Source organism: Hippocampus guttulatus, chromosome 18 (assembly GCF_054856545.1).
Source record: "Hippocampus guttulatus isolate MCC_2025c chromosome 18, RoL_Hgut_1.0, whole genome shotgun sequence".
NCBI lineage: Eukaryota > Metazoa > Chordata > Actinopteri > Syngnathiformes > Syngnathidae > Hippocampus > Hippocampus guttulatus.
In genome coordinates this window covers 7829944-8393221 of record NC_141278.1, presented here as the reverse complement: position 1 = coordinate 8393221, position 563278 = coordinate 7829944, and the positions used below count along the sequence as shown (strand labels likewise).

At 44.9% G+C, this 563278-nt stretch overlaps 30 protein-coding genes, 6 long non-coding RNA genes and 1 pseudogene across 76 annotated transcripts; 20 read left to right on the top strand and 17 right to left on the bottom strand.

Annotated features, from left to right (window-relative positions):
* Positions 1 to 566: 566 nt before the first annotated feature.
* On the top strand, positions 567 to 17620 carry pum1 (pumilio RNA-binding family member 1). Of its 6 annotated transcripts, none has more exons than XM_086136223.1 (23): positions 567 to 736; positions 2919 to 3090; positions 5193 to 5315; positions 6127 to 6195; positions 7555 to 7657; positions 7757 to 7950; positions 8182 to 8354; positions 8424 to 8688; positions 8887 to 8980; positions 9073 to 9171; positions 9256 to 9398; positions 9479 to 9617; positions 9742 to 9876; positions 10675 to 10977; positions 11708 to 11950; positions 12048 to 12318; positions 12554 to 12683; positions 12793 to 12927; positions 13396 to 13533; positions 14312 to 14437; positions 14695 to 14816; positions 15769 to 15961; positions 16243 to 17620. In XM_086136223.1, exons 1-23 carry the CDS (start codon positions 582 to 584, stop codon positions 16372 to 16374), a joined length of 3657 nt encoding a protein of 1218 aa, XP_085992349.1. In that variant the 5' UTR covers positions 567 to 581; the 3' UTR covers positions 16375 to 17620. The 6 variants fall into 6 exon arrangements, with proteins under 6 accessions (XP_085992349.1, XP_085992346.1, XP_085992345.1 ...); XM_086136220.1 differs by having other exon boundaries at positions 8884 to 8980; XM_086136219.1 differs by having other exon boundaries at positions 7552 to 7657.
* Positions 17621 to 18801: 1181 nt separating this feature from the next.
* On the top strand, positions 18802 to 49737 carry sdc3 (syndecan 3). Of its 2 annotated transcripts, none has more exons than XM_086136225.1 (5): positions 18802 to 19312; positions 37946 to 38036; positions 40231 to 41027; positions 43860 to 44061; positions 45740 to 49737. In XM_086136225.1, exons 1-5 carry the CDS (start codon positions 19247 to 19249, stop codon positions 45904 to 45906), a joined length of 1323 nt encoding a protein of 440 aa, XP_085992351.1. In that variant the 5' UTR covers positions 18802 to 19246; the 3' UTR covers positions 45907 to 49737. The 2 variants fall into 2 exon arrangements, with proteins under 2 accessions (XP_085992351.1, XP_085992350.1); XM_086136224.1 differs by having other exon boundaries at positions 18803 to 19312; positions 37943 to 38036.
* A 2765-nt stretch (positions 49738 to 52502) lies between these two features.
* Positions 52503 to 58190, top strand: nobox (NOBOX oogenesis homeobox). The gene is made up of 8 exons (XM_086137472.1): positions 52503 to 53069; positions 54127 to 54214; positions 54318 to 54424; positions 54827 to 54975; positions 55049 to 55167; positions 55290 to 55467; positions 56528 to 57054; positions 57764 to 58190. Exons 1-8 carry the CDS (start codon positions 52503 to 52505, stop codon positions 58156 to 58158), a joined length of 2130 nt encoding a protein of 709 aa, XP_085993598.1. The 3' UTR covers positions 58159 to 58190.
* Positions 58191 to 62743: 4553 nt separating this feature from the next.
* Positions 62744 to 67799, top strand: matn1 (matrilin 1). The gene is made up of 10 exons (XM_086136774.1): positions 62744 to 62892; positions 63662 to 63846; positions 63922 to 64086; positions 64404 to 64626; positions 65987 to 66109; positions 66330 to 66502; positions 66662 to 66893; positions 66979 to 67131; positions 67222 to 67302; positions 67468 to 67799. The coding sequence occupies exons 1-10, from the start codon at positions 62799 to 62801 to the stop codon at positions 67515 to 67517; spliced, it is 1479 nt and encodes a 492-aa protein (XP_085992900.1). The 5' UTR covers positions 62744 to 62798; the 3' UTR covers positions 67518 to 67799.
* Positions 67800 to 68084: 285 nt separating this feature from the next.
* Positions 68085 to 74692, bottom strand: slc52a3-2a (solute carrier family 52 member 3-2a). The gene is made up of 5 exons (XM_086136821.1): positions 74576 to 74692; positions 71357 to 71430; positions 69260 to 70248; positions 69058 to 69181; positions 68085 to 68979 (listed from the first exon to the last, which is right to left on the bottom strand). The coding sequence occupies exons 3-5, from the start codon at positions 70231 to 70233 to the stop codon at positions 68770 to 68772; spliced, it is 1308 nt and encodes a 435-aa protein (XP_085992947.1). The 5' UTR covers positions 70234 to 70248; positions 71357 to 71430; positions 74576 to 74692; the 3' UTR covers positions 68085 to 68769.
* Positions 74693 to 75049: 357 nt separating this feature from the next.
* Positions 75050 to 81048, bottom strand: slc52a2 (solute carrier family 52 member 2). Its single transcript, XM_086137490.1, has 5 exons — positions 80764 to 81048; positions 79418 to 80002; positions 78298 to 78613; positions 78068 to 78191; positions 75050 to 76762 (listed from the first exon to the last, which is right to left on the bottom strand). Exons 1-5 carry the CDS (start codon positions 80891 to 80893, stop codon positions 76553 to 76555), a joined length of 1365 nt encoding a protein of 454 aa, XP_085993616.1. The 5' UTR covers positions 80894 to 81048; the 3' UTR covers positions 75050 to 76552.
* A 702-nt stretch (positions 81049 to 81750) lies between these two features.
* Positions 81751 to 85067, bottom strand: LOC147191005 (uncharacterized). The gene is made up of 3 exons (XM_086137653.1): positions 84989 to 85067; positions 84607 to 84673; positions 81751 to 84503 (listed from the first exon to the last, which is right to left on the bottom strand). Exons 2-3 carry the CDS (start codon positions 84665 to 84667, stop codon positions 82054 to 82056), a joined length of 2511 nt encoding a protein of 836 aa, XP_085993779.1. The 5' UTR covers positions 84668 to 84673; positions 84989 to 85067; the 3' UTR covers positions 81751 to 82053.
* Positions 85068 to 85641: 574 nt separating this feature from the next.
* Positions 85642 to 90065, top strand: fbxl6 (F-box and leucine-rich repeat protein 6). Its single transcript, XM_086136193.1, has 10 exons — positions 85642 to 85966; positions 86295 to 86845; positions 87425 to 87583; positions 87664 to 87727; positions 87825 to 87956; positions 88035 to 88142; positions 88221 to 88334; positions 88708 to 88939; positions 89268 to 89511; positions 89780 to 90065. The coding sequence occupies exons 2-10, from the start codon at positions 86337 to 86339 to the stop codon at positions 89907 to 89909; spliced, it is 1692 nt and encodes a 563-aa protein (XP_085992319.1). The 5' UTR covers positions 85642 to 85966; positions 86295 to 86336; the 3' UTR covers positions 89910 to 90065.
* Positions 90066 to 90348: 283 nt separating this feature from the next.
* On the bottom strand, positions 90349 to 105734 carry eppk1 (epiplakin 1). Of its 3 annotated transcripts, none has more exons than XM_086136189.1 (3): positions 105577 to 105734; positions 103379 to 103475; positions 90349 to 101143 (listed from the first exon to the last, which is right to left on the bottom strand). In XM_086136189.1, the coding sequence occupies exon 3, from the start codon at positions 101135 to 101137 to the stop codon at positions 90548 to 90550; it is 10590 nt and encodes a 3529-aa protein (XP_085992315.1). In that variant the 5' UTR covers positions 101138 to 101143; positions 103379 to 103475; positions 105577 to 105734; the 3' UTR covers positions 90349 to 90547. The 3 variants fall into 3 exon arrangements, with proteins under 3 accessions (XP_085992315.1, XP_085992318.1, XP_085992316.1); XM_086136192.1 differs by lacking the exon at positions 105577 to 105734 and adding an exon at positions 105236 to 105253; XM_086136190.1 differs by lacking the exon at positions 105577 to 105734 and adding an exon at positions 104979 to 105074.
* Positions 105735 to 110537: 4803 nt separating this feature from the next.
* pleca (plectin a) lies at positions 110538 to 177721 on the bottom strand. 16 transcript variants are annotated; one of them, XM_086136188.1, is made up of 39 exons: positions 177474 to 177721; positions 176817 to 176854; positions 175350 to 176027; positions 174678 to 175295; positions 170102 to 170315; positions 141533 to 141594; positions 140279 to 140293; positions 139883 to 139972; positions 138665 to 138742; positions 138493 to 138585; positions 136065 to 136231; positions 134287 to 134402; positions 134103 to 134209; positions 133906 to 134025; positions 133728 to 133823; positions 132605 to 132732; positions 132051 to 132144; positions 131439 to 131593; positions 130916 to 131267; positions 130764 to 130841; positions 129568 to 129729; positions 129256 to 129360; positions 129071 to 129166; positions 127543 to 127668; positions 127289 to 127441; positions 126925 to 127079; positions 126722 to 126848; positions 125551 to 125734; positions 125359 to 125379; positions 124718 to 124875; positions 124465 to 124643; positions 124264 to 124402; positions 123452 to 123808; positions 123284 to 123367; positions 122723 to 122827; positions 122538 to 122636; positions 118126 to 121473; positions 111328 to 118056; positions 110538 to 111258 (listed from the first exon to the last, which is right to left on the bottom strand). In XM_086136188.1, the coding sequence occupies exons 1-38, from the start codon at positions 177634 to 177636 to the stop codon at positions 111904 to 111906; spliced, it is 15213 nt and encodes a 5070-aa protein (XP_085992314.1). In that variant the 5' UTR covers positions 177637 to 177721; the 3' UTR covers positions 110538 to 111258; positions 111328 to 111903. The 16 variants fall into 16 exon arrangements, with proteins under 16 accessions (XP_085992314.1, XP_085992298.1, XP_085992299.1 ...); XM_086136172.1 differs by having other exon boundaries at positions 174678 to 175100; positions 175302 to 176027; positions 177474 to 177720; XM_086136173.1 differs by having other exon boundaries at positions 110538 to 118056; positions 174678 to 175100; positions 175302 to 176027; positions 177474 to 177720.
* A 728-nt stretch (positions 177722 to 178449) lies between these two features.
* On the bottom strand, positions 178450 to 184107 carry eif3eb (eukaryotic translation initiation factor 3, subunit E, b). Its single transcript, XM_086137392.1, has 13 exons — positions 183982 to 184107; positions 183144 to 183261; positions 182774 to 182891; positions 182652 to 182694; positions 182453 to 182557; positions 181665 to 181790; positions 181437 to 181561; positions 180652 to 180778; positions 180485 to 180586; positions 179506 to 179615; positions 179154 to 179256; positions 178934 to 179068; positions 178450 to 178757 (listed from the first exon to the last, which is right to left on the bottom strand). The coding sequence occupies exons 1-13, from the start codon at positions 184069 to 184071 to the stop codon at positions 178719 to 178721; spliced, it is 1341 nt and encodes a 446-aa protein (XP_085993518.1). The 5' UTR covers positions 184072 to 184107; the 3' UTR covers positions 178450 to 178718.
* Positions 184108 to 187417: 3310 nt separating this feature from the next.
* Positions 187418 to 191557, bottom strand: LOC147191000 (transmembrane protein 74). The gene is made up of 2 exons (XM_086136003.1): positions 191349 to 191557; positions 187418 to 190083 (listed from the first exon to the last, which is right to left on the bottom strand). The coding sequence occupies exon 2, from the start codon at positions 188520 to 188522 to the stop codon at positions 187947 to 187949; it is 576 nt and encodes a 191-aa protein (XP_085992129.1). The 5' UTR covers positions 188523 to 190083; positions 191349 to 191557; the 3' UTR covers positions 187418 to 187946.
* Positions 191558 to 191983: 426 nt separating this feature from the next.
* Positions 191984 to 196446, top strand: LOC147190999 (thyrotropin-releasing hormone receptor-like). Its single transcript, XM_086136610.1, has 2 exons — positions 191984 to 193290; positions 194407 to 196446. The coding sequence occupies exons 1-2, from the start codon at positions 192532 to 192534 to the stop codon at positions 194845 to 194847; spliced, it is 1200 nt and encodes a 399-aa protein (XP_085992736.1). The 5' UTR covers positions 191984 to 192531; the 3' UTR covers positions 194848 to 196446.
* A 164-nt stretch (positions 196447 to 196610) lies between these two features.
* nudcd1 (NudC domain containing 1) lies at positions 196611 to 212394 on the bottom strand. 2 transcript variants are annotated; one of them, XM_086137575.1, is made up of 11 exons: positions 212184 to 212394; positions 210690 to 210844; positions 209154 to 209339; positions 208213 to 208396; positions 207638 to 207838; positions 205729 to 205936; positions 205515 to 205659; positions 204237 to 204362; positions 200696 to 200855; positions 198905 to 199159; positions 196611 to 197033 (listed from the first exon to the last, which is right to left on the bottom strand). In XM_086137575.1, exons 1-11 carry the CDS (start codon positions 212296 to 212298, stop codon positions 196765 to 196767), a joined length of 2004 nt encoding a protein of 667 aa, XP_085993701.1. In that variant the 5' UTR covers positions 212299 to 212394; the 3' UTR covers positions 196611 to 196764. The 2 variants fall into 2 exon arrangements, with proteins under 2 accessions (XP_085993701.1, XP_085993703.1); XM_086137577.1 differs by lacking the exon at positions 196611 to 197033 and having other exon boundaries at positions 197198 to 199159.
* Positions 212395 to 212466: 72 nt separating this feature from the next.
* eny2 (ENY2 transcription and export complex 2 subunit) lies at positions 212467 to 215261 on the top strand. Its single transcript, XM_086136781.1, has 5 exons — positions 212467 to 212685; positions 212776 to 212846; positions 213193 to 213263; positions 213348 to 213422; positions 214991 to 215261. The coding sequence occupies exons 2-5, from the start codon at positions 212779 to 212781 to the stop codon at positions 215065 to 215067; spliced, it is 291 nt and encodes a 96-aa protein (XP_085992907.1). The 5' UTR covers positions 212467 to 212685; positions 212776 to 212778; the 3' UTR covers positions 215068 to 215261.
* Positions 213063 to 217997, bottom strand: LOC147190996 (uncharacterized). Its single transcript, XR_015103734.1, has 3 exons — positions 217555 to 217997; positions 214822 to 214856; positions 213063 to 213873 (listed from the first exon to the last, which is right to left on the bottom strand). It is a non-coding gene; the product is annotated as an uncharacterized LOC147190996 (long non-coding RNA).
* pkhd1l1.1 (PKHD1 like 1, tandem duplicate 1) lies at positions 216403 to 247932 on the top strand. The gene is made up of 74 exons (XM_086136782.1): positions 216403 to 216490; positions 216581 to 216639; positions 216748 to 216825; positions 216924 to 217068; positions 217571 to 217679; positions 217762 to 217819; positions 217919 to 218012; positions 218487 to 218540; positions 218668 to 218741; positions 218886 to 218928; positions 219243 to 219313; positions 219377 to 219487; positions 219907 to 220011; positions 221007 to 221272; positions 221364 to 221455; positions 221818 to 221977; positions 222056 to 222191; positions 222302 to 222445; positions 222519 to 222673; positions 222749 to 222859; positions 222944 to 223087; positions 223163 to 223287; positions 223362 to 223525; positions 223620 to 223792; positions 223875 to 224007; positions 224146 to 224423; positions 224590 to 224695; positions 224861 to 224968; positions 225046 to 225210; positions 225304 to 225425; positions 225666 to 225798; positions 226490 to 226682; positions 226898 to 227040; positions 227348 to 227452; positions 227870 to 228061; positions 228482 to 228655; positions 228891 to 229096; positions 229228 to 230200; positions 230285 to 230533; positions 230606 to 230755; positions 231189 to 231363; positions 231565 to 231721; positions 231944 to 232100; positions 232294 to 232503; positions 232621 to 232750; positions 233419 to 233660; positions 233737 to 233873; positions 234143 to 235172; positions 235444 to 235635; positions 235811 to 235962; positions 236041 to 236194; positions 236501 to 236663; positions 236734 to 236822; positions 236960 to 237123; positions 237200 to 237448; positions 237537 to 237666; positions 238284 to 238457; positions 238564 to 238667; positions 238741 to 238861; positions 238937 to 239058; positions 239160 to 239250; positions 239339 to 239487; positions 239687 to 239809; positions 239916 to 240027; positions 240164 to 240280; positions 240361 to 240526; positions 240732 to 240964; positions 241649 to 241813; positions 244064 to 244221; positions 244387 to 244522; positions 244866 to 245207; positions 245371 to 245522; positions 245601 to 245747; positions 246538 to 247932. The coding sequence occupies exons 2-74, from the start codon at positions 216591 to 216593 to the stop codon at positions 246922 to 246924; spliced, it is 12621 nt and encodes a 4206-aa protein (XP_085992908.1). The 5' UTR covers positions 216403 to 216490; positions 216581 to 216590; the 3' UTR covers positions 246925 to 247932.
* On the bottom strand, positions 227914 to 242767 carry LOC147190995 (uncharacterized). The gene is made up of 3 exons (XR_015103733.1): positions 242676 to 242767; positions 241357 to 241524; positions 227914 to 228052 (listed from the first exon to the last, which is right to left on the bottom strand). It is a non-coding gene; the product is annotated as an uncharacterized LOC147190995 (long non-coding RNA).
* Positions 247933 to 249549: 1617 nt separating the features above from the next.
* On the top strand, positions 249550 to 254461 carry gdf6b (growth differentiation factor 6b). Its single transcript, XM_086136820.1, has 2 exons — positions 249550 to 249946; positions 251353 to 254461. Exons 1-2 carry the CDS (start codon positions 249550 to 249552, stop codon positions 252219 to 252221), a joined length of 1266 nt encoding a protein of 421 aa, XP_085992946.1. The 3' UTR covers positions 252222 to 254461.
* Positions 254462 to 261370: 6909 nt separating this feature from the next.
* Positions 261371 to 273040, bottom strand: ints8 (integrator complex subunit 8). Its single transcript, XM_086137103.1, has 28 exons — positions 272931 to 273040; positions 272286 to 272424; positions 272031 to 272205; positions 271723 to 271863; positions 271575 to 271646; positions 271450 to 271501; positions 271185 to 271367; positions 270979 to 271086; positions 270766 to 270918; positions 270511 to 270611; positions 270291 to 270432; positions 267415 to 267485; positions 267166 to 267341; positions 266966 to 267096; positions 266747 to 266857; positions 265753 to 265957; positions 265549 to 265670; positions 265215 to 265399; positions 265062 to 265095; positions 264924 to 264983; positions 264768 to 264829; positions 264171 to 264289; positions 263992 to 264095; positions 263862 to 263912; positions 263616 to 263689; positions 263439 to 263503; positions 263323 to 263366; positions 261371 to 263225 (listed from the first exon to the last, which is right to left on the bottom strand). Exons 2-28 carry the CDS (start codon positions 272416 to 272418, stop codon positions 263109 to 263111), a joined length of 2991 nt encoding a protein of 996 aa, XP_085993229.1. The 5' UTR covers positions 272419 to 272424; positions 272931 to 273040; the 3' UTR covers positions 261371 to 263108.
* On the bottom strand, positions 267429 to 269314 carry LOC147190992 (uncharacterized; annotated as a pseudogene). Its single transcript, XR_015103688.1, has 3 exons — positions 269246 to 269314; positions 268600 to 269102; positions 267429 to 268287 (listed from the first exon to the last, which is right to left on the bottom strand). The product of XR_015103688.1 is annotated as an uncharacterized LOC147190992 (transcript).
* A 474-nt stretch (positions 273041 to 273514) lies between the features above and the next one.
* On the bottom strand, positions 273515 to 282007 carry LOC147190990 (putative C-mannosyltransferase DPY19L4). 2 transcript variants are annotated; one of them, XM_086137322.1, is made up of 19 exons: positions 281631 to 282006; positions 281413 to 281538; positions 280393 to 280517; positions 279629 to 279719; positions 279439 to 279560; positions 279212 to 279357; positions 279000 to 279123; positions 277853 to 277987; positions 277648 to 277769; positions 277473 to 277578; positions 277289 to 277362; positions 276752 to 276910; positions 276559 to 276681; positions 276363 to 276483; positions 275132 to 275188; positions 274973 to 275055; positions 274783 to 274915; positions 274373 to 274531; positions 273515 to 274293 (listed from the first exon to the last, which is right to left on the bottom strand). In XM_086137322.1, exons 1-19 carry the CDS (start codon positions 281704 to 281706, stop codon positions 274129 to 274131), a joined length of 2247 nt encoding a protein of 748 aa, XP_085993448.1. In that variant the 5' UTR covers positions 281707 to 282006; the 3' UTR covers positions 273515 to 274128. The 2 variants fall into 2 exon arrangements, with proteins under 2 accessions (XP_085993448.1, XP_085993447.1); XM_086137321.1 differs by having other exon boundaries at positions 277473 to 277769; positions 281631 to 282007.
* A 367-nt stretch (positions 282008 to 282374) lies between these two features.
* On the bottom strand, positions 282375 to 288334 carry LOC147190988 (uncharacterized). 6 transcript variants are annotated; one of them, XM_086137536.1, is made up of 10 exons: positions 288003 to 288334; positions 286007 to 286126; positions 285864 to 285938; positions 285679 to 285789; positions 285398 to 285547; positions 284879 to 285028; positions 284652 to 284804; positions 284284 to 284439; positions 282922 to 283044; positions 282375 to 282841 (listed from the first exon to the last, which is right to left on the bottom strand). In XM_086137536.1, the coding sequence occupies exons 1-10, from the start codon at positions 288034 to 288036 to the stop codon at positions 282789 to 282791; spliced, it is 1125 nt and encodes a 374-aa protein (XP_085993662.1). In that variant the 5' UTR covers positions 288037 to 288334; the 3' UTR covers positions 282375 to 282788. The 6 variants fall into 6 exon arrangements, with proteins under 6 accessions (XP_085993662.1, XP_085993663.1, XP_085993665.1 ...); XM_086137537.1 differs by having other exon boundaries at positions 284652 to 284789; XM_086137539.1 differs by having other exon boundaries at positions 288024 to 288334.
* LOC147190989 (uncharacterized) lies at positions 284926 to 285854 on the top strand. The gene is made up of 2 exons (XR_015103836.1): positions 284926 to 285066; positions 285413 to 285854. It is a non-coding gene; the product is annotated as an uncharacterized LOC147190989 (long non-coding RNA).
* A 671-nt stretch (positions 288335 to 289005) lies between the features above and the next one.
* Positions 289006 to 296635, bottom strand: kdm1b (lysine demethylase 1B). The gene is made up of 21 exons (XM_086137425.1): positions 296481 to 296635; positions 296072 to 296214; positions 295457 to 295578; positions 295135 to 295224; positions 294953 to 295064; positions 294759 to 294872; positions 294640 to 294678; positions 294287 to 294479; positions 294021 to 294205; positions 292910 to 293080; positions 292760 to 292834; positions 292473 to 292607; positions 292013 to 292184; positions 291815 to 291942; positions 291353 to 291484; positions 291175 to 291249; positions 290985 to 291101; positions 290783 to 290908; positions 290571 to 290693; positions 290277 to 290429; positions 289006 to 290062 (listed from the first exon to the last, which is right to left on the bottom strand). Exons 1-21 carry the CDS (start codon positions 296494 to 296496, stop codon positions 289979 to 289981), a joined length of 2505 nt encoding a protein of 834 aa, XP_085993551.1. The 5' UTR covers positions 296497 to 296635; the 3' UTR covers positions 289006 to 289978.
* Positions 296636 to 297116: 481 nt separating this feature from the next.
* Positions 297117 to 307930, top strand: cfap69 (cilia and flagella associated protein 69). 5 transcript variants are annotated; one of them, XM_086137526.1, is made up of 24 exons: positions 297117 to 297162; positions 297419 to 297473; positions 297621 to 297680; positions 297890 to 298039; positions 298121 to 298230; positions 298303 to 298379; positions 298744 to 298908; positions 299243 to 299395; positions 300354 to 300531; positions 300984 to 301107; positions 301347 to 301395; positions 301475 to 301596; positions 301669 to 301900; positions 301978 to 302142; positions 302281 to 302396; positions 302464 to 302582; positions 302801 to 302882; positions 303014 to 303206; positions 303276 to 303413; positions 303571 to 303647; positions 304788 to 304985; positions 306189 to 306275; positions 306357 to 306440; positions 306523 to 307930. In XM_086137526.1, exons 4-24 carry the CDS (start codon positions 297896 to 297898, stop codon positions 306679 to 306681), a joined length of 2772 nt encoding a protein of 923 aa, XP_085993652.1. In that variant the 5' UTR covers positions 297117 to 297162; positions 297419 to 297473; positions 297621 to 297680; positions 297890 to 297895; the 3' UTR covers positions 306682 to 307930. The 5 variants fall into 5 exon arrangements, with proteins under 5 accessions (XP_085993652.1, XP_085993651.1, XP_085993650.1 ...); XM_086137525.1 differs by having other exon boundaries at positions 297126 to 297473; positions 297890 to 297955; positions 298744 to 298845; XM_086137524.1 differs by having other exon boundaries at positions 297126 to 297473; positions 297890 to 297955.
* Positions 307931 to 308381: 451 nt separating this feature from the next.
* Positions 308382 to 309268, top strand: LOC147190985 (uncharacterized). The gene is made up of 3 exons (XR_015103756.1): positions 308382 to 308522; positions 308704 to 308774; positions 309122 to 309268. It is a non-coding gene; the product is annotated as an uncharacterized LOC147190985 (long non-coding RNA).
* A 3876-nt stretch (positions 309269 to 313144) lies between these two features.
* Positions 313145 to 314228, top strand: LOC147190984 (uncharacterized). The gene is made up of 3 exons (XR_015103651.1): positions 313145 to 313191; positions 313375 to 313435; positions 313752 to 314228. It is a non-coding gene; the product is annotated as an uncharacterized LOC147190984 (long non-coding RNA).
* A 2740-nt stretch (positions 314229 to 316968) lies between these two features.
* On the top strand, positions 316969 to 335532 carry LOC147190983 (sodium/potassium-transporting ATPase subunit alpha-3-like). Its single transcript, XM_086137323.1, has 23 exons — positions 316969 to 317261; positions 322562 to 322675; positions 323009 to 323068; positions 324073 to 324276; positions 326183 to 326296; positions 326379 to 326513; positions 326584 to 326701; positions 327370 to 327458; positions 327534 to 327713; positions 328805 to 329003; positions 329309 to 329553; positions 329637 to 329829; positions 329999 to 330174; positions 330243 to 330379; positions 330456 to 330606; positions 331408 to 331576; positions 331643 to 331797; positions 331917 to 332040; positions 332118 to 332263; positions 332707 to 332837; positions 333237 to 333338; positions 333562 to 333653; positions 333802 to 335532. The coding sequence occupies exons 1-23, from the start codon at positions 317256 to 317258 to the stop codon at positions 333828 to 333830; spliced, it is 3069 nt and encodes a 1022-aa protein (XP_085993449.1). The 5' UTR covers positions 316969 to 317255; the 3' UTR covers positions 333831 to 335532.
* A 2514-nt stretch (positions 335533 to 338046) lies between these two features.
* On the top strand, positions 338047 to 342000 carry LOC147190982 (uncharacterized). The gene is made up of 2 exons (XR_015103792.1): positions 338047 to 339234; positions 339997 to 342000. It is a non-coding gene; the product is annotated as an uncharacterized LOC147190982 (long non-coding RNA).
* Positions 342001 to 355097: 13097 nt separating this feature from the next.
* On the top strand, positions 355098 to 391513 carry LOC147190981 (uncharacterized). 3 transcript variants are annotated; one of them, XM_086136858.1, is made up of 16 exons: positions 355098 to 355197; positions 383133 to 383195; positions 383290 to 383318; positions 383547 to 383594; positions 384313 to 384453; positions 384701 to 384952; positions 385062 to 385182; positions 385305 to 385396; positions 386675 to 386935; positions 387195 to 387336; positions 387683 to 387831; positions 387913 to 388110; positions 388191 to 388239; positions 389674 to 389794; positions 389898 to 389971; positions 391146 to 391513. In XM_086136858.1, the coding sequence occupies exons 1-16, from the start codon at positions 355098 to 355100 to the stop codon at positions 391511 to 391513; spliced, it is 2208 nt and encodes a 735-aa protein (XP_085992984.1). The 3 variants fall into 3 exon arrangements, with proteins under 3 accessions (XP_085992984.1, XP_085992983.1, XP_085992982.1); XM_086136857.1 differs by having other exon boundaries at positions 383541 to 383594; XM_086136856.1 differs by having other exon boundaries at positions 383541 to 383594; positions 388188 to 388239.
* A 12691-nt stretch (positions 391514 to 404204) lies between these two features.
* erf (Ets2 repressor factor) lies at positions 404205 to 432231 on the top strand. Its single transcript, XM_086137122.1, has 5 exons — positions 404205 to 404808; positions 420443 to 420677; positions 423235 to 423347; positions 425899 to 426752; positions 427698 to 432231. The coding sequence occupies exons 1-5, from the start codon at positions 404787 to 404789 to the stop codon at positions 428292 to 428294; spliced, it is 1821 nt and encodes a 606-aa protein (XP_085993248.1). The 5' UTR covers positions 404205 to 404786; the 3' UTR covers positions 428295 to 432231.
* Positions 432232 to 435668: 3437 nt separating this feature from the next.
* cica (capicua transcriptional repressor a) lies at positions 435669 to 465374 on the top strand. 2 transcript variants are annotated; one of them, XM_086136373.1, is made up of 22 exons: positions 435673 to 435893; positions 442237 to 445748; positions 446090 to 446360; positions 449218 to 449352; positions 449540 to 449690; positions 451917 to 452019; positions 452100 to 452282; positions 453285 to 453411; positions 454025 to 454191; positions 454748 to 454886; positions 455424 to 455506; positions 456486 to 457083; positions 457251 to 457384; positions 457761 to 457897; positions 458314 to 458536; positions 458733 to 458919; positions 459018 to 459154; positions 459783 to 459943; positions 460012 to 460163; positions 460467 to 460601; positions 460686 to 460811; positions 461608 to 465374. In XM_086136373.1, the coding sequence occupies exons 2-22, from the start codon at positions 442416 to 442418 to the stop codon at positions 461847 to 461849; spliced, it is 6924 nt and encodes a 2307-aa protein (XP_085992499.1). In that variant the 5' UTR covers positions 435673 to 435893; positions 442237 to 442415; the 3' UTR covers positions 461850 to 465374. The 2 variants fall into 2 exon arrangements, 1 of the variants encoding a protein (XP_085992499.1); XR_015103671.1 differs by lacking the exons at positions 460012 to 460163; positions 460467 to 460601; positions 460686 to 460811; positions 461608 to 465374 and having other exon boundaries at positions 435669 to 435893; positions 458998 to 459154; positions 459783 to 459928.
* An 837-nt stretch (positions 465375 to 466211) lies between these two features.
* On the top strand, positions 466212 to 473464 carry LOC147190978 (glycogen synthase kinase-3 beta-like). 2 transcript variants are annotated; one of them, XM_086137228.1, is made up of 11 exons: positions 466212 to 466556; positions 467557 to 467642; positions 467718 to 467819; positions 467900 to 467983; positions 468057 to 468167; positions 468239 to 468369; positions 469507 to 469711; positions 469786 to 469881; positions 469960 to 470146; positions 470970 to 471047; positions 471336 to 473464. In XM_086137228.1, the coding sequence occupies exons 1-11, from the start codon at positions 466388 to 466390 to the stop codon at positions 471395 to 471397; spliced, it is 1311 nt and encodes a 436-aa protein (XP_085993354.1). In that variant the 5' UTR covers positions 466212 to 466387; the 3' UTR covers positions 471398 to 473464. The 2 variants fall into 2 exon arrangements, with proteins under 2 accessions (XP_085993354.1, XP_085993353.1); XM_086137227.1 differs by having other exon boundaries at positions 470970 to 473464.
* Positions 473465 to 474786: 1322 nt separating this feature from the next.
* On the top strand, positions 474787 to 479902 carry LOC147190977 (transcriptional regulator ZNF706). Its single transcript, XM_086136147.1, has 4 exons — positions 474787 to 474845; positions 475477 to 475627; positions 478863 to 478976; positions 479049 to 479902. The coding sequence occupies exons 2-3, from the start codon at positions 475493 to 475495 to the stop codon at positions 478956 to 478958; spliced, it is 231 nt and encodes a 76-aa protein (XP_085992273.1). The 5' UTR covers positions 474787 to 474845; positions 475477 to 475492; the 3' UTR covers positions 478959 to 478976; positions 479049 to 479902.
* bmp8a (bone morphogenetic protein 8a) lies at positions 479150 to 485925 on the bottom strand. 2 transcript variants are annotated; one of them, XM_086136146.1, is made up of 7 exons: positions 484169 to 485925; positions 481426 to 481618; positions 480840 to 480988; positions 480621 to 480770; positions 480432 to 480562; positions 480245 to 480355; positions 479150 to 480095 (listed from the first exon to the last, which is right to left on the bottom strand). In XM_086136146.1, exons 1-7 carry the CDS (start codon positions 484617 to 484619, stop codon positions 479946 to 479948), a joined length of 1335 nt encoding a protein of 444 aa, XP_085992272.1. In that variant the 5' UTR covers positions 484620 to 485925; the 3' UTR covers positions 479150 to 479945. The 2 variants fall into 2 exon arrangements, with proteins under 2 accessions (XP_085992272.1, XP_085992271.1); XM_086136145.1 differs by having other exon boundaries at positions 480432 to 480511; positions 480591 to 480770; positions 484169 to 485920.
* An 879-nt stretch (positions 485926 to 486804) lies between these two features.
* macf1a (microtubule actin crosslinking factor 1a) lies at positions 486805 to 561586 on the bottom strand. Its single transcript, XM_086136148.1, has 100 exons — positions 559887 to 561586; positions 558781 to 558947; positions 558541 to 558653; positions 557681 to 557787; positions 557458 to 557577; positions 557108 to 557203; positions 556607 to 556734; positions 556179 to 556272; positions 555954 to 556108; positions 555099 to 555381; positions 554889 to 555017; positions 554723 to 554800; positions 554139 to 554300; positions 553620 to 553724; positions 553294 to 553515; positions 552907 to 553059; positions 551079 to 551233; positions 550739 to 550865; positions 550490 to 550673; positions 550254 to 550414; positions 549788 to 549966; positions 549561 to 549699; positions 549251 to 549444; positions 548977 to 549136; positions 548795 to 548878; positions 548357 to 548464; positions 548169 to 548267; positions 547814 to 547936; positions 547343 to 547434; positions 547130 to 547265; positions 540064 to 545967; positions 539831 to 539980; positions 539392 to 539607; positions 539123 to 539269; positions 538745 to 539011; positions 537442 to 537597; positions 537110 to 537343; positions 536459 to 536614; positions 535910 to 536083; positions 535566 to 535733; positions 535136 to 535333; positions 534476 to 534649; positions 534262 to 534385; positions 533979 to 534178; positions 533552 to 533869; positions 533248 to 533414; positions 532773 to 532929; positions 532564 to 532675; positions 532319 to 532378; positions 531976 to 532214; positions 531543 to 531672; positions 531132 to 531331; positions 530462 to 530954; positions 529641 to 530239; positions 529201 to 529389; positions 528848 to 529054; positions 527252 to 527569; positions 526315 to 526497; positions 511053 to 511214; positions 510803 to 510973; positions 510030 to 510196; positions 508732 to 508891; positions 507633 to 507959; positions 507061 to 507145; positions 506657 to 506883; positions 506366 to 506572; positions 506005 to 506232; positions 504854 to 505072; positions 504448 to 504651; positions 503173 to 503398; positions 502321 to 502547; positions 502007 to 502129; positions 501765 to 501866; positions 501558 to 501659; positions 501178 to 501351; positions 500914 to 501069; positions 500072 to 500269; positions 499816 to 499944; positions 499426 to 499608; positions 499204 to 499359; positions 498916 to 499122; positions 498518 to 498637; positions 498271 to 498440; positions 497841 to 498000; positions 497495 to 497689; positions 497125 to 497397; positions 496238 to 496426; positions 495986 to 496094; positions 495686 to 495855; positions 495384 to 495546; positions 495076 to 495230; positions 494816 to 494890; positions 493759 to 493776; positions 492599 to 492716; positions 492104 to 492166; positions 491833 to 491865; positions 490411 to 490619; positions 489862 to 489966; positions 488738 to 488840; positions 486805 to 488545 (listed from the first exon to the last, which is right to left on the bottom strand). The coding sequence occupies exons 1-100, from the start codon at positions 560958 to 560960 to the stop codon at positions 488310 to 488312; spliced, it is 23571 nt and encodes a 7856-aa protein (XP_085992274.1). The 5' UTR covers positions 560961 to 561586; the 3' UTR covers positions 486805 to 488309.
* Between the last annotated feature and the right edge of the window lie 1692 nt (positions 561587 to 563278).

Genomic DNA, 563278 nt, shown 5'->3' with positions numbered 1-563278 from the left:
GTCGCTATTAGGGTTTGTATTTGTTGAACTGGTGAAGCCCCTTCCAGTCGTGTTTATGCTAAAAATACGAATTCAAAATAAAACGGTTCACTGTTACCATGGCGACAGCCAGTCTGCATTACGTCACCCCCACACGCTTTGCGGCAGTCTTCCCTGAAACCCCGGGGGACGGGACGTGGAGAACACCCGCTGAGCTCCAAGTGGCCCGGATGAGGCTTTTGTTTTGGGCTTACTTTTTGGGGGGGGGGGTGAGGGTGCGCACCCCCCTGCCCCAGTGATGTTCCGTGTCTGACCGAAGCGCGTTCCCTTTGCTGCCAGTTACCTGGTTACCTTGGAGACAGCCCTCCCCACCACTCCTAACAATATTTTTTGTTTCATTTAATTCCTGTCTTTTCCCCCCCCTCAGTATGATGTGATAGACAAAACATTGTCCTTCCGGTCGCCACCGCCCCCTTCGGCGCTGGAATGAATGTACAGTGTTCCTCCATTGACAAACGGCGTGAATGAGGTCCATAAATGCAGCACACCGCCTAACAAAGGAAGCGGGTCCCGGTGCGGCCCTCCCCTCTCCGGTTGGCGCAATGAACCGCACGCTCTCTCGCGGCCCTCCCGTCCCTTCCCATCATGCAGCGCTCGCGCCTACTCCTCCGCCGAGCCGCCATGTTGTCGGAGTGAAATCCTGGGGTGTCAGAGAGAAGCTGGGGCCGAAATCCGTCACCATCCACCCTCTCCGCCGGTGAGTACCGCCAGCTGACATCGCGCGATACCTCGGCACTCCACTTGGCCACGCACCGGTGCGGATATTGTCACCATGACTGGGCTAAAGGAGCGTCTTTTGTGCGACAGAGCCGACTCACTACCCGATCGTACTGCCTTCCCCCCTTTCCTCCCGTTGTGTCCGTCTTCCGCTCCAGAGCTGCTCGCGGGCCTTTGTTAGCACCCGCGTCACAAGTACCTGTCCGGTTGCGTGATACTCGGCACACCGGCCAGAGAGCCTGGCCGTTCGGGCCAGCACCTCAACCGTTTGTTATAAAACACGTTGGCCCCCATGTTTGGTTACCGGTTCACCCGGGGCTGAAAGCAGTGTGAAGTCGGAGGAGGGGGGCAGGCCGTGTTATTGTTGCGAGACGCCGACAGACCGAGCCAGCGACCAAGTCTTTCTCTTGCCAAACTCTCTTCGGGCGTGAGTGAATCCGGATTCGTGCGAGTGATAACCTCGGTTATTGATCGTGGGTGCCGGTGGGTATTCTGCTTGCTTTTGTTGACATGTCCGCCGTGGAAAAGGAAAGACAAACGTGAGTGCCCGGGGAAGCTAACCTGTATTATCACACACGTCAACGTAGCCGGTGGGGGATACACGACAAGGATAATAAATTGCCCGGTGGACCCCCATCATCCCACCCGGTTCTTGGTGGCGCTCAACCCGGGAATCGTCGCTCGTTTCCGGGTGCTGCAAGCATGCCATGTCGGTGAATGACCCGAGTGTTGTGAATTTCCGGGTGTTTGTCTACCTGCTCCTTCGTCCTCGTAGCCGTAAAAATACCTGACACTTGTATCAACGCATCTTTTAGGTGGTGCTTTTTCACCTTTTTGTCGTATTTTACAGTTTGTTACAATCATTTTTGTTGTCTTAAGTCGAAAAGGGGGTGTGTATGTTGGAAGATGGCTAACATGCTAATGAAATGGAACATGGCTCAATGCTCTTAAGGCCCTAATAATATGAACCTGCTGATTTTTTTAAGAGATTAAAGGGGATAAGGTAAGGAGGGGTGTTGTAAGAGACAGATTGGCCCGTGCGTGATGCATTATTTGGGGGGGGGGGGGGTTAACCTCTTCAGCATCCATCTGTCAGGCTGGATGAATCGCAGCAGAAAGTGAGCATTGTTATCATTGTCAAGGCAGACATTTTGTTTTGGCCCTAATCAGATTGTGCAGGTGAGTGCTCATAAAGCGATGCCCGTAATCCAATACTTTCAGAATAACTACAAGTGCAATTTGAAGACGCTTATAAAATAAATGACCTCAGCACATTTTCTTATTCAGAAATCACTTCCGTCGATTATTAACTAAGGCTGAGCCTGTTATTCCAAATTGCATTTGTTTGAAGTGCGCAATTACACACTGTTATGCCATGCACAGATAGTTTATGAATGCATTTTGGAATGAATGAGAACTCCTGAAATGTGAGTGTTGTATTGTTTTTGAAATTTCACCCAAATATCTTCACCAGATTGATTGTCATACTCTGTTTCTCGGATAGCATTTTGCTTATCTGACTTGTGAATCTTTTCCATGCCCTCTGGAATTAAGAACAGGAGTGATTGCAAAAAAAATGTTAAAAATCAGATTTTAGTTTTGTCTGCATTTTGTATATTTTGGTATTTTTCCATCTTATTTATTTTGTCTCATATGTTTGTTTTGTGTTTTTACTACTTAATTATCAATTGTATTTTTTAGCATTGGAATATTTTTGCCTCCTTGTCAATTTTTTTCATATTTTTCTTGTGACGTCATGTTTTTTTAATCAAATTTTTAATACTCCCCCAAAATATATTTTTGATCTTTTAAAAACCGTTTATTTGCTGTCAAAAACGTATTTTATTTTCATATATTTTTCATCATGACTCATAGATTGTGCAAGTGAGCCTAATTGTAGATATATTTTTTTCCTTTGATCCAATTAGCAAACTTCTTTTCCTCGCTCTAATCATCCATTGCATTTTTCCATGTAGGGTTAAAAAAACCAAAACAAAAACAACTAATGTTGAGCCAGTGTCACTGAGTTCGTCATCACAATTGCCCGATTTGAAATGCTGAGTTATGCCTGGCATCAAGTGAGAATCGACTTTTCAGTGCTTCTAAGCTGTTTGCATGGTGATGTCATGGCGTAACGCTTGTTTTGTTGCTCTCCTGGCCAGGCTGTGGTGGAATGAGCAGTGTGTGCTGAAGAGGAAAGCGGTACTCTGGCAGGATTCCTTCAGCCCCCACCATAGAACTAGGTCTCCCAGCAGCATGCCCGTGGTGCTGAGCAGCGGAGGACACGCCCCTCCCGCGGGGCAGGCTCCTCAGGCCGCACCGCCCAGCCAGCAGGTAACATTCAAAGAACAAAAAAAAATAAATAATCAGTCCCGGTCTCTTTACAGTGAACACCATTTACAGATGACAATTTATGTGCAGCAACATGACTCAAAATGTAGGGGGAATAAAGTTTCTGTTGCCATTAATCAATAAGAAAAAAAAAGACTTTGTTTCTGAAAATGTAAAATAAATAAAAATCTTGCATGCATTGTAGGACTACAGGTACAGAAGTTCAAGTCAACTTTATTGTCAAATGTGCTCTATGTGCAACATGCAGCCCAGATGAAATTTCTTTCCTCTCAATTACAGTGCAAACACAGGAGAGGGAGATGAGCCGCTGCGGGTGCCCGCGCCACTATCGACAGAACAGTTAACATGAATGACAAAATAATACAACACAACACATAAGACACAGACAGTCGTGCAATCTTAACCACGTTTACTGCATACACTTTGTTGTTTGAAGCAGTTATAGATGAAAGAGGAGACGATCAAAGTGTCCTTTCACCAGTGGATCAAAAATGCCATGCTGAAAATGGCCACACGTCCGCTACAAGCTAAGTTTGAAAGCAAACAGAAGCTGTAGCGTCCATTGACGAAAAAGAGATTGGCTCACATCTCCTGTCCCATGTAAATCCACTTCAGTTCCAAGCCGCGACTCCCAGTTCCACAGACGCATCGGCGCTCTGCGCTGACGCTCCTTTCCTCTCATCATCGGCTCCACAAGCCATCCATCCATCCAGCCACAGACTGTCTAACAGCACCGACCTTTCCGCTGAACAAAGCGGGGCTGCAAAAATGCTGCCCGTTTCAGGTTCAAAAAACACAAGCGCCCCGGGGCTATCCAGCACCGACAGTCAAATGGTGCCGACATTCCTCCCAATCGAAATCAGTGCTGGTACACTCGTGCTGCCGAGAAGGCGCAACCACAAAGCTCAGATTCTTCTCTTTTGACAAATGTCGTGGCCAAAAATGCTGAAAAACAAATCCACATCAGGTCCACACGGCATAACAACACCACCATGTCACAAAACAACAAAAGAAGACAACAAAAACGAGAACAAAAAGAAGACCCGTCCGTCTTTTCTAAGTAATAGATTTAATCGGTTAATAGGGCAGCCCAAACAAAACACAATTAACCATTCCGTCTAAATACTTCCATCCAGCCATTGTCTGTGCCGCTTATCCTTACAAGGATGGCAGGTGTGCTGGAACCCATGCCAGCCATCTTCGGGTACGAGGCGGGGTAACACCCTGAACTGTTTAACAGCCAATTGCTGTCTATTTAAAAACGAAAATGCTCTGCGAAACCATATTTTGACTTAAAATTATATTAGCTGCGCGGCCCGGTGATCCAGTGGTTAGCACGTCGACCTCACAGTGCAAAGGTACCGGGTTCGATTCGAGCTCCGGCCTCCCTGTCTGGAGTTTGCATGTTCTCCCCGGGCCTGCGTGGGTTTTCTCCGGGTACTCCGGTTTCCTTCCACATTCCAAAAACATGCATGGCAGGCTGATTGAACACCCAAAAAGTGTCCCTAGGTGTGTGTGGTTCAGGGTCCCCCCCCCGCCTACTGCCTGAAGACGGCTGGGATAGGCTCCAGCACCCCCCGCAACCCCTGTGAGGATGAAGCGGATCGGAAAATGGATGGATGGATGGATTATATTAGCTTCATGCTAACCTATCATGTGAAATCCCATTGACGGCGGGGTTCACCGAAATGAGTATCGCCATGACACCGACTAAAAACATTCGCACAACTACTACTTGGGCGGCAATGTATACAAATAGAGCATATGACAATACACACGGGAATATATTTTCTTGACTCTATGGCTCGATGACAGTTGAGAGCTGTTTAGTTGGGGGACCTTATCTGCTTCCTCTTCTTGCGCTTAATGATACCGTATCTCTTCCAGTCGATCTCAGTGCTGCCAGGCATCTTGTGGCACAAGATGGTACTACACTGAAGGCGTTCTCTAAATTTGGACTTGCATATAAACTGTAAAGACACACTTGGTCACAAAACCTCGAGGTAGCCGGTGTTCACTGTAAATACTTCGCTAAGCTGCTCTTGCTTATGTGCGCGTTTACGCCTCCCATTTTGTCCGCTCAGGGTGTGGCAGGTGCCGGACGTTCCCAGGATGACGCCATGGTAGACTACTTTTTCCAACGGCAGCACGGCGAGCAGCCCGGAAAGCACCGCTGGCCCGCTGGGGACAACATCCATGACAGCCAGGTATTCGGGTGCTCCTGGCGTTGCGAATAATAACAGATCGTTCACAATTACACACATTATGCCTGCGCGAGGAGATGCATCCGTTTAATTAAATAGTTGTTAATAGATTTAAATGATAACAAATAGATTGATGAATTTGTGTTATTAACTGAGTTTTCAGTTTTTGTTATTGCATGATTGATTTTTACTCCACGTGCAGCATCTGATATGGAGCGATGATTATTTTGAAGTGGCGTACGAATAAAGTTGAGTTAACAGACGAGGAGCGTTCCATGCGACTCGTGACGTGAGCTTGCGCCACAATGTTGTCTGCGTTCCATGTTTGCAAAACGAAACGCCTCTCTCAAACAGACGGGGTAATAACTGTAATAGCCACAGTTCATCGAGCTCCATTAAAGAGGTGGCATTTATATTTGGCAATCTTTTTCCACCCAACTCTGACCTGTGGCCACTCACACAATGTTGTCTCTCTGTATGATTAAAAATAGATTCATCCCTCGCCGAACTAAAACATGTTGTATCTAAATCTACAGTGCTTCAATTAACTTATTCACTCCCAAAGACGTTTTTAAACGTCTTTTCAGACTTGGTCCACAATTGGCTGGTACTGAATGAGTTTTAATGGTTGTACATAAAAGACAGGGAGTGTTTTTTTTTTTTTAATCGTGTGTGCGTCAGTATCATGAAAATAATATGGGTTGTTGCTGTAATTACTACAGTCAAACTAGACATGTGGTCTCTTGACCGAGAAACTCGGAAAGTATGACTTTTTATTTTTATTTCTTTGCTGATTTTTGTCCTCTGTCATCAGGTGCGCTCCATGGATGAGTTGAATCATGACTTCCAGGCTCTAGCTTTGGAGGGACGCGCCATGGGAGAGGTGAGACCAGCAAATTATTTCCGTGCGATAAGAAGTTTGTCTGTTCTTTAAAGGCCACAGCCTTATGCTGAATGGTGTTGGTTGGTTTCTGCCTAGTGGCCTTGGCACCTCGGCCAAACCTTGGCTAATCGTAGACTTGACTAACAGGAAATCCAGGGCTGATGGAAGTGGGTGGAAAGTTCCAAAGAGATGTGCGGATTTGGCCTTTGTTTTTCCAGAATAACGAGATTGAAGGAAAGGCGAGAAGCCGTCCTGCAGTTTTAGCTTGGCTGAATTAAACCACGTCTATTTTGGAACTCAGATTCATTATTGACTTTATTAAAAATATCTATCTATCTATCTATATATATATATATATATATATATTTTTTTATATGGTCTTCCTCTTGTAAACCACTTTTCCTGTATTTGATAAAAAAAATTTGTGGGGTGGGGAAAGTCAATCTTCTTTTCGTCTAATATAAGATAAGAAAACCTTTATTTGTCTCACAATGGAGAGATTCCCAATTTACAGTCAGCACAATTATGAAAGGGAGAAGTAGAAGAACAAAAAGTATATAAATAAGTATCAATTATAAAACATAAATATAAGCATATTAAAAATGGGTGAGTGGGGCGGGGTGTTTTTTGTGTTCAATGCAATACAAATATGTTGTCATTTTTGTCGATTATTTCAGATGACTTTCTGTTACTTTTGCTATCTTGTTGGTTTTTGGCACCAATATTTTTATCTAATGTTAGTGTTTTAGATGTAATTTTGTTTCAGTATTAGTATTTAATTTTATTTTGTAATATTTTATTTGTTCGAATCTGTTACCTTTCTATTTTATGCATATTTTGAGCTAATATTTTTTGGTAAAGTGTTTTTGTACTGTTGTCAAAAAATGTCTGATTATTTTGTGCCACTTACTAGTATTTTTAATATATTTGTCTTACTTTTGTTCTCCCCCCCCAATAATTTCTACATTTTTTAAATGTATTTATTTATTTAAACTTTGTCGTATAATATTTGTGCATTTTTACCACCAAAGTCTCAAATTTGAAAACGTCTAAATTAGCTACCCTGGCACATTGGATGATACGATTTATCGATAAATGTGAGACATTTTCACACTGCTATTATTACCGTTTTTGCTTTTGTTGACTCCCTGCCATTTTTTTTTTCTTCCTCGATTCCATGATGCAAAATCCAATTGTGCCACCTGAGAGCAAATAATCATAATTGTCCCTTGCAGTATAAATCCAGCCCACAAATGTAATAATTCTATTTTTTTTTTCTTCTCCTCAACTCTTTGTTTCCATTTTGTCGAAGGTCAAATTTAACCACTTCCCCAACCCTGGCTTGTTTCCCTGCAGCAGCTGCTCACCGGCAAGAAGTTCTGGGAGACGGACGACTCCGGGAAGGATGGCCCAAAGGGGATCTTCCTGGACCAGTGGAGGGACAGCGCCTGGGGGGCCTCGGGTAGACACTTGGATCCTTTTTCCGCAGATGGTCGACTTTACAAGTGACGCCGACGAACCTTTCCTTCCCCTACTCAACCGTTGCTCCTGTTTCCCGCAGACCACTCGGTGTCTCAGCCAATCATGGTGTCCCGCCGACCCGGTCAGGGCTTCCATGGCGGCGGTGAAGTGGGCGTGGGCTCCGTTATGTCGCCGCGATCCGAGAGCGGAGGGCTGGGCGTCAGCATGGTGGAGTACGTGCTCTCCTCCTCGCCTGCCGACAAGCTGGACTCCTGCCTGCGAAAAGGACCTTATGTGAGTCTCTGGCGTTTTTGTTATTTTTCGTACTTGCCTCAAATCGGTACACTGGCAAGTCAAAAAATGTATTTTAAAGATCTTACTGTTGGACTACTGCCAATAGCACGCTGAGGCAGGACAGAAAAGTATTGTGTGGGTTTGACTCCCTAGTATCGGGTGTTATAAGACAGTCTCGGAGCATTTTTACAATTGTGTTTCTTAATTTGTTTGCCTTGTGTGATGGCGCAGGGCCAGCGGGACAGCGAGGTGGTGGAGGACAAGCGGGAGAAGCCAAAGGCGACGTTTGAGGCGGAAAAGTTGAAAGAGCTGGCGGAGGTGGAGGGCGACGTCATCAACGACGTCATCAACCCCAACGGTCTCCCCGTGCAGAACGGTCTGGACGTCGACGTCAAAGAGTTCGGGTACGTATTGGCTCGGGGGCTTCTCCCACCAACGCAACGTTCCTAGCGTCAACTTTGTCTTTCCCGCAGCCGCCCGCCGGGCAACATGCAGCCCCCAGGCCCGGACGGGGACCTGCTGGGCGGCCCGGGGGGCGTCGGCGTGGACGGGCTGACGCCCCTCGGCGGCACTGGTGGCCCCAAACCGCCCGAGGACTTCCCTGGCGTGGACCAGGGCGGTGTCGCCATGGACCCGATGGAGTCGGTGATGGAGCCGCTTCAGTTCGACTATAACTCTCAGATGCCTATGGACTCGGCGCCCACCGTGGGACTCTTTGATTACAACAGCCAGCAGCAGGTATTCGTCCTCTTCCTGGGAGGGGTTAGCACTGTGGCATGGAGCAGCTCGGCAGCAAAATGAACGCAGGTCTAAAATTTCAATTACTCAGGATTATCATTTGCTTTTGCTCCAGCCCAAAAAAAAGGGGGGGGCGGAATCAATTATTTTGTAGATTTTATTTGAAATCCATACAAATGTTTTTCTGTTGTGCAGCAGCTCTTCCAGAGAAGCAACGCTCTGGCCGTGCAGCAGCTCACCGCCGCTCAGCAGCAACAATACGCCTTGGCGGCAGCACAGCAACCCCACATTGGTAGGAAAATGGCACATTATTTAATCACATATGAAAGAAATGGAAGAAAATAAGATGTTCTGGATTACTGATTTCCAAACTGATATCTCCAGGTCTGGCCCCTGCCTTTGTTCCCAATCCTTACATCATCAGCGCTGGCCCGCCAGGTACAGACCCCTACGCGGCCGGACTAGCGGCGGCGGCAACTCTCGGTAAGTTTCATGGCTTGATCCGCATGTGGAAATGTTTCTCGATTCACAAATTGTGTATGTGTGTGTTTTTTTTTATTTTTTAAGGGCCGGCAGTGATGCCTCCTCAGTACTACGGCGTCACCCCGTGGGGCGTGTACCCTGCCAATTTATTCCAGCAACAAGCAGCTGCCGCCAACAACTCGGCCAATCAGCAGGCGGCAGGCCAGGGCCAGCAGAACCAACAGCAGGTCAGTCATACAAATGTTGGTTCACGCTACTTCCCAACTCAGTTGTTCACTTTTTTTTTTGCCCCCCCCTCCCACCCAAGGTGATGCGTGCGGGAGGCAACCAGCGTCCCTTGACGCCCAGCCAGGGGCAGCAAGGGCAGCAGAATGAGCAGCTAGTTGCCACGGCAGCCGTCAACTCTGCCCTTGCCTTTGGGCAGGGGCTCGCAGCAGGAGTGCCTGGTGAAGCACTTGAACTGATTGTTCCACATGTTGTCTTGTTGGGTTTTTTTGTTTTTTTTTGTTGGCCACTACGGTGGTCTTGTGTTTCCCCACTTGGCTTATATTTTTCTTTATCCCCTGCCAGGTTACCCTGTCCTGGCCCCCGCAGCCTACTACGACCAGACGGGCGCCCTGGTGGTCAATACTGGTGCTCGTAGCGGTCCCGTTCGTCTCATGGCCCCCGCGTCCGTTATCATATCGCCTTCTGCGGCGCAAGCAGGTGAAAGACGCAATGACAGCTTAACCGTCGTGTCATTAGTTCAAGTCCAGGTAAAGTGAAAATAAATCAGTCTTGTGAATTTGACACACCACAGAGAAGTGTCTAGTTGTGACGAGGCGGTCGAAAGGAACAATCTCAGCTTGAAATCCTGTTACACACACCCTGCCTGTCAATTTGGACTTTAAAGAATGAAAGAAAAAGAGGGAGAGAAGTTCCCTACCCCCTGCCCTTGCTATTTCACCTTTCTCCACATGACGTTCGCACACTCGCAGATGATGACGAGACGCTCTAAAGCGACGTCAGCCCGAATCCCGCTCCACACTCAATGGCTGTCAAAACAGACTCTTCAAAAAAAAAAAAAAAAACGTAATTCAAATTTCCCCAGTCCTTGATCTTCCACCTATTGACCACACGACATTTGCACACTCGCGGCCGACAACGCGGCGTTTTCAAGCGGCCACGCCAGCAGACTAGCTGAAGGCAAGATGCGTTTTCAGGGTGGAGTCAGAGCTAGCTCGCTAAGTCCAAATGCACCGGTTAACTGCTAATGTGAAGAACAGAACTTAAGTTCTTAAAATTTGAGGCGGGGTGACTCATGCTGGACTCCAAAGCGCATGATTGCCGCCAAAAGAAAATAAAAATAAAAAAATGACAGTTTACCGATATATCGCCACAAATCAGTACTACATAGTTCTCAGACTTTGAACATTTTCAGCAATTACCTTGTAACATTCAAAATCTTATTGCTCTTTCTGAGGAAAAATTAAATGTTTACGTTTGCTTTCTCCTTGCGGTTAGTTGCTGCTGCGGCAGCCTCGGCAGGCAACGGCAACGGCGGCCTGGGCGGCGGCGCCAACGGCCCCTTCCGCACCATGACATCCCAGCAGCCCCAGCAGCAGGGGGGCCCCGGCAGCGGCCCTCTGGGTGGCAGTTCCTTTTACGGCTCCTCCTCGCTCAGCTCATCTTCGCAGAGCTCCTCGCTCTTCTCACAAGGCTCCGGACAGCCCGGCCCGGGTTCCGCTTCCCTGGGCTTCAGTCAGCAAGCCTCTTCCTCCCTTGGCGCCACTCTGGGGGCCACGTTGGGAGGCTTCGGTACTGCGGGTAGGAACAATTTTCATTCCAAAGTACTATTTTTTTTTTCTCTCTTGGGAGAAGCGGGACATCCTATCATGGTATCTAATTGGCCCTTTGAAGGTGATGTGCCGGTGTTGAAGAAGTCAATTACTGAATACAGTTGTTTACGTAACATTGGTTGACAATTGCGTGAATGTTCGATACATGGTGTTTGTGCTTTCTGATCCTCTCTCTTTTTGCAACAATGTTTTCACTACATTAAAAAAAATGTATGCCTAAACCTGCAGTGGTGTACCAAAGAAGCAAACATAATTATTTGGTCCAAAAATTCTTTATTACAAATAATGTCTTTGTTTTATCCACCTATGCTAGCAATGTTCAGTGATAGGTAGAATAGTTCAATGCTCCTCCTCCTAGATGGCAAAATACACATAATTAACCTTTTAACTACTTTTTTGTAAAAATAATTAAAGCTGTAAAAATATGCAACTCGATTCATTTAAAGTTGGGAAAGGTTGAACATAAAAAATATTTTGATCGCATTTGTATTGCAGCAGCACACGTTGACAGATTAATTTTTTTGGACAATTAAAAAAGCAATTATGTAATAAAAAGGCATTTAAATGTTCTTGTTGATATATTTCCATAAATACAAAATTAATGTTTATGCTGTTAGAATGTTTCGAAACACTGCAGCAGTCGACCTGCTTTAAGACAGTTAACAGGGCTGTCGTGGTTGTTGTCTGCCTCCCTCTAGTGGCCAACTCGAGTGGCGGTAGCGGTTCCCGGCGCGACTCTCTGACAGGCAACAGCGAGCTATACAAGCGCACTCCCTCCAGCCTCACGCCCATCGGCCACAGCGGCTTCTACAACGGCACGCTGGGCTTCAGCCCCTCGCCGGGCCCGGTGGGCATGCCGCTGCCCAATCAGGGCCCTTCCCACTCACTCACCCCGCCGCCCTCGCTCTCCAACCACAGCTCCTCATCCAACCTCAATTTGGGTAGGCGGGCAACCCCATGTGCGCCGAGCAGTGGATTTCATTTTTTTTTTTTTTCTGTCCGGTTAAATTCACACCAGTGCCTGATGTCCTCCCGCAGGGGGCCTGACCAACGGGAGCGGGCGCTTCATCTCGGCCGCCCCGGGTGCCGAGGCCAAGTACCGCAGTGCTGCCAGCTCGGGCTCGTCGCTCTTCTCTCCCAGCAGCCAGCTGTTCCCGTCGTCACGGCTACGCTATGGCATGTCAGACGTGATGCCGTCGGGACGCAGCCGCCTGCTGGAGGACTTCCGCAACAACCGCTACCCCAACCTGCAGCTGCGCGACATCGCCGGACACATCATGGAGTTCAGCCAGGACCAGCACGGCAGCAGGTTAGCACTTGGCGATGTTTTCCGATCATTTTAGTTGAACAGCCAATGGCATTATGTTATGGATGATACCAGTACATTCTGGGGGCTAACAGATAAAGATTTATTTCAGGCCAATGCTGATCATGAGATCACTTATCTGTAATTTAGCCTGGGATCCATCACAAGCCCGTATCCTCTTCCAGCTGTAATTTTCCATTGTGTTTCAGGAGAGTAAAATCATTTTCATTTTGCGCAGGTTCATCCAGTTGAAGTTGGAACGAGCCAGTCCGGCTGAGCGCCAACTCGTCTTCAGTGAAATCCTGCAGGCCGCATACCAGCTCATGGTGGACGTCTTTGGCAACTACGTCATCCAGAAGTTCTTTGAGGTATGCCTCGGTGTACTCTGTGATGGGTTTTTTTTGTTGGTTTCTTTGTTTCTTTTTCTTTGGGGGGGGGTATCAATGCAAAAGATGAATCCTTGACTTTTGTGTGCAGTTTGGCAGTCTGGACCAGAAGCTAGCGCTCGCCGAGCGTATCCGTGGCCACGTCCTGTCGTTGGCGCTGCAGATGTACGGTTGCAGGGTCATCCAGAAGGCACTGGAGTTCATCCCGTCTGAACAGCAAGTCATTGTGAGTACGACGCTCAAGAATTACACCCAGAATAGATATAGTCTAACTCCAGAGTTAATCGACTGTACTGGACTGTAAAAAATCCACAAAATAGTCAGACTGCAAACCTGGAACCTACGGTGGAGGGGGATTTACCATATACCCAGAAAAGTATATAAAATAAAAAGAAGAGAGGTTTAGAAAACATTTTTCCTCACTGTTTCGCTGGACACAAAACAGGAGGCTTAAAAAACTTTTTTTAATTTAAATGACTCATTTAGGGCCAAGTCCCGCTAGGTTGTGTTTGTGATGTATCCATCTCTTCCCTAATAGAGCTCGCTAGTTAGCTCCAAGGCGAATATTCACTATTTGTTGGTTAAACTTAAGCCCCTGTAAAAAAATATATGAAATAAGAATTAAAAAAAAAAATCTTTGAGGCACGATTAGATTTCCCGCCAACAATTCCTTGTCTTTTTGCTCCTCCGACAGAGCGAGATGGTGCGCGAGCTGGACGGCCACGTGCTCAAGTGTGTGAAGGACCAGAACGGCAACCACGTGGTGCAGAAGTGCATCGAGTGTGTGCAGCCGCATGCGCTGCACTTCATCATAGACGCCTTCAAGGGACAGGTAATAACCACAGAAAACACACATACACACGTGTGCACTGTGTTGCCATGGCAATGCGAACCGCAGCAGCCTGGTCGTCGTCTGTTGTCCATTTGCTAAATGTGTCATTAGCATAGTCTGCTAAAATGAAGGACTTTATGCATCAAAGGAACGTCTGCTTTTTCACTTGTGTGTCTGCTTCTAGTTTGTCTGGCTCTCATTTGTATGTGCGTGTGTCTTGAGTTTGTACTTTTGTGTGTGTGTCTTCGCTGTTTGTTTGTGTGTCCTTGCTTGTGTGCCTATGTCGGGTGTTATGTGCATGTGTCTCCAGTTTGCGCGTGTCATTTTTGTCTATTTGTGTGTTTCTCTTAGATTCCTTTGTGTGTGTTTGTGTATGACGCAGGTTTGCGCGTGCTTCAAGTTAGATGTGTTTGTCTCATGAGGAATTTAGTTTTCACCTGCCCCCCGGCGTTTGTGCAGGGTGGGGCTGTGTTTTCGAATGAAGCAACAACATGAAACACTGACTTTGTTGCTGGGATGTCGAAAAAAGTAGACAAGTAATTTTTTTTTCACATGCCCAGGGTACACAACAGCAGTCTCGTCTAAAATAACAAAACAAAACGTTTTTTCTACTGATTGAGAATAAACACGTCTTCCTGGATCATGCCATGAAATATTCGCGCACACTTGCACGTCATGACAATTTTTTTCCCCCTCATTACATTTCGTAAAAACTCAACACAAAGCCACAAAGTACATGACAAATATAAAGTAAGTGTAACTGTGTGTTGTCCGTTAGGTGTTTGCCTTGTCCACTCACCCGTACGGCTGCCGAGTCATCCAGCGCATCCTGGAGCATTGCTTGCCCGAACAGACACTGCCCATCCTGGAGGAGCTCCACCAGCACACCGAGCAGCTCGTACAGGTCCGCTAGCACATTCATTACCACACATTATTGTGAGGAATGAGCATGTCCCGATACCATGTTTAAGCATTGGGACGATACCGCCCATATTTCAAGGTCTCGAGGGCTTGTGAAGGCTGCCGATACCAGCCACTGACATTTAAGGCAAAAAATATATATCTTTGACATCAAAAAACAAATACAAACTGACCACCCTGTTCTAAAAACTGAAAGAAGCCAAAATGATTCCAACCCCGGGCCTGTGTGTGTTTGTACAGGACCAATACGGCAACTACGTCATCCAGCATGTGTTGGAGCATGGCCGAGCTGAAGATAAGAGCAAGATAGTGGCGGAGATCAGAGGGAATGTGCTGGGACTCAGCCAGCACAAATTTGCCAGGTAGAGCACGACGACACAACTGCCTTAAACATACGGCGCAGGAGATTATTTGCCTTGACTGTACTGTGCTTGAATCAATGTGTACGTTCGAGGGGGCGTGGCTTGGGTGTGGCATCAAGGCACTCTGACAAGCTTGGCTTTGTCATGTTTGCACATATTTCATGCTCCTTCCGAGTGTACTCATTTTGGTGTGTACGCATATCCATTCATTTTGCGATCCACTTATCCTTGCGGGGGGGTGCTGGAGCCTATCCCAGCCGTCTTCGGGCAGTCAACCCTGAACCGGTTGCCAGCCAATCGCAGGGTACACAGAGACGAACAACCGTCCGCGCTCACACTCACACACCAAGGGACAATTTAGAGCAGGGGTCTCAAACTCAGGTCCTGGAGGGCCGCTGTCTTGCGTGTTTTCCAAGTCTCCCTGTTGCAACACACCTGATTCAAATGAACAGGTTCAATGTCAGGCTTCCGCAGAGCTTGCTGATGATCTGATCATTTGAATCAGGTGTGTTGGAACAGGGAGACTTGGAAAACATTCAGGACAGCGGCCCTCCAGGACCGGAGTTTGAGACCCCTGATTTAGAGTGTTTGATCAGCCTGCCATGCATGTTTTTGGAATGTGGGAGGAAACCGGAATACCCGGAGAAAACCCACACAGGCCCAAGGAGAACATGCAAACTCCACACAGGGAGGCCGGAGCTGAAATTGAACCCGGTACCTCTGCACTGTGAGGTCGACACGCTAACCACACTGGATCACCGGGCCGCCCGTGTACACATATGTATTTGTATATATAATTTTTTTAAGTTACGGATGTAATGGTATAGAAATTTGAAAGAACTTTTGGCTGCAGCATCGGTCTTTTCTGAAACGTGACACTTGTTTCGCTGTTGGAAAATATGACTCCACACACAGATTTCCCCCATGCTCTTTTTCCCCCCGCGTCTGTTAGTAACGTGGTAGAGAAGTGCGTGACTCATGCGTCGCGGGCAGAGCGAGCGTTGCTGATCGACGAAGTGTGCAGCCTGACAGAGGGCCCTCACAGTGCCTTATACACCATGATGAAAGACCAGTACGCCAACTACGTGGTGCAGAAGATGATCGACGTGGCCGAGCCCACCCAGCGCAAGATCGTCATGCACAAGGTGCGGATGTTAAAATGTTGCCACTCGTGCTGTGAGATGTGACTACAAAAAAAATGTCGGGAAAAGCCAGCGGGAGCATCTGAAGTTTATTTTGCATTCAGCAGAGGCACTGTAAATGTTGGCAGGTTTGGTCGATTCTTATTTAATGGGAGTTTGTGTGATTGGTTAAGTCTGACCTCAGCGCCAATCATAAGAGGATGTTCACACTTGTGCAACCTCCCCCAAAAATGTTTTCCCAAAATTTGAGAACTGATTTCTGCTATTTTCTCAAATGTGATCAGATCCGGCCGCACATCTCCACGCTGCGGAAGTACACGTACGGCAAACACATCCTGGCCAAGCTGGAGAAGTACTACATGAAGAACGGCGTGGACCTGGGACCCCTTTGCGGCCCCCCCAACGGCATCATGTAAACACGACACCCAACCGCCTAAATATGGTCGTAATTCTTGAAGAAGGAACCCCCAGCCCTTACCCTAATCCTTCAGTTTCCATGAGAACCCTTCCAATAGCCCCTCCCCCTTTCCTAGCCCGGGCCTGCTGAACTTGGGGTTGGTGTTCCACCTCTCCCGTTATTTTTTTTTTTTTTCCCCCTATTTAACGTTTGACTCCCTACCACTATTCCGAATGAATTGACATTTGTCATCCAATCGTAGATGAGTGCACACAAGGGCCCGCGCGCGCGAGCGAGCTAACCAGCCTACATGTCATTTAGCATGGGAGTTTTCTGGTCTTGCTTCTATAAATATAACATGTATACTTGGTGTAGAATCTTTGCATATACAGTACATATAAATATATATATATAAATATATATATAAAAACTTTGTAGGTTTTTTGATGTCAACTGTATCTATAATGTATCCTAGTAGTGACCACGCATACTTCTGACTGTATACTTGTACATTTGTAAACCCTTGTAATGTAAAAGTGCTTTACTGCCCTTTTTTGGTATGATGATGATGATGGAAAAAAAAAGTTAGGGGGGGAAAAAAACTTTACCTGTGCATTTCAGTGTATATTCTCTCTTTTGGGTTTGTGACATGAGTTGTTGTATATTGTAAATTGTAATATCAAGTTTTGCTTCTTTTTTTTTTCTCCCCCCGAAAGACCTTTCTATATCGATACATCGTAGTACTTGTACAAAAAAAAAAATTCACACCACACTTGGTTTTATCTGCTTAACTTAAAAAAATCTCCCACTGACTTAAGTTGTGCTTTTTTTTTTACTTTTTTTTAAAAAGATCTTTTTATGGAAACACTTCACTTTTGATGGGAGTGAACACGGCTTGTACAGAGGATACTTTTTTTTTTGGGCTAGTGCTCAAAGTGCTGTATCATACTTGTCCATGTTTTTTCTTGTTTTGTTTTTGGGAGGTTAGTGGGAAGAGAAGAAAGGCAGCCATTTTTTGGGGTGAAGATATATATATATATGAATTAAAAAAAAAAGCCGCCTTGTGTATATTTACTACTATGAGCACACCTTGTAACCATATGTGTATAGTTAACAGAAACCTGTGTATGCTTACTTGCCTGGGCAACTATTTTTTGTAACTCCTGTTGTAGATTGTCTCAAAACAATTGTGTGATCTTTATTTTGGAACCAGACCGACTATAAACAGAACCCCCCCACAAAAAAAAAACCTTTGAAAATTTAAACCCCTCTCTGTGTTTTTTTACATTTAATGCCAGCCCTTGATTTAATTTGAGTCATTAATTTTTTTTTACCTCTGGATGAGTTCAGGCATGCTTAATCGATCACAGATGCTTGAGAAACTCGGGAGCTTTCTTGGTATTAAAGCATAATTGAAGTAAAATAGGGCAAAACAAAGCAGCGTCTGTTTAGCATCACAATGCCATATGTTCAAGTTATATCTTATTTACAAGAGAAAACAAACCAGACGTCAAAACTAGGGCATGCCCATTTATTGCAGGTTAACACTCATCAAAGTTAGTTTAAAAAACAACACTAACTTGGTTCATTTTCTATTTTGTATTTGCTATTTGGTGAATATTTTCTGTGTTGGTGGACTTGAATGGACAAAAAGCAGCAAACATTCCGTTTTGTTGCTTGTTTTGGACATTTTTATGCAAAACAATGCATATTTGATCTTCAATTTTTATTTCATATTACACACATTTGCAAATCCGTTCCAGTAACTGGCTGTTTTTTGTGTGTATTTTATAGCAGACAAACATTTAAACCCAAATTATTAGATCTGATCTTGGAGGAATTTCAACACTTACTAAATCCAGATTTGTGTGTATATATACAGTATATATATATATATATATACACACACACAGTATACAGCTCGATGACACGTGCTCAAGGTGAATCCCTTAAAATGCAACGTAAGGTCATGAAAGCGCGACAGAAATAAATAACTTCAGTGACGTGATATTTACAAGAAGTATAATGGACAGGCGCGAGTGAAGTGCGACATCCACCGAATTAAAATTAAATGTGGGGGGCTATTTTTAAAATCCTTATTTCTCCGCCCGTGTGTGTGTTGCTGAGCACCTGCTCGGTTGCTATGCGACCATGAAAATGAAATCTGATGGTCCATGGTGCGTTTGACACATCTCTCATGCATCAGTACGGGGGGGCGGAGTAGTGAAAAGAAGGTGTGTACCGCCCCCCTGGGAAAATAAAAATAGTAACCCTTTTTTGAAGATTTATCCTTCCCTCTGACGCCAACGTCAGTGGTGCGCTCGACACACCTGAACGGACAACAGTGAGGGGCGGTTCACAGTGATTTAGGTGTTTAACCGCCCCTCTTGAAAAAAACGTATTGCCCAACTAACCAACGCCAAGAAGAAAAAAGAGCGGGAAGGCCTCCACTTCCGCTGTGGGTACCTGCTCGAGCTGCAGGGGGCAATCCTCTTCCGCGGAACCCCCACTTCCTCCTACCCTTCCCCCTTCAGTCAACCCCTCCTACCGACAGACTCGCGGTTCCAGGCGGCGTCTCCATACGGAACATCCTGCCTTCTGAGCGGCGAGGGGGGGAGGAGATAGCGAGAGAGAGGAAAGACAGCCGGAGGGAGGCGAGACGAGCCAGTAAAGCCATCAGGAGCGAGCGGAGAGGTGGCCTGGAACTCGAGAAGAGGAGGGGGACCTTCTTCTTCGTCCGGCTTCTTTTGTGTGTGTGTGGATTTTAAAAGATTGGCCGGCGGCGCTCTCTGAAAGTTGGACCACAGACGGCTTCGACGACACCCCCTCGAAGGAGGCAGCGGCGGTTACCACCAACCGGGAGGCTGTGGCCGCGTAACCCGCTAGCGAGCATGAGGCTGTTGCCCGGGTTGCTCTTGCTGGCGCTGGCCGCTGTGCCACCGGTTTACGTCGCCGCGGTAAGTCAACCTACCTACCTACCTACTTAGCACCCCACCTGCCTACCTACCTTGCTACCTACCTACCTTAACCCCGCCATGTTGTTCCTTTGTGTGCACGCGCACCTTCACATCCACTTAAGCATCCGCGTGCATGTGCGCATGCGTCATTAATCAGACGGGAGTGATGATATCCACGAGGAAATCCTGCACTCGACCTACATAACAGACCTCTGTCAGCTAGCACGTACATTCGCGCGTGCGTTCGTACGTACGGTCTTCCGTGCGTGCGTGCGTCAGTGAGTAATTAGTGGGTAATCTCTAATTGAGCTTGTATATGGGCTCTGCGGGTTGTGGCGTCTGTGTCACCGGCCTCGCATCCTGGCGTTAATTCGGGAGAAGGGGGTGGGTAGTTCGGTGGGTGGGGTAGCGGGCACAATTTATTACACGCATAGAGGTGGATGGATGATGTCATCGGAACCCCTACATCTCCTCCTCCACTCCCCTCTTGAAAAAAACGGGACCACCGTCACAACACGCCCACGTCTTCCGTCCCCGATGGAGTCGCATTTATCCTTGGAGTACGTGGAGGAGGACGAGGAGGCAGTGAAGACAGAGAATCATTGAGAGAAAGGCAGTCAAAGGGCAAAAATAGACGAAATTTGAAGGGAGTCCTGTGTGAGTGATGCCAACCGCAGAAATGAAGTTGTTTCTTGGAAGAGTTTGTTGCTGGTGAACTGAAATGAGAACACTCACAAGGAGCAATTCCAGCTCATGGTGGCACTCTTTAGGCCACGCCTCTTAAAGGCACAACATGTTATGGCCCTCCTATGCGGCTAAAAGCCAAAGAAAAATCCTTCATACTTTGACGCTATGTTACTCTTTGATCAACTTTATACTTGTTTGACTTTTGAGCTTAGCCTCATTAGCGTTATCTCTGTACATAATATACAGTAGGCTCTTTAAAAGCCACCGGCCAGTATAGTAGCATGAATTATCAAGAGGATTTGTGTTTGTGTGCGCGTGTGTTTTTAAGTGCTAAAAGGTTTTGACACGGCTCCCAACAGTCATTCATACCCACACACAACCTCACACTCGTCAGGATTATTGCTGGGTCAGTCGGTTAACGTAGCAAAGAGCGTGCTGGCCTGAACCTGAACTAGTCTGCCATCATGTGTACAGAGACAGATGTGGCTGTTGAAGCACACACCCACACACACACACACAGAGTTGGTGAAAACAGTGAGTCTTTATGCATTGCACGCATTTTTTTCGTGAGAAAGACAGAGATGTGTGTGTGTGTGTGTGTGAGAGGGAGAAATGTGTGAGAGAAAGCTAGGAATGTGAGATGTGTGTGTGTGTGTGTGTGTGTGAGACGTTGGTGTGTGAATGCAAGTGATGTCTCGGTGTGATGTTGACATGAGAGCAAAAAAAAATATGAGATCCAACTGTGTGTGAGAGAGGCGAATGAGAGATATGAATGTGAGAAAGAGGTGGGCGTATGATAAGGGATACGTGTAAATGTGAGCTGTGTTTTGACATAGAGCTGTTTGTGTGAGAGGCAAGTGTAGGTGTAAGAGATTATCTGAGTGTATGTGAGAGGCAGGTGTGTAAAATATACATGTGATAGTGAGAGACGTGTGTGTGTGTGCGCGCGCGCGCATGTAATGTATTTATGTCTACTTCCTGTTATCGCAACTTGTGCTATCACGTTCGCCCGGCTGTGTTTTGCATGATTTTCCCACAAACATCTGCTGTGTTCCAAGGATGGCCCGTCCATGCGTGTGTGGATGTGAGTGTGTGCGTGTTGGTGCGCATGTGTGTGTGTGTCCTTCATGAGAGACTTGATTGTCCATCTGTCAGCGTGTGGGCCTCGCCGAAAAAAAGTCGGGACTCTCCCGATGCCAGCCACTTGTCCTGGCCAGCTCCTCCGAGGCTTCGTGTTACCTCCGCCGATCGCAACGAATCCACGGCTCCGGCTACCCACCACCCCCAACCCTCTCCCTCGGCGTTGGCAAACAAAGCCCCCCATAGTGCGAACGCGAACGCGAGAAGGGGCGGCAAAGATCCCGAGCAGCTTGAGCAAGGCGAGATGTAGGCCGAGTGTGAAATGCAGGAGGCAGTTTGACACAGGAAGCTGGGGTGGGGGGGGGGTGACACAGAGTGTCCTCACACATGCATACAGGTAGAAAAGACCCCCGAGGGAGGGGGTCTGGAGGTATTTCAGGTGTGTGTGTGAAGCTGCGGGTGGGGAGGGGCTCCTTGCGGATAAAGGAAATGAAAGAGGTTGCGGTTCATATCCGGTTCTGCTGACGGCTTGAGGTCAGCGTGGGTGAAGAAAGACAGCTTTCAGACAACCACCGTACACCCCCACCCCTCCAGAATCCCCACACACAAACATACCCAAACACTCACGTCATTTTGGTCTCTTGAGAATTTTTGGTTCTCACGGGTTCTCTGAGGGAAATTCCCATTTATCATCAAAGCATTTGAGGGACTTGGAGCTTAAATCAAAAACTCGGAGCCGGAGTCCCGAAAGGGCGACAGTAGTCGGTATTCTTAACTTGGGATGTTCAACACCACTTTTTTTTCCTTTTTTTTTCAAAACCAATACCAACAAAAGTATTCACTGTTTGTATACTCACTGATACTTAGTACCGATGCACCTCGTACATTTGACATCAAAATGTATTTAACCCAATCGCAAAAAAATGTGTACAAAGACCTCTCTTTCTGATGTAGATGTTATTGATTCGCCAATGTGCCACAGGATATGCCAGATAATATATAGATATATATTTTTTGACTTAAGTATCTATGGTTGGCATCAGCAACCTCCATGAGTACCCGATACTTGAAATTATGGTGGGTATTGGCCTGATACCGATACCAGCTATCCGGATTGGTACTGGCAACAAACCTATGCCAAAAATGCTCACAAGATTCATGGCGATGCTTTTTTATTTTTCAGGACTCAGAAAGAATTGCGATGGAATGTCTCCCACTGCATTAATACTGAAAACGTGCAAACGGTGATGAGGTTGAACCAAATATAAATAATAATAATATAAATAGCACTGCGACTTATCCATTTTGTATTTATATTGCACTTAATTGAACGGTGTTTGTTTTTTTTTCTTCTTTCTTCTTTCTACCCACAATCTTGCTGCTGTAGACTGTAAATTTCCCCAGTGTGGGACAAATAAAGGATATCTTAATTAAATATGCAAATGCTAATGCAGAGTTTTGATATGTCCAATCTGAACTGTTTTTCAGGATTAGGAAACCCTCCCCAAATAAATTTCAGACAAAGAAAATTGATAGTCTGTTAGCGTACTTTCGTACATAACATTCAAATGTTTTTGAAAACAAACAAACAAAAAAAACCCTAACAAGAATATTGGATTTTTTAAAAAATGATTTGGTAATCTTTCTTTTCGTGGCGCAGCTGCTGTGAAAGTTCCCAAAATGCCAATCGTCCTGGCTCCCATTTTGTGTTCATATTTTACCCTCTAAATTTCCGTGAAGGTCCCAAAATATAAAACATGGATGTGAAATCATGCTACGGCTAGTTTCAGAGGCAAAAACAGCCGTGTTTTGCTCTTGCTGGCCATTTTGTTGATGGTTTTTCTTCAACATGTTTTCCACTGATACTGGGAGTGTTTGGAATGCTTTTTTTTTTTTTTTGTGTGTGGAAACAAACACGCCGTTAACCAGTGCCAGCATGCTTGCGCCTACGTAACAGCACATTAAAGCCTGTTATTACTTTATTATCTTACACACACGCACACACACACACACGGTGATAGCCTGCTAGTCTTTAATACTCGCAGTGAGTCAGACGGGGAGACTGTAGAACCCTCGAGGTGCTTTTTTTTTTTCCTTTCATTTAGGCTGGTCAAAATGGGCGGAGAAATGCCACTTGTGCAGACACTAAACACACACATGCGCGCACTTCTCCTGCAGTAATTGGGAAGTGCAACACACACGCACACATATTCTCCGGAGATGGGCTGAGATGAAAATGGAGGCAGCGGAAGGAAGGAGGAGGAGTGGAAAAAGAGAGAGAGGGAGATAATGAGGGGGAGTGGAAGGAAGGATGGAAAAGGGGTTAAGTTAATGGCAAGCGTAGAGATGAGAGGGCATGTGTGTACCCCCCCAAAGACACATTTGTGTCCACAAAAACGCAGACGAAATCGGGGCGAAGGGTGCGAAAAAAGAGGTGGGGTGGGCGGGGGGTGGCAGGGAGGCTTCCACCACTGGTTCCCCGGGGATGAACGAGGGAGCAAGCCCGGTGCTACCTGCTCTCCGTTGCCAAGGCAACCACCTCTGTCGGAGCCTCTGCGCTCCGGATCACCCCGCTTTGCCTTTTTTTTTTTTTAACCGATTTTCACGGCTTGTCCGTCCTGTTCCGACACAACAAAATTGCCACCCGATAAAATGGATTCTTCTTCAAAGTAGAATTTTACGGTCTTGTCGGATGCTTAAAAAGACCGCCATGCCAAGTGTTTTGTAAGTTTACAGCTCAAACTCGAAGTAGAGAAACTGTCTTTAGTTTTCGTTCACGGTTCTCCAATTTGCTTTCATTTTAGCACCAGTCTAACCGATAAAACATTTACATTCTGTTGTACAGATACGCAGATTACTTATGTTTGTCCAAAAGATACACGGGAAGAAGCCTTGGAGAAAAAAAGTGAAATAATGAGGGCAAAAACCCCCAAAAACATTGCAATTCGACTATTTTTCAAAACCGTTCAGCCCTACTTGAAAAAGACGTTACCCTCCCAGAGTTTCCCCTGCTCTCTAATTGGGTTAACAAAGGGCAGGGATGTTCGATGGTTCTTGGTGGGAGGCGGCGAGGGATGGGCGGGGGGGGGGGGGGGGGGGCACAGCGAGCAGCTCGGAACGGGACAGCCATGCCAGACTGGACTCCCGACATCAATGAATGAAATTGACTAGATGGGAATTCATTTATCACTCAGCAATAGTGGTGCTTGGTGTTTATCTGTAAATTGAGCCACTTCTGACACCAAATCTTTTTGGCATTTTGAAATCTCTCGTGCGGAATCGCATAGCGGCATTTTGCAATGTTCATCACTTCCAAAAAATAAAAATCGGACATGGTCCTAATTGCCCGATGTCCTCCGTTCACGACTTTGCCGACGAGAATTCTGACATGCAGCACAGGAAGCGCTTACCCATGAATTGATCCTCCCTTCTGATGCCAAACCCCCGGCGGAATATCTCCGTTGCGGCACACATCAAGGTGCCTCGAAGTTGGATAATGACATATAAGGGCGTGTGTGCGTGCAGTTGTGTTTATCGGGGCTGAGGGGGGATTTTTCTTGCTTAGATTCCCGACAGTGTGTTTATTTGTGTTGCGTGTGTGTTCTTTTGGGTCACCGGGTTACAGGACGGACACAGGAAGTCAAGTGTGTACTTCCTCGCCGGTGCTTTTATCCAGATGCGCGTGTTTGTTTGCCAAATATGCAGGAAACGCACACACAGACAAGGTGCTGTGCGTGTGTGCGAGTGTGTGTGTGCGTGTGTGTGTATGAGAGCGCGTGACATGGGACTGCATGTGTGTCTGAATTATTCAGCAGAAGGAGGATTGAACCAGGTCACACGCTCATTGCCGAAACGTCTCCCTGCATCTTTTCTTCCCCCCCGTTTGTGTGTCCATCCGCATGTCCTTTTCCACGCATCCATCCATCCATCCATCCATCCTCTGCTCGCGTTGAACTCTTCTTCCATCCGTCCATCTTCTCCCTGCGCCCATCCATCCTCTTCTTGCATCCAACCACTCATTCATCCATCGGTCTTTTCCGCGCATCCATCCGCTCGCTCCGTACTTTGGAACCATTGATCCATCCGTTCGTCCTTTGCACACGTCCATCCATTCTCTCTTCATCCAACCCTTCATTCATCCCTCCCTCCTTTCCATACATTATCCATCCCCCCCTCGCATCTGATCTTTTGTCCAACCATTCTTCCAGCCATCCTTTCCGCACATTCACCCATCGTCCTCTTGCCGACGTTCTTCCCTTCGTCCGTCCTCTCCCAACGTTTCGCTTTCTTGCATCCATCGCTTCCTCCCTTCATCCACCATGCACTGTCTCCTCACATCCACCAATGATTCCATTCCTTTGACCGCATCCGACGGAACTGTCCCAACATCCATCAGTCTCTGCTGCTTCCGTCCCTCCAGCCATTCACTCCGTCAGCATCGATCCCCCCCCCCCCCCCCCCCGCCCGCCTTTCGCATCCATCCTTCCATTCATCCAGTCATGTCTTGGCCCCGTGGCGCCGCCAGTAGCCCCTCCCCGTTGTCTTTTTCCTAAACAGGAAGCTGGCTTCTCACATGTTACTCACGTCCTCCCCATTATTGGCCGGCCACGAGGGACGAGCATTGATCCAATTAAATGCAGACATTGACACACCAGCCGTGCTTTGTGTGTGTGTGTGTGTGTGTGTGTGTGTGTGTGTGTGTGTGTGTGTGTGTGTGTGTGTGTGTGTGTGTGTGTACTCTCTTGCGTTCAACCTTTGAACTCTGCTGCTTGAAAGGCCTTTTCAAAGGCATCTGCAGTGTGAACAAGTTAATGACCTGCCGGAGTGCGCGCGTGCGCTTTTGACAAGTTTGCCCATGTTTCTCGCAGCTCGCGGGCGCGTTGTCTTTCCCAACAGACCTTTCTTGCGCACGCACGCGCACACTCTCACAGAAGCAGCAGCAGCAGCAGGTGAATCATTCGCTAATCTTTCATTCCAACAGTTGTGGATTAACTGTAATCTGAGGCCCGCAGAGATGCAGCCCTCAAAGGCTGACTGACACCGAGCATGCGTGTCCTCCAGTGTGTTGTTTAAGTAGACGTGTTGTGTGCGTGTGCGTGCGTGTGTGTGAGTGAGTATGAGATACCGCGAGTGCAAGAGCATGGGAGTGAATGTGTGTGAGTGTATGTTTGCAAGGGTGCGTGTGCGCGTGTGTGTGGGTGTGTGTGCCCATGAGAGAGGGAATGTGTGGCGGTGAGCGTGTGAGAGTTTGTGAGTGACTACGTAAGTGACAATTAGTGTGTAAGAGTAAATGTGAGTGTCAGTGTGTGCGAAGGAGAGAGAGCGCGTGTTAGGGAGTGTGTGTGTTTGTTTGAGAGTGTGTGAATTTGAGACTGCGTGCGTGTGTGAGCGCTCGTGTGTGTGTGAGAGTGACAGTGTGAGAGTTTGTGAGGGACTGTGCAAGTGTCATTAAGTATGTGAGAGTAAATGTGAGTGTGTGTGAATGAGTGAGAGTATGTGTCAGTGAGTGTGCGTGAATTTGAGATTGAACGTGTGTGAGCGCTCATGTGTGTGTGTGTGTGTGTGTGTGTGTGTGTGTGTGTGTCAAATTGACAGCTCACCCAACGTTGTTGGCGTCAGGATGAAGAGAAGGTGCAAAGGAGTGGGGGGGCGGGGCAGGTGGTTTATTTTGTAAATCCGCGCAATTAGCATGGGGCGCAAACTAATGAGCATCATTAAGGAATCGCAATTGTCGCCGGGTGATTATCTGCATTGGTTGTCTTCATTATCGCGTCGTCACGGCTGCTTGAGGAAGCGAAATGACTCGTTATGTTGCTGTTTAGCGACGTTAGCCTAGCGCAATATAACAATATGAATAGCTCGCACAGTCCTGATTTTGCAACAGTTTCTCCCACGGGGTGGGGGACCTGGGGTGAGGGGGTGGATTTTTGGCATCCAAGCGGTCTCGGTGATGGCTTCGGTTGCCGGGTTTCCCGCGGAAGCGATTAGCCGTCGCAGCGGCGGCTCAAGGTGCGAGCCGGCCGATTAGATCCGCGGCGGAGATGGATTTGAAGAGAATGAAAGGGGATTGGGGTCAGATGCAATCATGGAGCGGGGCCGGATGAAAGAGGAGGTTGTGGCACCCGATGAAAATGCGGCACAGGCGCAGATTTGGAGGCCGACAAAGGCGACGCGCTTCGGCTTTGTCCTTGTCATCTTGCGCTCTTGTCTCCCTCTGCTTCTTTATCTTCTGTAGTCTTCTTCCTTGTTGGGCTTTGGCCTCGTCATCTTCATCTTGTCGTCATCAACTTGTGTTCTTCTGCCTTTTTGGTTTTGTCTTTGAGGGTCTGTCAGAAATCGCCACGGGCCTGAATCAGATTCTGATGGCATGATAACCGTCAGCTCAAAAACAAATTGATATTGTGAACCTGCAATTACACATCGAAAAGGGATTAAATCTACGGGTCGATTAATCGATAATTAATCGGCGGATATCAAATTGGCCAATTTCTTGTTTTCATCTTTGTTGTCTTCCCCCTTGACTTCTTCCCCTTCTTACTGCCTTTGTTGTCCTTTTCTTTTCCTCCGTGTCTTCGATGGCTCAATTTTTGGGGGTTTTCACCCTCGTCTTGTCTTCTTTGTCTTCTTCTTCATTCTTGTCTTCTTCAAATTCGACAAGGTGGGCGAGGGTTGCTGACGGCCGTAGGGGGAAAAGATGGCAGCAAATGAAAGGGAGATGGATGGCTGCATGGTTAGCGGGCGCTTGGAAAGGAGCTCGGGACTGCGGAGACGGATTGGACGCGGGGAACAACTCGGACGGGGTTGCACAAGAAGTCACGAGCGGCGGCGGCCAGATGCTTTCGCGACACATACGTTATGCTGTCGGCCGCTAGCGTGACCCCACTCTCTCAGGCCGCTGTCGGTGCCGGTGACAAATTCATCATTGACTCAAGTGCGGTTTCAATGAAGAAAAAAAAAATCCTCTGTGCTTTGAAAGGAAAATTGATGAAAAGGCTCAGAAAAATACCAAAAGGAGGCCCAACTTGTTTTAGCCAATCACATGTCAGAACCGGAAAAGTAAATGAAGGAAATCAGATTTTGTCGCGGCCGACACTAGCTCGTTCGCGTCTTTGCGATTGATGAAAATCCTCGCAAGTCGGCCGGACAAAAAATTTGTAAGGATCTGTCGGCCTGCGGGAGGCTTGTCAGCCAACCGGAGCGAGCCCGACCGTGGCGAGGTCATCTGCTCTTTATTGTGCCCCGCAGGAGCATTTTGTTTCCCCACCTGTGTTCTTTAGACACACACAAATCTTCTTCAGCTTTCACTGTGGTTTTTTTTTTGTTTGTCTTTTTTGGCATCTCTGGCGTTCTTGCTGTATTCTCCATCTTTGTCCTTCCTCGACTTTGTCCATGTCTTTGTTGTCTTCTTCTGTCTATTTGTCTTATTTATCTTTTTCTTTTTCTTTTTTAGTCCTTGTCTTCCTCGTCTGCATCGTTTGTCTCTTTCCTCCTCATCTTTCTTGTCGTCTTCTTCATCCTCCCTCATCAAGGCGCGCATGACAGTCATCAGTCTAATTGCACAATCTGTAATTACACCAGCGCTAGCGCGCACACGCCGCCTTGTGACTCACACGCCGACTCAACGCTATTCAGCTTCCTCCTTCGCATTTCGACTTAGCTCGACGGAGAAAGTATTGATTACCCTGCTCGGGAGTGCCTCCAGCCACCCCCCCCCCCCATCGCCCCCTACACAAAGGCATGAAGGGTCCGCAGGGTGTTGGGGGGGGAGGTTTTGCAGACGCATTTCTGAGCCCCTTTTGAAAAGTTCCTTAGAAACGGCTGAAAAGTTGCAGCCGCGGGCGCCACGCCCTCCCGCTGGTCCTGGCAGGCATCAGATCATTGAGACAACACACACGCACACACAGGCACAAAATAACACATTCATCTGCGTTCAGTTTTGCCATTGACCCACGAGCTGACTAGCACGCCGCGCTAACTGCAGCATTTTTCCACAATCACACATCAATACACACACGCGCATACACACACACACACACACACACACGCGCTGTGACACTCCCTGATAGACACCCACACTCCTAAAGCACAAAACAGTGCATTATGCAGTGTGGGAGAGGCAGTCGTGCCGGAATCTTTAAGCGTTTCTGACTCCACAAACACATTCGACACAATTGCACACGGTGTGCTTGATTCTCGTAATAAAATATCCCGAATTTGCTGGATACATAGAGTTGCGGAATTTGTCCGACACACACAGCGGCTGCCATTTAGTGGATGTCTCAGACACACAGGCGCGCGCACACACACGCACACACGCACACACACACACACACAGTTGTGCACGTTAGAGATGCATGTTTCATAAGGTCATCCATAATGAAAGACGATTCCACGCAGGGAAGCCTGCTGTGTGTGCGTCGACGTTGTCTCCATGTGAGGACAACAGGAAATTGGTGAGAGTTTCACTGTAAGATTTTTTCTTTTTTTTACAGTGTTAATAGAAAAAGTCCTATGAAGCATGCATCTGTGTCTCTGTGTACATGTGTGTATCTCTCTTCTCCGATACCACCGCACTAGAAACCTTCACCAGCCTCTCATGTACTACACCATTCTGTCTGCCTTGAGTTTACGTTGTGCAGTTTGCCTTTGTCAAATACCCGTGCTCGGTCTCGCCAAATTTAAGTAATTGTACTCATCGTTTATCCTTGTGGACAACAAGTGAATAGGGGACTTTTGAGTGCGTGGCCTGAATGTGTTCTACAGTGTTACTGTAATGTCCCCAGAAGTGATGACACCGTGTATATAGGTGTGTGGGTGTGCGCACGCGCTTAATCCCATTGGATTGTCAGATTAGTGTAACAGCTGGCTGCCACGGGCATCTATCTGCCTCTGCCCGACCCCCCCCCCCCCCCCCCCAACTATCATACCTCCATGTCGGGCCATAGCGCAACTGGATCAATGAAATACTTTGTGTGTGTGTGTGTGTGTGTGTGTGTGGTCTTGCAGCTCCACTTCCGAGTCATCTGATGTGCCACTAGACAATCATGTGACCACCCCACCCGACTGCGTCTGTGGCTTCATTATGCAGCTGCTCGCGCCGACATGCTATGAGCTAACACGCTAACGTCCTTCAGGGTTGACCACCTGATTGCGTTTTGGACCTTAAACTCAACGTTTCAGTTACCAGGACCCCCCCGGGCCCCCCCCCCAAAAAATTATGTCCTGGGTGCCATGTTTGTGGAGTGTGTGTGTCAAGGCTTGAAAATACAGCTCCTGAATATTTCCCATCTCGTTTGAGTTTTGAAACGCAGATCAAAGCCGACAGGACAAGGGGAGCTGAAGCGGGGTTTCGATGTGGACATTTGGAAGTCAAACGAGATGCTCCTTGAAGTTAGCGTCAGCGTGAGCCACTTACCGGGCATTTTAATTAACCGCCAGATGATAACACGTGTCATTAAAACTGACGCTTGTCCGAGGCGTGCGATGATAATGATGATGATGAAAGGATGATGTCATTTTTGGAGGCGACTCTGTGTAGCCTGTCCCGCTAGCACCCGCGCGCAAGTGGCTCTTCTCTTGGGCAGGAAAATTCCCATATGGCTCTGACCTCTGCAGAGGGAAACGTTAAACACGACACGCCACCATGCAAATAATTGTGGCTAATTCGGGCAGAACAGTACTCACAAATGCTATAAACACACCTGCGAGACAGACTCGAGCTGAGGTGGAACAAATTTAAACCGTGAACCACACAAATGTAAGGTAGCCATGTGAGGCAAATTAAAAAAGGTTCAAAAAGCCTTTCAGGTCCATCGACGTGATTTATTTTTTTTTACCTTTTGTGCACCTGCTCCCTCGATGCTCGCCACTCTTGCCATTACATTTCCAGATAATTTTGCAACTCGGCTAAGCGGAACTTGGCTCTGCTGAATCTGATTGACAGTAAACATGTTGCGTTCATTTTCTGGCTCTCGCACACGAGCTTGTTTACGAACACTTAAGCGTGGAGGGCTGAAAACAAATACAAAAACACATTAGTCTCCGGCATTAACACTTCCTCCCCTTGTCGTGCCAGATAGATATCCAAATGTATTACCCCCCCACATTCCACTCAAGACCTTCGGAAGCATTTTTTAAAAAGCGCTAATGAGCGTCAAACTGCACAGTGGGTTCTCTCTTACGAGCTCCCACTCGTGAACCCCCGCTGCCGACAACTTCCAAGTTCTCTCGCATTTTCTTCATGGACAACTTGCTCTGAGTTTGGACGGCGAGTAATGAATATAAATTCCAAGGGTGCCGTGAAAGTGCAACTCTTCCACTTGTGCAGTTTAATCGGCTCCACTCGCCAGACAAAGTTCGAATATCATTTCAGTGTTGGGAACATCCTAACAGAACCCTGGGGTACAAGATAGAGTCGGTATTTGTTGATTGGTTGACAATGATATAACTTAAGATGGCTAAAAGGGTGGTAGAACCACGTTGGGAGGTATATGTGTGTTTTTGGGGGCTGGTAAGGTCTTGGTAGAGGAAGGCTATGCAAAACGTGCTTATCAAGAGTGTCTGCAATATCGTCAATGTGGCATCACATTTCTGAGATGCTACCGACACATGCTAACTTGCCCGGCTGACATCGGTTGGTTTCCGCTTCGGCGTTATTTCGCAAAGCGGAGAAGAGCAGTGAAGTGCTTTTCATTTTCTGAAAAAGAAGCTCTTTCACGCTTCGGCGACACCTCGGTTTGATTGAGAACATTTCAAATGTTATCTCGTTTTTACTAATTAGCCCGAAGGCTGGCCCATGGTCCAGTGGTTAGCGCGTCGCCCTCCCAGTGCAGAGGGCGACCCAGTTCAATTCCAGCTCTGGCCTTCCTGTGTGGAGTTTGCATGTTCTCCCCGGGCCTGCGTGGGTTTTCTCCGGGTACTCCGGTTTCCTCCCACATTCCAAAAACATGCACGGCAGGCTGATTAAACACTCTAAATTGTCCCTCGGTGTGAGTGTGAGCACGGATTGTTGTTCGTCTCTGTGTGCCCTGCGATTGGCTGGCAACCGGTTCAGGGTGTCCCCCGCCTACTGCCCGAAGACGGCTGGGATAGGCTCTAGCACCCCCCGGCAACCCTTGTGAGGTTAATGGAAGGATGGATGGATGGATAATTAGCCCGATAGCGACTTGTTGTAGCTATGTAGCACGTTACCATAGCGTCACAAATCTGTGATTCCGTGAACGCCTCCCATCAAAGTTAGACGTTGTCGCGTGCATGCGCCAAAGTGTGTGAGACCAATGAGTTTGTGCGAGCAGTGCGGCGAGGCTATCTGTGCTAATCTCCGCCGAAGACGGCAGGTGTGTCTTAACAAGGCTAACCTAGCGCGTGCGTGCACACTCAAATGCACTTCACCCCACCTGAATGGAAATGTGCAAGCTCTCGGGATGGCCACCTTCCAGGCTGCCCCGCCAGTTAGCGAGTGACGAGACGGAGCGTTAAAAAAAAAAAGCCAAAGATGGAGGCAGAGTGGAGGTCACCGCCGATTGGCTCGTGGATTTACTGCGGGGGGGGAGGGGGATGGAAGCGCTACAGACAATAAACAGGCGGCGTTTATTTTCTCGAGAGGGCCTGTCGGCCCCTTACTATTCCGGCGGTTCCGTGTGATTGGCGAAGAAGAGCTGACGCAGCAGTCGGCGTGAATCAGCAAGTTCTTTACGAGGCGTGGGCAGCCATCTTCGAAATGTGCCACCTCAACTCCGTGTGAACTTTTCATTACCTGCTTTAGGGTCAACATAATTCTCCGTTGTTGTTCTCGGGCCAAATAAATCGACAAAGTGAGAGATTTCCCATGCTGTAAAAAAGTTTTTGGCTGGCGGGCGGTCCAAATTTGGTTGGAAATCACCGTCTGGTATTTGAGAGAAGTTTAGCCCCTCAAGCCCGTCCGTGTATGTTAGCGACATGAAATTTGGTAGGCGTGTTTATCATGACAAGACCTCGGCCCACCCTCAAAAAAAGCAATGCTTCAAAACACACAGGGAGTCTGCCATTTTCATTTGAAGCCACCAATGGGGTTAGTCTCGAAAATTTTCCGTTTTCGAGGTGTCCTGCAAAAACTTGGGCAGATTCTTACCATTCGCTACCAAATTCAAACCACCTAAACTCGACAGATGGCTAACTCTTAATTGCTGAGGATTTGAGATTTCGTCATTGCGCTTGGGCGGAGCACGTCGGCAGAATCTGACGGCGTGCCACCAAACCTGGTACTCTCGTGCATATTTTGTTGTGTCATTTATCCTTGTTGCTCATTTGAAAATGGGAGCTGTTCGTTACGCTAAGTGTTTGCCTCCACTCTTGCAACAAGCTTTGAATGACAATGGACCCTTTCACCTTGCTTGTCACCACAGATGTCATTCATATATTTTGATGTAAATGTAGCCGGGGAGTGCCGCTTTGATTTTTTTTTTTTTGCGCCGTTAAAGTGACCGGCTGACATCTGGATGTAAAAAGGCAACCCCTTGGATGTGACCTGGCTTTCCTTAATTGCTTTTATCCCCACCCTAGACCACCCCCCCCTCCCCCGACCCTCTCAACGTCTGTCCTCCCATTTAGCGATGAGGAAAGAGCGTCACAGATGGTGTTGCTATTCAAATGTAGCCCCCCGCAATTTGATAGACGATGCGGAAGAATGATCGGATAACATCTCCCACATTAAAGACGGCAATTAATGAGTTGTGTATTGCAGTGTGTGTTTTGTGTGCGTTGGCCGGGCCTCGTGCGGGTGTCACCCTCTCGGGTTACCGAGGAATGTAGATGAAGACGAAGAGAAGCCGCCTCGATTTCAACGACAACAAAAAAATGGTCTCTTGATGAGATGATCGAATAGCATCTAAACGCGACCTTCTGTTGTTGTGTAGCTGAAACAAACACGGTAATTTTTAGGCGGCCTTGGTGGCCCCCCGCCCCCCACCCCTGCTCACAATCAATTGAGCCGTGAGTCGGATGCCTGCCTTTTCACAAAATGACGCCGCTGAGGTGTAAAAAAAAAAAACAAAAAAAAAAAGGCGGCTCACCTTTGTGTCAAATAAGTCGTCACGCGGCAGCGTTGAGGTCGTGTCGCTTCAGATCGCATTGCCGTCGCCTCAGAGGACGCACCTGGGCTTCACTGCGCAACCAAGGTCGGCGCGGTAACCCCCCCCCCCCCCCCCCCCCCACTGCCCCAAGCTTCAACAAAAGCTATTTGCGTGTTTGCATATTACAGTTGATTAGATTGTACCACTTTTTTTTTTAATTCTTCAGCAAGCAGAACACGAATCAAGTTGATCCAGTGCCTGATAAAAATTTGAGGATGCGACTGCGATTGAAATGAGATATTCGATAAATTTTTCGACATGAACTTATTCAATACCAGCCAATTCCGGGCCAAGTCTGAAAAGACGTTTAAAAACGTCTTTGGGAGTGAATGAGTTAAAGGAGCTGCAATGGCTGGTTTGGTCATCTTGTCAGTGCGCCAGATCGGTTGTCAACATACGTTTGGTTGTTCAGCAAACTTGTCGAGGAGGTGGGCTGAGATAAGTTGTTTGCTAAACTTGGGGCCACATTTTTGTTGGCGGGGCGGCGGTTGGTTGTTTGAACTTGTCAGGCAGCAGGAGATAAATTGTTCACCTTATTTGTCAACGAGGAGCGGCGATCCATTTCTTTGGGGTGAATACGTCAACAGTTCCGGGGGGTGGGGGGTCAACTAGTGCATTTGTCGATGAGTTATTTGTTCAACAAACTTGTCAAGGGGCAAGTGGTCCATTGTTTGGCAAATTTATCACGAGATCGTTTGACTCCCACCAGAACCGTCTGTAGTGAGTATAAAACACAATCACCTCTGCCAAATTTGAACTACGAGAGTTTGTTATCGGTTGCTCCCAGCCCCCTTTTTTATTTTTTATTTTTTTTAAACGAGGCACAGTTTAAAAACACTGTTGGTGCATCTCGGTTCACTGAAATTAAAAAACATTGTCACCTCTGCCAACGCATAAGCCCTTCTACTTTTGGCCCACATCCAAATTCGGCTTTCTTCGTAACATTTTCTGCACTTTGTGAATAATACATGACTCCTAACCACCCAATCATGCATAATTATGCAGACGTCGTGCGTCTATGAATTTTGAATGTACCTAATAAAGTGTCCAGTGTGGGGATCTCTCTCCCTGTCCCTCTTTTCTTTTTTTTTTTGAGATGATGACCCTGGGGAAAAACTGTCTTTCGATGGCAGGGCTTCACACACTGCCAGAAAGCAGCGTGGACAGGTTATCTTTTTTTTTTGTTTGTTTTTGCGAGCAGTGGTGGCAGTAGCGAAATCGAGGGCAGCGCACAGGATTTACACCCCCCCCCCCCCCCCAGCTACCACCCAAGCCCCCTTTCGCCCCCGCCTTTCTTTGGGTTTTATTGGTGCGGTGTGGGAGAGCCGTGTGACGTCTCGTTGCGGGTTGGTTAGCTATGTGGCGTGGGGCTGTTTATAGCTTGGTAAAATGCAGCCCTGGTTGGTTCCATTCAGTTCGGATCACTTTGGGGGGGAACACACACACACACACACACACACACACAAATAGCCCTTGCCAACACACACTCACGCCACAATCAAAACCTGTCATTATAGCCACTGTGATGCGCATGCTGTAATTAGATGCAGTGACGGCATTGCTCTCTGGCACACTGTGAATTGACACCACAATATCAGCTCATAAATTGAACATGCTGGGACACAGTGTGATGACATCGGGCTTTAAGTGTGTGTAAGGGAGGGGGCGGGGGCGGGCACGCGTTTATGTGTCTCTGGAGGGGCGGGGGTGGGCTGCACACGTTTAAAGAGTCTGCATCCAACTCTGAAAATAGACAGAAGAGACTCTCTGCCGCCGTATGGCCTGGATTTAGACGTGTGTGTGTGTGAGTGTGTGTTTTAAAAGTGTATTTAAAAAAAGGGGGGGCCCTAGGGGGTGACTTCTGGTCCTGCCTAGAGGGGTCTGGTCATTCGGGATTATTTAAGCGAGTGTTTTTAAAGCCACGCTGAGTCGAGATAAGGCAGATGAAAGGAAAGTAGGGCGAGTATGGGGAGGGGGGTGCACTACGTGGGGCAAGGGGGGGTCAAGTTGATTTTTAGGTTGTTTTAATGTTTATGCAACATATTTTGCAAGGAATTAAAGCGTTGCGATGTGTGTGCCAGGATGTTTCCTGTGAGTGTGGTCCAGCCCTGCACCCCCCCCCCACACACACACACAAACGATGGGATTCTCTGCAAAAGGCAAAAGTTGCCTGTAGCAACCGCCTTCATCATGAAATCCTTGGATGGCATACGCGCACCATTTAAGGCACACCCCCACCTCACAATTGCTACAGTGCGTCCAGTAATTCCGCTTGGTGACACCAGTTTCTTTCATTTTTTTTACTGTGTTTTTATCCAGCGCGGCGCTATTTTTCTTTCTTCAAAACGTGGGGGAAAATGAGTCAATTCATTTGCATAAGTCAAGGTAACACTTTATTTCGTGGGCACAAATGAATACTTTATACGTATAATCTATCGACATGGTGGTCAGAATTTCTTTCTTCTCACACCATGTCATGTCTGGGACTCTTTCACACACACGCACGCACGCACATGCACACACACACACCAAACGGTTGCACTTCTTTCCAGCAAGGTATGCCCGCCCCTCTCAGACGCAGCACGCCGAGACGTGCGGTAGTGCAGGCCAACTTGGGTATCCGGCTTCCATTATGACTTTATTGGCTTTTAAAGGCATCTGGTTTCCTGCGTCTGGAACCGGCGGGCGGGGAGGAGCTTCTTCTCTTCTCATATGTTTGCACAATTAGCATCACAAAAGCTAGCTGGGCGCCCCCCGCCCCCCAACCATCACCACTGCCGACAAGCCCCCCAGAAAGAGATTTAGATTTGCCAGGGAGATAAAAAGTACGCTTTGGTCACGTACGATTGAGTTTTCCAGCACTTCGAGCAAAACGCAGAGCCAGTTTTTTTTCTCCCCCCCCCCCCCCCCAGCTAATTAGCAGATAAACCGCCAGGAAAGTTTGTGCGTAAATAGGCCATTTTAAGTGACTGCGGTGCATCACGGGGAAAAAATGAAACAAATTTAACCCGGTCTCACAGGTAGTACGGTGAGCTAGTGGTTAGCACGTCTGCTTCACAGTTCTGACATCGGGTTTGAATGCCAGTGCCATTCTTACGCACGGCATTCACCATTCGCTCCATGAACTGCGTCATCTTTCGTCGCAATCGAGACAAGCATTTTCCACCACCGCCGCATAGTTTGTTTGTACAATACCTGCAATGTTCGTTTTCTTTGTCCAACATGTTCCAACATTTCTGTGCCTAGTCTTTATCTTCTACTCAATAGCTGTGCTAGCTTGAATCCAAATCTTGTCAAAAAAAGCTTCAGTAAATCCTTCGATGTTAGCCAAATGAAACTTTGGACTACGGGGGCGAGTTTGTTCCAACTTAGAGGCGTGTTTTTCCTCCAAATGTTTTGCCCATTGATATGTATATTCGTGAACGGTGAGCTATTAGCGCTCCCTTAGCCTGCCCTGCGGTCATCTCCTGAGATCACACCAACATCAGTTTTCTGTGATCCTTTTTTCTGTTTGTCTTTGAGTTGATTGAAACATTAGCATTTGAGTTGAAACATTAACGGCCTCTGGCACCGACGTACTGTAGCTCTCTGCGGCTTTAATGCCCTGCCGTTGGAGGGTTTCATTAAGTGGGCTTCTCCGCAAAGCCAGATGTTACCCCGGCCGCCATCTTTCACCCTGTCGAGAAGGTTTTGTCCTGTCAAGTAAAGCGGCAAACATCCAATCACATTCTCTTGCTTTTTTTTTTCTCTCCAGCAGGGACAGACGTGGTTGCCCGTCGATGACGAAGGCTCGACGGCGGACGAGTTCTACGATGACGAGGACCTCTACTCGGGATCCGGCTCTGGATGTAAGTGTGTGTGCGCGTGTGTGTTTGTGTGTTTCCACCGCCAGCTGCAGCCTTTCAATCTGCTGACCCGCAAGACCATCCCCCCCGTGCAACAGCATCCAAACACACTCTGTCCCAACGCGCCACACAAAGCGGTTTCAACGCCCAATTACAGCAAACCTGGAAACACCCTGGCAAACATGACCACCCTCCCCGAGATCTTATTTGCTCTAATCAGATTAAAGTCCACACAGATTAGACCATCGCGCACCTACAGTATCTGGCACAGTGCATGTTGCCATTTGTCTGGCGTGCGTAGGAATTAGCCGCTTAGTCTAAAGCGCATTGCTGGAATTGGGCCTGATGTTCTGATCTGCGCTTACTAGCACGGGACGCTCACCGTAAACTAACTTAAACGTAGCTAGTTTTATTTTTGTGATGTTTTGGAGCCATCACGTAATAAAATGAACTGAGTAGTTCACTCTGTGGCTCCAACCAGCTGAGGTCCTGTTGACTCGCGTAGATTTGCTGTTGAAAGAAGTCGAACGAAAACAGATGAGGTACAGCCATGCTACGGCACAACAAATGAAAAAAAAAGAAATTGGAAACTGCGCGTCTCCCAAAAAACAAACGAACAATAACAAAAAAAAAACGCACCCCTGAGCATACTTTGAATTTTATTGATTAGTGTAAACAACGACAAGGAATAAAACTAGCAACATTAAATTCAGCTGTAAATTGCGCTCACTTCTACTGGACTCCGATCCTGCGGGTGTGCGCAGAAGTGCAAAACGAGCACACCGCAAGCAACGTTTTAGTCCAGATTTTCAAAAATCCAACTTAAAAATTAAACCGAAACAACAAAAAATGGGATGTCAGAGAGTTGAATCCAGATCTGGTCCAGATTGCAATGTAAACAGTGCCCTGAAAATGCCATTTAACTGACAGCCTTGTAAGATGTTTGCCGGGTTTATGTTCCAAGAGTTCCTCCATCTTTGAAATTTGAGTTTCCACAATGATGAATAAAAAGTTCATACGAGATGCCTCCACCTAAGCGGCTTAGTCGCTTTTTGCGTTTTGTCTGGGTGCCAACAAATGGAAACGCACTCGACTAAAAACATAACTCCCTTGGCGGCGGTAATGAGAACGGGCGGCGGTGGAAACCGCCGGCTGGAAAATTGCGTTAACTCCACCGGTGATGATACTGATCAGTCCGGCGTCTCGTCTTGGTTTTTGACAAGGGGCTTCATTGTCGGAGTCCATTTTGTAATATCCTCTCCTGCCCGCATGCCTTTGTGAGCCCACATTCAATTTGCTCCTCTTTCAGCCGCCGCTCAAACGTAATGAAAGCTACGCCGGGAAAATTAATCTCCTCTCTGCACTTGTTTAATACTCAAAAGCCCCTTTTTCCACCGCACTCTACCTCGTCGCTTTGCCACAGTTGTACTTCATGCCTCAGTCATCGCGGGAAACTGTCAGAGTGGATTATAACAACGCTGTGGACAGGCTAAAATGATATTAGCTTGCCTGTTCATTTCATCTCGGTTCCTATTGTTCTGGCAAAAACAAGGGGGGTGGGGAATTGGAGTAGAAAATAAGCAAAACACTGCTGTTTCAAAAATGCTACCTTCAAATTTCACTCCCTGCCTTTTACAATAAAGTTCATTTTGAATAGCCAATTTTGCTTCTCCTCAATCAAGCTGCATTCAAAAGTCCTGCTCTCCTTTTCGGTAAAGTAACACTTGAAAGTGCCCACTTTACTTTTGAATACTTCTCTGAAATGTCCGGCTCTCCTCTTCACCACCCAAGTGTCATTTGAATGTCCAACTCCTCTTTTTCCGTCAAGTTTTGTTTGTTCGCACGCACTTCTTCAAAGTTCCATTCGAATGCCGCGTTGCTTCTTCAAACACTTTTTTTTTTTTACCAGTTTCATTTGAATATCCCATACTCCCTCTCAATAAAGTTACATTCAAAATGATACGCTTTCCCCTTCAATAAAGACCAATTTGAATTTCCCCATCTCCTTGTAAACAAAGTAGATTCAAACATCCTGCTCTCCTGTTCAAGAGTTACATTAGTGTGCCCTGCTTTTCACCTCAATAAAGTTCCATTTGAATAACACACTTCATCGGTAAAGTTATACTCAAATATCCCAGTTTCCTTTTCAATAAAGTTAGATTCATACCGTATGTCCCTTTCTCTCTCTTTTTTCCAGTTCCCGACATCAGCGTGAGGCCGACGTCACTGTCCGTATCCTTCACCACAGAAGAACCCATCCCTTCGTCCACCACCCAGGCCACCAGTCCCGCACCCTCGGCCGCACCGGCGGCTGAGCCCAGCGCCGACCCCAACCTCGCCGCCGCCATCACCGCCGCTGCGACAAAAGCAACCACCACCACCACCGCCGTCGCCACCACCACCGTCGCCACTACCACCGTCGCCGCTGCCCCTATCACCACCGCTGCCACCCTATTGCCGACAGAAACAGACGGCGAGAGCGGCGCTTTCTGGGAACTGGAGTTGGAGAAGGAGAAGCAGCTGGAGAGGGAGCGTGAGCGGGAACGGGAGCGGGAGCGGGTTCGAGAGTTGGAGCGCCAGCGGGAACGGGAGCGGGAGAGGGAACGGGAGCGCGAAAGAGAACGCGAACGAGAACGGCAACGAGAGCGGGAGAGGGAGCGAGAGCTGGAGCGCTTAAGAGCCGCCGCTGCCGCCCAGACCACTACCACACCCAAATCCTTAGCTCCCATCGCCGCGGTGACAACCGTACTGCCCACCGAAGAAGAAGAGGACGTGTACCTGTCGCCGGAAGCTACGTCGCTTTACCCCGTCTCGGACGTGGACGCCACCTCAGAGGACGACCTATCCGCAACGGAGGAGCGCACCACCGCCACCCCGCCCACCACCACCCTCAAGACCAGGTTACCCTTCAGGCCCAGGGTCCCCGTGGCAACTACCACGCTGAGGGCCCCCACGGAGAGAAGCACACGCCCAGCACAGCCAACGACGGCGCAGGTGAGAACAAACAAAAAAAAAACGGTTGCCAGCATTTCAAATCTTCATATTCACCTCCAGCAAGATTGTTTTATTCTTTTTATCAGCACAAGGTTTTTTTTTTGTCTATAGTTTTTGAAAAATAATTACATTCCCCCTCAGGATTTCTGTAGTGATTTGCATTTTTGTCAATTCATATTATTTAATGTTCTTCTACACTTTTTAGTACATATTAAAAAAAAATAATTAAATAGACTACAATAGATAACATATTCAATCTGTTTCTTTTTTTATGGACAAATATTTTAAAATATGAATATTTGATCACGTCACCCCAAATTATCTATGGATATTTTGTCTTAATACTTTTTTTTAAAACAAAAAACCCTCCAATATTTTTGTGAAAAGATTTGATAGTGCCATCCAAAATGAAGCGAATTATTTGCTCATATATTTTTAATTGGGGGGTTGGGGGGGCATCCCAACCATTTTTGTTGTTGTTGTGTGTATGTATGATCCTGTCACCTCAAATTATCCAGATTAATAATTAATCTTGATTTGTGGACATCCATTTTCAAGTAAAATGTTTATGAAGAGAGTATTTGGTGACACCCTTTTTAAAAATCATCCCAGTTAAAAGCAAAATCTTCTTAGACTAACGATATTTTTTTAAAACTGAAAACGGTAAAAAAAAAAAAAAGTGACCTTTCTCAAATAGTTTTCGGCTTTGTTGAATCTTAACAGATGTAGCTATAAAAAAAAAAAAAAAGTCCAAGGAACAGTCAATAAGTAAGTCCAACTTTCCTTGGAGCAACCGAGCAAGTTGAGATCATTCAGGCCTGGGCTGCTCCCAGAAGACCTCAAATATATACTTGTATGTATTTCAGGATATAGTTTCATGTGTAACGCGCCTCTGTCATTACTCAAATCCGGCAGCTGTGCACGGTTGTCGTGGCCAGAAAGTGCACATAAGCGCACACAGTGGCACCTTTGTGTGTTTGCCACTCAGGGTCTCAAGCAGGCAGGAGTGTTTTTAAAAAGTGACTTTCATCCCCACAAAACGGTGTCCGGTGCTTTGCGCACAATAGATCTTGGTGCGAGAGAGAACTCGATGCAGACTCTTCTGAGAGGCAGCCAAACATTGTTTTTCCTCTTTTTTTTTTTTTGCTCCTTTTTAATAAGGTTCTGTAATGGTGTGGGGGTGTAATGCAAAATGTCTTTGTTGTCACAACTGCCTTTGCAAGAAAGTTAAATTAATAGAACAAAGGCATTTATTTTGCCATTCCAATCTGGAATCGCGGCAAACAACAATAAGCTGCGAGCAGCCGTCAGCAGGCCCTAGTGCTTATTTTTTTCTCTCTCTCTCTCTCTCTCTCTCTTCGGCGAATCCTCGACAATGATGAGCAAAGGAACACTGTGGTTCACCTCCGTGAAACGGCATAGGCTGAAATGATTTGCCATTTTTTTGTTCTTCTGTCTAGAACGGCGGTGCCCAACCTTTTTTGCCCCACGGACCGGTTTAATGTCAGACAATATTGTCAGTGACCGACTTTTAAGGTGTGACGGATAAATACAACAAAATAATATGATATGACGTGCATGAAAACTGGTGTTTTTGAAACATAATAATCAACCCGAATCATGACACGAGGAACGTCATATCTGGCCGCAATACTCTCAGGTTGCTATGGCAATGTTGAAACGTGCCTTCAAAATAAGATACACCGAAATAAATAAAACGGAAGTAAGGTACTGTATTTATTTTTTCTGTGCGGCCCCGTACCAAATGACCCACGAACCAGTGCCAGTCCGCAGTTGGGGACTGCTGGTCTAGAACAGTGTTTTTTAAACCCTGTGCCGCGGCACGAGACATTATCTGGTGTGCCGCGTTAAAATATCCCATTTGTATGCCTGTGAATCGCCCAGAAAGTAATCGTGTAGTACCCTCCCATACCACTAGGGAGCAGCAACACCTAGCCTATTGCCTTGTGTTTCGACCACTCGAGACAAGCGAATTTGTGCCACATGAATGCAGGACGACAGTGAAACAATAAATATCAAATATTATAAAATACTTTTTTCTTTGTGTTCATTTGATTCCAATTCAAGCTGTTATAATGTCATTCTTTAATGTTAAAAACGGTTAAAGTAACAATATAACACGTAAGCGGGGGGTTTTCACATTTTCAGCTAGTGGTGTGTCGCGAGATTTTTTTCAATGAAAGAAGTGTGCCTTGGCTCAAAAATGTTTGAAAAACACTGGTCTAGAAGACAAGCTTCTAATTGAAACTTGTTTGGGAGAGTTGCTGAACAAGTACAAAACCTGGAATTTTGTCCTCTTCAAACCAAAGCAGCTGACTTACTGTTCGTTTTTGGCCATGTTTGAAAAAGATTCGTCAGTTTGACCAATCAACGCAAAAATGGATGGACATATCTTCTGTCGTAACCTGGAAAAAGTCTCAAGAACTTATCGCTAAGATCGGATAACAGGAAGTCGGCCATTTTGATTCCGTGTACTTCCTAACACCAACAAATCGCAAAGCCACAGGATTTACAAAAATAAAATCCAAATCTGTCAAAATGCAGTTCGAATTTTGAAAATCGGATGGCACATTCTGGAGAATTGTTGGGGGGTTTTTTTGGGACGAATTTGCAAGACTCCATCAAATAACGGACTCCAGAATTCCAACATCCTCTTTTAATCATTTCCAGATTCGGCTGTATCTGTGTTTTAATATTTAAAAGTAGTAAATAACTTTCCACTGATCAGAACCAAAAAGGGCCTCGTTGTTCCTGGCGTTGTTGTTGCGCTCCACGCCATCGGGCCCTGAAAGTCCACTTCCTGTTTCCCAGGCACGTGCCGAGGAAAGCAACAACGAGGTGGCCGTCATGGGGCCCAGCGGCGACTTCGAGATCCGTGACGACCAGCGCAGCGATCTTGGCCGCGCCCTGACGCCGGAGGATCCGGATCTGGTCGGCAACACGGTGGATGGCGGCAGCTCAGCCGCGCAGCTCCCGCAGAAAAACATCCTGGAAAGGAAAGAAGTCTTGATAGGTCGGTGTTGTCTCTGTTTGGCCTTGTAACTTCCCTTCCCTGTTGAACGCCTGAGACCGATTTACACCGTTTCCATCAAGTAGAGTCGTTCATTGACTCATCTCCCCAAAAAAGGTTTTGTGGGCTCGATAGCGACGGCGTTTCCAACTGGTCTGACCTCTCTGTCTCTTCCAGCCATTCTCATTGGCGGACTGCTGGCTGTGGTTTTTGCTGATTTCCTGGTCACTGGTAAAAGAGCAGGAGGCAACAGACTTTAGGCTAGACTAGACTGTGTTTATCTGTGCGCACGCATGTGTGCGTTTGTGTGTGTACGTGTCATTGTGTTTGTTAACACAAAGCAGAGCGGTCCTGCTATCGTGTGGTTGAAAAATGAGGACGAACAGCAGTTCGCCCTCGTTGAGAAAGCTTCTATTATCTTATATTTATTTTTTCATTTATTTGATTGGTTGCTTATTTATGTATTTATTCACATAACGTATTTTCCGCACTAAAAGACCGGATTATGAGGCGTCACATTTTTGTCCTTTTTCACTAGCCGTAGCTGTGATGGCCGTGTGTCCATTTTCTTCCATCTTTATTTCCCGGCCCAATATTTTTGTTCTTTTACACTTGATGTAAGTGGGTTGGCCTTATGTCCCAATACTTCTTGTTAGTCATCACTATCTGTCAAAATATTGTTCACTTCTTGAACAGACAAAAACATTGAGACTGGAAGCGAAATAATAAATAAAAATATATCAGAAGTGAAAATGAACAAAAGAATTGGGGCATTAAGTCAAAACGGACAAAAATATTGAGGGAGTGAGTATTGGGACATGTGGCCATCACACCTACAGGAAAGGAAACGCACAGTGAAAATCGACAAAATCAAATTACTATCGTTGAGCACAGGAAGTAAAATTTAACAAAAAATATTAGGACAGGAAGTGAGAATGGACCAAAATGTTTTGTCAGGTAGTAGGAACAAACTGAAATATTAGGACAAATGTACCAACATTTTCAGACAGATAGTGAAAATGGGCAGAAGCTTTGGGAAAGGAAGCAAAATTGAACAGTAATATTGGGACAGAAGTGAAAATGAATTGAAGTATTGCAACATGTGGCCATCACACCTCCGCAGTTTTGTTAATGGACAAAAGTATTGGGACAACGGCCCGAGTGGTTAGCGCGTCGACCTCACGGTGCAGAGGTCGTGGGTTCAATCCCGGTTCCGGCCTCTCTGTGTGGAGTTTGCCTGCGTAGGTTTTCTCCGGGTACTCCGGTTTCCTCCCACATTCCAAAAACATGCATGGCAGGCTGATTGAACGGTCTAAATTGTCCCTAGCTGTGAATGTGAGCGCGAATGGTTGTTCGTCTATGTGTGCCCTGCGAGTGGCTGGGAACCGGTTCAGGGTGTCCCCCGCCTACTGCCGGAAGACGGCTGGGATAGGCTCCAGCACCCCCGACCCCGCGACCCTTGTGAGGATAAAGCGGATCAGAAAATGAATGGATGGATGGACTTCCAGGGACCATTTTGACTTCCTGTCCCAGTACTTTTGCCCACCAAGTGTCCCAATTTCTTTCTTTCTTTATTATTATTATTTTTTATAGGAGAGGGTATACAAATGAGTTCCCAAAGTCACATGCTACTTTCCGACTGAAATGCCCACCTCCCCTGTCTCTGTCTGTTTTTTTTCAGCGGTCATCGTCGGTGGCGTGGTGGGCGCCCTGTTCGCTGCCTTCCTGGTCATGCTGCTGGTGTACCGCATGAAGAAGAAGGACGAGGGCAGCTATACACTGGAGGAGCCCAAGCAGGCCACCGTCACCTACCAGAAGCCGGACAAGCAAGAGGAATTTTACGCGTAACGCATGACCGCCGCCGCCGCTGGCACGATGACGCCAAGCCTCCTCTTCCTCCGCATTGCTTTCCACCCTGACCCCCATCCCCCACACCACCACCACCACCACCACCCCACCCACCGCTGTCTCTCGCTCTCTCTTCCTCTCATCTGCCAACCACGAGAGCGCCTTTTTTAGTTTGGGGACTTGGAACTTTCTTTTCATTGAAAGTGTGGAAAAAGGGGACAAAAAAAAACAACAAAGCAAAAATACTCTTTAAAAAAAAACCACACATTTTTTTTCTGTTTGTTATTAATATCTCTTGTTCTGTATGTGACAATATGATTATTTTGTAAGAAAAACATCAAAACTGAACACTTTTGGGTGTGACGGCGTCTAAAGAAAAAAAAAAAAGGTACCTTGGAGTTTTTAGTGAAACGGCCAAAGGAGAGGAGAGAGGAGGCACGAGGCAGGGCAGGAAAAATCCTCGCCAAAAATGAGAATCTGATTGGTCGCACAGAGCCTGAGGTCGAAAGGAAAGGTCTCGCCGGTGCCTTCCGTCCCTCTGCTTGCACGCACCCGCTCTCACACACACACACACAGACACACACACACACTCACAGGTGGCTGTGATGACTCGCTCGGTGCTCGCCCAATCAGAACACGGCACGTCCAGCCTTCTCGTTGCTGTAGAAAGACTCGTGATGGATAGTAATAATCCACAACATATCCATCAATGTTTTGGCCTTGATGGTTGAATAATTCTAATTCTAATAATAATAACAATGCTGTATTGATAATAATACTTAAACAAAGGTGTATTTAGCTGTTTAAAACAAAAAGTTTATATGTAAATATCGGTTTACTTTTCTGGCATCACTAATCATCTGCCTGGGCTTTTTTTTTAATATCTTTTTTTAATTTATCTGTTATCATTTTACATGAGCTGTGCTCTCATCACACACACACATACACTCTCACAAAACGTCTGATTTTTGTCCATTTTCACTTTTACTCCAAATATTCATGTTCATTCTGACTTTCTGTCCCAATATTTTGGACCATCGTCAGTACCTGGCCCTATATTTGTGTCTATTGTCCCAACATTGTTTTTACTTCCTAATAGGACAATGAATGACCTTGTGTTGTGACACAAGGTCATAACAAATTTTTGTCCATTTTCACTTCCTGCAAGTACAAGTACAATAGATGTGTCCAGATACTTTTGTCCACTTCAACTTCCTGTCTGAATGCTTTTGTTCATTTCCCGACATTTTTGTCCATCTCGACCTTGTCCGATTCAATTTCTCTAGGTCCAAAAATCTGAATACTTTTGCGAATTTTCTACTTCCTGTCCCGACATTTTACACACACACACGTGCACACCTACGCACCCGTGTAATGCAATACTATCGATGAATCACATGGCTCGCCGTCAGCCCGTTTCTTATCAATTGGTTTTAGCCATCAGTTGTTGCTCGGCTTTGCAGCCGTGCCGCCCTTACCGTCAACGTTTGCATGACTTTCATTTACCTGCAGAGGAGAGGGAGGTGGGGCAGGTTAGGACTTGCGGGGTGGGTGGTGCTTTTATCTTAGAGATTGTAACCACGTCAGTGCGACTGGACTCGTAGCTTCTTATACTCAGTACTGTAGATAAAAAAAAAAACATGCATGGGAGTCAAAACTATATTAGTGCGTGTGTGTGAGAGTGTGTGTGAGGTGGTCGACTGTGTGTTAAACTCTTTTAGCAGTTCTCACGCTCTTCCACAGACAGGTGACATTTCGTTCACTGGTGTGTGTGTGTGGGTGTGTTTGTGTGTGTGTGTGTGTCTGTGTGTGTGTGTGAGAACAGCTCATTTGAAAATTATAGTTGTGTGTGGGAAAGAGTGATGTGTGAAATAGAAAGAACAAGTGTGTGTCAGTATAAAATGTTACCAAGACAAGTGTGTATGTGTGTGTGTGCGCGAGAGAGTTAGAGAGATATGTGTGAGAGGTGGGTTTACAAGAGAGAAAAATATTTGACAAAATTCTGAGAGTAAAACGTATGAGAGGTTTGTGTATGAGTGAAGTTGTAGATGCAAAGAGAGAGAGAGAGATACCAGTGAGAGAATGTGAGTGATGTGTGTCACAGGAAGAAGTGTGTGGGGAAGTAAGAGCACTGCGGAGAGGTGACACAGCGAAAACTATGCGTGAGAGTGAAAGCATGAGATGTGTGTGAGAAATTTTTCCAGAGAGATGTGTGCCAGAGAAAGAGAAGTGACTGAGAGAGATTTGTGTAGAACACACAAATATGTGAGATGTCTGCATGTGAGAGTGAGAGAGAAATTTGTGTGTGTGAGAAAGATGGCTCTCCATCTGAATCTGGTGTGTGTGTGAAAGAGAGATTTGTGTGTGCGTCTGTCTAAACCTGTCACTTGCATGTGTGTGTGAATGAGAGCACCTCAATTGAACCCGCCACTTCCAGCAGGGTTCCCACAGGTCCTTAAAGTTCATAAAAATCCATAAAAAAGAAGTTGTAAAACTATGTTCTTAATTGTCCTTAATTTTCAAGGAAAGCTTCTAAAAATCAATAAAAATCCTTAAAAAATATATTTTAATTTGAAAATGAATTGAAGTTTTATATTTTCTAAATTTAAAATTTACTTAGTGTACTTTATTTGAGAATGAATTCAAGTTTTTCATTTTCCTACCTGTAAGGTAGGAAAATGAAAATTTAGGTAGGAAAATGAAAATTTGACATATACAGTGATCCCTCGCTACTTCGCGGTTCGTTTATCGCGGGTTCAGTGCATCGTGGATTTTTTCAAAAATATTTTAAAAAAAGTATATATATATATATTTTTTTACATATACATGGAGTACAGTACTGTATGTGTTGCTCTATGTGACTCACTGTTGTTTTGCAGCTTCTCGCGGACCGTTTGCGGATTAAAAAAAAAACGTGTATATATATATATATAAATTTGACCTGTTTATGTTAATTGGACGCTACTTCGCGGATTTTCGGTTATCGCGGGTGGTTTTGGTCCCCATTAACCGAGACAAACGAGGGATTACTGTAGTATGTCAAATAAAGGGTTGGGTGATTGCTCCTAAAAATAAAGATGTGCCCTTCCTTTGGCAGCAATGATTTGAACACCAGCTCAGTGATATGTGGCTTTCTGTTAAGCCCACATATTGCTGAGCGGGCATTAAATCCACCGTGATTCCCTTGCTGAATGGAGAAAAAGTCCTGAAAAAAGGGCTAAATTAGCCCTCAAAAGTCCTTAAAAGGTCCATAAATAAAAAGCAAGTGGAAGAGTGGGAACCCTGTCAAAGTGTGTGTGTGTGTGTGTGTGTGTGTGTGTGTGTGTGTGTGTGTGTGTGTGTGTGTGTGCGCGCGCGCGCTGACCTCAACTGAACTTGCAACTGCGGGTGCGTGTATTTCACATTTCAATATAGCGTGCACTGAGTGTGTGCACGTGTGTTTGCTTACTCACAACCGAATGTCTCTCTCACGCACACACGCGCATATGGCGAGCGTGTCCGTCCACACGCCGCTTCCGCACAGGCAGGAGTGACGTGAACACGTGTTGTCTTTTCTAAAGTGACTCTTGTCTCAAAGTGTGTGCGTGTTTGTGGCCCAGCTTGTGCGCGGGCGTGAGTGCGCGTGAGGCCGAAGGAGGCGGACACGACTTCTCCGTTTTGCTGTTCTCTCATTCCTGTTTTTATACATTTGCATTTTTTTAAGGCTGAGTTCTTTGTGTCATTTGGCTGCGTGAGTGTGCGAGGGGGGCCCAACCTCCGCGTGCGTCACTGTCGCCCTGTCACTAATCTGCCTCTCTGTTCCAAATAAAAGACCTGATTGGCTACAAAAAACTCTTGTCTCTTGATTTACTTTATTGACACAGAGATCCCTGTGAAACAAGACACCCCAGTGATCACGTGACATAAATTTTGATGTTGAAAATTGGATTTCGATGTTGAATTGACATCAAAATCCCACTGGCACTTTTCGCTTCCTGTCCCAGTATTTTGGATCAATTTCTAATTCCTGCAAGTGTGGCGGCCTCTTGGTCCAGTGCTTTCGTCAAATTTCATTCCCTGTAACTTTCATTTTTGTGCATTTTTACTTCGTCCTGATACATTTGGCTAGTTTCACTTCCTGTTGACGTGACAGCCACTCATCCCAGTACTTTTGTTCAGTTAAAACACTTTTTGTACATTTCTACTCCCTGCTCCAATATTTTGTTCATTTCCACTTCCTGTCTCAATATTTCGGTCCATTTTCACTTCCTGCAGTTGTGATGGCCACTAAGACAAATCCCCATTTTCACTTTTTGCCACAATAATTTTTGACCATTCTTCCTTGCTATCCCAATATTATTTCATCACCGTGTGGAATTCAAGCTCATCTCCAGCTGCCGTTTCCAAACCACAGACAAATGTAACCGGTGGTCATTTCTCAGATACGTGGCATCACTTCAAATATGTATCAGCATACTCTTGAATTTGGAGTGATGTTACAAAATGCATGGGAGCAGATAACCGTAAGCACGCCATCTGGTGGCCGACAGGTAGACCCGCAGTTAAATCAACGCCTCATTAGCGAATAATTGTGACAAGACGTGCGTTGTGATGTTTGGCTTGAAATTAACAGCCACGTCGCAGCGCATTTAGTAAACATTAAGCCAAATCAACATTTGACATAAATTTGTCCTAAATGTTACGCTTTTGTGGCTTATTTTAAAGAAATCAAAACAGGTTGTACCTGGTGTGAATCGCCTCTGCTGCTTCTCCCTCGCTGATTGGCTGCCACGCCCGTCAACCTGACTTGATCATGCATCATCAATCAAGTAACCAATCATTCAATTCTCCTCGCGGCTGGTCTCGTGGAGTCCTGCGAAGACGGCTTAATTGCTCTTTAGCGATTCGGTGAAGACATGGAGGAAGGCTTAAGCGATACATGTGGTAAATTCGACTTTTGAGTTGTCACTTATTAGTTAATTTATTAGCATTATGAGCTCAGTCCTCGCGCATTGGCTAGCGAATTACTTGACTTGCACCGTAATTTGAACGAAGTGTTGAAAAGCACTTCGTTCAAAGAGAAAGACAGTTTAGAATTCATTTCCTCGCGAGGCTCCAAGGGCCCCGAGTGGACGGTTTGAAGTAGCCCAAAAGTATCTCATTAATTCTGGCGACCTTGTAGTAAGAGTCGAGGGGGCCAGACGGTGCAAGTTAGCTGGCCCGAGCTAATAATTAACAGTCAGGTGGACACCGGGGACACAAATTAATGAAGTCTTTGTACTTTAATTGCTTTCTTCTTAGATATTTCGAAATATTGTATTAGCTTTTAGTCAACATGTACCATAAAGTTCACTAAATGTTCTCGTAACTTTAGTTGGTAAGTTTCGTAAGTTTAGTGTGGCCTAAAGGCGAATAGAAACATAATAATGGAAACATAGCAAGTTTGACGTAAAGGTAAATTAATACATTGATAAAAGGATAACATTTTGTCTGTTAGAAAGCAGTGTATGTTCAATACACTGTATACTGCATATACACTGTACTTTGAAGCCTAATAAAATACGATTAATCGACAGCCTTTTATTATTTTGTTTTTTAGACAACTCATATCATATGGGCCATCAACGCAGTTTTCACCGGACGAAAACTACGTGACTAATAACACCGCCATTTAAAAATAATAATGGTAATTGGGCCAAAATCGGTATGAATTTTCGCGTACTAATTATGAGACGAAAATTTTGTTGTTTTTTTTTAAAATAAAAACTGGGTTGAGTTATATGGAGATTTTAATTCACGAGAAAAGACGAGACCAACATTAATGTAAGATATCTTGGAGTAGTGGCATCAAAGTTTTGCCGCGATTCACGGTAAATTAACCACTGCGTAAAAAGGAAGCGTTAATGGCCTTGCTTTACTCGAGGGCCGGGAGACATTTTTATTTAAGCGGGGGGGATGCTTGAGTTTAGTCGAGGGAAGGAGTGTGGGCGCAAGGTAGCTGGAAACAACAGCAAATCTGAAGAGATACTTCGCAATTCACCGTCGTGGAAAGTTAAAATGTTTGGTAGTGGTTGTCAAAACGTTGTACTAAATGGCTATCATGCACCAACAATAACGTTAAACCAATGCTCGCTAACTTAGTAGCTTGTAGCACGTAGCGATAGTAGGCACGTCTTGTTCTTTTAATTGCGTGCGAAGTTAGTTTTTGGCCAACTGAGATAACGTTTTACTGGCCCGGCAATTGTGGTTTAAGTAATTATACACATTTCTATCGTGTACTTTTATTTTTGTATTTTTTCAAATTGAAATAAATGAAATGTTTTATTCCTGCTTTTAATTTTGATATATTAATGTGAATAAAATATTTTTTTAATAAAAGGAAAGTGTTAACTCTATACAAAGTAAATCATGGCTATTTTATTCATTGTTATAATAATGATTCAATTATTTTATAAATTAAATGAATAAAAACCATGCTAAAATGAATTTTTTTTTTTTGGAGGGGGTAGCTTAATACAACAAATGTGACAGGATTCTTAATGAAATATTTTATTCCTGCTTTTAATTTTGATGAATTAATGTGAATAAAATATTAATGATTGATGATGATGATAATGATGATGTTTGGTGGGGTGGATGTCCTTCCCCTTCACTTGTTCATTCCAGGCTGTCAGAGTCTCTTCTGTGAGGAGTTGGGAATTGAAGACAGTCAGGAGGGGGAAACAGGGGAAGCAGAGGAGGTAAAGGATGATGAAGATGGAGAGAAGGAAGATGAAGCAAGCCAGGGAGCACCACAGGAAGAGGAGGATACCAAAAAAGTAAATAAAGCAGACCATGGAGGTTTCGAGCAGAAGAATAGAAAAAAGACTCAAACCGAGAAGGCCACCGAACACCCAGAGAACATAAAAGAAGAGAAAGATGGCGTCGAGGACAAACCCGAAGCGGTGCTGATGAGCCCCGAGGTGAATTCGGCTCTGACGGAGCCCCCCGTTGGACTCATAACCAACCGCGACCTGTCTGAGCCTGTCTACCTTGGCTGCGATGGTTCAGATCTTGACGGACCCCCTGCTCCTGAACCCATGGTGCAATTGTCTCAGAACCCCAGCCCTGATCAACTTGCCCCGACCAAGAGGTCACCCGGCCGCTTTTCACCACAGTCCCAACAAGCCCTGGAACCACCAGAGGTGACCAATAACAGATTTACACCTTCAACTTTATCACAGACGGAAGTCATACCCCAAAAGACGCAGTCTCCCATTTTGGTTCCAAGCAGCCATTTTAGGATATCATTTTGCCCATTTCCAGGGGTCCTTCAAAGACAACCGAGTCCAAAAATACAGCCACCAAAGCCAGTTTACTTGAGCAACATGCAATTTGGTAGCCGTGTTGATCATGAGTAGACCCACAAAAAAAAATACCAAGAACCCATGCCTGGAAAGACTCTGGAAATCTGCCGTTTTGTTATGATGCAGACAATTTACAGTCATTTGTGAATTTCCAGTGGTCAATCAAAGACATACTTCTTTGAAAATACTGCGCCTGAAACTAGTTTTGCTTAGCAACATGAAATTTGATTGGGTAGACCCACGAAAAAGTCTCCAGAAGCCATGACCAATAAGACACAGAAAAAAAATGTCATTTTGGCTCAAAGTGGCTGTTTTTGTCTTATTTTCAATGTTGATTCAACCTCCAAAGCCAGTTGAACTTGACAACATGAAATTTGTTAGGCATGTTTGTCATGAGCAGACTCTGACAAAAAAAAAAAAAAGTCTTAACCATACCTGAAACGACTCAAGGTGTCTACCATTTGGTTTAAAGTGGTCATTTTGGCTATTTCAAGGCTTCCTTCATGCGGTTCGAAAATCAGAATGACATTTGGTCTATCATGAGTTCACCCACAAAAAAAGTCTCAAAGAGGCATGCTCAAAACCGGTACTCTGCCATTTTGTGTAGTTGCAACCATTTTAGGGCAATTTGGTCTTTTCCAGTGGTTCTTCAGACAAATGAGTTAGACAATATATCCCCTGAAACCATTTTCTCTTTGTAACGTGAAATTTGTTAAGCGTGTCCATCATAAGTAGACACGCAAAAAAAGTCTCAAGAACTCTGCTATTTTAGCTCAAATAGTTTAATAGTTAATTAGTATCATATTTGTCAATTTCCAAGAGTCCTTCAAAGATGTCCAATTTTTCCATTCTTGTGATACTACATGCCACTGGTCGCCGCTGTTGTCTGTGTCAGGCGATAGCTCAGGTGTACTCCATCCGAGGTCACCCAGAGAGCTGCCCGGTGGCACGTAAGAAGAAGACGAGGACGTTTTATAGCACCGGTGAGGCTCGCGTCATCTCTAGCGTTCATTCCTGTTTGGATTTGTCTGTATGGCCCGTTTGTGTGTAGTTTCTTTTTATTTTTCTCTTTTGTATGGCGTCTAGATATGTTGGAGCACTTGGAGGCCTTGTTCCAGCGGGACCATTATCCTGATGGAGACAAGAGGAAAGTTATCGCTGCATCAGTTGGCTTGTCACCCCAGAGGATTATGGTCTGGCTCCCTCCTTCAATTCAGTACTACGCTAAAAGTATCTTCACATAGAATCATTGTCAATTATACAATATTTAGCCTGGAGGGACGTGGCAGTTTTTCGTCCTGTCTAACTCTGGTATGATTCAGTTCCGTTCTTTTCATTTCCTTGTCTGCCCATGGCCAATCCAATCCAGCTCTATTTTCACACCGAATGCCGTTGTACTCTTGTCTGCCGCTCTTTTCCTTGTCTTGCGTCGTCCAGTCCTGCATGTGTCTGTTTCGATCATGTCTGGGCAAGATCTTCTTTTGTCGGGTCACGTTTCGTACATTTCAAGCAGAGGTCTTCTTGTGAGTCTATTAACAATGTGGCATTTATTTCTTGGGGGTGACTGTCTGTGTGTTCTTGGTTTTTTTTGTCAGGTGTGGTTTCAGAATCGCCGAGCCAAGTGGCGCAAAGCGGAGGGCATGGTTTCGTCTAAATGCGCAAAGCAACAGAAAAGGGCCAAGTGGAACCTTACTTACCCCCAGGCCCATCTCGCATTGCCCAACATGCCCGCCGCTGCCAGCAGGTGAACAGACGTGGAGCATATTTTCATGAACAAGGACTGCACTTCACTTAATGACCTCACGAGTGCTTTTCAGTAATGTGGGACCTGTGTTCTCTGGACACGTCGGCGCCATACCACCGCTTGAGCCACCTTTCTCGACAATGTCCACACACAGCCTGCCCTCCTGCAGCCAAATGCTGCCTACCAGTCCAGGTTTTCATTCTCCTGCAGGCTAGATTGTTCCAAGCTGTTTATGGCTTGCATGCGGAGGCCTTAAAACGAGCCACGAATTGGCTTTCATGTCGCCTTTTAATCTGCGCCTTTCATCTCCCAAGGTCAATCCAGAGTGAGTGAGCAGCCCAATTTCCAGCCGCCCCCCCTGCTCAGCCCTCCCCCCTTGAGGCGAGCCAGCCTCCCCCTCCTCTCCTACAACCTCAACACGCCGATGCCGACGCCGACACAGCCTCTCTTCATGGACGACCGCGACAGCCACCCTGTGCAGACGGATGGCAGGTCAGCGGAAAAGGTCACACTCGCTGGACACTCCATTAGGGACACCTGAGCCATTTGATTGTTTAAAAAAAAAAAAAAAGGGAAGAGCCCGCTTCTCTGATGTTGCTTTAAATCTTTGAGTAAAGTGAACAGCTTTGTTTTTTCCTGTAAGTTACTGACAAGAAATGCCAACAATTCCAACTACACAAATTGTTATTTCGAGAATTTTTGGCGGACAATTGAACAATGGGAAAAATATCAAAGAGCTGTCGTTACAATATTTCGGTGTGTGTGTTTTTTTTTTTTTCGAAATCGTAGAGAAAAAAAAGATTGTATACAAAATATACATTTTAGGTATTGTGACACGGTGTTTGTGAAAGATTTTTGGACCAAACTTCGAACAAATGTGACACAAAGTGAATGTGACATTTTTAAAATTACATTTGTAATTCTCTGACAGTGTTAATCATAACCAAGCCTTAATGATTGTAATTCATATTTATGTTGGACAGTGAGTATGTTCAAGTTTATGTTTGAAAAGTTATTTAATCACTATCAAAATGTATCTTAAAATATCAATTTTACCAAATGCTAATATTTACAAAACCAATATTTTTTAAAATAAATAATTTAAAAAGTTAATTTTGTATGACAAAAAAAAAATGAACAAAGATTAAACAAAAGATGCATATTTTGCATAATTGCCCTCAAATATATATTCAATTATTAAAAGAAAAACTAAAAGACTTGTATGTACTGTATTTGCAAAAAAAAAAAAAACCCCAAAACAATCATATGGTAACATTGGTGAGAAACTTTTTCACTTGTTAAATTAAAAAAAAAAAATTCTATAACTGAATGCTGAAATACAATGACATGATATGAAAATATAAACGTTTTAACCGGTCCCTCTTCGGTCAAAACCAAGCATTGATGATAATAATAAACTGTTGCTTTAATTTAAAAAAAAAAAAAAAAGTAAAACGTTAATTGAGTGGTAAACAAAAACATCATGTTGTCTTTTGTAAAGGTGATTTCCCACTCAATATTTATCGATGAATTTGCTGCATGCTCTCGTCAGCTCTCAGTTCGACTTTGGCGAGGAGCTGGACTATCTCGCGCCGGTTCATCAGAGCAACCCTCAGCTGTCCTTCCAGCAGCAGACTTTGTACCCGCCTGGACAGTCGCAGCTGCTTCCGACCTCCATGTCCTTGCCCCCCCACATGCCCTTCCCCATCCCCACCCTCTCCTCCTACCTTCCCCTCAACCCGGACACCATCTCCACGTCCTTGCCCCACCACATGCCCTTCCCCACCCCCTCCTCCTACCTTCTCCCCAACACGGACACCATCTCCACGTCCTTGCCCCCCCACATGCCCTTCCCCATCCCCACCCCCTCCTCCTACCTTCCCCTCAACCCGGACACCATCTCCACGTCCTTGCCCCCCCACATGCCCTTCCCCACCCCCTCCCCCTATCTTCTCCCCAACCTGGAGACCATCTCCACCTCCTACTACCCTTTTGGGCATGCGGATGACTCCACCGCGGGCCACAACTATGTGCAGTCGCAGGGCGGGGGCCCGATTCTGCTGCAGCCCCCCAACGACGGTGAGTGTCTCGCGGTAACTCGGTTTGTTCTCATATTCACATTTTTGGGGGGAACGTAGTAATCGTTATTCGCTAAAAATCTTAATTAGCTGTTGTTGTGCTCAAGCTGAAGCGCGAAAATGCTGTTGCTGGGTCTCTTGTTACGTTAATTTGATTGGTAGTGTTGAGAGCGATTCTGCTGGGGGGGGGGGGAATATTACAAACTCACCTTTAATTTATGAGTACAGTTGTGTAACATGGGTGCGCGATTGTGTACATGCTTAATGTGTGGCGCTGATGCTTTTTGATCCCCTTGGCCTAAAGTGCTTTGCTACCATCTTGTGGCATCTATATTAAACTCATGGGTGCAGATATTTACTGTTCGCAGCAGGGTTGGTTCCCTGTCACCGTATTTCAAACGTACCTACTATGGTTCCTTGCACCCATTCTGGCAAAACAGTTTAACCGGGAGAGCACTTTTTACAAAAATGGCCTTGTTCAGGCCTTTTTCCTGTTTTCCTGTACAAACGGAAGGAGAGTTCGTAATTGTCCACATTCAGAGGCGGTAGGAGAGCCGTATCAGAAGTGGGACGTGGCAGGGGTATGATGTTCTCACACTCATTTCTCCCACCTTGTTGTTTTGCCAGCATTTGTTTTGCTCGCGGAATGCAGGGATAAATGGAACAGGTCGTGGGGAACTCAAGTCTACCCGGCAATTTCCCCCATGCAGGTGTCATGGCGTCCTACCAGTCGTACCCTTGGCCGAACATGTACGCCCAGCCTAGCGTTGGTCAGCTCGCTCCCAATTACACCGCCGGATTCGCCAACGCTCAGGACCTCCAGATCTCGTCGACCTCGGGTAACATGCCCCAGTGCTTCCCACCCGCACACCGGGACGGCAGCCCCACCATCCTCCCGCCCGTGTCCACCCTCCAACCATCCCTCCTCAAGGACGAGAGTGGGATGGGGGCCGAGGGGATGGCGGTGGCACCTCTGCTCCCCTCGCAGGCCAGCCCCGGCTCCCCTCGCGGCATTGCGTCACCATCTTCTGACAAGGTTGAGAATGACAGCCCACGAGCGATTGACAGCCAATTGCAGTGTGACTTCTCTCCCATTCGGTCTTGAAAACGCGTGTTGGTGTGTTCTATATAATCAATAGCTCTAATGTATCCATATATATATATAATTGTGTGTAGTTGAGCTGCGTTCCGTAAGGGTGCAATAAATGGGAGTTGTTCGCTTTAGATTCGTTTCAATCAAGCCTGGGATTGATGGGTCGGGCCTTCAGTGGGAATTTACCTGAAGCGTCACAAATGCTCGCACATATTTTCTCATGGGATATTTCGAATCAATTTAACACGACTCCTGCGATTGGCTGGCAACCAGTTCGGGGTGTCACCCGCCTACTGCCCGAAGACAGCTGAGATAGGCTCCAGCACCCCCCGTGACTCTTGTAAGGATAAAGCGGTTCGGAAAATGGATGGATGGATTTAACACGACTCTTAACTACTAAACCAACTAAAATGGGTCCTCCTGCAGAAGTCCGCCGGTAGAGGGTGCTATTTCTTTTCATTTTGGACCGCGTGGACTGGCAAACCTTTGTGGTCCACATTTTCTTTGATAATCATTTAAACAGAAAAGGAAGAGGTAAATATTTATTTTCTAACATCGCAACAGTATTTCTATAGTCACAATTAATGGAATTACAATCAATTCTTTAATCAAATAAGTTGATGTCCATCATTGTTAGGGGTGTGATGATGACATTTCTTTCCTCTCAACCTCTCAATTTGTTTGTGTGTGGCTATAGTCCCACATACATTGTGACATAACAGCAAAAATGGCAAATTATAAAGAATTTCACCAAATTATTTCACAAGTGGGTAAACGACAGAACCTTCTGGGATGCCACTCGTATTAGACCTGACAGATTTGAAAAAAGTAATCATTAGTTAGATACAAAAAGTGCAAATCAGATATAGAGATATAGACGTATCATGACAAAAATGTCTATTTAGATATGTAAAACAATTTTATCTATGTTAAAAAAAAAACATTGCATTTCTGTGGCTTTGGAGGCAGTCAACTTTGGTGCCGGACTTTGAATGAAGGGCCCTCTTTTCCATTTTTTTGATTTCCCGCTTGCCCGGCTGCCTGCCTTGTTGCTGTTGGCGGCAGACACACTTCACTGTGTGTGTGAGTGAGTGAGAGAGAGACTAAGAACGATTGTGTGAAATTATGAGTGTGTGTGAGTGTATCCCTATTTGAGTGTGTGTGAGAATGCCAGTGAGAGAATGTCATCCATCCATCCATTTTCCGATCCGCTTATCCTCACAAGGGGTGCTGGAGCCTTTCCCAGTTGTCTTTGGGCAGTAGGCGGGGGACACCCTGAACCGGTCACCAGCCAATCACAGGGCACACAGAGACGAACAACCATCCGCGCTCACACTCACACCTACGGACAATTTAGAGTGTTCAATCAGCCTGCCGTGCATGTTTTTGTGTCATGTGAAAATGTGTCTGAGTGTATATGGGGGAGTGTGTCTTTGAGTGCGTGTGTGAATGAGTGTGTTCAGTTGAGCATATGTCTGTGTGTGTGTGTGTGTGTGTCTCCTGTGAGAGGACCTATTCACAATCTGTCCCATCCCGGCTTTAATGTGTACACGTGCCCGGTCCCTGCTTTGGACGGGACACTAAGCAGTCTGCAATTAAGCTTGTTCCCCCACCCTCATGCCCCCACCCCTGCTGTACTTCCTCTGCTGTGCACAGAGAGAGTATAGAATACAGGTGGAGGGCCTGAATGTATGTGTGTGTCTGTGTGTGTATGGGATGCTTCATTCCACCCTGATCCCGCTAAGTCAACATTGACAGGGATTTGGAAAGAAAGGCAAACTTGTTTCAATATTTATGTTTGTGGCAAGATCTTTGCAGCATCGCCCCCCTCCACACACACACACGCGCACACATACACACATACACAGTAGTTGTCCAATGTGGAAGAAAGCTGGCAGTTCCGCCGGTTTGCGTTCCAAAGTTATGACAAATAGATGCATTAGCGGAAGGTGGCAATCAAAGTGAGAACAGATCCGCTTCTATGCAAAAAAAAAAAGAGCAAATTATACCAGTTTTTTTTTTTCAATATAATTTTTTTACAGTGGGACATAATACATGCAGTGTGAGTTTGCTTGAGGCTTGTTTGTGCGGCGCAAGGCTGGCAGCGCCCCCTAATGTTTGATGTTCTCTGTCAAAATGTGCAGCCATTAAGGGCGATTTATATTATGTAGTTTGTGTCTGTTTTCGTTTTTCAGTGAAAAGGTAAACGAAAAACCCTTGTGGGATGCCACTGCATGTTAAAAAGAACCGGTCGTTTTGAAATCACCCATCTGTAGCCATATGACATATGACATGCATGTAAATACATACCGGTATTTAATTCTGCTTTGGACATCCCAATATTACTTGGAAACATTTTATATGTTTGATATATTTTAAAATAACTATTATAATTTCTATCATATGAAAAAGACAAAATCCATTAAAATATATATATTTTTTTTAATGGGGTCTCACACATCCTTTAAGTGTACTTTTAATTGCAAGTTTGAGTCGTTTCCATTTGCTTGTTCTCGTTCTAATGCATGAAGACTTTTTTTCTTCCCTCCTTCAGGACACATTCCAGGCCTGTTTTGCTGACGTGTGTGTGTGTGTGTGTGTGTGTTACATAACCGCACTGTATATGCGTAATTACTGTCTGTATACCTACGTGTGCAAACATACAGGATGCGTTGTCTGCCCTTCTGAGCCAAACGGTGCGTCCCTGAAATGCCCCGTTTTCCAGGAACCTCCTCAGACCTTTCATCTCGGGCCAGTCGGTATACACAGACACACACACTCACACAAATATATGTATAGATACGCATGTTGATTTTGTCATCTGTTCACTTGAGTAGAAAATGTGTTGGACCACTTACTCCAGACTCTCCCACCTCTGGTTTGCATCCTCACTTGCGGTGCGTGTGTGTATGTGTGTAAGGGGAGGCGAGAGTAATATGTGCTCGGTTGGGTGGGGTGGGATTTTGGTCGTCAAAAGAGGGCTCTCTGTTTCATATGGATGCAGCCCTATTGATGTGTATAGACTGTATACGTGAATGTATTGATGACAGTGTTTTTGTCCCCCCCCCCCCCCACCCCCACCCGTGTTTACACCCTCAGGGGGGCCTCGGCAGTGCCCAAACACCACCACGGTGCAGGGATGGAACTTTGTTATAAGCATCTTTCGTAAGGGTTTTTTTTTAAACTAACCCTAACCCATGTGTTTTTGCCAGGAAAAGACTTCACAAATATATTAAGTGTAATTGACTTAAGTTTATGAGGTACCAAATAAAAAAAAAATGGTGCTCTTTCTTCTGTGATGCTAACTGTCTGTGTTGTATAATTCCGTAGACGAAGCAGCACACAGTTCTTTCCTTCCAAGACGTAAGTTTGCATACGATCTCATTTGCGTTATTTTTCTACGGTCGGTCATTGGTCCAATTCTTTAAAGTCACAAAATTACAATTAAAAATATGACCAAAAAAAATTATTCAGGTTATGAAACTTGTCAGATTCCAAGTCGAGAGTACGTCATGTTGCCAGGAAATCAAAGACAAGTCGCGATAGATGAGAAAGTCGTAATGGAAAAGATTAGGGTAACATTACCTGGAAAAAAATTGCAACGTTCTAAGACTAATGTCAGATCTAAAATCAAAATGTAGCATTGGTAGAATAAAGGATGCACAAAAGTTTCAATATGGTAAAAGCTAAAATGCAACATAAGTGGATTTTTTTTTCTGTACAAAGAAATAGATGAAATGTTAGTAGAATAAAGTAAAGAAGAAAAGTCCCGCTTCGGGTAAAAAAAATTGGCATGTAGCTTAATGTCATACTATAATAATATTATTACGAGATAAATCACAGTATAATTTATTAGTTGTGCAAGAGAACTTGGTTTTGAATACATTTTGATCACAATATGAGAGAAGTTGTAATATTGCAAGAATGAAGTCATCTGTTTTATGAAGACGGTGTCACAAGTGATCACAATTCATAATTTTGTGGCATGGAAGTCTTATCTATAAGTTTGTTGTTTGTTTCACCCGGCGAGAAAAAAAACAAGTGGGCAAAGGAAAGACCCCTGTGGGTCGCCATACATTTTTTAAAAAGCCCCTCGGTAATCACAAAGATGATTTATGATACAAGTGTTCACAGAACAAATTCAACTTGTAAGTCAAGGCACCACTGTAATCTTTGAAACGTGCGCACACACACGTACTCACAAACACGTGCAGTAATGCACAGTGAGCGGTCTGTGTGAGCGTCTGTCCCCCTGACTTCCTTCGATGTGTTTTGGGAACGTGTGGAGAAAAGAGGAATTCATGTTGGTGTTTATTTGGCCCTATCCGAGCGCCCTTACCCCAGTTGCTCCTGTACCCCCTGACACCCCCCACACACACATACCTGTCCATTCTAGGTGTTTGCCTTTCCCCAACCACCATTTTAGGTCCTCCCAGGGCAGGTATTTTCCTCTTGTCAGGCACAAACATGGCCAACTAAAAGAAGGTGTGTGTGGTGGGGGCATGGGGGGGGGGGTGCTGAGTGCGCGTGAAGTACTTGCATTGATAACCTGCAGCTCAGAGTCCCTCAGTCTCACTCTGACTGTGGCCAGGAACTCCCCGGGTGCGTACGTCTGTCAAGTCTCAGCTCAAACATCGCCCTCGCTTGCCGTCATGACGCTCACGCCGCCGCCGCTGCTCCTGGCGCTCATGCTGGCGCTGACTGGTGCGCAGGCCACCGTGGATCGCCGCACAGCTGCCGCCATGGGTGAGTAACAGGAACTATAATCGATGCAGCTCATTTTGGATCCCAGTAGTGTGGTCTTTTTGGAGATTTTTCTAGTCACTCACTGCAGTGAGGGAAGAGGAGGGGGGAACTGAGTGGTGAAAATAAAATGTTAATTGTGAACAAAATTGGCAAAAAACATTAGTTTTTTGTTTTTTTTAGCATCTTGTGCTGAAATTGGTGCATGTTTGTAGATGAAAATGGTGCAGTGTGATGTAGTCGTGCGAGTCATCTATTGAATCTACTTCTGTTGTTTTTGTGTTAATTTTGTCTCTTAGTACACATTTACTTTTTCTTTTTGTTTTTTATAGAAATATGAAAAAAATATTTGAGATTTTTAATTTTACTTTTCTATTTTATTTTCATGTTATTTTTTGTATTTTTCAAAAATTATATTTAAATTTTATTCATTTATTTTTTACTCATTAGAAATACGAATTCATTTTTTTCATCAGCTTCAGCTGTTCTCTCCGTCTTTATTTTTAATCTAATTTGTAAAAAATCAAATTGTTTGTAGCGTCTGAAGGAGACGCAGTCGTCTATTTTTTTGCCTCTTCTATCATTGTCCTTGTGGCATCTAATTGCTTGATTTATTGGAATATACAAATAAAACAATGCGTATAAGGAAAAAGTAGAAATAAATAACCTCATTCAGCACGGTCTGGAGTAAAATCAGTTTATCGTAAAAAATATGTGTGCTGTAATGTAACAGTTGTAGTCTTTGTCTCTCCCCCATCCCCCCGACGAGCAGCGGCAGGGCTTTGCAAGACGCGCCCCACCGACCTGGTGTTCATTGTGGACAGCAGCCGTAGCGTCCGCCCCTCAGAGTTCGAGCAGGTCAAAGTCTTCCTGGCCAAGGTCATCGAGGGCCTGGATGTGGGGCCCAACGCCACCCGAGTGGGCGTGGTCAACTACGCTAGCCGCGTCAAGAATGAGGCATGTGGGCGCACCTCACTTAAAAAAATAAATAATTAAAATCTCTAACCTCGACTCTCTGGTTTGGACTTTTAGGTATCACTGAAGACGCACCGCACTAAGGCCGGCCTGATCAAGGCGGTGACCAAAGTGGAGCCCTTGTCCACGGGCACCATGACTGGTCTGGCCATCCAGTTTGCCCTCAACGTGGCCTTCAGCGAGAACGAGGGCGCCCGCGCCAAGTCTCCTGACATCAGCAAGGTAACGCGCACAAACAACAACATTGTCTACAGTGGGTGTAAAAAGTCCCCTGTTCAAATGGCAGGTTTTTGTCAATAAAAATGAGAGGTAAATAATGGCAAAACCTTTTTCGAACATTCATCTGACTTACAACCTCTAATAACCTAATTGGGGGGAATCTTTTGCAGAGGAGAACCAAAGATAAACAACCGAGATAATATAGTTACACAAGTGTGCACACCCCTCATAAATTAGGCTATGTTCATAAGCCACCATTTAAAGCGACTCTGATTAACCCCAAATCAAATTCAGATGGAGTCATTTCTTTGTTCTTGCAGGTGGCCATCATCGTGACGGACGGCCGCCCCCAGGACAATGTGAAGGACGTGGCGCAACGGGCGCGCGACGCCGGCATCGAGATCTTCGCCATCGGCGTGGGCCGCGTGGACATGAGCACGCTGAAGCAGATGGCCAGCGAGCCGCTGGACGACCACGTGGACTACGTGGAGAGCTACAGCGTCATTGAGAAGCTCACCAAGAAGTTCCAGGAGGCTTTCTGCGGTAAGATGAAGAAGAAGAAGGTGTTGGGGATGGGGGGGTGGTAGTGAAAGAAGAAATACCGTCATAATGTTTGCTGCTTTCCTGAGGGTAAGGTGTTTAGGACTATTGCAATGCATTGCCTCTTTGTGCTGCTTAACTAGTGTCTGACATTTCCGTTTACCTACCTACCTACCTACCTACCTACATAAAAGGACTGAACAACTGGTTGAATTCAAAACGATATTGCAATTAGAATGCTATTAGAATGCTAATAGCTAATCGCTATTAGAATGCGATTTTCAAACCACAAAAGCTGTCAATAAAAAAAAAAAAGTCTGCTTAATCTTGGTCGGTGAGTAGGACAAATTTGTTTTTATATAAATGTAGAATGAACTCTAAAATGTACTTGCAGACAGTGAAGGAAAGCCAGAATTGGGGTTATGTGCTCCCTCTTATGAGCACCAGTTAGGAGGTCAGCAGCAGCATTTTGGACCAACTGGAAACAGTTGAGGCAGGACTGGATGACTTCAAAGTAAAGTGCATTGGAGTAATCTTGCCAAGATGTAACAAAGGCAGGGATTTCTGTTTAAAGTGCCGCTCATAAAGGAACCTTAGCCAGCTGGCGAAAATGAAAGAAGCTGGATTTAACAACAGCACAGATTTGCCGCTCAAATTTAAAATCACTGTCCAATTTAAAACCCAAGTTCGAGACTGTTGCCTTTAGAAAAGACACTATGGGGCCCAGGTCAACAGGGTGGGATGTACAGGGGCCACACGGACCAAACGTCTTAACTTCAGTTTTTTTGTTGTCGGGTTTTTTTTCATTGAAATTTAAGGAATGTGGTGACATCCACTCTTCGATTTCCTCTAGATGGGACAAACGTTTGCTCACCTGGCCATAAATCTGACTGTCATCCCCTTAGTGGTGGAAGGAAATAGCATGGTTTCTTAGGATGGAACCGAATGACAGCAAATGCAGTGAAAACAGCAGGGGTGCCAAAATGGAACCCTGTGCAATGCCATACATGATAGCGGGGCAGAGCGCCAAGCTTTTTTTTTTCTTGTTCTCATTATACTACATTTGAATTCATTGAATTATTCAGCCCTACGAGCTACATAGTTCTACGCCGACCTACTTAGTACATTCTTTCCCCTCACCTCTATATTGAATGACTTAATGGTTCCCCAACTCCACCCACTAAATGTTGCTGGATGTCAAAAGGATGATGTTGTTCCCATTTTAAGGATCCACTGCACTCAAACCTGACAGTGGATCATTAAAATCCCACCGACTGACATAGTTGTTGTTCCCTCCCCCCTTTTTCCTCCTCTGTGTGCTTGTGTGTGCGCGCGTACAAACCCCGCACACAAACACACACAGTGTCGGACCTGTGTGCCACCGGGGATCATGACTGCGAGCAGGTATGCCTCAGCTCACCCGGATCGTACAAGTGCGCCTGCAAGGAAGGCTTTACCCTCATGGACGATGGGCGCAGCTGCAGCGGTGAGTGCCAGCGAATGCGCGCTCGTGTGCTAAGCCCTTGGGCCATTTGTAAAACAACTCGATGAACACGCCGAGTTGTCTTATGAGATCGTACAGGTACATGGAACTTAGTGACTGCTCAAACAGCTTTCCATATGCTCGCTTTAGCGGCGCTGTGAAACTATGAGACTGAAGTGTGTGTTTATGCGTGCGTGTGTGTGTGTGTGGGGGGGGGGACCAGCATGCAGCAACTCGGCGACGGACGTGGTCTTCCTGATCGACGGCTCCAAGAGCGTGCGTCCCGAGAACTTTGAGCTGGTCAAGAAGTGGATCAACCAGATCGTGGACAAGCTGGAGGTGTCAGACAGCAAAGCGCACGTCGGCCTGGTGCAGTACTCCAGCCTGGTCCGACAGGTAAAAAAAAAAAAAAAAAAAACAGAATATGAGATTTGATGCAAAATAGTGTGCATGAAACGTACAAAAAAAAATTATATTTCAATATTTTGTAATATTTTTAAATCTTTTTAAGCTCAGAGTAAAGTATGGTTAAAACCAGACTTTCTTCGCCATCAGGAGTTCCCGCTTGGCCGCCACAACAACAAGAAGGACCTGAAGGAGGCGGTGAAGAAGATGGCCTACATGGAGCGAGGGACCATGACCGGCCAGGCCTTGCGCTATCTGACTGACAAGAGCTTCAGCGTGGGCCACGGCGCCCGACCCGGCGTCTCCAAGGTGGGCATCGTCTTCACGGACGGACGCAGCCAGGACTACATTGGCGACGCCGCCAAGAAGGCCAAGGAGATGGGTGAGCCCCCCCTCCCAGCCCCCCCCACGGGAAATAATGCCCAACAATTCATTTATTTATCGAACGGTTTGTGTTTTTGTGGCAGGCTTCAAGATGTACGCCGTGGGAGTGGGCAACGCGGTCGAGGACGAGCTGAAGGAGATCGCTTCGGAGCCCAAGGGCGAACACTACTTCTACACGGCAGACTTCAAGGCTATGACGCAGATCGCCAAGAAGCTGCAGATTAACATCTGCCAAGGTTGCCTGACTCCACCTGTGTACTCTCGACGACATATGATGTCATCTTATCTCATGAGATATCAACTTTTCAATGTCCTGTGACCGACAGAGGACGACCCATGCGAGTGTGACTCCCTGGTTAAGTTCCAGAAGAAAGTAGAAGAAGCCCTGCAAGTACTAACGAAGAAAAATATCCTTGATCGCAAGAGTTGAGTCTGAGAGGAAATACAAAGTCAGCCATTTTGATTGCATTTTAGGTCCTTTACAGGGGTCCTTCATGTGTGAGATGAAGGTCCCACCCTGAAAAAGCAGCTTTTATTGTTATTGTTGTTGTTGACCTTAACAGGCATCTTACTAGAGAATATGTCCAAGAGGATCGCTCTGCTGGAGAACAAAATCGTCTGAGGACTTGCGTCACGTAGTTTCGCATAAAACCCACAGACAACCTCTTACCCTTCGGCCCCCAAGTCCACGCACCGGTTGCCATGGAAACTGTGCCTTTGTAAATACAAGTCTTCCCTCATAGGGAAACCACAGATGGTACCCCCCCCCACCCCACCCCACAAAGTAGCACTTTCACTATTTTTTTTTAAAATCTGTCCTATTTCTCACCCCCTTCTGTTCTTGTATATAAAATATTTAAAATACAAGAAAATGAAGAGAAAGATTTGTATAATAAGGGTACGACCATGGTGTTTATTTTCCTAAATAAAAATAATTTAGGAAGTAAATCAAAAATTGTATTTCTTTCCCCCCCTCGTCATCATTATTGACGCTGAAGGCACACTTTACAAACTTGATTTCCCAAAATGTGGTCTATCGGGACTTCAAGGACCCCTCAGGTCAGTCCGTGTCTCTTGGTTTTTGGATATGACCTTTGGAATAAGCCACTACAAAAAGAAAAATCGTGAATGGATTTCGTCTGAATATAATCAACAGTAAGATCGACACGGTACAGACAAAGTGTAATAGTTTGGTTTTCATTTTTTATTTCTTTTACGAGACAAAGAAAATGGATAGTCTTTGATTTGGATTCCCGGAAGTTATCAGGACAGCATTTCTCATAATGACCACAAGATGGCGACCGCGTGGCGCTGGATGATGATGATGAAAAACGCCTTACTATACATTGTCGTTTTTTGCTGTAAAAAACGCCTTATGATATACATGGTTGTTTTTTAATGTAAAAAAAAAACACCTTACTCAAGAAAATTTTTTCATGTCATCATGAATTATCAATGAACATGGTTTCAGAAATTCAAAATATACAGTAGTAGATATAGAACCTAGATCACATCGAATTATGTATATATTCCATTTAAAAAAAAAAAAACATTCACATGAAACCATACTGAAAGCTACGTCACAGAGAGCCGCTACAGTAAATTGTCTGTAGCTATTTATTTACATGTGACACAAACAAAATGAAAGTTAACAATTCTAGATCAAAACAGTCCATGAGAAAAATACTCAATATTACACCTCCACAATTTCTCCAATTACAACGTAAAATCTCACAGGAGTCTAAATATACAGTAATGAGGGGGTGAAATTCATTCACACACATTTTCATGTCTATGCAGGCTCAATGTCCTGTTAGCATGTAAAACGAGTCCAAAAAAAAAAAAAAGTGTTTCAAATGCACCTCCTGGCTCCGTCACGGGCATCGGGTATTGCAAGGGTCGCCCGATGCAAAAAGGTTGTACACGCTGACCATGGGGAACATGGCGACGGCGCCCAGCAGGGAGCCCAGCTGCACTACAGCCCCGCACCACACCAGGGCGCAGTGGCCCTCGTCGCGCAGGATCACGCCGATGATCACCTTGACGTAGGACAGCGTGAGGACCATGACGATCCACGCCAGCACCTGCGGCGTGCGAGTAAATGCGAGACAGCCCGTTAAACAAAGTCGTCCCTCAACCGGGAAACGGTTTCATCAACTCACCATGATGACGACGCCCCAGACGTTGTTCACCAACAACGGACACGGACTCAGGGCGGCCATGCTCATTATAAAAGCCCCCACGCCACTGCCCAGCAATGTGAGTGCCCCCATCAGCCACAAGGATCTGGTTACAAATGAGACATTTTATAAAATAAAATAAAACTACTCCGAGGATCAAGAATGACAGTTCTGACCGACTTGCCTAATTGGGAAAAACATGGCGATGAAGCAGGCCAGAGGATTGGACACCGCCGCCATGGTGGCGGACAGGTGGTAGGCTTTGTTTCCGTACGGCATGCACGAGTACGACTGCACCGACGGAAGCACGGCGTTGGTGAGAGCGTTGGCCCACGCCAGGATCACGAAGATGTACGACACTTGAATCCAGCTGTAAGTCCCAACCCCAAAACTGCTCTTCTCTCTTGAGGGTCTGTATGGCTTCACCATAGGCCTCTTCTCCACCCAGTTCTTCTCCTGGACCCCGCCGGTGTAGTGGCTTTTGGTCGTCTGCCGCGCAACGGCGGGATGACGGTTGAGCAGAAAAAACACCACCAGGCACACCAGCATCATGGCACTCAGGAAGAAGAAGAACACCTCGGCTGAGAAGTTGGCCGGCTGCATCTGAGCCCGAAGTGTCGGAAAATCATCGGTGGTGTTTTGGTTGCGGGTCCCGTTGATGCAATGGATCACACCCACGCCCTGGACGAGCGCCACGACGGCCGGCAGCAGGCCGCTCATGCCCTCGCCGATATAGTAGGTGGTGAGGTACTGGGGCTCGAGGCGCATCATGAAGGGAAGGAAGGTAACCGAGGAGGTGCAGTCGACGGCGGCCAGGAAGAAGGTGAGGACGAGTAACGCCACGCTGCGGGGTGACCCCGCCACCACAAGCGTCTCCTTCCAGAAGAAAGCCAACAGGAAACTGGCCACCGTGCCCAGGGCGATGACGACGTAAATGACCGCCGTCTCGTTGAGGGCTCCCGGTCGGAAGCGGTGCATCAGGGTGACCAGGAGCGGGCCGACGTTGGCCATCTGGATGAGAACCGAGAGGTACGATGGGAGGTACCAGCCCTCAGGAATCTGGGGGACGATCAACGGAAGCTCCACCCACAGACCACTGATGGACACCCAGGAGCCCAGACCGAAGAGGCACGCCAGCAAGTGGGTGAGCGCAGACATGGCAGAGGTTCTTTTCTAGAAGGGACAAAGTTAAGGAACGGTCGTCCGAGATTAACTTCGTTGACACTAAAATTCGAGACCAGAGGTGTCAAACTCATTTTTGTCACGGGCCACATTGTAGTTACGGTTTGCCTTGGAGGGCCGTTATCAAGGCTGGGAAACCATATACCGTATTGGCCCGAATATAAGACGGCCCTGATTATAAGACGACCCGCTCTTTCTCAAGACTCACGTTTGAAAAAAGACTTTTTGAACACCAAATTAATTTTCATACAGAAAATAATTACAGTGCATCTGAAACAAATGATTTTAACAATATATTTCAGAGAAAAAGCATGTTATTTTGCCTCATTCAAATCTAAAGTGCAATCACATTCGTAAATGAATGGCTTCAGGTTTTTGAAATGTAAATGACATCCTAACTTCTCCTCAGCTGCCGGTTAACCTGGCCGATCTTCGACCCACTTTTCTCCAGATTGTTGCTACGTTTCTCCATTTTCTGTTATCTCTTCTATTATTTTCTTCTCTTTTCTTTCTTACTGTTATTTTTTATTTTTCTTCTTTGTGCTACCGCTATTTTGATTTTCATTCTTCGTGGCAGGGGTTCACTTTGGCCTGGGCAGTCAAGTTCAGCATTCGCTTCAATGATATCTGGCTCCATCTGGCGTCATGAATGGGTATCATGTCTAGACCCCCAATATAAGACCATCCCCACTTTTTCAGTCTTATTTCAATGCAAAAAAAAAAAAAAAACGTCTTATATTCGGGCCAATACAGTAAATGTTTAATCACCTCCACATACACAGCACACAACAAATTGATGAATAACTAGTTTTAAACCCAGAAGTCAAGAACAATAACCGTTATTGTGGATTACACATTACAATTTGAAATGTTGGTTCAGACTTGAGCAAGCATCATGGAACTTGACATGCTTAATTTGCTTTTGCGTGCCACATAAAATGATGTGGCGGGCCAGATCTGGCCCCTGGGCCTTGACTTTGACACCTGTATCCTAGACCAGGGTCATCAAGTCCTCTCTAAGTGCAGTACAGTATTGCTGACGTGGAGTAGCATAAAAAAAAAAAATCCATGAAAAAAAAGTTGCACATTAATGTTTCACCTGCAGTGTGGAAGCGTCTTGATGTCAACTTTGCGACAATCGTCTTGCAGGTTTAATCTTTACTTTATCTGGTCCTGCGATGAGGGGGGGGGGGGAAGAACAATTTGGAAATCATTAAAATAAAAGGAATGTTGCGCACGTGTCTCGCCAGTCAAGTCTTCAGTTCACATGAACAATCCTGCAAGGCTGTTACATAAAGTGGGATTGACTGGTTTGTTTATTATTGTTCAGGAGGCTTTACAAGACTGAGGGGATCAGGATCAAACTTGGCCGGGGTGGACTTGAGACATTCCTGCCTCCCCACTGAGTCCCAGATGGTCAGGCGAAGACATCACAACTGCACTTATATCATTTTATTTATTTTTTTACAATTCTTTAGCATTGAAACAATTACATTTTATTCAAGCCAGTCAGGGTCGTTACAATTGAGCCGCAGCCATTCATAAAATCAAAAGGCAACATTGCTGATCCTCCTCGCCGCTGCCCCCAATCAAAAAAGTGACAACAATGAAAAGAAGAAAATAAACGACCATGTATAGTAAGACGGTTTTAGTCAAAAAAGACGACCATGTATAGTAAGGCGTTTTTGAGCCGAAAAAAGACGACATAGTATAGTAATGCGTTTTTGAGCCGAAAAAAAGCGACATAGTATAGTAAGGCGTTTTTGGCCCGAAAAAAACGACATAGTATATATAGTAAGGCGTTTTTGAGCCGAAAAAAAATGACCATGTATATAGTAAGGCGTTTTTTGCCGAAAAAAACAACCACGTATAAAGGCGTTTTTAGCCGAAAAAAAACGACCATGTATAGTCAGGCGGTTTGAGCCGAAAAAAACGACCATGATTAATAAAAGAACACAACTGCCCTGCTGTATGTGGTGCTTTGGGTCAGTGGTAGAGTGATGGAGTGCCACACCACAGGTTGAGGGTTCAATCCCTGGTTGTTGCAACAATGTTTATTCTTTAACCATATACAACTTATTTGAGGAAAAAGACAAAACAACCCAAAGGTTCTTTGTGGTAGGTTAGCTCAGTGGTAGAAAACTGAACTCCCTACTCCAGCGGTTGTGTGTTCGATTCCCAGTGTTTGCAACAAGGTCACATCTTTCTTTAACCACCATTTGCAGCTTTATTGAAGACACCACAAATCAAACGAGGTTTTGTGGTGGTGTGGCTCAGGGGTAGAGAAACCATGTCCCAAACTAGCGGTTGGGTGTTCAATCCCCAGAGGTAGCAACAATATCCCTTATTTCTTTCACCAACATGATAAGTAAGGCTTATTGAAGTCGTTTTTTGTATCGTAAGGCGTTTTTTTCATCGAAAAAAACGACCATGAAAAGTAAGGCCTTTTTGGACAAAATTTTCAGCCGAAAAAAACAACCACGTATAGTAAGGCCTTTTTAGCCGAAAAAAACAACCATAGTAAGGCCTTTTTGGACAAAATTTTTAGCCGAAAAAAAACGACCATGTATAGTAGGGCGTTTTTAGCAGGAAAAACCTACCATGTATAGGAAGGTGTTTTTAGCCGAAAAAAACGACCATGTCGAGTAAAGCCTTTTTGGATGAAAAAAAACGACCATGTTGGTAAGGCATTTTTGGACAAAATTTTTAGCCCCAAAAAAAAGACCATGTATAGAAAGGCGTTTTAAGCCGAAAAAAACGACCATGTATAGTCCAAAAAAAACGCATTTTTCGACGAAGGTGTTTTTAGCCGAAAAAAACGACCATGTATAGTAAGGCGTTTTTAGCCGAAAAAACGACCGAAAAAAAACGACCATGTATAGTAAGGCGGTTTTAGCCGAAAAAAACGACCATGTATAGTAAGGCGTTTTAAGCCGAAAAAAACGATCATGTATAGTACGGCGTTTTTAGACGAAAAAACGACCATGTATGTAAAGGCGTTTTTGAGCCGAAAAAAACGACATAGTATAGTAAGGCGTTTTTGAGCTGAAAAAAACGACATAGTATAGTAAGGCGTTTTTGGCCCGAAAAAAACGACATAGTATAAGGCGTTTTTGAGCCGAAAAAAACGACATAGTATAGTAAGGCATTTTTGGCCCCAAAAAAACGACATAATATAGTAAGGCGTTTTTGAGCCGAAAAAAACGACATATTATAAGGCGTTTTTGAGCCGAAAAAAACGACATAGTATATATAGTAAGGCGTTTTTGGCCCGAAAAAAAACTACATAGTATAGTAAGGCGTTTTTAGCACGAAAAAAACGACATAGTATATATAGTAAGGCTTTTTCAGCCCGAAAAAAACAACCATGTATATAGTAAGGCATTTTTTCGCCCGAAAAAAACGATAGTATAGTAAGGCTTTTTTAGCCCGATAAAAACGACCATGTATAGTAAGGCGTTTTTGGCGCGAAAAAACGACATAATATAGTAAGGCGTTTTTGGCCCGAAAAAAGCTACATAGTATAGTAAGGCGTTTTTGAGCCGAAAAAAACGACATAGTATAGTAAGGCGCTTTTTGCCGAAAAAAACGACCATGTATAATAAGGCGTTTTTTGCCCAAAAAAACAACCATGCATAGTAAGGCGTTTTTAGCCCAAAAAAACGACCATGTATAGTGAGGCGTTTTTAGCCGGAAAAAAAACTACCATGTATAGTAAGGTGTTTTTTACCGAAAACAACAACCCTGTATATTATTAAGGCGCTCTAGCCCTCCCCAAAAAAGACCATGTATAGTAAGGCGTTTTTTGCCGAAAAAAACCCAAACATGGAGAGTAAGGCGTTTTTAGCCCAAAAAAACGACCATGTATAGTAAGGCCTTTTTTTGCCGAAAAAAATAACCATGTATAGGAAGGCGTATTTACCCCCAAAAAACGACCATGTATAGTAAGGCGTTTTTAGCCCAAAAAACGGCCATGGATCGTAAGGCGTTTTTTGCCCCAAAAGACGACCAAGTATCGTAAGGCGTTTTTTACCGAAAAAAATTGACCACGTATAGTAAGGCATTTTTTGCCCAAATAAACGACCATGTTTGCCCAAATAAATTTTTAGTCGAAAAAGACGACCATGTATAGTAAGGCGCTTTTTACCGAAAACAACGACCATGTATAGTAGGTTGCTTTAGCCCCCCCAAAAAAGACCATGTATAGTAAGGCGTTTTTTGCCGGAAAAAAAAGGGTTCGCGGAGCAACAAAAGCACTTGACTACACATGCATGCATGAAACCATTATTTTCAAAAAAAGTTAAACATGTATACTCACAAATACTCAGGATGGAGTGTTCGGAGCGACTGACTGCAGCCCAAAGTCCAGGATTAAGCCCGACCCTCCTAGCCGAGGGCGGGCGCGCTCGTGTTCACGTTCATCCAGCCGTGCCACGTGCTGATTTTTGCTGATCGCAATGTTTTCAAGAGCAGATCTGTGTGATACCTCGGAGGGGGGCGGGGGGTATCACATGTTGTCGTTTGGCACCACTTTGCCTGCAAGCGGTGTTTTTTTTTTTAAATGATGGGACGTAAGTTGGACTTGCTTGTGGCTTTGTAACTGGCCACTTCATCCAAGACAATAAATGTCTACATCAATTCCAAAGGATGGTTTTTTTTTTGACTGTGTAATTGATAAATGGTCTTAATTCATTCAGGACCAGCCAATTCTCGACCAAGTCTGAAAAGACGTTGAAAAATGTCTTTGGGAGTGAATGAGTTAAATAAAACACCGTTACACCGTACATTAAATAAAACATGTTTTATTACATGAGTTGTCATTCATACTAAATAGTCATCTATTTTATTAATCAACATTGTTTTCCTGAATGAAAAGTATTACCGCGTATGATTAAAGTGTAAAATTACAAAACAAAAGCTCCTGACCTCTATTAAACTCCTGGTCTCTGAGGTTTAGTAAATGCAGGAAATACTTCATTCAAAATGCAGTTTAAGAGGGCTCCACTTCCAGCGTTTATAAAAAGTCCACACACTCGTGTTTTAGCGCCAGGTTTTCTGTGACCGCTAAAAATAAAACACGTGAGCAGTGTTTTCTTACGACCATAAAGCAATCAGCATTACTATGAAAACAGTCCAGCTTTTGCAAGAACGCAAAACAAAAGGACAGGAAAAGCCCACTAAAACAACTCAACGTTATTTGAGGTGGGTCAGAGGCACATTACGGTCAATATTGGCAATGTCGTGAATAGATATATCACTTTTGTTTTTTATTGAGTTGGAACTTGTATGTGTCAGGCACATGAATGTTAAAAAAAAGGTCTTTTTTTTTTTTTTAAATGTCACAAAATCCTGCCATTTCAACAAAGGTGTGTAGACTTTTGGTATGTTCCCCTGACTTAGTGTGCGACAACAAAAGAGTAAAACACACACACACACGCACACAAACACATAGCAGCCATGTGATGCCCCACATGACAGGCGCATACGAAAGCAAACAAGAGTTCAATTGATGAAAACGGCGACAACGCAAGCATACTTTGCAAGAGGTCCTACTCGCACCCGAGATCTGACACGCTCTCAATGTTGGCTTTGGCGAGCAAGTTCCGAACTGGTTTCGCGTCTTTTGCACTTTTTCGGGAATCAAAATCAACACTGAAAATGACAAAAGCCTGACAGTCACTTCTTTGAAAACTTGTCATTGAAGCGTGCACTCAACACTGGCGGCTGCGGATTTTAATTCCTCAAGCTTTTTTTTTTTTTTTTTGGCGTCCGGTTTGTAATGGCTTGCTTGAACCAGGTTCCTGCTGCGCGCTGGAAAATTCGATTTGGTTATCGGATCTCTTGGTGTGGTCCAGAATAAATTCGCATTGCCTTTTCCACGCCTGCTCAAAAGCCCCCATCGTCCGAACTCATTCCAATCAACGGTGATTTAAAAACAAAAAGCCACAATTCCTACTTTGACGTTAAAGCAGCACAACAAGGAGTGTCAACAAAGATGGCAGGAAGTCATTAGGAAGGATGGTGAAATATTGAAGCGATTAGTGCAGACTGAAAGGGCGACTCACTGAGGAGATGTTTGTGCTGTTCTGTCCTCGAGGAAATAGTGTCACATGGTCCAAGTGTTTAAAAAAAAAAAAAAAAAAAAAACAGGTTCCATTCTCAGCGCACATGAGCCCCTCGGCCAGCGTCCGGCAAAACAACACACCCACTGTCATCCACCAGTTTGAACCGCGTCATGCTTGAGAAGCAAGTGATGCTTCTATGGGAGCTGTGTGTTAAAAGTTCTTATCTGGCTTTAACTGCACCCGTCGACGCAGTCCTGCCCCCGCTTGAAGACGTTGTAGACGTTGACCAGCGGGAACATGGCGAGCGCGCCCAGCAGTGAGCCGGCTTGAATGGAGATGCCGCACCAGAGCAGGCCGGCGTGGCCCGCCTCGTGCAGGAGCGTGCCAATCGCCACCTTCAGGTAGGAGAAGAGCCCCGTGAACATGATCCAGGAAGCCACCTGCAAAGGGAGCCAGGCGGCGGTTTACTCATTTGCACGGAGGATTGCCGTGTTTCACGACTTTTCCCAAAAATTCATTTGACACTTTGGAACGGCGCTTTGTGTACAGCGGCGGTTGTTTTCAAGTGCTCTATAAATACAGTTTTTTTTGTTTTTTTTAAAACAGACAACTTAGCTGTTAACGTAACAATCCCACTTTAAAATGTTGCCTGGAACGCAAGGCTTTTTTTTTCGGTTCTGTGGTGTCGCAGTCTAAACGCTAGGGGGCACTATGTGAATGCATTAAGATAGGAGAGGAGGCAAGAAGAGACAAAGAAGACAATCTCGATGAACGACAAAATAAAAGGGAGAAAAAAATAAAAGACTTCTTGGGAATCCTTCAAGTTAGACAATCAAATTGTGGCAGGACAACTTCAGTCATCTTTTAGGTCTTAGGTTAGGGGTGTCAAACTCATTTCACATTGTGGGCCACATACAGCCTCGGTAGATGTCAAGTGTGCCGGACCATTACAATTATACCATACTCTGCTATAAATGACCAAAAAATCATGTCTTGCCTTTGTTTTGGTCTAAAGAAGCACAAGAACATTAGGAAAATGTTGACATTTAATGAACATATCTTTTACATAACATTTCATGAAGCACCTTCGATTTCCTTAGGCAAATGTGCAATTTACTTTTATCATTCATATATATGAATTGCAACTGATCCCACCGATTGTGACAAAGGCACAAAAGTTTAACAATTGGTATTGAAAAATATAGTCATGCACTTTTAAGATGAAACGAGATTTATAAAGAAAGGACTTTTTAAACCATTTACACATGTGCATATAAAATTAAATTTAATCCCTGCCTACATCTTACAAATAAAGGATTCACATGTCCTTGATAGCGTCTGCTGTGTTGGGTCTGTCTCAGTGACAGACTGAGACTGATGTTGTCTTCTATTCTGATCAAAACAGTGTGTCCCCCTAGCGGATACTCCTCGAATTGCACCTTATTAAAAATATTCATTCCGTGTCTTTTATGTATTTTTTCACTTTTAAATGATCCCTGTGGGCCTGATCAAATCTCCTCGGGGGCCGGTTCCGGCCCGCAGGCCGTATGTTTGACGCTTTCGTCTTATGTGGTCATCTACGATTACCTTTAAGTCTCTCCACATCACAAGGTGCAGTATCGGAACTTTTTTTTTGGGGGGGGGGGGGGGCACTCCGAGTATGAGGACAGACAAAGTATCAGCACCAATACAGAATACGGTTAGTTATTCGCCGAAGATTTCAAGATTAAAACCTGGCCACTCACCACTAAAACTACACCGGTGGTGGTCCCCTGCAGAGGAGGACACGGACTGCGGGAAGCCAGAACCATCAGGTATGCCGCAAAGGCCCCTCCAGCCAAGGACAAGACACCCAGACGTGGAGAGGACCTGCAAGGCCAAAGCAAAATCGTTAGCTCAGAATCCACATGTTGGATTTGGAGGGTTGGGGCGCACGACAAGCTGTCCATAGTGGGCGGTCGCCTGCCCGTCTCACCTCAGGATCACAAACATGGCGAGGAAGCAGGCCAGCGGGTTGGCGATGTTGCCGAGGACCACCGAGAGGTGGAAGGTCATGGTGCCGTAAGGCAAACAGGTGAAGCTCTGGACGGACGGCAGGACGCCGTTGGTGAGCGCGTTGGAGACCGCGAGGAGCGCCAGAAGGTAGACGTTGTGCAGCGTCCAAAACGACGACGTGGGCGGAGACGGCGCCTCCTCCGGACGCACCACCTCCTGAGACGCCGCTGAGCTGCCGTTGTTGAGTGGGCGCATCTCGTCATCGCTTTTCACGGCTGCGTCCAGGGTGCCTAAACCTTTCAAATGTGAAATGGCAAACTTTTTACAAACCATAACTCCCAGAATTATCCGTACAACAACAACAAAAAATCTGATAATCCACGGTAAAATATGGAGTGAATGGCTTCAGGTAAATAAATCCATTACAGCACAGGTGTCAAAGTCAAGGCAAGGGGGCCAGATCTGGCCCGCCACATCATTTTATGTGGCCCGCAAAAGCAAATCCAGGATGTCAAATTTCATGATGCCTGCTGAAGTCTGAACCAAAATTTCATTTTTATCTTCTCCCCTGTTATTTGCTGAAAAATATCTGGCATACTTTCAATGATGCCTTAAGATCATAAGCTGAGTCACAAGCTGGGGCAAAAGATCAGCTTATAAGAAGCAAGGAAAGTAGCAATTGAAAGTAGCAAGGGAACAAAGTTTAAGTGTCACATCGATACTGTTTAATCCTTGGATATTGGGGAGGAGCCAAGTTTAGCTTGGGTTGTTAGCGGACATTGCAGAGTCCCCGTGAGCATTTCTTTTTTTTTCTGTTGAAATGTTATTGAAGAGGAATGTTGTGACTTAGAAGTTGGGACAAAGTAGTACTGTATATTTATAATAATAATAATAATAATACATTTAGGGTTTTAACTATTAATATTAGCAAGTACAAACATTTTTTTTGGCGGGGGGAGGGATAAATTAGTTGCATTTTTCACCATTATACAGGATTAGATGACTACAGCCTAGGAAATATATATATATATTTTTTCCTATTATCATTCCCATTTGTTTCCCTGGAAATGAAAAAAGTCAAATTCCATATTTTTCCATACTTTCAATATTTGTGTATGACCCCTGCGCATTGTCAGAGGGGGGCGGTGCGGCTTCTTTCGACGGTGTCAGCCGGCGCGTCAAAGCCAGGAAGCTCACCGCGGAAACCGACAGCATGACAAACAAGAACCAGAAGAAGTTCTGCGCCGGGAAATTCTCCTTGAGGTAGTGAGGCTGAACGGTGCCATTGACGACGGGGCACTCCAGTTGGCCCACGCCCTGCCCCAGCGCCACCACGCACGGGAACAACGCGCTCAAACCCTGTCCGATGAAAAAGGTGCGGATGTACTCCGGCGGGTAGCGGAACATGAAGGGCAGGAAGGTGACGTTGGACGTGCAGCACACAAGCGACAGCACGAAGGTGAGGAGCAGGAAGGACAGCGAGTGCAGCTGCCCCGCCACAATCGCTGTGTGCGCCCAGAAGATGGCCAGCAGCGCCGACGCCACCACCGCCAATGCCTGGATGCCGTGTATGAGCAGGCGCTCGTTGAGGCGGCCTGGCGCGCAGTGATGCGTGACGGTCACCGCCACCGGACCAATGTTGCCGAACGCAATCAGGACCGAGAGGTATGCCGGCAAATTCCAACCTGCGATAACGCACACAAAAAAAAAAAAGCCTTTTGAATACAACTCGAACAGCATTTTTTTCCGACATCAGGTTAATAATCCTCAATCATCAGCAAGAATACTTACTTTAGAAAAATATGACTCAAATATCGGGAAAGAAAATGGACCTCCAATAATTACTTGAGTCAGAGTAAGACTCAATGATTAAAAAAAATATTGAAGGATGTCCGCTGTGTAATTATTATTTTTTAAATCAGAGCATACATTTTTACTGGGACATAAATACAAACATAGGAATGTGAAATATCTGATGCAGCCCAAAAATATAAATTCCACGAAAGCATTAATACGTCTTTACAAATGTTCGGCAATGAATACGCATTATAAGTGTCAGAAATAATGCCATTTAAAAAAAAAGTCATTTTCTGGAGGCGTCATTAGAGATGCGAAACCTCCAGAGTAACTGTTTGCTGTGACGTCACTGTATATGAATTAAGCAATTATGTTACATTTTTGCACATTTGTACGGGCTATTATTTCACCAAACTTTTGTTAGCGGACTGAAATTATTCCAATAACTGTCGACATGACTTCATGGACATGTTGTATGTCAAGTGTAATTGTTAGCAGAATCCCAATGTTTTATTTACGTATCATTTAAAAGCGAATAAATGGGTTAGTGTCACACGCTAGCTAGCTAATGGCTAGCCTGAATGATTTCCACCGGTGAGCAAAGTCTTGCGGGTGGTCGACGAGGGAACGTCATGAAGCGGACACTGACCTTCGGGCAGCACGCCGACGATGATTGGGAGCTCGACCCACAAACTATTGACTGAAATCCACGACCCCATAGCAAACAGCGCCATGAGGCCGTGGGTTACCGCACTGCTCCTCCACCAGCCGGGCGACATGACGCCGACAACTTCGGCCCAAAGAACGGAGAAGGAACCGCGGTGAACAAGTGGTTCGTTCACCTTGCTTCGTTTTTTTTTTTCGAAAGAGACACCGGTAAACCTCTGCTCCTCAGGCCGCGTTGGAGTGGAAGCAATAGTGGACCCTCGCCAAGGAGTTCCCGCCCCTTAAGATGCCTTCAAGTACTCTTTGTAAAATAATGATCCCTTGCTTTTTGTTTGACGCGTTCGCGGCTCTATCAAACGTGGATGCAATACGTTGTATGAATATCGTACAGAAGTACACCCGTAACACACTACTGACCATAAACATTTCTACTAACAGATTGTCTTCGTGTTTCCTTGTGTTTTTCTCGAAGTTGGGAGGCATTTAATATTTTTGAGAGCAATGAAAGCATCACGGTCTGCCTTGTGACTCCCTGGAGAAGGGTGCGCTCGTTTTATGACCACAATACAACTAAGAAGGACGGATGCTCAAATACTGTACGTTCACTTATCCTCGAAAATCTTGACACATTTCTGCCTGATGTGGGAAGTGTTCGCTCACATTTATGATTTTCTTGGCCCAGACAAGTACTTTTACAAAGCATATATTGAACTGTATACAGTTCTTTTCTGAAACTTTGTGAATTTTGTGCAATGAAACTGTTTTTTTTCTCTCCCCCCCCCCAATTTTGCTGCTGTAGACTGCAAATTTCCCCAGTGTGTGACAAATAAAGGTTATCTTATCATATGACCTCAAGTGACCTGGATAATTGCTTATTATGCAACAACTAATGACCACCAAATATCACTTGAGAAAACAAACCACTCACGTTGCTTAAATGCACAATGACAAAATTCAGGCTGACTAACCATACAGATAGTTTTTTTTATTTTTCCGGTAATACAGTACTCCATCAATTCAGTTGTCAGTCAGTCCTGACAGCATATTTAAAATGAACCCAATGTCCCCTCTCAATCCAGCATGATCACAGACGCTACAACATTTAAAAATAAATACATTATCAGTCCACAAATAAAGGGGACCCAGAAATGACTAGCCGTCAAAAAAACAACAACAACAACATGATATTTGCATTTGAGTGGGAAAGACTGAGCTATATTTATACTTTGTGAATGAATGCTCCTAATTCATTGACAATATTACACCTGTTGGTTCATTTCGGGTTTGGATGGCTGTCCTCCACGCTCAGACGCACGCACTTCCTCACCGCAGTCTTCCTGGGGGCCAAAACGATCGAGTAGCCCGGCTTGAGGCGGGGCAGGGAGAGTTTCAACTTTAGCGTCATGTCGGTGGTGGTGCGGAAATTAGAGTTGAGGATGGGGTCGGTGTTGTGCAGCACCATTTTCTGAAAGGCAATCTCGCATCGGATCGCCTCGCACTTTGTCTGCCTGTCACTGTCGGCCAAGCGCAGGAGCAGCTTGTCCACATCCTGCTGGGTGCGGCACGGCCCCCCATTTCTATCCACGGTGGCGGTGATGTAATCCAGGTCCATGCACTCCGAAATGACAGTCTTAACTGCTGGACGTTTTACCATCTTCTGCCGTCCCCGACCTTTGACCCAATGTGCCCCGCTGGCAGCGTTGGGAGTCTGCCCGTCGATATGGTCTTCAACGTCAGACGAACTCAAGTCCTCTGAGCTATCAGAGTCCGTGGGGCGTCTTTTGTCTTTTTGCCCCGGTGGCGGGCTGTAGGGATAGTCGGCCATCAGGACGGCGAACTTGCAATTCAACAGCTTCATGTTCAAATCGGATGACGGCACTTGAGCGTAACGTCCTCCCGGCAAGAAGACAATCAGGTGCTCCTCAGCAACGCCCGCAATCACCTTGATCATCCTTTTAAGGCAGACCCTGATGAGGTCCCTGTTGGTGTGCAAGTCATCACAGTATTGGTACACGCCGTTGTACATCTTATCTTGCAGTGCGAACTGCAGGAAGACATTGGTGACCTTCTCGGGCACCATCAGAGTGGAGGGGTCTTTGGACCATTCTAGGAACTTCTGGTAGAGACAAAGCAGGTACTGGCTGAAGAGGGAGTATTCACCTGTGCTCTTTAGAAGCTGCCAGTAGGGGCCCACGACTTTGCAGTAGATGATTGCGAGAACGCACACAATGCTTTGGATGACAGAATCACTGGCGTCGGCGACCACGCTCTCAAGGAGGACGTTGGGGCACTCGTCGTCGTTGAGCGCCAGCATGTCAGAGAAGAAAGGCGCGACCTCGTTGTGGTGGTGAATGAGGCCTGCGGCGGCCTCGAAGTAGCTACTGAACAGCGTCGACGGCCTCCTGACTAGCCGTGAGGGGTTTTTCTTCTCCTTGCAGAAGGCCAGCCAGTGCTTCTTGTAGCTCAGCAAAGCCCCCTTGTCAGGGGTCAGCATGTCTGTGGCCATGTGGATAAAGCGGGAGGTGGCGCTCTCGGTGAAGCCGACCACGTTCTTAAAAAGGGGGTTTCCGTCCCGGCCCAGCTTGTCGCCCCGTGACTGGGTGATCTCGCTCTCGAAAGCCATAATCTGCTGCTCCACCATGTCGTGCACGTCCACTAAGAAATTGGCGTTGTGGTGTAGGAAGACCACCGGGGGCGCCAGCGAGACCTGCTCGCCAACAGAGTGAAGGATTTTCTCAAACCCCACCATGGTGGGATGCTCCTTGCATGTTAGCGCATACTGATTTCTGAGGAGGTCCCAGGAAATTCTCCTGCACTTTTTGGTTTGTCCATGATGTATACTCGACAACTTTTGGACAGATAACATAGCCACATCTAAAAGCGACGGCAATACTACTTCTTTTTTCACCGCGGCTACGTCGGGCATGCACCCAGCGTTCTCGCTACCACTGCAGACTGACACACATACCGAAGAATTCTCAGACCCCGTGTTGGGAGAGATTTCGTAGCAATCCTGTTCGTCCTTGATCATCATCTTTTCACATGGAGATGACTGTGTGCGCTTCTTGGCAGAGGTCCTGTGGTAGTCCCTTGAATTCACCAGCTCAAACGGACTCTGAAGCAAATTCTCCATCACAAAGTTTCGCCTGTGACTTCTCGTTTGAGAATTGCGGTGGCACATCTTTAACTTTTTGATCTGAACCTTCAGGACTTTGTAAGCTTTTTGAATTTTTCCGTCTTTGCAGTATTCCGGGTTGAAGTTCCTCAGCCAGGTGACCAGGTTGATGGGGGAAACTCTCTCCCTTGTCACAAAGTTGTTCAGCTCTAGGATCAAACCGTTGGTGACCTCAATGGACTGTGCCCGGTCAGAAAAGTCTTTCATCTTTAAAAGGTGGTCTCGTTCAACACCAATGCTGTCGCATATGGGGCCCACAAAGTTGAAGTTCACATACGAATCCAGAAACGTCTGCCTGGCGTCGCCCGCCAAGCTCAAGGTGGTGGCAATGCCTCTTTCGATCAAGCACCGAAAGTCCGCCGAATGGTAAACTGGGAAAATCCTCTTTAGCCAATCTATCACAGAAATCCATGGGAAGTTATTGTCCTCCCTCATGAGTCCACTTTGAATTAACAGCCTGTTTTTGCAAAGCTCTCTGTCCAGATCCAAACCTTCCCCCATCTGAGGGCCAACGAAGTCTGCCACCAGCTTCCAATAATAATCATCTCCTGAAAAACAGAAATAGTAGCCAATTATACACCGCGTGGGACATAATAGTACAAACATCAATTTATATTCCAGCTTACTTTACATAATTGTTTTTAGACTTACTCAAATTGGCTTCAATTACAGCTGCTTTTCCACAAAGAGAGAAATTCCCCCCGGATTCCATTGTCAGCTGTTATGGTAGAGAAAAACTGCAAGTTCATGTGTCATCAATACACTAGCTGTGGTCTATACTTTATTACTGGTGTCTTTAAGTGTTTACTGGAAGTAGTAGACTAGTTAAAGCTGAATCTACACAAGGTAAATGTTTGTGAAACTACATTAAATGTTACTGCAGGTCACGTGCGAAGCTAACGTTAGCATAACTGTTGGCTCGGAAGACCGTTCATCAGCGGTAGATACCAGGCGGTAGCATTAGCATCGTTTAAGCTAAGAGTACAAATAAACAACATGCATATGGATTTAAAAACGTGAACGTTTGTTTTACCGCGAAATATCCGAGGCTACTGCAAGGCGTCTTTCAGCTCGTTGTCTTTCCCAGAAGGAAATAAAAACCTGTGATTGGTTGAGGGGTGACAGGCGGGTCTTTAGTTGAGCTTTCCACCAATCGCTTGCCCGCGTTATTTGCAATTTCGCTAACAGGCTAAATAGGCCAATGAGCAAGACACATGTGTCAACGTGGCAGCCACCTTGGATGTGACAACGTACCAACCAAAGGCGATGCATGAACATTGAAAATGTATGTTTGACGCATTTGTTACTTGAAGGAACACAGCGAAACATACGACTATTAACAAAGGGGATGAAGGCAAGCGAGAGTACGGCATAAAAAGTCTACACACGCCTGTTCAAAAGGCAAGTTTTTGTGATATACAAAAAATGAACCATGATAACTAATTTAAAAACGTATTTTTTACTCACAATTGTTCCTAACCTGTAACACATAACCGTTCAAAACATGTAAACCATTGGTACGAAATGAAAAAATATATAATTTGTTATTATGGTATGGCTTCGAATTTTTGGAATTCACAATAACACCGACTCGAGTCACTTTCTGTAGGGCGTGATCTGGATGCAGCAGCCAACCATATTGCAGCAATGTGCGTCCTGCGGCCAATCATGTTGCAGCAAGGCGTATCCCTTCTTGGTTGGATTGAAGAAACAACAACATCAAATTGCTGCTCGAACCGTGGGTTCGAAAATAGCAACCAAAACAAATAATCTCGCGAAATATAACAACCCGTGTTCAACGTCAGTTCGCATTTATTAGAATTGTGACTTTTGTCGTCGATATGTCGCGCGGTGCTGTTGACTTCTTTAGCTAACACATAGCAGCAGTGACGAGCTGCTCAATGGTGTTGTCGAAGTTTATTTATTCCCGAGTTGATCTAACTTTTGCCCAAATTGATTGTGAACGTTTGGGTCTGTCAGTGTCACAAGAAAAGAGCTGCTGAGGTTTCAGGTAATATAAGAACATGGATAATTCAGAACTATCAGTACATTTTGATTGTTTGTGAAATTGAACATGGCGTACTCATCACTGTGAAAATTATGAATGACTCAGTCATAATTAATGAAGGAATGACACTTTGTAATGGCTCAAATTGGTTAGTACCGGTCATATAAATCGTAATGTTATGATGACAAGGCAAAAAGCGCTTCATAGTCATGTATGCGTGCATTGAACCAGTTCAAAATAGAGAAATATGCAAACGTGAACATGACAAGTGAAGAATATTATGTAAAACAAAACACAATTTCAGTGATATTTGTCGATGTCCATTTTTCAGGTTATGTTCATTGTGTTCATTGGCTTATAAAGAAAAGAAAACATGGCATCCACTGAAGGTGCTGTTGAAGATGAGGCATCCGCTTCCACCCAGGGCAACGACGCACCAAATCCCCCAAAAGCCTCACTGAAGAGGAAAACCAATAAGACCCAAAACCAAAAGGCAAAAAAGAAAAAAACAGCCGTGAAGAGAACAGCTCAGCCCAGATTCACCGTCCACGAGTGTGAGGACATGCTCCTTGTCATATCCAGCAGCACCTCGCAGGTCGACGGCCCGGTCTGGGCCCACAAAAAGAAGAAGAAGGGAGGAAAGAAAAAGAATGCCACTATCAAAGGAAAGGGGGAGAAAAGGAGAACAGTGAAGAAGAAAAAACCAAAACCTATTATTATTCATACCCCGACTGTTGAGAAACAAGAGGAGGTGACGCCTCCCGTGTTTGAGGCGGAGAAGCCAAACGACCACAGATGGGGCCAAAGTCTTCCGGAGGAGGTTCTGGTCAATATTTTTAAGATGGTGGTCATGCAAGATGGCGCTGTCCCATTTCTGTGCAGGTAGTAACCAGGGTTTTGGTTTTTAAATAAATAGTTGGATTGGATAAACTTTATTGTCAAATGTACTGTATGTGTAACATACAGCACAGATGAAATTTCTTCCCTCTCAACATAAAACAAGAGGAGCCGCTGCGGGTGTCCGCGCCGCCATCAAAAGAAAAGTTCACAAAAAATGACAAAATAATACAAAACAAAACAACACATGAGACACGGACAATCATGCACTCTTAACCACTTTCCTGCATACACTTTGTTGTCTGAAGCAGTTATAAATGAAAGAGGAGCGAATCAAAGTGTCCTTTTCACCAGTGGATCAAAGATGTCATGCTACAATGTGCACAATTGGCGTCATCATCGAAATGAGACGCTTCGTAATATAAACGTAACCAACAGTAAACGTTATTTTTACACATTTTGTTAAATATTTCAGATAATTTGAGTGAGAATTGTCCATGTTATTAGGAGACAAAATTATGATGGACATTTTTTTTTTTTTTTTTTTTTTTTGGAACAACCATTCCTTTTCTGTTGATGTTTGCTTGATTACCAAAGCTAAAAAGCACGCGTCTTCCGTGCTAGGGTGGGAAGGGTGTGCCGCCTGTGGAACTCTGCCGCCGCCACTCCTGTCCTGTGGCGGAAAGTCTCCGTCGGTCACTGTTGGATCGCGCCGGGCAAAACTCAGCTGCCAAAAACGCAGAGTCGGATTAAAGACACATTAGACTGGATGGCGCAGAACAGGTATGGTCCTCGATGTTGCCATGACGATTAACTGTGCCAACCTTTAGTATAAATAGATCGATTTTATTTTTTTTTTTAAGATTCTCTCAGTTGCGGGATTTCTCCCTCCAGCACTGGACCAAGAATGTGGACCACGTCGTCAATGTAAGTTGATTCACCAAAATCTGCTTTTCCTTTTATGGTAGTTCCAGTTTGAGATATTGATATCGGCGATGATATAAAATAAGAATCCCATCGACAGGTTGTGTCGCAGTTCTGCCCTCGCTTGACTGCCCTCACGCTCTCTTACTGTACTGGTCTTACGGAGTTGGCCTTCCAGAGCCTGGGCCTGCACAGCTGCTCGCTGCAAAGCTTAAATCTACAGTACACGGAGGTGAGCCAATCGCGTGCAGCAAAAAATAAAAAGACCTGTTTCTGTCAAATAAAAAATGGCATGTTTGTGTTGCTGTAGTTTCAAGTGGAAGGACTTCTCACGTACCTCGAAAGTCACGGCGCTCAGATCCAACAGATTTGGTTCACCCACGGCTTGAAGTATGACCGACTCCTCGCCGCCATCTCTGTAAGTAAAACACAAGATTTTTCTCAAGCGCAGTGGAAAAAAAATAAAAATAGCTTCATCCTGGGCTTCTGTTTTCAGAGGGGATGCTGTCCTGATCTGGAGTTGCTGGAGGTGAACACAAAGCTGGACAGTAAAGACGGCGAACTGCCCCTTTGCGTCCAAGCACTCCAGATGGCTTGCCCTAAACTTAAGGTAGAAGACAGTAAATATCAGAGGGGGGGGGGGGGGGGGGGCTCAAGGCACATCACTTTGACTCGAGTCAGGCTCAAGTTGCCAATTTTTTGAACATGGTCATACAGCGAACTAACCCAACTATAGAGACTGCCCGGATGGACAGAAACTGTCCGACTCCACTTGCTTGAAGTTCGGTAGTGACTTCACTTGCTTGATTTTGCCACAGTCATTTGGGACTTGCTTCAAACTCGGGAAGTTTAAGATTTTATAATTCCTTATGACACGCACATGTGTAACTTTAATCTCACCTGTGGTCAATATTTTCTTGTGCCGTCCTTATTTTAATCATTACCAAGAAGAAAAAAAAATCCTCAATTTTACTTGTCATCAGACGTTCCGTATGCTGAATGTCCGGCCACTGCAGAAGAACATGCGGAATGGTGCTGAATTAGCTCTTGGCTTCCCTCTACTGGAGGAGCTGTGTGTCGCCACCACGTCATTCTCCTACATGACTGACAAATACTTATGGGATGTACTCTTTGGCTCCCCGCGGCTGCGAGTTCTGGACCTGAGAGGCTGCTCGCGCATCACGTCTGAGGGTCTGGCGGCGCTACCCTGTCTTGGTAAAGACGTCTGTTTTTTTTGTTGTTTTTTTTTCAGTGCCTTGTTCTGAAGATTCAAATTGGGCAAGGTTTTCAAATTAGAATTTGAGGTCAGAGTTAGGGTTTTAAATGACAGAGTGAGCAGTGAAAACTAGGCGAGGGATTTTCAAATCAGGGTTCTAAACATGTTAGGATTACTAATTTGGGGTTTTAAAGCAGGGTTAGAGTTTCATTAAAAAAAGTAAATGATTGATCAAAATTCCAACAAGAAACTGATAAACTTTTGCAATGAAGAGATTTAACATTGCTCTTAAAAAAATCCCAAATGGGCCCACCTTGTCTCTTGCAGAGCTGGAGTGTCTCTTCTGGGGTCAATATTTCAGCAGACACCTGGGCACGGCGTCCCTGAGGAAGGGCCTCCACGCCGTGACGCAGAAATGGGGTCACACACTGCGGCAGCTGGATGTGGCCAATCAGCCATTCTCAGAGGAGGACCTGGAGGTGGCCATGCGCCACCTGGCGCAGGCCAACGATGCACACACCCTTCGGTCGCTCAACCTGAGCGGGACCAGAATCACGCCGGCTGCCCTGAGGTACCAGGAAACGCTTTTCTTTGTTTACCCTTTGAACAACCATCATTAGCTCCATGGGAGAGGATCTCTGCCGTGTACGATTAGAGTACTCTAACCCTTTCAGGGACAGCGGTTACGACAGAGGACAGCTTATCATGTTATCAGGTTATCATTATTGGTGCATGAAAGGGTGAAATCAAAAGTCAAATATGTATCCTGGCTCGATAAAGGTTGGGAAACGTTGTTCTAAACCACAAAGACTACCTTCATCTTTCCTGTGGTTTCGCAGGTCTGTCATCGGCCAAACAACAGCGTTAGACTACCTCAACCTGTCCTCCTGTCGGTATCTTCCCAGGGGGCTGAAGAGGATTTACCGTGGACAAGAGGACATTCGCCAGTTACTGGACAAATTGGAGTAGAGAAAAAATAATGAGACATGATGGCCTCAACGATATGCATCAAAGTTTTTTTTTTTATAAGACCACAAGTGAAGCCTGGATTCACCTGCTACATTTTACTCTTCAAATAGACTCATGTTATTGAATTGATAATTGGAAATAAACGTTTACAGTTTTCTATTGCGTTTGGGTGGTTCTTTAAATATGGCACAGTTTGGGGATATTTGAGTCAAAATCATCATTACACGAAAGGTTTTCAGTTGTTGCATTGCTAATTTTTTCTTCTAGGCGCTGGAAAGGCTACAAGCTAAATTTGCAACGTTTTTGGGTTTTTGCTTGTCGACGGTTCACCCTTGACATTGACTCTTAACTTTTGAAGTTGAGGCAGGAAAACCTGTTTGCAAAGCAAATACGAGCTTCAGAAATCCAGATAATACTTGTGACTGAAACAAAACAAGCATCAGTGCTCACATTCTTGTTTATTAGGTCATATTTTACAGTACAGACATATTCAAAATGCATATTTTTTTAGTAGAACAAGCTGAACAATTCCTGAGAATATCAGTCTGAAACTAGGATTAAGTGTTTTGGAGCGAAAAAGAATAGGGCTCAACTCAGTACTGTTTAAACAACAAAGCATAAAGATGTGAAAAGATGATTCATTTTTTAATCAAGGGGAGTAAACTTAATCCAGTGATGGGGTCTGTGATGCACCTTTCAAGCAGTTGGAGATAGGTGAGGTTTTCCTGTGTGTTCGGATCAAAAAAGCCCTTAGTGTCGTCACCTGAGTCAGACAGAATCTGACTAATTTCCTCATCGAAGTAACCTCTTTGGTAAGCCACCTGCACAGGGACTCTGTGGCTGTGTACCGGGTCAATGATGCCTCCTGTTGCAATTTGTGCTTCCAGGAGACGGATTCCATGATCTTTGACAATCAGGTCTTTCTTCAGGGCCTGGAAGAGAGATATTGTTTTTTCCGTGTAAGGGTCTTTGTATCCTGTGACAGCTCGTTCTGCTGAGAGCAGCTTCTTTTGCCATTCACTGCCAACCACTCTCTGAGCCACAGCCTCTTCTACAGAGAGCTTCTTGTTCTTGACAGGGTCGATGACAAAACCGGTGGCAGCTTGGGCCTCCAGCAGCACAAGGGAGGTTCCAGGAGTCAGCAGGCCTCTAGACTTGGCTTCATAGATGCTCAGGGTCTCCTTGGTGGACTGCAAGTACACTCCTGCAATGCAGTTGGTCCCTTCTAGATACCGACGGACAGAGTCCATTTCACTTATTTCCTTGATTGTGATTGTTCCTGTGTTGAGGTCTTTGTAGAGGTCTTCATTGATAATTTTGGATTCAAGCAACTCTGCAGCACTGACGTCCTTTCGAATACCATGGAAGCTGTCGGTCTCTGTGACTGTGGTGGTGATGGTGGTCTTTGTGGTGCTCTTGTCAATGTCTGTTTCCGGTATTTGACATATGATGGTTGATGAGGAGGTTGTGGTCGTGGTCTGCTGCTGAATGATCGTCAAGATGATTTCCAAAAAGCGTTCAATCGTGATAGTTCCGGACTTGTACTGTTGCACAAGCTCTCGCCTCTTCTCCTCAGTGATGTATCTGGAGTAGAGCAGATCCCACAGCGACACAGTGCTTCCCTGATACTTTCCACCTGCTCTGGTGGTAGTTGTTGATTTCAGTATAAATTTTGTGGCCTCGTCAACAAAGAAGTAAAACTCCCCTTTCTTCACAATAACCAACAGGCTGAGTCCAGTGACGGGATTGGTGATACACCTCTCGATCAGCTGGAGATAGGTGAGGTTCTCTTGTGTATTGGGATCAAAAAACCCCTTGGTGTCATCATCTGGGTCAGAGAGAATCTGGTTCATTTCCTCATCAAAGTACCCTCTTTGGTAAGCCACCTGCACAGGGACTCTGTGGCTGTATACCGGGTCAATGATGCCTCCTGTTGCAATTTGAGCTTCCAGGAGACGGATTCCATGATCTTTGACGATCAGGTCTTTCTTCAGGGCCTGGAAGAGAGATATTGTTTTTTCCGTGTAAGGGTCTCTGTATCCTGTGACAGCTCGTTCTGCTGAGAGCAGCTTCTTTTGCCATTCACTGCCAACCACTCTCTGAGCCACAGCCTCTTCTACAGAGAGCTTCTTGTTCTTGACAGGGTCGATGACAAAACCGGTGGCAGCTTGGGCCTCCAGCAGCACAAGGGAGGTTCCAGGAGTCAGCAGGCCTCTAGACTTGGCTTCATAGATGCTCAGGGTCTCCTTGGTGGACTGCAAGTACACTCCTGCAATGCAGTTGGTCCCTTCTAGATACCGACGGACAGAGTCCATTTCACTTATTTCCTTGACTGTGATTGTTCCTGTGTTGAGGTCTTTGTAGAGGTCTTCATTGATAATTTTGGATTCAAGCAACTCTGCAGCACTGACGTCCTTTCGAATACCATGGAAGCTGTCGGTCTCTGTGACTGTGGTGGTGATGGTGGTCTTTGTGGTGCTCTTGTCAATGTCTGTTTCCGGTATTTGACATATGATGGTTGATGAGGAGGTTGTGGTCGTGGTCTGCTGCTGAATGATCGTCAAGATGATTTCCAAAAAGCGTTCAATCGTGATAGTTCCGGACTTGTACTGTTGCACAAGCTCTCGCCTCTTCTCCTCAGTGATGTATCTGGAGTAGAGCAGATCCCACAGCGACACAGTGCTTCCCTGATACTTTCCACCTGCTCTGGTGGTAGTTGTTGATTTCAGTATAAATTTTGTGGCCTCGTCAACAAAGAAGTAAAACTCCCCTTTCTTCACAATAACCAACAGGCTGAGTCCAGTGACGGGATTGGTGATACACCTCTCGATCAGCTGGAGATAGGTGAGGTTCTCTTGTGTATTGGGATCAAAAAACCCCTTGGTGTCATCATCTGGGTCAGAGAGAATCTGGTTCATTTCCTCATCAAAGTACCCTCTTTGGTAAGCCACCTGCACAGGGACTCTGTGGCTGTATACCGGGTCAATGATGCCTCCTGTTGCAATTTGAGCTTCCAGGAGACGGATTCCATGATCTTTGACGATCAGGTCTTTCTTCAGGGCCTGGAAGAGAGATATTGTTTTTTCCGTGTAAGGGTCTCTGTATCCTGTGACAGCTCGTTCTGCTGAGAGCAGCTTCTTTTGCCATTCACTGCCAACCACTCTCTGAGCCACAGCCTCTTCTACAGAGAGCTTCTTGTTCTTGACAGGGTCGATGACAAAACCGGTGGCAGCTTGGGCCTCCAGCAGCACAAGGGAGGTTCCAGGAGTCAGCAGGCCTCTAGACTTGGCTTCATAGATGCTCAGGGTCTCCTTGGTGGACTGCAAGTACACTCCTGCAATGCAGTTGGTCCCTTCTAGATACCGACGGACAGAGTCCATTTCACTTATTTCCTTGACTGTGATTGTTCCTGTGTTGAGGTCTTTGTAGAGGTCTTCATTGATAATTTTGGATTCAAGCAACTCTGCAGCACTGACGTCCTTTCGAATACCATGGAAGCTGTCGGTCTCTGTGACTGTGGTGGTGATGGTGGTCTTTGTGGTGCTCTTGTCAATGTCTGTTTCCGGTATTTGACATATGATGGTTGATGAGGAGGTTGTGGTCGTGGTCTGCTGCTGAATGATCGTCAAGATGATTTCCAAAAAGCGTTCAATCGTGATAGTTCCGGACTTGTACTGTTGCACAAGCTCTCGCCTCTTCTCCTCAGTGATGTATCTGGAGTAGAGCAGATCCCACAGCGACACAGTGCTTCCCTGATACTTTCCACCTGCTCTGGTGGTAGTTGTTGATTTCAGTATAAATTTTGTGGCCTCGTCAACAAAGAAGTAAAACTCCCCTTTCTTCACAATAACCAACAGGCTGAGTCCAGTGACGGGATTGGTGATACACCTCTCGATCAGCTGGAGATAGGTGAGGTTCTCTTGTGTATTGGGATCAAAAAACCCCTTGGTGTCATCATCTGGGTCAGAGAGAATCTGGTTCATTTCCTCATCAAAGTACCCTCTTTGGTAAGCCACCTGCACAGGGACTCTGTGGCTGTATACCGGGTCAATGATGCCTCCTGTTGCAATTTGAGCTTCCAGGAGACGGATTCCATGATCTTTGACGATCAGGTCTTTCTTCAGGGCCTGGAAGAGAGATATTGTTTTTTCCGTGTAAGGGTCTCTGTATCCTGTGACAGCTCGTTCTGCTGAGAGCAGCTTCTTTTGCCATTCACTGCCAACCACTCTCTGAGCCACAGCCTCTTCTACAGAGAGCTTCTTGTTCTTGACAGGGTCGATGACAAAACCGGTGGCAGCTTGGGCCTCCAGCAGCACAAGGGAGGTTCCAGGAGTCAGCAGGCCTCTAGACTTGGCTTCATAGATGCTCAGGGTCTCCTTGGTGGACTGCAAGTACACTCCTGCAATGCAGTTGGTCCCTTCTAGATACCGACGGACAGAGTCCATTTCACTTATTTCCTTGACTGTGATTGTTCCTGTGTTGAGGTCTTTGTAGAGGTCTTCATTGATAATTTTGGATTCAAGCAACTCTGCAGCACTGACGTCCTTTCGAATACCATGGAAGCTGTCGGTCTCTGTGACTGTGGTGGTGATGGTGGTCTTTGTGGTGCTCTTGTCAATGTCTGTTTCCGGTATTTGACATATGATGGTTGATGAGGAGGTTGTGGTCGTGGTCTGCTGCTGAATGATCGTCAAGATGATTTCCAAAAAGCGTTCAATCGTGATAGTTCCGGACTTGTACTGTTGCACAAGCTCTCGCCTCTTCTCCTCAGTGATGTATCTGGAGTAGAGCAGATCCCACAGCGACACAGTGCTTCCCTGATACTTTCCACCTGCTCTGGTGGTAGTTGTTGATTTCAGTATAAATTTTGTGGCCTCGTCAACAAAGAAGTAAAACTCCCCTTTCTTCACAATAACCAACAGGCTGAGTCCAGTGACGGGATTGGTGATACACCTCTCGATCAGCTGGAGATAGGTGAGGTTCTCTTGTGTATTGGGATCAAAAAACCCCTTGGTGTCATCATCTGGGTCAGAGAGAATCTGGTTCATTTCCTCATCAAAGTACCCTCTTTGGTAAGCCACCTGCACAGGGACTCTGTGGCTGTATACCGGGTCAATGATGCCTCCTGTTGCAATTTGAGCTTCCAGGAGACGGATTCCATGATCTTTGACGATCAGGTCTTTCTTCAGGGCCTGGAAGAGAGATATTGTTTTTTCCGTGTAAGGGTCTCTGTATCCTGTGACAGCTCGTTCTGCTGAGAGCAGCTTCTTTTGCCATTCACTGCCAACCACTCTCTGAGCCACAGCCTCTTCTACAGAGAGCTTCTTGTTCTTGACAGGGTCGATGACAAAACCGGTGGCAGCTTGGGCCTCCAGCAGCACAAGGGAGGTTCCAGGAGTCAGCAGGCCTCTAGACTTGGCTTCATAGATGCTCAGGGTCTCCTTGGTGGACTGCAAGTGCACTCCTGCAATGCAGTTGGTCCCTTCTAGATACCGACGGACAGAGTCCATTTCACTTATTTCCTTGACTGTGATTGTTCCTGTGTTGAGGTCTTTGTAGAGGTCTTCATTGATAATTTTGGATTCAAGCAACTCTGCAGCACTGACGTCCTTTCGAATACCATGGAAGCTGTCGGTCTCTGTGACTGTGGTGGTGATGGTGGTCTTTGTGGTGCACTTGTCAATGTCCGTTTCTGGTATTTGACATATGATGGTTGATGAGGAGGTTGTGGTCGTGGTCTGCTGCTGAATGATCGTCAAGATAATTTCCAAAAAGCGTTCAATCGTGATAGTTCCGGACTTGTACTGTTGCACAAGCTCTCGCCTCTTCTCCTCAGTGATGTATCTGGAGTAGAGCAGATCCCACAGCGACACAGTGCTTCCTTGATATTTTCCACCTGCTCTGGTGGTCGTTGTTGATTTCAGTATCAGTTTTGTGGCCTCGTCAACAAAGAAGTAGAACTCCCCTTTCTTCACAATGGATAGTAGGTTAAGGCCGGTGTTTGGGTCCGTGACACACCTTTCTATAAGTTGGAGATAAGTAAGGTTCTCTTGCGTGTTGGGATCAAAAAAGCCCTTGGTGTCATCATCTGGGTCAGAGAGAATCTGGTTCATTTCCTCGTCAAAGTACCCTCTTTGGTAAGCCACCTCCACAGGCACTCTGTGACTGTATACTGGGTCAATGATGCCTCCTGTGGCAATTTGAGCTTCCAGGAGACGGATTCCGTGATCTCTAACTATGAGATCTTTTATCAGAGCCTGGAATAGGGAAATTGTATCACCAGTGTAGGGGTCAATGTATCCTGTGACAGCTCGTTCTGCTGAGAGCAGCTTCTTTTTCCACTCACTGCCAACTACTTTCTGAGCCACAGCTTCAGCCACTGAAAGCCTCTTGTTGTTGACAGGGTCGATGACAAAGCCAGTAGCAGCTTGAGCCTCTAGGAGAATAAGAGACGTCCCAGGAGTCAGCAGGCCTCTGGACTTTGCTTCATAGATGCTCATAATCTTCTTTGTAGATTCATCTCTGACACCGGCTATGCAGTTTGTCGCCCCAAGGTACTTTTGGACCGATTCCATTTTGTTAACATTGTCTACAGTCACTTCCCCTTGTATAATTTGCTTGAAAAGCTCCTTCGATATGATCTTTGACTCAAAGAGCTGACTTGCTGAGACCTGCTTCCTCAGTCCTTTGAACTTTCTTTCTTTGGAGGAGACCTCTGTAATGATGACTGTGAGTATTTCAATCAACTCTTCAATTGTTATGGCGCCGATCTTATATTGTTCTATGAGCTGCTCCCTCTTCTTCTGAGATATGTATTCAGACAGCAACAATTCCCACAAGGTCATGTTTTTGTTTTGGAATTTTCCCACATCGATGATAACGGTTTTGTTTTTAAACTCCAGCTCTATTTGCTCCTTTGTGTGAAAAACATTTGATGTCTCCTCATGCAGTGCTATAAGAAGAAGGCCTGTTTTAGGATCTCTTTCACATCTCTCCATCAGCTCCAGGTAAGAGAGTTTTTCCTTTGTGTTTGGGTCAAAGTATCCCTTTGAATTTTCAGGGGTTGTCAGCAGGCCTATGAATTGGTCATCCAGGAGTCCCCTTTTGACTGCAACATGAACAGGCAGCCTGTGACTCATGTTTGGGTCTACGATGCCGCCCGTTGCTATTTGTGCTTCAAGAAAACGAATGGCATCACTTCTTTGAATCAGTTGCTCATTCATCGCCTCAAAGAGTGATATTGTTCTGTCGGTGTAGGGGTTTTTATAACCGGTGATGGCTCGCTCGGCCAACAGAAGCTGCTCACTCACATCTGGCCCAACGACTTCCTCTTTTACAGCCTCATCAACAGCATAGAACTTGTTTGCGAGAGGATCAATGACCCATCCTGTAGAAGCCTGCGCTTCGAGCAGTAAACGTGCAATGCCATCTGTCAACATACCTTCCGTTTTTGCGCTGTATATGCTGAGAACTGCTTGCGATGGATACACTTTAACCCCAGCAATGCTTCTTGATCCATTCAGGTATTGTTGCACGCGCTCACATTTGGTGACCTGTGCCAAAGTCACTTTGTCTTCCTGCACCTGTTTGAATGTGTCATTGTCGATAATGCCAGAGTCCAGCAGTTCTTTGGCCGAGACAAGCTTTCTCAGGCCCATTGTCATTTTGGGAGCTTCACTCTTCTCCAGTTTCTCAATGGTCGATATCACTAGGGTGGTGATAGTGTGTGTGGTGACCTTTCTTGTTTGGAATTTTTCTATCAGTTGATTTCGCTGGTCTTCAGTGAAGTAGCCAGAGTGGATCAATTCCCAGAGAGAAACTGATTTTCCTGCATAGCGTCCTAACGATATGTTCACTGTTGTTTCTTCAAAAATTTGCCTTATTTCACTGTCAGTGTACAGTCTCCCATTTGTTTTTGAGGTTTTTGGTGTGTTAGTCATTGGTAGGAGGAACAGTCCCGTTTCTTTATCTTTTACACACCTTCCCAACATCTCCATGTATGTCAGATTCTCTTTGGTGTTGGGGTCAAAAAAACCTTTTGTGTCATCACTTGGGTCCAACAGAATTTGATTCATTTCTTCGTCAAAATATCCTTTCCTGTAGGCGACGTCAAGAGGTAAGTGAAGACACTTCAAGGGGTCAATGATGCCCCCTGTTGCAATTTGGGCCTCCAGTAATCGAATGCCGTGCTCCTTCAGAATGAGATTCTTTTTCAAGGCTTGGAAAAGAGAGATCTTTTGACCCGTGTATGGGTCAGTGTAACCAGTGACAGCCCTCTCCGCAGACAGAAGCTTTTCATACATTTGAGGACCAATTAACATTTCTCGAAGCCCTTGTTCCACTGTGAGCTTTTTGTTTGCCAATGGATTGACAATGAACCCTGTGGCTGCCTGCGCCTCTAGGAGGCAAAGAGCTGTGCCGGGTGTCAGGATGCCAGTTTTCTGTGCTTCGTAGATGCTCAGCTTCTGATTGGAGGGCTGCAGTATCACGCCGGCGACACAGCTCTTCCCTTGTAGGTAGGCCCTCACGCTCTCCATTTGCAACACATCAGTGCTGCTTAACGTTCCATCAATCAAGTTGCTGTAGGTTTTTTCATCCACTATTTTAAGCTCCAAAAGATCCACAATGGAAACCTTCCCTCTGAGGCCTTGGAAGCTGAGCTCCACTTGCTGTTTTATCTCCTTGCTCTCAATGACGATTAAAATCGACTCAATGATTTCCTCAATTGTGAGTCTCCTTGACTTGAAGAGTTTGAAGAACTCTTGTCTTTTATCCTCAGAGAGATACTCTGAATTGATGAGGTCCCAAAGAGTGGCATGCTTGCCCTTGAAGCGGCCATACCGCACAGAAACGACTGTTGTTCTGAACAATTCCTTCATGGCGTCGTCGATGTTGATTTTGTGACTTTTGCCTTTGAGTGGCAGGAGACAAAGTCCCGTACTGGGATCTTTGACACATCTGGCCATGAGCTGCAAGTAGGTGAGGTTCTCATGTGTGTTGGGGTCAAAAAAACCTTTGGTGTCATCACTGGGATCACTCAAGATCTCGTTCATTTCCTCATTAAAGTACCCACGCTTGTAGGCCACTTGGACGGGAATGCGATGGCTGTTCACTGGGTCGATGATGCCGCCAGTGGCAATTTGTGCCTCCAGGAGTCGAATACCGTGGTCCTTCACTATGAGGTCTTTTTGCATTGCTTGGAATAGAGAGATTGTGGTCCTGTAGTACGGGTCTTTGTATCCTGTCACCGCCTTCTCTGCAGAGCGCAGCTTTAGGCATAAATCAGGCCCAACAATCTTGGCTTTGATGGCATCATCCACCGAAAACTTTCTGTTTCCAATAGGATCGATGATAAATCCTGTTGCCGCCTGTGCCTCAAGTAAAATCAGAGCTGTTCCTGGCATGAGTTTGCCTTTCTTTCTGGCTTGGTAGATGGTCATGATCTGGGAGTCAGGAAGAAGAACACCTGCAATACTGTCTTTCCCCTGGAGGTACACATGTAGATTTTGATCCTCAACCACCTCCTTAACAGACTTCCTCCCTTTCTTCAGATCATCGAGGACGTCCTGGCTAATGATGTCGGCCTCAACCAGCTGTTTGGCCGTGACCGTTTCTCTGATGCCTTCAAAGATGACCTTGGTGTTTTTGACAGATGCCTCAATGGTTTCTAGAACTGTTGTGACAATCATCTCGATTGTGAACTTCCTCTCACGGTATTTGCGTATGATCTCTTTCCTCTGCTTTTCATCAAAGTAGTCTGACATCAGCAGCTCCCACAGCGATACCGTCATTCCCGCATACTTGCCACATGTCACTTTCACCTTCTTCTGTTTGAAGGCCATCTTCGTTTGGTATTCAATAAAGGCGAAGTTGAGTCCATCGGATTTGTCTCGAAGCGGAAGGAGGCAGAGTCCAGTGGAAGGATCTGTAACACACCTTTCTATCAGCTGAAGATATGTCAGATTCTCCTCTGTGTTTGGGTCAAAGAATCCCTTTGTGTCATCTCCCGAATCCTCGAGTATGGCTTTCATTTCTTGGTCAAAATAGCCTCTTTTGAAGGCCACCTCTGTGGGGAGTCTGTGGCTATGGATCGGGTCGATGATTCCCCCTGTGGCAATTTGCGCCTCCAGTAGGCGGATCCCGTGTTCTTTCAAGATGAGATCTTTGGAAAGTGCTTGAAAGAGCGAAATGGTTTCTTCGGTGTATGGGTCCTTGTATCCAGTCACAGCTCGTTCGGCGGAGCGCAGCTTAGCATAATATTCGGGGCCAATGAGCTTGTTTTTTACAGCCTCGTCCACAGTGAACTTTTTGTTTTTGAGGGGATCAATCATGAACCCCGTTGCAGCCTGCGCCTCCAGCAGAACTAGCGCCGTCCCAGGCATCAGTATGCTCTGCTTCATGGCTTCATAGATGTTCAGTATCTGATTGGATGAGAGTATCGCAATGCCCGCGATGCTGCCTTTCCCCTGAAGGTATTCTTTCACCGTCTCATTCAGCATCACTTCCTGGGTTGTGGTCTTACCCTTCTGCAGTTTGTCATAGATTTCCTTGTCAATGATCTTGGACTCAAAGAGCTCTGCAGAGGAAATTCCCCGTCTTAACCCTTTGAAGGTGATGAAGATGGGGAGAAGAAGTAGACCTGTGTCAGCTTCCACAATGCACTTTTCCACCAGGGCTTTGTAGTTGACGTGCTGTTGTGTGCTCGGATTGTAGAACACCTTTAACTCTGACATGTGGTCATCCAGCAGACCTTTTTCATAGTAGCCTTTCTGGATGGCTGACTCCACTGGAATGTTTGTCTTCTCAATGGGATCAAACAGGCCGTGCGTGGCCATTTGCGCTTGAAGTAGTCTCAAACCGTAATCTCTGGGCACTAAGTCTTTTTGCATGGCTTGGAACACAGATATGGTTTGGTTAGTGTAAGGGTCTTCGTAACCGGTGACAGCCTTCTCTGCAAAAAGTAGCTTCTCCTTCAACTCAGGTCCGACGAGTTCCTCCTTGACGGCCTCCAGGATTGGAAGTATTCGGTTCTTCACAGGGTCTACAACACCTACTGTGGCGGCCTGGGCTTCCAGCAGGGCCAGCGCGGTTCCAGGTTTAAGCAGACCTTTCTTCATGGCTTCGTATATGCTGATCTTCTGCTTGGACTTGCCCAGATAGACACCCGCCACAGGGCCATGGATTTGGGTGTGGCCACTTTGCTTCTCATTTGAATCAACAGACTCCATCTTGGCCTACGGTTTAAGGGAAACATTTGTATCAGAACTGTCAAACGGAGCGATTCTCAACGAACAGGTTGAGAGCCAAAAGTATTGCATGGGCCCATTATGGAGAGGTAGTTAAAAATAACAGAGGGTTTTCAAAAGCCAAACATACAACACAACTCTGAGACATTTTCCACAGTACTGTCTTGGAATTTACAGTCCATTCTACACATATATGGAGAATCTGATTAATATTTTTTAAAAAATGAGTCATACAAGTTTAATTTGTTCTGCGACCATGTTTGGAATTCAATAAATTTGTATCTCAAATCATATTTTCCCATTAAAATGAATGAAAATTAATCCATTGTAGCACAGGTGTCACACTCAAGGCCTGGGGGCCAGATCCAGCCTGCCACCTCATTTTATGTGGCCCGCAAAAGCAAATCAAACATGTCAACTTCCATGATGCCAGCTAAAATCTGGACCGAAATTTCAAATTCATCAAATAAATAAGAAGGGTATAGTAAGCATTTTCTTCTAACCAAACCCGTCATGACAGTAAATTAAACAAAACTCTTATTCGCGACTTCTTTAAATGGTTTCAGTCATAACGGCCCTCCATGGGAAACGGTAACTAAAATATGGCCCATGACAAAAATGAGTTTGACACCCCTGTATAATAGCCTCCCCACAAAATTATATATATATATATATATATATATATATACTGTATATATATCCATCCATCCATTTTCCGAACCGCTTGATCCTCACTAGGGTCGCGGGGGGTGCTGGAGCCTATCCCAGCCGTCTTCGGGCAGTAGGCGGGGGGCACCCTGAATCAGTTGCCAGCCAATCGCAGGGCACACAGAGACGAACAACCATCCACGCCCACACTCACACCGAGGGACAATTCAGAGCGTCCAATCAGCCTGCCATGCATGTTTTTTTTTTGGGGGGGAATGTGGGAGGAAACCGGAGCACCCGGAGAAAGCCCATGCAGGCCCGGGGAGAACATGCAAACTCCACACAGGGAGGCCGGAGCTGGAATCGAACCCGGTACCTCTGCACTGTGAAGCCGACGTGCTAACCACTGGACTACCGGGCCGCCCTGTATATATATATATATATATATATATAAATACAGCCATCTCATTACCTCTGCGTCCCACGTCCTAGACGCATAATTTTCCCGCGGGACGCACAGTTCCAAATAATGTGCGTTTTTGGGACGCAAGGAAATTTCTCAGTCAAAACAACAATAACAACAAAAAACGATGTTACATCTTTTTTTCCAGCAACGATCGCAGTTTGACAATCGCCGCCATTGTTGTTTTGATCTCGCTTTAAGTAATCTCACGTGACGAGATTTCCGTTCTCGCGAGACGAGATTGGCAAGATCAGCAGACGATTGCCAAGTTGTGTAACGTTAAAACAAGTGTTGCGAACAAGTGTTGCGAATGTTTATTGTGGAGATATCACAGAGGAAGCAGCTAAAGTTGGATAGTTTTTTGCGATAATCACATTGGAAGCAGAGTAAAGAGAGGAGAATTTATGAACTCAAAGACTGAACCATGGGATCAAATAAGAACCTATTTCTCAGCAAATCTTGTATGCCTGAATTATTTAAATTTTTGCAGCATTTGTTTATAAGAAATAAACCTATTATCAATCTATATTGTTGTTGTTTGTGTTATTATCATATGCAATTGAATAAGTAGACCATTTCAGAAATCAAAATTTGGGACTCTCTCAATGCATAATGGGACTCATACTTTTCTGATCAGCGAGTCCCTGGAACTCGCTGGGCTCAAACTGTAAAATTATCACTGTGTGTATATATATCTACGTAGCATTCTCTAATAATTGATAAAGACCCGCAGCAAGAACATATTTAAATAGAATTTAAAGAATCGTTTTTTCTTTGCTTTAGTTCAATGGACATTGTGCTGCTCCTTCTGTTCTGCGCACCACTGCCACCTGGGGGCAGTATAATATAGATCTGGATATCCTTTTTTTTTCAAATATAAAACATGTATTTCTCTTTGTATTTTGTTTAGTTTGACAGTTGAACTTTCACAAGGGGATTGCAATGAAAAAAAATAATGTTCAGCGCTCATCAAAACGGTGGCTTGGAGTGATATGAGATAAGTTGACTGCCACCAGACAGCACCTCTGTATTCATATTGTTGTATTCACAGTCGACAATTTCTTCGCTACATTGTAAAATATCGACCTCAGAAAAAGTACAAAAAGACTTACCCCAATTCGATAGATGGGTTTCGTTTGGAGTATGTTGGCAGCCTTGACGCTGGATCGACTTTCCAAAATCTCCAAGGTTTATGGCTCAATCACTCCCCTGCAGAGAGAAGGCATTCATTTCATCATTCAACCATCAGTTTCAGTTCATCATTTTCACAATAAACCATCATCGGAACACTTTTGTGACCTCCGTGATTACATCGCGACTTAAAAACAGCAGAGTTTCGGCATTACCCGCGAATGCTAATCTTGCGAGTGAAGTTGCCCGTCAAGTACTCGGTCCTATTTTGCCAAGGAGTCGCAAATTAAAAAAATAGCCTCTGTCACTCTTTTATCTTCCCGCTTTGTCTCAAGGTGTTCATTTCCCTCACCCGGCGTGATGTCATCACAATGAGAACCTACAGGTCAAACTGGCCGTGCGTCTGCACACAAAACACAAGTGCCTCTTGTTTGCGCAACAGCAGCTTGCATGTGCCCCCGGTTTAACAAAAGTATTGCATGCTTCGATCAACGATTTGAAAGTTGGGTTTGTGCAAATTTACCCGAATCAAACACAACGTTCCGCAAGTGAGATTTCACTTTCACATCAGACGGTCGTAAAGCTTTCACAACTGCAATAATTATAGACACACATCACACAATCTTATCGCACCAATAAACTATTCTGTAGAATAATAACTGAATACAATTTTAGGCCTGAAAGCGATATTTACAAGTGTTCATGTCAAGATAGATGTCGACAATGTTTTGTTTTTTTTTTTGCCATGTATATAAGGAACAATTCGTTTACTCATTTAATCATTGCATGACAGTAACTGTCATTGCCAGCGTTCCTGTTTACCGCAGGAAACCTGGAAAGATTACAAAAGGTTCCAGTAAAGGCACTTGGACGTCATTGCATGTCAACTTGTATTCGAGCACATTTCCAGAGCTGAAAACGGAAAAAAAAATGAGGCATCTCAAATTAATTAAGATGGACAGTCCACCTATCAGTAATGAGATGTAGGTGAAGTATTTCTATCGATAGTTTTACTTAAGTAGGTGACGTGATTCAAAATATTGTGCCGGAATATTTGAGGTCTCTGTTTACATTTTATGTTGAGTGCAGTATTGGGGGAGAAAAAATAATAATAATTACATAACATTTACGCTTCTCAAATGTTGAAATCTGATTTCAGCATTTTTTTTTCCCAAATAAAAATGAAAGTTGAAGGTTTGTGTTCTGCACCTCAATTGTGACTTGGCACTCAAGAGATAAAACTTGAGCTGAATTGAGGAAGACGGCCGGTGAGAGATCATGCGGATGAATGAATCAAATATGCAAAAGAAGGGATCGAAATGAAACATTTGCGCCTCCCTTTTAGCGTCTGATGTTACTTCTGCGTTAACATGTTTGATGACAATTAAATAATGTTTGAAAACATCTTAAAATACAGTCGTAAAAGAATGAAAGAGTAATGTGAGTAATTACTTCCCTCTTCTCTCAATGCCAAAAAACAAAACCAAGCCGTTTAAGGAAAAAAAAAAGGAACATGACTATTAAAACTGTGTTTCGTGCGACTCATGCATATTTCCTTCCATGTGCTAATTGACGTCTCACCTTCCTGTCTTTGCGAGTTACAAGTGTCGTGCAGCCGAGCGAAAAAAAAAAAATGTCTGGGAGCCACCAACGATGCTTGTCGCGTCAATCAAAAGTCAACGGCCTCCAAGCTACAAAAAAAAAAAAAAAAAAAAGTTGGAGATAGTCAGGGAAATTCTCTACAATCCGTTCAGTAGATTCTCTCTTGGAAATAAATAAATAAATGCAATAAAAAGTCCGTCCGAGTACGAGGTCACACTTTCTGTCGCGCTGCTTACCTTGCGTCCACAAGTCTCAACTTGTGAGATGTTAAGGAAGTTACGAGTGACATTTGTACAAGCAAGGCGAAAGGCGACTGAGTGAGGAATGTTTGCTGTCTCTGTTTTTTTTTTTTTTTTTAAATCAGGGAGGGTGTTGGCTCACCAAGCAGGATATTGACATTTCACTATCAGTGCCAGGAAAGAAACTAAAACTTTTTTTTTTTTTTTTTTTTAACAAGTGTCGAGTCGAGTCAAATCGCACTTTTGACTAAATTATGCTTTCAGTTCGTTCTATCTACTGAGGCTTGACATGAATGACAGGACGGGATAAGGCAAGAAGAAAAAATAAAAAAGCTCACTTTTTGCCGCAGCCTGGAGTGCGCAAAGTCCAACGTCAGCAGCCGATGTCATCCGGTGTAAGAGACATTCCCAAGGTGCTCACAAAATCTCCTCGGAAGTCCAGCGGGGCAGCCGGATTTAAGAAGAGTCCCGGTGGGCCAAGCCCCACCCCCACTTACGCCTCTGTGGAACTTCCTCCTCCCGGGGAGGACCTTGGGGCAGTCGAGACCCAGAGAGAATTCTTTTCGACTTCCTTTGAGCGACCCCATTGTTCTCTGAAACAATGCGGGGGTGTGTGTGGAATGTTTAATTATGCTACAGGTGCGCTTTAAAATGACAGGAACACACCGTGTCAACTGTCAAAGTTGGATTTGAAGATAACGGGTAGATGATTTACCTTGCGGTGGATCTTCGACCGCGGGTGATTCCCAACCACTGAGCGACGCGGTCGGATGCGACTTAACTGCTTTGCAGTGTGCAGGGTTCTGCAACTTTTGTTGCAGATGTAGTGGCCAATCAGAAACATCATTTCGCATCGCATGATCTTTACAAACTTTTTAGAGTTAAAAAGTAACAAAATAACTAAAAATCCTCCCCACCCTATTTTTTATATATATATATTTTTTTAATGAAATAAAAATAAAATGGATTTTCAAAAAATTAAAACTCACAGAAAGTACATACAGTATTACATCAACCAAAATAACCTAAAATTATGGCAAAAATCGTCTTTTTCATCTTTGTCAATTATATCATACATGAGCTTTCGGGGTACAATTGAAGGTTTTAATTTCAGTATTGCTGTTTGGCCAGAAGAAGGAAGGTCAAAGAGTCGTTTGAGAATTGTAGCTAATATACTTTCTTACACAACACTAAATTATTATTTTTTTGTTTTAAATCTGGCACTCTAATACTTCATATATCAACACACTCATTTTCTGAAAAACAAACAAACCTGCCCCCAAAAATAATTTAAAAGTAAGTATATTAAAAAAAAAAAGGTCTAAACAAAATAAAAACTAACTGGAATGAAACATCCAAAACTAATTTAACCAGCCCCTATCAGAAAAAAAAAATGTTCCGCGTAGAAAGTGAGATCCCCTCAGCCACACCAATAAAGTGCTGTATATCCAGTTTCACTTGTTAGTTCGATTAGATCTAGAATTACTTATTTACCTCTGGCTAAAAAGCAAAGTGTGGAGAGTTTCTGTCGCTCAAATGCAAGAGTACAGTCCATCAGTTCAAGTTTACTCTCCAACTAAACATCAAACAAAGAGAATTACAGGTCTATTGGAAACAACCACATCCCGTTGCCGATTTAGCTTAATGCTAACAAACAATGCAAAGCGCCACTGATGGGCTCACGAATCTAGCAACATTGCAGTACTTACAGGTATAACCCTTTACTCAACGGACATCTGAATACAGATGGCAGAGCAATGCATGTAGACAGACAATGTCACACTCACAGGTCATATATATATATATATTTTTTTTTATATAGGTCATATCTGGGGGTTTTGGGGTTTTCTTTTTTTGCCAAGCGCCAGTTCAGTAGCCTGTTTTTTTTTTTTCAGAATATAAAATAAGTGCCTTGGCACAAAGGTTGGGCAACGTTGTTTTACAGCATAGCAGCGGAGATGTGAAATCTTATCTGTTATGGGTAACCATGCACACAGGCGCACACATACACATGAACATGTAGACACACGATGCAGTTTTACGCATGGACAATTAAAAAAAAAAAAAAGTCACCAAAGCAGTCATTACTTAGATGATGATGCACGGAATGAAATTTAACAGCTTTAAATGACAGGCAAGTTAGGACTTTTACTTGCGCTTCGTCACGCTTGAATTCCATTACATCACGAGCAAGCAGGAACTTTAGCGTAGGTGTCGCATTCCGATTAGATAAGCGCCAATTGTTTTGCGCGTGTGTGTGCTCGGCACCTAGATTGATTTGATCTTCAGTTAAACAATGCAATGCCTTTTTTTTAAATGGACAAAACATTTAAGGTGCCGAGATAAGAGGAGTTTAAAGTGCAAAATGTTAGCGGAGAAAGCGCAAAACGACTCGAGGATGCTGTACCACTTCAAAACTGTAGGTGGCAGTAATTACAAAACGGGGTAGTCACAGCTCCACTTGGCCAAAAAGCAAATGGATTCGAAAGGGGGAGGGGAAAAAAAGACAATAAATGTCCTTAGATCTCAACAAAATATAATGGAACTTTGTTGTTTCTGTAATTAACACCCTAAAATTCTTAAAACACCGACAAACATTGAATATCTTTTTTTTCATGAAAAATAAGGGGATAGGCAGACAAAATTACAAAAAAACAAACGCGACGATCAAACATTCAAATGAGCGATTCAAGCAAGTATGCGGAGGTTGGCTGTTGTCAAACTGTCATCTTGTGGATGACGGTAGGTAGTAACGGCATTTTAGACGCCTGACGTCAAATGTTGTCATAGCTTGCTTTGCCACGCATATGCGCCAACCAGCTCGCAGCAAATAAATATGAGCCTACCTTGTGTTTGGGGGAGATAATAAAGCCTTTTAGGCCGTTCATGGTGAAATATTATTGAGTAGCATCTTTCGCCCACCCCACTTCCGTGGGAAATAATTAGATCGCAAAATTACAAACGAGAACTAACGACAGCTGGGTACAAGTCTCAGGGGTGCAACTTTTTTTTTAGGGGTAAAATGGCGGGTCAGAAAGCGGTTCCTCCGAGGTGACGTCAATCAATCCGGTTGACTAACAAGCGAGTACGATTTTGAATTGAAAGCCGACTTATCGGATTTACCTCATGATGAAGTCATGTTGCTACACAGGAGAAGGAGTGGCATCCACAGGGAGGTTTTTTTTGAAGGTCACTGCTTTAAGTGGGAACAGGCTCAAACAAAACACAAGCTCACCTGAAATCACAGCCAACACATTTACAACACATAAAGAAAACAAACTAAAAACATTAAAAGATTACTGCAAATCCACAATAGTAAAATTTAAATAGAACACAGGGAGAGATTTTTTTTTTGCCTCTGGGCATTTTTTTGGGCTAGACACTGTCGGCGTGTTTACTTTCCAAATGTGGTAGTTGGGAGTTCCGTGGGGGGGAAGTGGCAAGATGAATTCACCATCACTACCTAATTCATATGCATGTTTGATTCTACACTTGAAAATTAAACTACATTAATAAGCAACAGCTGAATGAAGGCATTTTATGAGACTCCTTATATGTGTGTATAGAGAGAGAGAGATTGACTATTTTATTTGAAAGTCGGCTTCAACCAAGGTGTTATCCTAATTTTATGTCAAACCTTTTTTTTTTTTTTAAATCGTGTTAAACGGCCGGTATGATTCTTTGAATATTTCAAATTGCTGACCCCTGTCCTACAGGATTCCACCCCATTCCTAACTTTCCCTGGCTAGGAATGTTAGCAGCGGCGTTCCTACATTGTCCACTGCTGTCAGGGACCGCACCCAGTTTTCAAGTCTGTCTAACATCAGCCTGCTATTTTTGCCTCAAATCTTCAGCTCGTGTGTGTTTTTTTTTTAGGATGAACCTCACTCTGGGCTTCATCCTGCTTCTGTTTGTACACTAAAACCGCAAGAAACCGCAGAGGCTGACCCACTCAAACACACATTAGCCATCGAAAGACTCGAGAGGCACGTCAGGACGACAACTCGCCCACACATTTCACCGCAACACAAAACCAAGTCGTTTTAAACGCATGCCATCACGCTGTGACTGCACCCGGCAGGTTTTTAATGTTTGGGCAATCACAGGCGCACCCAGTTTCAGCCGAAAGGGGGATGAGGGGAGGTGGGGGGGGGGCGGGGTGAAGTCTTGCTTGACAGAGTAGTTTGCTTCTCAGTGCTTGTCAAGACATCTCAACTGAAAAGACGTGAATGTTAAACACGAGTCACGGATTTGTTGCGTGTTGTATCTGGCTCCTCGTAGCACTTGTTATTTCCCCACGCAAACACTTCAAAACAAAAGCAGTGACTCGATGATTGACAGGGAAGTCAACGAGAGTTAATCAGACCTCTGGCAAGGCCAAGCCCAATTTGGATGGATATCTGCTTCTTGCACATCCTTAATCTTTGCTCTTACAATCCTGCACGGCCTAATCTTTGCCATCCATGTGTTATTTATTGGAAAATTAAGAAGGAAAAAAAAAAGGGTCGGATACTCACCCGCGTTTAAATTCCCTTTTGCACTGGTTTTATCTCTGGCCTCGATATCAGGATGGGAGGTTGAAGTCAAACCGTGAAATTTCCAGCTTTCAACGGAGATTAAATCTGTTTGCAAAGGAGCGGCCACCACAGTGTCAAGTTTAACACTTTGTGTTAAAAGCACTTGCCACTGTCCAAGAGCTCAACATGTAATTACACTGGGGTCACTTTTTTTTTTTCCTTTTCCCTCCCCGTGGAGTGACATGAAAAATTGACAAGACTGCTCCTCTAAAAGGGCATTAGGTTGATCTCTGCTAGGGGCAAAAATTCTAATTTGGACAATTATTCACCACTTGCACATGGCCGACTTTTTGCTATTACAACCCCCCCCCCCCCCCCATGTCTTATGACAGGTTGTTCTTGGCTTCTTTGGATACACCCAAGAGTCAAATTACCAAACCTTTTTAATCCTGGCCATCAAATGTGTCTTTTCCCCGTTTTACGGTTGTGCTCTGTGGTGGGTTGTCCAATTTCAAAGTTGTCATATTTTTAGTATGCCACCTCCGTGTAAGAAGCCGTGACCAGAATGTGATGTTAAACATCCCCCTCACTAACCCCCTGTGACACCCCCCCCACCGCTAAACATTTGTTCCAGACATTTGGGCTGTCCACACCACACGCCTTATCTGAATGTGTAAAGCCGCAATGACAAAGTCCTGATTTCTGGACAAAAATTGCAGGCCAATAACCTTTTTTTATACATCATATTTTTAAGTCTGATGAGTAATGGTCATAGAGTCATGAGCGTTTCATGTCCTTTATTTACATAGCGAGGGTGTTACAACTTTATTCCTTTCAGCGTTTTTTAAAAATTATAAATACACCACGCATTAAAATATATCCTTCAAACCCCTTTGGTGCATCATCATCATCATAATAACACAACAAATGATTTAAAGGGTACAACGACCCTCGTGAGGATAAGCGGCTCGGATAATTGGGGGGCGGAGGAGGGGGGTTGGGGTGGGAGCCAGATTCATATATATATTTTTTAAATATTAGTAAATCATGCAACTCAAATATAGTGTGTAGGAAAATAAAAGGATATAGGCTAGATAATTAGGTGTTGCTTTCACATCGAAAAATAAACAGTGGCTGGTGGCTTCCCCAAAAAAAATAATTTTTTTTTTAAAAAGCTGAAAAACTAAGAATCTGTTAATGGCTTCCAGCAGTCGTGGTTATACAGTACATACAGTCATGTCAATATTAACATTCATGAGTGTTTGTGGATTGTGAGATAAACCTGATCGCGTCCTGCTCGGTCAGTCATGCAGGCATCAATAAACCGCAGCACCATCTTTATAATATGCATCAGCCACGTATTTGTTTTGTTTTTTGCAGGCACTTGATGGGATTCTAACATCAACTGAGCTCAAGGTTAGTCGCGAGAGTGACTTTTTTCATAAATTCCGGCTACAGTGAAAGTCCAGGTGAAGGTCTCTGGGAAGAAGCGGAGCACGGTATCTAAAAAGGAGAAGACGGGACATCAGGACAAGCGGGCAAGACATTGCTAACTATTATGTCCTCACGTACCAGTCGGCGGGGTCCGGATAAGCAGCGACTATTTGTATTACTTTGGTGTCAAGACTCTATAAAGTCAGACTGATGTGTTGGTGGTCTACCAGTGCATGGGAATGTGCCCTTTGGTGGTTCCCATTGAGTCCATGTTTTATTCCAGATGACGGGAATAGGGCCCGGCTGTAGTTTAGTAGGTGTGCAGCAACATGATCGAGGACAAAGATCTTGAAGTTTAGTGTTGAGAGACATTCTTAATGTCAGCGATCGTTACGAGACTTCGGATTCTGCTCTGCAGAGTGGCCTTGAGCTTTCAGTATATTCATTTTTGAGAAATACGCTCCATATTCAGAAGGCTCGACAGATGACGATCAAAGAGTATGTTCTTTCGGTTGTAGTGTTAACACTCAAAGCTAATTTCCTGTCTATTTCAGTGATTAAACGATACAACAAAATGTACATAGGTAAAGGTATATAGATACACAAAGAAGTACAAAATTAAACATCTAATGTCTTGCAACGACCACATGCAGAGCAGAAACTGTGTAGTCTTGAGTTCACTGACAGGCATCTCAGTGGCTTTACAGTTGATCCTCAATATCGTCGCCCATAACTCGGCGAACTGTAGGAGGATGAAGACGAAGAGAAAGTGGTGGTGAAACTGGATCCAGTTGCGTCAAAGCTTCCTCTTCTGGAGCCGGACCTGGAACCGGAACGTGAGCCGGTTGCCGAGCCTGAGCCGCTGATGCTGTAGGGACTGTAGAGGCTTTTGCTGGACTGGGAGGATGCCTCCAGAAGCCTGAGGCCAGTACCTTCCTCAACCATGCTTCTGTCCAAAGCATCCTTGTAGGAGATCTTGAGTTTGGTTTTGGGGCATGTGAGGTACTTGGAGTGGGTGCTGACATCACGGAGCTTCTGCGCGGTGCGAGCATCCAAGGTGCCTTTCTTCAAGGCATCGTCCAGAGAGACTCGCCCGGTGATGTCTGGTTCAATTAAACCACCAGTCAGATATTGGACTTCCAGGAACCGCTGGCCGGCCTCGTAGTACAACCAGCCTTTCTTGAGGGCTTGAGCAGCTGACATTTTAGTTTTGGTTCGAGGGTCCTCATATCCATTGCAAGCCTTCTGTGCAAGGCTAATACGGTCCACCATGATCTTGTCCACAAGTCCTTTGTTCACAGCGTCTGTGACGGAGAATTTTTCACCAGTGTTTGGGTCAATGATTCCTCCAGTGCAGGCCTGAGCTTCCAGCAGCCTCTGGCCGGTTATGTTGTCCACTAGGTTTCTGTGAATGGCCTCAGTGACAGACACCTTCTCCAGCGTTTCGGTGTCCAAGATTCCAGCTACAGGGCCACTTTCCTCGGTGGGGTCATTCCACGGGACAGACGGTGTTTTTATGCTAGGCATCGGACTTGAGGTGTAAGAGGAAGTGGATCCAAAGGAGGATGACCTTGATCTAACGCCACTGGAATTTCCAGATAGCATGTCTGCAAACTCCGTGATAGATAGAGTTCCAGAGCGGTACTGGTCCAACGCCGACTTCTCAATTAGGCCGCTTGAGATGGCGTCATCGATGTCGTACTGTCGTCCGGACCTCCTATCAATGATCTTGGATTTTACAACTCCATCAGACGAGGTGCTGGTTATTTCCTCCCATTCGCACTCCTGCTCTGCTAGCTCTAAATAAGTCTGGTGGTCAATGAGTCCTTTCTGGTAGGCCTCATACACTGACATCTCCTTGCCCGTTTCTGGATCAACGATGACAACTCTGCGTTTACGGACAGATGACTTGGAGGAGGTCTTCCTTTCCCGTTTCTTTTCCTTCAGCAACAGGAGCGCGAGCCCTGTTTGAGGGTCCGTCATGCATCTCTCCATGAGCTGGAGGTAAGTGAGGTTTTCCTCTGTGTTAGGGTCAAAGAAGCCCTTAGTGTCGTCAGACGGGTCGGTGAGAATTTGGTTCATTTCTTCGTCAAAGAGGCCACGTTCATATGCCGCTTCCACTGGCAGGCGATGGCTCTCCTGTGGGTCAATGATTCCCCCCGTGGCGATCTGAGCTTCTAGCAGGCGGATGCCGTGGTCTTTCAAGATCAAGTCCTTCTTCATGGCCTGGAACAATGAGATGACTTTGCCAGAATAGGGATCCCTGTAGCCCGTGACTGCTCGCTCAGCTGACAGCAGTTTGTCTTTAAACTCCGGACCCACGACACCCATCTTAACGGCTTCGTTGACATTCAGTTTCAGATTTTTGATGGGGTCGATAACGTACCCCGTCGCAGCCTGGGCCTCAAGAAGCTCAAAGGCAGTTCCTGGTCTGATCATGTTCTTCTTCATGGCTTGGTAGATAGACAAGCGGTCTTTGGTAGATTCTACAAAGACACCGGCAATGCAGCTGACGCCTTCGAGGTACTTCTTCAGGTCCCTGCTGACCTCCTCCACACTGATGGTGCCCTGAGTGAGTTCATTGTACATCTTTTGGTCAATAATCTGAGAACGAAGCAGCTCATCCACAGTGATTTGCTTCCTGAGGCCCTTGAAGAGAAGTCTCCTGTCCGCTAGAGAAAGCAGCTTCAGTCCACTCTCTTTGTCCAGCCGACATCTTTTCAGGAGCTGAGAATAGGACATGTTCTCGTCTGTCGTGGGGTCGGTATAACCTTGCACATTGGCGGCCGGCTCGGATATTCTGTCCAGTGTCTCTTTGTTGATGTACCCACGCTGCATGGCAACGTCCGCAGGCAGGCGGAAGTAGTATTCGGGATCCATTAACCCCCCGGTGGCATTTTGGGCTTCCAGAAGCCTCAAAGCATAATCTTCAGGAACCAAATCTTTCTTCATTGCTTGGAAAAGAGAAATCACTTTTCCGGTGTATGGATCCTTGTAGCCTGTCACGGCTCTCTCGGCAGAGAGAAGTTTGTCGTGAAGTTCAGGCCCAACGAGCCCCTTGCGCACTGCTTCATCCACCGTGAGAAGTTCATCTTTCACCGGATCGATGATAAAGCCAGTTGCTGCTTGGGCCTCGAGAAGCGTCAGAGCAACTTCGGGCTTAATCTTCCCGTTTTTCATGGCTTGATAGATGCTGACTTTGCTGGGAGTGTCTGACATAATGCCAGCAATGCACCCGGTTCCAAAAAGGTACTGTTTGACCGATGGCATTGCCATGATCTCACTGATGGTCATTTTTTCTTGCTTCAAAAGGTTGTAAGTCTGCAGGTCTATAATTCGAGCACTATACAGCTCCTCGATTGTAATTCTCCTTCTGATGATGTCACACGACATGCCCTGTTCAGCCTTTTCAGCCTCCCTTTGCTCAATGATTTCAATGATGATGATGAGCATTCTCTCTTTTGTGATTGTTCCCAAGCGAAACTGCTCCATGAGGCGGCGTCTCTCCTCTTCGGGAAGTATGTTGGAGTTCATGATTTCCCAAATGGTCATGCTCTTGCCTTCAAAGCTCTTGAGCGGGATATCAATTTGAGTGTTTGCTAGATCTGCCTGGGCTTGCTCCTCGGTGTACTCGTAGGACTTCTCAGCAGGAGCAGCCACTTCAGCTTTGGACAGCGGCAAGTAGCACAGACCCGAGTTGGGATCTTTGACACATTTCTCCAGAAGCTGCTTGTATGTGAGACTTTCATTGGTGTTAGGATTGGTGAAGCACCGGACGTCACCTGAGGGTTCGTTAAAAGATTTGGCCATTTGTTTACTTAAAAAGCCACGCTGAACAGCAACATCAGTGGGAATGCGATGGCTCCCGACGGGATCAATGATGCCTCCTGTGTTAAACTGAGCCTCCAGAAGAGGAATGGCATGCTCCCTCAGCACCAGCTCTTTCTTCAGGGCTTGGAACAGAGAAATCTTATTGCCCGTGTATGGATCTTTGTATCCCGTCACTGCTTTTTCGGCAGAGAGAAGTTTCTCGTGAAGCTCTGGACCAACAGTTCCGGCCTTGACGGCATCATCCACGGAATATTTCATGTTTTTTACTGGGTCTGTTATGAAGCCAGTTCCAGCTTGGGCTTCAAGCAGTGCAAGGCCAGTATTCGGCTGCAGAATGTTATTTTTCATAGCTTGATATATGCTCAGCTTTTCGTTTGTGGCTTCCATTGCAATGGCGTCAATACGCTGTGTGCCGTGCAGATACTTTCTGACTTTATCGTCTTGACCCACTTCCTGAGGAGTCTTTGTGCCTTGCTGGAGCTGATCAAACGTGGCTTTGTCAATGATATTGGCATCCATCAACGCGCTGGCAGGAACTGGTTCCCTAAGACCTTCAAAACAGAGTTTTTCTTTTGCCTGGGTCTCTCTTTCCTCCATGATGGTCATCACAACCGTTATCAACTTTTCTATTGTCACATGCCCCATTCGGTACTGGCGAATCAGTTCGATTCTTTTCTCCTCTGTGATGTACTCGGAGGTGATGATTTCCCAGATTGTGACTTTTCTGCCTTTAAAAGGTCCATAGTCCAGCTCCACTGTGCTTTGGTTCAAAGCCTCTTTGGTTTTGGCCTCTGTAATCTCTTGATCCTCTTTGGGCTTTGGAGCCTTCTTTGAGAGGGGGAGCAAGGGAAGACCAGTTTCATTGTCGGAGAGGCATTTCTTCATCAACTGCGCATACGTGGCGGACTCCAGTGTGTTGGGATCGTGGAAGACCTTGGTCTCGTCCGCAGTCTTGCTGGTTTCCTCGTCTAAATAGCCACGTTTGCAGGCAACCTCGTGTGGGACGCGATAACTTTTAACTGGGTCAATAATTCCCCCCGTGGAGAGTTGTGCTTCTAACAGACGAATGCCATGGTCCCTCTTGATGAGACCTTTATTCAAGGCTTCAAACAGAGACACCTTCTTGCCAGAATAAGGATCTCTGTAGCCACTGACTGCTCGCTCTGCAGATAGCAGTCGCTCGTGGAGTTCTGGACCAACCAACCCCCTCTTGACGGCTTCGTCGACAGGCATCCGCTCATTTTTGACGGGATCAATTATGAAGCCAGTAGCCGCTTGAGCCTCAAGAAGATTAATGGCCGTCTCGGCTGAGAGCAGCTCTTTCTTCATGGCTTGATAGAAAGGCATTTTCTCCTTGGTGGGTTCGTTAAACAGTCCAGAAATGCTCGGTGCTCCTTGGAGCGCTTTCTTCACAGGGTCCATCTCCGCGATTTCTTTGACAGTGATTTTGCCGTTGCTTAGCTTGTTGAATACGTCTTTGCTTATAACCTTTGACTCGAGAAGTTCGCTGGCTGGCACAGGAGCCCTGAGTCCGTTCAACACGTTTTCATTGTTCTTCTCCTTGTCCTCCACGACAGTGATAACGATTTTGATGATCTTCTCCACCGTGATCTTGCCCGTTTTGTATTGGCGGATCAGTTCTCGTCGCTGCTCTTCTGTGAAATACTCAGAGTTGATCACTTCCCAAATGGTGACAGTCTTTCCTTTGAACCTGCCAAAGGGCACATCCACGTTGGACTTGCTGAACACTTCTTTCATCTCGGCATCTGTGTAGGTTCTCTCAGTTTGGCCTGCTTGTTCAGTCACAGGTAGAATCATCAAGCCTGACCCTGCGTCCTTGGTGCATTTGTCCAGTAGCTGCTTGTAGGTGAGGGCCTCCTGGGTGCTTGGTTCCACAAACAACTTGTGATCCGGCATTTGCTTATTCATCTCGGCGTCAAACTGCCCCTGCTTGTAGGCCGTTTGCAGGGAGACTCTATGGCTGTTGATGGGGTCAACGATGCCACCCGTTGTAAGCTGAACATCCAGGAACCTGGTGGCCTGTTCCTTCTCAATCAGACCTTTCTTCATGGCCTCAAAGAGGGAGATTTTGTCTCCCGTGTAAGGGTCTTTGAAGCCTGTGGCAGCTCGCTCAGCAGACAGCAATTTGTCATGGAGTTCGGGGCCAATCAACTGCTCTTTAACAGCCTCATCCACAGAGAGGAATTTGTTTTTAACAGGATCGATGAGGTAGCCAGAAGCTGCCTGAGCTTCCAGCAGCATTGTGGCGCTATTGGCTGTAATCTTGTTGTCTTTCATGGCCTGATAGACACTCACTTTCACCTTTGAGGGAGTCAAGATGCCACCGATGCAGCTCTGACCCTGAAGACAAGAGTGCATCTTGTCTGTTTTTGCCAAGTCTTGCACTGAGACTTTACCCTTCTTCAGTTTGTCAAATTCTTTTTTGGTCAGGACACCGATGTCATGAAGCCTCTCAGCAGGAACTTGGTCTCTTATTCCGTCAAAAGCCCAAGGTGAATCTTTCTTCTTGCCATCGACATCTGAGCCGTTGTAAACTTTCTTTGTTGTGACCGACACCGTGGCAGAGACTAACTCTTCCCCAGCGCCCTTCTCTGTCTGGACCTCAGTTTTAGATGCGATTTCTTTGGATGCTACCTCGAGACTGTTCAGTTTGTCCCTCAGTTTTTTGTTCTCCTCTTCCAACAGTTTCTCTTGTTCATTCTTTTTCTTTTCAAGCACCTCCATTTCCTTCTGCTTCTTCTTCATCTCCGTCTCGGCTTCCTTCTGCTTCCGCAAGGCGTCATCCATGATGGCCTGTAGCTTGTTCCTCTCATCCTCCATCAGCTTTTGCTGACGCTCTTGCTCCTCTTTGAGGGACTTGGCTCGGATCACTTCATCCTTGAGCTGTTTTTCCAGCTTCTTCTTCTCATCTTCCACCTCGCGCTCTCTTTTCAACAGCAGCTCTTTCTCGGTGAGGAAGGTCTTTTGAAGAATGGCCTTCTGTTGCTCAATTTCTTCTTGCTGGGCAATGGCCATCTAGAAAACAAGAGCCAGTCAAAACATTGTTTCATCGTTATGGAGTACGGATTATTTTTGTTACATTACCTCTTTGGAATTTTTCTGAAGCTCCTCTGCCTCTTTTTTCAGCTTCTCCCTCTCTTTTTCCAAGTCGGTGATGGCTTTCTTAAGGTCGTCGGCTTCTTTAGTGCTTTGCAGCCGCTGAGTTTCCAGCTTTTGCACCACAGTCTCGGTGGCTTTCTGATGCGAGTCCTCCAGACGAGCTTTGGCCTCATCTGCCAGCTTCTTGAACTTTTTGGCCTCCTCCTGGGCTTTAGCCTGAGCATCACTGAGCTCCTTCACCTTAAGCTTCAGCTTCTCCGCCTCGGCTGACACCTCTTGCTTCCTCTTTCGTTCGGCCTCCAGTGATTTCTGGAAGCCTTCGGTCTCCTTGTCCAGCCGCTGCTGGATCTGCTGTTTGTCCTCCAGGAGCTTCTTGGCAGCCTCCTGTGCCTTGTCCTTCTGCCTCTGGAGGTCTTCGGCCTCTGCTTTCAACTTGGTAGCCTCCTGGATGGCCTGCATTTTCTCCTTGAGCATTTTCTCCGCGAGTGCCCTCTGTTCGGCTAAGTCGGACTCGGCAGTCTTTCGGAGTTTGGCGGCTTCCTCTGCCTCTGCACTAAGCTGGGCTGCTTCCTGTGCCAGGATCTTCATCCTCTCGGCTTCATCTGCGAGCAACTTCTTTGTGTTATCTTTGTCCTTTTGCATGAGACGCTTGTTTTCGCTCTCAATTTCTATCTTAAGCTTTAGAAGCTCCTCCATCTGAATCCTGACTTTGGAGAGTTCGTCCTCGACCTGCGTCTTCTGTTTAACGGCGTCATTGACCTCGCCCTTCACCCGCTGGAGCTCCTCATCCAAAACCGCCTTTTGTTTGTCGGTTTTGTCGAGCTGGAGTTTGATAGTTGACAGCTCCTTCTCCACCTGCGACTTCTGCTTCAGGGCCTGCTCGGCATCCTTTTTGTGCTTGTTCATTTCGGCATCAGCCTGCTGCTTTTGTTTGAGAGCAGCGGCCTCAGCTTCCGCTCGCTTGGAGGCCTCCTTCTCTGCCTCTTTCCTCAGTTTCTCTGCATCTTTCTGAGCTTTGGCCTGCTTGGAGGCTTCATCCTCCGCAGCTTTTTTCTGTTTCTCAGCCTCCTCAGCTTTCTGGCGGAGCAGCGCCGCCTCTTTCTCTGCTTTCTCTTTGGCCTTTTCAGCTTCTCGTGCCAGTTTTTTGGCATTCTCAAAGTCCTCCTTGAGCTTCTCCTGAGCCAGATCGCCCTCTTTGTTCTTGCTGAGGACATCTTGAGCCTTTTGCTCAGCTGCACTGCATTTCTGTGCGGCCTCCTTGGCCAGAACCACCTGCTGCTTGGCGTCTTTCTCCGCTTTTTCCCGTTGCTTGTTCGCTTCCGCCGCCTTTATTTTCAGACGCTCCACCTCCTCCTGGGCGGCTTTGCATTGTCGTGCCGCCTCTTCCTCCGCTGCTGTGATGCTCTTAACCTTCGCCTCAGCTTCCTTTCGCTTCTTCTCCTCGTCCGCGGCGAGCTGCTTCAACGTCTCAGCTTCCTTCTCGGCTTTACGTTTGCTCTTTTGCGTGTCGTCCGCAATCTCTTTCAGTTTCTTTAGCTCTTTCTCTAAATCTGATTTGTCCTTTGAGGCCTTCTCAAAGTTGATCCTGATGATGTGGATCTCCTCCTCCACCACTTTTCTTTGCCTGAGAGTTTCCTCAATGATTGTTTTCTGTCGCTCCAATTCAGAGTTGGATGAGCTCTGCAGATGCTGCATTTTTTCCGTGATGTCTTGTTTGTGCTGAGCAGCCTGATCCTCCAGCAGTTTTCTTTGGTAGGCTTCATCCTCAGCTTGTCTTTTCAGCCTTTCATTCTCGGCCTCTTTGGCCTTCAGGGTGATCTCTGCTTCCGTCTTGAAACGGGTCGCCTCATTGATGGCGGCAAGTTTCTCCTTCAGGATTTTCTCAGCTTCAGCTCGCTGTTTGGCCGCCTCCTCCTCAGCGAGCTGCCTCTGCTGCTTGGCCTCCTCGGCCACAGACCTCAGCCTGGCCGCTTCATCTGCAAGTTGCTTCATTTTTAGGACTTCCGAGTCGAGAAGCTGCTTGGTCTTTTCCGTGGTGGACAGTGTTTCCTTCTCAGCTTTCGTCTTCAACTGGAGAAGGGCATCCATTTCACTTCGTACCTTGGCCAGCTCCTCCTCCAACTTCTTCCTCTGGTTTTCAGCGGTGTTCACTTCGTTCTTTAGACGGTGGAGCTCGTTGTCCAGGAGGCTCCTCTGTTGCTCGGCGTGTTCAAAGTCAGCTTTTAGGCGGATGCATTCTTGCTCGGCTGACAGCTTCTGTTGGGCGATCTGCTCGGCGAAAGTCCTTTGCTTGTCCAGCTCTTTCTCTGCACTCTCCTTCTGTTTAAGGGCGGCCTCTTCGGCCTTTGCCTTCTTCTTGGCGTCGCGTTCAGCCTCCAATTTCTGCCTCTCTGCCTCCTCTTGCGCCTGACTCTTCCTCTGGGCCTCCTCCTCAGCTTGCAGCCTCAAGCGAAGAGCCTCATTGGCCTTTTGCCTCCACGTCTCCAGCTCCTTCTCTGCCTGTTCCCGAGCTTTGCTGGCCTCCTCTTGCTGCTTGCGGAGTTTCTCAGCTTCCTCCTGCAACTGGAGGACAGTGCCCTGCTCTCTCTTGAGGGACTCCTCAAGTTTGGTCGCTCTTTCGTTGAAGGTTTTGGAGGTGCTCTGCAACTGGGCGGCGGCACTCTTCTGCGCGACCTCCTCCACCACCTTGACCTGCCGGAGTTTCTCCTCCTCGGCCTGTTTCATGCGCCGCTCGGCTTCCTCCGCTTGCATCTTGAACTTCTCCAGTTCGTCCAGGGCCTTCTGCTTCTGCTTGGAGGCTTCCCTCTCCGTCTCGGCTTTGCGCTTCAGCTCGTCTTCCGCGTTCTTTTTTTTCTGGGTCTCCTCGGCCACCTGCCTGCGAAGCCTCTCGGCCTCCTCCTGAGCGGCTTTACGCAGCTTGTCGGCATCGGCGGCTCTGTTGCGAAGCAGCTGCAGCTCCTCGTCAGCTGTGCTCTTCTGCCTAGTGGTGGTCTCCAGCTGGAGTCGGATGATGCGTATCTCCTCCTCAATCCTAGTCCGATTTATCAGAGCCTCCTCCAACTGGAGGTTCTTTGTCTTAATCTCCTGGTCCGACAGACTCTTGAGCTGTTGCAGTTCCTGCTGGATGTTCTGCTTCTGCTTCTCGGCATTCACAGCGACATCCTGTCGCTTCCCGGCTTCCTCTTTCATCTTCTGCTTGAGAGCGTCAGCCTCTTGCTGTGCCTTGGCCACCGACTGAGCGTGAGCCTCGGCCAGCTGCCTCTGTTTGTCCAACTCGGCCTGGATCTCGGCCAGCCTCTTTCGCTCAGCTTCTTTCAGCTTCTCAGACGCTTTCTGCATGAGCAAACGGTAGGTGATGGGGTTAGGCAGCCATTTGAAAACGTTGATACAAAAATGGCAGCATGAGAAGATTATTTTTTTTTGTCTGACGGAAGACAAAGTCATTCTACAAAATAAACACAAATGCGCTTGTTTTCATGCACTATTCATATATGCTGGACATAAGGCATAACAAACCAGATGATTTTCGCAAGTGTGCAGAGTATGTTGCTTGTTTGCTGATCCAAGGTCATAGGGCCATTAATGAGTTTGCAAGGCAAAAGGCGCGGGAATGATATTAAATGGCAACTACAACAAAGGGCTGTGATGTAAAACCATCCACAAGACAATGGAAGGATTTCCCTTGTTTTCACTTTAAATTAGACAAATGATTGGACAGACATGATTGACAACTCAAAGGAAGGCTCAGCATTCACGTGACTGGCAGAATTAGATGAGCGGGCAATAACCAATCAAATGTGAAATAACGTGTCAGTTTAATTGAGCGTTTAAATCCTGAACCTTCCCCCTTTGGCAATGCACAGATATTTTCAGATAAGTACCTGCTTCATTTTTGGGGTTAACTGCCCTCTTAAGATTAGTATTCATCGTGACAAAGCGCTGGCAAGCAGTACAAAAAAAGAAATGAGGATTAAAAAAAAAAAAGTCATAAAAACATCCGGTGAAAATTAAAGTGGTCTAGGAAACAAGTTCTGAGCAGGCAAGTAAAGCAAAAAAAAAAAAAAAAAAAAAGAAACAAGCCGGTGAGTGATCAGAATTGGAACATTTCAAGAGCATATAAAGAGGAAAAACCCAAAGCTAAAATAGGTGCAGAGGCAGTGAGTGAGGAGTTTATGTGACATGATGCAGAGGGAATGAGAAAGTTGTGATGTGATGCAATGTGACAGTTCAATGGCTGTAGATTCCGCTTTACTCTGGTAATACATTATATGGTTGCTGTTTTGTGCATTTTTAACAGTTCTGTGATCTTTGTATTAGACAAAAGATATGTCATGCTTCAATTTTGACCAAACTATGAAATTAGTTGTTCAGGAAAGCTGTTCAGGGGAAGTGGTTACCTCATCTTCCTCCAGACGACGGCGCGCGTCCGTGATGAACTTTATGTACTGGCTGACAAGCGTCAAGAGCTCGCTGTAGCGGGTTCTCAGAGCGACGTACTGCGTGGGATGGCAAAGCAGAGACAGGGTTAAACGATTTCGGTTTATTTCAATTGGTCAGCACCATCTTGCTCGTGAAAACCTGCCTCTTGGATGATGTCGTCCGAAGCGCACTCCATTTTGGGCTTCTTCAGTGGCGAGGCAGGGGGATCCTGCAGGGCTTTGTAGGTCAAGAGCTGAAGCTCGTAATCCTAAAAGGAGAAACGCGAGATGTTTCACTGGGTCGTGCGTGGACAAACTGGTGCACGACAGCACACGCAATGCAGTTAAAGCACGCACGCAAACACGACACTTCAGTTGTAGCATGAAATTATTCTTGAAGCACACTTGCAGTAGAATATGAATTTTAATTATTTGTCATTTGTTGCTGACTTTCTATTTATTGATGGCTATCAGTAAGTTCTAATAATAATAATTTTAAAAAATACAAACGGATGCTTTTAGTTTGATTTATTTTCTTTTAAAAAATCTAATAATAATAATAATGATAACAGATTTATTTTCTTACAAAAAAACAAATAATATTATCGTATTGTTCACAAGGTATCTGGCAAAAGTAGAGATATTCAATTTTAGCCATTTTGCACGGTCCTTGCGATTACACACACCACCAATATCCATACACACTCGCACAGAGGCACACACACCTTAACGGAGTCAATGTAGTCTTTGGCATTTTTCTGGCACTTGTCGATCTTGCCCTTGTTCTTCTCGATCTCATCCAGGAGTTGCTGCGCAAATCAAGACATAAACACGTTGACGAATAATTATTTCTAATTATGAGTCAACTCGTCCAGTGAATGCATGTGAAATACCTTCTCCTCAGCTAGTTGCTCCTTCAGTGCGGCTCCATCCCCAACGGGTAGCGCCTGGATTGCCTCCTGGCGCTGCCTGGCATCTGCCAGCCAGCGCATGAGCCACTCGTAGTTGTCCCGGTAGCTGGCCATATGGCGTCGGAGCAGCTCCAGCTCCTGCTTTCGGATCTCCAGTTGAGCCAGCACCGCCTGCCAGCGTTCCTGCAGGCCGGCCACCAGCTGGCGGTAGTGCTCCAACTCAGCGTCGCGCTCGCTGTGGACGCGCGTCATCTTGTCGTGGACGGCCGACGCTTGCTTGAGCTGGTCCTGCATGCGGTCGAACACGGCCTGGTCCGCTTCAGATTCTGTTTGCATTTTCTGTTGGAGAGGAGTCATCAGAATTAAAGCTCAAGTTAACACCGCCGCTTATTTGCACTTGTAACCGTAGTTCCGAGTTTAACAAAGTTTAGTTCAGGGGTGTCAAACTAATTTTTGTCGCGGGCCACTTCGGAGTTACATCTTTCCTCAGAGGGCCGTTACGACAGTGAAGCCGAATAAATGTACACAAAAAATGATGGCTCACTAGTTTTGAAATCAGTCAAGTATTTGTTCAATTATTGCTCAAGTGAGTGTAAATTCCGGAACACATTTTCGCAAAATGTTACCGTTATTTATTACATATGACAATTTGAGATTTTGGTGCAGATTTACAGTAAGCAAGGAACAATGATAGTTGACACGGATCATTTGCTTTCGCGGGCCACATAAAATGACATGGCGGGCCAGATATGGCCCCCAGGCCTTGACTTTGACACCAGTGGTGTAGTTCATACCTTTATCTGGCTCTGCTGCTTCTCCGCCACCTTCTCGTCAGTGGGGACTCTGTGGACGTCCAGCAGACGAGTCTCGTAGCTCTTCAGAGTCTCTTCTGCGTCATTGGTGTTCCTGATCACCACGTCAATTGCCTTCAGCCTGAGGAAAAGAACGTGAGCATCAGGATGATGTGTCGAAAATGTAAACTGAGGGACCCTTACTTGTTCAGATAGATGGACGAGAGGGCGTAGACGTGATCCATCTTCTTCTGGCTGCCGTCCAGTTCGGAGCGCAGCAAGGGGCCGGAGCTGGACTGCTGAGGCGAGGCAAGAACCTCCTCGGCTTTCTCCACGATTGAGTTCAGTTCTTTCTGCAGGCCTTCCAGCTCGGTTTGGACTTTCTGCCAGTAGGAATGAGAATTGTTGAAAGAGTCATGACAAGAACATCAATCATGTCTCCGTTTGGGATTTTCACCATCTGTTCGGTGGTCTTCTGGGCGCAGGCTTTGAGCGGATCTTTGTCAGCCAGCTGGTGAAGTCGTGTCACCGTTCGGTTCTCGCAGCCCTCTAGCCTCAGGCGGAGGTCCTTGAGCTTGTTCAGGTAAATCCTGCACACTGACTCATCCTGCTCTCCTGGTGGGAGGAGAAAACCGGGTAGAGGCACTTACCATCCATCCGTCAAATCCACTTTTCATCGTCTGAACGGGATTAAAACATGCCCTTCATTCAAGTTAAATCACATGAGAGATTCAGGCTGTGAATCGTCAATTGACTTCATGCGTGATTAGACGGTCCTTCGCATTGAGGTCCGTTGACATTCAAAGCCATGACGAGTGTAGGTTAGGAGAAAACAAATAAATCAGTGAAGATGATGATGATGATGATGATTGGTGAGGTTAATTAGGGAAAGTGGAAGCATGACAGTGCAAAGTCCTGCCACGGCAATCACAACACACTGACTGTGCACACGGGGGCATCCTGGCACATACAGCCCCACACAGGAGCACATTCTGGGTCAGACGACAACACACCAGGACACACTGAGACACACTAGGACACGATGGGAGACCCCACAACACACAACACACAACACACTGGCACACACAGGCACCTTACCTGTCTTTGGCGGCACGTAGCCTGTAATTTGAAGCCGACAGTCAACTTATTCATCAATCGTGAACAATGCGATTGATTAATGAGCTTATGGTCTTAAAATAATAAATAAAAGATGAGTTGAATATAATTTGCGAACAAAAAAAATAAATAAAAATTCAGCCCCAAGGTAAGGAAATGAGAAGACACACTCACCTTGTTCCGCGGTGCTGACCAGCGTGTTGTAGTGCTGGTTCGCCTTATTGTAGCGAGACTCCACCTGCATGCGGTCCTCGGCCCCGAAAGCTTGCGAATCCTGGCTGTCCCTCAGGAAATCCTGGTAGTGCTGCTCCAGGTTCCTCAGGGCCAGCCGGTACTCCTCCACCGTCAGGGTCTTGAACTGACAAAGAGAAACCGCATGAGTCTCAACCACCGCGCGGCATTTGAAAGGACCTTGAACCTCAGACATTCGACACTAGAAGAGGAGCAGCTTCAGTTGACAGGCTGCTGTCACTGCCCCACTGATCCACTGACAGTATGTGACGTGAATAAACTGATGGGCTCACATTACAGAGGTGTGTGTGTGTGGGGGGGGGGGGGTTTGCATGTTCTCCCCGTGGCTGTGTGGGATTTCTCCGGATAGTCCGGTTTCCTCCCGCATTCCCAAAAGCATGTATGGTAGGTTCAGTGAACTCTCTCGACCACAGGTGTCAAAGTCAAGGTCCGGGGGCCAGATCTGGCCCGCCACATCATTTTATGCGGCCCGCGAAAGCAAATCAAACACGGAAACTTCCATCATGCTTGCTAAAATCTGGACCAAAATTTCAAATCCTCATATGTAATGAATAAGAGAGATATTCTAAGCATTTTCTTGTTACCAAACCCCTCATTGGAGTTACTTAAACAATAGTTGAATAAACCATCATTCTTGACTTATTGATCGGGTTTCAGTCACAACAGCCACCCCAAGGGAAGCGGTAACTACAACGTGGCCCTCGACAAAATTGAGTTTGACACCCCTGCTCTCGACTGTCCCTAGGTAAGATATTAAGCTTGAACGCTTGTTTGTCTATGAGTGTGATTGGCTGGCAACCAGTTCAGGGTGTACACCGCCTACTGCCCAAAGACAGCTGGGATTGGTTCTAGCGCATCCATGACCCTCATTGGGGGATAAGCGGTTTGGATAACGGAAGGATGGATGGGTAGAGTGACAACAGGAAAACAACATAACCAGAGGTGCACGGTTGCCTTGTGCAACTGCTGGAACACGTTTATAGAAGTTGTAGGAATGATCGTTCATCAATATTATTGGCAGAAACAGAAGAACCCAAAATCAAATTTGCTTGCGGGAAGCATGGACCTTCTCTGATAAAAATGTCGGCGTTACCATTGAGATGTTCCAAGTCTTGATGATATGGATGTCTCGCATGAGGTACTGCCAAGAGAGGAGGCTCCTCAGGTCCACAAACAAGCTCTGCCACATTGTCTGCAGCTTCTGCAGGTTCCCGTCCAGCCTGAGAACAAGAGACAACACGGGTCAGTGGTCACCGGAGTTGAAAAGTTGCCCCGGCGACGCCCCGGCGTCCTCACCCGGCGACGCTGTTGACTGCGTCCTTGTTGGTGGGCGGCACCAGGAAGCAGATGGACGGCACCGTTGCCTCGCTGCCTTGGCGGTTGAGCACTCGCCACTTGTACGGCTGGGAGTTGTTGAGCAGGGCGCACTCATCTCCGCGGTGCACCGTGATCTGGAGGAAGGCAACATGAGTCATCGGTGCTATCTGCTGTTTTATCGGTGGTATTGCAGGTTGGGACATGCCCTCAGGTGAACTCACGAGCGCACACTGGAAAACATACTGAGTTGACATATTGGGAAATACGACCTCCGGGGACACATTCAGACATAGCGTGACGCATCATGACAACATACAACGCTGGGACACTCAAGAGCGATTACCTCCATTTGCTTGAAGTCGCAAACGGCCTGGATGGGCAGCTTGCTCTTGATGGCGGTGGCCGGGTTGCGCGGCTTCAGCTGAACTACGTTCTTGGATCGCCGCTTCAGACCTTCCACGTGAGTTTGGAACTCGGCCAGCTGCTCTTTCTCATCCTGGACACCAACCAGCAACAGCATAATAACTCAAGACAGGCGCACTCTGTGGAAACATTTTTTTTTTTTTTTTTTTTTTTTTTTTTAAAATAATGACGCACAGCGGCATCCTGCAGGAGGTCCTCCAGCCTGGTCACGGTGACGGAGCGGTCGCACGTGTACTTCCTCTTCATGGTGTCCTGCATTTTCTTCAGCTTGTCCTCAGCCTCTTTTACGTCGGCAAAGAACTGCAAAGACAGAAAGTCTGTGTTCAGGAAAACTGGGTACAGTATTTTGCGCACTAAAAGGCGCACCTAAAAGCCTTCCGTTTTCTTAAATGCTCACAGCGCGCCTTAAAATCCCATGCGCCTTGTGTATGGTTATTACGGTAATATTTCGCCCCCAAAATGGCTCCTTGCTGGAGACATGCTGACAACCCAGAGTTCAAACTTAAGGCGATCGGTTACGCAGTTGAACACGGAAATAGAGTAGCGGCAAGAGAGTTCAACGTTAACGAGTCAATGTTATAACTTCCTGTGTGTGTGTGAACTGTGTCGCTGCTTTATTAAAGAAGTTTTACTGACATCTGATCGTCGCTATATAAATCAGGGTGTCGTGTAGTGCAGGGTTCCGTTGGCATGTCCTTGAGCGTAGCTCCATCTAGTGGATGGATTGTAGATTGCATCTTATAATGCGGTGCGTCAAATACAGTCAGACCTCGGTTTTCGACCATAATCCGTTCCAGAAGGCTGTTCGAAAACCGAAACCACGCTCTTTTAAAAAAAAATAAAAAATTATTGAACTCGTCTGTTCACAATGGAACGCGATACGAGGAAGCGTCACTTCCTCGTCTACCCGAGGAAGTGTCACTTCCTCATGTAAGGAAGGCGAGAGGAGTCAAGAGACGCATTCAAGTGCGCTCAGTTTGCTCGAGAACCGAAATTCGGTCATCATCCGAGGCATAAAAAAACTCGAAATTTTTGGTCGAAAACCGATTTGGTCGAGAAGACAGACGTTCGAAAACTGAGGTTTGACCGTATATGAAAAAAAAAAAGACAAAATAGGCCATTCATTGAAGGTGCGCCTTTTAGTCTGGAAAATACAATAATCCAACATTTGAGACTTCAAAAGGAGAGGATCATAAAGCATCAACATCGTGCTTCGAGCATGTAAATAGTCATGAACGCAGGTTACCATCAATGACTGCATCTGTTAGTTAAAGCAAACAAACTACCTTCACACGACGCTCATCAATAGTCTCAATTAGGAGCCGAAATAACACACTCGCACAAAGTGATGTTACATCACACACAGAAATACAAAAATGTGCTCCACCTCTTTACACAAACAGTATGAAATTATTGACCTCTTTGTATTAAATTATTGTCATAAATAAACATGAGGGAATACATACATTTAATTTTCAAAACGGACAGGCCAGCTCATTCACATTTTTTTTCCCCCAATTCATTTTGTATGCAGACTTCTATAGGAATAATTTACCACAATATATTTTCAAATGCTAAACATCGATGTAAAACTGCTATTTATTTCTTTTATTTTTTGACAGTAAACCGTTTGACCAATTGCAGTTGCTACTGCTAATATAGAAAACGGACAACCGAATAGATTCCGAGGTGTTGGACCCACCTGGAAGTAGCCGGTGTTTTCCTTCAGGTGGCTTTCGATGCAGCAGCACAACTGGAGGATCCAGCTCCACTGAGTCTGCAGGGCGGCGGTGAAGGACTGCGGAGGGTGACGACCATGACGGCCGCGTGCAAACATCACCGTGGTATTCATTTCAGGGGCGTAGCCGTCTGGGCCGAGGTACTTACTTCGATGGTCTTCCTGCCGGGGTGTCCGTCTCTCAGCAGCTTGTCTCCCGTCACCTGCACAGTGCTCATCTTTTTCTCCCGGAGCTCCAGCTCCCGCATCAGACCCTGGAAATGCAGCAAGAACACTTTCAGGCCTGTCATTGTACTGTATGGACAGTGGGTATAAAAGGTCAACACAACACGGTTGAAATGCCATTGTAAATCATTTCAGAACGTTTTCCAAAATTAATGCAATCAAAAAAAAATAAACTAAAATAAATAAAAACTGTACCAGTTGATTTTTATTTTTATATTTATTTTTTTTTAAATTACCGAGTAGTTGTCCTTCTTGGCCGCCATGTTGGTGTTGCGCTCACTCCAGTCGTAGTTGACCTCCTCCTCCTCTTTCTCGTTGAGCCACATCAGCTCCTTGGTGGCGGCCGTCACAAAGGCGTGCAGCTGCTCCAGGTTGCGTAGGCGAGACTTGGACGAGTTCTGAGCGCAGATGGTGAAAAATTTGGTCAAAACAATGTTGGGGCAATACCTGGATGAGCATTTATTTTCGCTGCAGATTCCTAGGGAGGGGAGAGAGTGAGTTTAAGGTACTGTATTTTCCGCACTATAGGGCGCACCCAAAAGTCTTCAATTTTCTTAAAAGCTTGCCGAGTGCCTTAAAATCTGGTGCGTCTTGTGTATGATCATTACGGTAACACATCGACTCCAGTATGGCTCCTTCCTGGAGACATGCTTCCTTTGTTATAACCTGCTGTTGGTTCAGTGAACTGTGTCGCTGCTTTATTAAAGAAGTTTTTGTTGCAGCTCCGAAAAAAGGAGAGCTGTGTGGTGTTCACTTTATGAATGTCTTTCACAGTCTCAATAAATAACAGTTACGTCTGTCAGTCTCTTGCCTTCTCTTCCTCCTTCGACTCAAGAGGCGTTCATGACCGCCCCGGAAAAACGTAAATAAAAGATTCCGTCATTGAAACTACGAAAATTGAAAATAATACATTAAAACAGAAAATCAAGTGAGGAAATCACAAAATAAATTCTCTAGCCCCCCCCTACAGAATTTATTTGGTGAAATCCTCATTTGTGAATACAGTACACAACAAAGGAATAAATAAGAAACACTTCTGAGACAGTCCAGTCTCCTACATTTTACTAACATCTGATCTTTCTGTTGGAGCTACGCTCAAGGAAATTCCAAAATAAATCCTGTAGGGGGGCTATAGAAGTCATTTTGTGATTTTCTGTTTTGATGCATTACTGTATTTTTTATTTTCGTCGTTTCATTGAAGTAATCGTTAATTGACGGGGTTTTTTTTGGAGGCGCTCGTGAACGCCTCTTGAGTCAAATGAAGGGCTGTGGCTCCATCTAGTGGATGCACTGCAGATTGCACCTTATAATGCGGTGTGTTTAATATATGGAAAAAATGACAAAATAGACAATTCATTGAAGGTGCGCCTCATAATCCATTGAGCCTTTTAGTGCGAAAAATACGGTACTGTAAGGCATGGTACTGACTCACCAGGAGCTTCCCATACTGTTGGTCCAGTTGGGTCAGGTAGTCTCTGTAGGCCGCCTTACTCACAGGTGAGATCTGACTCTGTAGCCGAGAGTTCAACATTAAACGCTGCGCACATGTGGGCGGAAAGGAAGCAAGAGGAGGAAGACGCGCACCTCGTCAGCCTTGGCTCGCTCCAGCTTGGAGCGGAACTCCTCCACGGAGAGGTGCAGGCCGCGGTGGCTACCCAAGTGCGACTCGACGGCGGGCAGGTCGACACCCCACTCGCCCTGGTCCACGCGACGCTGGTTCTCCTCGACCCAGCCCAGCAGGTCCTGGACGTAGCGCAGCGTCACCTCGTCCAGCTCGGGACGCAGCCTCACGGGGGCCTGCTGGAGGATCTGCGACGTGTGCACCGACGTCAGGGGGACCTGCACCGTAGGCACCTGCGCCACGCTCACGCCCGACTTGAGGCGCAGGCTGTACTCGCTGCGCAGGTTCACCAGTCGCTCGTGCAGGCGGTACACTCTGGAAGAAAATCATATGGAGATTTTGTGAAGAATTAGTTGGATTAATTCGTCTATGAAATAGAATCTGCATTTTTTTTGGTCGGTATTGTCAGAGTTAAAAATGACTTCTGCTATTATGTCACGAGGTGACCAATACAGGTACACAGTACTGGATATATTTTTTAAATACCTGCGGTACATCTGTTCGGCCTGAAGGTGGCGCCCGTCTTTAAGCGTCTGCACGTCGTTGAAAAGGAAGCGAATCATGCCCTCCGCCTTTTCCAGGTCCGCCTCCACCTCGGCTGTGTGCTGGGCGGGTTTGCCCGAGTTCAGGAGCCGCACGTCCTGCAACATGACAAAAGTCACGTGTCGGCAGAGCCACTTTTGCAAGTTTGAATGAGATTTTGTGGTCCTTTTGACATAGATTGATTGAGTCGCTTTTGCTTTATTTGGTTATTAGTTATTTAGTTCGAATTTTAATTCGATATTCTATTTTATTTTCAAACACTGAATTTAGTACATTGTAAATTTATTTAGTCCATTATTTGATTTAATCACACTTGATTTTGATTTTATTTTATCACACGAAATTAACATTTATTATGTACATTTCAATGTTATTAAATACAATTACATTTAGTACAATTACATTCAATACATTTATTTTGGAACCTTTTATTTGATGAAATATCTTTCTTGAATATTCTTTTTTATCATTTAGTATTTACTTTAATCTAATAACATTTGACAGCATTTTCTTACATTTAATTGTTGGATTGCGTCTGTACTTTATTTCCCTCACCGTTTGCAACAGCGCCTCCGCCTGGTTGAGTTGCTCCTCGCACATGCCCGACTCCATCTGCACCTTGCCGACGATTCTCTGAAGACGCTCCAGCCTGCCATGTGAAAAAAGGTCAACGTTCAAAGGTCGGACAAAGACGAGAAAAAACAGACGAGCGCTCACTCTGTCCTACGTCGGATTAAAAACTTGAAATCGTATCCCTGATGCATAAAAGCCATGACGGACGCCTGCGAAGCTCAAGCCGAGATGCGTTTGATGCAGCGTGAGCGAGATGATTGAAGAAGTAAAACGAGTGAGCCGACTGCCTGCTCAACTTGTGATTCTTTATGCAACTGTTTTGTGCAACTGGCCGCGTTTTTTTTTGTTGAATTATTGCTCTGCCTGCAGCAATCATGCGGTTCCTCTTCATTTTCTTGCCAAAGTGGAAATGAGTCATCCCGGTGGTCACACTGTGCTATGCATCTCATGACTTTTTTTTTTTTTTTTTTTTTTTTTTTAAATATGAATGTTAATGCAGGTATTGTTTTGTGCTTTGGACAAGATGGGCAACTCGCCTCTCGAACTCGGTCCTCAGCAGGCGCTCCCGCTCCAGAATGGCAACGTGTAGGCGACCCCACTCCTTCTCCACGTCCAGCGGGTGGTAGCCCGGTGGCACCTTGACGTGGCCCGTCTGCACGGCGCCCTGAAACACAAACAAACAAAGGGATTTATATCTATGTCCATATATATAGCTATCTATTTCTATAGATATATATATATATAAAGATCAAAACTCAATCCAATGGAGATTGCGCACCTTGGCCACTAAGGGGCAGTATAATACAGAAACAAAGAAATGTTACACCCGCGCTGCAAGAAGGAGAGATACCGATAGATATCGTTCCTACCGACTGCTGTCAGGCTGCTGAATAAAAATAACAACAATAATAATAATAATAATTACATGATGTGAAAAACAATTGTAAATAGCACTGCGATTTATCCCTTTTGTATTTATATTGCACTTAATTGAACGGTGTCTGTTTGTTTTTCTTCTTTCTTCTTTCTACCCACATTCTTGCTGCTGGAGGCTGTAAATTTCCCCAGTGTGGGACAAATAAAGGATATCTTATCTTATCTTAAATGTGGGAGTCGGTCACAACTCCACTTCGTCAGATACAATGAAATTCAATATTTTGTGCAGAGGATAAGGAATATATGCCTGTAAGTGTTGTTTTATTTTGTGTTCCTTGTGTTCAAATATGCCTTGCTTAAAGGATTAAAAGTACCACAACAGCAACGCTAGTTCCGTGAGCTCGTCTATGTGTTGTTCAACTGTGTGTTAGCATTAGGCTAGCGTACTTTTACAAGACAAAGTAATGGTTGAATCAAACATGGAGGGAGTCAAAATGTCTTATACACTTCGGAATGTTTGCCGATGGTAATGTAACACAATGCCAACAATGCTACACTTCAGCTATCAAATACTTTTAGGATCGATTTTTCTCAGCGATTAACTGAATAAACATTTTTCTTTTAAGCTGTACATAGGAATAGTTGTTACGATTGCATTATTGTCTATGTCGATAATTATCGGCCACCGACATATCAGATCGTTTGTAGTTTTTGGGAACGTAAAAGTGAGCAATCGGTATTTGGTGACGGTCCGTTAATTCCAAAGCTTGTGAAAAGACTCACCTCAAAGGACTTGAAGATGTGTTTGGAGCGGTTCTTGTCGGCCTCCTTGGCAGGGAGCTCCGTCTCCTTGAACTTGAGGAACTGACGCCAGAGAACCTGTGGCCGAAAAAAAAAAGTCCTCAGTCATGGAGGATGTTTTGAAAATGAGGTTCTTGAGGTTAAATGGGGGTGCCACAACCTCGATCTCCTCGTAGCTGGTGGGGAACTTGCGCTCCTCAAAGACCAGGACGTGGTGTCTGATCCACTGCAACAGCATGGTGACCAACTCGTAGTACTCTTGCCAGCGCAGCTCCAGTTCCTACAACAAGGTACTTTTCAGTCACAACGTCTTGGAGTTAAATTGTCAAACGACCCCGGACGACATTCCGTACTCACGTTAGCCTTGACGCCGTCCTGAGCGTCGGGCACCCTGGGCATGGCGTCGTACAGCGACGACACGTACGTGATGATGGATTTTTCGTCGGGATGCGGCACGTCCACATCTGGGAGCGCGCGTGACGATAGCGTTTGGATTGGGACTCGACATTTGATTGGCTGATGATGCCACGGCGCTCCTCACCTTCTGGATCCAGCAGTCTGGTGACGCCCAGCTCGCGCTCGGCCACGCTGAAGGCCTGCTCCAGGTTCTGCTGGTTGGTCTGGCGGCCCACTTTGCCCATGTCGATCAGGTTGGGCCTGCAGAGGCGGCGAGCGGCGTTTGTTAACTTTTTGGGCCAAAAGTAATCAGATTCTCAAAGTGTACCGCAAGTGGTGAGAGGGCTCCCTCTAGTGATGCGCAAAGTGAATTAAAAGTTTCCCCACTGAACATAACTATAACAGCGGCTTAAGATTTTGAAGTCGTAGTTATTTTTTTCTTTTTAGTTTCTTCTTTTTTTTTTCTAGATTCCAATTATATTTTGCTTTTATGCATTTTAATTAATTTATTTTAGAAGTAGAGTGCAGTTAAGTTATTTATTATTATCATTAAGTTAGGCAGTTTGATTTTTTTTCCAATTCAGTTATATTTAGCTTTTAAGCATTTTAAGTTATTTACTTTAGAAGTAGAATGCAGTTCGACACTTAAGTCACATTTGCATTTATTTAGGTGCAAATTTGACTGGAGTATGATTGAATAATTATTGAAGAATAGTTTTTATTTTTTCCATTATTTAATCACGGCTAGCTTAACGTTAAAAATGTCCATATTGTTGGAGCGGCTTACAATAATATTAAAGATATTTCGATCTCGGCCTAATTTCTGAATGAACACGATGAGCTACTGTATTTTAATGTTGCTAATTTTGGTGACACGTATTTCCCCCCCCCCCCCCCCCCCCCCGTGCTATAGCCGCAAGCCAGCTCGGTACGAGCCGGGACAGGAGCACTAATACCACAGAAGCTTCACATTCCCAAATTCGATATGATAAGCGGTGACGTCGACTAGCATGCAGCCACAAGCACAGCTTAGAAAAATAATCTTTGTGTGCATGTGCAGGGTCCAGTCCTGCTTCAGGTAGTTTGCGCATCTGGAGGACAGCCCGTCGAGAAAGACGTCCGATTCAGGACGCTTTACAAGGTGCGATGCGACACCAACCAGATCCATGCCGAGACCAGACTGAGCGAGGCTCCAGCCCAGTTAGCGCAGTGGACAAATATTTAGAATATCATATACAGTGGTACCTTTACTTACGACATTAATTGGTTCTGGAAGAAATTTTTTAACTAGAGAATGTAAGTAGAGACGCGTTTTCCATGTAAATGCCCTAATTCGTTCCAAGCCCCTCCAAAATTCAGACAAAAATGTTTCTTAAACCATAAAAACGCATCAAAATATGTAACAAATACATGTTACAATTAGATTATTGCACAATAAATGAGAGTTGTACATAATGTCAAAAACAAATGAATGAAGAATAAAAATGATGGTCATTGAACTTTTAACTGCGTCCTCATCGCCCGACTGGTCAACACTTTTTCTGGGTGTTTCGCATTTACATAAAACTATCGAAACGCCTCATGGTGCGAATGACGGGGACACATAGCTATCTTTCTACACACATGCACACCTACGGGCGAGGTCCCTCTTGGCCAATGGGATGCCAGGATGCTTCTCGGTATCAGCCAATGGCAGAGCAGCTATAAGGATGTTGCGTTCAGGAAACTCGGAGCTGCGAGTAGCAACCCATACTGTATTTTTTTTTTTACCTTTCGTATCTTGAAATGCCTTTCGTAACAAGAGGTAATATTTTCCCGTCGAGACGTTTCGTAACGAGGAAGTTTCGTAGAGATATTTACGAAACACGAAGGAACTCTACGGTGTGGAAGGAGTGTTTGAGGATTCCCCACAAAAGCGCTCACCTGTGTTTGTGTATGATGGCGTTGAAGAGCTTGCCGTCCCTCCAGTTGCTGGTGAAGTTGTCGCAGCGGACACCCTGGTAGCCCTCCACCATCCGCTGGGACCACAGCAGCAGACGCTCCTTGGCCGTCATGTCGTCCGACTGGCCGTTCACCTGAATGTCGGAGATCTGTGGGGCGGGCAAATGGGCATCGATTTACACAATGGGGTAGGTGTACCTAATAAAGTGACTTGAACAGTCATTCTTTCTACACAAGCAGCAGCCCGCCAACTGATTTTCTTCCGACGGGCGTTTTATGAGTCAGTCAAAACCGCAACTCAACTCAGTGTTTCCAGACTTGTCGGTGAACACGCAGTTTACAAAATGTGCAAGAAATGAGTCACAAAACAAGTTTTAAATAAACTCTCATTAAAGTCAACGATGGCAGCTGCAAAGGAATGTTGGAACGGGTTCCCCCCCCCCACTGCCTCCAAGGGCATTTAAAAATAAAAATAAAAATCACACCAGTGGAAAAATGTAAATGTAGAGGTGAGTCAAGGTCTTTTGTGCGTTTGTTTTGTCCCAACTTTATGTGCCACAAGGGTGGAATTTATCGCAGCAGAACCGGCAGGTACAATGATAGGAAATCAGCTTTTTTTTTTAAATACCCTTTTGACATTTCATTTATTTATTTTTTCGAATATCAGTGTACAGTGGTCCCCTGTTACATTATTGTTGGTTTTTTCTTTCAAACTGCGTACAACCCGCATTGTGTCTTATTTAACTTCCTGTATTTCATACAGTGCAAGTCTGCATACCGTTTTTTTTTTTTTTTTTTTAAATAGAATACAAACCCCGCATTGTATTCTGCATCCTGACTAGCTAAGGTACAATTTGAACCAATCTCCTCCATGCCACGTCTCCTGCGCAATAACCAATAATAATAATAATAATAATAATACTGTATACTTATTTTTCTTGCACAGGTTTGAACTTTGAGCGTGTTTAAACAAGAGAAAAATGTGAGAAAATGTTAATGCGAGGCTTATAACAGAGTATAATAATTTTTTTTTAAAATTCTAAAAGGTTTCCTACTTTGCCAATTTCACCTATCACGGGTTAATGTTTGCAACATAAACCCCGCGATAAACGAGTGGACACTGTATTTGCAGTTTGACTTTCAGCGTTTCAATGACTCACGTCCAACTTTCACGAACGGAGCTGTTTTTGTGGAAGAAAATGGGGAAACCCGAGAATAATGATTCAGATCCTGAATGGAAATAGAACCTCCACCCAGTTCCTTCTAAAAACCTGTGCATGAGGATTTTTTTTTTTTTTTTGGTGCTTTTTGGCAATGAAAATATGGAAGCTGAGTAAGAAATGCCAGTCGGGAATTCGGTGTGTTCTTTCCCACCACAGCTGGAGGCGATCCCGCCCACATCTTTGCCCCCTGGCATCCCCCAGGGAAGCACTGAGTCACTCACGAAACGAAACTCACATCCCAATGTGATCATTACGCTCATTATAGCTTTAACAAAAAAAAAAAAAAACAAAAAAAAAACCCAAAACACACAAACAAAAAAATAAATAAAACGCATCATGTACTCCCACTGCTGTAGACTCAAACTTTCCAAGCTATGCTGCTTCATGAAAGGCTCATTCTTGTTCTCTCTCTTTTCTAATTGCTAACATCCTTTCCAGAAAAAAAAAGTTCTCTCTATTTGCCTTTGATGCGTTTTTTTTTTTTGCCCCTTCTTTTTTTCCTTCTCCTTGTTTCACCTCATTCAGGAGGGAGTCTTTCTAATAGAGAAAGAATATTTCAAAAATGTCTTCTTAACTCATTCACTCCCAAAGACGTTTTTAAACGTCTTTTCAGACTTGGTCCAGAATTGGCTGGTACTGAATGAGTTAAAAGAAAACTCAGTGCATCTTCTACCTTTTAGGGTATAGCATTAATACATGATTTTTTTTTTTAACCATTTCTTTTAGAGTCATGCAACCCCCTTTTGATCAATTTCCAACGTTTTAGCCGTGACATTTTTGGGTGGAGCTTATCGGTGCTTGATGGGGGTTTTTTTGGGGGGGGGGGGGGGTTGGTAGACATATCACTACTAATAGACTTTCTGCTGTTGTTCTACGATGTGACAACCACGTGGAGAGCCACCCCAACAAGGAGCCGATTGGCATGTCCTTGGCGAGTAATGCATCCCGGGGCTAAAATGAACAAAAATGACAATAATTGAAGTGAGAGAGAGAGAGAGAGAGAGAGAGAAAACTACAGTTGTTCGTTTACTTCAACCCTCAGCTGGGAGCCAACATAAAGTGATATGACGTCTAACCTGAACCAAACTGTAAAAAAAATGGTAACCTTCAAAGCAACGCAGGAGCCTGCACGGACAAGCGAGTGGCACACAAACAAGCACACAGTTTGAATTCCGTCCAACGAGTACCTGGAAGTGCAGGATGATGGTCCATATGAGCCCGAGGGTCAGCTTGGGGTTTCCGTCGGCGATGTCGTCATTCCTGATGTTGACCAATTTGACCTGAAAAAGTTGGATATGAGTTTAGTTTTGGAGACAAATGAAGGTATACGTGCTACTCGGATGAGAATTCTTTGCCAACCTGTCTGCGCTTGAGGAAGTCCAGCGCAATCTGAACATTCTGGAGCTTGTGGAAACGCATGCGGCCCTTCTCCCGAGGCTGAAAGAAACCAAAGCATACAAATATTTGGAGGGGGGAAAAAATGGCCAATGGTGATTAACGCATTCTGTAGGACTTGGATGAAGGTCACATGTGACCTAGCGTCAGATCCACATGAGAGCACACGTGACCGAGTCAGGATGTCGGATGCGGATGGCCGGCGGTGATGATCTCCGTCAGTTAATAATCATGCGTCGGTCAAAAATATCAAAGGACCTACTTACTAGTACTGGTGTAGAGACATGTATGTAATGCGCATCTGTCAATCAAAATAATTCAGCTGCAACATGGTATATTATGGGATGTGCAGAAAAATATCTAAGCGACGAATCAAATATGTTTTTGTTTTATTCTTTAATGAAGTCATCATAATGTAGCTTTAGCTGCTAATGACTACGTTGCTGAAAGAAGGGATTTGATTTAAGGGCATTGCAATCATGTTATACTTCTACTGTTATTATTATTAGTTGTTTTTAATGAAGTCCAATAAAAAAAAAAAAATATATATATATATATATATATATATATATATATATTTTTTTTTTGTGGGGGTAGTAAAAAATGCAAATAAACCCAATTATTTATTTTGAAAAAATCTAAAACGCAAAAGTACTTTTCAATATTGATACTGTCATATACAGCAGTGATTCCCAAACTTTATTGAGCCGAGGATTTAATTTTATTTTATTTTTTAAGTTCGAAAAATCGCACGGCACACCACCAAACAAAATGGTGAAAAAAAGAAGAGCACATGTCAATTTGGGGTTTTGAGGGGTTTGTGGTCGTGCATTGACACATGCCATGGCAGAGCCAGCGTGCAGGCAGCACTCACCAAGCGCACGTTCCTCACTAGGTCACGTTCCCTCGGCTAGCACGGCAAGAGCATCACAGGGAGGAGGATGAGGAAGGATGGGAGTTGGGGGGGGAGTGTAAGGTAGTTAGAGGCCCCCCCCCCCCAAAAAAAATGAGTCGAGAAGATGGTGGCCAAGAATGAAAATTAGTCTAACAGGAGAATCAAAACATGCCACATAACAGTACAACAACAACAGTAGTAGACAGCACAAGAAGCGAAGGAGGAGGCGGGAGGAGAGGGGCTAGACGGGAGGGTGAGGGTGGGTTGAAGGGTCAAAGGTCACTCACCAGGGTCTCTCCGGAGAGAACCTCCAGCAGGGAAATGAGGTTGTGGCCATCGCGCAGGTCCTCATACAGGTCGCTGACGTGTCGCTGGGCCTAAAGAAAAGGTACAATTAATTTTATTGTAAATTAACGGCAGCACGGTGCGGGAGTGGTTAGTACATCTGCCACGCAGTTAAGAGGTTCTGGGTTTGCATGCCTATTAACCATCCCCCCCACACACCCCCCCAAAAAAGATGTGAGGCTCACAATAGACTAAATTGTCCATATGGGCCACAACATTAGAGACAGCCAGGTGGAAGGATTTGCAATGGGGAAGACACGCTGACAGACGGTTTCAGCACTGCACTGCATTCATTTAGCATTTAGCAAATATTTTGGGGCCAATCAAGAAGAACCTACCTCAGCCTTCCAGTGCTGATGGAACAGTGTGGTGGATGGGGTGGAAAACAGAGTGATGGGGGGGGGGGGGGAATCAGAATACAAGACTATGAAAAGAATATAGAAGCTGACCGACAGATTTTTTTTAAAAATTGGATAGATGAACGCACTTCATAGCTAGCTATTGGTAAACCTAGAAATTAAATAGAATGTTCCTTCTTAATTAACTTTTGCTTTTTTTTTTTTTTTTACCAATTTCTCAGAAGTAGCTGCTTCTCTGATCTTAGTTTTGTGAAGTAAGAGGAAATGAACTGAGCCAAGCTAGCTAGCTAGCTAGCTAAGTCTTAGCTATTAACTCACTAATTCCAGACAAGCTAAATTGTCGCTGGTTAAAAGCAGGCATTTCAAGGCAACATTATAATAAAATAACATTACCTTGAATTTGTTTGTGATATCATATTGGAAATAAAGCCTCCTATAGCAAATAAAGCCCATTGGCAATTACATTTTGCATTTTCATCTATTGGGACGCTGTAGCCGAAAAATTCCTCTGAGGCAACTTTTTCGACAATGGGAAAAAGTTGTCAGGCTCACAACAACGAAATGGGGAGGGGTGGTGCCACTTGTACCACTGATCGAAAGTTTTGGCGGTTTTTAAAACAGTGGTACAAACCGATAACCGCCCCGTGCCAAATTGTACCCCAACGGAAGGATGCTTAAAAAAGAATGAGAATGAGTCAGCCCCTGCATGGCCACGTTTCCATAGATGCAGACGAATCAAAACACACAACAGCAACAACACATCCTGGCTAACCCTGCACGCTTCATTTTCATGTTTGTTAGCCCGATGCCTTCGCAGGATGGTCATGGCGAGCCGCGGCAGTCCGCTTGGTTCATTTTAGCTTCCTTCGCATAATAACCAACATCGCTGCAGCCGTGACAACTCAGACTTATGCTGGCAGACTGGAAAATTGATTTTTTTTTTTTGCTTGAGTTTCTTTTGCTACGGGAAAACGTGACCTCGTCCTTGCGGCCCATGTTGTTGGTCTTGTGGCTTGTATGTCACAAGACTTTCAATGACAGTGAAATCATTGATATCGACTCGTAATGGCCCACCAAGGAGAAAAAAAGGCTTTCGTGTGACCCGGTGGTGAGACGTCAAAGCCACGTGTTGTCTCTTTCGATTAGAGATGCATCACAGATTAGCCCTTTGCTATCGAGCCATCCCTCTTAAAAACGAGCAGGCGAGTGAAAGCATGCGTCAGTGTCTTGTACCTTCACCAGATGCTTGTTGACCCATTTGGTGAAGGTCTTCTTCTGAACTCGGTCGCGCTCGTCTGAGGAAGGGAGAGAAAAAAAAATACATATATGTTCGTGTTCAAAAGACACTATTGTTGTTCGTCAGCAGGACAAGTCAGTGAATCGATGAACAATGAATACATTTTATCGAAAATGTGTCAAAGCAAGACTCTCTTCAGTTTTCACAAATGATGACATCACAAGTCAGCTCATTTTACATAGTAACCGCCCCCACGCTGAGTTTCTCTCCCCATAAAACGGTCGGGCTTGGGTGGGCCAAGATCCAGAGCCACTTTCAAGCAATTGAAACACCGTTTAAGGCACGAGCGTGCAGAGACACCCACAGCGTAATGCCACTGCTATCGTGTCAAAGGTAAGCAGAGCTAAACTGAAAGTATGTTTATAAAAAAAAAAATCTTGATCCTCAGCATGTTCTTAATATTAAGAAATTTGCGAACTGTTTTAGAAATATGGCAAGGTCATTATTTAGCAAACGAGATTAAAACAGAGGAGGTTGCAAGACAAAAAGACGCTGAAGATTGTTACCATCAATCAGTGAAAATGGGAACATTTGTGGTTTTCCAGAACCATACGCGTGATTATAATGCATTTGTTCAAATTCACTGAATTAAAAATAAAAAATGTACATTTTCACATCACACCGTAGAGAAACTGTATTAATTGATTATGATTTTTCTTTTTGTATCATATGAAAATTCTTGAAGCTTTTTTTTCTTTATATTTTGAAAAATAAATTGAGACATTCCTCTGACAGAGGTCAGGCGGTGCAGATAATGATGGCGAGAGGATATTTAATTTAACAGCATTGTATTCATGATAATTATAAAAAATATCCAAATCCATTTTTTTAAAATGTCATACATTTAATGTGTACACAATATATTGAATGTATACAATTGTTTTGAGAACGACTGCAAAAAATGACAGTACATCAACAGTAGATGCAATATTTTGGGTATGATTGTAATGGCAAACTAAAAAACACACGCATTGAAATTAAAATTAAAATGAAATAATAAAAATATATAAACATCAGGGTGCTCTTTCAGGATGACTTTAAAAGTCCCTCTTCAGGTTTATCATCCCGTCCCAAAGGTCATGACATTTCAAGGGGAGTGGCCTGTTCGAAGCCCATCACCATCATCCCCATCACCACCACCACCACCATCATCATCATCAACATGCGGCACACACAGACTTCATTCCGCTTCCACAACATCACCAGAAATGCAAGTTCAACCCCCGGGCTACCTTTCCTGGAGTCCATGGGCTTGAGCATGCCCTGGTAAGGCGCGTCCTCGATGAACACGCCATCGCTGCTCAAACTGTCCGACGAATACTGTCGCATTCTGGCCTCCATTGTGAAGACAAATCCCCGACCAGAGAACGACGACTACCTTTAACTACTTTGAAAAGAGACTGACTGCTGCGTCAGAGTCGGTTTGGTCCGTCCCTCGTCGACTTCCTCCCCCTCCACCCCTACCCTTCGTGCGCCGCCACGCTTTCTGTTCCCCACGCGCTTAACAAAGCGTGCCTGCGGGCGACCGTGTCACTCAAAAGGCAACACGAGAGGGAAAGGGGAAGAAAAGAATCTCCTTACTGGACCAGTATGGTAAAGGTGCGACCACACCCTGATACAACAACAAAACTCCCTCTCCGCGCAGACCACCCAAGACGTAACAAGTGTTTGTCACATGATGACTTTGATTATCTTTCTCCCGGAACGACTTCAGAAAATTATAAAAAACGGTCTCCTTTTGTCCGAAGTGTATCTTATTTGCTGCCATGGAATCGCAAATGAGTGCCTTGATGTTGCATCTCTGCATCCCTGAACGACAGGAGTTAGCTGCACTAGCTAGCTAGCTAGCTTGTAGCTAATGGGGAGCAAAATCGGTTTCGCCCTCAAAATGTTCCGTTTTACCTCATGATACGCACATCACAAAGTAAATGAATGGGTCACATGGGGAAATCATTAAAGATAACCAAGCTCTTTGTCCACAGTGGAAACGGTGAACAGAACCAAAACTCTGTGTGGGCGGGACATGTTCCAAGACCGCTTTGGGCTGCTGCAAAGAGCACATGATGGCCGTGTGTCAAGGAACAAGGTCATTCTTCATCATCACACATACAATATATATATATATATACATATATATATATATATATATATATATATATATATATATATATATTTCAGGGCGGCCCGGTAGTCCAGTGGTTAGCACGTCGGCTTCACAGTGCAGAGGTACCGGGTTCGATTCCAGCTCCGGCCTCCCTGTGTGGAGTTTGCATGTTCTCCCCGGGCCTGCGTGGGTTTTCTCCGGGTGCTCCGGTTTCCTCCCACATTCCAAAAACATGCATGGCAGGTTGATTGGACGCTCTGAATTGTCCCTAGGTGTGAGTGTGGGCGTGGATGGTTGTTCGTCTCTGTGTGCCCTGCGATTGGCTGGCAACTGATTCAGGGTGTCCCCCGCCTACTGCCCGAAGACGGCTGGGATAGGCTCCAGCACCTCCCGCGACCCTAGTGAGGATCAAGCGGTTCGGAAAATGGATGGATGGATATATATTTCAATCAGAAAGGACTCAAGTATTCCAGTAACAGCATCCGCACTCCCTGTTTCTCTTGGATCGTTGCCAGTCTTTTATGAAAGCTTCTGTTTTAAGGTGCTCAAAACAAATCAAACAGGGCAGCCATTGAGTTTCATCTTCAACCGTTAGCAACATGTCAATGACCGAGGTCGATTGGGAGCATTTAACGAAGCAAAACAAAACAACAACAAAAATTAGCCTTGACTCATCTCCGTCCCATAAATTCCTGCAAGAGAGATTTCACTGTCGGAAAGGATTCCTGGGATTCTTCCTCAGGGAGGAGGCTTGTCAGGACAAGAGGAGCAAGAGGGCTTGAGGTGCTTCCGCCTCCTTCACTCGACCCCCGACCCACCGTGAAGGCACACCCGAAAAAAGAACAAAAACAAAGAAAAGTTAAATATCTACACCAAAGACGGTCCTAATATATGTAGGGTCCATCTCAAAGTCCAAGCCTCAAAGATCCACATTAATTCAATACCAGCCAATTCTAGACCAAGTCTGAAAAGACGTTTAAAAACGTCTTTGGGAGTGAATGAGTTAAAAGACCCATTTTCAACAACCTCCTAAATCCCTCTGTTAAGACCACCCTGCTTAAAGACCTCTGAAGACCAACTTCTAAGACCCTTCATCAAGATTCCCTTAAAACCCACCTTGGAAATCAAACAAAGACCAATTTCAAAGACCTTGAAAACTCTTCTAAAAAAACAACCAAGACCTTCTATAAAGCTTCACTTTAAAGCCCCCACTTCAGGACATACCGCAAAAGACTCTTCAAAAATAAATCCGAATGATCAACCTCAAAAGACTAAACCCCCTGAAAACCCACCCACTAGCAACATGCAGACAAAAGATGACTCCTGCCCATGAATGATTTCTGGGACTCTTTCCGCAAATTCAAATGAAATTAATAGAATATGTCTTCTCGGCTACCATGTATGTTTTTGGTTTTCGCAGACTGCCACGCTTCTGCATTCTAGAGGAGGGCGCGGCCGCCCTCCCACAAGCCCACCCTTCCGTACCTTCTTTCACGGATTAGGGGAGCCACCACTTGCTGATTTCATTTCCACCATGTTTAAAAAAAAAAAAAAAAAAAAAAAGTGCAAGTGAAAGCATGCATACCTATCACAGAAACAAGAACGCAAAGCTGCACCAGGAACCATCAGGGCCCGCAGCATTATGGGCCGGTGCCAAGTTGACATTCAACTGCCGCAGTAATAGTAGCTCCGTTACTGTTCAACACTGTGGAATGTACTCCTTTGTAAACATTACACATGAGACATTTGTGGGTGAAAATTAACTCGTTGGGTTGACACGCTTTTCGGTGCTGCTTTTGTCTCCCTCCAGGGGCAACAGGCTGTAATGACACAGGAAGTTGGAAAATGGGGAGGAACGGGGGCATTTTAGTTTGGGCGGTAGTCACGGTAACGCAGTGAAAACATATGCCTCTCTGTTTCCACAGAAGTACACCACTTTGTAGCACGAACAGTTTCCAGATACGAAACTAAACTCTGTGATGTTGAATACCGAATGCACACGTTTGTGACGTCAACACAATGACATCACAATAGAACACAATGAATCAGCCATCTTGTGCTGGACAGGCTAAAAAAATGATATATACAGGTATATAAAAAAATAAAAATAAACAATATGGAATATAGAAATAAAAGTCATTTAGGAATATTTATCAATGGTTGGTTGGGTTCAGCAACAGGTGGCATTTTTTTTTCCGGAAACGTTTATAGGTATGAATTATAATGATGACATTTCATTTGTGCTGTATGTTACACATGCAGTACATTTGACAATAAAGTTTATCCAATCCAATCCAATAATGCATGGTAAAATCCGTAAACTTTTGATAGGTCAAACTAAAAAATAAAATAAAAATCTGAGAAACCCAATGTGCTGGGAAAAAAAAGTCTAGACGTTTTAGAAATTAGCACCAAAACTACTTTTAGGGACACAAGGCTGATTAAAGCTTGCGATTGGCCAACGTAATTAGGGCAAGCATTTGTTTCCACTTTACTTTGGGTTTGAATGACTATTTCCAGCTGACCTCATTATTTGAATTGTAACAAGACATGAGCTATCGATCTCACATGAAGTTGCCAGTTTGAATGACCACTTTCACCACCCAACCGCGATTTACCGTCGTTCCCCAAAATGCAAACCACCAAAACGACAACGCACAGTGCGCATGCGTGCGCCGATTCTAACTCCGCCTCCTCTTCCCCTGATCAAATCCGCCTGCGGGGAGAAGTAGGAGCGCGCACGCGCAAACGTACCTGCGCAGCACATGCGGCTGTACAGGTGCGAGCCCACTTCCTCGCACCTCATCTCGTGGATATAATTCATCGTGCGGTAAGCGAAGACGGGCTCGGCCGCGCCGCCGCCTTCCACGCGAGCCTTAATGCTGCTGGCCATCGATGGAGGAAGAAAAAGAAAGCCCGCGTGGATTCTTTTGAAACCAACTTTTGTCTTTAGTCGAGCTACATGGAGGAGTTGATATTGTCGTCTCGGATTGCACTAAATCCAACCCACTCCCGCTGGTGCGTTCACTGGCCGCGCGTAAAAAAAACTGCTTTTTACGCACAGCCACGTGCACGCGTCCTAGGCTTCCCCCCCTCCCTCGTTTTTTTTTTTACATGTGTGCGTCTGCACCGCCCAACACTTGCATAACCCACCCCAAAGCTCCAATTAAACGCACACATACTGAGGGCACAGAAACACACACACACTGCATAGCGTGGGGGACACCATCGTCGTAAATAACTTGTAATAGAAGTCCAACTTTCTTCTTGCTAAAGCAGTCACACACTTACACACTTTTTTTCAACAAATATAGATATTAAAGTGCATTTATCTTGCTGTAAGATGTTAAAAGTATCAATATTTCAACATATTCTACAAATCTTGTTTGGCTCATTTTTACACCTTTTTTTTCAAAAATAGATCGATTTTGTTTGCACCCCCCCAATAAAAAATGTAATTTCACCATACCTATAGAAAATGCCTTGTACATTGTCACATTTTTTGTCGTTAAGATTGCTTTTTTTTTTTTTTTTTGCACCGACAGACTGCAAACCAACTAAAATTTAAAAAAAAAAGCTAACGATGCATTGTTTAAACAAAAACCTTTGTGAGTAATTATTTGACGCACCCAGGCCGATTTAGCGCCACCAGTTGGGAAACACTTACAGTACAGAGTGCACATGAAGCCTCACCTCGGCCATGTTTGCAACAGCTGTGCGTCATAAATAATCTACACACGCACGCACGCTGAAGCTAAAGTATTCTTGTCTTACGTGCAAGAGTGCTCAACCATTCATGTCCTTCACAGCATGCGAAGGAGAAATTTGCAGACGTAAGATGTGGGACGGATTCTTGAAAGGAACCGTTTGTCTGTAGTAATTCTCTACAAGCGGGCACATACAGAAATGTGTGGTCGTTGGTCCGCCGCAAAGTATCACGCCGGGCATTCTCGGGGTGTTGACGACACAGTAAATTGTTCAGGAAAACCGAATTCATTGGGCATTGAGTTTTACGGCGTGTTTTCAATGAACCCTGTAAAGGCCACTTCAAACTATAAATGGCAGACTTGTGTCTTATGGGGCATATCTTCATGAGACTTTTTTTTTTGTGGGTCTCCTTCTGAAAGTCATTTGCACCAACTTTCATGTTGCACAATGAAACAGGCTATGGGTGCTGAAGTTTCAAAAGACAGCGCTTAGTTAGCAAAAAACAAAACAAAACAAAACATTTTTTTAAAATGGCCAAACCACCGTGGCAGACTTCCTGTGTGGGATGGGTGCTGGGGACTTTTTTTGTGGGTCTGATCATGACAGACATAACATCTAAGTTTCATGTTGCCAACTGAAAAAAGCTACGGGGGTTTAATTTTTTTTTTTAAGTAAAGCTACCAAGAAGGAAACATTCTTCTATAGAAGTCTTCTTGTTCGGGTGCATCACATGACAGCGGCTCTCCCATTGTGAAGTCTGATTTTAGTGAAAGGAGACAGCAGAGTGAGTCACTGCGGCACGGAATCTAAAATGCACTGCAGTTTTGGGTGCGGCTCGCCACCAAATGGAAGCGGCCTTTAATGGACTACGTTGCGGCTGGACGATATATGAAAGCTGTAAAAGTCTCGAAGGCTTCTCGAGAAAAGTTTGCAGGAGAATCTTGTGTTACGACTTCTTTGTTTCCAGGATAGTGCGGCCGCCAACCGCCAGTGTCAAGTTCGCCGCCTGCCGTGGAACTTTCCGAGCTTTTTTTAAAACGCCGCCACGTGCCTTCTAACTCGGTCAAAGGCACCTTGGGCTCAAACTTTAATTACAACGATCAAATTCACCCCACTGATAATGGTGACGATAAGAAGCAGATGATCCTTATTAACTCATTCAGTACCAGCCAATTCTGGACCAAGTCTGAAAAGACGTTTAAAAACGTCTTTGGCAGTGAATGAGTTAATAATTACCGTAGAGAAGCGTCACATTGCTGTGCGGGACACGCTCGGAAGAGATATCAAATTCAGACATGACATCAACATGGCCGCTGGTGTCGTCTGTCACCCGATACCTTCTCCAGTGCAAACAGGCTGAGTATTGACCCTGAGGTTTCATATTTGCATGTCATTTTGCAGTCATAGGCCATCTGGTTTTAACCTACAGCTTCCAGGAAGCAGATGTCATTATTGATACAGAATCATCGTGATCATGATAATAATGAGCTCCATGCTGCTCCCACATGAGGAGACTTCAACAACTGGTAGCAAAATAAACACATCACGTGCATAAACAATGGCTCAAACTGACGCCAAGAAGCCAGTCAACAGCTAGCCGCTAACCCGAGCTCACAAAACAGCCAACGCTACACTTTCATTCGCCGACACCCATATCACTCACCAGGCCGGACCGCACCGTTTCAAGCCACTCCAAGTTACAGATGTTACAGTGTGGAACATGAAGATGGCGACCCCAAGTGGACAACAACGATGCCTGCGCCTCACATGCACACTTTGTTGTTTATCGAAAACACAAACGTCAAAACGTTACGGACAACCACAAGAATGCAAAAAAAAAATTAAATACATTTTGGATGAACAAAACAGCAGGACGTCAGTATAAGAAACGTCAATCAATTTAAGGTTTATTTTTAATTTACTTTCTATTTATTATATTTGAGAAAATAATTTCTCTAACAAGCCCTAGTTCGAGGCAACTAATCATTTCTCATTGTTCACGTTGAAGTATGTGTGTCAAAAGGGAGCACGGGTATTTATCTCGCCAAAAGGTGTGTCCCGTCCTCTTCCTTTCACAGAGCATTTTATGACCCAACTCTACCGTCGGGACCGCTAAAGGAAAAGAGTCCGGCCCAGTTCTCGGGCAAGCAATCACAAAAAGATGGCCACCGCCTTCACAGCAGGGAGATCACAACAAGGAACTCTGTCGCGACTTTAACTTTGAGGCAACATTTCAAACAGGTTTATCCAACACGCCAGACAAGGCGACTTTCAAACTAGTTGAGCAGGTAGTTGTCCTTATGTGTCGGTTTGAAGTCTATTTTAAGTGGAATGACTATTATCGTTTTCATAATCGGAAATTATGCAACGCAAAACTAAAAACCAGAGCGGGAAGATTAATTGCACATTTAAAGGTTAAATACAACTGAACTGTTAAAAAAAAATCCCTGCAGTTGATTTTAAAAAGGTGTACGTCGTACATTTTTTGTATTTCTACTTCTGCGATTCTTCACGTACCACTAGAGGGAGCCCTTGAATCACTAAGGGGACGCCTACAAGACAGAATCACCGGCGCAGAGTAACCAACCATACATTTTGTAAATGACGTATCACAATACAACAATTGTGTGACTAGTGGTACGGCATTCGAGTTTAAAAAAAATTACGTCAAGAATAAAGGTATATATACATTTTTTAGAGGACTTCCTTCAAAATATTTTGTGCATATAATTTTCTTGAAAAATCTCTCTCAAACTTATTCTTGCGGTATTTTATTTTTTGGTTGCCTTTGTCATTGAAAATCTTAAAAGCATACATAGTTAACGCTTGTGTGTTGGTGTTAAATCAAAAGAAAAAAACATGTACATGACATGACATCACTCACTTTTGGAGGTTAGCATGAATTGGAATTTGCAATACGTACATAGAATACGTACTGTGTTTGTATGTGTCGCTGCTCCGTGTATGTGAAGTAGCAGTTCCTTTTAAGGTTTATAATCACCATAGCCAACCGTTTTGCAATATATGTTAGCATTACACTCGCGGACTTTCGCTAGCGGAAATTCTGTGATTTGGTTGAACCTTTTGGTGTTCAAACATACAACGCTTAACTCTGTTGCGTGACTCAATTTTACCGTTCCCTTCAACTCGAATGACAAATTCAAGACACGAGTAGCCTCCCGGAACATAAATTGTTCCTAAGTAGGCGTTAGTTGTCATGTCAATGCGCCCAAAGACGCCCTTGGGCTGTACCGTCTGAGGAAGGAAGAATTGACACGCGTCAAAAACCAAAACCAGATGTCACCTTCCAGCCAGCATTCATGCAGTTAACTCCAACTGTCATTCCGCAGAAAACTAAGCAGAGGGAGGAGCAAGAGGGAGGCCAAATAGGGGGGGGGGGGGGGGGCGGTGACGCAGATGGGATACGAGAGCAGTGAGGACAGTGGCAAAGACAGAGGCGAGCGAGCGGGTGAGCATTCAATGGAAAAAGTTTCCGTCCTTGGACTTTAAAGCGCCCCCCCCCCCCACCACCACCACCCCCCATTGAAATAGGCACAGCCCTTACCTTGCTTCCTGCGCAACCTCCAGCGCCACGCCAGCAGCAAGGTGACCAGGTGGCCCGCCGCCACCAGCGAGGGGAACAAATTTCCATCGGGGATCGCCGGCATCGGGCCTGGCTTCGGAGTGTGGCGATCGCGGCGGCGGATTTGCCCACGCGTGGTGGGGGGCCGGGGAAGGGGGGGAGGTGGTGTGGGGTGACAGGTGAGGAGAGGAAGGAAGGAGTGGAGCGGAAGGGGTGGGGTCGGGGGGGGGGGCGGTTTTAGGGGTGTGGTGCCATCGGGGAGGTTTGCGAGCTGCAGCCAACTCCTCCAGTCGTTTTTACAAAGAGAGAGAAGTCGTAGCAGGAGCACACCTCCCTCCCCTCTCACTTACTCTGTCCCTCCCTCCCTCTCTCGCCTTTCACCCTCCCTCCTGCACTTAGTCCTGAATGATAGCGACAGATACTAACTTTTACAGTCGTGGCGGCTACTCGCTTCCTGCACCACTTCCCTCAGACATCCATCTTGAACATTCGCAAGCAAACAAAAATCCTCAACCCGTTCTTTAAAAAAAGGAGACGAGTCGGAGCAGGGGGATGAGTGCCTTTTGCGTACTCCCTTGCCTGCACCCGTGTACGCCGCTGCCACGAGCTGCTAAAAAAAAAAACGACTCCTGAAACTCCGCGTTGAACCCCAAGTTACATGGCAACAACATCTCAATGTGAGACTCCAACGCTAGTTTTACAAAGTAGAGATGAAAGTGACCTTTTCCTGTGCTCACTCCTGCTATTGCAGAAATCCAAGCAGCAAGGCAAAAAAAAATTTTTTTTTCTATATCTTGGCAAATAAATGAGGTTTTTTTTTAAACAAGAAAAGAGTGATAACTGAGCCGGAGTGAATTTTCCTCTGTACTCACTCCTCTGCCATTCCACCATGGCATCGAGACGCACGTCAACAACTTCAGAATTTCACATGATAAGCACGACGCCACCGCTTGTATTTCCAAATATATGAAATCAGTCACCACAGACCCCCCCCCCCCCCCCCGGTCAGAAGTTACCAAAATAAACAAGACTCCTGCGGGTGATTCGGCTGGCCTTGCTGGACAGACTCACTCACTGCAAATCTTTTAATCATAAATGCATACACATTTATAAACACACACACACACACGTATAGACCGATCAGGCCTGATAAGCAGGCAAACCAAGTTTCCCGCACTCCCTTTCCCTTGATCCCTTTTCCATCCTTTCTTCATTGAGCCCGAGTCATTTTTTTCCCTACCCTCCGCCCCCTTTTACGCCTCCATCCCACACTCCGAGACTCTATTCTGCGACTGTAAAGGCAAATTGCAACCTCATGCTACTGTACAATAGGACAGCAATCACACTCCAAAAATTCTTTGCAGCTCGTAAACTGACAGAAGCCAGAATGCTTTCCTCACCCCTATTTCAGCCCCTTTCACACTGTAAAATCCATATCAAACGGGAATGGCGGGGGCGGATTTCCCGGATTCCGAAGTAGCTGCAGAATCGCCATTTTGGCAGCAAGTCAGCTGGATAGAGACGTTCTGTCTGCAGTGTCAAACAATTCACTCCGGGCAAAAAGAAAAAAGGGGGCGTCGGCGCTGCTCTGATCGATCCGCGGAAGATGAAAAAAAAAAAAAAACACGGAGGGTGGAAGAGGATGATGATGCATGCTGTTGTGTCTCGAACAGGTGTGGCTTTCATCTCTAAGAAACTCGATGCCGAGAAGACGCTGTCACAATGCAAGCGCCTGACAGGCACGCACCAAAATAGTTGGACTTACAAACTTAGCGCTTAAGCATTCGGGCCAAGTGTTTGTCTTCATGTTGATAGTGGGGGTACGGTATTTAAGATCACTTTTAGAGGCATTGAGAAGACGATGTTTGGGCATTAAAAATAGAACAAATAATCAGCTGAGTGGATAAGCGGTGCTGCTGTGATGATTGACAAATGAAAGGACCAAAAAGGCAGCAAAGCCCTGGTGAAAATGCAAATCACGCTACAGTCACATCAAGTACATTATTGCGTTATTGCTCCTCATGACGTGAAATGATGCTGACTTGTTTAAAAAAAAAATATAGGAATAGATTGGAGGCCATTTTATTTTGTTTATGATAAACATTTTAAAGGTTTAGAGATTTTTTGTTGTCGTTGTTCGTTTTTAAAAGAAAATTCCATTTTAAGTTTTCCTCCACAAAAACGTCCAGTTTATTTTCTTGTTTAGGATAACAGAGAAAATAACCGCAAAAACTGACAGCTTGTCGGAAAAGGTTTTGCAAATATATATATTTTTTGCCTTGGATAAAAAAATAAATAAATAAACAATAAAGTCTATTTTGAACCCCAACATTTACAAAAACAATTCTTTGATGTAGATAAAAATAAAAAAATTTAAAAATTAAAAAAAATTATTCTCTTTGTTTTGGATAAGTATGGGAAAAAACAGAACTATTTTTTTAAAACAAGAAATATTTTTTGTTTCTCATTTAAAAAAGGGTTTGGATATTCTTAATTTTACACGAAAAGGAGGGAATCATTTCAAAGTTGTGAAATTTAATGCCAATTATAAAATGTTCTTTAGGATAAAAAAAATGTTGACATGTAACCCGCAAAATTTTAATTGCGTGTGTTAAGAGCTCAAAATGTGACTAATATTAATAATTCCTCCCCAAAAGTTCTGTTATGGCGGCACGGGCACCCGCAGCGGCTCCTCTCTCTACTGTGGTTGAGAGGAAAGACAAATTTCATCTGTGCTGTATGTTGCACATAGAGCACGTTTGACAATAAAGTTGACTTGAACTTGAACATTTGTGTCTTCTACTGTTTGGGGTGGCGAGGGGGGGGGGGGGGGATATCGCTTTGATTAAAAAAAATAAAGTAGAAAGGCCACACATGGTGCCAACGAGATGTATGTGGGTGTACCTAATCAAGTGACTCAAATATTCCATTTGACTCACATCAACACAAACTAGCCTTGAAGCGGAAAAGTTCTGTGCAGCTCTCCGAGCCATGTGAGCGGAACAGATCTGCAGCTCTGCCGCACCCCCCCCCCTCGCTTCTCCAAAAGGGAGGAGTCGGCGACCGCTCCCACATGTGCGACGACGCGCAGCATCCTGAAACCGTTCGTCGCCCAATGAACACACGTAAACACAACATAAGCAAGATGCTGTCACACCACACAGTGGCGTACATTTAAAAAAAATAAGAGCTTTAAAGTGGATTCTAACGGCAAAGTAAATACATAAATAAATAAACATACCACGAGGAGATCCGGGGCAAACGCAGCAGCACAAGTCCATTCTGCCTTCTTGCGCGCTTGCCGCTTTTCCACAAAATTCTCCTCCTCCTCAGACCTGACCTTGAAACATTGTGTCTTCTAATCACAACCCAATGGGAGGCGGAGGCGGACGGAGGGAGGGAGAGGGGGGCCGTGCTAGGGAAAATAAGCTGAGGGGGGAAAAAAAAAAAAAAAAAAAAAAAAAGAAGTGGAGGCTCGTCAGCCGGGGAAGCAAAAAGCAGACGGCCCTGAGCGCTGTGAGCTTAGTGGAAAGAGCATCTCATGCGTACTGCTTTTCCCTGGACGGTTTCCATGAGTTGCAGGAGGAAAAAAAATTGGACAAAGGGCGGAAAAGTGGTCTGACAAAGAGGCCTCTGTGAAAGTCGTTTAAAAAAAAAAAATTGCTGCGCCTCGCCCGCATGATGTGCCTCATTTTTTTTTCCTTCTAAAAGTGTGATGGCAATGTTCTGCACAGTAATGCTTCAGTCTGGACGCAAGCATTGATTAAAGCAACCTATGGGATACCGGGTCCTTAAAGCAAACAGCTTCAAAACCTTCATTTGTCGCCACGGCGACTACAAAACCCCCAATTTAGCGGTCTATGAGACGAGTGGGTTATCCAGCAGTGGTTCTCAAAGTTGGAGAAATACTTTGCTCGCCAAGTACTGCCGGAAAGACCAACATTAACTCATTCACTCCCAGTAAATGCATCTTTGACGTCCATAGCTGTAAATTATTAAAAATAAATAAAAATACAGTAGCTAGTAGGCCTAAGTGTTCTTCCAAAACCAGACAGGTTCTATTTAAAAAATATATACAGAGGTGCCTTGAGACATGAGGGACTCGACTTACAAGCTTTGAGATACAAGCCATCTTTCAGATTTTTTTTTTTTTTTTTTTTTTGCATGCAAAAATATCAGCACGAGAGCACGGCTGCGAACTCAAAAAATAACAAATAATGCTAACAACAATGCAAAACAGCATCGAAGGGCAAATGAATAGCGTGGGTGTCATGAGATTATAACTCTTGGCTGGCTTGCACCAAAAACGCTTCATTGAATCAAAAATTTGCTCTAATTAGAGATGAGTAAAAAACAAATTTAAAATGAGTTCATCCAGTTTTAAAATTAAACAGAGCTATGTTGCACCATTCAGAATTCATGTGTTTGATAAAACTCAGTTTCACTGAATTCAGAATCGCGATGATTGTGGATCCTGAAATTAAAATGAAAGAATTATACAATTAAATGAATAGGCTACACAACTGTCAGGCCCCGTGTCGAGTGTTTTCTTTCCCTCCCCCCTTCGATTAAACATTACAGCCCATATCTCACTGGGTGGCAGAGGTTTGCTTTGCGCAGTATGTGCGCACGTAGAGCATGTCAGGGTTCATTCGAGGTTGCAGAAAGTTTGCCAGATACGCAGTTTTTCTCGTCACCATAACATTTCCATTAAAAAAAAGATAACTCAGCTGCGCGATACAGAAATAAAAGAAAATAAGCAAAGCCTTAAAAAAAAAATCCGAAATGACTCACTACCGCCACCTGAGAACGAATGTGGTATTACACCAGCTACTACATCTATTATCCCCAAAACTTAAAACAGATCATGATCATTCTGAAGCTCAAATTTCTCCAAAGAAAGTCAACAATCTGCTTCCAAAATGAAGCATGGGATTTTTTTTTAAAGTGACGGTTTAGCCAACAACAGAGCAGGCCGCATCAGCTGCTGTCCACTAAAAAGCATTTGCGTGCTGACACCTTTTGGTAGAAAGACTGAACTGTCGCCACCTACCTTGACCGTTCTGAATCAAAAGCTCCATGAAGTCTCGGCTACAGATGGACTCCATTTTAAGGCTCTCTAGTCACGTCCCGACGCATCACACGGAGAAGACAGAAAAGCCAGCAGACGCCACAGCAGGCAGTCCGGCCAGAGAGACGCCGGGAGGGGGGCCACTTCTTGCCACATGTTGCGGCGGCTTCTTCACCCTCCCTAAGAGAGGCACTGGCTGGAAAACATGAGCCTGCCTGCCTGCGCCACACCAACATTTCCCATCTCCGGCCTGGTTACTTTTTTTATGTGCAAATTAGCCACACTTCATTTCTTTTCTTTTCTTTTTTTTTTTTAATTCCTGTTTATATCAAAAAGAAAATAAAACCGACCCTGATGCAATTTAAGTGCAGCAGAGGCCATCAGAAAAAAAACAACCTCAAAATGTGTACGATCAAGAATGTTAATCCTTCCGCTCGGTTGCGGGTCAAACTGACCCACGTTAACATTATTTAAAAATACAAAAATATGCTTAGCCTTGTTTTGTTCTTTTCGTGATATATTAAAAAAATATTTACATTTAATAAATAAATTGATCAAGAGGCTAAAAGGTCAGAGGGCAAAAATGTATTTTAAAAATAAGTTTGAAGATGTATTTTTATGGTTAAAAAATGCAGCAGATTTAAAAACATGATGCAAAAACACCCCCATTAATTTTTGTTAAAAAAATATACAGTATACTGTATATATATTAACCTGACCGTAACACAAGAGGGTAAAGGCAGGAATATATCTATATTTCATCTATGTTTTAAAAAATATTTTTGTGCTGACACAAGCAGCTGATTCAAAAATAGAAACAACATATTTTTATGGTTAAACAGGCAGCGGGTCACATTGATCAATAAACGTTTTTTGGCGTACCAAACAAAAGAACCATAACAAGAGGGTTCATGTATCCATATAAATAATAATCATGTTTGTACCATATAATAATAATAATAATAGTGTAGTGTTTAAAAAAAAATAGACAAATCCGGACAGTGGTTCTTCCCAACACGCAAACTATTTTTATCCATGGATATAAAACTTAATGGGACATCGAACAACATGAGCACGGTAGCTTTCCGCCTGCTTCTCATTTAGTCAGATTGAAAACGACAGGCTCATCACTTCAACGGTCAGAAAATCGTATTATCGGCTCCCACAAACGAGTCGAGATGACAATCCCGGACACAAATAAAATAATTAGCCCCGTAGCCAGGTCAACGAACTACCAGGACAACCAGGACTAAAGAAGAGCAGATTGGAGGAGGGTAGCAGGGGATCGCAGTTGTCAGCATCTGGAAGCTATACAGGACGCGATACCCAGCCGAAAGCGTTTAGGATCATAAATCTTCTGATGTGCGCATTGAATTACATCATTCAACATTTTAGAAATGGGAGCAGTCAACGCTGTTTACGTTCGATATGCTTAAGGATTGATGAGCTGTTGCAGGCTACAGCTCCGATTCACGCCCCCCCCACCCCCAAAAAAAAGTCAAGCTAAAATAAATTAAATTAATATAGAAGAAGTGAAGATAAAACATTTTGTGGTTGAGTTGTTTCTCTTTAAAAGTATGACAGGGATTCATTGTTTGACGAAGTATGTGTTGGGTTGCCAACTTATCCGTCCGCCGTGAAACTTGTGTGTGGCGTTTTCTTTTGGACCCGATGAAATATCACACAGAGCGTCGCACTCATTTCCTTCCCATTCACAAGAAGACAATTGTTCTTTCCGAGTCAAGCTTCTTTCGCGAGGAGGTTGACATGGAAAGAACGCGGCTTCGAGGAGGTACCGCGGTTGTTGGTGGGGCCAAAAATATACACGGGAGGTTTGGAACATATTTACAATTTTTTTTTTGGGGGTACTTCTCCCCCGTAATTTGCTGGTGGAACTGCGCCATCCTTTAATTTTCATGCGTGCAAACGCCACGCTGCATGCTGCTTTCTTTATACTAACAAAAATAAACAAATAAGTAAAGGAAACTTCCCATGTCTTTTTGGGGGCGTGGCTTCTTGACAATTTTTGTAGATCGACTCATGTTACACCAAATACCAAATGTTATGTTGCTAAGGGAAACTGCTTTGACCCTCAGTCCATTTCAAACTAAAATGGCCGAATTTGGATGTATTTTAGGCAATAGATTCTGGAGGTTTTTCTGTGGGTCTCTTCGTGAAAAACGAGTCTCCCGGGTTTCTTGTTGCGAAATGAAACGCAACCAAATGGACATTTGCGCATTGAAGAACACCGGAGAAATTTGGAGAGTTTTTGAGTATGGAAAAAAACCCGATAAATTGGGATAGTAAATCATCCACACATTCACCAATTTTGATACGCATCAATGCTGGGAAAATCCCCAAATGTGGGAGATCACAGGGATGTCTTATAACATCAAGGTCTGAGTTGTGCTTTTTGGATGGCAAGAGCAGACCTCTTGCTCTTCATAACCTCAGTCAGACGTCATATATCACAAAGTCAAAAGATTTATGCCATGGGAGTATGATGAAATATTTTTATATCTGACAGTATAATCATCAAGAGGTGGCGTCGGCCACTGAATCCAATTGCAGAAATGAGCGGCGAGGCTGCATTCCTGCTGGACTCTTACGGTGAGTGATTTAAGACGCGTGGTTGTCTTCCAAACTTTTAAAAACACAACCCAGCAGTTTCGCATTTGGGAACAGCCGGCGTGGGAACATCTGGGACTGAATTGTTGGGAGCATTCCAATAAGGATCACCTTTCACCCAACAAACAAGGAAGACAAACACGCAGAACATGACGAAAAGTAGTTGGTACAACTAAGCTTTGTGTGCCCAACTGTATGTTATCATAGATTAAGTGACTGTTTAAATATTTCAACAACCAGTGAGTAGGAGTAGCAAGTAAACCATTAAGTGCAATGGTTTGAGAAGTGAGCCCTGCGGCACTCAACACGCTTTGATTGATGCCCTGCGGAATAATCAGATTTCTTATGTATCTTATCAAAGATTAAATGATTCTGTTCAACATTTTAACAACGCCCAGAGTTTAAATTACAGTAAACCGAGTGCAAACCCCTGCGGGACGTCACGTGCACAACATGAAAGAAACAAGAAAGATGAGTATGTGAAGGAACATGAAAGAAGCTAACCGGTTAGTAATGGTATAAAATCTTAACCTGCATGCACGGCATGAAAGAAATACCGCAAATGTCAAGCAGCTTATTACTGCAGTATTCAGCTTATAAAGTTCCGATTACAACAAGCCGAGAAGTGAGCCCTGTGGGACTCCACATGCTTGGCTTTAGTTTCTTTAATGAATTATTTATGATCTTGACATCTGCTAACCATTTCACTGAGTTTATGCAACAATGCGGCATGGCTTGTTCTTCTGTTTGAATGACATCATGACAAACTTATGCGATGAAATCCAACTAAAAATAGTCAAAAATGGGTGAGAGGGACAAAACAGATGCAAGCAGAAATTTGCCCCCGAACTGCCTCAAGAAATTGGTCCAAAGGTGAGTGCACTCAAGTTTATGCGAGTGTGTGATAAACCGCCCATTGACATGTATTATCTAAAAATGCCGGTAACCATGGCGATGTGACCCTCCCCCAAAACATGAGTCAGTACAGTTGAGACAGAGGAGCTAACATTGTTTCTCGTGGCAACAGTTCCACTAAAAGAAAAACAACAACAAAAGACACACTTCCTGGTAGTGAGTGTGTCACAATGGGGAGGGGTGGGGAAGTTTGTTTATGCTACCGTAGGTCTACGTCATGCTAATTTATGCTACCCTCTGTAGAAAATAGTTATGTGATCCAGTGCAAACTACAACCCCAATAACTCAAACAGAGCAATGTTATCAACATAAAAGCAGATATTTAAAATATATACTGTATATATTTGGACCTCATTAAATCATGGTCTTTTTGTATTCGGAGGTTTTCAACTGAACGTCTTGCTCAGAGGGCTGTACAGATGTCATAAAACATCTTGCATCAATAATATTGTGGCTGGGTGGTTTTAAGAAGCTAAGTGCAGTCAGTGAGGATGCAAACCAGTGCGACGACGACGATGACAAAGCACACATTTAAGGCCCCAGATTAGCGTGACGCCCACACAAAGACCTGCCCCACCCTAGCCTGGATGCTACTTGTAGGAGTCAAGACTCAGGGGCTGTCTTCTGAACAAGATATAGTAATTCATGAATAACAATGGACTCCTTTCAGACTCTAGCCGTCTGCAGGCATTTGCACCGCCTCGAGGGGAAAAAAACAAAACGCTCCACTGTAGCATCCATCAGGAAATAGCACTTCAACTTCACAATGCTCCTAATTTTAATAAAATATTACACCAGTGCAAGAATCATCTTGCTTCATGAGAGGGTCCGGCCAAGAGCACCACCCAATGGCCACTCAAGGGAAATTCCTGACTTGAAAACGTGTGGTTCCAGCACAGGCCATTCAGTGCCAATTTACACAATTACACAGACAATGTTTTAAGGCAGGGGTGTCAAACTCATTTCTCGTTGTGGGCCGCATACGGCCTCGGTGGATGTCAAGTGGGCCAGACCACCATTAAAATTATACCGTACTCTACTATAAATAAACAAAATATCATGTCTTTCCTTTGTTTTGGTCTAAAAAAGCACAAGAACATTCGGAAAATGTTGAAATTGAATGAACATGTCTTTAAAAAACATTTCATGAAGCACCTTAGATTTCCTTAGACAAATGTCCAATTTACTTTATAAAACTTTAACAAGTAATTGGGATTGAAAAATATAGTCATGCATTTTAAGATTAAACAAGATTTATAAAGAAAGGAATTTTTAAACCATTTACACATGTACATAAAAAAATCTAAATTTAATTCCTGCCTACCTACACCTTACAAACTAAGGAGAGTGCTATTAAATGTGTAAAGGATAAAGTATTCACGTCCTTGATAGCGTCTGCTGTGTTGGGTCTGTCTCAGTGACAGACTGAGGCTGCTGTTGTCTTTTCCTCTGATCAAAACAGTGTGTCCCCCTAGAGGATATTCCACGAATTGCACTTTATTAAAAATATTCATTCCGTGTCTTTTATGCATTTTTTCACTTTTAAATTATCCTGCGGACCTGATCAAACCTCCTTGCGGGCCGGTACCGGCCCGCGGGCCGTATGTTTGACACCACTGCTCTAGATCAAATATATAAATATACTTTTGCTTGATATGGTCTGCATGCATCAGGGCCAAGTGATGACTATATGTACCCAATTGTGCTGAATAACAGATGAGATCAAACAATTCGAAATTTGTTGTAGCTGATTACTTTTAACTAATAAATGACATGCTCAAAAGCGTAGCATAAGACGCAATATCGCTTTTTATCTTGCTTATCTTGCTTCATGAGTGGTCATTGACAGCGGATGGTTTCCAGTGTTTTTTCAAGTGAGGGCTTGGTGCCAACAAAAATGAAAAGCTTCAGATCCACCATTGAGCTGTAATATGACATCACTTCCTGTCATCTTATCTGTTGGCTGAATATGTCCGGCTTCTCCCAAAGCAACAAGCCAAAAGACCCGGTTTTGACCCGCTAGCTTTATTAGCACTTTCACCATGAGTCTGTGTACACTACAAACTTACAACAGCTGACCTTGTGGAAGCCGACATAGTTAAAAAGTGTCGTCTTTAATGGTGAGCCGTGAGACTTTGCGGCCACGCTTTGCCCACCAAATCTAAAACGTTTCACAGTTAATCGACAGGCACTGAATCTTTAGTCTTTGCTATTTGCCAGGTCAAGACAGGATCAATCCCAAATAAGATGGGAATATTTGCAGTCAAGAATTGAGCCAGAGAGGACCGGAACACGAGGCTGTTTTGATCGCCGTGCAAGATCCATTCAGAAGAAGCTGTGAGTGTTGGATAAAAGCTTCTGAACTTGAGCGATTTTTTTTTTTTTTTTTTTTGGGGCAAACCCAATGAAGCAAGGGAGTTTTTGTCTCTGGATTCCAAGCACAACAGCCGCCCCCACACCCCCCCCCCCCCCCCCCCCCCCCGCCTTGGCCGAACCATTTTCACATCCCTCTTCAAAACAGCAATTCCTAAAAACAGCTTCAGACTGTCGTCATCTCAAAATCTCCATCGAAAGTCAAATTCATCCTGATCCAATACGAGCTGGTTGAAAAAAACTGATAATTGGATGTTAACATGTAGGTCAATAAGTTAGTGCATAGGTTTGTCATAGTTTTTTTTGAGTAAGTTAGCAAACAAGATATACAGTGTGTACATAAGTTAGACAGTCACTAGGAAGTTTGCATGGTAGTTAATGTAGTTAATAATTAGGTATGTAGTAAATTAGTAAACAGGTAAGCTGTGAGTTATTAGAATGTTAGTCAGTTCATGACCATCCATCCATTTTCCGATTCGCTTTATCCTCGCAAGGGTCGCGGGGAGTGCGAGAGCCTATCCCAGCCGTCTTCGGGCAATAGCCGGGGGACACCCTGAACCGGTCGCCAGCCAGTTGAAGGGCACACAGAGACAAACAACCATCCACGATCCATTGGACAATTTGGAGTGTTCAATCAGCCTGCCGTGCATTTTGGAATGTGGGAGGAAACTGGAGTACCCGAAGAAAACCCACACAGGCCCGGGGAGAACATGCAAACTCCACGCAGGGAGGCCGGAGCAGGAATCGAACCCACGACCTGCGCACTGTGAGGTCACCGAGCCGCCCAGTTCATTACCAGTAAGTTAATAAGCAACTAATCTTGTACGCGAGTAGACAGTTAAGTACATAGTAAGCAAGTCAGTGAGTTAGTTAAGTCAGTTATCCAAGTATCCACTTAGTTATCTAGTAGATTAGGTAATAAATTGCATAATGAGTAGACCATCTTTTTAGTAGGTTAGTTAATAAGTAAGACTAATCAGCAAGTTCGTAAGTTAATTCTTTAGTGTGTTTGTCCGGTCGTAAATTTGGTAAGAAGTGAGTACGACGGGGATCTACTTAGTTACTGTATGTAATACAAAGGCTGGTTGAGGCGGAAGTGCCTTGGTTAGCAAGTTAGTTATCGTGTCAATAACTTTAATTATGAAGTAAGTTAGATCATAAGCTACTCAGTAAGCGAGTTATATTGTTAGCATGTTCGTAATTCAGTTATCTGTTAGTTAGCAAGTCAGTGATTAGGTTACTTAGTAAAGTTAGAGTAGGTAAGTTGACACAGATCTGGTTAAAGACAAAAACAGAGGGATTTATTTCCACTTTTGCTCAGTTACAGTCCACTTGCATTGGGGCTGAATTAGGGCATTGGCCTAGCAGATTCAGCAGATGGCGCTGGAATTTAAAAAAGAGAAGAGAAGAAGAGAGCCTGCCAAAATCGGAGCTGACAAGCACTTTGTAATGCTCGTCACCTGCCTAACATCAATGACGTTTAAGGTTGCAGCTAATGTATGTTTTTCCGGTGCTGCGAGTCACATCGATTCAAAGAGAAGGCAGGCGAGCGGCAGCTCCTGATTGGACTCGTCATGATGTCACACATCTTAGACACAGTCACGCCCCTTAAAGGCAACTTAACACGCGCTTCAAAAACATCGAGTCTAGTCCACATGCCTCCACAAACTTGTTGCCACGGCGATGCTGCATTGCAGCTCCGCTTTGCCGCATGCATGCAGTTGCCCCCTCACCTCCCCCCGCTCGCGGCCCCCCCACAAAAGGCAACAAAAGCTACGGAATGATCCTCATTCCTCAACTTCTTATTGCCAGCCTCTGATGCATTGTGAGCGAACTAGCTAATGACGCTAACAGGGCCAAGTACCTTTAAGAGAGCTGATCTCTTGCTGGATTGACCTGGCCGGATCCATGCTCGCTGACTCCCAAACGTCCAACTTAAGGATGGAATAGTCTCAAAACTGCAAACGACCAGCCTATCCACTGCCTCTCTCTCTCTCTCTCTCTCTTGCTGGCTCGCTCAATGAGTTGGCAGCTTTCGTGTTTTTGTCCCCTCCTGCCTTGCACAAAAACCCTTTCATTGGGGGATGTGGGAAAAAGAAATAGCGCAACTCCTCTTGCCCCACCCTGATGGTGCATCCTCCTCCTACTCCTCCTTAACAGGAAGGTGCCAGGACAATCGAGGTGAATTTGCTCTAAGTGACGAAATGCTACGATTGATACAAAAATGGGTTTGCCACCCAGATGGTGACTCAGCATGACTTGCCCGCAGTGAAATAAGTAAATAAGCAGGTAATCTGTGCATCCAACAACATCGCGGGTCTGTTTCGGATTTCACTTGAACCCTTTCAGGGACAGCAGTTACGACAGTGGACAGCTTGTCATGTTATCAGGTGGGTGGATGGAAGGCTTAAATCTGTTGTCTGTCCGTTGCTTAGGAGAAAGATTGGTAAAATGACAAATAAATCATCTCTAGCACTCTACACGTTAAGGGATATGGATTTTTTTTTAATCGGCTGATTACTATTACTCTGCCTCATTCCAGAATTAGCCTAAAAAAATTATATATATCTCGGTCAGGCCCAATTAACTCAGTTGACATCATCATTCTGTAAACTTTCACCTGTGTGATGAGTCAGCATTTTAAAAAGGCGGATACGTTTGGGGAAACTTTCAGTTCTGTGTCACCTAACGGGATTAGTCAAATAGCTTCGACGGTCACATGATGGCCGTCATGCTGCCTCCACTTGGTCAGCGCAATGGTTTGTGAGTAGTTGGGATCAAAGTCCTCGCAGCTGCGTTCGATTTTATGGCATGAATACCGGACATTTTTCACAAGTTAGCCAATCGGAGAGAATTATGATGGAGTGGTAAATTTGAACCGGAATTCTCCAAAACAAAAGATGAGTCACCTGGAGTTTTTTTTTTCCCCCACCTACTCCCCTCTAACAGGAACCTGCTGAATTCAACAGCAAGACTGAGAACTTGTTCATTTTCAACAACGACCGCTTTCAACCCTTGGTTTACAACTTCCAGGTTGCAATTTTTGGCATTGCAAATTTAAATTTGTATGCTGATGAAACTGTAATCAAAAAAATACAATTAATAAAATGATGTTGGATTTTTTGGGGGGGGTCTTTTTTTTTCATCACGTAGATGTTAGTTGGCCACATTACCTGGGCACATGTTTTTTTGCTATTCGTCACTCTTCCCGTTTGTAAAAACGACTTCATGATATCTCTCAACTCTAATGCAATTAAAACTTCTTGTCAAACCAGGTTTAATCTGGCTCTGATCCAGAATAGGCAAACATAATTTAGAGGCCCTGTAAAGTACATTCCGAGATTTATTTTGAAATATATTATTAACCTTGTTTGCAGATAATTGCTGAAAACATTCAGAAAATGCGGCGATATGGCATGAAACCGTTTTTCACCTTTTCGGTTTCCCCGAATGTTTTTTGGCCGCTTTAGAATGCCTCGTTGTCTGCCATAAGTGTGTGCGCATATAGGAGAGAAGGCGAAAGAGCAAAGGGCGGGGGGGGGGGGGGCATAAGTCAGATGTGACCGCTAGCATGTGGGCTTTAAGCTAGCTAGCATGGTTTCTTTTGAGCGCCTTGTGGTCTTGGGATGAAAAAGCTCTGCGTAGGCCTGAGAAATAAAATATTAGCATAGTAGAAGTTGCTGAGTGACTAATTCCACAGATGGGGGGGGGGGGGGGGGAAGCCTTGGGAGAGGTTAGCGCTCATTAAACGTGGTTGACTTGGTTGAAATGAGTCGTTAGCTGACAAAGCAAAGTCTATTCGTTGGCAGCTTTTCTTTCAGGCGGCGCTGGACGCGAAAACGGCGGCTGAGGGCGAGCACGTACGGTCTGACGGCTGACATTCCGCGCGTGAGTCGGGCTCGCTGTGGCGTGCCTGAACCCGCTCGGAGTTAGCACTATTGTTGGAGGGATGAGCAGGCGGCAGACACTCAGTCATGTTTACCGATGACATCAGAAGATATTGGTGAAGCAACATGTGGCTTATAATGCAAGGTTAACACTCTGTTCCGAGTACAACAACAGCCACGTGTGGTCTCACTGCATTTAGTGAGAAGAAATTGTCCAAAAGTGGACTTTGAGAGTAAAAGTGGACTTGACCTTTCTGCAGCTTCCACTCCTGTGTCTGTTTTTAGGAACGGGTGTTGGGGGTATTGCATAATTAATGTCAGCTGTTGCTAAATCTCAAGCTTGGGATTGGAGGAGAAAGAAACTAAATCTCTTGCCCGACGGTCCTCTTATCCCAGATCCATTTTAAACAACACTTACTACTCCAGTTCCGAGCCTCGCTCACTTTGCACTTGACCAAGGATGTGTCACTGACTGCAAAGTTTCAAACGCATCCCCTTGCTTCTGCCCAAATACATTTTTTCGGGTTCTTCTGTCCCTCTAGGCTTGAGATAACTTGGATGAATTATTTCCTGCATGTTTCGTACCTTGGTACTTCCAAAACTTTGAAGAAGAATACGGTTCACACACTAGAATGTTTTAACGCCTGCTCAACAGTGAAAAGTAATTTTGGCCCGCTGCCGCCAAGTCTCGCATGAGGTTGAGAAAGTTGTGTTCAGATCCAAACTGGCACCTCGGTGTGAACATAAGTGAAGATAATTTACAAGCAGGACCTCTGTCAACGGAGGTCACATCAGCGCCCACCCCATGAAGCCTGCCCTACACCCGCCCCCATCAAAATTATATATACAGTATATATGTATATACATATACATACATATACAATATTTTATTTATTTATCAAGTCCATGCATCACGATCAGTCCAACGGCAGTTGTTCTGCTCCTTCCGGTGCATGAACCTTGGCCACCAAGAGACATACCAAATTTGGTGACCAAAAACCATTGCAACTACACTGTTTTAACATTAGTAATGTTTGCATAGAGGATAAAGAATATATGCCTGTCAGTAGTGTTATATTGGCCACATATTGCCGTATCAGTTGTTGAAAGGTTTATAATTATAGATGCTAGTTTGCTTCGACCACCTATGGGGTTTGGCATTGTGTGTTGAGATTAAGCTCACGGTAAAAAAAAAAGGAAATGTGTTTCGGTTGAAAACAGTGTTAAATCTTCTTGATTTGATGTTTACTTAAATGATACTTTTCAGCTGGGAGTGGCCACAAGAAATGCAGGAGAAGCCTGTGCGTGTGTGTGTTACTATTTTTGAGTTGCATGAAAGTGATCTGAGGGAAGTACGGTATTAACGGAGGCTGGGTATACACACACACACACACACACACACGTTCCCAAAACAAACTCGTCAGACGCCACCGCTTTAGATTTCGACGTGAGCTTTCCTGTCATTTGCGCACACACACACACACACACACACACACACACAAGGGAGCGTATTCCAAAGTGTGTATTTCGGGTGCCTAAGAAGGTGGGGGGGAGGCACATTGCATGCTGGGATGTATTTAGACCGCCACGTCTAAATGCAGTGCAAACAAGGAGGCTCTGTTTGCTTTGCGCTTTCAAAATAAAACATCTGAAAAGCAATGTCTTTTTATTGGTGTGGGTTTGTGTATAACATTTATATTATAGTGTTTGATTGCATTTTACTGTGAAAGCATTTCCACTTCCTGTTTTCCAAGCAAAGTGACAGTTAAGACTCCACTCTCTTGACACATGGGCTCACATTTTCTGATATAGTCAGCCTGTCCAATCCGAATTAAAAAAAGATGCCAATTGCATTTTACTGTGAAAGCATTCCATTTCCTGCCTCCCGAGTAAGTCAACGTCGGAGCCATTAGTGGTCCGCTTGCTTGCAACGTGGGCTCGGCGCGCGGGCTTGCATGTGCTCTCATTGGCAGCTCATCTCACCCCTGATAAAAAAAAAAAGTGTCAGAATGTATTTTAATATTGGCATCTCGTGTTTTTCTGGATCTTTCTGTTCCTCCAGCAAATCACTGCGGTACCGATAGGTTGGCACAAGGGTTTGACACATGGGCTCACGTTCTAACGCAGGCAGCTCATCTGGTCCTAATAAAAGTGTCTGATCGCATTCCACTTCCTGTTTCCACAGCAAAGCGGCATTCCCCTCCCTTGCCACAACAGGCTGAGCGGAGCAAGCGTTACCTTTATACTTCTCCCTCACGTTCTCGTAGGCCTGCATGTAATCCTGTTCCTCGGGCAAACGCTGGCCCGGGGTGAGCACGGCGGGCTGGGCCCGGCCCCACTCCACAGGACGCATGCTCTCCTTGACGCTGGCCACCGCCTCGCTTGCACTTGCGCTCATCTTGGGTCGAAACAAAAGGAAAAGTAGCACACAAAGCCTTCCCTGCCCCTGCCAGCCTGTCCTGCCCGTCTGCGTGGCCCAAGACTCAGCCTGGACTGTGTGTCCACCCCCCAGACACACACCTCAACACAGACATATGTCATGACATGCCTGACCCTCCTCTTAAAGGCACAGACCGTGTGCTTATGGGGGCCGGGGGAGATGCCACGCATCTGCTGCAAAGCACAAATGATATCAGAGGTCATTTGGGGTCTTTCTACCGCCACAAGAGTTGAAGACTCAATTCGGCCCTGAACAAACGCACCTGGTTTCTGGGAGCCGATGGAGAGGCTTGTTATGAACATGTTGTGTTAAGGCCCGTTTTCATTGGTTGCTTGGCTAGAAAAAAAATAAAATAAATCACTATGCCAGACTTAAAACCCTAACTGGGCCTTGAAACACGACATAGCTTGAAACACGAACTGGAAGGTTTAAGCCACAGCTGAAACGCTAACCTTGGCTTGGAACCCAAACTTGAATTCCAGACCCCCGGGCTAGAAGCCCTAAACTTGATAACTCTGCCGTCAAACCCAACTTTGAAAGCTGAGAGGATATTTTTAACAGGACATGGCGGAAAGCACCAAGAACATCATTCCAGTGAGTTTAAAATGCGCCAATCGTTAAGGCAGAGCAACGTGTTCATCGGCAGACAGCGACGACATACAGCCGCGCCCATTATCATTTGATATTTATCACGCATTTGGTTTATAAAAAGTGAACACGTGCCTTCTTGGATCCTTTGGCTGCCTCTCAACAAGCTGGACAACAAATGTTCCTCTCGCCGTGAGTGCTGACGTCAAATCTCAACTCCTTCCTTGTGCGCGTGCAAGATGTCGCATGTCGCTCACGCGAGCAACCGCATCTTGGATCACGACAAAGGCGCACTCGATCAGTGGCGTTTGTGCAAAGGGGCCGCACTTCATTTTTCAAACGAGCAGGTCATTTCGTAAATGAGGTTGAAATCAAATGTAAAACGTAGGGCATGTTTTTTTTAAACATTTGAATCCATATTATCCATCCATTTTTCGAACCGCTCGATCCTCACTAGGGTCGCGGGGGGGGTGCCGGAGAAAACCCACGCAGGCCCGGGGAGAACATGCAAACTCCACACAGGGAGGCCGGAGCCGGAATTGAACCCGGTACCTCTGCACTGTGAAGCCGACGTGCTAACCACTGGACTACCGGGCCGCCCTGAATCCATATTAATTGAACTATATTTAATTGCAGAGTAAACATTTGATGAATTTGGAATTTTACACAAAATCCATACTCATTCTAACAGTATTATCATAAACATTTTAATTTTACTCATAGTTTCCTACAATGGTTTCATCATAAAACGATCATTCAAATTGGATTGAATAAAAAATAAACGTCATTATTTTACAAATTAACAATATATTCATGAATTATTTAATGAGATGAATGTATTAAAAATTGAGCTTTTTAAATGATTCCCCCCCCCCCAAAAAAAATGATAGGACTCTTGATGAATGTTTGGTGGGTCCACTTTGCCCTTCACTATCTTGTGTATCCGTATGACATTACACTGCAGGACCCCACCCTGAGTAATCAATATCGAGGGGGTCTTATTTCATACCACATGTCCGCTTGTAAATCGATAAGCGCAGACACTCACTGACCACTTCATTAGGTACACACAGTCTGGTGAGAAGTCAATACAAAAGCGTCGCTGTGCAATGCGGCCATCCAAAATGAGATACTGTCCCTAATATTTGGAACCTGTACCTAATGAAGTGGGCAGTGGGTGTGCGTCCAAAAAAAAAAAAAGATGGTACCTGCGATGCGGATGACGGCGCGCTCGGCCGGGTCCAGCACATCGCCCGAGGCCGACTTGGAACGCTTGATGCGATGATGCTTGGGCAGGTTCCAGGGGAGCGTGTCCCCCGGGGAAGGCGAGCCCCCCAGGGGGTACACGTCGGCGGTGCTCTCATCCGACGCCGCCCGGACCAAGGGCCTCTTTTTGGGCTGGTCCTGCACCTCCTCTATGGCCTGCGGGCAGAGATGCAGAATTACTACAGAACCTCACAACATGCAGTGGATATAAAAAGTCTACACACCCTTGTTCAAAAGCCTATTAGAAGGATTTTAACCCTTTCATGCACCCTGTAACCCAGCGGTCCCCAAACTTTTTCGTACCACGGACCGGTTTCATGTCAGACAATATTTTCGGGGAGCGGCTTTGAAGGTGTGACAGATAAATACAACAAAATAAGATAATATGACCTGCATGAAAACTATGGTATTTTCAAAACATAATAATAAACATGAATCATGACAAAAGGAACGTCCTATCTGGCCGCAACACTCTCTGCTCGCGATGGTAACGTTTAAACCTGCCTTCAAAATAAGATGCTTATTAAGGGCTTGAGGCGTGGGAATCTCCCTTTGAGATAAATCCGTATTTTAAGTAGGACTCCGGGTATTGTCAATTAAATGTAGCTTTCTTTTTCTTGGAAGCCGTAGGCTCCTCTTCTCTAATCTGGCTGGGCCTTTTCCCCTTCCCAAAGACACTTTCCAAAGATTTTTTACGCATTTTGCAAGCTCCAGGAGTTTCATTTCAGCGCTAACCTATCGCGTGACCGAGAAGCGCGCCTTGACCTGCGTCAAGAATGACATTCTGTAGACGGTTGTAACGGAGAATCATGTAAATTTTCGAAATAAAACATCTTTCAGATTCCGAAATGAATAAAACGGAAGTAATGTAAGTCATTAATTTTTTTCTGTGCGGCCCGGTACCAAATGACCCACGGACCAGTACCGGACCGCGGCCCAGGGGTTGGGGACCCCTGCTGTAACCTGATAACATGAGAAGCTCTCCACTGCAGTAACCGCCGTGCCTCAAAGGGTTACATTTGGTTGACTGTCAACACAGCCACATTAGGACGACTTATAAGAGGGTGTGCACACATTTGCAAACAGTGTTTAACCACATCAAAGTAAAAATATGAAATTAACTTGACTATTAAATGACTACACATTTAGGATTAATTTATTGGATTAAATACTGTAATTGGTTATCATTTTGAATGTGTTGCTTGATTATAATTTTTTTTTTCTTTCTGCTCATGAGCAGAGTGTACTTGCGAATGCGCGTTAAGGACACTTCCGCCTCGACGGTGCTGAGTCACCGTCAGGCACAGAGCAACCACACTGCCTCGACAGGGCGCTGGCTGCACCATCACACGCTCTGTGATCGGATGAAGTGCCCGAACGGCATCTGTGCGCAACAACGACATCATATCTCCCGTGTCAAATTTCAAATCCCGCCAGACTCTGTTGCTAACATATTATAAGACTTATCTGTGGAAAATGTAATTAGAATACAGTTCATCTTGAAAAGGAAAAAAAAAAATCATTGGAATGGACATGATCTGGAGTAAGAGATGAACGGCTCGAGAACAAAACAATAGATCGAGAGATGTCGTAGAGAGCGATCTAGGATGCATAGCAAAATGGATCTCGTATAGACTGCAACAGAGTCATAAATTAAAGACGACCTAGCACTCTATTAGCTCGTCTCGAGACTAGCCAGTTACAGTCTGGCTGGATAGAGGAGATTAAACATACGGTAGATGAACAGATTCAGAAGAGAAATAATACTAGAACGGACTGGTAAACTACATACTATATTCTGGAAATATTGTAAATATAGCCGGAATGGACATAATGACTAGATTGGCCAAAAATAGAGCGAGAATAGATTTGGCAAGTGTAGTGAAAAAGGCAAAGATCCATAATGAATAGATCAATCTACATTGTAGGATAGGTCTACATGAGATGGATCTTAAATAGCTCACTAGACCTATAGTGCAAATGCATTGATTTATAATAGATTTCGAAGGATAACACTAGATTTCAATGAAATATCTTCAAAATTTACACCAAGCATGGAGCTTGAATTAACAGATAAGAACTGATAACCTTTATTCGTCCCACACTGGGGAAATTTGCAGTCTACAGCAGCAAAATTGTTTCATTGCACAAAATAAATGTTTCAGAAAGAACTGTACACAGTTCAATAAAAGTGCGATATGAAATATAGCATTAGCAATATATTTGTAGAATATAAATATACAATTATATATTTATAATAATAAATAAATAAAATAATAAAATAAATAAGATGAAGATTGACATGACATATCTAGAAGAGTGGGAAATTCGGCAGCTACAATGACTAAATAAAGCTCTTTTTTTTGGTTTGGTATTTATAATGTCTCTCAGGATAGTATAGCTGCACAGATGTGGAAGGCAGAGCTCTAGACTACAATGATTAGATGCGGAATAGCTAGAGAGCAAGTGTAAGTGATCGAGACCACGAGTCAAAACACCCAGCATGGATGAATCTCGGATTAATCAACGCAACTAAAATAGCTGGCCAGGTAGACCTAACAAAAATGGTTCTAGAACAACCAAACGAGTTAAAATAATTCGACCATTGATGACGTGACAGGATTATGTCTTTCTTTTAATTTATTATTATGGTAACAAAGACGCAGAGATCAAGACGACATAACTCCAGGGTGAAATAATTGTCTGGAGAATAGCGAGATCGAGCATAGTTGCGGCAAGAAAAAAACAAGACAGTTTTCCAGAACTGGCTTGCATGAGATTGTGCAGGTGTACCTAATGAAGTGACCTGCAAGTGTGCCGCACGCGTCACTCGCAGAACTTAAAGGGAAACTCGTCAACATTTAACACATCCCAAAATAGCCACCACGTGATTTACGTTAGTCTACATTATGAATACTTTTCACGTCCATTACGAATTCATAGCGCGTTCTAAGTGGCCTCAACGAGGCCGCCCTGCACCTGCAACCCCCCCCCCCCCCCACCTCCACCCCTTTCTACGCGTCCGAACCGACACCGAACCTGCCCACGTCATCACCATACTCACGGTCGACATGTCCGCAGGAGTGGCGGTGATGGGGTTGGTGGTGGTGGTGGTGGTGGTGGTGGTGGCGGCGGCGGGGGGGCCACGCAAACAGTGCGTTAACAAGCGTCGCATGCAGAACTTGATGGCACACCTCAAGGCGCCCTCATCATATTCTCTGCAGCAGCAGCAGCAGGAGCGGCGGCAGCGGGAGAGGAGGCGCGCATGCGCACTGCGCGATTTATTTATTTATTTATTTAAAGGGCGGGGGGGGGGGGGGCGTCCGGCACTGAACCCAACGCAAAACATAACACAGTGTTATTTGCGCTACACTGGCGCATACATGAACATGACGCGACAAGCGTGTTTGACAGGCATGATAGTTCCAGAACGGACAGAAACACAATCGAAGTATTCCGAATATAATAGTTGCGATCAGTGACTTTCGGACTTGGGCCTTCAGTGGCTATTTAAGGATCTTTTGAATTCACAGCAATGTATGAGCTTGACCGATATACCTATTCTCGATCCATCGTAGTACGCTAGACTTATTCAGACTCGAGTTAGCTATTCATAGCACGCCGGACTCCAAATCTTATCTGGGTCACTGCACCTGAATCAACGTTTCAAATTTCCAGCAGAAAACATAACAAACTAACAAAAAAAGATACCATCGACAAATAAGGTTCAGGACTCTGTTGTGATCTTCCCTCCATAATTCAAATATAAATGAGTGAATTTACTTTTGGCCTGCAGAGGATGTGGTGAGGCAACTTCCTGTGGACCATGTGACTTGTGGAATGATGCCAATTTTAAAATACAAAATCAGTTTCATGTGGAGAACGCTTTGCATTGCAAATAAAACTATTTTATATTTCCTGCGGACGCAAAGGCCACCGACTCAGTGGAATGGCCATCCAGCCCAATTTTTCTGATATGAAACAAATGAGACAGAGACAAATCTTTTCAAAACTTTCGCTATCATTAACATGACCTAACCAATCACGTTCTAACTCGAGTTGAATGGGAGTGAGCAGTGCCTTTGATTAACCACAAATCAATTTTAGGTGTTATAGTCAGCTTTTTTTTTGGGAGAGGGGGTTGAGACAAATCGCATGCTTTTCGAGAACAGTTTTTTCCCCTCCTCGCTTCTAAAAAAGTATGTAAACCACGTAAGAAAAGAACACTAAGTTCAGCCAGGCGAAACAAAAGTTGTCGTGCTGGGCGAGGTTACATAATGAGCGACCCATGTGTTTGTGTGTCATGGTGTGAATGGACCACTGTGTGCTGCTCCACTTTTGTTCCCATCGAGTCCGCATGCCATCACGGCATCTCGTGCCAGTTCCGTGAGACCGCCATCGACATCCCTGAGGGACCAGCTTTTTAAAAAACGATTCGAGTCTAATGATATCAGACGGCACAGGTGTCGCGAATGTGTCCAGTGAGTGTAAACATTTAACAACCCGATGACAGCTCACCTTCTGTGGTCGCCGCCTCCTCCTCCTTTTCCCAGATGGGGCTGAAGCCTCCAGGGAAGAGGCCTCAGATTCCTTCAGAGGCACTTCTATAACTTCGTGGATCACCTTCAGCTCCACCGTCTTGACCGGCTTCACCTTCTTCACCTCTTGGATCACCTTCACCTCCTCCTCCATTGTTTTCTTCACCTCCTGGGTGATCCTCGCCTTGACTGTCTTTGGCTTCTTCACTTCCTGCGGCGTCACCGTCAATGTCTCCTTGGCCTGTTGATCGTTCTTCACCTTGTCCTTCATTGTTTCCTTTACCTCCTTCACCTTTTTGACCAGTTTTGCCTTCTTCAAGTCCTCCTGGACCACAGTCACCGTTTCCTTGGCCTGCTGGATGACCTTCACCTTGTCCTTAATTGTTTCCTTTTCCTCCTTCACCTTTTTGACCGGTTTTGCCTTCAAGTCCTCCTGGACCACAGTCACCGTTTCCTTGGCCTGCTGGATGACCTTCAACTTGTCCTTAATTGTTTCCTTCACCTTTTTGACCAGTTTTGCCTTCTTCAAGTCCTCCTGGACCACAGTCACCGTTTCCTTGGCCTGCTGGATGACCTTCAACTTGTCCTTAATTGTTTCCTTCACCTTTTTGACCAGTTTTGCCTTCTTCAAGTCCTCCTGGACCACAGTCACTGTTTCCTTGTCTTTCATTGTTTCCTTCACCTTTTTGACCGGTTTTGCCTTCTTCAAGTCCTCCTGGACCACAGTCACTGTCTCCTTGGCCTGCTGGACTACCCTCACCTTCTCCTTCTTGACTGACTCGGGCTTCTTCACCTCTTCCTTTGCTTCCAGGACTACCTTCGCCTCCTTCCTGTTTTTGCTTTCCTTAGAGTCCAGGATGTCGTTTGACTTTTTGATAGGTTTCACATTTTCCTTTCCGTCTTCCTGGACAACCAGCTTGCCCCCCTTCTGCATAATTTCCTTCACTTCCTGGATGGACTTCTTGACTGCCTTTGGCTTCTTCACATCCTCCCAGGGTGCCTTCACTTCTTTAGTCATTACTTTTGCCTCCTGTACAACGTCGTTGTCCTTAACATTTGCCTTCTTGATCTTCTCGGTCATTGTTTTGGTCTCTTGGATCACTTTCAGTACCTTCTCCTTTACCTTCTTTGCTACCTCCACCTTATGGATCACCTCCTGATCCACCTCCACCTTCATCTCCTTTGATTTTTTGACTTCCTCCTCTTGATGCTTCTTCACATCCTTTGCATTCGGGACCACCTTGGTCTCTTTTGCCTTCTCCGTCTTGACCACTTTAATTGCCTTTGCTTGAATGGTCTCGGCATGCTTCTCTTTGTGCTTTTTCCTCCTCTGAAACATGACAAAAAGTCGCCACTTAGCACGCTGTTTTTTTTTTGTTTTTTTTTGTCGCTTGCATTTTTTTTTAACTTTTACTGTCAAGAAAGTACTATTTCATTGGCATTCTACAGAATTCTAAAAGCCAACACCCCGGTTGAACACAATGGGAGGGTCTCGACATCTTGTTCTGTGGACTGTATGTTTCTGCGGGAATGTTGTACAATATTCCGACTGTTAACCGTGGCATTTGCACACACACGCCTTTCATTCACTGACGTCATTTTGATGGACGGGCACAAAAAAGCCTGTTGCTCCCATTGTGTCATGTGTGTACGCCGTGACATTTTTGATCTTTGTTCATATGTTAGCGCCGCACAAACGGCTTCGCATATGCAGGCATGTTGAAAGGTCATGCACACACACTCACTCAGCAATCCACTCTTTGATATTTTATATTTATTTGCCCAGCAAACTGGCAGCAAGGTGGTCCTCACAGTCCCGACAAATAAATAAATAAATAATCTAACTTCACTCTTAAGTTTGTAGATGATTTTAAATGTTGTACTTTAAATAGCACTTCGAGTTACCTTTTGTATGAAATGCAAAAAATAAAGCTGTCTAGCATTAAATGTTATTTCATTTGGAGGACAGTTGACAGGAGGGCGGTTTGAGACGGGGATGGTGGTTTTGTTATGTCATCAGGCCGCGGGAAGACAACTGGGGCCAAGTACAAGTGAGCAGAGACCTCTAAAGTCCAAAAGGAGGCATTACATTATGATTCCGAGTCAACGCTGGTCTCACCTGAGCGGGACCTTTGGATCCGGGCGGCTTCACCATCACTGTGTGGGAGGGGGACAAAACAAACAAGTTTACTACTTTTACTGAGCAAAAGCAGATATTCCACATCTCACTGCACACCAATGAACAAAAACATCACCAAAAGGTTTTATTCTGTTCAGTCTTTATTTTGCATTCAGTATTTGGCTCTTTAAATAAAGTATTCATGGCCGCAGGTTAATTGTAACTTCAGCTATCGCATCGAGGAGCGTTTATTTGTTGTGCTTGTCACTAAGTCACTGGCATAGTAAGATGAACAAAGACGCATTATTCATAGTAAATAATTTATGGTCCAATGAAGTCAAATTTGTTCATTTCCTGCAGCACACCCGATGATGCCTCCAGCGCATTCGTGGACGGCAATTACTGCATTTTTTGAACGCTTACAAGTCTCGCAGAACTATCTTTGTGTATATTTTTATTGTAACTGTAAGCGTGACAGAGCCATTGTACACACCCCAGCCGTCCAATCAGCATATTTCCAACCACAAAGTGGAAGCAGAAGCAATTCGGTGGCAGAAAAAAAAAGAAAACCCCAACAAAGTCGCGCAAGCGAGTTAGAGTGGAAACAGAAACAGCCTATCACGTGGCGCGGGATGGGAGGGGGAGTATCCACCCTACCTTCCAGGTAGCGCTCCATGGAAGCCGAGGAAGAGCCGTGGTTCCACGTGTAGCAGCAGAAGGAAAAGAACCACACCAGTAGCGAGGCCAGCACCAGCGCCAAGATCCATAGGATCCGGACCACAGCCGGGTCTGTCGCCACCCAGGATGTCAGCGGGTCCATGCTCGCGCAAGTCACTCGGTAGACGAAAGGAGCAGAGGACTCGAGTCAGGAAGTAGCAGGGAGGCAGGCCGAAGTGCACGCTGATGGATTCCAGCTGCCGGGGCCCACGTCAGCTGCAAGGAAACAGAAGAAAAGAGGAGAGGAAGAGGCGTGGATAGCAGCTGGCATGGCCATCGGCCCCTCCTCTTTGACACATCAGAGGGAATCCTCACTTGAGGAAACAAGTCACAAAAAAATGCACCTGACGCACTTTTCCCGCTAACACAACACATGAATTGACTGCAAGTGTTCAGCAAACCGGTTTGGGTAATAAAAAGTCCCATGGTTTGCTGACGCCAAAGCTTGGTAACCGGTTTCACTGGACATCAAGGCAAATATTTGCCTGCGGAAGGTGGATGCAGGTCAGGTTTATAAACAGTGACACTTAATATTATAAAGGTGTGGTTATAGTAACAGTCTCACGCTTCATGCATTTGATTTAGCCCTAAAGCAGGAGTTGACAGCAATACACTTCCCTCTGATGGAATAACAAAGGTGTCCCAGTATCGATGAGTGAAATAGTACTCAATAATCAACAGTCCCACATTTGGAGACGTCAGCAGAAAAGCCAGACGACAGACGTTGGAATGCTGCAGCCGGTGATAACTGGGGAAACATCGCCATCTAGTGGACGAAAGTGAAACAAACTTGTACCCAGCTCTGAGGAGAAACCCGGACACCGAAATCCTGCAGGCAGCGAAAAAAATTGATACAACATCAACACGTATTAGGAATCGACAGGAATGCATGAAAAATGAAAAAAAACACATAGGGTTTGTTTTCCAAAGAGGAAAAAGCTTTAATGTCATATTAACTGCTTTCAGACTATTGACCTGGGGAAAAAAAAGAAATCCAACAACAATAAGAAAGGTGACACATTTGAAAGGCCAACAACCCAATTGTGTGACGCCCGCTTCAAGCAGCCAGTTGGAATGACGCAGGCAGATAAACCAAGTGTGGGAATCCGGTTAAAAGTTGTGTGATTATTTTCCAAGAGCCATTGGCCTCCTCTTTTTTGATTTTTTTTTTAAGGTTTTCCTTTTTTAGTAGAATCCAGAGTCTTGAGCGGCCCAGTTTGGCGTCTGTGGAAACCAGATGAGACAAAATGGATACAAGTACAAAGGCACAAATTGAACTCTTGCACACAATTCTAATGTCAGTTTGCAGTCTATTTATTATTTAGACGACTAATAAAGGCAATGAATTATTTTTTGGGTGGCCCTGCTAGTCACGAGCACATTGTTGTGCTCTGCCGTACCTCATTCCTGTTGCTGTGAGCCACCTTCTTCTCGATATTCATGGCCAGCATTTGGCTGCGGAAGGACAAGCTCTTGGTCTTCTCGATGACCTGCTGGTAGGGCGACACGGCATTGTTGCCCATCACCACGTGACCCTGCGACAGACACACACGCACAAAACACGGCAGGTGAATAGCGAGGTTGCAGACCTTTGCTGCAGAGTGGGTTTTCGTTGCTCACCAGCTTGGAGTCGATCTTGGCATCCAGCCGGGCATTGCGGATCAGGTTGACGATCCACCTCTCCGCCTCCTCGGGCGTCATGTTCAGCTTGTCGGCCAGCATGCTGTTTGTGAGAAAACAAAACAAAACAGATGAGTCAGTAAAATAATGCTCCACATGTGAACTTTGTGTTGAATAATTTAACTACTGAAGGACTCATGATTGTGTCAATGGAAAGAGCACTGCGTTGATGCTTTTTGATCATCTCCATTTTAAGCGCTTTGTCGCCATCCTGTGGCCAACTGTGTGCCATTACAAATCCCAGTGAGGGGTGGGGTGGGGTGTGAATTATTCAGATTGTCACTATCCGCACTTGATGCTGATGCACTGATGGATGCGGCAGAAGGTCTCGAAGATGAAGAGGCGAGCGTTCTCAATGAAGTCCTCCAGACACGCCACCAGGAAGAAGTCATTGACGAGAACCTGGAGAACGACATCGGCAGCTCAGAAGTCAACCAGAATGCTTCATCAACATTTGAACAAATTCCACCTTTTTCTAGGGAGTATGAGTACGCATTTAATGTTTAGATTTCGATAGTCTAATAGCATACTTGCCCTAGTCATTTTTAACTAACTGTACCCCATCAAAAATCCCTAACATGCTTCCTAAAAAAAAAAAAGGAGGGCGAGGATACAACGGAAACCATTAAAAAATATATATAAAATTGAGTGGCATTGATTTTAACTACGAAATTGCTATCCAATGAAATCTGACTCATTTTCACATTTTGCGAATTCTCTTTTCATTTATAATAAAGGGAATTATTTTTTTTTGCACAAAACCCTCAAAACTTAGAGAAATGCTTTAATTTGGACAAAGACCAAATATGGCTTTCCCCCCCAAAACACAATTCAATCTTGCAAAGCCTTTACGGTTTCTCAATTTTTGCAAAAAGTCTTTCAGTCCTAAAGTCAATTCTGCATTAAGAAAAAGAAATCTTCATCAACAAAACAACCAAGCTTCCACAAAGACCTTAGAAACAAGAATCCTGTAGGCAAAAAAGACAAATGACAGCCCAGGGGACGCGCGCAAGTCGTGTGTGACAGGACAAATGAAGCACTTCGCTACCACAAAAATTCTAAAAAAGCAAATCCCAGCCAAGTACAAAGTGGTCCCAAAGCGGCGCATCCAAACTGCAGGCTGGCCCCAAAGCTGACAGCTGTTCCGCTTAAAAAATATATATCTGAATTCGAGAAGGATTTATTGACTGGATTTGGTGCAGCAGCCTCAGTCAAAGTTAAAGAGTGAACGTGCATTCGTGGCGGAGAAGACGCAAGAAATGCTCTCTCACCGACTCGCACTCCCTCAGCTTCTTCTGGGCGCTGTCAAAGTCAAAGTTGACGTAAAGGCACTCCACAAACTCCGTGATGGGGTCTTTGTACGTGTACGACTCCTGCGCAAACACAACCGTAATGAATCACCGTTCCGGACGGGTTTGGTCAAATAATGAGGTTTTACCTGCTGGATGACCTTCACCAAGTCCTTGAGAACTTGTCTGCGCTTGCGCACGTCCTTGTTGGTGATGACGGCGGTGGTCAGGTAGCGCAGGATATGCGGGCACATGGTCTGGATGGCGTTTAAGTACCTGGAGGGGGATTGAGGAAGTATTTGCTGATTTACAAATGGATAGCAAAAGTCTACACACCTCAGCTGAAATGTCATGGCTTTTGGCGATTTCAAAAAATTTGGACCAAGATAGAACCTTTTTCTACCATTAACATGACCGATAACCTGCATAAATAGTTTGAAAAATATACACCTTTTTGAGTGTAAATAAAAACAGGTAATATGGTTGAAGAAACCAATCAGATTCAAACTCAGCGAAGTCCGAGGCAGCGCACGTGCGTCAATATTTCAAGTGATGGATACGCACCAAGTTCAAGTAGGCTTTTCCCGACATTTATTTGCTGACATTCACTTGAATTAATTGCAGTGAGTTAATCGGTTACATTTATGTAGCTCCAGTTACCCAGCTCCTGTTAGTGCCTCCGATTAACCCCAAATAAAGTTCAGCTGTTCCACTGGGCCTTTCCTGACATTTTCCTTTGGCGCTGGAGCAGGAAGGTTTGGTGGTCACACTGACAGATATTTGGAACTATTAACAATGCCCGCCACCTTCACATTAATGAAAAAAAAAAGTGATCAAATTATTCATTTTGGCCTCGTTTTGAGAACATGACCTGCTGATTTGAACGCGGGTGTGTCGACTTCCTATAGCCACTGCATACACAGCAAGGACTCACTGAGGCTGGTAGAGGAAGAGCTCGATAATGTTGTCCCGGCCTTTGGGGTGGTTGAAGAACACAAAGAGGGACCAATGGATGAGCCAGGTCCTCTGCTGGAGCGACTGGAGAGGAGAGCTCACCGACTGTGCAGGGGGGGGGGGGGGGGGGGGGGGATGACAAAATGCAACTGAAAATTGAGGACACGTTGTGGTAAGAAACACACCAAAAATAGTTTCTTTCACTCACATTGTTGTCAATGGTCTCCCTGAGTCGTGTCAGGTCCTCCATGGCGGCCTCCCAGTTCTGCATCAAGATCTCAGATGCCAGCTTACCCCAAAGAGAACTCAGAGCGTTCCTGTCGGTTGACGGAACCTGAAAGAAGAGCCCAAAACTCAATGTATAGATGACTTAAGTCTACACATCCCACTTGAGGTTTTGGTGATATCAAACAATAAGAAAAATCATTTTAAAAAAAAATCTTTACATCCAATAACTTGACATAGCCAAGAGCATTTGTTTCAGGAGGGAAAATAAAAATAAATGAGTAAAATAAATAACGTGGTTTGGAATTAACCAGTCAATGGGAGTCAGCACAAACATGTCCCCATTACAGGTGAGTCTGATTCACCCCAAACAAACCTGAGCTGTTCTAGGAGGCTCTTCCTGACTTTTGGGCTTTGTGCTAACAGTGACTGCTCACAAACAGTTAACTCATTCAGTAACCAATTCTAGACCCCCCCCCCTTTTTTTTTTACCCGAAGTCTTGGAAAAAGTGAAAACAAAAATAAGTATCTGGGGTTGAACGCGTGGAGTGTGAAAAGACAAATATGTCTTTGGGAGTGAATGAGTTAATTTCTTCATCCTGTGGGTGTCAACTCTTTACCATTATATGCCTAAGAATGGTAATAAAGTTTGGATTGGGCCAGCGATACATTATTTCCTACGGGAACGCAGCTTTTAAGTGTGAGCAAATCATAGAGGAACAATGTTTGACTGTTTTACTTTGAAATAAATATTTGTTTTTCTGTTCTTACCAGCACACGGAAAAAGTAGAGGTACTCGGCCGCACCAGAGTAGTTTCCACACTCATACTGGAACTTGGCGTATCTGTACAGAGTGTCCAGGTACTCTTGGCGGAACTAAAATCATTGCAAAATTGTTAAAAATGAACAGGGATAATTCGCATCACTTTCAGAAAATGTGTGAATGTTGCGAATCAATTGAAAAACTCACATTGTGTTTCTCTGAAAGATAGTCGAAGAGCATCCTCCCGTCTCTGTCCAACAAATGTCAAGTTAAAATCCCACCGCTGATTCACTAAACAATCCTGTCTACAAACAATATTTCAGAAGGACCTGGTGGACTGCATCTGCCTCGTTGTCTCGGGGTCCTCAAACATCTTGACAATGGGCTCCGTCTCTGATTGGAGCTGCTTGAGCTGAGCCACCACAGTGCCTCTCTTCTCCCTCAAGGCTACAACGAGGACAGTTTTCATCGGTAGCACACAGAAAAAGCACATCGAGAAATCTCCTGGCGCTATTTGTATAGCCATGTTAGTAAAAGTCGTGCATGATGGGACACACTGAGAACGACAGAATGAAAAAAAAAACATCCTGACCATGAAAATCGTCACGCCTTTTGTCAAATTACATCATTAGTTGATAAACTGTATATTGTTTTTTTTTGGGGGGGGGGGCAGATGCATATAGCCCCGTGTCTACTTACAATGCGGGATCTCCTTGTCGGGATAAAGGGTCTTGTACACGTCCATGGCAAAATCCACCATGTTGGTGTCGCTGAGAAGGTCCAGCTTGCCTTGGAGAAGCTCCTTTTCATTGTAGATCTGTTGTGAGCAAAACCAAAGTGCTGTCCGTTAAAAACAATATTTGCAACCGCATCCACATACGATGATTCAATTTCACGAATGTCGGCTAATTAAAGTTTGATAGGCTAAAGCTAAAGAGGATAAAGCTAAAGATGGCATAAAGTATGCTCAGTTACCATCATAGCTGTTTTTTCAGAATTTGTCATATATTGGTCCAGAAGTGTTTTCATGCACTTGTTTCCACGAAAAAAAATCAATTTGTACCAAGATGAGTGGAACTTTGTGATCCTATTTTGTGCAAGTTTTGTCATAATTCTACAAGCCCTTTCAGCACGTGGAGTCATGTTCTTATTCAGTTTCTTACAAGTAGGTTGCGTACGGTTATATTTGAACAATATTTTGTCTTTATAGGGCTTAACTCCTAAAAAAAAATGCCAGCTGCTCCAGTACACACAAATTAGGCTAAGCTAACAGGACGACAGTGCATCCCTTGGCGTCAAATTGCGGTATATTACAGGCATGGAGCTCACATGGAAACATTCTAAAACGTCAATCTAATTGATGAAGTGCTAAAATGAATACATCTACTTTTTAGCATCAGCTGCTTTACCAATGTGACTGTTAGCTAACGCGAACTCAGCCACGGTGGGTGGCTTTATTCGCATTTCCAGGACCAAAACGCCAAATAAAAATAGCTACGATGAATCTAAACGTCATCTGACAGGGAAATCGACGTACCTCTTTCACGGAAAGGAATTCCAGAAGTGGAAAAACCAAATGCCGGTCGAGAAAATGTGCTATCTTAGTGGTGAGATCGTAATCCGCCATCTTGGCTGCTTTGAAAAGAGGAACTTTATTGACAATGAGAGTGGAAGACAGAAGTAAATGATGACGTCACATACAGTCCCTCCTGGCTTCCTTTTTTTCTTCTTTTTTGTTTAAACGTTTATAATGTGTATGTATTGGTAGCACGTTCGTTTTGTTTTCTGTTTGCTGAGAATTGTATTCTGACTTGTTCAATAAAGATTTTTTTTAAAAATCGTAAAAAAATGTAAATAAAATAGCGACACTTTACTATTAACATGTTTTAATCGGAAATCGTTTTTCTTTCTTTCTTTTTTTTGTTTTCAAATTAATATTGATCATCTTTTTGGGCTTCAGCAACAAAACAGTTCATAACCATTTCAAAGCAATACATTTAGTACAAAAGGATATAGATATGGGAAATATTGAAGGTAGTTCTCATATTCTGATTTTATTTTTGAAACCACAGGCAACTCCACCGCCTGACGACTGACAAATGCAGAAACCCAACAAACATAAACTTTGACTTTCCTTTTCCAAACTTCCATGGAGTTTAATCGAAAACATATTGGGTCCACATGGTGGATTTTACCTTGACCTAACCCTAAAATTTCTTGGTGGTGGTCAACTTCTACTAACCTCCCTTACCAATATGTAAATAAAGTTCAATGGGGAAATTACAAAGAGTTACCGGAATTGTGGTTGGCAACAAGAGCAAGAGCGGCAACAAGGAACGTCAGAAACCATGACGACTGCCCAAAGTCAAGATCATTAACTGCTGTCTCATCACTGTCTCACTTTTCCTATTTCAGTGGAAAATGGTCCATTTTTAGATTAATTGTAGTCTGTAAAAAAAAACACACACAAAAAAAACACTGATCAGTACAGAAGCTATGACAAACAGGATTGGCTCCACATTTAAAGTTGCAAAACAAAGCACTTGAATGAAACACACAAAACAACAGCAAGGGTAAAAATGCTACCCACTATATCCATCTGTTGCATAATGTACTCCTCTCGCATCGTGCAAGCTTGCAGGTGGCGGGGCTGTGTCAAAGATGGTTAATTTCCATGCTGTGACAGCATTTTTAGAGCGAAAACTGCATGGGAGGGAAGACGGCGTGTCCTGGGGACGCTCCTGCAACTTCCCACTCAGTGCTCGCCAAATGATTATGACTCGAGCTGAAAACATGCTGCAGCGTCTTAGGTGTGCTGGCGGGCGACGCTGATAAAACTCTTTCCCCAGGTTTAAGTGACACTAAGAATAAAGTGTTGGCGGTGTTATGAATGCCAAGGGGGCCAGTCACTTCAAGCGGTGCTACAGGAAGGAGTGAAAAAGTTTTTTGTGCAAGTCACATGACTCATGGGGTGAATTTAGGGTGACATTCAAGTTATTTATACTTGATTGTGTTGACTATTAAAAGCAAAACACTTACATCTCCCAAAAGTTCTTATCTATGACTTTAATATGAGATATGACTCTTTGGTCAAAAAAAAAAAAAGCATTGGTGGAAGATGAAGCACATTCGTGTGGGTCTCTCTCATCCTTATTGTATCATGCACATATGTCACAATAAGGGGAAAAATAAAAATGGAGCACGTGTGTGCCTCACCAGTGCAGCTTTTCGGCGTTGTCGTTCAATGATGTAAGAGGAAGGAGAGGCGCTTGCAGAGGCTTTAATTGGTGTCTTGGGTTTGCTTTATCAGGGGAGTGTCGCTGACATGAAATCAAACCTGTGAGGGAAAAACCCCCCACAAAACATCCTCTCACACACCTGGCCTAGAGGCCTGTTGAACTTGCGTTAATGACTTCGTCAATAACGCTTAAGATGTGGTCGCGTAGCAACCGAAGGCTCCCGCCAAAAGGGGAAAGCCACCCAGCTCATGGGGGGGGGGGGGGGGGTGTTTTTAAATAAGACAGATAATAGAGCAAAAAGCAAGTAGGGAATAAAATCACCCGCCTCATCGTTTATCAGCTCCATTCCTTGCGCTCAGGGGAAGGATTTAAAGTGCAAATCCTGCACATGAGAAGCCCTCGACTTTTAAGAGGCGATATCCGTCGGCTTCACGAAAATGCTGACAAATTCTAGCAGGTATTTATGCTTTCTGTTAAAGGAGATACACACAAAAAAAAAAGTTCCCAGATTTCTTTCTATCGCCTCGAGAACTGTCTGTGTCGCCACCACATTTTCACAGCTTTCCCGCAGAACAGTTCACTTCTTCCTTTTCTCTAAAACGTCGACTTAGGATCACTCACTAAATACTAGGAGGCAATGTTTCCATTTTAAATTAGCACATCGTAGTTTCATAGAGACAACGAGGTTCAAATTGACCCAGAATATTCTGTGCGATGATGGAAAATGAGCAGTACGTTAAGGGTTAGACCACCCACAACATTTGCCTCGTGGCGACCACCGGCTGAGGCACTGCCCACATACTGTACATGTTCTTTCTCCTTCTTGCTTGCCATTGTCGCGGTGGAAGCAAAGCAGTCAGGACATTACCATAGCAACGAGGTCGGCCTGTTGCTACGGGGAAACCAAGGCGAAGGAGGCTAGGAAGAGGCGGTGCGGGAGCGCACGGCGGAGGATGACACCTTTATTTTAACACTTGCTTTTTCCTTGACTGGTTAGTATTGAGTTTGATTGTTCAAGTGTCGTGGAATGAAGTGCGCAATCATTTGTTTTCGCTCAGTCAAGTCTTCCTCGATCAGCTTTTCAATGCAAACGCAAATACTCAAAAGTTGCCCCCTTTCACTTGTCATCATCAGTGTGTGTGTTTTAAGTTCTCCTCAGGTTGTCTCCGTCGTACGTTTGGGATCCAAAGAGCCTTTTAAGATGATTAAATGTCGAAACTGGATGGCGCCTCAGGAGCTCTAAGTGCATTTATTGCGCTGTGCGGCTCCGTCAATAGAATGAAAATATGTTTCTCCATCCCAAAGTGCTTTTAACGTTTACACTACCGGTAGTTTGTTTCGAGGAGCTTCTCGCGTAAAAGAAATACATTTTCAAGTTATGCGAAACGATTCTTGTCCTTTATCAGCATGATGATAAATGATTATACTTATCGCAAATCATCTTTCCCCTTTGAAATGAATGCAAATGCTAGTAATGCGTCCTAGCATCTCATTAAAAACTAAAACGTACACAATATTCTACTTTATGAAAACATACAATAATTTAATGATATCATTAAATAGGATGCAAGAATTAATCAGTTATTGCCTATCTTCTATGAGTCCATACCGACCAATAATAAACATTATTTCTGTTTGTGAAGATGAGATTGCAGAGTTGACCTGTAAACCAACAACAGAAGTGGACCAAGAAGGGCACCCTGAGGTAACAGACACGTGCTGATCATAAATGCAAACGTTTCAACGTTTTTATTGAGGCAGACTTAGATGCCCATGAGAGACTGCAACATTGAATGCAGTCATAAACACACACACACACACACACACACAAAACATTAATATCGTACATTTCCGAGGTTAATGAATTCCAACTGTGAGTCACAATCTTGCATTCAGTCGTTCGCTCGTTCTTTTGCCGACTTGTGAGTCATTAAAGTCTCCACAGGGACTTCAATGACGCAAGGGGCAACGTTCAGACACTTTGGGAAGGGGATTGTCTCCACTTGATATTGGTCTACTCTTCGGTCAAATCATTAGGCACAGCACACGTTTCAAATCTTATTCGTTTAACAATGTGGTTAGAGGCTTCAAAGTTTTTTTGGGGGGGTGAGTGTGCAATTGGGGTTTTAGAATGATGTAAGCACTGAAGCTTCAAAGTGTCAAATTCAAAATATTAGAAACAATGCTTAGTAAGGTGCAGTCTAAATACAGTGCAAGCCAATTATGACAACATTTTCATTTAAAAAAAAAAAGTTTTCCCGATTCAAAATTCAAACGAGTCATCAGCAGTGGCGGGCAAATTCGTGCCAGGGTCCGAGTGCCCCCGCCCAATGGCCCCATACAGATTGTGCTTGGCCGCGTGCGCCAGCGCCCTCCTGCGCATCATCTCCCACTTCCACATGGACGCCATGAGCAGGCTGGAGAGCAGCACGCCGCCCAGCGTGAGCAGGCACAGGCCGGCGATGACGCAGCGGTCCAGGTGCGCGTCCAAGCGCGCTCGCTGCTGCTGCAGCCGCTCCATCTCGCGCGCCGCCACACCGTCCGCCTCCACGGGGACCCGCGCGTCCCGAGGCACCGCGAACGAAATGGCCACCAGGGAGATGCCCGTCACCAGGCAGCAGACAGCTCCGATGAAGCCATAGTCCACGGAGCCCTCTGAGGACAGCTCCGAGTAAAGTTCCTCCTCCGCATCTTCCGCGCAGAATCCACTCAAGCAGTCCTCCGCTGGGTCTTCGCCCGTCAAAGGAGACTCATCCTCGGCTGGGCGCGGGTTCTCTCCTGCGGAGGGACTCGGTGCTCTGGCGCGCGACTGCGTCCCCGGGCTCGTGGTCACCCCCATGGAGGAAGGAGAAGAAAAAGAAGAAGAAGGAGGCGTGGATCCAAAGTTTGCAAAGTGGCGCTCATCTTAAGCGCGGTGCACGGAAGCGAGGAGGGAAATAAGAGGAGTCACGCCTCATTTGCACAATCTCCTCTGCCTCCGCCGCCTTGTCAATTAGTGGGGAGCGGGTGGCAGACCACTCCCACGAGCGCCACGGCATCCACGCGTATCGTCTCGTGGACACCAGGATGCGCCAGTCAGCAGTCAAATGTATGCGTGCTTTTATTGCAGCCCCCCGAGTTGATAGCTTATTTTAAAAAAACACTGTTGGATCCGGAGCGTACAGCCGTCATTTCAGAAGGAGATGATGGAGGGGTGGGGGGGGGGGGGGGGGTAGTGTTTGAACTAAATTCACTCTTGAATTAATTACAGTGTTTTTATTTGATTGTGAAACATGATTATTCACCAATTTCACAACGTAGAATTTATAAAAGAACGATGAGAAAATAAATCCCGATGATATGTATTTGCGTCTCATTCGACCAATTGGCGATGTTAGAAAGTAAAAATAAGCTCGAAAGGTTTATAAAAATGCCATCATGTGCGGGGGGGGGGGGTGATTTACAATGGATGGAAAAAAAAGGAGGATTTTCCACTTGCTGAGCATGTTACGGAAAGCCTCTTGAATGTGTGTGTGTGTGTCTGTCTGTGTCTTTTGCAAATGTGGGTTACACTTTGCCATAGGTCACAATTCTAAACGAGTTAAGTTCTGTCGTTCCGCTGCTGCCGCCTTCCTCCAAAAAGACAGAACACCCTAAACTGGGGGTCGGCAACACGCGGCTCCAGAGCCCCATGCGGCTCTTTAGCGACATCTAGTGGCTCCCTGGAGCTTTATAAAAAATGTTTGAAAATGGAAAAAGATTTTGACAGTAGGGTAATATAGCTCAAATAGATATCGATACATGTTGCAGCTCCGAAAAAGGAGAGCCGTGGTGTTGTTTTTTTAAAATGTACTTATGCTTTTAACAGTCTCGACAAACGCAGACACGTTTGCGTCCGACTGCATGCCTTCTCTCTTCAAGTTTAACTCGAGAGGCGTTCAAAGACCGCCTCTGAAAAAACGGAAATTCATGATCACTTCACTGACATTAAGAAAAGCAAATATAATGCACCAAAACAAAAAATAAAGTGAGGAAATCACAAAATAAATTCTATGGGGGCGTTTGTGAACACACAACAAAGGAATGAATAACATAAACAATTCTGAGACAGTCCAGTCTCCTACATACATACAGCATGCGTTTCCTTTCTAAGTTTTATAGAAGGCTTTTATTTTTTTGCGGCTCCAGACATATTTGTGTTTTGGTTTTTTTGTCCTATATGGCTCTTTCAACATTTTGGTTGCCGACCACTGCCCTTTCCTTCCGCTTTCATCCACAACCGGAGACGATGCATTGCTTACTTGAGCGTGCGCGGAGATGACCGGAGGACATTTTTTTGCGCTTTTCTGCTTCCTTTGGCATCTTGCTGCAAGTGTAAAAACACCACAAACTCACACAGCTTCCTTCCTTCCTTTTGGCAGCTACAAAAAAAAAAAAAAAAAAAAGAAGAAACGAATGAATGAATGAATACAAGGTTCTATTTTTAATAAAAATTTGCATTATTTTTTTTCGTTCAACTGAAATGCACTCATGTCAACGAATAAAACAATCTTACATACACTCGTGAATCATTCTCACACACACTATTGAAACACTCTTATATAAATTAATAAAATGGTCTTAAAAACGCGACACACACACACACCTGGAGGGCATCAGTCAGACATGGCATACATACACAAAATGTTGAAAGATGCCCGCGAAGACGCTTGAGCCATTCTTGGGCTCGTAAGTAAACATTGTGCAGTGTTTGATGAATAAGAAGCATGTATAAAATAATGAATCGTAAATATGCTTGCCTCATTTCGATGGCGACGTCACACAATTTGTGTCAAGAGCCCACAGAGGATCTTAAAAAAAACAAAAACGTGTGTGTGTGTCGGGGGGGGGGGGTAGCTTTTAGAAAAGGATCAGGATTTTATATGCAGGGGTTATGGACTGTCGAAAAAAATATATATTTTTGTCTTAAAACAGTAACCCAAGTTGGAAAGTGGTATAACCGCCCTTGCTGTTATTAAAAATAAACACAGGTGTGATTTTTTTTTCTAACAGTTGTTATAGCCACCTGGCTCAACAGCAGCCAAACAAAGAGTGGTCACAAGAATGTGATATTGATTTAAAATAATCAGGCGCTGACAAGGAAACTAAATTATCGGTGCAGATGGCAGCTGACTAGATAAAAATGTGCTGCCACACAGCACAACAGATTATTCGAGGGAGGGGGAGAGAGTGTGAGAGAGAGAGAGAGAGAGAGAGAGTGAGAGAGACCGTGCTGTTCATCTCTGTCCTGCAGGTGGCAGTAAAGCCCTTCTAGACATGTTGAGAACTACTTCCAAAAGGCACGACGAAAATAAAACAAATGTAAGTTGCGGGGTTCGTTGTTTTTCGGTGGATGGCTCTTCTTTACCGATGACAAAAGGAGAGATGGAATCCTTTAATGCAGTTGATTAAAAAGGGGGGGGGGGCGTCTGCATCGCAGCACGTTCAAGAACACAACTCTCGTAACTAAAATCACTTCCGGCTTCTCTTACTTTAACAGCCAATCACAACCTATCAACATAAAAACATGTCTAAGCAATTATTAAACAACAGAATATAATGTAGGTATGCTTAACATGAAATAATATGATGCTCAAACATAAAATGATAATTAATAATATAACATAAGCTTACACAAATATTGTACCTGCATGTTTTGGAAACCCGGGATGCTTTAGATGACCCCAACTTGGATGTAAAATTCCTCATTTTATACTTTTGTACCATCCTGCAGGGGAGAAGTCAGGTGGAGGCCTTTTGTTGTACGGGTCCACCTAAGAACCACAAAAAGAGACACTGATCGCGATTAAAGGCTAGTGTTTCCTATTTTCTTGATTTCTTTGCTGGCGTGTGTGTGCACAGTTGGTGTGTGTGGGAGCTTCGACCGCCCCCACACACGCTGGCCTCGGCACAGAGAGACATGTTATTAAGAAAATAAAAATAAAATAACAACTGTTGTGCGTTGCTCGCTGCCCGCCATGAAGCTAAACGCTGCAGTTGTTGAAGGAAAAGCTGCAATCAACCAAAAACTGCTTTGTTGGTTACATAACGAAGGTTTTCTAACGATATCACATAGAAATGAATTTGGTGGCGGCGGGAAGGGGTGGGGGGGGGGGGGTAAAGATCGCATCGAGTATGCATTTCCAGCTACTTTCGAGTGACCAGAAATAACCAGTCAACCAAATATGGGCTGCAGGAAAAAGCAAAGACGCGCTATACATGACGTCATAGCTGCGTGTGTAATGAGAGTTTGAGCAAAAACTAAGCAACAGAACCAAGGAGGTGGACTTTTACGAACAGCTCTCATTGAATTCCACTGTTCGCGTGGCAAGGAAGTGCAAATTTACGCACATCCCCAGTTGCAAAATGGTTTGGTGAGGCGGGTGATTTTTTTTTTTTTTTGCACGGCTGCATTTTCACGCACAATTCTCTGACGGAACACTGCTTTGGTTACGAGATAGATTTGTTCCCCCCCCGCACAGCTCTGCTTTGGTGGCGAGGAGGTGGACTTTTACGCAACGGGCTTTGGTTTAGTGGCGAGTAGATTCTAGTTTCACGCCACTAACATCGGGTCGCTTTTCAAGAAATGGACTTTTACGCACGAGAATAACAACGCGAGGACATTGACTTTGTGATTTGGTGACGAGAAAGGTGGGACTTTCACGCACAGCTCTTTCCTTCAGGGGCGAGGAGGACTTTTACGCACACATCCTCTCGTTCCTCCTCGCGCGCCACCCCCACACCATCCCGGCGCTCGCTCAGGATGCAAGCTGCAGGGGGAGCACATTGATGAACCTCGCTCTTCCAAGAAAACCCCAAACTAATTCAAAATGGAGAACTCGACCAACCAGACTCTGGGCGTGTGGACGGACTCGAGCGTGGCGTACAAAGTGATCGGCACGGCGTTGCTGCTGCTGATCTGCTTGGCAGGCGTGGTGGGCAACGTGATGGTGGTGCTGGTGGTGCTGACCACCAAGCACATGCGCACGCCCACCAACTGCTACCTGGTGAGCCTGGCCGCCGCCGACCTGATAGTGCTGACGGCGGCCGGCTTGCCCACGGCGGCCGAGGGCGCTTTGGGTTCTTGGGTGTTGGGTCACTGGGGGTGTCTGTGCATCACATACCTGCAGTACCTGGGCATCAACGCCTCATCGTGCTCTATTGCCGCCTTCACCGTCGAGAGGTACATCGCCATCTGCCATCCCATCAAGGCGCAGTTCCTGTGCACGCTGTCCCGCGCCAAGAAGATCATCCTTCTGGTTTGGACGCTGACGTCCGCCTACTGCGTCATGTGGTTCTACCTGGCCAACCTGCAGGTGTTGGTTTACGACAACGCCAAGGTGACTGCGTGCGGCTACCGGGTGTCCAGGAAGCTCTACCTGCCGGTGTACTTCTTCGACTTCGGAGTGTTCTTCGTGGTGCCACTGCTGCTGAGCGCGGTGCTGTACGGGCTGATCGGACGCATCCTTTTCCTCAACCCGCTTCCCTCTGACCCCAAGGAGCAGCAGCAGCTGCAGCGGCACAACGACCACGACAAGGGCAAGAGGAGCTACAGGAGCTCCAGCTCCACCGCAGCCTCGCGGAGACAGGTGAGAACCTGAGCCATACACCGACAAAACATTAGGGACGCAAAACAATTGGGAGCTCGTCAAAAGGCACTGATAAGCATTCAATGTTTGTTTTCCACCCCCCCCCCCAAAAACTGGGGTGGCTGGTGAGAAAAATAAAGATTTAAAATCATAGATCCCTAAGGGTTAAATGTTGATACATAAGGAACACAATTAATTTAGGTATAAAACACAATTTAAAAAAACGAACAAAACACTTTTAAATTCTAACAGTTGTTATCGATTAAATGCCAAAACACTAATATTAATTTGCATTAAAAAACAAAAACAAAAAACGAACATGGCGGTGAAAAGAACAACCAGATAGCAGGCGGCCTCTTGCTGACATGCCAGCTTGAGCTTCAGGAGCTTTGCTGAAGGTTTTGGGGAATATCCAACCCCAGAAAGTTTTTGGATACAAAGGGCAAAAACAATAGTTGTCTCACGTAGTCTGAAAATGAAAAAGAAAAATGGCAACGGCATCGATTTTAGGACCACGTTGTATCAGTTATGGATTAAAATGAATACATAAAAAAAAACTGTAGCGTATTTTCCACACTAAAAGGCGCACCTTCAATGCATGGCCTATTTTGTCATTTTTTTCGTACATTGGGCGCATCGCCTTACAAGACGCAATTTACAATGCATCCACTAGATGGCGCTACGCTGAAGGAAATGCCAACAGAACGATCAAATGTCAGTAAAACTTATTTAATAAAGCAGCGACACAGTTCACTTAACCAACAGGAAGTTATAACATTGACTCGTTAACGTTGAACTCTCTTGCCGCTGCTCTATTTCCGTGTTCAACGGCGTACCCGATCGCGTTAAGTTTGAACTTGAGCCAAGGAGCCATTTTGGAGTCGACCTATTACCGTAATGACCGCTGTGAGCTTTGAAGAAAATGGAAGGTTTTTAGGTGCGGTTTTTAGTGCGGAAAATACGGTACTTAAATCCTGGAAATTCAAAAATGTTTACAAAATTAAGCAATTTTAGTTCAGACATTCTTTCGTTTACCACTAGAGGGAGCCTGTGTCATAGACTTTTACGAATCACTGCTAAAATTAACCCGTTTGTGACGTGTAATCTCCGTGCCAGGTGACCAAGATGCTAGCAGTGGTGGTGATCCTGTTCGCCGTACTGTGGATGCCGTACCGCACCCTGGTGGTGGTCAACTCCTTCCTGGACCGTCCGTACCTGAACAGCTGGTTCCTGCTCTTCTGCAGAGTGTGCGTGTATCTGAACAGCGCCATCAATCCGCTCATCTACAACGCCATGTCGCAAAAGTTCCGCGCCGCCTTCCTCAAGATCTGCCGATGCGGCCGCAGGGCTTCCGACAAGCCGGTGGGCTCTCACGGCGGGGCACTGAGCTATAGCGCCGTCAAGGACTCGTCAGTGGCAGAGTGCACAGACCGCTTTCCCACCGACGTGGAGGAGGTCACCATCACCGGCGGGCTCCTGGTAGAGCACAAGGCCATCTTCGGCGGATCCTCCTCGTCTCCTTCCTATGAGAAAGCGGACTTCGAGATGGCGGCTTGAGCGTCTTCACAGAACCCAACCTTTCTCGAGCCGGGGCACATTTTATATTCCAAAAATGTCAGTTAATGTCGAGCGTGTTGCTACCGAGTCGTCTATGTAACATGGGTTCATCATTGTGGTCATGCTACTTGTATGGCTTGATGATGCTTTGCTGATTATTCTGTGTCGTGACAGACCACGGTAAATAATGCAAGCTAGTACTTTTGAGGAGACTCAGGTGTGTTTGTGTCGATCGATTTACCTACCAAACAGTCATATCAAGTATCAAGTACAACTTTATTGTCAAATGTGCTGAATATAGCACAGATGAAATTTCTTCCCTCTCACAACATACAACAAGAGGAGCCGCTGCGGGTGCCCGCGCCGCCATCAAAGGAAAAGTTAACATAACACACATGTAACATGGTCCTATGATTATGGTCATGCTAGATGCATGGCGCGGATACTTTGCCGATTATTGGTCTGTGTCCCAGGTCAGCGTAAATAAATCCAGCCATGACGGTTTTGGGGCAGGGTTAGGGTGTCAAACAAGGGGGATCATTTGAAAATGCTAAATTAGGACTTTCAAATTAGGGTTCAAGCCCGGGTTTGGGATTCCAAGTATGTTTTACAGCAAGGGCTGGTGTTTTGAATTATGGTTTCAAGCCTGTGTTGGGGGTTCAAGTTAGGGTTTCAAATGAGGTCTCTCAGCCTGGTTTAGGAAATTGAAATTTACAACACAAATCAGGTGTCTGAATTAGGATTTCAAACTTGGTTTAGGGTTTCAAAGTTGGGTTCTCAGCCAGGGCTAAAGATTTTTAAATGCGCTTTCAAGCAAGGGTTAAGGTTTGGCTTGGCTGGTAAACCCTCTCAGACAAAATCTAAAGGAATAATCTTTCAATTTACATCATGACTCGACATTGTACATAGCAAGATGACAAACATGATGATGGCCCAAAGGAAATCATGTAAAACAACTTCACCTGTAAAAAAAAAAACTTACCTGTTGCTTTGGGAAACAACTCTTTACAGTGCACATTTCCTTTCTCCACCATCACGGACGCGAGGCCGAACTAAGAAGGCTGCCTGCGGTCTCCTGGCAACCGCCTCCCTTGATTGACAAGATCCCAATGAGGACGACGTTAATTGAAGCAGTCGTGCATTTCGAAACACTCTGTTTCATGTCATGTTCGTGTGTGAGCTTTGGGTGGCAACTTTTTTTTTCTTCCTTAGACCGAAAAAAAAAGGCTTTTATTCAACTCCTGTTCTGTCCTTATTTACAATGAAAGCACGGAATGTGAATGGCTGTCAGATGGAGCGGGTGATGCGACGGCACCAGCGGAGGAAGAGGACGAAGATGCTGTGTCGTTGCCGATAAACACCGTCTTATCTATTGTGTATGTGTGAAAGTATGTGTGCGTATTGGTGCAAGACTGTTTTATTGTCCGTGACTTGTTTTAAAAATATATAAGATTGTATTTTTATATTGATTACTGGCCCTCACGGATAAGTGGGTGTTGTTTAGTTGCAAGTCCTATTTAAGATGCCGCCGTTGTTGGAAAGTGGAGCTGTGTTGTGCTGCCAATAAAGATGCTTGTGGAAGTGGGCTTGAGGCTTACGATTAATAATGTGGATGCTAATGCTATTTTTCCATTCAAAAAGGACTTTTTTTTGCCCCCCCCCCCAAGTCAGAATTTTCCATAAAAACTCTCAGAATTTACAAAACAGGAATAAAAGCGGTCCATGTTTTGTTTTTTGTTTTTACATCTTTTTTAAATCAGAGATGCAAGTACATTTTTATTTTGCGCCGATTCCTAATCTTCCCTCATTTTTTTCACATCACATCAGATTTTCATAATAACAATAGTAATATACTTCAGCAACAGGAGGAGTTTGTTAATGAAAGGGCAATACTGTAGCTATAAATTAGAACGCATTTTATAGATCAAATTTAAAAACAAAAACAATGTGCGGCTCATTGAACATGAGGGGTGAAAAAGCACCGATGCTTTTTGTAGGTGGAGGGGGGAGAAAAAAAAAATCCATCTTCTGAGGTGAGAGACGAGGTGACCCTCCATCAGACGCCTGACGTGGACGACGTGCCGGAACTTTATTAGGAATTGCGCCGCCGCAACTTTTCAGAGCGAAATGAGCGAGAGGCGACCTGTTGACTCTGAAGGCCTCCTTGCACGTCTGCTTTAGGCTTGCTAATAAAAAAAGGCAGGAAGGGGAAATTCAATTGTACGCCGTTAATGACATTACGCGTGTTTTTTTTCCACAGAACCTACCACCCCCTGCCGGGGGGGATCAAAAAACTAACAAAAAAAAAAAAATCAAGAAGAGGCAATACGAAAAGAACCAAAAGTGAGGATACGGACTATTTTAGGATTTAGTGGATGAATGAGAACAGCTCAAAAAATGACAAAGGCTTGACCTCATAGGACAGTAAAGTCAAATAACTTGACACATCAAAACACCACACAGGAAATCTGTCATTCATAATGTATGTCAATAATCATAGCTAAATATGTATATTATAAAATGAACGTAGGCGTAAAAAACAGGATCGAAGAGGACTTTGCATCCCATAATCATCAGCAAAAACTGAAGTAACATGTTTCCCATTTTCATAATTCTTATTTTATATTTGGACTGTGTTTTAATAAAATAGTGTGCCAGCCAAAATAAATGGGAGGGAGAACAAAATATAAACTGTACTTTAAAAATACATTAAATAGCGTGAAAACCAACCCAGATCCCGTTATGGAAAGGGGATAACTGTACTCTACTTCTTGAATAATGTTGTAATCTCACAAGAATAAAGACAGACCGTATGTGAGAAAAAGATGATGCATGTATTTTCCAAGAAAAAAAAAAAAAAAAGAAATCCTCCAAGAATGAATTCCAATTGATTTCAAGAATACAGGCATTTTTAGATTGGTTCATCTTCTGATTGGTGATCGGTTACCGTTTTTTTTTTTAAAACACATTCATCGGCTCCAAAATCCTGGTCATGTAAAGCCGACATGATAATAAAGTCGGAGTTGTATTATTATTATTTTTTATTTTTTTAAAGAGCTATTAATTAGAGAGCTAACTCATCTGCAATGTCTCATAATATTTGTTGACTAAGAAGTGAAAATTCATAACACTAGTCTTGGATATAGACTTATTAATACAACTAAATAAGTAACCATTTCGAGTGGTGTATTGATAGCGCATCATGCGTGGTAACGACGCACAGGGCGAAAACACACTTGCATGTCGTCCCAGAGAGCGTCAAACAAGATCGCTATTCCGCAGACAGCAAGCTTCGGGTCAAACTACATCAATGGTATTTATGCAAATTATTACAAACTGTCAAAGGTGCAGCGCTATGGGGTGCAACGTCAAGCAATCTAATTGACGAAGAAGGAACGGCCGGAAATTATGAATGTGGGGGAAAATTGGCGGGCGTGTGGAGAATTATAAACGCGCATGTCCAAGTGGCCGGAGACTTATAGTATGTACACAGGGGCGGCGCATTGACTTAATTCACTTCAAGATAACGTCTCATGATTTCAATATTCTTTGGAACAAGGTGCGCTATTTGGTTTTTGATGCGTCCGTTACAGACACTCTAGCAGAGGTGACCAACGTGGGGAGGTCCGTCCCACTGAGACTTAATATTAAGAAAAGTTGACAAAGATTTGTCGCAGTGCATAAATTGTTGAATTCCACTGGAGTTCTTAATTTTTTTTTATGTGCTTTCTAAAATGAATTTAATCACAAAAATGAGTTGTGAAATGATTTATGGTAAAAATAGAGAAAATAGTCCAGGGATGGCTCCAGTATATATTTATCTATATATGTCCAGCTATCTATCTACAGTATATGTGTAGTTATTCAATAAATTATTCACTAAATTAGTTCGGAACGATATGACAAAAAATCATTTAGATTATGATCAAATCTGAGTTGTTCCACCCCTGGACTAAGCAGACATTTGACATTTTCGGTCTGAGGGAATGCACGTTTATTTTCCAGACTGCTCTGCATCCATCTTAATTATTATTAACCTTTAGCACAAAGAGGTTACCAGAGGTGAGGGCGAAGAGCCTCTCATTGGTGGCCCTGAAGCCCAGCACGGGTTTGTCCGAGTCCAGGCTGGCCACCTGTTGCTTGGCAACCTGCCCTACCTCCCTGCCAAGCTTCCTGTTGAAAAGCACGCCGTCCACCGGGGACGGCTGGCGGTAGATGAAGGCGCGGCGCAGGCACTCGCACAGCGATGCGTATGAGTAGTTAGGGGCGCACGTGGAGAACTTCTTGTCCCGCTTGGACGCCTGCACGTAGCCTAGCAAAGAGGAGATACACGCTCACAATTAAGCTAGCATGCTAAGCTCATACCATTGATGAGCCTCACGCGAATATGGTTTGTTCAGGAAACCACTGTAAACATTTATGTGACACAGACGCAACATCTTGCAAAGTGGCACACGGTGTGTGTGTGTGGGGGGGGGCATGCGACAAACAAAAGGGCACAAAGCTTTCTGGCGGCTGAAAAACTAATTATCCTCCACGAGAAAAAAAAAAAAACAGATTAGCACAGGTGCCCCTTTGCAGCCTTCCGCCTGCTCCTTCTGCTTCCTCATTAGGACTTGGGAGACTTGTCCTAACCGTCTCCCAAACTTGTATTTTTTTCTGAGTCATACCGATATAATAAGATAAGATAAGATATCCTTTATTAGTCCCACACTGGGGAAATTTACATTAGGTTAATTATTAAAAAAGTATTAACATTATTAACATAAGTTAATACAGTCATGCATTAACTTGTTCTTGCTTCAAACTACTTATTGGCACTCCCAGTGGAAGTTTACTCCAAAACTAAACAAAATGAAGACAATAGCATGTTGGATATTTAGCCAAACAAAAAAATCACGACCGAAAGTCAGCTAGCTTTATGCTAACACATAATGGGAAACACTATAGACTGACTGACAAAATTAGCATAAATATTGCACTGGTTATTTAAAAAAAATAAACCACAGCAGAGACAAGATGACAAAACCCAAGAAAATATTCCTTATCCTCCACAAATAACTAATATAAGTTCGTTGAGACTTCTCTGCGATTGGCTGGCAACCAGTTCAGGGTGTCCCCTGCTTACTGCCCGAAGACGGCTGGGATAGGCTCCGGCACACCCAACACGGCGCACAATCATTGACAATAAGTGCGTTTTTTAAAAGATATACCAGTATTTTACTTAATGATTAGTTCATGAATTCTAATAATTCAAAATTCTCAATCAATGAATTGGAATTATTTAACAACTACCACACATACACTGCACATTTTATTTGGATTCATTTTATTAAACAATTGTTTCATTAATTCCAATTGAATTATTTATAAACAATACAAATTTTAAAAATCATTACCTACAAAATATTTTTTAATGTATTTTATGAACCGGTCAGTTCATTAAAATTCAATTACAAATGATATAACGAACATGAGAATTAAATATTTTTTAATTATTCGCCCCAATTACAATACAATAAAAAATGGAAGTGTATGGTTTATTAACACAAACTATTTTATCATTTGTCACAATTAATCTATTATATGTATATAATACAATTTAAATAGAATTGATAACATTATACATAATACAATTTAAATCGAAATAGATAATTAAAACTAACTTCAAGAAACTTATTAATTGCAGTAAATAACTGGTTAGGTATTTATAATTAAATTAATTATATAACTATAATGAGAATTTTTTTATTGTTGAATGAATAATGCATATGCAATTTCAACTCGCTCTATTTTTTTAAATAAATTAATTTGCTTTCAAAATTAAGGCGAGCATGAACTTTCTTACCCAGGGCGTTGAAGGTGGCGACGTGGTCCCACATGTCGGCGGGCCGGTCAGGCCGCGGCTGCCACAGCAGGGCGTCCACGTCGTGACGGAGGCACATACACGGCATCTGGGCCGGGTCCACGGTGACGGTGAAGAGGTACTGATGGCTGCCCAGGTTCACCTGCGAGCGGGCAACAGGAATCCACCAAATCGTTTTTTTTCCTTTCATGTCTGGTTAACTGCGTTGCTTTTCGTAACGTCAAGATGAGACACGTGCGCCTGCGTCATGCTGGGTGGCTATTTTAGATTAATATAGTTGTTGATCACTAATTTATTTGTCATGTTAATTTCAAATAATTGTGTGTGTTCGTAATCACAAAAAGCAAACCCTGGTTTGAATAAACACAATGACAATTTTATAAGCAAAGGGACGGTGGGGGTTTTAAAATCCTGAATAGGACTTTCGTGAAATCAGGAGATTTCATTTTAAAGCGCCCAGCCCTAGCGCCTCGTCAAGTGGAAGGCGAAGACAAGCATTTCAGCGAGCTCTCACGCCTCCACTCCAAATCTCATTTTCCCGCCACTTACAAGGCCAGCGCTGAGGAACACAGCATAAATGGCGAGCAAGGATGTTGGGGAGGAACATGACCCAGCTTGAATGTGAACAATCGAAACCAAGACGAGAGATAACGTGAACACGGGCACGGAGGCACCTAGCGTGACAAAAATGTTTCATGCGAATTTTGCACCCATCAGGCATAATTACCCATTGCGAACTAACTGTCAGACACGGACAATTAGTCTGTGTATCGACTGTCAGTCATCCATGAAATGACATGATAATCTGCAACGGGTGGATGGAGGAACTGGAGACTTCGTGGGCGGTGCAGTATGATGATGAGTGGATTAAATTTTTTGGATTACAGACACAATTTGATTTATTGGTGCTGCCTGTTAGGAACATGTTTTTGTTGTCATCACTGATAAATATGATAAGCATAATATGGCCGTCAACGTATTTATTTAGTTTTAATCCAAAGCCTTTTGGGTTTCACCTTTCAAATACAGAGGTACCTCTACTTGCGAAATCGATTGGTTCTAGGAAAAAAAGAAATTTCTTAACTAGAAAATTTTGTAAGTAGAGACGCATTTTCCATGTAAATCCCCTAATTCGTCGCTCTTAGCCAATGGGATGCCAGGATAATGCTCGGGAATAGCCAATGGCGGACCAGCTATAAGTATGTTGCGTTCAGGAAACTGGGAGCTGCGACCAGCAGCCCGTACTGTATTTTTTACCTTTCGTATCTTGAAATTTCTTTCGTAACAAGAGGCAATATTTTCCTGTTGAGACGTTTCGTAGCTTGAAAGATTCGTATGAAGAGACATTCGTAAGTGGAGGTACCACTGCACATGTGGAAGCTGAATCCATTGGAAATCAATCCAATCAAGCTTTAGTCTGATAGCAGGGAGGGTTTGATCTAATCGGCATTATGCATGATGCATAATGCTGTCAACAATGAGTCATTGTGCATTTGTTCATGTCGAGTATCACGGCCCTCATCTGGTGCTGCGGCTTAATGCTGTCTAATTATTGTTTGGCAACCACTCCGCGGTTGTCGCGGGGGTCTCTCAAGAACCTGTTTCCCGATACAAAGAGGACAAGGACGCAGCCATCAAAGGCTGACATTACAAAAACAAGTCTATAAGAACATTTTTAAACAGACGGTAGCAAAAACAGCAGAGATGCTCACATCATATCTGTTTTATTTGCTACCAATCACTGATATCACAAACTATTGCACATCAATTTAATTAAAAATAAATAAATAAAAGACCTTTTCCTGTTTGACTGGCTCTGTTTTCAAGCAGATAGCCAGAGTAAGGCTGGGAAGTTCAACTTGATCATCAAGAACAAAAGGTGCAAAATGGATCGGATCCGCTGCAATTTCATGATGAAAGGTCTTTTGCAGAAGGAAAGACATATTAAACCTGGCACAAAGCGGGCTGCAAGAAAAACAGGAAGATAAGCCTCCGCTGAATGAAGTTGTAATAAACGCACACATGCCCTGAGTCACATGCTCACACAGGCAGTGGTAGCCTTCAAAAAGGCCGGATGGCTATTTGTGAGCAGCGGGGAAACATTAAAAGGGCTTTTCATTTTCCGGAAAGACACGGCATCGCTTACGTTCAAGCTAATGATGAGCCTCTCATTCATTAGGCCATGAAATGGACTCCTGTGGGAGCTTTGTAATGGACAGACAACCAAATAGAGAGAGGGCCATTAGCCCTGAAACACACATCATTCAGACCCCCTCTCCATTCTTTAAAAAAAAAGTTTGGAATCGAAAGAAAGGACCACATTACTTGTGTGTCACATGTTTTCGATGAATGCCGAGCTGGTGATAAAAATAGCACACATGTGACGCATTGTTCACCTTGGCGCCGAGAAGGTCACCAGGAGCCTTTTTTTCACCTGGATGGTTGCAAGCTCCTCAAACAAGCTAAATCAAGCTAAAAGCAATAAAACACCGACGGAGGGGGCTGTAAATGACAAAGTATACCTCGGCGCGACATTAATGCCACCATAAATCATATAAAAACACCATCCTAAGTGCGTATACACGAGTACAATGCAGAGGGCCCAGAAATGGACAATAGCAGGAAAGCATCATTACAGGATACAATCAGCGGTTCAGATAATGGATGGACGGAAGTCTCCTTGGAAGAACGCTCCTCAAAATGGCAAGCGCACACAGACCCAAAAAGAAAAGGTAAATCTACATCAGCGTGTGGTGAATTTTCAATTACAGGGCTGACTCTCAATAAGCCCATAAATTAGTTGAACTACAGCGCTGGGCTGGACAGGAAAATAAACTCATCTATTCATATTCAGATTCCATGGCTTGTAGAAACGGTTCATGTTTGACTTTCACCAGTAGGTGCTCGACATGGTTTATCATTATTATACAGAGTAGTGCCAAAAAATAAAAAATAAATCAATTCTGTTCAATTTTAATAGCATTTAATTGCATTTTTTGTTTTTCATAAGCCCCGAGGCAAATAGCTAGCTAGCTAGCTAAATAAATGAACAAATGCATAAATAAATAAAATTTAAAATAAACTATTTATTTATTAACATAATTACTATATTAACAGTTTAAACCTTAAATACGATGTAAAAAAAAGCCTGTTGTGAATTTTGCCGTGACACTCCTCATTAGAGAATAGCAACTTGTGCAAAAAGTACTGAAACATTTAACAGTTGGACACATGCATTCAAAAACGTAGAGACGGTCGCATTAAGTTCACGTGTAAAGTTTTGAATCCATTTTAGGCTCGTCCTGAAATGTCACCCAAAAGCCAAATGTCCCTAGTTTTTGTCAGTAGAGTGTGAAAAAAAGGTTAAATGCCTGTAAATCATATTTTCATCGTCAAAGGGTAAAGGAGCCCCAAAATAAGATGTGTTATTCATTCTGTATATATTTCTTTATTCATCGACCGATTAATCATTACTGAAATTTTAGGGGAGTTTTGACAATGTCAAAAGTGGTTGTGTACTCACCACCTGAGTGGCCTTCAGCGACTCGCCGTCGAAGTGCACCAGGCTGGAGGTGTCCTCAGGGTAGCCGTCGCAGTCCTCAAGTTCTTGGGAGTTGCAGGCTGGCTTGTCCAGGTCGGGATTAGCGTGCTGGAGAAGCCGTCAAGAGAGCACAGAGGCGGACGAGTTATTCTTGTTCTGCATTTATTAGCATGAGAGCAGGCCTTGATTAGCCCGGAGAAGCCAAAGAGGGAACAGATGACGCTAACAACGGCTGAGAGGAAGCGGGCCCCAAATGTCTGACTACGGGTGTGATATTGTGCGAGGAAAGGGGGCGGGGGGGGGGGGGGGGCTCAGAGCAACTGAAAGGGGCTGGTCATCAGTACATATGAAGGCTAATTTAAAAAGTGGAAGGATTAATTTAATCTGTAAAGGAGGCAAAGCGGAACAGGGCATGCCTGAAAGACGAGATGTAAACTATCGAGACAAGAATGAGGTTATTACAATACAAGTGGTTGATGAGGACACTGATATGTCTCATTGAGCAAAACTGTCTGTACTGGGGGACCTTGCGTTAAGACTTTGAATCAACCTTAATTGACTGCTGCAGACGAAAAGGGAGCCTGTACTATCTCAGAACAAAATGCAAATGTTATCTCTTTAATTCCACAAGATGTACGTCTTTTTAAAATTAGGCCCCGCCTACCAAGGACGTACGTGTACGTCTCAGTCTTTTTTTTTACGTCATAGAGAAGAGGAGGGTCTGATGCAATCTGTGAATGACAATAAGCCGTTTGCATTGTAAATCATGTAAAAAAGCGACCAGTAGGTGGCAGTGGTGCCTCTTGTGTTTGCTTTTACAAAAAGCTCTTTTTCTCCGTTTTTTTGCCCAGGAATCGCCATTTTCATGAAACTTAGCCATTTTGTAATGCCGATTGCTGAAGAATGGAAAAAGATAGAAACATTTTTTTTCTGCCGAAAGAAGAGAGCCCATACATTATTTTGGTAGGCTCCATGTTTATATAGCATTAGAACCAAATATTCTGTTGGCCTTGCAAGATCAGTCAAAATCCAGTAAAACGCTGGGATTGAGGGGGAAACCTTTCGACAAACTTACTTCACAAAGGTATTGAGTGCTTGTGGAGGCTGCCAAAACCAGCCAATGATTCGTAAAGCAAAAAAAAAAAATAGAAATCATCTAACATGGAGTAAGTCCTCATCGGCAGTATTTGGCGCTATACTGTCGCAGTTGAAACATCGGCGAATCATCATCTGCATCAGAAAGCAAAGTCTTTGGCTCACCACGTCCGCTGAGGTCAGGTGGGTGAGCCTCTCCTGGACGAGGGCAGCCTGCTCATCGCTCATCACGTGCTCCCCTCGACGGTCACCCATCACCAGCTCGGGCCACATGGGACCTTCAGTGCGCTTCTGCAGACTCACTTCTAGGCTGCGGACGGCCAAAATAACAATCACCATCAAATAAAGTGTTACTCTGAAACGTCTTTAGACTACAAACCTTTTGTCATCCCTGAGGATCCAGGCACAGGCCTCGGGGTCTACGGAGGCGTACAGCTGGCCCTCCAGCAGGGGGGCGAATCCCCGCACGCCGACGCTCATGGAGTCCGCCGTCAGCCGGAACTGGATCGCGTCCTTGGTCACGCCCTCAGGCAGGCGCACGCTGGCCGTGATGTCGTCTGACGTCTGCTGCCAGAAGTAGACGGGATCTGGATTGCGAGGGGCATCGAGTGTTTATAATTAGCACTTCAAAACTTGTTTTGAGGAGCACTTACAATCATATTTGATTATGAGCAGCCAACCTTGCAACTTGAGTCTGTACAAGAAACTCCTCTATACGAGCACCCCCCCCCCAAAAAAAATCCTGCTACTGCGTCTGACTGCCACTCTTGTATGAGACATTGCCATTTGTGTCACACATTATGCAGCTATTCTGTCACTGCTGTTCTGTTTTAATTAGTCAGATTGGGCTCAGGCAAATTTTTCAATTAGTCAGACACCAAGCGATTTCTGACTAATTGGAAGATTAGCTTGTGTAACAGAACTGCTGTTAATCGGGAATGTTCGGTTCAGTTTGCTTATCGTCAAGGTTTCCCTGCAGGCGCTAGCAATGCTCTTTTTTTCCCCCTCCTTTCTTCGATCACTGGCAGCTGAGTGACACCAGGGAGCAAATCTTTTGACCTGAGGTAGGAATGCTGTGGTGCATTTCTTTCTCTGGGTGGCTTTCTCTCACCAGGTCACCGGAGGACAAGAATGAGGATGATGTTTGGCATCTCGGAATCAACATCATCGTCTTGAGCGAGAGGCAGCCTGCGACTCAAGTACGAGGTGGTGTAGTGGCCCTCGTTGACGTTTTGTGATTTGATGTTGGTTCACTCCACGAGTGCACACTTGGCAGGCAAAAAGTAATTTTGTTGATCCTTGGTGGACTCTTATGAGAAGAGTTAAAGCGGACGGGATACATCGAAGCTTTGGAAAAGTGCAAAACGTAGGCCTGCTACTCTGTACTTGCAAATATGTACTCATGTCAAACAGTGCCATAGCTTAGCTGTCTTTCTGTGTTGTTTTTGGGGGGATATTTGTTCAACCGCAACATTTCCAGTCAACGTGCAGGGAAGTGAGAAGGGAGCAAACGAAATGATGATGAATGTGCTGTGCTCACATCTGTGCTGATGTTTGTATAGGAATTTACTGTATGGTTCGTGACACCTGCGGAGATGCTGAATTTGAGCTAATAATGATTAAAATTGCTTAGGTTTAGTATAAACTCAACATATACCTCAAACTATGTTCCCAAAAACACTTAAACATTTCAAAGTCAACTTAAAAGACCGCACCCTTAAACACCCTTAAAAATAAATGCCTCACAAACGGATTTTGAAAAGAAAAATGCACTGGAAATACGGTGAAGATTCTGCGTGACTTCCACGAACAACCCAGTCTAAACCCAGCTCCTCCCCAACATACAAAGCTTGTCTCTACTGTACTTTTTCACTCCCTTGGGACCAATTACTGTACAGTGAACCCTCTGTTACATCGTGCTAATTCCATTTTATGTAGGCATTGAACTGTGGACTTCTGTTAGACAGAATTAGACTTTAACTGTTGTTTTGTACCTAGTGCGTGTGAGCCTAGAACTATTGCAATAAATGGGGGTCAATGAACTGAAAAATGGTGATTGGTGAATTGGTGGATGTCTACTGTATTCCCAAAGCTGGAAATGTATAGAAATAAAAAAAGATGATGGTCTGTATGAATGCAATGAATGACAGACTGTCAGGCATGAATAACACTATTCGACCATCACAAAGAGAAGAAAATGTCAGATGCCTCGCCTGCTGTGACTATGAGCACGACTTCATCGCAGCAAATTGAACATGATAATATAAAACAGCTTGTCTTCTACCCACCTGCCTTCTCCACCTCCATAGCTTGTTCATCCGCCGCCGACTGCGGCTGCTTGAGGGGCTCGCCGTCCACGTGCGTGAAGTCGAAAGGCCTCTCTGACGCCACCATCAGACCGTCGCCCCGAGGCGTCACGGCGGCGTAATGAGGCACCGACTTTCCTTGGAGGAGGCACCTCTTCTTCACTTTGTAATTCTTTTCCACGCCTTGTGCGAAAAGACATCAGTTATTACAAGCCCCCTGTAGCCATGTTAAAAAAAATAATAATAATGTGATGGAGAGTTGAAAGAGATATTTAATGGCAACATGCTTGTAGTTGCAAGTGGAAGAATATTAGCTTGGTACAAAAACAAATTATACAGTTTAGTTACGTAGTTTTGTGAATCAATTTGGGGTTTTTTTTTAGTTTGTTCTGTTGGCTTATCTGACAAAATGATCTCCGAAAATGTCCATAATGACCACTTTGAAACAAAATGGCTGAAAACACATGTCGTTTGGGCATTGCGCCCCCCCTCCAAAATGGCCACCAACCTCTGGAATGAACAAGGCAGCCATACGGATTTAAGTTTCTTGCCCACACCTTGCCCTGCCGCGTTGGTGACCGTGATCCACTCGAGTGTCACCGAGTATCCACTTCCCGCTGTTTCCTGAGTGTCCTTGACGACACGCAGCAGCAGGACCTCCAGTGTGTGGGTGTCCGCCTGGACGTGGGCCACGCTGTGGAGGACAATGAAGGGCCCGCCCAGGTCTTCTGTGAACAGCGGCTGGAAATGCAAATAGCCCATTGGAGTCCCTTATTTACATCAATCATTGATATGATTCGAGATAACAGTGGGTAAGAAAAGTTGATTCATCCTGTTGAATGTAATTCATCCAGGTGTGTAAGCTTTTTATATCCACCCTAAAACAACCACGGCTGCAAACAAAGTGCTGTGGATGGAGTACAATTTTGACGTACAACAACAAAGACAGTTAAAACAATACATTTATACCATGAAAATAGTAAAAAACATAAAACACACAACGCCGAGTCCCATGCTGAGTCAAAAGGCATAGAATAAAATGTGTTGTAAGACGAGTTTCAAAATTTAGCTAGCCACCTAAGATGAAAAAAGCTGAATTCAACAGCAGCACCAATTTGCTGGTCTAATTTGAAATCCAAGTTTGTGATTGATGGCTTTAGATAAGGCACTATAACTTCTGTTTTCTTTTCATTGAAATACAAGAAATTCAGCGCTATCTAGGCCTTGATTTCCTCCAGATAGGACAAAAGTGGCCTTAAAGAGAACGCGTCCCTTTTGCTCAGACTGACTGTCTAGATCTGACTGTCAGCCGCATCGCAGTGGAAAGAAACACCAGGCTTTCTTAAGATTGGAACCCAGAGGCAGCAAATACAATGAAAACAGCAGGGGCTCCAAAATTGAACCCTGTGGAATACCACACAACAGTAGAGGAGAGTGGGACTCAGAGCAACCAAGGCTAAAAAAAAAGGATACAAAGTAAGCAAGCAAGCATACGAACCTCCCACTTTCCATGGGTACTGTCTCCCCGTTTGCTGGTACGAAGCAGGTAGAGTCGCCCGGCGCCGTCGGAGAGGGCGGCCCAGGTGGCCGACGTGAGGCTGAGGGAGGGGCACACGCGGTCTTCGCGTTGGTTCCATTCGGGTGGCAGGCGAAATACCTCTCTTGGCTTGCCCAGCACTGTGTCCTGCAAAAGCAAACAAACACAGAAAGATGACGCCGACCGTAGAAAAGGACGACAAGGTTACAGCATATTGTTATCTAACAATTTCTGTATTTTTGTTGAATCTTTTTTCAATATTTGTATATTTTACATCATCATTTTTACCTTCAACTTTTGTACTGTTGCTCTACGAAGTTAAAACATTTTTCTGATTACATTTTTTGTCATTTCCCCCCAACATTATTTGTACCGTTATCTAATATTTGTGAATGCCTTGAATATTTCTTTTACATTTTGTATTTTTCTAAACTTTTCAGTTCCTCAAAAAATGTTTTGACTGTTTTCCAAGTATTTGTACCTAGTTCAAATAAATCTACATTTTTTCATCTGCATTTTTGGTTAAAAGTGGAATTTGCGAGACGCGGCTTCTCTGCACAATAGGAACAATACCTTTAATTCAATTACCCACACACATTCATTTCATGTTAATACAACACATGATTAATTACGGCAAAACCAGTAAAACTTCTCTATTTCTATTCTTGTTACTACTACTTCCAAAGTGCAAAAAATTTGCCTGCATGACTCCTTAGTGATAGACAGATGTGTCCTTCCCGTTGCCGTAGCGACAGGTCCCGGGAGTTTTACGTGGCAAACTGGCCTTGCACATCCACATCTGTGGCGCGAACGTGACTACACACACGCACACATGCAAGCACACGCGGCAATGATGATTGGGACATAACAAGACATCAAGTGAACATCGTTCAACTGTGTGAAGTGTACGGCCGATGTGTCAATCAAGAGACAAGCCGAGCTTCATCTTGAAAACAAAACTGTCTTATCAGCTATCTAGTCGGGTCGTAAGTGCTCATCAAAAATGAGACATTAGAAACTTTCCATCCATCGTTTATCTGATCATCTTATCCTGAGGTTCGCGGGCGTGCTGGGGCCCATCCAAGCTGTCTTCACGTAATAGGCGCGGTACACCTTGAACTTGACCAAATACGTACACAGGTTTCCTCCCGACGGTGACAGTTTCTTACAAATACATTATTATATACTCATCATATACCCATCTGTCTGTTTTGAATCTCAAATGTGGCCCTTTAGCCCAAAAACTTTGCCCACCACTTTGCTTGTTCGTTCATGGGTGCAATGAAAGATACAAAGCACTTTGAGCCATGTGGTGCTGTTGGTCACCACCTGCTGGTGAACAAAGGCATCGAAGCGTCATTGCAAAATGAACAAGAGTGGAGGATTGTGCCCAGGAAACACACACACAAACACACACACACACACACACACACACACACACACACACACACACACACACACACACACACACACACAAAAGCATCATTCCAGGCCTACCAAAGTGACTGTGAGACTGAGCACTCGCCCTTTGCAGTCCACAAACAACACGCTGTCTTGGTACCAGGGGTCCAAGTGGAGGTAATTGTACATGCCAAACGCACGCATGTGCTCCAGCGTGTACTGGCAATCCTTCAACGTCACCTCCTCCACGGCTGCACGGAAACGAGAGAGCAGAAAGGTCAGGCAGAGAAGAAAGGCAAGGGAAATGCCAACTTTTGCACCCGCCCCCCAAAAAAGACTTATAAACTACCTTATTTCTTATTTACATATTATTTATTTATTAAGTGATTTTTTGGGGGCAATATCTGAAATCGCACATTACCTTTTCTTTTGGACTATTTGGACTTGGCGTTCATGCTTTGATCATGAGATGATGTCATTGTCATAGGGGGCCAAAAAAAAAATCAATTGCAATTGGAGTAGAGATTTTATGACAAGGCCATATCGGCCAGCCTGACAAAAAAAGGATAATGTGGCCACATCACAAAGAGCACATTCACAAGCTGGGCAAATAGTGCAATTTACATGATGAGCCACTTTTTGGTCACCTAATAGGCCTGATTACACTGTCACAGTCAATTACACTGATGGACAATGTAGAGACTTAGTGAAGCTAAAATGCATGTTTTTGGGATGTATGATGGAAGCGAGAACATGCAAACATCACATCTGGATTTGGTCTCAGAACCTGCAAATTGCGAAACCGACATGCCAACCACTTGTCCAACATGCTGCCTTCTCACAAACATGCTAAGCAAGCTAAAATGACACTGGGTGGAGAGCAAATCTAACCAAGTAACATCAACACAGACATTGTTTGTGATGCTGATAAATATCAGTGTCATCACATTGATATGTGTTGTAAAGATGACTACATCGAGGGGAAATTATGCAATATTCATATAATACAGCTCAGGTCTGATTGAATCTAAGTACAACTTTGCATTAACTGTAAATGGGGTTATTTAATACTTGCTATATTTACAGAAATCGAACCACAACTTTTATGAGAATAAAATGCATTTTCTTTTTACTTATAAACATTGTCAGAAGAAAAAAAATAGTCAAAGGAGGGCGTGAAAAGATTTTCAGAATTCATGATAAATAAACTTTAAACTAAATTATTAAAATGTATCAATACAATATCGGCAAGATTTTCCTGGGTATCAGAGTGACACTAATCTTGCAGTATCGTACACACTACTTAAAATAAAAACTGAATCGATTTATAAATTTCTTTATGCAATTGTATTAAGGTTAAACGACAACATTGGCCAACATATAAAATCGACAATTCAGATTTATAATTTGGCGGAGTTTACTTTTAAAACGGTCACTAGCAAATTAAGGTTGTATTAAAACGCGTTTATCATCAACTTAAATAAAGAAAATATGAGTATCTAGTGGTTATGAAGCTCTTTTTTTGTGCAAAATGACATAATTGCGTGCAGTGTGTGCCTTGCGAAAATTTCAAGCTAACTTCAAGCTTACCAGCGTCCAGCTCAACGTTGTACGTCGGTATGACGTCCAAGGATAGCCGGTAACTCTCGAAGTTTGGGTCCAACAGCTCTCTGTTTACCTTTAGGGTATAATTCGACGTGGTCATGGTGTTTGTTTTATATTTCAACAGCCAAGGTTAGGTTTTATTTTATTTTTTGGAGTGAGAGGGAGGAAAGGGCACGTTATCATGCACTTGTGGAGAGAGCGGTTTTTGTTTCGGGCCGGGGGTATTTTAGCAGCGAACGGAAATGGTAAGTTGAGGCGCCAGTATAATTTCATAAAAGAATAACCAATGCGGACTTACGGCGGGTGATAATATAATTTTAATGAACAAATTATTCAGCTGAATTAATGTAATTATAGTATGACATTTTGTGCGAATTTATCGAACAGCACCATCGGAGCGGAATCAAAGTAGTTCCAGTCGTGTTTTTGCCGGTATATTGTTAACGAGGGACAAGGTGCTCCCGAGCAGATCACATCCAGTAAAAAGGTAAACCAACGAAAAATTTCACAATCCATCTCTCTTTTACCTCGCTAAAATATGTTCGTACGTGCGTATTCGCTTTTATTCCCCCATCAGATCATGAGCAAGGACTCACAGATGAGGGCTGCTATTAACCAGAAGCTGATTGAAATGGGCGAGAGGGAGCGGTGAGCAAACTGAAGTCCTTTACAACGATCACGGGCGTTTTTTCTCTTTTTTTCAGAAAGACATATTATACACTCTTTTGGCCACAAATTATGTGCACTTGCACAATTCAAAGTGAGAATGTACAACTGTGCCCAATGTGACAGCCTACAAAAAACTATTTGCAACTGTACTTGAGTAGATTTTACGGGTATACTTAGTCATTTTACTGACCACCTTTTTACTTTACTTAAAGGAGTTGAATAAGTCCATTTAATTTGACCCAAGTGTTTTTTTTTTGGGGGGCGGGGGGTGGCGGCTCAAGTGTCTGTACTTCCACTTGTGTGAGTAACTTTGCCATTTCTGCAGGTTGAAAGAGTTGCTCAGGGCAAAGTTGGTGGAATGCGGTTGGAAGGATCAGCTTAAGGCACACTGCAAAGGTAGTAATTGTGATCAGGCATCTTTTGTGTACACTTGTCAAACTGACCCTCTCATAAGTGTTACATTGCATCCCGTGTGTCCAGACGTGATTCGAGAAAAAGGCCTAGACCATGTCACGGTGGAGGACCTCGTCAACGAAATCACACCAAAAGGCAGAGGTAATACATCTTTATATAGCGCTTTCACAACCGCTGCAGCTGTAACAAAGCTCTTGACAGAAAAGTTAACATAAAATAAAATAAACGCATAACATAAAACAATCGTAATAACTATTACTGTACACGCCTTGTTGTTTGAAGCAGTTATAGATGAAAGAGAGAATCAAAGTCTCCTTTCCACCGGTGGACCAGAGACGTCTCACACGTCGGCTAAAAGCCAAGTTTGAGAGTAAACAAGAAGCTGTAGCGTCCATTGACGATAAAAGAAATTGGTTCACTTCAAGTTCCTGTCAAATTTATATCGACTTCAATTCCAAGCTGCGACTCTTGGTTCCAAATACATATCTGCACTTTGCGCAGAGGCTCCTCTCTCCTCATCCTCGGCTCCAACAGCCATTCATTGAGACGCACCAACGCAGACTTGTCCAATCATGCAGACATCTCCGCTGAACTAAACGAGGATGTAAAAAATGCTGCCCATGACAGGCGCAAAAAACACAAGTATATGGCGTGCTGCAGAGAAGGTGTGACAATCAAGCACAGATTCTTCTACTTCGACGAATGTCATGGCTAAATGCTGAAAACAGTCCACAATGGGTCCAGACGAAGGACAACAAACACCATAGACAAAACAAAAAAAAAAGCAGAGCTCTTGCAGACGGCTGCCAACGAAGGCGCCATCTTGAAGTACTAATACTAACACGGTTCCTTGAAACTGTCGTTGTTTGCACAGTGATCCAGAGAACACAGGAGCAAAACATACATATCTCAAATCAACTACCGTACTTATTGAGATGAATGGAAATACCATTCATCCATTACAGCCCCCATAAAAGACCACCCCAAAAATTATAACACGTTTTTAGTTTAAAAAAAAATCCACAGTATTGTACCCAATAAAACCACACAGTAATATTATAATTGAATAGTATAATAATATATAATTCATTAGTCATTGTGCTGCTGCTCTACGTGTGCACAAAGTGGCCACCAGGGGGGAGTATGACACACAGTACATGTAGATTTTATGAAATAGAAGATTGCAATTAGTCTTTTTTTTTTCTTGCAGAGGTAAAAGAATACATGCCAGTTAGTGTTATTATATGTCAAATATAAAGTTGTGGTTAAAAATCTAATAGATATTCAAGTACCCATCTTCACTCTCCTACTCTAACTGGCCCATGAAAGCTGCTCAAAAGTCATATTTCAAGGTTTTTCAAAAAAGTAAAACAAATGACTTTTCCCTCAAAAGTTATCCCTATCATGAAACGTAATACATTTACTAATGAAATTATTTGGGGAGGAAAGTAGTGAGTAACTATAATTTCAATAAAATTGCAATCTCAACTAAAGCCAAATCATTTTTTGAACATTTTCGTAAGAAAAAGAATAATTCAACCTTGTCAGATGACCGTGGCCGTGATGACTGAGAATCTGCAAAGAGACAAAAATAAATACATTTTAGCAAGGACATTGGTGTTGCACACTGCGGTTTTGATGGTTAGATAAAAATTTGCAATGATGCTATTCGGCTAACAATTTTGCTATTTTCTCCCTCCTTCCCTTAGCACTGGTTCCCGACAGCGTGAAAAAGGAGCTCCTGCAGAGAATCCGCGCGTTTCTTGCTCAACATGCGGCCTTGTGACCAACACCTCTGCTGTCTGCTTTTTTTTTTTTAACCCACTTTAGCTAGCAAGATAGATCCATAGGTAAAACCCAGACTGAGGTTCATTTACATCGTGTTGTTTTGTAATTCGTTTCATATTTTCTTTTTTGTTTTAGTTTGTTATACAAGCATTTTTTGGAGAAAAGAAATAAAAGTCATGCCTATTTTGGTTATCAGTGTCTGCTGTTTTTTTTTTTGTTTTGACACCCGACTAATGATCTAGCTTTCAACGCACGCAGATAAGTGACGCATCACGTTGGTTGTTGTCGCTTTTTGATGGCAGAGACAGCGACAACGTGACAAAAATGCTGCCGACTTTGCCGCTGAAGTTACATAAGAGATAATCCAGTATGTCGCCAACAGTGGCTACAAAAAGTTTACACACCCCTGGTCAAATACCATTTTTTGTTCAAGCATTTGATTCTTTTAATGCTTTGTTTTAGGAAGTTAAAATGTTTGTTGACAGAAATGATTCTTGATAAGATTATTTTTTTTTTTAACACAAATTAAAAATAACTCCAATTATGTGATCAAATAAATGCACAGGTGTCGGTAAAGTCTGGGCGCATACTCTCGGTAGAATAATTTCAAAATGAATCCAACTTTTTCTTCAAAGAACACCTCGAATATGATTTCCATCATTTGCAATGCATAGGTTGATCTGTTTGACAACATTTTAGGGAACTCGATGCAACAAATCCACAACGTCTTTCATTTTGATACATTCACTCCTTATTCGTTGAGTCAGTTCATTTCAAGTAATATTAAGCAGTGAGTCAATGTCATCAATTCTTTCTTCCTTTGCCAATTATCTTATGCGTCCAGATTTTACGGACAACCCTGTACATTTAACAATCTTCATTTTGATTGAACAATTTTACTGTTGAATATCAAATAAATCCAGCGATTATTTAGTGATATTTAAAGAGGGGTTTGGGGGGTGGGCGACGACGCAAAACAAATGCAACAACTCTGACGCGACTCTTGATCATGTAATGGCTTGGTGAACAAGCTTAAATGGCCACCCTTGGCCCGGCTTTTGTACACGAATGTGACTTTTGCCTCTATATTTCAAAACAATTCCAGGTAGCGTTACAAATAGCCGCGGCGAAAGTGTGACACCTGACACCCCCCCCCCCCCCCCCACACACACACACACCATCGGCAGTTGACAGCTCTTTTGTCTCAGTACCGTTTCGTTGCGGTTTGAGCATCTGGGCGTGGGAAGCTCACCTGTGGGCTCAGCCCACTATTTCGCAAGTGAGGCCGTGTTCATAAAGAGCCACCACTCACCACAGCAAACAAAACAAAACGGGGAAAAAAAAAACTCCACAACAAGTATGTGTCATTTTTTGTCTTGAAGACCCTAAGAGACATTCAAAAATTTTGAGACTGGGAACAGGTAAGAAAAATACGTTCTGAGCGTTAGAGTTGAGTATTTATCGCATTTTATTTCAATTTATTGACGATTTTTGTTCTTCTGATGCTGCAGCGACAAAAGGATGACGGTCCGACCGGCGGCTCTCCTCCTTGCACTTTGCTGCTGCAGCTGTGAGAAAAAATGATCGCACTATTCTCGCTACGACTGCAAAATTTAGCAAGGTGAAGTACACTGTACACTGACCATGTAAAATGAAATACTGTGATGTTTTACTCAAGACGCTCAGCGCCTGGATAACGTGCGACCACATACAGGGAGCACAGAGGGAGCGACGCGTCTCACCCTGATGGGAGAAGGTAAGCCCCCCCACCCCCCACCCCCTTCCAAGTGTGGCATTGCAATACCTCATTTACAGTTAACGTGGCCTTTTGTTTGTTCATCTGTCCACAAAAAGGTTTCGCTCAAGAAGGACAGTTCCAGCTCAATCCCCAAAACGACACATTTGGGAACCGCGTGACGCTGGTGTCGGACACTTTATCCATCCCGTGTGATGTTGAGAGAGACTCCACGCATGGCAACCAAATCATGTGCTACACCAGGTATAGACCACAACAACAACAAAACAAAATGAGGGTGTACAAATTATATCAAGGGACAGCGCAGTGGCGACGTGGTTAGCACATCTGCCATGCAGTCATGCGGCTCGGCGTTCGAATCTCGCTGCATGTTCTCCCCCTGTGTGAGTGCATTTTTTTTCCCAATTACTCCAGCTACGTCCTATACTCTGTACACTGTACCCCACAAATGCCACATGGGAAATCTGGTCCAAAGATAAACCCAACAGTACCGAGATTGTCAGCAAATGTTATGTTATTATGACTTCAAGATGGCGCCACGAGAGTGGCTGCCTTTACAGCAGCTCCGATACTTTTTGTTCTTCTACTTTCTTCCTTTCATAACTTTGCTGCTGCAAATTGGGAATTTCTCCAAGGCTTTCTTATTCTTATTCTTAAATACATTTATGGATGCCAATGGAAATCATTCGCCTTGTAGCCAGACTGTAGTCGTGTTACTTTACCACGTACATCATCTTCTTGGCAGACCCATGCCGAGTAACCGGTACACGGTCCGTGTCAGCATCAACGGCATTCCCATTCCTGATGGAGACATATGCAGAGGTCGCATCAAGTCATACCATTGCAGCTTCTACGTACGAGTCCCTAACGTCCAAATAAAATCATCTATCTTCTTTTTTTCAATGGTGTTTTGTAACATCTCACTGTCCTCTTCAGACAAGATGGTATCACACACCAACCATCCAGTCTCTCAGTCCCGTCAGCGGTCTTCCAGGTGACATTCTGAATCAAAAAAAAACCTGAAGAAAAACTGTTGAAATCATTCACTCGCACACTGCGTGAACTGCTAAAAATGGAAAATCATCTGCCGCAGGGACCTTGGTGACGGTGCGAGGACGCATTTTCACAGACGTCTACGGCAGCAACACTGCGCTGAGCTCCAATGGAAGGAACATCAGGTTTCTCAGGTAACAACCAGTCCCATGGTCCTAAGTGGGTGATTGATAAGTAGTGTCATGTTCTCCCAGTGCCTGCGTGGGTTTTCTCCGGGTACTCCGGTTTCCTCCCACATTCCAAAAACATGCATGGCAGGTTGTTCGGGCACTCCAAATTGTCCCTAGATGTGATTGCGAGTGCCAACGGTTGTTTGTCTATGTGTGCCCTGCGATTGGGCGGCAACCGGTTCAGGGTGTCCGCCGCCTACTGCCTAAAGCTGGCTGGGAGAGGCTCCAGCACACCCGCGACAGTCGTGAGGGTAAACAGATTAGGAAATGGATGGATGGATGGTTAGTTCATATCGTTGGCAAAGCTAAGGGAACTTTTTTTTTTTGATAGCGTAAAAGTCCACCTATCCCTAGCTAGTTCGCATACAACACGAAATGTAATATGCATGTGCCACCTCTGCTACCTTGTAAATTGACGTGAAATGCTCCTTCACGCAGGGCCTACATGAAGGGGATGCCATGTGAGCTGCTCAAAACGGATTCTGATGAACTGTCAGTATTACACACACACACACACACAAAAGTTGATTAAATGTATTTCATAGTCATTGCAGATGCTACAAAGTGCAACATATTTGTATTTCTCTGAGTAGTTGAATTACCATATGTGTCTTTGAAGATATAATCTGAGACTTGATTCGGAGACCTCTGTCTGGGGATATATGAGCTGCAAAATGACAGGGACTTACGTCGGTAAGTTACAGTAGCTAAAATGTATTATATTTTGTGTGTGTGTTTTGGTAAAGAGGGTTAGCGTTTGGTAGAGCAGGATTAAAAAAAAAAAATCGTATTAATTTGTAAATTTTAACCATTTTTTTCCCGAACTGCCTCCTACAGGACATCACAACATGAGCTACATTTTGGATGCAAATTATGGCAGGTGAGGGGGAAAAGTCATTGTTTTAATATTCATCGAAAATAACTTTTGACAGTTTAATAGGACTGCCATCACTCAGGAACTGAATAACGCATGTACAAATGCACTGACCGTGTCAAAAATACCAATCGACCTGATAAAGGAATTCATTTTAACCACAGTTTGACTCATTTATTAAATTATGGCCAGGGTGCTGATATCAGTCGTCAGCCATTGAAATTGGGGGGGGGGGGGGGGGGGGTCGAGCTATTAAGGGAGAAACAATTCCAGTTTGCATTTAAATGAAAATGTCATAACGTAGTCATGTTTAAATGCAGGAGTTCACCGGAGAAGAACCTCTTCAAGGTCTCAGCCACTGGACACCTCGGCATGTTTCAGACATTTGCGGGTAAGTAAAATTTAAAGTTATTCAAACAATCAGAATCCGACTAAACCGTGTTCTGCATTTCAGAGGTTACGCATATCACGCCATCCTCCGGCAGCGTCATGGGCGGAACAATCCTGACCATCCACGGGCGCTTCTTCGACGAGACTGACCTTCCGGCGCGTGTTCTCGTGGGAGGTAATCACAAATTACCCCCCGCACCCCCAACCCCGCCTCACTTCCCTACCCTTGTTTCCGTGACGATGCCTCAGCAGACATTGTGTGTCAATCATAAGGCGACAAAAGGAGAAAACATTGTCTGTGGGCTCGCACGCAACACGATAATCCTCGGGTGCACATACTGTACTTGGCAACAATGGAAAAGAAGACGGGTACGGTAATTGCACAGATTCTTCTGGCAGATTAGAGAGACCGTTTCATGGTCACTTAGCTCTGCCATGTCGAAAAAAACAAAACAAAAAAAACAACAAAAGAGCACACCACCATGCAAATATGTCACAAGTATGTCGTTCGCCTGATAGCATACCAAGTCATTTTGAATTTACTGGTACAAAAAAAAATAATAATAATCCATGCCCCGCTCAACATTTTCACAGGGCTTCCGTGTGAAATCAAGAGCCTGCGTGACGACGAGATCACCTGCGTGACACAGCGGCAACAGACGGATAACAGCCGCGGCGGCGACATGAGTGTCTACCCGGGTGAGACGCTCCGATGCTTATTTCCACGTCCACCTAGTCACTGTCCACTCCAAGAATTTAAAACATGTGGAAAGACATGCTATACGTGCCACCATGTCTCACCATCGCTCATCAACACTTTGATCCTTTGTGCTCGTACCTAAATGAGATGAGATGATAAATGACTCCGAAAGTCACGCATCAAGCACTGTCTTAAGGTCGTTATGGTGTTTAAACAACCGAAAGAGTACCTGCTGTTGTGAGGCCTGCTAGAACCACCCTTGATTGAAATACCAGAGGAGGTGTTCATGCAAAGCAGGTAGAGTCTTTCCGGAGGACTGCACTGGAACTCAGAAGTGACAAAAGCTCGACTGAACGGATGATTCGAAGAGCGATAGCGCTTTGCCGGTATTGACTTCCAAGTTGTTGAAGTGAAAGATAGCGATGAGCAGTTAACACTTGAGTCGATCTTCAAAGCATCCACCGAACTGAGCTTCTGTTGACACGGAGTTCCAGGATTGCTCTTTGGATCGCCTTTCACTGTCTGTGCAAATAAATGCTTGCTGTAGGAGTCAGGTGTTTTCATCAGTGTGGTTTGTGATGAACAGACCCTGTTTTCAAGAAACTTGACATCGAGCCATACGGGGAGCGCGTGACCTGACCCATACCGCATCCTAGGGCAGTATGAAATAAACAAAAGATTCCCACTGACATGAACAGCAGTCGGGACAGAAAAATAGTTTGCCAGGTGGCAATTTTGCAAAGGCTGGTCCAATGTCAACTGGTGAGCCACGGGCAAGAGAATGATATTCGTATAAAAAGTCAAAGGATGATGGCCTGAGGTCTTTCCGACTGATGCCTGAAACAAAGTGGTTAAAAAAAATTGTGAAGGTGACTTGTGAGTGGAGACAGCAAAACAAGAAGTACATGCAAAGTCAAACCCATCAGTACTCATTGTAAAAAGTGCTCCATAGCGTCAATAAAATCTACTTCCCGACGTATGGCATCCAACCCAGGTGGCCGAGGCTTGAAGATGCAGGTGTGGAACGACACAAGACATTCCCAACTGGACGACATACGCAGCTACAACAAGAGCAAAGAAGGCTACTGGGAGCAGTGGATCGACTCTTTGCCCTACAACTTTGCACCGGAACTGGACCATTTCAGCACGAGAACCACAGGCTTCTTTGTACCACCGGCTAGCGGCAACTACACCATTTACCTCAACTGCGACGATCGCTGCGAACTTTACTTCAGCAACTCCAGCCGCCCAGAGGACAAGGCATGACGATATACAGCACATCAATGACTTTTTTTTTCTTCAAACCTCCTCTTTCCTCCTCAAAACAATTGTTTCACAAACACCCCTTTAGGTCCAAGTGGCAGATCAGCCGAGCTACGTCTCAGACTACACAAAGCTCGCATCGCAAAAGTCTGATATCATGACGCTCGAGAAAGGAAACGCGTAAGTGCAACGATTGATACGAACAGTGGTGGGTCATCAGAATCACCGGCCAACATTTACAACCGAACCTCTAACAGATGTTTTGTCCAGTCAGATTTCAGCCTCTTATGCACTGCCATGTCAATCGAATTTACCCAAGGCCTTCGGAATCAAAAGTGCTGGGAGATGTAACAAACTATAGTCCCAATGCAACGATTTCTTGAACCAATCACATTTTAAATTCGCCCCAGATAATTGGTTGGCGACAGCAAAATCACCACTGAAGGCCCAGTTTACGAAATGCAAGGCCAACCCCTGAATACCACAATACTCTATGTTCACAAGAGCTGCAAAGTTCCAGTTTCTTTCCATTGTTCCTGCAGCTACTACATTGAAATTCTGCAACAAGAATATAACGGAGGCGCTGGAATCAACTTGGCCATGTTCCGAGCAGAGAGTCCATTTACAGAAGCCCAGACGAACGATGCTGTCAACGAAGTGCAGCATATTTTGGTGGAGTATGAGGCGTTTGATGAGAAACAGGTGCGTGGAGGGTTCGTCTCATTTCTTAAAAGAAGTGGATCTCTGCGAGTCCTGACACCGGTTTGTGGAATCTTCCAGATGATTACCTTGGAGTCATGGCCAAGCAATGCGAATGGCGTCAAAGAAGTACAGAAAGTAAGCGTCAATAGCAGCTGCATCGGCTCTCAGTGTGGAAACGTCTACTTCCGTCTGCGCTATGAAGGCGCAATCACTGGTAACTTCAATGCACTGTCAAAATCCGACCAGCCAGAGAGCTGTTGTGAAGGATCCGTGTATCATTCCCAAAGGATGATACATCAAATGAATAATCTTAAATCCTTTAAGGTCCGATCGCGGTGAGCGCCACCGCGGCTGTGGTGGAGAGAGCCTTGAACAACCTGTGGTCGATCAAACCAGACTCTGTCCAAGTTACCAGGGACGAGGACGCTGATGGAGTTCATTTCACGGTGACCTTCTATTCTGACAGAGGTGAGCAGTCTTTCTCTAAGAGTTGCGCTGGACTTGTGTCAACAGTCGAAACACGCCAGTTTTTGACTCTCAGGTGACTTCAAGCCCCTTTATCACGAGAGTCATGACCTGTACACCAACATCACCGTTTCCGAGGTGACCAAAGGCAGGAGCAACATGGAAACCTTCACCTTGCTCTGGGGAGGGGTCGCTTCAAAGCCCATTCCCTACAATGCCAGTGGTTTCGAGGTCAGTTCCAGGATTAACTCCAAACTGCTCATGCTCACAGCAAACCTAACGGGAATTTTGGGTCACCATGACCAGGTCCAATCAGTTTTGGAGGACCTGATGAAGGCCGAATGTCCCGTTGAGATTCTCAGCGAGGAAGGAAGAGATGTGATGTTCTTCAAGGATTACGAAGATGACAATACCATGGTGAGTGAAGTGATGATGGTGAAATAATCAACTTATCAGATTTTGATTTTGCAAACGACCTTACATGACTCTTACATTGTGCAGTTTGTCAACGACGGAGGGACTCCTACGAGAAATTCTTTCTGCGGTTTGTGGTCGCTGAAAAACGCCAAGATTCTTTTTAAGAAAAGTTACACCAAAAAATCCGGCGAGGCCTATGAGGAAATTTCCCTGAACCTATATCCAATGGTAAATGTGCTTTATTTGTGGCTGCACAGATGAAACTTATTTGGATTGAAACCACATTGTTCCCTTTCCTTCCAGCTTTGCTTTGCACATAAGGGAATGCTCAAAGATGAAATTGGGGTCAAGTTTACGTATAAGAACGCTGATGGCACTACTCGGACAACAACTGCAAAGATCAACATAGTTTTTACCAAAGGCCATGTGTAAGTAAAAAGAGCATCCAGTAAATCTATCCGAGTCTAAAATACAGATGACGACTTGGCTTATTTCTGCCCAGATGGAGCTACAAGTGCGTGGACCTGCACACGTCTCTGCAGACAGAATACAAAGGAAGCGCCTACACTGTTGAGGAAATTTACTTGGACAATGATGACTCTGGGGAAGATTTCTACGTGGACGCTGTCCACATCGGCAAGAAGCGCACCGTCCAGGACGAACAAAGTAAGTAGCTCAGGTTTTAGGGTGGCTGCTTTAGGAACGACCATTTTCTGTTGCCTGAAAATCATTCCATGGTATTCGTGTGATTTTCCCATAGCTGTTCCCCACAAGAGGAGACCTTCACCATTTGAGGGCTCTGGTCGTGCTTTCCAGGAGATCTCTGTCGTGAAAGAGACAAAGTCAAATGCTTCACAGATCTGCTATGAGATCACAGCCACGCCATTGGACTGCACCTTTGGCTTCCCCCTCATAGACGTCGGCTTCCTGCAGGTACAGGAACTCATCAAAAGAGCTCCCACAAGCATCATCTGTGCCTTGGTTGAATATTTTTTTTCTTTCCGTTTATTTGAAGATGTCCGACAGTAGCGAGGACATGAGCGAGTTTCAGGAAGGGGCAGCAAGGATCACCGTCACTCGCATCCACAAAGCCACCCCTGCCATAAATGGCACTTTTGACGTGGAGATGCATGGACAACGTATTGAAGGTAGCCCAGCTGGACTAGAGACGTTCTAGAAATACTAGCCCAGTCACAATTTGAGATGAGGGCTGGTCATATGAAGGTCGAACCGTTTTTTTGTAGAAGCATGAGCAATGAGGTTGGCTGACCAGCGCTTCTTCTCAGGTTTGTCCGTGGACATCGGCGCAGAGGCCCTGAAGTACGCCCTGGAGGGAATTGCCGGTATGGGCGCGGTTGATGTCAGATATGGCGGAACGTGCCGGAGGCCCAAGTGGGTGGTAGAGTGGCTGACACAGCCGGGAGACCAGCCTCTGCTGCAGCTCAACGGTTCATCGCTTCAAGGCAAGGATGTGGCTATCTGGGCCCAGGAGAAAAAGAAAGGAGGACAGATGATATCAAGTTTGACGGGAGACTTCTTCCGTGTCGGGGAAACCAAACCGCAGGTATTAGTCCAACATTTATCACAACGGCACCGCTCCTAAATCTGGTTGCGGTTGGATGATCACCGTTGGCGGCTACTCCGTTTCATTGTAGCGACACTTCTAATTCAAGAGATGATGCCTTCCAAATCCAAACCTTTTCCACAAGAACTCTTTGACATTCTCACAGGTGGAGGTATACATCAACGACATTCCCTCGAAGTGTTCCGGAGACTGTGGCTTTGAATGGATGGGAGAAAAGACACCGGTAATAAGCGGAATCAGCCCATCTCAAGGTGATTCCCTCAGCCTCATTGCCAGAAACTGCCGTTCGAATCCTAATTAAAACGTATTGTCGGGTGCTGAGATTTTGGGATGTGGTAGGTTTACAGATATGAGCTTTATTTCCTACTGCTGATCAAATGCAAACAAATTAAATGTAACAAGCTCAACCTTACCAGGATCCATTGGACTGGGGACCCTTTTGACGGTCACTGGCAGTGGCTTCAGCAATGAAAGCGTCTCTATCAAAGTGGGAGAAGCCCAGTGTGTTGTTGAAGAAGTCTCAGGTCAGTTCAGAACCCATTTAATCTAGTAAAACTCAATGAACTGAGACTCACTAAGAGGTTTTTTTTTTTTTTCATAGCTGAGCGCCTGGTGTGCCGACTGGGAAGCGCTGGCGCGGGTACCTTCCCAGTGTGGATCAACTTCCCCTCCCTGGGTCGTCCTCGTTTTGCAGGTGGTAGCGTCCTCAACTTCACCTACCAGCTCATCGTTTCCTCATTCTCCCCCACGTCTGGGAGCGCTGCGGGTAAAGCTCAAATTGCGATACGACTCACACAGCCAGACGTAACGAAAGAAGTCGAAGTGATAGGACTTAACGGCTGTTTTGTGCACCTCCCAGGGGGAACGCTTTTGACCGTGACGGGCTTCGGCTTCAGCTGGGACGCCACCGTCACCGTTGGCGGCGTAGTGTGCGAGGTGGTCCATGCAAGTCCCACGGAGCTCCAATGCACAACGCCAGCGGTGAGTTTTCATAAAAAAAAAAAAAAAAAAAATTGGTAGCACATATCGCACATACCTGAAACAGCCACTGACTGAAAATTTGGTGCTGATCCACATAATGAATTGTTAAAAAACTACAAGTGTTTCTTAATTTTCCACTTTATACATGCACAGCTGTCAGTTTGGTTTTGATCCATATCATGATTTACCCGGCTGTAGTTCTCAGTGGCTTAAATGTATCATTTCACTTGCGTGGCTCAGGGGAGTGTGGGCTCAAAGACAGTCACGGTGAGTGTCGGTGGCATGAGCGAGGAGGCCAATGACACCTTCACCTTTGACCTCGCCCTGACGCCTCAGATCACTGACATGAGCCCTGCCAAGACCACCGTCTTTGGTAAGAGCAATTTTCTGCTTAGTCACATGAATCCTGTCAGACATTAACAAAAATCTACACTAAACAAACAATTCACAGATGACGATCGTCTTCCGTCACATGATTTTCTGGTCACACTTAGTTGAACCGAAATTTTTTCAAAATTCTATGTGCTTTTATTTTTAAGACATGTTATTTTAGTATGTTGTATTCCAATTACATATGTATTCAAATTAGGGAAATTTATACAGATAGACTTTTGGATTTAAAAAGTAACAATAAGGTCAAGTCCAAGTGTCTTGTGGTGGGTGGGTTCAGCGGGAGTGTATATTCTAAAATCATTTACTCTGCTGCGAATGTGTCTCTGCGACCTGTCGTTATTGTTAATTATCACTAAGGACACTCTAATTAACCATCTACAGTAATTATACACCTGAGCAGGTAAACAATCCGCTTCTAGGAATCACAATTACACAAGGCTGCACATTGGTTGCTGCCAATCACCTCAAAAAGCACGAGTGTTAAAAGTGTCACGCTTCAGTTTTTCTGATGTAACCCTACCACGTGTTTTTCAGAAGTCTGCACCTCACGCTCGCAACGTGTAATTACCCCCACACAATGGCAAGAATAGTGACAGGAACGGCATGTTTGGTGGGTGAGGGGGAAGAAGAAAAAAAAAAAAGCTCACGTGCGCGTGTGGTTATTTTATCAGGACGTCGCGTCCTCACTGTGTTGGGGTCAAATATGGGTGAGCCAGCCAATGACAGCAGAGTGTACGTGGGCAAGGCGGAGTGCAATATCGAGCTGTGGACGTCCACAAATGTCACCTGCCTACTGCCTGTGTTGCCACCGGGCCTACATGACGTGCACGTCCAGGTTGGGAACAAGGGTTACGCCCAGACCAGGTACCAGATAAAAGTTATATGAAAACTGTACCAAATAAAAGTTTTTAAAAATACTGTAAAACTGAACCATACATTGGCAGTAATTATTTCAATTAAAACAAGATGTTTTTGTTTTAAGGCCATATAGCAAAAGCCCTGGGATGCATTTTACCTTTCAAGGCAAATAAACACGGTTGATTTTGGATTTTAGGGTTGTTCTTGTTTGGTTTCCGTAGCAATGGCTTGGACGCAAGCATCGAGTATGTCCTGGAAGTCCACAGCATCTCCCCAACGACAGGCTCACTGATGGGAGGAACCCAGCTCACCATTTTGGGATCTGGTTTCAGCCAAAACGTCTCCGATAACAAAGTCTATTTTGGTAAGCAAAATAAGCGTGATTACCCGCATAATGTAATTGAAATACTGTATATTTAAAAAGATACTTTATATATTTTTTAATAAATACATTTCATTTATACACATTTAAATGTTCTTTCAATTTGATGACAAATAGAACTCTCTAAGCTATATGATGTTTATCTTCTGCTAAGCCGAACCCTTACTTTAACGATTCAGAAAACATATTTTGCTCATATTTAAAAATAAATCAAATTTAATTCACAACTTGGACATGACGCAACTCCAGGATCCAAACTAAAGTGTCACACCGTTTGTGTGTGTGATAGGAGAATCTGAATGCGAGGTGCAGGCGGCCTCTGAGAATGAACTGCGCTGCCGTCTGCAGTCCCAGGAGGAGACCCACATTGTTACCAACAAAGGGAGCCACCCTGGTAGGTTTGTTTTTCCCTCTCTTTGTTCACATGTCAAGTGGAATCTCAACCACAATTGGAGTCACGTTCCGGAAAGTGCTCTGAGCGAGGAAACTCTCACCAACTACTTAACATCGTTTTTACCCCATAATTATGAGATTGTAAAGAGCCACAGATATGACATGGGGACGAAAATGTAATTGTGGCCACAAAATTGAACAATGTGTGCACACAATGCCAATTTCGCTGTAACTTGCACATTAGTAAGTTTACGTATGTTGAAAGGATGTGGGAGGAATGACAGCAAAAACTGAATGGGGGGGGGGGGGGGATCCCCTTGGCACGTCTGGTGTCGTGCAAAATTGAGAGATTTATCCATAGAAAAACAATACTGTGCCACCGGCATGTCTTACCAACACTTGTCTCTGTGTTGTCCAGTTCACGGTCAGGGATACTCTTGGGATTCCCCTTCCATCAACGTAAAGGTGGGAGATAAAGTGTTGTGGAGGTGGGCGGTACCGATGTTCCAAAATACCGTTCGTATCGGTGTCCACCATGTTCCCAGCCCCGGTGATGCCAGTGACGACCATGATGTGATGTTCTCCAGTGGAGAGCTAAAGCCTGGGAATGGTAAAGAATGCAGTTTCTTAAAGAAGAAAAAAAATCCTCCATGTCACACAGATTTCCCCACACTTTTTTAATCCAAGCATCTGCTACAACACCATGACCCTCCACCCCCCAATAGAACCACTTTTTTGTGTTTACATACATGTATATACAATATCCCAAATCTTTTGACACATGCATCCCTTGGTGCACCTGCTAACCCTGACAACAATCCTCCAGTGCAGCCATCTGAAATTGTCTAAAGAAGCCATGCACCCATTTCCCAAGCACCTCAGGTGTGGGCGCACCACCGTCTGCTGTAACATAATTCCAATCCACTATAGTACATCATATCACCTCCATTGTGGTGAGCCCAACACTGTTAGATCTAAAAAGTAAACCATGCTTAACAAAGAACCTGACCTATTTGTTCTCTCCCTGCAGGCTACTTCGGCTACCGTTTCACCATTCCCGGTGTGTATTACTACAGCAGCGGGTACATCGACGAGAACAACAAATTGGAGCTACGGGGTGCTGTGAGAGTCGAGCCCCGGCTCACAAGCGTCAAGGATGTCAACGTCCGAGTCGGGGGTCTGGATGCCCTACACGTGACAGGCAGTATGAAGGCGTTTTATACCCAGTCTTGTATAGAGCACTGTAATTGTAATTGTAAAAGCATCTTGGGGCATTAGAGAAAGTGCAACTAAATGTGATTTCGTTTTTTTTTTAACCAAATAGTTGGAGACAGATGAATTTATGAATAACAAAGCAGGAATCGGTGGGGGTTCACAGCAGACGTGCTGGTTCAGTTTTCACATCAGATCCTGAGTCGTCATCTTTGTCATCCGCCCAGAGTCGCATCGCATCTCCAGGTCAACACACGAGTGCATCGCCACACCGGACTGCAATCAGACCAACCAATCATCGGACAGCCTTTCCTTCAGCACCTTAGCCTGCTTCACCCCCACTGTCCACTCCATCTGGCCCAACCAGGGCTCATACCACCAGGTCATCCATATCCAAGGGGACCGCCTCAGCAATGTGACCTGCGCTCTGGAGGTTTGTGGGTTTTTACACTTCCTCCTTAGACATTCCTTGATGGTGGAACCCAGTGTAAGAACGACAGCGGCTCAAGAGATTGATGTCCTGATGAAGCATATCATTTGTTGACATGTTACCGTGTCGTGCAGGTGACAGTGGGCGATGAGCCCTGCCAGGTGATCAACAGCACCCATTCGGAGATCTTCTGTCAGCTGAGTGCCAACAATAGTCTGCCAATCGGCATCGCTTTACCAATAGAGGTTCGAGTCAAGAACTTGGGCAAAGCTGTCATCGCAGTGGCTAAGGAGCTGGAGCGTCGCTTTGTCGTTTTGCCTGTTGTCGACTCGGTATGGCCCTCTGAAGGCAGCTATACCGGCCACACCCGGCTCTTTATCCAAGGGTCTGGTTTCTCAGAGGGACTTTTGACAGTTGCTGGAGAACCGTGTCCTGTGGTGTCAAAGAATTACACCTTGGTGGTCTGTGACAGCGTTCCCTCCCAGCCACATGAAGGCGATGTTGTTTTCCATTGGGGCAGTATCCAGACTTCCTGTTCCTCAGACTGTTCCTTTCTGTACACATCTTCCGTCACTCCAAACGTCACCGCCATTTCTCCTGACAGCATCCGCAATGACACCAATGTCACCATCTCCGGCGCAGGGTTTGGCGCCGACGTTGAGGATGTCGCAGTTTTCGCTAGGGGCATCGAATTGCAAGTCACCGCAGTCGTTGACAATGTCATTACGGCAATGGTCGAAGCTCTTCCTGCGGGCGAGCATGCCATTCAAGTGATTGTGAGAAGTAAAGGCTTGGCGACTGGAGATGTCACCCTGACCAGCCAGGCTCATGCTGCACTGAGCCCGAGTGAGGGCAGCCTGGAGGGGGGCACCTGGCTTCAGGTTACGGGGAATGGCTTCCTCCCAGGAAACACGAGCGTGATGGTCGACAGCAAACGGTGTGAGATTGAGGAGGTGACGCCCGGTAGCCTGAGGTGCCAGATGCCTCCGCATGACGAGGGACAGGTGTTAGTCAACATCCAGGTTTTAGACGTGGAATATTCTCCTCTCAACTTTACCTACTCTGCAGGCCAGACTCCCATCCTCAGCTCCATCAGTCCTGCCACTGGTAAGCGTGATGCCGCTGGTCTTGAAGATCCAGCCGTCAAAACCTAACCTGACATTTCGCCCCCTTGGACTTTTTAAAACCCAGGTCCGAGTGGTTCAGCGATTACATTGACTGGGTCAGGGTTTGGCATCGACAGGATGCATGTGACCATCACGGTGAACGGCGTAACTTGCAACAATCTCACGCTCACGGACAACCAGGTGGAATGCAACGTTGGGGACAACCCAGGCGGGGAGTACCTTGTCATGCTGTACCACCACATCAAAGGTTATGCTCGGTCAAACGTCACTTTCAGTTATGAACTGACGCTCGGCAGCGTGCAGCCCAACGAGGGTAAGCATTTAACATCGGAAAACCCGATGCAAACCAAAGAGCGCTGATATGGCTGTTTCGTCTGCTCTCCAGGTAGTTTTGGCGGTGGGGCTGAGCTGACTATCCTAGGCTCTGGCTTTGACCCACTCAAATCCATCGTGTTGATCTGTGATGAGGAATGCAGTATCAACCGAGAAGTATCCACGTCCACGCACCTCTACTGCCTGTCTCCATTCAACAATGGTATGAATATGACATTTTCATTTACCAATCACTAATCTTAAAACTCTAAGGCAAATGTTCTAAACACTAGGGCACCGCACTGCCCCAATATACCGTAAAACAATCATATATTGTCTCACAGTACAGTTCAAGGCAGGATTTGACAACAGGAGCTCTTTATTAAATTGCACCAGTGCCTCAGGTAGTGTTTTTCCTAATGCATTTTTTTACATCAGCTTGTATTGTCAGCAATTCATGCATTTAACTGCTAATCATTCCAAAGAATGTGAACGTGCTGGTTCTCTGAGGGTTTCCACTTGACATATGGTGAAATCCATTCTATATGATCGTATGATCGACCAGACTGCAGGAATGCCGTCTGCCTTGACAATGACAATAAGGCGTTACGGATGAGGGGACGTTCTTGTCATCCTTTTGTGATGTTTTCATTCAGACACCAACTCGGAGGCGAGCTGCACGGTGGCTGTAATTAACACGCTGATTGCTGTCAACATGTCGGATGGCTTCACGTACAAGACCCAGCTCACGCCCGTGATCACGGAGGTGTCGCCGCGGCGGGGAGGCACCGCCGGAGGCACCACGCTCACCATCAGCGGCTCAGGTTTCAGGTGCAGCCACGGGAACAGTCCCTATTCATGTACCACATGCTTAACACAATGGCAGGACACACTTGGATTAACGAAGTCCTCATCTTAAATTACATCACATGTTCGTCACATGCTATTACATTTGTAAAAGCGGAATGCTGAATAACACAACACTTAAATTAATCTGGTGTTTACAACGACTAATGACTTCCTGTGTCACAGCCCTAACTTGAATGAAGTCATCGTGACCATCGCAGGATCCGTGTGCGATGTTCAGTCGGCCAATGACACGCACATTGTGTGTGTCACCGGCGACCAGCGTCAGTCTCAGGAGACCACAGTGCAAGTCGGCATCAGAGGCCAGGGCATCGCCAAGACGGTACTTGTGTTCTTATTTCAGCCACTGAGAACAGGAATGGGAGAACTACATTTTTGTCATTTTGCAGGAGTGATGCAAGTCCCAGTATACTTGCAGTCAGAATTGTAACCAAACTTAGCTTTAAATCAGCATGAACTTGAAAGCCTCTATTCATTACTCACTTTCACCTATCCTGAGTAGCTCTGGAACACATCATCATCTGTCATCTGACTTTTGCTTTAGGACAATGCCTATTACTTCTACATTGATGTGTGGTCTTCGAAATACACGTGGGGTGGGTTGCATCCACCGGAGAAAGGTGCTTTCGCAATCATCACTAAAGGACAAACCATCCTCTTGGACACCAGCACCCCTGTACTCAAAATGCTTCTAATTCAAGGTGACTTATTAAAAAGGAAATAATCCACTATGACAAGCTCGTTTTGATGGTTTTGCCGCAGGGGTTTTGGTTTTAAAAGTGAAAATTAATTAATGAACTGATAACTAGATTTGGAAAGAAGTCAAGGAAGATTTGGACAGTCATGGATTGCAATGCCTTGTAAGGACTAAAGTAGCTGCTTGTTTGGGTTCAGGTGGCACGCTGGTGTTCGACGAAGCCGACATTGAGCTGCAGGCAGAGAACATCCTCATCACTGACGGCGGACGGTTGCAGGTGGGCCTGGAGGAGGCGCCATTCCAGCATAAAGCCATCATCACGCTGTACGGACACCCGCGCTCGCCCGAACTTCCCGTGTATGGCGCCAAAACGCTGGCCATCAGAGAGGGCATCCTGGACTTGCATGGTAGGGAAACAAAAGAGTGAACAGGGAACCTTTTGTCCCTTATGCGTGTTCTTCAGTTTTTTTGAGGAGCTTCTGGTCCAATTGTAAAACAGTCCTTTTGTCCTTCTGTTCCTGAAGGTAAACATGTTCCAGTCGTCTGGACCCACCTGGCCCAGACCGTGGATGAAAACTCCTCCACGCTTACCCTAATGAAGGCAGTGACGTGGGAAGCTGGAGATGAGATTGTCATTGCCTCTACTGGCCACAGGTAGATGTTGACTCTCATTACTTTTCGGATGTCAACACAATGTCAAAAAAGATTAACAATTTTTCGAGAGGCTTCAAGCTGTTGATTACCAGGAGAGTCTGGTCACTTAATGGTAACAAGGCAAAACATCTTCGCTGGGCTAAGGAAACTGGTATTTATGCTGAGGTCTTGTAAACAACAGATATTTGAACACAAACGGTGCAGTAACATGAACAATACTCACAAGCATGTGCTATTTATACTTTGTGAAAAACAACTACCGTAATATTAGTGCAACTTACTGAGCCGGTATGCCCATCTTCTGGTAGAGATGATTGTTTGCATTATACTGCCCTCTTGTGGCAAGCATGCACATACAAGAAGGTGCACAATGTAGAAAAATAATGGGATTGCATTTCAGTCGGTGCTTTTTACTTTTATTTATCCAAGTACCGAAGTTGAATCAGAATTTTACTAGTCTTTTACTTTCACATAAGTACCTGTACTTCTACTTAACTCATTCAGTACCAGCCAATTCTGGACCAAGTCTGAAAAGACGATTAAAAACGTCTTTGGGAGTGAATGAGTTTTAAAATACACCTTGTGACTACTTTTCCTACTTCTGCTTCAATGTATTCTTTTGATGAAAGGGTACGATAAACTGACTTTGACGTCCTGTCTCCTTCCAGGCACAGTCAGAGAGAAAATGAAGTCAAGATCATCGCAAGCGTGTCGGCCGATGGAAAGACAGTCACCCTGACCCAACCCCTCAAGTACTCCCACCTCGGGGTATCCGTCAACCTGCCCGATGGCACGGTCTTTGAGGCCCGGGCGGAGGTGGGTCTGCTGACCAGAAACGTGGTGGTGCGAGGCTCCCAAAACATAGACTGGCAGGAGAAGATTGAGGCCTGTGCAGATGGTTTCAACACAGGTATTGTTTTGCTTTGGTGGCGGAGTCAAGTCGAATGAGAATATTTTTATTTCATGAAACTGACGACTGTGTGCAGGAGAGTTCAGCACCCAAACTTGCTTCCAAGGAAGATTTGGGGAGGAGGCGGGCAGTGATGAGTTTGGCGTCGGAATCATGTTCCACGCCCCACGACCGAGCGAGGGTCTTGCCGTTGGGAGGTTGACCTACGTTGAGGTACAGTCTTCACTCAATTCTGTATATAGCGTTTCACCTACCGCAGCCCTCCCCGATATTATGGAAGCCTGAGGTTTATAGCAATCACCTTTTAGTGTTTTTTACAAATTCTTACTTTGCTAGAAATACTGCACTGGCAACGTATACTGAGCCTAACAAACCCCTCTTAAGTATCGCCACTTAACTTTCTTCTGAGCTGAAGGAACCTGTTGTAATGGGCAGTGTTTCTCAACCTTCACCTTTTGACATAGTTTGGTTCTTTGACACAGATCTACCATGCAGGACAGGCCTTCAGGCTGGGCCGCTACCCCATTCATTGGCATCTGATGGGAAACCTCGAATACAAATCATATATCCGCGGTTGTTCCATCCACAAGACGTTCAACAGGGCCGTGACCATCCACAACACCCACCGGCTCCTGGTGGAGCACAATGTCATCTTCAACATCATGGGCGGCGCCTTCTTCATTGAAGACGGCATCGAAACGGAGAACATCCTGCAGTACAACCTGGCTGTGTTTGTCAGGCAGAGCAGCAGCCTGTTGAATGATGACATCACCCCAGCCGCCTACTGGGTCACCAATCCCAACAACATTATTCGACACAATGTCGCAGCAGGAGGCACCCACTTTGGCTTCTGGTACCGCATGCACGAGCACCCTGATGGTCCTTCCTACGACAGGAACGTCTGCCAGAAGAAGGTTCCCCTCGGGGAGTTCCGCAACAACACAGTGCACTCTCAAGGTTGGTTCGGCCTCTGGATCTTCCAGGACTTTTTCCCCATGAAGGATGGCGATTGCGGTTCCACTATGCCAAAACCTGCCAAATTCCATCGCCTTACCACCTGGAACTGCGAAAAAGGGGCTGAGTGGGTCAATGCGGGCGCTGTGCAGTTTGTGGATTTCCTGGCGGTCAACAACGAGAAAGCCGGGCTAGAAGGCAAAGTCATCCTTCCGTGGGCAGTGACCAGCTTTGGGGAGGACGGCGGAGCTGGGGTGTTCAACTCCACCATCGTTGGCCACGTGGACGACCTCGGATTAGGCGTCGACTACTGCACGCATCGAGGCATCATCACACCATTCGCTGATGGCATGAGCGTCGACGGCACCAAATTCTTGAACTTTGACCGTGACTCCTGCGCAGCTATCGGGGTGACTACGATTGACGGGACATGTGGGGATCGCTGCGGTGGCTGGGCTGTCCGCTTAAGTGGGCTGCAGTTTGTGAATTCGCCCAATAAGGCTGCCTTCAGGTGGGAGCATGAGGTGCTGCTGGTGGACATGGACGGCTCCCTCACAGGTATTCTCGTCTTAACTAATGGGCAGTTTCATGAGGAGAGACTTTGAAAAGGGTCCCCATAAACCTAAAGCAAATTGACCTACTGAGAACTACACCACTCCCCCAAAAAATCATTTCATTGCTGTGTTTGTTTTATTGGCGTGTCAGTCCCCATCCGTAGCTATGCACTTTTTAAAACGATATGCCATCATTTTTGAGAACCATCGCCTTGGCAGCTGTTCACGTCAAGTTTGCGAATATTCTTTGACATCACATTGACATTGTTTTCCAGGGAATATCAACCATAAAGTCATTCCGATGAGCGGCCTCCTTGACTTGGCGCATTGCTCCGAGAGCCCGGACTTCAGCTTGGTGTTCCCTGCAGCTGTGTGCGACCATACAGTCGATTTTCATCGTGTGGGTCTGAATAATCCCACGCCGTCTTCTCTAAACTCCAAGGATCTCGTATTCAACAACTTGCATGGTATTACATCTCACAGACAAGCCACTCCTGATAATATCTTGGGTTATTCTTTAACTTATGTTTTGCATACAGACACCAGGATCATACAGAAATATCATGATGAGCACTAGCCAGCTCAGTGCTAACACCTCCAGGGATGCGTAATAATATATTTTTATTTATTTGTTTTTTTAAGGCAGTAGTGTGATCCCCTACTTGAAGAAGAGATTGACCCACAAGTTTGGCTGGATGGGCATTCTACCTTCAGGCCTCACGTACAACATGTACTTTGATAAGGCTGACCAACTCACAAACATCACCTATAGTGCAACTTTCTATGGCTTTGAGGTACACCAGCCCAAAAGTCTGGGACGATGATAGCAGTGGCTTGTGCATTGATTCACCAGGATTCATTCTGTCTCGTAGTCAGATCAATTTGTGATCATCCACCACAACTTCAGCCAGAATCCAAATAAGGTCCGAATCCTGGACGAGAGGAACGCCTCATCGTTGCCCCTCAGCTTCGACACTAACCACAACGGCGACTGGTACCTCGACAATAAAGACCTCTTTTATATGGGTGAGGCCTGCTTTTTTTGTTTTATCCATTCCAAAGTATACACCAGTGTACATGTGGGAAACATCTTAAGCAATTTGGAGACCCCACATGTGATGAGGAAAAATTGCCTACTGACAGCTCTTATGTGTGATGTAATGGAGAATACACCACACACGTAACATCTGTCCTAGTACAAACGCACTCCACACCACAGGACAATCTTTTAGAGACATTTTATAGTCAGGCCATAGCTAATTTTGATCATACGCGAATTTGACTCAAAATCAGGCTCATCATCGGTATGCGTTCATTCATTCATTCATTCAGTGTCTGGGAAGACGAGCCAGCGCAAGCGTCGCAGCAGCGTGGATCGTAACTCAGTGGACGTAGCGGTAGATTTCAAGGTCTACCGATGCTTCTTCGACAATTGCATCCCACCGCCGCCCGCTACAGTCGCCCCGCTGCCCACCCATCGGCCTGACGACTTCATGTACGATAACATTTAGCACTCCCCAGCTACATGACGGTCATTATTGCAATGTAGTCTGTGTGCTTTGCAGTCTGTGGTCCAACACATCATTCTGGGAGAAGTCGGCTGAAAATGGCTTCAGTGTGCCAAGAGAGGGGGCAGATGTGCTCATTCCATCAGGTAATATTAAATTTGCATTGAAAGATTTGCAAATTCCAAAATTTATGGGAGTGACTTGCACTAGCAACCCTTGACGGAACAAGCCAAGATTTGTGGCTGGCAATCCGAAGTGCGACGAGTCACTTGTCCATCCACAGGAATGTGGGTGGTCTTGGACGGCAATACGCCTCTCCTCAACAAACTGATAATCAAGGGAGTCCTGGAGGTCCCACAACCATCCAACAGCTCATCCGGTCGCCTGTCGCGGGCTGTGCCGCAGAACCGCACAGTTGTCATCGATGCAGTCTATATCTTTATTCAGGTATGGGTCAAAGCTGGAATCTCTCTAATGACCATCAAGTCGGTGCTGACAGAAGCGATGTGTGCTTGGGTTCCAGGGCGGCAGGCTGTTGGCAGGCTGGAAGGATGAACCCTTCACTGGGGATCTGCACATCAGACTGAGAGGGAACCACAGCACCCCTGACTGGCCTCTACCAAATGGGCCCAACCAGGGATCCAAGGTACTGGGTGTGTTTGGCACCCTGGAGCTTTACGGACAACAGCACAGCGTGTATCACACCAAGCTCGCCACCACGGCTAACGCCGGGTCCAGCACACTCACCCTGATGGAGCCTGTCGACTGGAAGGTCCGGCTCAATTTTTTTTTTTAAAGTTCATTTTCAATTTGTGAGTCTGCACGTTGTTATAGTTACATACGTATGCACACGTGGACAGGCTGGAGACGAGGTGATCATCTCTACCACCAGCTACAGCGTCTGGGAGACGGAGAAGCGAGAGATAGCTGTCGTCTCTGCCGACGGCCGCGTCCTCACCTTGAACCGTCCTCTGAGCCACACTCACGTCGGTCAGCTGACGCCTAAACTCTTTAAATAACCACGATTACACGCTTTTAAAGGGGACAGACGAGATATGAGACTCTTGATTATTGAAGATGGTTCACCTTTAATCCAAATTGCTTCTTCAATTCTAAGATTGAGGGTGGTTAATTTGCATCTGATAGGGGGTCCAGAGGGTTGTTGTTGTTGCTAGGTTGAGCGGGTGATTGACGGGTTTGCCGAACGGCCAGTGGTTTACCTGTCTGGGGACAAAATGGCTCATTGTTGGCCACTTTTTCAGTACTCGAAAGCCAAGTTTTCAGTTCATTCCAATTTCCCAACAAAGGGACATTACTTTGAGGTGAGTACTGTTCTCATTCTTGATAGCGAGGACTACTGGTTTGAAAGAACATAATCTCTCAAAGAATGTCTCACGTCATGAAAAAAAATGGCCAATAAAAAGCCATTTGGCCATCAAACTTCGAGTTGCCGCTATTCAACTCAAGTCGATCTACAGACTTTTTCAAGGCCCTGATCTAACAAAAGGAATAGAACAGCTGAGATTTGTTGCCCATGTGTAATTATATTAATTAGTGCGAAATGTCTCAAATCAAGATTTCGGTTTTGCCTCCGTCTCCCGTTCCAGGTGAAATTCACTCAATTGAGGGAACATTGCGGTCCTACAAGCTGGCGGCAGACGTCGGCCTGCTGACCAGAAATATCAAGATCATCGGCGACGAATATGCCAACATGTTTGCCGAATCATTTGGTGCCCGTTTGCTAGTTGGAGCCTTCTCCTTGGAAGGGATCGACTTCAGAGGTATTCTTGAAAAAGAAATGTCTTAAGAAGAACTGGAATCGGTTGACTGATTTTGGGAAAGACGTGTCCCGAAACTTTTACTCCCATAGTCTAACTGTTCTTCTAGGCAAGGCTCAACTCTGGAATGTAGAGTTCTTTCACTCCGGTCAGGAAGGCTGGACCGATGAGTACGACCCACGATATTCTGTGGCCTTCATCGGCCTAGGAAGGGTACATGCAAATTGCCTGCTCCATCGTCTTTTTATTCGGTACACCTGCTTAAGGGGACTCTATTGTCTTCCAGGCCAACGACTCGTCTATTCAGGGCTGCTCCTTCCACAACGGCTTCTCGCCGGCCATCGGCGTGTTCAGAACAGACGACTTGGCTATTGAGGACAACGTCATCCATCACACCGTGGGCGACGGTACCCACAAACTACACTTTATTTAGTCGAGCTGCTGTGTCTTTATTTTAATCGTCTGTTATGGTCCTGGTCCAGGGATCAGAGTGTGGGGCAACAGGATCATGTTGAGGAGGAACTTGGTTACCATGACTTTGTGGCCCGGATCGTACCAGGACAGAAGGGAGGAATTCAACTATGACTGGAGCGCCGCCTTTAAGGTCGGTCCAAAATGTCACTTTAAAGTTAAGGTTCATGACGGTATTTGTTGGAGAAAAAGAGAAAGCCAGCCTTCCTACATTATGATTGTTCTTGGCATCAGGTGAATGAAGGGGCGGAGGTGGTGATGCAGCACAACATTGCGGCGGGCTACGAGCGAGTCGCCTTCCGCATTGATGGCGAGCCATGTCCAGGTAACGTTTTTTTTTTTTTTTTGGTACTGTTTCAAAATCTGCATTTTAAAAACAATCATCCTCCAAGAGGTGACGTAATCTTGTGCAGGTGCCTCCAACGGAAACGAGCCTTGGTCTAACAATGAGGCTCACGGCGGCCTCTACGGCGTCTTCATGAACCGCGACGGGCTGTCCGGGTGCTCGTTAATCCGCGACTTCTTCATCTGGAGAAACTTTGACTATGGAATCTACTTCCAGGTAGGAACTCATCACCTTGTGTTATTGTTATAGTTTATTTTGATTAGATATCTGTTTTTCTTGCATTAACTGAGCCACTTTGAGCTAAAGTGGGCTAACTCCATCTTGGTCCTTTGGTTGTAGTCGTGACATCAAGTTTTATGGCTACAACAAAATCTGTTGGATTTATGACATCATCATTTTCCTTAATCTCTCCCAGACCATCATGAGCATCACAGTGTCCAATGTGACTTTGGTGGACAACGGCATGGGAATCATGCCCATGATCTTTGACCCGCCCTCTCTGTCCCACTTGTATGCTGATAAGAAGGTCCGCGTAGAGGTAAGACGTCAACACCGCCTGGCTTTCTTTTTTTCTTTTTTTTTTTTTAAATACAGTACGCGTTCGCCACGACCTGGTCTTATTTTCTGGGTTTTTTTCCCCCCAGAATGCTGTGGTTGTTGGCGGAAGCCCCCACTTCAACTGCTCCCACACACTGGATGCCAACGACTTTAACACAATCAGTAGCAACTTCCATCGAGCACCCAGGCCCATCAATGGTAACAAATTGTACATTCAAATTTTGAATGACTTATCAATTGGTGAATTTCAGAAGTAAAATAAATGACTACATTACATATAATGCCCCCCCCCCCCCCAAAAAAAGTCTGTTACCTGGTTTGTGCTTGTGTCCAGGTGGCAGATCGGGAATCTGCTGGCCATCTTTCGCATCCGCACACAACAACGCTCCGGTGAAGCCCTTTCCTGGCAACATCAACTACAATGCCATCAATGGCCTGATGGAAGTGGCTGGTGAGTTGAAAAAACGGCCGTCGCATGACTCGTCACAGGAGAGTATCCCCACAAGAGTGTCAACTTGCTGCCCCGTCCAGATTCAACGTTCGTGGGGTTCCGCAGCATGTGCTCGGGCCAGACCAACGTGATGTTCATTAGCAACCCTTTCAATGAGGACCTGCAGCACCCCGTTCATGTTTGGAACTTGACCATCGTCAACAGCACCAAGGAGGCTAGAATCTTCATCCACAGGCCTGACGTCAGGTTATTTATTTTTTTCCCGAAATTATTTGTCTCTCTTTTATTTTTTCCGTCATTATTTTACTATTAAAATATCTCTATTGATTTATGTTTTCCAAGAAAAGCAAAGTCAGTGTCTGTCTATGATATTGTTCCGGGGGCTTTATTAATTTCATTATGTTTTCTCTTTATTTCAATTTTTATTTTGTGATGTCTGTGTGTCTATCAGGAAAGCGAACCCGGCCGACTGTGTGGACATGGACTGTGACGGCAAGAAGAAGACTATGCTACGTGACCAGGACGGTTCATTGCTGTCGGCGGTGGGCAGCGTGCTGCCCCAGTCCGAGTTCGAGTGGGATGGTGACCCCAGGAGGGGGCTGGGTGACTACCGCATCCCCAAGGCCATGCTGACCCACCCCAACGGCTCCCGCATCCCCGTGGAGCAGATTGCCCCGAATAAAGGTAAATCGTCAGACAATGTCCTTGCCACGCATGGCGTAAAGGTCATTCCGTTTAAGAATTCAGTCAGTTCATGAATATTTTTAAACCAATTAAATCAAACATGTAAATTCAGTCGTATTTGTAAATTAAATGAAGTCTGTGAAGTAATTTCAAAATGTATATAATATTTGGAAATCAAAGGGTCCATTCAAATAATTTAGAAAGATGAGAAACCACAATTTAATTTGTATATTATTGAATTGCTCAAATTTTTGAATTGAATACAACTTGAGTCAAATCATGTTACTTTCATGAGTCAATTCAATTTGTGAACTAAATTTGATTTTTCATTTTTTCAATTAAAGTGACAATGACGTAAATCAAATGAGTAAATTAAATGAACAAATACTCACGGCTCAGTGGTAGAGTGATCGTTTCCCAACCCAGAAGTTTGTGGTTCAATCCTCCGGCCATTGCGTCCATGTCGAAGTGGCCTTGAGTAAGATACTGAACGCCCAGTTGCTCCCGATGCTGCGTCATCAGTAGGTGAATGAGGTAACAGTGTAAAGCGCTTTGAATATCTGAGGTAGAAAAACACTATTTAAGTGACAGCCCATTTACAATCAATGAAAATATATTTGTCTATAATTGGACAAGCTGACGGGCATTCCTGAGTGACATTTGCGGCATCTTCTTTGCAATCAGGCGTGATCCGATCCAACTGCACATACGTGAGTGCTTGGCAGGCGTACGAATGTTCCACACTCAACTACAGGATGCTGGTCATTGAATGTCTGGATGCTGACACGGAGACCCGACGTCTCAGCCCGGTAGCCGTACTGAGCGAAGGCTACATCGACCTCATCAATGGTACGAGCGCCACAACGTTCAAGTGAATCCGAACCGATATAAAAAGTCTACACAGCCCAAATGACAGTTTTGTTTTTTTGTGTGACGAAATGGCAAAATGAGACCAAGATAAATCACTTCAATGTGACCTATAAACTGGACAACTCCATTTTGATTTTTTTTTCAATTAAGTCAAGTCCAGAGAGACTTTAAAAAAAAATAAAAACAAGACGCAAATTTACATTAAGTGGAATCCAGAAAGACTCGTTTTATGAACATAAAAACATTCATGTGATTTTTAAAAAGTTGTCTTTATTTTATATTTAATTTTAAAAAATGTTGGTCTCAAACGTAACTGTTAAATTGCTTTTTCAAGAAAGCATTGGAAAAACCACTTGTTGTTTTTTGTTATCTGTATCTGCTAACATCTTACTTAGTTACTTTAAAAGCCACCAAAATGCCATCTATTAGCAGTAAAATAAAGTGACTAAATTACTTTGAAAACCAAATACAGGTACTGTAAACAGTAAAGTCCGTTACTTTTTCAAGGTCACTAAGGCAACACCGCCGGTAACGCTCTTCAGCCGTGGACGCAAAATGGCGGCGCCCATAAGTGCACATCGTCAAACTTAGTGCAGACTCTACGTGCCACATAAGCACAAAACAACAATAAACATCAAGTACGCTTCTCTACACACGCTTAACATAGTGAAAAGACCACATTAACATCCGCAAGCTGTGTGTAAGACACTTAATTAGGTTCTTGGCGAATTTAAGAGAGATGCCAGAGAACTGTCCCAGAGAGCTGTCAATCAAATCGGCTAGGCAGAAAAGGCAAATAGACACAAAATAAAACGACTCAATCACTATTTAGTGTACTCACTTGTGGATCAGAGACGCACACAATCACTGCACACTGGACAAATTCTCCCATGTTGGCGCAATAATTTAGACTGCCAACAGCTAATGGACAATATCGCCCAGAATGCATTGCGCTTCTCACGTGAGAAGGTACATTTCAGTGACGTAACTCAAGGCGTCATTTACAACCCCCTCACCCCAAATATAATAATAATTATTATTATAATAATGAACATGAGTATTTGGAACTGGTCTAAGGCGTCATAAAAATAAATATTATACAAGGTGGTTGCACACGTGTGCACACCCTTTTGGCTGTGTTCAGAATGACGCAATCAATTAGCTTTTTTTCACATATATTTGGTTATCGCTACTCTTACTCAGTTACAGTTACAAATCCAAGATAAGCTGCGCTCATTAAATTATATTATAATTACTACCCCGCACCTCTCAGTTTCTTTCACTTTGCATTAGTTACATTGTTACTTTCAGGTACTTGATAGAGTTACATTGTTATTGGTCCAATTAGTTATGTCCAGATACTTAGTTACAGTTACTGTTAGAGATTTTCTCGGACAAAGTTAAAGAAATGACTTGGCACACAGGAAAATTGTCTTCAATATCGGCGGAAGCGGATCTCTGAGAGCGAACGACGGTTAGTTGCTCCGCGATCACACTCCAGCTCCCTTCCCGCCAATTCAGGCTTTTATTGTAACATACAAGGAAAACACTGCCCCCGATATTTGCATGCCGCACCCCCGGTCCGGCCCCTCGGTAGTGATTGGTTACCTGTTTTTCAAACTTGAACCACCAGTACATTGGCGCCTTTTCTGGCTGGTCTACATCGAATTAGCATGTTGTAGATTTTGCGGATGGTCAATGTCGTCTGGGCGCGACGGGTGTTCTCAACTGGTCTTTTGTTGCTCAACCGCTGTTCCCGAATTATTCATTCCCCTTTTGTGACCGAGTTTCGCCCTCTCCCCCGTGATCGCCCACCTGTATTGACGTGCTAATTGTGGACTTCAACAGCCCTCCGGCTTTGTGCACAGGAATTTGGGGGTGCTGGATACGCACCCAAACGTTTAGATGTGCCCAGATTAAATGAAACTTTAAACATGATACAATTTTGCTCATAGATTCCTCTGACAGTTACTCATTAAAATAACTCAGTTACGGTTACTTAGATACAAATTGGAACGTGGCTGTGTTAAGAATGAGCCACTCATATTCAAACTCACCTAAAATGGGACTTGTGAAGCACCTGCCGCTATAAAGTGCGGAACCTCAATTAAAGTTCAGCTGTTCACGTCACTGCTCCACTTGATTCACATGAATGCGCATAAATATTCCTCATCGTAAAAAGTTTCTGTGTGTTTGTGTGTGTGTGTGTTTTTGTGTGTGTGTGTCCAGGCCCTCAGGACCACGGCTGGTGTTCAGGTTACACGTGTCAGAAGAGGGTGTCCCTCTTCCACAGCATCGTGGCCACAGGGCGCGCTGTGGACGTTTTCTTCACGAGCACCAGTCCTCAAAAGCTGCGACTCATGATGCTCAACGCCGACGAGAACGAGGTCAGAGTACATTTAAAAAAAGAATAAAAATGCATGTCCACATTATGTTCCGGTTTCCTGTCAAATAAAAAGTATGCAATTTATTTTCCTTCAAATACTTTTGACGTTATTTACTGTATGTAGATGATTGTTGATGGCTTTATTTTGTTGTTTGGTTCCCCGCAGAGTGTGCTGGTGTCCGTCTTCTACTCCAAGCCGCAGCAGATGGACGTGTACGTCGGCAACCAGCTGGTGGCACCCACCAATGCCGAGTGGAATGACGACAACACCGACTTCACCCTCAAGGAGCCCACCTACGATGGTATTAAACATCAAATAGAGCCAAATGTGTGCGTGTGTGTGGCCACTAGGGAACAGAACATACGAGGAAGCAGCCGTAATATTAGTTAACATTCATACTTTTCGCAGAGGATAAAGAACATATGACTATGACTTTTGTAATATTGTTTGTCTACATGTGTCCAACATGTGTTTGTGTTGCTATACAAGTTGTTCAAAGGTTTATAAATTGTGCAATATTGATGCTAATTTTTCATTAGCCTGTCTATGGTGTTTCCCATTATGTTTTAGCATTAAGCTAGCAGACCTGGCCTCTCTCTTGTCACCTAAATGAGTTGTCAAAAATATACATGTTTTGCCTGCAGGTCAATACGTCCCAGAGCTCAACGGCTCCACACTGGGCACCAACTTCTTTGATCGGACCTCCAAGATGTTGAAGGTCCTGCTGAGAGGATCGGAGCCCGTGGAGATCCGGATGGGAGCCAAGCTCTTCATCTCATTCAACCTGCCCACCATGACTGAGGACGAGTTCTTTAGTGACAACCTGATCCGCAACCTGGCCGCCTTCTTCAAGGTCCCGTCCAACATGATTCGGGTCACCAAGATCATCAGGGAGGAATCCAGGCGGAGGAAGAGGTCCACTGGCTTGACGGTGGAGGTGGAGATCAAGAAGCCGCCAGTCCAGCAGATCTCCAACACCACCGATGGTGAGATTTGGATCATGGTGGACTAATTGGCTAACATGTCTTCGTCACAGTTTTGAGGTTATGGATTTGAATCCCATAAATTTTTTGTATTTTCTTGTGGGTACTCTCTCACAAAATATCAATTAGCCTTAAAGCCTCAGCATTCCTGATTTTGTGCCCCCAGGTGAGGAGGATTTCAAGGTATTGCAGAACATTGCAGACAATTTGGGTCAGGCGGCCATCTCGGGCAACCTCAGTCAGTCCATCGGGTTCAACATCTCGTCAGTGGGAGTGATTGCGCCCCCGCCTCCGTCTTCGGACCCTCGCTGGAACGAAGTAAGACCAAAATCACTGTGAATGACACAACAAAATAAAACCCAGGAAGGGAAATCATACCTTGGCCTGGGCATGCAGGAGGCCTCTGTGGAAGTGACAAGAGAGGAGCCGAAAGTGAGCCACGTGTCCAGCGTGGAGAAGCTGCTCGTGGTGCAGGAGCCCATCGCGGGTAACTACGGGGGGCCGCTGATGCAGCAGCCAAGCATCATGGCCGTGGACCAGCAGGTGAGCCGCTACACGTATTTACTCGACAACCTCAGCCCCCCCCAAAAAAAGCACATTCACTTTTTGAAAAATTCCATAAAACCCTTGACGACTATCGATACTGCCAATCGGCAACCTGAAGAAAGTCGTTTCTTGAAGAGGCTGATCGAGAAGTGAAATTACTGTTGAATTTTTTGCAATTTCTTAAAATGTAAAGAAAATAGTCCAACACTTGAATTACAAAAATACGTTTTCAGGAACTACAAGACAAGGATGTAATCGTTCCTAAATACTGTACTGTACTTATTTAAAATAAAAATACATTGGACAAAAATAAAATTATGCGGGAAAACTTGTAAAGATTTAGCAAAAAAATGTTTTTTCTAAAATTGAAAAAAAAACGAAACAAAAATTAAAAACCACGACAAAAAAATTAATACATTTTCTGAAATACAAATCAAAAATCCTGAATATTACACTTCCATATAAATTTAAAATAAAAATTGAAAATATTTTATAAAAAAAAAACAATGCCAGAAAAATGAAAACAATGTCCAAAAAAAACGAAAAATAAAAATGTAAAATAAATCACGCAAAATAAAACTAACTACAATGAATACATTAAAAAAATTAAATCAATTTGCGACAAGAGATACCTGTATTTTCCACCGTAAAAGAACTCAACAAAAAAAACACTTTGCTTTCAAAACACTCAAATTCAAGCAGCAATTCTTTCACATACCACTAGAGCGAGGCCGCGTTCCACTCCGACACACCGTAAAACACCGCTCCCAACAATTTTGACCTCCAGGGCGACTGCGTCTCGGTGGGTGTGACCACCATGACGGTGACGGCCACCCTGAAGGACTCCACCGGCGCCAGCGTGAACGGCCTGGAAGGCAACTCCACCATCTTATTCCGCTCCTGCTGGGCCAACTTCAGCGACCTGTCGGTGGTCAACAGTGGCGACAACCTCACCATGGTGTTCAGCTTGAACGACTGGCGTGCCACCTCGCAGGAATTCAGCGTCCGGGAGATCCCCACGCCCACTCCGACACCCTTTGACAACATCACGCGAGCCACCGTACCTGACGACAGTGTGTTCGCCATGGGTAGCACCGTCTTGCCTGGGAGTTTGTGCCTGGTCAGCGTCATTTACACATTCGCCTGCTGTACCGATGACCTGCCCATTTGTTAGGGTGCGCTGTCCAGTCACCACCTGGGACAAAAAATGTGCCAGGTTAAATCATCTATCCATTTTCTGTGATAATTTAATAATATTAACAATAATAATTTGGGTTTACAAACTCAAAATATGATTTTCTTCTTACTTATTTGTGCATTAATTGTGTGAGTGCTAAAAGCATGTTATTCCCATTTCTCTCTTGACCATTATTTTGACATGCAACTACTTACATGTAATTCATATTCCAAAAATAATAATAAATCACATCTTGCTAGCTATTTTATATTTTACTGGTTCCAAAAATGTGCAGTTTTCCCAAAATTCTACATTTTCCCATTTGTTCCCATTGGGACGCGTAACATCCCAGGTTCACATGGTTCCCATTAGAAATTCAATTCATTCTAGTTCATTCATCTAATTCTACATGCAGCTTCTTTATTTTTCCATTCAGCATTTCCACATTCACACTCAAAATTCTCCAGAAATTGCAAATGTCAAGTTATTAAAGTCTATGATGCTCAATTCAATTGAGGGGGGAAACGTGTAAAAACATTTACTGACCGGTCACCAGCTAATTTGCGAGATACATATAAACAAAGAAATATTCTAGAGTGTATCCCACTTCTCTTGCCAGAAGTCAAATGGCATTAAAGACTACATGCGCTTTGTCATTGCCTAGTGATCAGTCCAGCTGCACAACAAAAATAAAGATAAGACTAAAAATAAGTGTTGGGTGAACGCATAATTTCAATGCAACAAACTTTGATAACATTTTAAGTTGGTCATTTCAACGAAATGTTTGAATTTTTGCTGTCATGAAAATTGGCTTCGGGTATTTCACAACAAAGAAATAAGTGTTTACTGCACTGGTGTCAAACTCAAGGCCCGGGGGCCAGATCCGGCCCGTCAGGTCATTTTATGTGGCCCGCGAAAGCAAATCATGTGCGTCAACTTGTTAAAATCTGTACCGAAATGTCAAATTATCAGGTGTAATAAATAACGTTGAAATTTTTGCAATAATTCTGTTACCCTGTATACACTCACTTGAACAATAATTGAACAAACTATTATAATTGATTTGACTGATTTCCAAACTAGCAATCTATTTGTTGTGTACAAGTAATAATTTTGTGGTTTCACTATCATAATGACCCTCCAAGGGAAGATTCATCCATCCATCGATTTTCCGATCCGCTTATCCTCACAAGGGTCAAGTGGGTTGCTGGAGCCTATCCCAGCCGTCTTCAGGCAGGGTACACCCTGAACTGGTTGCCAGCCAATCGCAGGGCACACAGAGACAAACAACCATCCGCACTCGCACTCACACTAAGGGACAATTTTAGAGTGTTCAATCAGCCTACCATGCATGTTTTTGGAATGTGGGAGGAAACCGGAGTACCCATAGAAAACCCACGCAGGCCCGGGGAGAACATGCAAACTCCACACAGGGAGGCCGGAGCTGGAATTGAACCCGGTACCTCTGCACTGTGAGGTCGACATGCTAACCCCTGGACCACCGGGCCGCCCTCCGAAGGAAGATGTTACTCCAACGCGACTAAAATAAGTTTGACACCCGTGGTTTACAGGAACGGTTGTCCCTTTAACTCATTCAATCCCAACCATTTTCACTGGAGCAACCCCTTCAATCCCAGCGTTTTACTGGATTTTGACTGATCTTGCAAGGCCCACAGAATATTTGGTTATAAAATTAAATAAGATATCCTGTATTTGTCCCACACTGGGGAAATTTACAGTCTACAGCAGCAAAATTGGGGGCTAGAAAGGAAAAAAACAAAGTGTTTGCATTCACAAAAAATTCTACTTCTAATGCTATATGAACACGCAGCCTACCAAAATAAAATTTGGACTCTCTTCTTTCAGCAGAAAAAAAAATTGTTTCTATCTTTATCCATTCTTCAGCAATCAGCATTACAAAATGGCTAAATTTCATGAAAATGGTGATTCTGCTTTTTGTAAAAGTATGCATTTCAATCACAGGAGACACCACTGCCACCTACAGGTCGTTTTTTTACATGATTTACAATGCAAACGGCTTATTCTCATTCACAGATTGCATCAGACTCTCCTCCTCTCTATGACGCAAAAAAAAAAAGACTTAGACGTACAAGTACGTCCTTGGTAGGCGGAGCCTAATTTTAAAAAGACGTACAAGTACGTCTTGTGGAATGAAAGAGTTTTAATTTAACCCCAACTTAACGATAGAAGTAAAAACAGCTTGCTTGCTATGTTGCGCAAAATGTTTTATTTTCATCGTTCTCACTTCTCTCATCGGAAGTCAGCCTCATTCACGAGGACAATAAACTACGAGAAATACACGTAGATGCCTTGAAATGTTCATTCCACTGTCCATGGTCCTGATCGACGTCCGCCTGGCGGTTTTTTTTTTTTTTTTGCGTGCGTTATTTTGCGCTTCACTAGAGGGCACAATTGCTCCATGGCAGCTGCCGCACGCATCGCGCGGAGACTGCAGCTCAGAGCAACACTATCCGAGCAAAAGAAAGAACGAAAAAGAAAGAAAGAAAGAAAGAGAGAGGCATCTTTTCAGCTCCCTCGCCAGGGGAGGAGTGACTGCGTGTATAGGACTCCCACAAAGACTTTTACAGCCTTCATTTTAGGATGGGGTGTGGGGGGGGGGGGCGTTTAACACTTAACTTTGCCTGTCTTGACGCGCCGCGCGCACTTTGCTTGGACGCTAAATTGCGTGTGTGGCACCCCACGGCCCCTCCTCCCAGGGCCCCCATGGACGTCTCTCTCGTGGCCGCTCTGTGCGGGGCTCTGGTGTTCGCCTGGCGGCTGCCCCCCGGGCGCCCCCTGACCCTCTCGCCACCGGGCAAGGCGGCCAAACAGGCTGAGGCAACCCGCTATTTGAGGGAGTTCCGCGTGGAGCCCCACGACTACATGATGTCCATCTACAAGACCTTTTCCACGGCCGAGAAGCTGGGACTCAACGCCAGTTTTTTCCGGTCCTCCAAGGCGGCCAACACCATCACTAGTTTTGTGGACCACGGACAAGGTAAACACGCACGCGAACAATTGCAACACATTTCTTACAATAGTTTTGGGTGGTGTGTTTAACGTGGCTTTTTTTTTAAGTTTGATTTTGTGATGTCACAGTTTTCTAGTTGTTGTTTTTGTGGACGATTCGTTTAGTTTCTTCTTGTTTTTAGTGTGTTTTGGGAAGTTATTGTGCATTTGTTGGGTTTGTTTTTCGATGGGAAATTTGTTCAGGTTTTTTTTTTTTTGCAGGGGGGGTTGTTTGGTTTTGTGATGTCTGTGTTGTTTTGTGGACAGAATTGTTTATTTCTGTTCGTTCTTCTTTTTGACTAGGTTTTGAATTTTGTTGTGGTGGGGTTTTTTGTTTGTTTTTTGAGGCAGACAATTTGTTTTGTGTTATTTTATTTTGTGTTGGACGGTGAGCTTTTTTTTTTGTTGGTGACGATTTTATTTGTGTTATTTAATTGCGATTTGTAGTTATTTGTTTCTCTTGTTTGTTATCTTTAATGTTTTGCAAAGACAATTTCTTCTATTTGCTTATTGAATTTTATCCGTTTTGTAAGTTCTTTTTTTAAATTTTGCAATTATTTCGTTTTTCTTGTTTTTGGGGGATCATTTAGTTTTTAAATTGGTTTTGGCTGTGTTATTTGTGTGTTTTGTGGAAAAGTTATGTGCATGATCTTTTCACTCATGGCCATGCACTAAAGGTGTTTTTGAATGTTTTTGTTGAGTAATTTATTTGTTGTTGGAGAATATATTTTTTGTTGTTGGACATGTTTTTGGTGTTTTTGAGTGTTTGGCCAAGAATTTGTTTTTGTTTTTCGTGGACGGTTGACTAAGTATGTGCAAAATAATTTACTGTGCTTTCGTGTGTTTGTTTTATGGAATTTTTTGTTTGTTTTGTTCAACCTTTGTGAAATTTGTTTTTTGCACTATTAGTTTTATTTGTTTTGCGTTTTAGCATGTTTTTCAGTGAGTTTTTCATGGATCATCCCTTCATCCATTATTGGAGTTGCTTATCCTCACGAGAGTCGTGGGTGTGCTGGAGCCTCTGCCAGCCCGCTTTGGGCTGTAGTCTCTCAAATATTTTTTGGGGGTGTGCGTTTATTAAGTTAGTGGACAATTTTTCGTTTTTGGAAAATTGGACAAGATCTAACAAATTACACAATATTTCATGTGAATTATTTTTTTTTCATGATTTGTTTTGGTTTTTATGTGTTCTTACTGTTTTATGGCCTTTGGACAATACTTTGTGTACCTCATCGATACAGATTTGTTTAGCTTTCTTTCGTTTTCTGTTGCTTGTTTTTCAAGCAATCATTTTATCCATTTTAGTTTGTTCTTGTGATGTTTTTTGGTGCATTTATTGCACAATAATTCACCTGGATTTATTTATTTTTTTGACTGTGTATCATCTTTCCTCAGACGATCTCCTGCTTTCTCCTCTCAGAAGGCAACATTATCTCTTCGACGTGTCCACCCTCTCAAAAAAAGCAGAGGTCCTGGGAGCTGAGCTGAGGTTCTACACCAAATTGTCCGGCAATGTTGGCCTGTCTGAGCCCGTGGAGCTTCATCTGCTCTCGTGCCAGGACCGGCGGCTCCTAGACTCCAAAACCCTGGAGCTGCAGGAATGGTCCAGACCCAGATGGGAGGTCCTAGATGTGTGGGAGCTGTTCAAAGAATGGAGGCGCCAGGAGGAGAGCGTCGGGAAACACTTCTGCCTGGAGCTCATGGCCGAGTCAGAGAACTCTGAAAGACAGCTGGATCTGAGCCTACTGGGTCTGCACCGGCATGCTAGGCCCCGGCAGAAGAAGGCCATCCTGGTGGTCTTCACCAGATCCAAGCGGAGGCAGACGCTCTTCGGCGAGAAACGGGCGGGTCGAGCCAAAAACCGTGCGCCCGGGTTCAAATCCGGACGCAGCAGGCGGACGGCGGCATCCAGGAGCCGCCATGGGAAACGGACGGGCAAGAGATCCAGGACCAGGTGCAGTAAGAAACCACTACGAGTCAACTTCCGTGAGCTGGGCTGGGACGACTGGATCATCGCCCCGCTGGACTATGAGGCATTCCACTGCGAGGGCGTGTGTGATTTCCCGCTGCGCTCACACTTGGAACCCACCAACCACGCCATCATCCAGACCCTGATGAACTCCATGAACCCGGGACACATGCCGCCCAGCTGCTGCGCTCCGGCTAAGCTCAGCCCCATCAGCATCCTCTACATCGACTCGGGCAACAACGTGGTCTACAAGCAATACGAGGACATGGTGGTCGAGGCTTGCGGTTGCAGGTAGGACTTTGGACCCTGGACTCTGGACCCTTTGGCGGCTTTGAATCCTGAACGGTCTGAAGTGGATTTAGTGATGAGTACATACCTCATAACATATATTCCTGCATTGTTCTTCATCCGTAAAACCACCAAGAAAACTCCTCCGTCCAGTTCCCTTCAAATTTCCAAATTGACGTAACCCAATTTAACTTGAACTGGGTAAATGATTGACCAAAAATAACTTATGATTGACCCCCAATACAGTAAAACAGCACATTTTCAGTGTCCTTTTATTGTGGCCAGCCAAAGGCACACCTGTGCAATAATCTATCCATCCTAACATTTTCAACACCGCTTATCTGGTTCAGGGTCACGTGGTGCTAGAGCAGGGATGGGGAACCTATGGCTCGCAAGCCAGATGTGGCTCTTTTGATGATTGCATGTGGTTCACAGATCAAACAAAATATTCTCGCTTGTTTTATCCATCCATCGATTTTTCACTGCTCATGTCCTGTTCAGGGCTGCATTTGGGTCCAGGAGCAATTTTGATTGGATGATAGTGGCCTACGTTATTTTGATTTTATGGCTCTCTTAGTCCCGACCCCTGTGCTCGAGCCTATGCCAGCTGACTTTTTGGGTGAAACTGTGCTGTCTATTTAAGGTCTTGATATTGGACTATCTCAGCTAAAGAGAGGTAATAGCAAGTAAAATAATGTAGTTCAACATAAATAGGTACAAAGAAAATGTCAGTCATTCATTTCAAGTTGTTTGACATTTAAAGAGCGCACATTTGTTCCGAAGATAAGAAGAGTGTTGAAAGGATTATTTCGGGGGGCACAAGGCTGCAAACCTGTGCCAAGGCCGAGCATTCCTAATTTGGATTAGTATTGAATTGAACACCTTCAGAAGTAAAAAACTGCTTCGTAAGTGTGATGTTTCCCGTTAGGATTCACGTAAGCGTGGTCATTAAATCCCGTGTGGTGAAAACATTCAGTCAGAGATACAGCTCAAGTAAGAAAATCCTTTAGCAGCAAAAGACAGTTGTTTATAATGTTGAGCAAAAATGGGTTGCTTTGAAAATGGGATGGCAGTATAGTTAAATAACCCTCCCCCCCAAAAAGCGACTTGACGGAGGTAGCTGCTCCTCAACCGGAAAGCACTAGCTTAGCATTAAAACCGGATTAGGAAATAGCACTGTTTGACACATGCGGTCAGCTTGTTCAGCAAAACCCTTTCAAGGATCATTTGGTGGAAAGAGTTGCCACACAATCATTATCTAGACATATTTCAAAGTTGTTGGTTTACTCATTTAACTTCCTTGGCAGGAAGAGCCAACCAACTAGCTTAGCACAATGACCACATGCACGTCAGATGTTAGCCTTTAGCGTTGCTTAACACAGGCGGCAATCTTTTAGTCACACAAAATGCACTTTCCCCTTCCAAAAATACATTTACATTTCATAAACTTTATATACATCGACTTCTACTGCAGAACAGTTTATTTATAGTCAAATTATCTCTATATATTATCGTATCTTCTCTAGTTCGATTCCGGCTCGGGGCTTCCTTCGTGGAGTTTGCATGCTCTCCCCGTGCTGGCGTGGGTTTTCTTTGGGTACTCTGGTTGCCTCTACATTTCAAAAACATGCCTGGCAGGTTAATGGAACACTCTAAAATTGTCCCTCGGTGTGTGTGTGTGTGTGTGTGAGTGCAAATGGTTGTTCGTCTAATTGTGCCCTACGATTGGCTGGCAACCAGTTCCGGGTGTACCCCGCCTACTGCCCGAAGACGGCTGGGATCCAGCACACCCGCGACCATCATGAGGATAAGAAAATGGATAGATGGATGGATGGATGGATCAACTCTATTGTTACATTGCTGGTCTGCAGCCTGTGAAATGTCATAATTTTTATTTGTCTGAATTCAAATGTGGAAATATTTCAGTGTGCAGTGTCTTCAGTGTCCTCAAATTTAGATTTTTGTTGTTCATTTCTGATGCACTGATGATAAAAAAAAAGTACCGCATGTAAATATTTGATGTGCAATTGATAATTTTTTTTTTTTTTTGGTAAGTTATTGTGAACACATGCTAGATGTTTTTGTGTGAGATTCATGCTGTCAGACAATAGCACGTCTGTCTTAAAATGATCATTTCAGGCTGAAGAGTTATATACTGTGCTTTTCTTCCTTTTTTAAATATTTACTAAGTATTTTATATTATTGATTTTTCACATAAAATTGCTCAGCTAAATAATTATATTCATGTGAAATGTAATACAAGACATATAGAGTAAGAATTAAAGGAAAGAAAACATGTCTAAGTTTAATGTGTAATTTAACAATTTCTGGGATGGAATTCTAACTTTGATGAAAGCAAAGGGCTCCAGGATGGACCCCTGAGGGATGTCTTATTTGTTTAGCACTGCACGACAGTCCCCAAAACTGGTTTGCATGGATGAAACTCTTCTTGTCTTATGTCAAAAAAGGCTGTGGGGTCAAGAGGGGGTCACCAGACAAGTGGGCCCAGTGCCACCTTCCCTGGGTGGCCTCAGTGTGTGTGTGCGCGTGTGTGTGTGTGTTGGCTAATACTGGACAAACAAATTGGCGTACAGATGCAATGGCTGACCCTTCTTTACTCTACAGTGGGACAATGGTAGTGGAAGATCCCGACATCAGATTAAAACTGACTTCTCCATCCGGGGTTCAAAGTTTAAGTGGCCTATTGTCCTCGTTTCATTTGTGTGTGTATGTCTATGTGTGTGTGTGTGAGAGAGAGAGAGGCAGGGGTGTTGGGAGGCACTAAACAACCTCTAAAAGGCTGGACTAAAATGCCCAATTACAAGGTGAGATATAAAAAAAAAAGGAGGAGGAGACAAAAGAGCAGAATGCGACATCTCTGCTGTAGCCCCCCAGGAGGCGTTCCTGCTCTCCAGAAGATTTGCTGCGAAATGGAAGCTATGTACAAAGACACACAGGATGGGGCTGTTGTCATCAGCATGGAAGCGGCATCAATGTCTCGCACAAGTGGACAAAGACAAGGCAGGAGAAAGAATTTCAATGTGGAATTAGAAGCCAGAAAACAAGAAGAGTTGACAGGAAATGTTGCAACAGTTTGAGAAAAAGCCTCGAAATAAACACACCGGACACAGAATTAGGTACACCTGTTTTTTGCCCCTATCTATGAAAATCCAACTCTCGCCTGGGGCAACTAGAGGACTTCGCGGCATCTGCAGGAACAGCAGGTTGAGCACAACAAAGACGAAAAAAAATGTATCTTAAATCTGCAGGTGTACATAATAAAGCGTGATGGGAGGAAGTCTCACTCACACGCAAGCACGCACTTCATAAAGGGTTTGGGGTGTAAAAGGAAAACAAGAGGCCCCAGGATGGAGCCCTGATGGACGTCGTATGAGTTTAATGTGTATATGTGTGTGTCGGCTAGGCCAAGTTAGTCTTTTTTATGTGTGATTCTCTTTTTTTCATCTTTTACTGTCACATAGGGATGGGGAGGATGAGGACACATGTTTGCAATAGGAACTTGCAGCCGTCTCTCATGACTGCACTTGACATCCGTTCTTGTGTGTGTGTGTGTGTGTGTGTGTGTGTTTTAGTAAGTAAAAACAGAGCAAGTGTCCATCAGACAATTTAGACCCGAGTGCCATTGGTTTAGGGTGATAACGATGGTTTTATGTGTTGCTTTCCAATCCGTCTGCACTTGGAAACACAAACCAGATGAGAAAATCCACCCCACCACGGCCCCCCTCCCGACATGATTTAAAAGTGTCTGCCGAGAGCTCATTATGTCACAACGGCTGGTCATCACATCAAAGGGGAATGACACGACATACGAGGTGAGTCCCCCCCCCCCCCCCCACCAAACAAAAGTTACGGTTTTAAAGATGGGCTCCAAGCCGCAATTAGGGTTTCAAATTAGAGTTATGGTCTCAAATTGGGGTTTTAAGCCTGGGAAGGGTTTCAAACAACAGTTTTTTTTTTAATAGGGTTTCAAGTTTGGGTGTCAATCAGAGTAAGAATACAAGCCTGGGTAGAGTTTCAAAGAGGATTAGGCTTTCAACGTACAGTTTCAAGCCTCGCTAGGTACTCAACAAAGATTTAGGGTTTCAATGTAGGGTTTTAGGGATAGATAGGGTTTCAAACAAGAGTTCCAGTTTAAGAATAGGTTTCGGTTGGTGGTCCTAAAACTGAATTAGTGTTTCAAACAAGGGTGAGGGGTTCAAATTACAGTTTGAAGACAGAATCTCAAGCCCAGGTCGCATTTTGAACAAAGCTTCGGGTTTCAAATTTGGGTTTCAAGACGGGGTTAAGGTTTCAAAATGACATTAGGACAGCAAACTGTGATGTACCGGCTTGTACTGTAGAAGGAACAGTGGGGGCCTAAATGTGGTGGTAGGTGTGCGAAGGGTGGGCGGGGGGCCGTCAATCAAAGTAAAAAAAGGCAAAAACGATGTTTTGCCTTTGGAGGGAAACCCAAAACGTGATGTAGCCCGCGAGCGGCCGGACGGGAAATGCAAGGTGACGCCAATGTGCTCACTGAGGAAGTGCTGACAGGGGTAGGGGAAGTAGGCTATGGGGGGGGGGGGGGGGTCCCTGGGGTCTTCCAGTGGGTAACCACAAAGATTTTTTTTTTTCCATTGACAGAACAGAAAAGCTCCCACTTTTGTCAAATGCACACGCATGCGCACACACACAAATGCACAAATTCAAATCTCAAAACGGGGTTTGGTTACGTTACAAACAAGGGTAATGGTAGCGTCTAAAATAGGCAATAGGTTTTCAGGTCTTTTGCGTGACTTGATGACATAACATGGTGCTTGGCAGCCATTTTGAAATGCACAATGTGGGATTACTGCCTGGAGAATTTTTGTGTGTGTGGGTATTTGACTCGTGTGTCGGTGGACCACCTTGAAACTGTCCACGCAAGACATGATGCATCAACCTCACGTTAACTCGCTGCTGAGATTTATCAGAGCTCAAAGTTCCCCCTAATGCACATTCAGCACTTGCTTGAAAGGCAATTCCTGGCATTTGGAAAGTTCTTGGTTTGAAACCCTAACCCCGTTCTGGATTTCTTTATCATCATCTTCATTGATACTAAACCAGTTTAAAAGCATGCATTGAAACTCTAACCCTAGCTTGAAACCTTCATCCAAATTTGACATGCTAACCCAAGCTTGTCTTGAAACCCTAATTTTAAACACTTAACCTTCTTCAAAGCCCGAACCCTGACTTCAAACCATGATTGAAATCCTAACCCAGATTTGAAACCCAAACACAGACTTTTAACCAATGTGTTTACGAAACTACAAGCAAGGATTTTATGGTGTTCCTCAAGGGTGTATCCTGTAACCCATGTCGCTCTTTAAAGTGGTCTTCATGCGTTCCGCTGGAGCCACAGTACCCACCCCCACCATCTCCCTGCCCAAACTTGGCTGTCCCTCTTTGACCTTTAGGTGTTGATTGCGCTGCAAGCGCTAAATCTTTCCCGGTCGTCAGGGTTCAGAGGTCAATGAGGCAGCGGAGTCTAATGGTGGCAAATAGCGTCAATCACCTTAAACGACAAAAGACGACACACACACATTCACACACACAGTCAAGGAATGTCCGGAATCTGGTACGGGTTAATCCACTGCCGCAGAGCGTACACACACACACACACACACACACACACACTGGGTGCCAGTGGGACATGCTCGGAACATCTCACCAGGGAGGCATCCTGGAGGCATCCTAATCAGATGCCCGAGCCACCTCATCAGGCTTCTCTCAAAATGGATGAGAAGCGGTTTGACTCAGCCCATCCCAGATGTAACTCATTTTATGTCTTAGGGAGAGCCCGAACACCCTGCAGAGGAAACTCATTTGGGCCGCTTATATCCGGGATCTCGTTCTTTCAGTCACAGCTCGTGACCATAGGTGAGGGTAGGCACGTAGATCGACCGGTAACCCGAGAGTGTTGCCTTTTGCCTCAGCTCCTTCTTCCACATGACAGACCGATACAAAGTCTGCATCACATCAGATGCTGCACCGATCCACCTGTCAATCTCCCGCCCCTTCCTGCCCTCTCTCGTGAACAAGAACCATCCCAACCGCTTCACACTAACAGCCTGTATGAGGGGGTTCAGCACACCATAGCGCTGAAGCACCCCCCCCCCCCCCCCCGCTGTCAATCCAGAGGCACTCCCCCCCGATGACCACACGATGTGAAGTTGCAGAAGCGTGTCAACCAAGACAGCGCCACAACATCCTGTTGTCCTGCGGCCGCTATGCAACCCCGTTTGGGATCTTTCTCTTGAGGGAGGTTGCCTGTCACAATTTTGTTTTTGTTTAGATAACTTTTTTGATTTTTTTTTTTTGTTTCGTTTTGTTTCCACCTGTTCTTGTCACCCCTCCCTTGTCTTTACCCCGTTTTTTGTCGGATCATTGTGCTGTTGTGACATTGTTTTGTTTTACTGTCATGATTTTTTTTATTTTAGTTTATTAGGGGTTTTCAGGACTTGTGTGTTTTAGATTTAGTTTCTCCACCCTACCCCTGTCAGTGTTTTTGGTTCATGCATTTTGTTCAGTTGTTGTTTTTGGGACCACAACCATCACGCAAACATGACACAAGTAACCTTTTCCTTTTTTTAATAACTTCAAATTTCTGTGCCAATGTTGATATAATGGTTTTTGGATTTCGGCACTACCCTACTGACTGCTGAATCAAATGTTATGAGACAAGGTGCAGACATTAAAAAAAAAATGTATATCTCGTGCTTCCATGCTGGATTATGGCAGGCATTTATTATGGCGGTTGCTGTATGGCAGCCAAAAGTGAAAAAACAACACTAAAGCCTTCACTTTTTGGAGCGGGGTTGGACATTTCGCATTATTCGCTCATATTTTCCACATGTGCCTAATGCGGCGTGTGGAAAACATTTCCCGCACATGTTGTCTGAGCTTTCCATGCCTTTGTCCTCCTACGCTTCCTGGTGCAAGCGGGGTCGCTTTATGGCGGCCGGTGGGCCAATCATTCAGCGCCGCCGCCGCCGTGAATGGCCGAACCGGCGGGTCTGAGCGGGGCGACGGCGACGGCCGCCACTCGTAAAAGTCCGCGCATGTCGCCCCGGACAAAGAGGAAAACACGGCGGTTGTAAATTCTTTGGAATTGTGGGGATCCGCCATGTTGTTAGTTTTGACCCGGCGGACTATTTAGATCAGAGCTGAAGTAGTTTTCAATTTTTTATGTTCATTACTTTTTTTGTTTGTTTGTGTATTCTTTTTTTGAAATGTCTGGACTATTTTTCGCGTGCAATGTTAAATGTGAACGCAAAAGGTCAAAAGTTAAGCATTGTATTATACTGCCCCTGATGGCAAGTGTCTTATTGTTCCATGCTAACATTTATGACGGTGACTGTTTGACCTTCCAACAGATTATTTCCATTCTTTGCTTTTCAAAATTCAAACAGCGCGAGCCCGTCTCGTTGAGGTGAGGTTGCCGTCATGGTGACATGACTGGGCAGACCACCAGCACACGGTCATGGGAATGAAACAGGGGGTAAATTCTTAGCCGCTCATTCCTTGGCAAAAGGCAAGTCTAGATTTCAGTGGCATTTTATTTATTTATTTTTTTACCAGTAAATTGATGTATTAGGGAGCCATTTTGTGCAAGTTGCTAACGTCTGGGCAAATAAATCATCGTCATGCTGCAGTTTAGAGCCTTAAAAGTTCAAAAGATTTTGTTGATTTGAAGGCCCAAAACAAATGGTACGTACTTGGCGGGGTTTTCTCCGCTGCAGCTGTGGTGCATGAGCAGAAGACTGGCCGATGTGACCTTAAAATAAGAACGCCGTAGTTTGCTTTTTTTCCACAAAAATGTGATACTTTTTTTTTTTTTTAAATGAACAACTTTTTTTTCAAGTGAACAACTTACCTACAGTGAAGCAATACTGGCTGCTGTTTACTTTTCCTGCGACTTTGGCCCAGGCCAGGTGGGGGGTTGGGGGGGGGGGGGGGATTATGAACAGTTTCACATAAACAGTCAGTGTTAGCATAAAACATGAAAGCATAAAAATGTCCCCCCCCAAAAAAAAGACTCTAACAGGTAGAATTTGTTTGTGGTTAATGAGAGTCACCTTAAAAGGTGGCAGGTGTGCGCTGACTCAGATTTAACAAATTCCTTTCGTGTGATTGGTCAATTCTGAAGACTGTCACGTCATGTCTATGAAAGGGTGTACACATTTGTGCAACCGCCATCATTATTTCATTTTTGTTCAAATGTCTGCCTCTCAGTTGTATCGGTCATATTCATGGTGGAAAACGCCCCCCCCCCCCCCCCCAACCTGACATTTGAACGAGGTGTGTAGACTTTTTATATCCATTCTACATGAATGTTTTATTTTGTGAGCCTGGCAGTAGGCTACTATTGCATCCAGACCTTGCCAGCGAGTTCAAAAGTTGAACGCGGGTCAGCTTGTCGACTCGCAGAGGCCCTCAAGGCTCCCCCGAAGGCCCCTAATCCTTTTGTGTGTAACTGATTTCATGAACAAAGTGAAAACACCAGTTTGATCTTTTAATCCCTGCCAACGCTACCAGCTACTTGAAGAGTGCTCCTCGGTCACGTCCACCAAAACTTGTCTCCCCTACTCTTCTTCTTTGCGAGGATCCTTTGCCGTAAATCCATGCTGGGTCGACATTTTGGATCTTAAAACATTTGTACTTATCAGTCAGTGCCGATGAAATCAAAAAAACCGCGAGAGGAGGACTGGTAATAGATCATGCTGCATACTTCTCCGTGGAATCTGTGCGTGTGTGTGTGTGTGACTGGCGGCATGTGAAAGAGATTTTCATAAGGAGATCTGGTTAATTCGTAGTGTTTATCTCCATGCACGCGCACGCTCACACACACACACGCAAGCACAAACACACAGTTCTAGATTACATTTGACACTCGTTTATAGGCTTCTTTTATCTTTGCCTACTTTTCCCATCACTTATTCCCCCTTTTCATCCGCCCCAATTACTCCGTTTCCACCCACATACTGTCCTCATATTCTCCATTGTCTTGTGACACACACTGTATATATATATATATATATTTTAAACAGACAATCCTGTTATTTATTAACTCAATAGCGCATCATCACACCACTTCACAAGCATCACGAAAAGCAGCAGTTTGGCAGTGAACAATTCTCATTTATTGGCAGTTTTCGCATAGATTGGCCTTCAAAGTCAGTTTAGCTTCATGCTAACAAACAATGCAAATCATGATACACGGGCAACTAAGTAGCATCGGCGTCACAACACATTGCGGACAGATAATACAATAGTCACATGCGTGTGTTCTTTATCTGCTGCGAAGAGCAACTCATTTTATTGGTTTATAGTGCCCCCAGGTGGCCAATGCATGCACACCTGAAGGGGCAGCACAATGTCCATTGAACAGAGGTATAAAAAAAGTGTCTCTTTATATTCTGTCATTACCAAATGTTTTTATAAAGTACATAATAGAGTGATATTTTTTTGATTAAAAAAAAGAACATTTGTTTCTTGGGGGGAGGGGGGGTGGCTGCAAATTATTATAGGCCTTTCCATTCGTTTCAATGGCGTGTCTTACGTTACATGTCCCAAGGCACCACTGTACTTTTTTTTTCTAAATTACAACAGATTTCCAAATACTTTGTTGACATGCTCTTTTTGGGTTGTTTTGAATGCATTTTCTGAAATGTTCAAGTTATCGAAATTTAGATTTCACGTAGAACGTAACTTGTGAACATCAGACAATCGCCAATCAATCAATAATAGCACATTACATTTCACACTGACACAAATGTGTGAAATACTGTCAATTGTCAAGGAATGGGAATTCAATGAAGGGCAACAATCCTCATCTATGGTCGACGATAAGACTTCTCCCACTATTTAAAAGGCATTTTTGATTTTCTTTTGTGTTTTTACACCTCTCATCTTGACAGAAAAATCTTTCGAAGGGCCGACAAGGGATAGATTTTAATCCAAGTTTAGGGTTCCACCTAGTGGTGATATTCCGCCTTTTTTTAATTTACATTTGTTTCATTGGATTTAAAAACATTAACTGGTGTGCCAAACACAACATACGATTAATACTGTGATGGAAGGTCTTCATCATAATTGTGGACATGCTGTAGCCTGGAGTAGAAGTCAAAAGGATAAATGTGACTTAGCTTTTTTTTTTTTCTCTCTCAAGAGTTTTTGGAGAGGATAAAAGAACTTTCCGTGGTCGACATATTGAATTTATCCTGCAAATTAGATTTTTAAAAAATGTCATGGATACGGTTGAAGATGTTGCAGCGTTGCAGTGCTCCGCCACGATTATTGTCCGCATGTGTGATCTGTTTTGCGTCTGCCTGGAAAGCGCCGACAAAGTCTTGTCAAGGCCTGCAAAGGGTTCACGGCTGCTCCGTGCCACTGGGGGACTTCAAAACAAAACATTGTGAGCATCTTTTTTGTGTCTGTGTGTGCCATTAAAAAAAAAAAAAAATTTACGCTCGACACGACATTGATGGCGGGGTCAGCCACAAAATGTGAAAACAGATCACGTTTCTCAAATAGAACACAACAAAAGAGCCACATGGGGGAATAAAAGAATGATGCTGGGAAAAAATGTAAAAGGCTCATTTTGAACCGCAGGTGTGAGTGAGAGATCGCTCCAGATGCGTTTTAGGAGATAAAAAGTTTGGCTTGGACCAATCAATGAGAGAATGGGGAAAAAAATGATGATGCTGTCCCGCAGAGGAGACATATTTGAAATTTTATTGGGGGGGGGGGGGGGGTTTAAAAACAAAAATCATTACTGATGATTTTTTAAAAAAAAAGCTTCAGCCAATGAAATCGGCCAGCCGATTATCCAGTTGGAGAACGTTACAAATGGGACTCAGAAGTAAAGCTTAGCCATGGCCTGCAGGAACTTTTTCTTGCGCTTCTGCGCCGCCAGCTGCAGAACCTCCTCGGGGTTGCTCGTATTCAGCTCAGTCTGACCGATGGCTTTTATCTGGAAGAGAGGACGTTTCGTCATATACGCACACACTCAAAACGCCGGGCTGTGTCGACTTTTTATACCCAACGTACTGTATGTTGACACTTCTTACCGCTATTTGTCTCTTTTCCGCTTCACCGCGCTTGTGGTGGATGTCTGATCACGGTCAAGGTTATGTTTCAATATAAATAAATACAAACGTGTGAATTGAAAGTTGAGTGAGGATACGCGTGAGGTATTCCAAAATGGTGACGTCCCAGATGTAGTCGTAGAAAGAGTCCATGGCGTCGTGACTGCATCCAAGGGCACAAAAAAAAACCAAAAAAAAAAAAAAAAAAAACAAAGTCACGCTGGAACTGCTGTGTAACTTTTTGGGTGGTCAAGGCTGTGCGGAACAAGGCGTACCTGTTCTGCTCTTGGAGTGCTTTGAATGCTGTCATGTAGTCCACCTCCCTCAGGAACTGACACAGGACCGCCACCTGCAACGCAACATTTTTTTTTTTAAACCCTTTCCGGAACAGCGGTTATGACCGTGGACAGCTTATCCTGCTTATCAGCATAAAAACAACACAATTAAAAACAATCAAATGGAAGTGCAACAATAAATAGACTCTTATAGTATTGCACTGAAAAATGTGTGTGCTGTGCGACCTGTGTGTGGCAGTTCATCATCGAGCAGCACTTGATCATCCTCTTAAGAACCTGCGTGGAATGTTTAAGAATGAGAAGAGGTTGCAGGGAACAAACACACACGTCAAATCAAAGCAATGCGAGCACCCACTTGGTCCGTGTAGACGTCAGGCGGTACGGCTTTGGTGAAAAAATCCGACGACACGCTACCGGCCTGGAGGTACAAGTTGAGGGCAGCCGAGTACTGATTGGTCGCTGCGGGGCCAACACGACACAACGCCGGCGTTAACGTTGTCGGTTTGTAAATGTTGTCCGAGGGCGTCGCTTTACCAAAGTAGATATCAGCCTGCGTGATGAGCCACGATTGGTTGTTGGGGTTGAGCTTGAGGGCATAGGTCACCAGCTCCTTCACTGTAACGGCCACCGCCTCCACGTCCACCGCCTGGATGCTGCACAACACATGCGCAGATTATAAAACTAATGACGTAAGGAAAACTAAAATTGCGTGGGGGGGGGGGGGGGGATCTGTAATGAAATAAAATTGAAAACTGAAACTACAGCTTTTGTTTATAATAGGATTTGTAACAAAAATGCTCTTTTTTCCCCCCATCTTTATCAATCAATATCATACAAGAGCTTTCGGGGTTTAAGTTTTCAATGTATGTAATTCAGTATTGGAGAAGGAAGGTCAATCAAAAAATACCCTATGTATTAAAAAATATATAAAACTAATACTAAAACAAAAACGAAGCTTTAAAAAAAAAATTAAAAACCTTAAAATTAATTCAAACAACCTGTATCTAAAAACAAAATAAAAATGAACGACAATGAAAAATCCTAAACCATTATAACCCTGCAAAAGATGCATGCAAAAGGCAGACACCCAAACACAGACTGTCCAAAGAAGAACACCAGCGGTTGCGTTACTTGGGCAGAGATGCCGGCCAGATGGAGAGATGCTCGGCTGTCACTTCATTGACGATGTCGTCCTGCGGGAAGGGGGGGGCAACAAAGCCTCAAATTAATATTACTAGAGGCCGGTGTGAAGAAATAGAAGAAGGGCTGTTTCGGCAAGTGGCCCACCCTGACGATGCTGTGCAGCCGGACGAAGAGCGAGATCAACGTGGTCAGCACAAGCGGCTCCTGAAGCACAAAAACAACGTGCGGTCAGCATCATCAACTTTTTTTTTTGGTGGTGGGGGGGGGGGGTGATGTACTCACTCGGATCTTCTTGACGAATGTTATCAATTTACTCCTGGAAGGAGAAACGACCACAAGAGATGACGGCAACATTTTGTACAGTTCATTTTGTCACGAGCCGTTATCCATTTATCATCATTGCCGTTGGTTTTCAGGGCGCGGCGATGACGGCACCTGTGCAGGATGCCCAGGGAGGAGTCTCGGTGCTTGATGAGTCCCACACGTCCGTCGCTGCTCCGCTTGTGCTGGACGGAGACGCTGCAGATCTGCACCACGGCGTCCCAGAGCTCCTTGGCCGTGCGTCGGCTCTCTTTGGGACCCGGCAGCTCTTTGCACGTGGATGCCAGGAGCTGGCCCAGCTGAGGGAAAGATTCTTTATTTAGTCAAGGAAAACGAAGAAAAACACATTTCAATCAAATTCTATACGTATATAAAGCGAGCAAGACAGACACAGACACACACACGTTGAAGCATTCATGTTGACGTTGAAAAGAAATTGTGGCGTCACCTTGACGTAAGGGTTGTTGATAACAGCCGAGGGCGGCACCTGTAACGTCAAGTAGTCGTTCTCCCTCCAGTTCAACATGAAGGCCACGCACTCCTCGCCAACCACCTGCCGCAGAGGAAGATCTGTGCACACAGGAGAAAAAAAAAATGGTGTTACAGTGTAACAAGCCCGACCTGCCGGAGGCTCGGCGGTGGCAAAACTCGCCGCGTATCCTCATCTCCAGGTATCCGCGCACTCGGCTGACGAGGTCGGGGGGCGGCCTCTCCTTGCAACCGTCGGCCGCCGCCGTCTCGTGGGCTCGCACCTCCATCAGCAGCAGCTCGTTGAGCATCACCTGACGCAGGCGCGGCGAGAACTCCGTCACCAGCTCCAGGCAGGCCGAGAACAGCTGCCGCGCGTGCAGGAAGTCCTGAAAGGGGACGATGATGTGATGTCACGCCACTATGAGTCGCAGCAACGACGGGCTCACGTCACGTCACGTCGCTGTAGCGCAGGGGTCCCCAAACTACGGCCCGCGGGCCGGATACGGCCCGTCAGCACATTTGGCCCGGCCCTCTAACCCTCCTGTTGTCCTCGGGTCAAAATGACCCGTCACTGTGTTAAAAACGCCCCAAAAAAAACCCTAACTGCAAACAGCGGTGTCTACAAGCCTACTGGAACCTACAAAAGAATTATAAGGAAGGAACACAAGAACTTTAAGAGACTGCTCATATGTGTCAGAGTGATTCTGCTCTGACAACTGAGCTGAACTTTTATCTGTTAAGATTGTGCAACTCAGAGAGGGTTATTTAGTTATTATTTATTTCATTAATAGCGTTATTATTTGTTTCCTGACTTTTTTTCTGTAAAGAACCTGGAAAGGGTTATTTGGTTATGTGTGGCTTTCTGGAAAACAATAAATTTTTTAAGCTCCCCTACGATCGTCACACTTTTTCTGTTACAAACTGACACCGGCCCCCCATCAGAGAAGGGAAAAGTTATGTGGCCCTCACAGGAAAAAGTTTGGGGACCCCTGCTGTAGCGCGTCGTGTCACGCGCGATTTGACGTCACCTTCTGTTGTCATGCAATCTTGTGGCAAAATGTCGCACTGTTAACATATCAGGATTGACAAACTGCGCCGCCACGAAGTGAACCGCTCTCTACGTGGCGACGAGACAGTTATGTCATCACGATGCAATACGATGACATCATCCTTACCCTTATGGCTATGCAGTGGAGGCCTTTTGCCATGAGGATGTAGACCAGGTCTTTAGTCAGGTTGTCTTTGATGGACAGGATCACATTGATGTAGTCTGATGGAACTTCCCACTAACAAAAGAAGAAAGCAGAATTAGCTATGACCATCCAGCTTGTGAAAGCCATTACAATTTTTTGTCCCCAGTGTCTTTGAACGCATCACTCGTGTACAGCGTCTACCTTGCTATTGATTCTCCAGAACGGTCTGTCTGCAATGTCGTGGAGCTCGTTGAGGATCTGCCTGATCTTTCGCGGGTCCAAGGAGAGGATGAGCTGCTGCTCCAGCTGCCCGACGCTCACGCTGGCCGACGCTGCGCAATAACGAGGCCGTTAGCGACACGGCCGCGCGGCGTTCTTGCGACCGAGGGCGCAGCGCTTACCCGGGATGTCGTAAAAAGAAGGCAGCGGCTTGGCGCCGAGTTTGACGGCGGCCGAGCGCTTCCGCATCTGCTCCACCAGCAGCTTCCTCTCCTCCTCCTTCAGGAGCTCGGTGAAGAGTTTGTGAGAGGACACCACGAAAACCAGGGACAGTTCCTGCAGGCTTTCGCAGAGCGTGCTGTAGGGGCGGACACGAGAAACGCTGGGACACAGGAAAACTCAACATAATGTTGAGCGTTTACGGGACTCACTGCATGAAGGTAGCCATGTTCCGTCTGGATGCTTCGGACGAACGCTCTCTTTCCAGGGACTGGGCGCACACCTGCAAGATGGATGGATTCAAGTCAAACCATTAGGTACACCCATACAATTCATTTATTTTGCGTCACGCTTGGAAGAAGTCATTTTGTGCGACGTGGGTGGATGCTGAAAACTATTGGCCAGTATTGCAACCTGCTACATAGCCACTTAGTTGGTGTTGACCTCCCACCCGGGAGAGTGCGATTCCCAGGAACTTGAAGGTCTCGATGGTTGACACAGGGCAGTTGGACAGTGTGAGGGGCAGCTGTGGTGAAAGATGTTTCCTTAAGTCCACGATCATCACTATCGTCTTGAGCATGTTCAGCTCTAGGCTGTGTTGGCTGCTGCACCAGAGCGCCAACTGCTCCACTTTTTGTCGGTACGCAGACTCGTCGCAGTCTTTGATGAGACCGATGACTGTGGTGTCTTCTGCGAACTTTATGAGTTTGACGGCTGGGCGTGTTGAGGTGCAATCGTCCACGTAGAGGGAGAAGAGCAGTGGCGAGAGGACGCATCCCTGCGGGGCTCTGCTGCTGGTGGTGCGTATTGATGATGTTGTCCTTCCCAGCCTCACCTGTTGTGTCCATCCCGTCAGGAAGCTGAGGATCCACTGGCAGATCATAGGGGACACACCGAGCTGGAGATGTTTGGAGGTGAGGAGTTCCGGGATGATGGTGGTGAAGGCAGAGCTGAAGTCCACAAACAGGATCCTTGCGTAGGTCCCTGTGCTGTCGAGGTGCTCAAGAATGTAGTGCAGCCCAGTGTTGACTGCATCCTCCACAGACCGGTAGGCAAACTGCAGAGGATCCAGCAGCGGTCTCTGCCTGTATGTAGGAATTAAGTGTATTAAACAGTGGTCAAAAACCCAGTGCTGCGCGGGCTACAGATCGGTATGAATCTTTAAGTGTTGTGTAGCAGTGGTCTAGAATATTGCCTTCTCTGGTGAAACAATCAACATGCTGCTCATAATCTGGGAAGTTCACGGTTAAGTTGTGCTCTATTAAAATCACCCAAAATGATAAGGGGTGATTCTGGATAATTTAGCTCGAGTTTGTTTACTTGCATTTGTAGCGCCGTATTAGCGTTAGCTTGTGGTGGAATGTAAACACCAATGAGTACGAAGGAGGAGAACTCACTTGGTGAGTAGAATGGCTTGCAGTTTAGAGACAGAGACTCCAAGTCCGGGTTGAAGTGTGCGTTGAGCTTCGTGACATCAGTGCACCATTCTTCGTTGATATCGAAGCATATTCCACCACCTTTTGATTTCCCTGATAGCTCCGTGTAGCAATAGGCTCGGAGGAGGCTGAAGCCGGTAGGTACAGCGCGGCGTCCGGGTGGCGGTCACTGAGCCAGGTTTCAGTGAAGCACAGCGCAGCAGAAAGTGCAAAGGTTTTGTTGCTCTTTGTGAGAAGAAGTTCATCCATTTTGTTTGGCAGAGAACGTAGATTAGCAAAATGGATCAATGGGAGCGGGGTTCGAAATCCACGCTGACGTAGCTTGACTAGCGCGCCGGCTCGTTCCCCCTTCTCCGACGGCGTTTCCATGCTCCGTACAGCGCAGCCGCTCCGCTCGCTATTAACTCCGAAAAACCTTGTGGGTGTTCATGAGCTGGTGAAAAAAAAGTCAGAGCGTAGATTCCCTAATGCCAAGCAATTCTTCTCTTGCGTAAGTAAGCGGCAGAGGTTCGCCAAAAACCAACGAAAATGACAAAAACAAGGATTATACTAGGGAGCGCGTAACCGAGGCTGTCACACGTGCCGGCGCCATCTTGTGAGGATGTACTTCCTGAGGCTGCTGAGGAAGCACGGCGTAACACAGGGAGATGCCAAGACAGTTCCACACAGCAGTCATCGAACCAATCCTGTGTTCTTTCGTCAGAGTTTGGTTTGTGGCCGCCACAAAAAAAAAAAAAAAAGGACAAAATCCGACTGCAACGGACAGTTAGGACTGCGGAAAAAATCATCGGCACCGCCCTACCCACTCTTGAGGACTTGCACACCACGAAAACCAAGAAAGGTCACGGAATATCCTCCTGGACCCCCTGCACCCTGCACACCACCTTTTCCAGCTACTGCCCTCAGGCAAGCGCTACCTGATCCATGCGCAGCAAATCCAGCAGACATTCAAACAGCTTCTTCCCTCTAGCCATTAACTCCCTAAACACGAACCCAAATCTACCTGCATAGTGGCTCTTTGCAATTTTGCACACCCCTGTGGAACAGCATGACCGCAATAATTAATCAATGTAGCTCCAGCTCCGTACTTACTTGAACCATTGTCACTGATCTCTATTCCACAGCACCAGACACTTTAAAGCCCGCAAGGACATCTGTACAATTGCACAAGGGTTAAACTTGCTCTACAAATATGGCTACTGGTCACTTTAAAATGGTTCAATGATTTTCTGCACCAACTGTTGTCATGTCCTTGTTTATCGTAGTTGCTAGTTATTGATGATACTAGTGTAGCCTGCACTACCGGAGACAAATTCCTTGTGTGTTCTACATACTTGGCCAATAAAGATGATTCTGATTAGCTATAACAGTTAGCAACAAATATCTATAACACACTGTATGTATGTAAAATTGTTTGTCATTCATATAGTTGTATTTGAACATTTTATCCATTGATTGACATAAATAGAAAAAAAAAACGTTTTTAATGATTTGTATGTGAAATATTAAATCATAAGGTCCAGCGTTTGAATATGTACACAATAAAATTTGTCATCTGGAAATAACGCTGTAAATGTAATACTGACAACTATTGGAACTATAATCGAGCTGGTAATTTTTGCTACCGTTGTCCTTCACAAAATGGCGATTACCTCTAAAATAAAGTCCACAAGGCGCTTGCTGGGCTTCATGAGCAGCTGCTGGAAGCGCACACCAAGCACTTCCCCCTCCAGGGCGTCGCGCACGGCGTTGCATACGCACAACTGGTGGCACACCTCATCCAGGCCCGTCTCCCTGCGGGAAACGGTTTCGCAACTTTAACTGCGACCAATCTTGGTACATGCGGGATAAATGCAGGACGTTTCCTCGCACCCTTGCTGGGCCTTGTACAAGACCTCCCTGAGAACAGAGCGTCTGAAGTCCTTGGGCAAAGCGCGGCTGACGTTGTCTTTGATGAACGCTTCCACCACGGTCTGAAACAGGTACCGTGACTCAAGCCAACTCTCGCCATACAATGTTGTATTTCCCCCCCTCAAAAATAAAATGAGGGGCCATAAAACACAACTGGGGGTCCAGGTGAGGATCTAAAAAGCCTACTAGAACAGCAGAACTTGATTTAGTGCTCACCTGGTAGTTGCGGGCGCCGAGCATCCCGTTGATCTGGTCGTAGTGTGTGGTCTGAGAGTCACACGAGTCATAGTCTCCGGTCAGAGCTTTGCAGGCATTCCAGTAGCCAGCCAGGCGCTTCTCATCCAGGTGGACATGCACCGTGGAGTCCAGCTTAGATGACATGACAGGAAATTAGACACGGTTAGGGGCATAATGTGATTGAGGTTATACCTTCTTCAAGAGCTCCTTGGTCTGCCTAAAATGGTCTCTGGCTTTCTCAAAGGCTGGCTGGTCCATGCAGCCTTGCTGGAAGAAAATGGCACCCAAGTCATAGTGAACCTAAAAAGACCAGAAGGCGGAGCCAGTTAAAAGCTGTGATGCCTAACTAATGTGTCTTGGGTTCAATACGGGTTGGCGACCACTGCGTTCGAGCCCACCTGGCAGTGCAGCTCGTTGGCGCTGATACGAAGTCCCGCCGTGGAGGACTCGGTCTCGCCGTTGGCGGCCGCCGTGTCGGCGGCCAGCAGGTCCAGAGTCCTCATGGTGTGCACGTAGAAATCCTTCTTCAGACGTAGCGCCCCGACCAGGACAGTGATCGAGTCGCTGGCCTGCTCCTTTAACTGGACACACAAAATGGCATTGATATGGCGAATAGAATTCATTGAGAACCCCGTAAGGTTTTGCAATTTGACGTTTACACACCACGCTTAGGATGTTGTCCGTCATCTCTTTTTCCTGCTGCACAACACTCAACCTGCACATACAAATTGAAATCGGTTTGAAATTTTGTTGCGGATGAAATTCACCCATTGAGAGAGAAAACTTGCATGTTCATCTGGTGTGACCCCGGTTTGTTCTGTTTCTCTGGAAAGCTGCTCAGCACAATGGTTCTGATGGCCCTGTGAAGCAAACTTTTTCATTCTGGTATTCCTTTGGTGTCTGATTTGAAATGTCATCTTTTTTTTTTGGTCTCACCAGCGGTTGTAGATGAGGACGGCCATGGCTGTGGTGGGCGGCAGGGTGGACAGATCCAGATCCACGTGTTTGACACCCGCCGGCACTTTACTCACACACAGCAATTCATTGAGCAGCATGTTCAACACGGGGATGGTCAAGCTGACATGAAGACAATATATTTATATTTTTAAAATTTTAATCATTCATGTATTTCATTGTGTGTATTATATTGCCCCCGGGTGGCCATGGCGCTCATACCAGAAAGAGCAGCACAATGTACATTAGAGTGAAGCATTAAATATGGCACAAAAAACTTTGGAGCGCACCCTTTCTCCAACGCATCTAGATCCCATTTCATGTACGCCGCCACTTTGAGTGCCAGCAGCTTCAAGGTGCGGTTCCTGCGGTTGTCGGCAGGAGGCTGCACCTGATTCTGTTCGTTCACCAACGGCTTGGAGGCCTGCTCGAGGAACTGGATAACGAGCTGCACCCCCGTCGGGTCTGAGAAGACGCAAAAGTCTCATCACTGACGCGTTGGGACAACGTGTCATCTGAAGATTGTTGTTACGCTGAGCTCTCACCGGGATTGGAGCTCTGCAGGTGTTTCTCCAGCAGGGATGCATCCAGGAGGAACTCGAACCAGGAAGTCTGGAGCGGAGTGCTGGGCCTGCTACTTGTCACGGCGGCGACCCGGTCGGCCGCTTCCGCACTCATCCTCCCCTGGTGAACACAAGTCAGTGTTTGATGAAAGTAGGTGTGCAAAACTAAAATGAAATACTTGACATTTAAGGGTTTGTTTGAGGCAGCACCAACGCCACCTCAATTCGAGCAAAGGAAATCCCTGAATGTAATAGACAGCAAGTTTTGGGGCTGTCCCATGGTTACCAAACATAGTCAAAAAAGCTCTAATTCAACTATAATCGCACATTTATGTGTACAATTATGTGCATGAAACGTTTTTCCAGTACAAATTTGTTTTTATAAATCGTGGACATGGGACTATTCCGAGTGTATTCCTATAGCCAGCTAGCTAGTTTGTTATTATGTCTGGGGCAGCCCAAGCTAAAGGGGTCGCGGTGCAATGCAATGGTGAGTATGCCGCAACCGCTACTGGGAATCAAGCGCACCCCTTCGGACTCTGTTTTGTTTGATTTACGGTTCATTTTCTCGGCGAGCTGACAAACTTTACGGCGCCGCCGCTCGAACCGGAAAGTGAATAATCTTACCTTTGTGCGTTAACAATTAATTATAACATAGCAACTGCAAATAAACTCAACAAGGGCCCAAACTTGGGGGAGGTTGACCGCTGTTTCTCACGTAATTGATTCTGAGTATCGCCATTGCGTCGCTTCGCTTTCCGGTTCCGGTTCCGGTTCGTCTTCGGGAAGAATCATACTGCGCCGCATTTGGCGCATCTTTATAGCGCCCTGAAACCAAATTTAAATACAGTATTAACGTTTAACTATACTGTTATTTACATGGGATTGATATTTTTGTAACATCATACAGGCATGTTTGATGTCTTAAGTTCCTTTTTCAATGTGTAAAATGTCATAAAATATCAGTGTTTATAATGTATTACCAATTTTGAACTACATGTACAAACATAACTGGAGCATAACTAGCTATTACCATATAAAAGCACGTAATATCTTAATCTTGTTTGATTGAAATGTCTTTAAATCTTTGTTTGTACTGTTTGTGTTACATTAGCACAAGGGTTTGTGTAATTTTATATTTTCCTCACAGGATAAATGCAGTTTGTAAATTCAAATAATAGTCTTAAAACCATCAAAATTGTCACACTAGCTCAAACAAAAAAGTCATTTTATTTGGACAAAAGCTTGAAGACATGGAAAGGACAAAAAGCAGATACAAAAAAATGGTTTAACAAAAACTTTCCCCAACAAGGTGGAACTCAGCACAAAAGGTAGAAGAAACAAGAGATGCATGAGGACAAAAAAAAACCACCTCCCTCCCAAAACACACACATTCACCTTATTGAGGCACTACTAATGCAACAAAGAGTTGTTTCTTTACCAAAAGATGCAGCAAACCTCATCATATTCACATTACGTGAACATGATTACTGTATGGCCTGAGACAATATTGGCATCCCAGGAACTCCAATGAGTTTCAGCAGACAGGAACAGTAAATGCACATTTTTATAAATTACAGTACAACAATGTTGTCACTCCAACTGGTGTATATATAATATGCGGTCAGTCAAAGAGAGAGTACATTTTTAGGACAAACAGCGTTATGGCATATTTCAGTACACGCAGATCCGCATCTTTGGAAAGCCACTTGAACATTACCATAAGACTGTCATTCTATTAGTGCACGAATTGTCTTACCAGTGAGGACAAAGTGCAAACTAGAACATGGATATCAAAAAAACCCTCAAGTCCTGCCGTTTCCTGTTAATACTGGAAGGAAATGACCGTGTTAATTCTGTAGACGTGGTAGGAGCGGTTCCAGAAGACGCGGGTGAAGTAGTTGGTATATGGCGAGAGGTTGGTTTTGATTTCGTGGCAGAAACGGCGGTGTCTGGAGAAGGCGAACATCTTGACATTGTCCTGAATTACCTGGGGGGCGGGGGGTCACGGAGAGGTCGAGGGTTGTATCCGAGACAAAAGCAGAGTGTCTGCGCAATACAGTACTTACATGTCCGTTGGCAACGTCCAGCAGGTCCTTGATGCGGCAGCCCTGGTCCAGGGTGAAATCGTTGCACAGAGACTCCTCCACGATCACATAGTTTGCCTTGCGGGAGGTCAGGATCTTGTAGACCTCTTCGGCGGAGCGCATAGAGTATACCTGGTAGGTCTGCAATGCATCAAATAAAATGGAAATGATTCAAATATTTTCTGCCACATTTTTTGCTTCAATTCTATGGACATTTTGCTGCTCCTTCTGGAAGTATGCACTTTGTCCAGCAGATGGCAGTATAATACATACATGGAGACGATCGCCGCTCCTTAGTAAGATGGAGGAAAATGTTTTGTTTTGGATTTTTTTTTTTTGCAGAAGATCAAACTTTCAGCGCTATTGTCATTCTTCAAGTATAACTAACTCACGTCTTCACTCCTCCTCAGCATGTCTAGATCCGAGTGTAGCGGCAAACTGGTGACGGCGGCGTCGGAGCCACACTTGATGGCTCCCAGGAGCTGAGGGCTGCCCGCAAACACAGTCGCTGCTGGAAGGTGAGTCCTACGAGGAGGGGATGATGAGCACATCGTTCAAAAGCTCACCTGATGGAAGACTCACCGGATCCAGCCGATCAATTTGACTGTGTCTGGGTCGTAAAACTCCCCAAGCTCGGACAGGTCAGTCAGGACGCGGTGGCCGTACTGCGGAGGACGGAGAAAAAAATGGAAATGTTCTATCCTATCATTATTATTATTCATATTTGGGTCAAAGTCTTACCTCACGCCACAAGCTGAAGCCAATGATCGATGGAACAGCGATGCTCAGGATTAACGACTGCAAGGCAGCAACGATAAAAACAATAGCATTGTCATTACCATTTTTATTGCCGATAGTCTTATTGTCCATCCATCCATTTTCCGAACCGCTTAATCCTCACTAGGGTCGCGGGGGATGCTGGAGCCTATCCCAGCTGTCTTCGGGCAGTAGGCGGGGGACACCCTGAATCAGTTGCCAGCCAATCGCAGGGCACACAGAGACAAACAACCATCCACGCTCACACCTAGGGACAATTCTAGAGAGTTCAATCAGCCTGCCATGCATGTTTTTGGAATGTGGGAGGAAACCGGAGTACCCGGAGAAAACCCACGCAGGCCCGGGGAGAACATGCAAACTCCACACAGGGAGGCCGGAGCTGGAATTGAACCCGGTACCTCTGCACTGTGAAGTCGACGTGCTAACCACTGGACTACCGGGCCGCCTAGTCTTATTGTGTTTTTTTATTATTATTTTGTAAACTAATATAAGAAACGGAAATGTTTTGGGGTTTTTTAAATGTAGGTTGTTCATAAAATGTTAAATGTTTGTTCCATAAATAGTGGTGTCCCAATCCGATATTGATTTCGGATTACATCTGTCTACATTCACAATATCCAAACTTCAAGAAGTACTTTTTTTTTTAAACTTTATTAGCATTGTTTGTCAGGGTCTTTAAATGTATTTTGTATTTAAGTGCAGTGCATTCTCATGTTTGAGATTGAATTTATGCAGCCCGAATGTTTGAAATAAATGGGTCATATTTTCTGATACTCACTGTTGTTGCCTATTCTTTTTTTTGAATCGCATCACTGGATCTAGTCTCTTCTAACTTTTCATACTCAGAAAGAAATAAAAGTATGCACCCTTCCTGCAATATCGGTATCGTATCGGAATTGAAAAATCTGTATCCGGAACACCCCTAAGAAATATTTAGTCCATAAAATGTTACATTCACTGAAAAAAAAAAGAATTAAACAGGTATACTATTGTCATAAAACTAAAATCAAAGTAAATTCTGAATCATTGTAACCTTTTGCGATCACCAAAATACGCTGAAAAAAAACAGGCCTCCAAAGTCAAACAATTTGGAGTTCAACCAAAAACTGCAGAAAATCAAAATGTCACAACAAAACACTACTGCTGTGTAACGTATTTGTCAATGTCTATATGGGGTAGCCTGAAGGCCTCTCACCAGTACAACAGGGTGGACCGACTTGACCCTTAGCCACCGAAAGACGGTCATCCACAGATCCGGTGAGCACACGCCAAATGCCGCAAACGCGCACACGTACGGCGTCCAGAAGTACTTCATCCTTCACGAGGATGAAAACTGCATATGAACCAACCAGTGCACGTCTAACAACCTGCAAGCGGCGTCTTTGTCCTACCCGTCGAAGAGCAGCGTCAGGCTACCGAAAATCAGCGTGTGAAAGACGTGGTAGACGACCTCGGGACGCTCCCCCACATATCCGTCCTGCGGCCGCCGCTCATCGTTCTGCGTCGCTTGACCACTGAGGGAGAAAAAAAAAGGAAACGTGTCCAAGACGAGATGATAAGAGATAAGGCGAGATGCGGTGAAACCTGAGTTTGGTGTAAACGGCCTGCAGCGCGGACACCACGCAGACGGCGAGCACGAGCAGGTAGAAAGGCAGGATGGACGACTGAGTGAGGCGAAGGTACAAATCCTGACCGGGAGACTGAAGACTCTCTTGGCACAGCAGCAAGTTGCTCACAAAATCGCTGCAACGCAACCAATGCTGTGCAATTACAATATGTTGTCACAAAATTTTACTGGAATCATAAAAAGAAAACAAGTCATACAAATTACAACAAAATGAATAACAACTTTAAGAGTAATTGTAAATAATAATGGAAGAAAAAATATACCAACAACAAAGTTAACCCTGTAAGTTATATAAAAAAAAAAAAATCCTCAAAAATCACTCAAAAAATTAACAAAAAACAGAATTGGTGGAAAATATTTTTTGCACTCAAAAACATAAGGCAGTTCAATAAATTCAATGAAAAATGAATCCAATTTGTAATTTTGATATGACTAGAAATGGAATTAGCATAAAGAAATTATAATAAAAAAAAAAAAACGTCCTTGTGCCTTACTTTGTCGGATTGAGCCCAAACTTCACCTCCAAGAACTTCAGTATGAATTCACCTTTACTTACAGGCACGACTTTCTGCAAGTACAGAATTATTATTGATTTATTTTTTTCAGAAACAGCGCAACAGACAACACTTGATTAAGGTTTGATCGTGCTCCTAAACTCCGTGAAAACCGTCTATGCACCTTGATTAAATAGTTGACGGTGATGCTCGTGGAGAAGACCAGGTGGAAATGAAAGCAAAGTTTCATGACTCTGGCCACCAGAGGGCCCTTCTTCATTTGGAAACCCCTGCTGAGAAGGTTCGAAGACATGAGGGTGTTTCCGATGGGACACGACGACGCTACCTCGGTGGGGTACCTCGCCAGCCCGGAGCCGATCAGGAGGCTGAGCAGCGGTGAGACCAGCAGTGCCGCGTTGTGAAAATGGAAGAAGGAGGCCAGTAGCAAGGAGCTGACGTACAACTTGTGGATGTCGGAGAGCTGCGGCAAGAATTGTTGTGTTGTTGTTGTTTTTTTTTTGTTGTTTTTTGTCAAACAAGCAGGAAGAAGACGACACGGCGTACCTTTCGAGGTGGCACCAGGTCCAAGGAGTCCATAAGGAAGAGGCACAAGGCTTGGACGAAGAGCACATAGTGGCTGTGCTCCCACACCAGCAGGAAGGTGAACGTGGTGGCGCTCAAGGTCAAATAGCATAATAGCTGGAAGCAAAAGTCGCACCTTTCATTTGAGGGAACCTCCAAACGGAGTAAAAGTTGAACAATTTGGAGTTCAACCACAAGGGTGGACAAAAACAGGCCGCAAAAGTAAAATGAAGAAGAAAAAAAAAACAAATTGGAAAAAAAAGTGCTGAAGTTCGTTTTCTTTCAGTCAAACAATTTGGAGAAATACTGTACATTTTCTGGGAAAAAAATTAATGAAGCGCTCTGGAAAAAAATACAACCAAAAATTTAAACAAAAAGTTAGAGGAAAGAAAAATCTGCCTCAAAAGTCAAACACTTGGGAGTTCAAACTCCATTTTCTGATAAAAGGTGTCGCAAAAGACAGTTTGGAGTTCAAACAAATTCACCGGAAAAATATTTCGCCAAAGTCAAACAACAGAAAGTTAAATTACAAGAGTTTCTAAAAAGGCGGATACCTTCAAAGTCAGACTAAATCCAAGCCTGAAAAGTGAAATCACTTGGGAGTTTAACCAGAATTTTCTGGAAAGGTAAGCCTCACAACTTGGGTGCCCTCCAAATCACCAAAAGCACAACAATTTGGAATTCAACCAACATTTAGAGGAGGGATGTCAAACTCATTTTTTGTTCCGGGCCACTTCGGACTTACGGCTTCTCTCGGAGGGGCAGATGCATAATCTCAACGTCATTTATTACCCATGACGATTTGACATTTCGGTACAGATTTGAGCAAGGATCATGAAAGTTGACACACGTGACTTGCTCCCGCGGGCCACATAAAATGGTGTGGCGGGCCAGATCTGGCCCCCGGGCCTTGACCTTGACACCTGTGATTTAGAGGAAAATGAGACTTGAAAGATGAAGGATTCCGAATTTCAAACAAAATGTTCAGGAAAACGCGCCTAAGAAATCAAACAATTGGGAGTCCAATCAAAACTCCACCAAAAAAAAACCCCAACAAATAAAATAATGATGATTTGACTTTACGGTGTCAAACTGTTGAAAAAATAAAATAACATTTACAACGTCTCACCTCACCAGCCAAGCCAACGTTATTCGACAGGAATCCGGTGAGAGCCGCCACCTGACAGGCATAGTACGGCAAAGCCCAATTCTCTCGCAGAGGAAGCGCCTGCTCCACTTTGGTGGCATCAGGTCTGCGACGGAGAACGGGACGGACAGGACTTCAACAACCAAGACTCCTGTTCAAAGTCCGTGACATGACGTCATCCATCCAGGACTGACCTGCTGATGACGTACCAGGCCACCGTCAGCATGCCGGCCACCCAGGTGTCACTCATCAGCCAGCTGCAGGCGAACAGCGCCGTGGCGTACACCGCCTGAAGTGCCAACACCGTGCCCACGTAAAAGTAGATGGGTTCCACCATATCCTGCTGGGACAGACATATTCAAGTTCCACTACTTTGACTTTGTCCACGTTTCCACAAAAACGTCCCCCTTTGAAGGCTGACCTGACTGCCCGAGACTCTGTAAATGTAGCTGGTGACGACTTCAGGATACAGAGACAGACGCTCCACGGCGTTGATGGTTTGTCCCGCCAGTGTCCTGTCGTCCTTCGTCAGCTCGTAGAATGCTGCGGCACACGCGTGGTAACATTCTTGGTTTTCCCAAACACGCCAAGGGTGGGGAAAAAAGATGCACCTCTATTGAAAGACGTCGCCGCCACCATGTGTTTGTAGTAGTAGTAGTAGATGGCGCTGCCACCTTGGAAGGTGAGTTCCCGCTCCACTTCCTAAGACACAAAAACAACTCCTGCAAAGTACTGATGCTGCCAAGAGCTAGCAAGCTAACTGCTACTACGCTAGCTTAGCCTGATGTGAAGGTGGTTTTTGTTTCTTTGTTTATTGAACATATAAAATATACAATACAGTAAGAAATTGACAGAAAGTAAAATTGTAAGAAAGGAAAAGAAAACAGTCATCAAACAGCACCATTATATGTTCAAAGGAGTAGGAAGAAGTAAAAAACGTATCTAAGGCGTAGGCCTTGTTATGTTTGTTTGTGTTGAGTAATTTAACGATTAAATACAGTGTTTATGTAACATTGGTGCATGACTGTGTACTTTCTAGAGCAGGTGTGTCAAACCCATTTTCGCCGCAGGACATATTTTTGTTACCATTTCCGTTGGAGGGCCATTATGACTGGAAATCATATAAAGAAGTCAAGAATAACGGTTTATTGAACTATTGTTTGAGTTACTGTAATGGAAACTGTTGACAATATCTCTCTTATTTATTACATATGAGAATTTGAAATTTTGGTACATATTTTAGCAAGCCTCATGGAAGTTGCCATGTTTGATTTGCTTTCGCGGGCCACATAAAATGGTGTGGCGGGCCAGACCTGGCCCCCGGGCCTTGACTTTGACACCTGTGTTCTAGAGGAATGGCTTCCGCGGAACCCACCTGCCTCATGGAGAACCAGAACTTCCTCTCGTGAAATGCCGAGAGGTAGGCAGCGTACAGCGTGCCGCACGCCACTGCCGCCAAGCATCCAAACAAGACCCTGAGCACACGCTGAACAGCGTTCACTGCAGACAAATGTGCACACAAGTGTGTGAACGTGGCACCATGTAACTGATGTGTGGAAGATATTGAAACTTCAGGTATATTTATGTAAAAATATTGATTCGGTGCAGCCCAAGGCCTGCTCTATTCTCTTCCTTCACCTCCTCACTCCCATCAGTATGACCGGGGCCACCCTGTCCCTCAATGACCCCTCTGCTAGTGACCTTCACCGATGATCTTGCGACAATAATCATAATGCATTACGTATTATGTTCTTGACTCTTTTATTCCCCATGACGTATAAATACGTCAAGAAAAACCACTACGACCGTCTACGGGTGACGTATTTATAGGTCTTATTGCGCCGTGGAGTGCAGACAGCACTTTGAAGACTTTTTTTTATTTTTTATGTCAGAGTAATCCAACTCATTTGTTCCATATATCAAACAAAATCTAAATACTCCCTAATTGCCTAAAGTACACCGTAATCACAAAGTTATTTAATGATGGTGAGCAACAAAAATAATCAGTCATGCAATAAGTAAGTATTATGTCCTTAATAATTACCATGAATTGAAAAAGTGTCAGCAAATCACTTGCATAAGAAACACAAGAGTAATATTTCGCCATTTTTCCACCGTCCCTACCTATCGTTATGCTGGATCCTAGCTCAGCAGTATCTTACACACCCTGCCCAAAAAACAAAACAAAAAAACCCCCGAAATCCTGGGCAATGTCGGCCTGGAATGTCTGGCCGTTCGAGGCTTGTCCTGAATTTCCCCACTGTCATCACATCCCTGCGTAAAACCAACTCAGCAAACAAGTAGCTGGTTTACTAACATTGTTTGCATAAATGGCAATCGTTGTAAACAATGGTCTTTTTTTTTCTCAAAGTTATGACTCAAAGAAATTACTTACACGCAGAAGGATGTTTGGGTGCTCTGTCCGTCGACTCTTGTTTGTTTGAATCCTCCACTTTCTGCTCACAGAGTTCCTCCTGCTCGCCTACTTTCGGTTGGTTCTCTTCAGCCTCTTCATCCTCTACTTGACCATCCAGTAACGTTGGAGGAAAAAATAACGGTTACTAACAGTAAACAACGACATGCTTTGCTGTGTTAGTTTCAAGCCAATTTTACCGGCCCTTCGGGGTTCTTCCTCCTCTTCTTTGGCCACCTCGAAAGTATCCGACGTCCGACATCGCAGACCGGTCATGGCGAGGACAAATATATATATTTTAAAATGACCTATAATATTATCATCTGGCGTTCTGCAAAGGCGACATGCTAACTAGTTACCAACTAGTTCTACCTTTAGCAGGTGGTTAGGTAACACCGGTCAACCGACAGAGAAACGTGCCGCTGTCTCGAAAATATGTTAATTCTTAATCCACCATATTGCTGTTTGTTAATATCAATGCGTCATTATAGAAGTAACGCGACAAATGAAACTATAAACAAGAAATTATGTAACTGGCACCGGGCAACAACCCGGAAGTTGTGGAAGTGTCAACAATTATGCGCGTGCACATTTGATCACGTGTGCATATCGGCGGTCAATGTACGCATGCGCAAACGGCAATGTGTTTTAAAACCGCCCATGTGTTTCGCTATCTCATGTCACACCAAGCTATCATGTAAATACTGTGCATAACTATTAACACTATCCGAGAGATATTAATTTGGATTTAGTACTTATTAAAAATATTTGCCTCTAATATTAGACATATCATTGGAAAATGTTGCATACCCTTCCGTGTGTTACAGTAAAATACAACCCTGATTAAAAAATAGGCATCATGAAAAGAGTTCAATATATTTTCTCATTTCATAGTACAACCCAACTTTGTGTAGATGTAATTCTACAATGATTGCACTTGGTCAGTAACAAAAAAAAACAAGTTTTAATATATATTTTTCACTCAAACATGCTGAACATCCATTTAAAATAATGAAAAAGCTTAAGAGATATTAGTGGGCAACATCAACATTTTCCAGTTGTAAACAATAAAACTCACCCTCGGGGAACAACAAAATTGGCACAAATGTCAAAATGACACTTCAAAAAACGCTTGTGTGCACATAAAAGCAAAACTGACATTTGGAACCAAACTAAAATGCGTTTGGTCCCAAACTAAACAAAGTGGAGCCAACAAAACGACTCCTTCAAGGCGTTCACATATAAAACATTGGGATTCTTTTGTCCTCAACATTAAACACTGTTTCGGAAGCATCTTGCCGAAAAGATTCTTTTAACAAACTGGTTTGAACATGAATCGTCCCTTCTGACGCCGACTATCACTCGGAACTCTCTTCTAGTTTCTCGCTGGGCTCCTTGACCAACTGCCATTCTGAGTTGAGGAGTGAGAAGGACGTCAACATTCACGTGGACATTTTTATGATTGATGATTTCGCAGGCGGCTGCTTTCACCTGCTTGGCTTCCCGTGGCGGCGGCTTCCTTAATTTCGCACCTTTCCAGCCTAATGCGGAGCATTTTGGTCACTTGAGGGTGTTTGACGGCTTCCACCGAGGGTTCGTCATCTGAACTGGCGCCTAAGAAAACATCAGACGGCTACATGTCAAGGTACAGTAATTGTAAAAAAAATAGTTGAGAGGAAGAGTAGCCCAGTCGGCAACACTGATTGTCCTTTGTTAAGATAGCACCACCGTTTACAGCCATGTTGTTAGTGAAAGCAGTACACATAAGCAGACAGGTAATATTTAAAAAATTGCTCTGATGAGTTGAACATCAGAAGGTTCATTGTTTGAGAATTGCATTAATTTATTTTATTACATAATACTCATATTACATTTTTTTTAATCTTGCACTTCACAAACACTCCACAGTAAAAAAACTAAGCGTAATACAGAAACTAATAAAAACTAAAAGGATGCATTTGGGAAAAATAACAACAACTAAAGATAAAGTTCCAGTCAAAACGAATCAAAACAAACTGAATTTTAAAAAGTCCAAATTAAATAAATATAACGATAAATCCAAAAACCATACTGAACCATGAGACACACAAAATGAGCCTTCGAGGTACTCATAGTTTGTATCTTTGCGAGCAATCCTTTTCAAGGATGGTAGACATCAAAATGAGGAAAAGGAACACATAGTGTTGCTAAAACGATTAGACTGGCGCTTACATTCCTGAACCTGTGATATCAACTGATAAAAACAAAGGACATTTTCACTTTTATTATAGTTCTGTTTTGTTTTTCAATTTTGTGAACGAAAATGTTTTTTTTTCAAATCCTATTTTTTGTTTGGTTAACTAAAAAAAAAAAAGAATAAAATATATATTTTTTAAGAAATCTTGCTTCGAGCAGAGAGATTTTTTTTTTTGTGGGTATGTTTTCATTTTGTGCACTGTATCTATGTTTTGAATTTGTGGTGGTGGGAAGAAAATATAAACTTTTTTTTCTCTTTCCCCTTATTGTTTGGTGAATCCATGTATGAAACTTTTTTGTGTTAAGAACCAGTGGTGCACATAGTAGGGCCCAACTGAAAAGGTTTTTTTGGTTTTGTTTTATGCCAATATTTTGCAGAGTAAAATGATGAAAACCAGTTAATCACATAATTAGTTAAAAAAAATATATACTGTATATATATCGGTCTCTTAACAACTATAAAGGTATGAATTACAGGCAGATCATGACTGCCTTTCAATACTTCACCCTTTCGTATTCAACTGAACAAAAGAAATATTTTGGGGGGGGGGGGGGGGGGTCACATGTCATCCGATTCATCAATGGGGCTCTGGCACACAGTCCTCGTCTTTACGTTACCTGCCATTGCCGTCTTCTTCCTGGCTTTGGTAGTCGCTGCCCTCTTCTTGGAAGTCGCGGGCTGTTTCCTCAGCTTGGCCTTCTTCTCCACTTGGGATTTCTTCTCCAGATTGATGAGGGGCTCGTCGCCCGAGCTCTCGTCAGACCGGTCTGCTTCTAGGGAGACAAAGTGATGCGATTTTGACACAAATTTGAACGTTTGCAGGTTTCTTCAAGACAGGCTTTGGTCAAATTACCCCAAGGACCAACAACGTTCCAGTTTCTTTTTCCAGCTCGCTTTAATTATGGTGGTTGTGAAGGGGGCTGTCCTGCTCACCTGCCCCCCTCCTACTAGTTTGTGTTTCCATAAAACATCCTCATGATTGTACCTCGCCTCTTTTTAGAAGCGCTGCCTTGAGACGCGCCACTCTTTTTTGCTGCTTTTTTCTTGTCCTGTGCCGACTTGGTCTGCTTCACGAGGTTCAAGGGCATGTCGTCGTCATCGTCGTCATGGTCGGAGCCGTTGTCTGAGGACGCAGGCTCTTAAAATCCAACGGGTCGGCGCTCGGAAAGGAGCCTCGCGTTCCCCGCCACCGCCGCTTTCTCCGAGCCTTACCTTGCTCCGCTCTGCTTGCGCGCTTCGCTCGGGTTTTCTTGCTGTTTTTCAGGAAGCGCGTTTGCTGCAGACTGGTGATTGCCTTCTTCTTCATGATGGCTGCCCGCGGGTCGTCGTCCGAGCTCTCGTTGGAAGACTCTCTGTATTTGACTGGAAAGAGGTCAGAAAAAGGTCAGCGAATCTCCAAGGTGAGCTTGGGAAAATTGTGTTGAATGACAGTCTAATGCCGATTTTAAACGTTTGGGTAAATCTGGCCATTATTGCTCGTGTTTATTGAAAAGTAGATGGGGAGGAAGGCTTTGAGAAAAATGATCACATTAAATCAATATTGACAGAAAGTCTTTTTGATTATTTTTCAATATCGTTCCGCCCTAATCTCCGGCTACATATACATAACATATACTGTAGTCCTTTTTCTCAATGTGGTGCTGAAGGAATGCTCGACCGAGTCATGTGTTGTTGTTTTACAGCCAGCATATGAAAATGTTCAAAATTCCATTTCTATCTTGTGACACTCGCCTCTTTTCTTGGCAGCGTTTCTTTTGGAGGTGGCCTCGGTGGATTGTGCGGAGGTGCTCGCGGGCAGATTTTCTTTCTGCTGCGGCTTCAGCTTCTTGGCGATTACGCTCAGAGGCTCGTCGTCCGAACTCGCGTCCTCATTTGGAACATCTGTACAAGGATTTTTTTTTTTAAAAAAGGAGGAGGAGGAAGCCGTTTTCCGATATGGGAGATTCCAATAGAGGTCCAAGATGCAGGCAGGTGAATGCTTGCCATTGTGTCAGTTCACTGAAGTTGATTACCTTTTTTATTCTTTGGCTGAGCAGATTTCTTGGGTGGCGTTGTGAACTTCTTGCCAGCTTTGGTTGCTGCTTTGGCTTTCATCAGAGGACCATTGTCGGAGCTGTCATCCCCTTTTAGGATCACAAGGAGGAAAACGTTTCGAGCAAAAAATAAAAATAAAAATTGAGTATCAGCATTGTCTAACCTGTTTTCTTGACTTGAATTGGGGATGATCTATTTTCCTTGTTCTTGGCCTTCGGCTTGATCAGTGGCTCATCATCTGGCAAGAAATCAAAATGTGGTCAGAATGCGACAACAAAGGAGATACAAACAACCCAACGCCCTCACTGCTCTTGTCTTCGGCGTTGGAGCTGTGCGTGTCCTCAGTGGACTGCTTCTCCTTTTTTGGTTGCCTCACCACAACGTCTGAGAGCGGAACATCATCGTCGGAGCTGGAGTTGTCCTTGCCTGCGGTGCAACATTTATCACAACGTCGAGCACGGCCCAGGAAAAGAAGCAGTAAGTTTAGAAGAAGTCATATAACATTTTTAAAAAATGTGATTTTACATTTCTCTCGAGCTGAAATGATTCATCAATACTTTAACTCAAATAATTCAATAGCAGCAGCCGTTTACTACTCCCAAAACCGAGGATTTTGCTTTGGTCTTAAATTTCAGGAAGACCCTCATGCACTATAGCCTTGACAAGTCAACCTAATTTGACCATTTAAACTCTTGCTCTTCTCTGACCAGGAGCTTCTGAGAAAAATACACAACAGCCATTTGATCCATGACTGAACCGGTCGGTATACAGCGGGGCAAATAAGTATTTAGTCAACCACCAATTGTGCAAGTTCTCCTACTTGAAAAGATTAGAGAGGCCTGTAATTGTCAACATGGGTAAACCTCAACCATGAGAGACAGAATGTGGGGAAAAAAACATTGTTTGATTTTTAAAGAATTTATTTGCAAATCACGGTGGAAAATAAGTATTTGGTCAATACCAAAAGTTCATCTCAATACTTTGTTATGTACCCTTTGTTGGCAATAACGAAGGCCAAACGTTTTCTGTAACTCTTCACAAGGTTTCCACACACTGTTGCTGGTATTTTGGCCCATTCCTCCATGCAGATCTCCTCTAGAGCAGTGATGTTTTGGGGCTGTCGTTGGGCAACACGGACTTTCAACTCCCTCCACAGATTTTCTATGGGGTTGAGATCTGGAGACTGGCTAGGCCACTCCAGGACCTTGAAATGCTTCTTACGAAGCCACTCCTTTGTTGCCCTGGCTGTGTGTTTGGGATCATTGTCATGCTGAAAGTCCCAGCCACGTCTCATCTTCAATGTCCTTGCTGATGGAAGGAGATTTTCACTCAAAATCTATCAATACATGGCCCCATTCATTCTTTCCTTTACACAGATCAGTCGTCCTGGTCCCTTTGCAGAAAAACAGCCCCAAAGCATGATGTTTCCACCCCCATGCTTCACAGTGGGTATGGTGTTCTTTGAATGCAATTCAGTATCCTTTCTCTTCCAAACACGAGAACCTGTGTTTGTACCAAAAAGTTCTATTTTGGTTTCATCTGACCATAACATCTCCCAGTCCTCTTCTGGAGCATCCAAATGCTCTCTAGCGAACCGCAGACGGGCCTGGACGTGTACTGGCTTCAGCAGGGGTACACATCTGGCAGTGCAGGATTTGAGTCCCTGGCGGCGCATTGTGTTACTGATTGTAGCCTTTATTACTGTGGTCCCAGCTCTCTGTAGGTCATTCACTCGGTCCCCATGTGTGGTTCTGGGATTTTTGCTCACCGTTCTTGTTATCATTTTGACACCACAGGGTGAGATCTTGCATGGAGCCCCAGATCGAGGGAGATTATCAGTGGTCTTGTATGTTTTCCATTTTCTAATAATTGCTCCCACAGTTGATTTATTTACAACAAGCGTTTTACCTATTACAGATTCAGTCTTCCCAGCCTGGTGCAGGTCTAGAATTTTGTGTTTGGTGTCCTTCGACAGCTCTTTGGTCTTGGCCATAGTGGAGTTTGGAGTGTGACTGACTGAGGTTGTAGACAAGTGTCTTTTATACCAATAATGAGTTAAAACAGGCACCATTAATACAGGTAACGAGTGGAGCCTCGTTAGACCTCATGAGAAGAAGTTAGACCTCTTTGACAGTCAGAAATCTTGCTTCTTTGTAGCTGACCAAATACTTATTTTCCACTCTAATTTGCGTGAAAATTACAATGCGTGCAATGCCCGTTGGTAACGTAACGTAATACCACTTTTCCACGCACACGCAAGTTACAACGAAAACTAACCGTAATCAAGTGAAGGAATGACTACCTGGAATTTTAAGTGGCGTACCGCGGCGGTCCATTTTGTGGTTGACAAGGAGTGAAGATGCTCATCCAAAGCGCGACACACAAAAAAACCTCCACACAACTAGCTTAATTCGCGTACAGATACGCTAGTAGCTGGCTTGACCGGCGTTTTGTCGTGCGGCCCGTCGGTAAAGTTTGGGGAAATTGTTCAACTTATTAGAACGAGAAGAGCGCGAGAAGACTCCAAAAAGGTCCTCTTGCTGTAGATGCGGAAATTTTGACCCGTTCCTGCAAACGGACTACATTAAATTTGCTGACTGACGCCTGTTTGAAGGGATGTTTGGGCTCGCTTGTATGACGTCACTACGCGGGCTCACGGTTTGTTTTGGCGCGTGTCGCTTTAATGTGATGTAGATTGCTTTTATTTTATTTTATTTTTTTACATTTTTCACGAAACAGGGAAATCTCAAATACTGTATTATGACATTGTGAAATCCAAAATCAAATCCATTTTCAAGTTTTACCCTTGTTCTTACAGTTTTCATGTTTTTATACCACCTGTTCCATTTCCCGCCCCAACCTTTATTAAAACCAGGCACATCTTTTATATTGGAAAAGAATTCATAAGCGATTCAATAACACACCTTGTGTTATTGTAAGCCACTGTAACATTGTGCAGTTTAAACAATACCACTGCACCAAATATAGGGAAAAACGTGAACTTATAAAAATATTGTATTACACATAAGGTAAACGACTTGTACTTAAATTGTTTTTAAAAAGTGTCTAAATGATCAAATGCAAATGGTTTGTACTGTACTTAAAAGTTAAATACAACTGATCTGTGCTTAAAAACAAAACACCACTCTATTATTATTATAATAGATATATTAAAGAAACAGGCTGTATGCATGGCTGCAAGTTTCATTTTGTTTGACTGCATTGTACGTTTCAAATGTTTTATTTATTCCACATTAATATGAATCAATTCATGACCAAGTATATTTTGTAAGAAGATAGCCACGGCAGTTTGCAGCACAGTTTATTACACAGACAGCATAGCAGATAAATAATAAGCGCCGAAATGCCTGACAAACAGAATCGTCTTGAAACGTCAACGTCGCATATTTGGAAAACAACAAGGAGAACACCGGCCAAACATCAGAAACAGTGAGATGCTCTTGTGCTGCTGACCATTTTTAAATCAGCACTAAGGGACAAACACATAACGGATAACGTTAAGTGTAACTTTATTTGTTAGTTTTTAATCAGGTGAATTATTGTACTGCCTGTCCTGATGTCATCCCTGAGAAAGTAAATAGTTTGTTGCATTACTCACAAAAAAAAAAGAAAAGCATATTTGGCTTTTTGGGGTGAAGTTTCAAGAAGTACCTAAAATGACAGTAACTTCTATGCCTTTCTGTCACTCTTCCACTCTCTCTGTATCTTTGTAACCTGCTGTAGAGACTCAGGTCAGGTTTGACTTGCAAAGGTTAAAGTGCATTTTAGTTTCCTCCTGAAATGTGACCCCAAAGCTTCATATTACAAACTTTATGTGAATGGTTTCCAAACATATCAACTAATACTACTAACCCTGATTTGGCTCAAACGAGCATCCCAAATCCCAAAAGTGCTACAACAGACGTACTCTTGACTTCTACACATGTAAGCTTTTGCATGCACGATCACAACACATCACTTGCTTCATAAAACAGTGTGAAAAAAATGGTTAGTTTTTAAAGAACTACTCAGGTCAGCCTTGCTGGTTAACAAAGTTTCGCAATGTTTGATGCTCAGGGGGATCCAGCCAAGCCAGGCAGGTCCCAGGTTTTTTTTTTTCTTTCACGGCATGTTGGGATTGAGCACCGGAGTTTTTCTGAAGCCCTTGGTGGTTCACGTGGCGTGTAAGTGTATGTGTGTGTCTGAGAGAGACACAGTTTGGTGGTGCGTTTCAACCCGTGTGTCCATGCTGGTGAGTTTGAAGCGCTCAGTGAACTCTCAGGGAGCGGCCATCTTGCTGGCCTCTCGGACCCCGCTCAGGTAGGCGCCAGTCACCGTTTGAGGGAAGTGCCGGTTGGTGGCCTGGAAACAAAGCAAGGGAAAAAAAATTCCATCTTCAGAATTTTTTTCAGAGGTTGATAATGGGTCACATTTAATACACAGCGGGGATTCACTTCGCTTTGTATTATATTCAAGAAAACTAAAATGAAGTCTCGTCAAAATAATTAAAAAGGAACAGACTTGCATGCATCTGCTAACCACCGCCTAAAAATTTGATTTGGGCAGCTTCTGGTACCTCGCCTGCAAAGAACAATTTCCCCTGAACGTCCTCGGCGATAATGTCGTACGCCTCGCCACTGCCGCCCATCTTCACGAAGCTGTAGGACATCTGCGACCATGCGTCTTTGCTCCAGTGTGTGACCAAGAAATGCAAGGGCTCTGGGACTTCCTGTCAAAGATGGTGAACAATTATTTGCTCATGTTTTTGCGTCACAGGCTGGCTTTCCCCTGCAGTGGCTAATTCCGGAGTGCATAATGATTAGATTTCTGGTAAGAAACGTCCCATAGGTTTACAGGACCACATCATTACCTGCTCCTTGAACAGTTCACGCAGCACCTTCATGCATTCACCCGTTATGTCCGCATCCTGCATGTCCCGCACGGCGGCGACGGCATCCCCGGCGATGACGGACATAAGAACGGCCTGCTTCCCCTGCACAAAATGCAGATACGGATGCATTTGTAACCGGTAAAGGGTGAGCTTTAATGAGGGAAGGACAAAAAAATAAATAAATACAAAACCTGCGGGTCCATGTCGTAGAAGACAGTGAACATGCCTCGCTTGTCGAGAGTCGGCGGGATGTGACCGAAGTAGTCGGCCCCTTGGATCTTGTTGTCCCAGAATCTGTACGGGAACTTCAGCGCGATCTGTTGTCCAGTTTGACAGGTTAAATTCATCATATTAATTCAAAAAGTAGTCAACAAAAAGGATAAAACTGTGTACCTTCTCTATTATGCCTGCTCCCAAACTGTGGATGGCTTTCACTTTCCTCTCAGGAAGCAGCGGGACGAACTGGATAAAATTCTTTTGCAGCAACGTCAGCGGCACTGTGACCAGAACCTAAAGGAAGGGAAAGCATTTAAAAGCCCCGACTCAAAATATATATATATATTTTTTTCTAATTTGGGTTTACCTTCTTTGCTGTCCACTGGGAGCCATTTGAGCAAGTAACTCTGACAACATCACCTGAGTAATCAATGGTCTTCACCTGAAATAGATTGGGGGCGGGGGGGTTAAATCACTTTTTCCAACATGGTTGTGATTGTCCTATGTGGAATAGAGGACAAAAATATGGATTAACATTTTCCCACCGGGCACTTTTTGCGGATGTCCAGGCCCTCGGCTAGTTTGTGGAGCAGAGTGCCGTAGCCTTGGGTGAGCAACGTGTGGTCTCCTGAGAACTGTGCAAAGAATTCGTTGTGGTCCCAGGATCTTGCAGAAACCTACACGCACAAATAAGACTCAACGCAATCTTATAGAGTAATTTAAAAAAATAAAAACATCCGTTGCACAGGACAGTGGAAACCAGGGAAGCAAAGACAAGGAAAACAGCAGTGGCCTTAAAATTGAACCCTGTGCGACACCATGCGGCAGTGAACAGAGCTGGACTTGGAGCAACTAAAGCGAACACAAAAAGCTCTGTCTCCTGAATAGTTTCTGAACCAGTCCAGACACTAAAAACTATTCATTCATCAACCATTGATCTTGTTTACCGCAAAGCGGGTGCCTGGATAAGAATCTGATACGTGTCTGTAAATTCGGAGGAGTCTGACCTGGTTTAAAGAGCTGCCACAGGCGTACTCCAGGTTGCTGAGATGAAACTGAAGCACTTTTTCCTCCAACTCACTGAACTGGATGCCGGACTCCTGAAGAAAGTTCTTTTTAAGCTCCTGCACCTTTTCTGTCCAACAAAACCAAGAATTTCAGTTTCTCTCCATACGTTTTCTGGTATCTTGTAAGAGATAAAGAACCTCCAAGCGGCGTGTCCTGGCTCTGCGACTTGTCCTTCCTCCACTCCGACACCACGTCCAGAATGGCGTTAAAGTGGAATTCCATGCGCTTGTCGATGGCGGGGTCAGTGGCCTGCCCGCCCTCCTGAAATAGGTCACAGCGCTCCCCCAGTTTGTGCATGCGAATGCCCATCTGTGAACGTACAGCGTGAGGTCAGCTTCGATCAGGGATGGGCAAACGTTAGTGCTCAAGTGCCACATTTAATTTTTTAAATGGACATTTTTTATGACACAATAAAATGAGAACAAATGAAATCATTTCAAAACTTTTTCCAACATTAATATCAGCCCTAAAACACAATTCAACTTTTCTTTTTACCTTTTGGAGAGGGAAATGAAAAGAAATAACTGCAATAATGTGGTGATACAAGTGTGCACATGTGGACATAACAAATTTCCCCACGTGTTTGGGAAATTTCACCTGCTCACACATCAGGGCGACCGGGTTGTTCACGCAGCCGTTGACAATCTGAGCGCCCCGACCCATGATGACGCCCAACGCCGTGTCGTCCCACACGCGACCGCCGATTCTCTCACGGGCCTCCAACACCAGCACCTGGAGCAAGTTCAGTGGAACATTTAAGGTGCGACATCATCCGTCTAAAATCTCATGACTTTTCCTCCATAAGAAATAATAATCTTTCGCTTCAACCAGACATACGAAGTCACCATAAGTACATATTACAGCTCAATCCTGACGTTGCAAACCTGAGTGCCAAAGTTCTGCAGCTGGCGTGCAGCGGCGAGCCCCGAGGCCCCCGCGCCGATCACGATGACGTTCTTCTGCAAGAATCACATCACTAAAATAATACAGTCACGTCTTATTGTTGCGGTAATTTTCTTTGGGCCGACACTCACCGCGCGATGCTTTTCAGGCAGCAGGGGCCGCTGGACCACCAGCACCCCCGTGTTGATGAGGCCCTTCCTGGTCATGAAATGGAGCACGCGCTCCATTTCCTGCACGCATCGCACACGCACCAGCCCGCGCACCACCACGTGCATGATGCACTTCTGGACAGTCAGAACCTCCTTGGGTAAGGGAGAACAAACAATAGAGTTGTTGTTTTGCTCATTATTGGTTTTGTCCTTACAATTCATTGCGACATGACAGACACACAAACATATTTAAGGTAAAGGTTCGAAAGTGTTCAAAACAAACACGGTGAAGCGGCATTTAGCGGTTATGCTGGAAACAAATGGAATAAGCTGCCAAGAGAAAAGAAGTCAGCTCCCAAGTTGAATTGGTTTTCAATCTACGAAAAAAAAAATCCCATACCTATGATTAACGTCTTTTAAAGTAATTTTTAAAAAACAATTCTTCCCAAAATCTTGTTCGTGCACTGCACATTACCGTATTGGCCCGAATATAAGACGGTGTTTTTTGCATTGAACTAAGACTGAAAACGTGGGGGTCGTCTTTCTTCGGGGTCTAGACATTATACCCATTCACGACGCTAGATAGCGCCAGATATCATTGAAGCGAATGCTGCACTTGACTCCCCAGGCCAAAGTGAACCCCTGCCACGAAGAATAAAATTAAAAATAGCGGTAGCACGAAGAAGAAAAATAAAAAATAGCGGTAAGAAGGAAAAAAGAAGAAAATAATAGAAGAGATAACAGAAAATGCTGAAAGAGTAGTGACAATCTGGAGAAAAGTAGGTCGAAGATCGGCCGGGTTAACCGGCAGCTGAGGAGAAGTTATGATGTAATTCACATTCCAAAAACTGAAGCCATTCATTTACGAATGTGATTGTACTTTAGATTTAAATGAGGCAAAATAACATGCTTTTTCTCCCAAATATATTGTTATAATCATTTGCTTCAGATGTACTGTCATTATTTTCTGTATAAAAAGTTCAAAAAGTCTTTTTTCAAACTTGAGTCTTGAAAAAGAGGGGGTCGTCTTATAATCAGGGCGGTCTTATATTCGGGCCAATACGGTATTTTGTGCCAGCAAACGTGTTGATACCTTGCAGTTTTTGTGCCAGGAGGCTAGAATGAGATTGCGCAGAGCCAAATACATGGTGGGGTCGCGGGAGAATTCCGGGAATTCATAAAGTTCGTCCAGTTCCATCATGTCGGGCCTGACGCAGAGAGCCTTGCCGCATTCGTTGGGCTGGTAGAAGGGCTGGAAGTACGGACACAAGCCTGCGACTGAGCAGAGTCGCAATGTCAACGATGAGGACTTCCAGGAAGCTGATGATGATGACGACGAAGAAGTTCACACGCCCGTACTTTGGGGCTGGACGGCTCTGCAGTGATCGGCCCTCAGCTCGCTCAGCGACGCCCCGCCGGGAGAGGAGGACGGACTCATGCCCACGCAGTCGGGATAGTAAGCGGCCAGGAAAGGCGTGGCCGGGCTGTCTTTGAATAACGGCGGCAAAATGAGCATCGAGTGCCACCAGCTGTCCGTCACCTCCGCCACTCTCTGGCACAAATGGAATCCAACACTGGTGTTATTTGTTGAAATGTGAACCGCGGGGATGGACCCTTGTCATCATGGGTGTCGTGATGCGATGCTAACCGCATGACTCGAAAAGGCAACATGGCTAAAAATGAAGGATGACAGCCGTGTATTGTTAATTTACCAGGTCTTCTGGCAGGGAGCACTGGTCCGGCCCTTCATTCTGTTCACAAACAAGACGCATGTCACAACACATTTATGATTGGTTCTCCATTCCATATGACTTCTAGCTTCCGGTTTTACCTTGACATTGTTGAACTTCATCCCACAACGATATGTGGCTGCCAACGAGGGGGTCAGCTGGATCTCCTTGGTCAGCTGACGCCATTTCCGACAGTCGGGTTTGGTGCACTGCACCTAAACGACACACATGAAAGAACATTCCGGCGTCGGTGGCAAGAGCGGCGATGACGTAGTTGTTCGCGACAAGTTGTTACCCAGTAGGGAAGCTGCTGATCTGCCATGAAGGCTTTGAGACTGGGCTCGCTTTTGCCGTTACTTGTCCATGCTTTTTTCCATGCGGAAAATATCTCATAGCCGTCTTTATGACTGGAAAAAAAAAAGACACAATTATCAACGATGACAGGCACAAATTTATTAATGTAGAATGCAGTTTTACCTTCTGTAATAGTGATCGAAGCACTCATTGCAAAAGTGCTCGCCGCACGACAGATGGTACCAGCGGGACGTGTATCCATTTTTAGCACATCTGAGTAAAGAGAAAAAAAAAACTGTAATTGAAAATTGACTGGGCGGGAGTGGGGAAACAAATACAGTTGCAGCTTGAGATAAGAGTATAATTCATATTGCATAAAACTACTCTGAACTGTACAGTATTTTTTTTATTTTTGAATGTTAAGGGTACTCTAATTATTTTTGGTGTGTTTTGATGAAACAATGCTTAAATTGTGGGGAATAAAATGCACCATATTGGTCCCCACCTTTCAGAAGCGCTTGCAAAACACACGGGATACGTGGCCGAACAACCCGCCTTCTCACACTTCCTGTATTTCTTCTCTGACTGGTCATCTTCCTCTTCCGTGTCCGTAGCTTTCCTTTTGCTCTGAAAAGACACAAAGCCATCTTTTTTTGTTAGTTCAAGGAAACACACGTCCGCACAATCCAATGATGGAGATGCATCAAAGATGTATAACTTAAGTGAGGCGGTGATGATCGAAGTGATGCCGTTGCTGTAACGCTTCTTCGCCAGCTGACCACTTCACCACCGTGCTGCCTGTAACTAATCTCTTGCTCTCCCTCACACCCATGACATCTGGACTGTTTTACTGCCACTTTTCACCTCCAATCAACTCTCCTCTCCTCTCGCTGGCAATGATTTGATGTCAGGCTGTTGCTGTAAGGATTTTGAATCGACGCACTGGGACAAGATCTGAGTAGAACCACTTCTCCTGAAGCGCCTCCCTGTGCCGCCTCATTTGATCAAATGGAATGACATGATCTTTTACAAGACAATACCTTTCAATAGAACTTGACCTAGAGCAATCAGAGGTCTGGGCTTATGAAGGGGGTGGGGTGGGGTTTAAAAATGACAGTACCTGTCCAGGTGGGGGGTTGTTGGCCCGCTTTACCCGGACGTTGGACTGCCTCCCAGAGGATCGTAGGGCCTGACCGTCGCCCGGAGATTCCCCGGAGCTCCTCCTCTTGGCACGCCGGGCGCCGGAGCCGTTCCCGGGGTAGTCTGATGAACAACAAGCCCCACCACCGGTGATGTGTGACATGACATATTGGGACAAAGCGGTGGTCCACCCCGGCTTTTTGTCGGGGTGCTAACAGACAACGCAGCGTTGAACACAAATGCTGGCGAGTGAACAACACAAAGGTGAATTTGAAGTCTTAAACGTGACAAAAACACACAACAAGAGCTCTTTAAATCGGCCATGTTGTGTTAGCGTGCCACGTTTAGCACGTGGCTAACAGCACTGGCTATTGGCATGCTTCACTGACCTGCGTCCGACAGCATGTTCTTGGATTCGTAGTCCAGATTTGGATTTAGTTTATTTGAATTATTTTGCAATCATTCGAAAATCTCCACTCGTCGCCGTTTATTGTTGTGGTGGGAAATAAACAGGTCGTTGGTTGTTGCGGCATTACCACTACCGGTTTAGGGAGGAAATGGGCGTTTTCCTTCCACGACACTTTTAGTTCCACTCTCTCGCCGTAGCGGCTGACTGTCACTATGGCAACTGCAAATCAAACTTCTTACAGCGTGCTCTTTAATGTCCTTGGAAATTTGAAAACTTTGGCGGCTAAGACGTCAGTTTCACGTCCGTCGAAAGAACAAAACGCGTTTTGCGTCACAAAAATATTAGAGTGCCTTAGCCTGGAGTTTTTTTTCCCACACAAAATAACGGTAGTATCATGTTAATTCGCTTGAAACACCATACACATACTAAAATAAATCTTGTGCTATGAATAAAGCCAATACATAACACAGTTGACGTACTATAAACAGGCTGTAATTAGTTAGAGATAAACTTTAAAATAAAAGATTTTCCGTGTTGATTTCAATGTCCAGTTGCATTTTTTTCGATCATGTATGCAGAATTTCCGATTTCCTCGGGAACCAGAACACACCATTATCATCTGGCAGCGTTGTGACAGCGACGTGATGTTTACGTGATCATAGGTGATATTAGAATTCGTCATCGCGGTTGTTGTTGTTTTTTTTATATATGTAAAATTTTCCATTAGATGAATAATTACATCGATTTGTGGCCACCTGCCCCATTTTCGCTGTGTTTTGACACATTTCTGGCGTCGTTTTGAGTGAATCGTTGACTCGTGTAAACAAGTCAGTCTGTTTACACGAGTCCAAATCTGCTAATGCTTCAAGTTTTGTTTTGTTATGAATCAAAAATGGATTCATGTAAAGTTGTGCACAGAAGGAAAGCCGATCTAGCTGTTGTCCGGCCGAGAACACCCGACCATGTCGAGCAGGTGACTCAGGTTTTGTGTTTGTAGTCTGCAGTAGTACAACTGCACTACATATGACCTCTGTCATAACAGTGTGATGTCATATATTTCTATACCAATGCAAGTAATGGTAACATTTTCTCGAATATCCTGTTCTTATGTTTTTGTCAGGTCTGTCCGAGAAGTCTCAACCTTGCCAAAGTGATTAGTCTGCTTGAAGACCCCCTGACGGTAAGTCATCCGCGCATTCATTTGTAGTGGCGTGCAAAGGGGTGGGAGGTGGGGGGCCCCATCCCGCCGATGACAGAATTACATCAATAGACAGGTCTTTTGATGGACAGTACACCAGACTCAGGTCAAACTGAAAAATATTCAGTTCAAGCATTTGCCAACTGTTTTTTTTCACATCATTACACTCTTTTTTTTCTTTTTTTTTTTAGACTCACATGCAGGAGAGGCACATTTTTGTGCTGAAGAAGCTGCTCAAGAGGAAACAACAGGGCTTTGTATCCTTTCTCATGTCAACCTTTCCTCCTGACTGCTCCCCAGGTGTATGCAGAGATGGAAATAGATTCACAGAGAGTCCCCAGGTGCTCACTTATCGCCACTCGACCACTGTCAGCATTTATTTTGCCCCGCCACAGAAACGTCTTTTCCTTGACATTATCAAGCTGCTGAGAGAGGTGGCGAGCATCTCGAGGATCCTCAAAGTCTGCGGCGAAAAGGCTGACAAGCAACCGGAATATTGCAGCATTTTGTGTGAGGCTCTGAACATTTGCAGGTAGCTCGCATTCCTGCTGTTTTGAGATGAAATGTTCTTTCTTGAATATGACAAAATGTTCGTCCTTGTAAGGCTTCCCTTCCTGAAGGAAAAAGTTTCGGATGAGCTCAACTACGCTGAAGATGTCAAGCAGTTTCTCTCTCGCATAGGTATAGAGTACAAACATCATCATGTACTCACATGGCACTTTGTTCGGTAAACCGTGAAAAAATATCAAATGAAAGAGCACATTATTCAGATGATATAATAATACAACAATTTTATATATTTATCATGCAGTAATAATTGCAAGTTTCTGCAGAGTGGGATAATTTTAGGACAACTGTTGACCTTTTTTCCTAAAAAATTAAATAATTCATATCGTATTTTCTTTTGGATTTATCATTGCCACAAAATATAACTTGATAACGTGAAACCTCACATGGGGCCCCTTGGCCATACTTTGACCACACTTGCATTCAATTCTATGGTGTGCCAAATGAATTTAACTGTAGTGTGTGTGCGTGAGTGTAGGTTACCTGATGAGGGTGTCAGACGGCGAGGTGAGACGTCAGGTAGTGGAGTCGGTCAAGTCTTACTACAGCTGTTCGGCTCCCAGCAAACCACGGCTCGACGGTACGATCCGGCTCGCTAAGCCATCGTGTCAAAGTCTCCGCTACCGACACCAGCTTCTGCTAAGTCAGCTTCTCTTCTTCCCTTTTTCTTCCGCTTGTCATCTTGCCCCTCATCTTCATTTTTTTTTCATTTCCATCTACATACAATATCAAGTATTTGCAATTTGGAAGTTAAGTATTGTTTTGTTAATATGTAAAGTGGGACGGACACACCATTAGAAACACTTAAACTATCTAGTACAGTATACTAATTGGTATCTTTTATTAAAACACTGAATTTGTGTACCGGTTAGTATTGGATGCTGTACCTAATTTTGTGTCCTAGTTATTTCACGGTGTGTTTTGGCCTCATTCGGAGCGTTGTTGGGATCTGCATTCACGAGTGTTGATGCTCACAGAGCCTCAACCGACGTCCCCCGGCTACAGACTTCAGCTTCTGGAGCGCAGCGATCTGGCCAAGACGCTGTTCCTGTCCATAGCGGCGCTGGAGAAGCAGCCCGCCGTCAAGCTGTTGCTCCTGCAAACACTTCAGATGCTCTCCAGCACATCTGGTCAGTTCCTGGGGATGGGGGTGGGGGGGATTACTGAAGATCCTTTGTTATTACTCGAGCGCCTTCATTATCAACACAAGAGTCCTTGTGGCAAAGTCAGCGGGTCGATATGCTGATTAGCATAAAGTGGATATAAAAAGTCAACACACCCCTATTCAAATGCCAGGTGTTGTGATATGCAGTGAAACTCCTCTACAATGAAATCATCATTGCAGGAAGAAATTTTTCACAACAGAGGACTTATCACTGTAGCAAATTTGATCTCAAGCGTAAACACGAACACGCACAAGAAACGTATTTTTGTACTTTTTATTTATTCCAGTAGTACATAAGTATGAGCATACACTTTGACACTTTATATAGCCAGCGTAGAAAGAAAGAAAGGGAAAGAAATTGCGAAATTTACGATCAGCATTTACTTTCACTTACATCAATTTCTTGCATAATGTCTTTTATTTTGCTTCCTCCAGCTTTTATTTTTCTTACCTTTATCCTGTCTACAAGCATTAAAGCTTTTCTTTTCTTAACTCCTTGGTATGCAAAGGTCCGTTTTGTTGCCATTTTAGCAATGCAATGTTCGTGCTGCATCTGAAACAAATACTTCCTGTTCCACTGCGCATGTGTAAACCAGCGTGGCGGTTGTTGTTGCTGTTTCCGAACAAAGCAATAGAGGTCGCTGTGGCATGCTGAGGTTGGATGAGACCTTTGAGGAAGGCTCGTTTTCGTTGTAGTGAATCTCGTTGCGAGACAAGAGCAGAAAAAAGGTTTCGCATAACGGAACAGGGGGACTTTTCGCTGTAGGGGGAACAGAAAAGTGGGAATGGCTTTCATGCATTAATTTTTTTTCACACTAGGGGGCATTTTTGACCATGTAGGTTTCGTTGTAGAGGAGTTTCTCTGTATATATATTTTTTCTACCTACTGTAGGTTACAAATATTATCCTTCGTCCATCCCTAGATATGAACTGCACTTTAATGCTCAGTGTGCGAGGGGCCGAGAGCATCTGTCTGCGCATGAATGAGCCAGACCCATCCGGACTGATCCTGTTTCACTCTTCGGAAATTCTCTGGAACCTTCTGGAGAGTGGCAACAAGGCTACAGTGGCCGCCCAGCTCAGCAGCGTGGAATGTGCCATGTATGTCAGATCCACAAGTCCCAACTCCAAGAAGCCCACTAAAGCACTGAAACGGCTTACCTGACTCTCTAACCCAAACCCGAACCCCCCAAACACTACCAACCTTGTTCATGAGACTGCTGTTGTTGTGCCTATTGTTCTCTCCTCCTTCCCTCAATCGCTTAACCCCACTATCCTCTTTTCTCTACTCTAGTTTTTTTGGACACTCTCCATCCAAACCCAGCTAGCAGAGGCACAAAATTGACCAAAAGAGCCTGGGTTCTATTCAATGTTTCTTCCTTAGAGGGTTTTTTCCTTCGCCAAATGTGTCTCAATCCTTGATTTTCTTATTGTTTGGCGCCAAGCCCTTCTCAATGTGAATCGGCGCTCCAAAATCTAATTGACTTGACTTAACTTGAATGAAGAAAAGCTGTTTTTGAAAAACTCTGACTGTATCGCTTTCTGTCCTGTAGATCTTTAAAAGAAGCCTTTACTCAGGCCCTGCTGAACACTTCCCGACACGTTGACCTCCAAGTCCGCAACGATCTGCTGGTTCTCACCACCCTCTTTGCTGAGAACTCCTGCGCTCTGCTCATTGTGAGTGATGTCTTCTAGGCCAGTCGTTCTCTGAGTTAGGATAAGGGTTAGGCTTAGTGGAGTTAGGTTTGCTGAGGAAAAAGTTCAGTGTTTAGATGAGTTGAATTCGGGGTTTGGGAATGATGGCTAGGGTACGATTCATCAGACATCACCCAGAGGCATCTATGGGAAGTACACTTAGCTGTTCAAGCAATGGCATTATTGCTTTGGTTGAGACAAATAATTCTCTCTTTTTTTAGGAGAGCTTATTCGCCAACCAGCTTGTTGCCCTCAGCACGTTTCCCGAGCGTAAGGCAAAATTCCTCTCCGTCTCTGGTGTTTTGGTTTGGATTTGACGGCCACGTTTTCTCCCGGGCTTCCGTTTCAGTGAAGAGTCACCATAATTTGGTGGGCAAGCTGAAGCTGACGTACAACATGGAAGACCTGCAAATGAAGAAGCTGCTGTTAAATCTGCTGGTTGTGATGTCCAGAGATCCTGCAACCATCCCGGTGGATGCTCCTGGTTCTGCACATCGAGGTAGATATTGACGTGACATTGATCTTGTCCTTTTTGTGGTGCAGATCTTCAAAGAGGAACAGGTGATACTGGCTCTGCTGACCCTGGCCAAGCCGCCCGCCATCCCCACCGAGGTGAAGCCGGGGTTTCGTGACTGGTCGTCCATCCAGCTGGAAGAGCTCCAGCTGCAGGCACTGGCAGTCCTCGCTACCGTGGCCCCGCTGATACTGGACCACTACATGTCCTGCTATGGCAATGTGGCCCTGCTGCACCTGCTGGACTGGTGCGTCAGGCAAGGTGAGACACCATGGTCATGGTCAGAGTGAGTGAAGCAATGATGGGGCATTCGACTCACGGCGCTTGACTGATTCCAGACGGCTACTGTGGACAAGGTCACAGCTTCCACGCCACCGGCGGCCGAGGGAGCAAAAAGGCTCACATGCGGTACTGCATCAGACTGATGAGATCAGTCACCTCCCTGGATGACAAGACCCTCAACCAGGACCTGTGCGACCAGGGGACCATACACATGCTTCTAGGTCAGTTTAATAAAGTTGAGATAAGGGTTTGGAATTTGGGTTAGCAGGTGTTCGCGTCATTGGTTATGACCAGTGCAGTTCAGTTCCATATAACCCCTCACCTCACAATGTTCTCCATCGCACGCATCAACTTCTCAGGGCTTCTAATGCAGATGGAGTCGACTACCAGCGATGAGGATGCGGTTACCGTGGAGATGAAGTCAGACATGCAAATCATCCTCTCAGCTCTGTGTGAGAGTGATATGCACAGAAAGGTAATTGGGACAAGTTGATTGATCATCCAGAAAAGATATTTCTGACATGCCTGCGGTCGCACGGCAGGAGCTGTTTGGGACCGAGGGCGTGGAGATGACGGTCCACTACCTGAGGAGAGGGACCAGCATGTTCTACAGTGGCCTAGGACACAACAAGCTTCTCCTGTCAACCTTGGCGTGCGTGCGGTCAGTGCAGCTTAAGCTAACGGTTCTCACTCTGCTGCTGACTGTGACTAGCGCTCACTCTTGAGGAAATGTTTGTATCATTGGAATTAGGGTTCCTATGTCTTGAGTTGGGGTTTGGGAGATAGGGTCTCGGGTTAGGTTTGGGTGACGGAGTTAAGGGTGAAGATTGACTGAAAGTGACTTAAATGGAAATGGTTCATTTGTGGTTCCATTGTTAGCACCTGCATTGTGGGCTGCTACACGACAGAGGATTGCTTCCTAACCCGAGATGGCGTGCTGGTCTTACTGGACCTACTCAGTGTAAGTAACTCAAACCCTTCCTGGGAGAGTCTTGGTGGGGGTCTTGACTGCAGGGATTCTTAAAACTTTTGGAGTCCAGAAATCCCTTCGTATGGGTACATTTTTAACTTCTGCTTTCATTTTTCCTTCAGTCGAGTCCCAAGTGCGTTCACGGCGTGATCTTGGCCACTCTTTTGGAGCTGTGTGACAACCTGAGCACAATTCCTCACATCCTGAGCTGGAGCGACAGCGATGGCTGGACGGCTCCGAGTCTCCTGCTGCAAGTGTGGCGGCGGGAGGAAGAGGAGCTGGGAGTCAGCCGGAATCAACACGGCGGGATCGCAGGTTTGGTTGAGTCGGCGGCTCCAAATGGACAACCAAACGTGTGACAAATTTTCTCTTACCTACACACAGATCCAAAGGAGCCTGTCCTGGCACATCGTAAGGTGGATGACGCAGCGCTGATGTCGACTCTGGACACGGCGAGCGCCGCCGTATTAGAGATGCAAGAGAACCTGATAGCCAAGATTTATTTGATCTTCTGCAGAATTGGTAAGCAGAATGCAAATGCACTTAGAGTTGTTTATTGATCGGGACAGAGAATCAAACACTCAAATACAAAATGAGGCTGGCGACCAGTCAGATGTGATAGGCTCGAGCGTATCCGCAACCCTCATTGTCCACATAACTGATCCTTTATCTTGTGCAGGTTTCGAGGATCTTCCAGGATTGTCCGTTAAAGACAGAGTGACCTTGAGTATCGTCAAAAGGTACCTTGATTTCAAGGTAAGAACAAAATAGCAGGTGTTTTATCATCAATGTTACTTTGTATTTGTCACGTTTGCGTGGTGGTGGACCCCAAAAAGCAGGCAGGAGGGAGGAGTAGGGTGTACTTGAAAGATTGTATTAAAACTCAGAAAACTAAATCCAAAACAAACAAAGTCCAAAGTATCAAACAAAAACCATGACTGAAGCTCAAAACTATCAATAACAAAAACATGACCAAAAACATGACCTAAACATGACAGACAAACAAACATGACAGCAGCAAAGAGCAACAATGACCCGACCATGAGTGCTCGGGCTGGGAGTCCTTTTAGAGCACTAATTTCCTAACGACCAACAGGTTTGCAGCTGCAGGGAGAGCGATACAGTGCCACCTGTTGGGCCCAAACCGAATCATGACAGTAATAATTGCCTAACGACCAACAGGTGTGCAGCTCCAGGGAAAAGCCCCACAGTGCCACCTGTTGGTCACAAACCAAAACATGACAGTATTATTCCCTTTTGAAATCATTGAGTTATTCTTCTGACAAACGATTCTGCTTTTTGTGGGCCTCAACAAGCTCAAAAATGCGTGATTTTTGGCAAAACCGTGACATTTTTTGAATTGTGGTGGTTACAAACAGGACACCCTAAAACTCACTTATAGGGCTTCCTGAAATAATCTGTACCAGTTTTTCTGATTCACAAAAAATGGGTGGGCTGTTGGAACAGGATACACAAAAAAAATGATCCATGGTTGAAGATGAACAGGAATTGGCCATCTTAGTTTTGTGTGAATTGCAGAGCTACTCCTTCGAACTGAAAATTTGCCATACTGAGACACAATTGGAATCAGATATCTTAGACCAGGGGTGTCCAAAGTCGGTCCTGGAGGGCCGCTGTCTTGCCTGTTTTCCAGCTCTCCCAGCTGTGACACATCTGATTCAAATGAGCTCATCAGCTCATCAACCAGCTCTGGAGCAGCATTAGAACAATCCTGATGATGCGAATCAGGTGTGTTGCTCCTGGGAGAGCTGGAAAACAGGCAGGACAGCGGCCCTCCAGGACCGACTTTGGACACCCCTGTCTTAGACAGACGACTCTTTTGCCTGCACTATTTAATGTGGCTAAAGCATGACGACAAAGTGTGATGTCACGCAGGTGAGCGAGGTGTGGGACGAGATCAGCCGTGAGCTGATCCGGGAGGGCATCCGCCCCGTCACGCCGGACCAAGAGACCCTGCGTTCTGCCCAGCAGATGTCACAGCGCATAGCCGAGGCGGTGGTGGCCGAGCAGGAGGAAGTCTTGCGGCAACATGTCGAGGAGGCCAACAGGGAAGAACAACTTATGTATGAAGAGGTGAGAACATTCAGCATCAAAGGCAATGAATGACAAAGATTACTCCAGTTAACTGAGTTGTGACCACCGTTTCCCGTACATTGTCGTAATTACTATACTGCTCCCAGATGGCCAAGGCATGCAGGACAGAAGGAGCAACACACGGTCCATTGAATTGAAAATAGAATTTTTAAAAAATCATTTACATTCAATTTATTTTTATTTATCTTATGTGTTATGTGTTGTGTTGTATTATTTTGTTATGATGTTATTATGGCTTCAAGATAGCGCAGCGAGAGTGGCTGCCTGTACAGCAGCTCCTATACTTTTTGTTCTTTCAGTGAAATTCCTCTACAACGAAATCATGTTTGCAGCAAGAAATTTTTCACAACAGGGGTTTTTCACTGTAGCAAATTTGATCTCAGATATAAAGACACACACACACACACGAATGTGTACACGCACACTCAAACGTATGTGTACTCTTTATTTTTTTTCCAATAGTGCATAAGTATGAGCATCCACTTATTTGACACTTCGTATAGTCAGTGTAGAAAGAAAAATAGGGAAAGGAATTGCGAAATTTACAATCAGCATTCACTTTCACTTCCATCAATTTCTTGGATAATGTCTTTTATTTTGTTTCCTCCGTCTTTCATTTTGATCACTTTTATCCTCTCTTCCAGCGTCAGAGCTCTTCTCGTCTTAGCTGCTTGACGTCCAAAGGTCCGTTTTGGAGCAATTTTAGCAACGCAACGTTCTTGCTGCGTCTGAAACTAACAATAACAAATACTTCCTGGACTACTGCGCATGTGTAAACCAGTGTGGTGGTTGCTGTTGCTGTTTCCGAACAAAGAGGTAGAGGTCGCTGTTGGATTAGACTTCGTTGTCGTGAATCTCGTCGCGAGGCAAAAGCAGAGAAAATGATTCCGTATAATGCAACAGGGTTTTCTTTTCGTTGTATGGGGGGCAGGAAAGTGGGAATGGTGTTAATGCATGAAGATTTTTTCACACTAGGGGGTATTTTCGCTCATGTAGGTTTCGTTGTAGAGGAGTTTCACTGTACTTTCTTCCTTTCATTTTTGCTGCTGTAAATTGGGAATTTCCCGATTGTGAGACGAATAAAGGTTTTCTTATTCTTATTTTGGCTGTTAGAGAACAAGCATATTTTGCCTGATTTGGTTGACTTTGGTGACGTTTTACCTTTGATACATTTTATTGCAGATGAAGTCTCACTGGAGGCAACGTCAGCTCACAGCCAAGTCATGGAGCAATTTTGTCTCTAAGACGTCCAACTATGACATCCTCAAGGTTTCTTTTTGTCCTTCACCATTTCTTTGTCCCACGAAGAAAGGCTTTTCCTCGACAAAGTTTTGTTTTTCTCTCTTGCAGGGAATCAAAGAAAAGAGGGAGAAGCACATTGAGTCCATAAGGACAGAAACAGCGCAAGAGGACGTGGGACAGCACCACGAAGAGGTCTAGCAGCATGCAAACAATGCTAAACGACGGTATTCCTCAGGACATTTTTTCTCATGCTCGTTGTCGTTGTTTGTTGCAGGTTTTTATCGGGAAGCTGATGGTGGACCCGGATAGCGACGCCCGTGGCGGCGTGAACCTCAAGGTGGTCCAAACTCCCGTGATGGCGGCAGCACACGAGGAAGCCTTGCTCGCCTCACGGGAACAGCACTACTTCAAGACGGTCCATGGCAAAAATTGATCACGACCATGTTATTCACATGCAGTAGAGACTGAGCTGTTTTTATCAATGTGTTTGCTGTCCATTCATTTTCAAATGAATGGATGCAATTTAAAATTTACCTCCTAATCAGCATTTATCTACCTATTTATAACAATCTCACTGTTCAGCATTGCAAAAATTCCTACTTTTTGAAGAATTACAAAAGAGTTCCCATGACAAAATTGCTAAATGAGTAAAGAAATGCTGCAAAGTCACCTGAAATTCAGCATCAGGATTCAAATGAAGGAAGTAGCTCCTGTTGGGGGGGAGAGTCGGCCTTTCTCTTCCTCCGCGTATTCGTTAGTTTCGGATGATGAAGATGTTGGTTATCCAAATACAGGCTGGAGATGATGAACAGTACCTTCGAAGGTTTTATTTTTCTTTTCTGCAGTTTATCACAATACGAATCGATTCGGGTTCTGGGAGTTTCAGATTTCATCAGGGAGCCCAGGAAAAATACAGTCTCATGTTTATATGGGTATAATATGTTAATGAGAGGCGGGCAGTTCTGCCCCTTATGTAAAAATCTGAAACAAAGAAAGGTTGATGCAATTCGATTTTGACGTGATAAGAAAACCCAAAGCTCTCCTGCTGTGCATAAATCTCGAGATAAGAGTTCCTCTTCAGGGGAACTTGACAGCCCTCAGGGACTCTCCCGAGGTGACGGACGCAAAAGAAGACACTTGGGGGCTGTTAATCACTCAAGGGGGAAGAAGATATAAACTTAACCCTACGTCCTTTGTTTTAAGAGTTTAAACAGATGTTCAGGTGAGAGACTGGTACCAATAGTACTCATAGTAAGACTAAATTCCTTAATACACCCTACCTTGGCCCTATCTATCGCATTAAAGAGAAGCAACTGTGCATATTTTTCATCTCTTGAGTGGCTGTAGGTCGCAAAGTGTCATGATTCTGCTTGTGACCAACAGGTGGCACTGTAGGGTTCTCGCTGCAGCTGCACACCTGTTGGTCATTATGTAATTAGTGCTTTAGAGGGACTCCCCGCCTGACCACTCATTGTCGGGTCATTGTTGCTGTTGGCTCCTGTCATGTTTGTTTGTTGCTGCCATGCTGTCCACGTTTGTCATGTTTTTGGTCAGGTTTTCTGTTATTGATAGTGTTTTGCTTAAGTCATGGGTTTTGTTTGCTACTTTGGATTTGTTTCATTATTAGGACTATGTTTTGGATTTAGTTTTCTGTGTTTTATCAATACACTTCTTCAAATACACCCTGCTCCTCCCTCTTGCCTGCTTTTTGGGGTCCACCACCACCTTGCAACGTGACACAAAGTCAGACTAAAAAGATGAACAAACCAACTTTAGTTCTCCAATTGAGATAGGAGTACAACTAATGGTATAGAAGCTCCCTCTCGTGGTACACAAAAAAATCCAGACATTGAATGAAAAATAATACAACCAAAACAATGAAGAAGGAACCTTGTAGCATTGTGATTATTAAACCCACAAGTCATATCCCAAAAGTCAGGCTCAATTTATTTGTTCCATCACACTCCAAGCTGCCCTCATTCTCAATAAAAATGTCCAAAAGCCTCCATAGTGCAGCATTGTCACCACTTTGATGCTCTCGGGGTGCCATTAGGACACTTGTTGTGGGGCTTTCAAGGGAAATGGGAATGGCGCCAGCTTACATAAGTCACCGCAGTGCATTAACACAAATGTTCCTTCAAGCGTGCATCCATGCAAGACAAGACGGGTCGCAGTATAAAAGCCTCCTTCAGGCTGCAGCCACTTTTTGATGGTCCGGGGGCGAGCTCGCAGACTGTTTGGATCTACCGTGGAGGTTCTACAACTGACTAGAAGGTATCATTTTGACTCTTTTGAAGTGGCCTAAACTTTGTATCAAGTAAAAAAATTAAAGTGGCTTTTGTCAAAATGGAAGGAGTGCATGAATTTGTATGGATGTTGAAAAGTTGCCATGTATATTGTCATCCCTCTTGGCGGTTTCTGTTCATTTTAAATGGTTCATCGTCTTCTCCCGCAGGAAGGTGTGCAGCAGCGGGAATGATCATCAGACTGGGAAGACTGACTCCAGGTTACTTCCGCCTCCTCCAGGTTGGTACATCCCTTCCTTTATTGCCTCTTTGCAACCATTAAACGTTCTTTTGAAATGTTCTTTCGGCTCCTGTGAGGACGAGATTTACGTCCCGACTAAATATGTGCTCATCTGGGGCAGTTTAGTTATGTAAGCCCCTCAAGGCAGCAGGAAGTTAAGAATAGCTCTCAAAACAAATAAATAATTCAGAGAATGTTCAGCTTTTAAATATTTTTTAAGGCCAAGGTATGAGGGCTCCCTCTTTAGTTGATCTTCATAGAGGATAAATAATGTATGCCTGTGAGTACTGTTATATCATTTGTGTGACGTCATGTGTTGCTGTTGTTCTATCCTGTCTTGTCTGCAGCGGCAGGTGTCTGGCGAGGCTCGCATGCAGCCTCAAAGAAACCTGGTCAACCCCTTGGCTGCAACCATGGCGGCGACCGGCTCCTGTGTGAGTCTCTACAGCACCGTACAGATGGTGGCCAGGATGCAGGTGGACCGGCACGGCGTCATCTGAAGACCAGATTGGAAACATGGATGAGTGTGAGAGAAAGTCAAAAGTGTTTGCGAAGATGAAGGGTGTCGGAGGATCAGGGCAATGGCTCGTTGGGGAGGTTTTTTTTGTCTGAAGGATTGTTAGTGGGAAGGAGTGTATATATATATATATATATATATATATACAGTATATATATACTATATATATATTTCTTTTTTAATTAACAAGCACACATACGGTGAACCGGTTTATTGCAGGGATACGTTCCAGGACCATTCGGTGAAAATCTCTGATCTAGAGATCGTATGAAAAATCTCCACATGGTTCAAACATTATAAAAGTGATTTTAACATGTTTTAAAGTATTCCTTAGCGCTTGTTGCCACTGTGTTTTGTTCCACTGCAACTGACAAGCTTTTTTATTTATCATCCACAATTGACGTTTACACTTTAAAATTCACCCATAAAACAAAAGACAATTAAACATCACAAATTTAAACACCAAAATCATCCAACAAAAGTTTATCTTAATGCTAAAATAAAATGCTAAACAGCTAGGCTAGCGGCAGTTAGCACAGACTCAAACAGAATTTTAAATCTTCAAACAACCCAAGATACTGTTCCAATGCTTCAAACGTTGAACCCGCTCAATTTTCACCATTTACTCACTTTCAGACTTTTCTTATGAGACTTGATGTTTGCGCAAAATTTTCACTGCCATTTAGAAACCGTTTGTAAATGACTACTTTTGATAAATGTCTTGATTCGGAAATAAAGACAATTCTGTTGTGTGTGCATATGCTTCTTGATGAGAACATTCGTATGCGGTCGACCACACAAACTGTATGGAATCATTCATGTGAAGGACAGTCAGACCGCAGAGGAATTTTTTTACTGACTCGCTTGGACACCAACCAGAAAGGCACTGTCGCAATACGGGGGCTGCTGGGTTCATGTCTCAAGGGTTATTGTTCAGTACCATGTTTTCAAAAAGAATTGGGGTTACAAATTCAAAAGTTTACAAAAAGTTACAAAAGTTTGGGGTTTCAAAAAAGGGTTTAGCTTTCAGTTTAGGGTTTCAAGGAACGTTTTTCAAGTAAGAAGGCTATTTTTTTCAAGGGGTTTCAAATTAGCCTGGGTTAGGGTTTCAACCCTCATTCTTGAAACAAGGGTTGCGATTTTAAAAATACACTGGGGATTTTTGAATATAGTACAGCACGGATGTCAAACTCAAGGCCCGGGGGCTAGATCTGGACCGCCACGTCATTTTATGCGGCCTGCGAAAGCAAATCAAACATGTCAACTTCTATGATGCTTGCTAATATTTGCACCAAAATTTCAATTTCTCTTATGTATTACAGAAAAGAGCTATTGTAAGTTTTCCTGTTACCAAAACCCTCATTACAGTGACTTATACTATCGTTGAATAAACCAGTCTTCTGGTTTATTCAACGATAGTATAAGTCACTGTAATGAGGGTTTTGGTTTTGCAGTCATAACGGCCCTCCAAGGGAAACAGTAACTAAAATGTAGCCTGCGACGAAAATGGTTTCGACACCTTTTTAGTACAGTGTAAGGACTCTTCAATGTGTTATTCCAGCAGTTGCCAGCAGAGGGAGCGCTTCACTAGTGAAGGAGGGGGAAGAAGAGAGCTGATAGGATGATGGAGGAAGACTCTTTAACTTATAAATTCTTTTGATGATGACCCAGGCTAAACTTTGGGGTTGGGGTGGGGGGCATGACTTTTTCTATTAATTTCTGCACTAAACTCCAAAATAAATAAATAAATAAATAAATAAAGGGAGTTACCCCGTCCTAGTTCTGAATGGCTCACTTGTGATTGCATTTGTTCTTGATATGCATTTGTCCAAGGTCTGGGAAATGTCGCAATATGTGTGATAAATCTCTGTCATGATGATATTTAATCCTAGTGGCCTCGTTTATGTCTGTCTCTTTAATTTGTGCACGATTGCGCCCCTGAAACCTGAATTCCTTACAGACATCATTTTCACCAAGCAGCAGAATCCTCACAGTGAGGAGGAGGATGAGGAGGGAGAAAAGGCTGATAGTCATCTCCATGGAAACAGCCCAGCAACAGGCTGCATGCTGGCAGCCAATCAGAACCATCCAAGGCCCGCTCTCTCGTCCAATCGGTGGGAGCAGCAGTAGTGGGACTGGGGCCCGTTAAGGTGAATGTTGATTAAGGTGTGATCATTATATACATATTTTTATTTTTCGGCCACAGTTTTTTTTTCGTCCAAATGATTCAATTGGAAAAAAAAAAAAACGCTTTTTCACATTCTCTTGGACAGAATTGGACTCCAGAAAGGTGAACTCGGAAAGTATTGACCAAAAAGATTTATTCACAAAAATAGGTCACAAGAACGCTAGTATGGCACCAGGAAAATGAGACAACCAAAAACATTTGCAAAAAAATAAAATAAAATAAAATAAAAAACAAGGATTAAAAACCTAGTTGGAAATTACTTAATAAATAAACAAGAAGAAACCCATATAATACAAAAGCTGTGACTATACGAAAAACTACTTACAAAGCTAAGTGCAGAAAACCTGGAGGGAACAAAAACGAAGGGCAAGAACATTGAATTTTTGGACGAATTCAACAGTTGGTGACAATCATGAGCAAGGCGAATGATCTGGCAGACATGACAACATAGGAGTCCTTACATAGTCGCCTGATTACATAGGCAGCAGGTGTGTAAACTGGAGGGACGGCCCTCCTCTGCCACCTGCAGGAGAAACACATGACACATTCCCCCAATTTCCACATTTTACATGACAATACCTGTATTCTCAAATGTAGACACTGTCCACTACAATTGCATATCGTCCTTCCACATTTCGTGACCGAGTCAAACGATTTCAACTTCAAATTTGGCATCTCAGGACAACCTGTCAACTATTTTACACATTCCAATCTGAAATTAAGATTTATTTTACACATTGACATCCTCCTTATTCCCATTGCTATCTTGCTGTACGTTAGCATAGCATAGCATGCAAATGATTTGCATTTGAATACAACTGAGAGAAACATATACAGACAGACTAAATATTAATACACAGCCATATATTCTTTATCCTCTGAGAAAAAAACAAACTATGAATACTGCCGCTTAATTGCTTAATTGTGATGGTCTTCTTCAACGTTTCATCACCAAATCTCTGTGCAATATGTATTATGCTCTCCCTTGGTGGCCAAAGCACACACACCCATTGAATGCCCGTTGAATTAATGCCTGAAATCATGCTGCTCATATCTATTTCTTTGCATTCTATTGAATTGTGTTTTTTTAGACAGTCCTGAAGCGTGCTATTTTTTTCCAAAACAAAATGACAAAATTACAAAATCCACTCTGTCTGGTACTAATGAGGCGCACTGCAATGCATGATGGGATAGGTGCTGGCCCCTGCACCTCAGGTCGTCTCCTGCAGAATCCCCACTCATCAATCAATGCTATTTTTAGCTCATCCCAGTCAACAAAGGAACATCAAAAGCCCCCGTCTTATTTTTACGTAAGACTGCAGGGCACCCCGGCCCTTCATCACAATGCATTGTGGCAACATACAACAACAGTCGATATTTCTTTGGCATCTCCTGTGTCTGTGTGTGTATGTGTGTCACATATTCTGCAAATGCCGGATACGGTTGCCAGGCAACAGCAGCTTCTTGCCCCCCTCCCCCTCCACTCACTCTTTCTATTAGAACATCAAACAGTAATTGCGTTTGTGTGTGTGTGTGTGTGTGTGTGTGTGTGAGTGTGTGTGTGTGTGTGTGTGTGAGAAATAAATGGAGTTTATTTATAGAAGCAGTCTAAAATTAAACTCATCTCCCCTTTTCACCCGCCGATAATCCCTCACATAGCTGTCTCCAACCTCCCTGCCACATTCATTTACAGAGACGGCAATGGGATCGAGGTTTGTGTGCATGTGTGAGACTCTCATCACGCATCAGACTTGAAGTTGTAGCTTGTCAGAAAAATAATTGCCTTTGCACAAATAAAGTGTACTTATGTGAATTATAAAGCTAGACATTGGTGCCTCAACAGAAAATATAACAATACTAACAGGCATATGTTCTTTATCCTCTGCGTACAACAGGTAATATTATTGCTGTACTGAGAAGCCGTGAGAGGAGCTGAGTCTTCATTACAGTATTTCTGTAAGTCTTGAATATGAATATTTTATCAGAATATTATTAATGGAATAACATAGTATGAGTTGCTCTGTCAATTTAATGCTGCAACCTTAAGTTAAAATGATTGAAATCGGATATGAATTCAGCCTTTGATTGTGTTGACATGTATCGTGAACTTCCATGCAAAGTGAGACTTAATCGTCTCCACGCAAAATTGATGTAATTGTAGTGTAACTGCTGTTTAAAATCCACAACGCGTCGCAAACATGAGTGAGAACATGCACTGGTTGAATCTCGGGGTCCTTCTTTTCTCCTTCTCCTCTTCCTCGCATCACTGGAGCTGACGAAGATGATGAATGGCCGATGATTTCCTCCACAAGGTCAACCTGACGCGCGCGTGCCTCTGTGTGTGTGTGTGTGTGTGTGTGTGCGTGCATGCGTGTGTCTGTGCGTGCGCGCGTGTGTGTGTGTGTGTGTGTGTATGTGTGTGTGTTCAGGTGAAAAGGAAGCTACATTACCACGGAAACAGAGATGAATGTCTGAGCTGACTTCATTACTCAGGTGCGATGAGCATTCGAAATAATGTTGTCATCCACCAAATGGAAAAAGGATGACTTGCTATGTGCACGAGTTTTATTAATGAAGTCAAAGAAAAACGAAAATGCTTTTGTGAAAAATGAAAATGAACTGGAACTACATCTTACGTTTATAAAATGAAATCATAATTATTGCAAAAATGTCCGAGATTCATTTTAGAGCATTTATTAATATTTATTCTGGTATTGATTTACATCTGTAGCTACAGAAGAAGGAATGTCAAACAGCTGCAGAAATGAAAAGGGAAAAGCACAACTTTCAGCCAGTGTGTGTCAATATAATATCAATTAACCTTGATAAAATATTGATGGATTTGATTGGTGTTTTGTCTTTGAAATATATATAAAGTCCTGATTTAATTGCAGCCATAAAAAAATAATAGTAATATAATAATAATAATAATAATAATAATAACCACTCCCCTACAAAATGACACCAATAGTTCTCAGTGGCTCGTGCAATGGAATTCAGTAGCCACTTCAAACTGGAGGGGTTGATAAGGGCTTCTTATTTTCGCATGGCAAGACGCTCAACCCATGCACATGAAGGCTTTATTTTTGCGTGCGTGTGTGTATGTGTGTGTGTCTATGACACCTGCCAAGCACCTGTCGTACTAGCAGGGTGCATGTCTGTGCCCCCCCCCCCAACCCCCTTAGTTCATAGTTGTCTAACTGCGGGACACGTCTGAGCTCTGTGATGGAAAATTAACATGCATCACAGTCAAATGGCAAACTTCTCTGCCCACACACACACACACACACACACACACACACACACACACACAGGCATTCGGGCTGCCTCACTGGCCTCCGGAAAGAAACTACTCAAGACTAATGCAGCTTTACAATTACCAAATATAAAAAGAAGCCAAAAGTAAAAAAATGCTGGTCAAATCATGTGCTCTTCTGTCACTAAAAAAAGCTAGCCCGACTCCAGTTGTTCATGTGGCCACGCTCCTGAAAGGCACACATCTAATAAAGCATCATTCATCTTATTTCGACATTCTCACACCAAGTATGCAATTGATCTCTTGGTCTGCCTCACTCCCTGATGTTTGGATTTTGGCCTGTTATACTGTTGCTTCTCCTCCCTCCTCCCAGTCTGGAGAGAAGACAGAGGCAATTCTAATGTAATTTTGCTCATTTTATGAGAAGCACCAAAGTGAATCTTTACTGTTAATGTAGCCAGTGTTTACTGCTCCGGGGAAAGGTTATTTTATGTTTCTTGATTTGTGTTTTATTATTAATTGTTAGTCCTGCCAGCTGGAAAACAAATTGGGGATCACAAAGTTCTTAATTTTCGTTGACAGAATATCTCTTGTATTTATGCTAAAAAAAAACAAAAACAAGAAACATTCCTCATAGTTAGAGTTCATTAGCATTTTCCATCAAAACATCACAAGCAAATGACACCATTAGCATTTTTTTGCTCTTTTATGGGATTAGTAAACCAAGGCAAGATGACACCTGTTGCTATGGTGATCAGACAGGCCCCGCCCCTCAAAAAAAGATCAAGTCTATCAAGTCCATTCCTTTTTGCAGATTCCTCAATCGTGAGGAGTACATGAGTGTTTTGCATGATTTTGTCATTAAAATGAAAATGTTTCTGCTGTGTGCTTAACCTGGCCTCTGCTCCGTTCACAAGTGATGGATGACGCAGCTGCAAGCGGCACCAGAAGAGAAATCAGGCCACGCTTCAATTATGATGGAGCTCGCGATTGATCCCATTTCACACTTATTCGCCCATCTGTTTTATAAGTCACGTTTGACTCTTCTTCATCTTTGTAGTTCATGTGTTGTAAAAGCATGCATATAATTGTCTAATCCTCCACACCGGGTGGAAAATAATGATGGCAAAATGAAAGCTTGGCATGCCCTTATTAGTTGACTGTTATGCATGGCATCTTCTGTCATTATGAGGGTGAATATCAACCTGCTTAAACCTGATTAACTGTCTTCATACCTGTCAACTTATACGTTTTCCCCGTATTTTATATGTTTTTTAATCATTTCAAATCATGTACGGCGTATTACAAATTTTATACAGAAAATAACAAAACAAAACAAAAAAAACTATTGTGAACCGATCTCACAAAGAGCATTTTGGCTCAAATCCAGATCGTCTCACCTGCTGGTAGCCAACGACAATGCCGTCGTCGATCGCTACTATTAGTAAGTAATTCGCAATCGTTTATTTTTTTTCATCGCTGCGTACGGTCGGATTGATAAAGCATGATGTGCGCATGCGCGGTAAACCGCTGTACGGGTTTTTGTTGCTTTGTAAGGGGAATCGTAATCATATTTAAGGGCAGCTATTAGCCGAGGTTGACAGGTATGTGTCCTACTAGTGCACTGAAATGTCCATGTAGTAGTACACTCTTTATCCTCAACAGTAAGATAATTCAGTGAAGTTGTAGAACAAATAGGGCGCACTAGTTGAGCATGTTACTCATGAGGGAAAACTGTGCTCTTCTTGACAACGGTGTGCTATTAGTTCTAATAGTATTGTGATTAAGGTCTTCTAGTTAACAAGTGCAGATTTCAACAAGTAGTTATTCTACTACATAGTTGTTCCCCTCACACAGAATCTTCCATGTAGCTAATAGTAGTAGTATTTGGCTAATAAGATAATTCAAAACGCTAGTAGAACAACTTCTGCACTCCATGACAAGGATACTCTATAAATAAAGTTGAGTCATATTGTGGTGAATTCTCTTTGAGTAATAGAACCCTTACTTTTGTTAAATATTTGATTAACGAGCCAATTCTGCTTACACCAGTATTTTTGGTGCACTATTTCAGCACAATGTGTGAGTACTCAGCCGTACAGGATATTTTCTACTGTTCAGTAGAATTTTCCAGGTTTATTCATTAAAAAAAGGCTTTGGAACGATTTTCCTGACCAGTTTATGCGTTTGGAACGAGCTGTTGCTTGGCTCTATTTCCTTCCGCGGAGGCTGCGAGGGGACGGGGGCGTGCAGTTCCGCGGAAGAACATGGCATCCCAACATCTGCGTGGCTCTACTTTCTTCAGCGGCATCATTTGCGAGGAGGAAAGGAAAAAGCAACGATTTTTTTGGAGTCTTGTGCTGATATTTACATTTTTAACACTTCTTCATGACACATTTTCTGTCTCTTTAGGGCCGTAGCTGACAAGTGAAGGGAGACATTTTTTCTTCGACCACCTGACGAGCTTTTCTTAAACGGACAAGTGCACCCACTCAAACCGAACCTCCGAGGAGAACCAAAATGGGGGTAAGAACATTTTTTTAGACAACAACAACAATAACAACACCATCATCAAGATACATGTCGTCTATTTCTGTGTCTGGAGTGCTTAGGTGACGACTCGCTCTTTGCGTCACATTTGTGAGTCAATCTACAGCATCAAGTTGCGGAGTACTGGAGTAACGCGTTACTCTATGGGCGCGTATTAATCACGTTTAATGCCCATAAACACAAAGGCAGATTTGCTGTGTCTGTGGACTGGGTTATTAATACGTTTAAAGCCCCCCCTGTCGAGATGATAAGCAACAAAACAATGAAACATGTCTGAAAAGCCAACCGCCATTAAACAGGGGGGGGGGCGCCATTTAGTCTTAGGTGTGTGAAGACAGATTGGAGCCTTGCGGCAATGTGTCTGTCCCCCCCATTCACAGCATTTGTCTTTATATGATATACATGTTTATTTTGGTGAGGGTTTTGACTCCCATGAAAATAAAATGGATGCCCTAAAAGTTACATTTACAATGTCATTTCCAATTCATTAGGATGGACATCAAATCACAAAAGAAAAATGACTGAAAGTAAATATATAAGGCATATCAAAACGGTCCTTGATTTCTTGCCATGTTCTCTGTTGCCGCCATCACTGTCGGCGATGGCATCACTGCTGCTTCAGATCGTTGACTTTGTTCCGATATCTTTCACATAACCCCATCAGCGATCTAGAATGTGATTGTGGAAAAGACAAATGAATACATATTTTGAAAGCCACTGAGAACGAATCTAAGAATTGAACTTTATTTGTTTTAATTGTTAAGAGATGGTACATGAACATGTTTCATAGGGCTATAACGTCATCCCCGGTCCGATCCTCCTTACCCCCTCCCGCATGTGCAAGTTATTTGAGTTTTTGTTCTTCAGTCTTTTATTCTCATCTGACTTTTTACCAGACCCACACCGTGCCCCTCTCCTACAGGATCACCGTTTGGGTGTTGCTTCCCCCCTCGGCCCCCTCCACCTTCCTTTTGTTTTGCATCTGGTTTGAGTCGTCATGTACACTCATAATAGCCTCCAGCCCTGTTCGCCCCACACTAGCACGCAGTGTAGTGAGCGTCCTTTGCAATCCAGTCCTTCTAATGAAGTGTGTTTTGCAGGGCCCTTTCCTCCATGCAGAATTCGAGTGGGTGGGAGGAGGCAAGTTGGAATCGTGGAATGAGAGAGCATTCAGGCCAGAATGGAGAAGTTGTGCCACTCTGTCACGCTTTGTCCGAGAGCTCGACCGAGAGTTTGCCCGAGGCTAACTTAAAAGAGCAGTGTATTCACTCTGGAGGAGGAGGTGCGGGTGGAGGGGCGTACAAAACGGGAGGCGGGGCGGATTGACGAGGCATCTGAGGTCAATCAATCGGGAATTTACTGATGGTGAGGCTCGGCGAAAGTCAAATTGAGATTGGCATTCCCGGTTGGAAGATAGAGGACGGCGAATGACTGCCATGTCACTTTGAGGAGGGTTGTGGGAAAACATGGAAGGATGCCTCAAGTAATGCACATGAGCTATTGGGAATCATGCCGAACGATTTTGAAAAACAATCTAATTGTGACTTTTTTTTCTTCAATATTGCGATTGCTATTTAGAATGCAAATATTTCCTGTTGCCGTATATTTTTGTAACAAACAAAATAAGCATATCATCTGGATTATAATAAATAATATCAGATTTTTTTTTATACTTAAATGTTTTTGCTCAGCGGCTCAGCGGCACGATGGGGGACTGGTTAGCACATCGGCCTCACAGTGCAGCCTGCAACGGCCTTCCTGTATGGAGTTAGCATGTTCTCCCCGTGCCTGCGTAGGTTTTTTTATGGGTTCTCCAGTTTCCTCCCACGTTCCAAAAAAACATACCTGGCAGTTAATGGAACACTCTAAATTGTCCCTAGGTGTTACTGTAAGAGCGGATGGTTGTTCATCCATGTGTACCCTGTGATTGGCTGGCAACCAGTTCAGGGTGTACCCCGCCAAACAGCCCGAAGACAGCTGGGATAGGCTCCAGAACGCCCGGGACCGGGTGGATTAGAAAATGGATGGACGCTTTATGGAAAAAATAAAGGCAAATGAACCATGAATTAACATGAAGGATAGTTTTTATCTACATCAGATCTTCTTCCTTTCATAACTTTGCTGCTGTGAATTGGGAATGTCTCCATTGCGAGACTAATAAGGTTTTCTAATCTTATCTTATCTTATCTCAACGAATCCCACAATGCCTCTTGTTCAAGTAAAGCAAAGAGTTGCTAGAGAAAGCGACATATCCCATGATGCAGTGCGCCAAAACAAAAACAACAAAGAAAAGAAAATGGCTGCTGGAGACAGACGAGGGGTGCCGTCAAATACTTCGAGGCGTGAAAGTATCTTCAATGTCAGTTAAGCAACACTTCACAACACGGATGGACAGCAAGTGTAGCTCACTCAGTTTGTTAAAAATAATAATAATAATAGTTTTGATATCTGCTAATAAATTAAGAGCTAAGTGGATATTTAAAATGTGTCAACCGTCATTGGAACATGCGTAAGCAAGGTTTAAAAGCTTTAAACCTTGGATCCATATTTGATCCAGATTCTGTAGCTGCTACGATCATTCATTGGTATCTTTTAAGCCCTGCCGGAGGTCTGCGCTTGCACTCATTTGGAGAACTGAATTAGCTTTTAGGAGCAATTTTAGCATCATGCAGTTCAATGCAAACCCATTCATAATCATAATGTTAGCCTAAATTAATAATAGTAATAATAATAATTTCCTAAATCATTTTCCGAAATCATTTTGATATCAACATAAAAGGCCAACTTGCTTGCTAAGAAATGATTTTCTTTGGAGCTTGTCAGGCTTCCGGGTCATGCTAATCTATCCATGTTGAATACAGACAACTGGACCTTTTTAAAAAAAAAAAATTCGTGCTTTCCGAAAACATTTAAAAAATGACTTATCAGTCTAATGATAAGGTTCTAAATTTAGGGACTTAAATTCTCTTGTGCCATGAGACCACGAGTGTACACAAGATGCTTTTTATTCTTTTTATTTTTTTATTTTTTGTCAATGTGCATGTTGCGTCATTTGTCAATATTTCATCTATATCTAGTTTCCATCTGAGTACGAGTGTGAGAGTTTTTAATCGATGAAAACGCTGCACTGTGAGCTCAGTCACACCACCAGTGTGCCGTGACGTCAGGCCGTAGCGGTGTTTCCATAGATTTGTGTTACATAATACACTTGCACAAGGTACATCATTAAAAAAAAAAAAACCTGGACCACCTCTCCTCCTCTTCGTCATCCTCCTCAAACTATTTAAAATTCCCCTGTGGTTGGGATGTTGCTAGGAAACCTCACACCCGCTGTTAGCTGTCAATCACCAGCAACTGCCATTTTCTGGCGACGCGCATGACCACTGATCATCGCAGAGTTTCAGCTGCAGCTGTGAGTCGTGTTTAAATGCGAACGCAGTAATCGTCGCGATCGGTGTTCAGTCTTGGGATTTGACGCGAGTGGACAAAAGTTGAAAAGCGGATGTATGTTCCGAAGGAAAGTGAATGTAAATTAAGAGGTGGGATGGTGGTGGGGGGGTATGAAGAAATGGATTATGTAGGACCCCCCCCCCCCAGCCCTCCCTCCCTCATACAGAGAGCAGTTTCTAGGTCGACTGCTCCACTGAGCTGTGTGTAATCCGTGACTTGTCTGTGTGTGTGTGTGTGTGTGTGTGTGTGTGTGTGTGTGTGTGTGTGTGTGTGTGGGAGACAGGGCCATCGAAAATCCTCCAATCAGAACCAAGCACCCACTGCTCGGCAATCTCCACTGGATGATTTCGTCAGATATTGACATGACTGAATTGTATATAATGAACGTCATTGTCTTGTATGACCGACTGTTACTCACAGATCACATTGTTTTCCGTCACGTGATCGGCTGTTGCTCGTCAAGATCAGGAGGCTAAGCTAGTCTTGAAACTTAAAGACCGGCGGACCAAATTATGTTTGTTTAGTCTGTAATATGGATCGTATCGGGCCTTTTACGGGTCTTTTTTTTAAGGTATCGAGTACTCATTGAGGCTGCATATACCAGCCTGCGATACTTAAGGAAAAAAAGTCTGACATTGAGTAAATCCTCCTCAGTGGTAGTTGGCTCAATACTGCGGCGGTTTAACACATTGGCAAATCAAGGGAGATCTTTGTTCTTAAGTATTTAGGTCCTCGTATAAAATGACATTTTATGTATATCAAATCTACTAGTAGAGGTATCGGTACTCTGTGTGGGTGAGTACCCAAAGAATTGTATCGGTCTCAAAAAAGTACTACCTTGCATGAAAACATCACTGATGGCCTTTACAGTATTAGATTTATGCAAATGATTTATTGCATCTGCACTATTGATGAGTCTCGTTTCCACTAAATTGTCACTGTCGCAGATAAAAGCTCGAAACATGTTCTCTTGGCTCCTTTGCTTGGCCTAAAAGATCTTATTACGCTCATTTGTGATTAATTAGTCCGGACTCATGTAATTGAAATTTCTGATTAAAATGCAAATGGATTCACAGTCGTGCTCGATTACAACCCTTCTGTGCATTATTATGGCACGGCAGGAACAGTGAAGAACGGACACTGGGAATAAAATGAATGGGAGCACTTGGACTGACTTGGATTATTGTTCACTGGGTTAATCTGACCAGTGTAGTAAACAGCTGTAATCTGTTGCACGACAGATGGCACCCACAAACAATTCCAGACTCTTAATTGAAGGTCTTTGAATCCAAATGACGTTCATGCAGGACGTGGAGGGGCCAATGAATTCAGGCTCCATTTGGTATGCCAAGTTGGCATATAAACGATGTTTTGAACCCTATAATGAACAAGACAGACCTGTGTTGAATAAACGAAAAATAACCATCCCATAATGACAACATGAAAAAGTGACCAAAGGACTGTAATTGCCACCAAAGTATTAAGTAAAGGTTCCGAATACATGAGTACTGTACATGTGATTTAGTTTTTTTAATTATTTTTCATAGGACCTGACTAATCGGCATTTTTATGGAGGCCGATTCCGACATTTGGCAGAATAAAATTTTGATAACCAGTTAATTGGCCTATTAATTTTTTTTTAAATTATGTAATGATTTAAATAATTTTGCTGGTCTCTTAACATATACAACAATGCATGTGCAGAATATTGAGGTTGGTGTGACGGATTGTCTTTTTTAATTAGGCTGAGATTGTGCTACCTTTCTGTTTGTTAGAATTGTTTTTTCTGCTGTCTGTAATGAAGCTTTTCTTGGTCTGCTTGACAGTATGGAAGGTCGGACAGTTACCGCGTGGCCACCACGCAGGACAAGGATGAGAAGGAGTCGCCCAAGAAGAAAGGTGGCAAGGGAATGGATGACCTTAAGAAGGAAGTCCCAATTGTAAGTATTGCGTCAGTATCTCTAGAATGTGAGCATTCTGGCGAAGTGAATCTCCTAACGTTCACTAATACACAAGAGATCCACATTGTAGTACGCAAAAACAATTGTACTTTCTGCCATTTAGTGGAAGAGCTTTTAACTCATTCAGTACCAGCCAATTCTGGACCAAGTCTGAAAAGACGTTTAAAAACGCCTTTGGGAGTGAATGAGTTTTTAATTGTTCTGCCTGTCAGTATGCATCACAGTCATAGATAGATGAACAAAGATATGATCCTTCATGGTGTAGGATAACGTGGGTAAAGCTGACCGATCGTTTCCGCTTCAACTCTGTAGACGGAGCACAAAATGTCCGTGGAGGAAGTTTGCAGAAAATACACCACTGACATCGTTCAGGTAAGTCAGCATCACGATACATCAAACCAGGGGTGTCAAACTCATTTTTGTCGCAGGCCACATTGTTGATATGATTTCCCTTGGTGGGCCGTTATGACGGTGAATTTTGTGATACCATATAAATATTTAATCACCTCCAGATATTACATACGCAGTGCACAACAAATTGATGGATAACTGGTTTGAAAATCAGAAGTCAAGAATAATGACTTGTTTCAACATTGTTGACATTAATGTAATAACGGGTTTGGTAATGAGAAAATTCTTGCAATATTATATGTAATTATGGCTTACATATGACAATTTGAAATTTTGGTTCAGACTTGAGCAAGCATCATGGAAGTTGACATGCTTGATTTGCTTTTGCAGACCACATAAAATGATGTGGCGGGCCAGATCCGGCCCCCAGGCCTTGCATTTGACACCTAGATTTAACTCTTTCATTCCTCAAGATGTATAAATATGTCTAGCAAGGCCACTATGACCCATGATGTATGTATACATCATTTCCTTTATTTAAAATAATAATAAAAAATATATATATATATATATATATTTTTTTTTTTTGCAGAAGGGTCTTACGCGGCCTCTGACTAAGGATCAGGCTTGTCTGCATTGTAAATCCTTTAAAATCTGTCCAGAAGGTGGCAGCGAATGTAAGGGATCAGCCAGGATCATGCTGCAGAACAAGTAGAAGTAGATCAAAATCAAAATAATTAGGATTGCTTTGGGGGAAGAAAATCTTCCACCATGACGAGGGCGATGGAGTTGAACTTAAACAAAATGGACATTTGATAAAAATGTAGCTATTTTCTAATGCTGGTTGATAAAAAAAAAAAACGGAAAATGATAGAAACAACCTTTTTTTTTTTTTTTAATCAGCTGAGCGTCTCATCTTTCTCATCTTCAAAATCCAGTAAAACGGCTGGGATTGAGGGGTTTGCTCCAGAAAAAAAAATGCATGCCCTAATGTTCAACATTGACATGTTTGGTGCCCGGTCCAGGGTCTGACCAACGCAAGGGCTGCGGAGTACTTGGCCAGAGACGGCCTCAATGCCCTGACCCCGCCACCCACTACCCCAGAGTGGGTGAAGTTCTGTCGTCAGCTGTTTGGCGGCTTCTCCGTCCTGTTGTGGATCGGCGCCATCCTCTGCTTCCTGGCCTACGCCATCCAGGCCGCCACGGAGGACGAGCCTGCCGGGGATAACGTGAGTGCTGGATATTCAAACCACAAAATAATGTGGCTTGGTAATGTGCGGCAGTTGCTCCCCATGAGGAAGATCGTGTCAGAAGCAGCGCTTTGTTTACAAAATGGCACCGGCCGGGTTCATGCGCTGCCACGGGGGGAGTGTTTTACTCCTGCTATTTGTCACGGCCTTCTTAGCAGGGGGAGTTCAAAGGTCATCCTGGATGGACTCAGGCCAAACTACTATGACACGCGCTGAGAACCAGTGGAATCAACATTGGGGCGCAAATACTGTAGATCATGGCTTATATTGTGTCCAGGGTACGACCCAAAATTTGGGCCAGACCGGTTAGTCAGACGGCCGATTTAACAGGTCGATATTAGTGATTTTAAAATGATCACTAATTTGGAAAAAAAAATTCTGCTGATTGTTTTATAAACATTAACTCATTGCAAAGTAAGACAAAGATGACATTCAAAAAATTTCCCCCCCAAATAATTGCCAAAAAAGTTTCTCGCTGTCAAGTAAAACAAATACAAGTACCGTATTTTCACGACTATAAGGCGCCATTAAAAGTCTTAAATTTTCTCCAAAATGGACAGGACGCCTTATGATGCGGAGCGTCTTGTGTATGCGCTGAGTTCCAAAACCTGACTGAGAGCCGACACGCTGTTTATATAGAGAAAAGGCGGAAGTGACTGTGGACAAGCATGCGGCAAAGAAGTCGGCCAATCAGTGAAGGGTGGGCGTATATATATACACATATATGGAGAGAGAGAGAGAGAGAAAAGGCAGACGTGAGTGAGGACAGGCATGCGGGGAAGAAGTCCGCCAATGAGTGAAGGGTGGGCGTGTAAGTGGACGCTAAAGGGACGTCCCAAGCAGGTACCAACACCTGTATAGAGTGTGGCTATGTGCATTGTTGCAAAACAACTTCGGTTTTGGTTTCTAAGAACCCCCCAAAATAAATTCTACAAAGAGACACGCCTACGAAGCTCAGTTCAAACTTCAAGCCATCGGTTATGCTTTTGGCATGCGTGCCCATCTCACAGCAGCGGTGAAAAACCAAGTCAAGCAAATGAACTCTGAGCTTGCCGTTATTCCCGGAGCCTTGACTAAAGAACTCCAACTGCTGGACATCGGCATCAACCGGGCGTTCAAAGTAAAGTTGCGAACGGCATGGGAACAATGGATGATCGATGGCAAACACAACTTTACAAAGAGTGAGAGGCAGCGCCGGGCGAGTTACGCCACAATTTGCGAATGGATTGTGGCTGCTTGGACGAACGTGTCTGCTTGCACTGTTGTTCGAGTTTTTGGCAAAGCCGGCATCATTTCTGTGGAGCCACATGGCAATGAGAGTGACTCTGACAACGAGAGGGAACACGGCGTTTTTGATGGATTACCGGTATTTGCACAATTGTTCAATTCTGATACAGAGGATGAGGACTTTGATGGATTTCTGGGTGATGATTGATCGAAAAACGTGAGTACATTGTACGATGGCTAAATAAAATACAACGGAACTCAGTTTTGCTTCCGTTGCCTTTTTAAAAACGTATTTTTAGCTTGTATCTGTATGTCTTGGCATGCTACCGTATGCTTCAAGCTAACGTGTTTTTAGCGTGCGCGCATGCATGCCGTATGTTTAAGCTGGCGTACGTTTTACCACTTTAAAACTGCGCCCAATAATACAGTGCGTTTTGTCTATGTGTAAAATACAGAAATAGCACCCATTAATGAGACTGCGCCCAACCATACGGTGCGCCGAATGGTCGTGAAAATACGGTAGTCCAAAACATATCGGTCGGGCCTTCCCTAAAATAATCAATTTCCCTCTGATCCCAAGCAGCCAAAGAGGTTCACTTGATCTTTAACCAAGAGATTTGTCCCTCTGTATAACTGAGGCCCTCCTTCCGTGTTCCAGTTGTACCTCGGGATCGTGTTGTCAGCTGTGGTCATCATCACTGGCTGCTTCTCCTACTTTCAAGAAGCCAAGAGCTCCAAGATCATGGAGTCCTTCAAGAACATGGTGCCCCAGGTGCGACATGACTCGCCGCATGTCAGCGGGTGGCTTGAAAAGGTGGAGAAAGTAATTGTCCCGCTCGCCTGTGTGTTCCCAGCAAGCCCTGGTGATCCGCGAAGGGGAAAAGATGCAGATCAATGCCGAGCAGGTGGTGGCCGGAGACCTGGTGGAGGTGAAGGGGGGAGACCGGATCCCCGCCGACCTCCGCATCATCTCGTCGCACGGCTGCAAGGTGCGCTGCAAGCAGCGGACCACCCCATTTGTGGCTTCAAATACTCACCTTGGCCTTTTGTTTGCGGCAGGTGGACAACTCCTCCTTGACCGGCGAGTCGGAGCCTCAGACCAGGTCGCCAGACTGCACTCATGAAAATCCTCTGGAGACCCGGAACATCGCCTTCTTCTCCACAAACTGTGTGGAGGGTAAGACCACCAGATTTGAGATTGTAATTTATAGCTCTGAGGTTTCAGGAAAAAAAATGCCCCTAATTCATAAATGTTCCTAAATATATTACTATATTCCGTTTTATTTCTATTATTATGAAAAGCTGATGTGAAAAAAATAAGGACATATTCAGAATCAGCACCAAAAATCTATCAGTTTATTTGCATATTTGATTTTAAAAATTGCTTTGATTTGCCAGTGGGATTCGTGAATTTATTATGAACAATGAAATGTTTTTTTAAGATAAAATAAATTAATTAAATGCTTGATTCAATATTTGGTAAATTATAATGAAATGAAATACAGATAGTAAAATGAATGAGAACGTATTATTTTTTTATTACGATAAAGTATTAACATGTTTTACGTACAGACGTTTTTTTTTTTTTAAACCTCACCTACAAATCACTTGGCCCAAAAAATGGCGACCATGAGCACAAAAATTTGCCCACCCTGTTTTATGACATAATAGGGCAGTGACTCTCTAAGTATGGCACACTAGCTCTCCCTCGTGGTACAAAAAAAGAATCGGTGAAATAATGCACTGTAGAAGGTTCTAAATTAAGATTAGTCTTTGGCGTCCTCATGTGGTAGCATTTGCATTACATTGCCTGAAAACCATCCTCTCCTTCCATCCTTTGTCCAGGCACAGCCCGCGGTATCGTGGTGTGCACGGGCGATCGCACCGTGATGGGCCGCATTGCCACCCTCACCTCGGGTCTGGAAACCGGCAAGGTGAGCCAGTCACTATGCTCACACCGTGTCATGATATCATGATCTCATCTTCCTCCTCTGAAATCCATTCCACAGACGCCCATCGCCAAGGAGATTGAGCACTTCATCCACATCATCACTGGCGTGGCCGTCTTCCTTGGTGTGAGTTTCTTCATCCTGTCGCTGGTGCTGGGGTACTCCTGGCTGGAGGCCGTCATCTTCCTCATCGGCATCATCGTCGCCAACGTGCCCGAAGGCCTGCTGGCCACCGTCACTGTGAGTGCCATACCGCTGATACAGCAAGCGTAGAAAGTTTTTTATTTTATTTTTTTCACTTCGCCTCTATAAAATGCAAATGGGAATGACATAATTCAAAACAAGTTTTGCTTTTCCCCATTCTGGCATTGGCTTTATTACTTATTTTATTCACTTTGAAACGACTTCTTTTACATAAATATCCAAATTAACTTGCATTCACAGAAATAATAGAATTCAAATATTTTTTCCCCATAGTTACTGTGCATCAACAGAAATAATAGAAATTAAAAGAAAAATTCTCTGTGCTTCTTATTTCGTTCAATATGTGCTTGTATAACCACGATCCTGAATAAATTAATGTGAAATTTATATCAACTCCCAGTTCTGCATTTTAAGAAACAACCAAAACTGAAAATAAAACAAGACACAATCAAAAACAGTAGTAAAAGTTGAAAAACCATAGAAAGAAACAAACATTTTAAACACTCATCTTGTCTGTTTTTTAGCAAGCAGTGCACAACACCAAGGATGCACTATGGAAGCCATTTAAAAAATGCATTTTTAAAAGAAATCACCGTGACAAATCAACCCCGACTTATGGAAAACCCTAAATGGATATTGGAATCGGCCCTTATGTTTGGATTCACTTTGTGTGTCTGCTTGCCTTCTCTCTGTGCTTTGTTGTTTCAGTGCTGTGTGTTTTTGATTTGTCTGTTGCTCTTTGTATATATTAGTGTCGCTATATACCTGTTGTGTGTCTCTTTTTCAGGAATGTCACATCCGCTGTCTGTCTGCAGTGACACCGTCTCAGTTCATGTAATTTGGCTAACAACTGTTCATTCATTAGTTGTGTTTGACCCCTGCAACCCGCTGTAGTTGTGCATCGCGTTAACTTAACTCTGCTCTGTTTGACCGCTTTACTCACTGCCTGGCTTGTAAAGGATGCTTTGGCTTAAGTGTGTACAATGGACATTTCCAGTTTTATTGGGTGACCTTTGGGACGGGGTCTTTCGTGTTCTGGTATAGTATGGTTCCAAGGTTGCTAAGGTTGGTTTCACTAATAGTTTCCCAAAGAGGCTAACATTGATTTTGTGCTGTCGGCCCGGTAGGTGTGTCTCACTCTAACCGCAAAGCGAATGGCCCGCAAAAACTGCCTGGTGAAGAACCTGGAGGCGGTGGAAACGCTGGGTTCCACCTCCACGATCTGCTCGGACAAGACGGGCACCCTCACGCAGAACAGGATGACCGTGGCCCACATGTGGTTTGACAATCAGATCCATGAGGCCGACACTACCGAGGACCAGTCAGGTAAAGGAAATAGACTCAGAATCGGAATAGCTTTTATTGTCATCGTACCACAGGGTGCAACAAGTTTGCCGGGTCGCGTATTTATAGTTGTTTAGGAGGTGCGTATAATAAAGAAAGGAAAGGGGGCTGTGGAAGAGCCACAAAGCGATGGATGGATGGATCGGTAGATAGATAGATAGATAGAAACTTCTCTTTTGCCTGCCGCTGAGAAAATGCTGTAGATTGTCCATGACTGCTTGAAATCCGCCGAATGTCTTTCTACAAACAACGAAACACGTGAGTCACGTTCTCATCCGTCTCCTCAGGCTCCTCCTTCGACAAGAGCTCCACGACTTGGGTGTCCCTGGCCCGCATCGCCGCGCTGTGCAACCGCGCTGCGTTCAAGGCCGGCCAGGAGTCGTTGCCCATCCTCAAGCGCGAAGTGGCCGGCGACGCCTCCGAGTCGGCGTTGCTCAAGTGCATCGAGCTGTCTTGCGGCGCTGTCAAAACCATGAGGGACAAGAACAAGAAAGTTGCTGAGATACCCTTTAACTCCACCAACAAATATCAGGTTTGTGCAAATCGTTAGGACCCATATTGGCCAGAGCGTTAGGTGCACATTCTGATGGTACTTTGTACTTTCTTCGTTGCCAGCTTTCAATTCATGAGAGCGATGACGAGTCGGACAAACGCTACCTTCTAGTGATGAAGGGAGCCCCAGAGAGGATCCTCGACCGCTGCTCCACCATCATGTTGCAGGGCCGCGAGCAGCCAATGGACGATGAGATGAAGGAGGCCTTCCAGAACGCTTACCTGGAACTGGGAGGCCTGGGGGAGAGAGTGCTGGGTAAAGAGGCTAGCACCATAAACTTGTCACACTGCGCTGAAATGCCCGGACGCATAGAAATGCATAATTGAAAGGAATTAGGTTGATGCATGGCATGATTCCTTCTTGTGACTCCCCTCAAGTATGTCAGGCCCACAACATCTCAAGTCATCTTCTTTGATCCTGCCAGGTTTCTGCCACCTCTTCCTCCCAGAGGAGTCCTACCCAAAAGGTTTTGCCTTTGACACGGACGATGTCAACTTCCAGACAGACAACCTTTGCTTCGTGGGCCTCATGTCTATGATTGACCCACCCCGCGCAGCCGTCCCAGATGCTGTGGGCAAGTGTCGCTCCGCTGGCATTAAGGTGGGGCACCGTGTTCGTCTTTGATCTTGCACCTCCTCAGTTTGCGTCAATAGTTTGTTCTCCTTCAGGTCATCATGGTGACAGGTGATCATCCAATCACAGCCAAGGCCATCGCTAAGGGCGTGGGCATCATCTCCGAGGGCAACGAGACAGTAGAAGACATTGCTGCACGTCTCAACATCCCCGTTAGTCAGGTAAACCCCAGGTGAGAGAGCTACCCTTCATGTATGGCTCCATGCACTCGAACCGTTACGTTTAATGGTCCTGGTGTGCCGCTGTAGGGACGCAAAAGCCTGCGTCATCCACGGAACAGACCTGAGGGACCTCGACCAAGACCAAATGGATGACATTTTAAGGAACCACACAGAGATCGTCTTTGCTCGAACCTCACCTCAGCAGAAACTCATCATCGTAGAGGGCTGCCAGAGACAGGTACGCTGTGCATTGTGTACCGTATTTTCCGGACTATAAGTCGCTCCTTACTATAAGTCGCACCGGCCATAAAATGCATAATAAAGAAGAAAAAAAAACATACATACAGTAAGTCGCACTGGAGTATAAGTCGCATTTTGGGGGGGAAATTTATGTGATAAAATCCAATCCCAAGAACAGACATGTCATCTTGAAAGGCAAATAAAAATAATAATAGAGAACAACGGGCTGAATAAGTATGTTACAAGCTAACGTTACATGACGCATAAACAACGAACGTGCCTGGTATGTTCACATAACATATTAAGACTTATTCAGATAACTATTGCATAAAGAACATGCCAACAAGTTTACCAAACCATCGGTGTCTCTCCAAATCACTACGTCCAATGAAATCTTCATCCTCGGTGTCTGTTTGAAACAAGTCTGCCAACTCTGGAGGTAGATGGGGCGCTTCCTATTCTACATCGCTTACGTCACTCATTGTTGATTTATCACACAGGCCTGGAGCGCCCTCTTGCGGTTTTGTGTGAAAATAACATGTGAAATAATAAAATAATGTGTGAATAATTTCACACATAAATCGCACCCCGGCCCAAACTATGAAAAAAACTGTGATTTATAATCCGAAAAATACGGTAATTTTTTTGATTTTATTACTTAGTATAGCTCAATGAACCATTATGGTACATATAATTTAGTTAGATAAATGATGAATGTAAAAAACAATTAGGGGGAAAATGGCTTAATGAATGCAAAAAATGTCACAGAAGTCTTCCAAAAATATTTCCCCATTGCCAGGGTGCCATCGTGGCCGTGACGGGGGATGGCGTCAACGACTCTCCCGCCCTCAAGAAGGCCGACATCGGCGTCGCCATGGGAATCTCTGGCTCGGATGTATCCAAACAAGCTGCCGACATGATCCTGCTGGATGATAACTTTGCGTCCATCGTCACGGGCGTGGAGGAAGGTGAGCGGAATGTGGCAAAGGAGGCGAGACGGGATGTGACCTGACTTGAATGTTTTGTCCTCGCAGGCCGCCTGATCTTTGACAACCTGAAAAAGTCCATCGCCTACACGCTCACGAGCAACATCCCTGAGATCACCCCCTTCCTCTTCTTCATCCTGGTCAACATCCCGCTTCCTCTGGGTACCATCACCATCCTCTGCATCGACCTGGGCACGGACATGGTGAGACACTTGCCACTAAATTTTTATTTATTTAGTGGCAAGAGGAAAAAAAAAACAATCAGAGACATAGGGTGTGGCTTATGAGGCATCACTCATTTTTTGCACTTTTCCGTACTCAGGTGCCAGCCATCTCCCTGGCGTATGAGGCAGCAGAAAGCGACATCATGAAGCGTCAGCCCAGGAACCCGATGAGGGACAAACTGGTCAACGAGAGGCTCATCAGCATCGCCTACGGACAGATCGGTAAGGGGGGGCTGGTTTTAATAACTGGCGCCTGGAGTTTGGTCACCGCGTCACTTGATTTGCGGGCTTGTCTTCAGGTATGATCCAAGCTCTCGGCGGCTTCTTCGCCTACTTCGTCATCATGGCAGAAAACGGCTTCCGGCCCTCTGTGCTGATGGGAATTCGCCTCAACTGGGACGACCGCTCCAACAACGACCTGGAGGACAGCTACGGCCAACAATGGGTACAAGCCACTGAAGATCGGAATATTATTATCGTGTGAAAGCTGACATCCTATCCAGCTCATTCATGGGATCTTCGGAAGTCTTTTTCCACATTTGCAACATTTCCGTATTTTTCATTACTCCGCGTCTCCCCTGAAAATGTTCCCAAATCAATGTAGACAATTTACCAAGTCACATCCTCCTTCCACGTTTCTCAATCAATTCAAGCCATTCCAAGTTCAAACCATTCAACTCATTCAGAACATTTACAGAGCCATTTTTCACATTCTCCAAATTTCAACATTTTTCAAAATTGCACATCTCCCTGACAAAATTCCCATCTGATTCACCCTCCACATTCACACTCTATCTTTCTGTATTTTGACATTTTCGATATATTCTTACAGCGTTTTCTCAGTGCAGCTTCGGCTTTACAAATATAGTGATATTTGAAATTTCACAGACATACGAGCAGCGCAAGATCGTGGAGTTCACGTGCCACACGGCCTTCTTCGTCAGCATCGTGGTGGTGCAGTGGGCCGACGTCATCATCTGCAAGACCAGACGCAACTCTGTCTTCCAGCAGGGCATGAGGTCCGTCCGTTTCCATGACCGTTAGTCACAAATGCAGTCAGCGTTCAGGACAGCTTTAACGGAACGAACTCAGTTGTCCCCGATGTTTCTTCTAGTTGTAGTTTGAATTAACAGCCGCTAGGGGGAAGCAAAGCGCTTACTTTCATACACAGGCCATTTGAGTAGGTACGCCTGCTCAAGCTAAAGCCACTTAACAGAACCAAAATTTGACAACGATATCATACTCGGATTGTCAGAGAGAAAAGGGTTGATTCTTTAAACAAAAAAAAAAAGTTTCTTGTCGTGCTTGTAGTTTAGAGTGACGGTCATTTAGCCAACATCTGGCTCTGTCCCATTTCTTCTGTCAGGAGACTGATCACCTCCTGTTTTTGTGTGCTGATGGTCTTACTTTTCCCACAGGAACAAGATTTTGATTTTTGGCCTGTTTGAGGAAACAGCCCTCGCCGCGTTCCTGTCCTACTGCCCCGGCATGGACGTGGCGCTACGGATGTACCCGCTCAAGTAAGAGAAGCATCCAGCTTTCTGGAATCAACTCTTTCTTTTACGTAAGCTTTATGCTAAACAGACGAGATGGGAGGTTTGTACTCTTTGTTCTAAATCACTACTGGCTAATTTGAAATTACGCCCCACTGCTACTTACTATATATTATCCTGCCCTCTGGTGGCCAATGCAATGCGGGTTAAAGCATGAAACTGTGACGAACAAAAACGATGAACGTTTTAGGGCCAGCTGGTGGTTCTGCGCCTTCCCGTACAGTTTCCTCATCTTTGTTTACGATGAGATCCGAAAGCTCATCCTGCGTCGAAACCCTGGAGGTAAGCACACACCCACACACACTTGTCGGGCAAGGCGATGAATGGATTTAATCAAATAATTTGCCCTACGTGAATCTACTGATCCTAAAATGCGCTGACACTCTGCTCTTTTCTTCTTTTTTTTTTCGTCTTCTTGTGGTGTGTTCAGGTTGGGTGGAAAAGGAGACATACTATTAAATTATCAAAACATCACAAATGTCTCATCCGCCCCCCCCCAACCCTCTCTAACCCCCCCCTCCCCTTGTGTCTCACCTTCCTTCCACTCCCCTCCCTTTATCAAATCCCACCCCTCGTCCCCCGCCACCTCCTTCCACACTGTCACCTGATTGGCTCGCACATCACAAATGCACGTTAGACCGCAATGTCGTATCCATTGTTGTTTACATTTAGACAAGTGCATCTTGCCACGGTGACGAGCTGACCATGTTTACTCTTCCGCCATCTTCTTTAACTAAAAACACACATACGCACACACACACACACCAAGATGGCGCCGGGACCAACGACAGAGAGGGAGAGGATGCTGCCGCGGGGGCAAACACACATGCATTCTCTCCCATCGCTTTTTTTTTTCCAACACTCAGCTCGAAACTGCCAACTGCCGCCATTGTGCCGTTGCGTGTTGCCATGGCGCCTGAAGTCGCCGTCATTGCCGCTTTCCCAACTCCACTGTTGCGCCGCGCCACTTGTCAGAGAATCCGGAGCGAGTATTGGGTACCTTTAATTTTTTTCTGTTTATTTCTAGCTTGGGCAACATAGTAGTAGAGTGGTTATCACCCCCCCCCCCCCCGACCTTATTGATCACCTCCTCCTCCGCCACCCTTCCACAGTGTTCGATGTCTCGATGCTTGTCTTGTTTGTGAACGCCGTGCTCTACCCGCCGTCCTTGTGAAACAAACCACCAGGGGGTGGGCAAACGTTGGCGCTCAAGGGACACATTTGATTAAATGTTGAATGAAATATGAAATATTAAATCTATACATGAAACACTTTTTCATTTTCTCTGATATTTACAATAAATCATTTAACTGGTTATAAAACCAGATAAGTGAATGAAAAATAAGAAATAAATTTTAAAATAAAAAAAAAGGTTAAATGAATGCAATCCAAATGAAAATGTTTATATTTTTACTGGATTTATAGCGTCATTTTATTTTTTTAAAATGAGCCCTTTGACATCAAATGACATCAGATTAAAAAAAACAACTTGTTTCTTTACTTGTATTTTATTTCAATGAAATTAACCTGAAAATAAAAAGCACAAAGGTTTGGTGAATGCAGTTGTGTGCACAAGTTAACATTGACTGCCATTTTTCTAAAACTTTCCCTCTGGAAAGAAGATGAGTGATCAGGCATTTATTTTATTTTATTTATTTTAATGCGATTCTGTGAAGCATTTTAGAATAGCACAATCATAAAACAATACGTAGCAATTTAAAAAAAAAAAGAGTAATGACAAGCTGGTGTTTTTCCTCAAATTGCCATTATTTCACAAATTCTCCCAGGGTGAGTAAACTCGGGAGTGCAACAACTGTCCAGCTAAATGAATGGAGCAAATATTACAGACGAGCCACACTTTGCCCACCCCTGCCGCGAAACCTCTTTCCCTCCTCCCTCTGTTATGATTTAAAAAAAAAAAACCAAAACAATCCTTGTGTATCCTGAGAAAAAGAGATTTCTCTCACGATTTCATGATTTTAATCAGTGAAGCAAGACAATGACTTCACCTGTGGAAACAGCAACAAAAAACAAACAAACAAAAAACAATGTACAAGAAAAGAAAGAAAATAGACGATATCTCTTTTTTTTTCACTTTGCTCTCCATTTTGTTCTTGTGTCATGAACATGGAAAATAAACGCTGTGAACAGTTGTTACTGACTACGGTGTCCTGGCGTCTATTTTTACAAACATTCGCCTTTGACCTCTCGCAAGACTTCACGCAAGGACAGTGGAACCTTTCGACAGATCAACAACCGAATGTTTTGTCTTGATGTGAAGAGACTGGCTTCCTCGGACTTTCTGTCCTCTGCATCCTTTCCCATTTCACTTGTAAGGTGAGTACAAGACTCAAATATTAAACAACACTAAACACAATGATTTCAAGCATGAAATCATGATGGTGAAACTTGAATTCTCTGCTTAAAGTAAACAAGTCAAACTAACAAACATCATCCCACAATATTCATCAATAATCATGCTCAAAGATAAACATTAAAAAATTAATTTAGAGGTGTTGGCATAAAAAACAGGATTTCAGAGGAGGTCGTTTAATTTCAACCAGGCCGTGCTGAACTACCTTTTTTCATTCTTTCAAATTTCCACTTTAATATCCCACCATCTAGTGGACAGTGGTGAAATTACAACGAACAAACCAGATTTAAACCTAAATAAAAAAAGTCAGTGAAATCGCCGCAGAAGAATTACTGTGCTGTATTGTTTGTAAAATAAATCAAAAAATTGTGATGTCAGATGACATCCAATTATTATTATGATCTCTATTTGTGTTAAGTTTTGGCAAATAAGGGATCTTAAGTATCTATCTTCTATTCCATACATTATGTCAGAAGCCCCCTAAAACAATCAGAATACATTTTTGCAAATACTGTATTTTCTTGACCCGTCCAAAGTGTCAAATTGTCCCGCCACATATCAAATCTCTGACATCATACGCAGTGTGTTGTGATCCGAACGGAGTCTTGAAGTGTGTGTGTGTGTGTGTGTGTGTGTGTGTTTGTGCACGCGCACAGATGGAGAACAGTCTGGACCTGTAGCTGAGCAGAAAGAATGCGATCATGAGAGTTGAGAAAACAAGTGAGAAGCAGCTTCAGGTTGGACACTTTCACTTCACACCGCTTCTCTGCCCGCATGCGTCCGTGCATGTGTGTGTGTCTGTGTGCGTGTGTTTCATGAATACTATTACAAGGCTCACGGAGCAAGTGAGTGGTGCTGCACACACCTCTAACTGAGGACATAGGTCACCTCTTCTGTCTTGATTCCTCCCTCTTGTTCCACCCACACACACACACACACACTTAATTCGGGACTCACGCACACTCTGCGGTGTCGAGGCACCGCAAGGTCGCAGTGTGTCAATTCTTGTCTCCATGGTGACAAAAGCCATCATGAGTGATTAGGTAACATTAATAAGAGTCAAAAACCGTACAAGGTGAAGAGAAAGGATGCTCTTGGCATGCGTATGGTCTTTATCCTCTGCGAAGAATGACGAACATTACCTCACGACCATTGTGTGAGGACCACTACGTCATGTTTATCCATGTCATGTTTATTCTCTCCCCGGATGGCCGAGGTACGCAGCGGAATGTCCATTTAATTGAAGCAAAAACGTAATCATGAAAAAAAAATCCAGTAATTGTTTACATTCTAGGATGTATGGAGCACCATATTATCGTTAGCTTGTTTTTTCTGAAGGACATTTGGGATCACATACGGATTTCCGAATGTGCCTGAAGGCAACAGCAGACTCGATTGGATTCGTTGCACAGGCAGCACCGGTATTCACAAATAGATTTTCATTTTACTACACAAACACTACACATTGAAGGAGATTTGAATGTTGTATTTGAATAACATGAAGAAAAATTGCATTCATGGTAATATACTGAGTCAAAGTTGCAATATACAGTCATTTCGTTTTGTTTTGTTCTTTTTCCGACTGGTGAATGTGCAGTCAACTTCTGCTAATTGCACAGGTTTTGGGTCTGGGTTGGCATGCAAAGAGTGAAAATCTGCGTTTATTTTACACCCATTGGGGAAAAATGTATAATTATATTATTCCACAAACGCTGATGAGCATTCACTGTATGTTTTCAACCAAAAAAAATGATGGGAAAAAACAAAATTAAATGTCAAATAATGAAAAATATATTGTGACTAAAAATGTAACAAAAGCCCCACAAATATTTGAATCCATGGGTGCCGAACCATCATTATATCTATTTGAGGAAAATATTTAACATCACACTATCCTTAAAGATAAAGATACAAAGCACTACAACTCAAGCGATTTACTGATACATTTTCATATTTTAGAACGTGTACTCCTTTGGAACGATAACAATTATGGCAATTGAAATCATTTGCTTACACCCTGACATTCGGACATTTAGAATAAGCACGATTTAAAAATTATGACATTTTCAAGTCGAAATTAGAGGCACACACCAACAACACAAACACCTTTACACCCCCACCCCTCTCATTCTCCCACCTACCTGATGACACGCACACACATCTTTCCATCTCCTACCGCCTCTAAAACCTTTTCCTCTCTGCTACAAACACACGCGCGCACACACACACACACACACACACACGCGCCTTCTTTTTTTGTCAAGACCCCCCCCGCCCCCCCCCCCCCCGCCAGCTCCTCACCTCCCCCCCCAGTAATCTGGCTGGCCCGTGGCCTCCCCTCTCTCGCTCCACTGTTCTGTGTGATAGAATATCGATCGCTTCGCCTCGCCTTGGCGGGGAGAGAGTGTGTGTGCGTGTTTGCGTGTGTGCGCGCGTGGTGGTCAGACCAGCTCCATCCAAGGTTGTTACCACAGCAACGGCGGATGGGTCAGGGGGTTGCCATGGTGCCTAGGTCGCCGGGTCATGGGGAGGGGTCCTGGAGGGATAAGGGGACTGTGGGTTTTTGTGTGGTGGTGGTGGTGGTGGTGGGGGGGTTGATACAGAGGTGTCCACTTGTGCTCTTTTCATTGAATTATTTTTCATCAAACTGGAGAACACACTGAAAGTCAATCACACATTGATGATGATGATGATGGTGATGATGATGATGATATTAACCCTTTCGTGCTCAAATATTGATAACCTGTAACCTGATAAGCTGTCCACTGTAGTAACCGCCGCACCTGATTGTGTTCATGGCGACAACAACACAACTAAATATTCGATATCAAAATGAATACAAATGATCATCTATGTTATCTATTCTTTTATTAAGGGGTTGTATACAGTAATCACGCACTGAAGGGCTTTTTGCAACGAGCTATAACAAATTAGATTATCTATTTATTTATTTGGAACATTTCTTAGCATTATTGCTGCTTTTGTGGTGATACGGTGCTGATGAGTGAAATAATTTACCTGAAAAGCAAATATCAGTAAATATGACCAAAAAAAAAAAAAACAGGATTCCTTTTCGAGGCCTGAAGTGAATTATGTAAATGTCACTCATATTTGCAAGTTTTACTATTGTTATGTGGAATGTGGGTTTAGTTTTGTGGTCATATTTCATGGATTTGAATGAATGAATAGAAAGAAGAATGAGATTCCGCCAGTCTGTTTTGTCATCCGGCCACTGGAGGGCGAGCTCTGGTCTCCTGCATCTTACAAGTGCGACTTAAATAAACAAACGAGCAAGTTGAATGCCTTTCAATCTTCTCTGTTTTTTTTTGTTTTTTTGTGAGCAAACGCAGGCTGTCGGGGCCGCCTGGACGCCACCGTAACAGGCGGGACGGGACGTGGATGGCCTCGTGGCCTGCTGGCGTGTCGCCGTGGCAACAGAGAAGATGCTCCGAGGAGGGAAACTCCCGAAAGGCGCACATTGATTAAAAGGTAAGACGCCGGAAAAGGGGAGGCGGAAGTTGGGGGTAAGCTCACACATTTGTCCCGCCTTGGTTACGGCTCGACGACGAGGAAACTTTGGTCGTGTCTTTTTGAGTCTTTCTTTGCTTCGTTTTGCTTCTTTTCCTTCATTACCTGCTTCCTTTACCGTTTTCTTCTTTTCCCTCCTTTTCTTCTTTGCCTTCTATTTTTCTTATTCTTCTTTTCTTTCCTTGCATGATGCCTCTTTTCACTCATGTCCTTTCTCGTCACATTTTCCTGACTATTTTCTTTCGTTTAGTTGCCTTCTTTCCCGATCCTTTTTTTCGTTTCTCTCCTTTTTGCCCTTCGCCTTCTTTTCCACCTTGCATTTTGCTTTGTCCGTTCTTGTCCTTTTTCACCTCCATTCTTCTTTCTTTTTTTAAACTTTCTTTTCCTGCGCCGCTTCCTTTTTTTTGTACTTTTCCCCATCTTTCCTGATTTCATTTCTTTCACGTTTTGTGTTCTGCGTTGTCTTTTCTTTTGCTATTTTTCTTTCTGTTCCATCTTTTCATTCAAGTCCTTTTTATTCTTTTCTTTAGCCTCTTTGTTCTTCTTTTTCTGTTCACTTGTTCACTTCTTTATCTTCTTCCTTTTGTTACTTTTATTTTCCTTCTCTTCCTTTCTTTTGTCGCTTCTCTTTTCTCGACTTCTCTTTCTTTGTTTCCAGTGATTTCCGTTTTCCTTCAAATCCTTGATTTTCTCTTTTTTTTTTTTCTCCTACCCTCTTTGCAGGCTGCAGGAGTCCAGATGGGCCGTGGCTCCTTTTCTTCTCCGGGGGGGCCTGGCCGCACGTGCCGAGGACACGGGGCCTCGCAGCATTTCATTTAACATACCCTCCCGCCCCCTCTTTGTCCTCCTCCTCCACTTCTTCCTTTTTTCCTCACGCTTTTTTTTGGTTGTTGTTGTTCTCGGCCTCTTCTGACTCCTCTCATTCTCTCATCCACTAATCCTTTCATCCTTTTTCCTTTTGTTTTTCTCATCCTGTTGTCCACTCATCCTCGCTTCCTCTCATCCACTCACACCCTCCTCTTCTTGTCTTCTCATTCTTTCATGTACATTTTTTACCCCCTCATTTTTGCATCCCGTCATCTTGCGTCCCCCTCATCTTCTCATCCTCCGGACAAAGGTCCTCTCATCTTTTCCTGTCAACTTCCCTCATCCTCACATCCGCTCCTCCTCTCATCTTCTTGTTCTTTTAGATTTTTTTTCCCCATCTGCGTCTTCCCATCATCTGGCCACCTCATCCTGTGATGCAACAACATGGCAGCACGTGGATTTCATTTCAATAGAGGATGCAAAATTTCACATCACGGGGAGAAAAGAAGCTGTCTTTATCTATGAACTGAGGCAAACCTACAAATGTAAACACATCCCTTCTTTTATTTTATTTTTTTCAATGTCAGATCACACACAATTGCCTGACACAATATTTTGTACTCGTGGACCTGGATGTTTAAAAGAATTGTCAATCAAATGAAATCGTTCATTGGAAAATATGTTGGGCTGCATTGTGTCACACAAAGGGTTGTTTCTATTATTTTAGTGAGGTTTTTTTTTTTTTTTTTGCACATGCACCTAATGATGTGTCTGCTACCTATATGTCACTTTATGATTTAATTTGTGTTGGTTCTTAATAGGGCAAATAAACCGTACCTCTGTATATACACAGGCCCAAACTATTATCATTTTTAGGATTGTTCAAATATGGTTTGGATTGCTTTTTTTTTTATTTGCCCTGCTCCTTGAACGTGTCACAGGGTAATTTTTAATCATCCGAACAATTCGCCAAATACAATACAATACAATGTCCGCGCCCCCCCCCCACCATCTTCCACAAGTGGATTGTTGCTTTTCATTCTCATATTTTTCTTTGTTTTATTATTTTAAATGTATGCCGAGCACATTTGCATACACGGCGTTTTGCTTCCCACGCGTGATCTATAATGCCGTCTGACTGTAATTGTTCTCGAATGACGACTTTATTTAATGAGCTGCCCGGGTGCGGAAATCGATGCCGACAAGACGTGAGTTCATTATGACAAATCGATTGAAAGGCTGGGAGTCTGCGGTGACGTCACAGCCTTTCCATTCACGGGCCTTACTGGACACGCACGCGCCTGGCTATCGATCCGCGAGCGCGCAAGCTCGCGCGCAGCGTCTCGTGCAGACGCTGCACGTGGACTTCCTTCGCTTGTTCTCCTGTTAACGCTGCTTCATCTTCGAAATGTGAGATTTATTGTCGATTGAACATGTTTATCTGATGCGTGTCGGTTACATTTCAAGACGCTAAATCTGCAGATCAATGAATACAATGTGCGGTTGATAGCTGCAAAATAAAAGGTACAATTTTACGTTTTACACACTGACAATTGACCACATTGTAAGCAAATGTTTTCCTTTTTTATGTAATGTTTGCAATGCATGCATTTGAACCGCATTTTACTGGCACAATCGCAACCTCTGATAAATAAACGTCAATCTGCATATTTTGTTAAAGTAACCACATTAATTCATCTGAAAAAAATGCTAACATTTTAATGTAAATACGAGTGTTTCTTTCAGTAGAAAATGTGAAGGATTTTTTTTCAAACATGAAATAATTTGACCTTTTTGATTTCTCATTTTGTTTAGACCATAAAGACTCCACGGTGATAATAAAGACGCAAATAACTGCCAGGTGTATGTATGAGTGCTGTATCTTATTTTAAGACAGAAAATAAAAACAAATCAACTAAATGTGTGTTTTTCTTTCATTTGAATGGCTCAGTCACAGCCACTGTTTCCTGCGCGCACAAAATTGTCGTGGCTATTTGTAACTAGAATGTTACAAAATTGAATCGTGTCGCCGGTGAATTTACAATTTGTGAGCTCCTCTAGAAAAATGTCGGTTTTAGAAAAATACAGCTGCGTGAATTATAAACTCAACAAACGTGCTTTTAAAAAAAATTAAAACAAGAACAATAACAGCAACGTGATTGTGTCTTCAGTGCTGACATGCTGACTTTCCTTTAATTTTGTTTTATTGATTTTTCTCGTTTCAGCTTCCTGGGGTGACGGTAACCCCACCTCCGTGACGTCAGAGGTCAGCCATTGCCACCACTCGTTACACGCAATCGCCGTCCCTTTTCTCACTTCGGCCACCCATCTCTCTATCTCTCCATCCCTCCATTCATTCATTCTCCCCCCCCCCCCCCCCCCCACAATCGAGCACCAGGTGAGGCCGGCTCCATTTAATCACGTCCCGGTGTCAGAAAGCCCCGAAAGCCGCACTTTTTTTGTCGGAACCATGGCGCGTTTTGGAAGCCGTTAAGTCGATAGCTGCCGCCGACGCGAATTTGTCACAAAATGAGCCTTCAACTGGCTCGACAGCTCATTTGTGGATTTGGTAATAAAACAACACGCACTGAAGCCCGTTAAAGTGAAATCACATTCGAGTTTATCGTGTTTTTAAAGTAAGGCTAATCGCACTAGCCAAATTTGGCCCACCTCGATGCACCGTGACGTCACTTCATTTCAGGTTATTTTTTCTCTTCGAGGTCGATTTAGACCAGTATTACTTCCGTACATTTGATATCTAATATGCGATATTTAGCTCGTTTATTTAAATCAAATTAGCTCAGCAAAACACCCACTTTCGAACGCTGTTGACAACTAATTTGTGGCCTAATTTCATGTACAACAGCGAAGCTATGGTAAGTGGAAGAAGAATCTTTGATTGAGACACGATAAAACCGTCCGTCAGCGTATTTGTTGCTTCATATCAAATTAAAACAAACACTCGCGATTTAGTCACAAATTAAAAGTCATTTGTGGCTTTAAGTTTGTAAAATAATTTAAAATAAAAGCTAGTTTTAAAGGTGTTTTAAACATAGGTTAATCTCATGAAGCTATATTTGACCGACGTTTATTTCGTTCCATAAGGTAGAATGGGAACATTCTTCCGTCATGTTTTTACGTTAAGTTGCTTGACTGATCACTGTTAGATTTGTTGAGTGAGTTACATGAGAAATCTGTGTGCAACCAGTCCGGTTGTGTGCATCTCTTCCTCCGTGGCTAATAAGGATCAGAGTGTCTGCTGGCTGATAAGCGGCACAGTCCTGCTGATGCTGCCCCCAAACACCCTCATAACCCCACCATCACTGTGGACCACATGAACTGATAACGGCTGTAAGTATACTATTCTTGCTTGCTCGTGTGTGTGTGTGTGTGTGTGTGTGTGTGTTTTTATTAATTTATTTGCACAATCGTCTCCTCACAAAGTTGAATAGGAGCAACTGGACTTTTCCAGGATATTTCACCTTTATTCCAAAAAGCTTCTTCAGTTGACAATCTTTGCTGTTTGCTGCGAGAGTTCAAGAATCAACAGTTCATTTATATCAAAAAAAAATCTGGGATATGTTACTTTTGATGACGAATATGGCCAAATTCTGTACAGAATGGATCACCCTTTTGAGAGTGGCGTAAATAAAGCCATCGGTGGGAAACTACGGTAGAAAGGCCTACACCAAACAGTTTGTCGCTCGTCAGCTGCGTACAACAATGTGCTGGCATCCACCAAAGAGTGCCGCTGGCCACGGCCAACAAACTGATAAATCACTAACTGACCAAACAACCACCCAAGCAAACCTGCCAAACCAATCAGTGAGTTGCAACCCTAACCAGTCAGTTCACTTAATAACTAGCCAACCAGTCACAATCAATTTACCGATCAATAAACCAACCACTCAATTTAGTCAACTAGCATTTGACCAACTTCCCAAACCTACCAACTCACCGATTGAACAAAAAGAATTATATCATTTGACTTAATAGCCAATGAATTTACCAACTACACTCTCATTTACTATTGAATCTGCCCAATTCACCAATCACACTGAAAGTGTCTCCGAACTCTTGAGGCAGTCTCACGATCTTCTCTGTGACATCACAGAAAGTCCCGCGATGTTTGACTCGATCAGGGCAGGAAAACACTAACTGCTCTCGCATTGATTTCCAGTAATCCTCCCAACCCGCACGTGTGATGCAGGCTCGGAATTGTCACATGTGTCCGCGTGTTGCTGACCGCCTGTCGCCGTGGCGATAATAGCTGCTAATGAGATATTAACCCTCGGATAATGAAGAAACAGGAAGCTGGTAGCGCGTCCATCGATTGCTTCCGACTTGATCAATAGTGTTGCGGCCTGTTCTTTGACAGCGGTGGAGGCGACAAGCGGCTTGACCTGGTCGCCCGGAAAGCAACCCGACAACTCCGACACACACACACACACACACACACACACACACACACACACACACACACACACACACACACTAGTGAGTGACTCTGTTGTCCAGCTGCTTAAAATGCGAGCGAGCAGTCGTGCCCTCAAGGTCAAAGGTTAACGCCATCCCAGACGTCTGACCCCATCCACCAAGGGTTGACCTCCAGGGTCACGGGTGTGTGTGTGTGTGCGTGTGTATGTGTGTGTACCTGGGTATATTTTAGGGATGCAGCCTGAAAGATCGTGCAAAAGGACAGATGGAGGAGAAAATCAAGCGAGTGTTAATGTAGCTTTATACCAAAACACAGGGATGAGCGAGATGACATTTACTTAATAAAAAATCCCCTACTTCTGATTCTGACCATAATCATGACATTAAAAGTATTCAGATTTTGGGAACTATACATCAATCGTTATCATCTCCAATATCCTAAATAATTCATAGTAATTTTTAAAACAAAACTTCAAAAGCAAAATTACCATTTTAATTTGTGTCTCCAAAATCGTGTTTGAAATAGTTCAGAGAGCACATTCAATGCAGTTCAGTTATCCATATTTTATCTACATTTTAATAAGAATTATAATTGCTTAAATTCCTATTTTACCTTTTTATGTATGAGCACAAAAATAATGTAAAAATATTTACTGGTATGCTTTATTTAGGCCAATTAAAAAATCAATGTCTGAGAATATTACTTGAGGTGAAGAAAAATAGTGATTGAATACAAAAGGTGTACGCTGTAAGGCCACGTAAATATTTTAAATGTAGGGCACAAAATTTGTGTCATTTTAACAATGCAATTGTCCCAACTAAGAAGTGTTAATTCTGTTGCCTCCCAAATGGAAATTACATTATATGTACTAGTTATGTCTCTACATTAAATTTCCCAGTAAATCATTTTAGTGTCTCTTTTTATTTTTTATGAGAATATCCATCAAGTATTAATGACCCAATCATGTAGTATCCGGCTTTGCTGTGCCTGAGCGGAGGTTTTCTTTTTGTGATTGCAGTTAAAGAAGCGTCCAGAAAATAGGCCGGTCCCGACTCTTCCTTGGCCCGTCCGTCCCCACGAGCCGCCGTGCGTTGCTTCAAAGACGAAGGTGAGTATGAGGAGGAGGAGGAGGAGGAGGAGGTTGAAATAGAGGAGGCAGGATAAAAGCAGGGCTGGAAATCCGGCTGGCCGAGACCCCTCCTCCCGTGCCGTGCCCCCTTCTCGTAACATTCTTCTTCTCCGCTTCTGCGCTCTCCCTCACCCCTTAATCCTTTACTACTCGGCTGCATATGTTTCCTAATCCGGCCTGCGTGTGTGGGAGGCCCGCCTTCATCCACCTCCTCCGTCGCATTGTTGCATCACTTTGCTTATTTTGGATTATCGCCTGAAATACTTGTTTAAAAAAAATATATATATATATATACTGTATATATTTTTTATATCCACTCCTCTTTTGCTTCTTCCGTTTTCAACCCTAACAACAATCCCCGAAAAGTCAAGACACCTTTTGAATGTAGAGTGAACCTCAGTTTAATACCAGAGATGCATTCCAGCAAAAGGTAAACTGAGACTTCTTCCTACTCCCTTGAACATAATAACTGTGTTGAATGAAGATTGATTTCTTTCTTTTTACTTTTTTTAATCTACCTTATTTTCTGTCAAATTATTACTGTATATATGTTTTATGTTCAATAAAAAAATAAAAAAAAGATATGGAGAAACCAAACAAAAAATATTTTTTACACTTATTAAAAAAATATTTCTTAAAAGTATTCCTCACTACTTGTTTTCACTTTTTTTCGCATGCGAGATTTTCCAAATAAGAGGAAAAGTGTGCTTGCTTCAAGTTAACTAAAAACGTGAAATTCAATCCTGGGAAATTTAAACGACAATAATTTCCGTAAGCATTAAGTACCCGTCATGCTAACATGTAACGCAAAATGCAATAGACAGGCTAACGGAAATTAACATCGATTTTGTGGTAATTACACACCAGCCTTTCACACTATCTAATTGAAGTCCATTAGCTCAATGCTAACATATGCGAAATATCATAGACCAGCGAACACATTAGCATCAATATTAGGTTAATTATAAACCTTTCAACAACTGCTACACACACGCAGCAGCAGCAACGCATAAAACATACGAGGCATTATTTTCTCTGTGATCTGTGACGAATATTCCAGGAGAGCTCTGTCCTGCCTGGTATGTTGTGGTACTCCAGTAAAAAAGCTTAAAAGCTTAAAACTCTGCAATATTGTGGGTCCATAATCACAAGCTTATTTTTTAAAAAGGTTTTTCAAAAACTAGGCAGCATCATTGAATTGCAATTTCTTTTTCCCTGCTAGTGCTCTCATTTTGTCTCTCATGTGATTTTCTTCTTCTTCATATCCCTTAATACAGCTGCTCTTGAAAACACGTTCTTTTTGTCCGCCGTACTGCTTTAGCTTTGCCTCATCGCTGAATGAGTCTTTTGTGTCGTCTTGTAGAGGCACATGCCAAGTCAAGTTATTCCACGGCAGCTTGAATGGGATGAACAACCATCCAAACGTCCCTCCCCCCCCCCACCTCCCGCCACCTCCCAAAAAGGTAAAATTAGACAATATTATAAATCTGCTGTCGACTGGCATAAAAATAAATAAATAAAAAGACCAGGATTTAGTGTATCTAAAATAAAATGAATTTCTTTTCAACAATAAAAAAATATTCAAATATCCATCCATCCATTTTCCGATTCACTTATCCTCTCAAGGGTCGCGGGGGGTGCTGGAGCGCATCCCAGCCGTCTTTGGGCAGTAGGCGGGGGACACCCTGAACCGGTCGCCAGTCAATCGCAGGGCACACGGAGACAAACAACCATCCGCACTCACACTCACACCTAGGGGCAGTTTAGAGCAGTGGTTCTTAACCTGGGTTCGATCGAACCCTAGGGGGTTCGGTGAATCGTTCTCAGGGGTTCGACAGAGCCTCTGCCATGTAGGTTAAGACACGCCCAACTCAACATGTCAATTAGTTATGACACGCCCGCTTGGCCATCACTGGCTGGTTCATTTTGTGCAAAACTCAAAAACATACACTTTATAATTATACGCATTGTGTTTATTTGTTTTCTCTTTTTAATAAATGCATTTTTTATGTCTTTGTAAATTTTTTTTAAATTTCACTAATGAAGGGTTCGCTGAATGTGCATATGAACCGGTTGGGTTCAGTACCTCTAAAAAGGTTAGGAACCACTGGTTTAGAGTGTTCAATCAGCCTGCCATGCATGTTTTTGGAATGTGGGAGGAAACCGGAGTACCCGGAGAAAACCCATGCAAGCCCAGGGACAACATGCAAACTCTGCACAGGGAGGCCGTAGCTGGAATTGAACCCAATACCTCTGCACTGTGAGGTCGACGCACTAACCACTGGACCACCGGGCCGATAATTCAAGTATTCAAAGTTAAAATAAAGAAAATCTTATTGAAAGTAAACAAAATATTCCAATCAGAATTGATTGTGAATGAATTATTCATTGCAACGCCTCTCATACAATTACAATATTGATATGAGCTCTTTTTTATCACGTATAACTACTTGGAGGAAAGCAAATGAATCCCCAAAAATAATTACTCATCAATTCTACAGCTATGCGCTTATTATAGGAATTCCAAATTAAATGACACATCACCTGTAAATGGGCTGACACAACTTAGCATCGGTGTTGGACTAATTATAACACTTAAGTATTACAGTATGGTTGTGTTGAAATAGATGAGCCACGATATTGCGAGGGTTCCCTGCAACGTATTCTGTGAATTGCATGTGCACATTTTCGGGGTTTTCCAAACCTTCGCTGCTCGGGGCATGTCCAGCCTCGTCAATCGTGTCATATCGATAGGTTAAGAGGCGTCGTGTCACGTTCACTAACTCACTGATTAGTAGACACTTTGGTAATCCACACGGGGACCTGAGCTATTGGGTTGGCCCATTGATTTCGGCACTGCCGCCGCCAGCCGTGGGGTCGGAAGTGAGCCTGACGCTATCGATTGGCCCCGCGACAACCCCGCACACCGCGTGCGGGCATGCACACAAACATACACCATGAAGGGAAATATATTTATTTATAATAATCAATAATCAGAACATAGTTTTAGACTGAAATCATTTAGAATTTTTTTTAAAAACTGTTTTAATATTCAGAATTTTATAGAACGAAATGATTAATTGCATTGCATCTTAAATATATTTATATATTTTTTATTTTTAAATGAAATTATGAGGGTAAAAAATGAATCAAAATACAAATATATTATCAATAAATACTTTTGTAATTACAAATGATGACATATTATTGTATCATGTGTTTGCGTGTGTTTGCGTTTGCGTGTGGGCTCGAGTTCATGGCGGTTAAACATTTTTCTTCCTTCTTAATTGTTTTTACTCGGGCCATCGGCATCCCGATTAGGCGCCATTGATTCCCCTCTGCTAACTTCATTGATTTCTACATTTCTCATTGATCTCCGCTTCTAAATCTGCCCGCACGCGTTCACTGTGTCTCCTTCTCACGTCTGTGTGTGTGTGTTTTTTATCAGCATCCATTCGTGTTATCTGTCCACGCTTGATAAATTTCCACCAGTAATTAACAACACTTCAAAGTTTTGCACGGACCATTTTTATATCCGGCCATTCGCTGGCACCCATATCACTCACCAGACTGGGTGCAGCCATTTAAAGCCATGCAGCCTCGAACCTTCTGACGCGCTCCAAAACATGTTTTTTTTTTTTAAAGCAAGATTAACACATTTTACATCGAAAATGATGCAATTTTAATCACATTGCGCAGATTATTCCACATTTTTTTGAGGGCAACCCATTGAACGTAATCAAAAACTGTTTATATTTATTTGCAAAATAATTCCACTGGGGAAACCGTTCCCAAACGTCTAAATGGCGTGTGTCTCTACACGCCATCCATTTTTTGAGCTTAAAATTGTTCGCTAAAAATGAAACTGTAGCTTTTTAAAGCTGCGCACTCCATTTGAGATTTGGCGCACCTCCTCCACTTCCTCTCGTGCTTATTTATTTCTTTTCTCCATTTCCCGCACTCCGCGCTTGATCCTCTCACAGTTGATGTCGGTCATATCACACATTCTCAGGCAGACAAGGCGCATCAGCGCGGCAGAGGTTACGCCGGCTTGCAAAGCCGCATCCGTGTCATCGGCATAAACGTTGGCCTTGATGGGGCCGCGATCGTGCCAAGCTAAGCGGTTTAGGCTGCACCCTAGCGGGGTTTTCGCGCGTGTTACGGCGTCTTTGGCGTCGGCGCGGCACATTACGCCGCTCATAAAGCCATGGGAGAAAAAAAAAATCTCCCACATGTTGGCATAAAACGAGCACTTATGTACGTTTTTACGCTAGTGAGCTGCGATGCTAACGCGGCGCCGACGGTGCGTTTGGCACTTTCTTTTTGTTGTTGTTGTTTTTTTTTGTAGTGCATGGTCCGACTGCAACTAATGGCTACGTGGCAGCCATATTGGCAGCATGAGGAGCACCCTATTGATGATATGTCACCATTGATTACTTTAGGTGGCCATTCCACGCCAGGCCAGAAAGTTGCTCAAAACAGATCCCCTCACTTAAGATTTTCATGTGTTTTGTGTTTATTCCTTTAACGGGTGTGGGCTAGTGAGTGATATCAGAAGCTGGAATCCGGTTGGCCGGTTAGTCTTAGTGTTTCATTTCGTATTTTTCAGTTTGACTGATCAGTAAACAGACGAAAGTGCTTTCCTTGCCCACACGTGGGGTCGTCAAAGTGTCTTATTGTCTGGTGGTGCTATCTGGAGCTTGTCTAACCAACTTTATTTTCCTAGTTTGTTGTAGAACAAAATGTTTTAGGTCTGTAGACATTTTGGTATCCATTCGTAGTAGATCGACCAATTAGGTTTGAGCTTGCACTGTTTCCGCGCGGATAAAATCATTAAATTGGAAGTTGTCCCTTCGAAAGTGTATGATGAAATAAAAACATCTCGCATCCACACTAACACTCTCCTTGGGCTGTGCGCTAAACTTTATTCATTGCTGATTGTTGTTGTTGTTGTTTTTTTTTTTTAAAGATATCTAGGCATGCTTGTGTTAGTGCATTTCGTTGTTTGGGCACACTCGTGCTCTAGCTTGTGACAAAATTGTGTGTGTGTGTGTGTGTGTGTGTGTGTGTACGTGAGTGATCAGATGTGCGTTGTGGCATGTGTCCAGCATCAGATTATTTTTTTAAAAAGTATATTAGAGGAGGACGTAAAAGAAAAAAAGAAAAAAATTGCTATTGATGAGGGCCGCCGTGCGCCATATTGCTCACCTCTCCTTCACACACTCACACACACACACACACACATACTATCCCCATCTGCGATGGACGCACAACACACACTATATTTTTCAAGAAATAATTGCTTTTGTCTGGAAGGAGTTTGGATGTGGGGGCTCCTGCGCGCTCAAAGCCTTTTATCTGCAGAGGGGGGCTCCGGAGGGCCGAGCGGTCGTTGCGTCCGTTCTCTCGCTCGCTCATTGGACACGCGGACGTCATCTGTCAATGGGGAGGGAGGGCAAGAAAGAGACATTGGGAGGAGGAGGGGGTTGTTTTAGCTTGTTGGGGCTTCTTTGTAATGCCATACTGAAGGACGGGAGCCCAGTGGAGGACATAATATTAGGTACACCTGCACCGGCAACAAATGTGCCCCGAACGAGTATCGTGCCCTCCATTTTCATTGATTTTGATTGCACGGGTAGACGATGCATTTTAACCTGGCCCAACGAGCATTTGCCTCATCAAGAGTCTTGCGATATCTGTTGCATGAGTGTAGTTTTGCACAACATTGATTCATTGAAATGTGTTCATTCCAATTTTTTTTTCTTTTTTCATTCATCTTGCTCATTGCATAATCGGATGATTTGCTGAATGAAACAACTTATTCTCATTTTTCACTTATTGAAAATGAATGCATTAGAATTCATTAATGGTTCAATACACAGAACTTCATGCATTACAGAAAAAAAATCCCTCCTCTACAAATGCAGCTCCCTGATTTTTAATTTTTTTTCTCTCTCCTCGTGTGCCGACTTTTGCCCACCCACAGCCGCTCATTGTCACGCCGCCGAGTGTCCGTTTCAGTTTCGATAGCGTCCAAGTCAGCTGAGCGGCGCTTTCCCCGTATCCGTTGCAGTGCAAAGCGCCGACAGAGATCCCGCAGGGACTGTAACGGATCAATAACTTATTAACACCTGGTCCCTTCAGGAGCGCACGAGAAGGAGAGCAGCGCGCTTGATTATTGACTGCCATATTTACCGTATTGATTAGTATATTTGAAAGAATCTTTATTGGCGCCGAAGATGATCTGTAGCGTTTACTCACACTACATAGTCAACATCTCGACTCGCTATTGTTGCAACTACCGTTTCCTTCAAATAGTACTTGATGCCTTGATTTAAGTCCAGTTTTATAGTACATAATAAAACCCGAGTAATATAATGGAATACAGTGATGCTGCAAGCAAGTTACTCACTATTGGCTGCCATTTTTGTCAGGTTCCGGACCGAATCGAAAATGTTGGGGGGGGGGGGGGGTGGTTCCAGAAATGCAGACACAAATAAAGTGCGATAACAAAAATATTTATTGACAGAAAAGCGCACCCACAAAGTACAAGCGGAAATCGCTGGTCACAAGGAGCCAGGAGAAACAAGAGCGCTTGCAAAAGGCAAAGCAGTAGGGAACACCAAGAATAACTAAACGAAATATCAAGAAGCCAATAACGTGAAGCCAAAGATTAAACAAAAAAACATACCTACAAAATAGAATCTACGAATAACGAGAGCGACGATGGAGGGTTTCGAGAGGTCTAGAAAACAACACTTGAAGCACGACAGCGAGCAAGGTCAATAATCCGACAAGAGACTCGGCAGCTTGGCAGTCCGTCAGTACTTGATGGGGAAACGCGGAACAGGTGTGCCTGCTGGAGGGAAACCCCCTTCACTCCAGCTGAAGCAAAGACGCAATCAAAGCAGACATGATAATCGAACGTCTTGCGACAGTCAATATAGCAGTCATATTTAGTCCGATTATACAAACAAGTAGACCAGTTTTGCTAAAGGGAAACCACAAAGACTTTTCCCTAAATCATTCCTCTAAGTTCCTTTCAAAATCAAGCAATCAGTAAAGTTTTTAGTAAGTTAACAACTCAAATAGAAGTATAAAAATTAGATTGCCCTTCAATGTTAATTCAAAGTTAATTTGCCTTTATTTTAGCAACTTTTGAGGTGGGATTTTTAAGGAAAGTTTCGGTTTAGCTCCAAATTCGAACACCTATGGAAGGTGCAAGGTACTACTGTAAATATGTAAACATGAGAAGAAAGAACGAGAGAGAATTGCCCCTACTGAAATATACATCAAACGCACGTGTGTGTGTGTGTGTGTGTGTGTGTGTGTGTGTGTGTGTGTGTGTGTGTGTGTGTGTGTGTGTGTGTGTGTGTGTGTGTGTGTGTGTGTGTGTGTGTGTGTGTGTGTGTGTGTGAGAGGAGGTAATCGATGCTCTCCTTGCTGATGTGATGTTGTGAATATTGGCTTCATTGTAATGACGTTTTCAGAGGATCAATTGGCTGGATCGGCGCGTGTACAAGTGTGACAAGAACGAAGGCTGTTGACTAGTAAATACAATCCAAAAAGCAAGACGTTGCTGCCCTCTGTAAGTTTCAATTTGAATTCTTCAGTTTCAATTTGAATTTGTATTTGTGAGGTTGACTTCTTTACACTGACTTATGTCCCATGCAAAACTTCAGTTTGAAAAAAAAATTACAAAAGGCATTAAAACAAAATTTTTGTCAAATTCAGATGGCACAAAAATTATTATATTTTTAAAATTTAAAAAAAAAGTGTGAAAAATTGAAATAATTTCATCTCAGAAAAGTGGGAAAAAAATTATCATTCAAATTCAAACTCAGAATTTCAATTTTGACTCAGGTCACTCTTGAATTTGAATTCCTTAGTTCAAATTTGAATTTCTGATTTTAAAGTGGAATTTCAAATTTTTCATTTAAATTTCAGATATTGAATTTGGATTTCAGAGCTTGAATTGTAATTTCCAACACTTTTTAACCATAAAATTGCGGAAAAAAAGAAAAAGAAAATTACTGTCTGTGGAAAAAAAATTGTCAGAATTCAAATTTTGAAATTTGAACTGACGATAATTTGTTGATTATGAATTCCTCTGTTTGAATTTGGATTTCTGTTTTTAAATTCAAATTTCTGAGATTCATTTTGAATTTCCAATGCTGAATTAACAATAATTTCAGTTAAGAAAAAAAAAAAAGATAATCTAGAAAAATCCAGCCAATTCCAGCCGTCTTCGGGCAGTAGGCGGGATACACGCTGAACTGGTCTCCAGCCAATCGCAGGACACACAGTGACAAACAACCATCCGCGCCCACAATCACACCTAGGGAAAATTTCGAGTGTTCCATGAACCTGCCATGCATGTTTTTGGAATGTGGGAGGAAGTACCCGGAGAAAACCCACGCAGGCACGGGGAGAACATGCAAATGCCACAGCCGGAATCAAACCCTGCACCTCTGCACTCTGAGGCCAATGAGCTAACCAGTAGTCCACCGTGCCGCCCGTCTAGAAAAAAATGATATGTATAAATTTAACACGATCACAATTCGAATTCACTCATTTGGCACATGACTCAGGAAGTATTATCAGTACCATCTGACTTTGAATTTTAATTTCTGAGTTTCAGATATTTTTCTGAGCTTTTTGACAGAATTTACATATTTTTGTGACAGTGAATTTGCAAATTTCAGATCGAAGTCAGAAATTCAAAAAAAAAAGAAGAATACATTTCCATATATTAAGCCCTTTGAACTTATAAATGTCCTGTGTTTGTGTGGCAATGTGTGTGTGTGTGTGTGTGTTGGGGGGGAGTAAAGAGAGAGAGAGAGTAAAAAAGAGTGGGGGGTGGGAGTGTGTGTAAAATCGGGGGTGGGTGTCTCTTGTCTCTTGTATCCTGGCCGAGGCGCCTCACGAGCAGCAGAGCGCGTTGAGGCTGCGCGGCGACGGAACACGACCACCGTCGTTATTAGGTGGGGGGGCGGGGCGAATCCCGCCTTGCACCGAACAACCGATAGCCGTTTCCACATGGATTTACTCATTAATTGATCAGCTCTCTTGATCACCTTTTTGTTTTTCATGCGATTCATTCAAGCGGAGAAACGGACACTTCGCCTCCAGTCGGGGGTTAGCGCGGAATGTGAGCGGTGCACATCGAGGACCCGCGATGCTGTCTTTAGGCGCACGAGCGGGAGCTTAGCGCTTCACCTGCGCCCCAAAATCCCCCCACCCCGAGCTTTAGCTGTCACTGCCAAAGAGAAAAACAGGACAAAAGAACCAAAAAAGAATTGAGACAAGATCACACTATCAAGAAACCCCCACCAAAAAAAAACCACTCCTTTTTTTTTCCTGTCCAAAGCAGAAGATCGGAGGGAGAACTAAAGCCGAGCGGAGAGCACAATAAGGAGCAAAAAAGGGGTCTCAGGTCGACGGAGGACCATGTTTGTCCCCCTGCCGGTGCCCTTCGTCTTTCAGAGAACTGCATCCGACTTCAGCGCCTGGAGACTCAAGTCGTCGCTGGCTCCGCGGTCCAGCCCCGGTAAGACCCCACCGGAAACCTCAGCGGCATTTTTTTCAAATGGAGAATAGTCATTGGACTACTGGTAATTGGACATGATTGATCAAACCAGGGAATGGTCAGATATTTTGATGAAAGAACTTTGACGAATACAAGGTATCCCAAAAATTTACTCTCTGGCCATTCTTTCATTTGGATTCATTCGCAATTGTGCAAAGCCAAATAAGAAAATTTGAGAAAGTAACTTTACACTGGTCTTCAACTGAAAAAAAAAAAGAGTAATGAATCTGTTTTTTTTTCTTTTTCACCCCTTATTGAAATTCACCTGAATTATAAATCAAAAGTTTTCCCCTCGACTGTACTATGTCGAATTCACAAGTAGGTGAAGCATGGAGGGGATTTATCATTTATTTATCAAAGTATAACATTCCTTTAATTTTTTTTTTCTTTCCAAAAGTCAGTTCAGCTTATTATTTCTACGGGTTTTAATGGGGAAGTTTGCATTCATGTTCATATTTGTCCATGAGGTAACATGTATTCCTCATTCGCGCATCCATTCCGCGCGTCTCCTCTGGCCAGGTTCATGGTCATCTATTGATTAGTACATATTGATCCGGGTCTGGGAAAGCTCAGGGGGGTGGCAAGTGAGTTTGCAAGTGTGTGTGTGTGTGTGTGCGTGTGTGTGCGTGTGTGTGTGTGTGTGTGTGTGTGTGTGTGTGTGTGTGTGTCGCTCTCACTCGCTCTCTGCGAATGAGTTGTGAATGTTTTGATCGTTTCTGTGTGTACACTAGTTATTTAAGTGTGTTTTGTAATCATTGATTCATGAAAAACGTTTTGGGTCTATTTCCCACAAATTCAAGTGTTTTTTTGTTTTGTACAAAATCTGACTCAAATCTTGACTTGCCTCCATCCACAGTGATGATCTTTTTTTTTTGTTGTTATCAGGGCATATTTTTACATCAACTTTTATTCACCCAGTAGGGGAAAAAAACACATTTTAGTGATTTTAGTCAACCCAGAAAAATGGCCGTTTTTTTCCCCCAACTCTCTTTCTAATTGTGAATAAATAAATATATACAATAAAAATCGAGAAATCCTACACATTTCTAATATGACTGATTCCAGTCACCATTTTTGCATCACCATTTTTTAAATAAGAATAACAACTTTAGAGTTCATACTTTTTCGCCGCCAGTATATTTCCCTTTAAAAGTACTCACTTCTTCATAGTGCTTGTGTGTGTGTGTGTGTGTGTGTGTGTGTGTGTGTGTGTGTGTGTGTGTGTGTGTGTGTGTGTGTGTGTTCAAGTGAGACTGGAGGTGAAAGTGTCCTCCATCCACCAGCACTGTCCCCATCCCCACTACACTGGCTCAGTTCATCCAGGCGGAAATATCTAATGGCCGCTGTGGGGGTGGAATGGGGTTTGGCATGTGTATGGGGCGGGGGTCGAGTTGCTGGTTGATTTAAGGCGGGAGGGGGGAGTGGGAGTGTGGCGGGGTAATTCAGCCTATCACCTTAAGTAGGTGTCAACGGCAGGGGGGGGGGAAATGGTGTTGTGGACATTTGACAGGCGAGGCATAATCACTCTTTGAAGTGGGGGGGGTCACTTTGTCTTTTGATGGTTGATGAAAGGAAAGTGTCAAAGAAAAGACGAATAATGAATGAGGGTTGTACGCTAACAGGGATAGTGGATGACTTCATGCACGTTATTAGCTACACCTGCAGCCAGCTAATGACGTTGACAAATGACAAACATTTCGCCGTTTACTTTTTGATTGATACTGCGAGAGATTTCTTTTGCAATGTTTTTATTCCTGCATTTGTTCGAAAAAAATAGCCTGAGAAGAAATCTCTTCGACACCCAAACTTTTTACGAAATGCTGGAAAGCTCCGCCTCTTCACTCACTCTCACGTTATGTCACCTGAAGATTGAACGTTTTTAGATAACGAGTGGAAATAGGTTCGATATGTTTTAGGGAGCCAGATTTTGTTAAAAAATGGATTTTGCCATGCTTTGGTGCAGAAGAAACGGGTCAGCCATGAGGGTAACCTTGTGTAGAGATTCCTCTTTCATCCATCTTTGTCTAGTTTTTCAGTCTCATCCCGTCTCTACAGAGACTTGGCATCTGCCAGTCCTCGTCAACTCGGACTTCCAAAGCCTTGCCGGTGGAAAAACAAACACCCGGCGCTGTCTCGTCTCCCTAGCCGACGTTGAATTGGATTTGCTCGCCGCGGGCCGGGCCCCCATAAGCCACTTTAGCTAAGTCTGTTAGCCGCAAGTCTGGCTGGCTGTGATCTGCACCTTTGACCGTGGCTGCGCATCTGTATGATTGCTTGTGACCTTTCACTCTTTCGCTCTCTTAACTCTCCCCCTTGGTGTTGGTACGCGACGGCCAAAGACCAAACCGGCCGCATTGGGCAGACGCTCGCGTGAACTCGGCTTACTGGGTTTTTCTGGGCTCAGTCGCGTCGCCTCATCAGCAGCTTTCCAGTGGGGTGGAATTTATCATGATTCCAGTCCTTTTGCGCACTGAAATATTTTGGGAGTTGCACTACCCTTACAAGTGTAATTCGATAAATCGATCAATAGTTTATTTAGAAAGCAGCTTTTATATTTGCAAAAAAAACTGAAGTGTTTCACAGAACAGGAACAAGAAAGGGTAAGGTAAGAAGAAATGCTGAATGTTTTTTTAGGCCATGCAGCAAACTCGTTCCATGTGCCATTCGTGACTTTGAAAGATGGTAAACCGAAGACTCCTTTGTATAGATGTTGCCATGACGCCAATAACCATTATTCCTCATGATGGGTGAAAGTAGATTTTTGGTTTTTTAAAAATTTTTATTTTATTTTTTCCCAGGATGAAGCACTTATTTTCACATTACCTGGAATGAAGCAGTTGAATGCTTGGAAAAAAACATGTTTGAAAGCTTTGATGGGATTTCGAGAAATCTCAGAATGGAAGAAAAATAAAAAGAAACATATTAGGGATGATGTTCATTGCCATTTGCTTTTTTTTTCTCAAAGCAAATGAAAAGAAAACAAATGGTAAAAATGGAAAACAAAAAAAAAACAATCTGGTCGATTTTTCGAAGTCCTCGTGAAGTGCAAACATGCCTTATGAATTTATCAGACCATAGAGAAAAGTGGCATTTGATGAATTAAAAATAACGAAATCTCAAGCTCTTGACTCCCCACTCAAACGCTGTGGCTCTGTCCACTGATTGTTTGCAAACGCGCTCCGTGGAAGAAATGGATGAGCTGGAAAAATACATCCACTGAAGACCACACGTAGCTGCAATATTTGCGACAGAGAGGCACAGGCTAAGTCTCAGATCCAGTCGTGATAACAAAGTAACTTGCAATAATACCCGCTGATGCGAACGAAAGTGATCATATTTGGCGCCATTTTGGCTAGGTCCCAAAAAAAAAAAAAAAAAAGAAAATCTGGAAATTTTATTAGCTAATACTGTACCTTGCTCAATTGATACCACGACACTTGTGATGGGTATTTTGTGTTGTTGTCATTTAGAAACACTTCAGGTTCCCTCACAGTGCTTCAATTTTTCAACTTGGCTTTTAACTCATTCAGTACCAGACAACTCTAGACCAAGTCTGAAAAGACGTTTAAATACGTCTTTGGGAGTGAATGAGTTAAAGGCACTCCCAAAACACTTAAACGTCAGTGCCGAAAGCGCGCACGATGTCTCTGGGCTTGTTATCCGAACATTCTTTTCATTTGGGATCGGCCGTGATCTGATGTTTGAGGCTGACAGGAAGTGACGAGACACATTGACCGCAGAGCCACTGGATGGCGAGGCAAGACGGCGGGTGTCGGCGCTTTGAGTGAAAGTTCAGAACATACGCACATTAGCACACAATGCTTTCTGCTGTTGGATAACAACCTCACACCCTGAATTTTTACCTCGCTGTGCCCGGGAGGGGAGCGGTTGCTGGTGTCTGGACCAAACGGCCTTAGCAAAAGCGTAGACTAATTGGCTCTTGGTGTGTGTGGATCTGTGACTGGACCAGTCATACTTGCTTTTCCGAGTTAATTCATAGAGAGATATTCTTAAATGACGATTCCCACATTATTTTATGAGCGCTTCATACTGATGGTAAGACGCTTTGGCCGTCAAAATGCGTTACAGAATATATTGTGATTTAAGAGTGGGACGCTGTTAAGCTATTTGCGACCCGTCGAATGTGTTGCTGTTTGAAGAGAGGTGTGTTTGTTTGTTTATTTATTTATTTATTTGGGTGGCTTTTCCAGTGTGCATCCATGAGCGGTGGGTGGCATTGCCATTCACCGTTTACCGTTCATTTATTGGTTACGTTTAATTCCTGCTTGCTGCTTGCTACCGAAGGACTTGAGCTGGCATTAAATTGGCCGAGCGCATGTTGTCATTCATGCCTGTTTACCTCCGTTAATGTGCCTTAGATCTTTTTGGTGTATTTGAGAAGCACATTAACACACGCCTCTTGCCTCACTCTGTGGGGGGGCATGCGCATCATGTCGCCTCAATATTTTGAGATAATGAATGAAAATAGATGACATACGGAGCCCCCGCTGGTTTACTCATGAGCGTTCGAAACTCATTGGCTTGCTCTAATTTAATTTGACGTTCGGAAATTCCGTGTGCACTCAAAACGAAGCGTCAGTGTACGTACTAGGCGCTCCGACTATGCGTCCAGAAGCATAGACGCGTTTCAAGCACAAGATGCTGATTGGTCGAGAAAATAGGCTGCGTACAGAAATTAACGCGGGCGGACTGCGCTCTGCCTTTCCGACCACACGCACTGTCAGAGTAGGGCACAGGCGTTAGTGAATTTCGCAATGCGCCCTACCTTTTTCCGACTATTTTCTCAACTCTCATTCTGATCCCTGTTAAATGCCCTCCCATGTGGGCAAGGCGAGCCAGAGTTACAATGTCATTTCATCCGTCTGAAGACTCAAAGGCAGCTGCTGTAGGCCACAGCTCACACACACACAGCCTAACCAGCCAACTTGTCACTCACTAGGTCACGCCCCTTAAAGGCACTTTGCAGTATCAAAATATGTTTTCTTTACATTCGCTTCAGTATATGTCATTATCTTTTCGCATATACAGTGCTATTTTTTCTTTAGCGCTCTGGAATGGATTGTTCTCAAATAACTTCTATAGCAGGGGTGTCAAACTCATTTCACATTGTGGGCCACATATAGCCTCGGTAGATGTAAAGTGGGCCGGACCATTAAAATTATACCATACTCTGCTATAAATAACCCAAATAATGTCTTTCCTTTGTTTTGGTCTAAAGAAGCACAAGAGCATTAGGAAAATGTTGAAATTTAATAAACAGATCTAGCGGATAGTCCATGAATTGCACCTTGTTAAAAGTAGTCATTCCGTGTCTCTTATGAATTTTTTCACTTTTAAATTATCCTGCGGGCTTGATCGAACCTGCTTGCGGGCCGGTTTCGGCCCGCGGGCCGTATGTTTGACACCCCTGTTCTATAGGGACAACTTATTTGATCAATGGAGTCACAGAACCGATGAAACTTTCTAAGTCAAGATTGCTCTGTACTTTTATTATTCATGTCAAAAGTACTGAACCAATAGTTTGCCCAACACCGTAAATACACCAAAAAAACGCCTTTTACACTTTAGTGGCGCTTTGTGTGTGCGCGCGCCGTCTGTATGTGTGGAAATGCGGTTGATGCACACAGGTTGACGATTCAATAATTGCACGTTAAGGTCACGTGTGTGGTTTATCTGGAAGCAGCTCACGGCGGCCCATTGTGTGATTGGTTTTAACCTTCCGCGGGTATTGATCAGCACCATTGACTTGCCTCCCGTCGCTAAGTGTGTTTGTGTGTGGTGTAGTGTGCTGTGGATGTGAAGGAATGTGTGTCTGAGGGTGTGTGTGTGTGCGTGTGTGTGTATGGATCAGATTTTAAAAAGGGGGGCGGCGGGAGCTGCGTCGTTTGCGAGCCGTGGCACTAACGTGATTGCCAATGACAAAGCGTCCGGGCGGGTTTGTTAGCTCCATAATGGGGAATCAATAGACACAACACAGATGTCAATACAACATGCTTTATTGCGTTAAGCTGCCTCACGCCCATGCCGGGCTATACACACACAGATACACACATGCACGATGCCCTGCGATGCAAGTGTACATTAAACACACAAACGCACACACACAAGTATCTTATCTCATTTGTTTCACTTTAGGGTGTTGTCATTCCAAGTACAGCATTTCTCGTCACATTTCACACTGTAAATTATGGTAAGAAACAAAACAAAACTTGAATGGCAATGAAACGTAAAGTACGACAATAGAGACCCCCGGCCTTGTTGAATAGCTGAAGCTGTACGTCAAGCAAGAATGGGAAATATTTCCACTAACAAAGCATCAACAGTTATTGTCCCAAACATTTATTGAATGTTGTGAAATGAAAAGGTGATGTAACATGGTCCCACCTTTTTTGGAACGTGTTGCAGCCATAACATTTGAACTTAATGATTATTTGCGAAAAAAGTTCATTATTTTGTCACATTATCTTGTCTTCGTAGTGTATTCAGGTAGTTTGAACATGATTTGCGAATCAGTGTATTCTGTTTTCATCACAATGTCCCAACTTCATTTTAATTTGGTTTGTGTGTGTGTATATATATATATATAAACTGTATATATATACAGTATATATATATATATATATATATATATATATATATATATATATAGTAGTGTCAAATATAAAGGAGCAAAATGTGTTGCGGATCATTTGACAATATGGCCGCTACCTGCTGCTCGCGTTTGAACTCGGCTTCACCTCCGTCGTTACTGTGGAAACATTGGTTGGCCATTAGACACACAAACAAGCAAGCAGCAGAGTCAAGGTAAAGACAGACACACACACACACACACACACACACACACACACACACACACACACACACACACGGTGGCCATCTTTGTCCTGATGGGCGCAGAAAGCATCAGTGGTTAAATTGGCTGCACTCAGGCTATATTTGACCGCCCTTGTGTTTGCGTGTGTGATTGACAATTACGTGCTATAGTGCGTTTGCCGCCATTTGTTGCCGCCTGTTTTGCTCCTAGTGTGTAACCTTGCACTTATTTCCTTCCCCTGCCCCCATCGGACAATGCCCCCGCCCCCCTTCCCCTTGGCCACAGGAGCCACCTTTTTTGATTCAACGTCGATGTAACACCCAAATCGAACTCACTCGGAGTGTGTGAATGTGTGAGTTGGCGTTCCCGGACCAGTATAGAAAGCACAAATGTCAATTCCTTAAAAAAACGTACGCACACACACACACACACACACACACACACACACACAAGAGACCCATAAGATTGCAAACAACTGCAGATGCATGCATGGATGGCCACATAGCAACCCGCAGATATCTAGTTCCAAAGGTGGGAGTCACATTATTTTCAGAAGTTTCAATTCATAAGATGCTTAAACACTGTGCTTGACGCAGGTTGTGAAATGACTGCAGTGAACGTAGCCTGTTGTCTTGTTTGGAAGAAGAATTTGACAATCTGTAGTATTCATCACGGAAAGTCCTGGCATCGCTTATATATGAGGAGGAGGCAGGAGAGAAGAGTCTAGCAACATCTAAAAGGAAGCTATGGGTTAGTCCGATTCTATTGGTGCGGCACGATCTGGGGGAGTTTAGGCTTATCCCTGAACAAGAGCGGCAATGGGCCACACCAAACCATCCTGCGGGCAGCAAATTGCCCACGGGTCGTGAATTTGAGACCCCATTCCCAGAATCTTAATTGTTGCCTTTGTCGGGCTCAAATATTTTTTTTTACCTTAACGGAAGACTTGTTAGCAAGTCTTTAAGAAGTTCCAGTGAATCTGGTCAGACATTTTTTTTTCTTTTCGAAAGATTCTGAGGTAATCATAATGGAAGGTACAAGTGTACTTTCTAGTTCATATCTGGATTAGCCGCGACCTTAATGACTAAAATCTCAAAGGTGCGCACATAAATTGCTTTCTCCACCCCCTTTCCCAGATCATAATTTTTTTCCAACCCTGAAATTTTGCAGTTGGAGCCGGTTAAATGATAAGCGTCTTACGCCGCTAATCCCAGATCACCGCCTCTAAATCATCTGGAAGTCTTCTTCTGTGACCCATCCTTATCCTTGACACCTCTCTCGCGCTCACTTTGCACACATTGTGCCGCCACACAAAAGACAAATCCACTCGGTGATTGAGTTTTACCTGTGTCGTCTCGAGGTGTGCTCACTTTTTGTTATTACCTCGTCCGTCGGACGTCCTCGCGGAGCTCTGCCTTAATGAAGCCGCCGTTCGGGTTCCCCGCCAGGTCTCTCGATCCGCGCGCGTCTGAGTTGACGCTGCGGGACGCGGACGCTCCGATTCTCTCTGATGTTTGAAATGAAGCAAGTATGTGTTTGCATGTTTGTGAATACACTGCTTTAATATACTATAGTAGTGTCAAGTTTAATTTGTTCCATGGCCGCACCCCTGTTGTTTTGCGTTAATTAAACAAAGCGTATATGTCTTGGCAAAAAAAAAAAAGGGAAAAAAAAGGCTTGTTTCTCCCAAAAACTCCGTTAACAAAAGTCATTGCCAAAATGCGACGATAACACCGTGACTATCGATGCTAGTCGTGCCGACGGCGGTTTTCATTCGATGTTCGCATTAAGCTTGCCCAAGGCAAAGTTGGATGATTGTTTTAATCGCGCAATGTGGAAAACTCTCTTGACAAAAAAAAAAAAAAAAAATTGGTTTGTATCTCTTAAGAAAAAGCAACGAGCAATTTTAATTGCTGAACTGGACATGAGCGAAATCATTTCGTATCAGGAGAATTTGAAATTCAAATTGGAAAAAAAATAATAATAATTGAGGTCATTTCTTCCATCCCCGAGTTTCCTTTGTGTGCGCGCGTGCGTGCCAACAATGGCCTTCCTTCCCATAGCAGCTCCACATTTAGCTCATAAAGTCAGATGACACATGTGGCGGTTAGTCCAATTGGTTCCTTTGTGTCCCCTTGGCTGCTGGTCAGTGCAGTTTTGGGGGCCATTGAGGGCTACTCAACCCCCCAATTTAATTTAGCAGACAGGATTTATGCTAATGATTGTCAGAGAGGGAGTCAGGGGACGGCGGGGGACACCTTGTCCTTCCTTGGTTTGACCCCCTCCCTCTGTGCTGGCGATGGTGGCTCTTTTTGGGGGTGAAAAATGTAATATCACACAGGGAGGTGGGGCTTAGTCTCGAAAAATGTGTTATGGGGAGGCGGGGTCCGACCGCATGTATGTATGTATGAAAAGAAACAAGTGACAACAATGAAAGATGGAGGAGAGAGCCTGTTAGTGGTGAGGGCATTTGCGGGGGGATAGGGATGGGAAATGTTTTCACTAAATTGGAGTGCTGTGCTTCAATCTGCTCAACTAACCTCACCCACTCATGCATGCACGCGCAATACGTTCTGTCAACAAAAGTTGTTCAAAACTGCGCGACGACGTGCCGCTACTCATCGTTGTTACGTTCAGTGTGCATATCGGTTTGATTTTGTTTACTTCACAACTTTTGTTTGAATACAAATCCAAATTGGTTTGATTTGAAGACGGAGGGTCAGTTTGACCCTGAACAGTTCACTATACACTCACAAAGTGAATTATCTTTCTTTTCTGCACTAAATGTGTACTAAAAGGGTTCGTCATCGAATTAATGATGAGATGTTACGAATGCTGCTCTTTCTGACACTTTGGATGATGAAAATTTCCCCTGGTCAAACTGACCCACGGGCATTGTTGCTTGTTCTTGTGGAACTAGACTGTTAATGTGCTTTACATCTATTCTTTACAATCATTTTTACATTGTGACTTTAAATTAAAAAGGGTGGCTCTTTAAAATATGAGATGGCAAATCAGCGTTCCCCATGAAAGTGAATGGAAATACTATGAATTTGTTCCAGATGGTCACAATTCCTCAGTAAGGTCCATTAATATTTGTCATTCTTTGCAGATGATAAAGAATACATGCCCCTTGTTATATGTGTTTTATGATACTGTAAGTGTTAAGATATCCATTGCTTTAAACGGTTAATACTGAAGCTGTTTGAAACGTACTTATTAGACACATCCCATGGTTGCAGCGTGCGTCACATTTTAACAATAGGTTGAATCCAACTGATTTCAGTGTACACAGACTGGACACTTTGCTAGGCACACAATATAAAGCAATCCAATAGAAAACGGCAACCAAAATGAATCATGTTAATAGTCATGCTCATTTTTTTTTCAAGGTGACCTTTGACAAAAGTGAATTTTAGAAAGCCCACCTAAGAAAAAAGGGCAAAGCTGCCTTTGAGTGATGTTTTTTTTCTCCTTCTCCTTGATTTAAAAATCATAACTTAACCCCTCTCAGAAACACACACACACACACACACGCGCGCATTATCCTCATCAGATAAAGCGGGTAAACTGGCTTCCAGCTCTCCTCCTTATCACCATCCTCCCTCCCTCCTTCTCCACCTCCTCCGTTTTTTTTATCCTCTTTTATTATCCGCCGCTTCTTTACCACAAATGAAATGAATCTGTTGTAGCACACCTCGCCATCCTTCCTCCTCCTCCCCCCCGGCGTGTCTCAATCTCCTCGTGACTTTGACTCGTCACTTGAACTTCCTCATATTGCTCGCCAATCTGTTAGCTCGCCTTAGCACGCTCTCGCTAACCCGGGCTGCATTTTGCGCACACACCCAATCTTGCAGCCGCACGTTTACCAGGCTATCAGGGGACTGTCATTCTACACTGATTAACAGGGGACTTGGATTTATGGATATTTTTAAATGGGTGCGAGGAGGGGCTGTAGAGTATGCGCTTTAACACCCAGGCACTTGCAACTCCCCAGGGCGTCTTAGACATGATTTCACCGTGATTTAAAGCACGCCTTTTAAACATTTCCCTATTCACGTCGAGATGTGAGGTTGTAATGGAGGGTCCCCTGTTCCACTGGTTGACAACTCCATGCTCACACAACCAGCGTGACGTTGGTTGGTTGACATGTTGCGGCGCGTTTCAATCCGGCACGTTTGACATCAATCTGTCCCGCGGTTGCTGTTAGCAGCAGCTGTTTCTTTAGTGAGTGCCACATCTTTCATCAAGGACTGTGGATGGAAAGGAGATGTTTAAACACAAACACACACACACACACTTTAGAGAGCGAGTCAGACAGGCGGTATTGGCAGAATTTAGTTGTCTGAACCGGATGACAAAAACTACAGCAGACCTTTAAAAAAATGATCTAAGAGGATTTTTTTTTAAATCTCAATATTGCTGTGGCAATTTAATATGGGATTTTTTTTCAAGGTGCTCTTCCTTCCATTTTTTAAGAAACACAATAAATTAATCTGTATTACATTAAACAATATCAGATTTATAACGTCATTTTGAGCATGATGTGAAAATAAAAGCAAATTAACCAAGTGGTTTATTTTTGGACTCATTAGAGTTTTTAATTACGGAACACTGTCAGATGACAATAATAATTCAAACAAATCTGTGCCTTCATCACTTTTACTGTTTCATGCTATAATGTGTGAACATGAACGGTTGAACTGCAGTTTACCGAGAAATTAAATGAAATTGAAAAATATGCAGCTCATCCTTGTCATCGGATTCAATATCGGGGCACATGGTTCTGAAGCGTCCCCTGTATTATTTTATTGAACCCAAAGCCAAAAATCGACTCAAAGCACTCCTAAATTGGGACACCGGTAAATAAATCAAGTTACCGCTTTCGAGTGACCCTCCACTTTAGTTGGCTACTCAAAAATTCACCCGTTCGCATCGGCTACAAAATTCTTAGCGCTTTATTACCGTGGAGATAGGGATGAATGAAATAGTCTTCATCTGACAAAAGGCTGGAAGGGACACTCAAACGAGGGAGAGAATGCGCACAGTTGCCCTTAATGTTTCCCCCTTGGGGGTTTAGCGGCCGTGCGAGCCGGTGCGGCGAAATAGGACAGGTGAACCGCCCCCGCCACCCCTCCCTCGGTAAAGAAGTGGTATGAATATGGTAAACCCGCCGTCCGCTTGGCAGCACGATTCTCTTCCAGTAAAATGGCCCCCGCGCCGACGTTCCCTCGGGGCTACGAGCTCAGAAGATTCTGCATTTAGGCCCAGCACTCAGTCCCTCTGTGCTCTCTGGGGGGATTGAAAGGGTCCCGGTAGCCTCCCGCCCTCCCGCCCACTCGCTCAACCCTCCCCCCCTTCACATCTCGCGGGATGGTGATAGCGTGCAACGCAGCTTACGCATATCGGGGTCGGAAGCCGCGCGCCTATCGCGATCTGGCCCGTGTCGACGACGGGCTGACTGACTGAGCTGTGTCTGTTTAGCTTAGCTACGTGCGCTAGCCTCGGGCGACATGGAATCGCCATCAGCATGTACCATTACAGCGCTTAAAGAAAGTCTACAGACCCCTTTTGATTTGAAACTGTGTTTAAAAAAAAAAAAAAAAAAATCTGTGACAGCCATCTCCTGACTTCCGGGGTCTTTTCTGATATATACTCGCCCCAGTGCTATTTGTGACAACAATCACCCTCCTTTTCTGGCCTTATTTTTGGTCCTATGTGCCACAACCCTCCATCTTTCATTGTCTGGACTAGTTTCTAGCAAGTACTGGTTGTGTCCTACATATGTCAACAATCCCCAATGTTTTTCATATATCCGTATTCATTTCTGGCAAGTACTGGCCAAGCCCTTCCGTCCTCTTTCATGTGTCTGGGCTTATTTCTGGTCCTGCATTTGATGACAATCTCCTGTTTTCTTCACACCTTTGTTTTCCCAACTTGGCTAACTTGTGGTCCGAAATATGACAGCAATCTTTCGGGTTCTTCTTACAGTACATTTCGACTCACTTCTGGTGTAGTCCTCCAATCTCTGGCCAATCTTCATATTTCTCGGGTAATTTCTGGTCCGACATGTCACAAAAATCTTCGAATTTCTCCTTACATCTGGCTAATTTATGGAAAGTTTCACAGAGTCCTCAATCTCTCTTGTTTTCATTTTTCGGTGGTAATTTCTGGTCCTACACTTGAACTACAATCTTCTTCACGTCTGGCCATATTCTCTGTGTGAGGGCAAGAGCCCGCCTTTTTCACACATCCAGGCTAATTTCTGCTCCATACTGTCAGCGTCCTCCATGGAACAACATTTTTTAAACATTTATTTATTTATTGAATATACCTGGGGCAATTTCTTCTGTGTCCAACCCGTGACAACAATCTCCTGCCAGTATGGCATGAAAATAACCCCCCCAAATAAATCAATAAAATTAGACACCAATTTATTATGTATGCGTGTATGTTTGCATAGTACACCTGCCCATGTGTGCCTTCAGCTTGCAGAACACCCCCTACACCCCCTACCCACTCGCTCTGCCCTCCGCATCACAGCCTTTGTGTGCTCGTCAGTTAGCATGTGTAGTGTGTGTGATGCCGGGGTAGGTTAGAAAGGGGGTTAACCTTCACCCCCTGACCCTCGCCCTCCCCTCAACGTTGACCCCCCCCCCCCCCCCCCCCTCCACCCTCATCCAACCATTCATATGCAAGCCAGGCGTCATTGGGGCCATTCTTCTTCACGCCCGGCCGGCCCGTTGGGGTGTCACGTCTCAAGTTCAAGTGAGAGAGAGGGTGGGGTCGGGGTTCAATGGGCGGGACCGAGCGGTGAACTGACCAGACGGACACGCAGACGGTCGGACTTGACTTTGAAGCAATGAGCGGACCAGACTGCATTGATGATGATGCTGCAAGTGCGGAACCCAGAGGCATGAAAGTGACGTGCATGGGTGCTTTGGAATATTCAGGTATCTTAGGGGTACATACATACTTGCATTACGGTGGATATGATGTAAATTAAGTATATTCACTAAAAATAATGTAAATGTGATAGATTGGAGACTAAACTATATTAAATGTGCTACATTAAAGATGTACATACATACAGTATATCAAAAATTATTTGTATGTGGTGCAGGCATGAACTATGATGTAATTATGCCTTATTTGACCTGCATGTGCATTGACCAATGTAAATTTCCCCAGTGTGGGACAAATAAACGATATCTTATATCTTATCTTATGTGGAAATGGACACCAACTTAACATTAACACGCTCATTTAGTACAAGACTAACACCTCCACTGGCACACACTTTTACACACACACACGCGTGCGCATAAACGTGTTTTCCTTCAGTGTGTTTGTGTGCGCTAAATGTCGCATTCAGTGACAACAACAAATGCTTTTATTAGCAGAAAAAAACCCCCGCCTCCATTGTGCTCGTGACAAGCTAGCACACGATAGTCTGACTTTGTCGCAAACGCTTTGCGGTGCAGTCACTGCACCCAGGATACATGAATCTTTTTTTTTTAATTTTTTTTTTTAATGCACCAATGACATTTGAACCCGGCCCGGCCACTTGTGTTTGCAGCCTCCTCCTACGTAATGGTTGCAGCGGCGATTGCGATGATCCGAAGGTTACACTGCAAATGTAAGAAGACCCCCGGAACCCGTGTCGGATGCTAATGGCCAAGCGCGGGTAGGCGGGTACCGTGCGATCACAAATTCCGAGCCGTTCGGAGACCGCACCGCATTCACACCGACTCCGTAATGACCCTTCTAACATGGCATCTGCACCAGTTCGAAATGAAGCCGTGTAGTTTAAACCAGGGGAGAAGTCATTGTTGCATGAGCCGTTTTTCATGCATTTCATCCTTCAATTATCCAAACTGCTTTATCCTCTCGAAGGTCGCGGGTGTGCTGAAGCCCATCCCAGCAGTCTTTGAGTACACCCTGAACCGGTTGCCAGCTAATTATAAGGCGCACATTGACGGATGATCATCAAACGCACTCGTGATGGGCCACGAATTAATAAGTGGACTTTTCATATTTGTTTCCCTTTTCTCACCTTCACCATGGCTGCCTCTGAACCAAGAAGCCGCTCACTAACGCGTATGAGCACACATCACCTCCCCATTCATCTCCTTCCCTCAGGAGAAAACAAGAAGGGGATCCAGAAAAAAAAGGGGGGGGAGTGGGCTGATGGGGAGGTGAGAGGACAGAACGATAGCCCAGATAAGCAGGACAGAATCCTGGTGAGGTAGGAAGGATGGACTGACGACGTGATGGCTCAAAGATTAAAGAGTTGGCTGTGAAGAGATGCGGGGGGGCATACATGCACGCACACACACCAAGACAGACGGACAGACAGACAGTGAGGCATTAAAATTCATGGCCTTTTTTATTTTCTGTGCTGAAAATCAATACTGTCTACTATGGATGAGGTGAGATGTGGACAACAGCAGTTGCCGGCCAGTGCGAGTGGGGGGAGGGTGCGTGTGTGTGTGTGTGTGCATTGAGGGAGGTTGTGGGGGGGGGGGGGGCGTCAATATTAGCAGTGACACGGCCACAGCAGGCCAAGGTAGAGTTGGATTGGGTAGGAAGGGGGGATGGGGTGTGTGTGTGTGTGTGTGTGTGTATAAGGTTCATTAAGTCTGACCAGCAGCAGAGCTTTTGGCCAATGTGGTGGCAGTAGGCTTTTGTCCGAGCGCTCGCACACGTACACGCGCTCTCGCAGATGGACGTCCTGATGGATATTAGCCCCCTTTCTCCATTGTCATTTCCAAGCGCCATCATTTAGCCAATGGAGGGATGTTTGACTTAATGTCTGACAGATGTCGGGATGCTGTGGCACCGTTGCGTGCGCCAAGTTATTGTTAGAATGGGGAGGGCCGGGGTCAGGCAGCGTCTAATTCTGGAAATGGAGATTCTTCCGCATCCGAGCGGGTCATAAATCTTCCCCTGCCCCTTCTGGCCTTCCACCCATATTGCATTAGTTGCTTTTCACATTCGAATTGCATGCGTGTGGACAATGTGCAGCACTCAAATTTAATTCATTTATTTATTACAAATTCGGTGTCGCTTTTGTGCCACATTTACAGACATTCGAAACTAGGCCGTGGCAGAATTTAGTAGGAAAATTAAAATAAAAAAAAGGAAATCGAAATGGCCGCCACATATGATTTCTGCTAGCGGATTAATAAAGTTCGAGTCAATCATAAACAACTAAATATGAATAAAAACCTGAACATATTCATGAATTATTCAAGTGTGAGCCACGAATAATAAAAAACTAAATATTGTTTGCCCAATGGCACGATTGCCAAGTCATTTTCAATTTAATGTTACAATAGCGATTAAAAATATCAATGCGCTCGCTAAAATTTTTTTTCTTAACGTCTAAAGATTTTAATTCATCCAGGTAAGGGGTTGAATCGAGGCGATTGGACTCTTGACGGATTTGTGTTTTTTATAATAATAGAAAAATACTCTGTTGTTCGAATTCAGTCTCGTTTATTCGACAGTTATGTTTTGTTCCGTTACATTAGTTTTACAAGCACTTTGACATCGTATTTTAAGTCAAGGCTCACATTGTTGAACGCGTTGTTTAGCTAGCAGGAGTCTTGGTGAGCCTGCCCTATGTTGGTGATGAAGTTTGACACAGTGACATGGCCAGTAGCTAGTTTAGAGAGAGAAAAGGACGTGTCCACGCAGGTAGAGAGCGAGCTCGCGAAGGGAGCTTGTGCCGGTTTTGAGGTGTAAAGCGTCATAAATAATGGAGACAGCGCCTCGCATTGAAATGCAACGGCTTCCACTTCAGCCCTGAGCGCAACAGCTAATGCTGTCTTTTTCCAACCGTAAGCATTCTCCTGTGCCGTAATGCCGCACGTGTTCGGAGCCAGGGACGTGACACGGACGGTGCGCAATTAACATTTCGTTACGGTGTAGCTATCACGTGTGCATCAAATGCTAATTTCTAGCCATGAAATACGAAATACAGTGGTGCCGTGACTTATGAACATATTATTCGGCAGTATGTTACTTTCTCAAAAACATACAGCAATAACATAATTAAATGGAACGGGAACTTTTAAAGTATTTGTCTTCTTGGCCACCAGGGGACAGTATAATACGTACATAAGACATGTAGATTTGAGGATAAAGAATATATGTGCGTATTGAATAAGTTGTTGAAATGTTTAGAATTGCTGTGACATTGATGCTAAATTGTGAGCCCATGTATGGTGGTTTGCAGTGTGTTAGCATTAAGCGAGCAGACTTTTGGAAGGCAAAGTGAATGTGATTTGTTTCAATATACATTTAATTCAATATACATTCATTTTTATATATTTTATATATTTATTCAATATACCTTTGTTTTATGAGTTCATCACAGCCTACAAAACTGCTGCAACCATAGCTAGCACTTGCACTGGTTGCCAGCCAATCATAAGGCACACAGACGAACAACCATTCGCGCTCACACTCACACCTAGTGACAATTTTTGAGTGTTCGATCAGCCTGCCATGCATGTTTTTGGAATGTGGGAGGAAATCGGAGTACCCGGAGAAAACCCACGCAGGCACGGGGAGAACATGTGAACTCCACACAGGAAGGCTGGAGCCGGAATCAAACCCTGCACCTGTGCACTGTAAGGCGGACGTGCTAACCAGTCGCCCACCATGCCGACGGAATGATATTAAACCCATAAATTTGTATTTCGTGCGCATGTAATACCTATTATGGCTATAAAGTAGCATTTTATGGCCAGTTGATATCTATATTTTGGCCACGGTTTAAAAAAAAGTCGATCTTGTGTCTCTGAAATGTTATCAGATTTATTAACTGCACTCTGAACACACACATGCACAATTTAGTGCCTAATTAGGCCCTCCCACAGCATCTTCATTGACATGTTTTGCATCTTTGACCAATGGAATGATTTCACATGTGTAGGTTTCTTCGAGCCATTACGACTGTGTGCGCGTGTTGATATGTGGACGATGTGTGTGTTTGTGTGGAGTAACATGTCAGCTGCAAAGAAAGAAGGAGAGAGAGAGAAAAAAAAAAGCTGGACATTGAGCCAGAATGTGGATGAGGCTCCTAACTATGTGTGACTTAACGCTGCTGCTGCTCATATGTAGCTTCTGCTTGTGTGTGCGTGTGTGTGTGTGTGTGTGTAGTTGCACACGATAATGCAACATTCATACTCCACTGCTTTTGCAATGTTATATATTTACAAACGCGCTTTACGTTTTCCAGTATTATATAGGGCCCGACACCCATTTTAATTTTTTTATTTTTTAAGGCTGATCCCAATTTTTGACTGAATAATTTTTTAGTGTGTAGGCGAATGTTTGAATTGGGGATATTCGATAACACTTTTTTTTTTCTGCCGAGTCAAGACAGTCCAGTGTGATCGTCCGCCTTCACCTTCATCTCGTTTGAACTAAGAAGCTTCCAGGGCTGTTGTGAATCATCTACGTGGCAATCGCCAGACACACGCTCACACGCGTACGCTGAGGCAATCTGGCGTCCGTCCAAAGCGTCAATAAAACCGGCGAGAGTTTGAGAGGCGTTGGTCTCAGACTTACAATCCTCCATTCGGCTCGCTTACTGTGCCGCCACCGCCATCAACTGACCCAAGGAGACTGTGTGCGTGTGCGTTTGTGTGTGTGTGTGTGTGTGTGTGTGTGTGTGTGTGTGTGTGTGTGTGTGTGTGTGTGTGTGTGTGTGTGTGTGTGTGTGTGTGTGAGAGAGAGAGAGAGAGTTGAGAGTGTAGTGAATAAATCTAATAACATTTCAGATTTTCAACAATTTTCTTTCCTCTTACAGAAAAAAAGCCAATGTCAATGACACTCAAAATAAGATTTGCCGAAATCATTTCTGACCAATTTTGTCAGACAAGAAAAAAAATTTAATTCAACTGACTCAAAATCTACTCTGATGCTGAGGAAATAAAAGAAGCCGTTTTTAGCAAGCGCGTTAGTGTTTTTTAAAAAAAAGAATATTGTTATCATTAATAGTGTGACAGTAAGTTATAACTGACTTAGGCAATTATGCTATGAGGCAAAATAAACAATTGTTCACAAGTGTGGGGGGAAAAAAAATCCCTTTTGGGAAGTATGTTATTAACTCATTCAGTACCAGCCAATTCTGGACCAAGTCTGAAAAGACGTTGAAAAACGTCTTTGGGAGGGAATGAGTTAAGGACCCACCCAAAAACTCCAAAATATTCGAAGTGGATCAGATAATGGCTAGACGGATGAGAAAAATGTGGTGGTGGGAGGTGGGGGGGGGGGGGGGGATTATCAGATGAGAATTTTGGATTATTATCGATGGCAGCACAGAACGTCCCTGGAGTGTTCGAGATTGATTTTGTCGGAATGTCTTATTTTGCAGATCCGATCAGTGACAGCAAATTAGGACGTTACACCCGATCACCGACCTTGCGTCAAATGCAAAATAAGCTGCCGATCCGATCCAGCCCATCAGGTCTGTGTGTAGTCCCCCAAAATACATTTTAATTGCTCAAAAGTTTCTGTTTCGGATGTGTCGAGAATGGGAATAAAACGGGTATTATTTTTCGCCGTCGATACTCATCAGTTTGGGTCAAAATCTTGATTTAGTTCTCTTTGAACCCAGCGCTGACTTTGCTTGTTCACTTCATTCTGGCTTTTTGAGCCAACAGTTGGAAGTGTGTCTAGACGGGCAGCTTGTCAACGGCAACGTTGACCGCGATCGACTCGGCAACCCATCTTCGTCTCGGGGTCAGAATCCCCGACGTCTCTGCCGAGTTTTGGCAGCCGATGCGGCTTTCCTTGGCCCTGCCCGGCTCTCTCTCGCCGCCGTCGCCTCCTCCTCTTCGTCTTTCGTCTCTATTGATCCGGCCATAGTTTTCCGTCTTGGCCGTGCTGGCTGGCTGCCTTTAATCAATAGAGATAATTGTCTGCTTTCTCTTCATGCCAAACACGCCGTTTTTCTCAATGAGCGCTGCTGGTACTTCCCCGATCCCCCGCCCACTCCCCAACCCCTCCCTTCAACATGCAGGAATCCCTCTGTTAATGACAGGAGATAACCGATTTTTTTTCTGACCCCCCCCCCCCCCGCAACCCACCGTGGGTTCCCTTGCCTATCGATTAGCGTGAGATATCGCCCTCGCCTGCCCCCAACCAAGCATGTAAACAGTAGTGTGAGTCCAGATGTCGTAGGGAAAATAGCACCGTTGACGAATGAACTTCATGTTAGCAACACTTTTTCTACATCCAAGTTTTGTTTTAATACAAGTTTCTCTTCTTCCTCAGATTAAATTTACGCCTTCTTCACAGTCATAGTTTATTTTTTGAGGGGGGGGGGGTATGTGTATATATACAGTGATAATTTTACAGTTTGAGCCCAGCGAGTTCCAGGGACTCGCTGATCAGAAAAGTATGAGTCCCATTATGCATTGAGAGAGTCCCAAATTTCGAATTCTGAAATGGTCTACTTATTCAATTGCATATGATAATAACAGCCCTGCGATTGGCTGGCAACCAATTCAGGGTGTCCCCCGCCTACTACCCGAAGACAGCTGGGTTAGGCTCCAGCACCCCCCGCGACCCTAGTGAGGATCAAGCGGTTCGGAAAATGGATGGATGGATGGATGGATGGATGATAATAACACAAACAACAACAATATACATTGATAATAGGTTTATTTCTTAGAAACAAATACTGCAAAAATTTAAATAGTTCAGGCATACAAGATTTGCTGAGAAATAGGTTCTTATTTAATCCCATGGTTCAGTCTTTGAATTCATAAATTCTCTTCTCTTTGCTCTGCTTCCAATGATGATTATTGCCCAAAAAAAAAACTATCCAACTTCAGCTGCTTCCTCTGTGATATCTTTCGCAACACTTGTTCGCCAGACTTGTTTTAACGTTACACAACTTGGCAATCGTCTGTTTTCCACGAGGTGAAAGCCGATCTCGTCTCGCGAGAACGGAAATCACGTCACGCGAGATTACTTAACGCGAGATCAAAACAACAATGGCGGCGATTATCAAACTGCGATTGTTGCTGGAAAAAAGAATTGTCGTCGTTTCTTTTGTGGGGGTTTTTTTGACTGAGAAATTTCCTTGCGTCCTAAAAACGCACATTATTTGGAACTGTGTGTCTGGCGGGAAAATTATGCGTCGAGGACGCGGGACGCAGAGGTAACGAGACGGCTGTGTGTATATATATATATATAATACATACACACATAGTGGTATGTAGTTGTGTTGTTCTCAACCACCTCAGTTACATTTCACATTTCCTCAGTGACGACCCCCACTGTTGCCATTTCAGCCATTTTGTGTGCGAGAGTGCGTACTAGTGTTATGAAGTTGTGCAAGTTGCGTGCGTGTAAAAGTGTGATGGTGCAGAGAGAATGGACCTTTATCTAATGTGTCCCGGTCACTAGTGTGAACAGCGTTCAGTCAGCCGCTGTGTGTGTGAATCCCTCGGAAGTACGCACACATACACGCACACGCACACGCACACACACACACACACACACACACACACACACACACACATACACGCACACATGCGAACTTGGAGGAGGCAGACTAAAAGCAGCGTTTATGGCCTCAGCGATAAAGGGCCATTGTGCAGAATGTAATGGTGAGAAGCATGTTGTGTTGCATGCTGGTTTTACACACACACACACACACACACACAAATCTTTCATGTGTGCACGCGTATTTTCAAATGTTTCATTGTATTTCCCGATCTAGAAAGTAAGCGCATCTTTTCAACTGTGTCCAACACACGGGTGGGCAAGAGTCATGGCGATATGTAGTATATGGTACATTCATTTTGGTTGTTGATTCTGATTCTGATTCTGATTTGTTGCAAACAACACATTTTTAAAAATGGGAGAAACTCATGTCCATGATCTTTTTAAATAAGTCTTTAGTTGATAATTACATTCTTTATACTGTATGAGGAATCTTGTATGTTTGTATGTCATTTTATTTTAAAATGACCTATTTTTGAACGAACATTTTTCCCCATTTCAGTCAGAATAAAATGAATCAAAACTACAATGAGATGAAATTCATTCTTCGATTCAAATCAAATCCTTTTAACTTTTGTATTTGGGCTGGAATGGCAAATTCCATCGGAAGACTAAAACACACGCAAAAAAATGTTTTAGCTTTGAATGGAGGCCACTCTCTGAACTGCACAACTGTGTGCGTCTGTCCGTTTGTCTGTCTGCCTACTTGCCTCCTCTCATTCCTCCATCCCGAGGCCACACTTGGGACCCCTGCACCCTTAAACCCACCAGTCTCCTCTTCCCCAATTTTGCACCGTGTGCCCGTTGGCGTGCCTGAGCCCTCCCTTGTTGCGCTGGCTCTCGCCGGATTAGGCTCAGCGGTACAGGTGTGTGTCCATGCGTATGTCTTGTAGGTGTTTGTCCATCCATCCGTTGATGATCCGACTTGTCCTCTTTCGGATGGCAGGTGTACTGGGGCTAGTCCCACTTTTCTTCTCTAAAAATGTTTCCGTTTTTTTTCCAGACGATTATTTCAAGTTGTGTACGAACTTCTGCGCGTTCTTGTTATTTTGAATGCTCACAATACTAACGTTAACTACCGTAAGACTATTTCATAATGATGTCAGCAAGACCGACACACGGCCGTGGAGCCCTTCAATCACAAAGGTACAAAATAAGGTTGGGTGTATCCAAAATAATTCCCTCGTCATTTCTTGTCCGAGTCACGCCCACTCAGGCGCGAACGCAGGGGTCAGCAACCCAAAATGTTGAAAGAGCCATATAGGACAAAAACAAATATGTCTGGAGCCGCAAAAAAATAAAAGCCTTCTATAAAACTTACAATGAAGGAAACACATGCTGCATGTATGTAGGAGACTCTACTGTCTCAGAATTGTTTATGTTATTCATTCCTTTGTTGTGTGTTCACAAACGCCCCCATAGAATTTATTTTGTGATTTCCTCACTTTATTTTTTGTTTTGGTGCATTATTTTCGCTTTTCTTAGTGTCAGTGAAGTGATCAAGGATTTCCGTTTTCGGAGGCTGTCTTTGAACGCCTCTCGAGTTGAAGAGAAGAGAGAGGCATGGAGTCCGATGTAGACGTGTCTGTGTTTGTCGAGACTGTTAAAAGCATAAATAAAATGTACGTTTTAAAAAAAAACAACACGTACAAAAACAACATGTATGTACATCTATTTGAGCTATATTACCCTACTATCGAAATCTTTTTCCATTTTCAAACATTTGTAATAAAGTGCCAGGGAGCCACTAGATGCCGCTAAAGAGCCGCATGCGGCTCTGGAGCCGCGTGTTGCCGACCCCTGCGCTAACGTAACCTCGCCGAATGTCTTCCAGGGTTTTTTGCTTTTAACTCGTCTGAGTTTGCATGGATTCAAATAAGCAAGCGGGGGCGGTTACAATGATTGAAAAGTCTAGCTGTGCAAAAGAGATCTGAATCTAACAATTACGTCCGCACCAGTCCTAGGAAATCCCAATGTCCCGTCACTGGCGCGCTATTGTACGAATAGGCCTGCAGGCTAGGCTACTTGTGTGAAGCAGACTCGCTAAGCATTTGTCCGCTCTGCCGCGGGTGAATCTTTTTCCAACTGTCCGAGTGTAAACGTTGGCCAGCGATTGCAGACGAGCGAAATCAAAGCGCGCACTGTAGCCGACGAAATGGAGGAGCCTGCAAAAGGGCCCGGCACGCGCGGCTCTGACTACCCCTTCGGCAGGGCCCCGATCGATACCGACTCAGAGCAATAAAGCTTCCCCCTGTCATCTCTGCGGAATACAAAGCAGAGCTGGGAAGGAGGGTGTGTGGAGATTTCGGGGGGTGGGGGTGTGATGGGGTTCTGTTCCGCTAGCCTCACCAATTTCCTAGACCCCCCCCCCCCTACACCCTCCCTACACACACACACCACCGCTCACCCCTCCTCCCTTTCCCCCCTTTTTACAAGTAGCCCCCACCTCCACCTTGCTTTAACTCCCGACCGTCCCTCCTGCCGCTATTTTATAATTAATGATGTTTGAATAAATACACTCAATAATTTATTGGCGTGATTTAAGCAGGCGATGAAGGTTTCGCAGCAAGATCACATGCCCGCGATGACAGGGCGGCGTTTAAACACAGCGAAGGAAGGAAGGCCGAAGAGGGGGGGGGGGGGGTTGAAGAGGTATTAACTGAGCGGGAGATGGAAGCCGAGGTGAGGCCAGACGGGGAGGGTCAGACGAGAGCCGCCGTTAATTGGCAGACAATTTAGGGTGTCAGCAATCAACGGACGCACACGCTGACAAGTTGACACCATCAGAAACGTAAACATTGGAAGGCCAACTCCATGATTGCTATTATTATTCTTTTTTGTCTATTTCTATGTGTATTTCAAATGACACATATCCGATATGACTGTTTATTTTCAGAGAACATAAATACACAAGCACCAACAGTGCACAGTGAGCACAGTACAATGATAAAAAAACTGTATCTATATTTGTTAAAATATAAAAATATTCGTATTTATATTATATTGATTTATCTAGCATGGGATGTTGGTGTCAGCAGTGCATGTCAGCAAATAATCCATTCCAAAAAAATTCCCGGGGCCCGATTTTAATTCCGTTTTATTTATTTATTTATTTCTGTTGGATTACGAAGCAAAATGCTCTCAATAAAGCTTTCGTCCGAATGCTTTCCGGCCTTCTCGTTGCCCGTCTCCATCTGAAGCTTTTCTCCGCCATCTTGTCGGTCAGCTGCCATTGGCTTCCGTGGTAGACGGCAAGTTTGAACATGGCAGCGGCCGCGGCTTTTGTCTTTTCTCCTTCCTTTTCCTCCTCTTTTTTTTTTTTTTTTTTTTAATTCCTGCCGCCCTCCTCCGGGAAGGCCGGTAATAATGGCGACGGAAAGGCGCTGCCATTATTGTCTTGTCGGGAGTCCGAGGGATCGATCGCCGCAGAAATATGTGGTGCGAGAAACAGCCGCGGCATCGGATATAATAAACACTCCTGGGACAGTTTGTGTGCGTGTGTGCGTGCGTGCATGAGGATAGTCTCGCATCCTAAACCTTGAAAACTCTCCCGCCTGTGGACACTTTTACAGAAAGTCTTAAAATTGTGTGTGCATGTGTGTGTGTGTGTGTGCACGCATGTATGTTTGTACACGCGTGTGGTTTTGTATGTTTCTTTTTCTATTAGCAAATGTGCATATGTTTTTAGTGTACGTGTGTGTGTGCGTGTTTTTGTTTGTGTGCGTGACTCGACGTGAGTTTTTGTTATTTTATGTTGAGTGTTTGTCGTTTTGTGTGAGCGTTTGTTTTGTGTGCATGATGAGTATGTCAACGTGTGTGGATATAATTCTGTGTGTTTGCGTGTGTGTGTGTGCGTGTGCGCTTGCATGTTTGTATCGTGTGCCTGTGTGATTTTGTGTGCATGTGTGAAAAGCACTTCCACGTGTTAGCATGCTGCAGCTAGCAGACATGCTTATCCTTAATGATCAACACACACACACACATACACATACACGCGCACGCAGGTGCGCGGGCACATACACACTCATCCCTCCGGCTGTTGCCTGGCAACCGCCGGTTTTGTGTGCGCGCGTGTGAGGGTGTCCAGCCCTGGCCCGAGCGGGATGAAGTAGTAAGAAAGGAGTCGGAGGTACGCCTCAGAGGTTCACTGAAGTTTTGCAGTATTGGGATGATTATTATTTGTCATTTTATTGTGAACGCTTGAATTCATTTGAATGGCTTTGTGACAAGTTAGTCAGCTGGATGCCTCCAAAATATGATCATGGGGAATGACTCTATGTGACTGAAAAAGGAGATGTAAAAAAAGAGCTTTTTTGCTCATTAAATTAAAACAAGCAAGTTCAATAACTACACTTCTGCTTTTCTACAACATGAATATTGATGAGGATGTCATTTGGGTGCACAGTCCTGCTGATAGAGCATTTTTTTCCTGTTTATTTTCTTCATTTCTCAGCAAATAAAGCAGTGAAAACAGTTAGCACTACTTCAGGAAGCTATGTATCAGGGATGATTGGAACAATTGTGCCGACGAATAATGACAATACGTCGATTATACCGCCTTGTTATAAAAACTTCCTGATGCATAGTGATTTGGTGTGTGTATGTGTGTGTGTGGGTCGGTCTGTCATGGGCCAAGGCAGAATCAACTACAAGTGCCAATATTTCCATATTTTCACAACTCACCTTTATTGATAGACCTTTAACTCATTCACTCCCAAAGACGTTTTTAAACGTCTTTTCAGACTTGGTCTAGAATTGGCCGGTACTGAATGAGGTAAAAACTGCCACAGCTGGCTGAAACAAAATGCCGCACATAAATACAAATCGAGCTTAAAAAAATTATTGATGGAATTTAGAGAAAAAAAAAATTCCTTTGAATAATAATTGAGCAATACAAACTGGCCTTTGTTTCCATGCTAAACAGACACTGAACTTTAGCTTTTGTTTATGTCCGGTGTGTGCGTGTGTGTGCGCGCGTTTTAGTGAATGTGACACGGGACAGGTGGAGAAGGCAGACAGGAAACAGCTTGAGTGTGTGCGTGCGTGCAAGCGGGACACGGCCGTGACCATGTGCATGAACTCTGACCTCCACACGCCAAACGAAGTTGCCCATGGCCCCTCCCCCTTCACACACACACACACACACAAACGAACCCACACACCGTCTGTCATGGGGCCCTGACAGGCATAACTTAGGCCGGGTGGGTGGGCAACAAAAGAGGATGTCGAGAGGCCAGTTTAGGACCCCTCCAGCCATCCCATGACACAAACACACACACATGCAGGCAGGACCCCCAGAAAACAGATGAATCCATTTTGTTTCCAGTCTCACTATAAATGTCAATTTAGGCATTTTTGTTATAGCGACCAGATGCTAAGTTGTCATTTTGTGTGTGTGTGTGTGTGTGTGTGTGTGTGTGTGTGTGTGTGTGTTTGTGAGAGAGAGAGACTGAGAGCAGTTTCTAATATTTTGCCTTCATGCAATGGTGAGACTGAAAACATTTGATCCCTCTTTGGTTTTGGATGTGAATGGATGCTGTCCCTAATGATGTGGCCTGTTTCTCCAGTGTTCTCTTTTTTTGGGGGGGTGCTGGAGGCTGCTGCCACTATGTGGCACACTTGTGCACCTGCAGCACCGAGCCACACATTTAATAGGCGTCTGTAATTTCCCAAACGTTATTATATTGTAAATTATATAAATCTACGCGTGTTACGGCACGCCATCGAGCGTCACGTCAAGATACAGAAATGCGATTTTCCAAAAATTCTTTTGAGGTTGTGCATCATTTCCAGGTAACTGAAATCCAAGAGAGAGAGAGCGTTGGAGGCAAACGGTTGAGTAATGGGCCATGCTGGAGTAAGCACTTCCTTCATCGCCGTCCTTGTCCCGGTGATCACAGCCTTGTTCTCGGAGGTCGCCAACACTCTGCCTTGGCAACGTCGCCGTTTACGTCACGTTTGTGTGTTTATTTGAAGCGTGACAGTCCATTCGTTTCATTGACGCGGAGACTCCGAATTGTTTCCTGTCGGGCTGGCTGATAGGACTTTCAAAATAAATAAAAAAAATGAATAAAAGATGCAAATAAGTCCTTCCTTAACTCATTCACTCCCAAAGACGTTTTTAAACGTCTTTTCAGACTTGGTCTAGAATTGGCTGGTACTGAATGAGTTAATAGATTAAGATTTAATCATTTTAATAATGTTTTTCTTTGCTTATCCTCGAAATTTCTTTAACTCTTATTTGTAGTTGCTTATTAATGTACTTTTAACTCTGTGAAGCACATTGAATTATCCTTATATGTGAAATGCTTTATTTAAATAAAGCTGCCTTTCTTTGCCTTGTCTAAATTAGAGGAGCTGAATTGTTGACAACATTGACAGCGCTGCTTTTCCGTTCATGGCCGTGTTATTAGAGTAAGCAGTGCACATCATTAGGGATGTGCTTTCAACAACGGAATCCTCTGGGGGAGTTCCCCCCCCCCTTTTTTTTTCTTCACTTTCCCATCTTTTTTATTTGTGTTTCTGGCAGATATCAGGATGTCCAAAGCAGAGGAGGAGAAAGCTGGGCCGGACTATCCCGGTGATGGCTCAGGTACCCAGAAATGATCCCGTTTGCCGTTTTTTTTTTTTTTTTTTTTTTTTTTTTCCCTTACCTCCTATCATTGTACATCCTATGTATGTTTCAGACTCAGACAGAAACAGTCCAGACGAGCAGGTTAGTCAGCATTCTTTTAATGTTAAGGGTATTTTTTTTCTTGTGGATAAATATGACCATGAACTTGCTTTCTCCAGATGCAAAATTCATTGTTTGTTTGTTTTTTCTCAATAGTGCTGGGAACGTTTTTTTCTTAAAATTGTGTAATTATTTACTATTATTGTATTGATTACTCAGTATTTTTTTAAATATATTTTTCACCTTTTTTTTTTCTTGCACAAGTTTCAGCCGATGGAAAGCAGCCCGTTCAGCCTCTTGCCCACACCAACCAGCAAGGTGTGTGTATGAACGTATGAAGCCGGGGTGCCGTGTCTTTAATGGCTAATATAAAACTTGGTCCCTGAATGCTATAGAAAGCTAGTAAAATATATATTGCAAAATATGTATATTAATGTAAACCAATATAATAATAAAATACATACAGTGTATATGAATATGTATTGTAAATAAATACAATACAATACATGCTGATTTATATAGCGCTTTCACAACAGCGGCAGCTGTAACAAAGCACTTAACAAAACAGTTAACATAAAGCAAAATAATAAACACAACACGTAACATAAAACACGGACAGTCGTGCAATCCTAACCACTTTTTGAATATGTATTACTCTTACTCCTACGTAAGAGCTGTACAAAGTATAGGCTGCTCAATTTTTTTCAATTCATCGAGGAATGTATTTGTTTTCTCCTAAAAGCTAAAAACAAACCAAAAAAAAAGTATTTTCATTCCTTGATCTAATTAAATGATTCCTGTTCTGTAGTGTCATAAATAAGATCAAATGAAAAGTAAGATGAGCATTTTTACATATTTGCCATTTTCATTTAATCAAATAATGATTGAATTGTAGTGCCATTATGAATAATGCATATTAATCATGTCATTAATTTGCATGATTAACTTGCATATTTAACATTTTCTGACTCCTCTACAAATGCCCATTTTAAAAACTTCTTATCAAAGTCTTTGTTGTTGTTTTTTTTCTTGTCAGGTGAAGGCGGAAGAGAGTTGTGAAATGACCCGGAGCACCGTGCCGCCATCTTCTCAGCAGCAGCAGCAGCAGCAGCAGGCACAAGCGCAGGCGCAGCACCACCACACGCAGCTGATGCTGGCCGGCAGTCAGCTGGCGGGGGTGAGGAAGCAAAAGCTGGGATATTCATTGATTTTTATCGATTCACTTCAGTTTATTTGTCAAGACAAATCAATTCGTGTGATTTTTCTTTTTTATGAACAATGGGGAAAAGTGGATTTTGGTGAGGGGTGGGGGGTGGAGTTTTTCTTTTTAAGATAAATGAGTGGCCAGGGGAGTCAACTAAAATTGGAACTCGGATTTTTGCTTTTCCTGACTTCATTTTCTGTGTTTTGTTTGATCACGGCAGCTGGCCGCACTCCTGCCAGCCCAGCAGCAGCTGCTCCTGCAGCAGGCCCAAGCTCAGCTTCTGGCCGCTGCTGTCCAGCAGACCAACGCCGCTCACGCCGCCGCCCAGCAGCACCACCACCAACAACAACAGCAGCAGCAGCAGAGCCAAACATCTCAGCAGCAGCAGGCCGTCAAACAGGAAATGACTGTCCAAGCTCCTCCTCCACCGCCTCAGCTGGCCCTCTCTCAGCCAATCCAGCTCACGGCGCAGGTACCAGCAGCAAAACACAGCGTCCCAACACAAATATGAAAGAAGGTTCCGCCAGCCTGTCGTTGAATTCAGTTGGTAAAAGTGTCGTCAAGGTTTTGTGGTCTTGCAGGACATCCAGCAGCTGCTCCAACTCCAGCAGCTTGTTCTCATGCCAGGGCACCCGCTTCAGTCCCCGGCCCAGTTCCTCCTGTCGCAGCCACCTTCCCAGACTCAGCAACAGCAGCAACAAGGTAAACCGCGAAATAACTACTGGGAGAAGAGCTGTTGAAGATATGAAGGGTTACTTGTCACTTTATGAATGAAGGAAGCGTTTTGCGGCTTCATTGAATGTTGTTGTTGTTTTCCATCTCAGCTTTGCTCTCCACACCAAATCTTATCCAGCTACCTCAGCAAAGCACGGCGGGGCTGTTGACGACGACGCCCCGTCTGGGCCTCCAATCGCAGGTGAGCAGCTAAAGGGCCATGCGGGCTGTTGTTGGTCCTTGTTTGGCAGTGTGGGCAAAATCTCTGGCTCGGCAAAGTAGGAGCCCTGGAATTCACCCAAAAAGCTACTTGAAATCAAAATTGCCAACTTTCTGTTCACTGTTCACTTTTCTGGTATGTGTTCTATTATGACAGACATGGTCAATCGGTTTTGTATCAAACATTGAAACTGGTGCGGGCAGCTGATTTTTTTTCCCGAACTTTTCATTGGGTGCTCACAAGTGATGTCCCTTTTTGATAAGAAGAAAAACCTGGCATTTGATCTTTTTATATTCACTCTAAAGCACTGGTGTCAAACTCAAGGCCCGGGGGCCAGATCTGGCCTGCCACATCATTTGATGTGGCCCGCGAAAGCAAATCACACATGCTGATTTCTGTGATGCTTGCTAAAATATTGACCAAAATGTCAAATTCTCATACATAATGTATAAGAGAGCTATTGTACGTTTTCTTGTGACCAAAACCCCCATGACAGTAATTTCAACTATAGTTGAATAAGCCATAATTCTTGACTTCCTTATATGGTTTCTCAGTCATAACGGCCCTCCAAGGGAACTGGTAACTATAATGCGGCCCGCGACAAAAATGAGTTTGACACCCCTGCTCTAAAAGATTAAAATCAAAGAACTGCACAGACAAACTTATAAGATTACAAGTATAAAGTTAGTGTTGCTTATGCTCGACGACTGGTGTATCTGTATGTATTTTTATGCCCGAACAGTTTCTCTGAGTTAGGACACATTTGCATCTGCAGCTTTGCATCAGGCATGCACGACAGCAAACACGTCCACATTGGAGTTGTTGTTTCAGGCGCATTTAGCTTCATTCACTATCAGGTTGCATCTTGAACCCACCAGGATGGCCAAATTGAGCTCGCGTCATGCATAACGTTGACCGGCACCACGCTCATTTACTTTCTCCCCTGCGTGCACACGGTGGCACTCGAAGCAGCAGATTGTAAATATGCGGCACAACTCGGCCAATGTGTGTCGGCGCATCCATACGCCGCTTTAAGCTTGACGCTTCACATTCTGCTAACCGCTTTGCATTCAGAATCATTCACAGAACTAAGCAGATGCATATGGAAAGCCATTTCCGCATGTGTTCAATGTCTTTGTTCATTCATGCATTTGTCAACTACTGCAGCTTTGCCTCACTCGGAACACGGTTGTCCTACTAGTGAGGTCAAAGAGCATATTAGTACATGGCGCTTACTCCCACTTGTGTCACTTCTGGCAGAGGGAGAAGAGCAGCGATGCTAGTGGAAGCATCACCGCCCCGACCGCGCCCACGGGTGTCAGCGGCATGACCGCAGGGGCGGCCTTAACTGCAGTGGGGTCCTCATCGGGCTCGGGTGGCGCCATGGCATCTTCCCTGAACTCAGCCTTGACGGCCGGGGGCCACGTTGGCCACCTGGGAGAGGAGCCCAGCGACCTGGAGGAGCTGGAACAATTTGCTCGCACGTTCAAGCAGCGCCGCATTAAACTGGGATTCACACAGGTACTACGTTAAGCCCACTTCGGGAGTGTGATGTGAAAACACTGTTCGTGTGTGTGTGTGTGTGTGTGTGTGTGTGTGTGTGTGTGTGTGGGGGGGGGGGGGTGGGTGGGTGTCCATTAGTATGTTTGTGTGCATCTTTGCGTGTGTCTATGCGACTGATGTTCTGATAAGCATGTGTGTGTGTGTGTGTGTGTGTGTGTGTGTGTGTGTGTGTGTGTGTGTGTGTGTGTGTGTGTGTGTGTGTGTGTGTTACCCCCAGGGCGACGTGGGCGTCGCCATGGGCAAACTGTATGGCAACGACTTCAGCCAGACCACCATCTCGCGTTTTGAGGCCCTCAACCTGAGCTTCAAGAACATGTGCAAGCTCAAGCCTCTGCTCGAGAAGTGGCTCGGGGATGCAGGTGAACACTCGCTCACTTCACCTCGGTTCAGGGCTCGTGCACAGCGCGAACTGAAATTAACCCCCTGATACCTTTGGAAAATTCTGTCCAGAAGCCAGTTCCACTGACAAAGGTGGCATTTGGTCAGTATGGTGTTCATGAGTCGACCCACAAACAAAATTCTCAAGAAGCCATGTCTGAAAAAGCACCGAAAGTGTGTTTGAATTTACATTTTTTTAGGTGTTAAACCTTATCGACAGATTTGAGATGAGGGATTAGATTTCGTTATTATTTGGCGTCAAAATTTGATGACTTACCATTAAAGTTTCCATCAGCCCCTTTGTGGATGTTCTCATTTGGTTTGCAGAGACCATGGCAGTGGACAGCATGCTGCCCAGCCCTTCTTCCATCTCCTCCCCACTGCTGGGCTTGGAGGGTCTAGCAGGCCGACGCCGGAAGAAGCGCACCAGCATCGAGACCAATGTGCGCGTCGCACTCGAGCGCAACTTCAGCGCGGTAAGAGCACGCGTGTTTGTCCTGTCATATCGCACCGCACACTTCGTTTGTGTACTCACGCCGTTCGCCATGCGGTCTCAGAACCAGAAGCCTACCTCGGAGGAGATCCTGCTGATGGCCGAACAGCTCAACATGGAGAAGGAGGTGATCCGCGTGTGGTTCTGCAACCGGCGGCAGAAGGAGAAGCGTATTAACCCCAGCAGCAGCAGCACGCCGCCGCTGCCCGGCCAGACCTCACCCGCTGTCACGCACAAAGCCCCCTGCTGTAGCCCGCACATGGTACCCTTGTGCGGCCCACCTTTTCGTCGCCATCATTCCCCGATTTTAGTTTTCACCCACTCCATTCTTTATTTTAGCAGATATCCAGTCCAGGCGTTTCTCAGGGCAGCAGCAGCCTCAGCACAACAGGTGAGCAGCAGACGTGTGGGAGCAAGTCACAAGTCAAGTCATGACTTTATGTATGTATGTTGTACCGTATTGGCCCGAATATAAGACTGTGTTTTTTGCATTGAAATAAGACTGAAAAAGTCGTCTTATATTCGGGGTCTAGACATTATACCCATTCATGCCGCTAGATGGCGCCAGATATCATTGAAGCGAATCCTGAACTTGACTCCCCAGGCCAAAGTGACCCCCTGCCACGAAGAATAAAAATAAAAATAGCGGTAGCACGAAGAAGAAAATAAAAAATAGCAGTAAGAAGGAAAAGAGAAGAAAATAATAGAAGAGATAACAGAAAATGGAGAAACGTAGTGACAATCTGGAGATAAGTGAGTAAGAAGATCAGCCAGGTTAACCGGCAGCTGAGGAGAAGTTATGATGTAATTTACATTTCAAAAACCAGAAGCCATTCATATATGAATGTGATTGCACTTTAGATTTGAATGAGGCAAAATAACATGTTTTTGTCTCAAATATATTGTTATAATCATTTGTTTCAGTACCGTAATTATTTTCTGTATAAAAATTTATTTGGTGTTCAAAAAGTCTTTTTCCAAACTTGAGTCTTGAAAAAGATCGGGTCGTCTTATAATCAGGGCCGTCTTATATTCGGGCCAATACGGTATTTGTGTGTGTGTGTGTGTGTGTGTGTGTGTGTGTGTACGTAGAAATCGATATTTCATGAATATCGAATCAGAAGTCAAGAAAAGGCTGTCATTGGTTTTGGGTGAGCGAGTCCCTAGGCCTAAAATTGGCAACTTGAGTCTAACCGGGGTTCATCCATGTGACTCAGGTACCCACCTCTGGTGAGCAGTAATTGACGTTTGTGCGTTCTTATTAAAGCCGGGCCCACACAAGCCTGCCTGTCAGCGAAATGAAAAATGTGATCATGTCTTTGGGTTTTTCCTGATGAAACGTCGAGGAGTCCAATGACTTCTCTGAGCGTGAGTCAACATTGATTGTGTTGTGAGTGACACATAAGACACTTTGGTGATTTCCACTCTGTGACATGTCGTCTCTTCTCTGTAATCAGACACCAGATGACAGTCTGCCAAAACATTACGCATTATTAGACGCTACACAACAACAACAACAACATGTCCATTTCCTGCCGCCCAACAACACAAGAGAACATGTCAATGTCTCCAGTACGTACTGGAGCCTAGCAACGCAATATGTCACATCAAACAACGCAACATTGTCCCTGTCTATTTCCTGGAGACCAACAACACAAATGCAGTAGATGTCAATTTCCTAGAATACACATTGTTTCCTGGAATACAACAGGTCCATTTGTGTTTCCCGGAGCCCAACAACACAACCACATCTGTGTTGATTCTGTGTGTCAGCTCCCTCCATAATATCTCCTCATTTTTAATCTTATTGCTGTCCCCCTTCTAGCTGCCACTTTGTCACCATCGCCCGTGAGCTCCGTGGCAGCAGGTTCTTCTTTGACTCCACCCCCTCATAGCACAGCCAGCCCCGCCCCTCCGGGTCTAGGGGCTCACGGCCTCAATACTGGGTGAGTCTCACAAACATTTGGCAGGCTTGTTGTTGCAGGCTTGCGTTAATTGCACACGGAGTGAACAAAAACATCGCAAAAAGTTTTTGCACCTGTCTCTTAGGAACACGATGATGGGAGTAAGCACAGGGATGAACCAGGCACTCATGGGCAGCAATCCGCTGGCTACCATGCAAGGTGGGTGACAGTGCATAGTAAAGGTGAGGGACCAGCCCCTGCCGTGAAAAACAAAAATCAGGGAGTAATTGACAATCACCCAAAAAGATTTGGAGAGTTCAAATGCAAAAGCGGACATCTCACAAAGTTGGCGTTGATCCAGTCTGTTGCAATTCTGCGATGAGATAACCGACGGTGCATGTCAACTTTAATCCTTTTACTGCCGCTTACTGAGTCCCTTCATTGTGTAAATCTTCCTTATGTATTTATTTTGAGTAGCATTTTACCCCCTGGTGGCCAAGCATTGTAATTGACTTTTTATTGAACTGTACTGTATGTTCCACTGCATACAAATCCTGCTTCTTTTGCTTCCTTTTACTATAATGGAAATAGAAATTACGTAGTCAGCAAAAACGTGCGTGTGCGCGTGTGTATCGTATCTTCACCCTTTGTGTGCACACTGAATGTTGTGTTGCGGTTAGGCTGAATCAAAGTCTCAAATCCGCACACCGCTGGCTAAAGACGTCCTCTGCGCTCCCTCCAAATCAATGAGGCCTCACAAAGGAGGTTTTGCGGCGGAGCTCTCTTTGAAGCGACCTCCTGCAGGGAAAACCAAATGAAGGGATGATGTGGGGGATCGGAGCAGGGCTCGCATTTTTGTCACGTCGCGAGTGCTAACTCGAAACTCAAAGCCCGCATAGAAGATATGCAATGGAGTCATTAGTGATTATTCGAACTTGGAAAAATGTTTTCCTTTTTTCTTCTGATGTCTCCTAAAGTCTCTTTAACATGTTGACGGGTCTTTTTACCTCTTTCCCTCTCTCCGCACCTTATTTTCTTTCTGTCCATCCTTCCCCTCTTTTTGACTTTCCTTCCTCCTTCCCCTCCTTTGTTCCATCTTTTTTCCACCTTGCTTCCCCCCCTCCTTTCTTATCTATTTCCTTCCCTCATCCCTTCTTTCTTTATTCTTTCCTCCTGTCCTTCATTTCTTCTCTTCTTCCTCTTCACTTCTTCCTTCCCTCATTCTTCCCTTACACCTTCTGTTCCTCGTTCCTTCCCTCCTACCATCCTCACTCTTTTGCTTCCTTCCTTCCTTATTTTCCTCGCTCACTACCTTCCTTCCCCCTGTCCTTCCTTCTTTCTTCCCTCCCCTCCTTCTTCACTTCCTACATTGTCCTCTTTACCCTGCCAACAGCACTGGCAGCAAGCGGTGGTCAGCTGTCAATCATGGAGGCAGGTGCAGGTCACATGATTCTGAGCGGCGGCCCCGGCGGGGTACCCGCCTCAATGCGCCCCTCGCTCTTCCTCAACCGCCCGACCCTCCTGCCCATGGCAACGGGCTCTCTCTCCATGGCAACGGCATCCCCACCCACCATGGGGCTGGTGAGCGGCCCAGTGGGGGGAGCCCCCCGGCTCGCCTTCGCCCAGTTGCCGCCCGCCAGCGCGGCCCACCTCCTGGGCCCGCCTTCGTGCCCCGATGACTCGCCCTGCTCCAGCCCCGCCTCGTTCTGTTCCTTCAGCGAAGCCTCGCCTCCACCCCTGGGCGGGGCTATGGCTGAGTGACAACCTATCAGAGTAAAGGGGGCGGGGACAGCAAGCTTTAAAAGTGTCGCTTTTCAACCAAAGCCATCTCTCGACCTCGCCAACGTCCTCGCAAACCCCAAAAATGTACACCGAGGACGAAGAGGGATGGCGAGGTGGCAGAGAACAGGAAGAGGCGACTCGAAACCAAAAAAAAAAAAACACATGGAGCTGAGGAGTGTCGGGAAATAGACCAAGTGCATGATGGGAGGCAACAACACCAAAAACCAAAATCTACAAATACCAAAAAACTCAAAACCAAATAGAAAAAGACAAACAAAAAAAAAGTAACGGAGAGAAAAGCTTTAGACGTTTGCATTCCGATACATCCTGGATCGCGTTTCCGATACATCCCGACTCCATTTTCACGCATTCCCATTTCATTACTCAGGATGATTTGAATTGATTTCACTGACTCCTCGCTCGTCGTGACACGTAGCGTGACGTTTACATGCCGAACGGTCTACCTCGCCAACACACCGCTTGTTTTCACCACCAGGAACAGCAGACGGGTGGGGTTTAGCACCAGGTTTGCTCTAAATGCAAACAACACTTCCACGATTGCCGCCAAACTGCATGCGTGATGGGACGCTAAATGTGGGAATGATTCCAAAGGATTCTGGATGGATAACGTTTAAAGCTAGCCCTAAACCGATGGATAGGCAGGCAGGATGCAAACTGCCGTTGACAAGGACACTACAAGGAATCAACCAATTACATCAAAACTTTATGGATGTGACTGGACATGGTCCAGGATGGAACAGATTTTGAAATTCCTGTCTTGGATTTTTCACTGAAGCATTCCAGTTTACAAACAAAGCAACAACAACAACATAACTTTCTCTTTAACCATGCCCACCTGCCCCAGTACGATGTATTTATTGAACTCCCAACTGCTGTCGTTAGCTTGCCTTATTTTCAGGAGACACAAGTCTTGACATTTGATTTCAAATTCAGGAATTACAGCCTTTGAATCCCGGTTTACAAGTTAAGTTTATCAAAGAGAGGTGAAGCGGCAATAAAACAGGCCAAACACTCCGAACCAAAAAACTCCAACGCCACTTTTCTTTACTAACTAAACCCCACCTGTCCACACGGGATGCATTTATCAAACATCCACTTGTTGTTGTTTTCCACTTGCCTTATATTTTCTGTGCCAAACCAAAAAATACCAACAAATGCTCTATCAGGAAGTTCATCGCCTCCATCACGAGCAGCAGGAAGTTTGCTCAAACCAAAGTTTTCGTGCGAGGGCGCATCCTACAGGCAAACGCCGGGCCTTGTCCTTATTTATTTATTTATTTATTATTTATTTATTGATTTATTTCTCCACAGTGGCCTCCATACTTCATCATCTCCATCATCACCCAGCAGACCGTCACTCTCGGATACCAAAGTCTGGCCTGTGGCAGCCGCCGTCTCGAATGAGACCACAAACACACATACACACACACACACACACACACACACACGCCCAAATTGAAGAAGAGGAGGAGGAGGAGATGAAGCACTGCCCTGCCCTCCATCCCTTCCTCCCATCCGTCCCGCCTTCACTTTGTCCCCAAAGATCTTCGCATCAAAGGACCAAAAAGTAGATGAGGCGGAGAAGCTGCAGGGGGTTAAAGGGGAAGGTGAATAGGTGCGCTGGGAGCAGGAAAACAACAACAAAAAACTAATACACAAAGCAAAACGTTGAGTGACTGACACCCCGAAACCAAATAGGAACAAAGAGTTGAGCAGGTGGGAGTCGGGGGGAGATTTGTGTGTGCGTGTGTGTGTGTGTGTGTATCTCATGTGGACGCACTCAAAACACAACCCCCCCCCCCTTCCCAGTTTTGATGTTACCTGGACTCGTGTGACTCTGAGAAAAGTCTACCCCCCCCCCCCACCCCCCATTTTTTCTTTGGCTTCTTCATGGTGTTTTGGGATTTTTTTGGCGATGATGTGCGGGATTTGTCTCATGACTTGATATGCGGGAGTGGAAGGCAAAATAAGGGGGTACGTGAGGGGAGGGTTGGTGACGTCCTACCTATTTTCATATCTTTTACTTGTGATTTATTGATGAGTGGTGAAAAGTGTGAAGATGTAGCTTCCCACAACAAACAATTAAAACAAAACAAAAAAAAACGTAGAATGTGAAGAAGAAGAACAAAAGCCAAAAGCGACACAAACCCAAACGTTTTGCGACGTAGATGTGAACCAAATAGAACAAACCAAACAAACCCACGCACAAACTGCAAGACTGGCTGAGTTTGCGTGTTTGTGCGGATGCTTGCGTGGCTCATGTTCCCTCCAACTAACGACGATAAGTTTTTGCTGAGTCATAAGAACATGGAGGAGCTCATTATCATCACGGGCAACACTGTTTTGTCATCATCGCAAAGAGAAAGAAGCGATGCTGTGATGGAGTACTTTTTATTAGGGCCTGACCGATAAGGATTCTGTTTTAGTCCGTTTCCGATATATCGCGGAAGAAAATTCCAATGAAAAAAAAAAGTAAGTCATGAATATAGTAACATTTGTTGGTGCCATAATACTGTCCAAAAAAAAAAAAAAAAAGCATTTGACAGTTTTACAATTTTGTCTTTTCGGCATTTCACTTTACAACAGAAGAAAACAGTTGTCAATTTTTTTTGGTGGGAGAGCTGTATTTGAATCAAAAATTTTAATTACATTTTTTGTGGATATTAAAAGAGTAATATCGGCCGATGACTTGGTCGGGCCCTAATAAAAAATGATTAGGAAAAAAAAAAGAATCCTCACGGCGTTGATGATGATGATTGTCAAGGAAGAATGTTCTTGCTGGTTCTCGTCGGAGGAAAAATACCAAAAAGCTTTACACAGAAACATATTTGTATTTACTGTATAAAATGTCCCTTTGTACCTTTATCTTATTTGGTGAAAGATTTTTTTGTATTTATTTTTATGTATTTATTGCATTCTATTTAAAATGTGGTGGTTTCCCAGGGCTTGTTGGGAAGCTTTTTTTTGCATCCAGACAGGATCTTAAAGAGGATTTAGTTTACCAAAAATAATAATAATAAACCCAAAGGCAAAACCCACAAACATGGCATCGACGCAAAGCGAAATACATTTTGGTTTGGTATGAAAATGCATTTTGCTTAAGAATGTCTTTTTTTCTCCCCTTTCTAATTATTGTTGAGTTTTTGTACAAAGTCCTCCTAAATTCTCCCGTGAAGAAGGTTGAATTCCGAAATTTTCTCACTCTGCAATTTTGTTGGATTTTGTTACAAATTAGTACTTGATGTATGAGAAATTGTCAAGAAAAAAAATCATCTTTGGTGGGATGGCTAATTTTGATCACAAAGGTACGTGCAGGTTACATTTAAAAAGTCAATTGAACTAAATTCAGATGGAGTTTTTTGACAAAATTCGACAAAATTATTCCGAGACGGTTCCAAGCTCTATGATCGAGTTCTGTCACTATAAACTTTAGTCACTCTGAAATTTTGTAAGATTTTGTATAAAAACTCAACATGTCGTAGTCAAAAAAGTGGTTGTGATTGTACACCGTCTTTTGATTTTATAAGCATTTAGTTCGAAACCACCCCTCAAAGTTTTTTTAATGGCATTGTGTCATGAAGCGAGCGGCTCAATGAACGTTTTGACTTGTTTTTTGGAATGTTTTTTTTTCCTCCATCCATTTCGTGGGTAGAAAAGCTTTGCGACGTCCTCAGATGACATTTACCTCGCATTTTTCGCTCGTGAAAACCAAATAAAATGTTTTAGCTTTAACGACCGGCGTGAACTCAGGAGCGGAAGTCAATTTACCAAAGTTTTCAGTAGTAAAACCTTCAGTAGAAAAAACGTAAGACGTTCGTCTTAAGCTTCACTGGCTAGTCCTCGTTTTTACATTCTTTTTTTTTCCGAGCATGCAGCTTCAATCCAAAGTTAAATGAGAGGACAGCAAAAAAAAAAAAACCTCAATAGTAAAAACCAAAGAACTCCACTCGATCTGTTGTTTCTTGTAATGTAGATTCCTGCGTTTCTATTTATGATGATTGATGATGAAGATGGTGATGATGATGTAAACAAAGGCCACTCTGGATGCTTCGAGATCTTTCTCATTCCTGATGCTACTGTTTTTCAACCAAGACGTTTTCCTGTTCGAGTTCTGCGGTGTCCCTGAACGCATCGCACGTGTGTGCCTATTGTTTCTGGGGGGTGGGTGGGTCCAAGCAAACCTGTAAGTGTTAGGAATAAAGTTCGGATTTAGACCAAAGACCACATGTCCCGACTCTTTGTGTTTGTTCATTTAGCGGGATGCTAAAACTAACCAGAACCCCTCCCCTGAAAGTTCGTGCGATGGCTCGGCGAACTAATATACCGAAGAAATTGCAATCGTCCTCGAGAATAACATCCCAGCAACCTGATTAGGTTCTGGCCCGTTGCTTGGATCCAAACCTCCATCGTCTTGACTGTCCTGCCCAAGTCTTAAACCCCTGACGCTTCAGCGGCACGGCCAAACTTTTGTTGGTTGTTTTCTATGCCGCCGGCGACATGACAATATCGTCAGATCTTTGAGTTTGGCGCTTTCTGTCCGACAAATAGACCCCCCCCGCAGCCTCTCGGACCTTCGTGGATAATTTATAGTGTTAGCGCTCCGAACGGAGTTGTCTGCATGAGAGACGTCAGGCCTGAGAGCGACGAACGCAGTCCCAATTGCTGCAATACTCGGGCCTCGAAGGGTTCCAGTTGGATTCGTCAGGTTCTGACTGAAGCTCAACATTTGGGACCCCTTTGGAGTTCTGTATCTGGATGAAAGATGAATCCCCACCTGCTTTTTCCTACAGCTTTTGCAACGATACACTTCTGTGCCCGCGTGTGTGTGTGCGTACGAACGTCCCTTTGGGGGCAAAAAAGATTTCTGTATGCCGCTCATTTAAATCCTCGTCAAATTGATAAATTATTTTCGACAAAATCCGCCCGACACGCCAAGTTGCTGTTTAGAGAGCAAGCCATCCAATGTATTGTGTGTCTGCGTATCCGTTACATTTATTCGCAACATATATGTAAATATTTTAAGAACATTCGTCAATTTGAGACTGCAGCAGCTGTGAGAGGTAAAAAAAGAGGAGGGGGACGGGCCGGCGGGGGATAGAAGCCGACCGCTGTATATAATCCCCCAGGTCACACAACGCAAATTTCTGTCCCCGAATAAATTGCATTTCATAATAACTCATGAAACAGAGACTCATAGCTATTTTTAATGTACTATCGGAAATTGAGGAGAGATAAAAAAAATACGAATCTGCTCCCTCCTGTCGAGGTGTTTGTTTACATTACGTCAAACGGACCTTAGTGTTTGTCACTCGCACTGATGGAAAAGGTGATGACGACCAACAATAATGGAAAAGAGCTCCCAAAAAACATCAGGTGTCCAAATTAAGAAGAGGACAAAGGAAGAATAAAATAGTGAAAGATAAAGGTATGCAGCTATGAATGACGTTCACTTAATTGTGCATCATGTGGTGATAAAGTAAGTGACCTGTAGCCTAGACGCTATTTATTAGCCTCCTGCTAATTTGTTGCTAACCCCAAAAGACCAGTGATTTTGCACTTTTAGTTGTTTGTTAGTTGCTGCTGTTTTTTTTTAGCAACTTTTAGAATTCGAGGCTTCGTGTCAAGCTATTAATTTAAGTTGAGGGGTTCGTTGTTTTTAATGGATGGCTCTACTTTACGAAACGGCATAAGGAGAGATGGACTCCGTTTGAACGCAGCTTTGTTGAAAGGACGTCTGCACCGCAGCACGATCTTGGCAATCAAATCACTTCCTGCTTCCCTTACTTCAACAGCCAATCAGAAGCTATCAACATAAAAACATGTCTAAGCAATTATTAAACAAAAGAATGCAATCTAGGTCATCTTAACATGAAATAATATGATGCTCATAATATAAGCTTACGTTAACTATTGGACAGTGACACACGTTTTGTAACTCCACCAATGGAGCAAGTTAACGAAGTTTTCGTCTAAGAATTGAGTGAACAGTGTTGCATCCTTGTGGAACGTTTGAATGCTAAACATGGCTCTATGCTAAATCAAATAATCTCTTATAGGCATTGATATGAAGGAGGATATGTATGTAGGCCTGTATAAATATATACAGTCGGCGTGTGTGTTTGCAAAAGTATGTCTCGCCCAGGGTGCAAAACAAGCCAGGTACGGCCGTGTGTGTGTGTCTGTGTGTGCACTTTGTGTACTTAAGAGCACCGTGGTGATAGAATGCTGCCAGTGTTGGGGTGGTCCCACTTGGCCTGATTCTGGGTGGCCCTCATTCATGTGTGTGCGTGCTTCCAGTCAGCGTCTCTTCTGGCAACAAGTGGGTCGGAACTGCAAGTCGACAGGATTTCGGCGCACACGCATATGGAGCCAATGTGAGCCCTTGTAAATGGATCTCTTAGGCGGCAAGTATCAAGCAGAGGTGAGCCGAGTCCCCTTTGGATGTGAAACCCATGTGTGAGGCATTTTTCATACGCAACGTGACTCATCCTTCTCACTTCATGACTGAATATTGAGGGCTTTTTGTTCACCTTTGCTTATTTAGAGCTCATTTAAGTAAAAATAGGATTATTTCAGGAGTCTGTATATTAATACTATATATTTAATGTTAACTACTACCATAAAATGTAAACATTTTCACGCTTGATTCGTGTTCAAATTATATTTAATATTTACATTGAAAGTATTAAAAGGAATATGTTGAAAACACAAACTATGGTTAAGTGTAACTAATTGTAGGATATGTAAATGACATTAAACTTTTTTATGATGTAAACATTTCTGTCTTGGTGTAGCTTTATAAGATACAACCATAATATTTCTTCTGGTCTTACATTACATGAAAGAGCGTTTATTTAAAATAAAGAGAGACGGTTGAAATGTGGCCCTTTTCCACCAGGGGACGCTCTTGTTTAAAAGAAAAAAAGCCGTAAAGGCGCTTAAAGCCAGTTGGCGGGAAAGTGGCCCGGCCATCTTTCGCTTTTTCGTGACACTTTTTTCATGTTTACTTTCTTTATTTATCACTGAGCTCATTAAAGTATTTATTTTTTTTATCAGCCACATTTTTAAATATACATTTACATTTTTGTCCATGTATTTTTTTCTGCCTTTTTTTTTTAAATCAGGACTTTTTTTTTTAGAGATGCAACTGAACTCTCATTGGACGCTTCATGAGGTACATCTGCCATATTCAATAAAATGTGTGTTTGCGGGGGGTGTGTGTATGCTTGAATGGGGCACTAGCAGCCTGTGTGTGTGTATGTAAGAGAGTGATAACGTGCTAGTGTTTGTAAGTGAGTGTTGGAATGGAGACGATTTTGCCGTGTGTGTGTGTGTGTGTGTGTGTGTGTGTGTGTGTGTGTGTGTGTGTGCGTGCGTGTGTTGTCTTGCGGTGCATGTCAATGAGTGTTTGTGGCGTGTTGGCTCATCCTGCACTCGCGTGCGCGCGCGTGTATCCACGCGCATTTGTTTCATATGTAAATTGTGTTAACAGTTCTGTTTGGCTTGCGGAGCAACAAGAAGCAACAAAATGGCCGCTCACTCAGTCCCGAGTGAGTGGCTGATTGTTTTGAACAAGTTGCGACGTGTGACTGTAGGCGCTCTGATGGCATTTTGGGCCATGTTTGGATGTTCAGTGGGGATTGCTGTGCTATGCAGATAGATAGCCGTCATCTTTTCTCTTCTCCATTTCATTTCTCCTCCCCTTAATTTCTCGATCCTCTTGTAACTTTTGTCTCCTTCTTTGTTCTACTCCGACTTATCTTCATTCTTTAATTTGATGTGTTGTCTTATGGTTATTTTTATGTGAGATGTTAAGTGAAGTGCTTTGTTACTGCAGCAGCTATTGTGAAAGCGCAAAGATGGATGTGTGTGTATAGATAGATCAAAAATTTTTTCTGGACCCCCTCCTCGCTTTTTCCTCCACGTTCATCGTCTCCCGCACCCTTCCTTTGACGTCCTCCCCCTTTTCATCCCCATCCTCCTTCTTGCGGCGGGACGGCGGGCTGCAGATTGGCGAGGGTTGTGACCACGGCGGTCCCGCTGTGATGTCTGTTGCCATCGCAGCCAAAAACAAGAGGCTTCATAGACACAGTGGCCTATAGACGCACCAGCCCCGCAAACACACACACACATGTGTAGAGCCAAACCTACGCAAATACAAGGCAGGCCAAGTCACCGACCATCCAAGCCCACCCTGCTCCACCCTACATGTGATATGTTAGCGCCAATCTTCTAAACGGGTGCATATGCACACACATGCGCTCACTCGCTCGTGCATGCTTGCTCACTGCAGGGAAAGATTGAAAACCCAACACAAGTCTTCGGTTAGTCCAAACATTTAAAACTGAACGTGTGGAAAAAGTGAAATTTGCTGCACATTATCCATGTCTGACTGGGAGTCTGCGGATATCTGTGTGTGTGTGTGTGTAAGCGAGTGAGGTGTCTTCCAGGAATTAGCCTCATCAGGGATGGTCGTCTTGTACATCCCGACAATCCTAATTTAGGGATTTGAAACGCGCACACACACACATCGGCCAGCATGCAGATGAGCGTGTGTGTGTGTTTCTCTGACAATGAAACTTTTTCCAGGAAATAGCCTCAGCCCAGATGATCACCCTGGACATCCTACTAAATCCTGCATGTTGACTCAAATCATGGACACGCATGTGCGCATGCAGACGAGGGACAGTGTGGGTGTGTGTGTGCGCGCGGGTGCAACGTCTTACCGGATTTAGCTCGATCCAAATGTTGATCTTTCACATCCCAAAAAGCGTGGCATGTGAGAGAGAGCAACAGAGATGAGAGGAGACTTCTTCCAGGAATTAGTTTTTTTTAAATTACTTTTCAGATGTAATCATATAACCCTTTCAGGGACAGCGGCTACAACAGTGTACATCTTACACACACACACACACACACACACACACACGCACAGGACCTGAAACACTCAGATGACTCTTAGCATTCCTCACTGCTGGAATGTCACTTTTACACGGCACAAATGTTCTTCAAAGATCATATGCACCGTCACTTCCTGTTTGAGTTTGGAATTTCTGTAAATTAGTAGAACTAAAAGAAATGTTTCTTCAGCATTTGTTTTGACATAGAATCGGTTGTTTCTATGGATTATGGGATACATTTGACTGAAAACCCCTTCTTTACTTGTTAACATGATCATACTGCAGTATTCGTGGATTCACGTTTCAGATGAAATTCTAATTTAATTTTGAGTTTCTGGAGCGGTCACTTGTTGCTCGACAGACTTCATCCTGCGCATTTGACTTTTGTCCTTTCAACCTTTTGAGGGACAGCGGTTGCTACAGTTGACAGCTTCTCATGTTATCAGCTTACAGGGTGCGTGAAAGGGTTAATTGTGACAAGGCTAACCGTTAGCCAATTAGCCGGCCGCTTGCAAAGCAACATCTATTTCATATTTAAGATGGGCAATATCAAACGTTAACAAACGCGCCGGCGGCGTTAGGACGTGCGGGTCACGTTACATTCGCCAGTGGATGCCAGCTTGCCATTGCAACCGAGAAAATAAACAAGCCTTTTGATCACAAAGGACCCTTTCACCCCCCCTCCTCCACCCCGCCCTCCAACACTCCCCCATTTTCTCCGTCCGTTCAAAACTTGCCCTTGGTGTTGGTCTCCTCGTACGCCGCCGCCCCCGCCCCCTTCCCGTATCATCTGATCATGTGACCTGAGAAGAGACAGACAACGGGGCTCCTTCATCAAACATGTCATCATGGAGGAAGGCAGTTGGGGGCGGAAAGTGTGTGTGGGGGGGCCTGGGGGACATCATGGCCCATCAGAAACCCAAAACAAGAGCAAGAAACTTTCCCCTGCAGGCGAGCTGACATCTACTGTCACGAGTGTGAGTGTGTGCGTGCATATGTGTGTGTGTGTGTGTGTTGACTCTATGCTGATGGGGGGGTAAAGCCCCTGCCAATTACAGGGTTGCTTGGCACTGCTTAGGTGTGGCACCTGATTAAAATAATTCCAAAAAAAACCTTTTTTAAAATCCTTCATTAAAAACATGTAAAAAAAAAAAAAAAAAAACCAAAATGACATCTAAAACACTACAATCTCAGATTATTATTTTTTCATTCTTAAAGCTTTGCTTATTTTCCTCTGAGAGCAAACAGTTTGATGGTGGACTAGATGTTTTTTTTTTTTCCTCCATGATTTCCAATGGAGCAAACTCTTTGGACCAACCCCCAAAAAATAAATAAATACAATACAATATTAGAGTCTGAAATAGTGAATAATACTTTGTAATTGCCGGCTCCCGCATCCTGATGGTGCTGATTAGCACGTCAGTAATGAAGTGCGTTGATCAAATTCGCACCAATTCACATGCATGCTGCCCTTCGGACGCCCCGCCGGCCTCGTGTGGCCGACGCTTTCACATGCAGAGTGAGGAGTGTCCAAGCCGCAGACACAGGCTTGACCCCCCCCCCCCCCCCCCCGCCGCCCCAGCCCCCCCGACACTCCCTTGAACCTTGAAACTCACCCCCGCCCACCCCACCCAATCCCATTCTCTGCATTTCTGCATTCCAAGATACAATCGTTGGACACTTCATTAGGTACACCCCCCCCCCCCCTGTATCCTGATGTTTTTGAGCGGTCCCGGTCCATTCTTTGTCTTGTTTGCGTATCAAGCTGACACGATGGCGCCCGCTTAAACTCTTGCCGGCAACAAAAAAAGCAAATATTTCCAAATTTGCATGATGTTTTTGTCACCTTTTTCGATCATTCCCAGAAAGCCTGCTCAGTTTCCAGTCAGTCGAGTTTTACTCAAAACGAACAATACAATTCAATATTGACACATGCACAATTAAGTTTTGTTTTTTTGCAAAAGGGGTCGAGTGCGGATGTCATTTTATATCATTTTGATGTTTAATGAGATGATGTTTCGCGGTTGCTCTAAAAAGCTTTGCGGCTGTCACGTTTATACGCGTTTTATAGGGAAAAGGAGGTGCAGCAAGCATGTTGCAACTTGTTCATGGCAACTTATTCATACTGCGTTCTGCTTTTCCCTGGAAGGGGGGGAAAAAAACATGAGAAGCAAAAGGCGCTGGGGGTGGGCAAAAAAGGAGGTGAGGGGAAAAATGGAAATGTGCCAACAGGAGATGGAGAAAAAGAGGTGACGAACTAGGCTAGGTGAAGAGCATTGGGAGGGGAAGAGAAAGAGGAAGGAAGGGGCAAAATGAGGTGAGCAAGTTGGGAGGGAAAGGGATGAGGAGCAAGAGGAACTAAAGAAGAGAGAGGAGGGGCGGGGGGTTATGGAAGTGAGGAACAAGAGGTGAGAATCGAACAGTGGTGAGAAACAATTCCAAGTGAGGTGCAAGAGGAGGTGAATAAGTAACAAAAACAATTGAGTAGAAAATGTGATCCCCTAAAGAAAAAAACAAAAGTCGATGAGGAGGAAGCCAGTGGAAGTTCTTGTTCAAGAGGTGAGGAAGGTAAAAATAGAAGTTGACCACTAAGTGAGTAAAAGGGGGGTGAAGACGTGAGGTCCCGAGAAGGAATTTGGGATGAAAAGCGTGAGCAATAAGAAATGAGGGGAAAATGGTCATCGGTGAAGAAAAAGAGCAAAAGGAGGCGAAAGAGGTGAGGAATACGAAAGCAGTGACGCATAAGACCAGGTGATTATCAACCGGAGGTTGCGCCGAGGCGCGTGCGGCCGAGCCAAGTGGGAGGTGAGAGGATGAAGACGGACACCCCCCCCCCCACCTCTGCCGACGCTCATTCTTGGCTGCGCTGTAACAACTGACGAGGCCGATGTCGTGTCGGCAACGATCGTCGTGAAATGTCTGACTGCCGGCAATCATTCCCCAACGCGCTTCACATGCAGAATCGATGGATGGATGGAACGACAGATAGACAGATGCTGATTGGCTCTTCCCTCCTCACCTGCTTCCCCATCTCTTGCCGCTAAACACTTCCTGGTTTCTACAGCAACGAAACAGAACCCGGTGGCGCCTCACGATCGAACGCACTTGGTCCGAGATCGCCGATTGACACAAAGTGTGACAGTACACTGTTGTCATTTAAATCTATAACTTCGCCCGATTGACGTGTGAACACGGTCTACTTTTTCTGCTTTTAAGCGCAAAGACCTTTTAATATTTTTCAGACCGCCGTCACATCTTTTACAGAAGCATCAGTCGAAAACGTAATCTTACCCGACGTCACTACTCCAAGTGCGCGAGGACAGATGCCACATGGACCATCTTTTAGATTACTTGCTCATTCGCGTTCACACGCGTTACTTTGGTCCGCGTTTCCTCACACACAGACTTGCACAATACACTCATTGTAAATTACGGGGGCACCCGTTTGCCATGCTCTTGCCGTGAATTTCACTGGGTTAATCGAGTCCAGTGTATGTCAAAACAAATAAGATTCCAACTTCTGTCGAGTTCGCGGGGGGGGGGGGGGGTATGAAAATGTGTTTAATCACACAGAATGTTATTGAAATCCAAAGAACGACGATCTTTTGGCAACAAGTGGGCGTTGATTTTCTACCCCGCCTCCTCCCGCCGTGGGTGCGCGTGGGCGGCCCCGTGTGGCAGAAGGGGGGAGCGAAACACGACACCCGACAGAAGAAGAGGAGGGGGGGGGGGGGCGCGCTCCCGTGAGTGGAAAAAGAAAAAGTGCGCCGGAGAAAGGCAGCGCACAGAAAGAAGAGTTGACTTGGTTACGTTTGTTTCTCCGAGCAGCGCCGCCGTTTGGGCCGAGGGTGTGGAAGAAGAAGAAGAAGACGCGGAGGAGGAGGAGGAGGATGACGATGATGTGGAGCACAAGTGGACCACGCGACGTCGTTCCCACAAGCCGATTCACACTGTAGGCTCGCCGACGCTTCTTCACCATTCCTTCGCTCCCATCAAGCGAGCCCTCGGCACTCGCCGCCCGCCCCCCAACTTCGGCCTGCCTACCGGATTCCGTCTGCGGAGACACGGGGCAACTTTTCCCCGCATGAAGAAAAACCCTCCAAAGCGGCTCGTAAAAGTTTTTTTTTCCAGCAGCGAGCAGAAAGTGAACCAAAGTTATTCAAGCGAGGATTGAGGGTCAAAGAAGCCGAGGAGCCGCTGCTTTTTTTCGGGGCCACTCGGTGAGAACAACACGGGAGGACCGAGAGGCTAACGTGGCTAACGAACTAAGCCCAGGGGAAAAGTTAGCACTCGACAGGAAAAGTGAGCCAAAAGGTCCACCGACGACCGCAATGAAGACCCCGGGGGATTCGGGTGAGTACATATGTTCACCTTTTTAAACTTTACCTCCCAACTTAATACATTTGTCGGTGCTCTCCTCAGAGGGGGGAAAAAAACAAAAAAAACAAGAGTGCTTAGCTTCTGCGGCTAACGCTCGCTAGCACGCTAACTCACCAACTTCTCCAAGGGAAAGTGGCCGCGGACGATGGCGCCTGAGAGGTCCCAACTCGCCGTGGGTTTTGTTCAACACACGCCCGGGAAGGGAACGTTCATGAACAATCATTTGCATCATGCTCGGCTTAGCCCCGGGCGCATTTGGTGTGAGTGATCAACGGTGACGTTAAACTGAGAACTTTGGAGGAGTTGGGGCAAGCCACCCTGCCCAGGGAAACGCGCTTATTTATTTGAGTTTATTTGCATGTATTATAATAAGCGGGTAATATTAGGAGGTGGTGCACTCGGGGGAAGCGACTTCTTTTGTGGCATAAATGTTCAAGAAACGACGAGGAGTCACAGTGAAGAGTCTGGACACATGGCTAAAAATGCACAAATGAAAAATAAGATGAAGATGACCTTTTTTAGGTCCGATTGTGATGCAAAATGGCCGATGTGTTTGACAAAATTCACAACAGAGTAACTCGACATGCAAGTCAATTTCCTATGAGTCTGACTTGAGTTTTTCACAGTACGTGGGCATAACACTTCCCTTCACCAAGTACAAGTTCAGGTACTTATGTGCGAGTACACGCCAATCCATCCACCGTCGGTACATCTTGCATTTGTGCTTAATGTTGAACTGTAATCCAAAACGTGACCAAAACAACAGAAACATATCTTAGGTGTAGCCTCAGTTTCACTCAAATATTACATTAATAGTACCAACTTGTTAATGACATTTTAACATTTGGCGCGCATTTCCGATCAGTGTAGTCTGTACCAAGGTGTTTTGGTTATGTGCTGTCTCAATGTGACCACCAGGGGCGCTGTGTAAACGTACAGAGATGAAACGAAGAAGAATGCAGAATTGCAGGAATAGGGACACCATGTTACCGCATGAATAAAGTGAGGTCAACAAAATTAAAAAAAAAAACGCTTCTCGAGAATAGTTGTAAAGTATAACACGCTTACTTCTCCTTGTGAAACCACGCAGCGCGCCGAGTGGATGATAGGACTCGAATATTTGTCCCTGCTGTCGCTCGAGTATATGAGTATGGATATGTCGGCTGGTAAAGTGCAGTTGATAGTTGATTGGCCGGGTACCACTGCCTTCGTAATAATAATAATGATAATAATAATAGTCACTGGAATTGGTTTCTGTGCATTCCAACTTAGTAGTAAATAATACGTGATGTTGTGGCCTCTCGCAGAGAAGATCGTCACAGTGTGGCAAACCAGGAAGCACGTTTTGTGTACAAAGTGCGGTTTTGCGTCGCCGCGAGGAACTTGTTGCCTCTGTGGCGTGACCGCTTCCGAGCCAAGTCACTTGAATGCATATCGTGTTTTTCATAACCCCGATGGAGAGGGAAAAAAAAGGTTTCCTGCCCGACAGCAGGCCAGATTCCATCTCAACTGATGCTTTGTCTTTATTACGGGAGAACAGTGTGAGATTAGGTCCAGGCAAACCTGATTAGATCACCCCTGCTGGGATAAGACGGCTGTGATGGTGTGTTTGGCGAGAGAATGGCCAATCACGTGAAACTCTTCAATTATCTTCAAATACTTGTACAAGAAAAGAAACTAAACAAACACATTTTCTCCTTTTTTTTAAAAATCCCACTCCAATGAATTTTTTGAAGTTTAGATTTGAGTCAGTAAAATAAAATAGCATGGCAAAAAAAAAAAGCGCTGATGCGGGTTTGCGAGTACATAACTCTGTGTTTGTTTATTACAAAGTGTAATGGAATTCAATCCCTCAAATAACCCCGCAAAACGTTTCAATTACAAGTTGTGTTGACGCCGCGTGCAACACACCGGCCTTTTGTGCGCAAGCGCGCGTTTCCTCTGTGACTTGATGCACATATGTGTAAATAGAAATGGGTCAAACTCTTCCTATCAGGAAGTCGGCAGTCTGGCCACTGGCAAGTCCAATTTTCCACTTGTGTTTGCTCCTTATATCAACACGCCCGACGTCACGGCCGCACGCTTTGTTGTGCTTAGTGTGTGTGTGTGTGAGAGAGCCCAGTGAAAGGGGCCATACATGAGCAATTAGCGAGCGTTAAGTCTGGCGAGGACAGGGCTGCTGTTAATGACCGCCAGCGTATTAGTGTGTGTGTGTGTGTGTTTTGCATGGCCATATGTCGGTCAGTTTGGCACCGCATGACATTGATGTGTGCGCAACCTGGCCAGCGTTTTGACTTTTAAGTGACCAAATTGGCCTTTAGGGTCGACCATTTGTCCGAGTCAAGGGAGAACAAGACGCAATTGAGTAGCGGAGGCCATTTTCTTGTAGGCCCCCCCCCCCCCCTCACCCCATTTGCCGGTCATTTTGTGTCTCGCTGCCTCACGAAAAGCTTGTGACGGTGTTGGCGAAAGATGATGCGGTTGACTTGGAATCCCTGGCGGTGGTTTTTGCGAAGTTGTTGTTGTATCACATGCTGTTGGTGTCCACTTCCTTTCTGCGCCAGATTTGGTCTTTTGGCATGTCATTCCCTTTAAAATAACGTTGATTATACAGTGTTGATCAAATGGGGGTGGGGGGGTGATCAAAGCAGCTTCATCAATTTGCTGATTTGTGTGTTTTTTTTTATTTTGGCTGAAAAACTCTCTTATTGGGCGGACATTTTGTAATAGGCAGGAAGAACTTATTGAAGTTGACAAATGGAAGCCATTTTGTATGAGATGGAAGCCCCGTTGGTCAATTTCTGTTGTTTCACTCCATCGCCAAGTTGATCCGCGAAAGTTTGCAAAGACGTTGCTGAAGGATGATGTGGTTGGCTTCGCTCCTCTGGTTGTGTGTGTGTTTAGTTTAGGTTTTTTTTGGTATCACATGCTACTGGTGACCACTTCCTTTCTACGCCTGACTTTGGTCAGTTCTTTGAACCGGACTCATTTTCACCCTTTCCAAAATAGCGACTTTAATTACCCTAAAAAAATGACAGTGAATCTTTCAGTTCAATGTTTAAGGACTTCAAATTAGAATAATGCCAAAATGCAGTCATCGGCTGCATATTTGCGGTTCGCTATTCACAAATTGAAGCGCTCCATTTAGTCATGGATCATGTGGTTGACTTTGACTCCGCGACAGTCCGTGACTTTATGAAAAAGTCGTCTCACATGCTCTCAGCGCCCACTTCCTGTCTCTGGATTATTTCTAAAAAACTGTCTTGTTTGTGGAATTCTGCTCATTAGCAATCCGAATCATCTTCACTGGTCAAAAGCAAGTATGAGAAAAAGAACATTTAGGATGGAACACAAATACAGAGACTCTCGCCGGAACGTTCCGTCGTACCAACGGGGGAGACCCGTGCGAGTGATGCAGAGTCAAGAAGCCAAAATAAAGTAAGCCGCAGTGTAATAATTCTTGTCAATCAAATAGTGGTTTAAAAACAACTTCCCCTGATGTAATAAATGCAAAATAAATAAATGATACTGTTGTTTGGACATTGCTCTATAAATCAAACGTCTGTCAGACGGAGTAAGTATAGTAATTACAGGATGCACCCCCCCCCCCTCTTCCACACACACACACACTCCCCGAACGACCGTCGCACACATTGACCCCATCGCATTCCTGTTTGGGACACAAAAAAAAACTGGAAAAGAAAAAGTGCCACAGAGTGACGTCAGCATCTCCCTGGCGTGTTGTGGAGCCGACGCTCAGGTCATCACTGTGGTGGCAGGCATCTTTTCCTGGAAGTGTGTGTGTGTGTGTGTGTGTGCGCGTGTGTGTGTGTACGGTGGTTGTGGTGACCCAAGTCGGAAGAATAGAAGGCAGGTCGCACACAAGCCGCGACATGCGGGCCAAACAAACACGGACCGGGGTGAGTGCTGATTGACACGTATGTGCGTCTGCAGTGTTTAATTTGGTCCATACGTTTATTTAGGTACCGGCTGTGCGCAATTTATTTATTGCCCTCCATTAAAAGCAGCATCGAACTACTCCAAAAACAGTTAGTACAAAGTCCAACCGTTCCTTATACAGCGAAACTCCTCTACAACGAAACCTACTTAGGCGAAAATACCCCCTAGTGTGAAAAAATCTTCAAGCATTAACACTATTCCCACTCTCCTGCCCCCCATACAACAAAAAAAAAACCTGTTGCGTTCTACGAAAAAAAAATTCTCTGCTCTTGCCTCGCGGCGAGATTCTCTACAACGAAACGGCAAAAGCAACCACCACACTGGTTGACACATGCGCAGTAGTCCAGGAAGTATTTGTTATTGTTAGTTTCAGACGCAGCAAGAACGTTGCATTGCTAAAATGGCTACAAAACGGACATTTGGATGCCAAGCAGCTAAGACAAGAAGAGCTCTGACGCTGGAAGAGAGGGTAAAAGTGATCAAAACGAAAGACGGAGGAAGCAAAATAAAAGACATTATCCAAGAAATTGATGTAAGTGAAAGTCAATGCTGATCATAAATTTCGCAATTTCTTTACCTTTTTTTCTTTCTACACTGACTATATGAAGTGTCAAATAAGTGTATGCTCATACTTATGCACGATTGGAATAAAAATAAAGAGTACACATATGGTTGTTTGTGTGTGTGTGTGTGTGTGTGTTTGTGTGTTTATGTTTACATCTGAGATCAAATTTGCTACAGTGAAAAACCCCCTGTTGAGAAAAAGTTCATGCTGCAAACATAATTTCGTTGTAGAGGAGTTTCACTGTAATGCCGTGTGAAGCAAAGTATGATGGATCAAGGTTTTGGTTGTCGGAAAACGTTTCAGCTCTTTTTTTTTTTAAATAGTTCAGCCCTATTGGAGACCATCTACAATTGAATCAAATTCTTTCAAAAGATTATTTATCAGGACAATTACAGCCTTATCAGCTCGTCACAATCGTCGCCATTCTTCGCAGAGGATAAATAATACATGGCAACACAACGCTATATCGCGTCGTGTTGAAAAAGCTCCAAACGTAAACTAGAGGTACGCTGACAAAGTGCTTTTAAATGATGAGAACGTCCTTCACGCAATGGCGGGAGCTTCCCGACAGCGTTTTGGAAGGTGCTCGTGTTTTGACTGGAGGCACCCAAACTGAAAGAGGCGCTCCGTGTTATGACTGCCATCTCTGACACGTGACGTGCCAAAAAAGCGGAACCGGGTGCCAGCCTGTGCCCGTGGCTTGCAACAGAGTCGAAGCGCGCGCAGTTGCAGTCTAGCGTAGCCCGCTAGCCCGTGTTGTCGTAATTAGAGAGATCCAGAATGTTTTTTTTTTCCCCCCCTCTAAATGGCAGCATTCAGAGGTCCAAGTGTGGCATCTGTTGGCGGCGGCGCATGAGTGGAAAGTCTGGAGCGGGGGGAAAAAGTGAGACGGATTCTCACAAGCGACCACTGCCTGAAACTCGACGGAGTTGGGGGGGAAAAAAATTAATCAATTAAAGAGCCCAGTTTTGGTTTTTGTGGCTGCTAAATTTTGGTTGATCTGTCCCAGACTTGTCCCGAGCACATACACTTGCTGCTTGCCTTTTTTTTTTTCCAAGCCCCATCCAAAAGCTAATATTTTTTTGATATACCTTCCAACGAGTCGGCCCAACGTCTCTTAACATTGACGAATGTGTGGTCTCGGCGCGGTTCACTTGCACACACTTCAGCAGCTCGTGTCAACTATTTGTTTTTATTTGATGCTTCGCGGCCGACGACGATTTGTGGTCGAAACCACCGCGGCCCAGTCGACCACCATCAGCCATGTTTCCATCTTCCCGCCGGGAGAGATCGGATTCAAAATGGTCCGTCCGCAGTTTGCGTGTGCGGGAAAAAACAGGTGAAGGGTTTCATTTGGAACGTTAGGGATGTTTGGGAATCGAAATGAAGGTCTTAACGTGGACCTAAAATGGCCCCTTTGATCTTGAAATGAAACTCATTGATGACACTGTTAAGATCGGATGTTATCGAAATAATTTATACCCGGTCTCCCACCCGCTATATCATGTTCATTCTGCCAATGTATTTCTTTATTTATTTTTAACTCTAGTATATCATAAGACTGAGCCTCGTCGCGCCTTACATTGTTGTCGTCTGATGCATTTGCACCGCAACGCGACAAGGACGTGTCAAGACGACCACGCGGAATTTCCTTTGCGACGAGGAAAAGGATTCCTGGCTGATAAACTATCTCCAAATGGTGGTTGTCCTCGGCGATGGACAGATTCTTTTGCTGAAGTGAAATCTATCCCAAAAAAAAATTCTACTTAAGCAAGGGCTTGAAATATTCCATTCGAGTCCCGATTAGGCTGGAGGATGAGCTGTAGCCTCTTCCAGCTGACTTTGGGCAAGAGGGCGGAGTTACACCCTGGATTGGTTGTTGTTAGGATCTTCCTTTTATCCAGAAACTGCTTAGTGACTGACAAAAAAAAAAGGGTCCTGGTCTCAACACACCCAATGGCAATTCTATCATGTTTTGACTGAGGCACCAAGTGAAGGTTTTCTCCTGTTTTGTCTAAAAACGTTCAGAAACTCGACGTTTGTCTCTCCCGTTTAGTTTTTCTCTTTGTCCGGACATGCCACGGGTGTGCATTTGATGTCACGCTCGTCACCCGCTCGACGCGCAAAGGGCTCGAATTGATTACTCATCACGAAAACTAGTTCGGAGCGCAGGAACGGTCGAGCTGCTCCGTGGCGTCGTTGGCCGCTTCAAAGGTGGCTCGTAAAACGCAATTAGTGATAATAAGCGCAGGCGGCGTTTGATGAGGTCAGCCTGAAAGGTCACTCGTTCACCTTTGTGCTCTCGCCTTATCACGGCCCAAACTTCTGCCGTCGTCTCCTTGAAGCGAGCCACGCGTTTCTCAACGTGGAGCTTCCGAAGAAGATTCAATCATCTACTTGCATGATTTCGTCTCACGTCCTCTCGGTGTCTGGATTGTATCTCTCGTTTTCATTCTATGGGAAACTCATGATAAATTTTAAAGCAGATGTATTGTGCATGCAAATTGCTTGTTAGTAACATGCCTTTGTCAATATAACCTAAGGATCAGGAATTATAGATTTATTTTTGAGACCGATATATTTCGTGAGCCAACGCTGATACTGATATTACATTTGTACAGGAACAGCATGGGAAAATTTCTGCGGAGCAAAAAATAAAAATAAATACAGATACTACTGTATTTTCATGATTATAAGTCGCTCCAGAGTATAGGTCGCAGCAGGCATAAAATGCATAAAAAATAAAAATAAAAACCATAAATAAGTCGCACTGGAGTATTAGTGGCATTTTGGGGGAAATTTATTTGATAAAAGTCAACATCAAGAACAGACACGTCATCTCGAAAGGCGATTCATAATAAAAATAGGCTAACAACAGGCAAAATAAGTGTACGCTATGCTAACGTTACATGTTAAAATGTTCACCTAACATATGAAGAGTTATTCAGATCACGAGAACATAAATAACATGCTAACAAGTTGACCAAACCATCAGTGTCGCTCCAAATCACGAAATCCGATGAAATCGGTGTCACTTTTAAACAACTGCGGAGGTAGAAGTTGCGGCGCTTCTTCTTCTATGTCACTCACGTCAGACTCAACGTCGACTTCTCAACACAGGCCTAGAGCGCCCTCTTGCGGATTAATGTGAAAATAACATGTGAAACGATATCATAGTTTAAAAAATATTTCATTGGGACAGGGCACATTAATCAACGCAAGAATAAATCGTGTAATGTGCCGGAGTTAGCATAAATGCTAGTTCCACACCTAAGTAGCACCCCCTCGGCCAAACCTTGATTAGATATTGACCGATGTCGATTTATTTGCGCTCAAATCTGTCGGGTTTGATCAGAGACCCGACATTTTGCAGACAAACATAAATTATGAGTCACATTTTTGAATGTGCCTTTTTAACACAATGAGAAATTAAGGTAACGAAATGCGAAGCAAAAGGGCACGAAAATGTCATGACTTTTTCCTTGGCCCGTGCGCCACCCCTCCATTAAGTTTTGTGGAATCGGGGGTGGGGGGGGGGAAAAAAGCCCTGCCAACTTCTTTGGTGGCGGTAACGAGTCGAGAGTCCCAATGAAAATCAGAGCCTCGAGCCCCCCCACATGCAAGCGGCGGTCGTCTGTCTCGCATTAGCGCACACGCTCTTTTAATATTCCCGCCTTGGCTGGCGAGTGCCTCCTCGTCCCTGCGGTGACGCCACCGCGCCTCCGCCTTTGAATTTTTTTTTTTTTTTAAAGGCTGAGCACGAGCCGCTCAGTCTAGAGGCGAGAAGATCCAACCTTAATGCCGCCGACGGGGGAATTACGGCGGCGGCGGGTGAGGAAAGGCTGAGTAAAGCAGCCAGACGTCTCCGATGAGAGAAAGTCCCTCCCCCCCCTTTTTTTTAAATTTTATTTTTTTCCCTGCGTGGGGAATCGAACGCGCGGGCTGACTTGCGCTTGGTGCGCAGTGATTCCTCGCACAGCACCTCCCTGCGAGCAAAAACAAACATTCTCAGTGCCGTGCGGAGCAGTTTTCGACGTGAGACCAAAGCGTACCTTCTTCTGTTTGATTCCCTTCCAGTGCTGCACCTCACAGATGCTCGCTCGCATTTCACTGATTGTCATATCAACTCCGATAACATTTAGTCATAACAAACCAAAATAAAAATTGTCTTGTCTATGGTGTTTTGGCTCACTAACCCCCCCCCCCCCTACTAAACTTCGGAGGATTTGAGGGATTCCGAGGCCCAAGTGTTCCATTTTCCACCGTGTGTATTTGTCAAAAGCGACAAATTTGGTTCATGTCTCGTGTCGAATCTGAAACTTTGTTGGACGTGATCTCTCGGCGTTGACACATATTGAAGAAAAGTCATCTCAGCAGAACCCGCGGAGGACATGTGGAGCTGATCAGAAGCTTGACATTTATTCCTGACGAGCATCCAGCAGCTAATCTCCCAGAAATCGAAGGCAAAATGTTTGTATGGTTCCTGTCTCCCCCCCCCCCCCCCCCGCCCCCGCCCCCACTTCCACAGTGTTGCCGCCTGCTTTGCTGCGTTGCTACGCGTCACAAAAGCAGAGGAAGGCGGCTCGAAAGGTTTGATTGGCAGCCAGTCTTGGTCTGAGTCTGCGATGCGAGCCTGCCGGATGTGAAGCACAGAGGGCCTATTCTGGGCTGCGGCCGCACGTGTGCGCTTTTGCGCGCGTGCGTGCGTGTGTTGGAGGAAAATGAAAGTCGTCGGATGACCAAAACCGCAACACGGGAGCCAGTTCTAAATTTCTCCCAGCACTGCCGCGCTACAAACGACTGCAGCTGCCTCGCTCGGCTTCTTCTGGGATTCCACCGGGCTTGACTTTTCTATCCCCGGATTTACCTCAATGTGCCCCAACATCCTTATTAATTTTTTTTAATTGAATTTGATCACGAAAAATGTCATTAGGCGTTGGAAAGAAATTTGGCTTGTTTTTATCATCACAAAAAAAACGGTGCTTAAAAAAAACCCAATCACAAAGCCAAGATGTTTGAAGCTAACGGGAATTTCGTTCGCATTTTGTCAAATTGAAAATGGCCCATTTCCTCACCCCCCTCCAAAAAAATTGGCGGAAGTCTTAAAATCTGCTTTTGAAGGCAGGGACAACCTGCGAACGACGTTTGCTTTCAAAGCACTTGTGTTCATTCTCGTCAGATGCTGTGACTCATCTCCCTCTCCTCTTTTAAGAAAAATATATTTGGGGGGTCTCTCTTATTCCATCTCTCGCTGAGGCTCGTTCCCCCGTTTTCTCCCAAAACGCAGTCCTGATGCTTGGGAGCCGGGCAAACTCGAGTCCAGCGTTTTCACAGGGGAGCAGGGTCGACCATGACCTGCTCAGACACGTTTTCCCAGCTCAGTCTTGTACGCACGGAATCTGCTGCTCTCAGCACTCGTATCGTCAGCCGATGATATATGAATCGAGGATTGTCAGGAGGTCAACTACGATAAGAATCTCCTTGTCAAGGCGCCCTTGGATCTTGTTTGTCGCCTTTCACGGTCGCCCGCTTGGAGCACACCTGAGAATGTACTTGGCCCTGACCGTGCAAACCGGTCTAGTCACAGTCTTTGTTGCGCTTGAAAGTTCTTTCTCGGTTCTGTTTTTAGACCGCTGTCCGTTAAAAGGCCGACGCCTTTTAAAAACTCATTCAGTACCAGCCAATTCTGGACCAAATCTGAAAAGACGGTGAAAAACGTCTTTGGGAGTGAATGACGGCTATCAAACGGAATCTCTCCCGTGCGACTTTTCAAAGCCGCTCAGGTCATCGAGGCTGATGGGAGTCTTTCGAACGCTTGGGATTTGCTTCAGCTGCTCCGAAGTTATCACCGTGATTATCGCACAAAAAGAAATACGGCTCCTGGGCGATACTTTGGGTTTGGATGAACCGTGGGAAGAGCGTCAGCGGGGCCACAGAACCGCGAGACGAGACGGCGCAACGGCAAAAGTTTTTGGTTTTGTATTCGGGATGGTGTTGTTCCGGCTGCTCCCTTGTCACGAGTGAGGCTCCTCGCTGTGAACCTTCTCCCGCTTTTATCTCCGCGGGCTTCCCCCCCCCCCGCCAATCTCCTCCACTAATCTTTCCAGCCTGTTTCCCTCCCGACACTCCCCGCTGGTTTTCAGACTTCTTCTCTGGCTCCGAGCCACCGAATGTCCATCCTCGAAAAGGGCTAATTACAAGCTCAGGGGTCAGACTGAACTATGCGATCCACATGGGCGCAGGTGCTCCAGTTGCCTTCGGCCGAGAGCAGACAACCAGCCGAGTTTGCGCGATTTGATCTTTTGGCCACTCGAGAGATCATGAAAAACCGGAATCCCGGGAAAGCTTAAAATCGCGCCGATTCTTATTGAGGCGGTGCGAACGCTCCCTCCACAGTTTTTGCAAATGTATCTGTGTTCCGGGGTGCTCATTTAGATTGGATGTGTCTTTTATTTATTCCCTTTGGAACTTGACTTTCCCACACTTTCCACATCAGGGAGACGCCTGGCCATCAACTTCCTGCCTTTTTTTTTTTTTTTTTTTTTTGCGCGCAGGCTGATCCATCCAGATAACCTCGGCAGCCGTCGCCGTTTTGCGCGGCCCGCTCGCCTCCCTGCATCACCGCCGTGCCCCCGAGTCACAGACAACCTTTGCGAGAGCTAAATATAGACCCGGCAAAGAATAGGAGGAAGGGAGCGGTGAATGCACACAGAGGGCGGCGCACTACAGAAACTTGTTGCTGACAGCCTTGGATACCTTTTTTTTTTTTTTAGCTCGATCAGTGACTCCGCTTTGGAAGTGTGATATCAAAAATACCTCACCCTCAAAATATCTTACCTTATAGTATCTTTTTAAAAAAAAACACATTTGTCTCACATTGTATCTGCCAGCACTCCGTGTGGACACACGGTGATGCACTGTCGTATCTGCAGAGCTTTATCGGCAACGGTATTTTCGTTTGTGGACGCAGCACTTCATATAGTGCCCTTTTATGCACTTGGTTAATTATTGCCACCTACAAGTATGACACCCCAAGCAATCTGTGTGCCTTTTTTTTTTCTTCAACTAATCATCTGTGTCTCCCAACAAACCCGCATGCAGCTCTGCTTACCTTTTGACTTTGACCGGACAGCAGATGTATGCAGACCACATGAACTTGGGTGTCGAAATTCACACTTGATATTAACTCATTCACTCCCAATGACGTTTTTAAACGTCTTTTCAGACTTGGTCTAGAATTGGCTGTTACTGAATGAGTTAAAAAGTATTTTCATGAGCTAGTTATTTTTTTTTTTTTTATGTCCGCTCTTGGCCCATTTTGCTGCAATAGTGCTCAGGGATGGCAATTTTCCGCGGATATGCGGAAATCCACCGTTTTTTCTTAAATTGATCGTTTTTGTGAATCATCTAAATCCGTTGAGAAAATTTTAGGGGGGGTCAGGTACCTTATCGTCGAGTTTTCACGAGCTCTCCCGATCAGTCTTTGCATCTTCCGATTGTAAACAGCCCTGCGATTGGACATGTATGATGTCTTACTTGCTGTGATTGGTCGCCCCGTCCAGGCCACGCCCCTTTCCGCTTTTTTTCATCACGAGCCATTGCCATCCCTGAGTGCTTGATGAATGAGCTCCACATGTACAGAAATACAACCGACTGGGACTGTTTTGAATCCTAAACAAATTTTGTAGCTTTTTTTTTTTTCCGGACTTCTCCAGTTCTGTGTCCAGATGTGAGCTGATCCGCTGGCTTGCCGTCCAAAACTCCGCAAACTCCTCCCAACAACTTGATTTTTTTTATTATTTTGTATTATTTTTTTCCCCCTATAATTGAATCCTATCTCGTCGTGAGTCATCGACTTATTTTTAGCGCTTTAAAAGCTTGCGTTGCCAGGCGACTGCGTCTCGGTCAGGCGGCGCGCGGGCGGGCGGGCCGTCGTGAAAGGGAAAAAAAGGGAGATGGTAACAAGGGTGGGAGGCGCAATCGGCGGACGACAACAGCCGACACGGCGTGAGTCAGTGGGGACGCGCTCGTTCGCTGGCGCGCGTGCACGCACGTGGGCGTGTTCACGATCCCTGCGTTGGTTTGCGCACGTGCTCCGCGCGCCCACGCCTGAGCACACCTCGCCCACTTCACCTGCCGTATGCCTGCGGCTCGCCCACGCCGGCGCTTGAACGTGAGACATGCGCGCGTACGGGCACGTGCGCACGAGTGATTGGTCCCCATTGACAGATGTTTTTCTAAGAACCTCATTGTCTGCGGGCTGACTCACCGCACTCATTCCTATTCCCTCATTTAGACGGATGGTTGCTCGGAGAAATAAATCAACGAAGAGAACGCTGCTTAAAAGCCGCTTGGCGTGAGGGACAAAGGATTTCCTCAGGCTGTCAGTCGAGCAAGGCGGCGACAGCGGCTTGTCACTGAAGCTGCTTCTCTGCCTCGACATGGTGCTGTGCAGCGGGCGCTTTGCATTGTCCATGATCAGTGTTCTCCTTTCTGGTATAGAAGTCGGGCAAAAAGTCGAGAGTCTTCCATTTTCAGCCCCTCATGATACATATTGTATTAGTGTCTTTGTCATTTTGGCCTGCCGAGTGCAAAAAAAAAAAAAAGACATTTGTATCTTTGACTCGACTCAAGTTTTTGAGTTGGCACTATTTTTCACAACTGATTGCTCATGGGCTTTGACATTTTCCAAAATGTACTTGGATTGTTTTAAAGCACTCGTGATCAGTTTGAAATTCGGTTCGCAATGTGGAAAGGATTGAAAATTGAAACAGTTGTCTTTTGTTGTTGTTTTTTTTAACGGTGATCTTTTCAATCAAAGTGGATTGCGCAAGCGTACCTAATGCTATGGTCACGAAGACACAATCAAACATTGTTTCCAGATCATTTGTCCATCATCTCTTCTTATCTATTTGTTCAATAGTCCAATTAGTCGTCGTCGTTGATGCTGCGTCTGCTGTTTTTTATTTGTATTTTAATAGTAAAATGTGTCACCCTAGCCAGGACGAACATTTTTTAACCCGATCAAGACGATTTGGCAGCTCCAATTTTTTTTTAAATCGTGCTTTTCCTCATTAGTTTCGCGGGTGACTCGTAGCCACTCTCAGTGGACAATCAGGCAGCTTGAATATGTTTAAATTTGCCCTGCAGGGGGAAGTGGATCACATTTTTGGACTGTTTCGCCAAAATATGAGGACGATCCCATATGCATTGAGATAGTTCCTCTCATTCTTTCATTTGATACTCCGCGTGTGCTCACTTGCGAAGGATTACTCCCGCTAACCCGGTTAGCCCTCCCTCGGCAAAGCGACGCGTGTGACATCGCCCTTTATCCCCGCCGTTATGGTACCGATGTTGATAAGGAGGGAGTCCTGCCGCTGCTTACTCAAGCTGTAAATGAGCTGCTACGTAAATCGGTGTCGTGCAGACAGAATGTGCCGAATCAGCACGCGCACACAGCCGCGCACACGCTCGCTAGCACGCGCTCCTACTCTGGGGACGAATAGACACCACTGTTTTTCGATAAAGTACGAGTTCAAGTCACCGATACTAAGTTTCGATACTTATTAGAGGTTTGATTTCTGGAAAAATTTTCTAAACCACACGCATTTTTTTCCCATCACCGAGAAAAATTTCCCTCTCAGAAATCGCAGAGGTATCGGATCGAGACTCCTTTTGGGCCGATCCTCAGATGAGTCGGACTTGAGTGCAAAAAAATTTTGTTGGTTTAATGACTGTGTGCATTTGACCCACGTGGGGCCAAAATGGTTTTCCATCACCTGGCGAACTCCCCGGAACTTCTTTTCGGCAATTCCCGATATGTTCATAAATGACAAGCAGTTGCATGCCAAAATATGTAAGCTTGTAATTATTTTATTGGCCATCTGCGCTCCATATTATGATACCTTTGAACTGTGGGGTGGGGGGGCATTTTTGCCAGGTGTATGTAACTTTTTTATTTTTAAATTTTTAAAAATTTTTTTTCATGTTTTCGTCGGCTTTTATGACACTGACCCAAATAATTTACAAGCCAATTAAGTGAACCAGATGTGCACACTTACCTGCCCGTGTGACATATCTGACTAGTTGTGTGTGTGTGTCATAGCTAATGATGTTATATCTATATGACAGTTTGTGGAAAATGGGAAACTGATTGCAACCAAGCGCTTGTCATGGGGCTTTTCTTCAACACGCGCGCGCGCACACACACACACACACACACACTTTGCAGAGAGAAAGCATTATTGTTATATTGTGCCCATATGTTTCCTAACCTCAGTGCTGAGCCTGGGTGCCAAGCACATCTGGTTTTAATTAGGTGTGTGAGTGTATGTGTGTGTATGTGTGACACCGAGAACCGTATGTTGAGTCTTTTACTGCTACAGCGCCTGCGTGCTTATATTTTGTCTGCACCCTGGCCAAGGTCCACCCGTTTGAACGGCGGCGATAGAAGCGCGATGCCGGTGATGCGACCGCGACCTGCAGTGGAAACCGCCCTCGGTGGCGGCCAGCCCGACTTATTCCCGGCAGCCGAGGCAAAGTCAGCACGTTACGTTCCAGCTATTGTGGTGCTGAGAAAGCAGCTGCAAGAATTAAGATTCTGGAGTCGCGACTCGCAAGAGTTGTACGCTGAGTCACCGAGACGGTTGTAAGAGTAGAAACCAGTTTGGACGGATCAGGCCTTCTTCAGCAGAAAAAGGCTCCGCGGATATGTCTCGATCATCCTGGCAGCCATTAAATAGTTCAACAGAGAATATGCAGTCTTCTGGTTGTTACTATTAGCATAGCATAGAATGATTTTAATACGTCAGCATACGCCGACGCGGTTATTACTCTCCTATGAGCCAAGGCTTTGGAGCCATCTTGGTTCAACAAATGGCTCAGGATAGGCTTCACAACAAGAATCCTGTTGAATATTTTTATTATTGATTGTTCTTTCGATGGAATAATCTGATTAGAATTGATTTTGGATTAACGTTCATCGCTGGTGCCGACTTGAATGTCATTTAAAGCTCACTTTCGCCCCTCGTGGTTCACCGACCTTCCACCTGATCTCCCTTCTTGTCTGTCATCCACTCGCAGGGTTCGCCTTCCCCGAGTGGGCCTACAAGCCCGAGTCGAGCCCGGGCTCGCGGCAGATCCAGCTGTGGCATTTTATCCTCGAACTGTTGCGCAAGGAGGAGTACCACGACGTCATCGCCTGGCAGGGCGACTACGGCGAGTTTGTCATCAAGGACCCGGACGAGGTGGCCCGTCTGTGGGGCGCCCGCAAGTGTAAGCCGCAGATGAACTACGACAAGCTTAGCCGCGCCCTCAGGTCAGCTATCGTTTTTTTTTAAAAAATGGTTGAAAGGCTTGTATGTTTATTCACATGTGTTCTCTGTAACAAAGTTTGCCAGTTGCCTTTCGGAAGATGCATGATGTTAGCATTCGGCTAACAGTTAATGAAATTGTGCTGTACAACTTTGTACAGTTGCTGATGCTTCAGGTATTGCAATACTTTTCTAATACTAGTTTGCCTCGCAACTCTCAGCATTATTCTTAAGAAAATATATATACAGTATATATATATATATATATATATATATATATATGTAGATATACATACAAGCTCCACTTTGATATTATTCAACATGGCAAGCAAGCACAATATTAAGACTAATTCAATACCGAGGAGACATCTATTCATGTCTTTTAAGAATCCAAACATTCAATCCCAGATCCGTTTTTATGTACGCTTTTTATTTTTTTCCCCTGGTAGTGTAAAATGGATGACACTGAATGAATTTAGAACGTCTCCTCAGCCATTGTGATTCCCACAATATTGCGAGCAGGCGTTAGCGGCTAACCAGTTAGCAACCATTGTATACACGCGCATGCATTTAGATCCCCCCCCCCCCCCGCCCCCCCCCCGGCAGTAAATTTTATGACAGTGTTAAACCTCTGAAGACGGACACATTTCTCAGGATGGAAAAGAACTTTATGACACCAAAAAAAAAAAAAAAAGATGGTTCATAAAATGACGTTAGCCTTCCTGGCAAACAACCGGGTGGACATCATGACTTCTGTTTCTCATTTTCAGCGCCGCTCTTGCTCATATTCCTCACTTCTTGTCTGTCACACGTCTCAGAACCGGTCCAGGTCAGATTGAGTGGCGGGTGATGGTCCAATTTCGAAACTTTTCTCTCGGACTTTTCTCTCGGACTGTGTTGTGCACATTTATGATGTCGTTCGGGGTTTTATTTAGAGGACGGTCTGTTCTCTTAGTGTACATAACGCATGCACCCGGTTTGTCATCCGTGTTGTAGGTTGGTGTGGGTTTCATTTGCCGGATGAGTTGCGCTGTCTCATGACACGCACACATGCGCTTTCGCACCTTGTTATATGTCAGCCCTCCTCCGGCTCATCTGCGCCTTATTTGCCAGTGCCGCGTGGGAATGTCGCAGCCGCTCGTGACTCGGGCGCACGGAGCCAGCGAGCACGCTCGCGCTCAAGATGGTTCAAGTCGGCATCAAAGACCAGACGAGGGTCGTCCAGGATGTGTGTGTGTTCTTTCGCGCATACGTGTTGGACTTCTCCACGACGCTTTCCAGGAGCCGCACATCCATCATGACTGCTCGCACAGGCCCGACGCCACCCACGTCTGGCTTTTATTTTGAGTGCTCGTCGCTTGGTTACACTCGCCAGACACTTGATTAGGTACCCCTTCACCGTGTCATCAGATCCAATCTGCCTAATCCAGGGGTGTCAAACTCATTTCACATTGTGGGCCACATATGGACTCGGTAGATGTCAAGTGGGCCGAACCATTAACATTATACCATACTGTGCTATGAATCACCAAAATATCATCTCTTTCCTTTGTTTTGGTCTCAAGAAGCATTGATTGGCGCTTTCATATCATTTGCTGCGTTGGGTCTATCTCGGTGACAGATGTTGTCTTCTACTGCGATCAAAACACGAATTACATGCCATTTAAAATATTCATTCTGTCTTTAATGCATTTTTTTCACTTTTAAATGATCCCACGGGCCGTATCAAACCTCTTTGGGGGCCAGTTGCGGGCCGTAGGTTTGACACCCCTGCCCTAATCGGTAATGCCGATGATGAAATTGTCAAACCGTCTGCCTCTTTTAGGTGCCCACATACACCTAGCCACCTTGAGTTCACAACAGCCACCTCGACACTCTCATATGCGACTCCCACAGCACTCACCAGGCAAACACTAATAGTTGTTTAATCATGCAAAATCAATTTTAATCTGATGACAGAGTGGGATAATCTGTCGCATAATCAATTCTAAAAAAAATATGATTGCGTCTATGACGGTGCAAACGTGGCTCAGATTGGGTCTCGTGAGATGTGTCATTTAGCGTCACCAATGCAGTGTCGTGACACATAAGAAAAAAAAGAAGTCCAATCGAACGGAAGGAGACGTAATCTTCCAGTTTGTTGACATCAAAATGTGTGAATCCAGCCGGCGTGTGGAAAATGTGAATAAAGCCCTCCGTGAATTCAGTTTTCGCCTTTCACAATGGAGCGAGAGACTCTGCTGAATCAAAGTCCGGAGGCTCGCTGTGACTCACGCCAGGGCCATTTGATCATCTTGTTAGATGAGCTGTCAGGCGCTCGCTCTTCACTCCTCCACCTTCTCTTACGGTGACTCATCCTGCCTCACTTCCTTCACATATATAACCGCATGTTTTTTGCCACGGGGGGTTGGAGTTGGGAGGCGGGGTGTGGGGGGGGCAGCATGATGGGGGGGGGGGGGGGGTCACCATGTCCTGGAACGTCGCAGGCACTCGAGAGGAGGAAGATTGAGGAAGAGGAGATGTTGGCGGGTCATGTGATGACGTGGTGTCCCCCCCCCGCAGGTACTACTACAACAAGAGGATCCTCCACAAGACCAAAGGCAAGAGGTTCACCTACAAGTTCAACTTCAACAAACTGGTGCTGGTCAACTACCCCTTCATCGACATGGGCTCAGGTACACGCGCACGCGCTCGCACATACACGTCACTTTTTCGTTGCTTGAAACGGTTGGATTTGTCGCCGCTGTCGGCCGTTCACATCCAAATTTTGTTCTCGAGCTATTTTCATACTGTTCCGTCGGAACGAGCTGTTGCCCCGTGTCAAATATCAATTTGCTCAATAAATGGACAAAAACTCTGCTCCGGTGCTAATTAGCAAGCGCGGCTAACATGTCAGGTGGCAGAGCACTTGGAAAGCCACCGAATCCGACACGATTGACGTGATCCTTTCAACAATCAAATAAATCATGTCGCGATGTGCGTGATGTCATCATGACAACCTCACCCACACACTCCATCCTCCACCCCACCTCAAGTGGTTTCTCTGTGTTCTGTTCCAGTGTAAACAGGGCCCATATGGAGCTGACTTAAGTGCGGCACGATACTTTAATTGGTGTGTGTGATGTGGCCCACGCGTGTTGGGATGTTGCATGCACACACGCGTGCCCACGTCAGTCTGCGCTGATTGTTGCGCGCGCACACACACACACACACACACACGTGGCAGTCCAGTGGGGGAAGGAGAGGAGCCCAGCCCATGTTTGTAATGGCAGCGAGAGCAACTTTTCCAGTATTTAATTCTGGCACGTTCACTCAGGCCAGAAATTTATTACCGTGCCACAGTTTTGCTGGAAGGAGCACCAGAGTTTGGGGGGGGGGGGGGGTCAAGGGGAGTTGGGTCTGAAAGAAGGGGCACCCATCTTGAACCCATTTTCTCCAACCAGTAGGTGGGGGCAAATCATTAGGAATTCATCCTATGTGTTGTTTGCAGTGAAGCCCAGTAGTTGATTGGGGGGTGGTGGGGGGGGGGCATGTTCCGCCAGTTGAAGTTGATTGTCAAACTGATACAAAACAAAAAGAGAATCACACATTGTGTGTTTTAAACACAAAAATATTCAACCATGTCATTTTGTCGGAACAAAACGTCTCTCTTAATGCTGAGATACAGTCTGTGAAATGCCATAGGGAGGCGAACGCAAATTCGTAAAGACGCTTTGGTCACTGTAATCCTTCAACCGACTGCGACCGGAACGCCACAAGTACGGTGAAAAAAAGAATTGAACATTGTATGTTTCGAGCCAAACGATACCATACGTTACTCACACAGAATTTTCAGTCTCTGTAACAAACAAACAAAACAAATCAATTTTTTTTTCTATGGAAATTCTCTTAAGTTAATGCTAGGCAAAAATGTTTTTAGGAGATACCCCAGAAGGAGAAGAAACACAAAAGCAAAATGTGTTCAAGAATTGGAATTTTTGTGTGCTTTTTCATAAGTGAAGAGATGGGGAAAAAATTGATAGCGGAAGCTGGATTCTTGTAAAAATAAATTGTTGAAAGGCCGGATCACAGACCCCCCCCCCCCCCCCCCCCCATGATTTTAATGCTTATAGCTTCCAGCAAACATTCCCGGCCTTGGCGTCAGACAAACTGATGCGTGGCTTGTGGTATTATTTGTCTTCGCTCGCCCACAAATTCCCAAACAAGTAACGTTTTGTATATGCGGCCAAAACCTTACATGGGTTGTTCTTAATGATTTTTCTTAAAATTTGATTTTTTATGATCTGTTGCAGCAAATGATTAGAAGCACAGCAGCAATAGGGGTGTTCACACGGCACACATTTGCTCCGGCGCTGCACCGATGTATTTTGTTGCGATACATTTTGCACCGCAGCAAATTGTGTGGAGCGTTCACACGTACAAAGCCGCTGAGCGTGTCTGCAACGGCGCAGCATCGGTGCAGCCCCACTTGCGTTCACACGGCAGTTTCTGCAGCGGAGCAAAACGACAGAAAACAAATGAGCTGTCGTGTTGGTTCTTTTTAAAACGTATACACAACTCAAGCGACTACTGGACAGGCACGTCCTTCTCCTTCTCGGTCTCCGTGCCTTCTGCTCGAGAGTGACCGCCCCCGAAAACGTAAATCAACGATGACTTCAATGACACTCAGAAAAGCAAACACATCATGCGCCAAACAGAAAATCAAGAGAGGAAATCACTAAATAAATTATGATGGGGGCGGGGGGTTGTGAACACACAACAAAGGAACAAACTACACAAACAACTCCGAGACAGTCCAGTCTCCTACAAAAGGAAAGATGTTACCAGCCGGAAGTCCGACAGAGCACGAAAGCAACACATTTTCGCCGTACGTACGCTTCACAAGCATTTGCTCTGGAGCAAATTTAACCCAGTTGGTTCACACGTGCAAATTTACATCGGTGCTGCTTCGCAAACGAGCATTTGCTCCGGAGCAAATTTTTAAACCACCTCCCTGAGGTGGATCAAATTTGGTCGGGTGTAAGCCTTTTTCCGGGGCTACGCCGGAGCTAATTTGCACGTGTGAACGCTCTACTGGGGCAGCCCCGGCGTAGCACCGGACCAAATCTTGCCGTGTGAACACCCCTATTGAGTCAATGTGGAAGGATGGTGTTCATCCACAGCGCTAAATAGTCCCACTTTGCTCATTGTCGTGTCTGATTGCCTGCCCCGCCCCCCTCTTTTTAGGTCGCGGCGTCCCGCAGAGCGCCCCCCCGGTGCCAAGTGGAGGCACCCACTTCCGTTTCCCCCCTTCCACGCCATCGGATGTATTGTCGTCAAGCGAGGAGCTTCGCAGTCCGGGCGTGTTCAGCAGCGTGGCGCGGCGCATGGCCCGCGGTTCGGTCAGCGACTGCAGCGACGGCACCTCCACCAACTCGGAGCTGGAGGAGGCGGTGGGGTCGGAGGAGCGGGGCGTGGGGCCGGAGAGGGCCTTCCGGGGTCTCCTCCCACCCCGCCTGCCTCACGAGTCTCTCTTCAGGCTCTACGGCCCCAACCCGGCGGGGCTCGCCAGACCTCACAGGGTCCACCCGGAGCCGCTATCTCCCTTCCCCGTGTCCCCCCTGCCGGGCCCCGGCGGGCTGCTGGGGCCGACTCTGTCCCCGGCCCTCTCCATGACCCCCACCCCACACCTGCCTTACACCCCCTCTCCGTCCCTCCCGTCCCCCATGATGGGCTCCCACTTCTCCTTCAACCCGGAGGACATGAAGCACTACCTTCAGGCCCACACACAATCTGTCTACAACTACCACCTCAGCCCCCGCGCCTTCCTCCACTACCCCAACATCGTCATCCCGCAGCCCCACCGCCCCACCCCGGAGAAGCCGGCCCCCCACCTCCTGCACGGCCCGCCCCTGCCGCTCTCTCATCCGCTGGGGGCGCAGCTAGGGGGCGGCGGGAGCGAAGAATCCTTCAAGTTCAAGCTGCAACCGCCCCCCCTCGGACGCAAACAGAGAGAAGCGGGAAGCTCGCTGGCAGCGGCGTCGTCCTCTTCATCGGCGGCCGGACAGTCCTCCTTGTTCACGGCGACGCCCAAGATCAAGGTGAGACTTGGAACAGAAAGTGACGTCCTGAGACCCCGAGACAAATGTTCAACCGCACCATTTCAATTCATCTCATGAAAATCCGGTCCGGTGGTTAGCGCATTGACCTCACAGTGCAGAGGTCGTGCGTTCGATCCAGGCTCCGGCATTCCTGTGTGGAGTTTGCATGTTCTCCCCGGGCCTGCGTGGGTTTTCTCCGGGTATTCCGGTTTCCTCCCACATTCCAAAAACATGCCTGGCAGGCAGATTGAACACTCCAAATCGTCCCTAGTTGCGAGTGTGAGCACGGGTGGTTATTCGTCTCTGTGTGCCCTGCGATTGGCTGGCAAACGGTTCAGGGTGTCCCCCACCTGCTGCCCGACGACAGCCGGGATAGGCTCCAGCACCCCCTGCGACCTTTGTGAGGATAAAGCGGATCAGAAAATGGATGGCTAATGAAAATCAGTTTTCTTAATGCTAACTTGGAATGACAAATGCCATGAACATGCTGACAAAAATGACCGTAGCTGGAACAGTCGCTACTTTAACACACACGGAGCATCAACGCATACAAACACAGCATACAAATACAGTCATACCTCGGTTTTCGGCCATAATCCGTTCCGGAAGGCTGTTCGAAAACCGAAACCATGCTCTTTAAAAAAAAAAAAAAAAATCATCTTTATTGAACACGTCTGTTCACAATGGAACGCTACACGAGGAAGCGTCACTTCCTCGTGTAAGGAAGGCGAGAGGAGTCAAGTGACGCATTCAAATGCGCTCAGTTTGTTCGAGAACCAAAATTCGGTCGTCATCCGAGACCTAAAAAACTCGGAACTTTTTGGTCGGGAACAGAGACGTTCGAAAACTGAGGTTTGACTGTAATCACTCTACTGTCTACATGTCTGGTGAGACCATCAGCAGCCAGTGTTGATAACCATGCACCACCCACCATATCCCTTTCAGGTGGAGCCCATATCAGACATCGAGTCCGAGGAGGAGGTGGAAGTGACCGACATCAGCGAGGAAGACGAGCTGAACCCTGAGGATGATGACATCTTCGCTCCTGTATCCTATCATCAGCTCCACAATCATTCCAAGGCCAGCGGCAGCCCCCCAGCCCCTTACCCGCAGCCGCCCTCTCACGATGACGATCCACACCCGGACGATGAGGACGAGGAAGTTTTCAAGACTCCGGCCACTCCGCCTCTCGGCGCCGGGCACTCGGCGTTCCCGCTGCTCAGCCTGAAGACGGAGCCGGCGCCGGCGGCCCCCGTCAGCCCCGGCGGCACCCACTGCATCCCGCTCAAGCTGCGCTTCAAGCGGCGCTGGAGCGAGGACCAAAAGATGGAGGCGGACGGTGAGCGGGACGAGGCCGAGGACAAGAAGGTGAGAGCCGAAGGACGCGAGGAGGTGGAAGAGAGGGAGAGGCCAGTGGACAACGGGGGAGGACCGGGTCTGATTTTGGGCTTAATGATGCCCCCGCCGCCCACTCAGCGCAGGGGCAGCTCAGAGCTGCAGAGAGCCACCGCCCAGTTGTCCCTGGAGAACGCCAGCTGCTGAGACCCCCGAGGCTACATGGGAATATAACACACACACACACAAAGTTATTATAATTTTTTTTTGTGGCCAGACCTCACACAAGCTCTGTTCAAAATGCTCATTTGTGGCCATGAAATAGGTACAGTATACCCTGCGCCTAAAATACAACTTGCATGTTCAGTCAAGAGAGTAGTGCTGATTATTTTTCCGAAATTGACCCTTAAAATGGTCGCTTCTGACCAAAATGGCAGACTTCCTGTCTTTTCAGGCGTGGCTTCTTCTTTTGTTGCGGGTGTTGTACTCATGATTGACTTGCCTTTACTGTGGTACCTCCACTTATGAAATTAATTGGTTGTGGAAGAAATTTCTTGACGAGAGAAAGCTGAGACGCGTTTTCCATGTAAATGCACTAATCCGTTCCAAGACACCCCCCAAAATTTAGACATGAATGTTTCCTAAAGCATAAAAATGCAACAAAATATGTTACAATTAGATTGTTGCGCAATAAATGAGAGTTGTGCATAATGTAAAAAAAACAAAGAGTAAAGAATAAAAATGGTCATTTAACTTTTAACTCCGTCCTCATCTGGTTTTTTTAGTCCATGCTCTCTTTCAGAAGTGGTTTTTGCCCTGCCGTTTCGTAAAGGACGTTTGCTTTTGTCGGCTTTTAACAATCCTTTGAAAATGTCCAAGGCAAACATCAGCGTAGTGAGCGATCGCCCGACCGGTGAACACTTTTTCTGGGTCATTCACATTGACGTGTAACTATCGGAAGAAGGCCTTATGGCCCAAGGGGCGAATGCCGAGGATGCTGCATCGACACATATCTATCTATCTACACGCATACGATAGAGGTCGCTCTTAGCCAATGGGATGCCAGGAGGATGTTAGGTAATAGCCAATAGCAGAGCATTTCTAACTATGTTGCGTTCAGGAAATGCAGAGCTGCGAGTAGCTGAGCCCATACTATATTTTTACCTTTCGTATCTTGAAATTTATTTCGTAACAAGAGGCGATATTTTCCTGTTGAGGCGTTTCGTCACTAGAAAATTTTGTATGAAGAGACGTTCGTAAGTAGAGTTACCACTGTATATCAAATTTCGCATTGATGAGTGGGTTTGGGGTCAGAAATTTTTAATTTGTGATAGCGCTCAGGGCACCTAGCTTTTTTCGAGAGGAGCTTACTAACCTGTCCAAAAATGACCTTCGCCTTTTTTGTCATTTATATTTTCGACACACATACCTAATTTTTGGCTGCACACGAGTGCGAGCTTCTTTGAAACCACATCTTAAAATGCTTTTATTGTACAAAACCCGACTAGATTCTTCAGAGAATTGATTCCATTTACTGGGATTTGTTTTTCATCCTGCTGACTCACTGACTTTTGAATAATTGGAAGAAAATATTGTTTGAAGAAACGTTCATAGATTTGTTGCTTAACCTTGACAGGTTGTCATGTACCAGAATCCTACCTTTCACTATTTCTTGACCACAAAGCGGCATTTTTTTTGCATGTTGTATTGATCTTGTCGCCACTTTTTTTTTGGGGGGGGGGGGTTATGTCTTTGGGTTACACACTCCTTTGAAGACAACAAGTGCGGACTTTTCGTCTTCAAAGTCATAATGGTGGTGAACAGTAAAACATGATTGGACTCTGTGGATTCACCTTTTTTTTTTTTTATTTTTTTTTTTTTTGGCATGTGGCGAGCCCTCAGTTTTGTCGACTTGACAGAAGTGCCTCGCGGTGGTTTACAAGGTGGCTTCCAGACTGAAGAGGGATCCCCGGCGTCGTGGCCGCCCGGAACATTCCGGACTTTACGGAATCACTTCTTCCTGGACGGAAGTGGGGGGGCATTTGTACGCTTTCAGGAAGTGACCCAGACTTGCTGCTGGCCAGGTTGAGCTGCCGAGGCGGACATTTTGTCCCCTCTGCTTTCGAAGAAACTAGAGCGCTTTTGAAGCATTGGCAAATCCCGTCATCATTCCCGTTGTTTCCAAAGACTCCCGGCTTAGCGTGTTGCATCGTTTTTTAGGGCATCAAGCTTCTCCAAGCCAAAAAGCCGAACCTTTTCTTTTTTGGGGGAGGGCAGGGGGGGGGGGGTGGCAACAAGCGCGGCTGACAGACGTCATTTTTGGTTGAGCGCTGCTGCCATGAATGTCAAAAAGCTAAACTCAGGCAGAGAGCTTATTTTTCTTGACTTAAGAAATTATATTTCCAATTTAAAACTAAACAAGTGTGCCTTTTCAAAGCACCACCTACCAACTTGCCTTCTGTTTTTAACGTCAAACTACTCACGTACTACATATATATTTTAGTCAAAAATAAATTCCAAATGTTATATTTCAGTATGGTCGTTTGATACAAATCGGGAAACTAAAATCTATTTTTAATGCTGAAGATATATGTGTACAGATAAATACAGGATATATAAATATATATATTCTATGTAACTCCCAGTGTATTACCACGCCTTTGCCTTCTTTTGCCGCCATTAGAGTTTATATTTATATTGATGAATAAATATTAAAGAAACAGTTAGCGTCAGAACAATACATAGAAAACAGCGAGGACAAAGCTGGCGCCACAGTCTGATTGGCTGAGAAGGGGACTGTTGACCAACACACACACATACACACACACCCGCGTTAGATGACATCACAGACATTGCCATAGAAATGACACACGCCCTTTACACAAACACGTACAGGAAATGACATCACTAAACCTCAGCGCAGAGTGGAGAGAGCGGGACTTCCCATAGAATGACTCGCTCAGTGTGTACACGTGCAAAATGTGTGTGTGTGTGTGAGTGTGAGAGCTATAATGCGTATGTGTTAGTGTGTAAGTGTTGCGTGTGCCTCGTGCAAATGTCTGCCCGTGTGTTCCGTTTCCACAGTTCCAAACAGAAAGACAGCTGCGGTCTTGCACATTTTTGTCATTTTAGCCAGAAAATGACTCTTAAATTTGCAGGCCATATATATATGTGAGAGGGAGAGAGCGATCTAGTGGTTAGCGCATCGACCTCACAGTGCAGAGGTACCGGGTTCAATTCCAGCTCCAGGGTGTGGAGTTTGCATGTTCTCCCCGGACCTGCGTGGGTTTTCTCCGGGTACTCCAATTTCCTCCCACATTCCAAAAACATGCATGGCAGGCTGATTGAACACTCTAAATTGTCCCTTGGTGTGTGAGTGTGATCGTGGATGGTTGTTCGTCTCTGTATGCCCTGCGATTGGCTGGCGACCGGTTCAGGGTGTCCCACGCCTACTGCCCAAAGACGGCTGGGATAGGCTCCAGCACCCCGCGCGACTCTTGTGAGGATAAGCGGATCGGAAAATGAATGGATGGATGGATATATATGAGAGAGAGCAGCATTTGACTCGACTTGTCAAGAAAACATCACAGTAATCGTTACCCCGCCTTTCCCTGCACACATGCGTATTTTACTGTTACTATTGTAATGATATTGTATCATAATATTAACCAGCTTATTTTGTATGTACTCTTGCTCAGCCGCTGTTTTTAATTTTGTTTTTATTTTTATTTTATTACATGTATACATTTTTGGGGGTTCCAATTTGCACTCTTTCTTTCAAGTGGACCTTTTTGTTTTCGCTTTCTGACTTTTTTTTTGTTTTTTAAACTACAAGTGTGTAACCCAGGAAACTGTTTTCTCTCTTTTTTTAGTACTGTTATTAATGCTATGTGTGTGTGTATAATTTTTCATATTTTGAGGATTCTGAAAGGAAAATGTGTTTTAAAAAAAAAAAGAAAAAAAGACCATTGTAATGTTTAACTGTTATTCCATGCGTCAGTGTCTTGTTAGCTGTCAATCAACATGATTGACGGCTTTGTGGAGGAGGTGGACGCAACCGCTCGGTGTTTCTCTTTCTATGTGTTCATCTTCGCATGTAGTTAAAACAATAATCAGGGTTCATTAAAAAAAAGGTAAAAATTGATTTATTGTTTCCTGTGTTTGTTTCATGTTGGCGCCCCCAGCAGGTCTGTGGAGAGCGCAGGCTAATAAGATTAATGCGGCTAGCATTGTTAGCGTCGTCACGCTGAGCGTAGCGGCTAATGCAAAGCATACATTCGCTTTTGTTCAAACTTTGTAAAGTATATGTATTTATCAGCTGATGACAGATTTGCTCTTAAATTTGCGAATTGTAAGAAAATAGTACCAATATTAGCTCGTGGTGGTTGAAAGTTAATAAGTATTGAAATGTGATAGCTTGTTTGTCGTTTCTTGCCCTGGCATACGGCAGCCATTTTGATTATGTGATGTTTTTGCTAGTGTGTGTGTGCGTGCGTCTTGTCCTGTCAAGCAGACTTTATTACTTTGTGTTACGGCACACTGGAATCTTTTGGCACTGATTGGAACTCTTTGTGTGAATGTTTTGAGGAGGATGACACCATGTCACACACTGTGCTCCTTCGTCTGCCGGAGACGCAAAACACTTCATTTAACATCTTTCGCCAAAAGTCTTTGTGTGCTGGCGCCAAAATGGAGGTTGGATCATTCCCCCCTCACGTCCTCAGGGTATGTTTAAAATGGTTTCTAAGTTGAGTTAATTTAATTATTTAAAACGGTTAAAAAAATGGACTTTCTGGTTTGTTTCTTGTGGTGTAACCCATTTGCTCATTTTTTCAAAAACATTTAATCTTAGACCACATCTTCAGTTATTCACTGAAAGACTGCTCACAGGTTTTGTTCTGAAACCAAAGGACTGTCTAGTATAAAGTTATGGCTTGTGCACCATTTGGAGCATCATGATGCCATGCCGATCAACCACAGGATGTTAAAATACGGTGAGCTTCATGTCGAGGTTTTTAGGTTACTGTGTAAACAGTACACGTTAGCTTCTGCTATCCCACGCTAACTCTGGCTCCCCTTGGTGGCAGTATGCAGCATTGCAGCTCTTTACAGCCTACTTGACTTTTTCCATTAGTAAACTTAAATTAATACATTGACTTGATTTTGTAAATGTTTTCTAATCCACTTATCCTCACAAGTGTCGCGGGCATTTTTGAGCCTATCCCAGTTGTCTTCGGGCAATCCGGGGTGAGGGGGGAGGGTACACTCTGAACTGGTTGCCAGCCAATCGCAGGGCACACACAGACGAACAACCATTCGCGCTCACAATCACACCTAGAGACAATTTCGAGTGCTCAATCAACCTGCCATGCATGTTTTTGGAATGTAGGATGAAATCGCAGGACCGAGAGAAAACTCACGCAGGCACAGGGAGAACATCCAAACTCCACACAGGTATGCCAGAGCGAACCCTGCACTGCTACTCTGTGAGGCGGATGTGCTAACCAGTCTCACACTGCATTTGGCCTAATCGTTAAGGTAGGCATGAGGGATATTTGTGTTATTATATTTCAATTGCTTGGTGGCGAAATGCTATAGTGATAATGCAATTGAAGCTGCTGTTTCTTTTCAGCAAATGAATACACTTAGGACTGCAGACGGTGATTTTTTTTTTCTCCATACGTTTTGGTTTGTAGCCATTAGGCTTTGAAGCGTCTGATGCAATGTGATTGATGGCCAGTTTGGCCTCCAGTGGAGAGGTACTGTTGTCTGGCTGAGCGATGAGGTCAGAGTTCATACCCGGAGGGAGGTGTGGGTCCTGTTTGGCACCAAGACAGAAAGCAGATCACAACACGGCTAATTACCACACTTTGTTAGGGGCCTCTGCTGGAACGCAAAAATAACATTCACCGCTCACACGCAAGAGAAAAATATCTCTCAATCAAAAAAGTCTTCACACACACCAAGAAAAACTCAGTCCCCCCCCAAAAAAAAAAAAATTAACCTTTATCATTAAAACCCTGTTGACAAAAAACGTCTCATGTAGTATGAAAAAAAAAACCCAGCAACAAAAAAACAACTTGCACAATCGTCTCTCACATAAAACATTACCCGCCAAAACTAAAAAAAAACATCTCATGAACACCTGAAAAAAATGTCCCCCCCCAAAAAAACACCACAAAATCTACTCACAACAAAAAACAAGCTAGAAAAATCTGTCGCATGCAAAAAAACTTTAACAGGCAATGAAAATTTTCACACTCACAGCAAAAACACCACAAAAAACAGCAAGCCTATTTTAGTCCAGTCCAGTATTTTTAAGGAATTTTGTTTGTTACTTTCACGAAACATTTCCTGCTGCAGTCCACTTCTCAGTTGCTCTTGTGTGATTCTAACTCGTTCACTCCACGTTGTTTTAATCAAATGGCGCCATCTGGTGGACAAATTACCTTGCTGCAGTGGCTGCTGATCACAATTGATTAAAAGAAACACCAACTACAATCAAATAATTAGATAATGGTATCCTTGGTGGACATTGACAAACATATATCAACTTGACCTGTGCACAGTTACGCCCGCTGCTTCGTGTTAGTGCGCGCGACCCGGTAGCGTTCGCCAAATTACGTAACACCCGAGTGTAGTTTGAACCCTGCTGCGTGCGCGTGCCAGTCAGCACTGCAGTGCTACGGTCAGCTAATTTAACATCGCCGTTTGTTAGCATTAGCGGCGCGCCTTTAAACGTAAATAGACCAGTGGGTTTGTGTACAGTTTGTGAGGCAGGAGTTCAAAAGAACTACGTGCAATGATTCCAGCGGCTCGGTGTATTAAAATGAACCGTAGTCCCCCTTTTGGAGCACTGCAATGTATGGTCTGTTTCGTTGGTCTGGTGGCAACAAGCGTTTTATGACCTCACCGCCGTGTTAGTCCATTGGCCCGCGCACCTCGGCGCCCTGAGCCAATCGTGTGTAGCTATGGTGAGTTTGGTTGGCTAGCGCCTGTGCCGATTGGGCCGGGGGGCAGAACTCGCGGAAGCTGTGGTGTTTTGAACGTCTCCCATTGGTCGAGAGAGATGGTAAAAGAGAAAGTGTGTCAACGTGGGAGTCGTGTTCTTTGTGCTCAATCAAGCTGTGGATTTTTATTTGGGTTCGAGGAAATCAGACAGTTATGTTTTCTGCGTCTAAGTATCTTTCTTGTTTGAAGTGACGTTTTAGCTATCTAAGAAAAAACCCGACTAATAATTTGTTTTATTCTTGTCTGTTTCAAAGCAAAAAAGACGAGATTTTAAAAAAGGGCAAAAATCATGACAAAAAGACAGCGATAAACAGTATATATGTATATATATATATATATATATATATATATATATATATATATATATACACACTGTACTACCAAATTCACGCCCACCGAGGCACCCGATTGGTCAGCGCATCCTCGGTTTCTCAACAGCTGTTCTGTGTTTTCCCACACTTCCATTGGTCTCTTGTTTCCGTCAATTAAATTTACTTTCCGGCCTTCTCCCGCCCCTAGCTATCATCCTCGCGCTACCATTGGATACTGTACCTGTCGGCGCACCGCCATTGGCCGAGCTTGTTGGTTGTCAAGGCTTCGGGGTCTCCATTCACCATTTTGCGACTGTAGCGTAGAATGTACAGGGCCACTAGTTTTTTCTCGCCTCATTTGAAGTTGCCTCGCCGGAGAAACATGAGCGACGACTGACTGGCAGCCGCGGACGACCGGAGCGGCCTTTCTTGCCCTATTTTCACCCGCCGACTCAGCCGGGCTGTCGTCCACGTTAGCAGCGCAGTGAGTGTTAGCTAACTAAAGCTTCTCCTGAAGCACCGCAACGAGTCACTAACATTCTCCCTTTTATTCCTGTTCGGATTTAACGTTGTTATTTGCTGCGTATTTTAGTGCGTGGACGTGCTTGTCGTGTGCGTGGAAGGGGAGGCGAGGGAAGAGAAGGGAGGGAGGGGAGAGAGAAAAAGGGAGCGGTGCGTCTCGACATAGTGAGCCAGCCTCAAAGTTTTCCACTAGAATTAAATCCAACGTCATAACTAACAAACTACACCGACGGCTGCGTGTTTAGCGCACAGGGTGTCGTTATCACGACTGAGTGCAAAGGAGGAACGGGGTGGGGGTGTGGGGGGGCTGTCGAATGGCCTTGTCAACCAAATGTATTTTAGAAAAAAAAGCATTTACACTGGGGCCAATGACGACGTGAGGTCGTGCAAAGTTGTGCAGGAGGCCCCAGCTGTCATTTCACACAGCTGTCATTCTCAGATGAGGCCGAGCTGACACTTTTTATCTACTTGGGTGCCTTGTTGTTGTTTGGCGCAGCTAATTTTTGGGTGGCAATTAGAGGCCTGGGAAGAACCTCCTCGGGAGAGCAGGATTTCCTTGCGGCCTTGTGTGTGTGTGTGTGGGGGGGGGGGGGGGGGGGTATGTGTGTGTTGTGCGTGCGTGCGTGCATGCAGGCAATCTGGGCCTGCTCGGCCTGCATGCATGCATGCATGCATGTTGTCAGGCTTGCATCAAAATTCACCTTGTCCCTTTCTGCTTTTGTAATAGTCAAGTTTGTTTATATAACATAGAATCAGAATACTCTTTACTGGCCAAAATATGTGAAAAGTATGGCAGAACGATTTTGAAATGAAAAAAACAAATATTGTGATTGCAATTTAAAACAGTATATGTTTATTCCCTCTCCCCACGTTTCTCTCACAAACAAAAGAAATAAATTAATTTCCTCATTTGATGCTAAACTTTGCCGAAAAATGTCCACACTGTCATTTTGGAATATCAAGTGAAATATATTTGTTAAAATATATTTGTTAAACAGTACACTCTCAGCGTGGTAACTGAATCGTCTTGCTAAGTGAATGTCCACCATGTGCTCATACGTAGCGCACAGTGTCACTCTCTCTCATCATCAAATAGTCAACGTGAAAAACGTTCCAGAAATTCGGCGCAGTGTCACAAACACTCAATAAGCAACAGCCATCCCATAATATCTCACCACCGTCTCAACTTGCCGCTAGTGTGAGTAAACAAGCTCCACTCCACGCAGGTCCAGCTGTGATAATCCTGTTACTCTCTTAGTTATTCCCCCGTGCACACAACGGCCCAGCTTTTGTGCGTGACAAATAGACAGTCCGTAGTATTCAGACATCCCATACCATGTGGATAGATGACCCCAGCGAAGCAAATTGTACGGCAGTCGACGCACACGCACATTACAACGGCGGCGTGCAACACTTACATTCCATTTCATGGTAGTGACATCTCTTTAGAATGTCATTTTCTTGTCACTGAGTGTGTGAGGCCTTCAGGGTCCATTCTGATCGTAAGTCTTAACTGTCATGAATAATAATAGTACACTTTGTGTGTCATTATAATTATAGTGCACTTTTGTGCACAGCCCTTCTCGCTGCAATAAAACAACAGTATCAGAGTCGTAAAAGAACAGTGATGCTAGTAGCCAAAGGACCACGCTAGAGGATCAATAATTAGAATCAGCATTTGACAACAGTGTCAAAAAAAAAAAAAAGATCATAAAAGTTTCCAGTTCAGTTTATATGAAAGGTCAATGATTACCATATCGTAAACTTTGTAATTACAGTCTGTGTCAGACAGTATTAGAGATACATGTTTGAATCATTACATCAGTGTTGAATGAATGTGTGGTCTACTAGAGTGGATTTAAAAAGTCTACACACCCATGTTCAAGGTTTTTGTGGTTTAAAAAAAGAGACTCACATAAATCGTGGAAAGAAAAAAAAAGTTCTACTCTCAACGTGACCTATTAAACAAACAAACAACAAAAAAATGCCCCAAAGCGTGATACTGTCACCAGCATGCTTCACTCGAGGTTTGGTGTTGTTTTGGAGATGTATTGGGTGTGTTTGCACCAAACATGCCTTTTGGAATTATGGCCCCAAAAAAATTCTACCTTGGTTTCATCAGAACATAACACATTTTTCCACATGTATTTGGGAGTTTTTGTGATGGACAAGGTCCACAAAAATCTTCATGCTTCTCCTCAAAAAAATCCCACATGTATTTGGGAAATGTTGTTGTGTGCAAGGTCCACAAAAGCTTCATGCTTCTGCTTAAAAAAAAAAAAATGTCCAGAAAAGCCCACTAGAATAACAAAACTTTATTTGGGGTTCATTGGTTGCACTTTAAATGGGGGCAGTTGTGTGCTGAGTCTCATTTAACGTGGGTTTGATTGTGACCTTTTTATTTTTTTTAACACAGCTACATCCCAGTTCGAAGAGGGTGTGTACATTTGTGCAACCACATTATTTCAGTCATTTATTTTCAATTCCCTTATCAAAAACCTTTACTGGATTTGTACACTTTGCACGTCATATTAATCGTCTGAAAATATTAATCGGTCTCATTCTTTTATCACACCATAAACTGGCTTTTGACCAGGGGTGTGTAGACTTTTTATATTCGCCGTAGTCATCACATGACATTCCTTTACAGTTGACATACGTTTCTATTCACTACATTAGGCCACATGTGATTCTGTGGCTAAGATTGCGAGAGACCTGACATAGTGAATACATAATCGTGTTTTTTTTTTTTTTCTTCACGTAACGTGACTCAGCCTACTCCAGTGGGTATTTTTGTCCCTGCGCACATGTGAAATACAATTGCACTCCTTGCCAGTCAGTGCTTATTATGACATAAGGCTGTGTTTCACTTTGGCGAAGAAAAGTTTCACAACTAAGTGACCCAGTAAGCTGCAGTAATATTAGATTTTTATTTTATTTATTTATTTGCTGAGGATAAAGAATATACACCTGTGAGTCGCGTTATGCAGTGGATTCACAGATGGCAATTTCCTCCCGCTTATTTGGGAAGAATCTTTCGAATGTATTTTTGTTTGCTATGGCAGTTTTAATGAGTGTCATATCATTTGCAGGTTTTGTTTTTCACCGTTGGGCCTGTGCGTTCAATACTCCTTTGACATCGATGCTAGTTTTGTTCGCCAGTCTATGGCATTTGGCATCGTGTGTTCAGCTAGTGGACTTTGGAAAGTTATGTGATTTGTTTAAATTCACGTTTAATTCCTGTACATTTATGTTGCAACTTTTTTTTTTTTACTTGAAATGGGACTTTTTTATTTTATTTTATTTTACTTTGTTGTTGACAAGTATCTGTCATTCTGCTGACTGTAAGTAGAGTGTGAGTGCATTTTCTCCCTCCGAGGACTTGACGGACGCAAATGTGGATGTCTTCTGTACTTAATGAATATTTAGTTTTGTTTGAATAAACCACGATACACTTTTCTTGAAGAGTAGGCATTTTTTTAAAGAGGTCCCTGAAATACGGCGGAATGAAAGACTTTGCGAACCACATTCGATTGATATCCTCGTCCATTACTATCGTACATATTTTTTCGAATTGTAAAGAGACTTTGTGGACTTCCCGTCGACGTATCGAGTTGAGTTTTCCAGAAGCGCTGTTAAAAAGGTCGCTGCGGGTTTCACACGGACGAGCGCAAGTTGCATCAGGTTTTTGATGCCAGCGTGTTATCATCAGCCACATGACTGCGCCACCAGTTGTTGCTCCGCCCCTGCGCGCAACAAAACTGCACTCGCTCACACATGCACTCGGTTACTCACACACGCGCTCCCTCCACCTCAGCTGCCACTACGCAAGGCTCACCATGCTCTCAATTTGAACACAACGGTACCTTGACTTTCGTGTTTATGAGTGTGGGGGCAGGGGGGCTTCTATGGGCTACATTAATAAATTTGACTTGACATGAGTCAAGTCAAGACATGGCATTGTTTGTCTAAAGTAGGCCCTGACATTGACTGGTCATCACTTCCTGTTTTGTGAGATCAGTGATCATCTTTGATCTCATTCTCAATGGTGCCCTTCTTGCTCTTTTTGGGGGTTTGGACTTCTTTCCCCATCCGGACCCCAAAACCACACGATGACTTTTAATATCTTCGAACTTTAATGGCAGAAAGCAGTGATGTCACTCTTTTCCATCCTATGTGTTGTTGGTTTTGGCACTTTTAGCCGTTGTGGTTTTAAAGTGCTCGGCTTGTCTTTCCGCTCGGACTGACCGTTTTAGGACCATTACCGCTATGTATGGGTGAGGGGTTTCATTACCACCTTTGTTTTTTTTTTTGACCCACACTTTTTAACTCCTGACTGCAAAAAAAAAAAAAGGGACAAAGAACCGAAAAGCAAACAAATTAAATGGTCACAACAGCTAATTCAATAATCTAACGCTACGCGCTAAGACTGTTGGCAGCATCTGATGTCGGAAGCTGGTTTTAATTAACATTAAAATTTAATGTCATGTTTGAAGGTTACCTCAGGAACTAACATTGAAAGGTAACAAACATCACGAGAAGTTCACCGGGGCAAAAGGGAGTCTTCTCAGGTCAAAATATCAGCAAAATCAATATTTATTTTCTTCTTTTTTTCCAAAGTGCATGAATGTTTCAGAAGAGGTTTAAAAAAAAAAAAAAAAAAAAAAAAGTAAACCTCCAACTAAAGTCTGCTCTCAAAATTCAAAAACAATTTTTGTCCACGTTGCGGGGGCTTCTTCTCCAGGCTCTTTTCAGTCCATAAACAGCCACACCTGTTGGGGTTGTGAGGCATGCTGGGAAATGTAGTGTCCGGATTGTCAGCCGTTTTTGTTTGTGTGCAGCGCAGGATTCTGAAACGGGAGGTCACATCCTTCCACTGCAGCATAGGGTTAAAATTTTGAATGCAGGCACTTATAGCGCCAAATGTGTCATTCAACATGTCAATTAAATCAATCCGATTTTTTTTGTTGGGTTTTTTGTTGTTGTTGTTGTTTTGGTTTTGTTTTTTGTTTTTTTGTTTTGAGTGGAAGCACAAGTGTCATTAGTCATTAGGACTCATCCCTTCTGAATGTCAGTGACGAGTCCAAGTCAATAGGAGACGTCGGTCACGCGTGAGCGTGAGCTGCGAAAAGGAGGAATGAAGTAAAAGGGGAAGTTAGGTAATGCTCTTCCACAGGAAATGGAGTGAGTCGGGGCGGATTGACGCCGCTTTGCAATACAGTAAACAGATAAAGGTCGCCACAGAAGAGGAGGAAGGAGCGAGGATGAGGGTGGGTGGAGGGTGTTCAAGACAGAGTGAAAGGGAGGGTTTAAGTATGCGAGCGAACAAGGAATTCCCCCGCCCCTGCTTCCCCAGATAAAATGCAGTGTGCGTGGTTTTGTGTGTGTGTGTGTGTGTGTGTGTGTGTGTGTGTGCGTGTGAGAGAGAGAGAGCGAATAGGAAGACTTGTCCAGGCAAACTGCAAAGTGCTTGTCCTTTTTTTTACTTGAGCCGCTCTGCTGCTCCAGCGTTTAGCCTGCGAGCCACCTTGTATGGATGCACTGTTATGTGAGTACAACATCTTGTGTAACACCACGGCGCGTTATCAGAGTGTCAATGAGTCACATTCATTACGACGCCAATTCATCAATAGCTGCCTAAATAGTCATCAGAAATGAACAAGAGACAACTCTCCGCTTCCTCCAAGTTCGTTCGCGAGAGTTTATGTGGACGAAGGCCTACAGGCCAGGAAAGATTTTATCCCAAGTGTTACTGCCGAACATTGTTTATTTGTCTGCGAGGAAGATAGTAATTTAGTGAGAGAAAGGCTCCGGATCACGCATCGTGAGTGTTTACATGTACCTCAAATGAAATGGGACTATTTCCCAAATCTTTATAAAGCTAAGGCACATATTTTACCGCACAACAAATCTCACGACAAAGCACCAAACAAAATTGTCACAAAAAGTAGATGTATTGGAAATAATGAGGATCCTGACTCTATGGACCCACAAATGTCATTCCTGTGCGGTGCGTGTTCTTTAGTAGCAGATCATAAAATTATTTGTTGTATGACCTTTAACAGGTGTTGGCATAGTTTAAGTGCGCCATCTGACATCAAGTGGAACAGAACATTATTTGTCCTGCCTATCACTGTACGTTATTGGCATGCAATCGACAAAGGAATGAAATGTATACTTACAGTGGATAAATAATTTCCGGACCAGTCACGCACGAACGAATGGATGGATGAAACTCGGCCAACACTCTTGTTGTGTTGGTTAGTTGTACAAATTGTGATTGGCTCTTCGTTTCTGTCTTTCAGCATCTCTGGAATAAAACAGTGGCAAGTGAAGAAGTTGCCCCGGTCGAGAAGCGATGCCAGTGAGGTGCCCTATAAGACATAACTAGAGAGAAAAAAAGAGGGGGGGGGGCAAAGGAGAAGCAAGCAGGATAGAACAAGGAGACGGTCTTGCCTGAAGGAAATCCGGGCTTCATGACAAGATGAAGCCAATTAAAAAGCAAGGTCGGCGTTCCCCCCCCTCCACCCGAGCCAAAGGGGGAAAGCGGCGGGGTGCCAGCGAGGTCCTGGAAGGAGGCGAGAAAAGAGACTCTGATGAGAACCGAGACAGAACCGCGCAAGGCCAGGATCACTTCTCTTTCTCATCACAGTCAGAGTCCTCAGATCCCGTCAGAACCAGGGACTCTTCCGACGGAGAATCGCTTGTCATTGACTCTGGTAAATTACTAGCATCGCCAGACAATCGATCCGGACAGTCGGCATTGAGTGCTGGGAGCCACAGTGACAGCAATGCCAGCAGCTGCAGTAACAGCAGCACACCAAGCGCCAACAGCAGCCCCAATCCCACGTCCAGTCGCAAAACTGCCACCTTTAAGGCCCGTGTTCCCAAGAAGAAGTACACATCTGAACACTGTTCCATTACTACTGGGGGTAACCATGGCAACCTTGTCGCCAGGACCCCTCCTCCTCTTCTTGTTGGCGGTGGGGCCCTGAACCAGGGGTCATCGTGTTCAGGTAGTCCCATAAGTGTTTCACACCCTGATGGCAACAGTCAATGTCGGGGCCTGATGGCGGACAGCAGAGAACCACATCAGGACGGTTCCCCCGGACCACCTACCCTCTCACTGCGAGGGGAAAGGGAAAGGCCAGGAAGGGTAGAGGGGGTCAAGGATACGGAGCGAGTGTCGCCCAGCCCTCTACCTCGCTGCTCCTCCACAGACACGGCCAGTGAGCACTCGGCAGACCTGGAGGTGGTCGTAGATGTTTCCTCACGCCCACCCTGCAGTCTCCCTGATGCGCTCTCTGACGCCCTGGCCAGGGGACTAAAAAATCAACGAGTCCTAGCTCGTCAGCTTTTAAGAAGTGATGAGGATGGAGGAGCTGAAAGAAGGAACGATGGGAAGGGTTCGAGCTTGGTGTTCTGTGCTGGTGTGGTCCGTAGAGTCAACGGCGAATTTGGAAGCCTGGAGGTGCAACTGAATGGGGAAAAGACACTCTGCCGTTATCCTTATCGCAACATCAGCCCCCCAGGGGTTGTTGACCTTATCCTCGATGCCCCTCCACCTGGTGTGCACCCTATTCCACTTGGCACCCGTGTCTGTGTGCCTTTCAGCAATGAGGAAGGCAGTGGGGGTCAGTGGTACCGGGAAGGCGTGGTGACTCAGGTGGATACGCACCCAGCGGTGGCTAATTGTTACCGTGTTCTGTTGTCTGATGAGAAAGCTTCATCTGAGGGTGACAGGGGCACGGCCAGTGCCACCCAGGCTGTTTGGGTTTCCAGGCAAACACTCCGGCTCCTGGTGCCGCCTTGGGACTTGGACTTACCATCAAGAGAGACCGAAGTAGGTGCTCGAGATAATGAAATGGCACAGGAAGACAGGGACGAAATGGACGTGGAGCAGGAGGTGTGTCGTCTCAGCCGGGGGATGACACCGGTAATCGGGCCCTTATTGGGCAGGGTGTACCCTTGCATGGTTCCTGTCTCCTCCACACCAGGACACAGCATTACCACTCCAGTCACACCGGCCTCAGTCCTCAGCCTGGCTCCTGGCCGCAAGTGGGACATTGAAAAAGATCTCGGAAGAGAGCGAGATCTCCAGAGAAAGCAGGAAAGAGAAAGGGAGATTATTGCAAAGCAACAGCAGCAACATCATTCGTACATGCCACTTACCCCTGAGGAAGACATGGAGGTGTCCCGCTTCAACATGGTCCCCATGGGAGCACTTATACCGGGGCCCAAACCCATGGCAGTTCCTCAGCACCGCCACATTGTGTCTAAGGCCCCACCCGGCTACCTCAATCCTCATCTGTCTGTGGTGCAGGGAATTGGAATTCCCTCCGGCCACCTTGCCCTAAACCCCCACCCACCTCCCTCCCCGGTACTGCTCGGTCTGGATCCGGCCGTTGCAGCTGTCGCAGCTAGTACCGCTGTCATTTCCGCTGCCCAGCTCGCGCCCCTGCCCGCTATCTCCTCCACCATGTCCTCCTCTAGAGTGGAGAAAGCATCAGGAGGTGTCTCCTCCACTGGAGGTGGGGGTTCTGGTTCCACTTCTTCCTCATCTTCACGTTCGCGCACCCCACTGACAGCCGCCCAGCAGAAGTACAAGAAGGGAGACGTAGTGTGCACGCCAACCGGCATCCGCAAGAAGTTCAACGGGAAGCAGTGGAGGAGGCTGTGCTCCCGCGAAGGCTGTTCCAAGGAATCCCAGCGCCGAGGATACTGCTCCAGGCACCTCTCCATGAGGACCAAGGAGATGGAAGCCAGCGGGGGGATCAGAGAGCGAGGAGGGTCCAGCAGCACGGGGACCTTGACACCGTCTGATTTGCGACTAAGTGGTGGCCGAGCCAGCTCCGAGTTTGACTGGGACGAGACTTCCCGGGAAAGCAGCGAGGCCAGCAGCCGTGGAGGAGACTCCCGGCCCCGTCTGGTCCTCCCCTCCTTGCTCCCCCAGGACCTTTCTCGCTTTGACTTTGATGAATGTGAAGCGGCGACTATGCTGGTGTCCTTGGGGGGTTCCCGTTCAGGCACACCCTCATACTCACCCATCTCCAACCAGTCCCCCTTCTCTCCGACCCCGTCGCCGTCTCCCTCTCCACTCTTTGGTGGTTTCCGCCCAGCAAATTTCAGTCCCATAACTGCCCCATCCGCACGCCGTCATCGCCAGCTGAGTGGCACAAAATTGGGCTCTCTGAGCACAGAACGGGAGCGACACCTTTCGGGCATTGTGCCGACTTGTCACACCAACCTCACTTTTACGGTGCCAATGAGTCCCAGCAAGAGGAAGCTGGACAGCCACCCTCCTCCTCCACTGCCAGCAGTCCATGACTACCAGACCAAACCGGAGCAACAACAAATGGTGGCTGTAGGGGGAGGTGTTGGGGGTGATCTGAACCTCGGGCCTGCTGCCTTCAGAGTCCTTTCCCCGCAGAGTCAACCGACAACTCCTTCTTCATTGACTTTCCCACGGCCACGTAGCTCCACCAGCCGGCCCCCGTCCTCTGCTGCCTCCACACCCCCACCCATGCTGGTCTCTCCCACGCCCCCATCCCCGCTACCCCAGGAACCTTCTCCGCGTCGCATCGTGCCACTGCGGGATTCTCCTGTTATCGTCCGCAACCCCGACGTCCCCCTGGCCAAGTTCTCTGATGGCCCCCTAGCAAGGCGGGAAAGGAGCCGATCCAGGGAGTTGAGCCATGGCCAACACGCAGTCCCTCCCGGCCTTCAAGCGCCTGTTCCCATAAACGGAGCCACGACTAACGGCACCGTTCTCCTCCGCAACCCTGCATCTGCCCTCGTCCTGGTAACGTCCAGCTCGGTAAGAAAAACACAGTCTTGTTTTTGTTTTGATAACCTGAATTCATTCCACCAAGCAGTACTCTTTGGCTTTCAAGTCTCAAAGGGTATTAAATTATGTGCCCTGGCATTATCTGTTGACCAAGCAGTTTTTCGTCTGTTGCAAATGGACTGTTGCAGTTCATTTGTCTGTATGTACCCTAACATTGACCGGTGACCTGTTCATTGTTTGTCACTTTGAGCAGTGACATTGACTGGCGACAAATCCATTGTCTGCACATATGTGCCCTGACTTTGATTGGCTGACGACCAGTCAAGGGTGTCCACTGCCTCTGATCCAAAGTTTGTACTTCCTCTGCGCAGTCCCTCACCCCAGCCTCATCAGGCCACGCCCCCCACTCAAGTTCACCCGCCGCCGGCTCAACGTCGACCACTGCAGGCCACATCCTGTCCACGTCAGGATCTGGGGGGATGGAGAGAAGACCCGAGGGGCACCAGGAGGCCACCGTTGGGGCCTTGCCACAGCCTGTTGCGTGCCACCCAACACCCACGGCCCTCCTGCCACTCATTCTACCCGCCGAGTCTTCGCACCCTGCACCCCGCAAGCAGATCATCATGGGACGCCCCGGCACGGGTAAGGAATTCTCTTACCATAGACATATACATAAAGGTCCTTCATTGAGCGAGAGAAGGTACCAGTCCATAGAGAAGGTTCTAGTTTCAAGATGAATGTTCGAGTTCCTAGTGCAGGTACTAGTCTGTGAATGAACGTCTTAGACCCTGTTCCAAGAAGAGTTTCTCGTCCCCAGAGAACGTTCGAGTCCCCAAGACAAGGTTTAGTCCAGAGAAATGGGAGTAGTCCCCAGAGAATGTTCTATCCGCAAGAGAAGGTTCTTGTATCAAGAGATTATTATTCATCTTCTATCTGTATTTCTGGCGTCTCTTTTTGTTTGACTTTACAGTGTCTTCGCTTTGGTCTCACTCTGAAACTTGTGGGTGTCTTTCTTTCTTGTATGCATGTATTTTGGCGATGTGATTCTGTGGAGGCACATTGTGTGAGTAAAGTAAAGGGAGGTGTTAATCACATACTATAAAACCATTGCTATGACAACACTCCACACCTCCACTATGCCGAAATACAGACGCTATGAGTTTGAGGAGGAATATGAGCTCCCATCATTTTGTCATTTTAGGGTTCTTAAATTGTTTAATTTAGGGACGTTATCGGGCCACGGTTCATTGGTATATAAATTTAGTTCTGTTTGTAGCTTGTCGAAAACACATTATGAGAGTTTTAGTTGGATTATTTAACCAGAGAAACATTGGGACTTGGTTTAGAAGGTAATTTGCTTTTTCATTTGCAGAACATATTTTTAATCCTTCCATGGAATAAAACATCTTTTAGCTTTGTTGGATCTATCTAAATTTGTATTCATCGCAGATGGGGTTTTTTTTTGTGTTTTTAGGTAAACTTCAAAATGATTTATCCAGGGGGAATTTATGCCTTGATTATGATGGTAACATGGAATTTTTGTTGGGTTGTTGTTGTTTTTTTCGTCTCATGCGGAAAAATACTTTTAAAAAACCCATTTGATGTGGATAAATCCGTTTATATTGATTAAAATATTTTGGGAGAACTCTAGGACAAAGCTTTGGATTTTCATGTTTCTTCTTATGGTAGTCATGATCATTCATATGATTTAAAATAAGAAATGGTCTTGATTGGTTGAGACGATTATTTGACCGTAGAAATTATATTCATTATACATTTTACAATACATCTCTATTTATCTAGCACTTTCACAATTGCTGCTGCTGTGACAAAGCGCTTTACAGAACCTTTAGAATTCTTTACTACAGAGGCAGGTTATGTGAGCATGTGTACAACCACTTCGACGACGACAATTATTCATACTGGTCACCCCACCCTTGCTGTTCATTATTAATAATTAGGTTGTTTGTCTTGTATGTGTTTTGCCATTTATAGCCAGTATTATTTATGTGTGCGTGGATTTGTGTGTGCCAGGGGTGTTGCCCTTTATACCAACGTGCGTGCATGTATGAGATAAGGAGTGTGAGTGAAACTCTCAAAGGGTGAAAATATTGACATGTCTAGACATGCAGCGCAGAGTGCAACCAGGACGTTCACGCACCCACGCGCGCACGCACAAGAATCAGAGAGGGCACTGAGTGTATCTGATCACTAAAAAAAAAAAAAACGAACTGCGGTGGTTTACGGCCAGCATGTTGTCATGGTTATATGTTGGAGGAATTAGCGCACTAGCTGATTATCCCAGCGCAAACGCCCTCACACACATATCCTTCGCACGGCCGCCAGCCACCTGCCTTTGTATCGTAGCTTCGCCTCCACCGTGCCTTGAAGGAAAAAAAATGCAGTCGAGGCAACCTCCATTTATGAAGGTGACTGTAAAAATGAAACATTGTAATTTTCAAAGCCAAAATATTCAACCAAACTACATAGTTTGGTCTAAACCCCCTCAAATCGCTTTATGCTAGCATATAGTGGTCTTTCCGCAGTTTCGCAGTCAGTAACTTCCTCAATATAGTCAAGTTTGAGTGCCTTTTCCGTATTACACTAGTTTCTAGGGCTGGGGGAACGTGACCTCAAAAGAAAATGTTGAGGGTTCCCCCCCACCCACAAAAATTCCATTTCACATTTTGATCAGTGCTGTGCTGCCTGTAATTTTGTGGTACAACGCGGTACTACACTGAAGGGACGCAACTGTGAATTCAGATTTGCCTGTCTGCTGTTAAAATGATTAGTACCCGAAATGAACTGCGCTACAGTGGGCGGGGGGTTGGGGGGGGGGGGTCACTTAATACATATAAAAACAAACGGGAGGCGGCGTAGGCCCCTGTGGCTGAGATTCCTCCTCAATCTAAATATAGAGCAGCCGCATTGGCATCAGCAGGAAGTGAGGCGGGTGGCGGCAGGAGTGACAACTCAGCAGCGGTGTGGCTTCACCTCAACGTGTCAGCTTGCATTGGAATGCCTTTGTTTTGGTTTGGTGCCATATCGATTGTGTCTTTGTTGGGATTCATTTTGGTCATCAGATTAGAGCTGAAGGAACTTCCTGACAAAGTGTCACTGATTTGGGATGGATCACTTATTTAAAAAAAAAAAATCTGTTAGAAAGGGCCTGACCAATATGGATTGTTTGATGCAAATTATGATGTTTGTTCGTAAAATTCTGATCACTGATGAATCAGTGAATTCATTAACAAAATAATCAATCAAATAATTTGGGGGGGGGGGTCCTTTTAACGCTTCAACAATAAAGAAATGAATTCCAGGCAGAGAGAGAAATAACCCAAAATAGAAAGAGCTAATATCAGACGAGCAATCGGGCCCTCGTGACGTCCAAGAAAAGAAAAAAAGTTGCAATAATACAAGAATGACCGCTTACTTTTTTGTGTGTGTGTGTGTGTGTGTGTGTGTGTGTGTCCATCTTTATGCAAACATACGCCAGTTTGGACCAACGTGGAGCCTCGCTCTGTGCCAGTATTCCCTTGGCACTCGCTCGTCCCCTTTTTGGAGCCCGGCCAATCGGGAGCGGCCATCCAGCCCGCCGTGGATGGCCAACAACTCATCAATCAAAGCCAAGGTATCAAGAAAAGAAATATAATCAGAATTTTTTTGTAAGTCAAAAATTAGCAATTCACAAAGCGTAAAGCTGGGGGGGGGGGGTTCGAGAAAAGTCCAAATAAATAACGAAAAAAAATCTATATCTTTGTCAGTAATTTATGGGAATTAGGTTTGTGATTGCGATTTGTGGTGTTGCAACGTTTCAGAGCCTCGATGCGGCGTGGCACTGGTGGGCGACAGGCGAGCCCCCGACCTGGAGAGGAGGTCGCCGTCACGTCCGCCCCCGGCTAGTAACAACAACACCCCGGCGGAGAGGGGCGGAGCCGACAGTGAGACGGAGAGCGACACCGACGACCCGTGAGTACATGTCGAGATGATGTGGGCAGTGAAGAATCCAGCCATCCATTTTCCGATCCGCTTTATCTCCACAAGGGAGCCTATCCCAGTTGTCTTCGGGCAGTAGACGGGGGACACCCTGAACTGGTTGCCAGCCAATCGCAGGGCACACAGAGACGAAAAACTCACGCCTAGGGGCAGTTTAGAGTGTTCAATTAGCCTGCCATGCATGTTTTTGGAATGTGGGAGGAAACCGGAGTACCCGGAGAAAACCCACATAGGCATGGGGAGCACATGCAAACTCCACACAGGAAGGGCGGAGCCGGAATCGAACCCTGCATCTCTGCACTGTGAGGCGGACGTGCTAACCAGTCGATCACCGTGCCGCCCACAAATATTATCACAAACTGAGAGACAATTTCCGCCTTTACAGATTTGCTTCCATTTACCAGACATGTTTTCAGACCACGTGCGCCGCGGCTCCGGAAGTACAACAATGTGCGAGTCGATCGCGCTGTAGATTTTGTTCAGAAGCAAGGTCGCAAAGCAGCTTGCCGCTCACGATTCATTGTAACAAAGGTCTTTTCACTATTTTGTAGGAAAAATCTGCTCGTTATTTTTAGAAAGTCGTCATCTTACAATAACAGTTTTTATGAGTGGCTGCCTTTACAGCAGCTCCTCTACTTTTTGTTCTTCTACTTTCTTCCTTTCATAACTTTTCTGCTGTAGATTGGGAATTTCTCCATTGTGAGACGAACAAAGGTTTTCTTATTCTCGTAAGTTTCAAGAATAATCATACTCTTAACAAAAGGTTTTTTTGGGAGAGTAAAGTCTGGTTGAGGTTTTTTTTTTCCCCCTGAAAAGTTATAATAATAAAGTGGTAATTTTTCAAAAAAGAGAGCGGAATGTTCCAAGTGTACGACGGCAAATGTTTGAAAAGATGTGATGTTTTGGAGTGAAAAATATTGCAATAATAATGTCGGGGTTTTTTTGAGGAAAAGTTATCTTGACAAAGTCATATTACAGGAATAGTTATATAAATATTAATAATTAATACATCATGATTAGTGTTACGAGAGTAAAGCGGTATTTATTATTTTATTTTTGCAAAAAAAAAAGTGTCATCTCAAGTCTTTTTTTTTTCTTCAGCATTATGACAATAAATCCAAATTTCCCACCAAAATATCGTAATATGAATATGGTGAATATTACAATAATAAAGGCATATTTTTTCTGTCCGAATTCATGAGGATTAAGTGCTAGTGGTGCGTGTAGTCGTGTTCTCTCGTTGTGAAATGGCACTTTGATTTGTGTGTGCACTCCATGGAAGCACCACGTGTTCATCCTCTCAAGGGTACTCTTCTCTCTCTCTCTCTCTCTCTCACACACACACACACACTCGTTTGTGTTGTGAAATCTACCTCCTCTGAGAGTGCGACAAAAATGGTGCGATTCTGTGTGCATGCATGTGTGTTTGTGCACAGTACACAAACACACACACACACAGCTGGCTGAGCTCTTCATCACGTCTGATTCTGTTTTTGCTCTTTCACGCTGACTCAGACAGGCTGTCTGGTTTGTAGAGTGTGCTTCTTTTTTTTTTTTTGTCAAAGAAATGTTTCAGGGTCGCCGCGCTCACAAAAGGTCGCTGTCGCCGACAAAAAGGAGAGCTTCCTCCTCCTCCTCCTCCTCCTCCTCCTCCTCCTCCCCCATCTTCTGACTTTGCACGAACTACAAATCCAACGTGTTTGTTTAACCTTAGCATTTTTTAACATGCAGTTTGACAGGACAGCTCAGGTGTCGTTCGCGTGTTGACTCAGTCACTTGTGCTGAGGAGTTGCTGTGGCAACAGACGTTACATCACCGGCCACTTCATTAGGTACACAGGCGAATGAGGGCCATTGCAGCAGCTGTGTCGAAAATGAGTTGTTGTTGTTGTTTTTTTTTTTTTTTTTTTGCATATAGATAACAACGCTCACTTTTGATTGATGAATTCTCTTCTTTTGCTCTTATTTTTATCAAGAGGAAACATTGTAGTCTGAGAATGAAGCTGTATTTTTTAATTTTTTGTTGGCGTCTCCCCCCGGAAAGAAGGCGACCCGAAGAAACTTAATTTAGTCATCTTACAAGATTACAATGGTATTTTTGGAGATGAAGTCACCTTTTTATTTCATCAAAGAAGATCAAACCCTGTCACTCTTTTTTATATTGCAAATATTGTTGTTTTTTTTTCCCTACGCACTGCAGCTTCTCCCCTGGCGTGGCTGCCAACGACGCATCGCCCTCGCGTGGCCCCGCCAAGAGGCGCTCGCAGTCCCTCAGTGCCCTGCCCAAAGACGCAGATAGGAAGGTCGGTTCGTCACCATGATCACCAAATTCACACCAAACTCCCTGATATCATTCTTAACATCTGCTCCTTTCTTTCACCAGAGGGAAAAAGACCACATCCGCCGGCCAATGAACGCCTTCATGATCTTCAGCAAGCGCCACCGGGCCCTGGTCCACCAGCGACACCCCAACCAGGACAACCGAACTGTCAGCAAGATCCTGGGCGAGTGGTGGTACGCGCTGGGCCCCAATGAGAAGCAGCAGTACCACGACTTAGCCTTCCAGGTCGGGACGCGGGCAAAACGATTTAACTGCATTACATCACCGGGCTATTTTTAGAGGAGTCGTGTTTAAACTTCACCTTTGCTTGTGTGTGAGGTAAGGCTGGGTGATATGGCCTTAAAAAAACGGAGTTTCTTCATGAGTCCCCCCTCCCACTCCCCCACCTTGCTTGTATAAGAAAGAACAATGACATTATTGAAGTCAGGATAAAATACTGTCAAATTACCTGCAGAGAGGCGTCATCGTGCTTTGGGGCTGTTTTTCTTCAGCTCAAGGTGGAGGCAATTATGAACAGTTCCAAATAACAGTTAGTGGTAACACAAAACCTTCTGACTTCTGCGAGAAAGCCCCCACGCAAAAAAAAAAAAAAAAAAACTAACCTAGTTGAATATTTTAAATGTATTTATTTGGGGTTAATCACATGCCTTGCTGATTACCATTTAACATGCGTTTTAATGTAATTTTTTTTTTTCATTCTGAACACGGCCACGTTCCCAGTTTGTAACTCCAACCAAGAAACTGTAACTCTACCTAGATAATCGTGACTAAGTAAGTTACACAAATCCTGTCAGGAAAAGCCTACTAGAACAGCTGACTGTCATTTCGAGGCACTTCAACCCGTGGCAGATGTGTGACTCCCAATGAACATGATTGAATATCATTGCTTCATTGTTGAACATAAAAGAGGATGTAAACATTTGTGCAATCACATCTCAGTTGTGTATGTTTAATTCCCCTTTCAAAAAGATTTTTTTATTTTATTTAATCAATTAAATAGTACAGATAATGGACGAATGAGCTTAAATCAATCTTATGGTCATTTCTTTTATATCACAAATGTCGAACAAGTGTTTTTAGACTTTATATGTCCACTGTAGCCGCTTGAAATGTCAATGCTTCCTCCATCCCAACTGTCCATTTTATCCGATCGTTTTTTTTTTTTTTAACCACTTAAAGAATGTCTGTGCTGTATTTGTGATTGTTTGAACCTTCTCTCCGTGGCAGGTGAAGGAGGCCCACTTCCGAGCACATCCCGACTGGAAGTGGTGCAACAAGGACCGCAGGAAGTCGTTGTCTGACAGCCGCGGGGCCTCCAAGGAGGCACGGGAGAGGAGCATGTCCGAAACTATAGGTACGAGGGGTTTGTTTGGGATGGTGATAGAACTGAAACCATTTGAATGAAAAACCTCGAGCGTTGTAATGCTAACCATGTTATTATTATTATTATTATCATATTTTTTCATAGGATTACCCCTCTCGCAGCCTTTGCAATTAAAAAAAAAGTCCTCACAGGCATATATTCTTTATCCTGTTTGAAATAATTCATAACATTACTGTTGCATACTGAGCCACATGCAGTGAAGGAAGAAATAAAACGTAGCTTAAGACAATTACTACAGTGCAATAGTTTGTGTAGTATTGTAGTTGTGAAACTCTTCTTCGTTTGTCTGCCTGATTTATTGTCTACTGCCCCTGGTGGCCAATTCGTGCAAACCAGAATAAGCCACAATGAGTTTATGATTATTCAAAAACTGTTGAATGCTTTACATTCTGTTGAATTAATTTATGTCGATATGTTTTTATAAAGTATAATATTATAAACTACTGTTTTCCTCCGTTCGTTTCCATAAGGAAAGAGCACGAATCAAACCTGTATATAAACTTGGCACCGGTGTATGAATATTGCATTATCAGAGGATCCAGATGATGCACCATTTGAGGTCTTCTTCCTTTTTCCCCCCCAGACCCGCATTTGGAGTCTCAGGCGCTGGAGGGCAAGCTGCTGAGCTCGCCATGGACCTGTGGAGGCGAGCGCCAAGCGGGGGAGGCCTTCGGCGGCCAACAGCCCCGTCCCAGAGCTTTCTCCCACAGTGCCGTGCACAGCCTGGAGCGCCGCGTAGACGGCGAGAAGGTGGGAGAGAGTTTTGTCTGCAAGGACCCCATACTCGTGTGTGATTATCTCCCCTCCGGAGCAAAAGCGTGAATGCAGGCGATGTAAACAACACGAGTATGTGCGTGTGTGCGTGTGTGTGTGTGACCACAGCCGCCATGTGTCCTTCACGCCGCTGAAAGCGAGTCTTTGTGCGATCTCGAAACATCTTTGAGCTTTTCAATGCCTTTGAAGTGTGCCAGACAGAAAAATCACGCGGGAGAGAGCCAGCTTGTCTCAGAAGCAATGAGTTCACACCCGCTGCGAGCAGCACTCACTGCTGCAGCGCGTGAACCGGTTATCCCCAAATAAATCTGAAATCATAAAATGAATCTCATAAAACAAGTAAAAAGTGTTCACGTCTATTTTACCATGACACTCGTTTCATGGGATCAAGATGCGGTGTATGAAGAACAGAAAATGGGCTGAAACACAACATGAAAGTTGCTCATTTGAATGTAACAATTACCTAACAGTCTTAATTTTATTTTAGCATGGGGTTTTTTTCTGTTGTTTAAAAAAAAATAAAAATGGACAGGAGGATGGGCCGAGTTTTTTGCGCAACCGGCAACTGCTGCCATCATCCTCCCACATTGAGGGCGGAGCTAGCGAGGATGTCACCAGTGACGAGGAGCGCATGGTCATCTGTGAGGAAGAGGGGGATGATGATGTCATGGGTGAGTGGTCCAGCAGCATTAAAAAATATCCATCCATCCATCCATTTTCCGAACCGCTTAATCCTCACTAGGGTCGCGGGGGGTGCTGGAGCCTATCCCAGCCGTCTTCGGGCAGTAGGCGGGGGTTGCCAGCCAATCGCAGGGCACACAGAGACAAACAACCATCCACGCTCACATTCACACCTAGGGACAATTTTAGAGAGTTCAATCAGCCTGCCATGCATGGTTTTTTTGGAATGTGGGAGGAAACCGGAGTACCCGGAGAAAACCCACGCAGGCCCGGGGAGAACATGCAAACTCCACACAGGGAGGCCGGAGCTGGAATTGAACCCGGTACCTCTGCACTGTGAAGTCGACGTGCTAACCACTGGACTACCGGGCCGCCCCATTAAAAAAAATATATATTGTAATTGTTTGTTAAAATTATCTTTAGAAAAAATAAAAAATATTCACAGTGCATGTAACAGAACCCTTTTCCACTTGAAATTCCGATGTTGCTACCAACTGTTACTTGACGTGGGTGGCATCTGTCTACAGAGGACTCGTGTCCCGAAGGCTCCATTGACCTCAAGTGTAAGGAGAGAGTGACGGACAGCGACGAAGACGAGCCCGATGGCCAGGTATGGCCGGCCGTCCAACTTGATTTGAAACAACAGAGTGCTTCACAAAGCGATAAAACAAAAAATATATACACATGACGAAAAAGCATCGGGGGAAGAAGAAGGGCTGGTTGATGAAATGCTTTTTATTGGACTTTTCTGAGCCCTCATGTCAAGTTGACTTGATTTTACTACTCTGCATTAGGAAATTAATGGTTCATCTCGTGTCTCATCTCATTTTCCAGTCCTCCTCTTGACAGAGGATATTCAACTCAACAAAGTCTTGACGTTATAACGAATCTGTGGCACAAAAAGTTTGGGTACAGCTGTAATCAGCTGGGGTGAACCTCCCCCTCCACCCAAAAAAATTACAATGACGTCATCGATTGATCAACTTCAAATCCAGTCATACGTTATACGTTGACTACAAAAAATGCAATTGAAAACACTCATCAATAGTATTTTACGATTTTTTTTCATCTGATGTGAGTGAATTTCTGGATTCATTTGTTTTAATTGATTTCGTTGTTTTTTTTTGTCGAGCACATCAGGTTTACATCATGTTTTTAAGTCAGTGTAAATCAGGGACAAATAAAGCCTTCTCTGATTCAAATTTGTTGTTGACCAGTGATAATCAATTAATTAATGATAGATCAGTGTTTTTCAGCACAGTACAGCGGTGACCAAAATATTTGCTACGTTTTGCTCAAAAAAAGGGAAAAGCAATTTTGTGGAAATTGATGTTATATAATTTAAAAATCAGGAAAAAAATAACTGTTACAAAGCTCGAAATGGAAGCACCTCCCAGAAGAATAATGTCGGCGGGGTGATTAAAAATGGAAAAAAATCTATATTTTAAGATCATATCGCCAAACCCGAGCACGAAGCACACCATATTATACATTTCAAATTTACGCAAACGCCATCAAGAAAAAGTCAAGTCAGAGATTCTATATTCTACTTTTTCTTTTTGATCTCCTTCTTTTTCCCTCGCCTCCAGCCTGGCTTGCAGCCACTGGCTCGCTCCTCCCTCACTTCCCCCTCGCCTCCCGCCCCTCACGACGAGTGTGAGAGCGAGAGGAAGATGGGCGTCGATGCGGCAGAGGAGTACGGCAAGGGCGGCTGCATTGCAGGAGAAGGCGAGGGGGTGGCCTTTCTGCCCGTGGGGGGCTCCACGCCCAACACCCAGGATGCGGTGCATCCTGTCGAGGGCGCCATCACCCTCGGTTGCCCGGTGCAAGACAACAAAGCCACCATCTTGATTGGAGGGAAGCAGCTGCCTATCACCACAGAGGGTGGGTACCTGTCCTCAGCCTCTCCTGGTCCCAACTTCTCTTTCGGGGGCTCCTTGGTGCCCGCCGAGCCTGTCAAGCTCCTGCCTCACGCCCAGCCGCCCCCGCTAGCTGTAATCAGACCCACTGCCACCACTTCCCCCGAACCTCCACCCTCCGCTAGCGGTCCCAAGTACATCCTGCCGGCCCCCCAGATCCCCTCTCCGCCTGAGCTCACCTGCCAACAAATGGGCTCGGTGCCCGCTGACGAGTGCCCTTCGGCGAATGGCATGCCGCACTCAGGGGCGGGAGTGACAGGAAGCAGAGGTGAGACGCCGTTAGCCTTTCAAAATAAAATTGCTATGACTCAGTCACTCCAACTGTCCTTTCCCACCCTTGTCTCAGTGCATCCCGCCCACCTGTTGCTTCAGTCTGGCCTCTATTAATTTCTTCCTCTTTCTTTCTGTCCCTCCCTGCCTCTCTCTCTCTCACAGTTCAAGCCCAGCTGCAGAATAAGATGTTGGTTCCCATGGCGACAGTCCAATCCGGGTCCACGCCTCCGCAGGCGCCCGTCTCTTTGGTGGCGCCACCTCTTCCTGTGCAAAATGGCCCCGCCGCAGGAAACAAGGTGGGAGTCTGCACATGGAGAGACCACCACTTGACAAATAAATACAAAAATGTTGACAGAAACAATTTTTGATTTGACGAATATATTCCTCCTCGGATCATTTACAGTTAATCAATGACATTTTTGTCATGACACAAAACATTTCAACCAATTTGAGCAAAATAGTTGAGCAAATATTGCAGGACTCACAAGAGATTGGTAAACCGTAAATGTGTGAAAATTGTGTGGCGAGGATGACACAGTAGGAAATTAAATATCATAAATTTCCTGACAACTTTCATCTGATGATATTTTTTTTAATATATGGTGTCATAGCCAACATGTGGTGTCACTGTTGTGGTAAACTTTGCTGTGCCCGATGCACGGTCCTCGACAGATCATCCAGATTGCTCCCATGCCAGTGGTCCAAAGCAGCGTTCACCATGGGAGCGCTTTTCCTGTTTCCATGGCAACGGTGATGGCTGCCGGCGCCGCGCCCCCACAGACCCTCATCCTGACCACGCCGCCTACCAGGTTAGCTGAGCATCTTAATTTTGCTACTACAGTGAAACTGCTAACTGAATCCGCGAGGAATTGACCGGTTTACACTGTGTGTAGTTACCAACAAATGCCACTAGATGGCGGCAAAGGATTAGATTTGTTTAAATGAAGAACCTCATTACGGCCATAGCTTAGATGCCTGCTTGGAGTTTTTGAATGAAAATGATGAAGAAATGTTATTGGACGACAGCAATGACTTCTCTTCTTCGTCTTAGCCATCACGCAGCATCCTTTCCAGTAAACCTCAGTGCTGCCCAGCATGTTGTGGCCCAACGTGGTACTATACTTAAAAGGCGCACAACTCGAAAATCGGAACTGCTCGTAACGTATACTGTGAATGTTTGTTGTAGTTTAGCCTTAACACTCATAGCCTAGCATCTTGCCCGCAGGATCACCTATGTCCAGTCGAGTCCGGGCGTTACCATGACGATTCCCCAACAAGCCCAGGTACCGCCGGCGCTGCCCGGCGCTGCCTTTCTCTCGTCTCCCCTGACCACATTAGGCTTCACCACTATCGCGCCGGCCGGGCACCCTGTGCTGGCTCCGGCTCCCGCCCTGAGCGGCCAGAGCCACAATGTCAAGACCGCCTCTAACGCCTCCACTGCTCGGCAGGTAAAGACCAGGAAGTGAAAAAGAACACATTTCAAATGTGTGTTTAACATGCAACGTTTTTTATTTTAAAAGCAAATTTGTGATTTGAATGTTGGATGGCGGAAGCCATCTCCTAAAAATCCATTTGTATTTATTCGAGAAAAATATGTCCTCCAGCTTAATGTCTAATTAACGGCAAAATGATTTTCCGCATCAGGTTCTTACCACCATCTACCCCGCCGGTCCGCTGGCGTCCAGCCTGCTCACCGTGACAACCGCATCGCCTGCCATAAATGCTCCAGATGCGGCGAAGCCCTCCGCCACGGCGCAGGTTGAGATGAAAAAGGAGTTTGCTGAGCCGGACACCAAGGAGGAAAGAGATGAAGAAGTCAAGGAGTTCAAAGGTAAAACTACATGGCCCATGATGCTCAGCGCTCAAGCAGACGACAAGTAGCGCTCATGGTGGTGGACTGTCAAGTCAGAAATCTTCCGCCTTCTGCAGAAAGACAAGACGACAATATTGGTCAGTTAATCAAGGAGGAAAGTGTCAAGCTGGAGGAGGACGAGGAAGCGTGTGAGGAGAAGATCAAGGAAAGCAGGGATGAGACACGAGGACGAGAGATGAAGAAAGAGGAAGAGGTGACATTAGTTGAACTGAGCATTTACGTTATCCATACCCCTATATTGTCACGTGTTGGATTTTATGTAGCGGTTTCTTGCTACTCTCAGTCATGAATATGTAAAACACTGCAATACTCTTGAGTACTTTTTAGAAACATGGCCAAAGTGCATCATGATTTCATGCTTGACTGCCCATTCACAATTCTGTATGTGCCTTGGCCACCAGGAGGCAGTATAATGCAGATGTGCTTAACATACAAAGAAGAGTTTCACAACTGAGTGACACAGTAAATTCCAGTGATAGTCATTTTTCGCTGGATAAAAAATATGATTGACCTAAATGCCCGAGGCTTGTTGAAAACATTTCTTTCCCTTCACATCTGTGTCGATTTTCAGTCGTCCAGCTCATAGTAATCCATAAAGGTTGAAGCAAGGCACTTGGACAACTTTTATTGAGATTGTTGTGTTACTGTGCTGTTTGTGTTCAATTTTCCATGACTTAAACTTCTAGAACTACTTCGACATAGATGCTATTTTCGTGGGCCCCTTTTTGCCTTGTGTTAGTATTAAACTTGCAGACTTTTGTGAGATTTGCGCTTCAGTTCCAAACGCAACATGGAATTCTCTTGTGCTTTTCTCATCACAGGCTGGAGCTCCTTCTTCTTCTCCTCCACCTCCTCCTCATCCGCCATCTTCAGGTTTGGATCCGCCGCCGCCTCCACTTGCCGAGAAAGAGCCGGCGGCGTCCTCCAAGAGGATCAAGTTCCGCCCGCCGCCGCTCAAAAAGACGCCCGATCCTCACGACAAGTGAATGCCGACTGAAGCGAGGGCCCTCTCACAGCAGGCATTTTACTGACTCTCGCTTCTCCGTGCAGGCTTTTGTCTGAGACGTATTTCGAGGAGCGTTTTGCCGAGCTTCCAGAGTTCAACCCGGCGGAGGTGCTCCCGTCACCTACCTTGCAGAGTCTGGCCACGTCCCCTCGAGCCATCTTGGGGAGCTACCGGAGGAAGAGGCGCAACTCCACCGGTAACATGCGAAAACACTTTTTGTGTCGTCCCCCGCTGTATTTCTCTGATTTAGATTGTCCTTCTGATATTTCCTATTTCTCCATTTAAAATGAGTGAAGACATTTTACATGTGGCCCTCCTCCGTCCATATGTCTTGACAGATTCAATCCAGTGAAACACATCATGAATTGGCGAGCATTTCAATCTTTAGTATTCGCTCGCAATTCCCACACAAATCATTCTACTTACCTCACGTTGTTCTTCATATCTTTTCCCTGCTTCGTTTTTCATCCCTGCTCTTCTCCTTCGTTGGCCCATCAAGAACTGGAGGCGGCCACCGAGGACCCGAGCTCGCCGAGGAGGAAGACCCGCCGCCTTTCCAGCTGCAGTTCGGAGCCCAACACTCCGAAAAGTGCCACCAAGTGCGAGGGCGACATCTTCACCTTTGACAGAGCAGGTGGGACCGGCGTGGCGACCGGCTGCCAGTCACAGCTCGGAGCTCATCCATTAAGTGTCTTCACTCGTGCCGTTGACCCCGCAGGTATGGAGGGAGAGGATCTCCTAGGAGACCTGGACCGGGTGCCCTTCTCGTCCCTGCGTAGAACTCTGGACCAGCGGCGAGCGCTCGTCATGCAGCTCTTTCAGGAACATGGCTTCTTCCCCTCAGGTGAGCCACGGCTGAAGACACTTGAAACATGATGATGACGTTTGGAAATCTTAGGCCACAAAACATGGGGTAGAATTTTAATGACTCCCTCTAAGAATATTTGGACCATTGAAATGCATCCTGTCATCCAAAAAGCTTCTTGGTAACCAAACACAGTGGTACCATGAAGTGTTTTTCTTTGATACTGAAAGAGGAAGTCAGTAAAACAGACACAAAATCCATCTCTGAGAGTGTGAGGTAAGGTGAGAGAGTTGCATACTAGCTGAGATTTAACCAATGCGAGACTGCGAGAGCTTTCTTCAGCAGTAGCTGCTCTAAGGGCAATCTGCTGGTGTCACACTTGAGAAATTATTCTCACGACCTTTTCCTCGTGGCTCAGCAACGCGTTTGGGCAAGTAGTCCCTCCTCAGATCTTGTCCTGGGCAGTGGATACAGAATCAAAGCAGTAACAGCCTCTCTTCAATCATTGTCGTCTGAGGTCCTCTCTGAGCTAGAGCGGAGCCGGTGATGTTAGATGAGAAGTGGCAATAAAACAGGCCGTAATCCAGATGTCAGAGGGTGAGGCAGGGCAACAGATTAAAATGGTTTCACCGCATGCGAGAGTGAAGAATGTTAAGTCTTAAATTGAGATTAAAACATTTCTATAGAGTTAGCTGCTCTAATTTTTGCCAGTGGGGCATCCTGAAGCTCGATTGGAAACTGATGTATGTTCTTCAGACTTTCCGGACAAACTAAAATGATCAATAGCACAGCACTAATCCCTGCGCACTTCCTGCCGTGCCTTCCTCGCTTGCAGCTCAGGCCACGGCAGCCTTTCAGTCCCGCTACGCCGACACCTTCCCCACCAAGGTGTGCCTGCAGTTAAAGATCCGCGAAGTCCGCCAGAAGATCATGCAGGCTGCCACGCCAGGGACCCTGGAGGGCGGCGGCTGCTTCTCAGCCGAGGCCGGCAGCCCCGCACCCGCGCAGAGCTCCTCCATCCTCAACCCGTCACTGCAGGAGGACGCGGGAGGAGGAGCGGAACAGCCGGACGACTGAAGCCCGCAAGATGGAGAAGCCCAAAAGTGAAAGTTTCGAAGAAGTTTGGATGCAGACGCTTACTCTTAATCTGACCTGGGCGGGATCATTGTGGAATGCAGTCGTATAACAATAATATCCCCCCACCTGCCCCCCCCCCCCCCCAAAAAAAATCAATATTCACCGGAGGAAAAAGTACTATTTCTACGCCCAGGTCTGCCCTCAGCACATTTGTACAGTAGTTTGTAGTCCGGACACAAGCTCTGTGGTACACGCACACACACACCCACACACACACACACCATGGTGCAGATATAATCTTCAGCATGAGGCTGACACACACTTAGCAAATCAGACTGTTACTCTTGGATGCAGGCAGCCAGGAGCCGCCTCCCAGGATCACACAAACACACACACACACACATATGCGCACACAAACACACGCACTCACGCACGCACATCAAAAAGGCACTTTGTCACTTGTTCTTGTGCAAATGCAGTTCAGCTGTTGCCAGCCAGCCCTCTGTTGCCATTGACTTGACCTCATCGTCCGTCCACTCCTCAGCACAGTGGGTCCCGGACGCAAAACCACAACCCTGAAGACCTCCACTGATATTCCACGGCCCCTCGATGCTGCACACACACAAGACACACACACACACACACTGAAGTACACACACATGCACATACACTCACACGTACCCACGCAGTCAGTTCGGCGCGTGCCCCCCGCGCCGCGACCAGCCCATGGGCACCTCCCGCCCCCACGCACAGTTTAGTCAGCGATTGTAAAGACAAAAATGAGAGATCTCGGCATGATTCCGTTGTGACGAATCTTTGCACCTTCCGTCATGACCATGTCGGAAAACTGAACCCTTGTCCCTTCTGAGTGTTTGGACATGGAGGCACCGAAACAGATTTTTTTTTTTTTTTTGATAGAAGCTGGATGGAAGGTCGAATCTCCCAAAAAAGGTTTATATGCAAAGCAGCCACAAGATGTCAGGCTCACAGACAGAGAGAAGGAAAAAAAAAAACTTGGAACCACACTTCTTGTCCGAATCTCCCCTGTCGGATACGCTGTCGCTTTCTCTGCTTGTCGTGGAAATTGAGCAGTTTTACCATGGCCTGTTTTTCTCTCGTGGCTTGTATTTCTTCTCCAGCATCAAGTCAAGAAAATCACAACAACAACATCAACAACAAAAAGACTTTGGACTTAGAATGGGGCGAGGATATTATCTGTCCCGATGACCGCAATCTTGATTTTAAATATCTTAAGAGTGAGGAGGGGTTGCGCCCCTCCCCCTTTGTGTCTCTTTGTAAAATGTTGAAATCAGGTGTTTGCACAATCCGCGTGGCCCGTCTCGTGCGAGAGCGCCGCAAGTTCAATCAGGAAAGTATTGTTTTTAGAGATTGTTTTAGTAGAGCAGACAATAACCTTGTTCCACATGTCAATCACCTTTGACCCACCCACCCCCACCCCCTCACCTTCCCTCGCTGTACCTCTCTCAAGCGTTGTTAGAAAGTGCCCTTAAGCACTGGTCCCGGGTCAAGCGCTATGTAGCTCAGGATGGTTCTGGTTCAGGTTCAGTTCAGGGAAAGCAGATCCTAGACCAGCTCTGGAGGGCAGTCTCTGGAGCCCTCCCTTCTTCCCTCCCTTATCGACACTTTATCCTTTCCCATCAAATGGTGCAATAGGACATTTCTTTTTTTTTTCTGGGGATTCTGGGAGGGGGTTTTTTTCTTGGGGGGGGGGGGAGGGGAGGCTAGTGCCATAGAGAATCACAAGCAATGCAGTCAAGTGAGTGAGCAGAATGTGATGCTGTAGCTTACGAAGCAGTATTAGGGCCATGCTGGGAGGTGGGGGGGAACAAAAAACAAACAAAACGTGTATATATATATATATATATATATATATATATATATATATGCGACAAGAACAAAGTACTTTTTTAAGTGAAAAAAAAATCACAATGTTATGAGAAGAAGATGTAATTTGATGATGAGAATTTAAGGAAGGATGTTAATGCATGAAATGAGCATTAGCCGAAAAGCATAATGCCTTACTCATTTTTTAAAAACAATCACAAACAACAAATTCAACAAGTTGCCTCCATTCCATCTATGTAGATATATAGGGGGGGTGGGGGGAAACATTTTTCGCAAGCACGTTATATGCTATAAATATGACACACAGACAATCTTATCAAGTTAGTAGTACAGTTTTGTTTTTAAAAATAACTGACTATTCTCATTTTATGACTTTTTCTTTCTCTTTTGTAACATGACGACTTTTTTTGGGGTGGGGGGGAAGACTTAATCTCAGTAGGATTAAGTAGTGTTTAAAGAAAAAGCCTTTAAAATTTTAAATTAAGGCTATTTTCGCAATTTTTTTCTGGGAATGTATCTTTTAATGTAAAATTTTAAACAAAAAATATGAGTTTACTTCTGAAATAATTAGGACATAATTTTGATTAAAAAAAAAACAAGTTGCATTTTTGACAAAAAGCCGATCTAAAAAAAGTTTTTAAACGTATGACTATTCTCATAAGATTGTGAATTGTTTCGGCATAATCACGAATGTCACCGCATTACAACGTCACCCTCGTAGTAGCAGTCGTATTCCGATGTCATTATTCGTTTTCTTTTGAGTGTGGCCCTAATACCATTTTGTAATTTCTGAGCTATGGTATAAAAGAAAAAATGAATGGCACGATTGTTGTTGTTGAAGAGATTATAGTGTGTAACTTTACTAAAAGTAAAAAACAAACAAACATTTGAATAGCACTTTGTGGCTCTTGGCTTCCTTTGCTGAAGAGTTTGGAGGGGTAGTGATTGTTATTATGGGTATCGCTTTTATTTCTCTAAACTTTTCGATGTGAATATATATATACTGTATATATATATATATATATATATATATATATATATATATTCATCGATTTATTTTTTTTCCATATATGTGCATTTTAGGTCTGTGTTTGGGTGTGCGTGTACGTTTTGGCACATGCAGGTAGTGCGTTAACATGACCAACCACTCGTTCTGTCGTCACACAGCAACAGCATCGACAAGGACAATAGTATATTTTTCATGCTAGACAGTATTTTTGTAGTCGCCACGACTATTTTGTCCGCCATGTTGACTGTTATCAGTTACATTCAGGATCTATTAGACAAAACTATCTATTCAGGCTATCCGATACACACAGGTGAAAGAAGACTATCACAATCCCCCGAGGAAGTGGGGGTCAGGGGCTGCCGTGCGCCCCATCTGCATGCATGTGCATTGGCATGCAAACACCCTCACAGACATATGTGTATACACACACAGACACACGCGCCCGCGTACCTATGTAATGCGTGTGTACTGTATGATTGTGCTTTGAAAATGAATTGTCCTTGCTTTGGAGAAGGAATTTTAGGATGAGTGAGGCGAGTGTGATCTCATAAGCAGGCATGATGACCATGTGCAATATTTCTAAATGACGACAGAAAAAAAAAAAGGAAAGAAACTAGATATTGAAAATATTAAAGATCTAACACAAGGCCCATCGTTGTTGACTTGATTTGACATCCCTGTTTTGTCGGTGGATTTATCTGTTAGCGTTTGGACACTTGATTGCAAATTTCTTGTCATGTTCATCGGTGGATCAACACTGTCAGAATTCGACAATTTGGTTTGTTTCATGCAAAATTTGGAAATCATACATATTCATAAGGACATATGCAATGCAATTGAGTCTACACACCTCTGTTCAAATGACAGGTTTTTGTAGATGTTTTATAGATAATATGAAATACTATAACTGCAATGTCGTTCTGGTCAGAATGTTAAATGGGGGACAACACACTCTTGGCACCATTTAAAGTACCTCTAATGACTTTTGTGAAAGCGCTTTGTAAATAAAGATGTATTGCATAATCCCCACATAAAGTTCAGCTGTTCTAGGAGGCTGTTCCTGACACAGGAAAAGGAAAATCCGACTAGAACATCTGAACTTTAATTGGGGTTAATCAGAGGTGTGTGCTGACTCCCATTTCGCACAAGCTTGAATGCGATTGGTTAAGTCTAACCCCTCTCGAAGACTTTAGACTTTTTGTATCCACCGTTTAATGAACTTGACAATGTCTTCTGATGAATCACACAATGAGAAAGAGAAGATTTTTTGTGGCAAAAATAATCACACATGGTAAAAGTGCAAAGAAGGCCAAACCAAACCAAACCAACATAATAAACTTTTCTTTCTTTTCTTTTGTTTAATCTTGTGGTTGTTGAGTTGCGATTTTTAGTGAGCTAGCCAAGTCAAAGCGTGAGCCAGGATCACATCACCCTTCGAACTACGTTTCCCATGAGGCTTTGCGCATGCTCTGTTTCTGGGTGTCTGGCAAGTGGCAACAGCTAACCAGCCCCGGCAGGCAGACACCAGCCGGCGGCAGCAGCAGCGGCGATTCTCGGCGTGTCTTCCACAAAATAGCTCGCTGTCGGGTTCTTCGCATTTTGTTGAGACAAGGTCAGGGGGGAGAAAAGAGTGGGAGGACAACCACGAGCCCTGCGCAAAGATATGAGCGGCAGCGGGCGGCCCAGGACCAGCTCGTTTGCTGAGCCGCCAGGAGTTCCAGGAGCCGCCGCCGCCGGATCAGCCGCTGCCGTGGGGAGCAGCACAGGAAAGTCCGGGGTCGCACAGGCCTCCGGCAGTAGCTTGTCGGGATGCTCGAACCTCAAGCTCGCCAGTAAGATTTCAATTTCAATTAGTCAATATGATATTCTTTTTGAATGATGTCACATATTAAATGCCCTGCCTTGACTTTTTTGGCCCACTTTAAAGAGTAAAAAAAACCAGCCGTGCCTGCTAGCTAGCAGGCTAACGTTAGCCACTTGTTTTGTACGTTACCACTTCACCGCCCAGTCTGCTGATGAACTCGCCCGGACCCCCGTTCAATGAAACTTAATCGTCATATTTATACTTTTTACGCACATCGCATCATGGAGCTCATTCTTAATGCTCAAGCGAGCATCGAAACCGGGTAATTATTGTAGCCCGAGTGGCTAAAGTCCCGAGCTAAACGGTCATTGTTCGCGTGAGCTGACTGCCTTGCCGGTGACTCGCATCATCGAGGGGCTCCCGGGTGTAAAGTTGTCCGCTCACAAGGTCACCTGTGCGTGCTCGGAAGTCTCCGTGTGCTCGTCCGGCTGACCGACAGATGAAGAACGCCAGTCATCGACGTCTTGGGCGCTAGCCGCCTTGCTACAGTGCCAAGATGTGCTTGGAAATAGAGTTGTTAACATTTAAATGTCAGTGCACATCGTCGGACATTTGAAATGCTTTTTAAGATTGTCTTTTGGGTATGACGGATATGTTCGCAGGTAGGTTATTCACACATTAACCCAGTTAGCATGATGAATTATTGCACGGAGAATAATGTGCTTTGACATTTGTGCATCTCGAGCATAAATAGCTCCACTTGTACTTGCGGTGGTAAAATGTCACGTTGCTGTCATAATGTCCAAAAGTAATGTTCCAAATTCTCTTCAAGCATTGTGTTATTTGCAAATCTGATAGTGACCTGACATTCAAAGGTTGGTTTTTGACAAGCGTTGTCTTAAATGTGAATATCATAACCATAGTATGAAAAGAAAGTATCCAGTCGCGATATGGACCAAATATGTGATGCCAAAGAGGCACAGTGGTCCACTTGAATTCATCTTAAAGTGTCCTCCTCCTTTTCCTAGGAGACAGCGGCAAGGTGACGACGGTCGTGGCCACACCGGGTCAGGGCCCGGACCGCCCCCAAGAAGTGTCCTACACTGACATTAAGGTGAATATAGACGCCATCACGTGCGGGAGACGACCATCGTGTCTTCAAACGTGACCCTTGACGTCCTTTCCTCAGGTGATCGGCAACGGCTCGTTTGGGGTGGTCTACCAGGCGCGCCTCATCGACAGCCAAGAGATGGTGGCCATCAAGAAGGTTCTCCAAGATAAGAGGTTCAAGGTGAGGTTAAACAAAAACACATAAACTGCATGCCATTTGTTGTCTTTGACTGATTTCCCGTTGATGTCGCTGCCTTATAGAATCGGGAACTGCAGATCATGAGGAAGTTGGACCACTGTAACATTGTCAGACTACGTTACTTCTTCTACTCCAGCGGAGAGAAGGTTGACTCTCTTGGTCTTTGCACGTTTATGCTGATGGGGAAAATGTGATATTCATACCTGTTATCTCATCAAGAAGGATGAAGTGTACCTCAACTTGGTGCTGGACTTTGTCCCTGAGACAGTCTACAGGGTCGCCCGGCATTTCAACAAGAACAAGAGCATCATTCCTATCATCTACGTCAAGGTAATATTTCCCACCACATAGGAGGGAGCCCGCTTAAAACCCGGCCGTGACATCACGCTTGTCTCTTGCAGGTGTACATGTACCAGCTCTTTCGCAGTTTGGCTTACATCCACTCGCAAGGCGTGTGTCACCGGGACATCAAGCCGCAGAACCTGCTGGTGGACCCCGAAACTGCCATCCTCAAGCTGTGTGACTTTGGCAGGTGAGTCACTCGGTCACTGCCGGTCAACAAGGTTTCAAAATGAGATTTTAGTGAAAGCCGATATCCGGAACGTTTTTGGTTTGAAGGTCCAGAATAAACGTGATCAGTGTGCTAAATGTGGACTGTCCACTACAAGCTTGAAAGTAGTAACTTTTCACCCCCACTGTGGAATTGAAATGAAAAGCTGGCTTGCATGGCAGGAGGAAAGATTATATCTGCCTGTCACTAACGATGCTTCTTTTAAATATGTAAAAAATCCAAAACACTTTGGTGTTACGTGCACACTTGTGGTACATCTCAAGAGCCGCATGCCGCTCTTTAGCGCCGCCCTAGTGGCTCCCTGGAGCTTTTTCAAAAATGTTTGAAAATGGAAAAAGATGGTGGAGGGAAATATTTTTTTTGTTTTAATATGGTTTCTGTAAGAGGACAAATATTATTCATGTTTTCCAATGCTGTAAAAATGTGTCGAATAAATATTACATTTCAACATTTCGTCAATGAGGAATTGCGTCATAGCCTGCGACACACGTTTCTATTAGCAGGGGGGGATGCCAGGCAGGTGGCTGTTGCAAAAAACAAAAAAAAACAGCCTTTCTTGTACAATTCATCGAGGGTACTTGCTAAGAATGGGAATCTGGGCGGCCGAGAGAAGCATTTTTAAACGGTACACGTGAGCTACGATAGTTAACACGCTGCGAAAGGGCGTCCCGTGCCTCGTTCATCTTAGCGGCCGTTTATGGCTGTCGCTCATTACGGCACGCGTGTGTAAGTGCGTGCGTATGCGCGCGTGTGCGGTAACGGGTGGATCGCGGGAGGTTGGTTGATCGAAAATTTCGATCTTCCGTCCAAAAAGTTTGGGGCACCGCTGCTCTACAGGACGAACTGCAGAGGGGAAACAAACATTTAATCATGAATGCAATTAGAAACAATTACTCAATTTTCGAAATTAGAGGTTCAACACAGTTTCTCTTTGAGGATGAGGCGCTGTTCTGAAAGCGCAATATAAATCAGGATGTATCGTATTACATCATAAAGTGCCATACAAGCACACCTTGGTGGAGGTAGTAAGCATATCTCGATAGTATGGAAGCGTTTTGAATATGCGGGCCATTAACTGACGCCTTTGTCGGCCCTCAGCGCCAAGCAGCTGGTGCGCGGCGAGCCCAACGTGTCGTACATCTGCTCGCGCTACTACCGGGCGCCCGAGCTCATCTTCGGCGCCACCGACTACACGGCCAACATCGACATCTGGTCGGCAGGCTGCGTCCTGGCCGAGCTCCTGCTGGGCCAGCCCATCTTCCCCGGCGACAGCGGCGTCGACCAGTTGGTGGAGATCATCAAGGTAAGCGCCCAACCGAAGGGATGAAAGGTGAAATTTGATTTGGGCCGCGAGATTCACGCTCTCGTTTTCACCAGGTGCTCGGCACCCCGACCAGGGAGCAAATCCGAGAGATGAACCCCAACTACACAGAATTCAAGTTCCCGCAGATCAAAGCTCACCCTTGGACCAAGGTAATCCAAGTCCAGCGACTCGAAATATGTCATAGATCGCCCCACTAGAGACTTTTTTTTTTTTCTTCTGCTTTTGAGGTGTTCAAACCGCGCACGCCGCCCGAAGCCATCGCGCTTTGCTCTCGCCTGCTGGAGTACACGCCGGCCTCGCGCCTCTCGCCGCTGGAGGCCTGCTCGCACACCTTCTTTGACGAGCTGCGGCAGCCCAACTCGCGGCTGCCAAGCGGGCGAGAGCTGCCCGTGCTCTTCAACTTCAGCACTACAGGTACACAGATAAACGCTTTGAAAGTGACGTAGTATGCGGCTGCCGACCCGTTAGCGTTCATTACCCGTTCGCGTTTGAGTGAAGTTTTCAGTGTAAGGGAGTGAACCCCAAAATGTTTGGCATTGCCAAGTTCAGACTGAATCTCGGAGGCGCAATAATCGATTTTTTGTTCAGCGATTGTTTTGAGACCTTGTTTAATATGAAATTGTCCAAATTCTCCGAATTTCAACCTCCCAACAGTATGTCTTCTCAAATTTCTAAAGTCCTCCATGAATGCAGACCGATTATGGGGGCGGCGTGGCTCAGTGGTCGAGCAGTTGTCTCCCAACCCAGAGGTTGGGGGTTTCAATCCCGGGTCATTGTTGAAATGTCCTTGAGCAAGATACCGAATTCCCCCAGTTGCTCCTGATGCTGCGTCATCAGAAGGTAAATGAGGAAGGCGGTGTCAAGCGCTTTCAGTACCAAAGGTAGAAAAGCGCTATAAAAGTGCCGGCCCATTTACCATTTCATTATCTTTGTCCTCCATTTTGAATACTTCTGCTTTTACTTTGTTCGACAATGATCAAAATGTTTCCGAGAAGTTTTGGGCCAAATCAGAAACGGAATCATTATCAGTTTACACGTGTGGCCTTTTCTGCACTGTCAACTTGAAATGATGTCTTGTTTTTGAACAAGGGGGTACAGATTTAAAAAAAAAAAAAAAAAAAAGATCAAATCTGCTCGCGTTCAGCTGGAAACGAGCACAATTTTTCTCAGTCGCACGTTTTTCATCAACATCCAAAGTGAATTTTTTCACTGGTGAAATCCAACATTGTGTGTGCAGAGTTGTCTATCCAACCTCAGCTGAACTCCACGCTCATCCCTCCGCACGCTCGCGCGCACACAGCTTCTTCCTCTCACGGTAGGAACGCTCTTTGCTTCACTCTCAACCTTCTTAGTACAAAGTTGCGCACACCGGCAAACAACTCCGCGTGCGATGCTTCTAACGTTAACCGATAAACAACATCGATGTTTTAGTGATGCATTCGGATGGCTGCTACAATGAAACCCCCACCCCAAAACGCAATTCATTTCAACCGCTAGTTTACACACGAGGCAGCAACACACACCAAGGGTACAACAAAAGAAAATACAATTGTGTGTGTGTGTGTTTTGCTGATTGTGGTGTTTTGTGTGTTGTACATTTGAGATGGTACCGGGCCGGACCTCTCCCAGCTCGGACCAGTACCAGGATCTCTCAACAGCATCTGAAGCGGCTAATCGCCTGCCTGCCTGGCCAGCCCCCCCATGCCCCGCCCCCTGCGCTCTCTCTCGCTCTCTCTCTTTCTGTTTCTCTCTCTCTGTCTCTCTCAATTACATCTCACATACACACAGACACGCACACTCATACATAAATCTATGTATCATCTCCGTGCTGCTCACTCACCTCGTAGTTGTGGTTTTTTTGGTTTTTTTTTTTTTTTTTTTTTGTGGAGTGGACGCATCCAACAACACCGCAGCCGGAGACCCCTTAATACACACATGCACACACAGATCTACAGCGCTGTCTGGCTGCTGCTCCAGTAGTATGTGAAGGTTCAATAGTGGGGGCTGGTCCTCTGTAATATAATTTTTTTTTTTTTTTTTTTTAGGTTGACTTTGTTTTTCTACCTTCTCTTCTTCGCCCATGTTTGTCTTTATTTATTTGAACACACACACACACACACACGTTTCCTCATTTACAATTTTTTTTTTTTTTTTTTTTGAGTTTGAAATCATTGTCAAATGCGTACGAGGTCAACTGGACACTGCCTGAGCCACAAGAATGTTCTCATCAGGCTGGAGATGTTCACTCAGGAGATACTCCTAACTTCTTCCAGACTCATTATTATTTTTTAAATGATTGTTAGCCATATTTTTATGTTCTGCTTTCGCCCTTCCTCCTTTTGCGGAAACATCCCTTTTAAGAGAATTTTAATGTATGAATTTAAAGACACTTTTTTAAAAGTCTTGAGACATTCTTGCAGTTTTCCCATGTTGCACGAATTGATGTAGAAATCATGTAGCCTGGTTGTACAGAGAGTACAGTGACACCCCCCCCCCCCACAACTGACGCTTCGCTCTCAAAAGGTTTGTAGTTGCTTCTAAACTGCGATTGAAGCGGTAAATCTAAAACCAACTATGATGCCTGAACGTTTGTCACTTGATTGCATAACTATACCCGTGCAGTGATGACTTTCCGGAACAACCCGGCCTAAACTTGGCTCCTCCCTGGCACATAAATATTAAACACTTGAGAAGTCCATGAATCCATTTATTACTTTCCTTCTCTCCAGCGCTTTGGCGTCATCTTGCGGCATTTTACTATGACAGAAAGTACAAAATAAAATAAGCTGGAAAAGTGAACGGTGAATATGCGGGCGGGGCATTTCGGTGCAAATGTCGGTGGTCCTCATGTAGCAGCACACAGCTTCATCGTCACCATTCTGTTTATTTATTTGTATTCTTTGTTGAACTTCCTCCCAGTGGAAGAGAAGCTCACTTCAGACATTTTAATTTGCAGGCACATTCATGTGGTAACTGGTGGCTTTTAAAATTAAATCCTCCCGCTGTCATGGCATGTGTAAATATTGTTTCTTTGACCTCTGTCTCTTTCTCTCTTTTTTAATTTTTATTATATTACAGAGCTGTTTATATTTCCCGCCACTCTTTCCGTCCATATGTTTGTGATTGCTTGTTCTGTAAATACACCTTTGTCGCAGTGTAAATATTGCAAAGAAGAAAAAGCTTGTCCTGTTTGTCCAACACCTTTCTCTCTCGCTCTTTCTTTGCTCCTTGTGAAGTGGATGTTCGCATCAGGTCACCCCCCCCCAATGAATCTCACACAAATATATCCTGCAAGTGGCACTGGTGGATAGGTTAATTGATGTCGTGGGCACCTTAACTTTATTTGGCAACAGAGCTGCTTGTTTGTGTGAGTGCAATGTCAAGATTCCTGTGCAGTATTTATGGGGGGGCGGGAGGGTTGCAAGAGTTACATTTTATCACTCGTAGTCACGCAATGTCTTGTTGTAAGGACGTTATGTCTTGTCAGGAGCTCAGATGTGCTGCTAATTATCACCGTGACACATTTTGTGGTGCAACTGCAAACGAGAGTTTTGTTGTGGGTGTTTTTAATCTCCCCCCTCCTCCCCCATTACCTTTGAGTTTTGCTCTGAGCGAAGAAGGAGAGAGAAAGAAAAGCCAACCTGTTTGTCTCCGTTCTGTGTGTGTATGTGTGCGGGCGCGCGTGTGTGTATGTGAATGCATTTACTCTAATAAAGTGATGATGAAACTGTGTTTCACTCGCATAGTCTTTATTCACGCTTAAGGAGTTATTGCTGAAACGAGTGCTTATTGCATCTTCTCCCCCCAAAAAACTTGCATAATTGTTTTTGGTGTTCAAGTGGATGGAACAATCGCTGCTCACACCTTTAATAGTAAGGATTTAAATAAAAAGAGCAGACATTTTTAAAGATGACTTACTTTTTTCTAATGACGTGTTGCAAGTAAAAAAGACCTGATATCATATTTTTTTTTAAATTTGGTCATGTATAAGACTTTATAAATGTTATGTAAAACATCACCATATATACCGGTAGTAAAGCACTCAAATTTACATGTACTGAAAAGATGACAATTTTAATGACAACAGTAAGACATTTATAAAATGACATTAAAAATCACATGATACTGAAAAAAAACGTGATGTGACATTTTTTTAAAAATGACTAGATGTATTGTAAACCGTTTTAATTGCATAATAAGGCATTAAAATAAAACAATGGGTAGCCAGGTGGTCGACTGGTTAGCGCGTCGGCATCACAATGCAGAGGTGCTGGGTTCGATTTCAGCTCCGGCCTTCCTGTGTAGAGTTTGCATGCTCTCCCCATGCCTGTGTGGGTTTTCTGCGGGTACTACGGTTTCCTCCCACCTTCCGAAAATGAATGGCAGGCTAATTGAACACTCTTAAATTGCCCCCAAGTGTGAGTGTGCGCGCGAACGGTTGTTAGTGTGTGTGCCTTGCGATTGGCTGCCAACCAATTCAGGGTGTACCGCCTACTGCCCGAAGACCGCTAGAATAGGCTCCAGCACGGCCGTGACCCCGGTGAGGACAAGCGGATTAGAAAATACTGTTGAGGATGGTAAAACTATCCAAGTTTGCAGAGCTGAGTTTGGCTGTATTTGGAGCGGAGAGAAAAGGAAAAAAATGAATCACATGCCATGAAATTCGGCAACCTGGCTGCAATTACGCAACACTACTGTAGATCGTCTTCAGGCGTCACACTGTCGCCGTCTCCTGGTCAGTATGTGAAATGTCAATTTTGGAGTTCCAAATTAAAGACGAAAATGAAATAACGAGTTGTTTTTTTAAATAACTACCTGTAAACGTAATATTCAATGAACAAATGAGACTGTGATCCGGATAACCAGAGAAATAATTCAGTCCCCTTTCAATTGAAAGAGGCTTTGTTGCGAAGGGGTTCATTCAACAATTCATAAGTAGATGTGAATATTTACAAATGATAAATCTTGATAAATGCTTGCACAAAATCATGAACACATTTGTGTGAATCATTTACGAAGCCTTCCGAAGTGACCTTTTCAACAATGACGTACTTCCGGTGACGGCAAAACACGAGAACGACAAAAGAGCTAACGAGAGTGGTAAACCTCCAAGGTAAACACGCTTTCAAATTATTACCCTGCCCCGCAGTTAAGTGTTTAAAACTAGCTTATGTTTTATTTGCGTGTTTAATTTTCGAAAGGGCCGAAATGAAACTATTTAATGTCGGCCTTATCGGTAATGTCGTGGCGTCTTTAGCTATCGAAGCGAGGTAATTCTGTTAGCAAGTTGGCTGCCGAAGATTATTAAAGCCTTTCGGTTCGTAATATCTTCATGTAAATATATTCTATCTCGGCCAAGTTGAACATAACATTTCTTCCTCGTCTAACGTTTGACGCGACACTTTACAAAGTATATTTGTTATGTCGGTGTGAACTCAATGCGAAAAGCCGGCGCTTTTGCAGCCGTACATCACAAAGCCACCTTATAAATGTTACCCACAAGTATGTTTTTTTTAACAATTTCCCTCGCGAGATTATTAATTTTAATTTAGGTATCCATAACAACAGGATACTGTTAAAGTGCTCCATGCTCATTTGTGTTTGTGGTTTAATGTGATGCTTCATCATTCAGAACAGTGCCCTGAATTTGAGGGCTGTTTTGTAATTTAGCACAGCTGTGGATAAAATATCTATCCTGGCATAAGATGTGAGTTGACTGAAGGTGTGACGTGTTGTGTTTTCAGGTTGCATGTGAGGGCCATGGCTCGTGGGCAGCAAAAGATTCAGTCCCAGCAGAAGAACGCCAAGAAGGCCGCAGAGAAGAAGAAGGGGCAGGCGGCCGACCAGAAAACTGCTGCCAAGGTGGCGCTGGTCCACACATGCCCAGTCTGCAGGGTACAGCCACAAACACTAAGAAAATGCTTTGGCTAACGTATCATGAATGTATCCGATTTCATGTGTGTATATATAAAACCCCGCATAGTCGCAGTTTTGCACTCTCCCATTTTGTTTCTCATGGAACATTATTTTGTTGCTGTCTCGTGGAACATTTAAGCCCTTTTTTTCCCATGTTAATGGAATGTCTGGAACCACCGCGGCTTTTCCCTTCAGGTGTTGCCACAGTGAATCAGTTGCCTGATCTTATCCTGCCTTGTTCATCCTCTCATCCTTTCACTACATTCATAAACCTCCTCTTTGGTCTTCCTCTCGGCCTCCTGCCTGGCTATTCAAAACTCCTCATCCTTCACTCTCTCTGGACATGTCCAAACCATCTCAGTCTGGCCTCTCTGACTTGATCTCCAAAACCTCTGAACGTGAGTTGTCCCTCTGCATTCATCCCTGATCCTATCCAACCTGCTCACTCCCAAAGAGAACCTCAACATCTTCATCTCTGCTACCTCCAGCTCTGGCTCCTCTGTCTTTTCCTCGATAACGCTGTCTCTAGTCCTAACAACATGGCTGGTCTCACCGCAGTTTTATACACCTTTCCTTTCATCTTAGCTGAAACTCGTCGCTCACTCATCACACTTCACACCTTCTGCTGGACACGCCTGTACACGCTACTTCACCTCATGTCCACACTCTCCATTGCTCTGGACAGTACCCCAAGTACTTAAAATCCTCCATCTTCTTTATCTCTTCTCCCTGTAACTTCATCTTTGCTACTTCCTGGTCCACAACATGAAATACGGACACTCCATCAACATGAAGGAAAAAAAAAAGACAAATGGACACGGGTTTTTCACAGGACAGCAATGATTTGTGAAAACGCCTGACTATACATGGTCGTTTTTTTGGGCTCAAAACGCCTTCGTATAATGTACATGGTCGTTTTTTTTTAGTTGAAAACGCCTTACTATACATGGTCATTTTTTTGGGGGGGTCTTTTTTCCAGCAAAAAACGCCTTACTTTACCTCATCGTTTTTTCGGCAAAAAATGCCTTACTAAACATGGTCGTTTTTTTTCGGTAAAAAACGGCTGACTGTATACAAGGTCGTTTTCTTCGGCAAAAAATGCCTTACTATACATGGTCATTTTTTTCCCGGCAAAAAACGCCTTACTATACATGGTCGTTTTTTTGGGGGGTCTTTTTTCCGGCAAAAAAACGCCTTACTTTACCTCATCGTTTTTTCGGCAAAAAACGCCTGACTGTACATGGTCGTTTTTTTGGGCTCAAAACGCCTTCGTATAATGTACATGGTCGTTTTTTTGAGTTGAAAACGCCTTACTATACATGGTCATTTTTTTGGGGGGGTCTTTTTTCCAGCAAAAAACGCCTTACTTTACCTCATCGTTTTTTCGGCAAAAAATGCCTTACTAAACATGGTCCATTTTTTTCGGTAAAAAACGCCTGACTATATACAAGGTCGTTTTTTTCAGCAAAAAATGCCTTACTATACATGGTCGGTTTTTTTCCGCTAAAAACGCCTTACTATACATGGTTGTTTTTTCCGTCTAAAAACGCCTTCTATACATGGTCGTTTTTTTCAGCAAAAAACGCCTTACTTTACCTCATCGTTTTTTCGGCAAAAAATGCCTTACTAAACATGGTCGTTTTTTTCGGTTCAAAACGCCTTACTATACATGGTCGTTTTTTTTTTTTCAGCTAAAAACGCCTTACTCTATACATGGTTGTTTTTTCCGTCTAAAAACGCCTTCCTATACATGGTCGTTTTTTTCAGCAAAAAACGCCTTACTATACATGGTCGGTTTTTTTCGGCTAAAAACGCCTTACTATACATGGTTGTTTTTTTCAGCTAAAAACGCCTTACTATACATGGTCGTTTTTTTTTCAGCTAAAAACGCCTTACTCTATACATGGTAATTTTTTTTGGGGCAAAAAAACGCCTTACTATACATGGTTGTTTTTTTCGGCAAAACACGCCTAACTATACATGGTTGTTTTTTTCGGCTAAAAACGCCTTACTATACATGGTCGTTTTTTTTTTTTTCAGCTAAAAACGCCTTCCTATACATGGTCGTTTTTTTCAGCAAAAAACGCCTTACCATACATGGTCGGTTTTTTTCGGCTAAAAACGCCTTACTATACATGTTTGTTTTTTTCAGCTAAAAACGCCTTCCTATACATGGTCGTTTTTTTCAGCAAAAAACGCCTTACTATACATGGTCGGTTTTTTTCGGCTAAAAACGCCTTACTATACATGGTTGTTTTTTTCGGTTCAAAACGCCTTACTATACATGGTCGTTTTTTTTCAGCTAAAAACGCCTTACTCTATACATGGTTGTTTTTTTTTGGCTAAAAACGCCTTATTATACATGGTAATTTTTTTTGGGGCAAACAAACGCCTTACTATACATGGTTGTTTTTTTTCGGCAAAAAACGCCTTACTATACATGGTCGTTTTTTTTTTTCGGCAAAACACGCCTAACTATACATGGTTGTTTTTTTCGGCTAAAAACGCCTTACTATACATGGTCCTTTTTTTCGGTCAAAAACGCCTTACTATACATAGTTGTTTTTTCAGCAAAAAAAGCCTTACTATATACAGTACATGGTCGTTTTTTTTTTCGGCAAAAAACGCCTTATTATACATGGTTGTTTTTTTCGGCTAAAAACGCCTTATTATACATGGTCATTTTTGGGCAAAAAAACGCCTTACTATACATGGTTGTTTTTTTCCGCTAAAAACGCCTTACTATACATGGTCGTTTTTTTTCCGGCTAAAAACGCCTTACTATACATGGTCGTTTTTTTTCGGCTAAAAACGCCTTACTATACATGGTTGTTTTTTTCAGCTAAAAACGCCTTACTATACATAGTCGTTTTTTTTCGGCAAAAAACGACCATGTATACATGGTTGTTTTTTTCGGCTAAAAACGCCTTATTATACATGGTCATTTTTTTTGGGCAAAAAAACTCCTTACTATACATTGTTGTTTTTTTCGGCAAAAAACGCCTTACTATACATGGTTGTTCTTGGGGACTAAAAGCGCCTTACAAGACATGGTCTTTTTTTTTAACGCCTGACTATACATGGACGTTTTTTCGGCTAAATATGCCTTGGTCGTGTGTTTTTTTTTTAATATGAAAAAAACCCCCGCCTTAGAATAGATTCTAAAACTACACGTTAGATGTCAATACCTACATGTGCGTTTGTATTTTTGTAGACCCAAATGCCTGATCCAAAGACCTTCAAGCAACATTTTGAGAGTAAACACCCCAAGTCTCCAATGCCTCCCGAGCTGGCCGACGTTCAGGCTTGAGGGCGCGCCACCGAGCCGGTAGGAACCACTCGCACGCCATCTTCGCCCTTTGTATGCTACGCGTGTCATCTTGCGTCTTTTTAACCATAGAAACAACTCGGTGTCATGGATCAAGAACACTGGGACCAGTCGACATGGCGGCGATGTGTCGAAAGACCGGAAACAAAAGGGGCACAAGTCCACCAGCAGTGTCTTGTTGAAAAAACATATTTATTGTATACAAGAAACATACTGGCAAACTGTCAGACGTAATGGGAATTTGACATTTAAAAGTGTTCAACTGTAGCTTCGAACTGTTTGTAGCATTGTGAGTGCTGTTATATGCAGATAGGCAAAGTCGCTTGCACATTTGCCGGACTTCATCCTGTTATCCGGAAGTGTCGCTGTCCCAGGTTGTTATTGTGGAGCCATTTTATACCCTTGTTCTCTTCTTGGGAGGGGTTAAAGTCAGACCACACAGAGACAGCTACACTATCGGATAACAGGATGAAGTCTGGCGCATGTGCAAGCAACTTTGCCTATCTGCGGATAATATGGTCAGCACTCACAATGATAAGATCCATTTTAGTACTGTTAAAGTTCAAATTCCGATTACACAAAGGATGAATGACAAGTTCATATATTTCACTTTTTCTTCTTTCATCTTTTCCTGAGTGATGCAAGCTACGCGGAGAAGTAAAAAAAAAACCCACTGAATATCAGGCGCTTACCAACAGTACCTCGGGCCTTTTTTTTTTTTTTTTTTAAACAAATCTACATGTGGCAATAACTTACGGAATATATTGTTCATTAATTTGGACCGCTAACTCTTAGTGACAAGCACAAAACATGTATGACAGCATTGTATTTCATATTTTGGAAGGACTATTTAGAAAAGATGTGTGACCAAAAAAAGTACCGGTAATAGTTTTGTGTGTGTATCTTGTAATAAAAGTCGAAGTCAACTCCTCTGGTTTTTGTTGCCGCTGACGACATCTTGGCGGCATCTCATAGGCAGCCGCAGTTCTTAACCACCATGTTCCGATGCTTCTTGAGGATGACGTTGTTGTTGTCGTCGTAGAAGAGCACGGAGATGGGGCTCAGCTTGGTGGGCGCGCAACACGCCTTGGGCACCTCGTCGGGCTTCAGCAGATGCACCTGGCAATCAAAATAAAATGCCCGAGAAACTTCCTCAAGTCGAGTACACCCGCTAGTTATGTTGCATTTTAGATTCAGTCCGGAATTGCAGAGAGTAGAATATGTCAAACGTGTGCGTAAAAGCTCACGAATGAATGACAAAGACTGACCACTTGCTGGATGAGGGCGTGGTTGGTGGCATTCATGCAGGCACCAAGGGGGTAAAAACACTCGCCATCGCAGTAGTACGCCGAGTAGCCTGTGGGTGCCAGAACCCAGTCCTGAACAAGAAGAGAAGAAATCAACTTTGAATATATTAGTTTACCACCATTAAAAAAAAAATAAAATAAAACTCACCTTCCATCCGAGGTCGCTGAAGCTAACGTAGAGTTCGTGTTTTTTACATGGCTGACCGCCACTGTTGACGGGACTTCGATCTGAGTGGGACAAGACCAAATTGAAATCGCCTTTGTTGACAAAAGATTTGTGCAAAAGTCCCGCGAAAGCAAACTCAACTATGGATGCTGGGAACGGGGAGGTCATATTTGGGCTTCTTCCTGCGGGGGTGCGTCTTGACCGCGCGGGGGGGCCGGCAGGGGATCTGGCTCTCCCGGAAGAAGGTCACCATGAAGGGCTGCTTGGAGCGAGGACCCCTGCGGCCCACCAGCCCGATCCAGGCGGCAGACAGCGAGCGATCTAGAAGGGCAGCGTGAGTCAAGTTGGGCGTCAGATATTAAAAGAGTCGCGGCAAGAGTGTGAGCGGACCCTCCTCGGTCTCCACGTAGAGGCGGATTCCCAGGTTGCTGCGGGGGTGCAGAAGCCAGTGGTTGGACGCCGAGGTGACGTCGAAGGCCAACCAGCCTTCTTGGCCTGCCGGCACGGACTGCATATCCAGCAGCACCAGCTCGGGTTCCCTGAAATCAACATCGTCAAATCTTAAATCATTTATAGAACCCTTAATCAGAGGAAAGTCTCAAATGGCCACAAATGACAAATATTATGAAATAGGATTCTTTTTTCCTTAAAGGATTTTTGACAAAAGCTTTTCCCAAAAGGAAAAAAATCCCTGAAAAGATAATAGCATTGAAAATATACTTTTTGTTGAAAAAAAGTTACATGTTCTGCAAAGAGTTTTTGCTATTTAAAAAAAAAGAAAAACACTCCAACATGTTACTTTTTCTGAAAAAGTACATTTCTTGAAGAAATAGTTTTTCTTTGAACAATAAAACTTGACTTTACGAAAATGAATTTAATATTTAATTATTAACTATTTTCTGCAAAAATCGAACTTTAGTCACAATAATAACAATGAAAACGTATGACTTTTGCCTCTGAAATAAAGTGTGTGTACCTGTGTCTGTTGTCCTTCTGAATCTCGTATACGGAGATGTGCAGGGTTCTGTTGGCCCGCTGGCCCAGCGTCAGCGCCTTGTAGATGCGAAACTCTGCTGCCGTCACGGTCTCACCCTGGGGCAAGGGGGTCAGGTCGAAGCGGAACTCCTTCCAGTAGGGACGCGGCTGCAGCAGGTCCCGCTCCTGCTCCACTACGACGTGACCAACGCACACAAAAGACAGCGTCCATGTGTTGTAAGGCGGGTTTTTTACAGCAAAAAAAAACCTACCATGTATAGGAAGCCTTTTTTTACATTAAAAAAACGACCAATAAGCCGTTTTTACAGAAAAAACAAAAACAAAAACGGCCATTAGGCAGGAGTAACAAACTCATTTTTGTCATGGGCCACATTTTAGTTCCCGTTTTTTCCTTGGAGGGCCGTTATGACTGAAACCAAATTATAAAAAAAGACAACGGTTCATTCAACGATTGTTGAAGTTACCATAATGAGGGGTTTGGTTACAAGAAAAATGCTTTCAATAAGTCTCATTTTTTAATTTTACATTTTGGTAGAGATTTTAGCAAGCATTATGGAAGTTGACATGCTTGATTTGATTTCACGGGCCAATTAAAATGATGTGGCGGGCCAGATCTTGCCCCCGGGCCTTTAGTTTTACAAAAATGCATTATGGGTATGTATCCATCCGGAAGTTCTTTGCCTACCAACCAATCGAAGGAGATACACTTCCGGGAAGGGTGAAGCTTAAAAGATGCGATAAAATCTTCCGACATAAAACGAGACAAACACGTTCCAGCGTGTGTAAATTGATCACAAATTATGGTAAATCAATACATTTCTCATCACATGTATTGTTTGTTCCTGAGTTAATTAGCACGACGGCCCAAAATAAAGCACTTTGCTCAGGGTAACCTAAGAGACGGCAACTTCAGGGAAGGGCGTCTCTTAAAGGGGCAGGCATTTAAAACGTCACTTCGAAAATCCGATTCGAGCTGGAAACAGAATGGGTGCGAGATCCTCGGTTGCGTAATAGTTGTGTTTAAATGACTGTATACACTAAATTAATTGGTAACATAAGCTTTAAGAGCCATTGTTGCATTGAAAATCTGTAGACGGTAACTTCGCACGAAAGGAGATGAAAACCTCAACAGGTGACGTTCACACGGCGGACGAGCAACTTTTCGTTGCTTTACGTACACGCACACAAACTTTGAGCTGCACGACACACTGGACGCAGCGCGTTTATATCGACGTGATGAAATGAAGATGCAACACACATTGCATGCGGATCCACAGGAAGAGAGCGCTGGAGACTCACACAAACACTGTGTGTTGAATGTTAAATAGCGATACCAAGTCCTCCGATCGGTTGAGCATCTCGCGCGCGCGCGCGCACACTAGAGCGGTAATTAGAGACACTGTGCTCCGCACCGCAGCAGCTGCAGTGCGCACACACACCACTAATTGCAGGCCTGCCTTGTATTTTGTCGTATTTTTAGCGCTTGCCGCCGCAGCCGCATTTTCATCTCGCTCGGCCCGGCCGGCTGGCTTACCGGTGCGTGTCATTCGGGCCCTTTAATCGACTGCAGCTGTGTGTTGCCTGGCGTGCGCACGGGGTCATGCTCGGATGAGGTCACGATGTGCGCAAATTGAAAGAAAGTCCGCGTCCGTGCCACCGGGCGGCGGCAGGTGAGAAGCTTTTGCGACGTTCAATGAATGGAGGGCGGCCCGTCTGCTCGCCCGGCCGGTGTTTGCGCAACGCGGCCGCGCCGGGCCATCAAACGATGTTTGTGTGCAGCGTTGACTGATAAATTCCAGGGTGTACTCGCATGAGCAAAACACACATGGGGCGGGGGCGCGGGGGGTTGGGCGGTGGTTTATACAACACTTGAAGCTTAACACTGCATTCCCACCAAGCTGTCCTGTTGCAGGAAGGAGGCGATCCGAAGAGGCAGGCTAATATTTATGCTAGGACAGATAGGCATCAGCACGACTCTGCGATTGCAAACACACCCACACACCACTTCACTCAACTCTGAATTCAGTTTAGTTTACTTTAGGTTGAAAATCCAACCGTAATTTCAAACCTTACTTTGTCGCCCTAACCTTAATATAAAACCCAGCTATCAAATGTTAACCCTAGTTTAAAACCGTTATCAGAAATCCAAACCCCAGTTTAAAATCCTACTTTGAAACCCTAACCGTAGCACACAGCCCTACTTCCAAACGCTAACCCTAGTTTTAAACACTACCTCTAAGCACTTAGCCTAGTTGAAAACCCTGATCAAAAACCCTAACCCTACTTCCAAACAAAACCCTAACCTTGTGATGTAGTAAAGTTTGTGAGTAGTAGAGGTCAGTAAAAAATGCATATAACGATAGTTCTGTACATTTATATGCATTTTTTGCTGAGCGACTATTTTTACATTTTGACGTGGGTGTTTTTCCTCACGAGTCTTGACAATTATATCATTGGTAAAATGCGTTTGTACAGGCTGACTGTTTTACACCGATAACTTGAGGGAATCACTGATATCAAGTATCGCCTGTATCGTGGCATTGGTATCGTTCACAAAATATTGAGGTTAGAGTACAAAGTCAATTTTGTAACGTCACGGAGATGCATCTCTCATGACATCTTTGGGAAAACATCACTGCGTTATGATTGACGCGGTCGCAGCATCTCTATATAAAAACAAAGTTACTTTGTCATGATGCTTCCCGCAACACGTTTGCACTCACCCAAGTTGACGAAGCTCATGACGGTGTCGGCCTCGCTGACGACGGTGCCGAGCGGTGGCGTGTGCGTGCTGAGGGTAGGCAGCGCCGGGTGGTGGACGGCCGCCCTCCGCCGGTGCGCGCCGGGCCTGATGACGTCGTTGGCGGAGGCCGGGTTGTCCTCGCCGTCCACCGCCATGGCGTGGTAGAGGTCCAGCATGAAAAGCGGCGCCGACGAAGGCGGCCTAAGCGGCGGGTGAGGCCTGGGTCGGCCCGGCAGGCCCAGGATGGACAAGATCTCTTTTTGCATCTCTTTCTTCTCGCGGCCGCTCAGACGCCGGAAGCTGGAGTGCACTGCCGTCTGGGCCTGCTGGGCCAGCGGCAGGAGCAGGACTAGAAACAGGACCATGTTCCTGGGCAGGAGCTGGCGGACGCCACGTTGTCGGCTGCCTCTTTGGGTCGGACACGTCACCATCCTGCTTTGGCTTCTTCTTTCTGGAGACGTTCACCTCCTATCTGCAGGCTCCCAAAACTCTTCAAATGCTGGAGATGATTTTTCACTCGCTCCTTTTTTCTCTAGTCCTGATCCTCTTGGCAATTTTCCTCACGAGCTGTGCACTGAAGATGATGTCCACTTCCACTCCTTGTCTTCCCTAGTCTGGATCCTTCCCGAGTCCCCTACACTTTGGAAGTGATGGTCACGTTCTTTCTCTCTCTCTCTCCAACCTTCTCATTGAATTCCAAACTTCTCAAGTCCAGATCCTCCTCAGAGTTCTTCTACAAGCTGGACCATTAAGGGAATGTTCAGTTTCTTCCTTTTGGTCTCCACCCCAACTTTCCCCAAATCTGGAGCCCCCACTTCTGTTGATTTTCTACTCAAGATAGACCCGAAGGAAATGTTCCCCTCTTGGGACTCCTCTCTCTTCTTCTTCTTCTTTTAAGTACAGTTCAATGGAAATGCTAATTATTGTTGCTGAACATTGGACAATGAGTAGTCAAGCAAACCTAAAGCTCTAAAATTGACTGGACTTGAGTTGATCAAGTGTCTTGTCAGTTGTCAGTCTTCAACTTTGGGCAGACTGAGACCAGAAAAAGAACTTGTCGGCTGCACAAGATTGAAGAAGCCTTTGACCTCCATTCCACCTTTTGCCTCGTCTGGAGTCTTCTGTGGGTTTTCTCCTCCGAAGGAGACGGACAGTCACCTCTGGAGTTTCTCTCTTCTGCTCCGAGCTGCTCTGGTTCAGTTCAAGTGAGCCGTGCACGTCCCTGCGTGTACGTCTCCAAACGTCTGGAATTCCCTGGTGCCTCGCAAAAAGCAGCTCGACGTGGGCTAATCAGCAATGGAGCAGACTTTGAATTTGAGAAGAGAGCAGGTGCTGATGAGCGGGCGGTGAAACCGGTCGAGAAGTCCGACTCTTCTTGTACACCCTTCGGACAAAACCGGGAAACCTCACAGGAATCCACAGAAAACGTCTTTCCGTCAGTATTCCTAAAAAAATAAAAAATAAAAATTATGAGAGAGGAAAGCTTCTTCACACTTGGCACACGCCGCTTGCAGTGCGTGAGCGTCTGAGCTGAGTTTTCAAGTAACAGGAGGGAGTGTTCTTCACGTTCCACCCACAGCAGCCCCCCCCCCCCCCTCCCACCTCCTTGCAAGGGAAGGAGTTGATCTCCCGCCTCCTCCTTAGGACTGCTTCCTTTCGGACCCCGGCAGCGTCAACCCCTGTCCATCTTTCACTCCGTGTTTACCGACAACCCCGCCCGTTGTCACAAATTTGTGTAGAGTTCAAGAAAATGGGATAGGGATAGGGATAGGGATAGGGATAGGGACCCCCCCCCCCCCCACGCAAGCTACTGTATGTTGCCGTTGGTCACGGTGTGGGGACTAACTCATTCAGTACCAGCCAATTCTAGACCAAGTCTGAAAAGACGTTTAAAAACGTCTTTGGGAGTGAATGAGTTTTAAGGAGCTCAAAGATTTATTTATTTTTCCTTAGGGTAGGTGGTTTGAAAGCTTCTCTTCAAGGAGGAACCTTTTCCAGCTGCCCCAAAGAAACATTTTCGCCAGGCGTGACCGATTCTGTGGCCAATTTTGGCTGACACTGCGCACACCTAATTTTGACATCGGTCCCACATGCACTCAACTGCGCGGTCGTTTGTGTTCATGTGAGCCCCAAGGAAGGAGTGAGTCAAGTTCTGCGGTGCGGTTTTAGTGTGTGCCGGGCTTCAAAGATGGCAACGCGCTCGCGGCTGCAGTGACCACGCGAGGTCTAAACACAGTTGTGATCATCGCGCGCGTGTATGTGTGTGTGTGTGGAAGAGATGGAGCAAATATTCACAGAAGTTGGAAACTACGCTGGCTTCCTCTCGGCTTACTGCCGCAGAACCAACCGGGCGTGTCCTTATCTCAATGTGAGAATTACTCAGAAATGTCCGGCCTGGGGCAACATGGTGGAAGAGCGGTTAGCACGTCTACCTCACAGTTCGGAAGGGTCACGGTTAGAATCTGGGCTCTTTGTGTGGCTGCTCTCAGAAGATGGGCGGGGGGTGGGGGGGACTCCAGCTTCCTCCTGGGTTACAAAAATGTAAATGTTAGGCGTGAATGCTTGTCCACATGACTTGCACTTCATGTACGTGTCTCAATACATTTATCCAACAAATGCAAACAATAGATTTTTTTTACTGCAAGCATCATTTTAATACAAAAAAAACAACAAAGATTTATAATTTTAGTTTTTTTCTTCTTCATTTTACACAACTTGTCCTTTGCTCCTACTCGTGTTTGCACGGTAATGCAGCATCTTGTCAAGAGGGGGACATTAATAAATAAAATGTCTTTCGTATAAATGTCTGGGCGGGGGTGGGTGGAGGGGGGTCTCTGCCGCTGCTGCTCTCTTTACATGCAGTCCACATGATTGGTCACGAGACAAACGCACCTGTTTATCACCTCCTGCCAACTTCATCATTAAATATTAGATTTCAAGATAAACACAAAAAAAAGGATTATAAATTAACAGAAAGAAGTAACATGGAAAAACTTCCGTAACAGGCAAGAGAAAGGAGCGGGGAGATTGGAGTGTCAGGTGTCAAAACTTGACACCCCCGTCCCGGTATGTCAGAAGCCTCTTCCACACAGGCGTCGTCCCACCTCCGTTACAGCGGAAAATCGCCACGTTGACTCCGTCCCCCTCGGCCAATTCTGTCTTGTGTGGGACAGAACCCGGTGGAGAAAGAAAGGCAGGAGAATGCAGCAGTTTTTTTGTTTGTTTTACAGGCATGAAACTTTGTCGACAAAGCTCCCCCTTCCGTAATGACTTGCTAGCGCCACCTAAGCGGCAAAGTTGTATTACAAAAGCAGCTTTAAATGGCAGGAAAAGGGTTAGTGTCCCGGAATTGCCCAGCCTCGGTTAGGGCAGAAAAATGCCTCGATGACTTCACCCCCCCCCCCCCACCCCCCTGCCAAATTTATGTTGTTTCGCAGAGAAAGCGGTGAGAAAAGGCCAGAGTGCATTAGAAAAAAACTTTTTTTTTTTTGCATGTCCATCCTGGTGTTGGAAGTTTCGGTTGAGAGCCAAGAGCTGACTTTATTTTGTTTGTGTCCTTCCTGGTGTTTCAGTCCAACCAAGTTGGGAGAAATGTCAAAATTACAACCGACAATTGTGGTAAGGCATACAGCTGTCGTCCAGCCTCGCTTACGCCGTCAAATTGTCTCCCAGTCGAGTGTTGTACCAAAAGGGAAATGACCCACGAGCGCCATCGCTTGGATGGAAGCCAGGACATGCTCCTTGCGGCACACCGCCACCATTTTGGGGATTTTTGGGGGGGGGGCAAGGCCAAAGCGGGGCAGCCGCCCCTGTCCCGGTTGGTGGTGGTGAGGTTGCCCTCAATCTGGGTGGCGGCCCCTGCATTCCCCTGAGTGTTCCACGTGGTGTCACATGTTGCATATTTGCTAGCCTACAAGCCCAAGATTTTTTTTTTTTGTCCCCCATTTTAGACCATTTTCTTGTTTGTCTGATTTCTTGCTGCAGTGGCACACACACGCGCCTACAAGCTTGCAAAATGGCCTCTCCCAAATTGTTATCCGAGACAAAATGGATGCCGGCAACCGATGAGAGAGGGCCGCCACCGTGCGAAAGGAAGACATTCCCCCTCCCCCACCCTCGTTTTATTTCTTGCTGGACGTGGGTGGTTTGGGACTAGGGGTCTTCTTGCTGATGGTGGGGATCTTGGAGGGTTTGGCGCCACCGCCGGGCCTCCGCGGGGTGTCGGACGCGTCTGAGCAGACAGAGCGAGAGTCCTGCAGCTCCGAGGCATCGGACGCGTCGCTCCCTCGACGACTGCTGGCGCGGCTGCCCGCCCGGCTGGTGGGACCGCTCGCCGAGGACCCGGCTCGCTTCGGATCTGCCGAGCGAGATGGGAAAGCGTTGGGGACAGTATTCACAATTTGAGAGAGGCGGCAATATGCCACATATGCCAAAGTCCAAAGTCCTCATCTTCACATTTGCAAACAAGTCCCAGTTGACTACGGCAAAAAATCACGCCGACGCAAGTCATGTGACCTCTGCAATGTGAAGTAGGTTGCTGGGGTCTCACCATTTCGTTTGGCGCCGTGCGTCGACCCGCCGTTTTCACCTGTCAGTGAGCCGCGACTGGAATGGAAGGTTGGACGCTTCAGCTTGGAGCCCGACGACGGCCCCTGCGCGAAGAAGAGGCGACGAGTGTCGGCTTACGCTGTGTCTCGTTCACGACTGAATTCAAAAGCAGTGAGTGTGTGTGTGTGCCGTCACAATCATCCTAATATTCGACATCATAATGGTAAGAGGAGAAAGCAATAGTAATAATAAATTGTCAAAAATTGTTGCAAAACAAAGTATTGCCGCATTGGCCCGAATATAAGACGGCCCTGATTATAAGACAACCCCTTCTTTTTCAAGACTCAAGTTTGAAAAAAACTTTTTGAACACGAAATTAATTTTTATACAGAAAATAATTACAGTACATCTGAAACAAATGATTCTAACAATATATTTGAGAGAAAAAGCATCTTATTTTGCCTCATTCAAATCTTAATATCTGAACATTTAAATAAGTAAACTAAAGTGCAATCACATTCGTAAATGAATGGCTTCTGGTTTTTGAAATGTAAATTACATGATAACTCCTCCTCAGCTGCCGATCTTCGACCCACTTTTCTCCAGATTGTTACTACGTTTCTCCATTTTCTGTTATCTCTTCTATTATTTTCTTGCCTTTTCCTTCTTACCGCAATTGTTATTTTTCTTCTTCGTGCAACCGCCATTTTTATTTTTATTCTTCGTGACAGGGGTTCACTTTGGCGTGGGGAGTCAAGTTCAGCATTCACTTCAATGATGTCTGGCGCCATCTAGCGTCGCGAATGAGTATAATGTCTAGACCCCGAGTATAAGACGACCCCCATCATACTTATTTCAATGCAAAAAACACGTCTTATATTCGGGTCAATATGGTACTTAACTATTAGAATAGCAAAGACCAATAATTATTATACATAACAGGACGAGTGTCTCTCTCATACACACAAATGATTCATTAGAGATGCAACAAAATAATTGCAATTTAAAAAAAATATTTTATATGTTTTTTTTATGAATTGGCTTGGCGAGTGCGGTCGGCATTTAGCAAGAGGGCTAAGGCGGGAGCAGGTGGATGTTATGTCTGCGTGGGTCTTGTGTCGTTACCTCGTCCCCGCTGACATCCGGGCAGCACTGACACTTGGTCGCCGACGCACTTTTACTGTGCGTCAACCACGGCTTGGCGTAGTCGCGAGAGTGAGTGTGTGATGACTAAGTGGGGGGGAGCCAGGAAATAGTGACGCAGGCAACGGGAGCCAGAAAGTAGCGACGAGGACATCAGGAAAGACAGACAGGGTGCAATGAAGGAAGCAAGCAGAGAGAAGAAAGACGGACAGACCGAAGACGGGAAGGAGCAAGGTAACGATGGACAGCAAGAAAGGAAGGAAGACCAGAAGTTGCGAGGGGCGAAAAGGTGATGCGGAGGGATGCGGATGTGTCGCCAACGGAGAGCAAAGCAGAAGATGCGGAGACCAGCGAGCAATTTTGACAGTTTAATTGTGTGAGAAAAGATTTTGTAAAATTAAGTTTAATTGATCAGAAAATTGGAGAAAAAAAAAAAGAAAAGCATGAAGGAAGATTAACGACGACGAGAGAAAAACATGTTAACATCGAACACTAGGCTTAGGCTTGAGGAAAAAAGGCGATAGCACCTACCCTGGTGGAGGTCGACGCGGTCGGCGTGGCCGGCGTGGAGGGTGCCGAGGCGCCGCTGTGGGAGGCCGACGACGAGGAGCGGGTGGGCGAGGCATTGCGGGAGCCGGGCTTGGAGCGGCGGCCGCGCGAGCGGAAGGCACACACGCTTTGCGGCGTCCCTTCGGGAAGGATGAACTTCTCTCGGAGCTCCAGGTTGGTGCGCCCGCGTGCTGCAACGCAAGCACAACAGCTAATAATTGTTTTTTTTTTTTTAAATATAAACATGCAAAAGTAATTAGTTTAAAAAAATCATTTGTAAATAAAAATATGCAAAACGTAGTAAGAAAAAAAAAGAAATTCCTTTGGCCCCTCCCACAAGCGGCGAGCCCACGAGAATTTAAAATTGGCAATTATAAATAAAAAATATAGTTAACACTGCTATGAATTTTAAAAAATGTGTATGAAGAAATCAAATGAATGAATGAATTAATAATTAATAATAAATAATTGCAACAATAATCAAGATAAAAGTTCAAATCGACACGAGCGCATTGTTGATTCCATTGCAGTGAACGCTTGTTTCAAAGCATTGCACGTGCTTGGGCGGGTGGGCTCATTTTGAACGATTGTTTCTATTCAATGAGCAGCGCTCTCTGATCCCACAAAGTGCGGCAGCCCCCCCCCCCCCAATTCAAGCACACAGCAAGCCCGCAGAAGCTACAAACATCATCACCACAATTCATATTAATATTCAATGGGAGCGGCGAGAAGAACATTGCATGAAAAGTGCACAGGAATATCAAGAAGCACATTGCAGGTAAGCAGCAGTGCAGCACTTCACTTTGTACATCGACATTCTGTCATAGGTGCGTGGACTGAATTGAAGTGGCACACGGGCGAGGAGTGTTTTTCACTAAATGACAATTGCAAGACCAAAAATATATATATCTATGTATGTCAAGAGTACAACTTGCAGTTCTTATGCGTAGCTACTGTATGCGAGCGTGTAGTAATTTCTCAGTAATTGTGTCTTATGCGACAACTGTTCAAGGAGTGCGTATCAGTGCTTTTATCCATTTAAGTGTTTTTTTGTTTTTTTTTGGTGGACATAAGCTTATAACGTGGACAAAAAATATATATTTTTTTCTTAAATCTCCATTGAAAATCTGAGAGGAGCCACGTTGAAAGACAGGCAGGCAGCCTGCCCGGGTATTAAGCAACTTAAACAACCAACAAGATGTATTTCCAAATTTTTCGAAAACCCGGGCGGGCCTTTGAGCGAGCGGCGGCAACATCCATATGATCGCAACTGCAAAAGACACCACACACACACACAGTCTCGAAAGTCAGCTGTGTGGATTAAGATGGACAGTGAGTGAATGGTCAGACAGCCGGATGGAAGGATGGACAGATGGAGAGAGAGAGAGGAGGAAGGGTAGATACCTCTGCAGCAGAAATAGCCTGGAGTGACTGCCACTGAGAGAGACAGGAGACAATGTGAAACAACCAGACGCGCACACAAACAAGCAGCAACCTAACGCGTGGTCGGGGGCGGGGGGGGGGGGGTGGCAGGACAAACGATGACGTGGGAATCGAAGGGATCACAACATTAGTGGTGGCATCGGCGAGCAAAAACCAACAAACGAAAAGAATGAGAAAAAGAAAAAAGCCCTGACGGGGAGGAGTCAAGAAAGAGCCAGAGAAGTCGTCCAACCTATACGGGATGAGATGGAGCTACTGGAGTCAGAGCGAAGGATCTTAAGTCCGGGATGTTGAACTGGAAGGGAGAAAGGAATGGAAGGGAAAAAGGAGGGAAGGGGGGAAGAAAAGAGAAGGAGCATGCATCATGCACTACTTTGCACTAGTCATCAAATATTCAAGAGTACAAAGAAGAAGGTGAGGATGGACACACCAGGCGTTTCAAATTGCGAGGCGTCCGCCTCCAGCCAGACCGATTGATATGACTCAACACACTCCAGGATTTTAACATACGGTCATAAAGTCAAGACACCATTGCACTTGTTACAGTACTCGTGTGCATCTAAATGGGAACGCAAATAAACTGGACTGCTTGGTGAAAACAACTAAAAGTGAGCGATGGCGATTTTGCATGGTCACCCATGCATCGACACCCGGAACAAATTCCGGCTTTCCCTGCTTTGGATTCTGACCACCGTGGATTGTGATGTTTTTTTTTGTTTTGACTTACCTCGACACGGATCGTTCTTGACCAGGAACTCGTCCAGCGCCATCCAGCCTCCGCCCACCCGCACCATAACGGTGCTGCGTAGGATGCGCACCAGACGGAGCTGCTGCGAGTCGCCGAACTGCGCGGGGAGGGGGGGGGATGAGACGTCAAGACAAAGAGCGCTTGAAATACATTCGAGAGTCACACCAAACCAAGCAGCCATGCAGGCTAAACATGCACCGGAAGGTCAATTTTCAGCCACAATCTCCCATCGGAAGGAAGGAAGCCTTTTGCATGATCGGACGTTTCATTTTACAGCAGGGATGTCCGATGGAAGGAAAAAGGGGGGAGGGGCCGCTTGTGTTCATGAAAAATGCGAATTAAACTGCTCCAATAAAAAAAAAAAGGGAACACTTGGAGCTTACATTGGGCTGTTTAAGTCTTCCCTTTATTTTTTGAGCAGTGTACAATGTACAATATTCAATAAAAGTCAATTATTAAATATTTTTTAAAAAACAATTTCTCAGCTGGGTAAAAAAAGTTTCAACTTCAAACGTGCAAAAAAATGTTAATGTGATCGCAATTTATTTTGACTTGAAAAATTGCGTGACCACTTGTAACTATCTATATATAGTAAAATTCAAATACATTAACCGGTTTAAAAAATTGAGGAAAAAAAAGGCACTTTTATTACATACGTCACTTTTATCAAAATGTAATTTTTTATATACAATTTAATTTCATATTACTTCTATGATTAAAAAGGATTCAATTTAACAACAGAATATGCAGCAGACCACAGATTGCTTACGCGCCAGACTTTTTTTTGGGGGGGGGGGATACAAGCAGAAGTCTGCAGTGAGCCCACCGCAGAAGAAGAAGAAAATTCTCCTGGCAGCCTGATTCCTTCACCAGCGTCAGTCCAAAGCACAGAAAACACTTGAGGGATTATCACTCACAAGGGCGCAGAAACCTGCTTCCAATCAGGCATTCCGACTATTTTTTTTTGTTCGTTGCCGACATCAAAATTGAAAATAAAACATGTTGTTGATCATATCTTCCCTCCAGTAATACGCGAGTAACTCCAACAAGTGGAGACAAATTCCTTGTCCGATAACGAAGAGTCTGATTGCGAGGAAGCAGATTTCACACGGCCAGTGACAGCATCAGAAGTGCGTTACCTGGTTTCCGAGGAAGAACTACACAAAATATCCGGCAGAGGCGGCGCGAGGAAATAGAAAGGACAAAAGAAAGAAAGGAAGAAAGAGATGACGATTGAAACAATAAACACAACAACAACAATAAAAACATACTTTTTTTCGTGTACAGTGACGCCTTGACTTAAGAGTTTCATTTGTTCATTGCCACGCATGCAACTCAAACCCCGTGTACCTCGAATCATCTTTCCCCCCACTGTAATCAACGGAGAGGATAAAGAATATAGGCCTGCGAACATTGTACGCTCCGTCCGCATTGCGTTGCGACCGCTTAAACCGTGTTGCTGAAAGGTTTACAACTGTTGCTACCCTCAAGCTAGTTTCGTTAGCCCTCCTATAGCATATTGCATTGTGCGTTAGCATTAAGCTAGCAGCTCGTATCCTTCAAAACTCCTATAAGCGGGTCACACTTAAGTTGAGGCGCCACTGTAAGGCATCAAATATGCTCCTGGAGATTCACACGCGGTAGAAGTGGGAGTGACTCACAAACACGAGCAGACACACACACACGCACGATGTGACAAACATGAGAGTACAAGGTGAGAGCGTAAGGTGCGCATTTGATCTCTCATAAGATGACACCGCTTGGTGACAGTCAAGACAAGAGCGTCGATGGGAACATTTAATGACTTTCTCATCTGCTATCACGAAAACATAAACACACGGTTAAGAGGCGTGAAGTGCGCATTTGATTTCTGATCTTCTACGATGATGTTGAGACCACATGGTGAGGTCAAGTGGTGAAAGCATGAGATGAGAACTTGAGGTTGGGAGCACGAGGTGTACATGAAATCATGTTCTCCTTTGATACCATGAGAGGAGAAGCATGAAGGTGCAGACGCACACATGAGGAATGCAGGGAGGTTAGCTAGTTAGCAAGGTTCCTTTGGTTGAAACTAAAAATGTATTCACAAGTGGGTCAAACAATACTGTCTCTAAAGGTGGACAAAATAATTTCTGGGCATCAACCACGAGAAGTATCGGTAGGACACGAGAAGTCCAAAAAGTTGGCTGAGCTTACCCGGTATTTGTTCTCCCCTATTTGCTCCACCTGGAAACGCTTGGCACACTTACACTGAGCCACCTGCCGAGTCACCTGCAGGACATGACACAAAAATATTTACTTACGCTAGTATGCAAGCTAGTACGATTCATAAACCACGTGTGGAAAGTGGTTTGGTTGCATTGAACAGTCGCTAATGAAATGGTGTTGATGCTTTGGCACCATTTTCTGGCATCTCGATGCAATTACAACCCCTTTGGTCCAGTCCGCACGCTCACCTCGTCCTCAATCTTATCGGCATCCGTGGTTGGTCTGTAGGCATCCTTGTTGGGATGCAGGGCGGCCACAAATTCATAATAGTCGATGTAGCCGTCACCGTCTCTGTCGAAAATGTCCGCCACCGCCGTCATCTCCAACTTGCTGGTGGGGAACTCTGCAGAGGAAAAATTCAATGCGGAAAAATGTACAGAATTAACAGGGTGAAAAGAGATTAAAAAGTTTTAATGTGAGCGATTTTTTTCATGTTTGTCCTGTAATGTAATGAACTCAAGTCGTGTGTGCGCGCGTGTGTGTCTGGTGAACGCACTAGACGCCAGGATGCCGTCGATGAACTCCTGCCGCGTGATCTTCCCATCCTGATCCTTGTCGATGCGACGGAAGAAGTCCATGACCCGCGACTTCTTGTGGTTCATCCAGCGCATGTACTTCTTCCGCCACACGTCAAAGTCGAAGTTGGCAAACTCTTTGAGCTGCAACGAGCACACATCAAAGGTGTTCGTTCATCCTTCCTGTTTCACTTGATTTCGGGATAATAATCAACCGACCTACATGCATGTTCTATTTTAGTCAAGACATGAAAATATAAACACCACGATGATGCTGTTGTACCTCCTCCAACCTGTCCAGAGCGTCGTTGAGTTTTCGCTGGCGGTCCAGCGCCTGAAGCCAAACTTGCTGCCAGCGTGCACACAGCTGATTGAGTCGCGGGTTGGTCCCTGAAACCTGCATTGAGGCCTGATGATGCTGATGATGATGCTGCTGCTGCTGTTGTTGTCGCCCTAGAGGACCAATAGTGTCGAGTACATCAGTACGCATAAAATGTTCTGATACGACGACGCAGATACTTGGTCTGAAAAAAAGTGTGATCGGTGCATCATTAGTACTAATCAATATATGTGAGAAACTCACGGCCTCTCCTCTCCGCCAGACTGCTGGGAGGTTCAGCGGGTTTCCTTTTATAACCTTTGGTCACTTTGTCCACGTCCGGCTGCTTTCTCGTCATCTCCTCCATGAACATCTGAGACAGAGAGAACATTTGGATTGGCTACAATACAACATTAGGAACTGAATTCACAGATCACTCTATGACTGAGACACACTGATCAGAATTTCCGATATCAGCTCATTGATGAGAATATTTGAACCTGTACACATGCTGACCTGGTGTTCTGTAATGAGTCCTTTGACATGAGGGATGTCCTGTGGGAGGGGCTCCATGTCTCTCTGCGCCAGGGTTGTCTCGGCCCACTGTAGCCACGACAGCAGCTCCTCCAGCAGGTTGGCGTTGTTCAGAACCTCGGTCAGTGCCGCCTCCAGACGCTGCTCGTGCTGCTTGGCCCACGTCAGCACCTATACCCACACACAAACGTGTGTTAAACTCAAAGCTTTCCCTTAAAGAGGATGGATTTTCCCCAAAGGCTGCCATAAGCTTAACAGTTACACATAAATACCATTTGTACCCCTAAATGCCATAGAATTAAATATTTGCTGAATGAAAGCGTGGACAAATTAAACAAAAGGTTTCGCGGGATCGAGCCCTGCGGAACTCCACAGGTCATAGTCATCACTTTGATTCTCTCCTCATTCATCTGCTTCAAACAACAAAGTGTAGGCAGAAAAAGTGGTTAGGATTGCACGACTGTCTTTGTCTTATGTGTTGGTTGTATTATTTCGTTATTTTATGTGAGCGGTACCCGCAGCGGCTCCTCTCTCCTGTGGTTGACAGGAAAGAAATGTAATCAGTGCTGTATGTTGCACATCGAGCATATTTGACAATAAAGCTGACTTGACTTGGTCGGGACAAGCAAATATAGTGATAAAATACTTTTTTTATGATAAACACTGCTTGGCCTCAGATATAAAACAACCAATGAAAAACATGAAACACGGCACTTCTTGTATGGTGTGAAGATGTATACTCAGGCCACTTGGTACTATGATACATCAAAAACCAAAGACTTTTTTTTCCCCTACCCCCTCGCCTGTTGAAAATCATTGCCCGAAACCACCGTGACGATATTCATACTTTAGACCCTACGCTGACTTACCTCCTCAAAGCGCGCCCGGATGATAGTGATCCAGTGCTTGATGGTGGTAATGGAGTCCGGGTGGCACAGGGTGAGGATGGCCTCGCCCATGCCCGCTGCCCGGTTGACCTCTGCCCTCTTCTCCTCCACGGTGCCCATGAATTGGCGGTGGGTGTGCAACAATGCCTGGAGCGTCTCTGCCTCCTCTGGAAGGACACCGCGGAAGCGAAGGCTCTGCTCGGCCTCGGACAGCCACTCCAGTAGCATCTGCACCGCCGTGCGGAATTCCTCAGCCTGACACACGGCAGCAAAAAACAAAAACAAAAATTGGTATCATCATTTCAAACTACTAGGTGACTGAAGAAACATTTACAATTTTTCTTTTTCTTACCTGTTTGAGTGCCTGCTGTAGTCGCGTCTGCTTTGTGACGGACAAAGCACACACCGTCTCCCAGCGGTTGCTCAGCTCCTGCAGCTGAACTTTGACCCATGCCGTGTCGTCCCGACCTGTCTCCATGAGTTCTCGGCCGGAGCGCTTCAAGGCCTGAATGCTGCCCGTTCTCTTTCCCATCTCTTTCTGGAAGGCCTGGAACATGTTTCGTACAGCATGCAGAGTTATTGAGGCTCATCATGGGTGTCAGACCGTTATACACACACACACACAAACCACAAAAGAACGGCATACGGTGTATGTGAGGCCGCACGGGCTGGCTTTTTAGCTAGAACAAAGTGGGCACCTTATGAGAGTCCATGAGGTTAGAAACCAGGTCCAGGTCACCATGCACAGGCAGATCTTCAGCCAGCTGAGGCTCCACACGGTACAGCCAGTCTACCAGAGCCTGGAGGGCCTCGGCAAACTGACCCGAGAACAGCAACGCCTCCTCCAGCTTGTGTTGCCTGGTGAAAGACAACTGTTATTTTTCTTTTTTTTTTCCAATTTGGATATTTATATGAGATAAATGGTAAGTAATGAAATGTGTTTACAATGTAATTAATTAAAACACATTTCATTGTAATAAATTAACCTACTGAGTAAAATAATAGCAATGGATGGATGGAAAAAAATGTATATTTGAAAAAAAATTAATACAATTATTATGAAATGAAATCATACATTTTAATTACACAACAGAATGAAAATTTGAATTAAAAAAAATCTCCTTTAACCTCTCCACGCTCTTCCCACAGACTGTGTCCCACTTGTCGCGGACTTCGCCCACCAGATGGTCCAGTTTCTGGGTGTCGGCCGGCAGCTGAGCTTTATCGCGCATGGCCCGGCCAGACCTCACCGTGGTGTCGTAGACGGGCTGCTTGGAGCCCAGCGCCTTCTGGAACTCCTGCAAGATCAAGCGAGACAAGACGTGAGGAAGGACGTCCGATGGGAAGGACCTCAGTGTTGACAGGATTCCTGGACCTTGTGTTTGGTCAGCTGGACTTTGATCTTGTCCGGTTCATTGGGGATCTCCAGCTCCGAGTCCAGTCGATTCTCTGCCTCCTCCAGCCAATCGGTCAGCTTCCTCCAAGCCTCGTGGAACTGAGGAAAGATGACGATTTTTTTAAAATTAAAAGGAATAATGCAAGCAAAGGTACAAAAGTAGCGCTTTTTCTGATAATGTCTGGCATCTTGTTCGCTGCTCAAAGACAGCTGGGATAGGCAAAGCGGATTAGAAAATGGATGGATGGATAATAAAGGAACTATTCAGGTCCATTGTCCAAAATTCCATGTCAAGGGATAAAGGAGGCCGGAATGATGTCAATCCCAATGTCATCATTATTTAGCAGGAAAAAAAAATGGAAATCCCGATTCAGTACCTGCTTGGCCCTCTTGCGAGCCTCGTCCAGGTGCCGCCCGCGGTCTAGAGACCTCTGGACCAGCTTGTCCCAGCGGGCCTGAACGCTCAGCAACAGGTTCTTGATGATGACCACGTCCTGTTTCAAGCTGGCGAAGCGCAACTGCGAACCGGACTTCTCCAGGGCCAGGACCTGCTCGCGGTGCGTGTTCACCTCGTTGACAAAAACCTGAACGCAGGCCGTGCCGGAAACCACGTTCACATCACGTGTGTTTATGTGAGCGGAAATATCCCGTCTGGCGTGCTCTACCTTGTGCTCATCGATCTGGAAGAGGACCGTATCCAGGAGGAGGCTGGGCGGCTGGGCCATGTTGAGCGTCTGCTCAGCCTGCGTCAGCCAGTTGATGGTGTCCTGCAGGGAAGTCTGAAAAGTCGTCGCCAGCGAGAGAGCCTCCTCCAGCTTGGCCTGTGCAGTTGACAGTTCACAGTCAGTCACGTGATCATGTTGTTGTCAAACGACAAATCGTCTTACCTGGCGGTCGTCCATCTTGGTGTTGAGGCTGGCCCACTTGTTCTGCAGCATGGCCAGGTTTTGCTGGGTCTGGGTGGTTCCCGGTCCGGCGTCCTCTCCACCGCGAGCCAGAAGCATGGACTCTCCAGCATTCAGTAACCGGTTGTACTGATCGGCCCGCAGAGTCAGCTGGCCTTGGAGCTCCTGTGAATATCCGGTATAAAAGGTAAGCGGGATGGCTGAATGCAGTGATAATTTAACTAGCGCATACAACTGCTTATGTCACATGGATTCATGAGTGTGTAAATGCTAGAATCTAGCTAGGTGCATGGTGTTGGTGTTTTATGATCCTCTCCGTGCTTGTTATTTCCATTTTTGCATCCAAAATCAGGAGTCATGTTGCTTAGTCACCATGTGCTGCTCCAGCTGCTCCCTGGCTGTCTCGGGGAGGCCTCCGGTGGGCTTGGCTGCAGACAGCTGGCTCTCTGTGCGCCTCATCCACTGGAGGAACTCCTCCAGTTCCCCATGGAAGCCCTCTGCCTACAAGCAAACATTGAAAAAGGGTCAAACTACTAACAAAGGTCAAGTCGTTTTTGAATCTCCCCCCACCTCCCCCCAAGAGCGGTGTATGCCATATACATGAAATAAAGTCAAATTAACATTTCACCTGGTGCAGGGCGGCTTCAAGCAACTTCTGCCGCTCCTGCGTCTTGAGCAAGAGGTTCTGCCAGCTGTGGTTGAGCTGGTCTAGTTGTTCCCTCAGGTGGGTGGCTTCGTCTCCCGGGGACGACTCCAGGAGCTCGCCGGCCGCTGCGTTGACGGCCTCCACCGTTGCATGGTGGGACAGCACGTCGTTGCGCAAAACCTGAAACAATGGATTCTGGGTTTTAGCCTCAGAAATTAGCTGAAAAAAAAACCCACTTGAAATATCGGTTTGGCTGGGTCTATCACCTTTCACATTGCTATTATTGAAAACAAGTTTTATTTGTTATTTGTTCACCTTTCTGTAATTTAATTTCTGTTGATGCATAACGATATTTGAAACAGTTTCATTCGAGACTGAAGTACTGTACCGATGATCCATCAATTAATTATATAAATATTGATTTTTGTAAAACAATTACGTGCACGCGAAGTGCAGGTAATATTTTTGACCACTTGGGATGGCCATCCTCGAATTCCACTGTAGTGTCTGTGACTTTGAGAGTGAATGCCGAGAAAAAGGCAGGGCCTGGTCAAGCGAGTGAGATAGCGAGCAAGTAAAGTTGCTTTGAAAAATAAATGTTGGTGGGGTCGGAAAAGTTGCTGCGGTGTCAGCACCGACTGAGCTTTTTAACGCCACTCTGGTCATAGTCATGTTGTTCGTGTTAGAAATGCAAAGCAGCAGTGACGTGCTTTGAGCTAACGAAAAGAAAGTCATTGTAACAAATTAATTTTCATCCAAATGAATTGCTCATTGCTACTCTTAGGAAAAAAAAAATAATAGTAATAATCAGGAGAGGAACGTACATGATGTTTGGCCAGTTCGATTTCGATGGCCTTGGGGTCTGAGCTGATTGGTCGCTGGGTGTCCAGGGTGGTGTATGTGTGGCTCAGCCAGGCCTGCAGTTCAGAAAGGGCGTGCTGGAACTGACCCAGGGCCAGCAGTGCAGCCTCCAGCTTGTGCTGCGGTGAGGATAAAACAGTTTAGGTGGCAGTAAAAGCAGCTTCTCTGACGTGAAAGTCACCTTGTTGGACGACGATGATGATCATCATCATGAGTGGTCCCCATACCTGTCTCTGGGTGATCTTGTCCCCCAAATTGTCCCACAGGTGGCGCAGCTCCGTCAGCGGCTCCTGGATCATATCGCGGTCTGTCTGGTCTGAAACTTTTTTCAACAGCAGCTCCCCCTGGTGGCACAGCTTCTCCATGTCGATCTGCTGCTGGTACACGTCCACTTTGTACTGCTGCTCGATGGAAACGCCACGAAAGGCAGATTTAGTCAGTTGGGGCCCTACTTTTACAACTAGGAGTCTTCAAACTATTAACATAGGCAATTAAATTCACTTTTTTGAGGACCCTCACTGGATTCATAGCAGGTGCATTAAGTTTAATTGATTCACATTTTAAAGACCTCATACCGAGTTCGGAAATGATATAACACGATGCCTACCTTGAGCTCCTCAATCTGATGTTTGACTGTTCCCAGGTCAGTGCCCACTGTTGTCATTTCGCACAGTTTGATCACCGCGTTGTCCAAGTAATCGAACATTGACTGCAAAATACACACAGTCATCACGACCAGCATCATTGGCGTTGGCTTCAAAAACGACACTTTAGAACAGGAATTTCATGATGTCATCTGAGCGTTTTCAGTCACCTGCAGTGAATCCTGGTACTGCACGGAGGCGCTCATGGCCTCATCCAGCCTCTCCATCCTTTCTCGCCACGTCCGGTTCAGACCTTCCCAAGCGCCGTTCATCTGAGGAGTTGCAAAGAAAAAAAAATAAGCATATGGGTGCATCACTTCAAAGTATCAAAAGGGTCTAGTGTTCAAGTCCTTTTTGAATTTTCGCACTGACTCTTCCGTGCGGCGCTGTGAACAAAATGTTGGCGATTCACCTCGTCAATGGTCTTCTTAACTTCGGGTTTCTCGGTTTCTCCGCAGGCGAAGATGAGGTCGGCCCCGAGGGTCCTGACAAACTCCAGTTCCTCCCTCAGGCCGTCAGTCTCCGCCTTGATGGCCTGGACCGGGCAAACATTTGTCAATTAAAAAAATATATATAATAATCTTTTGAATTAGAGGACTTTCCTTCCATACTGGATACAGGAGAAGTCAAAAACTGTTAAACACACTCAAATCAAAGATTCATCTTTCCTTTTTATGCACCACAGCGCCTCTGCTGGTAAGGAGTGCCTACTGTACATTCTCCTACCTCGGCGGCCTCGATCTGCTGCTTGATGAGCGAGGGGTCCACGCCAGGGTCCTCCAACTCCTTGACGATGTCCTGCGAGTCGCGCAGCGTGCTCAACAACGCCGCCATGTCTGCCCAGAACTTGCTGGCCAGGTCTAGCACGTCGTTGAGTTTGCTCTCGCGCTCCTCGGCATGCTGGCGAATCTCGTCCCACAATGAGCGCAGGCGCAGTAGGCGAGAATGAACGGCTGGTGGGGCCATTGGGGGTGGAGGGCGGGGGGGTAGAAGAGATCATCTCAGAGAATGATTTCACAATCGGCATCATTAATAAGTATCAACTAAGCCTTCATGATTTTGTCAGCTTTGCTAATTTGTTATTCAGGTTAGCATGCTAACTAATAATCTTGTTGAGCCTCTTGACGGTAGTTTGTTTACTGAATATAGTCATTTATGGAGCATAGGCTAATGATTGTGTACATGCTACAAGAGTGGTGTTGAAGTGGTGAAGATGGCACGACTGTTTTATGTGTTGCGTTGTATTATTTTGTCATTTTATGTGAAGTGTTCTTTTGATGGCGGCGCGGGCACCCGCAGCGACTCCTCTTGTTGTCTGTTGTCTTTTTAAGAGGGAGGAAATTTCATCTGTGCTGTATGCACATACAGCACATTTGACAATGAAGTTGTACTTGATACTTGATGTTTTATGATGCTCTGTTTTCAAATTTAACGGTGGTGATTGAAAAAAAATTCCGAACCCCTTTGGAGGGGTGTCAGTTCTTTACATATTTTCACTATTTGTAGCTTTTCCCACATACACAACCGAACCAAGTGGGCTCCTTCGTAGTTTGCACCTTCCCGGAGGTCCTCACTCACCCTGGGCAGCTGGATCATCGTGGGCCGCCCGGCTGATGAGTTCCTCTCCTCGGGCGCAGAGGGCGGAGAAGCTGGGCAGCAGTTTGTCCAGCTCCAGACCCTGCGCCCGGTGCTCGGCCAACTGCTCGCGGATCTTTTCCACCTCGGCCGCCACTGGAGGCGGCTGACGTAGGCGCTGCACGGCCGCCTCCAAGGTCTCCAGAAGAGGGTCCATCTTATCGTGGAACTGGAAGGATTTGGGGATTTAGCTAAATTGACTCTGTTGCCCCTTTTGGTTTAAGTAACGAAGTTGAATGCTTTATTTGCCATGTTCTGCCTTTTAAAAAGAAGTTAAAGCTAAGTCCTACGTTTAATGTTTCGATCTGTCCAGCTAACATTCTACTCACATAATGAAATCATATTGATTCATTTTGCAAATGACACCTTCTTTGACATTTTCTGCCTTCTAAAAGTCCATTTAAAACAAATCCCATCTGAATCTTCAATATTTACAACATCGGGTTGGTAAAATAGAAAAGAGTTTAGCTCTGAGCCTCACACTTTACACCTTTTGTTTAAACAATGCAGTAAAATCTTGATTAGATTTTTTTTTCTAAAATCAATCAAAAGCATTAAATCCATTGCTGTGGATTTCCATCAGATTGTACAACTAAGTCACACACAGAAGAATACTGTATAAACTAGGACAAACACTAAATACTTGGGCTAAGTCAACCAATTTTTCTGCAGGAGAAGGCGTGCAAGAAGGAAGCAGTCCGTCTTACCTCCACCAGCTGGGCGACAGCAGTGAGCAGTGACCATGGAGAAAAGTGGTGGTGGTGACATGCGGCGACAACACACAACCGACGGGGCGTGACGGCGTGGCGGACGGGACAAAAGGACGTGTTGGGAGACGGTATGGTTACAGGACAGACAAGGAGGTTTAGGACACAGTGGAGGTGGATGGACGGACAGACAAATGGAGGTTGGATGGAGGGTGGAGAAACAACACAACCAGTTAAATTGGACACATGCCTCCACAGTGCAAAAAAAATGGACAGCGGCAACCGGAGGTGGGAATCACTCCCATATGTCATAGGCGAAGAGAAAAAGTCTACACGCCACTATTTAAATGTCTTAGCCGAGCAAGTTCTAAAATTGTCAAACCCACCTCTGGCAGCAACTTATGAGCTCAAGCAAAATAGAACAACACATTCAAGTCTTGATCACAATCACCCCAAAAAAAACCACAGTCGTGCTGTTGAGCGGTCACACTTCTCTCGAGATTTGTCCTACCTGAGCGGATTGCGACACGGCCTCGTCCAGCAGCGCCGCGCGACTCTTCACCTGCTCCTTAATTGCCAGGTAGCGGCGCTCGGCTTCGGCGTAGCATTGCGTCACCCGCGGGCCCTCGGTGGCGCTCAGCTCGGCCAGCGGGGGTCCGATCTTCAGTAGCTTGTCGATGTGCGGCTTGTGCTCGGCGATGGACTCTCTCAGCAGCTGAACGTCAACATAGAAATACAAAAAAAGGCCTTTTCACGATTTTGGGGGGAAAAATCTGGTCGTTAAGCAAACTCGGCAAATGGAAAATGAATGATGTAAAATCGGGACTTTGAAAAGTGAACGTTATAATGGTGGAAACGTAAACGGGGTACTATTCAAAATAGTTCTTCCCGTTATGATTGGAATTAGATGTTTTTACCCTCATCTGGTCCTGCTGCAAGCGCAGGGTGTCCGTGTCGATGGCGGGTGGCGGCAGCTGCCCAATGAGGGTCTCCGTCTCACCCAGCCACGGCTCCAGTTCCTCGTAGGTCTCCCAGAAGCGGGCCACCAGCACCTGAGCCTGCTCTAGCGCCGCAAAGCGCCCGCTGTGGCTCTGGTTGACAGCGTCGTAGCGGGCACTCAACGAGTCGGTCTTCACCTGAAGGAGAAGAATGTGTACCATAGGAATGAAAACGTTTTTTCAATGTATTATTTTTTTTAAAGTAACGGTGACTTCAAGGTGACTTAAACACTCTTTCAATCTACTACATGTGCTATATCAGGGGTGGGCAAACTACGGCCCGCGGGCCGGATCCGGCCCGTTGGTCTTTTTAATCCGGCCCGCCGAAGATTGGTGCACAATTAAGGTTTGATTGCATTCATTTCGTTTGGACTTGTAATGACAGGTATTTCAACACCAGGTGGCACAGTTACTTCAAGTTGCAGAGCACAGGGAGGGAGGGGAAGACGAAGAAAGAGGTTGAGAGTAATGACCATGGAAGGGAAAGTGATATGTATGATTAAATGAAGCGGGTAACAAAGTACGAAACATTCAGGAGACGCCTGGCGTCGGAAAGACTCAAATATACGAGACTGAAAACCAAGGAAGCGATTCTGACTCAGTCCGATTCTGGCAATTTCCATGCTCAGAGTGAATTGCTTGTGGCTCGAGTAAATGAACATTTCCTAGAATGGTTTGATTGTTATCATGTTAAAAACTTTCCGCAAACTGGACCGCTAATAAGAGTCGGAGAGCAGTCAAATGTGTAGAGCGTGAACAACAGGGGGTTCAGTCCACATCCTTGAGGAGAACCGGTGCTGAGTGTGATGGTGGAGGAGAATGTTACATTATTACTTGCATACAAAGACATTGTGCTATCTTCTTTATTTTCTATTTCTATTTCTAACTTTTGGCGCGGCCCTCCACAATATTTTCTGCTTCTCATTTGGCCCCCCCGGGAAAATAATTGCCCACCCCTGTGCTATATACACATAGATTTAAGTTTTGTTTTGTTTTTTTGCACTGGTGCTTGGTGTAAAAAGTTGTAGAACCACTGGTCTAGCTTATAATTGATGTGAATTATAAGCTACCTTCAGGGCATCCTTCTGGGTTTCACTGCAAGTCTCCAGAATGTCGTCCCTGGTGGAGAGCAGCTGGTCCACGGTGTCCTTGTGGCGGATGATGTCGATGTTGAAGGCCTTCTGGACCTGAAGCTGGGCCACCGTCACATCAGGCTCCAGGCTCAGCGGGCCCAGCGATGCTAACTTGCGCTCCATCTCGCTAACCCAGGCCAGCTCTGCGTCCACCGCCTCTTCGAACTGTGATCACAAAGGAATGCGGGGACAGCCGTGTCGAAGTAAAAACACGATAAGGTGATAAGAACTAGAAACAAGTGGAAGAAGTAGAAATATTCCAGCGCAAGTAACTGTGTGGCAGTTGAGACCGCACTACCTGCTGCGACCTCTGGATGGCGGCCTGCACGAGCTGCACCCGCTGTGTGATGGTGTCGTCCGCCTGTCTGTAGCGCTGGTTGGCGTCAGCGACCAGTCGGTCCAGGCCCTCGCGGGCTCGCCAGGGCACTAGATCCAGCAGGGCGCTGCCCACCTCATTGACGGTGTCCAACACCAGCCGCTTCTCAGCTGACACTTTCTTCAACTCCTACAAAATCAGACGACAATATCAATAAATACAAAGAAAAAAAATGATAAGACACAACGTAATCTTGTAATTGAGAAACGCTACCTTCTGTCGTTCCTGGTAGGCGAGCGAGGCGTCGGGCTCCACATCGTTGAGCTCTGCTTCCACGGTGTCGAGCCATTGGTTGAGGTCCTGGTGGGCGGCGGCGAATCGCGTGGCCAGCTGCAGCGCCTGCTCCAGCGTGCGCAGCGCTTTGCTGCTGCCCGCGGTCATCTCGGCGTAGCGAGATTTGATGCCGTCGAGCTTCTCCTGGATCAGCAGGACCTCTTCACCTGTGGGAGGAAGACCAGCTGGGCAGTCAGGTTAACCAGAACCAACAACTATTTAAGGTTTGGATCAGCGAAGACCAACAAAACCAAGAGCTAACGAAAGGTTTGGGGAACCAAGGACTGCAGAAAGAACCAAGAACCACTGAAGGACTGGATATGCGAAAACCATCGGACACCTACCTGTGGTCTGCTTGAGTAGTGCTTGTCCGTTCTTGATGGCCTGGTCCACTGTCTTCTTCCTGCTTACAATCTCCTCGTTTAGAGACTGAAGGACAAAAAAGGTCCTTTACATCTATATTGTGTAAAACTGCCACTTTGATAATAAAAGACTGAATCATCAGCAATATTTGATTACATTGTTTAGGAAAAAAACAGCTCCTAAAGATTAGATGTAAATGTATAGTTTTATACATTAAAGCTAAATACAACAGACCTGAATTTAATTCATGTAATATAATGGATTTAAAATAAGACGCTCACATAAAATTTCAACATTGAATTAAGTCATTCTTTCGCATACCACAAGAGGGCCCCCCGCATATCACTGAATTAACTCATTCAGTACCAGTCAATTCTGGACCAAGTCTGAAAAGACGTTTAAAAACGTCTTTGGAATTGAATGAGTTTTTCAGTAACACTGTATACTCTTCGGCCATTACTTTATTCCTTTTTTTTGTTGTTGTTTTTTTAAAGTCCAATTTTTGCAATGTTACTCCGGCTGCTATATTTTTCTCTGCCCGTCGCGGTCGTACCAGCGCGTGCTTGTGCTGCTCGGCCAGCGCGTCAGCCCGGTAACAGTGCACCGAAACCAGCGCCAGCCGCTGGCCCACTTCAGCCAACCAGTTGAGAACCTCCACCTCGTCCTCTCCAAAAAGACGAGCGTTGGCCAGCGCTTGCTCCAGCAGCGCCGCCCGCCGTGCACACCACTCAGAAAGCTGGGCGTGGCCCGATTGCACCGCCTCCACCCGATCGCCCAGCCAATCACGGTCTGATGCGCTGCTGAGCGGAGCCAGCGATTGGCTAAGGGAATGCAGGCGGGCCACGTCGGACTCGCGGCCGCACACGTCATCTTGGATGGCCTGGGAGGGTTTTGTATGTGTGTGTGTGTGTGTGTGTGTGTTTGATGGAAGGGGATAGGTAATGGAAAAGAGAACAAAAGATGGAGACAAACAAATGAGCATGCAGATGAAAAATCATAAAACTGAAAATCATAATGATGAATGAAAAATAACACACAACAATATATAAAGTATAATTTAAAGCCCACAAATGGGAAACCAATGTATATGAAGTTTTATGGCTTATGTTCCTCTTTATTCTATTTTTTTTCATAGACTCGGTGTATCCTAATTCTATTGTATTTATCCGTAACGTATATACATATATCTCAATCACCATTCAACACTTTGATCTTCAGATTTGTATTGTTTAGACTATATTTGAATTTTAATCCCCCCTCATTGTTGCCATTTTTGTTAGTATTTTGGTTGTACTATATAATTTATGAGTGTTCATATGTGAAATTTGCCGCTGTGGCAATCTAACGCCGCCCCGAGATAAGTTTAAGAATTAAGAAGTAGCTTGAACTTCAATTTAGCTAGCTTTCTACCTAGCTAGCCATCTAAGAGTTACAGCCAAAAGCAGGCATGGTTACATTTTTTCATTTATTCTGGCTGTATGAAGTATGAACGAACACACTGATATACTCAACCTTTAAGGCCGTTACTGTTTTAAGAATGATGAACAACATATACGAGGTTTGTGTGTGTGTCAGCCATTTTCACATGTCACCCTGGCTCTGTTGTGAAAACCACTTTGGAGCATTCTCAGGAGTGTTTTGTCCAGCGGTACCTTGTGTTTGACAATCTGCTGGCTGATCTTGGCCGTCTGGGTTCCCATAGGCTCTGCGGAGCTTACGCGCCTCTCGGTGGCACTCAGCCATTCGCCAAGCGGCTCCAGAGCCTCGTGGAAGTGGAGCGCCAACACCTGCAGCTCTTCCAACTGCCTTTGCCTGACGCCGAAAGATGGGGGAGAGGATTTTTATGGGCATTTTTATTGGCCTCCAGCTGTTTCAGAAACGGTTGAAGTGTGTGCGCATAAGATAACCGTCGACACAACAAGAGCCAACTTATTTTTATGTTCTGAGGCAATTAGAAGGTGTTAAGTAGGTGTCAGAGCAACACGTGGCGCAATAACCCCCGATTAGGAGGCCATTCTAGTCAATCACAAGCCTGAAGAAAGTAATTTGTTCAACTTCTTGAATACAAAAGGAGCTAAAGGAGACAAAAAACTGGGCAAAAGACAATGCTAAATAAAAAAAGTTAACTCTGTCTACTCATAACGGACGTGTTTACAAAGTTTCACAGTGCCAAGTAAAACTGGCTACAGGGGCTGAATTTTTAAAAACCAAAGTTGGTTGATTGTTCCGTTTTATGACGGGTACTCAAACTTTGCCAACCGCGGTCCGCCCAGACGCAATGCTGAGCATTAAAACGATTGGCAATTTAAAAACATCCATCTGTCTCGTACGGTTGCGCCACATTTGAGAGCAATCGGACAAAAGCTTTTCGGAGAGAGTCCTGAAGAATGACTGGAAACAGACGAAATTAGCCCAAATGGTTGATTCAAGGCAAAACGTCTGAACGTTCTGTCTGTGTCTTTTCAGGCATGGCTTCCGGACACCTTTTTGGGGGGTTTTGTGATACACATGCCTACCACATTTCATATTGCAAAGCGGAACTAGCTTCGGGGGCTGATTTGAAAAAACAAATAAATGGGTGAAAGGTGGTACCCTTTTGTAATATTGAAAGGCCTTCTAAATAGGCCCTTTATTTGGTCTCAAAATAACAATGACAAAACAAACCAATTTCAAGAGGCCCTTTCTTTGTTTCGCAGCATTTTGAGTGTTTCAAGAGAATCCAGAGACTTCATGCTCATCACAAGCCGACCAGATGTTGCATGGCCCACCCCGTTTGCAATTGTTTTGCCTTCTGGTGCGTGTCTTTGCGTGATGACCTTGCAAACAAGTTATTCGCCGCAGACACCAAAGCAAAACAACAACAACAACAACAAAAAAAAAACGCCTTCTCTGAAGCGTCGCCTTCAAAAACAAACGAGAGGAACCCACAATTAGGCCTTGGAGCCGGTACCTGGAGCTGGCCTTGTCCAGGAGGTCCCTCCATCTCTCGGCAAGACTTTGCAGCTGCATCTGGATCTTCTCTCGGTCCTGAGCGTCAGCGGTGGATGAGATGCGCTCGCCCTCGGCGCGGATCATCTCCACTGTGGGCCGCCGGTCATCCAGCAGCCTCTGGAGAAGCTGGACGGCCAACATAGGAGAGTGTAAGAAACCAAGCGCCGTGTTCATTAAGAAGGAAAGGATTCTCATCTCTCTATCGTCCAAGTGGTGGGTGTAAACAAATGTGATTGAGATCCAAACGCACTCCCCAGGTCACAAACACAGGAAATGGATGTTGGATAAACACATGAGAGCATTACTCGACTGCTCCATTGTGGTTCTGTGCTTGTTTGCCCGGTCAAATAGTTCCATTCAATGCTGAGCAATTACATCAATGAGAAACAAATTCATGAAGGACGATCAGTTGGAATAACACGTCGTGATAGCAATCACGGAATGTCATGTGGATGCCTTGTGGATTTTAGCAGGATTGATAGCAAAAAAAAAAAAGTTCAATACAATTGTTAATTTTGCCATCAGAGTGACCTTATTGGCTGTCTGCTAAGTGCAATTATCTTCCAATTTTTGTCATGATCACCAACGAGCAATTGCGATGACCCTGTGATTATTCACATACATTGGCGGTTGCTCGATGATCATCAAAACAAGCAATGGTGACGGCTTTGAGCACGAACATTGTGTTAAATTGTATGCATGTATGATTCTTTTTTACTATGATCCTGGTACCTTCTGCTCTTGGATCTGGGCCTTGACCACTCGGTACTCAGCCGACGGCGGCTTCTGATTGGCCACCAGCTCCTCTGTGTCGCTCAGCCAGCTGAGGAGCGGCTCCAGTGCGTCCTGGAATTTCCCACAATGCAACAGGGCCTCCTGCAGCTGGGCGATCCTCTCGGCCACCTGTAGGAACACACGGATACAGTTTTGTTTCCGGAGGTTGGTTGGTATGCAATTTTTCTTGCGTGGACTCTCTCGTTACCCTCTTGTTGAGTGAGTTCCATCTCTGGTTGGTTTCGTCCAGGTCATGCTCCAGCGCCCGCGTGTCCGTGTTCTTGCCAGCGCTTTGGATCAGACCCTGGCCTACGGCGTTGACATGCTGCAGCTTGACCTGAACGCCGTCCACCTGCTCACGTTCCAGAGCCTGATGATTCCGACACAGAAAGAGTCGAGTGAAGTCAGCACTTTCCAGTCACGTCATGAATAAGTTGTAGCCAAGCAAGTCCAAATTCCTACAACTAAATGGCGGGCGACTCGGGTCCGACTTGAGTCAAGTGACACGACTCGAATTGGGGGCTATTAACTCTTTCATTCCACAAGACGTACTTGTACTTCTTTTTAAAATTAGGCCCCGCCTACCAAGGACGTACTTGTACGTCTAAGTCTTTTTTTTTGCGTCATCGAGAGGAGGAGGGTCTGATGCAATCTGTGAATGAGAATAAGCCGTTTGCATTGTAAATCATGTAAAAAAGCGACCAGTAGGTGGCAGTGGTGCCTCACGTGACGGAAACGCATGCTTTTACAAAAAGCTCTTTTTCTCTGTTTTTTTGCCCAGGAATCGCCATTTCTATGAAACGTAGACATTTTGTAATACCGATTGCTGAAGAATGGAAAAAAATATATATTTTTCCTGCTGAAAGAAGAGAGTCCAAACTTTATGCTTATATAGCATTAGAACCAAATATTCTGTGGGCCTTGCAAGATCAGTCAAAATCCAGTAAAACGATTGAGGGGGTTGCTCCAGTGAAAATGGCTGCGATTGAATGAGTTAATGGCTCGCTCGGCTTCACTGAAAGAAATGACAACTGCCACATAGGAAACGGTTGCACATGCACCCCTATCATGTCTCCGCGTATAGACGCCACCTATGAAATGACAGACGCACTGAAGACAGACGGGGGGACGGGGGTGGGGGTGAGGGGCGATAGAAGGGGTTTATTGGTCGACGGGAGGCGAGTAAAAGGGCTCCCTGGAAAAAGATAAGTCGCCAACATTTGAACCCATTGCGTCGGCCACAAATACCTGAATACATATGCACAAATGTACAACTGTGTGTGTACATTTGGTGGACACCAAACAGGACAACGTAGAATCTAAGTAGCGCCTGTATACAAGAGTAGACTGTCAAACGAGTGATAGTACGTCATATCTGGCGACTATTTTGTTGAATAAACACGAGGAAATACCAAATAAGGGACGAGTCTATTATTCATTGTGAGGAAAGGGGCGGGGGGAGACTGTACAGAGCAGTCATGGCCGGAATGCAGTGTCCAAGGTGCCCCAATAATCTAAGGACAAAAAAAGGATATGGATGGAATAAAATGTCATTTTATGTTGTCGTTCAAAGGATCTAATGAATTATAGGCCTGCTAAGAATAAGAGGGAGGAGGAAATCAGTTTGTTAGAAATTGATTAATTGCCACTTGCCACAACTGACTCATGTTTGCGCTTGCAGTCGGGGGGGGGGGGGGGGATATCCAAGTGAGCCAACTCGCTAATCCGATTTGTTGAGCGCTGATAAAAATCAAGCAAAAACAAAAAACAAACAACCAAAAAAAAAAACCAGACATAAACAACACAACCATTCGCATGAAAACAAGCTTCTCGTGACTTAACCCAAAGATAATTCCGACAGGCACATCGTCAAATCTATGCGCGATGGAAAGTTCCACATGGATTTCTTTGGGGTAAAAAAAAAAAAAAGAACAAATAAATCCAACAGTCTTGCAGGTTTCTGTCTGCTTTTGAAGCAAAAACTGTAAATCACTGCCTGACTGATCGAGTTCCACCGGTAGGACTAAAACACTGCGTGTGTGTGTGTGTGTGTGTGTGTGTGCGCCAGTACTTTCCAATACACACCAAGGATCATTGCGTGACGAGATAGCATGCAATGGAATCATCAAGGATAAATAAAAGACCTTGTGTGTTTATGTGTGACTAATTGCACATCTGCAGTCAGTTATGTTACTCAGGTACACACCTTGGAAACACAAAGTGTCAGCTCATCAAGAAGCCCCATAAAAAATGGAATTACCATATTTATGTAGTTTAATACAAAAGGTAGACGTGTGAGGTGTTGAATGAATCAGAACCCGGACACCATGCTTGATCTTTTCTTGCTCATGTCTTTGTCATCCTCGCCGTCCGTAACCACCAACACCACCACATATGATTCCACAAAGTGACACCCCCCCTCCCCCTTTTTTTTCTCCATAACCCAGATCGACAACATCACTGCTATCAGCTTCGCCGACTGTTTGTCCTCAACCTTTTTCCCCCTCACTTCCTGCCCACCGCCCGGTCACCTTCGCTCACTTCCTGCCTTTCAGCAGCCCCCACCATCCTTTCCTGCCGTAAGGACGAGAGGAAAACAAGCCGTGGCTTTGACAACGTCACGCCACGCTGATAACGACGCTCGGAACAATAAAACAAGTGTGCCCTCTCTCCCCGGGTTGCGTTTTGAAGTCTTGCCCGCATGTTTGTGTTGTGTTTTTTGCAAAGGGTATGCAAAAAGTGAAATCTTTTTTTTTCCTGTTTGCAGCTCACTCAACTCCATCGGGAGATTGATTTTTCCCGACTGTGTCTTTCATGCATTCATCTTGCTTGAATTAGCGCATCAAAAAAACACACAAATGTACGAAGCACGCATCTAGAGACACCTGTTCCCAGTTTGATGTTTGTGAGGCCGAAACTAAATATTTAAAATAATTTCATGAGAAAAGATGATTTGAGAAACAAGTGGGGTTTTTTCTATCTTGAGGCACCAATGAATCTTTTTTTTTCCTGTTTTGTTGTTGAATTGGGGTCAGCAAATGACAAAATAACTACAGCTCTGAGAAGCCTTCCACACAGGATTTTTCATATACGAGTCAATATGGTTGAACCAATTCCATTTGTCACCTTCCTGCCGCTGAAAGCTAACTATATTTCCACCCATCGTGAATAAAATGAGAACAAATGTGACGCCCGGCGGCCATTCGGTTTTGATGCTTCAAATCTTGAGGAGTCCAACAGCATATCTGAGGTTAGCCCGTCTGTGCGCTTGCACCCTCCAGCCATCAAACAGCATGCTAAAGCTAGGTCCATCTGTCTTGTCTAGTCTGTCTTGTCTGCGGGGGCACACAAAAGCCCGCTTGGCCCTTTAAATGAGCGACACCCCCGATCCAAAAGCCTTTCTGTTGGAGCGCACGTCTGCCAGCGTGCGCGCCGTTCGCTCTTATGTTGGCATCAAAAGCTAATGGGAGAGATGATGCGCACGCATGCGGCACACACTGTTTAGCTCTCACCTTCTTATCTCATAAACAAAAGCATCCAAGCGTCGATGAGAGTGCTTGAAAGGGGGGGGGGGGGGTCAGTTGACAAGAGGCCTAAAAATGACTTCATAACACGGCAGGCGTCAATGTCACCTCTGACAAACACACACACCCAGACAAAATAAAAAGTAAAATAATCAAGATGGGATTTGGCGGCATCAATCTCAAGTCTGCCCACAAATACAGTCTGAAGAAGCCATGCCTGAAAAGAGACAACATGACGACTTAAACAAGACATGGTAAGTTCACCATTACTGTTTGAAGCATCCATTTCAGCGTCTTTTTTTTTTTTTTTTAAAGTTGAGCAACAACAGCTGATGCTTCTCCACAGAGACATTTTGTCACAGTCCGCCGAGGTCAGAGACGACAAGCAGAACTTTGGGGAATGATGCAACAACAACAGCAAAACAAGAAAAATGAATTGGTGCCAGATGAAAGATCCACTTGAAGCCTGTACTTATTAGATCAACGCTAGAATTTTTCACTCTGGTTCAGCATCGAGGCCCCGCCTGGCCCCGTGTTACATCTAATTGTATGATGCATCTCAGAGGTCACATGGTTCAAATTTGGTGCTCAGAGATTGGACAATACTTTTAGCTCTGACCGCATACTGCTGTAAATGCTATACTGCAGAAAGAAGGCAGCCATAACAACTCATTACAAACATATAATGGTTATCTTATCTTATCTTAGACTACTGCTCTTTGCAAAACCTAAATGTGTCACGTCACATTTACACTTTTTAACAAAAAGTTCAAAATGGTTTAATATGAAATAAAATTTAAAAAAAAAAAAAAAACCCTGTTCCAATGATCCAGACAGCAAACGCACACTCGGGATACGCCCAGCACCCGAGGCATTGTGTACTCCGGCAAAGAGTCAACGCAAAACGCAAAGCTGACACGAACCTAACAAACAGGCTGCCACTGCTTTCAGCTTCACATACAAAAATAACTTGTGAGCACTCACACACTTGCACCCCTCCCCACTAAACGCAGATTAGCGGCGACCTCGCACTCAAATGCCCACCTTAAATACGCACATACAACTTGAGGACTGCCACGCACAAGTGTCGAGCATCGAGTTGCAATCGTTTTAAAGTTGTCCCGCTCACAAACGCAGCCGGCCAACGACGGCGTCTGCATAACTTCAGCCCGTTTTGAAGAAGAAGACATTTAAATGACGGCATACCTCTTCCTGTGTTTCAATGTCGGAACATTCTTGCACCGATCCACTGTCTGATTCAGAGCCCTCACTTGCCGTGAAGGTGGTTCCTGAGGGACACACTGGGGATCCCCTCAGGGACCCATCTTCCACCGGGCTGGTCTCTGTCTGACTAAAGAGAACTTGTAGCAGGCCCGGCTCCAGTTGGTCCCATATCGGTTCGTTGGACATGAGCACCGGGAAGTCCAGAGCAGATCCGTCAGACTCCCAGTCGCTGTCGTCTCCCGTCACGGAGCCCAAGACGAACTCTACCCCATCCATCCCTGACTGAGTACTTTCCGAATACGAGTCCAGATCTTGGATGTCCTCGCAAGCCGAGCTGACTTCCGAAGGGCCAGGCTTGGGCCGCTCAGGTGCTGCCATATAAACAAAGCTGTCGGGGGACAGGACGGGGCCCTCCTCGTTCTCGTCTTGGCCTGAGCAGGAGGGTGCTTCGAGTCCCGGGCTTGGGGAATTTGAGCTTTCGAGTGGGGATGGGGGGCACTCGTTTAAAAACTGGGGAGGTGCCGATACTGCCAGGTATACAAAACTATCTGACATCACAAAGGCCTCTGAATCTTTAGAGGCAGCCGAACAGGAGTCTGATTTAATGGGGCACTGAGATGAAGAGGATACAGGGGTTGAATATGTGAGCTCAGGGGGTGAAAGACAGTCTGATTCAAAGAGGGACCGAGGAAAACTACAAGACGATTCTGTTAGCCGAGGGGAGGGAGAACAGACAGAGGCTGATCTTGGGGTACTTGCTTTCACGTCCGTTGGACTTTCCAAGTCCACGACTTGTCCAGACACATTCGTGGGGTCCAAATTTTGCATCTCCGCCTCAAAGAAAATCCCATCAAATGGGAACAAGGGATCCTGGCAGGAAGTCTGACCGTCAACATCATGTTTGGACACTTCTGGGTTTTCATCAACCATGTGAAGAGACTCATGGGAGTGATCCCCGACAGCTCTCTCACCGCTGTCCAAATTCGAGTGATCAAAAAGATCCAAGTTAGCTTCAAACACATCTTTTAACGCCACTCCTTGCTCCGTCTCCTCTGAGCCAAGTGGATTCACAGGAATCGGAGGAGATGGAGCATCGCATTGCAGCGATGCACCGCTGTCCTGGTCTGTCTCAACTTCTGCTGGTATTTCCTTTTCACAGTCAGCCTCACTAGTGGCTGTTTTGTCCGGTTGGAAGGTGTGCATGCCGCTAGAGTCCGACTCTTGCGGGTAACCAAGAGCCGAGTCAGTGGGGAAACTCATCTCGTCTTTCTCATCTTCAGAATCCAAATGGACAACATCTTCGTCATCATCGATGAAGCAGTGTTCTTTTTCACAGTCCTGCGCTCGCTTCGAGTCAAAGTCTTTTCGACCAACAACATGTGACTCAGCAGAGGGGGGGGGTTCAGCTAAAGGAAGGGTCCCTTCACAACTTTCGCAGTCGGTATTTGATTCTTCCCCTTCTACATAGGGAAGAGAATATGGATCAAGAGGATCGGGGTCGACACTCATCTCCACTCCCTCATGCCCTTCCTCCTCCTCACATTGTCTTTCCAGCTCGAGGAAGAGGTCATCTGATTCGGCCTCAGAACTGGGGCAGGGCGAGGCGCTGGGTGCCTCGAGGCCTCCAAAGCCCACAGGAGGGGTTAACACAGGCCACTGTCCAGAAGAGCCGGTTAATTCCCATCCCTCCGATTCCAATTTTTCCCATGACTGGTCGATCATGTCCCTGTTATCCAATTTCAGGACTGCTTCCCATTCTCGCTCCTCTCGTTCAGCTCTCTCTTCCTCCGCTTTAGCCCTTTCCAGAGTCCACGCGTCCTCCCTGCTCTCAAGCATCTCCGCATCCTCCTGCTCTTCTTCCTCCTCGAGAATCTGACGCTCGTCCTCCTCAAACTTGAGCTCAGAAGCCGTGCGCTCTCTGAGATTGCCTTCCCACCTGAGCAGACCCTCATCGCCACCCAGCTGACTGTTCGAGGGGGATGGAGGCAAAGCTCTGTATGCCGGCCTTTCGTCTTCCTTCAAGAATGGCGACGGAGGATCCAGCAAATATAGTGACTCTTCATCCTGGCAGCTCTCCTCACCTAAAAGCGGAGGGAGAGGTGGGAGAAAGGAGAAGTTGTGCCTGAGGCCCACCATGGTCTTTTTCCCTGGTGTCATTCCACGGGGCCACGTACGGGCCTTGGTGGGAGGGCAGAAGACTGGTTTTGGTGGCAGAAGAGGCATATCGTCACTCTGGTCCAGTTCTAAAAGTGGGGAATCCCTCTCGGAATCTGAGGTTTTAAGTAATTCCACAGTTTCCTCAGCAATTTGCCTAATTTCGCCCTTACAAGAGCTGATAGTTTGTTTGCGTTCTGAATTTTTTCTCGGGCTCTGCTGCTCACAAGTCCTGGGTGTGTGGCTAAATGTGTGCCCCGGGTCTTTGGAAGGTGAGGACGACAGATCAGATTGTTTAGCTTTGTGCAACGAAGGGTGAATCTGCCTTGGTTTGCTGGGATGCTGCGGGAGCGGTGGCAGGGGGAAAACGGTGGGCGAGGCAAAGACGGGAGGGGTGTGAGGGGCGGATGATGGCGAGGGTGTGTAAGGCGGCAAGGAAGGTGTTGAGCAGGTCGGCGTGAATGGGTGCGCCAGCGGAACAGGCGAAAGAGGAGAGTGAGGCAGGCCTGCTGCCGCAGAACACTTTTCTGAACATTCAACAGACGCAAACTCAATTCTCTCTGTAAATTCTGGAAAGCTCGGTGGCATAAAAGCTTTCCAAGACCGACGGTTCGGGTTGTCCCGCTTCTCTCCAGCCTGATAGCGCCTCTTGGCCACCACAGATACTCCTGAGGCAGACACCGAAGGCGGGTTAGTTAGACCTGAACTCACGATGCCCACAGGCGGCGAAATAATCTGAGCATCGCCAGTCAGTTTCAGGGCATCAAAGATCACTCTCTCGTCCAGTTTCCTGGCTCCTCCGGGGTTTTCCACAGCCCGAGAGACAAAGACGCCTCCAAGGTCGGCTCCGATAGTTCCGTTGCTGGAAAGTGTACTCCCTTCGCCTCGTATCTCCCCACCCGAGCCCAGAGTGCTCCGTGAGGGTTGGCACAATTTGGCCCCTTGATCAATCTGCTCATTGATGCGCATGGTGTCATATATGGACCTCTGCGGGACGTAGCAATCCTCAATATAGGCCTCGTCCTCGTCGCCTTTGCCCAGGCAGCGGGGACTCTGTTGTAGACAGTCCGGGCGACTCAGGGGCTTCCCCATGTTGACCTCACTGGCTCCGGCGTGCCGCAAAAAGCGTCAAGTTTGTTCCAAGTGCACCAGATGGCAAATAAAAAAACAACACACAACAAGACAGTCCCTTTGAAGAAATCCACAAAACCAAGAGTACATTTGGAATCGGACAAAGTCCTGGGAGAGGTCTCGTCCACTATGTCACGTCGACAGCTGTGCAACTGCGTGGTCTTTGTGTGATGCTGCATGGCACCGGCGAGGGAGCAACACAGGCGGTCCTCCCTCTCGGCACCATATTAATCACAAGTCGTGTTTATTTAAGAGGAGAGAAGACTGCCGGCGCTGAGCGAAGGAGTAAGAGTCATTATCTCCCTCGCCTCTCAGAGGCACAAAGTCCAAAGCAAGGCGACAACATCCCTTTGTGTCGCCTTGACGAGAGGAGCGTGGCAGCGGTGTCCTCATCCATAGTCAGAAAGAAAAAGTCATACTGTGGCTGATGTGCGGCTCTTCTCGAGCTCAACCCTGCTGCATCCCCTTCTCGGTGGCAAAGTGAAGTGTAAAAGTCTCCTTTTAAGGTGCCAAAAGCCACACGCTTATCTGCAAAGAGTGAGCGTGTGGAAAGCGCAAAAAAAGAATGTCAGTGCTGGCTCCAGTCCTTCCTCCCGTCACAAAGAATTTCTCTCAGGATTCCAAGATGTCTCAGCAGCGCAGTAACAGAAAAAAAATTTTCCTCAAAATACCATCCAAAAGAGGAAAAAGTGGTGTCCCCGTGGATTTCACTCCCAGTTTCAAAGCGGCTTACTTTCTTTCTCATTTTCGGTTCATCCACAGCTCCTGGGGGAGAGGTGGTGCAGCAACTCCAAAGCAGGCAAATTCTCCTCAGGGGAAGATTGAAATAAAAGAAAAGGGGCGGGAGGGTGTCGAATCCCCATCCAGGCAGTGAGCGTCGGGATGGTATCCAGGGGGCAGAGACCCAGACAGCCCTCCCAGCACCGCTGCCAGCTTTTGGGGTTGCAGGCGGCGTCCTCCTCCCTCGTTAGCGCAACAAAATCCCGGGACGCTCCTCTCGCCGTTTCCCACTGCCGGCTTGGTTTTCGCTCTCTCTCGCTCTCTCTCCCCCTCCTCTCTCTGGGAAACAAAGTGCCACGCAGTTCCCCTTTTTCTCCTCCTATCCTTTTCTTTCTGTGTGCTTCCAAGCTGTGCTCTCTGCCCCTTCTCAGTCCGCCGCACAGCACCTCAAATGGTTTGCAGCTGCTGAAAAAACTCTCTCTCTCTCTCTCTCTCTCTCTCTCTCTCTCTGTTTGTATTTGAATTTAACTCCGTTTGTTCTGTTTCCTGCACGGGTATTCAAACACAGGAAGTGCTCCAATCATGCCGGTTTCCTGTCTTGCTTAAAAAAAAAAGGGGGGGGGGGGTGATCTGGAGAGAAAGTTGTGTGTCGGAAATACCGCAGGAAAGCAACACGCTAAACAATTAAAGGAGGAATATGTCTGGCAAAATAAGGCTCACCTGTCTGGCAAAAACTATTGTAAAAAAGAAAAAAAAAACGCTTTGGCCCTTCTCTAAGCTGCACAAAAAGCTCGAATGGGAGCGGAGTGTACACACGGAGCATAAGAAGAGTTGACACGTGATTGAATGAGCGAGTCTTCCACCAGCAAAGCAACAGTCCAGGCTTTGTTGAGCTGCTTCTTTGCAACAATTAAGTGCACTTTTAAATACACATTCATACAAAAGCGGGTGATTCACACACAGGTTCCACTTGCGCATTCCCGTCTGAAACTCAATCCAGGCTGGGGGAGACCATGGAGAGTGTCAGTGGGAGAGGCCGAGGAGGGTGGTGGTGGTGGGAGGAGGGGGGGGCAAAGCGGTGGTGGGTGGGGTTTAGTGGTCTGGCTCTTCAGAATTCCACGCAAAACATGGGAGCAGATCCCAAGCAAGTGGCGACACAGTCACCCGCTACACCCTTAAATGCGCTGCCACATTGTTCTTGCCATGTTATCTAACGTTTCAGGCTTCCCAGGGACACGTGTGTACTTCCGCCTCCTTGGTCCACCAAGTAGCAACAACTCTGTTAGCGGAGTTATCTCACAAACTGGCGCGCCCAAGTGTGATTTTTCTCTCAAAACTTGGTGAAACGCACACTCAAAGCCACGTAATCAAAAGTCATCTCGATTCACTGTGAAATCCCTGCCCTGTTTAGTTGATAATTTCCCAGAGCACTGATTAGAAATCACTGCTCTATAAAATTAAAGTTTCAACTCCAAAAACAAACAATCGCCTCACACAAGTTGGTAGAGACAAGTCTTCTAAGGCAGGAAATCAATGTTACACAGCTGCCTAAACAAAATAGGCAGAAAAACAAAATGGAATCCATTACTTTTTGGATTCTTTTGTTTATATTTCCTTATTCGCACAGTTTATTGGGGCAGAATTTAGTCAAGTTAGCCAGGACCTGAGTCCTTTCTTTCCACTGAATACTTATCTGAAGTATCCTATTTGGAGGACTAATTGCTTTTAGTTGAGGTATATTCATTCAATATCATATAATAATATAGTCATTCAATATCAACACGACTCTTGAGTACAATTTGTGGCTACTCGACTCATCTGTTCCCCTTGAAGCAAAGCTTCCGCAACACCGGGTGCTGGTCTTCCTCAGACCCCCAACAATGCACACTAGTATCGAAGCCTCACTCGACTGTCGCACCCGTGGCCTGCATGTCAAATGTGCTAAATACTCCAGTCTTTCTTTGCAACCGCCAACACACACAGACACACACACAGTCAGTTGCGCTGCAGCTGTCACTGCTCTGTCTCAGGCAAATGGCTCGGTGGAAACAAAAGTGTTTTTTCGCTGCTTTGTTGCACACACCCACACAATGCACAATATCTCACGTGATCAGCTGTGCCCCCCCCCCAACCCTTCCTTCACAATCATGAAGACTTATTTGCATGGAGGAAAAGTGAGGTGAAAATAAGAGAAAGTCCGACAAAGGGCTCCAATATAGACTGTGAAGGAACATTAGGAGTGGTGATCTTACTGTAGAGGGCACCTACAAATCTTTAAAGGCGCCACCATCACTACCAAACGACATTTGCTCAAGCTCCTGACCTTATGGAGTTGTGTTATTAAGAGTTTCAAGATTGATGGGGAGTTATTTAGCTTCGCTGCCAGGCTCCACCAACACGTAAGTGATTTAAAAAAATAATATCCCAAAATGGTGGACTTCCAGTGTCTTTTCAGGAATGGAATCTTGAGATTTTTTGTCTTTTTTTTTTGTGGGTCACTCATAGTAGACATGTCTACCATATTTTATGTTGCTAAGTGAAACTATATTCGGGATAGAAATACCTGGAAATAACCCTAAAATGGCGACTTCGAACCAACATCGCAGACTTCCTATCCTTTCACAACATGGCTTCTTGATACTTTTCTGTGAATCTCCATAGATATGATTACCAAATGTCGTGATAAAAAACTGTCTTCATGGCTTTTGGTGTATGAGAAAGGCTTCCAAATGTTGATTTCTTGTTGATGAATGTCGGACGCAAAAGGAGCAACGTGATTCTAAAAAGCCTTTGCTCCTTCTGTTGCTCGCATAAATCGAGGCGCTAAAAAGAAAATGGAGGCTATAAAAGGATTCAACTCATTTAAATAACAGTGTCGCGCCTCCTCCCTTATCGCCGTTATTGACAAGTGTGACCGTTTGACCCTCAGTGATGTGCTCACGGTTAAATGTGATTAGGCAAAGGCTTCTCCATTCATTATCTCCTTTCCTCCATCATCATTATCAGGACAGCTCTTAGTCCGAGGAAGCTAACTAACTGCACACCAAGAAGAGCAGGCGAGCCTTGACTGCTCTACTTCAACAGGAGCACGTTACCAACCATCAAATAGGAGATTCACTTCCTTTTTCATCCCAGCTGAATTGTAAAACGGACACATAAATCAACAAAGAGGCAAAGAAACACCAAAATGTTAAGCCAATTTATATTTCTGCCCATTAGCTCAATGCTAACATATTGCGCGAAACACGAAAGACGAGCTAACGGAAATTAGAAAAAATGTTGCGGTGATCACGAACATTAAACCAACTACTTTCACACACATGGAGCAGCAACGCAAGTATTATTTTTAGTTATCGTGTTTAACCTGCAAAAATTGATTTTATTTGTTGATTTTTTTTTTTAACATAACACATAGATGCAATTTATTTATACCGTACATGGACGGCCACGTAACATTCAAATGCTGCTGACAATTCTTTTTGTTGTTCACATATGTTTACTTAAGCTCTTTTTCAACAACAGTCACCCTCCTCCTGAGTCACCCACTTCTTTGCCTTCATTTAAACATTAACCCAGCAGCCCGATTCCTCCCGGACACACAACTTCACAGGCAGTATGTCCCTACCCACGCATGCGGACGTAACACACACCAAGTTTGATACGCGCATGTGAATAACGCGGCAAGGACTTTCCACGTCGTAAACACTTGAGAGCTCGCATGTGTTTTGGCGGTAAATGCGCAGACCGAACAAAAGAAGTGTGTGTGCGTGTGTGTAATTAAGAGACACTACGCGGACACTCCTAATAGTTGACCTCTTCTGAGACAAAAGAAGATATGAAATATCATCTCGAATGAAACAAAATAAATAAAACCGAGTAGGCGGGCCCGAGGCTTGGCATACTAAGGTAATTCACAACAGATGAGGCAACACACAACCTGGAAGTGGAGCACACGCACACACCATTTCTGAAATATACCACTGAATCATAGAACACGAAAAGCGAACATTGTTCTTCATTTGGAGAGACGTGAGTGAGTAGGTGAGTGTGTGAGAGAGAGAGAAAGAGTGAGAGTCATGTGTTACAGGAAAAGTTCAGTCAGGCAAATCAAGTTTACAGAAATGATGTGAGCCAAGTGACATCAGCCTCCTTACACACGCACACGCACACACACACATGCAGTCTCTCTCTCTCACACAGCCGTCGTCATAGTCGAGAGGTTGATTGTTAACTCGGCTACCCGGTTTAGCGTTAGCACTCAAAATCTTCAAACCCAAGCAGGCAAATCTTAATTTGGAATTTTTGTCTTGTGTACTGGGAACCTCAAAAGAAGTTTCCTTTGCGGACCGACGGGACAATTCATATGACCCACTTTAGCTCAGCGCTTACACCCATTATCTAAAAGACACCGTGTGTGTGTGTGTGTGTGTGTGTGTGTGTGTGTGTGTGTGTGTCACAATGACTCATTGGCTAAAAGGTGCTCTGTTGAGACTCCGACGAGGTGGAGGATGAATTGATTAGGTAATGTTAGTAGAGGAGGCGAGGAATATGAAAAGGGGGTAGGGGGAGGGGATAGGTTAACAGTCATTGACACATACTTAAGTGCACACACGCTCACACACACACACACACACACACACACACACACACACACACACACACACACACACACACACACACACACACACACACACGCACACACACAAGATGTTGTGTACTGTATAGCTACAGTTGGACATACTCAGGACAGGCTGCAGAGCCCGTGTGTGTGTGTCTGTGTGTGTGTGTGTGTGTGTGTGTGTGTGCGTCAGCTGCACGAGTTGGGGGTGGACGGGCTGTTGCCGCACCCTAAATGTGCAAGTGTGTGTGTGTGTGTTTGTGTGTGCGTATAAATATATGGACAGCTGAGATTCCCCGCACTGTCCGGAAAAAGACGGCAAGGAATCAGAAGCATCCGGCGGCCATGTTTAAATTAAAGTCTAGTGGGAAACAAGCACACCTCACGCCCACCATGAACCTTGCCCCCAATAATGAAGCGGACCCCCCCCCCCCGCCTCTCTTTGCGCCCCACCCATTCCGTTGAGGTTGTATGACATCATGGCTGTGGATTGGAAAAGGGTCCATCGGGGGAGGGGAGGCCAGACAGATTTTGGAATGGAGGGGGATCGCTTACATGCACATGGGGAGTAACAAGGGAGGGGTTTAATAGTGCTTTAAAAGTTTTAGCACACTTTGCCCCACATATCGGCAGCATAATGAGATCTCTGGGCTGCTATCCTTAACTACATCCCCACATCAACTTGACTATAAATGTCCCTCCCATGAGGAGTCCCTGTCGATTCCAGTTTCACTAAGCTACCGGTACATGAAATTTGGTAGGCATGCTATCATCAGTAGACCCACAAAAATGCATCAAGAAACCATGCCTGGAATGACAGGAAGTCTGCCACTTCTGCCTCGAATCAGACAACTTGGCATCAATCACAAAACTCTACCGATTGCACTCTGTTCAATACCAAACAATGTCTGATGATTGAGGGGCTTTGACTTAGCTGTAGAATGAGGAGAAAAGATGGGATTCTGAAAACGAAGGCCAGCGCTATTCCATCCTCCCACACAAGCTCGCAGCAGCGGGGGCGCTTGCTTTCTTTTTTTTTTTTCCACTGGCCGGGGGAGAAAGAAATGCACGCCGGAATGTTTCGAATGCCTTTTCACATGAGCCATCCATCACCTCAGAAAATGACCCACAGACACCATCATAATGTCTCCTGGGCCCACAAACACAGGAAGTGACATCACAGCCATAAAATGATCTTTTTAGTGATGGCCTGGCGACCGAAAGGGCAGCATGTATGCCTGTGAAAAAAGTGCTATAAAAAAAAGGCCAAGAGTGGCGCCGGTAAAGCACATTCCTGTGGTCGGCTCCACATTTTCAAGTGCAGCACGAGGACAAGATGGTCAAGATTGAAATGGTCCAATGAACAACGCAGCAATGAGTTATTCGTGTCACATGACAATCTCAGTTGGAAAGTTTGAATACATCAATCCTCCACCCAGCCTGAGCACCAGGTTCGGGAAGCGAGACAAAATTGAGCGGGTATGTTAATTATAAAAGGACGCATGGGCAAACTCCAAAGAGATAACTGAAAAATTCCTATCAAGTAATTCGGCCAGTTGGAAATGGGTATCCGAGACAGATGTTGCATATGCCAACATACGGGTTATGGAATTCACCCAAAATGCTCCAAACCAAAAACAGCTGATTTCCTGTTCAATTTTGGGCATGGCTTCTTGAGATTTTGTGCTATGTCCTGTTATGAATGTTGGGGAATACCCAGTTTCATGCCGATTGGGGAAACCGGAGCAAGGGGCTCCTTTTTATTTTGTATGCTTTCTACGGTGCGCTCCTGAGTTTGCTTTGGGGAGCTCGTGTTGGAGACAACCAATATACATAACTTGGCAAGTATTCGGGCATGCAGAATCCTCCAAAATGGTGACAAAGATTCCAAAGAAGTCATTTCGCTTTTGGGAAACAAAGTTAAATGGCGACAAGAGATCAAAACAGTGGGAGGCGGATTCATGAGCGCAAAAATGGCATTTTTCCAACGGCACTTGTATTTTTAGGCGGGCAGGAGAAGTGGGGGCGGGTCTTGTGTGGGAAGTGACAAATGCAAAAAGAACAGCAGAAGCAGCAAAGAGAAATGAAGCAGGTCTGACCTTGAAGTCCAGGAGCTGCTGCTTGATGACGTCCACCTCGGAGCCCACCGGGGCCTGCGTGTTCAGACCCTCCTCGGCGGCTCCCACCAGGCCTTGCAGTTCGTCCACCAGCCGGTAGAAGTCGTCCACTCGCTCGGAGGCGTCCTGGATCTGCACCAGATGCGCTTGGCCGCGTTCGCTCAGCTGCAACCCACATGGCACTTGTCATTTTTATGTGTTGATTTGATTGTAAATGTTTGTTTATTTTACCGTGCCATTCCAAATGCGCATTTTTTTCCCATCTCTTGAATTTTTTTCTTTTGACTTTCATAAATGTGACAGCATAACTTTAGTTTTTATTTCAGAAAGTTTTTATATAAGAAATGCATTGGCAAGTTGTGTTTTTGATGTGATAATTTTGTTTCCAATTTTGTTAAATACAATTTTATTTAACTCATTCACTCCCAAAGACATATTTATATTCACACTCCACACGTTCAACCCCAGATACTTTTTTTTCCCAAACTGTCCAAGACTTAGGGTTAAAAAAAAAAAAGGGGTCTAGAATTGGCTGGTATTGAATGAGTTAATGGTGGACATTTATTTCATATTGTGTCATTTTTTTAAATGATCATTTTTAATTTTGTGAAAATATTTTTATTCAAACCATCTCCATTTGACAATTTTATCATTCTTAAATTTGTCATTTGTAAAAAAAATTATTGAGCAAAAAAATAAATTTTGCCAATTATAATTTTGAAAATGTAGTTTCCAACATTTTTCTTTTACATTATATTTTTGGGTTTTGTCATTTTTTTAATTTAATTTTTTTTCATTTGTAAATTTATTAATGTTGGGGAAAAATACAGTTTTGCTATTCATTTAAATCTGTATTTTTTTCTAATTTAAAAAAAAAAAAGAAAAAAGATGCCCCCATACCTCCACTCCTTCCTCTCACCTTTCCAGCCTGCCGACCAAGCGCTTCTGTCTCACGCCTGAGAGCCAGCAGGTCGGGCGAGGAACCCTCGCGACGCAACATGGCCGTACACTCGGCGGCGTGCGTCTCCAGCTCCGTGCGGAGGGCGGCCAGACGCGACAGGAAGCCCCCCAGCGTATCCGCCTGCGAGGCCAGGGAGTCAGCGTCTCGTCCAACGGGGCCCAGCGAGTCCAACTCGTCGTCCAGGTCGGCCAGCCGCGAGAAGACGTCGCGAACGTGGGACTGGACCTCGCCCACGCCGTGCAGACGCGATTCCAGCGTGGAGCAACACTGTTCCAGCTGATGGAGGGAGAGGAGCACAAAATCACTTCAGAGATTTTTGTGTTTCGTGGATCTATTTGTACATGTACAGTATTCTCCTTTCGAGCTACAAAAAAACATTTACCCTGTCATATGTTTTCAATGGCTACTTTATCGTGGAATACTGCTTCCCATTTTGCATTTTCAATTGAATAAAACTTTCACAAATTTGTGTTTTAAAAGTTAATTTTGTTTCCATATTTAGTCATTTGCCAGTTCCGCAAATTAGTTTTCACTTTTGTAAATGTATATCCTACAGTGCACTTCCATTTAAAGTCTTGTCGCTTTGCCGTTCATTTCCTAAGTTTGTTTTTACTATTCTTAATTTTTTTAATTTAATAAATATGTATTTTACAAGGTAATTTCATGAAACTAAACAGTCTGTTAAACCGCGTTGTCCTCACTGGTCAAGGTACACTAGATCGTGCATTTGCATAAAATCTGAGCGTGTACCAGTGTGCCGAATGGAGCGGCTGTTGAGATGTAAATACAGCAGGCTGCCAAGCGGTTTACATTTCACGTGTGTCAAAGATCCACACTGACCATATTCGGGCGCAGGAAGTCAAAAAGCCAAACTGCTTCAGTAGCTCTGTTTTCTTTCAGCATGATTTAAGACACGCACGCACTTCTAAACTGTTTAGCTCAGCTGTGCAGTACTACTTATTCAACCGGATTGCTATGCTAATATTTACATTATCGTAATCTTGAAATATGCACAGAATTTCTGCTAAATTATGGTTATCATTTACACCACTATATCACAGACTTTTAGATGTTTTAAAGTGTAATGTACAAGCAAGTCTAAATTCAGAGTTGGGTGCTTTCAGTGTATTACTGTTTTGCTCTTGTTCACACAGACTGAGAATATAGAAGCATTTTCTGTTTGTATGTGCTGCTGCTCCGTGTGTGTTCCTGAAGACATAAATGCAACACCAAGATTAGATTCGTTAGCCAGTCTGTGTTGTTTTGCGCTGAGAGTTAGCATATGTTAGCATTGTTTCATTTGACGAAATTAAATGTTTGAACATTTTGTTGCTTAAATGCACAATATTTGTCCGTTTTACAGTGCATTTCAGATGGCGGTGACAAAAAAAGCTTGAAGCAAGCATGCTTGGGTTCTTGTCGAACTGTGCAAACAAGAGTCTCCTTTCGTGTCCTTCAAGTGAACTCCCTATATTGTGTGTTTTCATCTATGGCATGTGGGTCTAGCACGTATTCCCAACGATAAATGCGGTTGCACTAAACATTTCTTCTCACCTTGCTGCTGACATCATCAAACTCGTTCTGGGTGTGTTTCGCCTGCTCCTGCAGCCTCTGCGCGCCCTCAGCGCTGCCCTCTGGCCTCTGGGGGACATCCTGCACCAGTCCTTGTGCCAGGTCGCGCAGGTAGACCACCTGAGGCTGCAGGCATGCTAGGTTTTCCTGCTGGCTCCTCAGCCTCTCCAAGCTCTTAGCGCTACAAGCCTGAAATGACAACATCAAGAGGTTTATTAAGAGATTAGTACTGTATATGTAACTGGCATAGCCCCAACAAAGACAAATTATATATGCTTAATGAATTGTCAATCAGCACCACAAAACAATTATTGGCAATCAATATCTTAAAGTACCTGAGGTCCAAGCGCCTCTTGGACTTCGATCTGGTGCTTGGCGGCCTCCAGGCGTCTCTCCACCGCCTGCCGACCTTCCTCAAACTCCTTGAGGCGGCCCGAGAGCTCCTCCAGCTGCGACGTGCTACCGAGGAGACGCTCACCCAGGGCGTCCATGCGCCGGTTCAGCTGCGCCTTCTCGTCTCTGACCTTAAGGTTAGCGAGCAGCATAATCTTACATTTGAAGCCATTGAACAGTGTGACGGACAGTAAGCTTCGCAAACCCGTGCTTGAGTGCAGTTGGGAACAGCTACTTCCTAGATGGCAATTTTTCACTGTATAAGATACGAGGACTTTTGTTCTTTGTCACTTGAATTTGTAAAATGCCTTTAACTATAAAAATAACATTGAGCTGACTCATTGGGAAAGGTCCCTGTATTAGGTCATGAGACACGAAGTACCTCATCCTCTCCGACGCGGCACTGCTCGAGCAGCTGATCCGCTGCTGTATTGAAGGCCACCAGCAGTGTTTGTCGTCGCTCCAGGTCCAAGGCGAGCCCCTTGCCTTTCTGTAGGGCCTCATCCAGACACACAGGTTCGAGCGACGGCTGGATTTCCGCGTCTTTCTCCTCACATTGATCCAGCCAGGGTGCAAATTCGGCCTTGTGCCGCTGGTAGCTTTCCGCCAGGCTCAGGGTGCTTTTCAGTCTGTTTTCCCGCTCCGAGACCCTCCCGTTGACATCCTCCCAGTCCTGCCGCAAGCAGGTGAGGCGGGACTGCAGGGCAGTGCGCTCGTCCCCATCGGTGGGCAGGGCGGCCAGCAGCGACGCGCCCTCTGCCTGGATCAATTCATAGGGGCCCCGTTGGGCGGCGACAGAGCGCTGGAGGTCGGCAACAGATGACAGCAGCGAACGGACTGCCTCGGGACGGCAGGGCAGCGCGTCCGGCGACGAGTCCCGAAGCTCCGTCTGCTGGTCAAGCCACGAGCGCACGTCCTCAAACATCTGCTGGAACTGCTGCGTGGAGGACAACGCAGCCTGCAGCTGAGACAGACCGTCCGCTGGGGAGAAGACAAAAAGTCAAACATATTTAAAACTCATTCACTCCCAAAGACGTTTTTAAACGTCTTTTCAGACTTGGTCTAGAATTGGCTGGTACTGAATGAGTTAAATGTGCTTTTGTTCGCTGACCAGGAAGGTAAGTAGAGCTATAACTATCAAGTATTTATTTGATCAATGTAAGAAAAGGCATGATGGTGAATTTCTCAGGCCATTTTCCACACCTGCACGTTCCTCCAAACTCTTGAGCGGGATGCTGACGTTTTCCAGCCTCTTCTTCAGCTCGCCTTTCAGATAAGGCTCAGCCACGATGGCACTCAGCTCCTGGCACAGCTGCTCGGCCTCGGCCAGCTCGCCGCGGCGCCTCTCCAGCTCACAGCGGATCTCGCCCGTCTCCTGGAGGCGCTGCCTGAGGGCCTCGGGTCGGGCGCTCAGCTCCGCCTGGCCGTCCAGACGCTCGGCAAGCGCCGCTGTGCTGGCCGACAGCTCACGCAAGAGCGCGTGGTAGCGCTCGCTGGTGCCCTGTGCCTGGTTGATGTGCTCCGAACGCTGGTCCAGCTTGCCCATCAGGTCACGCCACTGCTGGGAAACCTCCTCCAGCTGGGCCCGGACATCCTCCAGCTCTTTGGGGTCCTGTGTCTGCAAGAGGATACCCTCGGCCGACTGGGTGAGTTGGTCGAACTGCGGTCGACGGGTCTCAAACTCCCGCAGCATGAACTAGAACAAATTGGCGTTCGTCAGTGATTCTCAAAGTGTAAGGACAGTTCAGTTCAGCAAAGCCCCCAATGCTCATTCCATGCATGGCATTTGCCCATCTCTGCATTGAGATGCATCACTTCAACCTAGTTCCTTGACATCAAATGTGTCTGCATGTGTGTGCGTGCGAACACAAACCTGTACTTGTTGCTTCTGCGTGTTTAGCATGTTCGGGTCGATGCTGAGCGGGCCAAGCACACTCATCATTAACTCCTTCTCACGCAGCCAGGGGCCGAGCTGAGACGCTGCCGCGGCAAAGCTGCCCAGCCGGTCGGCGCATGCCTCCAGCTCCGCCTGACGGCGCGACGCCGTCTGATTTGCAGAGAGCCAACGGGAGTCTGAGGGGAGGCGGCCAATGGGAGAGATGACTTAAGTGCATCCGAAAATGGTTTCTTGCTCTTCTTCAAAACCAATGACAACTCATTCACTCCCAAAGACGTTTTTAAACGTCTTTTCAGACTTGGTCTAGAATTGGCTGGTACTGAATGAGTTAAAAAGGTATTTGTCAAGGGTGGTGATGACTCGCACATCGTATTTGGTAGCCCATACCGATTTCCTGCAACTGTTGCCTCCATGTGTCTGCCTCAGGGGAGTCGGGGTTTTCGGCGATGAGCTTCCTCAGGGTTCCCTTCAGCTCCTCTACCCTGGCGGCTTGCTCAGCCAACTCCGACATCAGTGCCTGGCCATCATTCGATGTTACGTCTTTATTAGTGCTAGATTTAACATTAGGTTTTGCTTATCTGCCATTTGACGACAACATATATACTAATTCCTCCTAGCCTGTGCCTTTCCCACTATTGGTTACCATTAAGTTAGTGGACTTTCATGAGATTAAATTATAAGGTTTAAGTTCATTTTCGCTATGAATAAATATACTGTCTGATGTAAACAGTCTTTATTGCATATTTTCACGTAGCACAGGAAAATCTCAAACGTAGCCTTGTAATGCAATCTACATACGGACATGAAAATCATTAATGACCTTGTTCTCCTGGGCCTGGGCACGCACCACTTCCGGCTTGGACGGCGAGGCTGCATGTCCCTGCGCGAGGTTCTTCTCTTTGTCTTTCAGCCAGCTTTGCAGCTCCTCGGCACCACGCCTGGCCTGCTGCCTCTGCTCCAGCGAGGCCTGCTGGCGGCCCAGGCGCTCCTTCAAGTCTACGCCCAGGGCCTCGTGTCGGGTGTTGACGTCAGACACGGCCACTTGGATCTCCGTCAAGTCTGACGGGATGGGAACACAAAAAAGGATGCGTTCATGGATGAGAAATTGTGTATAATAGTGTGGATGACGCAACATGCAAGCAGATGTATTTGGCCATTCCAACCTTTACAAGTATGAATGCCGTTGACGCTCCCGGGAGCAGATCCATTGATTTGGGGAGCACCTGTGAAACACACAATGAAAAAAACAAAAAAAAAAACCCCACAACTACTTTAGACTATTATGGCATTAGAATCCCTGAGATAAAATGTAATTTGTAAAAGCAGTTTCTGACAACTGCATTGACTGGCAAAAAAGGTTGCGATATACTTAATAGTTCAGTTAAGAGAATCGAGGAGCTGCTTTTACCCGATTTGTTCTGTGGGGCTGTGATGTCAATGACTTGCGCCTCCAGTTCGGAGCTGCTCTTGTTCAATTCCTGCACCCTGGACGCCTGCGACTCCCACTCCTTCAACAGTTCCTAAAGGCGGCATTATCGTCATCATCATCATCATCACCGGATTATAGTGGAGTCTTTGGAGGAGGCATGAAATCACGTGGAGTGTTGGCGGACCCACCTGCAGCTGCTGCACTCGCCTCTGCAGCGCCTCAGTGTCCAGGGCGACCTCCTTGGCGGGCAGCTGCTCCTGCGCCGCCTGAAGCCATCTGAGGAGGGAGCCAGAGAGCCCACGGAAGTGGAGCAGCTGCTGCTCGCAAGCCAAAATGGCCGCCAGTCTGCACCGGGCAGGGGAAAGAATTGGAAGGTGGACAGAGAAGTTACCCCTTCTCATCATTTTAGCTTTTCATCGTCATCCATTTCAGTATAAGACTACCAATTTGGGTGCATTGCATTCAAATTCCAAATCATCCCATTGAAATTCCAATTGGTAGGGGGTAAAATTAAGAAAAGCTTTAAATAAATTCATAAAATTGATGCTTACAGTAAAGCAGGTCACACTGACTATTCATCTTTGTTGGTAATAAACAAAAGGCGGGATTTACAAAAATCACCCCCAAAAATTCAAATATGGCTCCCTTGCTGTCTTTTCTTACCTTTGGTTAACATCGTCCTCCAGTTGCTTGAAGTCATCCGACATGCCTTTGACATGTTCCAGGAGGCTTTGTGTGTGACCCAAAACTTGTGATGTGCTGACCTCTTCCGCCAGGCCGCAGAAAGACTTCAGCTGAGGCGCTTCCTGTTGCAGCTCCGACTTCACTTCCTGTCAAAAAGCGTGTTCAAAATAGGGCTGGGTGATCCATCGATCTTATCAATTATTTCAAAGAGACTTTCAAGATGATTTTGACAGTTTTTCTGACTTTCCCGAGATGAAATGATATGCTTTGCCGAAATGCTGACCTGCACATTCTGCCGGTAGTCATTCACGCAGCGATCAGGCTGCCCCGCTGGAGTCAGAGCTTTGGCACGACTCTGGATGAAGGCCCGGAGGTCGCCTGCTAGTCGTTCATAGTTCTCCAGCCGGGGCAGCAACATTTTCAGCTCTGCCTCCCGCTCTGCTTGGCTGACCTGGCCGGCGGCGAACCTTTGCCGAAGTTCGTCCAGCGACCCCTGCAAGCCCGATGCCATGGGGGCATCGGGGCTTTGGAGCAACTTGGAGACAGAGTCCTGCGTGGCCTCCACACTGCCCTGCCGCGATACGAGCTCCTGACGAAGTTTCTGGGGGGGGATATTTGATGTAATTGGTCAAAACAGCTGTTTTAAGTTCCTCGCAGAACCGTGAATGTTATTAAGACTTTCAAACACAAAGGGGTTCCTGGCGTCCTACCTGATTCTGAGTCAGGGCATCCTGCAGCGCCTGCACCGTTGGCTCCACGGGCGCGGGGTCTAGATCCAGAGTGTCGAGCCAGGCCAGCAGAGCCTTCAAGCCCTCCTGCACACTCACCGACTGGGCCACGGCCGTCTGGAGCTGCTTGGCCCGTTCCGATACGGATGCCGTCAGAGACGAGAACCTTTTCTCCAAACCGTCTGAACATGATTGAGAGAGAACATTTCAAGCAGAGGTTCTGTTGCCAATGTGAACGCGGCGGGGTGCTGATGGTGGTTCAGACCTGCGGCACACAAGATGTCCACAGCCTTCAGGGAGGGAAACTCATCCACACTGACCAGAACTCTTCCAGTTCGCTTCACCTTCTCCAACTGAACCGAACGCTCGGCCATCTCATCCTGCAGTAGCTGAACGCACACAGAGGAGAGAAAAAAAAATGCTCTAAAAGCTCATATGGCAAGAGCAGTTTGGTAGCGAACCGGCAACCGTGCTTTTACCTGGACTTGACGCAGGGTGTCCTGCAGGGCTTGGGGGTCGGTCGATCCGCAAGGCTTGGCGATGCTTTGGTTCTGCTCCTGGACGCTGAGCCAAGAGTGGAGCGAGACCACCTCGTCCTGGTACTGCTGGTAGCGCTCCAGCAGTCCCGACAGGCGTCCACCCAACTCTGACGACTGTACAGAAATACACATCGGAAGAAGTTGATAAACATCTTTTGCTTGTTAACGTCATTAAAACATCATCTTAATGTAAGTAAGTCCATTTGCATCTGATTATTAGCATTTTGACCAAAAATTGATGAATAACTTTTTTTCGGTAAGCAGAAGTTTGATCCCAAATTGTTTTGTTTTTTTTAATCGTTGTCATGACAATGGGTCTCGATGCCTGGGTGTGCATGTTGAATCATTATATAACCAAATATACCCAAAAATCGCCCAAAACAAAGCCCCTTACCCCCTTTGTGTTTTTTTTGGACACGTCACAACTTTTCGGTATGTTCCAGTACAAACTAAATCATTTTTGACAGTCAACCTGAATTTGGAGCTTGGTAAAAGGTTCAGTTGAAGAACAAGTTAAGAAACTGCAGGACATGTTCTCTGCCAGTAATGTGTTCAATTTAAAAAAACGATCACAGCACATCTTTTCCAAAAAGTGCTCACCTTGGCATGGAGTGAGGTATATCTGTGGTTTGCGTCTTGCAGCTGGTCCGTCACCAGCTGCTTGGTGGCCTCCAGGGCAGCAGCATCGCCCGCGCCTTCTTGCTGTTCCACGGCGCCCTGACAGGAGTCGAGAACCTTCTGACCGGAGATGGAAACGAAGCGCAGGTCGGCCTTGTGGCAGATGATGTCCTCGGCCAGCTGTGGAACACCATGAAAACATCCAAATTTATTCGCGACTGGATAAAAGAATCTGTTTTGGCTATCACCCCTTGTTGCAATTACTGCGCTAACAGCACCACCTGCAGGCAAGTAGAAGAAGTTGCACTTTGTGCCAAGATGCATTTTACAGCAAACACCATACGACACTGGAGAGAGGGGGCCCGAGCATTGCCGTGAAATAACACGAGACGCTGACAAGTGTTTATTGAACCTTTCTGTGCTCCTCCAGTCGGTTCTTCAGTTCCTGAGCGTCCGTTTCGCCTTCCCCCAAACATTTCAGCTCCTGCTCACACTGCTCAAGCCAGGCGCCCAGATCGCCGTGCTCCTGGAGAAACTTTGCCAGCTCGTCCTTCAACGCCTCAGACTTCCTCAGTTGCTCCTGGAAGCAACAATATCGAAAAGTTAATAGTACATCATTAACTAGCGAAGATATGGGGAATATTTGATGAAATTTCGATTCTCAACTTTGCTTATGGATTTCGATTAGAGATTCTGTTTTTAATTGATTTTTTTCCCCATTTTTGCTTAAAAAATTGACTATCGCTACTAGTCTACCTGGCAGGTGTGTAGCTTCTGCTGGTGCTCAGACTGCAGTTGATCAAGTGTGGCTCGCAGACGTCGCTTCTCCTCAGGAGGAACCGTGGAGTCGGGCTGGTCCAGCAACGCGCGAACTGATTGGCTGATGTGGAGAAGCTGGGTCTGCTGTGCCTGCAGTCGCTGAAGTTCGGCCTGCGTCACACAAGAGCCAACATTAATCGCCAAGATGGAGCGATATGTTTTTTCACAAAATCTGCGAGCCATAGGAGCAAAATGTTATTTACAAAATATTGTGCTGAGGGGGTGAAAATTCATGCAATTTTTGCCATTAGCAATTCAATTCAATTGCTATTGGCAATGGTGGAAACTGAACAGGATGTTCTGAAATAGAAGTCGTCACTGAGCTTAGCGTGTCATCAACAGGTTGTAAAACTGAAACTGGAAGAGTCACAGAATACCACATAAGTGAACATATTTGGTATGTTAACCCAAAAACCCAATCTCTTTTTTTTTTTTTTTGGGGGAGGCGAAGATGTTGACAGATACTGCAATGGAGAATGGCTGGACCTGCAGCGCCCCCGTGTGGGATGTGACGGCAGAATCAGGGTGCGAGGAGGGCAGGTCGGGAACGTCTTGAGCTGCTGATTGGTGAGCGGCGGTTAAGTCCTTCAGCAGGGAGTCCATCTGGTTCTGGGTCTGCTGGAGCTCCTCAAAGGCTTTAGCCTAGCAAGACAATCGGGGATTAGAAATGAATGCAGAACATATTCGTTCATCAAAAATATTTTGAATTGTCAGCTATGATCCTTGAAGGTACTTGCGTTCAATTTGTTTTTAATTTGTTGACCAGATGGTGCTACTTTTCCCAGTCCACAGCTTTCATTTTCCAAGTTTCCATTTTATGTTAGCATTAAGTTGTGGGACTTTTGTTCGACAAAATTAAATGGTTTGGTTGAACATTTCAGTGTTTAAACATACAATTAATTTTCTAATTCTTTATTTTTTTTATACACATCGCACTTGGCTCTCATTTGGTGAATTGTACAAGCGAGTCTCTTCATTTCTTCAACGTGATGTTATATGATCGTCTCCCACTTTTGTCAGCGAAAGACTGATCATTGAGGAATACTTTGAAATATGTTTCAATACGTTTTGAGTGTTTAAATAAGTTTTAAATATGTGCGAAGTGTGATAAAATTGCAAATCTGTATGTCATCTCACCCTCTGTGTGTTGTGCTGCAGCGTGGCGTCGAGAGTAGTTTCCACCTCGGTCACGGACGCGTTGGCCGCCTCCGTCAGGGCGGAGTACTGCTCCTTCATCCGCCTCAGTTCCACCTGCAGGCCCTCTCGCTCCTCCGCACTCAAACTTTCCCCTTGCTCGGCCAGCAAGTCCTCCACAGAGCGGATGGCCTCGGCCACTTCTTCCGATCGGGTCTGGAGGTCCTTCTGCACTTCCTGGAAAAGAGACACGCATATAAGACCTTAGCTATAGGGTAAAAATCTAAATTTTGCAGTATAAAACTCCGGAAGAAAGGCTACTTGAGATTTTGCACCTTCAGCTTTTTTTGCCTGTCCTGCAGGACGCTCACGTCATCCGATTCCGCTGTCGATTCCACTCTCTGATTTGCCAGAGTGGCGGCGGCTCCTGCCAACCAGGCCCTAAGATCTTCCAGTTTGTGAGAACATTCCGCTTTCTGTTGCAGGACCACCTGAGGAGATGGAGAACCACCACAAGCATACAAATGTTTCAAAAATGTGCTTACATTTTATTGATACGGAATTTTATCTCCAGTGTTGTGTCAGGTTATAAGCATATTGTGTCCAGATACACACTCACAACGACATCAAAATAACAAATCAAAAAAGAATAAAAATAACAACAGCAAAAAATATATATATCTTTATTTTTCGAAGTTTCCCCCCCCCCCCATCACACATAAATTAGCGCAGGCTGAAGACAAAAATGGTGTGAGGAAGCCGTTACCGCGGCAACGCAAGCGGCTCCTGTCGGCGGCCATCTGCAAGAGCAAGGCAAACATGTTAATAACACGGGTGGAGCACATCATGCTTGGGGGAGAAACACTTGTGACGTGAGAGTGAACGTTAGCTGGCGAGTGAGTCGATGATATGAGGGGAGAGCGGGAAAGCGCATCAATACAATTCAGCCACACTCATCCTAAAACAAACTCCACCAATGATGACTTTAGGGACTTTTGTTTGAGCACTGGGAATTTCAGGTATTTCTAAATTAGTCAAATAATCCCCGAGGCAAAGCCGAACTGATACAAAAAAAAAAAAAAAAGACAATGTAATTTTGAAAACGTTCATTGTGCAGACACCCAAAATTGTTTACCTGACATGTGTGCTGTGCCTAATTTGTAGTTGTATTATTTTCTCTCGAAACGTAATCAGTTATTCTTCTTAATTTCATTACTGTTCCAGCCAGCCTTCTCTTAAAAGTGCACTGTACCACCTACGCACTTATTCTTCCGGTGTTTCGGTATTCTAAATGTCATGTGGGTTTAGCAGTTAGCACGACTTGCCTGTTTTCTCCCAGTATTTACGATACTTGTGAGAAGTGTAGCTTATTTGCCGCCCTGGTGGTGAGAATTGGTAACTTAAAGGAGCGGAGACGCGTCATTAAAGTTGGGTTTAGCTGTGGCAGAAACGGCATCATCAACAAGCATTATGGCCGTAGGTCACCTGGGATAGACTCCAGTATACTCGCCACCCTAATGACCACTAGCTTGATTGAAAACGGATGGTTGAACGCTTATGAATGTTGTAAGCGGCAGTTTTCAGTGTTAATAAGAAAAAGCCAACAAACCAAAGCGACTCGCTGATGATTTTCCAAACCTGTTTCTCCTTCAGCTTGACCTCGACGTCGGCTCTCCTTTCCTTTTGGTGCCGCCATTCCTCCTCATGCTCCCGCTGAGCGGCTGCCCGGGCCCGAGCTTGTCCCGTCGCACTGTGGAAGGCCCTATGCAGCTGCTGCAGCTGCCCCAGAAGGCACCTGCTCTGCTGGGGCGCCAGGTCCTGTGCCCGCTCCGAAACAAAAACTTGGACGCCCAAAGCCACTTGGGCCACGTCGCCAGAGCGGGACGTCAGGCTGCTCTGAAGATCCTTGGAGAGCAGATGCCACGGCCAAGTAATATACCAAGTGTCCCCCGCAAAAAAACAAACAAAACATGTTCACTCCGAGTAAAACCAGAGTGTCGTGATGATGAACCTTACCTGGGAAAGACGCAACTGATGCAAAAGTCGGCCATCTTCATCCAGAGTTTCACTCTCTTCATTTGCAAGTGCCTCTGTGTCTCTCACCCAGGAGAGCAGAGCCTCCACTTGTCTACCAAGTGACTTCAGTTCAGTTTCTACGGCCTCCTGAGAGATGAAGATAACTCCATCAGTTCCCATTTTGCGCTCAACCCACTTGTTTGTTTTTTTTTAATTGAACATTTATACATGCACATGATAAAAAAAAATCGGATATTTTTTTGTTGAACCTTGTATGAATCTCTGCGGTCTCGCAGGTTTTGCAGCATGTCGCCAAAAAGTGTTTTGGCCGCTTGGTACGCTTGCGTCAACCTCTTCTGGTCCTTCTCCAAAGCTAGAAGGAGCTGTGGAGGAACAACTCCGGGGCGGTGCATCAAGAGCGTCTGGGCAGCCTTCACTTCTGTGGTGACCTCAGGCTCCAGCTCTCGCAGCTCCACTTCCAGATCCTGACAGTAAAATGCAAGTTAACAACTGACCGTCAGAGCGCAAAGCTAAGACAATACTGGATCATCGTCATACAGGATTCACTCTATTACGACACAATTCCCTTCAACTACGACTCCCCATAATGATAATGTACCCTTCACTGCGATTTAGTCCAATTACAATACGATACAAATCCAATTACTACATTTCCGATGCTATAGTATTGTGGAACTGATGTCCGACCTGTGTCTGCCTGATGATGTCATCCAAGGCGACGAGACTGCGTCCACCTGACTGCTGCTGCTTGAGTCTGACTTCCAGCTGTCTGACCATGGAGACAAGCGCTATGATCCTTTGGTCACGCTCTAAGCACTCCTGATGCACTTGTGATGACTTTGGGAAAAGAACAAAAATGGATACATTTTTTTGCAACAGTATTTAGAAGAATTTGAGATGTATTGTTTGCTGCTAAATACCTTGGCAGAAGTGGATTCCACTTCATCTTCACTTAACATCACTTCTACACCATCTGCTGCTCCTTGACTGGCAAAAGCTGGAAGTGACTCGGGAGGTCCTGTTGATCCGGAGTCAGCGGACTCCTCGTCTGAGAGGAGGGGGTTGGTTTTTGGAGACTTAACTTCGAGATCTCTGGTAGTAGTAACGTTGGGTGGTTGACGCTCTTTCTTCTCTTGTTCTGCTCCTGTGCCGCAAGCACCAGACTGGGCCTCGGGATGATGATGCGGTTGTCTTGCGAGTTCCTCACAAGAATCACCAACTTTCGTCTTGTCTGAAGGCTTTTCTTCAAGAGCGTCACGCTTCGGTTCCTCGGGGTATTTCTGATCTGCGTGCGATTCGGAAGGCTGAGCTTTGAAACGCTTGAACTTCTTACTTCGCTTACTCTCTGCGGGCTTGGCGGCTGGAAGCTGCTCCTTCTTGAAGCTCTCATATATAGAAACACTGGCATTTACTTTGGCAACTGCCGGTTCTAGTTTGTCCTGCTCCTCGCTCACGTCACCACTCTTGAGATACTCTTCTGTGTCCGTGTTCTCCCTCTTCCCGACTTCCTCAGCAGCCTTTCTTTCGCCGACGCCAGCCTCAAACACCTTCCTGAGGTCGCTCTCTCTCGTTTTCAGTTTCATGGCGGCCTTCTGTTCAGCCAGCATACCCGCTTTTGAAGTTACCTCCTGCTTGCTATTTCCGATCACCTCTTGACTGCCGATTGATTGTTGTAGTTGCTTCGGGCTCGACTGAGGGTCTTCAGCTTCATGTTTCCGCTGCACCCTCTTCTTGTCAGTGCCCTCCAGTGATTGGGCTGTCACATTCCCATGGTCAGTTTCCTCATTTTGGTGTCGTTGTTTTACCACGTGAGGTTCAGCATCTGGTTCTTTCTGTGATTCAGTGTTGTCCTCTTGAAGAGTGCCAAATGTCTTGCCGTGACTAGATGATGCTTTCTCTGGCTGACAGGTTTCAGGTCCAAGTTGGATTTCTGGTTGCTGTGTTTTATCGTCTTCCTCTGCTACCTTTGCCTTCTTTTTACTCCTCTTCTTTTTCTTGGTTTTACTTTCTTTATCCAAAGACTCAAATAGCAGTACTTGCTTTTCCATGACTAAATGAGCCTCTTTTTCAAAGCTCAAAGTTTTCTCTCCTTCGGCATCGTTCTTCTCGACATCGCCCATCCTGCTTTCCTTGTTGCGTGTTCTTACGGGCTCACTTGATGAACCATCTGTGATCTGGGCCAACGTACTTCTCTCATCACCCGACCTAGAGTGCAACTTTTCGAGTTTCCTACCTGACATTTGTCCATCCTTTTCCTTCACACTTTTATCAACATCCGTGCCATCCTTCTCAATAAACATGTCATGCCCTTGAATTGATTCTCGAACCCAACTTTCAGGTGTGACACCTTTTTGCCCATCTGTGCTCTGCTGACTTACTCGTGATTTGTCTGCAGCTGCGGGTTGAGGAATCCTTTCTGTCCCATCAATTTGCCGCACTGCCTCCTTCAGTAGCAGTTCTGGCTGCTGCAAGGCGGAAAGAGCCTCGGTTTCAATGCAGATATTCTCTCTTCCACCAACGGTGGCTTTGACGACATACCGCACACTAGTTTCCTCCTCACTTGTTTGAACTTGTTCTTTGTTGTCATCCTTCTGCTCCACTGTTTTCGAGTCAGTCAGCGGACCAACAACGTTATGCATACCCAGCAACTTCTCGGGTTTACCATCTGATTTTTTCCTGTACTCTTCCACAACACTTTTGTTAACATTAGAGTCACATTCGTGAATCCACACTGCGTCAAAACCTTCAAGTATGCTTTGTTGCTGTTCATCTGTGCTCTGTTGACCTTTCTGTAGTTTATCTACATTCGTTGGTTCAGGAATCTTATCTGAGATACCGATTTGCAGAAGGGCCTCCTCCAACATCAGTTCTGGCTGCTCCATGGCAGAAGTAGCCTGCATTTCAAAGGTCAAAATATTTTCCGTTTCTCCATCATTCCTCGCTACAACCTCCCCCATCTTACATTCCTTGTCACTTGGTTTGATATGTTCTTCCTCATCAGGTGTTCTGGAGTCAGTCAGTGGACAATCAAAGTCTTGGACCGACATAACTTTCGCATCACTGGATTTAGACAGCAACTTCTTAGGGATCCCATCTGACTTTGTTGTGTCTCCTTCATTAATGTCGTCATAACCTCCGTCGCATGGATGAATCGATTCTGGAACCAAACGTTCAGATGTACATCCTTTTTGTTCATTTGTGTGTATCTGTAACTCTTCGACCGTCTTTGGTTTCAGAATCTTCTTTGCTGCAGCAATCTGTGGTATGGCCTCCTCTAGGGCTTGCTGTATTCTCTTCTCAACATTTGCAGCAAAGTTACTCAAAAGGTCGATGGACAGATCTGACTCCAGTGGCTTGTCTACTTCGGTTATGACGTCAATGGTTTCCGAAGAAGTCAAAGGTTCTAGACTACCCCATGAAGGCATATCTGGGCTGTCTATGCTTTGTGATGAGGTGATAGTGGGTGCATCATCATCATCATCATCATAATTTTTTATCTTCAAAAGAGTCAATTTTTCCTTGATTTCTGAAGCCATGTCACTAGAAATCAGCCGCAAAGCAACTGCATCATTGAGATTCAAAACTTGCTGACCATTTGCTGGATTAACTAAACCGCCTTTCATAATCTGGTAAATGGCAATTTCTAAACTCATCTCCTCAGAGACCAAATCCTTTTCAGATGCTTCACGTAGAGAAAGTCTATTGCCAGTGGTGATATCAACGATGCCACCACTGTCTGCTTGGCATTGGAGCAGTCTCAGAGCTGGAATTGGGTCAACTTGTTTTGCATATAAAGCTTCAGAAAGAGTCATGCGGCACTTTGTTTGTTTGTTCTCTATCCCACTGAATGGTTTCACTTCCAAAAATCGCTTGCCCGTCTCAATGTCTATCTTACCCTTTCTTACAAGGTCTGAGTAAGGCAAAATCTGAGCGGTTTGGGGGTCAAGCACCCCCTGCGTTGCTGCGCTTGAAGCCAGAGCTTCACGTGCAACCTCCTCATCCAGAAGCCCCCGAATAACAGCCTCGCTCAAAGTGACTCTACATCTTGACTGGGGGTCAAAAATTGCTCCAGTTGATGCTTGTAAAATGACAGCCTCCATGTTTGAGGAGCTGCCTTTACCTTGGTAAGCCCACTCGACCTCCTCCAAGCCGGAAGCGAGTGATCGATCCACAAGACCTCTGTCTACGGCATCAGACACCGACAGCCTCATTCCCGAAGCGTGATGGATTATCCCGCCCTCGGCCACCTGTCTGAGCAACACCTGAAATGCATGTTTGGAGTTTATTAAGCACTTCTCAATGGCTTGTTCCAACGGAACGGGACACTCAGTCTCTGGGTCAATAACGCCTTCCATCTGTAGCTGTAAACCGGCTTTAGTGAGGGCTATTTCAGTCCCGCTCACTTTTCCTTGGTACGCCTTCTCAAGTGCAAGAAGTGTTTCTCTTTGATCGTCTTCTATCAGTCCAAGGTTTGAAGCCAAGGTGACGGAGACTTTCGTATCCCTATGGAGGTCCACTATACCTCCAGACGCCACCTGGGCTTCGAGGAGTCGAGTTGCAGTGGTGCCATCAATCAAACCAGCCTGAGCTGCCTCCCTAACCCCACATATCTGATTTTTCTCCACATCCACGATGCCTGAAAGTGTTTTATCCGACTTTAGGACACTCCACATTAGTTCTTCATCCAGTAAACCTTCCTTCATGATGTCATCTATGCTCAGTGACTCACCGCTTTTAACATCGAGGAAACCGCCAAATAATCCTATGTGAGCCATTAATTTGACCGCAGTGTGACCGGGAAGGATGCCCTGAGCAACCGCTTCGTCAGGGAGCAACTTTTCACCATCTTCCGTCATCAGACCTCCCTCAGAGAGGTCGGAGAGCAACCTAGACAGTTCAGCATCATCATCTTCAGATGCAGATTCAGGGACATCAACAACAGGTTTGGCCAGCTTCGATTCAGACTCCGATTCAGCCCTTTCAGGTTTCCTCAAATGCTTTGAATTGGAATCTTCGTTTTCGGAACTTTTGAAAGTGTTTTCAATGTTTTCCACCTCGATTGTTGTCTGCAGGAGATCGGATTCAGCTGCAAACTCATCTTCTGTGTCATTTATAGATTTCCCGCTTAGACTTTCGAGCTTTTCTGTTGAAATCTCAAGACTAGATGTTCCTTTTTCTCCATTTATGCTTTTATCTCCTGTAGTTTCTGATGATCTGTCAAAATTAATTTTCACAGTTCCCAAAGGCTCAGGTTTAGCTTTGTAACTGTCTCCCTGTTCGTTTCTGCTTCTGGGATCCAAGTATTTGGTTGGTGTGACTCTATTGGAAGTTCTGTCTTTTGACTGTGGTTCCCTGTCAGTAATCTGTTTTTCCATCAAATTCATTGCGATGACCTTATCTTTTTGTGTGGTCAGACTGACACAAGTCTCAACTTTGTCACTACTAGCCGCGTGTCCAACCGTTGACTGAATTGTGTTAACTAACTCCAGCAACTCGGGGTCAAACACCACAATGCGTTTTCCTGAGTGGGCGTCCACATAGCTGTGAGTCATGAGGTGGAAGAGCAACTTGTGTTGAGCTTGCTGGTTGGCATCCATCCCGTTTGCTGCTTTGGCATCCAACACCCGGCTGGCAGGAGAGGATGTGAGAGGTGCTGAGCTTGAAGAACCCCAACTCAGGTGGTTCAGAGATGGTGTGCCTGACGGGTTTATGTTGACGAGTACATCTGGCAAATGGATGCCTTTGAGAATATGGATGACACTGGGATCGAGAACTTCCTCACAGGACAGCAACTGAAGAGTTTCTGAGTTGTATAGTGCTCCAACAGCATTACGCTGCCTGAGGATGCTTCGTGCTAGCTCCTCTGAGATAACTCCTTGCTGAAGAGCTTCCGAGATGGACAGGATTTCACCAGATTCAGGCCACAGCATTCCCATAAACGTCCAGAGTGATTCAAGGACCAACAGAGACATACAAGTGGAGAGAAGGTCTCTGTCGACACTATTCTCCAAATCCAAACGTTCTCTAGTTACAGGGTCGAGAATCCCACCATTTTTGAGCTGTCGCACAAACAGGGAGCAAGCCAAGTCCTGGTCCATGAGTCCGTGACGAAGCGCCTCATGAATGGTCAGCCTGTGTCCAGATTGGGGGTCCACAATCCCACCAGCAAACAGCTGAGCTTCCAGGAGCCGCTTGGCCACTTCCCGATCGATCAGGCCTTCTTCAATGGCACGGAAGATGCCAACTTTTCTATCGGAGCGGAGGCAGACACTTCCTCCAGGTTGCTGTTTGATAGGAAGCAGGAGAAGACCCGAGTTGTCATCTGGGATGCAGCGCCGAAGCAACTCGGTTAGGTTTACTGTCTCAGCTGTGTTTGGATCTATCAGCTCTCTGCGTTTAAGCCTAGACTCAAGCTTGGTCTGAAGGCTCCTGGATGACAAAAGCTTCAAGTCTTCTTCTCGCATTAGAATTTCGAGAATGCGAAGTCCTGCCTTCTCTTGAATGAGTCCCGCCTCCACGGCTGACGATAGCGCATGCACACTCAGTTGTTGGCCACCGGTTGCAGATTCCACCAAAAGCCAAGTGCTCTCCAGTTCTGAGAGGGACTGCCTGATGTGAGAATCAATCAAACCTCTAGTTAAACTTTCATCGACAGAGAGGACGAGGGAGGGGTCGGGAGAGAGGAGCCCCCCTGCGGTGACAAGCTGGGCCTCCAGGAGAATACGAGTCGTGTCTTGGTCAATCAGACCCCGTTGGGCAGCTTGGAAGACTGGGAAGGTTTCCACACTTCCCAGGTCGATCACGCCGGCAATGCAAGGGGGCACCTACCGAAAGAATGAAATAAAATATGCTTTGCTCCCAGGATATACATTACATATATGCAGATATTTTATGTTATATATTCACAGAAAGTATAGATTTAAGGATTCCTAACAGAATACTATGCTACATAATGCTATACACTGTATGACTACTTCCACGACTTCTATTAGAACAAAATGACATGACTACTATGAGTAATAATCATTATAATAAATTGGATTTAAATAGCACTTTAAGAAACCCAAACATGTATTTCATGTTTTGGGGCAAATTTTAGTTTTTATTCGCTTTTAAATGTAAATTCTGTACAAAAATAAGCCCGAAAAACAACTGTTTTAGCATTTCTTCCGGCAACATGATAAAAGAAGCAAGCATTACTTACCAGCTGGTGGAAACACACGCCTAACGGGCAGAATGCAGTGCAGCACGGCGTGAGAAGCTGATGTTAGCGTTGTGCATGCCACTCTCCATCCTGACCCGTAAACACTACATTGTTTTTTGTTTTTTACTATACCATAAAGCCTGAAGATAAAGTGACAGTAACGTCCACAACGCTCCTTTGTGGCCGCTTGCTGTTAGTGGTTGTTGTCAAGCAAAATGCTTGCTGAAGAGTGACACACTGTTAGAGAATTTCATTAGAACAAATAAAATCGGACAAACACACACGCAGCAATACTTGTGATCTGGACACAACATGCTAATGGTGAGATTGTTTGTTTTTGCAGAGCTGGCCAATTTTGCACCAAACGCACACAACAACAAAGCAACACAATCAGATATATCTGTATCAGTGTATGCAATGTCAAATAATTATATAACTTTTATGTTAATTGAGAGCTTACTGTATACCCACAGGGCACTTAATTAGGGACCCTTGTATGATGTAATAATGAGCTAGGTACAGGTTTCGCTCTGTTGTTCTATTGAAGGCCTGGTGTTATTAATGACATCAGCAGCCCGGCAGATGTGACTGGATGTGATGAGAATGACAACATGAATTCATGAAATGAGGTTGGTGGTGAAGTTAATGACAAGTGCAGGCGATGGTAAAATAAATGACGTGACCATTTGTACACACGCAACATTGTGAACAAAACCACATGCAGTCACACACGCATACTCTTTGTGAGTGATGTGAAGCGTCAAAGTGACTTTTGTGCCCACCTTCCTCTCCTCCTCCCGGGCCAGTTGCTGCTCCAGCTGCTGCATTTGCTGCGTGGAGACCTCGCACATGTTATGGTAAGTGGACGTCAGCTGGTTCAGCTGCGCCTCCACGTGGGCGCGCTCATCCGGGGATAGCCTGCGGACGCGCAGGGCGACGGGGTTGGACGGTGGAAACTGTGAGGGTGGACTTCGAGTGTGTGTGAAGGGACTTACTTGGCAGCTTGTTTGGAAAGGAGAAAGACCTGCGTGCTTCTGATGGCTTCGGCCACATCGTCTTTCTTGGCGGCAAGTTGCTCGCTGATGGCCTGTAGGATATAAAGAGTGTGAAATGCAAATGTCTAACCGATATATACATCTGCTCTCGCTGACGGGGCATCCGAGATGGCCGGGCAACAGCAACGGCTATCCTATTATGTCATCCGCGTTAAAGCTGAACAGTTAATAAAATTGAAATTGACATTGATTTTGCGGTGTCAGCAGTGTGAAATTGCATAATAAATTGCAATCGCAATATTGGGGGGAGACAATTTGTAACTAATTTAAATCGCTCAACTCAAATCCTTGTGCATCACTCTTCCGGCCAATTAACCCACTGTTCCATTAGCGTAATCATTGTGTTAACCAATTAGTCATGCCTGGAAAGGTTTGTACAGCTGAGCTAACCAAATCTAATCTCATGTTTACCTGCTGCGCAGCAAGTGACGACTCAGCGTTGGGGCCTCCGGTCCGTCCCCGAAGACCTCCAATCCATGCCAGGAGGTCCGACACCTGACCCACCCTGGCCTCCTTCTCCTCCTCCACCTCTTTCTACATGCGTGGGAGCAATATTTATTACTTCCATCAAGAAGCTCGCGATTATAATATTCACTTAGTTTTGTTTTGATTTTATGTGTAGGGTGAAACAAAAAAGTACAAGACCAATTTTGGCAGCACTACAGCTAAGGCACAAGCACACAGGAAAATAGCTCAAAATTGCCATCGATCCCACTTGAATGAATGCTTTGCTAATGAAATACATATTTCATAATTAAAATCTTACTTCTTCTTCTTCCAGTCGTCTGAGGGCGTCACTGATGTATTTAACGTGTTGCGTAGTCAACGTGACCAATGCTGTGTAGCGTGTGCGCAGGTCCATGAACTGGATGGAAAAAAACAAACCAAAAAAAAAAAAAAACTGATGAAATGTATTCACGTATGAACCCAAATTTCAAATGAATGTGCTCCGACCTCCTGAGTGATGGCATCAGAGGAAGAGTGCATCCTCCTCCTCTTCACCGGTGACTTGTGCATGGACTCCACGAAGGCTCTGAAAGTCATCAGCTGAAGCTCGTAATCCTGCACAGAAAATCATTTTGAATTGAAGTGCTTTGGCATGAAAATGTCACACGGCGCCAATCACATCACCTTTTCAGAAAATAAACAGCTTGATGCATCAGTGACTGGGGAAGGATAACTTTTACATTGTGAGGAAATTACAATCTGAGCTACATCTTGAGATCACCAATCACGACTTTTACTTTCTTGAACCACAAATGTCAGGTTTTGTGTTCGTTTGCCATATTGACCCTTTGCCACAGTCACTAATATAAACCTTTTATATAAATAACATGATAGCTTGTCTTATCCAATCACTGTGTCAACTACCAACACACTATACACACTTACCTTGACTGAGGTGCAGTAATGTTTGGAGTGAGCCTGGCAATCATCGAGTTTGGTCTGGTTGTCTTCGATCTCAGTGACCAAAGCCTATTATATAAGCAGTAACAAGTCCAAAATCATACCCACATGTATAAACATTGTTTAGAGTCATTTTTTTAGTATCATTAGACTGTGTGTGGACTGACCGTCTGCTGCGCCAGTTGCTCGGAGAGCGCTTTGCTGTCAGTGGTCCCAGCCGGCGTGTTCTCCTGCCGCTGCGTGGTCTCTTGGATCCACGTCATCAGCTCCGAGTGTCCGTCTCTGTACTGCTGCAGAACCGAGGCAATACCCTGCAGCTCTGCCCGCCTGTCCTCACGGGACAAAACACATTCAGAAATAAATAAATATAGGTGTCATAATCAACCATACGGTGAGTGAATTTCACTTGTGGGCGTGGCAACAACATCCGGCGCCACTCACCGCGTTTCGATCTGCTTTTTAACACTGCCCCACCGCTCCGCCGCCTGACTGGCTCGTTCCTGGTAGCGCTCCAGCTCGGGGTTGCGGTCCGGGTGGAGGACGGCGAGACGGGACGTCGCCTCTTTGGCCCGCAGGACGTCCGACTGAAGGGACTCGAAGACGCCCTCCTGCTCGGAGAGCTCGCACTGCCACTTCTACAAAGAAAGGGGAAAAAGCTGTTGATGTGGGTTGACTGTAAAATATCCATCTATCTATCGTGTAGCTATCCATCGATCTATTTATTACACCGTACAGGCTTCCAACACTTTACCCCCAATTGATCTCTTAGGCTTTGGATGGACGCCGTGTCTGCAGGAAGGATGTCCTCTTCGCTCAGCCTGCTCTCGTACTTCTTGACCTGACTCTCCGCCTCTTCCAGGCAGCGCAGCAGCACGTCCACAGTTTTTAATCTGGCCAGGAAAACGTACACAACACACGCGCACACTCAAAGTCTCGAACGGAATGAACTTGACAGAGCTGCGTTTGAACTTGACTGACTTTTGCAGAAAGACGGATGAGAGGTGGTGCAGCTTGTCCATTTTCTTCACGGCCTGGTTGAGCTCCGAGCGCAGGGCGGGGACGCTTGAGAATGCAGGCTTCTCCTCTAAGAAGGCCACGCAGCTCTGAGACACGCCGCCCAAGTTAGAGCGAAGCGCGTCCAGTTCACACTCCAGTTTCTGGAAATAAGGGAATATATACAGTACATATATTTTTGGAAAAACACTGCAGTATTTAAAACGAAAATTTAATGAGAAAAAAGTTGACGTAGAAATAAAAGGCGATGAACTTTTTTTAAGAAAGATTTTGACAAGAAGTGGAATTTGGGGGTAAAAATACCAGTAGAAAACTCTCAAAAGATTGTATTTGTTAAATAACGGTAACGTATTAATTGATTTATTATTTCAAGAACTAACGTTTTCATGTCACAATCAAAATACAAATATAAGGAAAAACCCCAAGTGACCTCCTGTTCGGCTATCCTGACGGCAATATCTGCGCTGTCATCCGAGAGCCGGCTCGGTGTCTGGATGGCGCTAATCAATCGCTGCTCGGCCTCGTTGAGACGCAGGGTGACGTTCTGCAGCTCCGACATGTACGAGCGAGACAGCGTTTCGTCTTTCTCCTCTGAAGACACACAAAAGCCGTAAGCATCAGTGAGCCTTCAGGGGAGACCTGCTTTGATTCGCCGCGCTCTCTCACCACTCTCCATGTTGAGCAAAAGCTCGCGGCAGCGCTGCTCGGCTTGCCGGACGTCCGCCTCCAGCTCGCGCCGCTCGGCCGGCGTGAACAGTGAGCTTTCTCTGCTGTCAGACAGAAAGTCGGACAAGTGGGAGTCCAAGTGGTCCAGGACTTGCTGACGCTCCGAAGCGGACTGCCTGCGGATCTGAGGAAAAAGTTTTTAATGGTAAATTTAGCTGGCAACAGAAAGCAAAAGATCTAAAGACTGACCGTGTCCAGATTCCATTCGGAGACGGTGCGGAGGTCTTTGAGGAGGTAGTGCCAGGAGACCACGCTCTTCATATTGATGTGCATCTGGTGCCACAACGACATCACTTGCTGGTACAACTGCTCTATCCTACAAGCACAGCAATCGATTGTCAAATTAATTCATTAAAAATGAACAAATATGTATTTTTATTTGTAATTTAGCACCAATTATAGCAACATTTTTGCCTTTAAAAAAAAAAAAAGGATTTCCTTTGCTTATGGTGTGACTGAGAGACCCGAATGATTCACAGTGATGTTACTGAAAAAAACCGTTTGCAAAAAGCCTGCCGTGTGTGCCCACCTGATGGCGGCATCGATGGTTTCCTGATTGGGCGGCGGCACGGTAAAGCAGACGGACGGCACCATGGCCTCGTTGCCCGTGGAACTGATCACCTTCCACTTGGTGCGCTGCCCGTTGTCCTCCAGCACGCATTCCTCGCCGCGGGTTATCGTGATCTGACAGCAGTCATCCAGGGACGGGAGGGAGGAGGCAAGAATGGAGCACGGGGTGATAAATTAGTTGGGAGTGAAAATGAGAATGGAGGCGGGAAAGAGGGAGAAACAAATGGACATTATTGAGTGTTCAGATGATTCAGAAAAAATAAAAATAATTTAGTAGTGCAGTTAAATGTGTCGGTGATCCAAACAAATTAACATGCAGAATGTAAATCAAGACAACACAAAGCCAAATGATGATGACTGAGTTTAGCTGAGATGATGATAGGAAGGTGCACTAAACAAGCCCATTCACAACTTCACACTTGGTCCGATTGATACAAATATGGATGATGGTCGATACCAATGTCGGTGTTTACCTAAAAACTTTTTAGTTACCAAATTATATTCTGGGATGACTAATTAGCAACGAATTAATAATCCATCTTTTCTTAACATTTCAAAGCCATGAAAATCCATTCAAATTTAGCATATTGGATGACGCGTCATTTGCAATATTTAAAAGGTATTGGTATCGGCAATACTGGCTTTGTACTTTCTTGGATTAGGATTGAAACCAACATTTCCAGTACCAAACAAATCAGATTGTCTTTATGATCTTGTTGATTTATTTAGTAACAATATCAGCCATACTGACCCCAGTATCACACACTCCGTAACCAGATTCCCTTTAACCTATTGTTAATTTATGGTACCGGTATCAGTAAATGGAATCGGTGATCTATTTAGGAATGGGTCAACACCAGATCTTGTAGTACTATACACCGATACCGGGTTCCGTTTAACATGTTATTGATTCGTATTTAGGAATTAGTATTGGTTTTGGTGACACTGGTCACAGTATTATTCACCACTATTGGATTCCTTTTTACATTTTGTTGATTTGTCATTAGTATTATACCAATTATTAACTTAGTGTCACAACAATACTAAATCTTGGGAGCATCAGACACAACTAACAGATTTTGTGTAAAACTGGTGTATAGTATCAGTTTCGGTATCAGTTACAGTATCAGTTTCGGTATCCGCATTGCTGGACCTGTACTTGTTATCGGATTGATATCAAATCTTGCAGTTTCAGTGTTATCAATCGTAGTGACACGGGCCCCGTATTGACTTTAGATCAAAACAACATCTTGTAGCCAAGCTCATCAAAGCCAAAGCCCAAGCAAGCAGATTGCGTTTGTTTGCGTAAGAATGACGCGACTTGAGTGAGCACAGAGCGAGGAGGTGGAGCCAATCGTAGGCAATCGGTAAGACAAAATGGCCTCTCTACCTGAACGTTTGTCTTGACAGCCCGATGGACGAGTGAGGAGAAGGAAGAAGTGAAAAGGGAGGGAAAAAGATGAGGTGATGGAGAGAGAAGAAAACAAGATAAAGTGACGGAGAGAACTTGTGCTCGCGTGCCAGATGTCCATTTTCAAAAAAATAAGTGTGATTTTAAAACAATAAACAAATGAGACATATTTCAATTCTGAGCACATGGTTGGTGCTAACAGAGTAGCTCTGTTGAGCCAACTGTGCGGAGAGGATAGCTTATTTAGAGTGGAGGTGTAAAATAATGGCGTTCAGGAGGGAGGGGCCTACAGTGGTGAGCTGGTGGTCAGATATGTGGACAATTTGGGAATGTTGTCCTTTTAAATGATTTTTAAAAAAGTTGTGTTTGCGGCTACCTCAATTTGTTTGTAGTCGCAGACGGCGCGGACGGGCATGGCCGCTGGCAGGTGGCTGTCGGGGCAGCGGGGGCGCAGCTGCACCAGTGTCTTGGCGCGGCCCACCAGGCTGGCCACCTTGCCGCGATGCTCGATCAGCTTCTCTTTCTCGTCCTGCAGGCAAGCAGGAAGAATTTAAATACTGGTGTTGTTCTCATATTTTAACTCTTGACATATTTTATCTGTCCATTTGTCCACCCTGAATGTCACAGCACATTGTTGCCATGACAACATCACAAACAAGTCATCAGAATGAGCTACATGTGTGTGTGTGTGTGTTTGTGCGCGCGTGTGTGTGACATACAGTGTATATAAATTAAAGAGTGTGAGGGTGGGTCAAGTTCATACCATAGAGTCCTGCAACAGATCTTCCAGCCTGCTGAGGCGGCTGTTTCGGTCACAGGTGTACTGCCTGTTGATGCTCTCCTGCAGCTGCCTCAGGTACGATTCGCAGTCGCGCAAATCGCTCATGAACTGGAAGTAGGTCGTGTTGTCTTTCAGATGCTGCTCCACACATGAGCAAAGCTGGTCCACCCACTGCCATTGCGTCTGCAACGCGGCACTGTACGCCTGCAGACATCATGACCAAAGGTCCACCATGTATGATTTTGTTGTTGTTTTTTTTGTTTGTTTGTTTTTTCTAAACGAAAAGGAGGAAATGGAGGAATCCTCACCTCCAGAGTCTGCTTGGCGGGATGGTTTTCCTGACACAGGCGCAGCGCCATTTCCTGGAGGGACCGCATCACGCCGTGTTTCTCGTCTAACTCGGACCGCAACTCCTGAACACATTGAAACCAACCAACATTATAAAAAATAAATTTAAAAAAAAACACTTTACGTGGCCCTCAATTCTTTTTGGAAAAAAAAAATGTTCATGGCGATTTTGATGGCGGCGCGGGCATCCGCAGTGGCTCCTCTCTCTCCTGAGGAATGTAATTTCATCTGTTGCACATGTCGCACATTTGACAATACAGTTGACTTGGCTTGACTTGAATGAGGTGGGACAAACATACTGTAGTATAATAACGAAATCTTTGAGCGAGATGATTTTTGTGAAAATGAGCATTAAAAAAAATTGTCTACTTCAAGTTGGTTTGCTGTTTTTAGGTAAAAGAGACCACAGAGCTGTTTCTACTATTTTTGACCCGCACGCGTGTGAGTGTGAGAGTGCATGGTGTGGCTTCTCTACTCACACTGTACATCTCCCGCTTGGCATCCATGTTGGTGTTGTTGTGGCTCCAGTCGAAGGCGATCTCGTCCTCCTCGTGCTCGTTCAGCCAGATCAGCTCCTCGGTGCACTCGCGCACCAGAGACTGAAGACTCTCGAGGCTGCGTAGCCGACACGACGAGAGCTCCTAAAGGCCGAGCGAACAACACGACGTTAGTGGGCGACACTCACGACATACGGTTCATTACAAACATACACAGATGCATGGACAGACACACACCCAGAGACATTAAAACACACACAGTATGCACGATAAACGTCCACAGAGATTGACAGACACACAAACACACACACACACAGATGACTGAAAACACACACACATGCGACTACAAACGCAGACTAAACACAAATACAGAGACAGACAGTCATGGAGGAGCAAACACACACCCATGTTTGGATCTACATAATGTGTCTCTGTGTGTCCTTGTGAGTGTTTGCACATGTAGTTGTGTGTCCCCTTGCGAGTCTTTGAGTGCATATGCGTGTCCTTGTGAGTCTCTGTGTGTGTGTGTATCCTTGTCTGTGTGTGTGCGCATCCCCTTTACTGACCCGTAGTTTGCCGTACTGATGCTCCAGTTTGGCCAAGGTCTCGCAGTAGTTGCTCCTGAAGTTGGTCGACACTTTGGCCTAAGACACAACATCGTCAGCGTTGTTTGCCTGATGCTGTGGATTGTTTCGAACAGTCATGTTGACTTTGGTGTGAGCAAGTCCGTACCTCGTAGTTGCGAGCCTCCTGCAGGCTGCTCATCAGTTCCTCCACAGCGGTGTGCACACTATTATGTTCCTGCAGGTTGTTTTCCACCGAAGGAAGGTCCGCTCCCCATTCAGCTCCTTCCAAAAGCTCCTGAAGCACAAAAAAAAAAAAAAATGGAGCCAGGGGTCCTGACTTCTCCTAAGGGGCGTCCGAACATGTGCCTAATCAAACCTGCGTCTCCTCCACCCATCCCAGAAGCTCGTAAATGAACCTCAGGCTGCCCTCGTCCTCTGACGAGGACATGGCCACCAGCTGGGAACGAGCCATCGGGCGGCGAAGAAGAGTAGCCTCGGCAGCACCGGCGGCCCCCAGCAGAGTCTGGCCGAGAGAGAACCCGGGGCCCTCGGTGGGGGCGCGCTGGCTGAGATGCTCGCCAATCGTGAAGTGACCTTTTCTGTACAGGCTGGAACAGTGAAGTCGCAGAGAGACCAGCTCTTCTTCAAGGCACGTCAATCTGCATGGGGACAACATACACACTTTTGATTTATTACCTCAACCAAGGACACGGAATGATTGTGTTGATTCAAGATGCAACTAGTAAATAATTTGTACATCTCACACACACACACACACACACACACACACGCACGCACGCACACACACACACACACACACGCACAGATTTGAATCCTGATTGTGTCAATACACACAAGTCAGCATTATATTTAAAAAAAATTGTTTTAAAAGTACCCTGTCATAATTTTATTTCTACTTTAAATTGAAAGATTAATAAATAAACATCATGACATAAATTACTGATATATCCCCCCCCCCAATCGATTCTGGAGTCCAGTCATTCATGGAGATTATAATTCTATTTTGAATTAAATGTGCTAAACCAGATAGTGTAATTCCTTTTAACAAAAGCAGACACGAGTATCTGTTAAATTTACTGACAGATTAAATCCAGAATAAATTCATAATCTGAACCGATTGTGACCTATTACGATCCAAGATTGTATATTTGACTTGAGAGAAGTTGAAGTTTTGGTGAGACGTGCACGCTCATGTGAAATGTGAACCCACCTGAACGCGAGCTGCTCCACTTGGTAGTATTTTTCATTTTGGAGCATTTTGAGCTCCTGCTGCATCTGCGCCATCAGCGCCTCGCAATTGTGCAAGTAGGAGGCCAGTTCGCTCTCGCACTGAACCGCCTCGCCGCTCTCAGACCGCGACATGTCCTGCGTCACACGGGATGCTTCAGCCAACACGTTCCATATCGGACGTCAGATTAAAGATACGAGTACTCACGGCTTGTAACGCGTTCTTGGCCAGGGTGATCTTCTCTTCGCAGTCCAAGGCAAGGTTCTGGAACTTGTTTGCTCTCTGAAGCAGCAACTCCAGCCTGAAGACACGAAAACACACACTTTTATATATTTATATATATGTGTGGTTATCATGACAGTTATTGCTTCTTCAAAAAAAATTGCATCTTAAATCACAATTGCGATATTGAGGGAAAACAAAATGCAATCATAAATGTTTTAATTAAAATAAAATTTGTCTGCTCGTTTCCCCAGGTAAATGCAACATCTTGCCATTCAACCACTGTATTTGGTCTCCAAAAGGCACATTCCTCCACAAAACATAACATTTTCCCTTTAAACCACAATAGATTGCCACGATTGACACATTTGAAACTAAAATTCAATATCATGCCATTAAAACTCGATATTTACCTGTCCACGGCAGGTCGGAGAACCTTCTCCCTCTCCAGCATCTCCAGGATGAGTTTCCCCCACTCCTCCTCCAAGTCGTTGGGGTGGAGGCCCGGAGGAAGCTTCACGCGGCCAAACTCCATCCACACCTTGTGACACACACAAACACACACAAAGGTCAGTAAACACTCCAACGGACAAGATGATGACAAGTGATGAGGTAACAGGGGGTTAAGTAGGAATCATCATCTGTTGGCGCTAACAATGAGCTGCATTGTCAGTCTGCGAAAAGGCCACGGGGGGAGAATGAACCTCTCAACTCCACAAACGCACTTTATTTAAAAAAAAAAAAGCGACCAAATGCATATTTTCCCAATTTAAAAAAAAAAAAAAAAAAGCTGTCTGCTTGGTAAAATATTAGATTTGATATGTTTGCAAATGATACAAATGCTTTCATTGTCATTTCAACAAAACGCACCAATATGGCCTTACTATTCCCCTTTAACATTGTTTGCCATTTACCTCCAGAAGTTTATAGAGGTGTTCTACGTGACTTTTTTCCAGCTCTTTGGTGGGAACCTCCGTCTCCTTGAAGTGGACATACTCATTGTAAAGTGCCTGCAGGAGCACAAGAGACAAAAGTCCAGAACTGATATCATTAACCGGTGGCAGTGAAAGAAAGGTCTCATACGCTGTCGAGATGCATCACCTCAACAATATTTTCTTGGCAGCAATTGCTACTTTCTTATGACACTAGCCAAGGTTTTGGCATCATCTTATGTCATTCCAGAAAGAGCAGAAAAATACGCAAATTGAGTCTGTGATTTCTATCAGGAAAAGGCTGAGGATAATTTCCAAAAATAAGGCTTCACCTTGAGTTCTACTGGGTTCTGTGGAAAGTTCTTATTGGACATGATAGCCGTTTGCTGGCGGCTCCATTGGAGCAGAGACGAGAACTTGGACTGATATTCGGACCAACGTTGATCCACCTCCTGAAATATTAAAAACAAGCACGTTTTCATACACCGTTGGTGGTATTCAGCTTCAAAAAAACAACAAAAAAAATGCAAACGAATGACGTTGATGAGGACGTACATGTGCGGCGATGCCCTCTCCTCCCTCTGGGATTTTGGGGAAGGCGTCATAGATGGAGGACACATACGTGATGACTGATTTTTCATCTGGAACGGGAACATCCACGTCTGGCGGGAGACAGAAGAGCGACAACTTGAATAAAAAAAATAAATACTTGAGGATTTATAAAAGCGTCATGTAAATAGACAACAATCCCATTTCGGCTAATACCTTCAATTTGTTATATCATCCCTAAAAAAAAAATCGAATTAAAAAGATATACAGTATATCAACCAAAAGAAAAATATTAGGGGGGGGGGGGTGATTTTGACCTGTGATAGGTGAGTTAGTATATAATCATTTAAAACACTAAATGAGTAAATCATAAGATAAGCTTTATTTGTCCCACACTAGGGAAATTTGCATATTAAAAATTTCACGAGAAAATGACTGCAAAATTAAAGTTATATTAAGTCAAAAATATTTTGAAAATGACAATTTCAAATGACATACAAAAAAAAAGGGGGGGGGGACTTATTTCTCCCGATAGGGGGAGTAGTCTCTCGGTGCACAGTAAAAGTCATAGGAGGCAAGTCATAAAACAATAATAATTGATCAAATAAATCCTTTCTGGTATTGCATGACAACAAATTAAATATTTCTTTGGTTGCATGCGAGTTAAAATGTACAGTTTTATTGAAAGCCAAAACATGACTCACTGTGCAACTGAGGAACTACTTTTCTTAACTAAAGAAATCACCCCAGTTAAGAAAATGTACTAAATGTTAGTTGTTACGTTCTTTCCTAGAAGCTTCTAGAAGGCTGTGAGGCTGTGTTTTAGCAACCCATCAGTCCAGTGACGAGTGAAAATATATCCTCACCCTCGGCGTCCAGCAGCCTTGTCACCCCTAGCGACTCGGCAATCTCAAAGGCGTGCTCTAAATTGTCACGGTTGCTCTGCTGTGACACCGCCTCCATGTTGATCAGGTCGGGTCTGGTAAGGGAGGGGGGAAAAACACACACACAGCTGTGATAAAAATGATCTACACTGGCAAAAATATTTTTTAAAAAAAGGAGCTATGGGGCATTGTGGGTGGGACACTTCGAAAAGTGACAGCAACCTGTATCTGTGCAGCAGGGCGTTGAACATGCGTCCGTCGCTCCACGACGAGGTGAAGTTGACACAACGGAGGCCTGTGTAGCCTTCGGTAGCCTGCTGGCTCCATAGCAGCAGCTTCTCTTTGGCGGTGAGGTCACCCGACTCACCGCACACGTAAATCTCGGAAATCTGCGTTGGGAGTATGAAGATTGGCACTTAAAAAGAATATCCAGTTACATTAAAAAACGTCATTCTCATGCTCATTAATCAATATTTTAAGCACGGATAAATCGTGGTTTGCTGCGACTGCTCATTTTAAACCCGCATCTCATCAAGAGAACCGTGAAAAAAAAGAAAATGTACAGACACAGCAGTGACTCAGCAAAATGCACCTAGCATCTACCTGGCAGCTATGCAGCACATTTCTGCATCACCTGATTGCCGCAGTTCCTACCAATGGCGCACAGCGTGATAGAGATTATTTCAATACAAATAGCACAATACAAAAAGGTGACAGACACAAATAATGAGCAAGGAAGTGAGAAGGTGGAAAAGGCAAGATGCTCTGCGCTGCCTTGATTAGACTCTTGGGACAGAGGCAGGAAACAAGGCCACTCTGCCCGATAATACGCACAACAGTGCATGATTAGAAGCCCTTGAATAGTACAAGAACAGTCACCCACTCTGAGAAACATATGCAAATATATTTCAATATACGCAGCTTCATTTGGAGTATCGTAGTTCTTCACCCGACAGGCAAGTAAACTAATACTTGGGCTAACGCGACTTATGTGCGCTAACCTTACATTTGAGGTGACCATGCGATTGGCATGCTAGTGTACCCGTTAAAGTACAAGTGCAGAATAAAAATCAACCTATCAGCGCACCAGTGGTTGGGATTTAAGGTGGTGTCACATTCATTCCATCGCCCTTTTTACTGTACCTCCCCCCCAGCTTATATTTAAGGCGAACTAGTACAAGCCCTTGCAACCTCAAAAGTAAGAAGAAACAAATCCATCAACATTCAGTTTTTTGTAGGATTTACACTCCTCCAGAAACAGTTCTTTCCAAAAAAAAAATAAAAATTGTCTCAGTAACTTCAGAGTGGTTAAAAAGACCTGAGCTGACCTGCGGCAGGTGTCGATCAGCAGCCTGTTGCTGCTGCAATGTCTGCGGACTTTCCGCCATCGCGTCCAATCTCTCCGAAGAGCAATTGGTTAGCTTCTGCCAGTCCACCTGGCTGGGAGTGGTGATGGCCGTTTCTGGCGAGGTCAGTGGGAGGTCACTGGCATAGCCCGACTCCAAGAGAGAGCATCTCTCTTGCGTTTCCAAGCTAAGTCCTTCGCCGACGAGATTGTCGGGGATCCAGGTTTGGTTGAAGGCATCCTCTCCTTCACCCTCCGATAGTTGGACTTTGAGAATATTTCCGGTCACCGGAAAAGGAGCAGGGGGCTCTTTGCGCACTTCCACTTGACGGTCACACTGACCCTTCCACACTGGAGAGCCATAGTCACTGGGGTACACTGTCCTCACCACGCAGAGCTTACCATCCACCTCTCTGATGTGGACCACACCATTGTGCTCTCCAAAAGAAGGCCTCACCTCTAACGCCCCCGCTGCCCGTCGTTTCATCCGTTCACTCCCTGTCCGCTCGCATTTATTTGATCCGTCTTCTTCAAGCGTGCAAGGTTTTTCCACGACCCCGTGGACTTTCTCACGAACGCGGCAGATCCTACCGCCTCCCGGGGTGGTGGTACTGCCCGGAGGTGGTGCGGTATAGATCGGGCTCGTGGTGGTGGTTTGACTGGGGATGCTGGAGACGTCAACGACAGACCGAGCAGCGGCTTCCTCCCCGGGGAGGCAGAAAATTCCTCTCCAGGCCGGACTGAGTTTGGGGGTATGCTGAATTTGGGGAATACCTGGGCCTAGGAGGCTACTGGTAGGAGAATATGCAGCTCCTGGGGAAAGCATCCTGTGATGTTTCAACGCGGGCAACATTCGATGAGAGCTTGGCCCACTGCTCGAGTCCCAAGTCCTTTCAAAAGAAGGCTTCGTCTCGACAACTCGAGGCTCATCATCATTCCTGTTTTTCCGTCCTTTGCGACGTCGCCCGAAACGTAATCGCCTCTTGGTTGACAGCGGAGGACCTGCGACAACTTCCGAGTCTGGCGGAGGCCTGACACAACCCAGCGAGTTCCCCATCTTCTCGTCGTCAGTCGCGGCGGAGAAAATACTTTTCAAACTGTGCCGCGGCAAAATCCCATGAAATTATAGACTCTTGGGAGAAGGGAGGAGGGGTCGGTATGACGCACAACAAAGTGAGAAAATAGGGATCCCATTTAAGAGGACCTGACAAAGAACATGGATGCGTTCTCTCTGGGAAAGAACCTCTTCAGCCAATAAATGATTCAGTTGCAGCTTCACCCCCCACCCTGCTACATTTTTAACTCCCTCTTACATGGTCATCGAGTCAGAGTACCTGTGCTCTCAAGCTGCAGTCAGAGACCGAGTATACACAAGGGAACTGCTCAATTTTCTTCTTTATTTTACTTCCCGGAAGACTTCTGTGAGGGTTCAAGGACACGGACACCAGAAACATGCGGAGGATAAAGGAAAATCTGCGGGGGATTTCAGCGAGTGATTTATCAAAAGGGCGACTTGGCAAGCGAGGTGATGAACGGCATGCGAGCCATATGTCATCAGAAAAGTGCAGCATCGTCCGGGGCGTCAAAGCATTACGGAGACCCGCAATATTTCAAAGTGTTCTTCCTCGCTCATGACACTTGGATTACATGTTGCAAGTCCTTGAATTAATGATCCCCCCCCCACCCCCCCGCCGCTTTACTGCAGAAGCGTAGGTCGTCCCTGGGGGGAATTCCAATCCGGTAGGCTTAGCGAAAGAGGTATTAAAAGGGGATGCAGTCGATGTCTCGCGTCGTGAATGAAAGCTCTGATTTCCGAGTGCACCGCATCTGGATTGGTTGTGAGGGAGACACACAGAGCGCAGCCAGCCAATGTCGACGCAGAATGCAGCCCGGCTCGGCCTATCTTTTCACAGATTGCTGGAGAGGTGGGCATCAGCTTCAAGCAGTCACGTGAGCTGCCGGTTTTACAGGCGTCAAAACATCGCAGCAACTAATTCCTGCCGGGCATGTTCCTATGGAATCATCTCTGCTTGACAGAAGCTGTGGAGAAACAACCCCAGGCACCACTCTGAAGACCGATGCCATCCATGTCAAGAAGTATCATTCGGTCAAGCAGCAAGAATTATTCCCGGCCATAAAGATTTGTCAATGTGCCAGGAAAGCCTCCATCAGGTGGCGCAGTGCGACGGCACAATAAATCCAGAGTTTGGGGAGGACGACGAGTCTTGATCCGTCCTTACGGCCCGGAGGGGAGGTTTATTTGTGGTAACAGCCCCTCGCTGCATCTAATTATGAGGAGGCATCGGGACAGAAGTCATGTCGCCGAGATAATCCAGATTCGGTGAACAAGACTTAAAAGTAGATATTCCGCATCCGTCGTAGGGAAGTCTGGAAGTTCACCCCATTCACAGGGCGTCACCTCCTCAAGACAAGCTAGTTCCGAGCGACGTGATGGTGTCACTGCCTGATGTTTTGTGCCGTCACCTCCTCCTCCTGCATTCAATGCTGTTTTTCGGCCTCCTGTAGCTCCAGTGCCAGAATCTCTCCTGGACGTGTCTTCCCCCCCACCACCACCTCGCCTGGTTCCCACTGCCTGCTTGCTTGCGTTATCCCTCGCTAGCTCGCCAGCAGAGGAAAAGCTTCTTTTTTTTCTCCCTTCTTTCTTTTTTATCTCCCGGCTGCTGCTGCAGCTTCCTTTCTCGCTCTCTTCTCCACACTGTCACTTTCTCACATACAAACCAACCCTCCCTCTCTCCCTTGCTCGCTCACACGGCTCTCATCCTCCTCCTCTTTTCCACTTCCTTGTTGCTGCTCTCTCACTTGTCCTCGCTCGTTCATTTAACTGTTCGCGGACCAAACCCGCATGCTGGAGCCGAATGCTACAATGAACCAAAAATGAGCATCCGCGCGACCTCTTGTATGCTAACTCTGGCATATTTGATGATATCAAGGAGAAGGTACAGTACGTATATGGTTCTCTATACATCGCAGAGATGCGGTGGTTCTGGAAGCATCGATTCACTGTACTCCATTTTGTCTTCTTTCAAAGGCCAGATTAAGGCTTTGAATAACACACTTTTGCTCCTTCGACACGTGACTCATTGAATCAGTGACTGGCACTAAGAGGATTGGTAGCGCTGGCGCAACATTCTCAGGTCACGTTAAGTAGCAACGATATGTCAAAAAGCGCCAAAAGCAAGAGAGAAAGAGGAGAGTAAAACACACATGAGGAAAAACAGAACTGATTGATTCCTGAGGCTTTCTCGCCTTCATTTCAGTGCCATTAGCTATGCTAGTAGCTTTGCTGACACGCACACACACACTGATCAATTATTGAGATGCTGTTTTGGCAATAATGAAGACTGATGCACATTG

Excerpts from the sequence above, each read along its gene's own strand:
- pum1 (XM_086136218.1), top strand. The coding sequence starts at position 582 with ATGAACCGCACGCTCTCTCGCGGCCCTCCCGTCCCTTCCCATCATGCA. Across the intron at positions 7,951-8,181 it reads GCCTGCGAAAAGGACCTTAT|GGCCAGCGGGACAGCGAGGT; the intron begins GTGAGTCTCTGG and ends GTGATGGCGCAG. Across the intron at positions 12,928-13,395 it reads CGTCTGAACAGCAAGTCATT|AGCGAGATGGTGCGCGAGCT; the intron begins GTGAGTACGACG and ends CTCCTCCGACAG.
- sdc3 (XM_086136224.1), top strand. The coding sequence starts at position 19,247 with ATGAGGCTGTTGCCCGGGTTGCTCTTGCTGGCGCTGGCCGCTGTGCCA. Across the intron at positions 19,313-37,942 it reads CACCGGTTTACGTCGCCGCG|CAGGGACAGACGTGGTTGCC; the intron begins GTAAGTCAACCT and ends TTTTCTCTCCAG. Across the intron at positions 41,028-43,859 it reads CACAGCCAACGACGGCGCAG|GCACGTGCCGAGGAAAGCAA; the intron begins GTGAGAACAAAC and ends CCTGTTTCCCAG.
- nobox (XM_086137472.1), top strand. The coding sequence starts at position 52,503 with ATGATGTTTGGTGGGGTGGATGTCCTTCCCCTTCACTTGTTCATTCCA. Across the intron at positions 54,425-54,826 it reads TGTCACCCCAGAGGATTATG|GTGTGGTTTCAGAATCGCCG; the intron begins GTCTGGCTCCCT and ends TTTTTTTGTCAG. Across the intron at positions 57,055-57,763 it reads GCTGCAGCCCCCCAACGACG|GTGTCATGGCGTCCTACCAG; the intron begins GTGAGTGTCTCG and ends TCCCCCATGCAG.
- matn1 (XM_086136774.1), top strand. The coding sequence starts at position 62,799 with ATGACGCTCACGCCGCCGCCGCTGCTCCTGGCGCTCATGCTGGCGCTG. Across the intron at positions 64,627-65,986 it reads GTTCCAGGAGGCTTTCTGCG|TGTCGGACCTGTGTGCCACC; the intron begins GTAAGATGAAGA and ends AAACACACACAG. Across the intron at positions 67,303-67,467 it reads GCAAGTACTAACGAAGAAAA|TAGAGAATATGTCCAAGAGG; the intron begins ATATCCTTGATC and ends CAGGCATCTTAC.
- slc52a3-2a (XM_086136821.1), bottom strand. The coding sequence starts at position 70,233 with ATGTCTGCGCTCACCCACTTGCTGGCGTGCCTCTTCGGTCTGGGCTCC. Across the intron at positions 69,182-69,259 it reads GCCATGTTTTTCCCAATTAG|ATCCTTGTGGCTGATGGGGG; the intron begins GCAAGTCGGTCA and ends ATTTGTAACCAG. Across the intron at positions 68,980-69,057 it reads TCTGGGGCGTCGTCATCATG|GTGCTGGCGTGGATCGTCAT; the intron begins GTGAGTTGATGA and ends CGCACGCCGCAG.
- slc52a2 (XM_086137490.1), bottom strand. The coding sequence starts at position 80,893 with ATGTCGCCCGGCTGGTGGAGGAGCAGTGCGGTAACCCACGGCCTCATG. Across the intron at positions 80,003-80,763 it reads CGTCGGCGTGCTGCCCGAAG|GTTGGAATTTGCCGGCATAC; the intron begins GTCAGTGTCCGC and ends GCGTTATCGCAG. Across the intron at positions 76,763-78,067 it reads CCACCGGTGTAGTTTTAGTG|GTGGCTTCCTGGATCATGTT; the intron begins GTGAGTGGCCAG and ends CTCCCTTTGCAG.
- LOC147191005 (XM_086137653.1), bottom strand. The coding sequence starts at position 84,667 with ATGGAATCCGGGGGGAATTTCTCTCTTTGTGGAAAAGCAGCTGTAATT. Across the intron at positions 84,504-84,606 it reads TGTAATTGAAGCCAATTTGA|GAGATGATTATTATTGGAAG; the intron begins GTAAGTCTAAAA and ends TCTGTTTTTCAG.
- fbxl6 (XM_086136193.1), top strand. The coding sequence starts at position 86,337 with ATGGCATCCACTGAAGGTGCTGTTGAAGATGAGGCATCCGCTTCCACC. Across the intron at positions 87,584-87,663 it reads GACTGGATGGCGCAGAACAG|ATTCTCTCAGTTGCGGGATT; the intron begins GTATGGTCCTCG and ends TTTTTTTTTAAG. Across the intron at positions 88,335-88,707 it reads TGGCTTGCCCTAAACTTAAG|ACGTTCCGTATGCTGAATGT; the intron begins GTAGAAGACAGT and ends ACTTGTCATCAG.
- eppk1 (XM_086136189.1), bottom strand. The coding sequence starts at position 101,137 with ATGGAGTCTGTTGATTCAAATGAGAAGCAAAGTGGCCACACCCAAATC.
- pleca (XM_086136188.1), bottom strand. The coding sequence starts at position 177,636 with ATGGACCCGCTGACATCCTGGGTGGCGACAGACCCGGCTGTGGTCCGG. Across the intron at positions 170,316-174,677 it reads GGAGGCGGCGACCACAGAAG|GCCATAGAGGAGGTGCAGGA; the intron begins GTGAGCTGTCAT and ends CTCTGCCCGCAG. Across the intron at positions 134,210-134,286 it reads CAGACTGCTGGATCCAGAAG|ATGTGGACGTGCCGCATCCC; the intron begins GTGAGGAGCGCC and ends GCGCGCTCCCAG.
- eif3eb (XM_086137392.1), bottom strand. The coding sequence starts at position 184,071 with ATGGCGGATTACGATCTCACCACTAAGATAGCACATTTTCTCGACCGG. Across the intron at positions 182,892-183,143 it reads CGACAAGGAGATCCCGCATT|CCTTGAGGGAGAAGAGAGGC; the intron begins GTAAGTAGACAC and ends TCCTCGTTGTAG. Across the intron at positions 181,562-181,664 it reads GGGAGACCATTGACAACAAT|TCGGTGAGCTCTCCTCTCCA; the intron begins GTGAGTGAAAGA and ends CCCCCTGCACAG.
- LOC147191000 (XM_086136003.1), bottom strand. The coding sequence starts at position 188,522 with ATGGGGGTGACCACGAGCCCGGGGACGCAGTCGCGCGCCAGAGCACCG.
- LOC147190999 (XM_086136610.1), top strand. The coding sequence starts at position 192,532 with ATGGAGAACTCGACCAACCAGACTCTGGGCGTGTGGACGGACTCGAGC. Across the intron at positions 193,291-194,406 it reads CCGCAGCCTCGCGGAGACAG|GTGACCAAGATGCTAGCAGT; the intron begins GTGAGAACCTGA and ends TCTCCGTGCCAG.
- nudcd1 (XM_086137575.1), bottom strand. The coding sequence starts at position 212,298 with ATGACCACGTCGAATTATACCCTAAAGGTAAACAGAGAGCTGTTGGAC. Across the intron at positions 205,660-205,728 it reads ATCCTCAGGGATGACAAAAG|CCTAGAAGTGAGTCTGCAGA; the intron begins GTTTGTAGTCTA and ends GGCCGTCCGCAG. Across the intron at positions 197,034-198,904 it reads GCTCTTCGCCCTCACCTCTG|CAAGCCTAAAGCAGACGTGC; the intron begins GTAACCTCTTTG and ends TTTTTTTATTAG.
- eny2 (XM_086136781.1), top strand. The coding sequence starts at position 212,779 with ATGAGCAAGGACTCACAGATGAGGGCTGCTATTAACCAGAAGCTGATT. Across the intron at positions 213,264-213,347 it reads GCTTAAGGCACACTGCAAAG|ACGTGATTCGAGAAAAAGGC; the intron begins GTAGTAATTGTG and ends CCGTGTGTCCAG. Across the intron at positions 213,423-214,990 it reads AATCACACCAAAAGGCAGAG|CACTGGTTCCCGACAGCGTG; the intron begins GTAATACATCTT and ends TCCTTCCCTTAG.
- pkhd1l1.1 (XM_086136782.1), top strand. The coding sequence starts at position 216,591 with ATGACGGTCCGACCGGCGGCTCTCCTCCTTGCACTTTGCTGCTGCAGC. Across the intron at positions 237,124-237,199 it reads CAGTCTATATCTTTATTCAG|GGCGGCAGGCTGTTGGCAGG; the intron begins GTATGGGTCAAA and ends CTTGGGTTCCAG. Across the intron at positions 244,222-244,386 it reads TCAACGCCGACGAGAACGAG|AGTGTGCTGGTGTCCGTCTT; the intron begins GTCAGAGTACAT and ends GGTTCCCCGCAG.
- gdf6b (XM_086136820.1), top strand. The coding sequence starts at position 249,550 with ATGGGGTGTGGGGGGGGGGGGCGTTTAACACTTAACTTTGCCTGTCTT. Across the intron at positions 249,947-251,352 it reads TTTTGTGGACCACGGACAAG|ACGATCTCCTGCTTTCTCCT; the intron begins GTAAACACGCAC and ends ATCTTTCCTCAG.
- ints8 (XM_086137103.1), bottom strand. The coding sequence starts at position 272,418 with ATGAGTGCGGAAGCGGCCGACCGGGTCGCCGCCGTGACAAGTAGCAGG. Across the intron at positions 267,097-267,165 it reads TTCTTTTTACGACATCCCGG|CGTCGGCCAGCGTGAGCGTC; the intron begins GTAAGCGCTGCG and ends GTTATTGCGCAG. Across the intron at positions 263,504-263,615 it reads GCACTCCAAGAGCAGAACAG|TCACGACGCCATGGACTCTT; the intron begins GTACGCCTTGTT and ends CCTTGGATGCAG.
- LOC147190990 (XM_086137321.1), bottom strand. The coding sequence starts at position 281,706 with ATGACCGGTCTGCGATGTCGGACGTCGGATACTTTCGAGGTGGCCAAA. Across the intron at positions 279,358-279,438 it reads ACAGAGTCTCGGGCAGTCAG|GATATGGTGGAACCCATCTA; the intron begins GTCAGCCTTCAA and ends CTGTCCCAGCAG. Across the intron at positions 277,988-278,999 it reads ACGTTGGCTTGGCTGGTGAG|CTATTATGCTATTTGACCTT; the intron begins GTGAGACGTTGT and ends TTTTGCTTCCAG.
- LOC147190988 (XM_086137542.1), bottom strand. The coding sequence starts at position 287,771 with ATGGTGCCTGTTTTAACTCATTATTGGTATAAAAGACACTTGTCTACA. Across the intron at positions 284,440-284,651 it reads CGCTTCTAAAAAGAGGCGAG|AAGCAGACCGGTCTGACGAG; the intron begins GTACAATCATGA and ends TTGTCTCCCTAG. Across the intron at positions 282,842-282,921 it reads CGCCACGGGAAGCCAAGCAG|AATGGCAGTTGGTCAAGGAG; the intron begins GTGAAAGCAGCC and ends TCCTCAACTCAG.
- kdm1b (XM_086137425.1), bottom strand. Across the intron at positions 295,065-295,134 it reads TTCGATCACTATTACAGAAG|TCATAAAGACGGCTATGAGA; the intron begins GTAAAACTGCAT and ends TTTTTTTTCCAG. Across the intron at positions 292,185-292,472 it reads TCGCCCTGATGTGTGAGCAG|ATGGGCATTCGCATGCACAA; the intron begins GTGAAATTTCCC and ends GTACGTTCACAG.
- cfap69 (XM_086137522.1), top strand. The coding sequence starts at position 297,360 with ATGCTTCAAGTTTTGTTTTGTTATGAATCAAAAATGGATTCATGTAAA. Across the intron at positions 298,231-298,302 it reads GAGGCTCTGAACATTTGCAG|GCTTCCCTTCCTGAAGGAAA; the intron begins GTAGCTCGCATT and ends CGTCCTTGTAAG. Across the intron at positions 302,143-302,280 it reads GACCATACACATGCTTCTAG|GGCTTCTAATGCAGATGGAG; the intron begins GTCAGTTTAATA and ends TCAACTTCTCAG.
- LOC147190983 (XM_086137323.1), top strand. Across the intron at positions 330,175-330,242 it reads GTCGCTCCGCTGGCATTAAG|GTCATCATGGTGACAGGTGA; the intron begins GTGGGGCACCGT and ends GTTCTCCTTCAG. Across the intron at positions 333,654-333,801 it reads CCTGCGTCGAAACCCTGGAG|GTTGGGTGGAAAAGGAGACA; the intron begins GTAAGCACACAC and ends TGGTGTGTTCAG.
- LOC147190981 (XM_086136856.1), top strand. The coding sequence starts at position 355,098 with ATGTTTGTCCCCCTGCCGGTGCCCTTCGTCTTTCAGAGAACTGCATCC. Across the intron at positions 383,319-383,540 it reads GAAACAGTCCAGACGAGCAG|TTTCAGCCGATGGAAAGCAG; the intron begins GTTAGTCAGCAT and ends TTCTTGCACAAG. Across the intron at positions 389,972-391,145 it reads TCCGCTGGCTACCATGCAAG|CACTGGCAGCAAGCGGTGGT; the intron begins GTGGGTGACAGT and ends CCCTGCCAACAG.
- erf (XM_086137122.1), top strand. The coding sequence starts at position 404,787 with ATGAAGACCCCGGGGGATTCGG. Across the intron at positions 404,809-420,442 it reads GAAGACCCCGGGGGATTCGG|GGTTCGCCTTCCCCGAGTGG; the intron begins GTGAGTACATAT and ends ATCCACTCGCAG. Across the intron at positions 420,678-423,234 it reads AAGCTTAGCCGCGCCCTCAG|GTACTACTACAACAAGAGGA; the intron begins GTCAGCTATCGT and ends CCCCCCCCGCAG.
- cica (XM_086136373.1), top strand. The coding sequence starts at position 442,416 with ATGAAGCCAATTAAAAAGCAAGGTCGGCGTTCCCCCCCCTCCACCCGA. Across the intron at positions 457,385-457,760 it reads GCCCCGCCGCAGGAAACAAG|ATCATCCAGATTGCTCCCAT; the intron begins GTGGGAGTCTGC and ends GGTCCTCGACAG. Across the intron at positions 460,602-460,685 it reads CTTCACCTTTGACAGAGCAG|GTATGGAGGGAGAGGATCTC; the intron begins GTGGGACCGGCG and ends TTGACCCCGCAG.
- LOC147190978 (XM_086137227.1), top strand. The coding sequence starts at position 466,388 with ATGAGCGGCAGCGGGCGGCCCAGGACCAGCTCGTTTGCTGAGCCGCCA. Across the intron at positions 467,820-467,899 it reads TCCAAGATAAGAGGTTCAAG|AATCGGGAACTGCAGATCAT; the intron begins GTGAGGTTAAAC and ends GCTGCCTTATAG. Across the intron at positions 468,168-468,238 it reads TTCCTATCATCTACGTCAAG|GTGTACATGTACCAGCTCTT; the intron begins GTAATATTTCCC and ends TGTCTCTTGCAG.
- LOC147190977 (XM_086136147.1), top strand. The coding sequence starts at position 475,493 with ATGGCTCGTGGGCAGCAAAAGATTCAGTCCCAGCAGAAGAACGCCAAG. Across the intron at positions 475,628-478,862 it reads ACACATGCCCAGTCTGCAGG|ACCCAAATGCCTGATCCAAA; the intron begins GTACAGCCACAA and ends GTATTTTTGTAG.
- bmp8a (XM_086136146.1), bottom strand. The coding sequence starts at position 484,619 with ATGGTGACGTGTCCGACCCAAAGAGGCAGCCGACAACGTGGCGTCCGC. Across the intron at positions 480,771-480,839 it reads CTACGTGGAGACCGAGGAGG|ATCGCTCGCTGTCTGCCGCC; the intron begins GTCCGCTCACAC and ends CTGCCCTTCTAG. Across the intron at positions 480,096-480,244 it reads ACGCCCTCATCCAGCAAGTG|GTGCATCTGCTGAAGCCCGA; the intron begins GTCAGTCTTTGT and ends TTTGATTGCCAG.
- macf1a (XM_086136148.1), bottom strand. The coding sequence starts at position 560,960 with ATGGGGAACTCGCTGGGTTGTGTCAGGCCTCCGCCAGACTCGGAAGTT. Across the intron at positions 547,937-548,168 it reads GACGACTGGAAGAAGAAGAA|AAAGAGGTGGAGGAGGAGAA; the intron begins GTAAGATTTTAA and ends CCACGCATGTAG. Across the intron at positions 532,930-533,247 it reads GAGGACGATGTTAACCAAAG|ACTGGCGGCCATTTTGGCTT; the intron begins GTAAGAAAAGAC and ends TGCCCGGTGCAG.